Genomic DNA, 565,790 nt, shown 5'->3' on the forward strand with positions numbered 1-565,790 from the left:
GGGATTGTGTGTCTGGTGGGGAGTGAACGTGTTGGCAGAGGGAGGCTGAAAGCAAAGTTTAGGGCCCCCACCAGGTCATTTGGACCTACCCACTTCCTTGCCGTCCACACTCTTCCCCTGGCTCCACCACTGTCTTCCCACAACAGGAGGAGGACAGGAAGTCGGGGTGGTCTGTTTGGCCTTCCTTGCGCACATCTGAAATGCTGCCTGCTGGCCTGGGTAGCTAAAGACATCCCTGCAGGGGTCGAGGCACCCTCTGGTGGTCATCTGTGGAGCTTTCCTCTCCTCAGGATTCAGCTTCACCCTGTGGTTCAAAGTATCAAACTACCTTAAACTGAAAGAAAGGAAAAAAAAAGCAACAGTTTTTTTTAAAATCTATTAATTAATTAATTTATTTTTGGTGCATTGGGTCTTTGTTGCTGTGCGCAGGCTTTCTCTAGTTGTGGCGAACGGGGGCTACTCTTTGCTGCAGTGCGCCGGTTTCTCATTGCGGTGGCTTCTCTTGTTGCAGCACGGGCTCTAGGTGCGTGGGCTTCAGTAGTTGTGGCATGTGGGCTCAGTAGTAAGCAATAGTTCTTATTTTGGTCAGGCTGGACCATACCTTGGAGGTCAAGGTGGACAGATAAGATGTTCACCACTTAAAGCCATAGAACCGGAGACCATCAGAACAGAGGAGACTCAGAAGGAAATCTAATCCATTCCTCGCCCCACGATTCAGTGTCCTTGTCAACATCCTGCCAGGTAGCACACAGCTTCTGCTGTGTTGTTTCTTCTCCCTAAGGCATCCAAGCCATGTATAAAATGAAGGTCTTACCCCTTGTACCACTTCACAAGTGTCAGTTAACCCCTGCCATGAGCAACAACTGAGGTCAAGTATGTATGGGGTCATATGGACAGAAATAACGTATCTAGAGGCTGTGATTTCTGCCTTCTGATCGCTTAAGTGCTGACACAGGGAAGAAGTTTCCACTTGTATTGTGTGGCATCAAAACAGAATCAGAACCAATGGGTGGAAGCTCTCATTGTGGAAGCAAGCCCTCGTGGTGTCAACTGGCACCTTGGAAGGAGTGGTCACTGAAGGGTGGAGGCCCCGAAGCTGAATAGCGTTTGATACCTTGAACCATAGGGCATAGTTGGGCAACCTGGTACAGTGGAAAAAGCACTCAATTTGGCAAACTCAGATTTGAGTGAGATCCTCCCCAATACAACTTGAGTGGCTTTTTCCACTGAACCAGGATGCTGGTGTCCTGAAACAGGGTGGCATGACTTGGATGGAAAAACTCTTGCATGTGGGATCTTCCCGGACCGGGGCACGAACCCGTGTCCCCTGCACTGGCAGGCGGATTCTTATCCACTGCGCCACCAGGGAAGTCCCTCAAACTACCTTAGACTGAGAGAATGGGGGAAAAAAAAAAAGCAACAGTTCTTATTTTGGACTAGACTCTAGTGTTTTCCCATGAAGACTTATAAACATTGTCCAGTCCATGCAATGACTAAACAATCTGCGCAAGGCCTTGCTGCATGTACCCTGCCTCTCGGGTAACTTTCTTGGGAGCTCACCCAGCCTGAAAGGCAAACAAGTGTTGGTCACTGGAGCAGGGGCCTCCCTTGAGTTGTCTAACTGCCTCTGAGGTTGCACCTCCGTGTGCACATCCTCCATGTGAGATGAGAGGTGATTGTGCGTCTGCACTCGGGGGTGGGGGATAGGACCTCCGGAGAAAAGCAGCAATGATGCTGCATGACACCATGTGTTAGTACTCATTTATCTGACCAAATATTTATCGAGCGTCTCCTATGTGCCGGGCACTGAGTACAATGGGGAACAGACCTAGTTCCCATCTTCTGGTGACTTACAGTCTAGTGGGGATAAAGACAAGTGAGTAGATTATTACAGTCCGGATAACTGTGCCAGTGACACACACTCTCACAATAGAGAGTCCTGACGCTTGGGAATTTAGGATATAACGGTGGCATTTCAAATTATCACGGGAAAGAAGCGTTATTCATTTCATGGTACTGGCTAGCCACTTTGAGAAACTACCTAGCTAGATTCCAATCTCACTTCTCCCAGGAGAACACATTCCAGGGTGTTCCAGCAAAGATTTAACTTTAAAACATGAACTTATAGGAGTGCCAGAAGAAAATATGGACCATTTTCTTTTTAAAATTATCAAGAGCGGGGAAAGACTTTCTAAGTTTGCTACAAAGCCAGAAGCCATAAAAGAAAAGTGATAAATTGGATTATATTCTTAAAAGGTTTCTGAAGGATAAGAGAAACCAGACAGATGACTGAACAGGAAAAAATATTTGTTACATAAATAGGGAAGGATCGATGTTTCTAATTGAAAAACGTCTTTTATAAGCTAATAAGATGTAAAATAAACATGTCAATAGAAAAATGGGCAAAAGGCAATTCATGGAAGAAATACAAATAGTTGGCAAACATATGAAAAATGATTACATCTCACCAATAATAAAAGAAATGTATACAACCAGAGTTTATTATGATGAGAATTTAAACCAGTACAGCCTTTCTGAAGGGCAGTTTGGCAACATGCATCTGTATTAGTTTTCAAGGGCTGCTGTAACAAAGTATCACAAACTGGGTGGCTTAAAATGAAATTTATTGGGGCTTCCCTGGTGGCGCAGTGGTCCGCCTGCCGATGCAGGAGACACGGGCTCGTGCCCCAGTCCGGGAAGATCCCACATGCCGCAGAGCGGCTGGGCCTGTGAGCCATGGCCGCTGAGCCTGTGCGTCCGGAGCCTGTGCTCCACAATGGGAGAGGCCACAACAGTGAGAAGCCCGCGTACCGCAAAAAAAAAAAAAAAAATGAAATTTATTGTCTCATAGTTCTGGAGGCTAGAAGTCCAAAATCAAGGTGTCAGCAGGACCACGCTCCCTCTGAGATTCTGGGTAGAACGTTTCCTTGCCTCTTCCAGCTTCTGGCGATGCCTGGCAATCCTTGGCTTACAGGTGCATCCATCCAATCTCTGTCTTTGTCATCCCACGGCCACCTTCACCTTGTCTTCTCTTTCTGTGTGTCAGTGTCTGTGTCCAAATTTCTCCTTTATATCAGGACACCAGTCATATTGGTTTAGGATCCAACCTAACGACCTCATCTTAACTTGATCATCTGCAAAGACCCTATTTCCAAATTAGGTCATTCACAGATGTTAGGGGTCAGGAAATTGACATACGTTTTTGTAGGGGGCCTCGCCACGCGACGTGTGGGATTCTTAGTCCCTGACCAGGGATTGAACCTGCGCCCTCGGCAGTGAAAGCGTGGAGTCCTAACCACTGCACCGCCAGGGAATTCCCTGGCATACCTTTTTGAGGAACACAGTTTAACCCATAATAGTATCCAAATGTAAAATGAACATACCTGTGACGCAGCAATCCCATATTTAGAAATGTACTCTCAGGAGATACCGAGACGAAAAGCAAAGAGGTTCAGGATAGTATTGTTTATAATACTGAAAAATTAGAAGCAATCTAGTAGTCAGTTGTGTATTGGCTAAAAATGTTATTCTATACAATAGTATGAAACCAATAGAAATGGAGATGTAATTCTATATTTATGGCCATAGATAAGCAATCACAGCACATTGCATGAATGAAGCAGATTATAAAGCAGCATGTGTATTGACTTCGTAAACTTGTACATTTAAATCTAAGTCAAGAGAGATGTACCCCAGTATAACAGTGGCTCCCTCTGAGTTGGTGGGATTCTTAGAGGTTGAAATTGTCTTCTTTCCATTGTCTGAGGATGTTTGGATACGTTTCTAAGTCACAAAAACAAGAACTCCTCTTTAAAGGGCTCTTACCGGGGTATGGGAGGCCAGAGCATGTGGGTGGAGCGGGGAGTCGTCCTGAAGCCCACCGTGTTGCTCTGTTCTCCCCCAACAACAACAGCCATGCAGGCCTTGCACCTTCTCCCCAGCCCCCATGCCTTCTCTGAGGTCACTGAGGGGAGATCTTCCCGGCCCAGATGGAAGGCCAGCGTGTAGATATTTGGGGGGTGTGGTGGGCAGGGAGCAAATGAAAGGGGTCCCTGCCCACTTCTCTCCATTTCTAGAGGCGAAGAGCCCCATGAGAGAACTCTTGAATATGTTGCCTTATATGGGCAAAGGAACTTTGCAGATGTGGTTAAGTTAAGGACTTGGAGGTGGCGAGAGTACCCTGGATGATCTAGGTGGGCCCCAGGTAATCACCAGGGTCCTTCCAAGAGGGAGGCAGGGGGCCAGAGTCAACAGTAGGAGATATGACCATGCAAGGAAGAGGTTGGAGTGATGGAGGAAGGGCCCGAGCCCAGGAAGGCAGGTGGCCTGTAGGAGCTGAAAGAGGCAAGGGAATGGATGCTCCCCTGGGACAGCTATGTGGAGACAGCAGTGATTTCAGTTCTCACCCTTGAACTTTACTCCTTCTCTTGATTCCCAAATGCTAGTTCATGAGCCCTGCTACCACTCAACTCTGACTGGGGCTCAGGTTGGTCCTGCTCTGTTCATAATACCTAGAAATTGTATGTGTCCTGTCAATTCAACGTGGTTATCTCTCTGCCAGGCATCCTCCCCTAGATATACTTTGCAGTGGTTTTAAAACATGACCACAGAATCTTTTTTTTTTAGGGGAGTTTGCGGGCCTCTCACTGCTGTGGCCTCTCCCGTTGCTGTGCACAGGCTCCGGATGCGCAGGCTCAGCGGCCATGGCTCACAGGCCCAGCCGCTCCGCAGTATGTGGGATCTTCCCGGACTGGGACACAAACCCGTGTCCCCTGCATCGGCAGGCGGACTCCCAACCACTGCGCCACCAGGGAAGCCCGACCACAGATTCTTTGACACTCCTCCCACTGAGAAGGGGTCTCTGTCCCCTCTACTTGAAACTGGGTGACCTTAGTGACTCGTGTCAGCCACAGCATGTAGTGAAAGTGAGGTTGCGTAACTTAGGAGGCCAGGTCAGAATAGGTTTGCAGCTTCTGCCCCGTCGTTTTCCGGACACTCGCTCTGGGGAAAGCCAGGTCCCCACCCCCTCCACCGCTGCCCCCATGCCTCCAGGGGGAAAAGATAACTCTCCACTTTGTGCAAACATTGTACCTGTCCATCTCTCTATCACAGCTATAGTGGATGCCTGTTATTTTGTCTTCCCAGGCCTTCACCCCTTCTTTTGTGACTAACTACCCTTTCCTTTGGAAAGTGTCCCCCTCTGCCCCTGTCCCCTACATCAACCATGTTTTTCCAGTCAGAGCTGCTCTTGTTTCCTGCTCCAACTGTTGGTTCCTGGACCAACTGCCATGATTGTTTGGTCCAGGGGTGAGCACCTGGCATAAGGTGTCTTAGATTAAGATGCCCCAGAAGCAGACCCTGAGTAAGGATTTGAGTGCAAGTAGTTTATCTGGAGGCACCAACAGGGGCATGGGAAAGTGAGATGGGGGGAGGGAAAGAAGTTAACACAGGGAGCAGCAAAGAGTGGGTTTACACTGTGAGTAACTGGGACTCAGTCCTGCTGGGAACCATGTGGGGAGCACTGTAGACATTTCCTACCCAGGGGGCAAGGGAGCTCAGGTGTCTACCAAGTCCAGTGAGCCATCGGTTGAGAGCTGGTCTCCTAGACTTGAACTACCCAAGGTTAACTTCCCAGCATTTCCAGCCTGAGGCAGAGCTCACTCTGGTGGCCAGAGAAAGGCCAGGCCAAGAGTTACAAGCTGTGGGCAGGAAGCTTGTTGGGTCTGCAGGGGAACTGTGAGTGCCGAGCAGAGGGCTGGGGGCGGGGCACCAACAGCATCTGCCGTACAAGGCGAGCCAATCACAGCACTTCCCTGGGACTTTGGAAACTGGGCCAGAGAGAGAGAAGCAATCTTCCTCCACTGGAATGTGAGGTTCAGGAGTTGTAGGTGGATCTGCAACGAGAGAGGAATAAGCAACCACACACAGAGAACCAGAGTTGCAGCTGTCACACATCTGTCTTTCCATTTCTTCATCCATTCTTTTATGTCCTGGTAGCATTTGCATCCCTGGCTCAGTTGTCCCTAAGGCCCAGTGGCCTTCCTTCCCTTCCCAAGGCTTGGTCCTTTAACTCTTCAAAGATCTAATTGTATGAGATCCTCCACATATTCCCCAGTCCTTGGGTTACACATCAGCACATGAAGATGAATGGTTTACTTAGTTTCAAGGATATGGACATAGAGATGTATCAAAGGGGCACAGAAAGGGCATAATAATGACTAGAAAGACCTTTATCACAACATCCCAAGGAGCAAGCATGAAAGGGTGGTACAAAGCACACAGGAAGCCCAGAAGGAGCCAGAGATACCCCTCCCCAGGCAGGCTGTGTGGAGGAATATGGGGTGTATGTTTAGCAGTTCAGGATCACTGAGCATTCCTGCCCTGATGGGGATGTCCAGGCACGTCCACATGAGCCTCACTAAGCCATCTACAGTAAGCTGAATGAAGACGTCCCAATCCCCAGAACGTGTGAATATGTTCTTTACACGGTAAGAAGACTAAGTTAAGGATTTTGAGATTGAGAGATGATCCTGGGTTATCCAGGTGGGCCCAGTGTAATCACAGAGGTCTTCCCAAGAGGGAGGCAGGAAGGTCAGAGTCAGTGGTAGGAGAAAGGGCCATGGAAGCAAGCGGGTGGAGTGACAGAAGAAGGGTCACGAGCCAAGGAAGGCCAGCAACCCCTAGGAGCAAAAAAAGACAAGGAAAAAATTCTCCCTGAGAGCGTCCAGAAGGAACCAACCCTGCCAACCCATTCTAGACACCTACGTCCAGAACTATAAGAGATTAAATTTGTGTTGTTTTAAGCCACTAAATTTGTGGTAATTTGGTACAGCAGCAACAGGAAAGTAATATTCCTCCAGTGTCCCCAGAATCCTACCAAGCCTTGTTTATGTCTAAGCCAGTTCAAGGATGGTTTCAAGGTCATTTGCTACCCAAACGATCCTGTCAGGACAGCGGCAAGCATCACCCGGACAGATGCCTCCCCCTCACACTGTCAGCTCCTTCTTTTTACCTCCTCCATTCTGTTCCCCAGAACCTTCTAGGTGGTGGCTTACAGCTGTTGTTTGTTGTTTGGTTGAGAACTAAGGGGGTTTGGTGGGAGGAGGAAGGTTTATTTTTAAAAATCACACACGCACATACACCGAAGTTCAGTCTCTGAGAAGCTATGAAATCTTGTCCAATTTCAGCTTTACCCACAGGAACCCACCCAGAAAAGTATTCAAATTAGCAACTCTTTCCTTTTTTTTTTTTTTTAGATTTAGATAAAATGTAAATAACATAAAAATTTTTAACCATTTTTAAGTGTACAGTTCAGTGACATCAAGTACATTTACACTGTTGTGCAACCATCACCACCATCCTGCTCCAGAACTTTCTCATCATCTCAGAGTGAAACTCTGTCCCTGTTAAACATGAACTTGATGCCGAAAACTCAGCCTCTGTGCACTGGTGCCGAACCAAATCTCGGAGACAGAGGTTTGCATGAAGTAGAAAAGAATAGCTTTATTGCTTTGCCAGGCAAAGGGGGACACAGTGGCTCATGCCCTGAAAAACTGTACGTCCCAACCCGGGAGGATTTGGTGAGGAGTTTTAAGTTTTATAGCAATGGTTCAAGGGTGGGGTTTGCTGATAAGGATCAGGGTGTGTGCAGGGCCTGCATTCCTTTAATCTGTTCTCAGGTAGTCTCTTGATGAGCTTCTCTGGTTCTTTTAATCTGGCCTCAGGTGGTCTTCTCTGGAATGAAGAATGCTAACATCTTCCATTTGTTGGGGGTTTTAGTTCTGTAAAGAGCTCAAAGGAAAAAAAAAAAAAGAGCTCAAAGATATTGTTAAGAGTATCCCTTGGGGAGGACCCAGGACCCTGCCCCAAGGCTGCACCATTGTTTCCTGGCTGCTCCTCCCTTGTCTCTGCATCCCCCTCCCTTCCCTGATTAGCAACTGTTTGAAAGGCTTTTGTGCCCAGGAGCCCCATAGGGTCCAGCTTGGTTTCAAACTCCCCATTCCCCCTCCCCCTCAGCCCCTGGTAGCAACTTTTTCTTGAAAAAGGCTAAAGAATGTTAAAACCGTCAAAAGCCAACCATTTTACCTGGCAAGCCAGGCTCTGGAACTGTTTTAGGGCAAAACTACACAGAAACCTTCAAGGCAAGCCTCCTCCCACGACTCCAGAAACTTTGCCTTCAAGACAAGATCACCAACCACTTGTGCTGCTGCACATGGGGAGCAGGACACAGAAGTGAGATCTCCACCAGAGGCCAGAGGGCAATTGAAGGGGAAACAGGTCACTCTGGTTGTTCCCCCTGATAGGGTACCCCTCCAGGTCTCAGTGCCAGAGATCTGGGCTTTTCTGGGTGCAGGGCCTACCCATTTTAGTGTTCAAAGATGATTTTCAATGAAAGATAAAATCATGAATCTCATGCAGATATAAAAATGAGCACCTGTTCAAGTTTTTATTCTACTAATTAATCAATGAGGCAGCCAGGCAGATGTTAGAGTAGGTTTAAAAGAAAATCCAAAGGACAGATTTATAGATTAAGAGTGTTGAAATAAATGTGCAAATGGGAGCCAAACTGGTTTTTCCATAGAGAGGGTCAGGTGGGAGGAAAGTCGTTCCAACCTCTACAGGATAGGACAGAATTTCCATATCCGTAGATTTGAATTATTTTTGTCTTGCTATCAATTATCTCTACACTTTACAGAGAACCAGGATCAGAAAACTCACAGGGATAGCCTCCAGAGTTTAGACAGTGCATAGTTTCCCACTGAAACAATTTTTTTCTCTACTTGAGAGGCGAAGGAATTAAAAAGAAGAGCAGATCAGTGGAGCTTCTGAGAGAAGAAGGGCCTCAGGAGTAGAGAAAAAAGTCCACATGCTTCTGGAAGATACTAGAGCTTCAGTTGTTAAGTTGTTACCCATTGCCTGGGACACCGCTGAATTTTGCAGTGAAACTCTGATGTCAAAGAGCTGAGGGTTTGCTTCAGCGACAGCCAGGAAGGGGAAACCACAAAGCAAGGCTGGACCCCAGAGCCTTCATGGGCAGGGGACCCGCAGTGTTGAAATGAAGGCAAAGCTGCAGGGGAATGGCACTAGGGCCACACAGGCAGTCTGACCAAGGCTGGTCCTCTCAGACCAGGTGCAGCCTTGGGTGTTCTCCATGCCAGACTGGCCCTGAGGCCCGGGCCTGAATGGAGGGGTGTGCATTCCAGAAGTGGGAAGGGCAAGGTTACCCCTAAAGGTGGAATTTTGAGAATGTGAGGGAATTCCTGCCTGTGGGCATGGAACAGTCTGGAGTCCCTATGAACACAACATAGGGAACTCCGCTTGTGATTGCTGCCCTGGCACCCCCAAAGCTGAGTGGGGGGAAGGAACCACGTCAGCACCCACTGAACTTAAGAGAGTCTCAAGAAATTAAATCCTGGCTGGTCTGGCTAAACCCTTCCTCTTCCTCCATCCAGCCTCTTCCTGGGATTCTCAATGGAAATGATAAATTGCTGAAAGTCTGGAAACATTCTCATCTCTACCACCAGATGGCGCCACTCACCACTACACTGGCTAATTGTTAAACCAGGTAAGAGGTTCTCACACTTACAGAGGAGCTTGGCGGGAACCCAACCCAACCTGCTCCCCTGGCGCAGCACAGAAACCATGGGAATTTCTAGTCTTTGGGCTCACGGGAGAAGCAGAGGAAAGCAGATACTGCCTGGAGAGCTGAGAACCCAGACAGGAAAAGAAGATCCTGATGAGAACTCTCTCTCCTATCCTCCTCACCACACACTGCTCTTATTTTTTCTATTGTTTCACTTCACTTTCCACAAAGTTTGAAATTCCACCCATTAAAAATTCATTGGTTCGGGGCTTCCCTGGTGGCGCAGTGGTTGAGAATCTGCCTGCCAATGCAGGGGACACAGGTTCAAGCCCTGGTCTGGGAAGATCCCACGTGCCGCAGAGCAACTAAGCCCGTGCACCACAACTGCTGAGCCTGCGCTCTAGAGCCCATGCTCTGCAACAAGAGAAGCCACCGCAATGAGAAGCCGGTGCACCGCAATGAAGAGTAGCCCCCACTCGCCACAACTAGAGAAAGCCCACGTGCGGCAACAAAGACCCAACGCAGCCAAAAATAAAGAGATTAATTAATGAAAAAATAAAGATGTGTTATATATATATATACAATGGAATACTACTCAGCCATAAAAAAAGTATGAAATAATGCCTTTTGGAGCAACATGGATGGGCCTAGAGATTATCCTGCTAAGGGAAGTAAGTCAGAAAGAGAAAGGCAAATTTCATATGATATCACCTACATTTGGAATTTAAAATATGACACAAATGAACTATCCACGAAACAGAAACAGACTCACAGACATAGAAAACAGACTTGTAGTTGCCAAGGGAGAGGGGGGATTGAGGAGGGATGGACTGGAATTTTGGAATTAGCAGATTCAAACTGTTACATATAGAACAGATAAACAACAAGGTCCTACTGTATAACACAGGGAAATATATTCAATATCCTGTAATAAACCATAATGGAAAATAAAATAACATCCCTTGATGAAAAATGACCAAGCATTCAATGAATCAGGAAACTGCAACTCATAATGGGAAGAAGCATCAGTCAATCAAAACAGACCCAGAAATGACAGAGATGATGGAATTAGTGGACAAGAGCATGTTAAGTAGAAATGTAGAAGATATATATGATTCAAATCAAACTTCTTGAGATGAAAAATACACTGAATTGCATTTACAGCAGATTAGACACTGCGGAAGACAAGATTAGTGCACTTGTTACAGTAAGAGAAACTATCCACAAAGAAAAAAGGAGGAAAAAAGGCTAAAAGTAAAGGAACATCGAGTGTGAGATAACTTCAAGAAGGTTAATATACACGAGTCCTAAAAGGAGGAGGTGCAGAAAAAATATTCAAAGAAATAATAGGCACCTTTTTTTTCAAATTTGATGAAAACTATAAACCCACAGATCCAAGAAGCTCAATGAACCAAAAGCACAAGAAAAATGAAGAAAATGACACCAAAGTACATCACAATTTAAACTAGCAATAAAGAGAAAATCTAAAAGCAGCCAGAGGAAAAAAGGGCACAATACGGCTAGAGAAACACATACTTCAGCAATCTTCTCGTTGGAATCAAGGTGATCTAAAAGATAGGGAAAAACATTTTAAAAGTACTAAAAGTAAACAAAACAAAAAAAACAACAAAAAAAACCCCTATCAATCTAGAATTCTATAGAATGACAAAACAAATGCTAGAATTAATAAGTGGGCCTAATAATGTTGTAGGATACAATACAAAACTAAATAGTATTTTTATATTATAGCAATGATCAATCAGATATTGAAAATTTCCAAAACACCATAAAAATATTAAATACTTGAGGAGACATCTGACAAGGACCAAGGACATGTAAGACCTGCACATTGAAGACTACAGAAAAATTAAAAGAAATCCTAAATAGAGAGCTATATTATATTCATGGGTCAAGAGACTCAATATTGGTAAGTGTCAATTCTCCACAAATTGATCTACAAAATCAACACGGTTCCAATCAAAATCTCAGTGGACTTTTTTAGTAGAACAAGCTGATTCTAAAATTTATATGGCAATGCAAAGGATGTAGAATGGCCAAAATAACACAGAAGAAGAACAAAGTTGGAATTACTTAATACTACATGATTCAAGACATTATAAATCTCGAGTAATAAAAACAATGTGTTATCAGTACAAATACGTCAAATATACAAACAGATCTGTGGAACAGAATACAGAGTCAAGAAATAGACTTGCATGTATATGGTCAGTTGTTTTTTAACAAGATGCAAAGGCAATTCACTGGAGAAAGGGTAGTTTTTCAATTCCTTAAATAGGTCATGGAACAGAATAGAGTGTTCAGAAATAGATGTACACATATACAGTCAATTGATTTTCAACAAAGGTACAAAGGCAATTCAGCGGAGAAAGAAAGAATAGTCTTTTCAAAAAATAGTGCTGAAACCATGGGACATCCATAGGCAAACAAAACAAAACAAAACAACCTAAAACCAAAACAAACAAAGCAAAACCAAAACACACAAAATGAATCATAGAACTAAATGTAAAACTTAAAATTATACAACTTCTAGAGGAAACATAGGAGAAAAATCTCTCTGACCTTAGGTTTAGCAAAGATTTCTTAGATACTACATCAAAAGCACTATCCATAAAAGAAAAAAAAAACGATAAATTGGGCTTCATCAAAATTAGAAACTTCTCTTCAAAGGATAGTGTTGAGATAATAAAAAGATAAGCCAGAGACTGGAAGACAATATTTGAAAATCATATATCTCATAAAGACTTGAGTACAGATTATATAAAGGACTCTCAAGACTTAATGATAAGAAAACAAACCATCCAATTTAAAAATGGGGGACTTCCCTGGTGGTGCAGTGGTTAAGAATCCGCCTGCCAATGCATGGGACACGGGTTCGAGCCCTGGTCTGGGAAGATCCCGCATGCCGTGGAGCAACTAAGCCCATGCGCCACAACTACCGAGCCCGCATGCTGCAATTACTGAAGCCCGAGAGACTACAGCCCGTGCTCTGCAACAAGAGAAGCCACCATAATGAGAAGCCTGCGCACCGCAACGAAGAGTAGCCCCCGCTTGCCACAACTAGAGAAAGCTCGTGCACAGCAACGAAGACCCAACGCAGCCAAAATTCAATAAATAAAAAATAAATAAATTTATAAAAATGGGGAAAATAATATTTGAACAGACACTTCATCAAAGAAGATATACACATGGCAACTAAACAATTGAAAACATCTCCAACATCTTTAGTGGTTAGGGAAATGCAAATTGAAATCTCAATGAGATACCTACCTACACACCTATCAGAATGACAACAATGAAAAACACTCACCATTCAAGTCTTGGTGAGGACGTGGTCGATCTGGAACTCTCGTACACTGCTGGTGGGAACGTAAAATGAAGCAACCACTTTGGAAAATAGTTTGGTAGTTTCTGAAAAAGTTAAACATGCACTTACCCTATGACACCCCCTCCCTGCATGAATCCCCTAGGTATTTACCTGAGAGGAATGAATATGTCCAGTATATGTCCAGGCGAAGATTTGTACACAAGCGCTCAGAGCTGCTTTATTTGAGAGTCAAAAACTGCGGGCAACCCAAATGTTTGTCCACAGGTAAATGGGTAAGCAATGCAGTACATTCATACTATGGAAGGTATTAAACTCAGCAATAAAGAGAAATGCCCTGTTGATCCATGCTACGGCAGGGATGACTCTCAGAATACTTGTGCTGAGTGAAAGACTCCAGACAAGGAGTGTGTACTATCTGAGTCCATTTATGCATAAGACACCCACAATTGCAAGCTATTCTACAGCGACAGAAAGTGTATCAGCGGTTGTTGCGTGGGGATGGGGGGAGAAGTGGGAAGAAGGGATGAAAAAGGACATGAGAAATTTTGGGGGGTGATAAATATATTCATTATTTTGATTCTGATGTTGGTTTCTGGGATATATATTTGTGTATATGTCAAAACTTAACCAAATTGTACACTTTTTTTTTTTGACCGCGCTGTGGGGCTTGTGGGATCTTAGTTCCCCCACCAGCGATTGAAGCTGGGCCCTCAGCAGTGAAAGCGCTGAGTCCTAACCACTGGACCGCCTGGGAATTCCCCAAATTGTACACTTGAAATATGCAGTCTCTTTTATGTCACTAATACCTCAGGACAGCTGTTGCAAGAAGAAAAACCTGGGGGGAAGGCTGAGTGTCAGAACATGGTGGACTTTGAAAGCCAGACTGAGGAGTGTGGGTGACCCTGAGGTGATAGGCAGCATTGAGTGTTTCAGATGGACTTTGGTTGTAGGAAGCCAACCCTTGTGGGCAGGGTCTGGAATAGCCCAGAGGGGTCAAAGCCAGGGCAGGAGATCCTTGTACAGTAAAGGCCCCACCAGAGGGGTGGGGACGGATTCTAAAGATAAAAGGAAGGAGAAGCAACTGGATCAATGATGATTTAGGGCTCATTCCCTGGCTCCCAGGGCAGTCATTTAATAAACCAAATCTGGGCAAGAAAGGCCTCTGGGACTTGAAAAAAAAAATCCTGCATGTCTGCTTCTTTCCGATTTCTCCCTCATGGATGGCGTCCGGTGACCGCAGCTCTCTCTGCTGACCACAGCTGGACGTTACTGCCTGTCAGACACTCACTCAGCCACAGCTCACCCGGCAGGAAGGGGCCCGAGATCCTGCCCTCCAGGGCAGTGAAGGAGCCGATCAACTGAGCCACTCTTCCTACTGATCTCCCAGGCGCTGCCTTTCCCCTGCCTAAGCCAGGCACTGATTTCTCCCTCAAGTCCTGGTCCCTCTTGGGTCTGACCTCCATCTTTCCAGCTTTCATGTAAGCCACACATTTTCATTTCTGCCCTACGTCTTGCTTGAATGAATCCTGGGTCAATGCCCAGACTTCCTGCCCCCTTCCTCACTGCCCCCCGTCCCACCTCAGTTTACTCCCAAAATGCCACAGCTGCCACTGTGCCCTGATTAATGGATGACCCCATCAGGTGACAGAAATCTAAATATAACTGTGGCTGGCTGCCTGGCTGGCTCACTCGCTGTGTGTGTTCAGGGCAAAAGACCAAGACGTGAGCCTTCCCCAAGCCTGCAGATCCAGGCTCTCGCTGCAGGGAGAGCGCTTAGGGCACAAGTTTGCAATCCGATGACAGGGAGGGAAAGAGCAGGTGTGAGTGTAGAAGATAGCGTGGTCCAGAGAAAGGTGGGAGTCGAACTCAAACCTCGAGGCAAGGTGAAGAGCCTTGAAGAATGACTAACATCCCTAAGGGATGGATTCCTGCAAGGTTCATCCTCCCTAGTGGGGAATCTGCAGGAAGCCTTCGACTGACATCCTAATAGTAAATGCGGTCTGAACACCCTCCCCAAACCAAGTGTTTCATTCTTTCATCTAGTTATCCTTGCAGCAAATATTCATTGAAGCCTCTTCTTTGAAGCTCTGGTTGTGGACCTACATCCTGCTTTCAAGAAGTAGAGACCAAAAAACAAACCCAGAAACAGCAAACACTATGATAAGGGCCCTAAGAGGCCTGGTCTTCAGCCCAGATCTAGGAGGGGATGAGTCAGGGAAAGTTTGCTGGAAGAGATCCTGTTTAGACTCAATCCAAAGGGTTAGAAGGAATAAACGGAGAGAAATGTGTGAGGTGGGACCGATGACCTTGGAGATACCTTCAAGGAACTATACGTACTGATAGTTTGCCTATTGGGCGCTTGGTGAGATGGGATGAGGTGTTGAGACGAGGTGAGGTGAGGTGAGGTGAGGCACAGCTGGGATCCTGTTCTTGAAGGCCTTGTATGAAATGTAGGTTGTATCCAGCTAGCAGCAGGGAGCCACCCAAGGTTTTAGGCATGTTGGAAGGATCATTCAGAGTCAGAGTGGAATGGAGGTAAGTAAGTTGGGGGGAGGTGGGGAAATCAGCAAGGAGGTGATGCAGACATACCAGGTGTCAGAGGTGAGGCCTGAGCTGGGCACTTGCGGTGAGAATAAGAGGAGAGACACGAAGTGGGTAGAATTTGATCTGGACATCAGCCCCAGGGCCCTAGGAAGGGCAGATATGATCATCCCCATTTTATAGGCAGGAAACTGATTCTCCTCCATCAAATATCTTTGAACATATATATTTTTGGGGCACCTATTTTGGGTCAGACATTGTGCTGAGGGATTAAGAACAGTCCTGGATTTACTGAGAAATTTGCTCTCATGAAATGATCTCCAGATTTAGGTGATTCTACCATTAACAACACATCTTTGAGCACATGCTACCAATTATTCCATTATTTATAATTACTCAAACTACTGTTATTATTTTTTCAAGACTGACCATACACTCAGGGTCAAAGGCATTCATTATTGTGGCTATAAACATGTATTTCAAATATCCTTTTTGATAATTTCTCTCTCTCTTGTTAATTTGCCAGATGTTTGTCAGATCTGATGAGTTGATCGTTGTTTTCGCTTCACAACATGGCTGTGGAAGGACTTCTGCCAGGAGTAGGAGAGGTGTTGGGTCTGCTGTTTCCTTGTTTGAGGCTCGTACTGGTTTTATTGGTTTATCTCCAATCTGTGTATCTTTGCAAGGCACGTGTTCAGTCTTGGAGAGCTGGTTTAGTGCAAAGTGGATAATATCAGAAAACCTGTTTCACTGGGCCCACTTAAGCTGCAACACATCACAATAAGCTGGAAGCAAAGATTGTAGTTGCCACTCTGCTCCCCCTCCCCCCGGCCCCCAGAAGCTGCAGGTGGGCCTGCCCACTTCTTTTATTTTTTTTAATATTTTATTCGAGGGTTTCCCTGGTGGCTCAGTGGTTAAGAATCCACCTGCCAATGCAGGAGACACGGGTTCGAGCCCTGGTCTGGGAAGATCCCACATGCCGCAGAGCAACTAGGTCTGTGAGCCACAACTACTGAGCCTGCGTGTCTGGAGCCTGTGCTCCGCAACAAGAGAGGCCGCGACAGTGAGAGGCCTGCGCACCGCGATGAAGAGTGGCCCCCGCTCGCCGCAACTAGAGAAAGCCCACGCGCAGAGACGAAGACCCAACACAAACAAAAATAAATAAATATTTTATTCGAGTATAGTTTATTTATTTATTTTTAAAGTTTTTATTTATTTATATCTTTTCTGCTGCGTTGGGTCTTCGTTGCTGAGCGCGGGCGTTCTCTAGTTGCGGCGAGCGGGGGCTACTCTTCGTTGCGGCGCGCGGGCTTCTTATTGCGGTGGCTTCTCTTGTTGTGGAGCATGGGCTCCAGGCGCACGGGCTTCAGTAGTTGTGCGGCTCGCGAGCTCGGGCTCGCGGGCTCAATAGTTGTGGCACATGGGCTTGGGTGCTCCGGCATATGGGAGCTTCCCAGACCAGGGATGGAGCCCGTGTGCCCTGCATTGGCAGGCGGAGCCTTAACCACTGCGCCAGCAGGGAAGTCCCCTCCCCCCTTCTACCAGGACACCTGGTGTATCCTGCCGGACTTGTGGGGATCTTATCTATGCACCAAGAAGCCAGGGCCAAGTTGCATATGTTAGCCATGTGTGATGTATTTCAAACTTTTCAGGTTTGATACAAAATCACACTCAGATCAGTTTGAAGGTCCCTGGAAATAGAAGCCAGGTCCATAGCAGCTGTTCTTTCTTTCTTCAAAAGGGGAGAAAGGAAAAAAAAAAAGGGGGGGGGGGGGAGAAAGCTCTGATGTAGCCTACAGGAAATATCCAGTCCCTAAAGGGGTCCTTGATTCTCCTGCTGAAAACCCTCCAATGGCTTCTCACTGCATTGAGAAAATATCCAAATCCTTCACTGTGGCCCTCAAGTAAGGGCAACTGTATTATTTGTTGTCCAAACCCAAACACTGTTGAGAGTGAAAAAAGCCGGACAAACTTTAAAGGGTCCAGGCAATAGGAAAACTGGGATGAAAGGCCTCTCTGGAACCTGACCCCAAGCTCTCCATCCGCATGTCCTGCAGCTCCCCGTCCTTTACGAAGCTCCAGTCACTCTGGTCTTCTTTCTGGTCCTGTGCCAAGGTTTTCTTCTTTTCAGGGTCTACATACTTGCTGGTCCCTCCAGCGTTTTACATGGCTGAGTCCCTCTCATCGTTCCTTTCATTTGTTTATTTATTTATTTGTTTATTTTTGGCTGCGTTGGGTCTTTGTTGCTGCGCTTGGGCTTTCTCTACTTGCGGTGAGCGGGGGCTACTCTTCGTTGCGGTGCTCGGGCTTCTCATTGCGGTGGCTTCTCTTGTTGCGGAGCATGGGCTCTAGAGCGCAGGCTCGGTAGTTGTGGTGCACGGGCCTAGTTGCTCCGTGGCATGTGGGATCTTCCTGGACCAGGGCTCGAACCCGTGTCCCCTGCATTGGCAGGCAGATTCTTCACCCCGGCGCCACCAGGGAAGCCCATCATTCCTTTCTTAGTTCAAATATCACCTCCTCAGAGAAAATTTCCCCAACCACCCTAAGTAGCATCCTCACCCTGTTCCAGCCTCCCACCATGCCACACGTTCCCACTGTATCCTCATGCTGTTTTTAAAAATAGCACTTGTCATTGAGTGAAATTGCCTTTTAGTTTATTTGCTTATATATCGTATCTTCTCTGCTAGACAGTGAGCTCTGTGAGAGCAGGAACATTGTCTCTTTCATCAGGGTATCCTCAGTACCTAAAACAGAGCTTGGTAGGCAATAGTCACTTTTTAAATATTGGATGGATGGATGGATGGATTAATGAATGGATATGTGACATAAAACCATTCTGGTATGTCTTGGTGACTTGGCCAAGGTAATCCACCCAGTGAGGGCAGATCTAAGGCTCAAGCTAAGTCATTTTCCTTCTGTTTCTCTGCCCTGCAGTTCCACAGCAGGGTACTTGGAGCCCAGCACTGACAGTCACATGGCCCTGGGGCAGAAATGAAGCAATCTGGAAGGAAGCCAGCCTAGGGAAGTAAGCCAACACAGCACATCTCTGTGGGCTTGCCTTTCTGGTCTCTCCATCTGGAATGCTCTTCCTTGCCTTCACTTGCCTAACTTCTACTCACGATTTAAGACTGAGCTCAATTTAATTGAACTGCAGAATACAGAACAAATTTATGAAAACTAGAAGCCATATGGAAAATATTTACCAGCCTGACTCTCTATATATTAAGAAACAAAATCTTCCATACAAGGGTAGACATTCTAAAGTTGAAAGATAAGCGTGAGTCTGGGAAAAAATATTTGTAACACGTAAAAAGAGACACAGGATTACTATCTATAATATATGGAGAGCTCCTGTTAATAAAAAGACAAACCAATTAAAGAAACTCAGGCAGAATGTATAAACAAACTGTGGTACATCCATTCAATAAAATATCATTCAGTGATAAAGATAGATAAAAGGATATGAATAGGCAATTGCAGAATAGAAATAAAAATGAGCAGTTAACTTCCGAATAAACCAGTAACAAGAGAAATGCAAAATAAAACTTCGTATCATTTTTTACTTTTCAGATTGCCAAGAATTTAAAAGACTGATGATAAACAGTGGTGATGAGGGTGTGGGGAAATGGGTACTCGTATATACACTGTTGGTGGAAATGTAAGTTGGCAAAATATTTTTGGAGAAAAAATTGGCAATTTGTATGAAAAATATTTTAAAAAACACCCCCGCTTTTTAAGTACACCTCACTTACAGGGATCTAGTTTATTGAAATTCACTGGCTAAAGCTCTATTTATGAAGCTACTATTCATTACTGCAGCATTGGTTTAAATTGAAGCAAGTCAAATATTCATCAACGGGGTAATGGATAAAAAAAATTATTATTTATATATTAAAATGTTACAAAAATGAGTTAGACCCATAACTACTGAAATGAAAAAATGTCCAATATATGTTAAATTAAAAATTTTATTTGTTTATTTATTTAGGTTACTCTGGGTCTTAGCTGCAGCAGGCGGGATCTTCATTGCGGCATGTTTAATTGCAGCATATGTGGGCTTCTTAGTTGTGGTATGCATGTGGGATCTAGTTCCCCAACCAAGGATCGAACCCAGGCCCTCTGCACTGGGAGCTCAGAGTCTTACCCACTGGACCACCAGGGAAGTTCCCAATATATGTTAAATTAAAAGCATCTTGCTGAGCAGCGTGTAAAGCATATTCCCATTTCTCTGGATGATATGATGATTTTAGAGCATTCTTACAGTCTTAGCTGTTCATTTTTATGATATTTGAATCTTTTACCAAAATAAACATTTTTGTATAAGTGAGGAAAAGTTATTCTACAAAGCATCAGTGTTTTTAAAAACTCAATCAAAAACTTTTTCTTAACTAATTTTATTATTGAATTTAATTGAATGTCCTCATTGGCTAAGTGATTTACATGATATAACCATAGAAAAATACAATTACTATCTTCTAGGAACTTAAATTAGAACAAAAACCAAACTCAAAGAATTCAGCAGCTGTGGAATACCCAGAAAAGGGATTGGACTTGTTGTCACAAAAATCTGAGCGTCAACTTGGCAGTCACTAATTAACTGTGTGTCTTCAGACTCAAACTCTTGGAGGCTCCCGTTCCTCATTTGCAAAATGAGGATTAACAGGAAAACTGATGTAGGAGATCTGAGAAGCAAACGTGGGACTACCGGGACTTCCATGGTGGTCCCGTGGTAAAGAATCCCCCTATCCAATGCAGAGGACGCGGGTTCGATCCCTGGTCTGGGACTAAGATCCCACATGCCGCGGGACAACTAAGCCCGCGTGCCGCAAACTACAGTGCCCATGAGCTCTGGAGCCCGTGCGCCACAACTAGAGAGAGAAAAAACCTGCAGGCCACGACTGGAGAGAAGCCTGCGCACCACAACAGAAGATCCCACGTGCTGCAACTAAGACCCAATGCAGCCAAAAAAATAGAGAAAAAAAAGAAAAGTGGGATTACCGTAGGCAGAAGGAAAAATAAAGAGCCATGAAAAGTAAAATGAGAGATTAGACTGAGATATACACATCAGATTCCCATCTTACCTCCTCCCAAAGTCTGGAGTTATAGCTACGCTGGAGAATTGATTTACACCGGTCGCCTGCATGATTGAAAAAATAACCACAATCATCTCACCTCTACTACTTAATAATGATTTGAGAGTTTTAGCCAATGTAATGAGACCAAAATAAGACACAAAAGGTACAATTGCTAGAAACATATAGTCAAAATTATAAAACAGAAAACTTGAATCTAGCCTTAGTTAAAATCAAAAGAAACAATTGGTCACAAGGGTATTTGAGGGGAGGCTGAAAAGGAAATATATTTTTGCCAAAATTATTTGAGAATGCAGGTGCTGTACTGGTTATTGCCATCTTAGCAAGAGAAGGAAGAAAAAGTTAGCACTGTCGGGGACCAGCCAGGTGTCATCAAAGATCTAATGTATGATTAAACTGTACATGCTTGCTTCCTTGTCATCATAACAGTTCTTTGCAATGTGCTTACTGATATTTAAAAAGAAGGAACTAAAGACTTTCCATGAGATAGTCATCTATTTGAGTATAAGAGTTTTTTTGTTTCTGTTTAATCTAACAGGAATGTAACCTTTAACCACAAGGCTTGGGATAACGATAAAACTTGTAAAGTATATTTATTATGGCACATTGTACTTGTTCATTTAGGCCACAGAATATGCTTGCTATAGGAAACTGAATTTGCTTCCTTAATCCGCAAATGAGCTTAATGGTTTTATGATAATTAATGTACTATTTTATAAATGAAGTAATTTGTGTTGCATACACGTTGATTGGCTCAAAGAGTTGCTGGGAGGGCTGGAGAACCAGGTTTGAGGTTATGTGCTAAGACCCACAACCAAAATTCTGGCGTAGAACCAGTCTGGAGAGGGCACCTCTGCTGCCATCCCAGAGGGGTAAATGGGCAGTGACATTGCTGATGGCACTGGGAACTGGAGGCTACCACTGGTATTGTTGCCACTGCTGATGCCAGAAGCTGGATGTTGCTGCCACCGTCTCTGTTACTGTCAGTGATGATGCTCCACCGTCTCTGTTTATTCCTTAGCTCCCAATTTGAAATTCAGGACAGGGCATTTGATTGGCAGTACCTAGGTCATGTGCTCAGTCCCATCTGCAAAGGAGACTGGGAAACTAAGTATCTGGCAGTTTCAGCTTCTATGCTGGGAGAAGGGTATACCATTCATCAAGACCGTTAAGATGGGGAAAAGGGTTCCAAATATAGGAATAGGATTCCGATATAGGAAAGGGGTTCAGATTCTGAGCAGTCATTACAAAATATACATGTTTTTTAAAATTAATTAATTTATTATTTTTGGCTGCGTTGGGTCTTTGTTGCTGTGTGGGGGCTTTTTCTAGTTGCGGTGAGTGGGGGCTACTCTTTGTTGTGGTGCACCAGCTTCTCATTGTGGTGGCTTCTCTTGTTGTGGAGAATGGGCTCTAGGTGCGCGGGCTTCAGTAGTTGTGGCACACCGGCTTAGTTGCTCCACCGCATGTGGGATCTTCCAAGACCAGGGCTTGAACACATGTCCCCTGCATTGGCAGGTGAGTTCTTAACCACTGCGCCACCAGGGAAGTCCCCACTAAAAACTATAAAGTCCATCATAACTGGTTAACTTCAACTCTCCTCTTACTTTGCACCTGTGCCCAAACAAGTGCATGTTGTGAGAGCATCACCTCTCCATATTGATTGAACTCACTTTCAACGTATGGCCACTGGATCAAATGAGTTTGCAACGCTGCCAGACTATTCTGCTTTAGTTTCTTAGCACATTCATTTTTCTGCTTTCTGACACACTATCTCATATTTCTCTCCTCAAATCTGCGGCACCTCCCCCTCAGCCCAGCAGTGTCTCTGCTCAGTGATCCCTCAAGAGAACAGACCCATTAGAGGAGCGCTATCTTCTCTTCCCACCAACCCAAACCCTTCCCCTTTGTCCTCTGGCTCCTACCCCCTCTCACCTACTCAACTCCTTTGCTCTTGAACTCTCCCCTTTTTCACAGTCTACTGGATCGTTCCCACTGACATGGAAACGTGTATTCACATGCCCTATCTTCAAAATCATGCTAAGCAAAACAAAAACCTGCTCCAACCCCATGTCCCCTTCCAACTTCTGCCTCGTGTCTCTGTCCTTTTTCTTAAACAAACCTCATCATCAGAATTGTCTATCCTTGCTCTCACTCTTCCTCAAATCCAGTTTTCTGCAAACTACTTCAGTCAGCCTCTGTCCTCACTATTTTACCAAGGTCACCAGTGACCTACTTCTTGCCGAAGCCCATGTTTGTTTGTTGGATTTTTCTGTTGGCATCTTATTGAACTTCTCAGCAGCATGGGATACTGTTGAACACTCTGTCCTTTTTAAAACACTTTTTTCTTGAGCTTCCAGGACTTCACACTGGTTTTTCTCCTCCTTCTCAACCTGCTTTGTTTCCCCAGGACTCCTCTCCTTCGTAGTCTCCTCTCCTCCATCTAATTCTCTCCCTCAGTGATTTTTCCAGTCTCTTTACCTAATTTTTTTTAAAGCTCAAGAGTATTTATGGGAATTCAAAAATATACAGCATCCAACAAGATAAAATCAATAAAGTCTAATAAAAAATTATCAGCATGCAAAAAAGGAAGATATTATGATCCATAAAAGGGAGAAAATAATCAATTAATCAAAACCAGTCCAGATGGGACACAGAAGATAGAATTTTGTAAACCAGGAAAGTTAACAATTACTGTAACTATATTCCCTAAGTTTAAGAAGCTAGAGTGGGCTTCCCTGGTGACACAGTGGTTAAGAATTCGCCTGCCAATGCAGGGGAGACGGGTTTAAGCCCTGGTCTGGGAAGATCACACATGCCACGGAGCAACTAAGCCCGTGCACCACAACTACTGAGCCTGCGCTCTAGAGCCCTTGAGCCACGACTACTGAGCCCATGTGCCACAACTACTGAAACCCACACATCTAGAGCCTGTGCTCCGTAACGAGAGAAGCCACCTTAATGAGAGGCCTGCGCACTGCAACACTGAGTAGTCCCCGCTCGCCGCAACTAGAAAGAAAGCCCACTTGCAGCAATGAAGACCTAAAACAGTCATAAATAAATAAATTAATTAATTAATTAAAAAAAAAAAACTAGAGTAAATATTGCACATGTTAAGTAAAGACAGAAAATGTTTTAAAAGACCCAAATTGGACTTCCAGGGATGAAAACTGCAATGTGTGAAATGAAAAACATACCGGGTAGGATTGATGATGGATTAGACTGGAGAAGAAATGATTATTGAACTTGAAAACATAGTAATCGAAACTATACAAATGAAACACAGAAAAATGACTGGAATAAACCACGAAGCATTCATGAGTATTTAATATTTCTTTTTTTTAAAATTATTTATTTTGGGCTTCCCTGGTGGCGCAGTGGTTGAGAGTCCGCCTGCCGATGCAAGGGACACGGGTTCGTGGCCCGGTCCGGGAGGATCCCACATGCCGCGGAGCAGCTGGGCCCGTGAGCCATGGCCGCTGAGCCTGCACGTCTGGAGCCTGTGCTCCGCAGCGGGAGAGGCCACGACGGTGAGAGGCCCGCGTACTGCAAAAAAAAAAAAAAAAAAAAATTATTTATTTTATTTTTGTCTGCATTGGGTCTTAGTTGCTGCGTGCAGGCTTTCTCTAGTTGCAGTGAGTGGGTGCTACTCTTCGTTGCGGTACGGGTGTTTCTCATCGCAGTGGCTTCTCTTTTTTTTTTGCGGTACGCGGGTCTCTCACAGTTGGGGCCTCTCCCGTTGCGGAGCACAGGCTCCGGACACGCAGGCTCAGCCGCCGTGGCTCACGGGCCCAGCCGCTCCGCGGCATGTGGGATCCTCCCGGACCGGGGCACGAATCCGTGTCCCCTGCATCGGCAGGTGGACTCTCAACCACTGCGCCACCAGGTTAAGCCCTGCAGTGGCTTCTCTTGTTGCAGAGCACAGGCCCTAGAGTGCACGGGCTTCAGTAGTTGTGGCACACGGGTTTAGTTGCTCCACCGCGTGTGGGATCTTCCAAGACCAGGGCTTGAACTCGTGTTCCCTGCATTGGCAGGCGGATTCTTAACCACTGAGCCATCATGGAAGTCCCTTAATATTTCTTACAGTGCAGCTCTACCAGAGATGAGAGGAATCCTTTCAGTTTTTTCCTGAACCTATTTTGTTTCTCCACGAATTTTACCATATTTCCACTCAACTTGTTATTTGAAAAATTTCAAGCTTAATTAAAAGTTAAGGGACTTCCCTGGTGGTCCAGTAGTTAAGAATCCACCTTCCAATGCAGGGGACATGGGTTCAAGCCCTGGTCTGGGAAGATCCCACATGCCGCAGAGCAACTAAGCCCATGTGCCACAACTACTGAGCCTGTGTGCCACAACTAACAAAGAGCCTGTGTGGCAACTAAGACTGGATGCAGCCAAAAATAAATAAATTTAAAATAAATAAATAAATAAAGGTTGGAACAATAGTAACTATGAACTCTTCCATGAAGCCCATCAGTTGCTAACATTTTGCCAACATTTATGTGTGAACTCTCTCTCTTCCTCTCTCCCTCACCTCTCCCCCTGCCCCACACACTTTATTTTTTTGCTGAACCATTTGGAAGCAAGTTTCAATCAACATGATACTTCTCCCTTAAATATTTTAGCATGCATACCCCTAGATTGGAATAAAGATTTTCCTACGTAACTATAGTACTATCATTACATCTAAGAAAATTAAGAATAAATTAATATCACCTAATATGCAGTGCATATTCAAAGTTCCCCCAAATCTCTGATATATAACTTTTATAGAAGTTTTTCCTTTAAGTCCAAGATCCAATCAAGATTTACCTATTACATGTGGTCATTAATATTGTGACCAAAAGTGGGGTCCGGCTGCTCGCTGCTCAAAAGCCATTAAAGAGGTCAGCCTGGTGGAAAGGAAAGTTTGCTTTATTTCAGATGCTGGCAACTGAGGGGGTGGGAGGGTGGAGGGCAGACACCTGTCCAAAGGCCAACCCTCCGCCCCCCCCACCAGCCACAACAATCAGGGGGCAAGAGCTTTTATAGACGGAGGGAGGGGGCTACATGCAGAAACAGCACAGTCAGCTCTGACAGTCATCTTGAAATTGATCATCGGTGGTCTGACCAGAGTCATCTTGATTGTTTTAGGAACAGCTAATCTTCAGTTCCATGATCGGTTTGTTCCCATTTCCTTGAGCCCAATTCTTGGAATTGTGGGAGCTTATGTCATAGCTACAGTCTGGCCATCGTGTAGTTAACTTCTTCCACCTGCTGGGGGTTTCAGAATCTGTAAGACTGCTCACAGGATGCGGCTCAGAATATTATCTATAGCCCTTGAGTAGGAACTAAAGAACCTTGACTATGCTCAATGACTAAACTATTATGACTTACTCTTGTTGGACTACTTTTCTTTGCTTCTGCATTTTCTCCCTTCTCTGATTAAACTTATTCTTTGGCTAAAGTTTTTCCACAGACAAAAGGCAGGTTGAGGACATTGTGGGGCATAGACCATAGGGCCCTGCTCCATTTCAATATCTCTAGTCTCTTTTATAGTAAAACAGACACCCCCTTCCCTGCCTCTCCCCTACCCGCCTGCCATTGTTGACTTTTTGGAAGAGCCCTCTCTTGCAGAATGCATTCTAGATCAGTGTTTCTCAGCTTGGGTGATTTTTACCCCCAAGGGAAAATTGGCAATGTCTGGAGACGTTTTTGACTGTCACAACTTGGGAGGTGTATCTTAATCCTTTTGGGCTGCTATAACAAAATAACATAGACTGGGTGGTTTATAAACAACAGAAATTTATTTATCACAGATCTAGTGGCTGGGAATTCCAAGATCAAGGTGCCAGCAGGTTCGTGTCTGGTGAAGGCCCACTTCCTGGTTCATAGACTTTTTTTTTTTTGCTATAATCTCAAATGGTGAAAGGAGGAAGGGAGATTTCTTGGGCTTCTTCTTCTTCTTCTTTTTTTTTTTTTTTTTAAATCCATGTGGCTTGTGGGATTTTAGTTCCCTGACCAGGGATTGCACCCGGGTTAGACCTCTTTTATAAGGATACTAATTCCATTCATGAGGGCTCTACCTTCACAACCTAATCACCTCCCAAAGGTCCCACCTCCTAATGCTATCACTTTGGGGATTAGGATATCAACGTATGAACTTTGTGGTGGGGGGCACAAACATTCAATCTATAGCAAGGTGCTACTGGAATGTAGTGGGTAGGGGACAGGGATGCTTCTAAACATCCTACAATGCACAGAGCAGTTCCCACAAGAAAGAATTAGCATCCTAAAATGTCAGTAGTGCCAAGGTTGAGAAACCCTGGTCCAGATTTATCTGATTGTTTACTTATGGTTAGGTTCAGGTTTGACAGTTTTTTGGTGAGAAACCTACACAGATGATATTGTGGCTTTTTAGTGAATCTCATCAGGAGGCACTTCCTGTCAAATTGTCCCTCTTGGTGGTCCCTAAGTCTGATCATTTGGTTAGAGGGGAGACTGCTGAATCTCTCCACTGAAAAGCTACCTTTCCTGCTTTGTAGTTAGTAAAAACTACAAAGGGATAATTTGTAGTTTGGGGTGATACTTGGAGATCTTGTGAATATTCTATTGTCTCCAAATATTTTACCCAATAATTTAGCATCCATTGATAATCCTTGCCGGAACCAACTATTACACGGGGGATTTCAGAATGGTTGTTTTCTTTTATTCTATCATTCCTTCTATGATTTTTAGCTGGGATCCTTCTGTAAAGAAGAGCTTTTCATTTCTATTTTTCTTTTTCATTCTACTATTACTGTGGACTAATGGAAATTTTAATTTAACATATTATAAACAATTATCATCGTTAACGCATTTCGATGCGCAAATTGCCACTAATTTGGCCAATGGGAGTCACTTTAAGCTGTCTCCTATGTCCTTTTGACATTTCCCTTAGTCTTTGAGCTTTCTTTAGTCTTCTTTTTTTTAAAAAAGATGCTTTATTATTTTAATTTTTACTTTTCATAGTTATTGGCCACATTCTCCACACTGTACATCTCATACCCATGACTCATTTACTTTGCAACTGGAAGTTTGAACCTCTTAGTCTCTCTCACTTATTTCTTTCCTCCCCCACACTTTTTCTTAGCCTTCTTAGTCTTCTCTGCTTTCTGGCACAAAATACGTCCCATGCTCACCTTCTACTTTCCCAGCCCCTGCCCTGGAATCATCTGTTTCTCCAAATATTCCTTTTTTAAAAAAAATTTTTTTAATGGGGCATAGGGTTTAGAACCAAGAACTGGGTGTCAGATATGTTCATTGCTACTAGAGTATCATTGCTTCTAAGCCCTTTCAGTTGACAGAGCAAAAATCATGAACTCTTGAAAAACATATGCATTTGAAAAAATCCTAACACCACCAATTCAAATTCAACAAATACCACTAGATCTCTGTCCTTCTATATTTGTATCTTCCTTCTCGCACAGTGAGAATCCTAGTTCTCAATGAAAGCAATACATACTTGTGCATTTGTTCTACCCTATAATATATCCAAAATTGTTTGCGGATTACTCCCCAATAATGATTTTTATTAGCCTGTGGTTTATCCCTTCCTTTTGCGAAAAAATTAATACAGATAGAAGCACTTCCAGAAAGGCGTAATAAAGGTCTCTGAAAATCTGGTCCTCCATTAGAGCAACAAAAATACAGGCAAAAAGGTGAAAATCAACTTTTTCAGAACTCTGGAAATTAACCAAAGTCTTGCTAAAATTAGAGAAGGATTTATTCAAGAAAAATAGCTAAAACTAGGTAAGAACAGAAAGCTTTCTGGAATTTTAACTTACTCTATTCTCCTCCCCTTCTCCTTAGCTTTGCAGTAGACATGAAACTAGTAGCTATGAAAACAAGCAGCCTAGAAGCCCCTGGAGGGGACAGAGTAGGTTTGAATCTCCCTGCAAAATCCCCAAGTCAGAGAACTATCACTATCTGATCTGTCTGGTAGCTCTCTAAGAATCTCCACTCTTAGGGCTTGTTTTCATTTGAACTGACTCAGAGCTCACTCCATGCAAACAGCCCTATCACCAGGGGATTTGTTGAAAAAAAAAAATCAGCAGTAATTGTTTAACATCACAGCTGCCAGAGGTGGTAATACCAGTTGGGGCTAACAAGGGGCTGACCAAAGAACTTGAAAGGAAAAGCTGGGGAATGAGATGTCCATAGAGGGCTTTGATAATATCTGACTTTTTCTTGGAACTCTAGAAGGACACCTGCATGTGCAGGGCTGTGCACATGTCCAAGAAAGACCTGAGAGGCCGCAACCTATCACTTCTGGCCAATCTTGAGGCTCTGCACAAGCAGGAAGTGAAGGATAAGGCAGAGTTGTAAACTACCTGCTGAAGCATTGATGTCATGACCAAACGCACATACAGAGCCCCTTGGCAAAGGCTGGGAATCTCTGTCCAATTATTAGCTGATTGTTAAACTAATTGAGTAGAGACTTCAGTGGCTGCATAGACCAGAAATACAGACTTTACAGAATTATTCCAGGAGAGTCATTAAACAACAAATAGCAACAGCATTAACGACAAACTGGAACAATAAATTCTGGGGAGTTGGGAATCTGATTTCCAGAGTTGCCATATTATATTATTTACTATGTTCAGTTTTCAAGAAAAAAATTATAATTCATAATGAGGCATTATTCATTTCTGGACATAAGAGAATGGCCCATACATAGGAAAAAAAAGCAGTCAATAAGACCTGTCCCTGTGAAAGTCCAGACATTGGACTTACTAGATAAAGATTTTGTTTTATTTTATTTTATTATTTATTTATTTTTTTGCGGTACGCGGGCCTCTCACTGTTGTGGCCTCTCCCGTTGCGGAGCACAGGCTCCGGACGTGCAGGCTCAGTGGCCATGGCTCACGGGCCCAGCCGCTCCGTGGCATGTGGGATCTTCCCGGACCGGGGCACGAACCCGTGTCCCCTGCATCGGCAGGCGGACTCTCAACCACTGTGCCACCAGGGAAGCCCTAGATAAAGATTTTAAATCAGCTATTATAAATGTGTTCAAAGAACTAAAGGAAACCATATCTAAAAAACTAAATTAAAGTATGAGAACAATGCTGCACCAGATAGAGAATATCAGTAAAGAAATGGAAATTATAAAAGGGGACCAAGTAGAAATTCAGGAGTTGAAAAGTATAATAACTGAAATGAAAAATTCACTAGAGGGGGCTAAACAGAAGCTTTGAGCCGGAAGAAAGAATCAGCAAACTTGAAAACAGGTCATTTGATATCATCCAGTCTGAGAAACAGAAAGACAAAAGAATGAAGAAAAATGAACAGAGCCTAAGAGACCTGTGGGACACACATGGTCAAGCATACTAACTTATGAATAATGGGAGTCCCAGAAGGAGAGGAGAGAGAAAAAGAATAAAGAAATAATAGCAGAAAAATTCCCGAATCTGATGAAAAACATTCATTTGCACATTCAGGAAACTCAACTAATTCCAAGTATGATATGCTCAAGTGATGCATACCTAGCTGCATCAAACTGTTGAAAACAAAAACCAACGAGCATATCTTGAAAGCAGCCAGAGGAAAGTGACTCATCACATAAAAGAAAATAATAACATTAACAGCCGACTTCTCATCAGAAACCATGGAGACCAGAAGGCAGTGGGATGACATATTCAAAGTGCTGAAGGAAAAAGATTGTCAACAAGCATTTCCATATCCAGCAAAATTATCCTTCAAAATGAAGGAGAAATGAAGACCTTCCCATATAAACAAAAACCAATAGAATTCATTGCTAGCAGACTTGCCCTAAAAACAATACTAAAGGGAGCCTTTCAGGCTGAAATGAAAGACTCAAATCCACACAAAGAAATAAAGAATAGCAATAAGTACATGAAAAGATATTCAGCGTTATTAGCTGTCAGGGAAATGCAATTCCAAACCTCTATGTGGTACCACTTCACACTCACTAGGATAGCTAAAATAAAAAATGTAGACAATCAACAAGTGTTGGCAAAGATGTAGGGAATTTGGAACCCTCATACAGTGCTGGTAGAACTATAAAATGGTGTGGCCACTTTGGAAGACAGCTTGACAGTTCCTCAAAATTCTAGAGTGTCCATATGAGCCAGCAATTCAGTTACACAAGTGAAATGAAAACATGTGTCCACACAATTTGTGCATGTATATTACAGCAGTGTTGTATGGAAATCACCCACATGTCCCTCAACTGATAAATGGATAAACAAAATGTGGTGTATGCATACAGTGGAATATTATTTGGCCACAAAAGGAAACCAAATATGGATACATGTTACAAGATGGATGAATCTTGGAAATGTTATGCTTAGTGAACAAAGCCAGAACCAAAAGATAACATGCTGTACAATTCCATTTATATGAAATGCCCATAAATCCATATTCATGGAAAATAGATAAATGTTTGCCAGAAGCTGCGGGAAAAGGGGGATAGGGAGTGACTGGAATGAGCAAAGGGTTTCTTTTGGTGTTAATGAAAATGTTCTAAAGTTGGTTGTGGTGATGATTGCATATCTTCATGAATATACTAAAAACCAGGAAACGTGTACTTTAAAAGGGTGAATTTTACATTATATGGATTATTTCTCAATAACACTGTAATAAAAATTAGGAAATAGAGACAATATAGGCTTATTTCCCCACTTTCTTCTTAACAAAATATACCATACTATACTTTTGAACTCTGCTTTTTTTTTCACTTAACACTATATCTTGGCATTCTCTTCATACTAGTACTTAGAACTCTTCATTCTCTTTTATGGCTATGTAGTACTCAATTGTGTAGCTGTACTATCTTTAATTCAACAAGTTTCTTACGTAGGTGGCATTTGGGTTGTTTTTAATGTTTTGATATTAAAAATAATGCCACAATTAATAACCTTGTGCATTTGTTGTTTTATTTTTTGCAGATGTATCCCCTGGGTAAATTCCTTTAAAAGGGATTACTGAGTCAAGAGGTAAATGCCTATGAATATACAGTTTTGTTAAATATTGCCAAATTTTCCTTCCATAGCATTTGTTCCATTTTGTTCTTCCAACAGCAGCGTAAGACAGCGCCTATTTTCCTCACAGCCTCACTAAAAGGGTAGGTTGTCAACCTCTTGAATTTTTGTCAATCAATGAGTGATAAACAGTATCTCTATAGTTTCATTTTGAATTCTACTTTGAGTGAAGTTGAACATCTTTTGATATGTTTAAAGAACTTTCTATGTCTTTTTTATTTGTTTGTTTGTTTTTGCGGTACGCGGGCCTCTCACTGCCGTGGCCTCTCCCGTCGCGAAGTACAGGCTCCGGACGCGCAGGCTCAGCGGCCATGGCTCACGCGCCCAGCCGCTCCGCGGCATGTGGGATCTTCCCGGACCGGGGCACGAACCCGCGTCCCCTGCATCGGCAGGCAGACTCCCAACCACTGCGCCACCAGGGAAGCCCTCTATGTCTTTTTTAATGAACTGCCATGTCCTTTGCCCATTTGGGCTTGTTTTTCTAGATTTTTACAGAGCTCTTTATATATTCTAGCTATTGACTATAAATATCATGTAAACTGGTGACTCCTAAACCGTATGCTCATGCCTGAGCTCCAAATTTGCATATCCAACTATCTACTTTTTTTTTTTCCAACTATCTACTTCACACTTCCACTCAGATAACCAATAGGCATCTTACATGTACCATGGCAAAAACAGAACTCTGTATTTTCCCCCTCAGTACATCCTCACTTCAATAAATAAATATATCTCAATACCCAACATCTGACCATTTTTCTGTATCTTCTCTGATACAACCCCGACCAAGCCACCATCATTTATCTCTCTGACTATGGCAGCACTTCCTAGCAGTCCTCCCCACTTCCATCTTTATCTCTCCCCGCCCCCATAATCCATTTTCCCAAATTGTGAGCAGGATGATCTCTTTTTTAAAAAACTTTTCCATTTAAATTAATTAATTAATTTTGGCTGTGCCGGGTCTTAGTTGTGGTATGCGGGATCTTTGTTGTGGCACGCGGGATCTTTTAGTTTTGGCATGTGGACTTTTTTTTTTTCCCCCCGGTATGCGGGCTTCTCACTGTTGTGGCCTCTTCCGCTGCGGAGCACAGGCTCCGGACGCTCAGGCTCAGCGGCCATGGCTCACGGACCCAGCCGCTCCGCGGCATGTGGGATCTTCCCAGACTGGGGCACGAACCCGTGTCCCCTGCATCGGCAGGCGGACTCTCAACCACTGCGCCACCAGGGAAGCCCGGCATGTGGACTTCTTAGTTGCAGCATGTGGACTTCTTAGTTGTGGCATGTGGGATCTAGTTCCCTGACCAGATATTAAACCCGGGCCCCCTGCACTGGGAGTGCAGAGTCTCACCCACTGGACCACCAGGGAAGTCCCCAGGAAGAGCTCTTTTAAGAGTGTAAATCAAATCCTGTAGCTCTTCTCTTTAAAACTCTCCAGTGGATTCCCACAGTAGAAGGAATAAAATAGAATAGAATTCAATCCTTGTTGTGGCTTCAGTGTCTTACAGGATTTGACCCTTGCCTACCTCTCCAGGTGTTTCCCACTACTCTGGCCTTCATTCACCTTGCTCCACTCAACATGGCTTTCTTTTGTCTCCTGAATGTTACAAGTTTGTTACACTCTTAAGACTTTTATACTTTTCTCCTCTTTTTGCAAGAATATTCTTCCTCTCCTCATCTTCCTATGGCTGCCTCCATCTTCCCACTCAGGTCCCCTCCAAAGTAGCCTCATCCTCTATTGCTCTAGTTAGTTTTATTTGAAACTTCTTCCAAAACCAGTTGCTGCGCTGGACATTTCAGTTATATAAGCAATCAAATTCCCTGTCTTTTATAAAACCTATTTGAAGTTTTTTTACCCTCTTGCAACAAAAATAAGTCTGGTTAATATATTTATAGAAATTTATCAACAATAAAGGTAGGGAAATAATGATTTGGGTACAGTTGCCTATTTATCTGAAAAAATTAAGTCAGATCCCCTACCTCTTATGATATAAAAAGTTATTCCTAGTAGATTAAAAAACTAAACATGAAAAACCGAAACTAGGGACTTCCCTGGTGGTCCAGTGCTTAAGACTTCACCTTCCAATGCAGGAGGTGCGGGTTTGATCCCTGGCTGGGGAGCTAAGATCCCATGCGCCTTGCAGCCAAAAAACCAAAACATAAAACAGAAACAATATTGTAACAAATTCAATAAAGACTTAAAAAAAAAGAAAAAAAAAACCAAAACCATAAAAATATTAGGGAAATATTGGAAAACTATTGAGAATACATTTATGAATTTGGAGGTGAGAAAGGCCTTCTTGGACAAGATAAAAAATCCAGAAGCTCTGAAAAGATATATAGGTTGACCATTAAAATGTAAAGCTTCTGTAAGTAAATAACACTGTTAGTGTTATTAAAATTAAAAGACAAATAAATAACAAACTGGAAGAAAATACACCATATATAACATACAAAAAATTACTATCCAGAACACTTAAGAGCACCTGCAAATCAATAATAAAAGACAAACAGCCAATGACAAATGGGCAGAAGATATATAAAATTTATTGTAGATGAAATACAAACAGCTAATAAAAATATGAAAAGATTCCTAACCTCACTGATATTCAGGGAAATGCTTATTAAAATGACATTAGGGACTTCCCTGGTGGTGCAATTGTTAAGAATCCACCTCCCAGGGGCTTCCCTGGTGGTGCAGTGGTTAAGAATCTGACTGCCAATGCAGGAGACACGGGTTCAAGCCCTGGTCTGGGAAGATCCCACATGCCATGGAGCAACTAAGCCTGTGAGCCACAACTACTGAGCCCGTGTGCCACAACTACTGAAGCCTGTGTGCCTAGAGCCTGTGCTCTGCAACAAGAGAAGCCACTGCAATGAGAAGCCTGCGAGCTGCAACCAGAGAAAGCCCGCATGCAACAACAAAGACCCAATGCTGCCAAAATAAATAAATAAATAAATTTATTTAAAAAAACAAAAAATAAAATGACATTAATATACTATAATCTTTTGTCCATCAGATTAGCAGACATAAAGAAGATTGATAAAAACCAGTGTTGGCACAGATGTACAGAAACAAATGTGTTCATACACTGTTGGTATATCATTGGTGTGATACTTTTTGAGAGTAATTTGTCAATATCTATTAAATGAAAAAGTGTTCATGACTTTTGATCTAGTAATTCTAAGGGGGTAGGTAAGTCTCCTGAAAAATCACTCATATAAGTGCCTAGATAGGTATGCATGCTCCTTGCAGCATTGCTTGTAAGTAATGAAAAACTTTAATTAACCTAACCATTTACCAAAATGGAAAACTATGTGGGAGTTAAAAAGAATGAAGTAAAGCCATAGGTACTGACTATACTATTAAGGAAAAAGGCAAGTTCAGAATAAATGTACAATATGATCATATCTATGTGAGGAAGATAAAACAGAGGTACATGTTTCTGCATGTTCATAGATGCATAAAAAAATGTCCGAAAGGATTCATACAAAGCTGGTAACAGTAGTTTGCCCTGGAGAGGGGTGTGGGATTGCGTGAGTGTTGGGAGGAGGAGAGGTTGAGGGATTACCTTTGCTTTATCTGCATCTTTGAAAAATTATAACTAGAATTTTAATCCAGTAATCTGAAAAAAATAAACGAGAAATAAAAAGAAGCATAACTTTTGGAGATATTGAAAATTCTAAAAATGCATTCAGTTGATAATAACATAGAAATGTAGGGGTATTTGCTGATATCTGATAGACACGGTTAGCCAGCACTGACAGCAAAAAGGCATACACTTTGGAGTGAGACAGACTTGGATTTGAATTCTAGTTCTTCCATTTACTGTGTGACATGGACACGTCATTTAACGTCTCCGAGTTCTAGGATAATAAATGGAACCTACTGCAAGGGGGTGTTATGAGGATCGAGGAGAAAACAGAATCTCTAGCACATAGTAGGTGTTCAGTTAAGTGGTGGGTATTATTATTATTATTATTGATGGTTAAAATATGGTCTGTAAGCCAATGAGAAGTGAGAAGAAGATGAATGGTGATCAAATAGAATTGAATCACACAGGTTTAATCTGCAGACTAGACCATCTCACCATCAAGGATTCTTCATTATTTGCTCCATATATTCCTATTGTTATTCATTTGTTCATCCATCCATTCACTCATTCATCCAATAGGTATTTATTGAGCACTTCTTTTGTTAGGCTTTAGATATACATTAGAAATAAATGACTGTCCCTATTTTCTGGGAGTTGACATCTTCCCCCAATGGGAGGAAGAGACACATAGCTAGTTGGCAACAGAGCTTGGGAGTTACCCACCTGGGCATTGGACCAGACAATCTGGGTCTGATTTCCAGCTCTGTCACTTACTGCTCTATGACTTTAGACGAATTATTTAACCTGTTTAGTCCCACCATCTATAAAATGACTTGACAACTGTTCCTGCCAGTTTAGAGGATTAAACGAGTTGATCCAAAGTAAAGCACTTTGTCCAGTGCCTGGCACATGGTATACACTAGTAAATGTTAGCCATTTTTATTTCCAGGCAATTATGCCACTGTGCAGTCAATGTTATCACAGGTGAATTCTGAGAGAAGGGAGTAACTACCAGATCTAAACATACTTGTCTATCTAGCAAAATACATACATTAAATAATAATGGATCCCTCTGTATTATTAAAATTTTTTTTTTTTGGTATTTATTTGGCTGCGTCAGGTCTTAATTGCGGCACACGGGATTTTCGTTGTGGCATGCAGAATCTTTTGTTGCAGTGTGCGGGCTTCTCTCTAGCTGTGGCGCTCAGGCTCGAGAGTGCGTGGGCTCAAGTTGCCCTGCAGCCCGTGGGATCTTAGTTCCCTGACCAGGGATCGAACCCGCGTCCCCTGCATCGGAAGGTGGATTCTTAACCACTGGACCACTAGGGAAGTCCCAATCCCTCTACATTATTAATCACCAGTTAATATAGAACTGGAATAAGAACTGCTAGTCAGCATGAGATAAGCAATGTGATATAATTTCTGTGCAAAGCAAAGAAACTTCACATTTTAGTCTTGGGACATTATCTAGTATGAATGGAACAGTTCTGTTAGGCTTTGAAAATATTGGAAATTTCTGCCCTGGATCTCCAGGAATACCTTCATGGACTGAATTCTAAGTTCCAGGGACCTGTCTTCCCCAGGATGGAAACTACTGATCTAGGAAAAAAAGGAAGGAAAGGAGAGAAGGAGAAGAGGAAGTAGACGTTTACAGAGCAACTACCATATATATATGTTAGGGGTTAGGTGCTTTATCTCTTTAGCCTTGCTGATGTGCCATAAGGCTGGTCTACTATCCCCATTTTAGAGATAAGTGAACAAGGGCTCGAAGAGGTTAAATAATGTGTTCCCTGGTGGTCCAGTGGTTAAGACTTCACCTTCCAGTGCAGGGGGTGTGGGTTCGATCCCTAGCTGGGGAGCTAAGATCCCACATGCCTCATGGCCAAAACATAAAAAGAAGCAATATTGTAAGAAATTCAAAAAAGACTTTAAAAATGGTCCACATCAAAAAAAAAAAAAAAAAAGTGTTCTGGGTCAACAGCTAATCTGTGCCAGAATTCCAGGTCTTCTGATTCTATGCCTGGACCTCTTCCCTGGACATCAACCTGCATCTCATGAGAGGATGAGAGAGAAGTCATCCTTCTGTTTGTGGCACTCTCCCATATGTTTCTCAGTTGGGAGAGGGATTGGGGCAAAGACCAATTGCAGCGATGATCACTGATCACTGTCTTCCCACTCCAGATCCTAGAAGGGGAGCTCGGCTTTTTTTTTTTTTTTTTTGCCATGCTGTGTGATCTTAGTTCCCCGACTAGGGATTGAACCTGGGCCCTCGGCAGTGAGAGCGTGGAGTCCTAACCTTTGGACTGCCAGGGAGTTCCCTCATTGTCTGCTTTCTACGTCAGCTAAAATTTCATTTTACACCTAACCACCACTTTGGGTTCAAAGCTACTGCCTGACACTGACATGTTGTAGATGTAGTATGACTATTCCTGTATGTCTCTATCTATTGATGAGGATCCTGTTCTTGCAGTATTACAAGCTAGTACCAAAAGGGGATAATCAGTGAGAGAGGGACCAGGCTGGGGGATTGTGGCTGAGGATATAATGGTGTCTGTCCCTGGTGGACTTTTCCTGGGGAACTCTTAGTGAGGAAGTCAGCATCCAGGTTGGGAATTTCCAAGTCTCCATGTGCCTGTGGGGAGACAGGGCCCCTGGGGTAGAGGCCTCTTGAGTCTTGTCCTTCCTCCACCACCTGCACTGAAGTTATCTATTATTGAAAGTCAGAGAAGTATGGTGCCATAACCCTACTCTTTGGTCCCTTTCTGCCCTTGAAGATCTGGGTCCTAGAGAGACAGAACCCCAACACTCCTGTGTACTATCAGCTGATTGCCAAGTTGGGACACCTGGTCTGATAGCTATGCCTGCACTAGCTAGAAACCACAGGATAGAATTTTGACATGGAATTTATCTAGGAAAATTTGGTTTATCTACTCTGTGCCTACTGTCCACCTTCTGGGTTCTTGTGAGGAGTAAAATGAAATAATAAATGAGAAAGTGCCTAGTAAACTTTAAAATGCAGCAAACTTATTATTGTCATTAGTATTATAGAATCGTGAGGCTGGAAATGACTGTAAAGATCATCTAGTCTAGTTCCCCAGATGTAGCAGGAATCCTTCTATACCACCTCTGACCAATTGTTAACCAGCTTTTTTTTTTTTTTTTTTTGTTAGCCAGCTTTAATTGTACACTTGCAGTGACAGGGATCTCATTCCCTGAAAGGTAGCCCCTTCTCTCTGGTCAACTCTGAGAAAAAGTTCTTCTTTAGTACCCACTGACCTCCAGGATTTAAGGACAGTCTTCACAGCCCAAGTCATTTTTTTTTTTTTTTTACCCCCAGAGTACTTTTGCCTGATATTTCCATCAGAGAATAATTTTCAGATTCTTCATTCCCTGGGACTCTGCCCACGCCAGCCGGCAGCGTATAATGGTGCCCAGAACAAACACAGCTAGCACTGCTGATGTGACCTAATCAGGGCAAAGTGCAGGACAGGCATCACCTCCTGTAATTTACACACTGTGACTCTTTTTTTTTCTTTTTTTCCAATGGTGAATTCTACCAAGAGTCTCTGTGGCTCTATTAATGAAGCACGGAATGAGTGCTTTTCAGCAGTTGCATCGAATTTGCTCGTTTTAAGTTTGTAAGTGGCAAATATTCCCAAATCTTTCTCACCTAAATGACATCAGCTTCCCAGATTTACAATTAGTTTAAATGGACCCAGGTTAAGAAATATGATATTGTCAGCACCATAGAAGATAGGCTTTTAGGTACTATCCTTTATGCCATGCACTTCCCTCCCTGGTTCAGGAATCACTGTCATGGCTTCTGTGACAGTGGTTCTCTTTCCATCTTTACAGTTTACCAACTATGTATGCATGAGGTTTAGTTTTGCCTGTTTTGGAACTTTATATAAATGGAATCATGCTGTATGTATTATTTTATAATTTACTTCTTTTTCTCAAAGTTATGTTTGTGAGGTTCATCTCCATTGAATACGTAGCTGTAGTTTGTTCATTATTATTGCTGTAGCATATTCCATTGTATGAATATTTTAAAATTTATTTATCTATTCTGTTGATGAACACTTGGGTTATTTATTTATTGTATTATAAACTATGCCACCTTAGATATTCTTGTGTCTCCTATGGCACATGTACAATGTAATTGATAAGCAATCATTACATGTGTTTAAATCTTATCTCCCAATTTCTTTCAAAATATAAGAATCATGTCTTTTACACTTAATAAAGGCTTTGAGCACACACTAATTTTCTTTAAAACATATGCCTAGGGGGTGGAATTCCTGGGTCTTAGAGTTTACCTAAAAATATGAAAATGTACATAACCCCTGCGTGCTCCTATGTGATTTCCAAATTGCTTTTTCAACCACCTCCTTTGCATGGGGAGCTCTACGTGTTTAGATCTACGTGTTTAGATCAGCAACCTGAGCCTTTCTGAGTGACCTTGATCTTGAGGGCATGGCTTCAAGTCCCAGATTATCAATGGCAATAAACATGCCTCTTGCTCACTAGGAGGAGCCCCTTTTGTGGAGGGCATCAGCATCTGCTATCTTTATGGTTCCTGCCTTGTGTTGGTCATCACCAGAGAGAGGGTGCACTGGGCTGTCCTATCCTGGACAAAGGTCTCCATGTTCAGCATGGATCTGCTTATCCAGGAAAGTCATTTAATGGGGGATTGGGGAAGCCACCCTGCTTGCTCTATAAAAGGCATACCAGCCATTCGAATATATTAGCTGCTTAAAAAACTCAAGTCTGTATATAGGTCCTTCCCTAATGTTAGCAGGGTTTGGGGCAAAAGTACAAACAGATGCAACACGTCTACCTAAATTATTTAAAATTATAAATCACTCCAACTGTTAATCTTAATATATTCTATTCTATCTTGACAAATATGCATCTTTAATGACATGGAAGACCAGGTTCAAATTTAGAATTCCTGGACTCCTCAGGTTTATGCATTTGAATGAGGTGCTGGTGGGAGCCCTGGCCCTGGGCCACCTGCCATCTTTTTCCATCTCTCTCTCCTGCACTAGGGATCTGTGTACACAGAAGCTCAAATGTCCAAGTGATGTGCCCCCTGCCCCAAACACAGCTGCCCCTTAGCCACTTCTAGGGATCCACAGACTCTGCCTTAGAGAAGATGGACCTGGGAAGAGCCCAGCCATTTGGGGAGGGAATTCTGGGGTCACAAGTTCCCAGAACTTGGTCCTGAAGGAGAGACACAGACACCATGTGGGCATTTCCCCTAGAACCTGTGGAAGGAATGTGGACAGAGCTGGGGTAGAGGTGCGCCTCTAATGTATGGTGCCTATGCACAGGTGTAAGGGCGGTATTGTCTGCCTATCTCCTCTCTCCCCTCACGGGTGCAGGAACTGTATCTGGCAGTATCCCCAGCACCTATCACGGTACCTGGATCTTAAAAGTCACATCCTATATAGGTGCTTAATGGAAAGGACGTCAGACACAGTTCCGCACACTTCACTTCATTTAAACTTTTAATAGCCATTATTGCAGACGAAGGCTGTGAGGTTCAAAGAGGTTAAATGACTCGCCCAAGGTCACACAGCTACAACAGACAGTGGCTGGATTTGCCAGCCACTACTAGCCTACTCTCTCGCCCTTCTTTTCATTAGTATTCTTTCTTTGCCTCTGTGCTGGGGCGGAGGGCCCGGAGCGGCCCCTGCACAAGGCCGGGCCTTCCCCGCCGCCACTCTCCTTCTCTTCCCTCTCCCCCTCCTTCCCTATTCAGCCTCCCCCTCCCCCACCCCACCCTACCCGCCGCGCTCCCACAGCCCGCTCCGCTCCTCCTTCAGCCTCCCCCTCTCGCCGCGCTCCCCAACCCCTCGCGAAGCCCCGCCCCTTCCCTCAGGGGGACGTCACGTGCCGCCCCATCCCCCCGCGCCTGCGCGCTGCTTATTTCCCGCTGTCAGGATGAGGAGGCGGAGGTCGGCGCTCGGGTCCGTCTCTGCCCGCGGCTGTGGCGGCGCCGGCGGCTCCAGCCTTAGCGGTTCCTCCCTGGGCGGCGGCGGCGGCGGCTCGGTCGACGCCTCCTCCGCCAGCTGAGCCTGTGGGAGCCCGGGACGCCGCTTCCCCGCCCATCCCCGCTCCCCGAGGCCGGCCGCCCGGCCATGGCGCAGCCGGGCCCGGCTCCTCAGCCTGACGGTGAGTCGCCCACCATGGCAGGCGCGGCGGGCGCGGCCTTCCCGGCGCCGGCGTCGCGGGGAGACCTCCGGGCGGCGGGAAGGGCGCGCGCAGGCCCCGGGGGTGACCCTGCCGGGCGGAGGCGGGAGCGCGCGGGTTCCGGCGCCGGCTGCGCGCGAGGGCGGTGCGGGGGCCTGGGCGGCCGTCGCTGGGGAGGGGGCGGGAGGTGCCGGCTTTAGCCCTGGCTGGGGTGGGGGTGGAGGGAGGGGCGTGAGGGGGCTGCTGGGGACCAGGCAGAAGCTGGGGAGCGTGGAGAGGGAGCTGCTGTGGGTAGCGGTGGGGCCGGCACGTGGGTTCTGCCCGTGGGGAGGATGGAAATCAGGAACATGTGCTATATTCGTTAAAGAAAAAAAAAATTGCTTAGGTAGTGGTGATGTGCCCTCCCCACGCCCCGCCCCCCATCCATGCCACTGAGCGCTTTGAGCTCAGTTTTGTGGCGTGAAACTGGTTGGGATCAGTAGCTGGATTTAGTAGCGTTCCTTGAGAGGCATTGTGGCTTAATGGTAAGTGCTGGGGCCTGGGCGTCTGCAGGACCTGGAGCCTTCACTAACAAGCACTATGCAGGTTTCTTAGCCTTTTTGAACTTGAGTATTCTCATGAAAAGAGGTTAATTCGAGCCTTTATATTTTACTTAGAAAGGAGGCAACATGTATTATGTAAACCGGTTAGTATTATTAAGGCGTTTTTTGGAAATAATGAGGAGAATGGTGAAGTCGAGGAAGCGTGTCTTTTATAGCACTTATATCCAAGGAAGGAAAAAGAGCCCCATCCTAATTAGTCCCAGGTGGTTGTCAGTCCTTCATGACCTTCTGGGAAATTGGCTTAAGCTCTGCTTCGGAGATTGACCACGTGGTTCCAGGTTTTACTACCTGGAGTTATGTTTGGAAAGACTGTGCCTGGTCCTTGGCAAGGTACTGCTGTATCTGGGCGAGAGAGTTCTTTCAGGTGTATTTCTGTAATCAGCGTGTGTGCTTAGAATCTTGTGTGAGTGGAATGTCGGGATTTGGTGCTGGGCCCATGGTAGGTCCTTAAAAACCTGCCTTTGCCTAGGATTGTCTCTTAAAATAATCTTTCATGAAGACCTTACTCTCTTTTGTTGCCTTTGAGGAACCTGAAACAATGTTATCAGATTTTAATGCTAGCTGCTTTCTTGGAAGTGTGTTCCAAAGCCTTTTTGCCTCTAGTTTTAGGTTTTGTTAGTTGCCTAAGGAGACATGTCTGGTACCCACATCTGGAGTTGTGTAAGAATCTGGTTGCTGTTTCTGTTTCAGTAGAACAGAAGGGAGGCATTTCTGGTGGACTGTTAGAGGAAACAGGGATGTTTTCAGGCTACATTTTAATCCTCACCTTTTGCATTTGGTGTCAGGGAAGAAAACTTCCCGTTTCCACAAACACCTCTTTGTTTTTGCAGACAGAGGCAGAATAGAGAGAGCTCCAGTGGCTTCTGGTTCTGATCTGGAGGGGTAGGTATGCTTAGCTGGCAGCTGCCTTCTCTTGAGTTGCATGGAAACAAACGTCTAGGACGGCTCAGGTGACATGACAGTCTGGAATCAAAATTCCCTGCCTCTTTCTAGATGTGAAATGGTCTTCCTTGTAAATAGGCAGAAGTGACTAAGCACTTGAAAGAGGCTAGGAAAAATTAGCTTTAGGAAATCTTGTATTCTTAGTACAGGTTTATTCCCTGTTTTTCAAATCCTGTGACCGTGGGATGAGATTTAGTTTGCATAGATTGCAGTATTTATTTTCAGTTAATGTAGTAAATGAGCAGCCACAGCTACTGTTTACAGAAGGAGAGAGAATTCGGTGTATTTGAACGCTTTGTATCAGTGTCTTAGAAGTTCATCTTGGGGATTTAATTTTTCTCTTTGGCTGAACTTAACATAGATCACTTCTTAACACTTTAGCTTTAAGCATGCTTGAATTTCCTAGCCCTGCTGATATCAAAAAAAAAAACAAAAACAAAAAAACCAAACAGTTGCAGAATTCTTTTGAGTTAAACTGGCAGTAAAAGATAACTTTACTTTTTGACTTTAATCTAGCTTTTATCCCATTTTATTTATTTATTTGGCTGCACTGCGTGGCTTGTGTGCTCTTAGTTCCCTGACCAGGGATTGAACCCAGGCCCTCGGCAGTGAGAGCGCAGAGTCCTAACCACTGGACCTCCAGGGAATTCCCAGGTATCCCATTTTAGAGGCAGTTTTATTTTACGTTGACATTGTTTTCTTTTCCTTCTTTGACATAGGTTTATTTTTCATGGAGATATCGTAGATTAAGAAAAGAATTCATTTGTGTGTAAATCGACAGGTCAAAACGTAATAATTTTCTTTTAATTCTCTTTAATTTTTTCTTTTGTAAGTTTTTCGAAAACTATTTTTTTGATCATGCATCTTAGTTTACTCGTTCAGAACAAAGGTAACTTTAATAGTCAAAAAAATTTCAGCTTATTATTTCATTTTACCTTGATAATTCAAAGACTATATAGAATGTAAAATTTTTAAAATTTTAATATTTTTAAATCTAAGTTAAACTCTATCTTAGAAGCATTTGCTCTGATTTTACTTCATTTCTTTTTTATTTAAAAACACTGTATTCTAAAATCCTTCCATTAAAAAAGTATGGCTATTAAGAAGTGTGTCTCCTCCCATCTCCCAAAGGAAACCAGTATTAAGTTTTCTATCCTTCTTGACTTTTTTCTATAGTTAACACAGACATGCTACCTTTTTCCCCTGAAATGGACATGCTTTACATACATAGGTCTGCAACTTGTCTATTTTGCTTATAAGTGTTAGCTATAATTATCATATACTTGTAAATGGTTATGTGGCCATATAATGTGCTATAGACACTGCATGCATTATTTCAGGAAATCTTCTTATCAGTGAGGTGGGTACTATTATAATATTGTTCCTGTTTTATTGATGAGGAAACTGAAGCACAGAGAAGTTGAAAGTGCCTAGAGTTACATAGCTAGAAGTGAGGGGAGCCAGGATTCAAATCCAGGTCACCTGATGCCAGAGCCCTCGATCTGTTTACTAGATCGTGGACTACTTTCCAGTTCAATGTTATAGATCTACCTCATTCTTGTTAAAGAATGTTCTGTCATACGCATGTACCACACATGATTTATTTGCCTATATCTTTATTGATGTTTTAATTTTTTCATTATAAGCAGTTCTGTAATAAATATTCTTGTACATATTTTTCAGGTACTTTTGCTTTTACTTCTGTAAGACTGTGAATTAAAGGGCATGAGCTCTGAGTGAATTAAATTTTAATAACCATTGCTAGCTTACTCTCAAAAAGTATCAATTTACATACCTGCCAATAGTATATGAGAGGGTGGATTTCCTCTACACTTTTACAAACCCTGGATAATGTCAGTTGTTTTAAGTTTGTATCTTGTGATAGACAAAAAAAAAAAAAAGGTATTCTTCAGTTAACAAATGTTTGTGTGCCCAGTCTAGACCAAGCCTTATGCTAGGCCCTAGGAAATAAAATGACGAAGAAACCCAAACCCAGTCCCTGTTCCTAGGTGGTGAATCAGAAGGCCGTTAATTAGATAATCCCACAGACAAGTACAAAACTGCTCAACAAATATGAGCGTGTACTACTGGCCAGGCACAATTCTAGATATTTGAAATACATCAGTGGGCAACACAGATAATAAATAACCCTGCCCTAGTGTGGGAGAAACAGATATTAAACAACAAACATAAGCAAAACATATGGATTGTTAGGTGATAAGTGCTATGGAAAAAAGAAAAAATAGAGCAGGGTAAAAGGAATGGGGATAGGCTGGTTTTAAATAGGGTGGTCAGAGTAGCCTTATTGCATAGATGACATTTGACCAGAGACTTGAAGGTGATAGAAGAGGTAATATGAGGATATCTGGAGGAAGAGTGTTCCAGACATAGGGATCAATTCTTGCGAATGCCTTAGGGAAGGAATGTGTGTGGCATGTTTGAGGGATGGCATGGAGGTCAGTGTGGCTAGAATGAAATTATTGGGGCAGTGGGTGGAAGGAGGTGGGAGAAGAAGGGAGAAGAGAGTAGTAGAATATGAGGTGAAAGGTCATGGGGTGGTGGCAGGTCTTCTGGGCTCTAGAAGCATTGCAAAGATTGGCTTTCACTATGGGGAATCATTAAAAATGTTTTGAGCAGAGGAGTGATGTGATCTGACATAACATTTAAAAAAAAAAAAAAACCACTCTGGTTGGTAGATTGGCAGTAGAGTAAAGGAAGGCAAGGGAGGCATTAATCCAGGAAAAAGATGATGAGGCTGAGACCAGGGTGCATTGGTGGAGGTTATATTTCGAAGGCATGGCCAACAGTATTTAGATTAGGTATGGGATGCAAAAGAGAGAGGTAGTCAAGGATCATTAGGAGGTTTTTGGGCTGAGCAGCTGTGAGAGGTACACAATGCAGTAATTGAGGAATTTGACCCATTTAGTTAGTCCAGGAAAGGTTTCTGAGGAAGTGGTCCTAGAGCTGAGATCCAGTGGATGAGCAGGAGTCCCTTTTTGGAAGAAGCAGGATGAGTAAGATGACTGAAGAAAGGTCAGTGTGCCTGGGTAGAGATGATGAGAGGGTCAAATAGGTATAGGCTGGCCTGAGTGGGCTTTACTGTTAGAGCTCTAAGGGAAGCCACTGAACGGTTTTAAGTAGGTAAAATGATGGCTTTTTAATTTGTACTTTCCTGATAGTAATTATATATATTTATTTTTTCTTTTGTTGTGCAGAAAGCTTTAATTTTTATGTAGACCTGATCACTTTTTAAAAAAAACATTTATTTTTATTTGGTTGTTCCAGGTCTTAGTTGTGGCATGTGGGCTCCTTAGTTGCAGCTCGTGGGCTCCTTAGTTGCGGCATGCATGTGGGATCTAGTTCCTCAGCCAGAGATTGAACCCGGGCCCCCTGCATTGGGAGCATGGAGTCTTAACCAGTGCGCCACCAGGGAAGTCCTTTGACCATTTTAAAAAATTAATGGTTTCTGGGTTTCTTAGGAAGACCTCTTTTTATTAAAAAAACAAAAAACAACAAAAAAAAAACCCAACAACAACGAAAACATCTCATTTTCACCACTTTCATAGCTTCATCTCTTATATTTAGTACTTTAGACCATCTGGAATTTATTTTTAAATTTAACAGGTAAAGTTTAATATAAAGAATTATTAACTAAACAGGAGATTACCTAAGAGAAAAAAAAAACCCCTAAAGAATACAGGAATAGTAGATACAGGGAGCAGCTACTGCCTCAAGGCTAAGGCAGAGCACCTAGGGAAGGAACAAATCTTCAAGAGGCTGCTCCCAGAACTGAAATCCAGACTTTGTTGGAGAGGGTACAGCTGTGGCCCTCTGAAGGGCAGTGATCATTGAGGGACCACGTCTGTAGAACTTCCTGGAAAGCTGCTTTCTGGCTTGCTGGGGGAAGCTGCCTGCATCTGGAATTTATTTTTGATGTGATATAGTGTTCTAACTTTATTTTTCTTCCAAGTGGATAAAGCCAATTTTTTAAAAAAAAAATATTTATTTTATTTATTTATTTTTGGCCGTGTTGGGTCTTCGTTGCTGCGCACGGGCTTTCTCTAGTTGAGGCGAGTGGGGGCTACTCTTCGTTGCGGTGCGCGGGCTCCTCATTGCGGTGGCTTCTCGTTGTGGAAAACGGGCTCTAGGCGCACGGGCTTCGGTAGTTGTGGCTCGCGGGCTCTAGAGCGCAGGCTCAGTAGTTGTGCTGCACGGGCGTAGTTGCTCCGCGGCATGTGGGATCTTCCCGGATCAGAGCTCGAACCCGTGTCCCCTGCATTGGCAGGTGGATTCTTAGCCACTGTGCCACCAGGGAAGCCCAAGCCAATTGTTTTAATACCATTTATTCAATAATCCATATATTTGGTTTATTATTACTTGATAAATCTCCCAACTACTAAACTTGATCAGAAACACAAAAGCCCTGAGCTTACCCCACAGTCTGACTAACACAGTCTCACTAACACAGACTGACACAGTCTGCCCCAGCACACAGTAGCCTGGGATTGTGTAATAATCTTTTAATTTGTATGTCTTACCTGACTACCTGTGGATGGAACTGCCTTTGACTCTTAAGGGCTCTGATTTCTAAAATATCTTGAGTACATCATATACTAGGTTTTTATTCAGTGAAATTTCATGTGCTCTTTTTGTATAATCAGTCATTACATTGAGTTTAGTCTTCATAGGAATATTTAGTAAACAATTCTGTTTATTTTTGTGTAGGACAGCTGTGCCAGGTAATGCGGAAGGGCTGTGGAAATGAACGAGAGATAGTTCTGATTTCAGGAATTTTATGATCTAGTGGAGGGAATGGGCTTTAGGCACACTAATGTGAAATGAGGAGGCGCCTAGTGACAGTAGATAGTTCTCTGTTGGATCACAGGGGAAACTTACTACAAGTAGAACAGGGAGAGCTATGAAGGAAGGTGCCTTTGTTCAGTTTTCTCATTAGATACTTGAATCTCTTCCAAGTGGTAGACTAATTTCTGTTTGAATGCCTCTGGAGAGAGAAGGAACTCACGACATCCTAGTTTTGACTAGTTCTAATGTTTTGGTTATCCTTAATTAATTAAGTGGAAATTTGCCTCACCATTACTTTTACTCACTGCAGATGTATTTAACCTATAGAGAGTAGTAGATATAGAGACATATCCCTGAAAAGAATCTTAAAGACTATCTTCCGTCATTTTAGAGATCAGGAAGTTAAGGACTAAAGAAGCAGAAGTGACGTGCATTGTAGCAGAGCCAACAGTAGAATTTAGTAGTAGAGTGGGGTTGTCACCTGTCTTCTGGTTACTGCTTCTGTTTATGTAGAATGAACTTTCTCTAGCTGCATCATTATGACATTGCTAAAAAGGAATCATAGAATGGATGTAACTTGATTACAGTCAGAACGCATGAGACTTTTTCTTTTTTTTTTTTAATATTTATTTACTTATTTGGCTGCGCTGGGTGTTCGTTGTGGCACGTGGGATCTTGGTTGCCGCATGCGGGATTTTTTAGTTGTGGCATGTGGGCTCTTAGTTGCGGCATGCGGGATCCAATTCCATGACCAGTGATCGAACCCGGGCCCCCTGCATTGGGAGCCTGGAGTCTTAACCACTGGACCACCAGGGAAGTCCTGAGACTTCCTTGGTAATTATTTATTTTTCAATAATTGTAGATGCTGGAGGAACTGCCCCTGAGAAGGGAGAACCTGAAGTTATCAAGGAGAAAATAAATATGGACTAGATCTGTGAGGAATTAAGAGCAGATAAGATGCATCAAGAGCTTGAGTGTCAGGAGGAGAGACAGGGATCTCATCCTCCAAAACAGAAGGGAAAAAGGAAAGGATGTGTGAGAAAGAAAGGTAGAGAAAACTCTTGAGGTAGAAGAGAAACTGACTAAATATAAGTGTAGTCTCCATTCATTTATTCAACATATATGATTTGAGTATGAACTACGAACAGGGTAGACAAGGTGCCTGTCCTCATGGAAGTTGTTGTTTTGCAACCTTTATTACAGATGAGATTGTTTATACTTGGCTGGGTTCCTCATCTTAAGCACAGAACACAGAAAATAATTTGGCTGTGTTCCCAGTTATCCTAAAGGTGATATAACCAGTACCATTTTAGATGCACAGGAGAGAAGTTAATTCATTATGTACATTGAATACCTTGGGCATTAGGATTTAACTCTGTCATGGAACCTGGGTTGAGAAAGGCTGTTAGAATAATAAGTACAGGGTATGATTGGGTCCTTATTGTGGGAAGTCCAATGGGGTGGGGGTGGGGGAACCATGATGTGGGTTACTATTCCATTGGTTAAGTGTATGAAAAATCAATACAAACTTGATAGTTACCATTTAGTCCCAAATTGATGTCTACTTGATTGCTTTCTCTAAGCTCCTGCTATATTTATTATTTATAAATAAACTGCTGCTGCCCACCTGGCCTCCCCCCCTCCCCCATCTAGATATTATATTCTCAGCTTTCTTAGCTACTATGGAATAGAGTCTGCCTGACACTACTTCTGTCTTTCATTTTATTGTGAACCTAGTAAGCCTCAGTAGACAGTTACAGAAGGGCCATTAACAGGTTAGATCCATCTCTTGCAAAAATTTGTTCTGCATTTACTCCTGACAGATGAAATCCAGTCTTCCTAGAACATGGCCACTTTTTGTGGTAACTGTATTAGTAAATTCTTAACTTTGTTGGGCTGAAATCACTTCCCTACAACTTCTACACCATGGTTCTGGCCTCGTGAATGAGTCAAAATTAGTCTATTTTCTCTTCCACACAAAGGGTCTTCAGATACTTAAAGAGCTTGCTTCCATCTTGGCAGTTCCTCATGTGAGGATTCTGTACCCTCTCCATTCTTTGCAGCTTCTTTTGCTTGGCTAGCCAGATGTCCTAATACCATGTAGTTTGCTAGTGCTCTTCCTAAAATGGTGTCCCTAATATTAGTGGAATATTCCAGACATGGAATCTATGTGACTCGTGCAACAAACAGCAAAGATTTTTTGATCAAAACTCTCAACTCTTTTTGATGTATGCTAACGTTCCCTCAAATTTGTTTGATTTCTCTGTATCATATGAGTTCATAATAAAATGGAAGCTGTGATTTATTGAGGTGTTCTGTGCCTTGCACTGTGTTGTGTTTTTTTTAAAATTAGAGTAGTTTTATTTTCATAGCAAAATTGAACAGAAAGTACAGAGAGTTTTCTTATACCCCCTCCCTGTCAGACTCCCTGACCATCAACATTCCACACCAGTGTGGTACATTTTTAAACAATCGATGAACCTGCACATCATTATCATCCAAAGTCCATCACTTACATTAGTGTTCACTCTTGGTGTTGTACATTCTGTGGGTTTGGACAAACATGCAATGCATCTATCCATTGACCGTTGTAATATTATATAGAACAGTTTCACTGCCTTAGAAATGCCGTGTTCTACCTCCTCATCCCTCTTTTCCCCTGAATGCTTGGTAAACACTGATCTTTTTACTGTCTCCATGGTTTCTCCCTTTTACAGAATGTTATATAGTTGGAATCATACAGTTATGTAGCCTTTTTCATATTGGCTTCTTTCACTTAGTAATATACATTTAAGGTTTCTTCATGTCTTTTTGTGGCTTGGTAGCCCAATTCTTTTTTTAGCACTGATTAATATTTCATTGTCTAGATGTACCAGTTATTCAGTTATTGAAGGACTTCATGATTGCTTCCAGGTTTTAGCAGTTATGAATAAATTACTATAATGCAGATTTCTGTGTGGATCTAAGTTTTCCACTCATTTGGCTAAATATTAAGGAGTGTGATTGCTGAATTATATGGTAAGAGTATGTTGAAGTGGCTGTACCATTTTGCATTCCCACCAGCCACAAATGAGCATTCCTGTTGTTCCACTTTTTCCAGCATTTGGCAAGTGTCTATGTTTTGGATTTTAGCCATTCTAGTAGATGTGTAGTGGTATCTCATTGTTTTAATTTGCAGTTCCCTAAAGACAGATGATGTTGAGGTTATTCACTATCTGTATATCTTCTTTTGTGAGGTGTCTGTTCAGAATTTTTGCTTAACTTTTAATGAAGTTGTTAATTTTCTTATTGTTTAGTTTTAAGAGTGCATTGTGTATTTTGGATAACTGAACTTTATCAGATATGTCTTTTGCAAGTATTTTCTCCAAATCTGTGGCTTGTCTTTGCCCTTGACAGTGTTTTTCACAAACAGAAGTTTTAAATTTAATGAAATCCAACTTATAATTATTTCTTTCATAGATCATGCCTTTGGTGCAGTATCTAAAAAGTCATTGCCATAACCCAAGGTCATCTAGATTTTCTACTATGTTTCACTCTAGGAGTTTCATAGTTTTGCATTTTACATTTAGGTCTGTGACTCATTTTGAGTTATTTTTTTTGTAAAGGGTGTAAAGTCTGTAGCTAGATTTTTTTTCTTTCATTTTTGCATGTGGATATCCAGTTGTTCCAGCACCATCATTTGTTGAAAAGACTGTCCTTTCTCCATTGAATTGCCTGTCCTTCTTTGTCACAGATCAGTCTGCTATATTCGTGGATCTATTCCTAGGCTCACCATTCTGTTCCATATATATATTTGTGTATTCTTTCATAGATGTGATTTTAAATTTCTTAATTAAAAGATTTTTTTGTGTCAAAAATAACAAATGTTTGTTAAAAATTTATAAATGTATAATATGAAGGGAAAAGTCCATATAAGCTCATAAGCTCACCCCTCAGAGATAAACACTGATAAGGGTCTGGTAGGTATTTTTCTGGTTTTTTAAAAAGAAATGTGTATTCTGATGATTTAAAAGTGGAATCCTGCTATATACGCTCTTCTCAACCTTCCTTTTTCTTTATTTGTTTTTGATATAGATAATGTCATCATTTTTGAAATAGATCATTTTTGTGGCTGTATAATACAGATACACTATAATTTTTTAAAGTAAGTCCCCATTGATGAATATTTGTGCCGTTATTATAAAACTTCAGCTAATATCCTTGTACCTGTCTTCACAGGCTCATGTGAGTGTTTTTGTGTTATAAGTTCCTTGAACCAAAATTACTGAGTCAAAGAATATGAACGTTTAAAAATTTAATGGCAGGACTTCTCTGGTGGTCCAGTGGCTAAGACTCCCCTCTCCCAATGTAGGGGGTCTGGCTTCGATCCCTGCTCAGGGAACTAGATCCTGCGTGCATGCCTCAACCAAGAGTCCAAATGCCATAACTAAAGATCTCGTGTGCTGCAACTAAGACCCGGCGCAGCCAAAATAAATAAGTAAACATTTAAAAATTTAATGGCAAATGTCAAATTCTTTTTCAGAAAGGTTGGACAATTTACAGGCTCACCATCAGGGTATAAGAGAACTTATAGCTCCTTAATTTAAGAAATTATTTGCATATGGGGAAGTTGACCTCTTTATCATGTGTGTAGCAAATGTAGCAAAAATTTCCCCCATTTTGTTTTTTAATTTTGAGATGTTTTGGCATATGGGTTTTATCAGTTTTTTCCTTAATGGCTTCTAGGTTTCCTTCTACCTCTTTGTCTGTGTTACCTTCTAGTATTTACTTTTAAATGTTTGATCACTTTGGAATTTATTTTGATGTAAAGGCTGAGATAGGAATCTAGCTTTTACTCCTGTTTATTTTCAAATGGCTAGCCAGATAATATTGCACCATGTAGTGTTTAATCCATTTTTCTCAATTGATTTTGAAATGCCACCATTTATTATATGCTAAATATCCAGGAATACCTGAGTCCGTTTCTGAATAGTATTGTGTTTGATTGATTTATCTGTTCTGGTGTTACACCCATAGTTAAAATGACTTTTTTCCCTACTTTCTAATGTTTTAGTATTTTAAAGAGCCAGGAACCCTTCATTATTTATTTTCTAGAATTTTCCTGAACTATTCTTAGGTATTTACTCATTCAGATAAAATTTGGAATGATCACATTAAGTCTGCCCACCATGCTCCCCTCTACTGCCCCCTTCCCCCCCGCTCCCCCAAAAAAGACCTTAAAAAAACCCTCATTGATTTAGTTATAAACTAAGGAGAAAGGTGTATCTTTTTTTTTTTTTTGCGGGCCTCTCACTGTTGTGGCCGCTCCCATTGCGGAGCACAGGCTCCGGACGCGCAGGCTCAGCGGCCATGGCTCACGGGCCCAGCCGCTCTGCGGCATGTGGGATCTTCCCGGCCCGGGGCATGAACCCGTATCCCCTGCATCGGCAGGCGGACTCTCAACCACCGCGCCACCAGGGAAGCCCATAGAAAGGTGTATCTTTAACAAGCATCTTTAGAGTGCCATAAAGCACTTTAAGTGCATTAATTATTTAATCCTCTGAATTCTTTAAGGTTGGTATTGTCCGTATTTCACAATGAGGAAATGAAAGTTTAGTAAATTGCTCAGGATCCAGGTTCCCATGACTTTTTTTTACTATTTAAATTCCACCCACTATCTCTCAGGTTAGTTTTATTTAAGTAAACTCTCAGATCATTAAAAAAGGGGCAAAGTTAAAACAAAACCCCAAGTTGTGTGTGTGTGTGTGTGCTTTTTAAACCATAAAGTACAAAGAAAGTATAAAGAAAACTGGACTTATAATTCTATCCTTTGGAATATTTTGTCATTTTAGTGTATTTCTGGCCATGTTTTATATCAACAAATAAAATTTTTAACCAGCTGATCATATTGCACATGTGGTTTTGTATTCTGCTATTTTTATTTTAATTATGATGTAAAATATTTCTGTTGTAAGCTTTTCAAAAAACGTTGGTTTTAAAAGTCTAATTTATCATATATTTGTTATATATTAAGTTATAAAAATAACTTAATTATTTTCCTATTACTGCCTATTTGATTATTTGTAAGATCTTGCTATTAGTAAATAATTCTACAGGAGACATCTTTGGACATTAGTCTTTGATGTCATCTTTGATTATTTCCCAGAGAGTTCTGGGTCAAAAAATATGAGGTTTTGATATATTTATATATTGCTAAATTGCTTTCCAGATATCTCGTTCTAGTTTACATTTCTGCCATTAGTGCTGATGTCTTTTACTGTCACCTCACCCTTGTTAACATTAAGTATAGACTTAATTATTACCAATAGCATAGGCAAAGTGGTATCTTATTGCTGTTTTAAGTTTCTAAATGCAACCTATAAGAGCAATAAGATACCATTTTGGTGGGTGTGATTAGGCTTTAAAAAATGTATTGACCATTTGTTTTCTTTGTGCATTGCCTCTTCATGTCCTTTGCCATTTTCTTATTAATTTATAAATACCTTTATTTCATGGACATTGGCCTTTGTCTTTTATTTGTTACAGATATTGTCCAAGTTTATTCTTTCTCTTATTGCTAATGCATGGTATAGAGAAGCCTAAGAATTCTTTTGAACAAACTTGATAATGCTTTGATACCTTCAAAGACCTGCTTTATCTCAGTATCAATTAGATATCCACTTATACTTTCTTCGTTTTTTGTTTTTTTCTGAAATTGTTGGCCTTTTTTTTTTTTTTTTTCAATATCATTTGAATTTTTAAGTTGTTTCTGTATGAGCTGTTTGTCAGGTTAGGACTTCCACATCTTTTATTAAGTCGTTAATTTTCTGTAAGCAGTTATTTTATAATTTTAGATAAAATTAATACTACCTATTGTAAACAATTTAGAAAATGCAGAAAAGCATAAAAAAATTACTCAAAGATAATATCCATTCACTTATTGATATGTTATCTTTCCAGGGTTTTTATATGTATATTTATTTTTTATTTTTTGGGTTGCATTGGGTCTTAGCTGCAGCATGTGGGATCTTCGTTGAGGTATGCGGGATCTTTCGTTGCAGTGTGCAGGCTTCTCTAGTTGTGGTGTGTGGGTTTTCTCTTCTCTAGTTGTGCGTGGCCTCCAGAGCATGTGGGCTCTGTAGTTTGTGGCACGTGGGCTCTCTAGCGAAGGTGTGTGAGCTCAGTAGGTGTGGCGCGTGAGCTTAGTTGCCCCACGGTGTGTGGGATCCTAGCTCCCTGACCAGGGATTGAACCCGCGTCCCCTGCATTGGAAGGTGGATTCTTTACCACTGGGCCACCAGGGAAGTCACTATATGTATATTAAAATATATGAAAAAAACGCTTTTAAAAGTTTAATGAAAATTCTAATATTTTTATAGGGTGTTGTTTCCACTTAAATTAAGTAATAAATGTTATTGTTAATGACTGCATAGTAATCCATTGTATGGATTCCATAACATGATTAACTAGGTCTCTCTTGGTATATATTTAAATTTTTTTTCCCATTGCAGTTAACACTGTAGTAAACATCCTGCTACATATATCTCTAAATATTTATGCAAATACTTATCTTAATAACCTTTGAAACAACTAATAAGGATTTATGTACATTAAAATTTTGATACTTGTGATATATATACATTTTGATGTATTCTTTTGTATCAGGAATACCTCTCATAGCAATTGGAAATCCAATCCCTAGTGGCTTAAACAAGTAAAGGGTTTTTTTGTGTGTAGCAAGTTTAGAAGTAAAGCATTCCAAGGTTGGTTCAGTTGTTCAAGGATGTCCAAGTTCCTTCTATTTTTTTTCTTTCTTTTTAAAAAATATTTATTTATTTGGCTGCGCTGGGTCTTAGTTGCAGCATGCGGGATCTTTAGTTGTGGCACACGGGATCTTTAGTTTGTGGCATGCGGATCTAGTTCCCTGACCAGGGCTCAAACCTGGGCGCCCTGCATTGGGAGCACAGAGTCTTAACTGCTGGATCACCAGGGAAGTCCTCCTTCTATTTTCTGTTTTCCTCCAATGTGAGCCTGTTTGCTCACATCTTTATTATTTTTTACTTGCAGATTCACTTCTGATTTCCTCTTGGGAGTATTTATTCCTTTAAATCTTTTAGTGTTTTTTTTTTCTTTTTTCTTTTAGTATTTTCTTAGTTCTCTTTGTTGGGTTTTCTGTTTTAGGCACATGGATCATCCATATATTGGGCATTCTTTGTTTCTCATAGCTGTTTCCTTTTTCATTGCTTTACTTTTTTTCCTTTACTTTGTAATTCATTGAGATTATTTCAGGTCTTTTTGATCTCTGACAGAATTGATTAATGGATTTCCTAATGTTGGGACAGATTTTGTATACCTGAGGTAAACTCAGCTTGTTTGTGATGGATTGTTCTAGTATGTATCTAGGTTAGGTTTGCCAATGTTTTAATTTTTTTTTTGCAAAATTACGTTCATAACTGAGATTGGCCTATAGTTTTACATTTTGGTACTACCTTGGGTTTTGGTGCCTTGATTATACTAGTCTAGTAAAATAAATTCGGAAACATTCCGTCTTTTATTATGCTGAAGACAGTTTAAATAGCATAGGATATATTTATTCCTTGTAGATTTGATAGAATTTGTTACGGTCTCTTTCGAAAAGGTTTCATCTTGAAACTTGTATAGATACCTCATAATTTGGGGGGTCATTTTTCTGTTGTTAGACATTTGCTTTTTTTGACGTTTTGGAATTCTGATGCTTTAAAGAAGTCAACATTCTTGCAATTAAATCTTTTTTTTTTTTGGCTGTGTTGGGTCTTCGTTGCTGCACGTGGGCTTTCTCTAGTTGCGGTGAGCAGGGGCTACTCTTTCATTGAGGTGCACAGGTTTCTCATTTGCGGTGCTTTCTCTTGTTGCGGAGCATGGGCTCTGGGGGTGTGAGGTTCAGTAGTTGCAGCACGTGGGCTCAGTAGTTGTGGCATGCGGGCTTAGTTGCTCTGTGGCATGTGGGATCTTCCTGGACCAGGGATCAATCCTGTGTCCCCTGCATTGGCAGGCGGATTCTTAACCACAGCGCCACCAGGGAGTTCCTGCAATTAAATCTTCATGCATACTCATCATTATTACTTCTTTAGGATATATTTTTGGCAGTGAAATTGCTTGGTTGAAAAGTATACAGAATTTTAAGACTTTTGCTGTCGATTATTGCATAGTTATCTGTCTTGAAACATACCCTGGATTTGTTTTAATCAGGTATGGTAAGGGGACAGAATTTTAGGATTAGAAGGGACTTTTTTTTTTAATTGAAGTATAGTTGATTTACAGTGTTGTGTCAATTTCTGCTGTACAGCAAACTGATTCATATATATATATTCTTTTTCATATTCTTTCCCATTATGGTTTTTTAAAAAATATTTATTTATTTATTTGGTTGCATTGGGTCTTAGTTGTGATAGGCGGGCTCTTTAGTTGTGGCTCGCCAGCTCCTTAGTTGCCACACGTGGGCTCCTTAGTTGTGGCTCACGGGCTCCTTAGCTGTGGCATGCGAACTCTTAGTTGTGGCATGCGTATGGGATCTAGTTCCCTGACCAGGGATCAAACCCGGGCCCCTGCATTGGGAGCACAGAGTCTTAACCATTGTGCCACCAGGGAAGTCCTCCATTATGGTTTATCACAGGATATTGAATATAGTTCCTTGTACTCTACAGTGGGACCTTGTTGTTTATCAGTTCTATATATGATAGTTTGCATCTGCTAACCCCAAACTCCCAATCCATGCATCTCCCACCCTGCTTCCCCTTGGCAACCACAAGTCTGTTCTCTATGTCTGTGAGTCTGTTTCTGTTTCATAGGTAAGTTCATTTGTGTCATGTTTTAGTTTCCATGTGTAAGTGATATCATATGGTATTTGTCTTTCTCTTTCTGACTTAACTTCACTTAGCATGATAATCTATAGTTGCATCCATGTTGCTGCAAATAGCATTATTTTATTTTTGTTAATGGCTGAGTAGTATTCCATTGTATATGTACCACATCTTGGTCCATTCATCTGTTGATGGACATTTAGGTTGTTTCCATGCTTTGGCTATTGTGAAAAGTGCTGCTATGAACATAGGGGTGTATGTATTTTTTTGAATTTTAGTTTTGTCCGGATATATGCCCAGGAGTGGGATTGCTGGATCATATGGAAGCTTTGTTTTTATTTAATTAATTAATTTATCTATTTTATTTTTGGGTCTTTGTTGCTGCATGTGGGCTTTCTTTAGTGGTGGTGAGTGGGCTTCTCATTGCAGTGGCTTGTTGCGGAGCATAGGCTCTAGGCTCACAGCCTTCGGTAGTTGTGGCTCGTGGGCTCTAGAGTGCAGTCTCAGTAGTTGTGGCACATGGGCTTAGTTGCTCCACGGCATGTGGGATCTTCCTGGACCAGGGCTTGAACCCATGACCCCTGCATTGGTGGGCGGATTCTTAACCACTGCGCCACCAGGGAAGCCCCTGATGTTTTTAGTTTTTTGAGGAACCTCCATACTGTTTTCCATAGTGGCCTCACCAACTTACATTCCCACCAACAGTAGGAGGGTTCCCTTTTCTCCACACCCTCTCTAGCATTTGTTATTTGTGGACTTTTTAATGATGGCTATTCTGACCAGTGTGAGGTGGTACCTCATTGTAGGTTTGATTTGTGTTTCTCTAATAATTAGTGATGTTGAGCATCTTTTCATGTGCCTTTTGGCCATCTGTATGTCTTCTTTGGAGAAATAACTAGTTCTTTTGCCCATTTTTCGATTGGGTTGTTCGTTTTTTGTTGTTGAGTTGTATGAGCTGTTTGTATATTTTGGAAACTAAGCCCTTGTCAGTTGTATCGTTTGCAAATATTTACTCCCATTCCATAGGTTGTCTTTTCGTTTTGTTTATGGTTTCCTTTTGGAAGGGACTTTTTACCTGTCTTCTGGTGTTTCACTTTGTATCTGAAGTTCTCAACCCTTCCTATCAGTTTATAACAGATTTCTTACCTTTGTCACTATTGACATTTTGCGCTGTATTATTCTTTGTTGTGTATGACTGTCCTGTACATTGTAGGATGTTAAATAAGCAGCATCTTTGGCCCCTACCCACTAGATGCCAGTACCCTTACCTATGCACCCCCCCCCCGACCCCACCCCTGGTTGTGACAACCAAAAATGTCTCCAGACATTGTCAAATATCCTCTGGGAAGCAAAATCACCTCCAGTTGAGAACCACTGGTTTATAACAAAATGCTTTAGAATGCACTGTTACCATTCTGATAAAGTTATACAAATGACTTAAAAAAAACAAACCCTAACAGTATAATGCCTTTAGTGTGAAGGAAAATAACTTATAATTAAGTATATATATTTCAACATGTAAATTAATGTGTGACTAAATAAAAGAGCCACCCCTAGAAGGTGGTATTACACTTGTTTATAAGTCCTATATTAATCACTATTAAATACTTATAGTCACAGGGAAATCTTTCTAGGCCATGGCAGGTCAGTGTTTGAACCCAGCTCTGCCACTTCCTAGCGGTGCAACAATAGGCATTTTACTTAATTTCTCAGAATGTTTTCTCACCTATAACTGGGGATGGTATGCCTACTTTATGGTTTGTTTTGAAAGTTTAATGAGCCAGTGTATAAAATAACTTGCCTAAGAGCTATATGTAAATTATATAATCCTTGCTACAACCCTAGAAGGTAGTACTATTCTAGTCCCCATTTTTACAGGTAGAGAGAAGGAACCAGTTTATAAGTGGCAGAGCTGGGATTCAAACATTAATTCCAGAGCCTGTGCTTTCAACTATTATGCTGTACGGCTTCCCATATAATACCTAATGAATAGGGGATACTTAACTGTTAGTTCCTGTTATTTAATTCTTTTTTCTAGCTTTGAGAGACACCCCCTCACCCTCCTCTCCATGTCATTAACATCAGCGCTCTCTCCTGGAAATTTTTTTACCTACTGGTTTCTCATTTCCCCTTCAGGGACATATAATTAATCTTCTTCATCCACACTTAGGATAACTATTTATCAAAATTCTGATGCCTTTCTATGTATGACTTTGATATTTCTGAAAGGCTCATAAATAATGCATTCAACTTCCCTTATAAATAAAATATAATGCTTGTCTTTTTATTATTTATTTATGAAGAACTTCTTTTCTGATAAATAACTTCTAATATCAGCTGTGTGGTTATATTGTAGCCTTTTTATAACACAAGTGTAGGGAGATAAGAAATTACATCTACATTTTAGGTTTTCCATGTTACAATGAAGGACAGTATGTACATAGGGAATTTGATTTGTTTTACAGTATAATCATATATGGTTCCAAGAGGTATCATATGTTGTGTTAGGCTTGACTTGTTCCTATGTAAACGATAAAAAAAAAAAAAATCTTCAAAAAAAAATCTTCAGAATATTCTGAGCAAATTTTCATTTTATATTAAAGGAATTTGGTAACCAGAAGTAATTAAATTTTTAATTAATAGTTCTCTACTGTGAATTGTATGTGTGAATATGTATAATGCCCCTTTATATGGAATGGTGGAGGGATGGTTTTATGGGCACATTATTTTTCAGCTGATTTAGACTTAAGCCCTCAAACACAGAAATGGTAAGACTTTAAAAAAAAAAGCAAACTTAGTCTTTTATATGGAATTTTTTAAACACTTGAAAAGTAAAGAGTTTAGTATGTAGACCCACCACCCTCTCTCTGTGTATCATGATTATCAATGCATGGCGGGTCTTGTTTCACCTATAGCCCTCCCCACCTTCCCTCCTGGATTTTTTGTTGTTGTTGTTTTTTTGTTTTTTAATTAATTAATTTATTATGGCTGCATTGGGTCTTCGTTGCTGCACGTGGGCTTTCTCTAGTTGGTTGAGCAGGGGCTACTCTTTGTTGCAGTGCACGGGCTCTAGGTGTGCAGGCTTCAGTAGTTGTGGCTTGCGGGTTCCAGTAGTTGTGGCTTACAGGCTTAGCTGCTCTGTGGCATGTGGGATCTTCCCGGACCAGGGATTGAACACGGGTTCCCTCCATTGCAGTGGTTACGAATCTGCCTGCCAATGGAGGGGACCCGTGTTCAATCCCTGGTCCGGGAAGATCTGTGGCACGTGGGACACGGGTCCCCTCCATTGGCAGGCAGATTCTTAACCACTGCACCACCAGGGAGGTTCCCCCTCCTGGATTTTTTAATAGCAAAACTCAGACATTAGATGATTTCATTTGGAAACATTTTAGTATATATGTAAACATAAAATGCAATACTACTATATCACCTAAAAACAGTAACTAATTCTTTAGTGTTTCTGAATATCTAGTCAGTGTTGAAATTTCCTCAGTTGTCTCAACTTAAAAAAAAAAATTGTTCAAATCAGGATCCAAAATAAAAGCTATCCTTAAGATTGGTTGGTGTGTCCTGTCTGTTTTTTTCCCTTACAATTTGTCTGTTGAAGAAATCCACCCTGTAGATTGTTCACACCTGGAATTTCCTAATTGCATCCATGTTGTGTTGGTCTCCATATTCTTGTGCCTTCTGTGTTTCCTCTAAATCGGTAGTTTGATCTAAAGTAGTGATTAGGTCCAGGTTTTTGTTTGTTTGAAATACGGTTTTATGTGTTATATTTTTTGGTGGTGGTTTTGTTGTGCTTTTTAAAAGAATATTTCAAAGTGGTAGCGTGTACCTCTATCAGGAGGTTCATAATGTCTGGTTGTCTCTTTGAGATGTTAGGACTGTTGATCATTGCCTAGATTTCTCCATTCATTAGGATTTGTAAAACAGCAAGTTATTAGCTGGAATAGTTCTGTAAAGAAAAATTCTCCTTGTATATTTTGCTACCTTATGGTGTAGGAAATGGAGAATAAATGCTTACTACTTTTCTCTTTGGTTACCAGTTTTCAAAATAATGACTTGGTTGCCTACAACCCTTCAAAGGTAACTAATCAGGGTTTTTTTTTCCTTCGTATATCATCAAGAACACATGGATTTAAATAATGTATATGTTTTGGGCTTCCCTGGTGGCGCAGTGGTTGAGAGTCCGCCTGCCGATGCAGGGGACACGGGTTCGTGCCCCGGTCCGGGAAGATCCCACATGCCACGGAGCGGCTGGGCCCGTGAGCCATGGCCGCTGAGCCTGCGCGTCCGGAGCCTGTGCTCCGCAACGGGAGAGGCCACAGCAGTGAGAGGCCCGCGTACAGCAAAAAAAAAAAAAATGTATATGTTTTACTTCATTGTAGTTACTGATTATATTAGTTTACTATGGCTGCTCCAACAAATTACCATAACTGGGTGGCTTAAAACAACAGAAGTTTATTCTCTCACAGTTGAGGAGGCCAGACGTCCAGAATCAGAATCACTGGGCTGAAATCAAGTGTCAGCAGGTCTGTACTCCTTCCAGAGGTTCTAGGGGAGCATCTGTTCCTTGCCTCTTCCTGCTTCTGGTGGCTGCTGGCATTCCTTGGCTTCCTCACTCCAGTTTCTGCTTCTGTTATCACATTACATAGTCCTCTTTGTGTCTGCTGAGGAACTCCTGTTTCTTATAAGGGTAGATATGATTGCATTTATGGCTCACTGGATAGTCCAGGGTAAACTACTCTTTTCAAGATCCTTAACTTAATTATATCTTTTACCGTATAACGTAATATTTATATGTTTGGTGATTAGGAAATTAATACATCTGAGGGGAAGGGTTGGTTCAACCTACCACACTGATGCTCAGATTATCTCATCTTTGGCCATTAAATCCTTTAAGTCGACTCCTTTGTTACAAAGGGAAGTCCTTTGATAAAACCCCAGTAGGTGCCAAGATGTTCCAGGTTTATCTTGTATATTTCCTGCCCCAGGCCGGGAATCAGAGTTTTTCCAAGGAACCCTGGTTACTTTTTGTGGGAAACAGTGTTTAGAGACCACATTCTAGGTGCTAGGGGCATAGCATGTATTTTTCTTAGCAATTTTTCTGAAATAAATTACGCTTTTACTTTGTTTTCTTAAACAGAGTACACTGGATATCACTGAATCTTTTATCAATGACTTAGTATGAACATTAGTTTTGGGACCAAGCTATATACTGGTGACTTCCCCAAGTGCTGCTGAATTTTTAAAAATTAGGTTTGTTTGCTTTTACTTTAAATGTAACCAAATTCCAGTTCAGTTCTAGTCATTGTTTTATTTTTTCTCTGTGACCCAGTCATCCAGTCTGTGGGACTTGTTTCTCACCTATGGGGCTTTTCAACGAACTGCACTAATCTCTAAACTCTGCTTTTTCTATATCCTTTGTTCTCTGACTCTAAGCAAAACTAAGTTTGTTAGGAGATAAAATTGGATCTTATAGAGTATAATAGTAAGTCAGATGGGAAGGGAAGTCTACTCAGCTAAGCATTCGAATGCATGAGGTTTTCATTTCTATTAAGCTTGAAGGCTCTTTTGGAGGTGGAGCAGTGTGGTGGGGGAGGGCTAGTTGCTCTTTGATGCGTGGTGAACAGTGCCAGACCTCTGGTAACAGCTTTAGTAAAGGTATTCATTTATTTGAATTTGAAAACGATTCAGAGTTTAACCAATAGCTTAAAAAAAAAAAACACTTTATTTTAAAATGGTTTTAGACTTATGGAAAAGTTGGAAAGATAGGACAGAGTTTTCATATACTGCACATCCAGGATCCCTTGTTAAAAACATGATGTATTAGTATAGTACATTTGTCAGTATTAATGAACTAATATTGACACATTACTCTTAACTGAAGTCCCTGCTTTATTCAGATTTTCTTAGCTTTTTCTTTTTTGGCAGAAAAGTAGAATTTATTGGTGGGCGTGAGTAAGGAGGGGACAGTGCCAAGGCTCTCATGAGTCCAGGGCCCGCTATTTGTCCAGGGGCCACGATTAGGGATGTATTTGACCCCACAGCCATCTGGGATGAGCCGCTTTTCTGCCACCATATTTTCAAATTCATCTGTATTAAACTTAGTAAATCCCCACTTCTTGGAGATGTGGATCTTCTGGTAGCCAGAGAACTTCAGCTTGGCCCTGCGTAGGGCCTCAGTCACATGCTCCTTGTTCTGCAGCTTGGTGTGGGTGGACATTATGACTTGGCCTATGTGGACCCTGGCCGCTGTGCCCTGGGGCTTTCCAAAGGCACCATGCATACCTGTCTGGAGCCTACATTGGGGACAGCACGCCAGTCACGAACGTTCACTGGAAAGGGCTGTTTCCAGGCTCTCTTAGGGCAACCCATACAGGCAACAGGCTGCATACACTATGGAGGAGGCTGCTGTTTGCAGCCGTTGCACACCGGGCCCCCACGGAGAAAAGAGCATGGTTGGCTTAATTGGCTGCAAAGCCTTAGTTTTTTCTTAATAACCTTTTTCTGTTTCTAGATACTATCTAGACACCACATTACATTTAGTCGCCATGTGTACTTTGGCTCCTCTGGACTGTGACAGTTTCTCTGACTTTTTGATGACCTAGTCAGTTTTAAGAAGCACTGATCCGGTATTTTTAGACTGTCCGTCGGTTGGGATCTGGCTTATGTTTTTCTCATGAATAGACTGGAATTGTGGGTTTTGGGGAGAAGACCACACAGGTAGAGTGCCACTTTTGTTGCATCATATCAAGGATGCATACTATCAGCGTGGCTTATCAGTGTTATCTGTGTTGATGCTAGCCTTGATCATCCCTGCTGGGTAGTGTTTGTTACAGTTTCAAGAAACTGAAGTTTCTCTCCCTCCCTCCCTGGCCTTTCCATACTGGTATCCTTCGGAAGGAAGTCAGTATGTGCCTCCACGTACTGTCATGAAATAAATCAACCGGGTTGATTATAAGCAGATTTTCTAGAGTTTTTTCTATCTTCTAACCAATGTTAACCTTTGTGGATTTTTTCTTTTAATCAGTGTCTAGAATTCTATGAGCAGTTTTTAAGAGAATGGTGATGGGAGTGACAATATGGTATGTTTCACTTAGTGTTTTTTGTTGCAGACAAAACATTTTGTCTGGTTTAAGCATAAAAGGAATTTTTGAGAAGATGTGAAGTAGTTTACAGAGTCATTGAGAAAGCGGGGAGACATAGATTGTAGGCCGTTGGTTCTCAAACTCTAGCATGCATCTCAAGAGCTTATTAAAGCACATTTCTGGGCCCCACACCCAGAATTTCTGAATCAAGATGGTCTGGGATGGGGTCTGAGAATGTGCACTTTTAACATGTTCCCAGGTGATAGTGATTCTGTGGTCTCAGAAGCACACTTTGAGAATCACTGCTGTCTCTGGCTAAAAGCTGCCACAGAACTGGCCTGACAGGCAAGACTGTTTTCTCTGGTGCTGAGGAGCATATGAAGCTCCATTATAATACAGTTGCTATTGCTACTTTCACTGATGCCGTTTCTGCTCCAGGAACTGGACTAACCGCTGGGAAGCTACTGAAAGCCTTACAGCAGCAAGAATGGAACCTTGTTTCTTTACACTGCTCAATTCTGAACTGAAGTTGCAATTGTGTGTGTCTGATTGGAGAGCCTTAGGTGACATGCTTGCATTCTGGTTTCAAGCGAGACTGGGAATTTGTGTTTGAATTCTGTTTTAGAGAGCTGAAACTCATAAAATGGAATGTCTTTAAATGTAGAAAGACTAAAAAATGATGGGCAGCCGTGGATATGACAGTTGTCTACTACAGCAGTGCTCTGCAAGGGGAGAAAGAACTTGCACCAGAATGTAAATTAGTGTACTGCTTCCTTCATCAGAAAATGCCCGATGAACTGAGCAATGTGCTTAGGGTCTTAGTTGATTTTATGTTCTTACACAAACTCCTTATCTTATTAGACCAGCAACAGTCTGCATACTATAGTAGAGTAACACTGTGCTAACTGTAAAAGCACAGGGGAAAAGGGAATCTAGTGTTTTAAGATGACTGATCTTAGTGTATAAGTTGGCCCTGAAGTATGGTGATACTTGAAGCAGGCTGGCAAATTGGGAAAAATGGAGAGTGTAAGAAAAATAGAGGTAAAACTGAGAGCTCAAAATATCCAGGGTATCACCCCCCACCATAAGCTCTCTAGGACAGTGCTGTCCAGTAGAGATGTAGTGTGAGCCAAAGGGTGTAACTTAAGTTTTTTCTAGCAGCCACATTAAAAAAGTAAAAAAAACAAAACAAACACTTGCAAATACAGAAACAGGTGAAATAAATTTAAAAAAATAACGGCTTTATTGAGATTTAATTCATATAGCAAAATAATTTTAATTAAATTAAAACCATTAAAACCATTTAATTTAATTAAAACCATTAATTAATTAGTGGTTTTAACTCAAAACCACTAATCTTTTAGTTGCTATGGATTTTCCTTTTCTGGACATTACATATAAATGGAATCATACAATATGTAGCCTTTGGTGTCTGGCTTCTTTCACTTAACATAATGTTTTGAAGGGTCATCCATCTTGTAACTTGTAACTTCATTCCTTTTTTGGACATATAATAGTCCGTTGTCTGAATATACCAAATTTTGTTTAGCCATTCATCAGTTGAGTGACATTTGGGTTTCCTTTTTTTAGCTATTATGAATAATGCTTCTCTGAACATTTGTGTATAACTTTCTGTGGAGATTAATAATGTATTTTATTTACCCAGTATATTCCAGATGTTACAGTTTCTACATGTGATCACTATAGAAAGTATTAATGAGATAATAAAATTTTTTTTGTACTAAAGTCTTCAAAATTCCATATATATTTCATACTTAACACATATCTTAATTTAGATAGCCACATTTCAGGTATTCAGTAGACTCATGTAGCTAGTGGCTGCCATATTGGAAAGCCAAGAAGTAACTCATTGGGACTTACGTGCAAAGTGGGGAAAGTCGCAGTTTTCCCCGTGTCAGAGATGTTTGCTTGCTGGCTCCTAGACAGATATGCATTACTGTCTTGCTCCCTTTGCCTTTGATTGTTCCCAGTTGAATACTCTTCTCTCCTTTGCTTCTTTAGATCCTTGCTATCTTTTAAAATCCTGACTTATGTTCCTCTTCATCAGTGGGTTTTAGTTATTCCAGCTCACTTTTTCATTTACTTATTTATTTAGTAAATGTTTATTGAACACCTTCCGTGTGCTAGTCACAGTTCTAGGTGTTAGAAATGTAGCAACGAGCAGAATACATAAAGTCTCCATTTTCGCTGAGGGTCTGCTTGAGTATGGAGCAATATTTAAACAGTCAGATATTTAGAGAAATAATTTCAGATAGTGATAAGTGCTATGAGGATAATAAAACTGGCTATGAGGAGAGCATTTAGGCTGTTACCAAGCACTGATTTATTCTTGTGATTGTAAACACATACCACAATAAAGCTGATTAAAAAATAATTTATGCTAAAATTTACTAGTTTTAACTATATAGATTCATGAGTTTTCACAAACCTATATAGTTTGTAACCATCACCATAATTGTTTTATAGAACGTTTTACCCCAAAAAGTTCTTTCATGACACTTTGTGGTTAAATTCCCCCCCCCCCCCCACTTCTGGGCAAATGCTGATCTGCTTTCTGTCATTATAGTTTGTCTTTTCTAGAATTCATATAAGTGGGATCATACTTTTTGTATCTGATTTCTTTCACTGAGCGTGATGTTATTGAGATTTAGCCGTGTTGTGTGATTAGTAATGCATTCCTTTTTGTTGCTGTCTAATATTCCATTGTATGGATACACTATTATTGGTCCATTTATAGTGGGCATTTGGGTTATTTCCAATTTTTGGCTATTATAAGTAAAGCTGCTGCAAGCATTTGTGTACAGATCTTTGTGTGGAAATATGTTTTCATTTGTAGGATTTCTGTATCATATGGTAGGTGTGTGTTTGTAAGGAACAGCCAAACTGTTTTCCAAAGTGGTTGTACTATTTTGCATTCCCACCAGCAACCTTACAGACAGTTGGTTAATTCAAGCACAAAGTAAGGATTAAATGCAACTTCACTGATAGTGAATTCTCAGAGTTCCAAGCCAGGTCCTGAAGTGGCATGATGTAGTTCTACTTGTGAATGCCAGTAGAGTTAACAGGCATTCAGTTTTTCAGAAAACTGAATTCTTTCGGCTGTTTCCTTAAGTAAGCCTTCTTTAAGTTTTAAACTTAAGATATTTAAGTTTTGAATAGCTTTCTTTGTCTTGTAAGTGGGGCTCTAAAATATTTAAATATCCAATATTATCTGATAATAATATAAGCAGACTGATATCTGCTTATCAGTCCAGTGAGAGTCATGCTTTTTCTTTTTTTTGTCCAGTTTTTTTTTTGTTTAATTTTTATTGGAGTATAGTTGCTTTGCAATGTTGTGTTAGTGTCTGCTGTACAGCAAAGTGAATCAGCTATACATATACATATATCCCCTCTTTTTTGGATTTCCTTCCCATTTACGTCACCACAGAGCATTGAGTGGAACTCCCTGTGCTATACAGTAGGTTCTCATTAGTTATCTATTTTATACATAGTATCAATAGTGTATATATGTCAATCCCAGTCTTCCAATTCATCCCACACCCCCTGCCCTTCCCCTTTGTATGCATATGTTTATTCTCTACCTCTGTGTCTCTATTTCTGCTTTGCAAATAAGATCATCTGTACCATTTTTCTAGATACCACATATGTGTTAATATACGATATTTGTTTTTCTGACTGACTTCACTCTGTATGACAGTCTCTAGGTCCATCCATGTCTCTGCAAATGACACAATCATGCTTTTTCATCTGGCTTGGCATTTGGTATTTGAAATAGTTGAGAAGTAGAATAATACCAGTTTATACAAATTGAATAGGTAACTATCCATTTTTATCCATGCGTATTTATATCAGCTGTTGAACACAGGCTTTTGACAGTTATGGTAATTGGGCTAAATGTAATCAGAAATTCAGGTGATTTAAAAATTATCTGGTAAAATGAATGTAATTGTGGTTGAACTGTATTGTATATCTTGACCAGTATTAAAAAATGTCCATAGTTTATTTCAACTATATAGTTAGCTTTTTTTTAAAATTGAAGTACAGTTGATTTACAATGTCATGTTAGTTTCAGGTATACAGCACAGTGATTCAGTTATGTGTGTGCATATATTCTTTTTCAGATTCTTTTCCTTTATAGGTTATTACAAAATATTGAGTATAGTTCACTGTGCTATACAGTAGGTCTTTGTTGGTTCGTTATCTATTTAATATATAGTAGTGTGTATAGTTAATTTTTCAAGTTATCTTTATTTGTTTCAGACTTTGCGTGGTTCACATTGTCAATATATATTCCATATGGGAGTATATGGTGGAATATAGCTTTATAGCCTTTAAAAATACAGGAATAGAGCCTGGAATATAGTTTATACTGCATTGTTTGTCTACTGAACATTCCCTGAAATCCCCATTCCTTTGCTCACAGTTGCTTCTTTTCTCTGTTTTTGACTTTTTTCAAAACTTTGTTTACCTGCTTGTCTTAATTGATAACTTTGCTTAAATACAATTTCTGGAACACTTAAAAAGGAATTGATTATTAAGTAAGTGATTTATGAACATTTTAGAAAATAAAATGATTTTGTAGTTATCAATAGGAAGAATCTCTAGAACAAGTTGAGCCTAATGTACATCTCCATTTTTTTTAAGGACAGTTGTCAACCTGAAATCATTTAAATTCTGAAGTTGTTAATAGTAACTATCGTTTGAGTGCCTCTTATATGTGAGTTGCTTTTATATGATGGTATATTTAATCCTCATTGCATGTGATACTCTGCAAAATGGGTATCATCTTTACTTTAATGAAATTTTGGAAAGGTTAAACTTGTTTTCCCCAGTTCATATATTGAAAGTGCTTGGGTTTGGGTTGAAGCACAAGCCTCTCTGAGTCTGAAATTGTAGATGGCTTATTTTTGAATTTTAATAAGGCATTTGACTATACTGGTATGAAATCATGGATGAGATGAAATGTGATTTGATACTGAGGATGGTTGGAATGAATTTGTAACTAATAGAGCAATCTAATATATCAGTATCAACCTCTCCTGAGATCTCGGGTGATGCACCAAAGGGCTCTATCTCTAGCTTTAACTTAAAACTTTGTTTTCAAACAAAACTCTGCAGTATGGCTGAACCGCACTAGTATAGGTTGGAGGAAGCCTTGGCTTAAGTCTAAGTGAAAAGGATTTAAGAACAGTGTTAGATTAACATTAATCTTCTGGGCTAACAATGACAATGTGAAGTCATGGCCAAAAAAAGCTAGGGTAAATTTACAGTACATTATTAAGCATATAGCCCCCAGATATAATGTTTCTACTAAGCTGGTATTGAGTTAGGATCAGTGTGTCCTATTTTATGTAGAATTTTGACTAACTGTAGTGTTCAGAGAGAGCAACTTGAGATAATGAAGAATTTAGAAGTTATTAAAGGGTTAGGAGATGTTTCATCTGGAGAAGAAAGGAGAGGGCAAGTATAGATGTTAGATATTAGAAATTTTCCTTGCTAATTCTGTAGGCCAAAACTAAGATCTCTCAGGAAGATGATTTAGGGTCCTGTTACTAAAAACAGATATTTATAACAGATGACCAATTGTCCAAGTAAAGGGGGAAGGATAATCTAAAATTTCTTAATGGTGGAATTGGCTACCCCATGAGGCAGTGAACTGAGTTATTAGATTTATGTTCATGTGTAAGCCATATGATCACATGTCTGTGTCGTTACAGAAATGGATTCCTACATGAGTTAGGAATTGGTGGTTTTCAAACTATTTTAACCTCTCTCCACAGTAAGAAACACTTTTTCCATTGCAACCCAGTTATGAAATAACACATACCCATATTAAATGTGTTGCTGATATTTCCTATTATATTTTATTAACTTTAAAAGGCAGACTGGGGCTTCCCTGGTGGCGCAGTGGTTGAGAGTCCGCCTGCCGATGCAGGGGACATGGGTTCGTGCCCCGGTCCGGGAAGATCCCACATGCCGCGCAGCGGCTAGGCCCGTGAGCCATGGCCGCTGAGCCTTCGTGTCCGGAGCCTGTGCTCCGCGACGGGAGAGGCCACAACAGTGAGAGGCCCGCATATGGGGGGTGGGGGAAGAAAAAAAAAAAAGGAAGCCATTGCATAACATAGTGTCCCACCTTTTTTTATTACTCAAACGAAGGTAGCAATATACGGAATGTGTGGAATGTTTAACAAAGGCTGATATACTAATAGCTGTCAGCTGTGAGTTACAGCAGGCTTAATATTGTTGAAGTTGGTGTTAACAATTTGTCCATGTTGATACATGGTAGTAGGGAAGGATATGAGCTGGAAGTCTAAGCATGGAACTGAGTCAGAATCATGAGGCTGGAAGTGACTTTTGGTCTTTTGTCAAAGCCAGTTGATCACTCTGCTGTTTTCCCTTATTCATTAAAAAATATATATATTTATTTATTTGGCTGCACCAGGTCTTAATTGTGGCACACGGGATCTTTAGCTGTGGCACGTGGGATCTAGTTCCCTGACCAGGGATCGAATCCTGGCCCCCTGCATTGGGAGAGTGGAGTCTTAACCTCTGGACCACCGTGGAAGTCTCTCCTTATTCATTTAATATCAGTAAATCTCACTAGTTTACAGCTAACGTCCTTTTTTTTCTATATGCCAGGCTAAGTGGTTTTTTACATGAACTATTAGCTAGTTATTGTGAACTGCTCGTCACCATGTTAGAAAAATAATAAAGTATTTTGTGTGATGAGATGTTTTCAGTTTGATTTGTGGTTGGTTGCTCATGCATTATGATATAGGATATGCCTGTTTGTAAACTTTCTGTCTCATGCAAGGTGAATTGATTTTTCTACATATAGCAGTAGAGGCATTCTTGTAAAAAGCAGTTGTTTTGGCCTTTGTGTTGTAGAATTGCAGTATGTTAGAAGTACTTGAGCTGGATTTAAAAAAAATTTGGGGGGGAGATTTTAAGTTTTTTTATTAAGAAAACAAATAAGGGAGTTACTTGGTGTATCCTCAATGGGATCATGACTCCTGGAATTGAAATTTGTTCTGAATCGTGAGAGAGGCAGCCAGACCTGTGGGTGTGGATGGCGCCTGAACTGTGGGTCAGAGCCAGGACAGCGTTGGGAGTAGTGGAAACACGCTTAATCTTTATTGGCTGTAATTTTAAAGGCTGCATTTTAGTTTTTATTGATTCATTAGCCTTCGCTCCTAAATATAAATATAATGTTGAAAGGTATGGACATTTTGTGTGTGTGTGTATGTGAGTGTGTTTTAGTAGAAGGTAGTAGTGGGTGGGAATGTAGTTGTTAGGGAAAAGTAAGAACAGAGGGATCCTGCTTTTTCTTCTTTATTTTCCAGTGCCCTTCCTTAACCCATGTATTAATCAGTAGGTACCAGTAACTTTAAAATGTTAAGTGGAAAATTTGCTTAATTTATTTAACAATTGGAATTGGACAATAAAAATACCAAGACAGGTAAATAGCACAGAGAACCCATTTCCTTCATGATTTCAAATGGTAAATATGAAATAACTGCACGGTCCTCCTTCCAGTGGATTCTCCATCCTTGTCTTTCTCTGAAGGTTAGCACATGTTCAGATGACCAGATGTCATTCTTTGCTTTGACCTAAAGATCCTAGATGTTTGCTCCTCAAAATGACTCCTTATCTTTAATGACATGGAACTCAAAGCAGCTGTCATTTCCTTTTTTTGCCATGGATTGCATCGATGCTGTTAGATCTGTAGTGAAGCTAGTCTGAAGATGTCATGGGAATGAGCAAATAGTGGTTTTAGTTAATTGTTTATTATCAAAGGAGTTGTAGAGAACTTTGCAAAGCACATGGAAGAAATTAATGAGCCATAATTCTATTTCTCATAGACAAATCATTGGTGCATTTTTTCCAGTCTTTTTTCTGTGTGTTACAAAATTATAATCTCAGTTAAATTGAGTAATAGGTTGTGGGGGAAGACCTTCAGAGATAATCTCAGATCATGGTTAAAATTTTAGTAAATCATGATTATCTGGGGGTGGCTCGTTGTAGGGAACTGAGACCTCTGCTGACCTAGGTAATCAGGCAGAGGTGTTAGTACTGATAAGTATCCCCTGGAGTGATTAGGGTCATAGTTTTGTGGCTAGGTTGCTGTTGGGGAAAAGGAGGAGGTCAGGGGTTTGGACTCCTGAATTCCCTCTCCTTGCTTGAACCAAAAGACCCTCTGGGTTTGGTCAGAATAGGTGTTTATATAATTAGCTGTGGCCAAATTATAGAGCCCCTAAAGTAAAAATGTGTCCGAATCCCTGCCATACCACAATCAAGTTAATCTAAAAACCAGATAATCTCCCAGTCATTGAGAGTTCATACAGAATGTACGATTCTGTATCCTTTCTGTATGAAAGGTTTCTTGATTATGATTTCAGTATAATGGTAATGAATCATCTTGAAATTGGGAGAGTAGTTCAGGCTGGTATGGCTGTCCTAATCAGGGTGCCCTTTAGATTTTGCTCATAACACTTGAGAGAGACAGAAGCTAGCAAGATTGGTAGTGGGTTCATTTGTGAGGTAAATAGCCCAAATAATCCAAAATTTAACAATTCTGTAAGTGGATTGACATTCTGTCAGTTATACAAAGGAATTTAGAAGCTTTCTTTTGGGAAATTTGCCTTATGCGATTCTCCATATATGTGCTGTTTCACTTTACATGATTCATTCACAATGTGTGTATTAAGTCTAGGAGAAGTGTCTTTTTTGAAAAATTAGAATTTCCTAGAATATATTAGATCTTTGGAAGAAGGTTGACCACTTGTTTCATTATAGAAATGTGTAGCCACAATACTAATTTATTCTTGTAACTTAATTTATGAATAAAAGTTATTACTTGTTAACTAGTATTTTTCTTTCCAGTTTCTCTTCAGCAACGGGTAGCAGAATTGGAAAAAATTAATGCAGAATTTTTACGTGCAAAGCAGCAGCTTGAGCAAGAATTTAATCAAAAGAGAGCAAAATTTAAAGAGTTGTATTTGGCTAAAGAGGGTAAGTTTATAAGTCTTCCCCTAACCCCCATACTAAAACTGCCTTAAAATGTCAAGTTTCTTGGTAGTACAATGTTAATTTTATCATTGAATAAATCTTGATTTTATTTCTACTTGCGTAGTATAATAGAAGCCTATTTAGAGGCTAGGGTTAATAATGAAATTGAAAAACAAGTTGAATAATGCATTACTCAGATAGTCCTTTGTCTTTTGCCCTTGATGATATTTAAGATGGTAGGCTAGATAGTCCTGGGACACAGGACTTTCAGTCCCCTTAGCACTTGGGAGATAGCCCCGGGCAAATCAGGACTGTTGGCATTCTAATAATAGCCTTAGCTGTGTTATAGTACAACTGACATTTCATGTAATTTATTCAACAATGTTAATTATCAGTTAATATGTTTAATACCTACTATGAGGTGGGCATTGTGCCTAAGTGCTGGGTATACAGAAGGGGCAAGATTCATGTGGCTTTTTTACTCATAGGAGTTGAACTCTACTGAGGAAAACAGATTAAGTAATAGTGAGTTGTTTAAAAAAAAGCAAAGTGTATAAGGCCAATGTATGAGATCATATCATGAGGGAGATCTACTCTGAAGGATGAGGGAAAGGGTTTACATTTTGGGTATTGACATAGGAAAGTATAGATATGATTTCCACAGCCCTCTAGACCAGTGAGTGATTCTCAAAGTGTGATTGTGGAATAGCAGCATCAGCATTATTATCTCCTGGGAAACTTGTTAGAAATGCAAAATGTTGGCTCCTACCCCAGACTTATTGAGCCAGACACTCTGGGATTAGGGTCTAGCAGTCAGTGTTCTAAGACGCTCACCAGGTAATTCAGATGCACACCAGATTTTGGGAACCACTGCTCTAGTATAGACCAGCAGCTCTCAAACTTTAAAGTGGATGAAAATCACCTGGAGAACTTATTGGAACATGGTATGTTGGGCTGGAGCCTGAGAATTTGCATTTCTAATAAATTGTAGGCGACTGCAGTATGGTCAGTCCAAGGGCCACAGTTTGAGGACCACTACTCTCGACCAGTGATCCTTCAACTTTTAAGTTTATATACTCTGTAAAATGATTATAAACATCCCTCACACCTTAAAAATTTTTTAATTTTAAACATAAAAAATTCAAAGGATGTAAATTCTATCGTATTGTTAACACTGACAATTTAAATTAAAACTTCATGCTTTTAAACATGGAATCAATCATAGTGATTTAATATCCATCACCATCCATTTAATAAAAAATACGTGAATAAATTCTTCAGGAATTTTACATTTCTCTCCCCTTGTGTTAGGTGTTTTTTTTTTTTTAATGTCTCCCTCAGAATTTTATTCTAAAAAGTGTTTTTTAGCACACAGACCTGAGTGTGCATCAGAATTTTACCTATAGGGTTTGTTAAAACAAAGATTGCTGGGCCGCACCCCCAGAGTTTCTGATTCACTAGGTCTGTGGGATCCTAGAATTTGCATTTCTAGAAAGTTACCAGGTGATGCTGATATTGTTGGTTCAGCGGCCACACTTTGAGAACCACTGGCCTAAAGTAATATTTTGTGCTTGGAAGCCATTAAAAAAAATTGGTCAGACGTCTCTGCAATAAAAATATGCATGTAAATTTCTTTTGTATTGAGATATCATTACAGTTTAAGTAGACAATTGATTACATAAATATTGTACACACTTAAAAAATAATTGTTAAGTTGTAAAAATTATTGGAAATGCAGGTCTTATGAGATATATTGCTTCTCCCTCCCAATTAAGTCATTAACCTCTGGTGAATATTATTAATGTCTAGAAAAAGGTATGTTTAAGTTTTTTTTTTTTAATGGATATAAGTTGGGAGTTCCCTGGTGGCCTAGTGGTTAGGATTCTGGGCTTTCACTGCTACGGCCCAGGTTCAATCCCTGGTCAGGGAACTGAGATCCCACAAGCCGCACGGTGTGGCCAAAAAAAAAAAGATATAAGTTAAGCCCTTGATCTCATAAATAAGTAGATGGAAATAGAAGTGGGTTTTTTTTTAAATAGTGACTGTTATTCTTTTAACTCTTTCTGAATTACGTGTTAAATCACATAGTGCTCTAGCTTCAAAAATATTTTTATTCTATAGGTTGACAACTCAAATAGATCTTCTTTCAGTTTTGTTGAAATAGACTTTGCAACCCACATGACCTGCCAAAAGATTCATTACCCAGTTATTAGTCATTCACTTTTTAAAAATAAGTTTATTTATTCATTTATTTCTGGCTGTGTTGGGTCTTAGTTGCTGCACGCGCGCTTTCTCTAGTTGCGGCGAGCGCGGGCTACTCTTCATTGCGGTGTGCAGGCTTCTCATTGCGGTGGCTTCTCTTGTTGTGGAGCACGGGGTCTAGGCGCGTGGGCCTCAGTAATTGTGGCATGTGGGCTCAGTAGTTGTGGCTCGCGGGCTCTAGAGCGCAGGCTCAGTAGTTGTGACACAGGCTTAGTTGCTCTGCGGCATGTGGGATCTTCCCGGACCAGGGCTTGAACCTGTGTCCCCTGCATTGGCAGGCGGATTCTTAACCACTGAGGCACCAGGGAAGCCCAGTCATTCACTTTTTTGTTACTGACATTGATATTTTAAATTGTTCCTCTGGTTTGATATCACAGAGAAGTTTTTACACAGTAAGGTAGTGAACCATAGTAAAACTCAGGATGGGTGAAAGCCTTTCATTTGTTAAGTAGGGAGAAGGGTGTTAAGAAAAGGAAGGTGGCCAAAGAGAATCTACACATAAATAGCTCTCTGTTTTAGGAAAGATTATTTATGTAAGTTGAGGACCTAGAGTTTGATTCCTTTAAAACAACATGTGCCTATGAATCCCTTGGAAAGTCTTTACGTACCCCCTCGGGTGTACCCCACTTTGAAGACCACTGTCCTGAAGTGGTGTTATTCAGACTATATGTTGTAACTCATTGATGGATAGCAAAATTGAGTGCGTTGTGACCAGCAAGTTTTAAAAAGAAATGCAGTGGAAAGTAACAGCACGTTATTTACTTGGTAAGGTTAAGTAAGTATAATTGAACAAAATTTTTTGTTTCAGTTACATATACACACGTATGTATAGAGTTGTGTGATAAAATATATTTTTTGCTGTGAATTATGGTAAAAGCAGTTTGAAAGCCACTGTTCAATAAGATGGAAGATTCCTAGGCCTCACAGAATTCAGCCCATGGCTTGGAAAGGTTTACTGACTGTAGTGTGGGATGGGATTCTGTTTTCTCGTGGGTTGCAGGAAGGCTGGCTGTTCCCTATTAATTTTGTTCCTCCATAGGATGATAAGGAGATGGGAAAGCTGGTGTTCCTGTCTAGGCATGGTGGCAGTCTGCAAGGCACTGTGGAGGTTGGGATGAATGAAATATGGTTTTCATCTTCAAGAAAGATATGTATTATCTACTGGGGTAGATAATACATTTTGCACAGTATCATTGTTATTTGAATATATGTTGTTGTCCTGAGAAATGAGTTCTGTCCAGTTCTTCAGTATGTTCATGTGAATTTTTTAACATCTTCCTTTTAAATTTTGTTTTAACCTTGAATTGATGAAATACTACTTTAAACTCTGTGCAATGGTATGTTCTTGTCAGGGTGAGTGTAATACATTTTAGTGTGTATGTATGAGGCCGTGGCAGTATTTCCTCTGATGACCAATTCAAACTCACTGTGATACTAGCTAGTGGCATTCTCTTTTCTCTTTACTTCTCACAACCAATAATTCTGACGCTTGATCATCCTCTCTACACTTTTTTTCTTTCAGTCTTTGCTTATCCAATAAATTCAAGTTTATCTTGTCCAAAGTTTGTTCATTTTGCTTTCTGTTTTTCTCTGTCCCCAAATAAAGATGCTAGGGTTTCCTTTGTTTGCTTATCTTCTTTTTTTAAATTATAAAATTGACTTTTCTGTAAAATTCTGAAGAAATGAAAATGACTAAGAACCTCTCATTTCTGAAATACATTATCAATTGCAGTTTTATATCTCTAAGCAGCTTGTAATATGGGTTTGTTCAAAAACATGCCTGCTATGTTAAATTGCTTTGACTGCATCTAGACCCAATAAATAATATGTATGTGTACTATTGTATCTTTACTATCTGAAGTTCTCAATGAACTTAAACTGGCCATAAAGAACAGGTGAGGTAACTTATTACAAAATTTCAAAGGGAATACTGTGATCCTTTTTAAGAGTTTTTGGTGTCATTTCTAAAGAAATTGCACAGTGTGTAAAAGGTAAATGTTGATTTAGTTTATGGCTTGGCTGATTGCCTATATCATAATAAAAAACAAATTGAAAGATGTCCTCTAAAGCAGCAGCTTATATTATTGCATGAAGTATATATCTAGTCTTCTGTGATTGTCACAGGTGATAACAGTATAAGCCATGGTTTTGATGTGTTCAGTAGTCTTTGTTTTATCTTTCAGCAAACCAGGTCACAGTAACCCCAGAAGTCCAAACACTGGTGTTTTTACCAATAAGAATAACTTTTGCTTTGGCGTTGTAATAGCTGTGCTTTCATTTATTTGGAGAGTGGCTGAAATATAAGTGCAAATAGTAATGAGGAGTGCTAATAAAAGGGATTATTACCTCTTGACTCCTCTTACTGTCTGTTCCTGCCTTAGTACCCATTCTTTTCCCAGCTTCTTCAACTGGGAATGTTATAACTATTTCTGAAAGTTTTGTTGGTTTTCTGTTGAACTTGAAAAAGGGATTTAGCTTTCAAAAAAATGTTTTTGATTTAGCTTTCTGCTTTAACCAATTTCAGTACAAAGCTTGGCACTGCAACAGTGTTTGTGTTTTGGAAATCCTCAATCTTGGGCAATGAGTAAGAGCCTGTTACACGAGGGAGCAAACAAAAGGCCATAGAGTTCTCAATTTGAAGGAGAATAGTAGAAATAGAGCTCATGTTAGTCACCAGAAGACAGTGGAATTTTCTAGTGGTGTTCAAAAGGATTTTGTACATGGTTATAACATATATAAAGCTCTGATGCTAACTAACCAGAGCAATAGTTAAAAGCTAGGTTTAGGAAGATATTTATGGTTCAGATGCCTTAAGTTGGTACTTAGATATGGAAATAAAACTGGAGTATATTTAAAAAATTGAAAACCATTAGAAATCTTGGAAACAATAAATAAATTGAAATAAGGTAAGTAGATGGTTTAAATGGTAGACACAGATTTTAAAAATTAGAAAATGGTATTGAGGAGTTCTCCCTCCCAGTGAGACAGAGAAATATCAAAGAGCAATTGACACAGAGGATGAGTTGAGTCTCCAACACACATCAAAAAGAATTCCAGGAGAAGATAATGGAGGGAGTAGTAGAGAATATTTGAGGAGATAATAACTGAGATTTTTTCAAGCATTAAGAAACAGTAGTGAGTCCTCAACATAAATACTGAGTACCAGGTAGGGTAAATAATAGTAAATTCATACTTTGACGCATCTTAAACCGTGGAACCTCAAGAATGAAAAGAAAATATTGAAAGCTACCAGAGGGAAGTAATAATTATGCTGACAGGAGATACCACATAAGCAGAATAGATGCCTGGAGACAATGAAATAAGATCTTCAGAGTGCAGAGAAAAAGCAGTTGTCAACCTAAAATTTTATGTACAGCTAAATTATTTAAGAGGGAGAGCAAATAAGATATTTCAGGCATACAAAAACTGAGAGCATTTATCGCCCACATAAATCACCAGAAGAACTAGTAAAGATAACATTTACAAGAAAAGTAAACATAGAGGGAACATATAGGATATAAGAAACAGTACCAACCATAGAAACTAATAAATCTGACTATAAAAAACAAAACCAAAAAACTTCTGAGTTCATTTTAATTTTTTAAAAGAAGAAAATAAAACAAATGAGGCAATAATAACAAAATTGGAACTTATGGCTAACAGCATTGCGGGGACATAGAAGGGTATTTCACAATGAATGAAACAGTCTGCAAAGAGAATGTAATAATCATGAACTTGTCTGTACCTAACAAAATAGCCATGGCATGTCATAAAGAAACAAAAGGCGATAGAATTACAAGAAGTTGATAACTGCACACATATGAGATGTTTAACATTATATCAATTGCTAGATCAAGCAGTAGGTAGATATAACAACTTTGAGCAACAGAATTTTAAAAAGTTTGATCTCCTAGGAATGATGTACCCAAGAAACTGAAAATATACATCCTTTTATATTCATAAGGAGCACTTAAAATACTGTGTATATCTCAAAGGAATACTCAACATATTTTAAAAGTCAAGCTACTTACCATGTTTTGTTACCTAGTGCAGTTAGAAAGATTTTAAGCAACAATGTAAATGTTTTTTAAAGTTTGGAAACCAAGAATGCATTCCTGTTGCTCATGAGTTCAAGAGGAAGTCATGAAGATTGCAAAATATTTAGAATACAATGAATATACTTGTGGGATGCAGCTAAAACAATACTTTGAAAATAAGCTTATAACTTTAAAAACATTTATTAAAATTAATTTATTAAAAGACATGAGAGGGGCTTCCCTGGTGGCGCAGTGGTTGAGAGTCCGCCTGCTGATGCAGGGGACATGGGTTCGTGCCCCGGTCTGGGAAGATCCCACATGCCGCGGAACGGTTGGGCCCGTGAGCCATGGCCGCTGAGCCCGCGCGTCCGGAGCCTGTGCTCCACAATGGGAGAGGCCACAACAGAGAGAGGCCCGTATACTGCAAAACAAACAAAAACAAAAACAAGACAAAACAAAAAAAACCATGAGAAATTGAAACTAAATGATCTAAATGTTTAACTCCAGAAGCTAGAAAAAATAGTGAACCCAAAGGAAATAGAAGAAATAAAATAATAATAGAAATCAATGAAATAGAAAGCAAAGTTAAGAGTTAAGCTCAATAAAATCAAAAGCACATGTTTTGGATGAAAACTCTAATTTGAAAAGATACAAGTGTTCATAGCAGCACTATATTTTTAAAAATTAAAAAAAAATTTAAGTATAGTTGATTTATAGTGTTACAAATACCACATAGTGTTTGTCTTTATGTATCTGACTTACTTCACTTAATATGATAACCCTATTTATAATAGCCAAGACATGGAAACAACCCAAGTGCCCATTAACTGATGATTGGTTTGAGAAGATGTGATATATAGAGATACACACACATACACACGCGCGCGCACAATGGAATACTATTCAGCCATAAAAAAGAATGAACTATTGCCATTTGCAGCAACATAGATGGACCTGGAGAATATCATACTAAGTGAAGTAGGTTAGAGAAAGACAAATATATGATACCACTTATATGTAGAATCTAAAAAATAATACAAACGAATCTATATACAAAACAGAAACAGATTCACAGACATAGAAAACACACTTAAGGTTACCAAAGGGGAAAGGGAGATGGGGAGGGATACATTAGGCATATGGGATTAACAGATAACAAACTACTATACATAAGAAGATAAACAATAAGAAATTACTATATAAAACAGGAAACTGTATTCAATATCTTATAATAACCTATAATGGAAAATAATATTAAAAAATATGTAACTGAATCAATTTGCTGTATACCTGAGACTAACACAATATTGTAAATCAACTATACTTAACTTAAAAAAAACCCACATCTTTTGGTTAAAAAAACTAATAAAAAGACACAATTACTGGTACAGTAGAGATGTGAAAACATAGGAGTACTGTGCATGTATGTCTATGCCAAAAAAAAATTGTAAATTTAGATGAATAATTTTCTAGGAAATATGAGTTACCAGAATTACCTCAAATAGAAACTGAATAAACCATAACCATAAGAGAAACGGAATCAATAAACAGAATTCTTACTCACAAAAGGATGTCACAGGCATAAGTTTTATAGGCAAATTTTAAAAAATCTTCAAGGAAAATTTGTTCCTATCTTTTATATACTGTGTTAGTAACAAGAAAAAACTAGAGAGCTATCCACTTCGTTTTGTGGGATTAGTATAACGGAAGCAGTAATACTAGTGTACCAATAAACCAGTCTTGTTTATGACCATAGACTTTAAAATCCTAAATAAAATTGACTTCAGGGACTTCCCTGGTGGTCCAGCGGTTAGGACACTGTGCTTTCAGTGCAGGGGGTGTGGGTTCGATCCCTGGTCAGGGAACTAAGATCCCACATGCCACGCGGTGCAGTTAAAAAATTGTTTTTAAAAAATTGATTTCAGCGGAGTATTAAAACATAGTATATACCGTGACCATGCATACTAGGAGCACAAGGATAGTTTAACATTGCAACATCTATTGATGTAACTCACTGCATTAACAAATGAGAAAAACCAGAAAGCACATTCAATAAAAGTTAATACACTTTAGTAATACGAGTTCATACTAGTTCCTAGCAAATGAGGAATTGAGGGGGCCTCTCTGTTTCTATTAGAAACTAATAGAATATATTATACTTCATGATAAAACAAGATAAGAAGGCCTATTGTCAGTACTTTAATTCATTTTAATACTGTAGGTCCTCCTAGCCAATGCAATAAAATAGAAAGAAATTAGTTATAAAATTTGGGAAGTTAATGATAATTTTGTCTCTGTGGAGTCCATATGATTAACAAAATAGAGGAACCAAGAGAATCCACACTATTAGAACTAAAGAGAGTTATCAGCATTGTTGGTATGAAGATCAATATAGAAGAATCAATAATGTTTCTCCATATCAGTAACGACTAGAGAAGTAAAAGAAGAAAAAGCAACCCTGAAGTAAATAAAAAAAAGAAAAAGAATCATAATCCTTAGTCACTTGGGAATAAGTCTAAACAAAGGTGTGCAAAACTTTTATAGAGGAAAGTTATAAAACAGAGTTAAAGGACATAAAAGAAAGCCTGAATAAATGGAATGAGATACCATGTTCATAGGTGGAAAGACTTAGTGTTGTAAAGATGCTAACTTTCACTTCAGTCTATAAGTTCAGAGCAATTCCAGTGAAAATCTAGTTTATTCCCTTTGGGATCTTCCAGACTGTCTTCAGATTTACAAGGAAGAACAGGCTCAAGAAGATGGTGACCCACTATAGGTAACTGCCAATTTATAGGAAATGCAAAGAAAAAAGGAACAAGTTCATCTATGTTATAGGTATGCAGTTAGCAAATCCAGACTGTGCGAAGTTCTACGAGACAACCTAGTTTCCTCAACAAATAAAGTACAAGGAGAAAAGAGATGGAGGGAGAAACCTATAGATTAATAGAGACTTAAGATATATATCAACTAGCTGTAGTATATGGACATTTTTGGATTCTGATTCAAAGAGCTGAACTGTTTTAAAAACATTAGACAAGTGGAAATTTCAACACTGGTTTGATGATATTCAGGTATTGTTAATTTTTTTCAGGTGTGAAAATGGTCCTTATAAAGTGAAATAAGGCAGTCAGAAAAAGACAGTATGATTTCACTTATATGAGGTGCCTAGAAAAATTAAACTTAGAGAAAGAAAGTAGAATGTGGTTGCCAGGGGCTTAGAGGAGGCAGGGAAATAGGGAGTTGCTGTTTAGTGGGTATAGTTTTAGTTTTGTAAGATGACAAGTTTTGGAGATTGGTTGCACAACAAGGTGAATAACTTAACACCACTGAACTGTACACTTAAAAATGATGAAAATGGTAAATTTTATGTTACATGTACTTTAAAAAATGGCCTTTATCTTTTAAGGTTACATACTGAAATATTTATGGGTAAATGATAAGTTTGAGAGGTCCATTTCTAGAATGGTAATATGAGGAGCTCCACAGACCCACTGCCCAGCAAAACTTGGGAAAATTATTTTAAAGAACAACCATTTAAAGTCTCTAGAAGTAGTCCTAAGGCACATAGCAAATGAAACATTTTTCCCAGAAAATCTGTTAAATCTTGGTAAAAACAGAGTCTGGGACATTTGATCCATGAACCACTTCTTCCTTCATCTCTCCCAGCCTGGTGTGATGGAAACTGCACTCCAGGCAGGTGATGCTGGGAACACAGGTTTCCCTCTCTCCTGAGTTCACAGTTGAGGACCATAGAACTCCCCCTACCCCAGCCACTTGTTGTAGAGGATAAGTATCAGTTGAGTGTGGCCAAGAGATCTGGAACTCTTTTCTTCCCTCTGGCCCCTATTCCTTAGGATGCAGGCTCTAACTTGGGTGCTACATACTGAGAATATTGGGGCCCTGATAGCCTTTGCTCTAACTTGTTTGTTGGGTGGAAGTTCTATGCTGGGAGAAGCAAGCCAAGGACATCAGAGGCTACCACTTCATCTCCCGCCACTCAGTGCCCTGTTCCTAAAGCAGATATATCACTCAGAAGAGCACCAGCAGGTGAGTATAGAGTTTGACGGATGTGGATCAGGGAAAGAGATACTCAGAAGGGAGCCCTGCGAAAACGGTTGTCATCCCAGAGTGACTGCACATGTCCAAATCTGTACCTTCTGAGGAGCAACATCAGAGGTTTCACACTGCAGGAGTTGGAGGAAGTGGGAGAGAAGAAATAGACTTTACTAAAATCCAGTCAACCACTAAACAAACAAACAGCAGACGACAGTAACAAGCTGGTAAGGGAGTAGGGCTGAACCAGTACCAGAGTTATTGCAGTGTATTACCAAAAAATGTTTTCAAACAAAAAAAAATTAGGAGAAACTGTGGCCCGTACAAAGGAAAAAAAACATGCAGTGCGTATGAGGGTGACCAGATGTCAGATTTAACAGACAGAGACTTCAAGGAAGTCATAAGTACGTTTAAAGAGCTGAAGAAAACTATGCTTAAAGAAGTAAAGTGTGACAGTGTTTCATCAAATAGAGAATATCAATAAGGAGAAATTGTAACAAAGAACCCAATGGAAATTCTGGGGTTGAAAATTATAATAACTAAAATGAAAAATTCACTATAGAAGCTCAACAGTAGATTGAACTGGCAGAAGAAAGAATTTATTAACTTAAAGATAGGTCAGTTAAGATTATCCAGTCTGAAGTACAGAAAGAAAAGAGAAAAATGAAGAGCATTGTAGAAATGTGGGACATCATTAAATATGTCAGTAAACACATAATGGGAGTGCTAGAAAGAGAAAAGAGAGGAAAAGAAAAAATAATTGAAGAGGAAATGGATGAAAAATTTCCAAATTTGATGAAAAGCAATAAACTGCACATCTAAGAAGCTCATTGAACTCCAAGTAGTATAGAGGTGTGCAAAGAGATCCACACAGAGACACATCATAAGATTAACAGCCGACTTCTCATTAGAAACAATGGAAGCAAGGCAGTGGGATTACATTTAATGCTCAAAGGGGGGGAAAAAAACTGTTAACCAAGAAGCCTATATATAGCAAAAGCATCTTTCTAACATGAAGATGAAATAAAGATATTCTCAGATTAATAATAAAAAAAAAAGGCTTCCCTGGTGGCGCAGTGGTTGAGAGTCTGCCTGCCGATGCAGGGGACATGGGTTCGTGCCTCTGTCTGGGAAGATCCCACATACCGCAGAGTGGCTAGGCCCGTGAGCCATGGCCGCTGAGCCTGCGCGTCCGGAGCCTGTGCTCTGCAACAGGAGAGGCCACAACAGTGAGAGGCCTGCATACCACAAAAAAACAACAACAACAAAAACCCAAAAAGCGGAGAGAATTTTTTTCTTAGCAGACTGCCTTATAAAAAATACTAAAGGAAGTTCTTCAGTTGAAAGCAAGTAATTATAGACAGTAATTTGAATTCACATGAGAAAAACAGAGTCCCCAGTAAAGGTAATTGTGTATTTTTTATATGTATATATATACACATAAAATACATATACACATATATTTATATTTGCTTTATTGAGCCCATAGCAAATGGAAATTTAGTATATTTGCCAATATCAGCACAAAGGAGTTGGATGGGAGGAAAGCTATATTGGACTAAGGAAATGACACCAGATAGTAATTCCAACCCACAACATCAAGTGGAGAAAGCCAGAAATGGTATATAAGAAGGGCGATATAACAGATGGTATAAATATATACTTGGTCTCCTTTCTTTTCTCAGATTTTTAAAGACAATTATATGAAGCAATAAGTATAACAGTGTATCATTGGGTGTATAACATATGTAGGTGGCAGTGTATATAGCAATAATAGCATAGACATGGAGAAAGGGAAGAGAGCTATAGAGGAGTAACATTTCTATGTTTCATGGGTATTAGGGTTATACAAATCTGAAGTAGATTCTATTAAGATGTATATGGTAATAAGACTTACCTGGTGGTCCAGTGGGTAAGACTCTGTGCTTCCAATGCAGTGGGCCCGGGTTCGATCCCTGGTCGGGGAACTAGATCCTGCATGCCTGCTGCAGCTGAGAGTTTGCATGCTGCCACTAAGAGGTCCACATGCTGCAACTAAAAAGATCTTGCATGCCACAATGAAGATCCCATGTGCTGCAACTAAGACCCGGTGCAGCCTAAATAAATAAATAAATATTAAAAAAATAGATGTACATGGTAAGCCCTAGAGCAACCACTAAAGAAATAACACAAGAAAATATAATGAAACAATTTTGAAAGGAATTAATATGTTACATTAGAAATTATTCACTTAAGTCAAAAGAAAGCAATGAAAGAAGAACAGGAGCAAAAGGACATAAGATACAGTAAACAAAAGTTGCAAACTTAAATCCAACAATATTGTGATATTAATAATATTAAATGTGAATGGATTAAAGAATCCAAACAAAAGGCAGAGAGTTTCAGAGTGGTTAATAAAACAAGATCCAACTATATGCTGTCTAGTTGATACATTTTAGATTCAAAGATACAAATAGAGTGAAAGTGAAAGTCTGAAAAAAATGTATTTTGCCTACAGCAACAATAAGAAAGCTGGAAAGACCATACTAATATCAGGGAAAATAGATTTTAAACCAAAAATGGTAGTAAAGAATGACATTTTATAGTGACAAAGGACCGATCCATCAGGAAGACAAAATAGTTACATACACATCTAACTACAGAGTCCCACAATAGAGGAAGCAAACTGACAGAAATGAAGGGAGAAATACACAGTTTGACAATAAGAGTTGTATTTTTCAGTATTCCACGGAGAAGATCAACAAGGAAGTAGAAGATTTGAGTATAAAAGGAGTGATAATACAATGTTTGTTCTCTGACCACAATGGAATGAAATTTGGGAAACTCACAAATATGTGGAAATTAGGTAATACACTCCTGAGTAGCCAGTAGCTGGAAGAGAAATCACAAAGAAAATTAGAAAATGCTTTGAGATAAATGGAATTGTAGACATACCATTCCAGTCCTTATGTGATGCAGCTACACCAGTTCTTAGACATATGTAACTATAAATGCCTGTATCAAAAATGAAATATTTCAAATCACTAATCTTTTACCTTAAGACACTGGAAAAAGTGTTAATGAAACCTACAGCAAGTAGAAAGAAGGAATTAATAAGATTAAAGTAAAAAATCAGTGAAGCACAGAATAGAAAAATCAGTGATGAAAATCAATGAAACTGATAGTGCTTTCTTTGGAAAGACCAACAAATTGACAAATCTTTAGCTAGATTGACCAAGAAATGAATACAGGGCCATTACTACTGACCTTACAGAAATTAAAAAGAAGTGTAAGGGAATACTGTGAATGAGGAAGTGGACAAATTCCTAGAAAGATACAAATACCAAAACTGACTAAAGAAGTAGAAAATCTGAATTAGACCCATAGCAAATAAAGAGATTGAATTTGTAATTAAAAAACTACCCACAAAATATGAAAAGAAAAGCCTAGGTTCAGATGGCTTAAGTAGTGAATTTTACCATATGTTCAAAGAATTAACACTAATTCTTCTCAAACTCTTCTAAAAAGTAGACAGGAGGATGCACTTCCATACTCATTTTATGAAGCTAGTATTATTACCCTATATCAAAACAACATGGACATCACAAGCAAAAAACAAAACCAAAAAATTACAGACCAATATTCCTTATGGATATAGATGCAAAAATCCTCAGCAAAATACTAGCAAGAAGGTCAGCAACACATAAGAAGAATGATATACCATGACTAAATTGGATTTATCCTAACAATGCAAGGTTGATTCAATACCTGAAAAATCAGTTAATGTAATGCACCACATTAATAGGATGAAAAACAAAAACTTAACGATCGTCTCTAAAGACACAGAAAAGGCATTTGACAAAATTCAACACCCTTTTATGATAAAAACACTAACCGAACTAGGAACAGAAGGAAACTTCAACCTGATAAAGGGCATCTACAAAAAGCCCGAAGCTAACGTTATCACACTTAATGGTTAAAGACTGAATGCTTTCTCCGTAAGATTGGAACAAGACAGTGATGTCCACTTTCACCACTTCTATTCATCCAGAGCAATTAGGCCAAAAGGAAACGGGGCGGGTGGGGGAATAAAAAGGAATCCAGATTGGAAGGGAGAAGTAAAACTATTTCTATTCTTAGATAACCTCTTTTATATAAAAATCATAGGGAATCCACTAAAAAAACATTTGTAGTAATATATGAATTCAGCAGGGTTGCAGGATACAAGATGAATATACAAAAACCAGTTGTATTTCCGTACACTTGCAACGAGTAACCTGAAAATGAAATTAAGGAAACAATTTCAGTTACAATAGCATCAAAAATGGATAATAGAACTTCCCTGGCAGTCCAGTGGTTAAGAGTCCACGCTTCCACTGCACCACTGCAGGGGGCACAGGTTCAATCCCTGGTCCGGGAAGATCCCACATGCTGTGTGGTGTGGCCAAAAAAAAAAAAAAAGAGTAATAAAGAAATTTAACAAGTGTACTTATTGTACACTTACACTCTGGGAAGTTCAAAAACATTGGTGAAAAAAAACTTAGAGGTCTAAATAACTGGAAAGACATCCCATGTTCATACATCAAAAGATTTAGCATTAGCAATACTCCCCTGATATACAGATGTAATGCAGTGTCTTTCAGTATCTCAGTTGCTTTCTTTGTAGAAGTTGACAGTTTGACCCTAAAATTTGTGTGAAAATGCTAGGGATCCAGAACAGCCAAATATTCTTGGAAAACAAAGTTGGAGGAATCACAAAACTTACTACAAAGCAACGGTAATCAAGATAGTGTGTGGTTCTGGTATAAGGATAGGAGTAATTCAGTGTAATAGAATTGTGAATCCAGAAATATATATGAAAAATTGATTTCCTGCAAGGTGCCAAAACAATTTAGCAGGGCAGGAATCGTCTTTTAAATGAAGTGTATTGAGACATCTGCATGTCTACATGCTATAGAAGGACATTGGATCCCTGGCATCTACAAAAGTGTCAAGGACCTAGGTTTAAAAAGTAAGCTATAAAACTCTTAGGAGAAAATGTAGGGGTAAGTCTTTGTGACTTTGGATTCAGCAGTGATTTCTTAGATATGACACTACAAGCAGAAACAAACAATGAAAAATTAGATAAGTTGGACTTTGTGAAAAATTAAAAAATTTTGTGCTCCCAAGTACACTATCCAAAAAGTGAAAAGACAATCCACCAAATGGGAGAAAAGTTTGCAAATATTTTATCAGATAAGGGACTTTTATCTAGCTTATATAAAGAACTCTTACAATTCAATAATAGAAGACAGCCCAATTAAAAATGGTGAACAGTTCTGGATAGACATTTATCCAGAGAAGATACATAAATGGTCAGTAAGCACATGTTAAGATGCTCAATGTCATTATCTACCAGGGAAGCACAAAATTACAATGAGATGCCACTTCACACCCATTAAGATGGCTATATCCAAGTCGGTTAATAACAAGAGTTGGCAAAGATGTGGAAAATCAAAACCCTCATACATTGCTGACAGGAATGTTAAATGGTCTAGTAACTTTATAAAACAGCCTTTCAGTTCCTCAAATGGTTAATCATAGAGTTACCATTTGACCCAGCAGTTCCACTTCTAAGTATATACAAGAGAAAAGAAAACATGTCCATGTTTTCGTAAGAAAACATGTCCATACATAAATTTCTATGTGAATTTTCATAGCAGCAGCATTCATAGTAGTCAAAAAAGTGACGAACAACCAAATATACGTCAACTGATACATGAATAAACAAATTGTTTTTGTTATTCCTCCATAAAAGGGAATGACATACTGATAGTACAACATAGATGAACCTTGAAAGAACTATGGTAAGTGACAAAAGCCAGTCACAAAGTATGTATGACTCCATTTATATGAAATGTCCAGAATAGGTGATAGGGATAGAAAGTAGATTAGTGGTTGCCTAAGACTGCCAGGTTAGAGGGTTGGGGGGTGATAAAAAGTATTGGATTTCTTTCTGGGGTGATTAAAATGTTCCAAAGTTGATTGTGGTGATGGTTGCACCAGTCTGTGAATACGTTAAAACAATGAGCAATCACTACACACCTATTAAAATGGCTCAAATCTAAAACACCAAAAGCTGCTGATGATGTGGAGCAACAGGTACTTTCATTCATTGCTGGTGGGAATGCAAAATGGTACAGCCACTTTGGAAGGCAGTTTGGCAGTTTCTTACAAAAGTAAATATACTCTTAGCATATGATTCAGCAATTTTGATCCTTGGTATTTACCTGAATGAATTGAAAATGTATGTCCATGCAAAAACCTGCACATGGATGTTTATAGCAACTTTATTCATAATTGCCAAAACTTGGAAGCAACCAAGATGTCCTTCAGTAGATGAGCAGGTGAACTGTGGTACAGTGGAATATTATTCAGTGTGAAAAGGAAATGAGCTCTCAAGTCATGAAAAGTCATAGAGGAAACAGATGTGTATTATGAAGTGAAAGAAGCCAATCTGAAAAGAATCTGTGTGATTCTAACTATGACTTTCTGGAAAAGGCAAAACTATCGAGACAGTGAAAAAGCTAAGTGGTTGCCAGGGGTTAGGAGGATAGGAGGAATGACTAAGCAAAGCAGAGAGGATTTTTAGGGCAGTGAAACTTCTCTGCATAAGATTGGTGGACACACATCATTATACGTTATCCTGATGTAAACTGTGGACTGCGACTAATAAGGATGTGTCACTGTAAGTTCAGAGATGGTGACAGAGGTACTGCTGTGGGGGATGTCAGCAGTAGAGGAGGTTGTGCGTGGGGAGGCAGGGAGTTTATGGGAACTCTGTACTTTCTGCTCAGTTTTGCTGTGAACCCAACATTGCTCTAAAAAGTAAGGTTTATTAATTTAAAAAAATGTCTGGGACTTATCTCAAAGCAATAAGTTGTAGAATGCAAACTGGTGGATGGGACAAGATTGCCTGCGGGGGTATGGTTGCTGGATCTGAGTGATTGGTGCATGAGGCTTATAATAATTTTTGATATCTGGGAGGCCAAGTCCCCCCACTTTATTCAAAACTATCATGGGCTTTTAAAATTATTTACTATGGAAAATTTTAAACATACACAAGATTATGCTAAATATTATAAATAATGCTATACTAGTCTAGACAATATAGTATTGGCATGAATTGAATAGACAAATAGACCATATTTATAGCATAGAGGTTTCATAATCAGATCCACATATATGTAGAAATTTGATATATGACATAGATGACATTATAAACATGGGAAGACTGGGGCAAGAGTTTAGAACAAGGGGAACATCTGTATAGAAAAAGTAGATTCCTAGCTCACACGTGAATGCCCCTGAACTATAATAGCTGATCTATTGGTACTCTGGTATTGCAGTTAACGAATGAGGTAGTTGCATGTATTAGCAATCTCAAAAACTGATGGATGTGAGGTAATTGCAGAAGAATACTATGCTACGAGAGCCTTAAGGTTTAAAAACCTGTAACATAAAGGTGTGAAATATGCAAGGTAATGATAACTCCAAATTCCTGATAGTTGTTACTCTGAAGAAAGTAGTGTATTTGTAATGTTTCATTTCTTAAGGTTAAAAAGAAATTGAAGCTGATGTAGCAATAATGTTAAAAATTATTAAGCCAGGTGATAGGTAATAGGTGTCCATTACAGAATTCTTTATATTTGTTTCTGTGAAATATTTTATAAAGTATGAGTATCACCAAATGAAGTGTCTTGTTTGGATCCTAATTCAAACAAATCTTCAAGAAGACATTTTAGTGGCAATTGGGGAAATTTCACTAAGATTGAGTATTAGATTATATCAAACAATTATTAGTTAGGTGTGACAGTGGCACTGTGTATATGTAAGAAAATATCCATGTTTTCAGAGATGAATATGTAGTGCATTAGATACTGTAATACAGTTTCTGGGACTTACTTTTAAAAAAGAATAGTTGAAGTAAATGGCAAAATCATTATAATTGGTGATAGGTATGTGGAAGATTGTTGTAATATAATGCTCTCAACTTTTGAGTCTGTAAATCTTCATAATTACATATGCAAAAACAAAAAAATTGTTCTTTAATAATAATTTGTACTATTGGCTACCATGTTTGAAATGCTTTGTTACAAAATTTTTTTTAAGTTCTGTTTGTTTCCTGGTTTAAATATACACATATACATATATTTAACATATATACTATATATCATGTATAATAAATAATGTGTATTATGTCTTATGTAAATATTTATAAAGTGAGTCAGGAATAAAATTTGATCCACTCTTCCTCCAGGATCTCTATACTGCTTTTAACTGTGAGGAAGCATGCCAAAATTAGTATTTAGGTTTATTATTTATTTGCAGTTTTTCTTTTCATGGTGACAATGTGGTAGTGAATAGCTCTGGGTGATTTCCAAGAAGTCAAAAGTAGCAGGGATAATTAGCATGAGGTGGTGTTAAGTATATAAACTTGAGCCTTGACAGAATTGTATTAATTTCTCAGAAATTAATAAAGTATTCCAGAAATAATGCTTTGTCTTTTATTTCACATTTTATGAAATAGCACTTAGAATATAGAGTTGATAAACACACACACTTTTGTGGTTTCACGTGTTTATGTCTTTACTCAGTTTCTGGGTCATTCCCAGTCACACACCTACCACTATTTATTCGATAGCCATCTTGCCTTCAGGATACTTTAGATAGTTACTTTCTGCAACTAATGCTTATAACTGTCTGGCTAGTGTTTCAGAATATTTTAATAGTGGGGACAAAATGATGTGAAACTGACGTTGAGAGAGTAAAGATTTCTTAAATGACTTCACTTAAAATTAGTATGACTAGGTTTTTTCCTGTTATTTGAACTACCAAATTGTTAATTCCTGTGATTGTTTGATAATGATGAATATCTTTACAACTTTTAAAAGTTCTTTCATTGATACTATCTCTTTGACGTTTTTCAAGTACTTAGAAGTTTATACAGAAAAGTGTTGCCATTATTCTGGCTTGATGGCCTTGTGATGCCATTAAAGTTACACAGCTGTTAGTAGTAGCGTTAGAACTTAAATTGTTTTCATGGCTGGTCGAGGTAGTTATTGTGCTCCGTAAAGGAAATTGATGACTTTGCAAAGATGAACAGTTCTTCTGCATAAATATTTTTTAAAAAGGAAGTTGAGGGCTTCCCTGGTGGCGCAGTGGTCGAGAGTCCGCCTGCCGATGCAGGGGACACAGGTTCGTGCCCCGGTCCGGGAAGATCCCACATTCTGTGGAGCGGCTAGGCCCGTGAGCCATGGCCGCTGAGCCTGTGTGTCCGGAGCCTGTGCTCCGCAGCGGGAGAGGCCACAACAGTGAGAGGCCCGCGTACCGCAAAAAAAAACAAGGAAGTTGAGACAAACAGCAGCAGACTGGGAACAGTTTTGTAAGATAAAATAGTATTAATATCCAGTATGTATAAAATATTCTCCCAAATTAGAAGAAAAACAATTCATTGGAAATCACAGGTAAAAGATATCACCAAAGAGGAAATACTGGTCGCTAATAAATGTATGAAAAGATACTCAACCTCTCTATTAATAGGGAAATATAGATTTTAAAACTCACCATTTTCTACCCATGATGTTGGCAAGGACTTAAAAAAATGGAAAATAGTGACTGTTGGTAAGGGTGTGAGAAAACAGACACACCCCTATATACTGTTGGTAGGTTCATCTTTTTTGGAAGTCAATTTGGCCGAACAGATATCCTACTTAGGCTTAAATCATGTAGTAGGCACATCAGATCAATTTAATATTTAAGAGATGGTAAAGGGGTGCCGAGAAATTAATCCCAACTTTAAAAAAGCCTAGACCTAGTTATCTGCCATGTACTCTGGCTTTCTTTCTTCTTTTATTAACCATTTCTTGAATTGTGTTTCAATAACTTGTTTTATCATTAAAACAACTTTCTGAGGTGGGTATTTTTATTCTAATTTTGTAGATGTGGAAACTGAGGCCAGAGAGGTTAAATAAGTTAGCCAGTGGGTGAAAGAGCCTGAATTTAGTTCTAAAACTATGTGGCCTTAATCACTCTTTGGTTAGATAGTTAATAATTGATTCGTGATACCCAGCATACGTTAAATCTTACCTTTATTAAAATGATTTTCTAAGTTAACATATAAAAATGTAATGCTTAATTTTTTCATTAGAATGTCAGCCTGATAAAGGTAAACTTTTCATTAATGGAAAGTCTTTTACTTTTTTTCCTAGAGGATCTGAAGAGGCAAAATGCAGTTTTACAAGCTGCACAAGATGATTTGGGACATCTTCGGACACAGCTGTGGGAAGCCCAAGCAGAGATGGAAAATATCAAGGCCATTGCCACGGTGTCTGAGAATACCAAGCAAGAAGCTATAGATGAAGTGAAAAGACAGTGGAGAGAAGAAGTTGCTTCACTTCAGGCTGTTATGAAAGGTAAAGATAAAAACAGATCTATTTTATGATTTTCTAAGATAACTGATTCTGATGATTGAGAACATTTTCAGAAGGTCTTAAAATATATCCTGAGTTTCATTTATGTTTCATTTGTGGCTTTATGTATTACCATCTTCAAGATGTACTGTCATATTCAAAATAAAAGGGAAGCCAATGGGTATATCATCTGTATCTTTAACAAATTTAATAATGGAGAATTATGATGAGAGTGTTACAGAGATACTGCATTAAATGAAAACTATAGTTCATTATAAGGTTTAAAGCAGGGCTTCATAATGGATTTTCTTATAGGAGAGGCAGGCCAGTAATGTCAATGAATGAAGCTGTGTGTGGGCACAGGAAGTGTGCAGAACTGGAGAGACCTCCCATGCAAAGAGTGAAGTTACTATTTACACTTATTAGTTCCAGCTAATTATTGCCCATCCAGGCCAGTGTTGCCATAATTTTACATTGTAAAGAAAAATTTGGATTTTTATGTGAAATCTTCACTCAGTCTATGAGGTAGAGTGGCCTGTAGGTTAGAATAGGCTTTATGAGCTACCAGCTGGTGACCCTTGGTCCAAAGGAAGAGTAGCAGTTTAGTCTCTATCAACTTTTAGCACTAGTGCTTATTAATTCCTGCATTTCTGAAAAAATGATAATGAAATAAGCTGCCCCCTGAATCTTTGGGTTTCCAGAATTAGTTTTGTTAATAATATAAATGTGAAATAGTGATGACGCTTTTTCCCGTCTTCGCAGTTATGTGTCACTTTTGCCTTAGTACTCTGTGAGAAGGCAGGTAAGACAAGCACTGTTTTCTGAGTTTGTGGCCATCACCTAGGGATTACTCTAAGCCTCATGTTACATTCCTGACCATAACAGCTTACCCAAATAAGAATTCGTTTTTTTCACATGAGAAATCCAGAGGTAGGTAACCTAGGGCTGGGTACAGTGGTTCCTGATGTCATCACTGTCCTAGGCTCCTTCAGCTTTTCTTTTCCTTCACCCTTAGCATGTGGTTTTCAACTTCATTTTGCCTTGTGGCTGAAAAAAATGACTGCTCTTCCTCCAGTCCGCTTGAGTAAAGCAAAAACTTTCTAGAAATCTCCAGCATATTTCCCCCCGCCCCACTCCCTCACACACTTTATAGAGGTTTCTGATTACACATAACTACCAAGGCATCTAGAAACTCTAGTTTTAAAATTGGGCCGTTGGCTTCCTAAACAAAATTGGGGTTTTGTTAGTAAGAAAGAAGAAAGAGTGGAAATTAATGGACAACCAGCAGTGTTTATCACATGTTTTAAGATTGTATTAAAGATAAAGTCATTTTATAAAGACTTCATAGAATTTGTCTCAAGTTAGAATCTTGGGTTATAGTAAAAACATTCTGAAAATATATCCCTTTTCTCACCCTTTCAGGCATATAGTTGTATTGGGGTGACACGTTATATTTGTCTTAGGAGTCATAGTGTTGTATCTAAGAACATAGGGTTTAGAGTTGGCCTTAGGTTTGAATTCTAGCTCTGTTTCTTTCTGGTTATGAAATATTGGCCAGAGTATTTAACCTCTCCTAAGCTTTCCTCATCTGTAAAATAATATGTGGCACAGATTTATTGTGAAGATTAGAGATGATTTAAGGTCCTTAGCAAAATTTCTACGTGTAGTGAGAACTAGAAATGTTAGTTTAGTGCTTTTGTTTTTAGTGAATTAAAAGATTTCCAGAAACTAGGCTTAAATTCTTTATATAACTACTTTTAAAATTTTAGTGTGCCGGGACATTTTTTCCAGAACGCTTAGAAATATTTGGTGATGTTTTGTAGAAACAGTTCGTGACTATGAACATCAGTTCCACCTTAGGCTGGAGCAGGAGCGGACACAGTGGGCACAGTATCGAGAATCCGCAGAGAGGGAAATAGCTGATTTAAGGAGAAGGCTGTCTGAAGGTCAAGAGGAGGAAAATTTAGAAAATGAAATGAAAAAGGTATGAAGGAATGTATTCATCTATAGAAATATTTCAATCCAAATATTTTTGTTGTAATGCCTCAACTAATATCATTATGGTAATAGAAGTTGTACTTTTTTGTTTTCTGTTAGAGAAATTATTTGGACACAGACTTAAATACAGTACTAAACAATTTGATGACCTTCCCCCAGATATATGTTTGGCTGAGTCCCTCATCTTCAAATCTTTGACCAATTGCCTCCACCTCATGAGACCTATCCTGACCACCCCATTTAACATTGCAACCTGCCCACCTCCCTCCCCCACCTACCACAACTTGTTCTTATCCTGTTCTAATTTTTCTTTTTCCATAACATTTATTTCCTTATAATGTACATAGAGTTCACCTATTTATTATGTTTAGTAATGTTTGCTGCCTTTTCCTCCTTACTAGAATGCAAGCTTCACGAGGGCAGAAGTCTTGTTTGTTGTGTATCCTAAATGCTTAAGAGTAGTGTCTCGCGCATAGGTGCTTAGTAAATATTTGTTGAATGAGTGTTGTTGCTTGGTGTTTGTGTCTAAACTGAAGCCTGAGAACAGATTTTAGTTTTCCTTCTTTCTCAGTATACCTTGGTTCCTGTGTGACGAATGTACTGCATATTATGCTTGAACATTTTACCGTAAGATGCCTGACCATAGAACAACTAAATATAAGATGAAATATTTTATCATTGAGAAAATTTAAAAAGCTTTTTGGTCAGTTTGATTATGTAAGCTTTTACTTTATTTTTTAATTTTAATTTAAAAAATTTTTATTGGAGTATAGTTGATTTACAATGTTGTGTTAGTTTTAGGTGTACAGCAAAGTGAATCAGTTATACATATACATATATCCACTCTTTTTTCTTTTCTTTTTTAAGATTCTTTCCCCACGTAGGCCATTACAGAAACTTTTTTTTTTTTTTTTGGCGGTACGTGGGCCTCTCACTGTTGTGGCCTCTCCCGTGGCGGAGCACAGGCTCCAGACGCGCAGGCTCAGCGGCCATGGCTCACGGGCCCAGCCGCTCCGCGGCATGTGGGATCTTCCCGGACCGGGGCACGAACCCGTGTCCCCTGCATCGGCAGGCGAACTCTCAACCACTGCGCCACCAGGGAAGCCCCAGAAACTTTTAATTTATTAATTTATATACATACATATATTTGAAATCACATATAAAATAATAATTAGAGTTTGATTTTTCTTTTCAGTTGAATTAATCATAATCTTGGTTCATACAAGGACTACTTTTATATATTTAGAAGTTTATTTAATTTTTTTTTATAGTGTAAAAATCATATGAGAACTCAACACCCAAAACAAAAGCTTGAACCTTGAGGAATAGTTAGTTACATTGTCTTATTTCAGGAAAAGATTGTAATTCAGCTTCTTCATGAGGATCTGACAATGTCTTCATGATCACTAGTCACTTAGTCATCTACCATAGTTAGCCAAAGTAGGTAGTCTTCAATTCTGTCAGGTCGTTTCAGAGTAATTCATAGTTGATGCTATCATTAGACATTTTATTCAGAGCCACAGTACCATTCACATGAGGATAGTTTTTTTTTTCATTCTTCTTATATATTCATAGTCATAATTTCTGCAGTCTGCCACTTTTTATCCTTTTTAAAATTTTTATTTTTTAAAGTTAACTTTATTTTTTAGAACAGTTTTTGATTTACAGAAAAATTGTGAAGATACTACACAGTTCCCATATACTCCACTCCCAGTTTCCCCTATTAACGTCTTAATGTTAGTATGGTACATTTGTCACAATTAATAAGTCAATATTGATTATTGTTAACTAAAGTCCTTTCTTTGTATTCAGATTTCATTAGTTTTTACCCAAGTCCTTTTTTCTGTTCCAAAATCCCATCCAGGATACCACATTACATTTAGTCATGTCTCTTAGGCTTCTCTTGGCTGTGATAGTGTCTCAGCTTTTCCTTGTTTTTAGTGACCTTTCTGTTATTTAAAAAAATCATCTTTAAAAGTTTTGTTATGATATGCATCACTTGGAATTGTGAGGTCATCGTTGCATTAATAAATAACTCAATCTGTATTAAATTCTTTGCTTCTTCTCTCCTTTTTTTTCCCTGATGATTTTAATCAGCAGACCTCTATAAGCGTCCCAAATTAGCCTTGGCTGAAGATATTTTAAGCTCACATGTCTTTTCCAAACAGGACTTAGTTCAAAATAAAATAAATGATGAAATGACTTTGCAAGCACTGGAAAACAAAGTGTGTCTCTCTTTTCTGAGCGATATCATTTTTTTTTTAAATCTCCACTCACATTTTGGCATAGAAAATGTTTTCCCTATCATGAACACTTTAGGAGAAGCTTGGACTGTTTTAAATTCAGTGAATAAGATTAATTTTCATTTTCACTAGAAGGAAAAAAGCTAACTTTTTGAGTCTGCCTTTGTTTCTGTGTGAATATACGTGTGTGTATATAAAATAAAATTAAGTTTCTTACCAACTTACTAGTTTATGGATGTTGTTTCCTTTTAATCCATGTTTTTGAGAATGAAGGTTGGAAAGCAGCATGGTTTTAAGGGTTATTTTTTGGGTTTGTTTCATGTAGATATCAAAAGTAAAATGATAAATACCCTGTTTAAATAATTAGATGGAAGCCCTTTTATAGAAACATAATTTTCTAATATTTTAGGAAATAAATGTTTTATTTTTTTATGTTAAAAAACTAATTAGTCCTTTCAGTATTTGTAAGAGATTATGGTTTCATTAATTTAGTAACCAGAATTATAAAAATTATTTATTATATGCGTTTCCTTTTATATATAGATATTTTCCAACTCAGTTACTCAACTAATTAAAAAGTCAGATTTGTGGCTGCTTTCACTTTCTGAGACAGACTGCATTCTGTCTGTGGAATGTGTATCTCTCTAAATAAACCTGCTTTCATTTAAAAAAAAAAAAAGTCAAATTTGTCGTAGTGGATCCATTTTCCTACTTATTCCCAAGTTCTAAACGGAATATTTGGGAAAGCTGTGATTATGACTTGACATTCAAAGTAATGCAGCATTTAAAAGTTAGACGTGGTTCAATCTTGTGAGTGCTAATACAGTGCCTGCTAGACTTATTTATTATACTAATTTTAATAAGTGGAGAGGTCAGAGTTTTTTAGAAAAGCAATAAATCAGTAAGTTGTAGCATTTAATTCTTTTTAACCGTAGGCCCAAGAGGATGCTGAAAAACTTCGGTCTGTTGTGATGCCTATGGAGAAGGAAATTGCAGCTTTGAAAGATAAACTGACAGAGGCTGAAGACAAGATTAAAGAGCTGGAGGCCTCAAAGGTTGTGAAACATTGTAATCCATTTGCTTGAAACCAAGGTTTTGCCCTAATGCTATGAGCAAAATTAGAATACTAAGGGAGTAAACTGTAATTTAAACTATGCATCTTAAGACTCTTGCTTTCTTGAAAATGCAAGAAAATGTTTGGAGATGATTTCTCCTTATGGATATTTAAAATAATGACAGTAGTGATGCTTGTGCTGCTTTGTTACAAAGTCAGTGTTTATTTTCTTATCAAAATGAGACCTGATCTCTCTTGTTTTGTTATGAAGGAAAATAAAGTTTTCAAAGGTGACTTTGTTTTCTGACATCAGCCCCAGAATTGATCTTTGACATAGCTATAGTGTGGCTGGATTTGTTGGCTATAAAGACGCAACAGAAAAAATACAAGGGGATGTCAAACATTTTAATAATTAAAGTAGGAAAGAAAGAAAAAAAATTTAGAGGTAGTAAACAGAAACACAACATAGGAATGTAGAAATACATATAGGAGTGTAGAAATGGGCATGTATCAATAATCCTAGTAAGTGATAATTACCTACTAAAAGAGACTAGATTTTAAAAATCTAAATTTATATTGCTTATAAGACGTATACCTAAAATAAAATGTAAAGTAGGATTGGAAAAAAAAAGAGACTTAAAGCAATGCCTTGTAAATTCTAATCAAAAGAAACTTGGTTTAGCAATTGTAATATGAAACAGATAGGATGAAAGGAAAACAGAATTAATAGAGATAAAGAGGGACCCCTTCTAATTTATAATTCATCAATGAGATATGACAGTCATGCACTTGAATGCATCTTACATAGCCTTGAAGTATGTGAACTAAAAAGTGACAATTATGAGGGGAAATTGACATTCACAATTATAGTAGGAGATTTAAACTGTCCTTTAGCAAATGATAGTGCAAGCAGAAAAAACATTAGTAGGGATATAGGGGTTTTGAGCAACTTGATTAATAATTTAGATGTAATAGACATAGAATCCTGTCACTAAGAGAGTGAGAGAGAGATTATATTTCATACACTAGTAGAGCATAGTAGTTAAGAGCTCAACATTTATTAGATGGATGACCTTGGGCAAATTAATTAATCTTACTGTGCTTTGGTTTGCCCAACCGTAAAATGGGGATAATACTACCTCCTTCATAAGGCTGTTATGAGGATTATATAAGTTAACACATAAGGCACTTAGGATAGTGCATGGAATAAATATTGTTATTTTTAGGTACATTATACTTTTCATAATGTCACAAAGGAAATGTCATCAGATTTTGAAGATTTGATGTTATACACATCCAAATCTCTGACCACAGGTTATTAAATTATTTACAATAAAATATAACTGAGATGAAATGTCTGGAAAATGAAAAAAATTTAACTCATATGGAAAAAAGAATTGTAAAATATTTAGAGTGATTTGAATTTTTTACTCAAGAATCTAAAAATAGAACAATAGTACAAACAGTATGAATGGAAGGAAATAATGCAGGTAAGAGCAGAAATTAGTGAAATAGAAAAGCAAAAGGAAAATTGTGAATATAATGAAAAAAATGAAAAAAGTAGTAAGATAGGCAAACCTGATAAGACTAATTAGGAAAAAAGAAAAAAGACTTAAACCATTATAAATGAAAGAGGGAAATAACTACAAATCAGTAGAGACTTAAAAATAATAAATACTATGGACAATGTCACAGCAATAAGTTTGAAATGAAGTAAGTTTGATGAAATGAAAAAATTTCTGATAGGAAATAATTAGCCAATATTGTCTCAAGATAAAATAGGAGAGCCGATGTAGTTAGTAACTATTAAAGAAAGTGAATTTATAGTCAGAATCTCCTTTTCTCCTGTCTCCTATCCTCCAAAAGACATTAGACTCAGTTAGTTTTGCAGACAGGTTTTTCCAAAGCTCTTGGAAAGAGGTAATCCTTATATTTTACAAACTGTGTTAGAGAACAGAAAAAGAGGGAAAGCTCTCCAACTCATTTTATGAGACATAACTTCATTACAAACAAACTCACAAAAAGGTATTAAAAGAAAATTTTAGATCTATCTCATTTAGGAATACAGAAACAAAAATTTTCAGCTGTGTAGTTAAAAAAAAGGAAAAGAAAAAGCAAAAAAGACATCATGATCAAAAAGGGATATTCCCAGGAATTTAGGATGGTATATCACCAGAAAACCTATTATTTTTATGTACCACATAAAAAGATTATAGGAGAAGAGTAGTAAATTCATCTTAGATTCAGAAAGGCATTCGATAAATTTAAACACCCAATAACTTATTAAAGGGCTATTTATCAAACCTTCAGCAAACATCATACTTAATGATGAATGTTTAGCAGCCTTACCATTAATGATGGGAACATATGAGGAGGCCCGTGCTCAGTGATTTTGCTCAGATTGTTTATGTGGTCCTAGGTGATAAGATAAGCCAAGGTAAAGAAATGAGGCATAATAACTGGAAAGAAAGTGGTGAAACTGATTTTCTGTATAGGAAGGCAAGAGAATATTCAGACATACAATTAGGAAAGTTGTTTCCAGCAAGATCAACATGCAAAAATAGTAGTGTTTGTGTACCCCAGTAATATCCAACTTACAAATGCAATGGGGAAAAATTCCTGTTCACAATAGCAAACAAACAAAACCTATATTAGTTACCTGAGAATATATCTAAATAAAAATGAGTAAGATCTTTATGGAACACATTATAAATGAAAATTTGAATACATGTGTGCTCCTGAGTGAGAAAATACTGTATTGTAAAGCAGGCAGTATATCACCAAATTAATCTGTAAATTCAAAATTCCCCTCAAAATCCAGCAGGGTTTAATAAGGAACTCGATAAGTAGATCCTAGAATTCATATGGACAAGCAAAGGATCAGAAATACACCCAGCAAAATTTTTTTTAATTAATTAATTGAATTTATTTATTTTTGGCTGTGTTGGGTCTTCATTGCTGCACGCGGGCTTTCTCTAGTTGCAGCGAGCGGGGGCTACTCCTCGTTGCAGTGCACGGGCTTGCTCATTGCGGTGGCTTCTCTTGTTGTGGAGCACAGGCTCTAGGAGCGTGGGCTTCAGTAGTTGTGGCACGCGGGCTCAGTAGTTGTGGCTTGTGGGCTCTAGAGCACAGGCTCAGTAGTTGTGGTGCACGGGCTTAGTTGCTCCGTGGCATGTGGGATTTTCCCGGACCAGGGCTCAAACCCATGTCCCCTGCATTGGCAGGCAGATTCTTAACCATTGCACCAGCAGGGAAGCCCCGACACCCAGCAAAATTTTGAAGAAGGCAAGGTATGGAGACTTGCCCTACCTACCAGTATTAAGACTTACAGTAGCTTTACTGTTACTGTAGCTACTGTAATTAAGATAGTTTGTTGCTGGTTTAAAGATAAACAAATGGACCAGTGGAACAGATAGAGAGCCCAGAAATATATCCATATATATATGGAAATTTGATATTTGACAGGTGGCATTACAAGTCAGTGGGAAAAGTATGGATTATTTAAAAATAGGCTTTTAAAATAGTTATAAATATGGATTAAAGTGAGGTTAGCTTTCTACCTCACACTTTTCAAAAATTAATTTCAGTGAAATGTTTAAAAAGGAGAATATGTTATGTGAGATACAAAAACATTTCTTAAATAAGGTAAAAATACTATGAAAGAAGAGATTGACAAATTTGCCTACATTAGAATATAAAACTTCCTTATTAAAAGATACCACAAAAAGTTGAAAAGAAAATTATAGACTGTTAAAAGTTATCTATACCTGACAAAAAATTAGTGTCCAAAATTAATAAAAATTGCCATGTCCATAAGTGACAAATGGCCCAACAGAGAAACAAGCAAAGAATATGAACGAGCAGTTCCCAAAAGAGGAAGTTAAGGAATGTGAAAAGATACTCAGTCTCACTAGAAATCAAGGAAATGTAAGTGAAAATCAAATGCCGTTTTATTCTAACCAGATTTAAGCCTTACAACATAAATTTGTTGTGTTTATCCACGATTGGAGTGTGTGAAACTCTTCCCACTTTTCAGCTGCTGTTGTGAAGTTGGAATCCCTGTTGAATATTTTGGGAGTTCTCCGGCCCTTGTTACTTCCCTTTACTTTCTCCTGCACAGATGCTGATACCATGTAATTCCATATAGATAGCTTTCAGTGGTTTGTCCCCACCCTCTAATTATTGCTTTTTTTTCTTTTTGGTAGATGTTCATGTATTCTGAGTTCTGTTATCTTATTAGTTCTGTTGTTAGGGTGTGTGGAATTCAAGAAAATCCATGTACCACACATTCACTGTCACCATCTTCCCAGAGTTCTGCTCAGTAGCTTTTGAATGTTAGAAATTAATTCGTTATTTATAGAGTCAAATATTTATTCTAAGAAGTAATAGCTGATAGAGTTAGTGGTTATATACCACCATTTTATATCTGACATATTGACTTTCCTTTATCATTAACTGAATTACCACCTCTCCAGGTGATAGGGAAAGTGCCTGACAACAGTCAGCACTTTGTCATGCTTGGTTAGTGTATAGTACGTTTCTGGTTGGCTGACAGCCTCCAGTGAAGCATCAAATGGCAGCTTAAATAATCATTTTAGTCCATGACCAGTGCTAATGTATTGTATTAATGGTCTAGGAGTAAAGATAACTGAAAACAGATCAGCCAGCTATTTCAAGTTGAAGAAATGGGAAGATAAAAGGCATAAATATAACCTTGAAAGTGAAATTAGACATAACCATTTGAAAAAGTTGAAAGTTAGTTTAAATGGCCACAATTTATGATGGGCAATTTGTAAGGAAGGGTAGAGCAAGTGATTCTTTAATCACTTTCTGGGGCAAGATTGCATTTTATTTTGGTTGGAACTATTTCAGATATTAGACTATATTGTTAATATTTGAAAATTATAGTTAATTGTTCAACAGAAATAAGACATTAAAAAAAGATGTGATTTTAAAAAGTATTCTGCACTTGGCTTCAAGTTTATGTTCATTACAGTATGAGACAGGTTGTTTTTTCCATCATGGCTTCCTCTTTTTTCCTTCCATGAATTTATGTCTATGAAAATGTCTCCTTTTTGTAAATTTAAGGCATTTGGAATTACCTCACCAGAAATCAAAGAAAAGCAAACTTGAAAGAGTATGATACCATTTTTATCTTTAGAAAATACTGTTTAAAAAACAACAAAAATAAGGGGCTTCCTTGGTGGCGCAGTGGTTGAGAGTCCGCCTGCCGATGCAGGGGACACGGGTTCGTGCCCCGGTTTGGGAAGATCCCACATGCCGCGGAGCAGCTGGGCCCGTGAGCCATGGCTGCTGAGCCTGTGCGTCCGGAGCCTGTGCTCTGCAACGGGAGAGGCCACAACAGTGAGAGGCCCGCGTACCGCAGAAAGAAAGAAACAAAGAAACAAACAAAAAAACAACAAAAATAAAAAATAAAAAACAACAACAACCTGGGTTCACTGAGTATGTGATAAAATGAGCACATGTGTATGTTGCTCTGGGAATACAAATTGGAACCACGTTATTAAAAGCAAGGTACAAAACTGTTATGTGTAATCTCAATTGTATATTTACTCTGGTGATGATTATGGATAATTCTTACTATTAATTATTGTCAATTATGTTATTTTCCCAGTTTTCTTTAGTAAGTATATGTTTGTTTTGTAATTAAAAATTATAAATGTTAATTTGGGGGTAAATTTAAATTTACATAAATATAAATGTAAACTTTTTTCAAGGTACCTCCAGAACTTACCATCATACCTAAGGTAGACACTGTTGGAAATTTTAGTTTAATCGAATTGCATCTTTTTCAGGTTAAAGAACTGAATCATTATCTGGAAGCTGAGAAATCTTGTAGGACTGATCTGGAGATGTACGTGGCTGTTTTGAATACTCAGAAATCTGTTTTACAGGAAGATGCTGAGAAACTTCGGAAAGAATTGCATGAAGGTAAAAATATATTCTTTATATTTTTAATCTCAGTCTGTAAGAGAACTATGTAAGTAAAAGTGATATTGATTAATAACAGTAACAAATTCCAAAATGCCAATCTAACATGTTAGTGATTCAGTTTAAGCTTTGCAGTTGGTTTGAAAAGATATTTGGATTGTTAATGGTTTCTGTTTCCTCCAGGACCCCAGTAAGAATTCATAGGGCACAAACTCTGGGCAGAAAGATAATAGGAAGTTGCTGCTTAAACTGCTTTTGCTTCAGACCTATTTTGGTGGAGGTGAATTAGCAAAAGTGAAAATGGGACAGAGAGGGCAGATGGTATATTCTAGTGTTCTTAAGTAGCACCCCTGTTTATAAGAGATAATTTTGATTTCGCTAGTCTGGTAGCAGAGTGATGCAGAAATTGACTCTGTTTTCTCAGGATAGGGGAAATAGGCTCATCCTTTCCCATTAAAATATATGTTTGTCTTTAACTCTTTTAGTGAATCTTGTATACCTGAGATTCGTAACCTTTTTGTGTCACAGACTCCTTTGGCAGTCTTGTGAAGCCCTCTCAGAATAATGTTTTTAATACATAAAATACATAGAATTATAAAAGATATCAATTATATTATAAAAGTTATCAAAATATAAATAACTGCAAACTTATAGTAATAAATGTGCTATTTTATCAATGCATTAAATAACAAGGTCTAGTACCAGGTCTAATAACTACTGTAATTTTGAAGTATGATGAGCATAAATAATATATTAAGATATCTGCAACAACTGTACTGAGATACAAAAGTATCTATGACTCCTGTTAGTGACCAAGTCATGGGTATTGTTATACTTACTGTGGTTTGTTGTCTATATTTTATAATTGAAGGAAATGATAAATTTCAGTTAGAGTTAGTGAAAATAAAGATCTAAATTTTTACCTCATCTAAATGCATGGACCTCTTGAAATCTTATATTCGTTGCAGGTTATACTAGTAACATGTTTTAATATGAAAATTTAGGACTGTGGTCATGGAAAATATAGCTCTTCCATAAATAACTCAGGTTTGCATAGGAGTTAGGTTTTTATCCCAAATAGTGGGAAGTTGAAATTATATAAGCCTACAGAATTATTTTATAAAATGTTATTAAAGTAATCCAGTGTTTGAGTCTTTGGCTCTCAGGAAATGCTTTTCAAAAGTGCTGTTGCAGTCAAAAAGACACTCAAACTCTGAAAGGATGTCCAGAAGAAAAAGGACTTTCTGTTTAACCTATGTGTCCCAACCCTTCCAGAAATAGTGCAAGACTACCAGACCTTCCTAATATACCTGGAGAAGTATCTGAGAAGTTTCACTAAAATGAGTAAGGGGGTAGAGTAATTTCTACTGAAACATTCACACCAAAAAAGTAGTATTTACGTGAAAAGAAGATAGTTAAAAATTGAGCAGCAGTGTAAATTAGAGCCTAAATTGGGGAAATTAGATATGCAACCAAGTGCAGTGCAGTTTCATATCATATGTGCTAGGAAGTGTGTTAGGAGGCAACGGTGCCATGAATAGGCTTCTTAAAAGAGGTTGTTAAGTGGAGTTTTGAAAGATAGGTAGGTGTTTGTCAGGTCGTCAGAGAGGAGCATGGCATTCAACGCCATTTGCATGTGGTCCAACAAGGTAGCGAAACTGTAAGAAATATAGTTCAGCAAGATTAAAATGCAATAGGCGTTGGAGCAAAATGTGAGACAGGAGAGGTAGACATGGGCCAGATCCTGGAGACCTTATGCTAAGGATTCTGGATTTTATCGTATTGGTAATAAGGAGGCTCTGAAGGATTTAGAAGTATTTTTTGTCCTAAATAACAGCTTTACCGAGATAAGGTACCTGTTCAGTGATGTTTAATATATTCACAAAGTCGTACACCATCAGCACTACCTGCCTCCAGAACATTTTCATTACTCCAAAAAGAAATTTTGTACTCATTCCCCGTCATTCCCTATTCTCTTCTTCCCCCCAGACCCTGGCTACCACTAATCTACTTTCTGTCTCTATAGATTTGCCTATTCTGGACTTCTGTATAAATGGGATTGGGATTATATAGTATGTGGCCTTTTGTGACTGGCTTCTCTGAAGGGTTTTAAGCTTGAGAGTGGTAATGTTTTACCTTCTAGAGAGTTTAGTTTTACAGCAGTGTGGAGGATAGAATACAGAGGGCCAGACGAATGGCAGGAAGGGTTATGAAGAGACTCCTGTTGTAGTTGTCTAAGTCCTAAATCTAAGGCAGAAGGCAGAAGATGGAGTGTCATATCATACAGGAAGTAGCATTAGTAGGCCTCTGTCACAGTTGAATGTGTTGGGTGAGGAAAAGTCAGAAGTATGAGTTGTCTCTCAGGTTTCTGGCTTGGGTAACTGGGTAGATGGGCTGATAGATGATACCATCTATTCTTTTTTTCCCAAAGAAGATGGCTGAGCTGATGAATATCAGTAACACAAGCATTTACAAAGATTCTTTGACTTATCCTGAGAGGTCAAAACTAAATGGACTCAAGAAGGATTCCTGGAGAACAAGATTTATTCAGAGTGTATTAAAGACAATTAGGAGTGGTTACTATGTGTTTTCCCTTTAGAGCAATGTTTCCCAAATTGTATTCCCTAGAACATTTGTTACGTGAGTGGCACTGTGGAAAGGATTTTTTTGTCAAATATATTTGGGAGGTATTGTATTATATATCAACTTACAAGAGAACATAGACATACTTAAGACCCTGAGTTCAAAGTCCTGCAGTAAAGAAATCTTTAAAAAAAAGTTTTTAACCCAAGGTTTCTGAAACTCACTGAGCACAGAAATCTTTTTTTCACATGTTGCTCTTCCTAGGAACACACTTTGGGAGACTCTGCTTAGACAGGTGGTGTGGGGACAGCTGCCTTGTCCTATGGCAGGTTGCCCCTGGGTTCTTGTCAGAGGCAGAATCCCAGACCGGATGGACCTTTGGTCAGGTCTAGTCTAGTTAGTCCTATGTTAAAGAAATTGCCTACCATTAAAATTCAGTGTTTTTGATTGGGGGATTCCTAAACAGTATGCCATCTCTTGGAGCAAGAGCGACAGCAGCACAACCAGTTGAAACACACGTGGCAGAAGGCCAATGACCAGTTCCTGGAATCTCAGCGTTTGCTGATGAGGGACATGCAGCGAATGGAAATTGTGCTAACTTCAGAACAGCTCCGACAAGTTGAAGAACTGAAGAAGAAAGATCAGGTGAATACCAGTTTTGTAGGACTTGTTTGCCTTGTTAATAAACCACTCCACCCCGACACATGATCATATTTCTTTATGTATATTATAGATTGACTTAAGCCTGAAACAAAGGTGATGCATGCCATTTCAAAAAACATAATAGCTACATTTGAGGGATTTTGCTTTTCAACTTTAGAAATGGCCTTGTCTGGGGGGAAGGGGGAAGAACTGATTTAGAAATGATCCTCTTCAGTCTGCAGGATGCAGTAGTGCATATTTCTGAGAAAATCTTTCTCTGCAGTTCTGTCCAGTTCTCCTAGGGCTCCTGAATTGTGTTAATCCAGGCCATGTCTTTTGTGACATTGCTCTAAAAGCCTTATTAGACAGTGATGGGTGGGGATGGAGAGGCTGAGTGATATGAAAAGGCAGGTGTCTAGAGGGCTGCATACCCAGGATCCTGTTTTCTCCTTATCTTAAAAAACAATTATTTAAATTATATGAGTAATACATAAATACATTCTCATGTTAAAATATTTTGGTTTAAATACAAAGTGAAAAAATAAAGTGATAAAGTGAAAATCTCCCTTGACATCTCACATACTTCCTTCGCGGAAATAACCACTTTTGTAATCAGGAATAATCAGTTTGGAAGGTAGTATTCCACACCACTTATATGCGTTTATAAGTGTATATTCAGGTTTTTTTTCCCCCATACAACTGAAATCATAGTATAAGTATTTATTCTGTAGCTTATTTTTCTCATAAGCATCATCTTGGATATATTTTCACTTTAGAGATCTATCTCATTCTTGTTAGCTGGTAACATGGATGTACTATATTTGATTTAATCCTTCTCTTTGTAGTGGGCATCTAGATGGTTTCTTCTTCTTTTTTTTTTTTGTCATTTTAAATAGTTTTGCAGCTAATATCCTATACTATGTTGTGTATGTGTGCAAATATTTCCCTAGGATAGCTGTGTAGAAGCTTTTGTAGGTACTGTAAGAAATATTTTAAATTATCTTCTGTAACTTAGGTTAGATTTTGTTTTTCAGAAGTTTCTTCCTTTTTAAATTTCTTTTCTCTTAATTGATTCATTCATCTTGTGTGTAGACACAGTCAACTTGAGGATTTAGATTCTAAAGTACAGATACAATCATGCTTTTCCTGCTTCCCATTAGAATAGTCTAAATTCCAGAACTGGTCATTTAAGGCCTATGTGCCAGCGTTGTGCTAAGGCTTTATATGTAAAGCTTTATCTCATGTGGTTCTCAAAACAGAAAAACACACAACAAAAGTTCCCATATGAGATAGGGACTAATGGCCTATCTGAGGGTTGACTAATCTCTGATTCCAGAGTCTAAGCACTTAATCACCACCCCCTTCTCCATGTACCTCACTGCTCATGTGCCTGCCCTCTTTTTAGTCACATGAGATTATTCAGTATTCCCCACATGCCTGCTCTTCCTTGCCCCTCTCCCTTTTACATACTTTTCTCCCTGGAACCCTTGCTTGTCTCCTCTCACACAATTGGCACTCATCTTACTGATTCTTCAAGATCCAGCTCAAGTGTTACCTTCTTTCGGCCCCCCTTTCTAGCTCCCTCAGATGAAATCTTTGTTTTCTCTCCTATAGAACCTTGTACATGCTTATATAGTGATGTAATCGTGTATTTGTCCCTCCCCACTAGAGTGTTTTGCGGGGGGGGGGCATTGAAGGTATCTTTGATCTTTGTTGAGTGAATTATTACATCAGCTTCAATCATTCATTGGTATTTCATATAAGTTTGTACATGTTTCAGATGGATGTGTAATGCTGTAACTTTTTCCTATTTGTTTTACATAATAAGCCGAAGGAACATTCTATGTAAATTTTCTTTCTCAAATCACTTGAAGAAGAGGTGGGTGATTTGCTCTCTTTTGTTTTGCCTTTCATGTAGTATACTTGTATATTTGTTTTGAGTGGTTAAAGAACTGTGGGAATCATTAAGTATAGATTACCTGGGTAATATGTATTTTTTCTTCCTAACTTTTAGGAGGAAGATGAACAACAAAGACTTAGTAAGAGAAAGGATCATAAAAAAACAAATGTTGAGGAAGAAGTAAAAATACCAGTAGTGTGTGCTTTAACTCATGAAGAATCTTCAGCCCAGTTATCAAATGAGGAGGTATAATGAATCTATAATTAAAATCATCGTATACTCAGCGTTAACCATTTTTAGCTTCTCATACATCAGTTAGTTACATTGTTCATATGGGAAGTGGGTAGTAGCTACTAGCTGAAAATTAGATAAAGTGATAATACTTTATTTTCAACTGTTTTTACAGTATTATAGGTAGTACACTTTGAAACACGCAGTTTCTCTCATGGTCTGCGAAACAATTAGACGTTCTTTTTTCTAGCGGTTCCAAAATTAAAACGTTAGAAGAAAATTTAAATAGTATCTGCAAAATCTTTTTTGATATGAATAAATGTTTCTAATACTTTGAGCTTTTGTTTAAAAGAGATTTTATCTAAAGTATTGAAACACTTAATTCTCTATGGCCTGTATTTGAGTATTATCAAGTATTAGATCTTAAGCCCTGAGAAGAGTGTGTGGGGTTTGGCAGATTGTGATGGAGTAGGGTAGAACATTTCAGGTATTGGGAATGGGCAGAGTAGAGAGACCTGGAGGTGGAAAGTGTAAAGTGGTGTTCCTATGGCCTCATCGCCTCTCACCCACATGTGGCAAGGGCCTCCTCATTACATTTTCTGTCTTCAGCCTGTCCCATTCCACTGTACCCTCAGCATTACTGTCAGATTTATTTTTCTTAAGTGCAGCTGTAGTCAGGCTACTCCCCTAGTCAGAACCACCACTCACTCCCATTACCTACATAATTAAGTGCAACTTCCTCACTCAGACAGTCAAGACCCTTCATAATATGCACTCTCTTTTAGCCACATTGCTCATCTTGTTGTGCTATACTCTCTGCCTTGCACATTGGTTCCTTTACCTGGAATGCTTACCTCCCTCTGCCTTTCTGAGTTCCGGAATTCTTCTATTCATCCTTCAAGACTCAAGCTGATATCTCTTCTTCAGGGAAGGAAATGCTTCTGTTAATTGACTTTAGGGTAAAAACTAAGTTCCCCAGCTTGCCATACAAGGGCCTTTGGAGTTGAATTGACCCTTCCAGCCTTAGCATACTCTCCACTTCATCACAGCCAGACGTTTCTACTAGCTGTCCATGCTCATGTGCATTGTTTATACTGTCCCTGCTGTTTAGAGATTCATACTTACTCCCCCACCACTACCTCCTTTCCCTGCCTGGTGAACCAGTTTCAGGTAAATTGGATAAGGGTCTTTTCTCACTTTCAAAGGTATTATGTTTCTGTTTAGTTTGCAGATTTACGCTGAGCCATGTAAAATCTACTTGCTGGTGCCTCATATTTCCATGTTTATGGATTATTTGACATTGAAAAAATGCTTTAAAAAATCCTAGTGGACACTGAAAAGTATGATGTAATTGTTTTTGTACATTCTTTCTCTTGGCTCATACACTGAGAACCTTGCCCTGATTCTGCTTTGTCTTTTTTTTTAAATAGACTTCCAAGAGAATGTCTCAATTTTTGCGTACTGCCAAATATTATGTGGTTTCTGCATCATGCAGTCCTGTGTCCAGGAATGTTTGGCAAAGTTTCAAACTTAAAAAAAAATATTTTAGCAGGAAAACAGGAAAAGGAAATTTGTTGTGATTTACAGTGAAGCACTTAAAATTTTTTAATAGTGTTTTAACAGATTTATACTGTATATTGTGCATAACATTTTCTGACATTGAAATATAGCCTTTCAGATCTGATGTTTTGCAGTTTGAATGTTGAATGTACTTGTTTTGTATTGAGAGGCAGTGACAGTTTACTTTAGCCTGTTGATTTAAAGTTAATATGGAATGCTTTGGAGACTTAGATATATTGCTAAAGCCACTTAAAATTTGTAGGACCCTATATCTTCTTTAACCTAAATGCTTAGAATATGCTTTTCTCACCACAAAAGTAATATGTATTCATTATGGAAAATCTGGAAAGTACAGAAAGTCATACAAAATAAAAATAACTAATAAATTCTACTAGCCAGAGATACCACCACTAACATTTTGGTATGTACCTCTCCTTTCCCTCTTTTTCCATTTCCAAAGGTAACATATGTGTGTTTCTATTTGTACTTTTTAAACATAATACAGATTGTAACTGTACATGATGTTTTATGTACATTTTTTCCCCCACTTAAATCTGTCTTTAAAGGTTTTGGCACATCAGTAAGTGTTTTCCCCCACAATGATATTTAATGACTAACAGTATTTCAGCATGTAAATGTACCGTAATTCCTTAGTCTCCTACAAATTGATTTGTGCCCAGGTTTTAATTTATAAAGGTGACCAAGTGGTGACATAGAGAGGTTAATGCCATTGAACAAAAAGTTTAATGTTATAGTCCCTCTAGAAATGAGAGTCATGGTACACCGTGCAGAGTCACATGGAGAAGCACCAGAGTTGGTCATGAAGTAAAAGCAGGAGCAAGGGGAAAGCATGGACCACAGCCATTATTGGGAGTTTTGAGGGAAAGGTAGGGCAGGGTAAATAGCATAGGACTGGCTAGTTTGAATAAATCCAGTGGGCTTTGGGCCATAGAGTCTATCTTCAGTTTTCTGGTACCTGGCCCTGGGTTGATTTAGAGCAGGGGAAATACTGGCTTGGTGTGTAAGAGTTAGATAAAGGAGTTGGTTGGGAGTATCGAGATTGGCTGATTTAGATGTGAAAGACATATTCATAGGTAAGTTGTTTATTATTTCTAGGAATTAGCTAGTTTGGAAGAGGCAGTCTCTCCTCAGCCAGCAAGGCCTTCAAAAGGTCAAAAACATCATAAAATATAGAAAAGAAGCATGATTAACACACTAACAGATAGTCAATTGTTTCATTTTTCACTAGTAAAAAAATTTTCATTATTATGAGTAATGCCATAATGCTATTCTATATAATTCTTCTTTGTATAAAAGTCATGGACTTACCTGATTACTCCCTTCATGTAAGTTCTTGGGAAGAGAACTGCTGAGTTTAAGAGCATAAGCAAACATATTGTTGAATCATCTTTCAGAAACAGTGTAACAGTTTACATACCCCTACAAGTATATGTTCCTTATAAGTATTGTTATCAGCATGGTAGTCTGGTGTTTTTTAAATGGCCCTCACAACTTTCTTGCCCCTATCCCCTTCCTTCTTTGGTGTCACAGTAGCATTGTGTTAATATATGATAGCATTAGATGTCGTGTTCCTTTATAAGCTAACAGAATGCTCTCTCTCCAATTTTTATTAGGGTGCTTATTTGGGACCTTTGCCATAGCTAGCTCAGTATATACTAGATTTGTGTTCCTCAGCCATCGGAATTTCACAGATTAAAAAATCTTAAAAAAAACTTTAAAAAGAAGTAAATGGAGGAATTAACATAAAAGTTGTCAACTTTTTATTATACCAAGTAAGGATATTTTTAAAACATTGAAAAATAATCTGTATTTTAGTCTTTTCCAGTTCATAAAAAGAAAGACATTTAACAACAAAACGTAGAAAGGATAGTATCTTAAAATAAAAGCCAGTTCTTTAAATTGAATAAATTTAGTTTCAAGAAAAACTTGCTACATTTTCCTTGCTTTCTGATTTTCCTACAAACTGTGCTAGAATGGTACTGGTGTGCTTTTTTGACTTTGGGAGTGTGCTGCACCACATTAAAAAAAAATTGAAATGGAATTCACATAACAAAAAATTAACCATTTAAAATGTGCAATTCAATGGGCTTTAGTACATTTACAATGTTGTGCAACCATTACCTGTCTAGTTTCAGAAGATTGTCATTGCCCCCAAAAGAGACGAGACCCCTTATATCACTAAGGAGTCACTCCCTACTCTCCTTTCCCTTTAACCTCTGGCAATCACTAATTTGTTTTTGGTCCCGGTGGATTTACCTATTCTGGATATTTCATAGAGATGGAATCGTACAGTGTGTGACCATTTTCGTCTGGCTTCTTTCACTTGATGCAGCCTTATTTAACATGTTGATTACACCTTGCTTGAAACTTAGTTTCTAGCGTACAACATTATCCTCATTTCCCTTCTGTTCTGGGTACTCCTTCCTCTGTCCCCAAAATGGACAAAATTGATGTTTCTCAGGGCCTTGCCCTTGGCTTTCTTCGTATCCTACAGACTCATCCTAAGTGTTCTGATTTGCTGCCGTGGCTTTAATTATTACTATATAGTGGTTACTCCCAAGTCTCTATCTAAAGACTTCTTTGTCCCTCTATTGGGTGGACGTCTCTACTTGGATATACAGCAGGCACCGCGTGTTCCATATACCCAATACTGAATTTCAGGAGACCTTCCCTGATTCTTATGTCTGGGCTGAATTCCTCTCCTTGAGCTCCCAGAGCATTCAGTACATAGCTGTAGCCTGTCATTTTATTGAATATGGTATTCTAATTCTGTTTACTTGGTTCACTTGTTTATTTTTTTCATGAAACTAAGCATTTTGAAGTCAGAGATTGTTCACATTTGTATCCTGAGTGCTTGGTTTAGTGCCCAGGATATAGAAGACACTCAATAAATGTTTGTTCAATGAATATATGAAGGCAGCACACTAAAGATTGTCATGTGTAACGTGTGGCAAAATACTTTATAAAATATGGTAGTTTTTCTCTTTGAAAATATCAGGAATTGTCTAACTGGCAATGTATTTTCACATTTCAGGAGCATTTAGATAGCACCCATGGTTCAGTCCATTCTTTAGATGCAGACTTACTGTTGCCATCCGGGGATCCGTTCAGTAAATCAGACAATGACATGTTTAAAGATGGACTCAGGAGAGCACAGTCTACAGACAGCTTGGGAACCTCAGGCTCGCTGCAATCCAAAGCTTTAGGCTATAACTACAAAGCAAAATCTGCTGGGAACCTGGACGAATCAGATTTTGGACCGTTAGTAGGAGCAGATTCGGTGACTGAGAACTTTGATACCGCCTCCCTTGGGTCACTGCAAATGCCAAGTGGGTTTATGTTAACCAAAGATCAGGAAAGAGCAATCAAGGCGATGACACCAGAACAAGAAGAAACAGCATCCCTCCTGTCTAGTGTCACACAGGGTATGGAAAGTGCTTATGTGTCTCCCAGCGGTTACCGCTTAGTCAGTGAGACAGAATGGAATCTCCTGCAGAAAGAGGTGAGTTATCTTCCTGGCTTCTCCTCTGCTCACTTTGAGGGATACTGGGTAGCTCTGGATTTATTGTTCATTCAAGAGATGGTCCCTGGCGTCAATGCTCGCACTTGTTGCCAGCAAATGAGTGTTAACCTGTATTGTCTGAGCCTTATCGTTGTCTGCTTTGGCTGTTCCTGGTGATTATGACAGAGAAGGGAACTGACTAGCTGATTGTGTTAAGTGTGAACTTCTCCACCTGAAGTCACATCTCTTAAGTTGGAGCGATCTGCTTGAATAGCATAGCTAACTTTGTGTAGCCCGAATTTGGTTTCCTTGCAGTTTTCTATAATCTCAGTGTATTCCAAGATGCATATTCTTTCATCTTTCCTTGAGGTCTAAAGTACAAATGCTTTTCAGCAGTTGATGCTTAGAATGAGTTTAAGGAGGGGGTGGAAAATATGGGAGAGAAGGGAAGGCAACCTTTAATGAGGTTAATTTTCCCTCTAATAATATTTGCAAACTCAGAAGTAGGATTAGGAGATAAAAACTTAAATATGTATTTGCATAGTGCTTTACAGATTACAAAAGCCTTTTCACGTACCCCTTCTCTTTGAGCTTCTTGATAATAATGAGACAATCAGGGCATGATTTTCTCCAACTTGTCTGGCTCAGAAAGGTCAAATGAGTTGCTCAAGTTTCCCCTTCGACTTAGTAGCAAAACCTGGGTTAGGAAACAGGTTTCATGACTTCCAGTGCTTTCTTTTACTCAGGGCTACTTCTCTTTAAAGAAGCTGTTGATTAGCAAGTGGTACAGCTTATTAAGCCTGAAAGAAACTGTTCTCCTTGGTCTCATGCAGAACGTTTGGGAAGGTGCTATTTAATTGTTTCATACCTCCTTTGTGCTTGGAGCTGGTGAAATGGTTAATTTGCACTCCATCCTTCCCCATCCCCTCCCTTGTTGGGTAGTATTGATTTAAATTGTGAGTGCCATGGTGTAGTACCTTGTGCTTTCCTTGTGTTTCCCTCAAATGCGGTGTTTTGTGACCCTTAGCCTCTTGATGATAAAGTTGTGTCCCTTGTTTTCCTGTCATACTTATATTGAACTTATGATTTTTTAGAATCCAGCTCTCTATTGTAACTACTTGCCATAAGTCCCTGAATAACTTGTTTACTCCATTTTCTACTTTGAGTAACATAGGTAAGACTGCACGTGTTCCTCAAGTATGTGATGTAGACTTGTTTTGTTCTGCCTGATAAGAGGTAATTTTGGTGCCCTTCAGGTACATAATGCTGGAAATAAACTTGGTCGACGTTGTGATATGTGTTCCAATTATGAAAAACAGTTACAAGGAATTCAGATTCAAGAGGCTGAAACAAGAGACCAGGTGAGTTTCTTTTGGGGTGTGCGAAATTGGTGAGCTGTTGTAGTTTTCATTGGAGGTGTTGAATTAATTGCCCTTCACCCCTCCCAATTTGCTTTATGAAGTATATTCATCTTGTTAAGTCTGAAATAATCTGGTACGTGCAACGTCAGTTACATTTCCAGTGGGAGCACACTATAGAATTTTTGCTTTTGTGTGTCTTTGCTTCATTAGCTTGACCAATACCACACAGGTCAGCTCGCTGGCATATCTCTTCTCCCAACCTGTTCCTTCTGCCCAAGGCCTAGAAGTGTTATTGTCAGGAATGCATGCACACGGAAAGTGCTTTATGATACAGAGATTCAGGGAGATAAGGGGTTGGGTTGACTGTTGCTTCTAATTGGATAAAACTTAATTGGATATTACATTAATCAGTATTTGTACTCTTCATTGCTTATTGCCTAATTCTTGTCATAAATTTGTTGAAGTAAGTTTAATTTGCAGGGTCACAGAAATTAAGATTTGGTAGATTAGGTATGCTGAAACTGACAAGTACCTTTCCAAATACAGTGCCTAATAATGGGTTCCCTGATAACATTTAGGAAATGATGTAGAACTTCATGAGAGTAAACTTGTGAAAGTATAGGTAAGGAAAAAATAACTTTTTTCTTATATTTCCAAATTGTTCTTTGGTTATTATGGAGAGTGTTACCCTAGTCTTCAAAATAAGCTTAAGCAGGTTAGAATGATGGTTTAATATTTTCAGATGCCTTTGGCATTAATTTTCTCCATATATGCTTTATTTTTTAGATGGCTTAGAGGTAAATTTCTAAAGCTATTTGTGAAACCTCTATATCAGTAGTTGGTCTCTGATAGTGTGGTATAGGAATGTGGGGTATCTTGGATTCCATAGTCGTGTCAATAGACATTTTACTCTTGCTTCATCTGTGCAGGCACTTCGCTGGGTTCTGAGTATTCAGATACAGAGAGAACACCGTACTGCCCATAGGGAGCTTTCAGTGTTGCAATCCAAGCCATCAGTTCAATATGGTTTGTTCCTGTACATGTACAAGTAGAACTAGAGGATGAGCAGAGGCATCTAAATTAACTGTGGGCTGTTAACTAGGGAAGGTAACAGTTCAGCTAAGTTTGTTTTAGAGCTAGAGTAAAAATTAATTAGGAAAAGAAGTGGAGAAAGGGTGTTCAAGGAGAGGAAATGTATACAAAGGAACAGTTATGAAGGAAAATTGTGTGTTCTAGGAAGTATGAATAGTTTATGTGGCTGGGCATAAGGGGGGGTTGTGTGTGAGAGAGAGAGAAAGAGAGAGTGGAGAGAGAGTGGGGGGAAAATAGTGGGAGAGGAGGCTACAAAGGGAAGGCCATGATGAGATCATGGAGGGAGGGGTGTGATGACTGAAGGGATTTAAATTTTACCCTGAAGACTTTGGGAGGCATTTAAGGATTTTAAGTAGGGAAATGATATGATTTGACTTTCATTTTAGAAATATTTATTGTGTTAGAGTGGATTATAGATTGGCAGCAGAAAATAGAGTCAGGGAGGCCAGTGCCCTAGCCTAGAAGACCCAGGAGGAAAAGCAGATATTTTCTAATGAGATAATGGATATGAAGAATGTTTTGTTAACTGTAAAGCATAGTATAGTTGTCGAATGAGGTAATTCATCTCAATTTTTTCCCAAATTGACAAATTTGTTTCTCAGGAAAAAAGATTAGGTTTAAAAAAATTTTCTGGAGGTAGGGATTTTTTTTTAAACTTATGAAAATTCTGGTACTTCCTTCTAATTGACGTTTAAAATTGCATAGGTGAAAAAGCTACAGGTGATGCTAAGGCAAGCAAATGACCAGTTAGAGAAGACAATGAGAGATAAACAGGAGCTGGAAGACTTCATAAAGCAGAGCACTGAAGATTCAAGTCACCAGGTAAGTGAGGGTTTTAGAATGTGGCCCCTGGGAGATGACTGAGTTGTTTAAATAAAAGCGTTTTGAAAACCTAGTAAGGTTTCTTTCTTGCCCTGAAGATCTGGCAGTTCTGTTTTCCCTCAGATAAGAATATCTCAAACTGATCTTTCTCTGGTGTCTGTTTTACAGATTTAAGGAAAGTAACTTTTGCAATAACTCGTTAGTAAATATCAGGAGGCTCTGGTTCTCTTTTCGCCTTTGACTTTTATTAGGTTTTTCTGCTGCACAAGAAACCTGCTGACAAGAAAGATGCTAGTTATCTTCTTTTTGACTTTTTGAAAAATACCATGCATAGGAAAAAATGTGACCGTATACAGATGTACCAAACACATCTGAACTAACATCTGTGTAACCACCAAGATCGAGTAATAGAAAATTAGCTAGTACCCCAGAAGCCCTCACTTTCCCCCTCCACTTACTACTTCCTCCCTAGAGGTAATTACAGTCCTAACATGGAACACCATTAGATTAGCTTTGTCTGCTTTCTTATTTTAACAAATGAATCATATAGTCCGTATTCAATGAATGACACAATCATTCATTGTGTTTGTCTTCCTCCATTCAACATTGTGAGGTTCCTACTCACAAATGTGTGTGGTAGTTGTTATTTTCATTGTTGTATACTCGTACCATTGTATGGATATAATTTATCCATCTTAATGTTATGAGCATTTGGGTTGTTTCCAGTTGTGGGATATTATGAATAATTCTACTTTGAAATTTCTGTATAGGGCTTGTTGCACATGTTGCTGCTGGGTATGTGCTTAGGAGTAGCATGCCTGGGTCAAAATGTATGTCAACTTTTGGAGATAATAGTGCCAGAAAGTGGTTGTATGAATTTATACTCTCCCCAGCAATGTATGAGAAGAATTCCTGTGGGTCCGCAGGCTCGACAGACTTCATTTTGTGTTATTTTAATTATAGCCATTTTGGTGGGTGTGTAATGGCATTTCATGGTGGCTTAGTTTGTGTTTCTCTTACGACCATTGAGGTTATTTAGCATTTTTCATGTTTGTTAGCCATTGGGATATCATTGTGTGTGTGTGTGTGTGTGTTTGTTTGTGTGTTTGAAATTACTTTTCAAGTCTTATGCTTGATATTTTATTGGGTTGTCTTTTTTTTTTCCCCCCCACTTTTCTGATAGGAGTTCTTTATATAATCTTATTAGAGCCTTTTGGTGATGTGTCCCAAATGTCTTCTACTCAGTACCTTAGATTTTCATTATTTTAATGGTGTCTTTTGATGAACAGAAGTTCTTGATTTTAATGTAGTCAAATTTATTGATCTTATCTTTATGATGAGTGATTTTTATCCTGGTTTTTAGAAGAATATTTTCTTACCCTGGGGTTATATGAAGATATTTTCATGTATTTTGTAGAAGCTTCATTGTTTATAGCCACTCACATTTATATCTAAAATCCATCTAGAACTGACTTTTATGTATAAGCTGTAGATATGGGTAAATTTTTATTTTAGTTTTTTCATATGGAGAGTCAGTTCCTGTACCATTTAGTGAAAAGGTCACCTTTTTCTCACTGCTCTGCAAGATCATCTTTGTTAACTATCAAGTGAATGTACATGTGTGGGTCAGTTTGAGGACTCTTTTATTTGGTCTGTTTGCCTATTTTTGTGCCAGATTCTGTGCTGTAATTTATAGTAAATTTTTCATTTGTTTCTTTAAATGAAACATAAAGTTAGAAACTTTACAGTTTAGAAACATACAGTTTCTAAAAACTATAAAAGTTTTTCTCTGCTGAGAACTATGTTTTCATTCGTTTCAACAGTATTTACCTTGACACCAGGCAGCATAGTTACAATAGCTACTTTAAAGTCTTTGATGAGTCCAACCTTGGTCATCATGGGGTTGGCATGTGTTTTCTTTCCTCTTGAGAATTGGCCACATTTTCCTGATTGTTTCTATGTCAAGTACTTTTAGATTGATCTTGGAGATTATGAATATTTTATTGTGAGACTCTCAGTTCTGTTAACCTGATTAGGTTCGTTCATAAGTTCTGTCTTGCCTTCTGTAGTAGGTAGTTCTAATGTCAGTTCATTTTTAAAAGCCTTTGCAGTGCTCTTTTGGATGTGTCCATGTATGTATATAGCTCAGGGGTCAGTGTGAGACTTGTGCTGGTTCATGCACAGAATTAGGGGATCCTTTTTCAAGCTCTTTTCTCTCAGTACCACTCTACTTGTCAGCTCATGGGGACCCTGTCGTGGCCCTGTGATCAGAAAAACAGTTGTTTGTCCTGTGCTGCTGCATCTGTTGTGGCTTTACAACTGGGGCAGCTCTTAGATTCATGCTGGCAGAAAATAGGAAAAAAAACCCAAATAAGTAGTAAACTGCAGTATGAATTGTTTCTTCCCGTTTTGATTTCCCTCCCTAAACTGTCTGCTTTTGCTTATGTTTTAGAGTCCTCAGGTAGTTGCTTTTTGTATTTTTTCCAGAGTTTTTAGTTGTAATAAGGGGAGAGAATGGCCTTGGTGGGCTTAGTCCATCTTGGACAGTGCCAAAAGTCTCCGTTCTCTCATATTTTTGTTTATTAGACATATCTTTTTCTTTCCACCTTCATTCAAAAAGGATACTCTGTGGTCAGGTATAGAATTCTGAGTATTTAATGATATTTTCTTTCAGCACTTTGAAGTTCTTATTTCATTGCTTCTGGCTTCCATGTTTCTGATGAGAAGTCAGCTGTAAGTCTTATTGTTGTTCCTTTGAAGGTGAAATGTTATTTTTTCCGTGGCTGTTGTAAAGATGTTCATTTTGGCTTTTGTTATTAACAGTTTTACTGTGTTATATACCTAGGTGCGTCTTTCTTCATATTTCTGCTGTTTGGAGTTCACAGGGTTTCTTGGATCTCCGAGTTAATGTCTTATATCGTGATTGGAATATTCTCAGCCATATGTCTCTTTAAAAATTTGTTTTTATTGAGATAAACATAAAGTGCATAAATCTCAAGTGTACAATTTGGTGAATTTTAATGTGTGAAAAATTTTACTAGGGTAATAAATCATCATCTGCATCAAGATACTGAACATTTCTAATACGCTCATGTTCTTTACTAATAAGTAAATACCCCACCTGCCTATTCTTAGAGGTAGCCAGTATTCTAACTTTTAACACTGTTTTAGAATTGCTTGTTGCTGGACTTCGTATAAATGGAATCATATAGTATGTAGCCTTTTGCATCTGGTCTGTTGGGTCATTATGTCTGTGAGACTTATCCATATTGTTCTGTGTGTAAGTAGTTAGATTTTAATGTTGTGTATATTCTATAACATGAGTATACCATAATTCATTTATCCATTCTACAGTTGAGAGATATTTGGATTGTGTCTGGTTTTTGGATATTGTGAATGAATACACTTTTTAACATTCTTGTACATGTCTTTTAGTGGACATGTGGACTTATTTCTCTCAAGTATACATAGTAGTGAAATTACGGAATTTTTGAGTTTTTGCACAGGTATATTTTTAGCTCTACCAGCTATTTCCATTGGCTGTTACTTCTTCAAATATTTGTATATGTTAGATGTTCGCATTGCATCTGCATGGCTTCTTTAATCTCTCTTCTGTATTTCCCATCATTTTTGTCTTTGTTTATTATCTTCATATCACTAATTTTCTCTTCAAATAGGTCTAATCTGTTAAACTCATCCATTTTATTTTTAATTTGGATAATTGATTTTTTTAGTTTATTTCCATTTGGTTATTTTTCATCGTTTCCATTTCTCTGGTGGTTCTAAATTTCTGAACAGATCAAATATAGTTATTTTAAAGTCTGTTTCTAATAACATATCTGGATTCATTGTAGCTCTCTTTTTGTTATCTGTTTTGTTTTTTATCATTTCCTTTTGTTTTTTATCATAGTCTTTTATTTATTTTTAATTAATTTTTGGCTGTGTTGGGTCTTCGTTGCTGGGCACGGGCTTTCTCTAGTTGCAGCAGGTGGGGGCTACTCTTTGTTGTGGTGCGCAGGCTTCTCATTGCGGTGGCTTCTTGTTGTGGAGCATGGGCTACAGTAGTGTGGCTTGCAGGCTCTAGAGCACACACTCAGTAATTGTGGCACATGAGCTTAGTTGCTTCGCGGCATGTGGGACCTTCCCAGACCAGGGCTCAAACCTGTGTCCCCTGTATTGGCAGGTGGCTTCTTAAACACTGCGCCACCAGGGAAGTCCCTATCACAGTCTTTCCTTGTGCATTCTTAACTTGAGGTACTAGACATTATATGTGAAAATTGTTGAAATAAAGCCATTTTTCTTATGAGAGGCAGGCAACTAGTTGTACTAACAATCCTGGATCACCTTAATACATTTATGGGAATTGAGATTATATGAAGTTGTGAAGGTTGGATTATTTTAACTTCTTCCCTTACTGTAGGGTGTGTCCCTTTGGAGACCCAGTCCAAAGTGCAGGGTGTTTACCAGGGATCCCTTTGTGTATTGGGTCTTGGACTCTTAACTTTTGCCACCCTGTGCTGGGGTTTTCAGACGCTCTGCTCAGCTTCTCAGTGCTGCCTCTGCTTCTTTTGGAGTTGGCTCATGCTTCTGGAGAAGAGCTGTTCCAGATGCTGCACCCAGTTCTCCATGTGTCTTCATTCTGGTCCTTGGCTCTGTGATTCTTTTTTGCCTTGTTCTCCCATGCCTTCATGTAGGTGTCTTTCATATTTTTGTCTGGTTTTCTTAATTAGCAGGAAGGTTGGTTCACATCACCTATTCTGCCACTACTGGAAACAAAATTCTGACAATAATCATTTTTTAAATGTCTAAACAAATTTATTTTGGTTTATTTTATAACTCTTATGTATGAGTCATCAACTTTCACATAAACCCCTCGTCAGGAACACTAAAACTAATTCAAGAGAGTTTATCATGTGTCTTTTGCTCTTAAGTAAACCACCTTAGAATACTGCAGCTAGTTCAGGGAAGATTCATTTATCCTTTAAACTGGGGTTTTTTTGTGGACAGAGTTTCAAAATTTTTATTGATTTTTAATTAGCTCCTTTAAGAATAATATTTATAACTGTGTCACATGGATTAGTATCTATGTCTAGAGACGCATATAATGCTGTTGTTCATGTATGGCAGCGTATGACCCCTGGGGACTTTGGGTACTGCTTTGTGTCATCTGAAAGGCTGAGGCTTTGTACACAGTAGATGCACACATATCTGTTGAATGATAGATGAGTGGGGTTTGATGAGCTAATAAAATCAGTTCCGGACATTAAATAAGCAGGAGATGGAAGAGTTAGTTTCAGAATAACCAGATTCCTAACTAAATTCTCTGTGTATGAATTTTTTTTTTCTTTCAAGATCTCTGCACTTGTCCTAAGAGCCCAAGCATCTGAGATCTTACTTGAAGAGTTACAACAGGGGTTTTCCCAGGCAAAGAGGGATGTTCAGGAACAGATGGTAAGTTAACATTTAAATAAACATTAACTATGTTAAATATATTCTATCTTGAAATAATCTTTGATGTGACTTTATCTTCCTGGCCAAAGTGGTTACCATTATGTTCTCCAGAGCCTATAGAACGTTAGTAATGGACAAGATTATGTAAAGACATTATTCTCTTTTTAAACCTACCTCTTGACCAAAAAAATTATCACCTTTAACTTAATTTTTCTTTGATTTGAGAAACCTAAATAAAATAAACTATGGACCAGCATTTAATTTTTAGCTCTAAATACAAGCTAAAAGTTGAAATCTCTCAAAGCCCTAGGAGGTACAGCTTTTGAGCAGTCACTGTGCTTTTCCTGGACAGCTAATATATTTAAAACAACCTCAGTAATTTCATAGGGTTTATGATAAAACATGTACCATAACTGCTGTGGCACTGGAAAACTTCCAGAAGGCTGTCAATTTTGAGAGGAATAGGAACAGAGAGCTTCTTAATAAGAGCTGCCTTGAACCTCTGCAGAATTGTTCTCCAGCTTTGGGCCTCTTCCTCAGCAGTCAGGCTCCACTTGCCTTGCTCTTCCTTTTTCTCAAAGTTGGAACCCTGCATCTGATGGCCCTTCATAAACTATAGCAGAGTTGGTCCTGCTGGGGTGATCCTACAGAGTTGCCTCTTGTCCAGCTCTTGCAGGGTTGACAGAAAAACAAACTCCAAGTTGTATGGTCATGGTTTGTTTTTGATTGGCATTGGGTCAGTATCTGAATGGCCTTTGAGCTGATCCCTAAATGCTGATCCCTCAACATGTCTGTTGAGAAACATCTCACTAATCAATGGCCAGAGAGAGTTTCATATCTTTTCATTAATTAGAGAATATGAAATAATAATTGTTGATCTCAAGGACACTGTTAAATGCTGACAAAGTTTCATAGTGTTTAGCCTCCTTACAATCCCTGTCCCTTCTCATCTTCCTTCTCATCTTTTAAAACTCACCTGCTTTTGCTAACATTTTTCAAGTTGATTCCACTTAAAATGAACATATTGCAAGTGACATTGAAGAATTGTTGAAATTAAGGTTGAGGTCTTGTGAACTTTAATATCTTAGCATTTTCTTGAAATTAAGGTTGAGGTCTTGTGAACTTTAATATCTTACCATTTTCTTGAAATTACCTTTAAATGTTCTTACACTGAGAAAGATAAACTCAATTCCTTAGGCCCCTTCAAAGAAGAGTAGCTGTGGTAGTGGTTGGGATCTTGATATTTCCCCCGAACTATTTATTTTGAAAAATTTCAAACTTAGAGTTGTTTATGGAGTGAACATTCATAAAATCTTCACTTAGGTTTACCAGTTAATATTTTGCCACATTTTTACTGCTTGCAATTGTTTCTCAGTCTCTCTCTTTCATGTATGTGTATGTTATATTACATATGTATTTGTTTATTTTTTTGAGCCATTTGGAAATAAGTTGTAGACATAATGACACTCCTAAATATTTCAGTATGTATGTCCTAACAACAAAGAAGTTTTTCTGCATAATCACAATACTGTTATTATATGCTTAAAATGTAACCATTGACCCTGAAAGTCCTTGATTGCTTTCTAGTGGAGGTTTTACTTTTTGATCAAGGAACTGGTCAAGGATCACGTATTGTATTTTGTTGTCATGTCACTTTAGTCTCCTTTAATCTAGAACAGTCACCCACTTTTTGTTTTTGGCTTTTATGACATTAACATTTTTGAAGCGTCCAGACCATTTGCCTTGTAGAATGCATTTGTCTGATTATTTCCACATGGTTCAAGTTAGACATTTTTGGCAAGAATACTACATGGCTGAAATTCAATGGAAAGTTCATAACAAGAGGCATGTTATGATGGGTGGTTCCATTGTTGGTGATGTTAAGTTTGATCACTTGGTTAAGGCGATCACAATCGTTTTAGAATGACTACATTAATATTGCTACCAACAGCAAACTTACTAAGTGAAGTTCAGCATTTCTTTGTTGGCCCTCCATATCCACGGTTTCCACATCTGTGGATACAGAGGGCTGACTGGAAGTGACTTGAGCATCTCAGTTTTTGGTATGGGAGTGTGTCTTGGAACCAGTCCTCTGCGGATACCAAGAGACACCTGTAGTTCTTTTTACCCTTAGAATGTTATGCCAGGTAAAGGTTTACAGTCTGGGTGCTGTGTTCAAAAATTACTTGAAATGATTTTTCTCTCTGTGGTTGTGTTATCAATTTGATACAAACAGAAACAAATGGAGCTATGTATTACATTTTTGGATTTTCTTCTTTTTTAATTGACTTTTTTGTTTTTTGAACATGCAACATGGTTCATAAGTCAGAACTATAAAAGTATATAAACACTCAGAAGTTTCACTTCCATTCCCTGTCCCTTTCACCCTGTTCCCACCAACTCCTATACATGATCATTTAAATTTATTTTTGGTTTATCCTTGGTTTTCTCTTTACAAAAATAAACAAATATAAACATATTCTTCTTTCCCTTCTTTTATATCCAAAATGTAGTGGGATGCTAATATTTTGTTGTAAATGGGTTGAAAGTGAGCATAAAGCAACAATTGATTCTGGTCTGAAATAAATAAGAGCCAGTAGAATTAACCAAAACTTATGCATGACCTTGCCTGCCTACCAGCAGTCTATTTGTCCTTCAGGATGCAGCAGTCACCTTTTGTGGGAAATGTTCTTGAACCCTCTCCACTAATAGGTACCCTTTGTCCTTTTATCACTGCTGTACCCATTGTCACCCATTGTAACCGAGTGTTACAGCACTCGTAGTATGGTTGGGTAATTTTTGGTTTACTTATCTTTCCCTCCACTGTACCATGTGCTTCTCTAGGGCAAAGTCTATCTTTTATCCCTGTATTCTCCATGGGCAGCAAATCGCCTAGTGTAGAGTAGTAGCTGCTGAACAAATGTTGGATGTGGAGTAATCTACACTTATGTATATGTTCAATGGTTAGTAGTAAAAATTAGCAGAAATACTTTTGCAGAATTTTATCTTATACTCAAATTAGCTGGACTTTTATATTGATATAAATTCATATGAAATACCTAAAATTGTTGTAATCAGCAGCAAGTGGAAGAAGGAACGTGTTCCATTTTAAGAATGAGCCGCTCAAATGTCCTGCATTTCCTAAGCATAAAGCCTCTTGATAGCGTCTAATATTTGGGGTTCTTGGGCCATTCACAGTGATCCTGAGCTTGAACGTATGTATATGTAATGAAAGATGAAGATACTGCTTTTTGTTTATCCCTGCCTCCTGTGGAACGCATGCTGTGAGGAAATAGGAGTTGTCTTGGAGTACACACTTTTTTTGATATAAGTCTTGATTACGTCCACCTCTTCCATTGAGCTAGAGATGCTGGTCCTAGGGATATGGGGGAAGAAATTCATTACTTTTAAGCTGTTGGTGGAAACAGTGGAGAATAAGCTCAGATACTTGCTTCATTTCCTGTCCCCCTGAATATATGTAAGGGCTGTAAACCAATAAATCTCTGAGCTGCTTTTTTTAAGTCTTACAGAGCTTTATCATGTACTGTCCATCCTCAGCCCTTATTTCATTTGGCCTTTGTTTTTCTCTGGTGCAGTTATCAGCAGATAGGATTTACCTTTCCGGCTGTGATTAGTATCTTTTTCTATTTTAGGCAGTGCTGATGCAGTCACGGGAACAGGTTTCAGAAGAGCTGGTGAGGTTACAGAAAGACAATGACAGTCTTCAGGGAAAGCATAGCTTGCATGTGTCATTACAACAAGCAGAAGACTTCATTCTCCCAGACACTATAGAGGTAACTTATTTTCTGTAAGATCAAAAATGTAAACAAGTACATTTTCTGAAATGGCTACAAATTCTTTTTAAAAAAGTCTACAAATAACAAATGCTGGAGAGGGTGTGGAGAAAAGGGAACCCTCCTACATTGTTGTTGGGAATGTAAGTTGGTGCAGTCACTATGGAAAACAATATGGAGGTTCCTCAGAAAACTAAATAGAGTTGCCTTATGATCCAGCAGTCCCACTCTTGGGCATATATCCAGACAAAACTATAATTCAAAAAGATACATGCACCCCTATGTTCATAGAAGCACTATTCATAATAGCCAAGACATGGAAACAACCCAAATGTCCCTCAGCAGATGATTGGGGGCTTCTCTGGTGGTGCAATGGTTAAGAATCCGCCTGCCAATGCAGGGAACGTGGGTTCAATCCCCAGTCTGGGAAAACCTGCATGCCGTGGACCACCTAAGCCCATGTGCCACAACTACTGAGCCTGCGTGCCACAACTACTGAAGCCTGTGCACCACAACTACTGAAGCCCACATGCTCTAGGACCTGTGTGCCACAACTACTGAGCCTGTGTGCTGCAACTACTGAAGCCCGTGTGCCTAAAGCCCGTGCTCCACAACAAGAGAAGCCACCGCAATGAGAAGACCATGCACCGCGACGAAGAGTAGCCCCCGCTCACCACAACTAGAGAAAGCCTGTGTGCAGCAACGAAGACCCAATGCAGCCCCCCCCCCAAAAAAAAGATGAATGGATAAAGAAGGTGTGGTACATAGTATACAATGGAATACTACTCAGCCATAAAAAAGAACAAAATAATGCCATTTGCAGCAACATGGATGCAACTAGAGATTATCATACTCAGTGAAGTTAAGTCAGAAAGAGAAATTCCATATGATATCACTTATATATGGAATCTAAATATGACACAAATTTATGAAACAGACTCACATAGGGAACAGAATTGTGGTTGCCAAGGGGGAGGGAGGGTGGCGGAGGGATGGACTGGGAGTTTGGGGTTAGTAGATGCAAACTATTGCATATAGAATGGATAAACAACAAGGACCTACCGTATAGCACAGGGAACTATATTCAGTATCTTGAGATTAACCATAATGGAAAAGAATGTATGTTTATGTATGTATAACTGAGTCACTTTGCTGTACAGCATATATTAACACAATATTGTAAATCAGCTATACTTCAATTTGAGTGAAGTAAGTGAGAAAGAGAAAAACAAATACTGTATGCTAATGCATATATATGGAATCCAAAAAAATGGTACTGATGAACCTAGTGGCAGGGCAGGAATAAAGACACAGATGTAGAGAACGGACTTGAGGACACGGTGGGAAGGGGAAGCTGGGACGAAGTGAGAGATTAGCACTGACATACATACACTACCAAATGTAAAATGGATGGCTAGTGGGAAGCATAAGGAGATCAGCTCCGTGCTTTGTGACGACCTAGAGGGGTGGGATAGGGAGTGTGGGAGGGAGGCTCAGGAGGGTGGGGATATGGGAATATATGTATATACATAGAGCTGATTTCACTTTGTTGTATAGCAGAAACTAACAGAACAGTGTAAAGCAATTATACTCCAATAAAGATGAAGAAAAAAAAAGGATTCCCTGGCGGTCCGGTGGTTAGGACTCTGTACTTTCACTGCTGAGGGCTCAGGTTCAATCCCTGGTCAGGGAACTAAGACCCCTGCAAGCCACGTGACGTGGCAAGCAAACAAACAAATACATACATACATACATACAGGCTTTATTGGGATGTAATTCACATACCAAATAATTCAGCCATTTAAAGTGTACAATTCAGTGGTTTTTAATATATTCTCAGATGTGTAGCCCTCACCACAGTATTTTCATCACCTCAAAGACAAACCCCTTACCTTTTATTCAGCCCTTCCTCCCCAAGGCTTAAGCAACTACTAATCTTTCTGTGTATAGGTTGTCCTGTCTTTCTTTCCTATGAATGGAATCATACAATTTGTGGTCTTTTGTGTCTGGCTTCTTTCACATATCTTAGTGTTTTCAGTGTTCATCCATGTCATACCATGTATAAGTACTTATTTGATTTTTATGACCAAAAAATTATACTCCACTATATGGATATTTTGTTTATCCATTTGTCTGTTGATAGATATTTGGGTTGTTTCCACTTTGGACTATGAATAATGTTGCTATAAACATTCATGTATAGGTTTTGGTGTGGACATATGTTTTCATTTCTCTTGGGTAGAAACCTAGGAGTGGACTTGCTGGGTCATATGAGAACGCTGTTTTATCATTTGAGGATTTCTCCACATCCTCACTAACACTCATCGTTATCTCACATTGTGATTATAGCTATCCTGGTGGGTGTGAAATGGTATCTTATTGTAGTCTTGATTCGCATCTCCCTAATGGTTAATGATATTGAGCATCTTTTCATGTGTTTATTGGCCATTTTTATATCTTCCTTGGAGAAACGTCTATTCAGATCCTTTGCTTACTATTTTATTTATTTTTTTGCGGTACGCGGGCCTCTCACTGTTGTGGCCTCTCCCACTGCAGAGCACAGACTCCGGAAGCGCAGGCTCAGTGGCCATGGCTCACGGGCCCAGCCGCTCCGTGGCATGTGGGATCTTCCTGGACCGGGGCACGAACTCATGTCCCCTGCAGGCGCACTCTCAACCACTGCGCCACCAGGGAAGCCCTGCTTACTCTTAAATTGGGTTATTTGCTTTTTATTTCTTTGAGTTATAAGAGTTCTTTATATATTCTAGATACAAGTCCCTTATCAGGTAGATGATTTACAGATATTTTCTCCCATTCTGTGGATTGTCTTTTTCATTTTTTTTTTTTCATTTTCTTGATGGTGTCCTTTGAAGCACAAAAGTTTTTAATTTTGATAAAGTCCAGTTTATTTTTTTCTTCTGTTGCTCATGCTTTCAGTGTCATATCTAAGAATCCTTTGCCAAATCGAAGGTCTGTATTATTCTTGTAGGACAAGATTGAGAGTACACCAGAAATTAAATATTTGAAGGGGGTCACCATGCTGGCTCCTTGTGATATCTGTTTTTCTATATAGCACTTAGGGCACAGCACACTCAGCCTCCTGTCTACCGATAATTTTTATGGCATTTGCTCACTTCCATTCTTTTGTAGTTGGGAGAATCAGGGCTGCAAACCCAGACGTTTCCTGAGACATTCATAAGTATCTCCTTAACTTTTTCCAGACTTTATATTCATACGTTTTATTTTTTTATTTTTATAAATTTATTTATCTTTGGCCGAGTTCGGTCTTTGTTGCCGTGCGCGGGCTTTCTCTGGTTGCGGCGAGTGGGGGCTACTCCTCTTTGTGGTGCATGGTCTTCTTATTGTGGTGGCTTCTCTTGTTGCGGAGCATGGGCTCTAGGCACACGGGCTTCAGTAGTTGTGGCACGTGGGCTCAGTAGTTGTGGCTTGCGGGCTCTAGAGCTCTCAGGCTCAGTAGTTGTGGCTCACGGGCTTAGTTACTCCGCGGCATGTGGGATCTTCCTGGACCAGGGCTCAAACCTGTGTCCCCTGCATTGGCAGGTGGATCTTAACCACTGCACCACCAGGGAAGTCCCTCATACATTTTAAAACCTTTCAACATCATGAAAAATACCATCTTAGGCTAAACCCAAGTAAACACTACAAACAGCATAGGCAAAGATGAGATTTCATAGAGCAGCTCTCAAAACGAAATAGAAAATATATTTCCTGTAAGATCCTTCGTTCTTTTTTTTTAAAAGAAATTTATAATTGTTAAATTTTTAAAAGTCAGACATTACAGAGATCTATAGTTTTGTAAGTAACAGTTTTTCTTAATCCTACCCTGAAGATTCAACCCCTACTGTTTGGACCTCGTTCTTTTTTCCCATATAGATTTTAACATGACTCTTAGTTTTTGTTTTTATTTGCTCATTTACACAGGCTCCGTTGCCTACCCTGCCATTAGCTCCTTGCTCTCCCTCTCCTTTCCCTGCCCTTCCCCAGCTTGTGGTCTCAGCTCAGGTTACTGACACTCTGGAGAGCTCTCTCTCCTTTCTGAACTGGTGACTGATCTCATCAAGGAGAAGGTGTTGGGGACCTGTCTATTTTTGCTGTCAGCATACCACTTCCCACCTCTGTTAAACTTTTCACTTGGCAGGAAAGGTTCCTCTCTTCCATGTTCTATAAGGACTTTTTGTACCTAGATTTAAAAAAAATTCCACGAATCCTTGAAGGTTATAACCAGTCTAGCCTGTAAACCTTGATTCTGTAATAAATCTTATGAAATTTTTCTTGATACAGTTTTTCAAGAAAAACTGCCTTTTTTTTTTCCTGCTGTTCTTTAATTTATATATACATTTGGTAGTTATCTAAGAATCCCAGTTTTTACTTTAGAGTTGCTTTAGGATATAATTGGGAGGATATTTGCGGGGGTGGGTGGAGGAGGAATTTTAAAAGAAGACAACAACAATTTAGGGAAAAAATAAAATAAGATTTAAACTGAATTTATTACAGAAAAACAGCTGATCACCTTAGAAAGCCTCTTTTTGCCATACCTGCCTCTGGCCTAACAGTACTTTGCTTTTGTGGTAGGTGTTCAACAAGTGTTTGTTTGAATGAATAAATGAATAAGTAAGTACATTTTGTCCTCTTGGAGTTCATACTTGCTTCTGAGTTTCAGTCTTTTTGGTCCTCATTCACTAACTCCCTTCAAATTTAAGCGGGTAATAGTGGAAGTGTCTAAGCTATTCATAGTGAATCCCACATTGTAAGTCACTTCAAATTTTAGTTTTTCCATTTATGAAACAGTTTTGAGGGAAAAATATGTAGTTCACCCATACACGTTTTTTGGTTAGTAATGTTATTTCTTTAACATACTGAATAATAACATGGCATAACACCTGCCCCTTGAAGCCAAGAGTGGGTTGGAGTTCAAAGTCCTAAAGTTTGAACCGTCTAAAACAACATCTGAAATTCTGGTTGCAGAAAATCTTTAGCTTTTTTTGTTTATTTTCTTTCACCCTTATAAACCCAATATCCATTTGTTTCTTGAATCTAGGCGCTCCGGGAGTTGGTATTAAAATACCGTGAGAACATCATTAATGTGCGGACAGCAGCAGATCATGTGGAAGAAAAGCTGAAGGCTGAAATACTTTTCCTGAAAGAGCAGATTCAAGCAGAACAGTGTTTAAAAGAAAACCTCGAAGAAACTCTGCAGCTAGAAATAGAAAACTGCAAGGAAGAAATAGGTGAAGATAAAAGTGATGTAGTTTAGAATTGAAGGCACTAAATAAAACTTTTTCTCTGGTTATAACAGTCTTAGAATGTAGAAAACAAAAAAGTATAGGAAAGAACTAAGTAAGGACTCAGTCCCTTTCTCTGGATGTTGATATATCCAGTGATTAGGAGTTAAAAAAAAAAACCCCAAACTCATCTTTTTAGGGGCTCTGGTGGCCTCTCTGGCAATTACTAATAGATAGGAAATTCAGGACTTGAACCCAGACACTGGGGAATATGAGTAGATGGGTGGCATTTCCTTGCAGAACTCAGAAGTGTTAACAGACTCCTGCTGGGATTAGCTCCCCCCCACCCCACCCCCGAGCTAGGTGTAGGTATTTGATGCAGAGACAGTTTATGCCATGGTGTTCTCGTGTGGACTCTCACTTTTCCTGAGCTTGATTATGATGCTGATTGGTTGGGGATAATTTTGAGAAAGGGGTGTTGGTCCCTCACCCCCATTCTGCCCACTGTGTTCAGTACAGCATTTGACTTTCATTGCATGAGATTGAGCTTATGGGGGAAAGGGGTGTTTTAAGAAAAAATTTAAATGCAAAATAATGAATAAATGCTAACATGTCTCCTCCTTTTTTCCTCCTAGCTTCCATTTCTAGCCTAAAAGCTGAATTAGAAAGAATAAAAGTAGAAAAAGGACAGGTGAGTTTCATGAGTTTCAGATTGACTCTGTCAGCAGCCAGTATTTATTTATTGAATCCTACTGTGCTAGACTCAAGGAATGAAATATAGTTAGGACATAGTCCCTGCCTTCAAGCAACTCCTGGGAAAAATACAGTGGAATATGGGCGTGATGATGGTAGAGACCATTTAATGAGAGCCTGCTCTGTGTTGACTGGAGGAGGTACAGGGAAGACTACGATGTGACTTAGCCTGGAGCTTCCACTGTGGTGGAAGGACAGGCAAGCTGTGGTCTTGACATGATAGATACTTAAAGCTACAAAATACTTAGATACTTAAAGCTACAAAATCTTTTACAAACAGGAGGTGATGTTTTCTAGTTGGCTTAGAGTCTCCTTCTCTTAGACACCATGAACACCTTTTGGTAGATGACCCCATTCAGCTTACTGGCCTCGTTATTCATTGACTCAATGACCTTTGCTGCTGTGCTGCCCTGCCCTGCCACACTCCTGCCTGCACCTTGCCCCACTTCTGACATCTCACTCCACGCTCATGCCCCTGACCCCTGTCTACCATCTTTCCAGCCCTTAATCCCGTAGGTTCATCTGTCTGAGTACCTCATTCAGACCTTCACTTCCTTAAACTTTTCCTTTTCCGCTGGTTTCAGCAACTTCTTTCTTTCTTTCCTTCTAAGCAGCATCTGACATGGCTTGCCTCTTCAACTAGTCTCCCACTAACTCCTGCAAGCCCCCGATTCCTTGTTCTTGTGCTACCCTCACTTGATACTGCCTAACCCTGGATTAATCCTGGTGTCCACCTTCTATGCCTCTGCCCCCAGCTGCTGGTTCCACTGGAATGAGGAACACTGCGTGGTCTTGCTTCCAGGTGCTGCTCAGTAGCCTTTCATTTGCTCTTTTTTAAAATTTTGTTTATTTTATTTATTTATTTATTTAATTTATTTATGGGTGGATGGCTGGCTGGCTGGCTGTGTTGGGTCTTCGTTTCTGTGCAACGGCTTTCTCTAGTTGCGGCGAGCAGAGGCCACTCTTCATCGCAGTGCGCGGGCCTCTCACTGTCGCGGCCTCTCGTTGCAGAGCACAGGCTCCAGACGCGCAGGCTCAGTAGTTGTGGCTCACGGGTCCAGTTGCTCCGCGGCATGTGGGATCTTCCCAGACCAGGGCTCGAACCCGTGTCCCCTGCATTGGCAGGTAGATTCTCAACCACTGTGCCACCAGGGAAGCCCCTCTCCTTTCCATTCCTCACAGTGGACGTTTCAGTCGCCGCTCAGCTCGCCCCCTTGTGACAGCGCGTGGCGGCCTTGTGCCCCCGTCGTGAGCAGGGCCCACCTTCAGCTCCTCGGTCGCATGCTCTCCTGCTTTGCTTCCCAGCCTTCTCGCTTCTTCAGAGGAAAGGGTGACCTGTTCTGACTAGTCTTATGTCACTGCACATGTGCTTTGACTGGGTCGTGATGTCACATCTTTTCCTGGCATCCTCTCCATCTTCCCCTTCCAGTGTGGGCCTTGAACTTCTGCCTCTTTATTTGTCTTTTCCATTATGCATAACCAATCTCAGAGGTCTCCTGGTAAGAGGGGAGAAGTTTCTCTTTGGATTGTACTTCTTTCTACAGCTACCAGTCCTTCTTCCTTTTATACCCAGAGTTCTTGAAAGAGTCATCTCCACTGCCTGACCTCCCAGTCACTCCTCAGCCCACTACAATCAGGCTTTGGCTCCCACTGTGCTATCAGGTTACACTGGCAAAAGTCGCCAGCGTTCCAACGTGTCCCACCTTTCCCACTCCCTCTGCCACTGTTTGGGTTGACTTCAGTGCTCACCTGGCTCATTGTAACAGCCTAACTTCTTTCCCTGCCTCCAAAATTGATCCCCTTCAAATTGCATTTTCATATTCATTTCATATTCATTCATTTCATTTCATTTTCATATTGAAACTGCTCACTTGACTGTGAGCAGTCTAGTTTAAAACCCTTCAGTAGTTCCCTTTATCTATAGCCCAGCTGGGATCTCCTGCCTCACCACTGCCTCTCCGGCCTCAGCCTCCAGGGCCCCAGAACTCTGTGCTGTAATGTAGCAAGAGCTCACCTCAGTTCTTTAACTCATTTTTTTATACGTCAACTCCCTCTTTTTGGAGTATCTCCCTCCACCTCCCGCTTACCACCCTTTAAGGGTCAGATGTCATCTCTTCAAGGAAGCCCTTCCCAACTTTTCTGGCAGAATTAAGTGCTTCTTCATCCATGTTCACATGGCATAGTTAACTTACATGTCTGTCTCTCCTGATTTTTCCATCCCCAGGCCTTAGAACATAGGAGGTGCCTAATAAATGTTTAATAAGAGAAAGAGTAGGTCTTGAAGAATCAATAGAAGATCCACAGATATCAAAGGGTAAGAAGAGCATTCCAAGCATAGCCAGTATCCAGGGCCTAGGAGGATGTGAGCTTGGGTGCATTTCTCCAGGCTGCAGGCTCCTCCAGGCAGATGTGCTGTGACCTGTAGGGAGTTTCTGTGTGTTTCAGCTTTTCCCTTTTTCACAGTTGGAGTCCACATTAAGAGAGAAGTCTCAACAGCTTGAGAGCCTTCAGGAGATGAAGATCACTTTGGAAGAACAGTTAAAGAAAGAAACTGCTGCTAAGGTGACATTTTTGTTGGTAGTTTCGTAAAAAAGCAGTGTGAAGAATGTAGAATCACATCTTCGCTGTTTAAAAAACAAAGCCTTGCTGCTTTGAAATAGTGCCACCTTCTGAAAGTTGGCAAGACTCTCCGCTTGCAGAAAGAAAATGGAATGACTTTATCTCAGTTGGGTTAGATGTGCACACTGCCAGCTCTGGAGGTCTGTGTCACAGGCTTAACTGGCTTTTTAGGCGTTGAGCTAAAGGCCATGAACCAAACTTGGCGCTGCCATAGCCAGAAGCATTGCTGTGGAAGTGCCGTTCCATTCGATTGGTTTCTGGAATACTGCACTGAACCATGTTTGCTGCCTAAATTCTGATTAGTCCTGTCAGAATAAAAATGCATGGGGCCAACTGGGGCGGAAGTTTGGTTTTGGTGGGCTGTTATCTAACCTTTAAGTGTAAAAATGTTGTGTATGTGTTATTTAATAGTTCTCTGTTTTTAGAAAGGCTTCTGCACAGGGGGTCCTCCTGAAGAGTTTCCCTGTAAGGAAGACTGGGGGATAGCTGGGGCTGCCTAAGGCATATTCATTGAGAATTTTCCTGGCAGATGCTTGACTGTTGTGGTTGTCAGAGGAAATCCCTAAAGATCCTGTCCTGTTGCTGTGACAGCTACTGATCATACAGCAGCTGCTTTTTTTTTTTTGCGGTACACGGGCCTCTCACTGCCGTGGCCTCTCCCATTGCGGAGCACAGGCTCCGGACGCGCAGGCTCAGCGGCCATGGCTCACGGGCCCAGCCGCTCCGCGGCATGTGGGATCTTCCCAGACCGGGGCACGAACCCGTGTCCCCTGCATCGGCAGGCGGACTCTCAACCACTGCGCCACCAGGGAAGCCCCGTGCAGCTGCTTTTTGATGATTAATCATTGTCACCAGGCTGCTGGGGTTGAGGGGTGGAGTGCGGCGCTTTCATTCATTTTTAATTTGGCTCTCATACTCAGTTCATTTTAGGACCTAGAACAAGTGCCTTAGGCAATGTGCACCCTTGCCCTGTAAAGATAGAGTCAAAGGGAGACTAACAGGATACAGGAATATGATGGGCACCCACCTTTCCTCTCTAGTAGTAGGAAACGACAAGTGCCTAGATTTCCTGAGTGATTTGACGTATGGCTCTCCAGCATTAATCCTCATTCAAACCTTGTATTTTTTTAGGTTACTGTTGAACAACTAATGTTTGAAGAGAAGAACAAAGCTCAGAGGTTGCAGACAGAACTAGATGTCAGTGAACAAGTCCAGAGAGATTTTGTAAAGCTTTCTCAGACCCTTCAGGTGAGGCATTTGGGGAACCCCTAGACAGAATGCTGAGGAGGCACTTTTGGGGTTCTTGGTACCCAGGAGAATTTGCTAATCCCTGACTGGCCCACTGACAATAGCTAGAGGATTAGAAATTATGGCTGCCCCTGCCCCAGCTCCAAATGCCGGCCTGGTCATTTAAGCTGGAAACCCTTTTCTTCTTCCTTGCTGGCCCTTAAGGGTAAAATATAAAGTCCTTAGCGTAGCATGTAAGACTCTTCCCAGCCAGGCCTATCCCTACGTTTTGTCCATCTCTCTGCCTTACATTTTATATTCTATGTTCTCATTTTTAAAAACTACTTGTGGTTCCTTGCCCACAGCACATGTTCCCTCTGGAAGCATGGCCCCCTTGCTCCTTTCTTCCAGGGCCCTGCTTAGCTTTGTCCTCCCTGTGGAACCCTCTCTAGGTCCCCAAGCTGGTATAGTGACATTTAGTATATTGTGCTAAAACTCTATATAAGCTTGTTCTTTTCCCCCAGCTGAACTGTGGGTTCTCAGAGGTCAAGGATCAGGTCTCATTCATCTCCATAGTCCCAGCACCTTATACTGGGTCTGTTACACAGCAGCTTTGGGGAATTGTTTTTTGGATTTAATTGTTCTTGCTGCCTCTTTTCTTTGAAGTGAGTAGTTTCTGTTGAGTTAATCTCCATTTCAGCTAAACCAGTCAGAGTAAACCAGAAGGTCTAGGCAGGAGCCGTCTGCACTTACCTCGCTGCATTATTTCTCTAGGTGCAGTTAGAGCGGATCCGGCAAGCAGACTCCTTGGAGAGAATCCGGGCAATTCTGAACGATACCAAACTGACAGACATTAACCAGCTCCCTGAGACATGACACCCTCATGGCAGGACTCTAGCCTGCACTTTGGGTTTTTAACTCATCTTTAGAGCAACATTAATTATTATTTAACTCTTAACTGAAGAAGAAGTCACACACAGAAAAAGGAAGACTGGAGAAATGCTTAATTCTAGTGGGGAGACTGTGCGGCACGGAGCAGCAAACAGCCAGGGTAATTTGCAGTAAAAAAGACCTTTCAACTGGGAACGCTAGCCAGACTCCAGACCTGATTCCAGGGAGTGTGGGATCAGATTTGGTGATGGAGGAAGTGCTGTTTCCTTGCCTGCTTTAGTCAACATTTCCCTGCCCTTCAGCACCGTCCCAGTAGTGTTTGAAATGGCATTTCCTGTTCATAGCTGTTGCAAGAGAGAATTTGTTTCTGTTGTCTAGAGTTCATCAGTAACAGTATTCAGCTAGCAGACAGAGGTGGGGTATGCCGTATGAATATTTTATATTAAAATATGAAGTTTGAGAGCAGCCCACTGGCTAGTGACTGTATTTCCTAGCTCAGTGTATTTTTTTTTTTAACCATTTTATCTTGCATTGGAGGACCTTAAATGCTACTGAAACTTGCCTGAGAACCATAAGACGGTGGCAGACAACCAATTCAATGGAATTGGAACCGAATTCATTATGAGGACTTGCAAACTTGGCTGGGGCTATTGGAAGTTGAGTTAAAGGAAAAGCACAAGAAACTGTTTGGAAGCACTTTTCCTGCTACCTGGGTAAGTTTCGTGGACTCACAGGTACCAGGGTCAAGGTGAACTGGCACCATCTACTCTCCTGAAAACTGTTTTAGTTTAGTTATTGGATCAGTGGAAAAAATATTAATAAAACAAGCTATGTCTGACAACATCTAGTATAAATTTATAAGTCTGCTGCTTATTTTATTTTCAACTCGAGTCAGTGGGCCTGAGTACATACTTGTTTCAAAAGTGTCAAATACAAAAATGGTGATAACTAGGTTTGGCAGATACCCATTTTGTATTTTTCTTTTATATTTTAGACCTGGAGTGTGATAATGCTTATGGTGAAGTTGGGGAAAACCCAGTTAGTTGACCAGTTTGGAAATCTGCTTTGTCATTTCTATGAGATTAGATTCCTTTCCTGTGTGGATAAAGTTTCAATGAACAGGTTGTCTTTGCCGTAGCCTTATGAAGTGTTGCAGAAAGCACAGAATGGATTTATATTCACTGTTTACCTGCAGTACTGTTAGCCAGTGGAAGACTACACCGTTTAATTCATCATACAGATGGTTCAAAAGTAAAACTGTTGTTTTCAAATTTTTGTGATTGGTGTTGTGTAACGGCAGAGTACTTGAAGGAACCATATGGAAATTAAGTGGATTGAGTAGCTTGTTTGGCTCACATAAAGCTACAACTTTAATTGTTATAAATGAAGTCATAATGGACTAGCCCTAAAGATCTTTATTTCTGTCTTCCATAGGACAGGACAAGGTAAGGCCTACATACCTCATTCCTTGGGCTATTGCTGTAGTCTTACATTCATGATTATGAATTTTGAAGTAAACACTAATTATGGAAATAGTGCTATAGGCTTGCATGCATGAAACATTATTTTAATTGGTCTAAAGTCCCTTTGTATAAAGTACTACTCTGTTTCCTTTAAAGGAAACATGTATCCTCATTGAGTTACAGGGAATTTTATTAATTCCAAAAATGCAATCACTTTAAATTATATTAGTGTCAGACTAGTCCCTTGGATAAACTCCAAGCTAATTTGTTTCAGATTATTAAAATTGGCACCATAAATCAAGATGGATAATTCATAACCTTCCTGAACGAACTGAACTACAACTCCCAGGGAACTGCTTGGCTGAGACGGGGTACCTTGCTGATGCTGATGTTTTTCTCCATAAGATGGTACTGGGCCAATAAAATTCATGATTAGGAAACTGTTAGCAGTCTCTACAGTGGCAGATGCAAATTGTTGGAACCCAGTTTTTTGAGAAAAATATGCTAGAAAAACCCAAACTGAGACTAGGTTTTGTTAACAGTCTCTACTTCTGGTATGAAACACTTCTTTAAACTGGGTTTTCTTTATAAATGGGAAACTGATTTAGAAGGTAGTATTTAGCCCTTCAAGACAAAAGAAAAGGTCAGCTGGGTTTCACGAGTGTTCCTGTGCTTGTATTCAGTCTGTGTACACGTGTTCTCATGCATGTCTAACCTGATTTACCTCTTACCTGTAACCTACCTTACCATGTGGCTTTTAATTGGCAGTCACTCAGCCATTTCTAGGCAGGTACAGTATTACCTTTCAGAACTCATTGGCAGGTATAAAAATATTACCTAATGCTAAAAGACAAAATCATATACTGTATACCAAGCTATTTGTTTCTCCATTTGAGATCCTACATGTGCACCTCATACCCACTCAGTGACATGTACTGGGACACAGAGCGCAGCCGAACTCAGCTCTGAAAGGAAATACTGCCTGTCGAGGAAGTGAGCCAGCAGTGGCCTTGCAATTGTGGATACCGAGTTCTGCTGTGAGCAGATTTCAGGTATAACCATTTGTTAACTGTACTGAAGGCGTGTCCTTAAGAAGAAAGTGTTCAAATTAAAAAAGCTGCTGTCTAGTATACTGTGTGGCCTTTTCCTTTGAGTTCTAGGGTTCTGTCCCTCTTCAGAGTCATATTTCTGGTGCTGCTACGTTAAAATGCAGCTTTTATTCTTGTTCAAATATCAAGAAAACTCAGTAGGGTTCACGGAGGTCTGGCAGTGTGCAGCTGAAAGTCTTGGGCGCTTTTTTTTTCCTTTTAAATCCTAGGCCCTTGCTGAATACAATCATATACTTGAGCTTGTATATAAACCACATTCCAATTTTTAAATAAAAGCATTTATTCAGTCATTATAAAACAAGTATAAAAAGTGATGAACAACCACACCAAAGTTCATCCTTTAAAATGCCTCTTTATAAATTAGATAATGCTACCTGTTCGTTTTACAATGAGTTTAAGCCTTCACTTGTTAATTTCAGGTGTGAATCTGTTCCTGGTGGTGTCAGAAGTTTACATGATTTCGGATATCGTTAATTTGCTTCACCATTTCTCTTATGTGCTCACCCCTGTAAAATCATAAAGTTACTCACTTTGGGTAATACAACAAATGAATAAACCATTAATATTGATTCGTAAGACCTCAGTAATACTGAAGTATCTTAGAAGTGCTCTGCTAGAATTAACGGCTTAAGGTTTCAGATGGATAGTAATGGTAATTCGTTTAAGGCTAGAGGTAGCAAATATAGTAGTGGAACTGCTGGAAATATTTTTGAACATATTCACTGGGGAATACCTTGACCACACAGCAAAATTATAAAGAAAGACATCCTTTTTAACCCTCTCAACTTTTAAGTCCTTATCTATCAGCATCATACACTTCCTGTCCTGGTAATTACTTGACATGCAAATGTCAAGTGGTCTTATCTGGGCAAAGAAAGGTTGATTTTGGCATTTTGCAAAGGAAAAACTACCTCGCACTAACAGCTGATTGGTACTTACTCCTCCTTCAGGATGGACTGAATGCATTTTCGCTGGTAGGCGCTGAGAGTAATGGTGGGCTTCTGAGGACTTAGTACCTTTTCCATCTTTCGTTGTTGATAGTCTTTTTTCATAGTAACCTTGAGTATCAAACAGAACACAGACACTTTAGCTATGGTTTGCTATACATTTTCATAGTATCTGTTTCAGTATGTTCTTTTTACATTTTATAAAATTATTTTCTGTAGAAGGAACACTTTAAAAAGTACCAGAGGTAGCCACCTTGTGTCCATTCCTACCTGTTTGATGGCATTGCCCAAATGTCGAAGTTGATCAGGTATCAGCTGTAATTCTTTCTTCATGTCTCTCTCACTGTCAGAGAGAACTGGGAGCTGAGAGTGAAAACTGTGAAGTACTTTTTTCATCCTGTAGAAGAGGTAAGCAAACATCTCAGCTCCTTAGGAGGAACACAATCCTAACTAAAGCTCCTAATTTAGGAATCTGGTGTCTGTGAAGGACGCCTCCACAGGATGGGTTTGGGGAAAGCATCACTGCACTGTCTTCCGTAGAATACACCTCAGAGGGGTATCTAGCACCCGAGGACTTAATAACACTAGTAGTACCTGACCTGAGTAGGGAACGGAATGTTATACAGTTACACGGCCCACTGACCTGGTCATGATATCTTCTTGTTTTTCCTTGGCTTCCTCATATTTGTCAGCTAAGCGCTCGGCCACTTCCCGCAGACTTTTCCTAATGGCATAAAAAGCAAGAGTCTCTAGGAGTGCACCTTGATGGTGAAGCCAGCTAATGTGGTTCAGTATCTTAGGGTGAGACACAGTTCCAGTCTAGCTGAACTATTTTTTTTTTCTCCCTTGTCTTGGCACTTACCTCTCCTCTCGACAATAATTGAGATCTTCTAGTTGTTTCTTTTTTTGGTCACATAACAATTTGACCCTTCAAGAACAAAAAGAAATTTAATCAAAAGCCAGGTCTAGGCCATTATACAGTGTCAGCTCCCAGCCAGGGACTGACTGGTATGTGAACAGAGGGCCATCCTACCTCCGCTGAATCTCCTCCTTTGCCAGGTCCTGTTTAAGAATGTACTGTTCTCTGAACACCTGGGTGGCTCTGCTGATGAGCTGAAGGCATTCTTCGGGAGGAGGAGCCGTATCTTTTTCAGATGATCTTAAAAACAAAAAAAAAGTTTGTCATTACTTTGCTCAGCTGGGTAAAACAACTGAAGACAGACTCACGTCTTTTTACACTTCCTGCTTGTCTTTCTCAAATGCTTCCACATCTGTGTATTCTCTCTCTATTCTCACTAGCTGATTAAATATGCCCTGTGTTTCTTCCAACTCCAACATAGTAAAAAGTATACGAAAAGAAATAGCTGAGGACAGGCTGAAGAGTAATTACAAAACAGAGAAGGGAGCCAGTTGTTAAACCTGATACGCCCCAAATTACATACTTCAAAAATGCTGGATTTGCAACACTGCGTTGCAGAATGCTTCTAATATGTTTTTCAAAGGAATCCGGGGTTTCAGCCAGAATACGGAGGGGAGACTCTGCCACTTCAACATCCTCTCGGGTACAAAGCAGGGGAGGAGACACTGGATGGACTGTGCTTCTGCAAAATAAAAGAAAAATAAAATTTACCATGGAGTTACTTGCTGTAAGTATAGGAAAACCTAAATCACACTTACCCAGAATTCTGAGGATATAAGAAACTATGAAGTGTTACAAATACTCTCAATGGCAATTTCAGAAAGCTTGAAAGACTGCAAACTTTAACAGCATGGCCAATGACTTACTTTGCAATGATTCAAATCTGGGAGTTTGTTAATAACATTACTTCATAGACAACTTGTATTTCAGAGAGTTGGCAGAAACATGATTTGAAGGTATCCAGGTCACTAATATTTAGAAGTTTTTTTCGCCTTTGGGATTCATGTTTTTATTCTGAAGTATCCTAGTATGACTAGGTCTTATTTTACTAAAGGTAGGGTAGGATTTTAAAAACATGCTGAGGCAACAGGCAAAAAGGCAGTTTTTTGTAGTGATTTTATTACTTTTGTTCAGTCTTGCTAGTTTTTAGTCTCTTGTAGTATAAATATCACAAAATTGATAGTGAATTATTTTCTTTTCCAAATGATGTCACTTCTCAAAGAGTATGGAAATCCTTCTAAGGACAGGAAATTAATGCCAGTGTTTTGAACTACGTCAATATCTAGAAGCACATGCCTTCAAATGACACCAAGAGACTGGGGGGAAAGGGGTCTAGTGTTCCAGTACTCCAGTGGCTTGTTAGACACTCCTATAACTGCATTTATAAAACTCAGAATGACCTTCCAGAGCTGTTGAAAACGGTACTTATAGCTTAATGTGGGTTCCTTAAGGGGAACAAAGGTTATGAGTTCAGCTATATACCACCTTTCTTCCAGCGTCTACATATTCTGTGATGTGCCTATGAGTCTGGCAGAGATGGAGAAGCTGGACTTTGAAGTCAGAAAGCCCGGTCTTTGCAGCCCAGTTCTCTGTGTTCCCTGTGACTCTGGCCAATGTACATAACCTCTCTGTCCCTGATCCCTCCTCTACAAAATGAGGATAACGGTGCTGTCTTTAGTGCAGGGTTGCTCTGATTGCCGGAGGCTTGCTTCTGAGCCTGGCACATAAAGTTTAAAATCATTAAATCAGGGACCTCCCTGGCAGTCCAGTGGTTAAGACTCTGCGCTCCCACTGCAGGGGGCGAGGGTTCGATCCCTGGTCCGGGAGCTAAGATCCCGCATGCCATGTGGCGTGGTTAAAAAAAGAAAAAGAAAGATCATTAAATCTAACTCATATTAATGATGGAGTTCAGTATCTTAGTATTCTTTCCACACTTGGGTAAAGTTCTTAACCCTCCGCTAGCTAAAGGAGATGCCAGAAATTATGCCTTAAATAAATCCTTCCAGAGATGGCAGGAGCAACAGAAATAACCCTCCCTCCAACCCTCAAGTCAGAAACCAAAGCATAAACCATGTATCTTCAGTCCGGTTACTAAGGACATCTTCCCAGCTTAGATTCTGCAGAATTAATGAGAGCTGCGTGGGAATACAAAGGGGGACGTACAGTAAAGGCCTTATGAGGCATTCGTAGTTACTGGTGATGCAGATCATCGTAGGCCCCAGAATGTCAGGGACAATCCAGAATCCTCGGATCGGAGCTGGCTGCCTGAAAAAAAAAACACACACAGCCATAGTTAAACTACAAAACAGCAAGAGCAGTGGATCCAAAAGCAACGATATGGCTGAGGTTTGTGGCCTTCTCAGGGCTGGGTCGACAGTTGGGTGGGACATGGTATCAGTGCAGTAACCTCAGAGGTGGTGACTTGGAAACCTGTATTACTTACGGCTCTGATCGGTTTGAATCAAGCTGTCACTCAGCAGCCAGACGTCGCTTGACTTACAGGTCACTCAGGAACCCACAGCCTCATGGCGCTCACTGTAATCTCGGCAGTTAGCATGATACGATGAAGCCAACTCTTTACGTCTCTGTCTCTTTCTCCCAACTCGCACATAAGCTCCAGCTACCTCTGCATGCCTAGCCGAGCGCCCAACCCAGATTAGGTGCTCAGAAACTGTTCACTGAATAGTGTCTTTCTCACCTTAAAAATTCAGTGCAGGCCAGCATCTACATCACAGGACTTAATTTACTGTGCACAGCACGCAGCTCCCTCTCAGTCTTGGTCTACTTCACTGAAGAAAGTGAAAACTGGACCTCGGACAGGAACTGTCTTTCCTGCCAACACGCTCACCCCACCCCCACGGCTCACTTCTGCCCCAGACTGTCGACGCCATCTCTGCTCGCGTCTTCTGAGATTTGCTCCGTCAGCTCTGCAATCACAAAATCTTCCTACTGTCCATTTACCCTCAGCTTATAAACAAGCTGACATCTCTTCCATTCAAAACATTCTGCACTGTAGTTTCAAGCTCTCCTTAACCTATTCCCTCTTCCTTTCCCTTTAGAGCCAGCAGTCTTTCAACAGTAGCCTGCAGTATTATTGCTCCTTCCACATCTCTCATTTGCCTTTTTTGCAGGGGAGGGGAATGGTGGTGAGGGAGTCTGGGAGGTTAGAAAAAATTTTTCTTCTGTATTTCTAGTGTGAAATCTACATACAGAAGAGTGCACATAGACACTCTGTGGCCACTCTCCAGGCCAAGAATGACAGCAGCATAGGGGCCTGAGACCTCCCGTATGAACCTCCTGATCACAACCTTCCACTTGATTTTTATGATACTCATGTTTTCATTTTGCTCCATAGCTTTCCTATCTATGTATGTATTCATTCCTAAGCAATACAGTTTTACCTGTTTTTGAAATGTATATATTATATATACGTATATATTATAAATGAGATTTTATTATCTATTTTCCTCATTCACTGTTCACCTGTGCTATCCGCTCCCACCCACAAAAGCGTTTCTCCATGGTTCTCGATGAACCCCCATGTTGCCAAATCTGGACACTTGAGCGCTCTTCACTGCTTTGCTGTACTTATTTGATGCTGCTCCCCCTGCCTCCTCTCTGAAACATCCCCCTCCCTGGCACCCTTCCCCCGGGTTCTCCTTCAGTCTCTCTGGCCGCCTTTTACTTGTTTCCTGCCTGGGCTGGGCTCCTCGCCCTCCACTCACTGCTTGTAAGAAAGTGTTGCTCAAGACTCTATACTCAGGTGTCCTCTACTCTAGGCCCTTTCCTGGGGAACCTTCATGCTGACATTTCCCACATCCATACCGTCCTAGCCCAGACCTACGTGTCCAACTGCCTATGGGCTCCTCCACTTGGATGTCCTTTGGAACAGAAGACTCCAAGTGCCCCCATTAACCCATCTTGAGTCTTCCCACATCCACTTTCTCCTACGTCCAATTTTTCTGAAGGGTACCGCATCTACCGTTATCCCGGGTAGAAACCTGGGAGTCACTCTAGATGTTTCCCTTTATTCTATTAATCAAATATTTACTGAGTATCTACTAGGCACCCTGTCAGACACTGAGTGTACAGACATAAGGCGATGGTATAAACTATGAAACAGACAGACATGGTCTCTGCCTTCGTGAAACATTTATATTCTAGTAGTGGTGACAGACATTAAACAAACAAAAATATCAATTTAAGTATGTGCTACAAAGAAAAAGAATAATAGGAGAACCCAAAGGGGTTCTGGGAAATCAAGGGAACCCTTTATGAACTGACATTAAGATCAGAAAAGAATCAGCAAGTGAAGACTGACAGGGGTTATGACTGGGGATATACCTCCCAGACAGAGGACACAAAACGTGGAATGGCTGTGGGCGGAGGAGAGCTTCTGATGCACAGATACTCTTGGGGTGAAGTATCATGTCTGCATGGGAGTGTAATATACATATATACCTGAATTACTGAAACAACAATTGTTATCTGTGTTTAGAAGGGAGAGAAAGTCCTTACCTGCATGGCAATGGCTTCGTACAAAGAATGTGTTCTACAAAGCATTTCTGTTCTGTAGCTAGTTCCTGTAAACTGTCCTTATCTTCTTCATCTACAAAAGAACACATATATAAGTTAAATAACAAAAGTCTCCAAATTAAAATGCTGACGATATTAGTTAAATGCGGTTAAGTTCTTGTCTCAGACCATTGCTTCTTAAAGGCTATGCCTCTCTGACATAGAAATCTCCTTTCCACAGGGGTCTAGATTTCTGCCTCAAGAAGGAAAGTGGATTTTCCTTGGTCAGAAATGCAGAAACGTTTCATTCAGGAGAACAATCCCAGAAATCATTCCCTTCCATTCTCTTCCTCACCCATACCAATTTTTTTTGAAATGTAATTCACAATACCACACAGCTCAACCGTTTAAACTGTACCTTCAATGGGTTTTTAGTATATTAAAGAATTGTACAACCATCACCACAAAAAATTTAGAATATTTTCGTTACCCAAAAAGAAACCCCCATGATACCCATTGGCAATCGCTCCCTAGTTTCTGCCAATTGCCCCAGACCTATGCAACAACCACTAGTCTACTTTCTGTCTCTGTGGACTTGCCTATTCTGGACACTTTATATAAATGGAATCACACAACATGTAGTTATCTGTGACTGGCTTCTTTCACTTAGCATGATGTTTTCAAGGTTCATCCATGTTGGAGCAGTTACCAGTACCTCCTCTTTCTGTAGCTGAATAATATTCCATTGTATGGCCATACCACATTTTATTTATCTAATCATCAGTTGATGGACACTTAGCTATTTGGCTATTATGAATAATGCTGCTATGAACATTCGTTTAGAAATTTTATCCAAGTATGAACATGTTTTCATTCCTCTTGGGTATATACTCTGGAGTAGAACTGCTGGGTCATATGATAACTCTGTTTAATCATTTGAGGAACTGCCAGACTGTTTTCCCAAAGTGGCTGGACCATTTTACATTTCCATAAGCAATGCATGAGTGTCCCTATTTTTTCCAACACTTGTAATTGTCTTTTTAAATACTAGCCATTTTAGTGGGTGTGAAGTGGTATCTTGTGGTTTTGTGGTATCTCATTTCCATGACTGAACATGTTTCCATGTGCTTATTAGTTATTTGTATATGATCAATGGAACAATGTCTATTAAAATCCTTTGTCTGTTTAAAACATTGGGTTTTCCTTTTATTATTGAGTTCTAAGAATTCTTTATATACTCTAGACACAAGTCCATTATCAGATACACGATTTGGAAATATTTACTCCCATTCTGTGGGTTGTCTTTAGTGTTTCCTTCTAAGCGTTCTATAGTTTTAGTTCTTATATTTTAGTCTTTGATCAATTTTGAGTTCATTTTTTGTGTATGGTGTGAGGTATAGTCCAATTTCTTTCTTTTGCATGTAGATGTACACTTGTCCCAGCACCATTTGTTGAAAAGACTATTCTTTCCCCCATTTAACTGTTCTGGCACCCTTGTTGAAACCAACTTACTGTAAATGTAAAGGTATATTTCTGGACTCTCAATTCTATTCATTGACCTATATGTGTATCCTTATGCCAATATCACGCTGTCCTGATTACCATAACTTCGTAAGTTTTGAAGCTGGGAAGTGTGGGTCCTCCTACTTTGTTCCTGTTTTTCAAGATTGTTTTCGCTATTCTAGATCATTTGCAATTCCATATGAATTTTAGGGTCAACTTGTCAATTTTTGCAAAGAAGCCAGCTAGGATACTGATAGGAATTACACTGAATTTATATATCAATCTGGGGAGTATTGCCATCTAACAATATAAAGTTTTCTGATCCATGGGATCAGATGTTTTGATCTTCCTGTTTATCTTTCTCAAAGATCACATGGGATGTTTTTCATTTATTTAGGGTCTTATTTCTTTAAACGTTTTATAGTTTTTTTTTTTTTAATGACTTAATTAATTAATTAATTGGCCACCCCATGCAGCATGCAGGATCTTAGTTCCCGGACCAGGGATCGAACCCGTGCCCCCTGCAGTGGAAGCACACAGTCCTAACCACTGGACTGCCATGCCACGGAATTCCCTGTTTTGTAGTTTTAAGAGTGTGTTTTGCATTTCTTTTGTTAAATTCATTCCTAAGTATTTTATTCATTTTAATGCTATTGTAAATGGAATAGTTTTAATTTCTTTTTAGATTGTTCACTGCTAGTGCACCGAAATAGACCCAATACGTGTTTACTGATCTTGTATCCTGCAACCTCTCTGAACTCATTTATTAGTTTAAATAGTTTTTCAATGGGCCCCTATAATTAACTGTGTAAAAGATCGTGTCATTGGAGAATATAGTTTTACTTCTTCCTTTCTCATCTGGATACGTTTTATTTTCTTTCCTTGGCTAATTTCCCTGTCTAGAACCCCCATTATAATGTTGAATAGAAGTAGCTAGAGCAGACATCCTTTTGTTCCTGATCTTAAGGGGAAAGTGTGGAAGGCAGAACTTGTATAACAATTAAATCAGACATTTAGCTGAAGACATTTCTAAGCAAAGTGTTGAAGATGTGGTCTGATTTCTTCTTGCTGATTACAGTATAATGTGAGGAAAATATAATTGAGGGAAGAACTGTTAAACAAAGTGGAACAAGGACTTGATGATCTAGGAAATTCTCAGCCTATGTGGATGGCAAAAGATGCTAAAATTAAGAGTCACCTTCCGGAAACATGTTTTAGAGAAAAAGCCACTGGTGTGACTGTTCAGTCTTTTGCTAATACCTCAGAAAGATCAAAAGTTCAGAATATTCAGTCACACAAAAGGCTCTTTGACGAGATTAAGAGCATGACTTAGATCCTTCAGGTCTCAGCAGAAGCCAAAAATAGAGGTGTGATTATATAGGGAAGATAGTGGATGAAACTCTACTATAGTGTCATGATACACACAGGAGACCCAAAAAGTTCCTGAGAATTTTATACCCACAGAAATACCACTGGCTTGAACTGAAAGGGTCAGAGGATGAGAGAAGGCTATTCCACTCTCAAAATTCTATAGGCAGAAAACAGGCTAATAAAACTACTCAACTACAAACAAATACAATCTTTCCTGAAAAATGAAAGATTACTCAGAGGGCAGAGCTACAAGCCCAGAGGATCATCCCCAGGCCTTGAAACACAATGGAATTTAGATTTTTAAATTTCTTGGAACCCATGGTTCCTTTTTCCATTCCATTTTCTCCCCTTTTGAACTAGAGTATCTATAAGTGACAGCTATGCCTGCCCCACATTGTGTTCTGGGAGCAGACAACTGTTTTCTAGTTTCACAGGTCCACAGATAGAGAGTAATTTTGCCCCAGGGTATATTATACTTAGAGTCTAACTATAATTGATTTAAATGATTTAGATGATGACATTGCAGTACTTTTTTTTTTTTGCGGTACGCAGGCCCCTCACTGCTGCGGCCTCTCCCGTCGCGGAGCACAGGCTCTGGATGCGCAGGCTCAGCGGCCATGGCCCACGGGCCCAGCCGCTCCGCAGCATGTGGGATCCCCCCCGGACCGGGGCACGAACCCGTGTCCCCTGCATCGGCAGGTGGACTCTCAACCACTGCGCCACGAGGGAAGCCCTACATTGCAGTACTTTTGAGCTCAGGACTTTTAGATGAGATTATGAACTTTTTGTGGCTATAGGGACAATGTATTTTGTCAGATGTGAATGTTTAGGGGCCCCAGGTGGAATGGAGTAGGCAAAACGATGGACTCCCCAAAGATGTCTGTGTTTTAATCCCTAGAACCGGGATAATATGCTAGACTACATGCTAAAGGGGAATAAAGATTGCAGATGGAATTAAAGTTGTCTATCAGGGCTTCCCTGGTGGCTCAGTGGTTAAGAATTTGCCTGCCAATGCAGGGGACACAGGTTCGAGTCCTGGTCCAGGAAGATCCCACATGCTGCAGAGCAACTAAGCCCGTGCGCCACAACTAATGAGCCTGCGCTCTAGAGCCTGCGAGCCACAGCTACTGAGCCTGCGTGCCACAACCACTAACACCTGTGCGCCTAGAGCCTGTGCTCTGCAATAAGAGAAGCCACCACAATGAGAAGCTCACACACCGCAACAAAGAGTAGCCCCCACTTGCCGCAACTAGAGAAAGCCCGTGCGCAGCAATGAAGACCCAACACAGCCAAAAATAAATTAATTATTAAATAAATTTTTAAAAAGTTGTCTATCAGATGTCTTTGAAATAGGAAGATTAGCCTGGATTATCTGGGTGGGCCCAGTGTTATAACAAATTTCCTTAAAAGTGAAAGAGGAGAGGGGCTTCCCTGGTGGTCCAGTGGGTAAGACTCAATGCTCCCAATGCAGGGGGCCTGGGTTTGATCCCTGGTCGGGGAACTAGATCCCGCATGCATGCCGCAACTGAGAGTTCGCATGCTGCAACTAAAGATCCCGCATGCCACAAGGAAGATCCCACGTGCCTGCAACTAAGACCCGGCATAGCCAAAATAAATAAATATTGAAAAAAAAAAGTGAAAGAGGAAAGCAGAAAAGAAAGTCAGGGTTATACAAGGTGAGAAAGATTCAACTTTGTCCCACATAGCTGGCTTTGAAGATGGAGGAAGGGGACTAGAAGCAAAGGAAGGCAGAAGCTGGAAAAGGCTAGGAAATGGATTTTCCCTTAGAGCCTCCAGAAAGGAACACTGCTTTGTCTAGTGCGATCATTCTAGGACTTCAAACCTAGAGAACTATAAGATAATAGATTTGTGGTGTTTAAAGACACTAAGTTTGTAGTAATTTACTACAGCTGCAATATTCTAGTACAGAAAGCACTTGGTCTTTTTCTGTTAAGTGTAGTATTAGCTGTGAGTTTTTCATAGATACCCTTTTTCAGTCTGAGGAAGTTCTTTTCTATTACTAGTTTATTTAGTGTTTTTAACATGAAAGGCTGTTGGATTTCCCTAAATGCTTTTTCTGTATCTGTTGAGATGATCATATAGTTTTTGTCCTTTATTCTATTTTTTTTTGGTGGGGGGGTGGGGGGGTGCCCTGCCATGCGGCTTGCAGGATCTTAGTTCCCGGCCCAGGGATTGAGAACCCGGGCCCCGGCAGTGAAAGTGCTGGAGTCCTAACCACTGGACTGCCAGGGAACTCCCCTTTGTTCTGTTGATGTGGTATAATATTGATATATCAATTGATTTCTCAATGTTAAAGTAATCTCGCACCCCTCGGATAAATCCCACTTAGTAGTGGTGTATAATCCTTTTTATATGTTGCTGGGTTTGGTTTGCTAGTATTCTGTTGAGGATTTTTTACATCTATATTCATAAGAGATATTCGTCTCTAGTTTTCCTTTCTTGGATGTCCTTGTCTGGTTTTGGTATTGTGGTAATACTATCTTCATAGAGTGATCAGGGAAGTGTTTTCTATTTTTTGTAAGAGTTTATGAAGAATTGGTATTAATGCTTCAAATATGAAGCCATGTTGTCTGATTCAATCTCTTTACTTGTTATATATATGTCTATTCAAATTTTCTATCTGTTTTTGAGTCAGTTTTGGTAATTTGTGTCTTTCTAGGAATCTGTCCATTTCATCTGCGTTATCTAATTTGGCATACAATTGTTCTTGACATTCCCTTATAATCTTTTATTCTTGGTATATCTTTATAATCTTGTATTTCTGTAAGGTCAGCAGGAATATCCCCACTTTCATTTCTAATTAATTTGAGTCTTTTTTATTTCTTGGTCAGTTTACCTATAGGTTTGTCAATTTTGTTAATCTTTTCAAAGAACTATCTTTTGGTATCATTTATTTTCTCTGTAATTTTTCTGTTCCAAACTACTTTTTATAGAATCTGTGAAACATACTGAAAAGTGCAAAAACTCACCTGATCCAAGAAATCTGTGAAGTTTATGAATCCAAGTTAGCCCAACACTATGTACACCAGCTTCATGAGTACAGTGATATCTTGAGGGACACTTGGGATCTGCAAATGGAATCATTAATGATATAAAGGAAGCCATTAGAAAACAGAGTTCACCTGAGCAGGCTGCAAACATATCTGTTGATGGAAGTGATGCAAGGTCTACAGGACCTTCATACTGTGGCACTATGTCAGGGGTTTGGGAATTTAAAAATCTGACTTCAGTTTCCAAATACATTTTAAAAGTATAATAATTAACAAACACAATTCAAATACATTATTTTCTAAATATTAATACAGAGTTCACCAAACATTAACACTTGCTGTCAGGTAACTCACTTATGCCTTTCTGTCCTCCTCTGTGCATTTATTTACAGTTCTTCAAAATAAAATGGTAAGAAAGGCTGTAGTTCTGTAGGAAACCTATGCTTGCACGCATCTACTTACATGAAACTGCTGAAGCTACTGCACTCCTACAGCACAGGTACTAGAAAGACTTCAGCACAGGTGCTTAGTGAACAGTCTTGTCATAGATGGTAAGTCAGGTGTAAAACGTGAAGTTTTACTTGATAATGCTGACTTACAGATAATTGTTTAAGTTTTAGATAGAATTTTTGTATTTATATTTATACCAAGAATTATGAGCAGCTGTTACATAATTTTAATGAAAATTTCTGTATTTCCATGGAGTCCTAGTTATCAGTAGTAAGACTATTGTGAAACTAAAAGATGAACTCTTGAATACTTAATTTATAAATATTTATCTCTGTGACTCACGATTTTTAAAACATTAAACAACCAAAACAAGATACAGAAATAATGTCTATGCTAAAGCTGATTTAAGATGGCAACTGTCATCCATAAGCCCCTAAACCCAATTTTTCTTTTATCCAACAGCCTCACTTTCTTACTGCTGACTTTATAGTAAGTAAATGTTGTAAAGTGAATATTATAGTATTTTCATCAGTTTTATATGTTGGGGTTCTGCATAACACCTCGGAAAATAGCATTATGCTATAAAAAGTTAAAAAAAACAAACTCCTGGCAATCTCCATGGTAATCATCTCTCTGAACAATAAAGTACTAAACAGTTTCTTTTCATTTGCCCACACCTGAGACTTAATTTAAGGCTCAAATCATCTCATTAGATCTCCCAGTGTTTAAAATAGCTTTTAAAAATGTGTCTGTGGTGCTGAAGTCAACAGAAAAACCTTAATATTGGGATGAGACAGAAATCTGTTATGAAAAAGGCAACATTAGTAACTGAAGTAGGAAATTTGCTAGACACCCCTGACAAGTTATATGGTAGCCATTCACTTATGTCATTAAAAATCTGGGTATGTTTCAGGTATTGTAATATGCCTTAAGTATAAATATGAATCAGTCAAAAATTTATTAGTTTCACATATGAAAATGTTATCTCTTTTTTTTTTTTTTATAAATTTATTTATTTATTTTTGGCTGTGTTGGGTCTTCATTTCTGTGCGAGGGCTTTCTCTAGTTGCGGTAAGCGGGGGCCACTCTTCATCGCCATGCGCGGGCCTCTCACTGTCGCGGCCTCTCCCGTTGCCGAGCACAGGCTCCGGACACGCAGGCTCAGCGGCCATGGCTCACGGGCCTAGTTGCTCCGCGGCATGTGGGATCTTCCCAGACCAGGGCTCGAACCCGTGTCCCCTGCATTGGCAGGCAGATTCTCAACCACTGCGCCACCAGGGAAGCCCCTGAAAATGTTATCTCTTATTCAAAGAATCAAGATAAAAAAGCCTACAATTAAGATTTCCGAAAAACGTATGTATCTTTATAAGGAAACCAATTAGTTTATGTCACTTTACCTCACTAGGTCTCAATTTCCTCATATACAAAGCAAAGTTCTGAGACTTAATATTTAGACTATATCTGTCCAAACCCTGTTCAATTAGACATGCCCAATGAATCCTCTTTGCTGGTTTATTATATAAGGACTACTATGCCCTTAAATGTTCTGACTACACTTTAGTACAGAGTTGAAGCCATTATTACCAAACCCAGGCAAACTGGCTAATAGGACTGTAGGCAGATTAAGTCAGGCTGCTACAAGATTGAACTCCCTTTCTCTGGACTGGAGAGACGAAAACTATGAAAGGTACACCCAATTATTCCAGACTGAGTGAGCTTTTGTTCCTCATTCTTCACAGGGAGGAAGACTAGATCCTAGAGGAGACTCTGAGAAACTGTTGAGGGGCAAATAGGATTATAGGATTTTTATGTCAGAAGGGACCTTAGAGATCATCTGATGTTATCTCTATTATCTTTATGTGAGAAGTTGAATAAATGTCCGATACTACAGAGCCTATTAATGTTAGAGCTCTAACGAAAACCTAGGACACTCCAGACTCCTAGTTACAAACTCCTTCCACTGAGCCATGCTGAGTCTGGACAACACACAGAACACATTCTTTGATAGTCTCAGCAGTTTATCCAAGAGCGCCCTAGATGAACAGATATAAGTTGCCAGAAGGATCTGGTGCCAACCCAGGTAAGTTAAAGCAAAAGGAAAAAAGAAAAAAAGGAAACATTCAAATGGGCCTGGGTATAACAATATGTTCTAAAATGAAGAAAGATATTTTAAAGAGATACCTTAATACCAGTATAATTTTATTTTTAAAGTTATTTTAAAAGTTTATTAAAGTTTGCATACATTTAAGAATTTGAATCATGAAATCTCCTTTTGATTGGACCAGGAAAAAGTCACTATTATAAATCTGAGTGGATCCAGACTGAAGACCACTATCCTAAAACTTAGGGAATTTGCTTAGTCTTTCTTGGACCTACAGTGCAATGTTGTAACTGAAAGGCCAAAAGAACCCAGTCAACTTTTTAAAGGCTGGAACTACAGAAAAAATAAATTACACAGGAATACCCTGTGATAATCTTAGTACAAATATAATGAAATAAAAGAACTAATTTTAGTGAAAACTTTACCTCTGTGAAGTTTGATTGGACAAGAAAAGTCAGAATCAAAGGGCTCGTCCTCTCCAGATGCCAGTTTCAGGGCAAGCTCCAACTCCACACACTCAAACACATACAGAGAAGGAATGAGGTCTGCCCTGGAATCCCAGGACTTCTCTGACTGAAAAAAAAGCACTGTAATTTTAGTGTTTCATGTTGCTTTGAAAATGTACACAACTAAAAACAGAAGCAAAAAGCTGAATCAAATAGTGCTTTCAAACTCTTAATTCCACCCTCTATTCCAATAGTGCCTTGTTATTCTTAAAAGTGAAAAAAAGGCCTCTCTTCTTTTAGGAAGTTGTAAATAAACAATTTTAGAGAAGAGCCAATTCAGTGATTCAAAGGTTCTTTATACCTATCACCAAAGGTGGCAACACAGAGTTCAGAAAGAAATATATAGGTCGCTGGACCAAGTAACCTGGGTGCATTTTAACTTCCTTCAATTTAAGTTTTTAAAGTGGGCTTCAATTACTTTTAAGTGTTAAGTAAGTTTTCAAAATACACATAAGTGCCAAATAGAAACTATAAAATTCCTCATATACGAAACATTCATAGTGGTCCAGGAACTGTCCCTGGTGTTGGAGATACAAATATGCCCACAGCAGCCCGACTTACTGTTTGGTCGTCTTCTTCTTCCCCTTCCAGCACAACACAGTGATACAGCATTCCTGATTCAGTAGCAATCACCAAGATGTTGGGGACACATGGTAAGCAGAGTACAGCACACGCATCATAACCATAGTTATCTTCAGCTGCAGGATGCATGGGCAGTGGGCCTAACAGCTTTCCCACACACCCAGGGCTAAAGAAAGAGTGAAAACATACTTGGAAAATGTTGATAGCAGACAACCATGCTCATCACTTAAGAACTTTTTTTGACTTTTCTTTCCCCAGCTATCATACACTAATTCAAAATATAGTATATTCCCAATGTCTCCACTTTTTCATTTTCCCACTCAATTCCCACCTCTTTGGTACTTCTCAACTGGACATAATTTTGCCCCCAAGGGGACACTGGCATGTGTCTGACGACATTTTTGGTTGCCACCACTGGGAGGAGGGGGAGAAGTTACTGGTGTCTAGAGGCCAGAGATGCTGCTAAACACTGCCCCACAGGGCAGTCCCCTACAACAAAGAATGATTCGGCTCAAAATGTCAATAGTGCAGAGTTTGAAAGATCCTGCCCTAAATTTACTGTGGTTTATGCCTTCACCACTCCAGTAGAAGCTACTCTCTGGCAGAGGTCACCATTGAGATTCTAGTTGCTAAATGCAAAAAAGGCCCTTATCTCGAGCTGGTGCAGCATTTATAACTGGTTAACAATGATTGCTTCGTAATACCCTTAACATCTGTACATTCTTTCTCCTAGTTTTCTCTTCCTACCTCTCTGAACACACCTTTCTAATACCCTTTCCTAATTTCTGCCTCTTAAATATTTGCGCTTTCTCGGATTCCATTGTAAACCCTCTTCTCTTTTCAAAATACACACTTATATAAGAGCATATCAGGACTTCCCTGGTGGCGCAGTGGTTAAGAATCCACTTGCCAATGCAGGGGGCACGGGTTGGAGCCCTGGTCCGGGAAGATCCCACATGCCACAGAGCAAGCAACTAAGCCCGTGCGCCACAACTACTGAGCCTGCGCTCTAGAGCCGGTGAACCACAATTACTGAGGCCACGCGCCACAACTACTGAAGCCCGCGTGCCTAGAGCCCATGCTCCGCAACAAGAGAAGCCACTGCAATGAGAAGCCCGCGCACCACAACGAAGAGTAGCCCCCGCTCGCCACAACTAGAGAAAGCCCATGAACAGCAACGAAGACCCAACACATCCAAAAATAAATAAATAAATTTATTTTTTAAAAAAAGAGCCTATTAACTATGCCTGGTTTTAACCATTACCTGTATTGATGACTCCCAAAAACTTTTATTCTGAAGTGCAGCTTATCTTCAGACCCACTATTTAATTGGATTAGACAAATACACTTACTGAGTGCTGGATAACACCCCCAAGGAAGTAATGGTTTAGCTGGGGAAGCAGACATTTAACTAGAATTACTATAACATCTGTAACAATGCAAGGATTTACAGGGTACAAAGCAACACTGAAAGGTACAAAGCAAGTGAGATATGTAAGAAAGGTATCCAAAATAAGTAAGATCGGGCTTCCCTGGTGGCGCAGTGGTTGAGAGTCCGCCTGCCAATGCAGGGGACGCGGGTTCGTGCCCCGGTCTGGGAGGATCCCACATGCCGCAGAGAGGCTGGGCCTGCGCGTTCGGAGCCTGTGCTCCGCAACGGGAGAGGCCACAGCAGTGAGAGGCCCACGTACCGCAAAAAGAAAAAAAAAAAAAAAAATCAATGGGAACAGCATATTCTGGGAAGGGATGGTGAGCATTCCAAGCTAGGGAGCAGCATATATCCAGTTCTGGAGGAATGAAAGGCGAGGAATTGACAGGAAGGAAACTTAGCTTGGTATAATGGGAGGCGAAGTGCAAAGTCTAAGGCAACAGAACAGTAGCTGGGCTGGCTTTTGAAGCAGACAGTCTCATATGCCATGTTAACGTGCTCAGAGTCTCTCCGCTGGGTGACAGTGTGTCACTAGAGGTTTAAATCAAGAGTGATAGAGTTTCACTTTACTAAGATTAATCAGATGGTAGTGAGGAGGATGACAAAGAGGGGACCAAAACGGGATTCAAGGCAACTAGTTAAGAGAAGAACGATCCAGGCAGAAGATGATGAGGGTCTGAAGCAAGGACAGGGGAATAGAGAGATGGGTATATACATTCAAGAAATTTTCATGGTAAAATCAATAGAATTTTGGGACCAGACTGGACTTATGAGGATGTAGAAGATGACTTTCAGGTTGTGGGCTAAGGTTACTAGGTAGATAATGTGGGCAAATAAGGGCCAAGTAGTTTGGGGAGGAAGGGTAAGGGAGGGTAATAATGTTACCACAAAAGCCTCCCGAGAGAGACCATGTGTGAAAGGCAGAGAACATTTCTGTCCAGGAGAACAGGACTGACAGCGAATCCTCATCATTCTGCCATCTATAAAGCTCTTTCATCTTTCTTAATTATCTTTTTCATTTTGCATCCTCTCTTCTCTCTCCTGGGTTCACTTCCACTCCCATTTCTACCTAGTGAATCCTTCAGGTCCAAGCTTCTGTGTTACCATCTTCTGAGTCCTCCGAGACAGGCAGCCTAAGCACTTACTCTGTCCCACTCCCAGAGCACCCTGTGATGCCTTCAGCACATCACGTTGTACTACAGTTTTGGTTTGTCATAGGCCTTTCTGGTAGACAAGGAACCACATAGCAGGGACTCTGCCTTCAACCTTGTATTCCCATATTTTGCCACAGAGTGAGTCCTGAATAAATATCTGTTGATTTATAAATAAATAAATTACAATGTTCAGATTCGGGCCGTATGCCTCTCTAGTTACAAACTTTCCCAAAATTCTTATCCTCTATTGATTCTAACTCTCACCATAACAGATGATTCTTATTTCTTCATTTTACCTGTATTTTCTCTCTAGTCCTGTATTTCCAAATGTCCATGGAATATTTCCAAATTAGTTGCCCTTCCTGACCTCATTATTTCTGTTAATGGCTCACTCCCTTAACCAAACAGCAACAAAGTCTTATTGATCCTTCCTTTGTAGTATGTACTATGTTCATTTCTCCCTTGTATTACCACCCTAGTTCAAACTCTTACAGACCTTAAACTAAAATTTGGAAGTTCCTTTAAAAGTCTCTCTGCCCCAGTCCCTTTCCTAACCAATTGTTTTATCCTTCTCCTGTTTAGAAACCATCACTGGATTCCTACTAACCTATTCCTACAGAAAAGACTCCACATCCCTTAACTAGGTATTTAACTCCACCACATTTTCCCTGGACAGGAGCTTCCAGCTTTATCATTAGACGCTCCCTACCTGAATCTTCTGCTCCAGCCCCAAGTGTCTAATCATTGGACCTTAAACAACATTTGCACTTGCCTGTTTTCATACTTGACTTCATGCTGCTCTTGTGACTAAAATGGTCTTACCCTTCCTTGATGCTTCATTTAATCCTGCTTTAAAGCCTTAAGTCTCATATGACATCAGTCCTTCTCTATGAAAATTTCCTTAACTTCTTCAGTCAGAATCATCTCTCCTTCCTCTGGGTTCTTATTATGCGCCACTAATGCAGTACGAGTCATTATCTTTCCATGGTTATGTATGTCTTTTCCCCACAACTGGGACATAAGATACCAGATAACCATGTCTAACCATCCCCATGGTGCCTTGTTCACATAAGATACATGATACAGATCTTCCTTGACTTACAGCGGGGTTACGTCCCAATAAACCCATTGTTAAGTTGACAATATTTTAAGTTGAAAATACATTTAATACAACTTACCTACCAAACATCATAGCTTAGCCTAGCTTACCTTAAATGTGCTCAGAACACTTACATTAGCCTACAGTTGGGCAAAATCATCTAACACAAAGCCTATTTTATAATAAAGTGTTGAATATCTCATGGAAGTTATTGAATACTGTACTGAAAGTGAAAAACAGAATGGCTGTAAGTATATCAGTTGTTTACCCTTGTGATCGTGTGGCTGACTGGAAGCTGTGCTAACTGCCCAGCATCACAAGACAGTATCAACTGAATATCCCTAGCGCAGGAAAAGATCAAAATTAAAAATTTAAAGTACAGTTTCTACTCAATGCATACTGGTTTTGCACCATCGTAAAATCATAAGTCTGACTAAGTTGGGGACCATCTGTAAATACTTTTTTGATTGACTATCCTTTGTGAACACAAATCCAGTCTTATCTTAAGTGATTATCCACGAATTCTATAGAACTTACCCACATAATACGAGGAAATGAAAAGTCAAATGATCTGTATCAACTTTCTCTTCAAAATATGCAAGCCAGCCTTGAAAGGCTGCAATACTTCCAGAAACTCAAAAACACGGACCCCAAGTGCAACCATGACAATCTATACTGGAGCACAAGCTGGGCTTTCATTTCAGGTGGGTTACCTCCTCAGCTTACCTGTGCAACAGACTAACATATGTAAGGAAAGTCTCCCCATTCTCATACAAGATGTACAGGGGGTAAGCCAATACTTCATCTTTGCCTTTTTGTCCAAATATGTTCTTCGGGACTGCTGACAACGGCCCAAAGTCAAATGCAACTGCTGTCTCTCCTAGAGATGCGGTGTAGGCCCTTCTGAAAAGAGATTTTAAAACCAACTGGTTGGAAACGAAAACAGAAATAAAATGTCCAATAACAGCAGGTGGGGATTGAATTTGTATTCAATGGAGTGATAAGACAAAAAATTGTGATAATGAAGAATGTTGAACAACATTGGAAAATTCTCATAAAATTCAATGAAAGTAGGCCATAAAATTATGTAAAGTTGAAATATACAATCACACAAACAGTAAAAATACACACATACAGACATGCATAAACACAGAAAAGAAACAGGAAGAAAACACATAAAGATATCGAGTTATCTCTAAGCAACAGGAGGCATTCAGTCCACGAATATCTACTAAATATTACTAAGCGCTCAGTGCCTGTGGTTCTGGGAAACATCAGTGACTTGAACAAAGGCCCCCCTCTAACGAGAGAGACGTCCACAGAGAAGCCAACCACATAACACAGAGCCAGAATATGACGTTATGAAGAAAAATAAAGCAGGGGAAGAGAGTACTGATGGAGGTGCTGCTTTAGGTGATCTGGGAAAGACTCTGATAAGGTGCTATTTGAGCAAAGATTTGAAAGAAGTAAGGGAGCGAGTCTGTGGTCACGTAGAGAAGGAGCAGTTCAGGCAGAAGGAAGGACACAGGCAAAGACCAAGGAGGGCGGTGGCAGGAGTGTCTGAGGAATGGCAAGGAGGCTGAGTGGCTGGAGCTCAGAGCCTGGGAGGACTGAGCTGGAGGGCTGCAGTCAGCGGGCAGAAATCAATGGAGTGCGGAGAGCAGGGAAGCAGAATGAGCTGATTTATACCGAAAAGTAGCACTCTGATTGCTATGCTGAGGACAGACTACAGGAAATTTTAAAATACTTCATTTTCTTCTTAATACTTTTCTTAGTTTTCCCAATTTTCCGCAATAAATTTACATTACCTTTATAATCAGGAAAGACAAATGATAAAACATGCTGTTTTGTATTTTAAAATTTAGTTTGTTATTCAAAAAGATTCCAGTTTAACACAAGGTTAATGAATATGGTTAAAATAAAACCACAGTTTCATATAGCTGAGAAAGTCAGCATCATTCCAAGCTGTTATAGGTACCATATATCTTAGTTTCTTTATCACATGGAAAGGTATATGGTTTCAGGAGGCAAAAAATGAGGAATCCCAAAATCCAGAATAAAAGAACTGCCTGAGTTAAACTAAAAAATTAAGACAATGAATGGAAACAAAAAGACAAAGCAGTTATTTCAAAGAGACTTAAATACCAAGCCATCCAAACTTAACTGGAACTTAATAAATATAGTAATATTTCTAATAATGGTAGTAGGTATCAATTAATGAGTACTTACTCTGTGCCATTCTAAGCACTTTTTATGCATGATCTCATTTATTCTGTACAATAATCCAATTAAGTGGTCACTACTTTTCATATTCATGGAATATACAGTCATGGAAATGACGCTTAGTGCAACTGAATAACTTGCCCAGACGCCACAGCTGACAAGCGGCAGAGCTGAGACTGGAACCCACCAGGTGTTGACGCCAGAGCCAAAGCTCTTAACTACTGCGTTTGCTCTACGGCCTCTCATCTGGACAGGGTGCCTGGCAAAGGAGGTTGGAAAGCAATGGAAACTCACTGCCGACACCAGAACAGGACCTATCAACTCGCAGAGGTATTTCCCCACTGTGGAGATGGCTGGATGTGAGGTTAACGAGCTGGTGCTATAAGACATTAAAATCATTTGACTGAAACTTTCAGTTGTGGGACTATTAAAGAGAATTAAAGCGGTCTCCAGGCTGGTGGCAACCTCTGACTCCTAGCAGAAGCAGATGAAATTTCTCTCTGGAGGAACACACCCCCAACTCAGGCTCTCAACATTTCAAAACATTAAGATCAAGTAAACATAAGTTCACAACGAGAGATCAGCAATCACAGGACGAAGCGACCATGATCATGGGGCAGGAGGAAGAACACACAGATTTAGATCCCCACCTCCCCAGGGCTTCAGATATTGAAACTGTCACATACAGAATAGCTGTATATAAAATATTCAAAGGAATAACGGTTAGAAAAACAAAAATAAAGATTATTAGATAGGACCATCATGGAGACATGAAAAGAACTAAATGGAACTTCCAGAAATACTGCTACTAAAGGCTTCTCTCTACATGCACACACTGTGGGTGATCATGTGTGGTAATCACCGGAAAGACTGATCAAGAGGCCAGAGGAATGGGGTTTGTAAGTTCAAAGGGTGATTCTGTTAGTGGTCAAAGTAGCCAGGAGCTTGCCCCTGTAGTGGGTAAGAAAACATAAAAGAAGCCAGGGTCACAGGAGAATCAGAAGGGCTCTCTACGTTCTGCTCCTGCTTCTGGGGTACTAGGTGCTGGGGGTCCAGCAATCTGCCCATCCACACTGAGTGAACAGCTGGCAGGCCTCCAGCCCAACACTCTCACCTTCCACCTTTGCTGTAACTTTGCAATATTATAATTCATTCTCTTATTCAAGATACAACAGGGAATAAATTTCAGCTATTCACATTTTTGAACTTTCTTGAAAAAAGACCAAGTTAGTAGTTATAGTGACATTCAGATTTGTAACTTCTCGTTACATATTCATATCGCCTATTTTTGTTTATTTCTCACATTACCAGAAAGCATGCTAAAGGCACCTTTGGAAAATCTTGCAATCTGCTAAAATTGCATTTATAATCCCGATAAACTAATTTTTAAAAATTTCATGACACAAATAAAAACTTACCCTTTATTGAGTATTAGACTTTCCTCTTCTGCTTCTGAAAGTACAATGACCTTAGTGGGTGTCTGGGGCTCACGTAGAGAGTAAATCCTAGCAATCAAAAGAGAAGAAAGCCAGTACTTAAAATTCTTTTTCATTTCCCAAAGTTCCTCTTTCCTTTCCATCTAGTCAGTTTCTGAGAATTTTCCTACCAGTTATCACAACCATCTGCCAAAGATCTTGCTGTTACTGACAAAGTAGCCTACTTCATTTGTTCCATAACAACATAAGAGGAAGGTTTCCCTGGGGCATGAAGAAATGTTCTCTACTCTAAGCAAAATGCCTCATCAGCCTTCCCCAACCACCACACCTCAGTCCTTAGCCATATTCACCTTGTCTAATCATCTCACTACTGCCTCTAAGTTTGCCAGCTTCCCTCCAGTTATACCCATCTGTCTCTGCCTATGAGGAACCCAATCTCATCAGGGAAGAAACCATTTCTCACTGGCCAGCTGGTATGACCGTGGGTGACTTTTAGCCTGCAATTTGTGCATATTTGTGTTATATAAAGACACAATGTCTTCCCTCCTTTCTCAAGAGGTTAGTATAAAACTAAAAGAATTTTTTTTACCAAAATCATTTTAATTTAAAATAAATTTGGGGGGAATTCCCTGGTGGTCCAGTGGCTAGCACTCTGCATTCTCACTGCCAGGGACCCAGGTTCGATCCCTGGCCGGGGAACTAAGATCCCGCAAGCCACACAGCGTGGCTAAAATAATAATAATAATAATAAAAATTTTTCACAGCATATATGGCTATTGTTAAAAGGAGAAAAAAAATTTTAAAGGCCAGTAATATCATTATTAGAAATCCAAATCCCTCTTAAAGTCTTTATCAAGTTAATCACTTATTTTGTCTGATCCCACAAAGAATTTTTAAACTTAGTTTGTTCCATTATCAATAGAATGTCATTTAATAAATGTTTTTAATGAACATTCGATCCAATTGAACACACCATTCATTGTGGTCTTCCTAGCTGCCTACAAGCATTACTGACTTCAAAATACAAATAAGTCCTATAAATTGTAATGCAGAACAGTGAAAGGAAAAGTAAATGCAACAGGGCACTGAGTGGGAATTTCTTGTTGCCCTGAAACTGTCAATAGGGTCAAAGCTTAGGAAAAGAGAAGTGTTAAATACCCAATATTTTAAAAGGAATCTTTAATAACTGAGGCCAGATACCTCCTTTAGGGCTTAATGTGAGGAAGACCTAGACCTACACTATCTCCTCACAATCTCCTTTTCCAGCTTACAAAAGACAGAAGGTGTCAAGAGTCCTTAAGAGTATGGTACGATGTCTGGAATGTGAGGGTCCTCCTTCTTTCTTTACCCCCAACTGCAGAACCAAATGGGTGGGTAGGAAAGGCCCTAAAAGAACCAGCCAGATTTAGGGGTACCTGTAATAAAGGGAAACGGGTATCTCATTTTCTAGCTGAATGCCAGATGTGTTGTCAAAAACTACAGGCCACCAAGGCAAGGGAATTCTTGGGTGATTCTGACATGTCATATCCTAGGGTTGGGGGCATGAGAACACTCTATGGTATCTACTCCAAGTATGGAAATTTCTGAAGGAGGTAGGCTGGGACAACATAAGAAAGGACTATAGTGTAGTATGCCCAGTTCTGTAGCCCTTGGAGGGCAGGGAAGAAGACCTTGGCAGTTACCATGGCTCCATACGAAAAACCACAACGGTTAGGTCGAGAAGGCAGGAGATACCAAGTTTAGGGATATTCTATCAGAGGGTTCAGGGCATGGACAGTTGGTAGAGCCAATGGGAAACAGAGCTCCTGAGTGATGGAGGGAGCTGAAGGCCAAACACTGCCCCTGAAAAAACCACACACCCATCTATGCAGAGACGATCACATCAATGGAAGCCACTAGCAGCTGAGGGAACTAGATTAAACCAGGAGGGATATGCCCCCTGCCCTCCACTGATGGACAACCAGTTAGGTAGGATGTATGCCTCAGCTAGCACACTCTCTTTACCCCACCATTGAGGAGTCAGACCCAGAGGAAGGAGGAACAGCTCTCCGCCTTACACTTCACCCCCTACCTCAAGGTGCTTGGGTAGAAAGAAGAGTCAAAGAGCAGATCATGCCCTCTCCACTCATTTCAGATCCCTCAAGGTCTGACCTGTGATAGGACCAGGATATAGTTTTGAAGTGGATTTGAGATCAGAGTTTTAAACTGAACAGACTAAGTTTTAATAACTAAAAGTAACCAGAAATCTACGAGATCTGTGTAAGAAGCCCTTAAAGGATCAACCATTCAGCAGTAAAAGAAGATTTGGTAGAGCACAGTCAAAGCAGTGATTAGAAAAAATAAAACTGCAGGTATCTGTACATCAGTCAGTCTCCCCAACAAACTTTTTACATAAGGCAGATCCAGAAAGTTAACTGATAATAGAGATCTCTGTAGGATTAGGGCATTTAATCATACAATGCAAAACCTGGAAGGGGCTTTAGTAAATGATCAGATGAAACCTGCTCATTTGACAAACTGGAAACTGAGGTGCCCAAGTTTTTAACATCCCAAAGACAGAAGTGGCACTGGGACAAGAACTCAAATCTCTCAATTCCCAATTAAATTATCTTTCCCCTATGCTACATTACCTCCAAAAGAGTGACACAGTGAAAACAGCTTTAGGGAGATTATCTTAATAGGTCAGATTGGGAAAGTAGAGACTGGAGGTAGGACCAGTTGAGAGGGAATAACAGTAATTAAGGCACGTAAGTTAGGGCAGCTGGACGATTCTTACACGATTGAGAATGGGTAACGACAGCCATCAGATAAAGCTTTCCAACATCTACTGACCCAGTTAGTGGTACTCTGAGCTATTAACTGGCAACCAGAAAGAGAATCTTCCCACTCACAAAGCTGTAAGAAAAAAATGTACCTTATTACATTGTCTGATGTTAACAGCACTATGTGGGGGTCCAGCATCTCACTCGGATACCAGGCAGCATGCTTTAGAGTCAGAGAGGTAGAACTGGTGAAAAATCTCTCAGCAACGGGAGTGGTGCTAAAATAAAGACAGCAATTTCCCAAAACCTGGATGAAAAAGCTTCTAAAGGAAAACCTATCTTAACACTCTTTGCTCTTCTTTCCTTCAAATTCCTTTCTTATAAATCTTGCTGAGACAGCATTTAAAGCATCTACCAACCAACATCAAAGAAGCAAAATTAAAATATTTTCTAAACTGTAGAGTATATTATACTGTACTTTACAAGTGATTTTACATACAGTATCTTACTTGATCCTTTTAGTAACTTTGTAAGGAAACTACAAGGGCAGCTATTATCACTCCTATTGTGGAAATGAGGAAACAGATTTAAAAAGGAAACATTTTTAAGGAGGCCCAACCTATGAGTTGTGGAGCTAAAGATGGGTTTCTACCTTATATTCTTTTCAGATCTTTCAGACTCTCATTTTTCAGGATTAATTGGAAAAGAAAAAAATACAACAATAAAACTTAGTTACACTTATGAGAAAACTGTCTGGCTCACAGTTAATAACTGCTTTTAAAACATCTTATTTCAACCTACTTGAAAAAACAGCCTGACTTCCAATGAGACAGCAATGTGATAATTTAGGCAGAATAAAAGTACAACCCCACATATACTGTAAACACTATTATCACAAGAAGCCAGTGTGCAGACCATCTGGAGTATGATGTTTCAATAGTAGCAGAGTAAACATACCTTAAGAACCACTGGTCTTAAGCAATTTTTTGCATGTATTACAAAATTATACAGATAAACACTAAATGGAAATACAACTTACCTACAATTCACTGTTGATTTTCCACCTTCAAATTCAGAATTCTTCCCCCACCTCTTAGGTAATTCTAATATCATGAGTCCTTTTATTCCTATAAGTGCTACATGATGTTGTGCTGGACTTAACAAGACTTGATAGATTTCAAACAGGGGTGGATTTATGCAAAGCAATCTCTGAAAATTAAAGCAAACTAGTCAAAATAGTTAATTTTAATGCAAATATATACGGCAGTTACTTGAAAGCACAGCACCACTTTAGTTTTCTATAACTGTAGTTTAATGAAACATTCTGGGTAAGTACTAGCACCTCAGCCATTACCTGATGAAATATCTTTTAACTATTTAGATTGGAATATTATATAAAATGCACCAGGTTTTCCTACTTTGACAAATACTACATATAATTCCCTTTTTACAATCAAACTCCAGACTACCACTTCAGCGTCAAATCTCCACCATTCCCCACCTGTACTTTATACTCCAATCAGATTAACTTGTATTTCTGGGAAATCATCATACTTTGTTATGTCTCTGTGTCTCTGTACAACTATTCTTCCTGCAATGCCCTCATTTTTCTTTTTTAGCTGGCTAAAACATTCTTGGAGACTCAGTTCCTACGCACTTTCGTCCCAAGAAAATATCCCTGACCTTCTGGCCAGGAACTAATGCATCTTTTCTGTACTCCTAGAGCACACCCTAGATAATTCTATAATAGTACTTATCACCCTGCATTCTAATTATCCTTTTACCTGCTCATCCCACACAACTATGAATTACTTGAGCTCTGTGTCTTTCCTCTCTGTATCTTTGGCATAGTTTATGGCATGCTGCTAACTAACTCTCAATATATGTTTTAATGACCAGACAAATGAAGAACTCATAAGTACTAGTAAATGATAATTACTGTTATAAATAGTACAATAAGATAGAGAATGGCTTCAAGAGCTTCTGCAACTAAAATACTGCTTTACCGAAGCAGATTTGACATTGAACAGTGATATTTTCAGGGGATTCTGTTAAGCTGTTTGTCTCATATGCCCTCAAAAAAAAAAAAAGTACTTCTATTTCTTCTCTCATGAGCGTCTCAATTCCCATTTTCTTTTCTTTCTATTTTCAGTAATAAACCATGAGATTACCAATGTATTGCTTATCCTTATGTATAGAGAATCACCCTAAATCAAAATTTTTAGACAAGACTGTTGAATATAATGTGATTTCAATTGTTCCTGATGTAAGTCTGAAGTTTCTTTGTTTTTGTTCTTAGCTGCCCTTTGCTGATTCTAATCAAACTGTTTTTTTCTCCAGTGGTTCTTCCCTTCTTTTCCCATCTTCTTCCTATTTGATTCTAATGATCTACCTCAAATCAGACCACCTTTCTCCTGTTATGCATACAATCTAATCTAATTACCTAGGTCACCTGTGATAATCACATAATTTACGTGGGCTTTTTTTGTTTGGTTCGTTTTTTTGTTTGATTTGGTTTGGTTTTTAAGGTTGCTATTCATGTTTTCATTTCACTGAAAGTTGCAATTCATGCTAAACTGCTTCCTTGTCTATCTCTGAGTTTTTGACATTTGGAGGACTGAAGGTCATTCAGACAGTTATCAATATGTACTGAGGATTTATATGTTCCAAGCACACTGAAGTATTGGGGATACAAAACTAAGTAAGGCGGACACAGCCCCTGCCTTGGTGCTTGCACTCCAGAAAAGAAGTCAGACAATAAATTAACAAGTATAAATAATTTAATCATGACTGTGCTAAATTCTGCCTAGCAATATAGGGTGCTATTGTCAATACTGTGTGCCGAGCATGTAACACTTACTCTTATAAGCTAAAATTTTACAGTCAGTAGTTTGTGGGCTTGTGACCTGTTTTCAAAACTGCAAAAACAATGCCAGCACCTTATTCAAATCATTTCTCATCAGCAAGAATCAAACAACGGCACACGACATATGTATGCCGTATGTTAGAATGGGGGCCAAGTTTTCTTATTTTGTAATCTTTAAAAGACGCGAATCGGCTTATTACAAATAAACGCTTCCATAAAGCAATGTTTAATCACAAGAAGTCTGTAGTACTTTCTGATCACACCTACTTTCACATGCTGTTGGAGCATGCTGTTCTCAAGAAGCCAGCAAAAATCCCTTTCAACTCTGGAGATGGCCCAATTTTTTTGAAAGAGCGAACAGGGGGATTCCTCCTCCATGTCAGGCAAGAAGCTCGTTGCTTTCAAATCAACGACCCGACGTAATGCTCTCAACAACCCCAAGAGAAAGTTAGGACTGTCCCTATTATTTTATGAGCGTGACGTCATGACATCGGATTCTCGGGACCAACCTCCTAAAAAGAGCGAGTGCACCCACACTCTTAAGCCTCTTACCCCTGCTTTGTTTTTCTTCAGAGCACCTGCGCCACAGATGTTTTACTGTTACTCCCCGGTCTCTCCCTTCCTCCCAGACCCCGCGAATTTAAGCATCTGGAGCGCAGGCGTTCCTATAACAGTATCCGGCGCAGTGTCAGAGTCAACGAACATACGTGGAAGGAGTGAAATATAAGTAGGGAGAGTTCAAAAGGTTCTGCGGCCACGCTACAGCGAATGAAAATGACTTTTCCAGTCGCAGCTGGACGCCCCCCAAAAGGACGTCTGCTCACCCTCGCATAGCGCCCCTCCCAGCAGACGAAAACCAGCCAGGATGGGAAGGGGACGTAAACGCTCCTTCAGATCCCAGCTGAGGGTCACTTTCCAGATCAGCCTGGCCGTACCTGGTACTGGGAGAGGGAGGACTCCTCACCGGCGCCGCTGGGGTCCCGAAGGCGCACGACTAAGAAGGAGCTGCCTTCTCCGTCCCATAAGAAGAGCTCTCCGCCGAGGCCCAAGACCAGGTTTCTCGTCAGCAAGTGCGGCGGCGAAGGCAAAGAAGCCGGCTTCTCGGCTGCGGCTGGGCTCTGGTTTTTCCGTCCTTCCCGGAGCCGCAAGAACACGGCATGGTCAGGGAGCCAGGCCTGCCACAGCTCACCGTCTCCCGCGGCTCCTTCGGCGGCCGCCATCTTGGCCCAACAGCTCTCGTCAGCCCAGTTGCTCAGCCCGCCGCTGAGGGCAGCCAATTCGCTTCCAGCCGTCCACTGCTTCGGCCAGTCATCGAGCAGGGAGCCCGGAAGCCCGAGCAGGGCTAGGGGAGGGGCGGGGCGAAGGTGAGGCCAGCCCATCAGGTAGCGTCATTGCCAAAGCAAAGCCAATCACCAGTCAAGCCTATTCTGAAGCCAAAGGGGGCGGGACGAGAAGTTCAACATGCCAGTGCCTGCTTAGAGAAAGCTTTGGGGTTGCGGGAAGTCTAGTAGCTGGGGGTAAAGCGCCTGAGACCCTTGTATCAGATTGCTTATAGGACACCTCCACCTGGATAAACCTAAACATCTAAAACCTTCCCTCAAGACTTACCTCCCTCAATCCAGGTTGGGCAGACCTCACAAATGTCACTTCTTTTTGTTTGTTTGTTTTTTGCGGTACGCGGGCCTCTCACTGTTGTGGCCTCCTGTTGTGGAGCACAGGCTCCGAACGCGCAGGCTCAGCGGCCATGGCTCACGGGCCCAGCCGCTCCGCGGCATGTGGGATCCTCCCAGACCGGGGCACGAACCCGTGTCCCCTGCATCGGCAGGCGGACTCTCAACCACTGCGCCACCAGGGAAGCCCATAAATGGCACTTCTTTAGTCACCCATTCTGGGATTGTCCAAGCCTGTCTCCGAGTGGGGCCGGCCGGAAGGACAACGCTTCCCAGAATTCCCTACGATCTGGTGCGACCAGCACCCAGGAACTACAACTCCCAGGATTCTGCACGCGCCCCGGGGGCGGGGCCTTCTGGCGGCGACTCCCGCGAAAAGGAGATGGCAGAGGGGTCAGGGTCTCGGCATCGCTCGCTGTATAAACTGGTGGGCTCGCCGCCTTGGAAAGAGGCTTTCAGGCAGGTGAGTGTGGAGTTTCGAAAGCCTTGGCCGGGCTGTCGTCACTCCCCTAGTCCGTCCCGGCAACCGCTCTCCTCCGTGCTTTTCTCTCAGCCCCGCCGGGTGAAGCAGGTGTCCGTGGAGGTGGACCTGGAACCCGAGCCTCTCGCCTGTAGGTCCGGGCCTCGGCCACCGCCCGGCCACTTCCTGGAGTTTCTGTTCCTCTGGGTGTGGCATTGCCCGGGCCGGGCCGGGCCCAGGAAGCCTTCCTTTTGGACTCGGGTTTGCTTTCCGTGTGATGTGTGATCGCGACCGCACCGCTACATCTCTACGGTGGCACCACCATCACCCGCTGATGTCGGGTTGGTGGACACCAGAGAGGCACCTTGTACACTCACCGCAAGCGAGAGAGACGTTATGTCTATTCCACAGAGGAATAGAATAATTAGACATTATTTCTAATCCCGGAAATTATTTCTCTTCCTATTCCAAACTATTTCTTCTGAGCCTCCGTCACTAAGTCTTAGCAGGGTTGTAGCCTACGGTCAGTTCTGACCTATCCTGAGCTCAGTCTGGTTCCTGTAAGTACTATAGCCTGTCTTTCTAGTAATCTCTGAAGTAGTGGATATATCCCAGGAAAATAATCTGATGCTAGGAATGACTGTCGACAGCACGATTTCTCAATCCTGGTTCTTGACATTTTGAAGACGATAGTTCTTTGTTGTGGGGTGCTGTTCTAGGATTGCAGAATGTTTAGCAGCCTCCCTGGCCCCTACTTACTAGATGTCAATAATCCTACAGCTAGAGCTGTGACAACCAAAAATGTCTCCAGTCATTGCCACATGTCCCCTAGGGGACACGATTGCCTGAAGTTGAGAAACATCGTACAGGATGGTGGCTACCAGCATCATATCGAGAGTAGCAAGAATTAGGAAGCGGGACTTCCTGGTGGCGCAGTGGTTAAGAATCTGCCTGCCACTGCAGGGGACATGGGTTCAAGCCCTGGTCCTGGAAGATCCCACATGCCACAGAGCAGCTAAGCCCGTGGACCACAACTACTGAGCAGACGTGCCACAACTACTGAAGCCCATGTGCCTAGAGCCCATGCTCTGCAACAAGAGAAGCCACCACAATGGGAAGCCCATGCACCGCAACGAAGAGTAGCCTCCGCTCACCACAACTAGAGAAAGCCAGTGTGCAGCAATGAAGACCCAATGCAGCCAAAAATAAATAAATTAAATAAATAAATTTATTTAAAAACAAAACACAAAAAAAAGAATTAGGAAGCAAACTAAGTGTCCTGTTAGCACAGTGGATGCTGCGCTATTATCAGCCAACCATTAAGCAAGCTAGCATTAAAGATAGACTATGAAATATGTCAATCTGGAAATACGTGACCCAAGCATTGTAATTTCACCCATCTACACGTGGATAAGGGCTGGAGAGGAAGGTGCCAAAATGACAATAGTTGCGATTAGAGTTGAAATTCTGTGTCTATAAAATTCCTTTAATGTTTTAACAACTAATCTAAGAGGTGTTTTTTGTTTGTTTGTTTTTGACGGAATTGCCTTTTCTGCCCCCTCACCTCTTTCTCCTTCTTCCAAGGGATGCCTGGAGAGAATGAGAAACAGCCGGGACAGGCTCCTAAACAAATATCGCCAGGCTGGAGGCAATATGTCAGGAGGAGCTCAGAACACCTTTCTAGTGCAGGAGGTGATGGAAGAAGAGTGGAATGCTTTGCAGTCGGCGGAGAGCCGGCCAGAGGCCTTGGCTCAGGTCAGGCTGGGATATGTGTTTTTAGCACCAAGGATGCCAGTGTCCTCTCTCTGCCTATTTCCCCAAGTCCTCTAAACCCATCCACCCTCCAGCCCCCAATCAGGATTCTAACGGCCTTTCACCCAGGTTCTTCTACCTTTAACGTTAGACTCTTCTAGATTAATTAATGGTTCATAAATACCGGGCTGTCGACCTGCTGCATCATTGCATCATAATCACTTCTGAAACTGAAAAGAAAGAAATTTCACTCATTGGCTGCCCCCCTGGAGCTTTTGATTCAGTAGGCCTGAGCCAGGAATCTCCCTTTTTAAAAAGGTCTCCAGGAACTTTCTTGTTCTAATCTCAGGCAGGGTTAGGAACTGGGTGTGGATAGGAGACCATTTACCATGTATCAGGAAGAGCACTGGATTGGAAGTCAGTAGTTCTGGAATTCTGATCCTGGTTTTGCTGCTGACTCTTAACTCTGCCTCTTTGAGCTTCGGTTTTCCCATTTGTAAGATGAAGAAGATAATGTTGTCGGTGTTGTGAGGACAGTATAAGAAACGTGTGGGAAACTGCTTTGAGAACATCAAGGCTCTCTGTAATAAAGGGGCGTTCTTTGGTGCCTTCTACGCGTCCTACATTGTGCCAAATGTCTGAGTTACATAATCACAATGAGTGCGCACAATAACCCTCTCAGGTGGGTTTTATTCCCACTTTACAGAGGCCTGAAATGAGGTTGACAGAGGTTAGGAAGTTTCTAATGGTCACAGAGCTTTAGCAGAGCCATATACTTAGCTGCTACCCTATACTGTCTCCCCCAAATGTGGTACCATTATTTTGTCACTGGCTGGTTTAATCATCTGTTGATGCCCTTCTCAGCATGGCCACATTACCGCATTGTCGGCACATTCTACAGAAGGACTGGGTTGATTTCCTCAGTTAAATCTGTGTTCTTCAAGCCAGCCTCCAAGTGTGAATCATTGTGGGTCTTGCCAGCTGATCATAACTTCAAACCTCTGCTGACCCTACTTTCTCTTGCAGTTGGAGGAGCCGCTGGACCTGGCCGTGCTGGAGGAAATCCAACAGGAGCTGATTGATCAAGGTGAAGTCTAAGAATAGTTCTTCCTGCCTATATCTCTAGCTGCTCTAATGCTGATGCATTTTTCTGAACAGAATGTTTTTAACTCATTATTTCCATCTTCAGTCGAGTGTCTAGAAGTCTCTGTTTTTCCTCTAAGGTCTTGGCTGTCTGTCTTCCCAATAATAATAGTCATTGTTTCCAGGCCTTGTGCTCAGACCTCTCCTTCCATGCTATGGTTCTCTCCTTATGATGCCCCTACCAGGTAGCGTGAGACAGAAGAGAGTGGTGTCTAACACAGGTTGCACAGCTGGTGGTGGAGTTGGGAAGTAAAGTCAGTGTTGTGAATCCAGTTCCCGTGTCTATTCTATGCGACAGTACCTCTCTGTTAATAGATTGGTAGTAATCCTGTCACCTTACAGGATAGTGCATGATCAGATCTCTTGCGCTACCTAATTTAAGTACCTTCTCTTGTATCTTTTCTTTACTGACTCCCCAGGGTCTTGTGAGCGTCCCCTTCCTGCGGAATCATAGCACCACAGAGTGCATAAGTTAGCACCTTATATAATTAAGTCATTTATCTCACATAGCCCTATCTTGATTAGGCTTAGTTTTTATCATCTGTTAGAGATAACAGACTTGACTCTGTAAAACTACAAAACTATTTGTAGGCTTAAATAATATGTGTAGACTTCGAGCAGTGCCTGGCATATAGGAAGTTTTCAATACACAATAGCTATTATCTTGAGGACGCAAGAGCATGAACTCTTGGCCTAGACTGCTAAGATTCACTTCTCAGCTTTACCACTTTAACTTGTGTGGCGCCGGGCAAAGCACTTAATCTCCCTGTGCCTGTTTCTTCATCTTTAAAATAAGGAAGTAGTAGTGAAGAAGTTAATATATATAAAGAACTTAAAACAGCATTTGACACATAGTGCTATGCAAACGTTAGTTATTAATGATTGGTGTGTTGACTCCAGTTAGACTGTATATTCCTTGATTTTAATTCTTTTTTCTTTTTGATTGATTTTCTCTTTACCCTCGCCTGCAAAACCTATCTTAGTGGTGAAACACAGGACTCACTAAATATTTCTCTTGGGGTATATTTAATTTAAAAACCTGCAGTGATAAGAATTTGCTGTGTTCCGCCACACTCAGTCCTAAGGAACCCTCTAGAATAGAGGTTGGCAAACTTTCTGTGAGGGGCCAGATAGTAAACATTCAGGCTATTGCAGCTACTTAGTTCTGCTGTTGTAGTGTGAAAACAGCTATAGCCCACACATAAACCAAATGAGCGTGGCTGTTCCATTACAACTTTACTTAAAAAAATGGAAGGTGGGGGACTTCCCTGGCGGTCCAGTGGTGAAGACGCCACACTTCCACTGCAGGGGCACGGGTTCAATCCCTGGTCGGGAAACTAAGATCCTGCATGCCCTGTGACATGGCCAAAAATGTTTTAAAAATTAAAAACGTTAGGTGGGCTGGAATGGCCTGTGGGCTGTGGTTTGCTGACCCCTGCTCCGAAGCCTAGATGGTGAGCTCATCAAGAGCAGGGACCAGCCTTCTTCATCTTTGTACCCCAGGCCTACTAAGTACTAGGGCTTGTTGCATGTTTGCTACACACGTTCTGAACAACACAGAGCCTGAGTCTGTGGACACTGGCGAACATCTCACCTTAGACTCAGCCAGGTGGGCCTGGCGTCCGAAGCTGTCAGCGTCCGCGTTCTCCAGCCGCCCCTGGGACCCTGCCACTCTTCCATCTCTGCCCCTGTGGCCTCTGGAGATGGGTGTGAAAGTTGTCTCTTTGTCTCTTAGCCTCATCACTTCACAAGGAGAGGACAGACAGGAGGGGAAAGATCCAACAAGATGAAGCCTGAGCAGTAAATATCTAGTGATCGGTAGTGTGATTTTGCCCGCATTTTTCTCGTGTGGATGGTGCCTTTGAAAGTGAAGCTTAGCACTCAGGACAGGGCGACCCAGGTGACGTGCGGTGAAACACGCCAGCTGTCCTTTGCCTTGCAGAACAGTCCATCATCAGTGAGTACGAGAAGAGCTTGCAGTTTGATGAAAAGTGTCTCAGCGTCATGCTGGCTGAGTGGGAAGCAAACTCCCTCATCTGTCCTGTGTGTACAAAGTAAGAGTTTTCACAACCTTTTCAGCATTATTTGTTCCCACCCCACACTCCAAGGTGAGTGGAATTTCCCCCCAAATCTATTATATGGGAAGGTTGGGGGATCCAGGTCTGCTGGCCGTAATGCTCTGGGATCCCAATTCTGCTTCCAGGTACAATCTGAGAATAGCAAGCGGTGTGGTCATGTGTCAGTGTGGCCTGTACATCCCATCTCATGTGAGTGTTCCTCACACAGATCGTGTCACCTCTGCACACACCTCTTCCCAACTTCATGTTCAGTTCACACTGGTAGCTTGCAGTCATCCATGGTGAGAATACAGACAGCATATCTGTGAGGTACTTATTAATGTACCACTGCTTAAGAGCTTTATAGAAAGCCCAGTTTAGAACTGGAAACACTTGTATCTGATTTACATAAAAATTTTCCATATATGAAGACACAGCTGTATGTCAGTGGTCTTAAAATATAGGACCTCTTATCTGACATGATGTGGCTAAAAGTCTGCCAGTTCGTTGAAATGGTAAGTTATACAAATGAAACATTTTATAGGAAGTTTTAAACTTACACTTATTTGCCAGTCCTTGAGCGAGGCTCTGCTGATTGGAGAGCTGAGGGTTTTTTTTGTTTTTTATAAACTGCTCTTAAAGCGCATAGTCTAGCATTTCCTGTTTTGTTTCTGTAAGTGCATCAAGAAGCTGAGTGCACTTCAGGATTTTTCCTCCCCATCTTTTACCTAATTCAACACCTTTTTTTTTTTTAGGGACTCATCTTTTTGACTGTTCCTTCAATATTCCACTTATCATAAAAACATAACTTTGTTTCATTCTCTTATTTCATTGGTTTACATAGTAGATAATTAAGTCAGTCAGTTACAATAGCAAGTTCAGTTAGCACAGAGGTAGGACCAAGCAGCACTGGCTCTTGGTTAAGGATACACTTGGCTGGTAGAGGCAGAAACACAGGGAGGCTGGGAAGCCTCCCAGCCCTGGGCGTTCCTGGTGCGGTGAGCATGAGTGTTCAGGGCAGGAGTGGAGAGCGCTGGTCCATCTGGAGAGGCGGTCAGATGGACGTTATTTAAGAGATCCTCTCAGCATGATCGTGAGCGTTTCTAAAGGTCCGAGGAATCAGGCCATCACAGCAAGCCAGTTACAGGATGGTGTGAGGAATCGGGATTTTCAGCCTGTTGACTATGAGACGACTGAGGTTAGCTTGTAGTTTAACTTTTCTGCTTTTCAGTCTCCAGAGGTGACAGAGCAAAAGTTTCGCGCCTGTTTAGAAGACAGCGTGAATGAGCACAGTGCATGTTGTCCCCACACGCCGGCATTTTCCGTCACTGAAGGAACAGAGGAAAAGCCCAGTCTTCTCATGAGCTGTCTGGTACGCCTCCCACAGGACCCAGTGGTAAAAGCGGGTCGGTGGTTGGTTTTATTCCCACCCTGGTAGAAATAGCTTACAAAGAGGTAAATGTTTAAAAATGCAGTTTATTCTCTGAGGAACTTTACTTGCATAGAAAAGTGAAGTCACTTCAGTTAAAAAGGCCAGTCATTCCCCGAAAGGGGAGGGACAGAGGCAGCCCAGCTTGTGGAAGGAGCAGCATAAATGTCATTACTGGTTGCAACTTTTAACCACATATTGAGATTGCTTTTGTAACTGGAATATAATTTAAGCTAACTTTTTTCTATTTAAATTCAGGCTTGTGATACTTGGGCTGTGATCCTCTAGAGCCAACCCTGATGCACACGATCTACTGGGTTGGAAACAAGTTCTGTCTTGAGAAGAGGCCTTGTAAATACAAATCTTTCATTTATAACTTATTTTGTATTAAAACGTTTCAAAGTTTTCTCTGCTTTGTGTTTCGTAATGCAGGTTGAAAGGGAAGGAGTAGAAATAGAAAAGACCAATCACCTTGGAGATTTTATTGTCCATCATTTTGTTATACAAAAATCTAGAAATAACAGGTTTGTAGAGAATAAATGGTAAATCAGTGGCAACAGAAATAAGTTAATATTGAATTACTTTCCATGATATCGGGATGAAAACCATTTCAAAGCACGTGGGTCTGGCTTCACTGGCCAACGCCTGCCGTAAAATTAAGGTGTTTGGCAGCTCGTCTTCTCTATTGGCTTTTGACAAAACCTTTGAGGTCTTCGAGAAACGTAATGTACTCCTGGTGCTCCAAGGCTGTGCTGAGCTCTACCAACTCATCAGCGAAAGTGTTGTCCACCCCTCGGTCCGCAAGGAAATCCATTAGGTGGTCGTATAAGCCCTAAAAGGAGAAACATTGGTTAAAAAAAAAAAATAGAAGGCGGCACCCGAGACACTTATTAAGATGCTTCTTTGTGTGGCCTTGGACTAGACCCTCCCCTGCAAGGCCCAAGGGCACCATCACCTTATCGAGCACTCACCCAGTCCAGGGAATCTGTGCTGAGCGTGTAATTCGTGTCCTTCCAGTCAGAATCGCCAGTGGACTGAAAGCTCACTTCCTTGATGGAGAAAATGTCACTCTGGTCCTCCTCTTCTTGTCCAATCTGACAAGAGACAATATTTGGGGAAAACTGAAAGGTTTCCCAGGACAAGCCAGACTCGTGCAAAGAATAGGGACTATTTATAGCTTGAAACTCAGATTTTAACCTTGCTCCCTCACCACCCCCACCCCAGTCTTCCCAGTTTTGCTGGTCTAAGCTAGAAAATGTTAGTATCAGCTAAATGGGACCAGGAAGGTCCCCGGAGGCCCTCCTTGTCCCCAGGGCTGCCAGCACTCCACTCTACATACCTCATCTTCTGGAAAGTGACAGTCCAGCACAAGGGCCTTGTTGCTACCATCCTTTACAACTTCAACCACAAAATTGGGAGTGGACGTCAATTCAGGCTGGGGAAACAAGAACGAGTCAGTAAATGTCTCTGTTGGCAGGGGTCTGGACCGAAGGTCTCAGTTCAGGGGGTCTGATGGCCACTGCTACGCTATGGTGTTCCCAAATAAGGAGCCTAGGATCTTTCAACACAGAGTATTAAAGCCATGTACCAGCTTGTTCAGACAGACTGGGCTCAACCCACCCTGTGGATCCTTTCTGGAGTCGTAGACTATGTTTTGGATGGCAGAGTATCATATATTTAGTACAGCATTTCACTTCTACTAGCCACGCTACTTGTTTAAAGAACATACTGGGTTACATATTAGAACCTAATACGTACTAGGTTCTAACCTAATTCTACAAGGTTAGAATCAGGAACTCTGAACTCCAGCCCCAGCGAGAGTGGCCTTTTTCTACATCCATACACTACAAAGCTGGCCTAAAGCTCCAAAATCCCTTCCCAGCTGCTTCGGGATCTGCCTCTATTACAGCCCAGGACCGGAGGCTGGTGCCTCTGCCTAAAGCACAGCAACCCCCGCTTTGAGGGTGAGCCAGCCAGTGTGTGTGTTGGGGGCGGGGCGGTCCTAGTGCTGGGCCAGCGCTCCAGGGAGCTGAGCTGGGTCGTGAGACAATACCATGCCAACCCAGCCAGAAAGCCTGGGGACCCTGTGGCCCTCACACTGGCTGGTTTCTAGGCTGGGCACACTGCTTCCTAAAATGTCTGAAGACTGAGCACCATCCAGGTCCAAGCAAGAAGGGCAGCACCTTAAGGCGAAGTCTCTGACGCCCCTGCCTGGGACGTGTGAGAGCACTCCTCACTTGGAAACACTCCAAATGATAATTTCCCTCCTGATCATGGGAAGGGTTAAGACAGTTTCAATTCCTCTCTATTAAGTGAACACAGGGCAAATTATAAAGCCTAAGCCTAAAGGTAACAATTTACTTCGCCCCGGGAAAGAAAAGGGGCCACAGTTCTGGTGCTCTACAAGAAAAGGCCCAAGGATGGTTGTCCTTTGCCTTCTCTCCTAGTGCTAAGAGAATTTAAACAAAACAAAAACCAATGCTCCTTCTGCAGGCCCCCAGAACAGCCCGTGGGAAGGCGGCGGCACAGGCTGGTCACAGTGTTACAGACTTGCCTCCTGTTCTTCAACCTTCTGCCCTTCAGAGGGCCCCTCCTCCCCATCATATGCGGGTGGGATGCTGTTGTTAATGTTGAAAGTGACGGTGACCCTAGAAAGGCAAGAGAAAACACAACAGAGGATGTCAGGGGTAGATACTGAGGCTTGCTACAGTTAAAAATGCTGCTGAAACAATGCACCTCTGATCTGCAGAACTTCCAAAATGGGTGCCTGCATCCCACCCACAGATAGATTCAGCAGGTCTGAAGTGGGCCTACTATGTGCTGGCTGCTGGAAGTCAATTAGGCACTTGTTCCTCAGCCAAATACAGTCATGTGGGGGCTCCTGTCACCAGGCCGGCATCCAGGGCTCACTGCCAACCTGTGTCCACTGGCCACCTCCTGGCCACAGCCAACTGACACTGCCACCCTCGTCTTTCCAGGGCACCTTCCAGTGCTGAGCAGCTGAGTAGCTGGAGGCAGGGGGCAGAAGCCTCCTTTAAACGCTTTTCTCCATTAGAAGAAAATCTGCCCGAGAGGAAGGGAAAAAGGAGCGCTGGAGGGCTGTGGCATCAGCTGAGGATGGAGAGCAGCCCCGGCCCCATGGAGGGGGGCCTCACAAAGAGCAACACTTGCTGGGGAGCTCCCTGGTGGTCCGGTGGTTAGGACTCAGCACTTTCCCTGCCGTGGCCTGGGTTCAATCCCTGGATGGGGAACTAGGATCCTGCAAGACACAGGGCACCGCCAAAAAAATAAAAGAACATGCTGCAGGACAGGCTCATTCCTCAGAGCAGTTGTGGGAAGTTTTATAATCACAAAGCAGGCCACAAACACCAACTAATGACGATCTTCAGTTGCAAGAACCTTCACCTGACGTATCACATTCCAAAATTTGAATCTAAAGTTGAGAGATCTGGAACGAGCACTGCTGGGTTGCAGACAACAGTGCACTGTAGCCACTCCCCTCTGGAGCTGTGCTAACTGGCTGCCTTGCCGGTTTGAGGTTTGAGGTTCAGCCACAAAATCTGTCTAATCTGCAACAGTGTGGACCAAGCTGACGCCTGGGCACAGAAATGCAGTTATGTTCATTAGAACATTACTTATAATGGCCCCAAACTGCCTATGACTTATCCCAGGAAAGTGGTTTAGGTCACGTTACAGAATACATGATTGACCTGTGAAGGGAAAAACACTACACCACCAAAACAAAACAAAAAACCCAGAACGCTACTTCACAGCATATACAAAAATTCACTCAAAGTAGATCACAAACAGCTTACGCAGGTCAAAGTCTTCCCATCTTTCTCATGGTGACCCTTACTACACGGCAACCCCACCCTTATCTTGCTTTCTCAACTATAAACAGAGTAGGAGCTTTGTTTTCCTCAGCCAGAGCCTGTAGTATAGTAAGTCAGTGTTGCAAATCTGAGATTCTGTCGGTGCTGTCAGAACTTCTGAATTTGCGTGCATAGATTTAGGCAAGGCATAGCCTCCCTCACCAGCAAGGGTTTAGCGACTGACGCCTCTACTGGTCCAGTAGGCTCCCAGCGACTTGGCTTCGGTGCTACTTGCTTACCATCTCCGTATTAACTACCACAGCACGTAAGTGTGCAGTGAATGAACGACCTGGAGCTTACGAAATTATCCAAATGAATCCTACAATCTCTCGGAAACCACATGTCTGGTAAGTACCTACCTTAACTAAAGGCTGTTGTGGATAAGTCAGGGCAGGTCCTGCAGGGTCATGGATTTGGTTCCCTGGAGTCCATAGGCCCCTGGTACTTACCTTTCTCCAGCAACTTTCTGCACTAATTTGGCTTCTGTCCCATTCACTTCCAGCGCCCAACCTCCAGACATCTTGGGAAGAGACTTATACTTCTGTATCTTCTTTTCCTCCTTAATCTCATCATTGAGGAATTCAACAAAAGCTTTGTCCCCTACAATGGAAATAAGTTACAGAAAGAGCCAATCAGTCTAAAACGGAAAATGACCCAGGTTACTACAACCAGAGACCTGTATTTGGGCTGTTTCTAATACTTCTGCTATTAACGGTGGCTCTGGGAACTTAACCCAACTCATATCCATTAAGCCTCAGTTTCCTCATCTGTAAAAATGCCGTAAGCTATCAGTGGGAAGCTGAGCTCGCATTCTGGTAAAGTGATTCCCAACAATGAACTCCTTACCACGTTTCAAAATAAAGTAAGAAAAATTCGCCATTACCCTCTTTCACTTGCCAACAGACAACACCACACTACTCCCAACCGCGACCTTGGGCTTTCGCAAAGTTCCATTTTCGAGAGACTGAGAATAGAGTCGGCCTCCAGGGCTTCTTTACAGCATCTCTCCCCGCAGAGTAAAACAGAGGTGGGGGAAGACGGGAAACGCGATCACGCGTGGGTTTAACCCGCTGGTCACCGATCAGTGGGAGAATGTTCTGGACTTCAGGGGCGGTTCCGGGCTGTCCACGCGTGGTCTACACCTCCTCGTCCCGGATTCCCCACCCCACCCAGGCCCTGGCCCCTCACGCCCTCGGCCCACGTGCACGAGTCTTACCTTCGGTGTGCAGTCCGCCGCAGCCGCAGCCGCAGCCGCAGGGCCCCCAAGGCCGCAGGAGACCGGGCAACTGCACCGACCCCGCGCGCACGCTCAGCAGCCCAAAGGGCCGGGCGCACGGCCTAGACGCGGGCTGCAGCAGCGGCAGGGAGGGCGCGGCGGCGCGGATGCCAGCGACAGCGGTGCCCAGGACGCGGGGCACGCAGCGCAGCAGCGGCAGCATTTCTGCAGCGGAGGCAGAGGCGGCGGCGGACACGTGCGGCTACGAAAGACGACTCTCGGCAAGAGCGACGACTCTTCGCCACTGCGCCCTCTAGATCTAGGGCCGCCGCCGGAAGTCCCGCCCCCTCCCCGGGAAGTGCTTCCGCGCCGCCGCTTTGCAGACCGAAGGCACAGCGGGCGGGAATGCGCGCTCTGCTGGTGGCCTCCGGTGTGGCCTCCCGGGGAGGCCTGGAATCCGATTCCTGAACTTCTTTAGCTGAGTCGGCTTGAGTCTGGCGTCCCAGGCTTGCTGTTTAATTGGCCAAAATCCGTTCTCTCCAGTGGCTGCTTACACTCTCCAAATTTCCATCTCCTGTTCTCAAGCACGGCCAGGCTTTCTATGACTTCGTGGAATGCACTCTTGCCACCACCAACTCCCAAAGACCAGCCTCCGGGATCACCTCCCATAAGAGGCCTTCCTGGAACTTCCTCCTCTCTTCCCTGAAAAACAGACTCATGCCTGTGCGACCCGGTCCCTGTGCTTCATTCTTTTCTCAGCAGAAACCTCCTGGCACTGCTGGCTTACCTGGCAGCTGACCCTCACCCCCACCAGACCCGGAGCTCCTAAAGGCAAGAGCCCTGGTTAATTCCTGCAACCCTCCAACCTTACACCCAGGTTCTGATGGGATATTATTTTTCTGGGAGCAAGAAGCCACAGCTTACATTAAATTTAGGTTAAGAACTAATGTTCCTACCTTACCAGGACACATACGATATATAAGGTAGCAAGAAAGTAAGTCTTCCCAAATCAAGTGGCAAAGATATACTTAATATATTCTAAACAGCATTCTGTGAATAAGGGAAAGGAGACCCAAGAAAGAAGCCTCACACATGTACAAGATTCACTTTTAATGGACTTGATAGTCATGTGCAAATCTGAGCATTATATACAAGAGCCAGTGCTTCTTTAGAGCTATCTCTGTTTGAACAAGAACAGACTCAAAATACAACATAAACCTGAACCAACTAGATTTTTTTTTGCTGCAAGTTATAATATTCTGATCAAATAAAATATAATAAAATTCTTGCTTCCCCACAGGTGCAGTGTTTCCTTCTATGCACAAGGAATGGTATCTTAGATGCCTGGCCACAGTTCTAAGCATTTCTTCACAGCTGGATTAAATGGATTTATGCATCACAGTACATAATCCGTCTTATCCACAGAGCAAAAACCTGTCTCCATTCTGGCATCTCTTTACCAAAGGTTTTTACCAAGAACTGGGTGTTGGCAGTTCTTAGATCTATGTTGCTCTGGGGGTTTCACACTCCATGATTACTAGAAGCAGAAGACAAACATCTGAGGCATGTGATCTGCTTGGAGTGCATCTATTTACATGAAGCTGCTCAAGGGAGCTAGTGATTCACCTAGATATGGATTTCACAGGTTGGAAAAAAGGTGGCACACCACTGGAGATTGTAGGATTGAAAAGAGTAGCTCAAGGTTAGATTGCAACATCACTGTGAAACATTTAACTTCCTTAAGAAAGTTTAAAGTGTACTTATCTATCCCCTGCAGCTCAATGTAAACAACCATGTATTTCTTTGTAGTAATATGGAGAGTCAGACCGGCTTTTCCAATCTGATTTAATCCCTGAGCAGCTATGTTAAAAGTTAACTTTTTAAAAAGCCCAATAAAAAACTACTGTATGAAAATTCTACCAGAATGTTAGTGACAAACATATTTCTGTACAGAAACATAGACGCTATTTACCCCTTATTCCTGCTCAGAAAAAATATACATTTCCTGAAACGGTTCAGGTACTTGAGCTGGACATAAATGATTAAAAGCTAAATTTTCCTTGCCCCAGAGAATACCTCTATATAATTTGCTGAGGAACATAATAAATTACCCCACTCCCCATTTTTTACCAGCATGATGAACGTTTTATTAAAAATACAATATTTTCTTTTACCAATACCTTTTGAACATTTTATTAAAAATTGTATTTTCTTTTACCAATACCTTTTGAACCCTAAACATCCTAGGCCTCTATTAAGTAAAGGAATAACCAAAATACTGCACATGTGTGTTCTGACCAATTAAGCACAATAAAAGGGCTAAATCTTGGCGTCTTCTAGGGCATAGCATTCTCTGGGGAAAGATTATTTGCTTTTGATAATTAAATAGCTAAGAAGGACTTTTGGTGTCTTTTCCCTCCTCAAAATATGAAAACAGGAAGAGACTGTGGAGACCCTCTAATCCCCTCTGACAAATATGGAAAATGAGGGCTAGAGAGGGGCGAGTGGCAAAGCCAGGCTGTCCCCAGGTCCCTAAGAAGGAAAAAATGATCATAGGAAATAAATAAGATAAAAGAACATAAACACTAGATGAGGTGATGGATGAGCCAAAGCTGCCTGTGTTCTCACCTCCGCCCACCGCAGGGCCAGAGGAGAAATGCCGTAAGCTCAGCTCAGAGACGCACCTTAGGCTCAAGTGTTTACGGCCCCAAAGCACCTCCCTCCTGAAACCGAAGTTAATCTCTTGTGTTTTCTGTTATAAAGTCCGTATGCAGATAGAAGTTAAAATAGATCCAAGGTCAACAGCTCTGTGAGATCTGGTGGGCCCCTTTCCAGATGACCCCCCTCACTCTTGGGAACTCAGCGGGGTTTGTTGTACCTGCTTCACATCATGTAGAAAAGCAGTAACAGCAACCGAGCTCCACGGCTCACGATCCACGGCGTGTTTATCGTGGGCAGGCACAGTTCTGGGTACTTTCCTTCCATTTGCTCTAAACCTCATGACCCCAACCCTGTAAGTATTATTATTATCACCCCCACTTGGCAGATAGGGAAACTGAGGCTCAGAAGTTAACTAAGTCACCCAAAGTCACCCAGCAAGAACTGAAAGCATCATTTTGAAGTCTCCAAGGTCGCTGCATGTCTGTGTGGTTCAGTTTGAGGAGTTTAGACAAAGATGCTTTCAAGCTCCCAGAGGCCGGGCATAATCCGCCCGATACGACCGCGGCTCTCTGGGTGCCAGCCTGAGAGTCCACGGCGAGGCCAGCTGCGGCCCAGCTTCCGCCCCGGGCGGCTCAGTTCCTGGAGGCCCTCAGCTTCCTCCTGAAGAAGTCGGGGGCAGCCTCGTACAGCCACTCGGCGTCCACCACACAAAGGTCGCGCATGTAGCACTTGTTGGTGAAGAGCAGCTCCGTGTATACGACGCAGGCCGGCTTGCAGTGGAAGAGGACGGACGAGGGGTGGATGGCCACGGGCTGGTGGGTGTCCGTGGTGGCATAGGACCCGTCGGGCTGCAGCTCGGCGGTGCTCATGAAGAGGCTGTGCGCCAGGCAGCGGCGGACGCTCTCTGTGTCCCCTCGCGACGACAGGATCGGCATGGACATCTGGTTCGGGAGGAAGCGAGACATGGAGAAGACCCCAGACGTGAGTACTGTGCCACCACCCGTGGTGGATGGAGCCACGTGCCCCCAGCGCAGTCCAGGGTGCAGGGCCCACGGTGGAGGCTGACACCCGGGTGGCTGCCTGCAACACCTGAGATCAGTGCTGCTGGAGGAGCACCACGTCTACTGTCAACAGAAAATGAGGGAACTCACGCAGCCAAGGGATGGTGTGGCAGGAGAGCTGTTCAAGTACAAGAAGGGTTCGAAAATGGTATAATGCAGAACACAGCACGCTACTATGAGAAGAAGTCACTCTAGTGCTAACAATGGGCCGCTGGCATCAGGCACAGGTCTGGGTAAGGATGACAACTGTCCCCTAGGGACGTGCGGATGGTCCGCGACGCGGGCTGTCTCCAAAGACGCCTTACACACGAAGACAGTCACCACAGAGTTGCTCACAGCAGCAAAAGGTAGACACTCTCTCAGTGCTCAACACAGGAGAACGCGAACACAGACAAGCCCACCTTTGAGGTAAAATGTGGCGCGTCATAGCCATTGAATATATAAACATTATGTCCTCTAAGAGGGAACATAAGCTCGTAGGAAACTTGTTGGTTGATGATTTGGCAATGTCTATGAAAATCTAAACTCCCCACCTATAAGTTCATTCTATGTGTACCAGAGCACAGACATTTATGTAGGAAGGTGATGATTACAGCACAACCTAAATCATCACCATTAGGGGCTTGGCTAAATAAACTGTAGTGAATACAGTGAAATGCTATGAAGTCACTAAAAAGAACGAGATAGACATATGCAGGCACTGCAAGACAGCCTAGACACAAAGTATTCAAGAAGTACTCCAAGTGGAAAAAAACAAATTGCAAAACAAAGTGTTATACATTTTGTTTTAAAAAGAAAATTTTATCATGGTGTATGATCCTTTTAATGTGTTGTTGGATTCTGTTTGTTAGTATTTTGTTCAGGATTTTTGCATCTATGTTCATCAGTGATATTGGATTATAATTTTCTTTTTTTGTGGTATCTTTTTCTGGTTTTGGTATCAGGGTGATGGTGGCTTCGTAGAATGAATTTGGGAGTGTTTCTCCCTCTGCAATTTTTTGGAAGAGTTTGAGAAGGATTGGTGTTAGCTCTTCTCTAAATGTTCGATAGAATTCACCTGTGAAGCCATCTGGTCCTGAACTTTTGTTTGTTGGAAGAGTTTTAATTACACTTTCAATTGGCATATAGTAATCCTTTGCATTTCTGTGGTGTCAGTTGTGATTTCTCCTTATTCATTTCTAATTCTATTGATTTGTGTCCTCTCCCTTTTTTTCTTGATGAATCTGGCTAAGGGTTTATCAATTTTGTTTATCTACTCAAAGAACCAGCTTTTAGTTTTATTGATCTTTGCTACTGTTTTCTTCATTTTTTTTCTTTACGGTACGTGGGCCTCTCACTGTTGTGGCCTCTCCCATTGCGGAGCACAGGCTCTGGACGCGCAGGCTCAGCAGCCATGCCTCACGGGCCCAGCCGCTCCGCGGTATGTGGAATCTTCCCAGACCGGGGCACGAACCCGTGTCCCCTGCATCGGCAGGCGGACTCTCAACCACTGCGCCACCAGGGAAGCCCTGTTTTCTTCATTTTTATTTCATTTATTTCCCCTCTGATTGTAATGATTTCTTTCCTTCTACTGACTTTGGGTTTTCTTTGTTCTCCTTTCTCTAGTTGTTTTAAGTGTAGGGTTAGATTGTTTATTTGAGATTTTTCTTGTTTCTTGAGGTGAGATTGAATTGCTATAAACTTCCCTCTTAGAAGTGCTTTTGCTTCATCCCATAGGATTCTTCACTATATGCAAATCAATCAATGTGATACACCACGTTAACAAATTAAGGAATAAAAACCATATGATCATCTCAATAGACACAGAAAAAGCTTTTGACAAAATTCAACACCTGTTTATGACAAAAACTCTCCAGAAAATGGACATAGAGGGAACCTACCTCAACATAATAAAGGCTATATATAGGACAAACCCACAGCAAGCATCATACTCAATGGTGAAAAACTGAAAGCATTTCCACTAAGATCAGCAACAAGACAAGGATGTCCACTCTTATTCAACATAGTTTTGGAAGCCCTAGCCATGGCAATCAGGGAAGAAAAAGAAATAAAAGGAATACAAATTGGAAAAGAAGAAGTAAAACTGTCACTGTTTGCAGATAGATGACATGATACTATACATAGAAAATCCTAAAGATGCTACCAGAAAACTACAACTAATCAATGAATTTGGTAAGGTTGCAAGATGCAAAATTAATGCACTGAAATCTCTGGCATTCCTATACACTAACAACAAAAAATCAGAGAGAGAAATTAAGGAAACAATCCCATTTACCATTGCAACAAAAAGAATAAAATACCCAGGAATAAACCTGCCTAAGGAGGGGAAAGACTTGTACTCAGAAAACTATAAAACACTGATGAAAGAAATCAAAGATGACATAAAACAGATGGAGAAATATACCATGTTCTTGGACTGGAGGAACAAATATCGTGAAAATGACTATACTACCCAAAGCAATCTACATATTCAATGCAATCCCTATTGAACTACCAATGGCATTCTTCACAGAATTAGAACAAAAAATTTACAATTCGAATGGAAACACAAAAGACCCTGAATAGCCAAAGCAATCTTGAGAAAGAAAAATGGAGCTGGAGGAATCAGGCTCCCTGACTTCAAACTATATCACAAAGCTACAGTAATTAAGACCGTATGGTACTGGCACAGAAACAGAAATATATATCAATGGAACAGGATAGAAAGCCCAGAGATAAAATCACGCACATATGGTCACCTAATTTAAGACAAAGGAGGCAAGAACATAAAATGGAGAAAAGATGGCCTCTTCAATAGGTGGTGCTGGGAAAACTGGATAGCTACATGTAAAAGAATGAAATTAGAACACTCCCTAACACCATACACAAAAATAAACTCCAAGTGGAAAAGACCTAAATGTAATATCAGACACTATAAAACTCTTAGAGGAAAAGATAGGAAAAACACTCTTTGACATAAATCACAGCAAGATCTTTTTTGATGTACCTCCTAGAGTAACGGAAATAAAAACAAAAATAAACAAATGGGACTTAATTAAACATAGAAGTTTTTGCACAGCAAAGGAAACCATAAACAAGACAAAAAGACAACCCTCAGAATGGGAGAAAATATTTTCAAATGAAACAACAAAGGATTAATCTCCAAAATATACGAACAGCTCATGGAGCTCAATATCAAAAAACCAAACAATCCAATTAAAAAATGGGCAGAAGGACTTCCCTGGTGGCTCAGTGGTAAAGAATCCACCTGCCAATGCAGGGGATATGGGTGCGAGCCCTGGTCCGGGAAGATCCCACATGCAGTGGAGCAACTAAGCCCTTGCGCCACAACTACTGAGCCTGAGCTCTAGAGCCTGCATTCCACAACTACTGAGCCCACGCGCCTAGAGCCTGTGCTCTGCAACAAAGACAAGCCACCGCAATGAGAAGCCTGCACACCGCAATGAAGAGTAGCCCCCGCTCGCAGCAACTAGAGAAAGCCCGCACGCAGCAACGAAGACTCAATGCAGCCAAAAATAAATAAATAGATAAATTAAAAAAAAAAAAGGGCAGAAGACCTAAATGGACATTTCACCAAGGAAGACATACAGATGGCCAAGAGACACATGAAAAGACGCTCAACATCACTAATTATTAGAGAAATGCAAATCAAAACTACAATGAGGTTATCACCTCACACCGGTTAGAATGGCCATTATCAAAAAATCTAGAAACAATAAATGCTGGAGAGGGTGTGGTGAAAAGGGAACCCTTCTGCACTGTTGGTGGGAATGTAAATTGATGCAACCACTATGGAAAACAGTATGGAGTTTCCTTAAAAAACTAAAAATAGAACTACCATATGACCCAGCAATCCCACTACTGGGCATATACCCTGAGAAAACCATAATTCAAAAAGAGACATGTACCACAATGTTCATTGCTGCACTATTTACAATAGCCAGGACACAGAACCAACCTAAATGTCCATCGACAGATGAATGGATAAGAAGATGTGGTATGATATATACAATGGAATATTACTCAGCTATAAAAGAAATGAAATTGAGTTATTTGTAGTGAGATGGATGGACCTAGAGTCTGTCATACAGAGTGAAGTAAGTCAGAAAGAGAAAAACAAATACTGTATGCTAACATTTATATATGGAATCTAAAAAAAATGGTACTGATGAACCTAGCTGCAGGGCAGGAATAAAGATGTAGACCTAGAGAATGGACTTGAGGACACGGGGTGGGAGGGGGAAGCTGGGGTGATTTAGAGTAGCATCGACATATTTACACTACCAGATGTAAAACAGACAGCTAGTGGGAAGCAGCAGAATAGCACAGGGAGATCACCTTGGTGCTTTGCAATGACCTAGAGGGGTGGGATAGAGAGGATGGGAGGAAGGCTCAAGAGGGAGAGGATATGGGGCTATATGTATGCATATGACTGATCCACTTTGGTGTACAACAGAAACTAACACAGTATTGTGAAGCAATTATACGCCAATAAAAATCTATTAAAATAAAGAAAAAAAAGAAAATTTTATATATGTATCCATGTATATGTGTATACCCACACATATATAAAAACGTAAATACACAGGAAAAAATTCTAGAAGGATCTACACCAGACTATTATTTATCTTTGCAGGGGCAGGATTAAGGAGACTTTTACACTTTCTGCATTATATATCACTATTTTCTGCACTGTATCAATCTGTAACAATTATGCACGGTTTTTGTAATCTGAATAAAAATAACAAAGATATTTCCACTAAAAAAACAAACCTTAAGAAGAATTCTAATAACATTGGAAAACACTTTTAAAGTTTATAAAAGCTGAATATAAATTATACATACAATGTAACTAATGATGTAAAAAATTCATTTAAAAATAGGGCTATGGGCTTCCCTGGTGGCGCAGTGGTTGAGAGTCCGCCTGCCGATGCAGGGGACACGGGTTCGTGCCCCGGTCCGGGAAGATCCCACATGCCACATGCCCGTGAGCCATGGCCGCTGAGCCTGCGTGTCCGGAGCCTGTGCTCCACAACGGGAGAGGCCACAGCAGTGAGAGGCCCGCGTACCACCAAAAAATAAATAAATAAAAAAATAAAATAAAATAAAAACAGGGCTATAAAAAAACAGACCAAACTGGGGAGAGGTGGAGCTGTGGGTAAGTTTTACTTTCTTCCTTATTTAAAAATTTTCCTACAATGAGAGGGTTTTTTTGCAATCACTTGCAATAAGCAACCTGAAATTTTTCACCTAGAAAAAAGTGACAGCATAGCCCCCAAGTGAACACCAGGAGGAAGAATACCTTTAGGCAGATATCCCTCAGCTGTGATCTGACTTCAGCTACCAGCATCATATTCTTGCTGTGGACAAAATTCTCTTTGCACCAATCCTGAATAGGAGAAAAAAGAGATATCACAGTTCTCTCATTTCTATAAAGAAAATAACATAGCACAATTTTTATTTTTAATTAAAAAAAAATTTTGGGCCGCACCACACGTTATGCGGGATCTTAGCTCCCCAACCAGGAATCAAACCCGTGCCCCCTGCAGTGGAAGCACGGAGTCTTAACCGCTGGACTGCCAGGGAAGTCCCAGCATAATTTTTAGAACACTGTTCTAATTCAGACGGAAAACTTCAGTTGCCAAAAATAAATACAGGAAAATATCTTTATAGCAAAAAGCATGAACCATAAAGGAAAACAGTAAAAATGTAAACTAAAGTAGAACCAAAAAATTCCATAGGTAAGTCACGATGAAAAAAGCTAATGACTGGGATATCTGCATCACTACACCCAGTAAAGAATGATTACCTCCAGAATATATTAAAAAATAAATAAATAAACTCCTACAAATCAGTGAGAAAATGACCAGTACTCCAGTAGAAAAAGGACATGGATGGACCACTCACAGAAGATTAACTACAAATGACAATAAACTTAAGCAAAGGTTCTCGGTGTCCTGAGGAATCAAGGCAGTGCAGTTTCAAATAACTGAGATAGTACTTCATATCCCTCAACGTGGCAAAAATGAAAAGTCATTTCAACTAAGAGCTGGAGAGGCTGGTGGAAATCGAAACTCCTCTGCACTACTCCGGGGAGGATAAAGAGGTGCTGACAGCTCTGTGGACGCACATGCCAGCTGGGAAAGCTTGATGCAGCTGCCCGAAGACCGGCAGGTCCACTCCTGGGTATCAACCCCAGAGCAACTCTCCCCCTTGTGCACAAGAGACCAGGACGGGATGGGCACTGCAGGTGAGGAGACGGAAACAAGTTGCAAAAAGGTAGCATGAAGAAGCATTTACAGCATACGACGCCTGCGCATACAAAGTGAAAGCACTTTGCTGCCCACCAGGACCCAGACAGACTTGACTGGGGTTACAGAAGGGAGGAAGGACTGCAAAAGGGGCAGCTCAGGGCTCTTGTTGTGTCCAGATCATTTTATTTCCTTAAAAATAAGTTGAGGCAAATACAGCAAAATGTTTATAACTACCAAAACTGGGTGGTGGCTATTTTTTTTGCATTAAAGTACAGATAAAGCATGCATGCTATATATAGCACAATTACTGATATATATATATATTTTTTTTTGGTGGGCCGTGCCACCCGGCTTGCGGGATCTCAGTTCCCTGACCAAGGATTGAACCTGGGCCATGGCAGTGAGCCCGGAATCCTAACCACTGGGCCACCAGGGAACTCCCTACAATGACTGATTTTATTCTATTTTATTTTACTGATAAGTGAAAGAAAATACAGCCATTTTCCATCTTGGTCCAGGGAACTGAAATACAAGCAAAATCTGCTATGAAGGAAGTTAGGGGCAGGTGGGGAAACAAATCATTTTGTAGCTAAGAAACTGGGTCAACAAATACTTAACGAACTGGCCAACGTTAGGTATGAGTTAAACATAAGTAGAGGGAAAGACGGGAATCATGCCTTCCCTGGTAACCTCCCTGCGCGCAGACATTTCTGAAATGACATCTGCCATTCACAGGCCCAAAAGGAGGCATCGTTTGAGAAGGGGAAAGAGACAAGGCCTACCTTGTTTCCGCCTGTGTTCTTGAAGGCCCGGTAGATGTTAAGCAGGGTGATGTGATCGCCCTCGCTGGCTATGAACTTCTTCCGCACAGCCTGCACTTCATCCCGCCGGGAGGGGGGGTTGTAGAGAACGCTGTCCACTGACAGCAGGGAGATGATGGTCAGTATCTCCTCCGTGCAGTGGAATTTGGGGGACAGGAGGATGGTCTGCAAATCACAATTAAAAACTGTGTAAGCCTAGTTTTCTCCTGGCTTCTGAATAAAGTATTTCCATACATTGCTTTTGCAGCTTCCCTTGTAAGCCTTAAGGGGCAGGTGTTTCTAAAACCATGACTACGTATGTTATTCTACTTTCTGTAAAACAGAGGGCTGCCTTCCCCGCATGATTCCATGTGGGTAGGGCTCATGACTTAATATGGCTTGAATCCCACACTGAGCGTAAGTCAGAGTTAGGCGTTAATAAGTAGGCGTTAATAATTATTTAAGAGAAAAAGTGAAGATTAATCTAGAAGCACTGGGTTAAGGAGTCTCCTTTGGGATGGCTGACCCGTAACACACAGAAAGGGGACTGAGGAGAGGATATCATTTACTTTGGCAAATTTGGGTTCTAACGGGAAAGCCGCCATCTTTCTTCCTATTGGAGTCAGGGTGAGCTGGCCGTCCTTGTTTTCAAGGGCACCCAACAGCTCCAGCTGGGCGATGGCTGCCTGAACGTGATCTAAAGAAAGACATAAAAAGGAGTCGAACATTCAGAACAGGACGAAGCTGGAGCTAGTTCCTTACTTCAGGGCACTTCTGAGAAGCCTACGTCAAACCACAGCAAAGACCACAGCCATACTGTCCCCATGAGATGCTTTTCAAAGCTGTTAAGCACAACATTGTCTTCAGCTCAACTCTCTTTAAATAGTGGCCTGCAATTTGGCAATATGTGTGTAAATCTGAAACCCAGCAAAGTTACACTTATGAATTTCACCCCCAGATACACTCGGACATCGTACAGGGACCTGCATCTCCAGACGCACACACACAGCAATGGAAATACCAGGTGCCTCAGAGGCCCCTGGTGAGAAGGACACTATTTACTATATTATTCTTTTTAAATCTGAACCATGAAAATGCATTGCCTATTAAAGAATAAAGATGCAATTCTAAGAATGTAATAAATATCTACACAGAGAGAAAATGATCTGTAAAATACATTAAGTGAAAAAAGCAATGTACCACACACCTATGGTCAACTTAATCTATGACAAAGGAGGCAAGGATATACAATGGAGAAGACAGTCTCTTCAATAAGTGTGCTGGGAAAACTGGACAGCTACATGTAAAAGAATGAAATTAGAACACTCCCTAACACCATACACAAAAATAAACTCAAAATGGATTAAAGACCTAAATGTAAGACCAGACATTATAAAACTCTTAGAGGAAAACATAGGAAGAACACTCTTTGACATAAATCACAGAAAGATCTTTTTTGACCCACCTCCTAAAGTAATGGAAATAAAACCAAAAATAAACAAATGGGACACTTAAAAGCTTTTGTACAGCAAAGGAAACTATAAACAAGACGAAAAGACAACCCTCAGAATGGGAGCAACTATTTGCAAATGAAACAACGGACAAAGGATTAATCTCTAAAATATATAAACAGCTCAAGCAGCTCAATATTAAAAAAACAAACAATCTAATAAAAAAATGGGCAGAAGAACTAAATAGACATTTCTCCAAAGAAGACATACAGATGGCCAAGAGGCACATGAAAAGCTGCTCAACATCGCTAATTATTAGAGAAATGCAAATCAAAAATACAATGAGGTATCACCTCACACCAGTTAGAATGGGCATCATCAGAAAATCTACAAACAACAAATGCTGGAGAGGGTGTGGAGAAAAGGGAACCCTCTTGTACTGTTGGTGGGAATGTAAATTGATACAGACACTATGGAGAACAGAATCCAGGTTCCTTAAAAAACTAAAAATAGAACTACCATATGACCCAGCAATCCCACTACTGGGCATATACCCTGAGAAGACCATAATTCAAAAAGACACATGCACCCCAATGTTCATTGCAGTACTATTTACAATAGCCAGGACATGGAAGCAACTTAAATGCCCACGCCAGACGAATGGATACAGAAGATGTGGTACATATATACAATGGAATATTACTCAGCCATAAAAAGGAATGAAATTGGGTCATTTGCAGAGACGTGGATGGACCTAGAGACTGTCATACAGAGCGAAGTAAGTCAGAAAGAGAAAAACAAATATCGTATATTAACGCATATATGTGGAATGTAGAAAAATGGTACAGATGAACAGGTTTGCAGGGCAGAAATAGAGACACAGATGTAGAGGACAAACACATGGACACCAAGGGGGGAAAGTGGCAGGGGATAGTGGTGGTGGGACAAAAAAAAAAAAAAAAGAAAAAGCAATGTGCCAATGTCTATCGGTAGAAGGATAAATGCATTTTGGTTTATTCATAGACTAGAACAATATTTAGTAATGAAAATGCATCAGACATAAACCTTATAAAACATGATGAACGAAAAGGGAAGGTCACTGGGAAATCGAGGCATAAACATGCCAACCGAAACAATGCACGTGCATGGAATAAAATATTCAAGAAAAGCGAGGGATTCACGGACAAAACCTGGGAGGTGGTTAACTTGAGGTGGGGAGTGTGGCAGCCTCCGGAGGCTTTGCAGCCCTGGTAACGGATGCACAGGTGTGGCTTCGGTATTTCCACCTGACAGGAATGTGCCTCGTTTGTATGTAGAGATTTAGCAAGAAAAAGAAAAAAAAAGTGTAGAACAGTGCACAATGTGTGTTGCTATTTGTGTTTTAAAAAGAGACTATATGGAATTCCCTGGCGGTCCAGTGGTTAGGACTACATGCTCTCACTGCGGAGGGCCGGGGTTCGATCCCCAGTCAGGGAAATAAGATTCCGCAAGCTGTACAGCCAAAAAAAAAAAAAAAGCAAAGTTGATCTCAGTCTTGAAGGCTGGTGCCTTTGCTCTTGGCCTGTTTCTGGAAGAAGTGCTGGAAAGGTGCGTGAATGGCCCATAAGTGCTGTTGCACCTGGGGCTGGAGACACCCAATCACAACCCTTTCTGCAGGCACCCCAGTCTGGGAGGAGGATGGAATATACGTGCCCAAGGACTGATGAAATAAAATTCATATGATAAATAAATAAAAGACTATATGTACTTGCAAAGATTTTCTCTAGAAGACACTGGGAAATGTTCACAGCGGTTGCTGTAGAGGAGGGAAACTGACATCACAGAGGGGCCCTGTATACCCATCGACTGTTTACTTTTTTAACCAGTTGCGCTTCTTTACTTAAAAAAAAGGAGAGAGAGGAAAAAAAAGAAAATGGTATATGTTGAAGAGATGCCAAGTACTAAGCTACCATCATTAAAACTCCCCATTATTTTTTTTTCCAACATGGAGAGATTATCAGTGAAGGGCAGGGGCCCATCAAATTCCGGTCAAGAGCAAAGAAACTTAATCTTTTCAGTGCTTTTGCTGGCAAAAGTACGATTTTGTTAGGTTTGCAGTATCCTGTGGACCCCCTCGACCACCTTCACTGGTTCCTGTGGTCTCGGAACCCGCCCGTGATGCCTACATGAAGCCGCCGATTGTGCACCGCGATGGTGCTGACGGCACCGCATCTTTCCTTTAATGATTTGAGTTTCTTCTCTGGGAGTTAAGGTTGTTATCCACCAAATTATACTAAACAAAAGGAGACCGCTGGAGGACCTGGTTGGTTTTTTTTGGAGTCCACTGGTTGTTTTTGTCCATTTTGTACACCTTCCCAAAGACCCCACCTACCTGGAGATGGTTTGGACATGAAGTCAAAGGTGAGCACGTTTGGGACTTTCATTGCGAGGAGCTGCAGCATCACGCTCGCCAGGTTACACCTGCAAGTGTGAGAGACGCAGGTGGTTCACGCAGGTGTTCCTGACCCCCCAGCCGGCGAGGCAAGAGCCGCCCACCAAGGAGAGTCAGTTGGAGGATACGGGCCACAGGGACAGAAGCCTCAGGACAAAGGGCAGGTGTGGGAGCCCCTTGGGCCTGCCTTTGGATCTCTGGCACTGTCATCTTCTCAAACTTCTCAAACTCATCCTCCGTGTAGAGCCGGTAACAGATACCACTGTCCTCTCTGCCAGCCCGTCCTGTGCGTTGCCAGGCCTGAGTCTTTGACACCCGCTGCACAGCTAACACCTCCAGGCCACTGTCTGGTGGGAGAATGGCCCGTGTTAGTGCTTTGCTCGTCACATGAACAAACTCTGCAGCGTGGGCAATGAGAGGCACTGCTCAGACCGCCGGGGACCCTCTCTGTGACACACGGGGACCCTCTCTGTGACACACGAGTCCAGAAGAGCTCCAGCCTGCGTCAGAAAGCACGAAACCAGACCGGTCTGTGGTGAAGCAAGGCCTTTGCTGTGAACACCGTGTGAAACCTGTGACTAAAACATCAGAAGGACCTCGTGCTTGGGGCAGGGACCCAGGAGAGTAGATCTCAGAGGCCTTGGCTTCGATCACAGGTGACCACAACCCCGTTTGCCCAGGACTGAGGGAGTCTCCCAGGACTTGGGACTCTCGGTGCTAAAACTGAGACAGTTTCCAGCAAACCAGGATGGTTGGTCCCACATCAAACGATGACCCCAAAATGAAATGCCTCCAGTCCCCTGTGTGTTGCATCCTCCCTCCTGCCCTATTATAAAAGAGAGACAATGTAATGCTGTTACGCCTAGGAGTGAATAAGACCGATTTTCTTATAAAGGTGTATTTTGTGCCAGGCACTAGAGAACCAAGCCCTTTCACATACGTGGTCCCCAGAGACACACATGAATGACAGCACCCTTGAAGGCTTAGCAGTGCATTTCAATTAAACGTTCGGGAGCCATAATTTCAGCTGCCTCAAATCCTCTGTGGAGTAAAGCAAGGTAGAAAACAGACCTGAATAAAAATGACTTCAAGCAAGCTGCCCACTGCACACACTCAGGAAACAGCTAGTGCCTCGCCCCAGCCTGGGGGGGTCTGCTTCCTTCCTGGGAGACTGGAGGTCAAACCAGCCTAGCTCAGATGTCATTTCCGAGGAAGCCTCTGATGTGGTATCAGGCTGTCCCTGGCCTGAGAGCCAGCATCCTCGCCTACCTTCTGACGGGGTTGCATGCCCTCTGCCCAGGTCCCTGACCATCTGTCCCCAGGTGTGCCACTTCTGGGCTCTTCTTTCCTGCCTCACGTGCCTTTCTGGCCCTGACTGCTGGACTGTGGTGCTGCCGCCCGAATCTCAGGTAGTTACGGACATGAGACAATCATCTGGGGGAAACTGGGACACAGGCTGCTCACTACACAGAGAAGAGACATCAGGAGCTACAAATTCTCACCGGGGTTATACTTCTTTGCTTTAACCATGCCCGTGTCAACTACATATTTTATTCCTGTAATGGTTATGGAGGTTTCAGCGATGTTGGTTGAAATGATCACTTTGCGACAGCCCTAAAAGGAGGAAGAAAACCAAAGAGCCATATGACACACATATGATTCAGAAGTTTTAAAACACATTCCTCACCGTGAATTGTCACAACTCACTCATGAGCAAGAAGAGATGACTTTTTTATTATGACAGTCATTAATATTGATGGCTGGTCACTAAATTGGGCGGGGCGGGGCGGGGCGGGGTGGGGTGTGGGGAATGCTTCAGCCTTAAAAGTTTATTTTGAGGCAATGAGATGTGGTGGGAGAGGCACAAGATTCAGAAGCAGGTAGATGTGGGCTGGAGTCCTGGCCCTGCCAGCTACCTCCTGTGCCCCTTGCGCAACCGTCACTTCACCCCTTGGGGCCTCGGAACTGGGATGGTGGCCCACCTTGCGGTTCTCGAGAGGATGAGAGACAGTATGTGTCAAGTGCTGGCCCAGTGCCTGGCACAGCATGGGCACCCGAGGGACGTACTGTGGACACAGGCTCTGTTACGGGGGACCTTGGAAGAGTCACTCACTGAGCCCCTGGCCTCTGCCTTTGCCTCTCCCTCACCCCCGGACAGCTGTCTCCCTGTTCTGACCATGGGAGGGCTGTGTCTGCAGCCCCGCATTACCCTCCTGCGTCTTTCCAGTTCATGTGTGTGGTCCCTGCACATCCCGTCCCACACACCTTATCTGGAGCCTGCTGACAGGAGCACAGGCCCCACTGGTGCATCCGTCTGGGTACCCAGGGATGGGGCTGGGCAGAAGAAGGGGTGCACTCACCTTCGGGGCCCCCTGGAAGACGCGCAGCTGCTGGGCGTAGGGCAGGGAGGCATAGAGAGGAAGGACCAGCATGGAGGGGCAGCCGTCGGGGAGGTGTTTGGCAATGTCCCGGCAGGTCTTGCTCATGGCTTCGATCTCCTCCTGCCCAGTGAGGAACACCAGGATGTCCTGAGAGGAGGGGGCTTCCTACAGAAAAGGCAGAGTGGGATTACTAGGCCTTGACAGGAGCACAGGTTGCACAGAACAATGGTCACGGATGAACTTTCCCAGTTATTTTTCTTAACTCTGGAGACATAAATGAGCCTAAACATTGGTGTCTCCCCTGGGAGAAAACCCACACCGAGAACGCACGGCTGCAACGTACTCGAGTTAGCCAGCTATGTTTAAAAACGAATTAAGGAGATTTTGAAGAAAGATGGCCAGATTGCTTTTGCAGCGAGAACAATGCCATGAAAAGCACAATCAGGCAAGCAAATAAAATCTGCATGACGCTGCCTTCCTTTCATAATCATCTTGAAAGATGGAACTGACAAAAGAGACAACTTGGGGAAATCCTGATCCACGGAAATGGCCGGAAGCACTCATGTTGGAAGAGGAGCCCTAATTGAATGAGGCCATCAAGTGTACTTTCATAAACCCCAAAGCATGCTGAACGTGGACAAGGGATTGAGATCCCAGGCTTAACTGGATCCTTCACCTCACAAAGAGAAGAACATGTAAGTGTTAATTGCACACCCACTGATCCAATCTTTCTTTGACGTCTGTTCAGATACATTAATTTGTAGAGTACTTGTTTGGCAAAATAACTGAAAAATATTTAGTAATTATCTATATGTTGTGCATGTGTATGTGTCTATATATATATATATATATGTCTATGCATGAATACATATATCTATTATCTATGTATTTATACGTGTGCATGTAGTTTTTTAGCCTGGTATTAATAGGACAAATGTTCAGAGGTGCGCACACACAGAAAGGATAAAATCTTTTTTTTTTTTTTGGTGGCGTGGCTTGTAGGATCTTAGTTCCCTGACCAGGGATTGAACCCGGGCCCCAGTAGTAAAAAGCACTGAGTCCTAACTGCCAGGGAATTCCCAGAATAAAATCTACAACAGTCAAAGCTTCATCAAGGGGAGGGCTCATCAAAGCTACCATGTAACCTGAGGGCACTGCAGGCACTATTCATGAAAAATCCTCATCTCAAGTTTGCTTTTAGCAGCTAAACAAGGCACCCTGACCTTCTCCAAATACTATCAAAATGACGGTGAGGGTGTAAGCCCAGGAAGACAGGGTTTCAACCCATTTTTGAAAGATGAAGAGACGGGGCGGGAAGTGAGTGACTTGGCCGGGCAGAGGGAGTCCTGATGGGGGAGCGTACAGACGGGGTGGTAGGAAAGTGGTGCGCCCACTTCCCTGGAGAAGCCACAAAGGCTCGGGCTCAGAGCGAGCCTCGGGGGCTTGTGCCGGCATGAGGACCCAAGTGTCCGCTGGAAGTCTGAGTACAGTGTGGTTGAACCCCCCAGTCCCCTCCTCCACCCGATGCGGCCAGGAGGCTGGGCAGACACGGGGTGCTGTCGTGGGATTCAACACAGGAGGGTGGCAGAGGGAAGAGCCAAGAGGACAGCTGTGCGGAGACCTAGGAGAGCAACCTGTTTGGAGCAGAAAAGCAGCATAAATAAAGGACCCGGGAAAAAGTGGATTGTGTTTCAACACATAAAAAATATTCATGATTGGCATGTGATAGATGTTAGAACCCTTGGGGAAAAATTGGCTGTACGTACATAGAAATCTTGTACGACTGTGTGGAACAAGGAACAAGGCACTGCGATGGTGCACAACGTAGGGTCGTAATATTGTAAAGACTGATATTTGATTTAAAAAGACGTCCTGGGGCTTCCCTGGTGGCGCAGTGGTTAAGAATACGCCTGCTAATGCAGGGAACATGGGTTCAAGCCCCGGTCTGGGAAGATCCCACATGCCACGGAGCAACTAAGCCCGTGCACCACAACTACTGAGCCTGCGCTCTGGAGCCCACGAGCCACAACTACTGAAGCCCGTGCGCCTAGAGCCCGCGCTCCGCAACAAGAGAAGCCACCGCAGTAAGCCCGCGCACTGCAATGAAGAGTAGCCCCCGCTCGCCGCAACTAGAGAAAGCCCGCGTGCAACAACAAAGACCCAACGCAGCCAAAAATAAATAAATTAATTAAAAAAAAAAAAGACATCCTGATATGATCTTTTTTTTTTTTTTTTTTTTTTGCAGTATGCGGGCCTCTCACTGTTGTGGCCTCTCCCGTTGTGGAGCACAGGCTCTGGACGCGCAGGCTCAGCGGCCATGGCTCACGGGCCCAGCCGCTCCGCGGCACGTGGGATCTTCCCGGACCGGAGCACGAACCCACGTCCCCTGCATTGGCAGGCGGACTCTCAACCACTGCGCCACCAAGGAAGCCCCTGATATGATCATTTGAGAGGATGTTTCAGAAACAGGAAAGTAACATCCAAGGGAAACAGTTAAGAAATTGAAGGTGTACCTTCAAGAGCAGGATCTGGGCTAGGAAAGTGAAAGCAGTTCCTGTTTTTTTTTATGAGCTTTTTGGAACTAAGTACTTGACTTTTTAAACTTTAAACTATACACCCATCACTGAGCTTAAAATAAAAATTAGCTTTCAAAAGTTGGCTTCTAGATTTTTTCAGAAACTTAATGGAAAGGTAAAAACAGTCGATATTATACAAATTAAACCAAAAAATGAGATTTAATCACTCGAATTTTTAAGTAAACGTTTAATAAAATGAAAAAAATATTTGAAATGTTCCTCTGTACAGTTTTTTGTTTTTTTTAAGAAAACTCTAAATTGCAACCCATTATTGGTTAATACACCAACTTTTTTTTTTTTTTCAATGAGACAGCAAATACCAGAGGACATCACATGTAGTAAAAGGAGACTGTGTTTCCTAAGACTCACTTCAGTTCTACACATTGTGTCCTGGGTTGCAATATAAAATGTGTGTCTTATTGGGGGTTCCAATCAAAATATGCTTGCAAGCCACTGCTTTAACATATGGACGTTTTCTGGCTCAGCTGAGGAAAGATGCTGGTCAGAGTTGAATTATTTTTTTTAGAGAAAAAAAAAAAAAGACACTGAGAAAAAGGATAAAAATATGGACATGGCAAACGAACTCCATATTCAACTTCAGGACACAGCTCACAGAATGGTTTCGTTCAGCAGCTTTTCTGTTCAAGGCTGAATGCTCGAGGTCAAACAGGCCTTCCCAGGAATCTGCACCCCGGTGCCTACCTGGTGGATCTGGAAGACAGAGACCAGGGCCGCGTGCAGGTAATCGTGCTGGGGCTGCTTGGTGTAGAAAATCTGGATCGGGTGCTGCCGGCCCTCCAGGTAGAGGACGGGGGCTCCGCTGAAATACTGGGAGAACAGGTCCACGTCCATCGTGGCCGACATCACAATCACCTGTGTGTGAGACAGGGGCGGAGGATGGGGACAAGCTTGGACCAGCCTTTTTGTGCCCCTGCTGAGCCCTGAAGGCTGCCGAGGAGGCCCGCGCCCCCCCATGCCCACTGCCCTGGGTCCCTCAGCAGCACAGGCTGCACCTACTTTGAGAGGCAGCTTCCCCAGCTCCTTTCGCCTCTTCTGGGCAGCTTTCACCACCCCAAAGAGCACATCCGTGTGGATAGTCCGTTCATGGGCTTCATCCAAAATGACGCAGCTGTACTTCCGAAGCAGGGAGTCTGAAATGGCCTCGCGCAGAAGCATGCCATCCGTCAGGAACTTGATCTTGGTGTCCTCCGAGGTGACATCGTCGAAGCGCACCGTGTAGCCAACCTGTGTGGAGAGATCACTCATTCACTCAGCAAACGTGTGTTCAGCACCCAGTGTATCCAGCACGGTGCCAGGCACTGGTGCTATCGCAGCGAACAGGACCAACTCCGACCCTGCCCTGCTCCCAAGGCAATGGACACACGCCTTCAACTGCAATGATGATAAACACTACAAAGAATTTAAAACTAGCCTCCTCCTCCCAGCTACTTCATAGTTTCAAGTGAAGCTATGTACACATATGAAAAGATGTCCAAGACGTTTTTAAGTCAAATGGGTAGACACCCACACAAACACGAATAAATCTGGCTTATATACAGTTCTGGACTCATTCTCAATACCCACCTATATACTAGAAAAATGCTTACAAGTTTGTAGAAAGAAATGTAGATAAAAGACTTAGCAGATGTTACCGAAGCCTTGAAAGTGCTCAGGAAGGGCTTCCCTGGTGGCGCAGTGGTTGAGAGTCCACCTGCCGATGCAGGGGACACGGGTTCGTGCCCCGGTCCGGGAAGACCCCACATGCCGCGGAGCGGCTGGACCCGTGAGCCATGGCCGTTGAGCCTGCGTGTCCGGAGCCTGTGCTCCGCAATGGGAGAGGCCACAACAGTGAGAGGCCCGCGTACCGCAAAAAAAAAAAAAAAAAAAGTGCTCAGGAAAAAAACAGCTAATTTATCCAAGTTGCCAACAGATTTTGAAAGCAAAGCAAGTGAGACTGACAGACCCTCTGATCTCTTAGGAACTGGTAAAGAACTCTGAGAGAGGCTGACACAATTGTGGCAAGAAAGAAGCTTGAGATGTATAAGTAGTCTTGTTCAGAAAAATAAAAGTCAGGGGGCCGGGAGTGGGGGTTAGGGGACCAAGAACTGTCAGTAAAGAAGGAAGTTAGGTACCAGCTTCCCGAGTTCGGTTCTCTTCTCGTCTGAGACTCTGGTAGCCAGAGAGATAGCAGCCACTCGGCGAGGCTGGGTCACGGCAATGATGGCCTGGCGGCCAATCCCCCCTTCATACAGGTACTGAGGGATCTGCGTTGTCTTCCCAGAGCCGGTTTCCCCTAGGAAAGAAAAAAGTCTCATTTAAATGCAAATTGACGTGCCCCAGAGCCCACGAGCCACAACTACTGAGCCTGCACGCCACAACTACTGACACCCCCGCGCCTACAGCCCGTGCTCCGCAACAAGAGAAGCCACCGCAATGAGAAGCCCAAGCACCTCAAAGAAGACCCAATGCAGCCTAAAAAAAAAAATGGTCCACATCAAAATTAAAAATGCAAACTGAAACATACTTCACAAAACAGATCAAAGTCAGAAGGAAAAGATAAGAAAATACTCTAAGCTGATAAAGCCACGGGAAAATGTGTACCCACATGTACTGCCAGCAGAGTGTTAATTGGGATTGTTTCTTGGAGGGCCACATTATACTAGGAAAATCTTTAAAATGTTGTACTCTCTGACCCACAATTCCACTTGCAGGAACTGATTCTAAGGAAATAAAGATGTGTATAAAAATACAGCTTCAAAAGAGTTTTAGTCAACTTTGCTCATGACACCCAAAAATTAGAAACAACGTAAGTGGTCAGCAACAGTAACCAGTATAGTAAGAACATACAATGGAATACAAACGTTATATAAAAATGTCCTACTTTTCAAAGGGATAAACGAGATGTAAATGCACTGCCATGAAGAGAGACATCTGCTCCTACACTGCAGCCACAGCTAACTCCTCACCATTCCCCAGCCAGCCGCCTCCTTTCAAACCCTCTGACTTTGCCCACACTGTTATGAAATATCTGCCCCCACGCTGCCTGCGTGACAAACTGTACATGCGTTAGACCTCAAACTCTCCCCCCAGGGGCTGCGCCGCCTCCTCTGTGTTCCTTAGAGCCTTGTTCATCTCGTCCATCACTGATCACCCTACACTGTGTGAAAGCATTTAAATGTTTCTGTCCCCCTCCAATATCAGAGGCCCCTGGGGGGCAGAGATGGCCTGTCCGTCTCTTCCATGTACTTCAGCATCTGCATACAGTAAGCACCCAACCTTATTTTCTACCCTCCTGTGTTCCCTTCCCAGTGCCCAGTCACAACAAAGAACTGTAAACCTGTGCATCCCTCCCCCCACAGCTACCAGTACCCCTCCCTGACCTCACAGAGTCCTACAGTCCCGTGGTTCTTCCATTTTCTCCCCTCTGACTGCTCATCCTTCCTGACCCAGACACAAATCACGGACGAAGAATTTGATTATTCTACGCTCCTCCTGCTGAGTTCATCAGGCAAAACCCAAACCGGGATCAATGTCTCCCTGTCCATCTTTTTTGCTCCTACACCAAGAAACTGAGCGTTGCTATAGTAAACTAACCCAACTGTGCTGACACTGACCTGAGTTTGCCGTGGGGTTAAATGCACCTGAGCACCAGCACCACCGCTGATCCTTGTTCTTGTTTCTGCAGCCCTTCTTTTGTCCCCGTCCTCCCCAAGGACCCTGTAACGCCCATCCTCATCAGAGCTCCCGTGCCTACTTCATAGGAAAGTGAAGTCCTCAAAGGTGATCTCCCGCCACTTCCCCCTGCAAGCTTTTCTGCAGTCACCCCCATTCTTACCTCCTTTCTCCAGCCCCCCCAGCCTCTTGGATATCCAGGCCCGCTCTGCATCTAGCCCTTGTTGCCAAGGGCCCCCGTTCCCCATGCCCTCTGTCTCTGCTCTGTTAGTGCCCGCTTTGCATCTTCAACCTCCTTCTCTACTGAGTTCTTCCCCTGAACCTATGAATATCTGGAAGTTCCTCTAGGTCCCCCTCCTTTTTGTCAAAACAGAAGCCTGCTCCCACTGCCTTCATGCCCTCACCTCCTACCTACTCCTCGGCCCAGTGACAAATCAGCTCCCAGAGCTCTGCCGAAACAGCGCTCAACTCGATCCCCAATTGATACCTCGCATCCAATCCAGTGGGCACTTTTTGGGTCCCCATTTTCATTGTTGCATCTGTTCACTCCCTTCCTCTTACAACTCTGTTCCTTAGGTTATCAGCTCTCCTGGATCTCCTTCACCTCTTTGGAGGCTCATCCTCTCGGTCCTTCAGGAGCTCCTCTTACTTAAACGTTGGGGATCAAAGCCCCTTGTAACTGGTCCCCGGCCCTCAACTCTGCTTCTTAATTCGTGCACCAGAAACTGCTACTTCCGTCAGACCGGACCGTCTCTCGCCTCCACTTTGTCTCTTATGCTGCAGGCTCTCTCCTCTGCGTCCAACGCCTCCCTCCCCGACTGGCTCAGATCCACTCTTCCAAGCTCCCAAAGTTCCCGCTGCGTCCCTCTACCCTTCCGCACAGAAGGCGAGTCTTTGCCGAAGGCGCGAGTCACTCACACCGGCTGTGAGCACCTCCAGAACGGGCTTGTCTGACTCCTCCGAGGCCCCTCTCCTGGCCCCGAACAGAAAAGGCAGTCAGGTTTGTTGTAGAAACGAGTGAAAGGCGGGGAGAAACACCTAAGAAAAGCTGTTCTCGCGGAGCTCGAACGGGGAGAGAGGAAGGACGCGCCGGCGCGGTCACTCACCGAGGAGGACGGCGCTGTCGAGGTTTCGGAGCTGGGCCAACAGCTGCCCCCGCGCCTGGAAGATGGGCAGACTCCGGCGCTGCAGCTCCACGGCCTCACGGTAGGGGCTGACCGAGGGCTGGGCCAGGGGTGGCTGCTGCCTCCGGCCACCTCCGCCGCCGCCGCCGCCGCCCGCGGTCAGCAGCATCACCATTCGCCGCCCGTGAGGGCAGGACCCGCCGCGCCTCAAAGGCCCGGCGCCCGGCCGGAATCTCTTGCCCGGCGGGAAGCCCGCCTCCTCGGGCATGTCGGGAGGGCAACACGACTGGAGGCGCGAAAGCGGGCAGCTCCTGCCGCTCCCGGGAGCCGACAGCTAGCGCGCGCCGCCCCTTCCCGCCACGTGCTGGTGGCTCCCGGCGACGCCGCTGATATCACCGCCACCCGCAGCCTTTAGAAAGGGGACTCCAACTCCCAGCATGCACTGGCAGCGTGATCAGGATTTCATTTCCCGAGGGCGGGGAGAGCAGGGTCCGAGGTACAACCGGAAAAAGGTCCGGAGCGACAACAGTGAAGGACTGGGTGTACGGTTCCGTGGGTCCTTAACTTTGGCTGACAACCATGGTTTTCTTGTCCTGCTAAAAGTATTTCCTTCCAGTAAACACGCGTTTCCTTTTCTCTGCCACAATAATAGTCGCTCTTCAAGGAAAGTATTTCATTTTTTAAAATTAATGAGGTGCACACAAATATTGGTTATTTAATCCTCCAAATAACTGATGTTATATAGTAGATACTGATATCATCCCCAATTTACAGATGAAGAAACTGAGCCTCTGAGATGAGTCATTCAGATGTCACAAAATCTGAATGTTGAGAAGGATACTGGTGATCATCTTGTGTCACAGAAAAAGAAAGATATATATTCTATGACAATCATACATTCTCCTCAGAAAGTTGCTATCCCAAAGGACATGGTCTGCTCCTGTAATACAAGCAGGGAAAGAGGGAGTCTGATGGAACTAAAATTGTCTTTTATCCTTCCTTTCCCAAAATATTCGTGCCAGACTCTCAAGTTCTTTTCGGGGCTCCCAGCCCCATCATACACACGCCAATCAATGAAAAGATTCAGAACTCCAGCAGGAAAGTAGGATATTAGTTCCTCCTTCCCCTCCTAAATTCAAAGCTCTTAGAGAATTTGCTAATTCGCCACAGAAAGACCAGCAAGCAGCTGTTTGCTCTGCATACAGGAAAAGTGATTTCCAGAGAATTCATCATAAGCTTCAACCCATGTGAAGGACATCAGGCATCTTCTGTAGTTCATTTCCATGAGACTTGCCCTATTCATGAACCTATTAAAAATCCTCCTTCCCCTTTCCTCCAGGTCAGAGGTAATTTTTCTCCAGTTGCTGGTAGTATAGAGACCAGGGTTTACTGAAAATGTGCATGTTGAACTAATAGCAGATACGTATTTAAGAATAACTGACAAAATTTTACTTCCTTCTAAGTATTAATTTAGAAAGTCAACCCAAAATTAAATGGAAACAACTGTTTTAGTCTTTTCAGGCTGCTATGATACCACAGACTGAGTGGCTTATCAACAACAGAAAGTTATTGCTTACAGTTCTGGAGGTGCCAGCATGGTTACTTTCTGGCGAGGGCCCTCTTCCTGGTTCATAGCTGCTGCCTTCTTGCTGCGTCCTCACGTGATGGAAGGGGTTAGGAATCTCTCTGGAGCTATTTTATAAGGATTAATCCCATTCATGAGGCTTCCACTTCATGACTTAAGCACTTCCCAAAGGCGTCACTTCCTAAATACCATCACATCAGGCATTGGGATTTCAGCATGAATTTTAGGGGGACACAGACATTCAGACCATAGCAATATGTTAGCTCTCAAATTACGGATTCTGAGTATGTAAAAGACAGACCTCAGTCCTTCTTCCCCGTGTGCTTTCCAGAGTAACCTATTGGAGGGGACATAGGCTCCAAATGATTACAAGAGTACCAGGTAGGTAATATAAATGAGTGAAAGAATCTCTTGATAGAGCAAGTGCCGTCTCTAGAAACAGCCACTAGTTATCTCTCGGCAGCAGGTGCCACGCAGGCCTGGTATTGCCAGATCTTCCGGTTTTTTGCTTTTTCAAGAAGAGCCCCAAATGAAGATTTTCATGTGAAATCTGTCAATTTAAAACACTGGCTCAAAAAACAAAAACCCCCACAAAAACCATGGTGCAGGCAAAAGTAACCACATGCATAGGTAATTCATTCATAATCTCTAGCCTAATGACCCAACGATTCCGCAGCTTCAAAGCTAAGTGGAACAAACAGTTGAAAAATAAAATCCTGTATTGGCATTAAGCAGTGTTACACATTGCCCCCTCCCCCCAATCCCTCATATTAGTAGTCTGAAATCTGCTGTCCCCTCTTGTGGTTAAGTGGCTTTCATATGCAGATGGTCATAAGCTAACAGCTATTCAAGAAATATCTGGGCTCTTCTTCTAAAAGGTGAATTGTCAGACACATCTCATTCTTAACTGCTCTGCAAGGGCCCATGGGTTTAGCTATCTGTTCTTACCATGACCATACCAGCTGGTGGTCATCGTTGTTGGCTGGCTGCTCGGACCACCAAACCCCTGCCGTTGATCATGTTGTTTTGCTCCATCCCACTTTGAGACAGTCATAAGCTTCAGCAACTAGGTACAAGCTTGCATGCACATACATTAATCCCTCTATAATTAAAAATACCAGATAATAGTTTGCTGATCAATAAACAAAGTATTTATTCAGCACCCATGTGCCAAGCACTATGCTAGGCACTGTGGTGGATACAAAAATTTAAGACATGGTTCCTGCTCTTAAGGAGCTTTTACATTCTCATGAAGGAGACAAGACTCATTTACATGTACCAGCTAAGAACAATACAGAAATTTGATGTAAGAGTATGTTGTACAGACTCAAAGTGTCATAGGGATTCAAAGAACACAGGCAATGAAATAGGCCCTAGAGTCAAGGTATCTTGAGGAGCCAGGAATGGGGCAAGGCTTTGAAGAACTGAAGAGAATTAAGTTGAGGTCCCTGTTAGGTAGAAGTGGGAGTAACGTTCAGAGGAAGACAGAACGTATGCATTTGATATGGGGGCTTACTAAGAAGTTACTGTGCATTTCTGAGCAGAGAAGTGACTTGATTATACAAAGTTCAACAAATTTAATGCAAACGTGTAAAATATATAAGTAGCTTAGGGGACAGCCTACAGAACATTGAAAACAACGGCAGTATCATGACTCGCAACACAGAGTTACCTGTCAAAGGAAAACACAGCCACAATATAAAATGCAGGCTGTGAAGGACAGATGGCAATTCTAGGAAGCCCTTTACCCAACAAGCCAATAGCGCCAATATTTCCTAATTTCATAGGCCCCACAGACAGAGTGAGGGTTTCGTTACCAAGAATCCAGGACTTGGGTGGTCTCTGCTTAGAGACTACACAAGAGGTATGAAAGATACTAGGACATACAACAGTGACACAGAGAAAGAACAAGTGGAAGAGAGAAACAAAGAGAAATCCATAGTGGAAAAAAACAGCAAAATGTATCAAGTGTTATCTCCTATGGAGATGCAATTTGCATGTCCTTTTTTTTTTTTTAATGAACATATACTGTATTTCTACAACAAAAAAGCTATGCCTTAGGTGTGCTTTTCAGCATTACTGGTGGAATTCAGGAATCTTTTAAATTCTATGTATGTCAGGAAAATTGGTCACAAGATTCCATGTATCAAATCTCGCTTTTCAGTTGACTTGCATTAAGAAAAAGAAGTGTGTTCTGGAAGAACCAAGATTGAGAGGTAAACTGGGGAAGAAGTGAGGACTTTTCCTTACGTCCAGGTGAGCCAAAGTATCCGGATGTACAACACCAGGCCAGGGATGGTGGTAGTGGGACTGGCCACTCAAATTAAGAGGTCAGTGCTTGGAATGCCAACTGCATAGGACACAATGTAGTAGCACAGCATGGCATCCTGCCACTAGGAATTTTCATCTCATAAAATCGGAGAGACCAAAATCCCGTAACTGACTGCGTTTAGGCCATAAACTCAAAATGTTTCCTGTTTTACCCAGTCATCAGTATGTTTAGACATTCCCTACTTAAATGAACACTCAGTGAACAGATTTTAGAATTAAAATTTCACCACAGATATTAGTTAACCTTAGTTAACCACAGTTAACTAAGGGAGAACAAATTTAACTAGAGAAACCTATTTCTAGCCCCAAAACAATGAAAAACAAAACAAAACCAACCTTCTAATTAAAAGCTTTCTTGAACAAAGACAAGACAAAATTTAAGAATCCCATAAGGACTACACATTCTAAGATTGGCATTTAAAGATTTTTTTTAAAGCCACTTAGGAAAAAAAGCAGTCCCATTAACCCACGTTCCATAAAATTGCAACAATCAAAGTTACTGACTAGCAGCGTGTAAAGTACTTATATTAAATTCCATTACTTATGTATATTCCATTTAAAGATATTAAAATACTTTTCACTTCGCAAATGATCTGCAAATTCCCATTTAAGATGTTTATCAAGTTTAATCTAAACCTCATATTCATCCTTCTGAGGGACATCTCACACTCTAGAAAGCAACCACTTAGCCAAGCTGGCAATATCTGGGAAATGTTCCCGGGCCTACATGCCATTTGTTAGAATGATTTGAATTAATCTCTTTCCTGGGGGTATTCATTCTATTTCTCCCGGTTCTCTGAATTACTTAGGCAGTGTGATAGTCAACCTGCTGAGCCCCCAGGAAGTGAACATCTTGGCTAAGTACTTATTGAACCACTGGCTTTAAGTGCCAACTTCTGTGGACCTGTCTGCTTTCTACCTGGTTGGGAAGGTAAACCAGGTACTTGTCTCTGAAAGCTTCTTGGCTTTTCATGAAGCAAATGATAAATGTTCACCAGCCAAAGACCCAGGAGAAATGTATCCCTGCCTAACTGGTACCCGCTCATCTCAAGTTAGAGTCAACATTCTAACCTGTCTCCCAGGTGTAAAGAAGATCTTTCTGTTGTTTTCTAAAAATGTGGCCACGACCTGCCTTTCCCTGGATATTTCCGAGCAGAGAAATGCAGAGTAAATAAACGAGACGGTACATTAGCTTCGCGCCTACCTGACTCTCTACAACAGAGCTCCTGCTGCTACTTGATCCACCCTACCCTTTTTCTCCACCACGCTGTCTGACAACTTGAAGTTTTGTAAAACCCAAACGGAGAACAAACTATCTGGACAACAGAAACAAATCTTCCCACTGGAGCTGGCATTCTGGGTTAGTAAGTTGTGTACACAGCCACGGTGTCTCAGCCATGTATTTCCAATCTTGAAATGAAATCCAGTCGAAAGCCGTGAAGACACAGGACGAGCGGGCACGTAAACTGCTCTGAGTGCAGACCTATGCAGGAGAGCTAGAAGACATGGTGATAATTTAAAAGATCACACACAGAAGCTTTAATTCAGTGAGAGAGAGAGAGCGAGATGGAATTCAGTTTTATTTTGTCCTCTCTGAAACTTCCATTTACACCATGGCCTCGTCTATCAAAGAGGAGGAGGAAGAGGAAGAACTCTGCCCGTCACCACAGAACTCAAGTACTCAGGTACTTGCTCCTTAGAGGCAGCAGGGTATTTGTTTCTCCAGTTGTTTGGCTCCAAGAGATTACACTTTCAGTACCAGTGTAGTGAGGAACCACTGGCAAACTGCTGGAAATGTCTTCTGGATTAATCAGTGTGTCATTTCATAAAGTGCTTCTGGAGTCAAAATCTTGTCAAGCTGTCAAAAGTGTCCATACTTTTGCAACACAAAGGATAAAAGAATCCCAATGGGTATGTCACTGAGTCCTTCCCAGCTGGGTCTCGTTATTGGCACTGCCACTTTAGCCACCGAGGCGCTGGCCCTCACCCCAGGCAAAGCCTCCTGGCCGCTCTTCAGGTAGTGGATTGTAATTTGGATCTTCATCTGGTGTATCAAAAATAGCCTTCCTAAAAGACAGCCAACGGATATAATTTAGTCCCAGAGTCATCTTAGGTCCTCGATACTACTCCAAGATCAAAAAGATCCCATGGGGTTTCCACCAATGGACAAGCAGTACGTCTGCCTACCAGTGAAACAGTTACCATATTTTGAAGGGATTCATAATTATTTCGCATTTACATTAACTTTTACCTCCTTTACTAATTTTTACTACAAAAGCAGTACATGTAATTGTAGCGAAAACAGGAAATATATACGAGCAAAACATCCTAAATCACCAGAGGTATTGACACTTTCAATATTCCTCCAGAACTTTTATATATGTAATTTTACAAAAGTTAGACATTACTTCTGTTTTGTAACCTTTCCCTAAATCTATCATGAATGTCTCCCCACAACCAAGGTATCACCCAACATCCACTGATAGATGAATAGGCAAACAAAATGGTATATACATACAATGGAATATCATTCAGTCTTAAAAAGAAAGGAAATTCTGACACAGGCTACAACATGCATGAACCTCGAAGACGCTGTGCTAAGTGAAATCAGCCAGTCAGAAAAGGACAAGTACTGTACGTTTCCAATTATATGAGATACCTAGAGTGGTCAAATTCATGGAGATAGAAAGCAGAATGGTGGTTGTCAAGGACTCGGGGGAAAGAAGGAGTGGGGAGTTAATGTTTAATGGACACAGAGTTTCACTTTTGTAATATGAAGAGTTCTATAGATGGAAGGTGTTGATAGAAGCACAACGTGAATGTACTTAATGCGACTGAACAGTACACTCAAAATGTATAAGATGACAAATTTTATGTATACTTTATTGTAATTAAACTTTAAAAAAAACCTAACAAGTTATTCCAAGAAAAATCACACGGAGCATAAGAAGGGATAGCAAATGTCCAAAAGACTTTTAAAATACTACTATATGGTCATTCAAAATTTCCTTAAAGAATTAACCATTAAAGAAGCATCCTCTATTTGCATTCATGTTTTTAATTGTACTTGCCCACAGCTGATGAAATGAGATTATCTGAAAACTCTTGTTTTATACTGGGGTCAGAAAAAGCGTCTATATTTCAATATGAGCTCCTTTAATTCTTACAAATTAACAATAAACAGGCACTAAAAGAAAAATAAAGAGCTGAACAAGCAATTCAAAAAGGAAATCCAAATGGTTAAAAAACATGAAAATGTTTGCTCTCACAAGAATTAAAGGAAAGCATGTTAAAAACTGAGCCCCCCACCATCTACTTCCCAAACATTAGGTAGGGCAGAACAAAGCAGGTGTCCATGCGGGGAGGATGGGGGTGGGGAGGGGTGGAGCCATGGTGGCCCAGAGCAGGATGGGGGTTAGGGGAGCAGCCTTGCATAGGGAGTCAAGAGCCCAACTGGGGCATGCACACATGGAGCTGGCCTGCTGCAGGGTGTCAAGAGCCTGAGTAGGGTAAGGAGGGCACCCCCATAAGAGGGCAGCCTGACATAGGGAGTCTGAGGCAGAGCAGGGTGAGCAAGGCATCCATATGGAACAGGGGGACACAGTGACGAGAGACTGGCTACATATGGGGGTATTAATTAAATAAGTAAAAACATTAATGATAACAGGAATTGGGTTTCTCACTGTCAGTGAGAATGGGGAAATATGGAAAGGGGTGGATTGTCATAAAATAGAATACTACTCAGCAAAAAAGGGAACAAATTACTGTTACAAGAAAAACAATGTGAGTTTCAAAAACATTATGTTGAATGAAAGAGCCCTTATACAAAGGAGTACATACATACTATATGATTCCACTCATGAAGCTGTAGAACATGCAAAACTAATCTGTGGAGCGACAAAATCAGCATAGTGATTGTTTCTTGGGGGAAGGGGGCAGGGTTGACAGGAAAGGGGCTTGAGAGAACTTTCTGGGTAATGGTAATTTTCTCTTGATAGGAATTTGGGTTACATAGGTATGTGCGTTTATGAAAACCCATTAGTCGAAACCCTTGCGATGTGTGTATTTTGTTGTATATAAACAAAGAACTCTAGTTAGGGACTTCCCTGGTGGCACAGTGGTTAAGACTCCGCACTCCCAAAGCAAGCAGCCCGGGTTTGATCCTTGGTCAGGGAACTAGATCCCACATGCATGCTGCAACTAAGAGTTCGCATGCCACAACTAAGGAGCCCGCCTGCTGCAACTAAGACCTGGTGCAACCAAATAAATAAATAAATTTAAAAAAAGAATTCTAGTTAGTGATAGAGATTCTAAAATATTTAGAGAATTAAGTATACTGGAATGGAAAGATGGATGGAGAGGTAGATAGATGTACAAAAAGCAAGAATAGTAAACTGTTAATTGTAGAATCTATGTGGTAGGTAAATGTGACTGTATAATTTTTTCCACTTTTCTGTAAGTTTGGAAATTTTCATAATAAAATATTGGAGGAAAAATATAGAAAGGAAAAAAAAATGAATGAATCACGTGGAGTTGTACCAGAACTGCGAGTATCCGCATAAACCCATGTTTAAAAAACACACAGATCTGAAAACATACATGTATATACACTCATACGCATATGTATATAATTCCCTTGCTCTGTTCACTGAGAGGGCTTGGGAGTAGTAATACTCCAAAAGCAATAAGCACATCTGCCGCCCAGACCTTGGTCTCTAAATACCATTCTCTACTAAAAAGGAACTAGGCCTCCTTAAAGAAATAGCTGATTCTACAACTGGGTCAAGAAGAGCACAAGATGAGCCTGGGATATCTTGCTAGGCCAGAAAGTAATAAATTGGTTTAAAAAAAAAAAAAAAAGATGGGAGCACATTGAATAGTACTTCAAAGCCAGTTTAAGGAGGCTCCCCTTGGCCAAATCTGGGACAATATAAGCATCAAAATAAACAACAATAAGGGATTATAATTCATGAATAAAACATGAAACCATGGATTCTTGCAGATATAAATGAATTGAAATTCGATATGAAAAAGGATGTTTACGTAGTCTCAAAGTACCTCCCCACAAAACACTTAATTACAAAGGGGAAAAAAAGTAACTTTGGCAATGGAAAAGCCCTGCAGATACCTTAATCAAGTAATCAAAGTGATTACTACCACTTTGGCAAATTCAACCAATTGAAATCCTGTGCCAATAGGCTGCAATCAGAAGAACGCAGTATCACTTCTCTGATATTCCTGCCACAGATGCAAAACCTGAACCTAAATGTGAGGGAACATCAGACAAACCCAAATTGAGAGACATTCTACAAAATGGGGTTATAATCTTCAAAAACATCAATGCCACGAAAGACAAGGTAAAGCTGAGGAGCTGCTCCACACTGAAAGGGACTAAAGAGACATGGTAACGAAGCGAAACACCTGAATCTGAACTGCATTCTTCTGCTATATTCTGAGGACAACTGCCAAAAGTGGAATTGGGTCTGAGAATTAATGTTTATTTCCAGATTTTGACTATGTAAAAGACTGTCCTTGTTTACAGAAAGTGCACATTAAAGGGGGTCATGGGGCTCTCCCACATTTGATGAAGATGTGGGGAAATGGACACATACGTTGCTGGTGGAAATGTAAACCTGAATATCCATTCTGCATGGCGGTTTGGCAAGAAACTGAACAGCTATTCTACTTGTAGGAATTTATCCTTTGAAAATAATCATGGATGTGCGCAAAGGATGTGCTGCTACACATGCTATATGGATGTGTAGCTACAGGAATGTTCACCACTCCAATCATGGAAGGAAGAGCAAGAAGGATGTCAGTGTCCATTGCTAAGAGACTCGTAAATCGTGCTCCATTCATATCGGGGGTATCATGCAGCTGTTACAATTCTGTCGGACATTTATGATGGAAAAATGATTATGATATATTACATTAGAAAGAAGCTTATGAAACAGCATTGTTTAAAGAGTACACAGACAGTAAAAGGCTCATGAATACACATTAAAAAGTTAACAGTGGTAGCCACTGTTATATCTAAATGGTGGGATTATGGAAGACTTTACTTTCTTGATTTTGCTTATTCTACAGTCAACATTTAATAATAAAAACTCACATTTTATTCCTCAAGTGAACCCTTTTTAATGCAGTACGTCCCAAGGACACAAAATTCTGGCATAGAAGGAGGTCCTATAAATCAAAGCTCTACCCTCAGGAAACTGACATGTGAAAAAGCAGAAGGGACTTGCTTAAAATCACATGGCTGGTTGGCAGAACAAACAGCCTGTATCTGGTTTCCAGCCCAAAGCTATTTCCACTCTACTTCACTGCTTATCTCTATCACCTGTTTGGAAGACCAGACATTCCACCTTTAGAAACCTCCCTCTAGTCAGTTTTGCCCATTTCGCTACTTCACCTCTCTAAACTCAGACAGCATCCTTCATGAAACCAACAGGCTCCTCCCTGGGACAGGAGGTGCTGGTGGTCAGCTGGGACAGCAATTACCACATCACCCTCAGGACACCTTGAGCCTCCTGCCACAACTCTGGCATGGTCTGTTCCTACCCAATCCAATTGCTCCTCAACGGCAGCCCGATTGCTCAATCTCCAAATATTTACTGGCCTGAACGATGTGTGCTGGGAGCCCCGGTTTACCTGCAAGGAACATGTAACCTGGTGTTAAATACTCACAGAATAGATGGTGTTTTCAAAATTCTTATTCCACCAGGTTGATTGGGAAATACATCTTCCAAGAAAAAATATATGTGTCCAACTGCAATACCTAGAGTCAACCAGAAATAAAGGATGAGGGAGAGGATTAGAAATTTGATGGCAGGAGGCTCTACCAACAAAAATTTCTTCTCTTTAGGAAGAAATGTCAATATACTTATTAACATCTTGAAAACTAATATTGTAGTCTTTGAGCATATAACTATCAGATAATCCTGTAAGAGCTGTATATGAAGGCCAGGCAGGATTAACATGAAAAATAGTGACAAAATAAGTTTGCAAGTAAAATAATAGAAAAAGTAGTGCTAAGAATCTTACCCAAGAGGTCCACAATGATTGAGTTCCCCAACAACAAGGAAAAGCCCATGAGCACCCAGGGTAGAAAGGGGGCCTGGAAATTGAGAAGGCCGAAGAAGTTCATGCGGACATACGGGTTCCTTCGGCTCCACACGTAGACAAGCATTATTGTAAAGGCCTGGCCCAAGAAAACTAAGCTCACAAACAAACCGAAAAGCTAGCGGTTGGCATTAAGGAAAACAGCAACATTAAGTATAATAGGGAAGACTGGGCAAGGGAACTAAGGATTGTGTTCTAACATACATTTGAATTAGGAAAGGCGAGCAGTAGTTACATCTTTAGGAAAAAAAAAAAAAGCCTGAAAATAATTACCCAGAGCCATCAGGCAAAAACCTGCTTAGGCGACATCATCTGAAGTGTTGCTAATTCAAATTAACATTCTGCTTTCATGAAGTTCTTGCCTCTTTGGAGTATGTGTTAATTCCTTGGTCAGTGATCACCATGAGGACCTTTACAAACGTGAATCAAGCCAGCTGGAGCAAAACCATCTTGTCAGACAGGGCTACATTCAAGTCTGGTACTCAGTTGACAATTCTTTTTTCAAAAAAGTAATTTATTTAACTAATAAGAAACTACTGTATAGCACAGGGAACTCTACTCAATGCTCTGTGGTGACCTAAAAAATGGGAAGGAAATCCAAAAAAGAGGGGCTATATGCATACGTATAGCTGATTCACTTTGCTGTAGAGCAGAAACTAACACAACATTGTAAAGCAACTATACTCCAATAAAAATTTAAAAAAAAGTTTTGATGTTGACCAAATAAACGTCTTACCAACTTAGCTTAAAAGTAAAGTACACCCACCAACAAGAATACATCTAAGATACTTAATAGTAACCCACCTGGGTTAACAGTTCCTCTGACTTGCTCACAGTAGAAAAGCATCCTGTCCAACCTCTAGGCTTAGAAAAGCTGCCACATAAAGTACGCTGTAAAATAAATAGGAGCCTGAAGCTAATATGTGGGGGGTCTACTTTTATCTGTTCATTCCGAGTATCTAGTGAATTTTGGGAGACAGATGAAAAGCTTTAGGAAGAGAGAGGGAGTTCTTTAGTATTTTCCTGTATTTGTTCTATTTGTCGAAGGATACAGTCATTAAGAATCCACCAAAAAGGAACATAAATACAAAGTCTGCTGTCCGACCTCGGAAAGAGCCTTCTTCTAGCATTCGACAGTAACGATATCTTAAGTTCCAAGTTAAGAAAATGTTAAGCACACAAATATGAAGAAAGTAAATTTCTTTTTTTAAAAATTTTTTTTTGCGGTACACGGGCCTCTCACTGTTGTGGCCTCTCCCATTGCGGAGCACAGGCTCCGGACGCGCAGGCTCAGCGGCCATGGCTCACGGGCCCAGCCGCTCCGCGGCATGTGGGATCCTCCCGGACCGGGGCACGAACCCGTGTCCCCTGCATCGGCAGGCGGACTCTCAACCACTGTGCCACCAGGGAAGCCCAAGAAAGTAAAATTTAATGTACCACTTAAGTACACTTGGACTCCACTTTATGTGTAAGAAGTCAGCCTTTGTTCCTGTAAGAATATTTATGAGTGGTAGTATGGCTGCGTCTCTTTTACCAGGCATTTTAGGCAAGGTGAAGAGAAGACCGGCTCCATGTTTTACAAAAACTGTTCCTGACTGGGGAACTAAGCCAGACGCCACATAAACATGCTTCCCGTCACCGACTACACCTTTTCAAATTTGTCCTGTCTTTCCCGTGTTCAGCCACAGCATAATCTACACCATCCTTGCTTTTTCACAACCTAATTTGGAGGAAATCCCCGTCAAGAAGCTTCATGTAAAAATCTGCTTTTTCAGGCCAGGAAGTTACGCATTGCTATACCTCAGTCAATAAGGAGGCATTACAATGAAAAAATTTAATTATTAGAAACTTACCAGAATGATACACCATACAGAAGACACAGGAATCCATCCTAGGGCAGGAATCCTGTCACCCCTAAAAGGCCCTTTGTCTACTGCAGATGAGCTGAGCTGTAACTCCCCTCTTAATCCAGAGGGTCGGGGTGCAGGAGAAATGCCCTGCTCAATGGCCCCAATTACCATCTGATCAGAGCACAACTCTTCCTCTCTTTCAACAAACTGGAATATGGCGAGCCCAGGAGACACGGCGCTGTCTTTCCAACCAGTGGAACCAGCAACCAAGATCCAAGGAGATCTCAAGTTCTCCATCCCCCATGAACCCACTCCCAGGTTGTGCTTTATCACTTGGGGCCCGCCAGTGTTATTTTGTAAGTACACCTCAATTAAATCACTTCTGCTCTCCTTTGATCAGATCTGTAAGTGGCTTATGGGCAGAAATGTAAACATTTTACGGTTAAATACCTCCCATTTGAATAAAATGACCTATAAACACCCTCAAAACATTACTAACTGACCAACTATTCTGTGTATCACTGAACCAGTAGCCAGAAGTTACAGCTAAGATGGTAACAAAAATAACAGGATTAATAGTTTCAAACAATATTGTATTTCCTAAGTAAACCTAAAGTTTTTATGCTAACCCCACTTCGTAAAGGATACAGAAAAATCATGTTAAATAAAAAATTGAATCCAACTGGCCCAAAAAATAAGAAATTGGTGATTAGCCTCCATATCTGTTAAAAGAAAAAAATCAAGAGAAAGACAGATTAAGTAAAATATACCAGAAAACATTTTTATATTAAGACGAAGGAGATATCCTATGACTACAAGGGTTGGAAGGCCATGAATAGGTGATACTATGTCTGAACTCAAAAGTGAGGCACACAATCTGACACTGAATTTTTGTGCTGCTTCAGTGAAAGATGTCACTTGCCCCAGGAAATTTCTAAGGATAGTAGGACAGAAAACTTGAAATTGTGATTCTTTTTTTTTTTTTAAACCCATACTATATGGTCAGGCAAATTATGGGAAAAGTTTGATGGAAAGACTAGGTTAATTTGCAGAATAGTGCTTTCATATATGTAGTATCACAATCTAATGAATAGTCTCAAGATATGAAAGGAAAATTGCTGGATCTAATATCAATTGCTAAGAAATGTTTCTATATCAGTTGTCAGAAACATCCAGAGTGAAGAGTAATTCTAAAGCAAATACTCAAGTTCTAGTCTGAACAAAGAGCCAACTCCCTGTAAGTAAAGACCTAATACTTTAACAATTAGAGTCTAATTGGTAGATACACAGACGCTCATTTTCAAACCCTGATATACTCTTACCCACCCAAACCATCCACACCTGCAATAAAAACAACTACTCACAATGACAGAACACTTAACATTTAAAGTGTTTTAAAATATTCTGTTCTCTCATATGATCTTAATTATCCTGTGAGATGAGCAGGTTAGCACTACCATCCCCATTTCACATATGAGGAAAGTAAGAGACCTGGATGATTTTAAAATGGCCTGCCCAAGGACACACAGCTTGTATAGGGAGACTGAACTCAAACGGAGAAATCCTAATTCCAACTGCAGATACTGGTGTCAAGAGTTTAACCTCAGGGGCTTCCTTGGTGGTCCAGTGGTTAAGACTCCATGCTTCTACTGTAGAGGATGCGGGTTTGATTCCCTAGTTGGGGAACTAAGATCCCGCATGCCATATGGCTGGCCAAAAAACCCCCCCCCAAAAAACAAAAAAACAAGAGTTTAACCCCAGGCAAAATCAAATCTCGTTTGTTTGGATGGAGCTATAGCTCCCAGCAAAGGCCATGTGAGTAGAGGAGGAAGAATGCAGTTATAAGGGCCCACAGGTCTGCTTTATGCATCATTTAATTCTTAAGAATTGGTAACTTTTTTTTTTTTTGCGGTACACGGGCCTCTCACTGTTGTGGCCTCTCCCGTTGCGGAGCACAGGCTCCGGACGCGCAGGCTCAGCGGCCATGGCTCACGGGCCCAGCCGCTCCGCGGCATGTGGGATCTTCCTGGACCGGGGCACGAACCCGTGTCCCCTGCATCGGCAGGCGGACTCTCAACCACTGCGCCACCAGGGAAGCCCCAAGAATTTGTAACTATTAAAGTTGAAACAATTCAGGATTGTTTACTACATACTAACTGCATCCAGGATTTTAGAGTCCTCAACCTAGTGAGGAGACAAGCATATAAATAAGTGCAAGTATGAGATGAGAGATATAAAAAAAGTATTTATAGATACCCTAAGGACACAAGGGAGGATGAATCTGAGAAGGCTACACAAAAGCTGCATCTTGAAAGACAAGCTGGAGTTCAGTGGGTATACAGTGAATGAAACACATTTGGGACAGAGGCAACAGCAGGTGTAGAAACAGAATTACTGGTTTTGGGGTCTCTCTCTTACTCCAACTATAGCCTATATGATCATTCTAGAACAGGAAAACACATCTCTCTTTTAGCACTCAAATTACTGGAAAGGACCATCTCTCACTGTAATCTAATACACTGCCATGTTGTCTTCGATGTCAGTCTTCTGGAGTTCTGTTAGGATGATGTGATCCCTGGAAGATGGATCAGAACACTAACTGAACTGAGTTTCTGAACAGGACCATAGCAGTGACACCAAGGTGGCAGGTGTGGTACATGGTGGTGAGTGCACAAAATAAGGGCATCCTGTGAGACTCTCCCTGGACAGCCAGCTGATCAGTCTCCTCTCAATCTGTAACATTAACTTTGAACCAGTGATTCCTAAATACAGGAACTGGACACATCAAATCAAAACCATGCAGGGAACTTTAAAAATAAAATACAGATTCTTAATTCCTACACTTGGCGATTCTGATTTGGTACATGATGAGGAGCTTGAGAGTCTCTTAAAAGTTCCAGACTGCAAGAATCACTGCTTTGTACCCCGCCCCCCCACCTCCATAAGCCTTATAATCAAGTATTCCCACTGAATTCTTTGAGACAGTATATGACAGGATTAGCTACTAAAATGTAAGAAAAACAAGTTTAAATACTGAGGCATTAATGGCGGTTGTGATGGACCACTTACTTGAAAGTGTTTAAAGATTAATTCGGGATTGAAGTACAACTGAAAAGGTGTGATCAATTCCAACTGCTGAAATAGAAAAAGAATTTCTTCAAGCAAGTCAATCAAGAAACAAAATATCATCATTTACAACAAAAGATTAATAGGGCCAGCAATTTCCCACTCTCAGTCACTTAGACTGAATCATTTAAGGCTTTCTTCTTAGGCTGGAGGAAAAGGACGGTAAAGAACTGTGTAGAATTGATACAATTCTTTGTATTCCCCAATACCTAACACAAAGTAAAAGTCTGTTTGATGTTTCAATAGTTAAGGGTAATGTGAAGGTATGGAAGGCAGGTGGTGATATCTTAGATACAGGGCAAGTAAGAGCAGCTGCTACGAATCTGTCCAACACATGGGCACCACCTGAAACAACTGTGTGAAGCAACAGAATTCACTCAAAAGAACCAAGACTCAATACCCTGCCACCGTGAGGGCTGGGTGCTTCCAGCCAACCTCTATTACAGACTCTCTGTATTTCAAGACTTTTCCGCTCGACAACTTCCAGCTTTCTATCCTCAATATCTACGTTTCTCCAGTAAGCGGACCCTCCTTCCACTAGTCACCACATTATCATCTGGCCACCGCAGGAGTTCTCAGACACGTTTCCTGGGTGGGCGGCTCCCACCTAAGCCCTGACTTGGTACAGATCTTGCCTTTATTTCTCAAAAACTGACCCTCAGTCCTGATCCCCCAGCCCTCTTGGAGCAGCACTCCCTTCTAGGGTCACCGGGTAAGCACTCACGGGGCCACTCCGAACCCCAAAGTGAACCCTGTACGCCTCCACCCACCCTTGAGACCAACCCCTCTGAGCTTCCCGGAGGCCCAAACCCCAGTTTCCCGAGGACCCGGTTATATCCAGCACGGATAATGAGAAGCTGGCGCTGCAGCTGCTCACCACAGCGGCGGTGGTGAGGACGCAGGCGGTGGTGTAGGCGCGGCTGACCGGTGGGATCTGCAGGTACTCCAACCGGAGGCTCTGGTACGCCATTTTCCCCGCCGCCGCCGGCCCCCCCCACTTCCCCTTCCGCCAGTCTGTCCCAGAGGCGGGGCGGGATCAGGGCGGGGCCCGCCCCTTTACGCTGCTGCCCAATCAGCGCTGCTCAGTTGGTCAGCCACCAATCGCTAGAGCCCGAATGAAAGCACACCCGCCAATCACGAGTTGTGTCTCCGCGGCGGCCCAGCCTCGCTTCTCCACCCACCTACGTCGCGGGAAAGAGGGTGAGTACCGCTTCCTTCCGCCAATCCCCGCAAGCCACAGCTAGCTTTCCCGCTCGCCCCCTTTCCGTCAGCAATATAGGTTGCCCCCGGACAGCCAGCCAATCAGGAGCGCGGTAGCATCTTGCCCTCGTTCTAAGGCAGCTAGCGGTCGGAAATTGAGGGAGTTAGCGGTGCTGCCTATATCTGGCAGCCGGCGGTGGTTTAAAGAAGGTGGCGGGAAGCCAGTGTTTGGTCGAATTCGTCACTCTCATGGTCGCTTGGGTAAGTGCCACGGGGCTGTATTTTCTCTGAAGAGGAGGGAGAAGGGGTGGCACTGGCTGAGGCCTCATCGCCGGGCGCTGGAGCGGCCCGATGGAGCAAAGTCTCCGGTGGGCCGCGAACCTCCACTCTTAAGGTTCCGGCATGCAGCGGGGGCGCGGGGCCTGCCGGGAGCCAGTGCTCAGGCCGGAAGTGGTTCCTACTCCGTGGTTTCTGGAGCTCCCGCTGCTCTACTCGCTGAGGTGTCCTGGGCACCTCCCGCGTTTCACCTGTAAATATCTATTGAAACCGTACTCATCCTGCCCTCAGGAAATCTAAGGCTTGCGGAGAAGATAGGCCCGTGATAATAATATCCTAAAGTAGGAGTTGGCCAGTGCCCGAAGAGAGGTCCTGATGGGAATTCAGAGGAGGGGGTGGGTCCGCAGGGAAGTGTATTTAAACTGACCCTTGGAAGATATTTGGCCAGGCATCTTCTCTTGAGGGAAAGACATCACAGGGAAAGGCCATAGCTTGGTTTGGTTGGAACAAAGAGTAGTCAGATCATGGCAGGCAAAGTTAAGAATATTATACTTTATTCGGTGGGTTATAAGGAAGCACTAAAGGTTGTTGGAACAGGGAGTGGCCTCGTCTGGTAGTATATAAGGAAGGAATTAAGTAAAAGGCTGGAGAGAGTGGTTTTTAAAAAGGATATGAATGGGTAATTTACAGAAGGAGAAACCTTAAGAGTTAATACGTTTCAGGTGGTGCTCAACTTTACTGGCAGTTGGAGAAGCGCACATTAAAATACTTTTACCTGCACCCCAAACATCACCCTCACAGCCTATTGATAAAACAGTGCTGAGTGTTTTGCCTACCCTGGTAAGCAAAACACCTTGACAGAGCTTTGGCAATGTCTTGTAGGGATGACAGGCAAGATTGGAGTTTTTTGAGAATCGCAAATTTGGTTTAAGGTGGATTTTTCAATTTGGAGGCTTGATTAGGATTGGGTAGAGCTCATGAAAAGCAGTCCAGCATTGGGAGAAACAGCTGAGGCAAGGGTTTCAGAGAATCTTGCTGTACAGATTGTTGCTGCTTAGCATTTCAGAGTTGATCAGTCTTTCCGGGGGCTCATAATGAATAGTCAAGCCGTTTGGACAATGAAAATATTACTCAGGTCTCCTAGAATAGTAGAGTCATGCTAATGTAAACAGTAAGCTGTTTGGGGAGGCAAGGAGACTGTCGATAGTTGCAGTCCTCTGTGTCCAGCCTGTGTGGGGGTTAGATGGTTTTGGTTTTCAAAAAGCAACACTGTAAAACAATTTTACAAGATTGGCAAAAATAAGAATTTTGAGTAATATCAAGTGAAGGCAAAGACATGAGAAAGAAATTCTCATATACTGCAAACGGGAGGGTAAACCAGCCTAGCTGTACTCCCACCCCTAGTGTTCTGGAGAACATTTTAGTGGTATTTAGTGAAATTATGTATGGGTAAACTCTGTGGCCCAGCAACTATGGACAGTGGACACATGAAGTACAGTATACGCATATGGTAAAATTAATGGAATACTTTGGTTAGAACCAATGAAGTGGGGCTTCCCTGGAGGCGCAGTGGTTAAGAATCCACTTGCCAATGCAAGGGACACAGGTTCAATCCCTGGTGCAGGAAGATCCCACATGCCGCAGAGCAGCTAAGCCCGTGCGCCACAACTACTGAGCCTGCGCTCTAGAGCCTGTGAGCCACAACTACTGAAGCCCACGCGCCTAGAGCCCGAGCTCCACAACAAGAGAAGCCATTTCAGTGAGAAACCCGTGCACGTCAACGAAGAGTAGGCCCTGCTTGCTGCAACTAGAGAAAGCCGCGCACGCAGCAATGAAGACCCAGTGCAACCAAAAATAAAAAAAGAACCAATGAAGTAAAATAACAATGAAGTGTAATAACATGAAGTGATTGCAAACATAATGTAAAGCAAACCACACATAAAGAAAACTGTATTTTTCAAGACTATACAGTTGACCCTTGAACAACGTGGGGATTAGGGGTGCCAATCCACCCAGCAGTCAAAAATCCTTGTGTAATTTAGAGTTGGCTCTCCATATATGCAGTTCTACATTCACAGTTTCAAGCAACTGTGGGTTATGTAGTACTTTAGTATTTACTACTGAAAAATATCCACGTATAACTGGACCTGGGCAGTTCAAACCCATGTTGTTCAAAGGTCAACTGTATGTCTAAAACCTGTTAAAGATGAATTAAAATTAAAGATGAACTGAAAAGGCATACATTAAAACACTGGAGTAGGTTCCTATGGGCGATGAAAGAAAATAAATAAGAGAGGACCTAGCATGGACCAAATATTAGAGTGCTATGAAATAGGAAGTATTATCACTTCAATTATGCATATGTGAGGTCCTTAAAAAGGAGGACAGGGTGGTTAGTAAAGGTCAGATGATGAAGGTCCTTGTAAGCCATGAGAAAGAGTTTGAAATTGATCCTGAAGGCATAGGGTAGTGTTGAAATTAAAATCCTGTTAATCCACAGAATCCTCTCCACAAGATATAGAAGAGAAAGCAGTTTTATTACTGAATAAGCATATCTGGATTACAATGCATTATAGGTAATCTGTGAATGAGATGACAAAGACAGAAAGAAATTCTACCCTATTTTATACAGCTAAACCTTTACAACCATTCTATTTTTAGCCATTACATAAGTTCTCAAGGTTAACAGCATCTTGTCCCATAGAAAGATTTGACTGCACCACTTGCTGCAAATTATTTCATAAGGTTCATCCTAAATTCACCTGGTAATTGAGGTAGCCATTTTTTTAGCTAATTACTTTGCAGGAATAATGAAACTATCAATACTTTTATTTCTATGACAAGTATATGGTTACAGCTCAGAAAAAGGTCCCTAGGTTAAACACCCACAGTGACAGGGAGATAGGAGTGCAATTTTCCTAGATGTTTACATTTGAAAGGAATGTCTCCCAGACCCTTGAGAAAACATCAGGCTTGCTCAGCTTCTAATGGGATATTTTTCAGATGGCAAGGTTGGAAGGACAGGGGAGTTGAGGACCTTGGCAAGGGAGCCGTTGAAGTGATGGATCATGGAGCTTAAAATGGAGAGAGGAAGAAGTGAGGTGGGAGAGACTGAGAGCTAGAAAAAGAAGATCAGAAGGCTGAAAGTCTTGACGATTAAGGTATAATATGAATATGAGAATGAGCGTTGGAAGACCAGCATATGAGGTTGTGGTCAAAAAGTAGGAGCAGCTGGGGAAAGAAGTTACAAATATCAATCGCCATGTGGCTAAAAGAGTGGAGACGAAGATCATCGAAACTCAAGAAACTGAGTGTCTAGGGCATTGGTAAGATCATCCATGTAAACTTGAAAGTTGTCTGGGATGATAGGATTCCGAAGGCTGATCCATAGGCCAGAAGCCTCAGTAACTGAGAGGTGAGGGAAATGGACAATGAGGAGGAAGAGGGAGGTTACAGGCTGATGGAAAGAGCCTCAGTGAGGCGGCGTTTGTATCCTGCTGCGGATGAGTGAGGCTGGAAGTAGCATCAGGTATCAAGGAACATAAACTTCATATTTTTTTGTCTGCTTCTTTGTTTTGTTTTTGTTTGCTATCTGTAATGTCATTTGTTACTTTCATCAGATGATTTTTTTGAACAGAAATGAAATTTTTTCTTATTACATTTGCAGATTTTTCACATTCAAAATAAACAAAGCAAAATAAGCCAAGATGTCTGTTGATCCGATGACCTATGAGGCCCAGTTCTTTGGCTTCACACCGCAAACTTGCATGCTTAGGATCTACATTGCATTTCAAGACTACCTATTTGAAGTGATGCAGGCTGTTGAACAGGTTATTCTGAAGAAGCTGGATGGCATCCCAGACTGTGCGATTAGCCCGGTCCAGATTCGTAAGTGCACGGAAAAGTTTCTTTGCTTCATGAAAGGACGTTTTGATAACCTTTTTGGCAAAATGGAGCAGCTGTTTTTACAGTTGATCTTGCGTATTCCCCCAAACGTCTTGCTTCCGGAAGATAAACCTCAGGAGACTCATCCTTATAGTGAGGAAGAATTCCAGCTTCTCCAAAAAGAAATTGAACAGTTACAGGAGAAGTATAAGACTGAATTATGCACTAAGCAGGCCCTTCTTGCAGAATTAGAAGAGCAAAAAATTGTTCAGGCCAAACTCAAACAGACATTGTCTTTGTTTGATGAGCTTGAAAATGTTGGCAGAGACCACGGGACTAGTGATTTTAGGGAGAGCTTGCTGTTCCTGGTTCAGAACTCCAGAAAACTACACAATATTAGAGACAATGTGGAAAAGGAAGGCAAAAGACAAAATATCTTAATGTCTAAATAATAAAAGGAGTTTGTCAGAAGGTGGAATGATAAGGGGTTTATATCAATGACCATTCTGATCCCAGTGAACTGTGTACTTTGGGGGCGTCTTCTTTGTTCACTCTTTCCTGTATTCCACGGCCTCCTCTTTTTTGGTCCACTCTCCTGAAGCATCTATGCACTACCTTGAACTAATCTTTGAAGCATCTGTGCTTAGCAGCCTCTAATGGGTGGCAAGGGATTCTTGGTTCAATAACGACTCATTTGGGGGCATGACTGAAGAAGTAAAGCTTTCCCTGGCCATTTAAAGATATTTGTAAAAGTTGTACCTGGGTCATCAGTCCTCTGTAACCTTGATCCTTTTGCCTTACTCTTTGGATGAGACCAAATGAGAAAAAGGTTAAGTGGACATCTTTTTTTTTTATTATTATTGTTATTTTTTTGTGTGGTACGTGGGCCTCTCACAGCTGTGGCCTCTCCCGTTGCGGAGCACAGGCTCCGGACGCGCAGGCTCAGCGGACATGGCTCGCGGGCCCAGCCGCTCCACGGCATGTGGGATGTTCCCAGACCAGGGCACGAACCTGTGTCCCCTGCATCGGCAGGCAGACTCTCAACCACTGCGCCACCAGGGAAGCCCGGACATCTTCTTTATTAACCAGCCACTGCACTGTGGGACAGCCAACACAGACTGCTTGTTCTTGCCCAGTAACTTTTCTCACACGGGGACTTTAATAACTCGTTGAAGGAAGCAAGTAGCAGAAGAAACAGCTATGACCTTTAGAAAGAAGAAAGAAGTTATTTTGTTTCTAAAATAAATCCTTTCCTTGACCAAAGCCTTGGTGAGGTTAAAGAGTTTACTGTCTTGGAGCCCAGCAGTGGAAGACATTGGACAAAAAGGAAGCAGATTTCACTGACATAGAAAAGGAAGCCTGGAACATATCCAATAGCAAAATTTATATTAACTGACTATTAGGTATTTATACCTTTTTTTTTCATGCTTCAGTTAGTTTTGGAATCTGCCTTGTACCTAATATTTAATTATTTATTCACACTCATAAGCATCAAATATTTAGTACTCTCAGTGATAAATTTTAGCCGTGTCTTGTGCTTAAATTCAATGGAATCTAATATTTCCTTTTGTAACTAATCCATGTAAAATGTTAGATCACCCAAGGAAAGGGGAGAGATAGCAATAGTTGCTCTTAAGGTATTACTTGCCTTCCATGTCTTCCTAAAGAACAGGATTTGGAGTTTCTCCTTTATATAGAAGTGTAACTTAGGGTGTTAATATTTGCAATTAAATATTCATCAGTTTAGGAAGCCTGTGTTTACCTGGAATATGTTTATTATCAAAGAGTCCTTTTTTCCAATCCTGTACATTAAATATATATGTTTTTAAAGCATTGATTTGTGATTTTCTGCTGTATATAATGTCATGGTATGCGTCCTTCAGTATGACTTTTTACCCAAATGATCATTTATTTTTATTTTTTATTTTTGCATTTGGAGCTTATTTAAAATCTCCTAGTGTAGTGGGTTGAATGGTGATCCCCCAAAAGGTATGTCCATGTCCTGATTCCTAGAATCTGTGATTGTCCCTTATTTGGAAAAATGGTTTTGCAGGTAAAATTATGTTAAGGATCTGGAGATAAGTCATCCTGATTTATCTGGCTGGGCCCTAAATCCAATGACAGGTGACTTTATAGAGGGAGATTTGAGACAGACAAGGAGGAGGCCTTGTGACCACAGAGGGAGATTGGAGTGATGCAGCCACAAGTCAAGGAATGCCAAGAGCCACCGTAAGCTGGAAGAGGCAAAGAACAGGTTCTTCCCTAGAGCCTCCAGAGGGAGTGTGGCCCTGCTGACCCCCTTCTCTTAAATTTCTGGCTTCCAAAACTGTGAGAGAATACATTGCGGCTGTTTTAAGTCACTAAGTTTGTTACAGTAGCTGCAGGAAACTAACATACCTAGTGAAATTAGAAATTAAGGTATTCATAAGGATGTAGGCTGCTTATTTATTTTTTTAATTTTATTTATTTAATTTATTTATTTTTGGCTGCATTGGGTCTTCATTGCTGCACGCCAGCTTTCTCTAGTTGCGGCGAGCGGGGGCTACTCTTTGTTGCGGTGCACGGGATTCTCATTGCGGTGGCTTCTCTTGTTGCGGAGCACGGGCTCTAGGCGCGTGGACTTCAGTAGTTGTGGCATGCGGGCTCAGTAGTTGTGGTGCACGGGCTTCGTTGCTCTGCGGCATGTGGGATCCTCCTGGAGCAGGGCTCGAACTCGTGTCCCCTGCATTGGCAGGCGGATTCTTAACCAGTGAGCCACCAGGGAAGCCCCCTAGGCTGCTTATTAAGGAAACAACAGCTGAGATCTGCTTGGCCTCATTATATATGCAATAATATGGTTTGTTTGGATACGGTTAAAATATGGACCTGACTTGGATAGAAGGGTGAAATCCACAGTATTTAGAACTCGAGTCCATTACATGTTGAGTAAGTGCTTAATACTTGTTGGATATTAATACTGTGACTATTTGTCCTAGTAGTGTCTCTGCAGGAATAAATTAGTATACTTGGCCCCATTGTCCTCTAATAATTAAATTCCTCCCTCAAAACTTCAGAAATAAATCAGGATGACAAATACTTGGTTACCCACTCTGCTTCATTGCCTCATCTCCCATCCAGCATCAGTCTTATCCAATTTCCTACTTCCCTCTACATTAGATCCTATGATTTTGTAATATCAAACCTTCAATTTCCCGGGACTTCCCTGGTGGTCCAGTGGCTAAGACTCTGTGCTCCCAGTGCAGGGGGCCTGGGTTCAGTCCCTGCTCAGGGAACTAGATCCCACATGCTACAACTAAGAGTTCACATGCCACAACGAAGATTCCATGTGTGGCAACCAAGACCAAATAAATAAAATATTTTTAAAAAACACAGCAGTCTCCCTAGATGCCAATTCCCAAGCTTTCCCTTGCATTTATTTATTCTCCGTCATTATCATGCCTGCTCCCCACTGTATACTCCCAAATAGACTTTTCTCATCCTGCTGCTGCAGTGACAGGGTTTGGGATGGTATTAATAGAAAGTAAAGAGTGGACACACTACCACCCTTACAGAAGTAAAAAGAATTATAAGGAAATACTATTTAAGACATTCTGCACTCAGTTCTGATGTTGGGAAGGGGACGGTGTTTCCCCATACCACCAAGCACTTTTCATCACCAGGTCAGTGTCCTGCAATTCAACTCAATTCTGACACTACCTGGAGATAGCATCAGATTGCACAGATTAAGGGTTCAGTCCCACAAGACCATCCTCCACTTCAGATGCCAATCGGAAGCCTAGGCTACCTGTGCTTCTGACTGACTGGCTATAAATCAGAGGTTCCCAAGTCCCCCTCCTAGAGTACAATTAATTTTCTAGAGCAGCTCACAGAACTCAGGAAGCCCGTTTACTCACTGGGTTACTGCTTTATTATAAAGGATATATGAGTCAAGAACCAGATGAAGAGATATACGGTAAGGTCCTGAACAAAGGAGCTTTTGTCCCTGTGGACTTTGGGTCTGGCATGGTGGCACATGTAAACGTTCTGATTCCCCAACCTGGAAGCTTTCCAAACCCTCTCTTTTTGGGTTTTAAGCAAGCTTCATTACATAAATCACTGGCCATTGGTGATTGAAATTGGATCTCTAACTCAAACTGTGTATAAAAATGAAACTCAGAAATGGATCAGAGAGCTAAATATAAGCATTAAAACTATAAAACTCTTAGAAGAAAACACCTTTGTGTTCTTGAATTAAGCAACAATTTCTTAGAGATGACACCAAAAACATAAGGAACAAAGGAAAAAATAGATAAGATGGACATCATCAAAATTAAAAACTTTTGAACTTCCAAGATACCATCATGAAAGTGAAAAGACAAACCACAGAATGAGGAAATTTTTGCAAATTATATCTGATAATAGACATGCTTAGAACATATAAAGAACCCATAGAATTCAAGACAAACAGCCCAATTCAAAAATGGGTAAAGGATCTGAATAGACATTTCTTCAAAGAATATATACACTTGGCTAAGCAGATGAAAAGATAATCCAACATCATTAGCCATCAGGGAAATGCAAATCAAAAGCACAATGAGATACCACTTCATACTCACTAAGACAACTATAACTTTTTTTTTTAAGGTAAGTTTTGGCAAAGAAGTGGAGAAATTGGAACCATACAGTGTGGTGGGAATGTAGAATGGTGTAGCCACTTTGGGAAGCCAGTATATAATAGGACAAATGTCCAAAATAATTGTTTCTCCCTTTAGCATTTGTGATCTGCTAAAAGTCAGTTTACTAGATGTCTATTATTTTTGCCTGCCCAGTATCCATGGTCTTGATAACTTCAGTTTTCCTTTGAGAAGCTGTCTCTTTCCTATAGTGTGCTATTTTCATGGGGGCTTCTTATTAAGATGTTTCTTTTGCCTTCTGGCCAAAAGTGGGCATGTGAGCTTAGCTAGGTCAATAAGACTCTCTAGAATTTGATCTTTTTTTTTTTTTTAAGAATTTGATTCTTGGGGCTTCCCTGGTGGCAGAGTGGCTAAGAATCCGCCTGCCAATGCAGGGGACACGGGCTCGAGCCCTGGTCCGGGAAGATCCCACATGCCGTGGAGCAACTAAGCCCGTGCACCACAGCTACTGAGCTTGCGCTCTGGAGCCCGTGAGCCACAACTACTGAAGCCCATGCGCCTAGAGCCTGTGCTCTGCAACAAGAGAAGCCACCACAATGAGAAGCCCACGCACCACAACAAAGAGTAGGCCCCGCTCACCGCAGCTAAAGAAAGCCCGCGCGCAGCAACGAATACCCAACACAGCCAAAAAAATAAATAAAAATAATTTGATTCTTGAGCAGCATGGCACAAAGACCAAAAAATTGTGCCCTTTTGTTTTTATAGTTAAACTCTGGAAAGGCTGTCCATTAGTACTTGCGTGGAGAGGCTGGATATTTTGGATATATTGGAATTCCAGAAACTGGGGGACAACTGAGAGCTCTATATCGGGAGGCAGTGGAGGGGATATGTGACCAAATATCCTGGGACACTTAAACTATAGAAAAGGAAAATTGGCCAGGTTAGACATGGGGATGCTAAAGGGACACATGGATGGTGTGAGGGTAGTGAAAATTTAATTTAGTTAGAAAGTATGGGCCAAGGAGTTCAATGAAATCAGGAATTTCAAGGAGATATGGAGAATTTCAGGTATTTCAGGAATGTCAAGGTATGGGGCTGGGGGGAAGGATGGGCAGGGAACTTCCCTGGTGGCACAGTGGTTAAGAATCGCCTGCCAATGCAGGGGACACGGGTTCGAGCCCTGGTCTGGGAAGATCCCACATGTGGCGGAGCAACTAAGCCCGTGCGCCACAACTACTGAGCCCGTGTGCCACAACTACTGAAGCCCGTGTGCCTAGAGCCCGTTCTCCACAACAAGACAAGCCAACGCAATGAGAAGCCCGCACGCTGCACCGAAGGGTGGCCCCCGCTCGCCACAACTAGAGAAAGCCCGTGCAGCAACGAAGACCCAAAGCAGCCAAAAATAAATTTAAAAAAGATTGTAGCCATCCTAAAAACAACAACAACAAGGTATGGGGAAAAGCAAGGACTAATAGGGGAGAATATGGGGGTATGAGAAGAGAGGTTGATTTGGGGGCTGGGGTGAGCTTAACATCAGGGATAGCAATGACGAGGTGAATGTTAAGGAAGACTGGAGCACAATATTGGGGAGACAGTAATAATCCAAATATCTGAGGAACAATACAGTGAATCCTGAAATAAAGGGATCAAATGGGGCTGGATATTTAGGAGAATATTGGAGTCATCGTTCACAGTGTAGAGCAATAGGATCTAATGGTATAATCATGGGAACCAGATATTGGAATTTGGGGAAGAAAATGGAGGCCTAGATTTGGTGGCCCAGATAGGGTCATGATATTTGTGGAACAATGTGTCAAATATCAAGGAACAGGGAACTTTGGTTTTGGGAATGGGGGGGGGGCGTTCTATCAGGGGATTAACTGAGGGCAAAATATTGGGGAATCATATCCTGAGTAGTCACTGAAGGACTGTGTGAGGGATAAGAGGGGTTGTGTGAGGGACTTCCCTGGTGGTCCAGTGGTTAAGACTCCAAGCTTCCACTGCAGGGGGTGCGGTGGGAAACTAAGATCCCACATGCCCTGTGGTGCGGCCAAAAAAAAAAAAAAAAGAGGGGATGTGTGACTGGGAAACAATGGGACCAAATGTTTGGAGAGCACTGGGCCATGTATTGGGATTCAGTGGTTAGTCAATATTAAAGGACAGTAAAGATCCAATATCCAAGATTGAAAACTGGAAAAACAGAGAGGTACATACTGTGGTAACTTGGAGACTTAATTTTGGGGAATAGTGCCTTTTATTGAGGGAAAATTATTGTAGTAAACTGTGGCTGCACAGCACAGGCTGACATTGGGAAATGGTGGATGTCATGCTTTTGGCACTGAAATAAAGAGGCAAGATATTAAGGCATGTAGTGATATGGGATTATGGGAAAACAGAACTGGGAAAATGACAAGGCCCTGACATTAGCAAACACTGAGCTTATAAAGATACAAGCTGGGTGAATTAGGGGGCAAATTGTAGAGCTTAGTGGGAGGACTGTCCAGGGGCAGAAGTGTCCTGATAATGGAGGCAAGTGGGGACTAAATACTGAGGGGCAGTGGATAATGCTGCAATGGGATAGTGACAGACCTGCTGTTAGGGGACAGTAGAACTGGACACTGGTATGCTATCGGGACGTGATACGGAGAAGATGTCATTTAGAGGCCTGTATAGCTATTTAGTGGAGAGAGATGCTGTATCTTGGAATGCTGGATAATGGGATGAAATTTGTTTTGGAGGGACAGTAGAGATGTTGTGAAGATTATGGGATGAAACTTGGAGCAGACTAGGAAGTCTGGTGGGCCCACTGCATAGTTGGAAATTAATAAAGAACAGAATATAAAGGAGACTGGAAAAGGAGCATTTATTCCATCAGAGGTACCATAATTACAGACATTTCCAAGTAAAGTATATGCAGTATTAGAGCGTTATGTTCTGACATTTAACATTCATGTTTAAACAGAGATGGCAGGTGGGTAAATAGCCTGCCAAGGTGCGTTTTGGTATTAGGTCTTTTGGGTATGAGACGACAAACCCCTTGGGGTTGGGTAGTTTCCTAGCACGAATTCTTATCAATGAGAGACTCCCTCACCCCCTTCATCTTGGGCCCCATAGCTCTGGAAGGGCTCTGGGCCAGGATGAAGCCCCCCCAGGTCCCCAAAGACAGCAATGACAGCCCCCTGTAGGCCCCAGCGCCTCATCCCGCGCAGCGTGCAAACTCTGGGCGTGCGTCTCTGGAGGTCTACAGCCGTTGGTCCCAAGCCGTCCAGGACACGACGAGACTGTGGCTTCCTGGCAGGACAGCTCCTTCGGCTGTGTCTCGGCTCGGCCCGACATCGGTAGTGGCATCAAACCCTAAGGCAGGGAAACGCACAGTCTGGGTGGGCTCAAGCCTCTGGGCGGGTGGCGCGCTACCCTGACAAACTCACTGTGTCCTGCGCTCTCAGGTCCGCCGGTTCCCACGCTCCGGGCTCTGCGCCAGCTCGGGGGTCACTGATGGCTCCTCCGGGGGCGATGCAGCATCACAGGGCTTCGGCTTATCCCAGGCCAGGGCGCCGACCCCCACCCCGCGGGGCCCTGTCTCTGGAAGGCGGCGGCCCCGGGTCTGGCTCATCCCTTAAAGAACAGAAGGTTGGGCTCGCTGTGCGCGCCCCAGCCACAAAATGACAGGCTTCCTTTGCGTGCCCCCACCTCACAAAGCGGTAGGGTCCAAGGACATTATCCTCATTATAAATGGGGTTCAGTCGCACCGCGAGATTCTAAACGTTGGAGTCTGTCTGTGTTCCCGCCCCTAATCCCCAGGTGCTTATTTCATTAGCGGTAGCTGCTTTGGACGTTCCTACTGATGGATAGTTAGACAAAGGTAGTGACAAGCAGAGAAGAAAAGAAGCATCAAAAGCTAGATGAAGGGGGTGCGGCGCGTCTCCAGACACAAAATGCCAAGCCCTTCTTTTCCCTTCCCTCCCACCTCAGCCCTGAGCCCATCCCCAGCAAATCAGGCTAGCTGTAAATGGATATAGGTAAAGATGCAGGAGGTGATGGAGAAGGCGATGGCCGCGTAGATAAAGATGGAGAGGTGCGGAAAATGGTCGAGATAGCAGCCCTCGTGCAGTGGAGGCGCCTCCTCCTGGGGCTGGGGGCGCGCCGCGGCCTTGGGGGGCTGCCCAGGGCGGGCCCCCTGCGCCCTCCCACCAGTGCGCCGACCGGCCTTCCTGCCCGCGGCCCCCGCCGACTTGGGCCGGCGGACAGCGGGGGGCTCTTCTGGAGGAGGCTTGTCAAACAGGCCTTCGGAGTCAGAGTCGGGGTCCGGGCGAAGCTGCTCGTGGTCCCGGGGTTTGCGCTGGAAGAGTTGGTCAGCCATTGGCGAGAAGCGCGGCGAGGCGTGTCTGCCTGTTCCGGGTGGTCAGATCCGGGCAGGGTCGAGGCGCAGCGGGCGGTGGCGGGGCTGCGGCTGTATTTCTACTACCGGGGAGGGGGCGGTGTGGGGCGGAGCCAGGGAGGGGGCGGGGGCTCTGCAGGGTCTGCGCAGCGTTTGTCTCAGTCGAGGCGCCTCTTGATCCTCGCTCCCGCTTCAGTCCCCCGCTTGTTGCAGAGGTTGGCTGTACAGGTTCACAGGTTCAATCTCCAGGACGCTCCAGGGCTGGCGCCTCAGGAGTCTGTGTGAAACCTGCCCCGTTTCCATGGCAACCTGACGCGGGGCGCAGGAAGGAGGGGGTGCGAGCTGCTAACTGGAACCCAGGGGCGCGAAAAGGGGACTTGGGGCCAAAGAAGCGGAAGTGCAGACGGCCAGGATCCCAGCTCCGCGCGGGGCTTCCCCGAGGAGTTATTTCTCCTCTTAAAAGAAATATTGTGTTTTTTTTTTTTTTTTTTTTTTTTGCGGTACGCGGGCCTCTCACTGCCGTGGCCTCTCCCGTTGCGGAGCACCGGCTCCGGACACGCAGGCTCGGCGGCCATGGCTCACGGGACCAGCCGCTCCGCGGCACGTGGGATCTTCCCGGACCGGGGCACGAACCCGCGTCCCCTGCATCAGCAGGCGGACTCCCAACCACTGCGCCACCAGGGAAGCCCTGTGGGGGCTTTTTTTAATTTTAATACATGAAAAATCTAATACATAATCTTTGTAGAAAACGTGAAAGTTAGAAAGCACTATGGCAAAACGAGTAGCAAAATAAAGGCGCCCACAATCCCGAAGCCCAGAGGTAGCACGGTTAACGGTGGTGCGTTTCCTCCTGCTCCTCTCCCACGAACGCAGTATCCCGGCCTTTTGGGCGTCTCACATATGGTTAGATTAGGAACAAGTACTTTCAAAGGTTGCCATACCTGAGCCGGTTCCCCCCCCCCCCAGCCCCCATCCCCAGGCTCCTCTTGGCATCCCCAAGGCCCTTCCATGGCTTCCACTGGTACTGCCACAGACTGCTGGGTACCACAATCTCCTGGCACCTCTGTTGCACCCAAGATTCCAAGGCTGGTTGGTGTTCCCTTGTGGAATGTGGGGAGAACAGCCACTAGGACTTACTTGGGTCCCAGTGGTTTGGAGGGGCACACCGGCCGACCAAACTCAAACTGTCATCAGGGAACTCATTCCCTCCTGCAACTGAAAGGTCCAGGGGGAGCCAGGACCAGTGTGCTGAAACAATGTCACCAGGGTGCTGTCTCTCCATCTTACAGATTGTCAGGGACTTCTTGCAGGGCAAGAGCCTACTACATAGTGGTAGGTACTCAGATAAAATCTGTTGAATGAATCGTAATGATTGAATGGCTGTTAGCAGCAGCAGGATCACATGCTCACAGTCTAGCCGGCCGGAGAATGGAACCCACATACACTGTTGCTGGGAATGTAAAATGGTGCAGCAACTTTGGAGAACAGTGCCCTTCTGAATGCCAGCCTCCTCCCTCTCTGGCCCTCTGAGCACTCCTCCCAGGCCCTGTGAGGACCACATGGGGTCCTAGGAATACACTTGGCTAGAAGAGGAATCCAGCAGGCCCCCCACCTCCCGCCCCCAGCAATCCTCTTAGCTGCAGGCTGGCCTAGGCCTGGATCCCCCTCCGACAGGGCAGTCCCAAGTCACCGCCCAGAGGAAGGTCTAGGGGGGTTCCCTGGTGGGAGGCCAGGAGATTGACAGTGGGCAGAGGGAGCTTTGTACTCACCTGACATCAAGGCTACCTCTGCGCACGCCTGGGGGCACAGCCTGCTCAGGCCCGTCTGGTCCCAGGTGTGGATGGCCAGGTCCCAGGCCTGCTGCTCCCCGTACCGAGCCACCAGGCATGAGGCCACCTCCATGCCACTCGCCTTCTCTGGCTGAGCCAGGGCCACCCCAGGAGAGTGCCCACAGGGCTCCTCAACAGGCAGCCGAAGCTGAAACCCCTTCAGCCGCTCCTTCTTTTCCTCCAAGTATCCAGCCATCGCTGCCCGGCTCTGGGGGCCTTGGGGATGTTGATGGGGGAGGGGGTGGATGTTGGGTGGTGAGGGGGTCAGGCAGGCAGAGAATAGCCATCTCCCTTGACCCCTACCAATGCAGGACTCATGGGGGATCATTGCTCTTCGCCTGGTAAACTCCTATTCAGCATTTATTTATTTATTATTATTTTTAAAATTTATTTATTTATGGCTGTGTTGGGTCTTCGTTTCTGTGCGAGGGCTTTCTCTAGTTGTGGCAAGCAGGAGCCACTCTTCATCGCCGTGCGCGGGCCTCTCACTATCGCGGCTTCTCTTGTTGTGGAGCACAGGCTCCAGACGCGTAGGCTCAGTAGTTGTGGCTCACAGGCCCAGTTGCTCCGTGGCATGTGGGATCTTCCCAGACCAGGGCTCAAACCCGTGTCCCCTGCATTGGCAGGCAGATTCTCAACCACTGCGCCACCAGGGAAGCCCCATATTCAGCATTTAGAATCCAGTTTTGTAAACCCCAGGGCATCTGCTGATGGGTGGTGTTGGGAGAAGGGAGGGAAAAGGGAGTGGGAGGAAAAGCCATCGGAAGGAGGGGCCCAGAGGGGACTGGGAGACACTGGAAGAGGTCAGGTTCCTGGGGGTGCCGGGATGGGCACGAGGCCAGTCAGGAGAGGGAAGGGGCTGGGATGGGAGGGTGGTGGGTGAGATGGGCGGGGTACCCACTGCTCTGTGTCCCTCACAGTCTTCCTTCTCCTGGGACCTGAACTCCTGGGACCAAGCCTTGAGGTGTGAGGTGGACAGGAGGTGGGGTCGGGGGTGAGGCAGAGCGGAGGGGGGCTTTCAGAGCCAAGGGGTGAGCACACAGCTGTCCATCCCTAGGTCTCTTCAGCTCTCTCCTGGCCCTGGGTCACTGACTGGGGAGAGCAGCCCTGGCTCAGACAGAGCAGGAACAAAAGTTACCAAGAGGAACCCTGTGTGTGTGTAGCCAGGGAGGGAGGGGCCAGGACAGGCATCTTTTGCAGCCTCTCAGTTTTCGGTGCTTCCCAAGCCCCAGTGCACATCCTGCTATGCTAGGAGGGGCACTGGGGTGTGTGTTCCAGGCCGAGGGAGCTGTCTGCTTCGTGGGCGGCACATTTGAAGCATTCTTGTCTGAAAGCGGAACAGCCCTGCTTCATCACCCGCAAATCCAGGCCTCTGGGGAGTAGGCGCAGGCTTTCTTCCTCTTCTGTAGAATCGGCAGAGGTTGGGGACTCCAGGTGGAGAAGCGACATTACCTAACTCATTTCCTGTTGTGTGATAGTTTCTGGAGATGCCTTGATTTGACCCAGGCTGGAGGGGCCCAGGCCTAAGGAGCTTCAGGCCCCTGGACACTGACTCCTGTGCGGCTGATTCATTTCTCTGAGCCTCAGTTTGTTCATCTATCAAATGGGACGTCGTAGGTTTGCAAAGAGGGTTGAATTAAATAAAGGCTCTTAGTAACCTTTAAAAATGTTATATAAATGTTAGTTTTGTTTTAATGCCCAAAAAGCACAGTGGAGGGACTTCCCCGGTGGTGCAGTGGTTAAGAATCTGCCTGCCAATGTGGGGGACACGGGTTCGAGCCCTGGTCCAGGAAGATCCCACATGCTGTGGAGCAACTAAGCCTGTGTGCCACAACTACTGAGCCTGCGCTCTAGAGCCCGTGCTCCACAGCAAAAGAAGCCACTGCAATAAGGAGTCCGCGCACCGCAATGAAGAGTAGCCCCCGCTCACCACAACTAGAGAAAGCCCGCACGCAGCAACAAAGACCCAACGCAGCCAAAAAAAAAAAAAAAAAGGCACAGTGGAGGACCCTGAGACCCTGTGTGGGGAGAGATATAGCCTGGAAGAAGGGTGTTTTGTTTTTTTTCCCTCTCCTGACACCAACTCTCTGGACACCAGCTGGGGGCCCTACAACTCAATTCACTTCTGACACTAAGTACCCGGAGTGAGTGAAGACCCCGTGGTTGAAGGGGCTCAGTCCCACAAGGCCGCCCCCACTTCAGATGTCAGCTGCAAATGGGGTGCCCAGGTTCTCTACCCTTCTGTCTGGAGAGGTCCCCAGGACACCCCCTCAGGTTTGATCATTTGTGGGAACAACTCATAGGACTGAATAAAACAATTTACTTACCGGTTTCTTACAAAGGATACAGCTGAGGAACAGCCAAACGGAAGCGACACACAGGGCAAGGCTGACAGCTTTTTAGGGAGGTTTCATTATGTAGGCATGATTGATTAAATCATTGGCCTTGGTGATTAACTTAATCTTCAGCCTTTATCCCTGGAGACTGGGACCATTCTGGGACCAGCCCGCATTCTGAAGTGATCTAGGGTTCCCCAGCCCTGTCACCTCACTAGCATACAAAACACTTATCACACAGAAGTTCCAAGGTTTTAGGAGCTGTGTGCCAGGAACCGGGGACAAACACCAAATATTTATTCATTTATTTTTCAATTTCTTAAAAAAATTTTTTTTTTTTACTGGAGTGTAGTTGATTTATAATGTTGTGTTAGTCTCAGTGTACAGCAAAGTGAATGTTACGTATACATATATCCACTCTTTTTTAGATTCTTTTCCCATATAGGCCATTACGGAGTATTGAGTAGACTTCCCTGCGCTATATAGTAGGTCCTTATTAGTTATCTATTTTTTAAAAAAAATGCTTGGCTTTGTTTGTGTGTTTGTTTTTTTATTTATTTATTTTTGGCTGTTTGGGTCTTCATTTCTGTGCGAGGGCTTTCTCTAGTTGTGGCAAGTGGGGGGACCACTCTTCATCACGGTGTGCAGACCTCTCACTGTCGCGGCCTCTCTTGTTGCGGAGCACAGGCTCCAGACGCGCAGGCTCAGTAGTTGTGGCTCACGGGCCCAGCCGCTCCGCAGCATGTGGGATCTTCCTAGACCAGGGCTCGAAGCCGTGTCCCCTGTATTAGCAGGCAGATTCTCAACCACTGCGCCACCAGGGAAGCCCTATTTTTTTTTTAACTGTATTACGAGGGAGCTTCTAGAATTCTGGGTAACATGGGAGACCCCAGGTCTCGGAGGCCAAAGCCAGGCAGGGGGAGACTGACAGAGCATAACAGGAGCAGGGAAATGTGTTCCCTCATTGCTCATCTCCCCCCACTGCTCCAGCCACTTCCCCTCGGCTGCCAGGTCACCTGTGCTGGGATGTGAGCATGTGAGCTTTAGTGCCCCTAAGCTATCAGACACGAAGTTGGGAGTCCTGGACTAATCTTGAAATTCCAGCATGTTGACAAGGCCAGCAAGAAGAGGGTGTGGAGGCCTAGGGAAGGAAGGCCTCAAATCACACAGCAGGTCAGTGGCTAAGCTGGGGTGGGAGCCAGGTCTCTGGATTCCCAGGGTAAGGATTTTTCCTCTTCCAGTGCATTCTGGGTCTGGATTCTGAGGCTGGCTCTGCCACTAGCTGACTGTGACCTTGGGCAATACCTGTCTCTGTATCTTGTCTGTAAAGTGAGTAAATGACAGCCAAATCCCAACATACTTGTGATGGTTAAATGAAAAATCATGAACGTGCCTAGCACAGGACCTGGGACAGCAGAGGGCAGAGAACCCTGTTACCTTCTCCTTCTCTTTAAGATCGTGGGTTCCTTGGAGGTGGGTAACTGAGTCTTGTCTTTTTTGTATCTAGAAAAGCAGCTCAATGCTTTGCATAGCGTTGGTATTCAGATCATATATTTAATGGAGAAGTAATTTAAAATATTAATTTAATTTAATTTTACAAGCAGTGTATGAATACAGTTTCATCGTGAAAACTTTAAGCAATGCAGATATTGCTTCGTAGAGGTTGCCAATGTTCCCAGTATGCTGTGTCCTTTCAGACAGACAGACACAGACAGGCAGACACACATGTATCTACACAAAATATATAGCTTTGTTTTGTAAGACAACGTGTGTTTTATTGTACAACATGCTTCAGTTTTTTGTTATGTAATACTTGCGGCATACAAAAGGGTTCTGCTGTGAATATCCTTGCACGTGCCTTGAGGAATAGCTAATGTGCCTTGGGATCGAGGCCCAGAAGCAGAATCCAGAGGTTACGCACCCTTCACATTTTAACAGAAACCATCAAACCACCCTTCTAAGTGGCTGTGACCACACTCACGTCAAGCCGTTTAAGGGAGCACTTCTCCCCCACACCTTAGCTGATGCAGAGGAAGCGCAGTTTCCCTATGCCAATCTCCCACACGGGGAAAAGAGCCTTCCTGGTGTTTGAACCTGGATTTCCCTGATGAGAGGGAGAGAGGTAGCACTGAACGTGGGTTTGGATGGTGGGTGGTGCCCGGGATGCTCCTGTTCTAGGACCCCTCCCCTCCTCTAGCTGCACTCACTCCCCTGGTGGCCTCATCCCGGCTCATGACTTTAAATGTCTGCTGTGGGCTGATGACTCCTGCATTTGCATCTTCAGCCCTGACCCCTCCTCTGAATGGCAGACCCTTTATCCAGCGGCTTCCTTAGCCCCTCCACTCAGCTGTATCACAGCCGTCTCCAACTGAGCACCTCAGGCTGGAGCTCCTGACTTCACCGCCTCCCATCCTCACCTTGCCTTCCCTGTCCACTGGTTCTTTTTTTTAAAAAAATATTTTATTTTATTTATTTAGTTTCTTTTAGTTTTTTAGCTGCGTGGGGTCTTCATTGCAGCGCATGGGCTTCTCTTTAGTTGTGGCGCACGGGCTCCAGAGCGTGTGGACTCTGTAGTTTGCAGTACACGGGCTCTCTTGTTGAGGCGCACAAGCTCAGTAGTTGTGGCGCGTGGGCTTAGTTGCCCTGCGGCATGTGGGATCTTAGTTTCCCACCAGGGATTGAACCTGAGTCCCCTGCATTGGAAGACGGATTCTTTATCACTGGACCACCAGGGAAGTCCCCCTGCCCACTGGTTCTTCATCTCAGTAAATGACTGCTTGGGATAAAGCACTGGTGTCCTCTTTGACTCCTCTCTTTCTCTCAAAACATGCATCGAATCTGTCATCAAGCCCTGCTGATACCACCCTGGTCCAGCCCACCGTCATCTCATACCCAGATCACTGTGTAGCCTCCTAACGCCCCCTACTCCCTGACTCTGACGTTACCCCTTTACTGTCTACTCTCAGTCAAAACCAGCCAGGGACTTCCCTGGTGGTCCACTGGTTAGGACTCCACGCTTTCTCTGCGCAAAACTTTCCAGTACTCACCATTTCACTCTGAGTAAAAGCCAGAGATCCCCCCATGACTCATGAGGCCTCAGATGATCTGGGCTCTGATATCTCTCTGGCTTTATCTCCTACCTCTGTCCCCTTCCCTCCCTCTGTCTCAGCCCCGTCTAGTCTCCTTTCTGTTCCTTGAACGCACGGAGTACACTCTCACCACAGGACCTTTGCACTGGCTTTTCCGTGCTCTTGGAATGATTTCCCCCAGAGAACCAGAGGCTAATGTTTCCTCACCTCCTATAAAGCAGCACCTACCCTGTCCCCGATCCCTTACCCAGCTTTATTTTTCTGCACAACACTTTTCACCACCTGACCTCATAGATTTTTTTTAATGCTTTTATTTATTTATTATTTTAGTTATTTATTTTTTGGCTGCATTGGGTCTTCGTTGCTGCGTGCGGGCTTTCTCTAGTTGTGGCGAGCGGGGCGCTACTCTTTGTTGTGGTGCGTGGGCTTCTCATTACGGTGGCTTCTCTTGTTGCGGAGCATGGGCTCTAGGCGCACGGGCTTCAGTAGTTGTGGCACGTGGGCTCTAGAGCGCAGGCTCAGTAATTGTGGCGCACGGGCTTAGTTGCTCTGCGGCATGTGGGATCTCCCCAGACGAGGGATTGAACCCGTGTCCCCTGCATTGGCAGGCAGACTCCCAACAACTGCGCCACCAGGGAAGCCCCGTAGATTTGTTTATTTGCTTATTTTCTGGCACCCTCACCTGCCGATAGACTGTTTACCCCCCGAAGACAGACTCAGACTACTTTGTTCACTTTTGTGCCTAAGAAAGTGCCTGGTCCACTCTGTCAGCGCACTAAAGGCTGCATGTATGGAATGCTAATCTATTGATAGTTCCTCTTTATCTTTCTAAGCAGCTGCTCACTCTGGCCATTAGATGGCGCTCAAATACTTTCTGTGCATTGAGACACTGTCCTGTTTGGTTAACAGAGGACCCAGAGGTGCTCTCCCTCTGAGGTCTGAATTTTCAGTTATCTGTTTCTGCTGCTTTGGGTCTTTGCTCCTTCCTGATGCTTCGGGGCCTTTTAGGAGCACGTTAAAAATCCCCACTTTATTAAAATAATGCTAGTTTCTATTAAAACTTAACATGTGAGGGTAATGATATGTCTCACACCCCACTAGGGTAAAGTGATGTTTCTTTTTTATATTCAAATTATTATGACTTGAACCCAAACCCAGATAACTTCTGGAAATTGGCCTCCCTAAAATTTCCGAGCTCCCAGCTATGTCTGAGAGTGTTCCAGGTGTTGTCCCACGGGGATTGTGAAATTGGCCCTCAGCTTCCTTCCTGACCCCCTGTCTTACTACCCTGTGTTGCTTCTGTGGTCTGAGATGCTGTCTCTGTTCCCCTGAGATGCTGGGCCCAGGTGTCTTCTCTGATCCATCAATTCTGGGGGCCCTGCTCTTTTCCTGGCCTCTCTTGAAATGCGGGGCAGGCCCTCCCCAATTCTCCCTGGCACAGCCAAGACTAAGACTGGAAGATATGACTTTGAGCAAGACCCTCCTGAAGGATCAGGATAAAGGCAAGTAACTACAGCAGTGGGTCACTTACAGTGACAGCTGCCGACATTGTTCCCAGAACCTGCAGGTTAGGGCTGCCTTTGGTGCCCCTTTCCCAGCTGGCAGCCTTTGTAGCTCCGGCTGGTCTCCATCTGACACTGGCAGACTCTTCTCCACCCTAAAATTCTCCAGTTACCTCCATACCAGGTCAATCTGGCTTCAGACCCACCGAAAGAGAACAAATTCCCCCCTCCCTCCCCAAGTCCACTCCCCTCCCAACACAGGCCCCAGGATTAACCTCCTTCCAGGATGATTGATATGGAAATCCTCTTCCCTTCAGATGTGTGGTTGGTCCAATAAGGCCATCCCAACAGTCTGACAATTCATTTCCCGAAAGTCTGAGTATTACAGGCTTAGATAAAACTGGGCACTGAACACCAATCACTAAAATCGTTTGTTAAAAAATATAATCTAGTCCATCAGGTTTCCCTCCTGACCCTCCTTCTTCTAATCTTTCCCTCAATGTGAAGTGAAGAGAATATCAGGACTTGGTGTCCATCCTACCATGGTCTGCTTTTAATTTCCCGTGAACTTTGACAAGAATACATACAGTAAGTCCCCTACATGCGAACCTTCAAGTCGCGAACTTTCCAAGATCGAACGTGCATTCGAATGTCCAGTCACGTAAATTAGTTCACGTGTCTGGCATACACTGTCACGTGCGTGCATCCTCTGCAAGTGGTTGTGCAGCTCGCCCTCCATCTCCATTGCTGACGATCCTTCGGCTCTCCCATCTCCCACCTCCTCTCCCTCCTCCAGTCAGTAACTCTTCTTGCCTGTTCACTCGATGCCAGCCCCTGTATGCCAGCTGTCGTACTGTACTACTGTCCTTTTCAAGGTACTGTGCTGTAAGATTAAAAATGTTTTCTTTATTTTTTGTGTTCGTTTTTTATGTATTATTTGTGTGAGAAGGATTATAAACCTATTACAGTACAGTACTATATAGCCGATTGTGTTAGTTGGATACCTAGGCTAACTTTGTTGGACTTCAAACAAATTGGACTGACAAACACGCTCACAAACAAATTGGACTTACAAACACGCTCTTGCAACTGAACTCATTCGTATGTGGGGCACTTACTGTACACCCCCATTGCCATCTTCAAAGAGCCAACAATACTCTATAGGTACAAGGTATTCTTATTACAGGTTTAGATTTAGGAAAAAAATCCAACCCACTTCTCTAAGGTAACCTGCAGGCATAGTTCTTCAAAGGACACAGTCTACTTACATCATTTACAAAGAACACACTCTCTCACTCTGAGTAACTCATTTGACTTAACTGTATTTAAGGCTCAGCCAGGGGTGATGATTCGTGCCTGTCTTACACGTGTGAAAGAATCCACAATGGGAGCCTCATAGAACCCAGGCAAGACACATCGAAGTCTCCACCCTAGAAGGAAGAAACCATGCATAACTTTCTAGGGACACTTTTTACTTTGAAAACATTTCAAACTTACAGAAAAATTGCAAGACTAGTACAGTGAAATCCCCTATAACCTTTAGCTAGATTCCCCTAATGATTAACTTTATGCCATATTGGCTTTCTAACTCTCTCTGTACACTTACTATTATTTTATTTTTTAATTATTTTTAACTGATTATTTATGAATAAGTTGCAGATGTCATGGCCTTTTACCTCAAACGACTTCAGCAAGTGTCTGCTAAGAATAAGCAAAGGACATTTTCTTATATAACCATAGTATGATGATCAAATTCAGGAAATTTAACATTGATATAATACTGATATCTAATTACCTGTAACTTCAAAAATGACATTTCCCCCTTTTTCTTTCAGTTAAACTATTAAGATTACAAAAAGAAAATGTGGAAATACGTAGAGTTAAAAAGTAAAAATGTCCTTGTAACTTTCCCCATCATCCCATCTACTCCCCAGGGGTAACCAGTGTTAGCATCTTGACATGAGTGAAGATACACTTCTCTACAAACTACATATATAGGACATAATTTGTTTGCTAGTTGATTCTTTTTCTCTTAAACTATTTTGCAGTTCCTTCCATGTTAGGACATATGGATCTGTCATTCTTTTTCTGTTTCGTAGTTGGTTTGGAATAATTGATTTAATCAGTCCAATGTGATGGAAATTTAGTTCGTTTTCATTTGCATTTTGCTTTGTACACATGTATGTTTTTGTGCACCCCTGTGAGTACCTCTAAGGGATAGATTGCTAGAAAAGAAATTTCTGGATTGAAGGGAATACATATTTTAAAATTTTGGTTCAGAAATGTGCTTTTCTTGGGAACTCACTTATTTTTCTCTTTCAAGCACTTCATCTAGCAACTGGCCATAGTGCCTCTTTGGTTTGTCCTCCGGGAAGTTTTTTTTTGTTTGTTTTTTGTTTTTTTTTTTTTTTTGCGGTACGCGGGCCTCTCACTGTTGTGGCCTCTCCCGTTGCGGAGCACAGGCTCCGGACGCGCAGGCTCAGCGGCCATGGCTCACGGGCCCAGCTGCTCCGCGGCATGTGGGATCTTCCCGGACCGGGGCACGAACCCGCGTCCCCTGCATCGGCAGGCGGACTCTCAACCACTGCGCCACCAGGGAAGCCCCTGAATTGAGGTTTTTAACGACTGTCTTGGGAGTGGGGAGCGGGGCCAATGACAGTATCTATTGAGTGGGATCCGCTTCACGCCAGGCACTTTGCGGAGCCAGGTCACTTCATCTTCCCAGCAATTTTCTAAGATGGGGGTCATTGTCCTTGTTTTGCAGATGAGACCAGATCTGAGAGACTCCAAAATCCACGTCCTTATCCCTGTGCCACCTGCTGCCTCCGCTGATGTGTTGAAAGGTGACGGGTGAGTGTATTCACCTCCAACAAGCTTATTGGCTCATCACTCCCAAGGCTGCTTTGAAAAGGCAGGTGGGATGCGGGTTAGCTTATTCTGGTCCTCACCACTGGGGGAGGCCTCAGCCTCTCAGAACACATCTGTGTCCATTACATTAAGTGGACTGTCACTTCCTCCCTCCCCCTGGAGGCTTTGAGCTGGGAAATACAGAGGTTAGATGATGACCTCTGAGTGTATGTATCCAGCTCCTTGGATGTCAATCAAAGCAAAGGGGCTTTAACTGGGGCAGGAGGATCTGGGATGAGCTCTGGGGTAGGACTTCTGCCCAGTGAGAGGTGCTAAGTGCGGGAACAAGTTATGGGAGGTAAGTGTGGAATTTCCTTCTAGGAGCCTTTAAGAACAGGCCAAATCCACTGCCATCTGAGGCTAAGCGTAGAGAATTGATGAGGCCCCTTGTGATGGCCTCGCTAAGCCTCCTTAGAAAACTACAAATCTGCTATGTCAACTTGTCATTAAACTCCATTACTCAAGGCTCTCTTTTCCTGACAAAATTTTCCTTGGCCATCAGGTGGTGATAGTTCAACAGAAATAAGACTGTACAGGACTTCTTAGAGCCACGAGAGAAAGCACTAAGAGTTTAAGAGGCTGTGGTACCAAGACAGGGAGACCTTTCTGGATCTCCTGGGCTCCTACTCTGATCACTGTTGGTCAGATCACAGGGCAGGGCCCCGCTGCCCAGTGAATCCTGGGCGGATGAGGTGGGTGCACTTTCTCAAGGAGGCATGGCCTGGAGCAGTCAGACCAAGGCCTCTTGATCTGCAGCGTTTCTCCTAGACTAGGGAGGTCTATCACTCCAGGGGTAAAAGACCTATAGGGAGAAGCCACTGATCTTTTATTTTGCCTGTCTACTCCCTGGACTGTTACTTTTTCAAGGGCAGGGATTATGTCTATCTTGTACACAGCCATACTTCCAGCACCTAATACAGTGAATTAGTTGTATGTACTAGAAGCTCAATATATATTTGTTGAACAGAGGAATGAATGAATAGTAAGCCAGTCCCTGGCTTCTTGGGGCTTTACCAGTACTTGGCTTCCTTGAGCAAATTGGTACTTGACCTTCTTGCCTTTTTCCTCAGGGTTTTGCCAAAAAACTTGCGCAAGACCTGTGGCTAACACATATTTGCTGAATTATGGACTCCCTTGACAGTATAACTGCCTCTTGTGGACACCAGGGATCCTGCTGAGTTTGGTCCAGAAGAGTGGACCCAAACGCGTTAAACGCCTCAGTCCTCATCTGTATCTATTGAAGTTATTTGGTTTTGATTATTTTTTCATCTTATACGTTTTGTTTTTGTTTTAAATTTTTATTGGAGTATAGTTGATTTACAGTGTTGTGTTAGTTTCAGGTGTACAGCAAAGTGAATCAGTTATACGTATACATATATCCACTCTTTTTTAGATTCTTTTCCCATATAGGCCATTACAGAGTATTGAGTAGAGTTCCCTGTGCTATACAGTAGGTCCTTATTAATTATCTATTTTATATATAGTAGTGTGTATATGTCAATACCAGTCTCCCAGTTTATCCCTCCCCGCCTTATTCCCGGTAACCGTAAGTTTGTTTTCTACGTCTGTGACTCTGTTTCTATGGAGTTTTAAGTTCTGAATTCCAGTCCCTCCCATGTCACTACAGGGAAGGGTGTGTGGTGGGAAAGTGGCAAGAGGTGGTGCTGGAGAAGCAAGTTGGGGCCAGACTGTGAAGGGCTTACCGTGTGGATTCATTTGGCAGGGAGTGTGTTTGGTCAATTTCTAACAGTGTTCTGCACAACTCCAGGCACAAAGTACGTGCTCAGTAAAAGATGCATGATTTCTAATTGTGCACGACTGTGCAGAAGGGATGGAAAATGTAGACCTGGCTCTAAGCTCAGCCCGCTGGAATGGCTCGATTAATACTCTCTGAGGGGTAGAAGAGAAAGAATCCCTATTTCCATTGGTTTCTTATTTGTATTTGTTTACCCACATCTGGACTAACTAAAGGAGCCGGTTCTGCGTTCTTCCATGTTGCTTTGCACTATCTCAGAGGAAAATGGCTCAAACCCTGTAAGCTCTGGTATGATGCAGAGAGCTCTGATGTCAGTGCCCAAAGTGCGTCAGCAGCAAAAGGCATCCCCAAGGTCAGGCCCCACCAGGCAGGGAACCGGGCATCAAAGGCAGGCCCCCCTCTCTCTCTCCAAACTCTGGGGCACCCACTCTCGGGACTCTGGTCTCTGCACCACCTTGGGAAAATGCTGAAACTGCAGAGGCCCATTGAAAGGCTCTGTGTCAGGTGACCTGCCTCTCTCCTTCATCCTTCGCATTAATCTGCCCCTGAGCCATGGCCTGCATCTGCCCCTTCTCTCCATCCCCTCTGCTTCTCATCATTCCTTCTCTGGATTCCTGTGATAATCACGTCTCAAAACTCTACTCCCTGCCTCTGATCTCACCACTTCCAGCCCATCCTCCACATAGGCAGCCAGAGAGATCCTTCTAGAACACAAACCTATTCATGCCACACCCCTGGATAAACCTCTCTGATCGCTCCCCATCACTGTGTGGCGTTCCAGGTCCTCTGACCTCCGTCCACACTTCAGGTCTTACCTGTATCCTCTCCCCGTGCGCTCCCCACTCCAGCCTCATCTTGTCACTGTCCCTCAAGCCACCATGTTCCATCCTCCACTTGGCACCTTTGGTCAGACTCTTCATCCACCTGAGATGCCTTTCTCCTACTTGGTGAAATTCTCATCTAAGGACCAGTTCAGATGTCACTTCTTCCTGGAAGGCTTCTTCCATTGTCCCAAGCAGGCCTCACATAAATTATTTTCTATGACAGAGGGCTGTGCTCTTGTCTGTCTCCCCTCCTTCAGACCATGAGCTCCTTGAGAACAAGAATTGTACCTTATTTCTTTCTGTATTCCATTCCTCTCACTGCCCTGCAGAGTGCTTGGCACATATTAGGGGCATAATAAGTATCTGGAGAATTGTAAAATTAATTGAGTCCACAGGATGGACACAGAGACTGCCTCGTGGGGACAGCCTTTTCAGTCTAGAAGGGCAGACAGAAGTTGAGAAGGGACATGATTGAAAGCAATGAAACTCTGAAAACAGAGGGGGTGGTACATGAACTCCTGGGGTGTGTCTGTCCCTTGGTGCCTGGACCGGTCATTGTCTCTTGCTCTCAGATCCATGCCTGCCCTTCTCCTGCAGCTGTTTTTCAGGCCCCCTGGCACTGCCTTCTATTTTTGGCAGGAGATTGGAGCCTGGCGGGAAGGGAGAAGTCAGGGCATTTCCCCTTCTCTCTGCTGTGGGCAGAGGAGGGCATTTCTGGCCGTGGCTGAATCTGCATGGCTGTCCCAGATCCCTGCTGGACATACCTCCCTCCGTGGTCTCACTTCCTGCTGCGCAGCCTCTGCTGTGGTCCTAGCTCGGGCTGGATGGTCCTGGCTTCTGGGTTTTGGTAACACCATCATCCCCCTGTGTCCTGCAGCCCTTGGAGGACGCTGGCCTCCTGCTGTTGTTAATTTTGGGGTTGCTTCATCATTCCTGTTTGGCTTTTGAGCTCTTTCATCCCCATTGTGGCCCATCATCTGTATTAAATTCCCTGTGTTTGAAATACTAGAATGGTTTCAGTTTTCTTGACTGTCCATTGCAGTCTTGCTGAGACCAGCTGGAGCTTCAGCCCTGGGGTTCCTGGACTAGCCTCTGTCCTTGCTTCTACTCACAGGGGTCCCTTGCCTTGACCAGAGTGTTCCTGCCAGGCAGCCATTAGAGGTCAATATAAGAGCCAGAGTGGTGCCCTGTCGTCATGTGCCTTATGATTACCTTTGGGTGATCTTGGAGATCTGATCCTCGGCTGAACCAATTTTTCCATGCCTTTTGGTTCCTATGAAGGAGGATCTTAGATCCTGGAAGGACGAGGTAGGGGTGGTGGTGCAAGACCACAACCCACACGTAGCCACTACTTTCAGGAAGCTAATCTCCTTCTGTGCCTCGACACTTAGAAGAAAACTGTTTGAAATACATTCAGAGGGTAGTAAACTTCTGGAATTCATTATGTCAAGAGCTGGTGTTGATAGGATATATAAAATCCTTCCTGAGAGGCCTGGCTGAACTCAACAATTGATCTGTGCAGGATTATTAAGGGGAATGAGTCTGTCATGTGGCCATCCTCACCGTAGAACAGTGATAACGTATCTTAGGGGACCCCACTGGAGCCAGGACCTGGGCTGGGTGGCCCCAAGGATGACCCCATGGGTGGTTCCCACACTTCTTTGCAGGATGGCAGGAGGTGAAGAGACTCTTCCAACTTCTGGTGGAGTTAAAGATGTGTGGATTGAGATGAGAAGAGTGAGGCTGGAGAGGAGTTAGATGGGACACTTGAAGCAAGTGGATGGGACCAGGTGCAAGCTTCCCTTGGAGTGGAGAAATGCAAATATTGAAAGCTTCAGTTTAAGTCAACATGACTCTTATTGGGCAAGGAGATGGGAAAAGAGGAAGAGCACAGACAGGGTGAGGAAAAGAGATCTGGAGACCAGAAAAGAGAAGGCCATTTCTGCAAGGGTCATTGTGGAGAGAGTATGCCAGCAAAGACAGGAACTCAACACAGATGACCATGCTATAAGATAGAAACTTTTGGGACCTCCATGGGCCAGGTATGTGGGAACGCAGAGGTGAAAGTGACATAGTTCCTCACTCACGCTCTAGTTGTGGAGACAGGTAATAAAAAAGACGGTCATGATTCCATGTGGTAAGTATTCTCATGCGTGGTGTGCCCATTGCTACGGAAGTTTGAAGAACTACCCAGGCATCCACCAAGGCCAACTTGGGAGGTCAGGGAAAGCTTCCAGGAGGAAGGGACTTCTGGGTGGAGTCTTGAAGGATGAGTTTCAGTTATCCAGGACAAGAGGAAGCAGTGAAGGTGTGGAAGGGTGTTGAGGGCATCCGGAGGGTGGTACTCAAAGGCCTGAAGTGAGTGAGAGAGTAGGGCCAATCTTGGGAGCTGGAGTGTGGAATAGGGAGCTACGTGGCAGAGTGGTGATGGGGATCCTGTGAAGTGAAGAGGTGAGTGATGGTGGAGTGTGTCTTGAAAAGCCTGATGCTACTCTAGGAGTTTGGGGACTGTTCTGTGAGCAATGGGGAGCTGAGAAAGGAATATGGCAGAAGAGTGATATACTCAGATTTGTGGTTTAGAGAGATGACCCTGACTGCCAAAGTTCAGACTGAGGCGGGGAGACTGCACGGGTGCTTGTGATGGTTCATCTGAGACTCTAGTCTAGCCGATAGTTAGGTCTGGTCCCGCCTCTGACCAGGATCCGTGGGACTCCAACGGGGGCAGAAGTGAGAGAAATGTCAGGGCTGGCCAGGCTCTGAGATGGGCATCCAATCTCGTGCACAGAGTGCTCTGTCCTCCACAGCCGACGTGGGTCTGACCTCCTGTGACTCAGTGGGGCGAGTGCTTTGCAGGTGGAGGCGAAGGTTTAATAGCTGCTGATGAGTTGTGAGAGTGCGGGTTTTTCGGGAATGGATGTGAAGGAGGCAACTGTATACAGCTCAATTCCTTTATTAACTTAATGAGTTTGGCTGCTTTCCTGGAAATGCAAGCGCCATTTGGCACCATCACTGCTGCTTCAGAAAGGGTGTCATTAAACTGAGAATCTGTAGGAATGCACAATGGTGATAAACGAAGCTGCTTGGGAGATTACAGAGCATCATGCAGACTTTGCAAGGACCTTCAAAACGGAGAACACTCTCGCTCTGAGGTCAGTATGCAGCTAGGGGCTGGGGGTGGGGTGGTGGAAACCAGAAAAATTATCTGGATGACCCAATCCAAGCAGGTAGTAATGAGGAATATTTGAAGGACTAATATTAAAGTTATACCAAAGTAAAGCTGAAGCAGAGACTTCAAAGGGGCCAGACCACCTCCCAGCCCCCCATTCACTAGTGCAACCCCTAGTCCGTGTTTCTAAAGGCAGGACCTAAGTGTGGGGGATTTATTCTCTCCATAACCTGGCTCTGCATCAGCTTGTCCTCGTGGTTCCCAGACCCACCGGGAGAACCTTGAGATAAATTACTTCTTCCAAACATGAGACCAGACTTGGGAAACCAAGGGCTGGGACCAGATCATTGGGCAAGATGGGAACAGAAATCTCTCTTCCTGTTTCTTTTGTTCTTTGGACTGGGTGGGGACTTGAAATTAGGGGGAAACTGGGGCAGTCATTGGGCTTTTGACTTCATCATATTGTTGTGAAACTCTTTCTTTCTGAATTGAGTCTGAACCCGAGAGTTGCATGTGGACACCATGGGACAATAAAACTTTCCCAGATGACATCAGCCAAAAGACTTTGTCATAACTTACGTTATGCCAGGTTCCCAGGAGCCACAGCTGCAGGGAGTGTGGGACGAAGCGGTCCCGGCAACCCCCTCTTAGGCTCTCTCTGGCCCTCCCAGCAAGCCTGTAAAGGTGGTAGTGGTCAGTACTTTGCAGGTGAGAAGTGGAGGCTCAGAGAGGTAAAGATGCTTGGTAAAGTCCACTTAGTTGGATTGAACTCAGATTGTCTTATGCTGAAGTTCGTCCCTCCAAACCTGTATCCGTCCTTGCTGATGAGGAAGGTGTATATATGGTTAGGGGGAAGGGAAAGCTGTGACAAAGCGAGAGAGTGGCAGGGACATATATACACTACCAAACATAAAACAGATAGCTAGTGGGAAGCAGCCGCATAGCACAGGGAGATCAGCTCGGTGCTTTGTGACCACCTAGAGGGGTGGGATAGGGAGGGTGGGAGGGAGATGCAAGAGGGAAGAGATATGGGAACATATGTTTACGTATAGCTGATTCACTTTGTTATAAAGCAGAAACTAACACACCATTGTAAAGCAATTACACTCCAATAAAGATGTTAAAAAAAAAAAGTCCACGTAAAGTCAGGGGTTTTTTTTTTGTTCATTAAAAAAAAAGTTTTTTTTTTTGTTCATTAAAAAAAAAATTTTTTTTTTGCCACGCGGCATGCAGGATCTTAGTTCCCTGACCAGGGATTGAATCCGTGCCCCCTGCAGTGGGAGCGCAGACTCTTAACCCCTGGGCCACCACGGAAGTCCCTTAAAGTCAGGTTAGAGCTCAACCCAGCCTGAGAAAAGTGTCTGTGATTCCCTCCATCCATCCCCTCTTGGCTCCCATCCCAGGCAAGGATTCCACATGGTTGGGCGCTTTTATAAAATTTTTAGTTTTTCAATTACATGCTCATTGTAACAAATCCAAACAACACAAAAGTGGATAAAACAGGTGGAGAAAGGCCCCTCCTCCTTCTCCCAGTTCGAGAACTTTTTTATGCTTATGACACATTGAGTAGTGGTTGAAGGTGCCTCTCAGGGATCAGACGGCCAGGCTGGACACTGGGCTTCACCTCTTTCTAAATTCACAGCCCTGGGAAAATTACGTAACTTCCTGATGCCTCAGTTTCTTTTTCTGAAAAATGGTATGAGTACTCATCTCATCAGGTTGTTGTAAGGATTAAATATTTAGATAAGTGCCTGGCAAAGAATACGTATTCAATAAATCATTAGCTATTTTTATTATATATGGCTTTTAAAATCCAAAATGAGTATTAACACTATACATATTGTGCTGCAACTTCCCTTTTCACTTTACAATATGTTGTAGATTTCTTTCCAAGCCTGTACATATGGCACTTTTAAAAATGGTGGTGCAGAATTTTATTTGTAGGGAGGTACTATAATTTATTCATTCAGATACGGACAGACATTTAAATCATTTCCACTTTTTCTTTGTTTTTATAAACAATGTTACAACATTGTGCTTTTGTAAGATACACATTTTCTAGGTTGGGATCGCAGGATTTTAGGATATATATATATATTTATATTTATGTAGATAGATTTAAAAATTGATTACAAATTGTTGCCAAAATATGTTGCCCATTATATTCTCACTGACAGCGTAAGAAAACCTGTTTACTCAACCTTAACCAGCACTGAATTTACTCATAACTGCTGGATTAAAGACATATCCAACTAACTTTGTCCATGATAAAGATGTTCATCCAAAAGTAAGCTAGATCCCTACTTTACACCATTGAAATGCTCAAATGGTATAAACGAAACCAGCAACCCACAGAAAAGGATGGCAAAGGGACATAAAGCCTTTTTAGCACAATGTTGAACTAAAGATGACTATGCCCAGGGAGCGCTATTCAAACATTCTCTAATCCTTATGACACCTACTCATTACTACCCCTCCCCCCATTTTAGAGATTAGAAAACTGAGGCATTGAGAGATCAAGTATCTCGGGGTTCTAAGAGCAGAAAGAGAGCAGAAGCCCCAGGGCACAAACACTTTTCAAGTGTCCTCTTGCCTCACTTTTGCAATTATACCATTAACCCGAACAAGTCACATGTCGAGTTCAGGATCAGGTGGGGGGAAGAAAACTCAGTGGGGTGGATACAAGAAGGAGTGAGCAAATTTGGAGCCATAAATGCAACAATATACCACAGCAAGGGGACGTGATGTTGGGAAGGAGCCACGATTTATTTCTACAAAGCATGCAAAAGGAAAAGGTGGTTCTAGAGACAGTGCAGGATGTAGGATAGTTTGATTTCAATACAACAGGGGCTAAATTGGACATATTGGAGGAAATTTGGAGAGAAGGGTTAGTTAAGCCCATTAGGCAGGGAGAAAAGGGTTAGCATTTAGGACTGCAAATAAGGATCAAGGGACCGTTACTATCTGTTTAACTTTTAATCAGTGCCCGGCTCTGGACTAGGCATGTTGTATGCATTGTCTCATTTAATCCTTAGAGATGCAGGTGAGAAAACAGGCTCAGAGAGGTTAAGCAACTTGCCCGAGGTCCCACAGTGAGTAAGTGTAGATTTGAGCCTAATTCCCTCTGGCTCCCAGGCCTGAGGGAACCAGGGATTGGCAGGATGGCAGTGAGAGAGGAGGAGAGGAGGAGAGAAAGGAGTGCTGAATCGCAGAGATCTGTAGCATCAAGTCACTTCCGTGCTGGGCAGAATGAGCCTGTATGAAGACACCTCCTGACAGCACAGAGGCTTAGATGGTGAGTTCCTGGGGACAGCAGCCACTTTCTACTGCAGCCCTCCTGCCTGGCAGCATCTGGCAGAGTAATAACACCTAGCGCTGAGGGAGAGAGTCCCGTGTGCCAGGTGCCACGCTGAGGCTTTACAGCCCTCGTCTCAGTCCCCACAACAGTACAGAAGTGGTAGATCTGCTATTACCCCCATTCTATACATGGGACAACGGCAGTCAGAGGATTAGGTACCACGTTCATATTCACAAAGTGAGAGGAGAAGCAGGGCTGGGAGGCAGGGTTGTGGGGCCCTAGGTTCACGCTCTAAAATGCTCAGCGACACTGCCTCACGGAGAGAGCAGATGCGCCAAAGGTGACAGTAGTGGGAGATGGGGCATCTGAATCTGGAGACCCTCACGGTGAGGAGTTTGAAGCTTCACCATCGTAAACATGTGGGGGCTTATTACTACCAGCCGAGAATTGGACTAAGTGTTTTATGTATTTCAATTAATCCTCAAAAAGTACTTGGGTTCGCCCATTTTAGAGACGAGGAAACTGAGGACCATTTGCTAAAAACCATACCACGCCCCTAACATGTGCTAAAGCTGTCGGCAAACCTGGTCCTGGCTGACCTCAAAGCCTGTGCTTACCCGCTGTGCTCTCCATTACGGCATTACCCATCGTACTGTGGCTCCTCCTGGCTGAGCCTGACAGTTACGCCCAAACACCCTTCAAGTGCGCAGAAAAGGAGCGAGGCCCCGGATCTCCAAGGACTGGGGACTTAGTTCAGGTAAAGGAAGTCTGGATGTAGATTCTCTGTGGGAGGGGCACAGAGCTCCAGACCTCCCCATCCTGGGAGGAGAGTTCCTATGAGCTGGAATAAACCAGATCAGGTCCTTTTGCCGTACTCTAAATCTCTGGTGCTGGGCCAGCCATGCAGGCAGGAGTTGAGCAGGAAACGTGTCTTCCCTCTACATCCGATATTTCCCACAACCTTTTCCTCCCCAAAGTCATTAATAACAATCTTCATCACCACAGCATATGCTAACGATTTATTATTACACGGGTAGTAGAACATTTTCATATACACAACATTTTTCATCCCAGGTTGAGTTAATTACAAATGACTCATAAGCAAGGAGCATTTCCTCCAGCAATCCATTGCAAACAATGGTGTCTTGTGCTCCCTTCTCCACCTGCAGCAGGGATTTGCTGCCTTTCTCCAGCTTCTACAACCTTCCCTCATGTGTCTCACCATTGCTCTAAATGAGTCACACAAACCAACGGAAAAGCACTCTGAGACTTTTGACTCAGTAACTTCTTCCTGCTAAAAGCAAGTTCAAAAAATATGGGAGCCCATTTTGAAAACTGAGTCCAAAAGTTTCTCATCGAATGGATCAAGAACCCCAGGGATTGCTCTCACCACCTACGTCCATAAGGTGTACAAGAAATCATGGTGTTTTGGAGGTGACTGAGGGACCTTAAAGTTCATTTAGGCAGTGAGGTGACAGAATGCTGCTGGGTGGGAGCAGGGCTGCACTGAGCATAGCTTTCCGAATTGGTGCATTTTCCACAATTTCAAGGTAATAAAATAGTGATTGCAAATACCTAATGTTTATATAGTTCTACTATGTGCCAGGCATGGTTCTAAGTCATATATATCTATATAGGTATATTACACAGCATCTCACAACCCTTCTGAAGTAACAACTATTAGTATTCCCATTTTACAGATGAGGAAACTGAGGCACCAATTACTAAGTGACTTGTAACTTGCCCAACATCATACAGCTGATAAGGGGTGGAGTCAGGATTCAGATCCAGGTGATCCCACTCTAGTTTGAACTCTTATCTACTCTGCTGTCCAGACTTTCTGTAGCATGTAACCTAAATGTTTTCATATTTTGATATGGTGATTCTGAAGACAGACATTGTGTGAACAAAGACCGTGAGTTTTATAGAAAAGGCAGTCAAAGGGTTACACCTTTTTTAGGGCTCTCTACCCCCACCAGACAATGGGAACCTCCTGTCTTCTCACTCAATGGAATCACCTCCCTCAGTCCTGTCTCTGTGAGGGATCCTAGTGGAGAGGACCTTCTTGGATTTGGAGAACCTGGATTTGAGGTCTGGTGTCATCCCTTTCTGGCTAAGTGGTGGGAAAGGACACCAGTCTGGGTCTGGGCGTGGTCTTCCACTAACAAGTTATGTGCCCTCGGGCATGTTGCTTTTCTCTCTTGGTCTTAATTTCTGCATTTGCAGAATGAAGGGATTGAACTGGATGATTACCAATGTCACATCTTGCTCCATCAGAGCGATTCTAGTGCAGGTGACAAAAATCATTCATCTGGTGAACCAACTTCAGCTCATTTTGGTGGTGGCCATCTTCTGGAGAGCAATTTTGAATTCAAATTCAGGCTCAGAGGAAAAGAATCTGCCCCAGACCCTGCAGGAGGTCTGGGGACTGTTCTTACAGATATTTGACACTCCAGTCCTGCTAACCCCACTTTTCAGATGAGGAAGCCAAGGCTAAGTGGTTTTCCTAAGGCCCTACAGTGTGGCAATGATGGAATTGGGGCCAGAAGCCAGTTCTTCTACATATTTATTATTTAACAGTCACTGTATTAGGAGCTGGCGTATTAGCTAATAATGGCTGACATTTACTGAAAGTTCACTATGTCCTCACCATGTGTGATACATTAAATTATTGTTGAGCACATCTTCCTTTCTCCTCAATCTCCAATCCAGAGAAAAGTGAGTGAGAAATATGTGCTTGTTGTCATATGACCCTGAGATTGTATGGTTGTTATGCAGCAATAGCTAACTGATACAGACATTGGTTCCTAAAGTAGAATCCTCCTATAACAAAACCCTGAAATATGTGGCTTTGAGACATAGTGAGGAAAGTGTTTTAGGAGGTTGGTAAAATAGCACTCGTGTTATTTAATAGTGAAACATTTGGTAAAGCTGTCCCTTGCAATAACCTACAAGGTAGAAAAATCTGCCTAAAGCATTTGTCAAGTTTGGTAAAGAGATTTTCAGGCAAGATGTTGGAAGTATGACCCGGCTGCTGCTAGATGCATTTGAAAGAGATAAGTTCAAAAAGGAATTGGTCAGTTTGCAGGCAGAATTTCAAGGGACTGTAGAGAGCCCAGAGATTGCCAGGTTGGAAAATAAAATGATTTTCACCAAATCAAAAGTGTGGCCGTTACAACACAGCCTTGGGGAGAAGACCAAATTTAGGGCTTTGTATGTCAGACTTTGTGGGTTGCACAATAGCTGGCTGATAGGTACTCTAGCAATCACTTTGCATGTATTATCTCATATAATACTTATAATAACCCTATGATATAATAATCACGTAAAACGTCGTTTATTATTCAGGTATGGTGAGGCCAACTGACAGATCAGGAGTTAGTTACCATTGAAAAGATAGTCTGTTACTCACAGTTCAGAAGAGGAGGGGCCATGCCATGCCATGCAGGGTCACATGGGGAAGCACCGGTATTGCCTTAGAGGCAGAGGGAATAAAGTGGATAAGAGTCTTTATTGTGGTTTCTGGGAAGGGACAGGCAAGACAAAGTAAGCAGGAGATGTAGGATTGGCTAGTTTGGATAATTTCAGCAGGCTCTGGGGTATAGGGACTGTCCTGAGTTTTCTGGTGTTCAGGCATGTCTGGTGAACAGGCATGGTGTTCATGTATGTCTATGTACAAGGCACACGAGGACACACACGTATACCTCTACATGATAGGCGTGTGTGGGGATTTCAGGCCTAAAATTAGAACCCTTCGAACCCATCCAGCCGGCTCCTTCCTGAGCCAGGCCCTGGGCAGAGAGGTAGCACAGGAGCCCCCGACAGGAACCATTAATTTGCTCTTTTCTCGCTGGGCCTGGAGTAAAATGAAGCTTGTTTTCCCTGTCTACACGATGAGAAGAAGTGTATCGATTTTTCCTCACTTCTGATTGTTCACATTAGAGGCTTGTTTCTAGGTAATTGACATCCAGATCATTCGTTTTACAGCACAAACATATTTTACGGGTCTCTTTTCCCTTTGAGACATAGTCCTGGGTGGACCTGAAACAAGTCCATTTTGTAGCTAGGTGCTTCCTTGCATAGAGAACATCCCTCAAAGAGCAAGTTCAGCTGCTCTGGTGGCCCCCTTTCAATTGCTTCTTTGTTCGCCCATCGATGTGTCCAAAACATTGTGTTGAGTGCCAGTGATTTGTGGACAGGATCCAAGGGGTGGGCTAGGCCGCGGTTGAGGGGCACCAGGCAGTCCTCGCCTGCAGAACCATCAGTCCAAGATTGTCATGTCAGCCTAGAGGAGGCCTTCCTCCCATCCTCCTTAGGAAGCAGTGAGGAAATTCAGGGATGAGAGAAAAGGAAGAGGAAGGGGAGAGGACAGGGTCAAGATTCGAAACACAAGGCCAGCAGTGTTCCTTTTCCTAGCCTTGGCTCACTTGCGTTAACATGGCAAAGGGTGCGGCCCATCTTCCACATCCAACCATCCTCATTCTCAAAAAGAATTAGTCTTCTCCGAGCCTGTGAACTAGGAGGATGCCTCCTTCCTCTGGTCCCCTCCTTCCCAGGTCAGCATCTGACCCCTTTCTTACATTTTGACCTAGGTATCAATACACATTCATTGTGATGTGATTTCTTTGAAGGCACGAACCATTCCTGACTCTGTCCCCAGCTTCCCCAGGAAGGACATCTAATACCACCACCTGTGCCCTGGGTTCACCCTCATTCCTTGGTGTAAATCCTGAGAGCTCCCTGGGATGGAAAATGGTAGCCACCACTTCCAGATGATGCTGACATTTGTCTAGACACCTAGCATGGACCCCCATCCCAACCCCTGGTTTGTTGTCGTCTCCCTGAGGTCTTCTTAGCTTGATTCAAGGCTAATTTCCCTCCTTCAAGGTGGAGTGAAGAGCAGTAACTTCTCACCTTTCCGTGGAAAGCTCAGGTCCCCAAGCATTAGTGTTACCTCGTGCCAGGAGGAGGAGGTGAGAGAGGGAGGAGGGAAGATCTAGGCTCAAAGGCAATAAAGGGTTATAGCTTTTCGCCACCCCGCAGAGGGGTAGACATCTTTCTGGCAGCCTGTGGGCCCTGGAGGAACTGGGGTGCCTTGTGTGCTCATGGGAGGATCTGGGATTCTTCCAGGAGCCTCAGCTTGGCAACAATAGCGGTAGGCATTGTGGTGGTGGGGATCTTTTATCACTTTAGGTGGCCCCAGAGAGTCACAGAACTTTTTTTTTTGGCCCCAGGATCTTAGTTCCCTGACCAGGGATTGAACCCGGGCCCATGGCAGTGAAAGCCTAGAGTCCTAAGCATTGGACCGCCAGGGAATTCCTCATGGAACTTTCTCACATGGGGCAAACCAAGGACTGCTTATTGCCTCCCCAATATCCATCCCCCTCTTTGTCCTTCATAGCAGAACCCCAATTCTATTCCATGTGCAATGGGCCTGAACTAACTAAAGGACTGAGCTTTCTAGCAGCTAGTGGTGCCCAGTTGATTGGGAAGAGAAGTGGGTGAGTAGAGCTTCTGAGACAGTGTGTTAATGGAGGGAAAGAGTGTTCATGTGACTTCTCCCTCTTTCCTCTCCTTCTGCCTGATTTCTGCTTGGAGCTCGTGTGGCTAAACGTCCAGCAGACATCCTGGGTCATGAGTGGCCTTGAGGACGGAGGTCACGGTCTAAGGATAGTGGAGCAGAAAGAGTGAAGATCTTAACTCCTAATTACTGTGGAAAACTTTCTACTGCCCATCTTGGGGCTTCTTTTATGTGAGAGGGAAATAAATGGTTATTTCCAGTTTCTGTAACTACTTTCTGAATGCAACTTCTGATGTATCAGGCTATCCAGTCGTAGCTCTTACCGAGAGCAGCCAGGTATTCAGGGGCTGGGTAACCGTGCACATGTAATCGACCCATCTCTTAAAATTCTATTACTAAAACCCAAACATGCTCTTTCATCTCCAGCAGAGCTTGGGGTCTAAATTTAGACTGGTGCATCACGATGAGGCTGCGTCAGTCTGCTCTTAATTCTAGGCATCTCAGTAAATTGGGGATGGTCAGGTCACCAAAGGGAGAAAGCATTGTTAAAGAGTGGCAGGTGCAGGGGAGCTGAAGATCCCGGGGGATTTTTCCAGAGACTTCTCCGATATAGGTCTTCAGAGTAAAGTCGCAACTTACATGGGCTAAAGGTGCCAGGAGTGCCAAGCAGCCAGGCTGTATAGCCCAGCAGAGCTCACTGCCCTTCACCTAGGCTGTGTGTGAACATGTGCAGGCCTGGCTCTCAGTACCTGTTTACCTGGATGGGTTATTAAGGTCAGTGCTGCTTCTGAATGGTTGGCGCCTGTGCCATGCTAGTTAACTATTTTTTTTTTTTTTGGCCGCACCGCGCCTCTTGTGGGATCTCAGTTCCCTGACCAGGGATTGAACCCGGGCCGTGGCAGTGAAAGCCCAGAATCCTAACCACTAGGTCACCAGGGAACTCCTTAGTTAACCATTTTGAATGTCACTCCTGCGTAGCACAAGGCTGTTAAATCTGACAACCTCCTCCCTTGATGATGTACTACTTCGTCCTCAGGTCCGTCCTGAACCCATGGCATCCAACCAGAGTTCAAACTCTACGTTCATATTAATGATTTATTCTACACTTGTGCATCTCTCCACAACATGGAGAGGAGGTGTATAATTCCCAGACTCCTTCTGTGGTTTTAATTCCCTATTTGTCTCTTGATCAGTACAGGTATGCTTTGATTGGGAATTCATTATATCCCACCTGTACAGCCATCTTTTTCTCTGTGGCAAAAATGATGAGCTCTTTATCTTCAAACATATAGACAGCCACCTAGCGTACAGTGTTGTGTCCTTCAGACAACGTTCTGCCTTCTGAAATAGACATCCGCTCAGCAGGTGCAAGTACCAGCCCCAAATCTACTTGGAGACGGGGCCTCTCCAAGCCTGTCGTATTAGCTGAAGCGGGACACTTAGAGCTGATCACCGCATTACCGTGGTACTGATGTATAGCCCGGACCCTCGAGTTAGACGGCACAACACTGAGAAAATGAGCGCTTCAGAAGAAGTTCTCTGCAGCATTAGGGATGCTCCATCGTCAACTGCGTTTCAATATTCTCTCCAGAGGAGCTAACAACACTGACAAAATACATCACACTGCCTTTCCCTTCCACACATCCAGATAAAAGACACCGCGTCTTGATGTGGGGCACATCCTGTGGTGATGACAAAACATTATCTTTTCTTTATGAATAACAGAAGACATTTGGCTTGCTCATAATCTTTTAAAAACTGTAGTCACAGTCATATGTGTATTGCCCGTTAATATGAGATTTTTTTTTCCCTCTTAAAGACAATAGCCTATTTTACAGTGTGTTGTTAGCCCTCCAACTGTGCAATATCTATTAGATTTGAGACTCAACCAAAGCCAGAGATAGAAAAAAAAAAAATTGTCTTTGCTAATGGTGAGATTCTTGGCTATTACCCCTGTGGGGTGACATAAAAGCCGGATGCTTTTTGGCCAAAATTTGTAGTTTAGAACAAAAGAGAAAAGTCTCTGATGGAAAGAATCATCAGTGATTGTACACAACTTGGGAGGTGGTCTGCCTACGTTGGCCATTTTCCTAAGGAAATAACTCAGGTTTTAGAAGAAGGAACCAAGATGGAGGAGAAACTCCGTGTGTATCCAAGCTCGGGGGTGTTCTGGCCTGTAGCATCAATGTGGCATTGCTGTGTGCTTGTGGTGGGAGGGAAAGGGTGTTCCACAGACACGGCACAGAGTTTCTCTTTTTGTGGCTGACACACTTCACTGAGGGTATGGGGAATTTGTAAGAGCAGGCAGGAGGATGTGGGTGCTCAGTGCAGAACAGATGAAAGAAGTGGGGTCGATAAGCCTGGAGAGGGTAGGGAGGCTTTCAGGAAAATGATGGCTAATTTCTTTCATTTTATCAGCTTTATTGAGATGCAACTGACAAATAAAATCGTAAGATATTTAAAATGTACATTGTGATGATTTGATGTATGTATACATTGTGAAAGGATTGCTCTCGTCTAGTTAATCGATGATGATGTCCAATTTCAAATATCTGAGAGGCTATTTGGGAGGAGAGGGATTTGACTTGTTTTGTGTGGTCCTGAGAGAAGGTCCTGGTACCTGTTGGTGGGAGGACACCAAAGGGAAGAATATTTTAGTCAGTCTGAGGAAGAGCTTTCTCCTTGTTGCCCAAAGATGGCATGGGATGCATGAACAGCTATGGTGCCTTGGGCCGGATACCCTGGGACATGACTCTGAGATGAATTCATGAATGTTGGAAGTTTAAAGGGAGTGTCCTTGTCATCAGTATCTGGGGGGAGAGGCAAAGGAAGTGTGACTGGGCACAGAGAAGAGCTGAGCTGTGATGAGCTGTGATGAGGCTTCAGCTGATCCCATAGGGAGCCTTGGAGCACTGTCCTGGATTGAGGCAAGGGAGCTGACCATTGGGAACCTTACACTGACCAGTCATTGGATGCAGTTATCCCCTGGGGAGGCAGGGGTGACCTTGTATAAGGCTGCTCTCTTCAGCTGAGGGCAATTCCAGGAGAACAACTCAGCTGAGGGTCATCAACCGCCAACATTCCTGGAAGCTGGGGAAATGAATGCCTTGGGCCTGAAGCGGGGGAGCTGGGCAGTGCAACATCACTAGTGGGATATAGTGGATTCACCACAGCATCCACTAGAGATGCCTGCTTGATGGAGACGTTGTGATTTCTCCATCATGTGACTTCTGATGGTCCTTCCAGTGTTCACGTTCTATAATAAAATATAGAAGATCCCATTCATCCCCCATGTGGCCTCCAGCATGGGTCTTGGATGAAATCAGGAGTACCGTTTGCTTAGCTTCTAGCTTAAAACTCTTAGCTCCTAGGCAACATCTGATCGATAGTCTTTGGTTCCAGAAAGAATAATTCATTCATTCAACTTTCCTTAAAACAATATTCGGAGTTCCCTCGTGGTCTAGTGGTTAGTACTGGTGCTTTCATTGAAGAGGCCTGGGTTCAATCCCTGGTCAGGAAACTGAGATTTCCTCAAGCTGTGCAGCGTGGCCAACCCTGCCCCGCCTCTGCCCCCAACCCCTAAAACCCCAACAATATTAATTTTTTTTTTTTGCGGTACTCAGGCCTCTCACTGCTGTGGCCTCTCCCGCGCAGGCTCAGCGGCCATGGCTCACGGGCCCAGCCGCTCCGCGGCATGTGGGATCTTCCCGGACCGGGGCACGAACCCGCATCCCCTGCATCGGCAGGCGGACTCTCAACCACTGTGCCACCAGGGAAGCCCCCAACAATATTAATTGAGTGTCTTCCTCTAGGAGCTAGAAACACAAATATGAACAGAGTCTCCACCTTCTAATGGGAGACACAGAAAACAATAAACAAATAAGATAATCCTGGTGAGGGGATATAGAATGATTGTGCACAGGTACTCAAAGAGCGAAGTAGTGATACTGGAATTTTGAGTGGTGTTACTGAAACAATATGAAATGCGATGAAGGAGTTTTGTTAATAAGCCCTGGGGAACGGAGTTCTAGGCAAGAAGAAGAGCAAGTGCAAAGGTCCTGAGGCAGGAACAATCTTGGTGTTTTTAGGACTTGTTTAGCTAAGTAGAGTAGGGGAAGATGAACCTGACTTTTCTGTAAGCCAGCTGCTTCATAGATACATTAAGGATGTAGAAGGCATTTTCAATGGTAGTAGTCAAAAACCATGCATGGCTCTCATGAGACAAAACCCTAGTTCTATCGCAGAGTGTTGACATGAGACTGTCCTTGAACGTGGAATCCCAGTTGGCGTGGTTTGTTTCCTCATCTGAAAAGCTGGGACAATTTCAGTACTCATCTTATTGTTGTGAAGATCAAAGGCTGTGATGCATGGAAGTGCTTAACTTAGTGCCTGGCCCATAGTTTAAGTCCTCAATAAATGCTAGCTCTTATTTGTGATGTTTAATTAAGAACTGGGGCTTAAACCTAAGATTTAAAATTCTATCCAAGTCCTCACTCTGTGTGACCTGCCCCCCACATCTCCATCTCCACCTCCACCTCCATCCCCTCCCTCACCTCCATCTCCATCTCTCCCAGTTTGTTGTTTTTTTTTTGGCCACACGTGGCACGCGGGATCTTAGTTCCCCGACCAGGGATTGAACCCACGCCCCCTACAGTGGAAGCGCAGAGTCTTAACCACTGGACTGCCAGGGAAGTCCTGCTATCTCTCCCAGTCTTAATCTTGGTCTCTCTCAGTGTCTACCTCTGTCTCTCTTTCCCTGTGTATGTCTCTTGGTCTATCTTTATGACTCATACTCTACCTCTGTTTGTCTGTCTGTCTCTGTCCCTCACTGCCTTTTGTTTTTTCTTTCTAACTCTCTCTGTTTCTTTGCCTTTCACTCGGTTTTTTTCTTTCTCTAACTCTACCTCTGTCTTTTTCCTTCCTTCTGCCAGACTGAGAGCGCAGCTGCCCTCCTATAGACCCAGGAGTAGGCAGCTCTCCACGGAACTGACCAGAGTGGTAGGTCCAGGCCTCCATTCCTCGTTGGGGAACAGAGATGGCTGGCAGTGGTTTTCCTTGAGCAGCCCCTCAGCAGGGACTCTCCAGCTGCTGGTGCAGGTAGAGGAGCTTCCCTTAGTGGCACTAGCTTCCCTAGAGCACACACAAGACCCCCTTTGACCATGAGAGCAGCTGCCTTTCTACCTCCTTCCCACAGACACACTTAATCCTGCCTTGTACATTCTCATACAGCCTCCAAGGGGGGCTGCGGCAGCAGGTCCTGCCTGGTCTCCGCTGCGGAGAAGCAGACTGGAAGCGGATTTATTTCTCTTGCTCTAGTGGTGCATAGCAGCTCCCCGGTGTGGGAGCTGGGGGCAGGCCTTTCGGAAACAGAGGAGCTTTCTCTATGGAAACCTTTCTCAAGGGAAATGGTGGCAAAAAGCTCTGTCACTTTATCCCTCAAAGCGGCTTTCTTTCATATCACCTAAAATGAATTAAATGATGAGCGCCTTGGGATTTCATCTCTCTTGATCCCTTTCAGCCGGTGATGGGTGGAGGGAGGGCTCAGGGCTTGGGGGGAGGGAAGAAGTGCCCTGAGAAGGGGAAACGTGATCACATAATTTAAAGCGGCCATGGGTAGATTTCAGTCCTGGCCCCATCACTAACTCTGTGTGATCTCAGGCACAGGACTGATCAGTTTCCCCGTCTAAAACTGGGGGCAAAATATATACTCAGCTTCCTCATAGAATCGCTGTGAAGATCAAGCAGAAAATGGGATGAGAGAATTTGGAAACTAAGTGTTGTGCACATCCAATGGCTCGCAGTTTTTGAGTGCTTTCTAAGGCCAGATTCTGCTAAATGCACTTTATGTGCATTTTCGTATGTAATCCTTAACATTTTAATGAGGTAGTTACTATTACTGTCCCATTTTAGGTATGAGGAAACTGAGGCCCTTGAGGAGTTATGTGTCCTGCCCAAAGTCACTGAGCTAGTGAGAGAGAGAAAGAGTTGGGAAATGAATTCAGGTCTGTTTGACTCCAAAGTTCTTGTCTCTTTCCTTGTGTCCTTCCTCCATCCCTATCTTGGAGGATAAGCTGTGGCTGATGTCCCTGCAGCCCCGTGGTCCTGATGGATTAACTGAGACGCAGGCAGATGGCAGGGCTTGAGTTGGCAGATCCATTCTGGGATGTCCAAGAGGCTGACCTTGGACAGACCAGAGGGCACTTGGAGGAAGAAGGTTTGGAGTTCCTTGCCTCAGGGAGGCCACCATCTGCTCTGTGCTGTTTCAGACCAATTACCTTCAGAATCTGTGACTTTCACTGACACTTCTGGGCAGCAGAGGTTAAGAAGACCAGGTGTCTGCTGCCTTATTTGTCTGGAAAGAGCAGAGCTGTGCCTGAGAAAGATGCTTCTGAAAGTCCGGGAGGCACCTCTCCATGGCAACAAGGACCCAGCCTGAGGATTCTGCAAACACTGGAACCCTTCCTCCACCTTCCTTGATCTGCAGCCTCGCCTTCCACCTCTAAGCCACAGTCATCAACTGATGGCCCTTGTTTCTATTTTGAAGAAAACAAATATGCTTTTAAAGTCTTGGCTTCAAAACTTGAAGCCAGCCCTTCTGGGATAGGTGAAGACGTTGGACCTAGCAGAGACTAATCAAGGAAGTGAGTTGAGATGAGTCTCTACAACTGAGATGCTCAGCTTCATAAGTGTGGGTGGGAATTTGGTCACATTTCATACTTTTAACTAAAAATGGGTTTAGCCCGCTGCTTGACATATCTAAAAAAATCTTAGCAAATATCTCAGGGCTTTTGGATTATAATAGAAATCTCAGGGTACACTCTGTCCAAAATGGTCAGTCCAGTTTCTGTATGCTTGTGCTGGTAGAACTGGGAAATGCAATCAGTCCACCAGCAGACAGGCTGGTTTCAGCTGCCGTTGCTGCTGTTGCAACACAGGGCGGTTGTCGGGAACTGGTCCAGCACAAGGCAGTGTTCTCCTGTCCTTGCTAGCGATGCTCCACTTGCTGGTTCAGATCCCCGCACTGATCAAGCCATTCTCGAGGATGTTGGTCCTGCTTCCTTCACGTTCCTCTGGGTTCAAGACGCTCCACAATGGGACTCCTGAGCCAACCGTTCTCTGGTTTGCCCTTGTGTTCTCAGCCCCATCCTTGTCATACGGTGGGCTGGCAATGGGGATTCTCTTAGCTTCAGACAAACACGGTGCCAAGACCAACACTCTCCTACATTAGCTTGGGTCGCCTCTCCAGGCTGCCCCATCCCCTTAGGGTGGCTCTCAGCCCCGCAGTGTCACTTCCTGATGATTGATCTCAGCAGCTTCAAAATCTCTCAGAGATTCCAATAGGTTTGCACTTCACAATGGAAGAGCACAACGTTGGCATATCTGCTGAGAAGCTACCCCAGGAGCCAAGCTCCAAGACACCTTCTACTTGCCAAGGAGTGTTGGCAGGCGCAGCCAATATGTTAGCCAGAAAAGTGTCCGGTTGCAACTCTCCCTTGAAAGGCAATGGGTTTTATACAGGGACCAGGGGGATTTTCCCAGAACAATCCGCCTCCTTGAAGAAGTAACTGCAACGTTTAAATTTCACTCCCTAGAAATATTTCAGTTCTGCCTCACCAGGTATCCCGGTGCACTTACCAGAAACCAAGAAGAGGCTCTGACCCTTCAAGTCTCCATTTTCCTCCTCTGACCAGTTCCTGAGCCCGGCGCCCGAGTCTTCATTCAAGCTCTGGGCTTGGTTTCTGCTCTCAGTTAGCTGAGTCCTCCGCCGCCTTCCTAGAAGGGAAGCCTTGCCTTAGTCTGGCCTGTTTTCCATCTGTTTGTCCCTGGCCTTGGTGGGAGGGTGGAGGGGTTGTCTATTTTTTTTTCACATTTTAAAGTATAACTTATTTTGGAGTAATTCTAGGTTTACATAAAAGTTGCAGGGATAGCACACCTACTGTATCCCCTTCACCCACTTCCTCTGATGCTAGCATATTCCATAACTAGGTACTTTTGTCAAAACTAAGACACTGACATAGGTACAATGCTATTAACTGAACTATAGACTTCATTTGGATTTCATCACTTTTTCTGCTAATGCCACTTTTCTGTCCCAGAATCCATTCCAGGGTACCACACTGTATTTAGGAAAAGCATCTGTTTTTACCACTGTGCCCCCAGGGTTCAGCCCAAAGCTTGGCACCAAACAGGCAGTGTGTGAATGACTGAACGAATGAATGAGTGAACAAGTGCTAAACAAGGAGAGCCCTTCCACCCTGATTAGTTGCTACAAGAATTCATGCCTGTGTCCCCCACACATCCTGGGAGACCCCAGGGGTTCCCTGAGGCCCAACCACCTGAGGCCTGGTCGACTCTGCTGCTGGGATGGCCCCTCAGGGCTCGTCTTAATCATCCTGTCCCTAATGCCTTGGTTGCTCTGCCGGGCTGGGAATAACGGTCCAAGGCCTGATTCTGCATCTTTCCATCCCATGCCTGTAGGGAGAGTATGTGCATTCTTGTGGATGTGTGGGTGTGTCTGATCTAGGAGCAGCTTGGAAGATGGGTACATCCTTGCAGTATTGAGAAATGGTCGCAGATCCCTGGAGGTTGCTTCAGGGGTGGCCAGCATCCTATTTGGCTTCGTGAATTCTCATTTCTGTATCAATCAGGGCTCAATCATAGAAGCAGAAACATGTTGGGTTTTCTAGAATAAGGGATATATGATAGGAGGTAGCCTTTATGCAGTTGCGGGATCCAGTTAAGACCTCCATGTAAGGGACTGCCCCGGCGGTCCAGGGGTTAAGACTCCGGGCTTCCACTGCAGGGGCATGGGTTCGATTCCTGGTTGGAGAACTAAGATTCGCACAAGACGCATAGCGCGGCCAAAAAGAAACCAGAGATGGTAGGGAGTAAAAAATCAAACGGGTGTGACTCAGTTGGGATAAAGCAGTAAGGAGTCTGAAGCAATAAACAGTCCTAAGACCTCCATGTAAGGTTGTTGCTTCTGTGTCTGGCATTGGGTCTGAAGTCACTTGAATTCAGCAGAGCCGACTGGTGGAAAGGAAAGCTGGATGTGAGCTTCGGGAAAGCAAAGGCAAGCTGGAAACCATGAAGACAACTGGAACTAGGGATGTGCCAAAGCTGGCTGAAACTGTCTTGTGAGAGCTGATTACTAAGTTTTTAGGAATTCTGTGATCCAGCTGTTAAACACAGCCATTATAAAAATTAAATTATATAAACTTACAATTAAATAAATTACATTTAAAACAACTTGTTACTTCTTAATTATTCTGCTATGTCTTATTACCTATGCCCTTGGGGTCATTTATATCGACTTTATCTCTGTGGTGGAAATACTATATAGTGGTATGCTACCGCACCCCTCTTCCCAACTTCACGTCAGGGATGTCATGTTAGTAGCTTGAAATTAGCTCCTGTGGAAGTATTTATACCACTGAAATCCACAAATGCTCAAATCAGGCCTTGATTAATTATTTTGTTAGTTGTCTAGACATAAGAAGGTGAGGGACAGAATGTTAATAAAGCAAATTAAACTTAAAAATGTCTAATATTTGAAGCAGTTATACTGTGGATAAAAGAAATACTCTTTGGTATTCAAAACTACTTTTTTTTTGGCCACGCTGCATGGCATGTGGCATCCTTAGTCCCCTGACCACGGATTGAACCCGCACCCCTTGCTTTGGAAGCGTGGAGTCTTAACCACTGGACCGCCAGGGAAGTCCCCCAAACAACTTTCAGCTTAGCAAAGAAGTAACTTACAACACTGACGAACAGGTGAAATTCTTCACACATCTTCATTGTTTCACTTTTGTCTTACTTGTTATAGTAAACAAGATCAACCAAGATTCACATTGGACCTGCGCCTGGAGAGCTGGTTGTCAGACACTTACCAGCGCACTGTTGACCGTGTCTGTTTCGCGTGGCCTCCAATCTCGACACAGGTGACCTGGAGAAGAAGCTGGCATCTTTTATTGCTGAGTTGAGCAGACACCTGGCCCAAGACATGGAAAGAGAAAAGGAAGAGACCCAGGAGGAGCTGGAAGAGGTAAGCCAGGTGTTCCGTCACATTGGCAAGTGAGCCAGCAGCTGAGAGATGCTGTGTGAGAGTGGCAACCCTGCCTGGAGTCTTTCTGCCTCCCAAATCTCATGCCTATTTCTCTGAGGCCACCCTGAATTTGGAAGCATGCAGTAAAGGGAATTCTGAGAACTATAGTTCCACTTGAACCAAGGTGATTAGCCCCATACCTTTTCTGACACTAAGACATGATGTGAGGCTGGGGTGGGGACTTCACTGGGGGACACAGCTATCCCTGGGCCTGGTGGCTTCCAGCACTGGCTGTCGGCAGTGTGCAGGTGGGTTCCTACACCCATCCCACACCAGGACCAGGGTTGCGTGGAATGGACCTGCTGTGCCCACGCTCTGCCTGTATTATCAATCCAGAACCTGGGGCTGGGCCATTCTGGGAGCCGGGCTTCTAAAAGAGTAAATGGAATGACTCAGATTAAGGGGCATCTAAACAAGTGTTTTGGGGGGCACTCCGTGTTAGTGACCGTGGTGGGCATGACAAAGCGTGGAGGGGCTGGGAAGGAGAAACCATGAAGAACTTCCGCCAGTGGAGAGCTCTGGGATGAGCGAGTGCCCCCCCGCCCCGCCCCCATGGGCCAGCTGAGTACCATTCATCAGGGGCGAGGCAGGGACTCAGAAGTACATCTACACTGTGGCCTTGTGAGCAGGCGCCCTGAATCCTCTCGATGCGTTGGCTTCCGGGCTGCTTGTCGGCACCTGCCAGCGCTTCCGTGGACCCCGCCTGCCTTGCCAAGCAGGAGGGTATCGGCTTCAGGGCTGCAGGGGCCAGGACTGCTTTTGCTTGACTGTGAACATAGTCAGATGGGCCAATGTTGGCTCCAGTGTCTAAGTCGGGGGCTGAGCTGGGAGGCTTCAGTGAAGCATGACCTTGGCCAGCTGGTCCCCTCGCAGGGGCCAAGTCATGAGTGGGTGAGATGCTTCCGCGGGGAGGGGCCCCGAAAGGGCTGAAAGGGGACAGGAAGGGTTGGTTCAGCCAACCAACATGATCGTGTCACTTTCCTCCTCATTGAGTGTGAATTAGAACCCCACCCCTGGTGCTCCTTGAGCCCTGTGTCACACCTAGTGGTGATGTGGGTAACACGGGCCCTTGCCGCTTGCCCATGGCAGGTGTTTCTTCACCGCCATGGCCATGTGGGCCAGGCAAAGCGGGGCTGCTGGAGGGGGCGCAGAGGCACTGCCTGCAGCCCGCAAAGCCCACTCCTCTGAGACCCTGCGCTCCGGCACCTGCCACTTGCCTGTGACGCATGTCTCTGGGTGGCTCGACTTCCAACCCATTGTAATCCTCTTGTCCTGACCCTCACTTTGGGCCTCCAGCAATCGTGTTCTTTCCCTAATGGGCTCTGGGCTTGGCATTGCCTGCTCTGCGCACAGAGCTCCAGCTGAGGGTTCTGGACCAGGCTGCCAGCACTCCCAGGCCTGCTTGGCTTTGCCACTGGAGGACGGTCCTCAGAACGCAAAGATCTTCCCGACAATCCCGGTGCTGCTGTCTGACCAAGCTGACCTTGTCATTAGGGCAGTCAGAGACTCATTTGTCACACAAGGGTGGGTGAGTACCCTTTAGGAAGGCACAGCTATTTGGGGCTGTGATCCTCTCTGCTCCCTTCCTTCCTTCCTCCTGTCATCTCCTCTTCTCCATGATGCAAAGATGGTGAGATTGGAATGCCACAAGATGGTACTATGATCGGAGGACCCAGGGACATCATCCCGTCCTTAAGATTCCCAAGGTCGGGACTTCGCTGGTGTCCAGTGCTTAGCACCCTGCACTCTCCATGCAGGGGGCGGGGGTTCGATCCCTGGTCAGGGAACTAAGATCCCATGTACTGCAACTAGAGAGCCCGCACATCCCAACGAAGACCCAGCACAGCCTAAATAAATAAATAAAGTGCAACAATTCCAAAGGCTCATTCATTCACATGCTGCTGGCCATTGGCTGGGGGACTCAGTTCCTCTCCCTGTGGGCTAGTTTGAGCTTCCTGACAACATGATGGCTGACTTCTCCAGAGTGAACGTTCCCCAAACAGCACCAACTAGGTGGAAGCTCTATCCTTCCTATGACCCAGCCTCAGAAGTCACATGGCATCACTTCCACTGAACTCTATGGGTTGGAGCTGTCCCTAAACCTGATCCGTTTCAAAGGGAGGGAAGCGTAGATCCTGCCTGTCAGCAGGAGGTCTACTGAAGTCACATTGCATGAGGCGCATGTCAGATGAGAGACCGCTGCACTATTTAGGATACACCTCTGCCACTGAGGGAAACTAACCCACTTTTTTTTTTTTTTTTTTTTTGCGGTACGCGGGCCTCTCACCGCTGTGGCCTCTCCCGTTGCGGAGCACAGGCTCCAGACGCACAGGCTCAGCAGCCATGGCTCACGGGCCCAGCCGCTCCGCGGCATGTGGGATCCTCCCAGACCGGGGCACGAACCCGCGTCCCCTGCATCGGCAGGCGGACTCTCAACCACGGCGCCACCAGGGAAGCCCTAACCCACTTTTAAGTAGCCGAGGTTTTGGTACCCAAACCTCGATGCAGATTTCAGGTGAACTGGTTGCACCCCATGGGCGGTTTTCTTTCTTCTAAGCTTCTTATGTCTGAACAGCCTCAGACCCAGGAGGGTCACACTGTTTCACCCCTTAATTCTCAAACCCAAATCTTAAAATCTTATTGCTACCATGCAAGGAAGAGCCAACATCAGGGAGAGTGGGTCTGGAGAGTTAAGAGAAAGAGAAGATTTCCTCTAAGTCCAAGGGCATAAGTGTCCCAGGCTGTCCTCCCCCACCCTTCTAGTCCCGGGCAGTGGCCCTGGCGTGACTGCCCATATTCATTAGGGTTCTCCAGAGAAACAGAACCAGTAGTATATATATACACACATACATATATAGTATGTATACTTTATATATACATATGCACACACAGTGGTCTATATATACAGTACACACACACTCATGCACACACTTCCTAACATTACTATAAGGAATTGGCTCACGTGATTATGGACGGAGGCTGACAAGTCCCACAGTCTGCAGGGTGAGTCACCCAGCTGGGGAGCCCAGGGAGCCTGGTGGGTTAGTTCCAGTCTGGGTCTGAAGGCCTGAGACCCAGGAAGAACCAATGTTTCAGTTTGAGTCTGAAGGCAGTCAGCTAGGAGGAGTTCTGTCTTCCTCGGGGGAGGGTCAGCCTTTTGTTCTATTCAGGCCCAACTGACCGGATGAGACGCACCCACGTGGGGAGGATTACCTGCTTGACTCAGTCTGCTGATGTAAATGTTCATCTCATCCAAAAACGCCACAGAGACATGCAGAAGGATGTTTGACCAAATATCTAGGCACCCCTGGCCCAGCCAAGCTGCTACATAAAGTGAACCATCACACTGCTGTGCAGGAGAGAGGGCTGCACGAGCAGAACCACGCTGGCCAACAGGAAAGAGAAGCTTCTCAGGCTTTCTCAATGTTGAAAATCCTGCCTCAGGGACTATCAGACCGGGCTTCCCTGGTGGCGCAGTGGTTGAGAGTCCGCTTGCTGATGCAGGGGACGCGGGTTCGTGCCCCGGTCTGGGAAGATCCCACATGCCACGGAGCAGCTAGGCCCGTGAGCCGTGGCCTCTGGGCCTGCGCGTCCGGAGCCTGTGCTCCGCAACGGGAGAGGCCACAGCAGTGAGAGGCCCGCGTACCGCAAAAAAAAAAAAAAAAAAAAAAAAAAGAAATATCAGGCCCATTGGTGTTCTGAAATCCAATTAACCAGACCATGCCTCCTCCCCCTTAGCGAGTGAACTTTCTTCCATCTTGCATTCGATTTGGATCCATTCTTGTGGGGAGCGAGGGATCAGGGGAGAGGTGCTTTAGGCCTTCTGGAAGCCGGTCTCCATTCATTCGCTGAGCACTGAGTGGGGTCACATGCTGGGCAGTGGGGACCATGAGATGGATCTGACCAGTGTCTGCCTTCCGGGAGCTCACGATCTAAGGAGGAAGAGAGGTGTGGCTGGGAAGTAAGAGAGGCTCCCATCTAGACAGCCCTCCAAGCGGCCACCAGATCATCTCCCGGCACCGTATTTCTCCAGAACGGCATTGGCTGCCCGCTGCACCTCCAGCTCCTTGGCATGGCTTTGTAAGCCCCTCACTTGACCCTCAGCCACTGGTCTAACCACTCACCAGTGTCCCTCCACTTTACCGTGCTCCACTCTGCCCTCTGAGGTCCAAACAGGCTCACGTGCTCCCTCAGCCTACCGTGTCCTTTCCGGCCCCCCTCTGCCTGCCGGGTCCTCTCATTTTCCCAGACCCTGTTCCGGTGCTGCCTCTTCCATAAAACCCTCCTCAGCAAAACAACGGCCCCTCTTGTTTCCCTCCCACATCGTAGGGCTTGCATCTTTATTTAACACCGTTGATGACATATTTGTTGCTGGCAAGAGCCACCACTCACAGCAAACAGCACATGGCCAAGCACTTTATGGGCATTATCTCCATTTAATCCTTTCACGAACCCTGGAAGCGGGTGTTCAGATCTCCTTTTCCCAGATGAGGAAATGGAAGCTCCGAAAAGTTCAGCGTCTGGTTGCCAAGGTCACACAGCTAGTCAGCCGCAGAGCCGGAGTTTGAACGGAGGCTGCTCGATCTGCTGCCTGCCTCTTTAGCATAAGTAAGGGCTCCAGGAATGTCAGTTTCCTGGGCTAAGATTGGAGGGGATGTAGGAGAGTCGGGTGCTCTGTGGGTCTGTGTGAATGCAGCTGTTTTTCAGAAGGTGGTAGGATGGTAGTCCTGTGGGCTGTGTCCCCAGGAGAGAGCTGGGTCCTTTGGAGAAGGCTGCTCAGCTGAACAGACAAAAGCATCTGTCCCAGCTGGAGAAAGAAACCAGCCCCCTTGCATTTGGTGTGAAATTGGCTCCCAGGCACAACTCCACCCCCCACCTCCTCAGGCTCAGACAGGAAGGCTGTCAGCCTTGTCTTGGCACGTCTGAATGGCTGAATGACAGCACTGACACGTGTGTGGGAGGCACTGAAGCAGGGGATCCCTTAATAGATCCGGTACCTCTCAGCCCCAAAGCTTAATATCCACTGGTTGGGTGGTGGGGCAGCGTCAATGCGTGAGGACCCGTCAGCCTCTGCAGGGACCAGGGTGAGGGGAGTGAGACACTCCCAGAATTTAAGGGGGCGCTGAAAAACTCGGTAACCGAGATAAATGATATTTCAATGCAATATTTGGAAAGCAAAATTAATGCAAAATATCTACGATCGAGAGTCTGTTCCTGATTTCGGAGGGGCAGAGCTATGTGATCTAATGAGCAGGGCAGCTGGCCTCCCAAGGCTCTGACTTTCCAGGGATCTGGAAGGTTTCCTGTTTCTCTCTGATCCGGGGGAACCAAACTGCATTCATTCATTCCTTCACTCACTCACTCACTCACTCAGTGAGCACTTATGGAGTATTTCGCTGTGCAGATAAGCATATCATTTGCAAATAATGACAAATTTATGTTTATAGCTTCCATTCTAGTTCCGTCTCTCTATCCCTGTCTCTATCTCTGTCTCTCTAGCATTAGCTAGACTTCCAGTACAATTTTGAATAGTGCTGCCAATAGCAGGCACCCTTATCCTTTTCCTGGTTTCATTGGGAAGGAGCCTCAAGTTTCATCATAGAGTATAAAGTTTACTGGAAGTTTTTGGTATGTACGTTTAATAAGGTTGTGGAGGACTTCCCTGGTGGCGCAGTGGTTGAGAGTCCACCTGCCGATGCAGGGGACACGGGTTCGTGCCCCGGTCCGGGAAGATCCCACATGCCGCGGAGCGGCTGTGCCCGTGAGCCATGGCCGCTGAGCCTGCGCGTCCGGAGCCTGTTGCTCCGCAACGGGAGAGGCTGCAACAGTGAGAGGCCCGCGTACCGCAAACAAACAAACAAAAACAACAACAAAAAAAATAAGGTTGTGGAAATTATATTCCATTTGAATTTTGCTAAGACGTTTCTTCCTTTTTTAAAATCTCAGATGGGTGTTGAATGTTATTGAATGCTTTTTGTTCATCTTTTGATATGATCGTATAATATTTTCTCCTTAATCTGCTAATATGTTGAATTATATCAACAGATTTCCTGATACTGAGCTGCCTTTGCCTTCCTGGGATAGCTCTCTTTGGTCATATTATATTTTATATACAGCTGGAATGGAATTGTCACTATTTTATTTAGGATTTTAAAAAATCCATATTAACAACTAAATTTGAACTGTGATTTTTTTGTCCAGTTTTGGTAGTAAGATCACACAAGCCTTATGAAATGAGAAGGTCAGTCCCCCCTCCCCATCCCCCAATTCTCTGAAGGGGTTTGTGTAAAATAGAAATTACCTATCTCTTGAGGGTTTTCCAAAATTTGCTTCTGTAACAGGCTAGGTATCTTTGGGAAGAGGGAGAAGCTTTTGACTACCTATTATATTTTAAAAATGTTATTGTTTATTCAGGTTTTCTATTTCTTTTTGGTCAGTTTTTGTAATTTCTCTTTTTATAGAAAATTGTCCATGTCATCATTGTCTTGACGTTGTACATAGCTTTTTTTTGTTTTTAATGATTTCAAATCTTTCTTGTATCTTTTTTTTTTTTTTTTTTTTTGCGGTACGTGGGCCTCTCACTGTTGTGGCCTCTCCCGTTGCGGAGCACAGGCTCCGGACGCGCAGGCCCAGCGGCCATGGCTCACGGGCCCAGCTGCTCCGCGGCATGTGGGATCTTCCCGGACCGGGACACAAACCCGTGTACCCTGCATCAGGAGGAGGACTCTCAACCACTGTGCCACCAGGGAAGCCCCTCTTGGTTTTTAATAAATACATTGAAAGCTAGATTTTTCCTTCAGGTATGACTTTAATCATGTCCCACAAATTTTACATGAAGTATAGTGAGTGTGATTTGCTTCTAAATGGTTCATAAATTTATACTGTGAATTTCTTTTTAATTCATGTTGTTCAGGAGTGTGTTTAGTAATTATATTGTAATTAAATAGCATTATTTACCAATTAATTAAATTTATGAACATATTTTACCAATTTCCAAGTTCACCTTGTTTCTTGCATGACACTTTTTCCTCTTGATTTCTCTTTTCTTCTCGTTAAAGTAAAATCTTTGTTACTTCTCTGAGTTAGATTCCTTGGGTGGTAAACATTTAGTCTTTTATGTTTGAAAATGTCAATTTCACTTTCGGTCTTGAATGATAGTTTAGCAGGGGATATAATTCTAGACTGCCTCTTATTTTTGCTCAGTCCTTTGAAGATTTAGCTCCCTTGCCCTCTGTCCTCTATTGTGGTGATGAGAAGCCTCAGGTCTTTATATTTTTAAATTTTTGTATCTGATCATTTTTTTTAGAATAACTTTTTATTTATCCTCGATGTTCTTTAGTTTCACAAGGGTATATAGTTAGATGTGGTCTAAAAAAATATATTCTATTTAGCCCTCAGTATACATGTTCAATTTGAGGACCCACATTTTTCTTCAATTCTGGAAAATCCTTACCCTTTATTATCTCTTTGAAAATTGCTTCCTCACAATGCCCTCTATTCTCTTCTTCTGGCACTCTCATTAGACACATGTTTGAGCCAGAGTTTTCTTTTTTTTTAATAGCTCTTTAATATTTTTATTTATTTCTCTGTATTGTGGTCTGAGTTATTATTACAGCAGCATCATCCAATGTATTCATTCTCTCTTTAACTTTATCCTCTAGCATTTATCACTCTTATTGAAAAAAATGTAAATTAAGTGCATACCTATTTTGTGTCCAGCATTTCTAACAGGTTCTTCTTTTAAAAATACCTCTGACCTTGTTTCATTTCTGTTTGTTCTTATTTCACAATACGTTAACGTTATGATTCATGTTATTTCTTCCTTTGTGGGTCTTCTGGTTGCTCTATTATTCTGCTTTGGTCTGGGGTGAATTAGCCTCCTGCATATTGGTTTTGCTGGCTGTCTTTCTTCGTGCTAGACTTCCTCATGTGTTTTGGAACTTGGCTTTGTAGGAATATCTTGAATGGGAATCCCCTCCACTCCCCCAATGCCACATTCCCCTTCTGTAGTCATCTCCAACCCTGTCACTGAGGCCCCCATCCAAGGGCCTGCTCTCATTTGGGTGGTCGACGCTCCAATTCTTTGAGGAGATAGAAGGGGCTGCAGATCCACGAGCCTGGCTGGCTTGCCCAGGTCCTGACTGGAAGGCTGCACCTCCCTACTCCCGTCTTCCTAATCACAGACCTCCATGCAAACCCCAAACATGGGCTGGAGTACATTGCAGTTTGTTTTTAACTCTTTTCTCTGGTAGGAAAATCCCATGCCAGGCCAGTGAGTCTAGATCAGAATCCCTACCTCCTGCATTTTTGTCCCTCGTACCCAGTGAGATAGATCTCCTGGCCACCTCTGCCTGCCTCTTGGCCCCAATCCCAGCAGATCTGCAACTTCACCAGCCTTTTGTCTTTGTTCTTTTCTACCATATCTAGTCCAGAAAGATATGTATCTTGCTTTTGAAAGTGGCTCTGCCTCTTTAGTTCTCACTATTTATATTTTATCTATGAGTGCCATGTGTTGGGATCAGAGGGAGAGCTCACAGCATGAACTTTAAGTGCCGTCTTGGCTGGCAGGCTCCTTTAGTGTTGAAACCAGTTTGTTTGTTTTTTTTTAAACAAAATATTATTACTTGCAACCTAAAACATCCTAACTGATAGAAACACCTGTCTTGTGAGATTGGAAGATTACATTAGATTTTCCAATGTAAACCCTCTGAACAGTGGCCAACCTAGAGAAAAGCTTGAGAAAAGGCAGCTGTTACTTTAATTGTTTTATTGTCTGCCTTTTCCCCACATGCTTCTTCTCACTTTGGGTTCAGCCCAGCAGAACCTGTGAGGGAGGATTTCTGTTGGGCTGTATCTGCCCTTGATCATATGTACAGTCGTCCTTCGTCAAACATACTGGTTTTCTGGTTATTTCTTCCACTCTCCTTAATAAAATATTTCACGTTTGCTCCTTCAGAATTAAAATTTCCCCCAATTTCTAAATGACAGTTTGGAAAAAACTTGACTAAGCGTCCCACATCATTGCTTTAAGTCCCACCGTGCCGTTAGTGGCAGGACCTTGGGGAAATCACTCATCTCTAAGCCCCCCGTTCCCTCACAGCCACATAGGGGTGATTACGGTTCAGTGCGAGATTTCCCTGAGATAACGGAGGTACAGCTCTTTGCAAACCGTGAAATGCTGTGCAAATTTGAGGAAAATAATTATGGTCACATTTATTAAACATTGCATCATATTCTTGGACTCTTACAACACTCTACCTAATGCATGGTGGTGACCTAAATGGGAGGGAAGTCCAGAAGGGAGGGGATCTCTGTGTGTGTATGGCTGATTCATTCTGCTGTGCAGTGGAGGCTAACACAACATTGTAAAGCAACCATACTCCAAGAAAAATTAATTTAAAAAAAAGAAAGAATAGTGACGTGATGAGGCAATTCTCTGTCTATATTTTCCGATGTAAAGTATAAATAAGATTTTAAGATTCCTCTCCCAAACTGTCGCAGACCCTGCAGAGAGGGTGTGAGGGATTCCGAGTGGGATGTTTGCTCAGATTCAGGGTCTGAGGACTGGGGGCTTTGGAGTGGGAGCTGGTTCCCCGAGCGATGGGGGTGCTGTATGACCCACGGCGGAACGAGGTGATTACCGGATGCCATCTCTGAATTCTGCCTGCACGTGCTCTTCCTGCTTCTCCCGGGATTGCTATGGAAACCTGGACAGAGGCATTCTCTCCATGTTCAGTCTTTACTGGGTGTTTTCCCTCCTGGCCTCAAAGCTTACCAATCATTCTTTCCTGCGTGCAGATCAGGTGATTCTCCTGGGCCCTGTCTGGGCAGAGTGACTGACAAGCCAGTTTGGTCAGACAGTTGCTTGTGCCGTTTTCCTGTTGAACTGAGCTCCTTATTTGGCTCCTGGTAAACTGAGTTTGAGCTGAGGCTGGGAGCTGGAGGTTGGGGAATCAGGAAGGCTGGAGCAGGGATCCCCAGTGGGCCTTCTCTTTTCCAGGAGGGGCTGAGAGAAAAAAGTGGGAATCTAAAGCCCCAGGTCTGAAGCATGTTGAGATGGGGATAGTGGTGGTGGCATCATTCCCATTTTACAGATGACCCAGTTACGGAGCTGAGCTGCTTTATCCAAAGCCACATGACTTGCGTGGCAGAGCCGGGAATCTACTACATGAAGGCTTGGCCCTGAGCACGGGGCTCTTTCTGCTGCTTAAGTCAAGGGAGAAATGAAAGAGGCCTTTGCCCGTTTTGGGGTGTTTTTCCCTCCTTGTGATGGGGAAGGAAAAGTGGCTAATGTTGTAGGTCTGTGGCTGATGCTGTTCAAAGAACAAACTGTGATTTCTTCTCAAGAGGAGTCATGACAAATCTGCGTACGAATTGACCCAGGACTTTGAGCCGTCCCCAAATGCCGCCTCCCGAGAAGGCCCCTCCACAGCTTCAGCTTGCCCCTCCAACTGACGGGGAGCTCACTCCTTGAAAGGTGCAGCTGAGGCAGAGAGGAGAGAGCATGTTCCTTGAGGCTGAAGCCCCGGTTTCTGTCTCACTTCTGGTACTTCCTGGCTGTGTGACCTTGTGCAAGTCGCTAAGCGTCTCTGAGCTTCAACTTCACAGTTTGGGCAAAGCGGAGGACCATTATTGCCCTGGCCGCTTATCAGGGATGTTGTGAGGATTTAATGAGATTGGAAATGTGGACACGCTTTGTAAGCCCACAGGGCTATCCAGGTGTCTATATAGAAGCGATGTGACTCTGAGGTTCCCGGAGTCCCAGGCCCAGAGGCAAGGCTGCCGTCCCAAGGCCGGGTCCTTGGGGTTGGAGAGAGCAGCCTCAGGGTTTTCAGCCATTCAGTGGCCATGCTGGCGATTGTTCCTGTAAGGAGTCCTCTGGCCCCTGGCGTCAGCCGGGGTTAGGGATTTGTGTCTGGTGGTGTCTCAGCCATCATACCTGCTATCTGCTGAGTGGCAGGAGAGACTGGCCGCCGTGACACAGCGGACCCAGCAGAGTGTGGCTGCCAAGGGAGGGAGTGGTGATGCACACCTGGGTGGAGCTAAAAGGTGACTTGACTTCTTTCTCTGGCCACGGCCAAGCTCCTGTGCTTCCAGGTCCTCAGCTAATAGCTGCTCAGAGAGCAGGGCTAGGTGGTGATGAAAGTGGCCAAGTTTGGAAGGTCACGTTCCCATCTATCATGGGCAGAAGTGGGAACGGGGATGTGGCACACAGCACTTACCCCCTTCCCCTCCCTGCAAAACCCTCCTCTGTCTTCACTGGGGCCTTCAGATCCAGCAGTAAGCTCGGCTGGAGGCCAGGTGACAGGATCAAGCCTGAGTGGAGGCTGGAGATGTCCCGTAGTTCCAGCCTCCCCCGTGGGCTCAGCATTGATCTTGCTGTCAGCTTATCAGACCCTGATGCTGGGGCCGACTTATGCAAACAGACCTTTGTCTCCATCCAGAGCCCCAGCCCTTCCCCTCTCTTCCCCGTAGCTGTCAATGTTCCCATTTCTAACACCTGGGGCCATTCCCAACTCTTTCTCTTTGGTCAATGTAGGGCCCCATTTCCCTCCTTGCCCTTGCTGGCTGCCGCCATCCTTGGACCCCCGCCCCATGTTGGTGCCTATAGGCTCAAGGACAGGAAGCAAAGTCAAGGGCACTGGCGGCCTGTTTTGCTCCTGGCCCTTTAAACTTTACAACACACTGATGAAGTGGGTTCTAATTATTCCCATTTTACAGAAGAGGAAACTGAGGCTCAGAAAGTCTAAGTATCATGAGTGGTGGAGACAAGATTCAAACCCACATCCATGGGGCTCCAAAGATCATGCTGGGTCTTGGTGGATTTACCAACCTGCCCTTATTCCCAGGGTGTGGTCTTGTCCCCGGGCGGTGCATTTCCTGTCCTGGACATCTCCCGTTAGTGCTGTCTGCCTGAGATCTTGATGTTCAGTGCATGGCAGGATCAGCCACGTGGATCCACTTCAGGCCAGTTCTGTGACCAAGTTTTAGATGTTCCTTATGGACGCTTAACCTTGAATCTGTTTCTTTGCCCCGCTCAGTCATTCAGTGCAGTCATAATGTGAAAAGAAGACCCAGAGACAAAGAATTTAGAAAAGAATAAGCTGCGTTGTAAAGAAGTGCAAGGGAGTCAGACTTCATAAGGAGAAAGACAACAGGAATTTAAAGAAAAAACCCAGGGCAAAGCTATCAAGGTTGCTGAGTTAGACTGAGTCCATTCATGGTGGAAGTAGCCATTTGCATGTGTTATCCTCAAAGATTGTGATAACTTTTCAAGTATCAGCATTGCAAAAGTCAGGGATAAAGGTTTTTGGTATTTTTTGTTTGTTTGTTTCGTTTTGGTTTGTTATGGGCTTAGCCAATAATGGGAAAGGCTTGAGATTCTGTTTGTTTTGGGGGCCAGAACTAGATGGAACACTCCTCTTATTTTTGGTTCCTTTTTTCTGGTTGGGAGACGTGGTTCACTCACTTACTCAAAATGGTGGCAGGAACTGGGGTGAGTTTTGTCTCCATGCTAATAAATCCCTTCTCTGCTGAAACTATCCAGAAAGCAGATTTCGTTGTTTGCAGCTGATTGAAGAAGCCCGAAGGATCAGTGGGTCTAGGTCCTCTATTTACAGGTGAGGAAGCAGTGGCCCACCGGGGAGGCTGGTGTGCACCCTAGGCCATGCTGACCTCCCTGTTCCTCCTGGTCTGGGGTCCAGTGCCCTCTGTCCACTCAGGTCTGAACAGGAGGCCCAGACTAAGCTGGTGTGTTCCAGCCTGCAATTAGCGCTTACCAGCTTCGTTTAGAGAGAGAGACCCTGCCGCTGTCCTGGACAGGGTCTCTTGGTCCTGGGTGACCTAGACCTTCATTTTGCCATGGGAGTGACATGCTGGATGCCCTGCTTGGCTCACCTCCCCACAGGTAGGGCCTTTTGAGCCCCAGCTCAGATTCAGTCCCAGGCCAGGCCCTAGGACCCCCCAGACACAGGCAGGGAGGGTTGAGGCCATTCCCATGTCACCCTGCGGAATCCATGTCAGATCTTCCGGGTTGCTTGTCTGGTTCTGCCCTCGTGTGCTAAACGTTACAAATATTAATAATAATAATCATTAGAGGCCAAGCATTGTGCTGATTGCTTTGCAGTGTCACATTAATTACTCTAGCAACTGTAAGAGGTAGGTTTTATTTTATGGATGAGTAAACCGAGGAACAGAGAGGCTACATGACTTGCCTAAGATCCCAAACTAGGGAGTGCTTATGGAGCTAGGAGTTGAGGCTCATTTTGTCTGCAATCAGAATTTGTTCTCTGGACCAGGCACGTGCTGCCTTATTCATTGAGTTCAGTTCACTTACTCGGCTGCAGCTCTGTGGTAGCTCCTTGGCCAAAGTGCCCCCCGCTCCTGCCCCTGGAGCTCCTGGTGGCGTGGGGGATGGGACGGGGCAGCACTTAAGGTCCAGTCACCTGTTGATGTCAATTGTCATGCTCGTGACGGTCTCAACTTCCAAGCATCCTCAGACTCTTGGTCCCCTGGAGTTAGGATCCAGGCTTTTGGTGCCCATTTGTCTCCTGACAGGTGGTGTTGCCTGTTCGAATCCTCGGACCTCTCTGGGCTGAATGAACTCCCGGCCCCTTCTCAGCACTGATCGTCTGATTCTAAGATTCTGAGTCGCAGAGTCCCCTGGCCTAACTAGATGGGTTACACAGAAAGCTTGCAGGGGGGTAGTCTCTGCACGTTAGCACACTAAGAATGATACCTTCCCAGAAAGGAAAACATCTCTTATTTTCTTCCAGTAAATCAAGGCTGGGAGGTGCATTTGTTTAATGGGCTCTGTCCACAGCTAATCCAATTTGGTAAGTGACCTGGGGGGTGGGGAAAGATGCTGACCTGACACTTCAGAGCGTGGACTCAGAGTAAGGGGCTTAGGCAGCAATACCCGCGGGACTGGAAGCAGGAGAAGGGGTGGAGAACCTACCTGTGGTCCAGGGTTTCCTGCCCCTCCCACTGTGAGACACACAAACACACCCATATGCACAGGCACACCCACACGTAATGTGTTAGTGCTGTGTTGTCTTTCCCTCCTGGCTCGTGGTCTGAATGTCTGCTACGTGTCTTTCTGCTTGTCCATGGAACCACAGCTGGAGGAGAGCCAGAGGCCAGACCCACGTACCATGGTGGACAAGTGATGAGCCCTTTGGGATGGGCAGGTATTCAGATTGAGGGAGAGGTGTATGGTGGACAGAATAATGTTCCCCCCAGCAAATGTCTACATCCTAATCCCTAGAACCTGTATACATGGCCGAGGAGACTTTTTCAATGTGAGTAAGTTAAGGATCTCGAAATGAGATTACCCTGGATTATTCAGATGGGCCCCATGTATCACGTGGGCCACTGTAAGAGGGAGGCGGAGGGTGAGAATCGGGAAGGAGATGTAACGTGGGAGGGAGTGGCCGCGCGACGTGCTTTGAAGAGGGAGGAAGGAGGCCATGAGCCAAGGTACGCAGCAGCCTCTAGAGGTGGACAAGTCAAGAAAATAGATTCTCTTCTAGAATCTTCAGGCAGAATGCAGCTCTGCCGGCACCTTGATTTCAGCCCCTTAAGGTCCGTTTGGGACTCCTGACCTCCGGAACTGTAAGATAATATGTTTGTGTGGTTTTAAGCCACGAAGTTTGTGGTAATTTGTTACAGCAGCCACAGGGAAGGAGCACGAGGGTCAGGAAGGCCCAGGACGGGGGCAGGTGGACACCTTGGCTGTCCAGGTTCACTGGCAGGCCCGCGCAGCGGGCAGAACACGGAGGCGGATCCGGCAGCAGGAAAGGGCCTGCCGGGGGCTGGGATCAGAGTCAGGGTGAGCATCCTTGCAGGACAGAGCTCAACAGTGTCTTAGAGGTGCTGAGATCCTAGGCACAAAGATGGGGGTTCGGGTGTGAGGGATCAAGGTAGACATTTGGGGACTGGGTACAGGGTGTGGCTGGAGAAAGGAACAAAGCAAGGGCCAGTCCCAACAAGGTTACCTTGGTGCTGAGCTATGTGCTCTGACCTCCACTCTCTTCACTTGTAAAACAGGGTCAGGGTTCTCCTGAGAAACAGATTACCTATCTACCTACCTATCTATCTATCTATCTATCTATCTATGTAATGAGGAATTGGCTCATGTGCTTTTGGAGGCTGAGAAGTCCCACAGTCTGCTGTCTTTAAGCTGGAGACCCAGGAACACACATGTACATGCACACACCCACACACGCACTCATGCGTGTAGACACATGGTGTAGTTCAGTCTGAGTATGAAGGCTGAGATCCAGGGGAGCCGATGGTGTAAATCCCAGTCCAAGGGCAGGAGAGGATGAGATGAGATGTCCCAGCTCGAACCAGGGAGGCAGGAAAAAAGGGGCGTTTTCTTCCTTCCTCTGCCTTTTTTTTTCTACTCAGGCCTTCAACAGATTAGACGAGGCCCACCCACACTGGAGGTGGGGGGCATCTGCATAACTCAGTCCATGGATTCAAATGCTGATCTCATCCAGAAACACCCTCACCGTCACGCTCAGAAATAACGTTTAATCTGGGTGCCCATGGCCAGTCAAGGTGACACGTGACATCAGCCATCACAGAGGACTGGGTTAGATAGAAGTCACAGAGTGAGGCTGCAGGCTTGATCCAGTCCATAGAGGCATTTGACCTGTACTGAGTTTTTAAGAACATTTGGAACAGCATTTAAAAATCATTAGATTTCACATGTAAATCTGAAGTTCTCAGTTCTCTGAACATCTGAGGTGGTCTGGCAACATTGGACCTGCACCCCTGCCATTGCAGAGTATCCCAGTCAATTCCAGCTGGAGGTGGGACATTCCTGGGGGCGTGGAGCCTACAGCCATGGAGATGGGGCCACAGTCAGCCGAAAGGGAAAGCGTAGGCTTTTTAGACCTGGGTTGAAGGGAATCCCCAGGGAAGTGTGTGAGTCAGCTCCTGACAGTGCCTGGGCTCCAGATACGGCTTGACAAGTGCCGACTGCAGCGGGACTCTTAGCCACATCGATCCAGACACTAAACTCCTATTAATGTAGTCAGAGAGGGCAATTGTTTTCTTGGCAGCCATGTGGCTGACGGCTGCACAGACCTTACTGTCAGACGGAGACACTCGGGCCGCCCACAGGAGCAGCTGCGAACCTGAGACGCCCATGCCTGGGTGTTAAACCTTCCAGCAGGCTTTGCACTCTGATCCTGTCAGCGTGGGCTGTCACTTCAGCTGCCCGTCAGTGCTGTTGCCTCTGCACTGCACCTAGGCCACATGAAAGGGCGGCAGGACCCCAGGTGGTGGGTTGAGGGCCTGCCTTCCCCCTGCCAGGCTCACTTCCCTGGTTTCCTGACCCTTCTGGCTTCCTCCTTCCTGGGCACATCCTGGGTCCCCGTGGTGACCTGGTTTGATGTCTTCCTGATTTGCCCTCCTCAGACTTGCTCAAATGGACATGATCTTGGTTCTGACCTCTGGATCTATGCATCTTGACTGGGGCTAAAAGCCACCCCTTTGTTCTTGCTATTTGGGGTCTGATACTGGCCAGGACTTTCCCCAGCCCCAGCAGTACCCTCTCGCATCACCAACATCTGTCTGTTCTACTTCTCTGATATCTCTTGAGTTTACTCATTTCTCTCATCCCAGTACCACTACTCTGGTCCAAACCATCACCTTCTCTCACCTGGACGGTTACCTGGGACACTTCCTGGGCTCTCTGCCTCCAGGTTTGACTCTTTCGACCCGTTCTCTAACAGCAACCAGAGAATTCTCTTCAAAGGTGAACCTGAGCATGATAACTCTGTTTGGAATCCTTCAATGGATCACCCTGATTTCTGGATAAAGCCTGGGTGCCGGGCACTTCACGATTTGGTCTCTGTCCCTTCCTCCAGCCTCATGGCTCAGCAGACCCCCACCTACCAGCCCATGCTCTAGCTAAACTGGTCTATTTGCATCATCCCTAGTTCTCTCTGAAATTTGGACTTTTGTACATGTTATTCCCTTTGGTTGGAACCTGCTTCTGCCCCACCCCGTTCACCTGGGTACCTCACCTTTCCCATGTCAATGTGGGTGCCACTCACTCCCCACACACCCCCAGGCTGGGGTCCCCAGCCCAGTGCTGCTGGGAGATCTTGCCTTCCTGTCGTGGCACTCGCCACCCTCAATGGTTATTGCTTCCCAAGTTTTCTGTTTTCCCCACCAGGCTGTAAACTCCATCAAGTCGGGGACCATGTCTGCTGTGCCCTCCTTGATATTTCCACCACCAGACCTAAGCCCAGGACATAGCAGGTGCTTGATGGGTAATATATCGAATGAAGGAATGAATGAATGATGATGAGGACAAAGCCAAGAGCAGGGAAAATCCATGTGGGTAAATAGAGACCTTCCTCTATGTTGATCCAGAGTCATCTTTCATTGACACCCTCTGGGCAGCCCCCTGAAAGGGAGTTCTCCAGGTGAGGGGGGAGGGCCGAGGAGCAGGTCATAGGAATCTTCTCAACTGTAATAACAGCTTGTCCCCGCTTTTCCACCTTGTCCATGGAGGGAGCACAGGAGATGTTGACAACTGCCTTGTGGAGTCAAGTGACATTCCCACTCATCAAAACAGGAAATGAGCTCAACTGGCATAACTACTGTCAGGAAGAACTGAGAATTCCAGAGCTCAGCTTTCTTAACCACTGTACCATCCTACCTGAAATCAGGCTGGGGCTTAGTTCCTGTAGGATGAGCTAAAGAGCAGTGAGGGAATAGGTAGAAATCTGAGCTCCACCATGTGCAGCTGTGTGACTTGGGGCAAATTTCTTTCCCTCTCTGGGTTTTCGTTTCATGTTACCTAATCCCCAGGGCTGTTGTAAGGACTCATCTCTCATTACTTTGAAGCTCCTAAGGGGCAGGGACCAGGCTTCTCCATGAGGGGTTGCTGGCTGCTCAGCACTGGCCCCGCCCGTCCATAATAGCCCTGAAAGCGTGATCATTGAATTCAAAAGCTCTTTGCAGACCTCCTAGATTCCAGACTTTCTAAAATCCTTCATGAGTTAGGCACTTGAGCAGAGTAGTGAAATCCACTCTATCCTCACGAACTGGACAGTTGCCTCATGTCACTGATGTGTATTATTATTTCCTCTGCTATGATGCATGTCTTTTTAAAAGAAAATTAGTATCTGTCAAGCATCATTACACAATGAACCCTGCAAAGGGGCAGCCAACGGCCGCGTATCAAGCATCCGTCCCAGCAGAGGCAGCAGTGGTGAGGGTTTGTCTGGGGCCAGGTCATCATGGACGCTCTGGTGAACAGCTCCAAGCCAATGTTTCTCCTCTCTGGGATGTCTCTCCCACTCCCCCAGGCCCCTGTCAGCTGTCCTAGGCTATGGAGTGGGAAGGACTCGATACAACTATCTGGCCTGAGGAGCGAAATCCACTTCTGAAAGTGCCCAGAATCCGCACAGCTGCAGAAACTTGTGCAAATGAGAAAGACGGAAGAACAGCTGGGGCGCCATGCTGGCAACGGCTCCTTCGGTCCCATAATTTTATGCCTGGTGATGCTATGGCCTCACCGCTCAACCTTTAAGAGGGGAGCCCCTTTCAGAGATGAGGAACCTGAGTCTTGGAAAGGGTCCAGCCTGGAACTGGTCTGACCCCAAAGCTTCATAGGCTGTGCTGCCTCCCTGCCTTCTGAGGGTCTGTGAAATGTGCGTGGGGGAAGGCCAGCGGCGGAGGGGTGTTTGGGCTTTAATCTACGTAGGGTGGAGGCCAGCCTAGGGCTCCCGTGGGATCGGCCAGGCACTCAGACATATTTTTGATTTCTCATTGTGCCGGCTGGTTGCTGGCAAGAGCCACCCTTGCCTTGGCCTGAATGGAAGTGACCTAGGACAGCCCTCTGGTGGTGGGTAGAAGATGTCCCATTGGGCCTCCTAAGTGGCCAAGAGATCCCATAAAACCCACTGTGGTCCAGGGTGGGCCCTGCCCTGCACTCTTCTCTTCTTCCCCCAACTTGTCCTCCTTCATTTTCATCTCCGTCCTTCTCCTCTGCTTCCCCCAGACAGCCCTCACCAGCTTCTCACCAGCCAGCACGTGGAACTGGGAGAAAAAAGAGCCAGGCTCACATGGGAGGGAATAAATGCTGAGCTGTGACAATCCTGTCTGCCTCAGAAAGAGAGGTTTTATGTAGTTTCTGGCATTTACAAATCCTTTGTGAAAAGGTCACCCTGTTCTTGGAATCTTTTATTAATGCTGAAGACTGGCCCCGGAAATGTCATGTCTTTTTACCATGATATTTACTCAAAAAAGTATGACTAAGCATCTGAAATTCTATCAGCAGCTTGACCTGGACCAGGATGAGGAATCTGCATGGGACAAATGGGTGCTGATCTCGCCCGAGTGGAGGCAAGTGGAGGGAAGCAGGGATGGACCAAGGCCACACCCCCTGGGGTCTGCTGTCACTTCTCCCTGTTGTCTGAGCTCCTTAGTGTCTCCTGAGTGTCAGAGCTGGAAGGGATCTTGGTGTGTGTGCAGTTCAGCACCCTCATTTTACAGATGTGGAGACTGAGGCCCAGACAGGAGAAGGTACCTGCAGGGACCCCCAGGAAGTCGGGGGCAAAGCGGAGACTTAAGACCAGGTGTCCCGACTCCTGGGTCACTGCTCTCTCTCCCACACTGAGCTGTCGTCCAGTCTCACCCTCGCACTGAGCCTGGGAAGGGGAAAGAAAGTGAGCTTCTCTCGCTGGGTCTGAGGTTCCACTTCCTGCATCCAGGGTCCAAGACAATGCGGTATGGGGGGAGATATGGGCAAGGATGGCCCTACCCAGTGCCCTTTTTCTCCTCCCTGTGACACACGAGGACAAGATGTGTAGACCAGTTGTTCTCACATGTCAGTAGGCATCAGAATCACTTAAGGGGCTTGTGAAACTGTGGATGGCTGGACCCCACGCCCGGAGGTTCTGACTCAGTAGGTCTGGGATAGGACCCGACAACCAGTGCTTCTAAGACACTCCTGCTGCTGCTCAGAGGGACACACCTTGACATCTGTTGGCTTAGACATGGACTGCTGCTGTTGTCCACCTTGTAGATGCTCACTCTAAGTCTTCAGCCACAGCTCCGTCCACCTGCGTTCTACGTGGATTTGGTCTGAGGAGATGGATGGAGAGTATCAGTAGGGGCTGGGTGGTTGGTTAGAGCGGAATCCCCCAGATTTGGACCAGGCATGCCCATGTGGTCAATTCCCCCACTCCCCCAGGTGGCAAGGGACACCCCTTCGAAGATGGGAAGAAGGAGTCTTGCTATATGGTAGTAACCGAAGAATGCCTGCACCAAGGGTGCTGAGGTTTGGGGAGGGGTGTCAGAGTGGGGAGCAGCCTGGCGACAGAGCCTTCTTGATCTGGAGCTTGGTATCACAGCTAAAGTTCACATCTCGCCTCACCTTCCTCCGCTGTGTGACCTTGGGGAGCACTTTACCTATGAAGCCCTGGTCTTCTCATCTGTAAAATGGGATTGAAGAAAATGCCTTCCCTACCACCCCTGGGATTGTTTTGGAAGGAGGAGGCAGTAGATGTGAAATCAATAGGTAAACTGTAAGTTGTGTACCTATGCATATTAGTTCTAATTATTATTTTAACTTTGAAAGGAAGCCAGGGGAGAAAGGTGGAACCATAGAGAGTTACTGCCTTCCATGGGGTTGGTTTAGGTTTCTTTTCTTTTTATCCTTGTGTTCAGAGAACTCAGATCAAAAAAAAAGAATTACATGAGGCAAAGTCCAAACTTCACCTGTCACACCAACTTTGTTTATTTGGGATTATTTATTTTGTCCAGCTTAACTGAGGTATATATGACAAATGAAAATTGTCTGTGTTTACAGTGTGCAACATGATGTTTTGATATACATATATATTGTGAAATGTTTACCACAATCAAGCTAATTAACATATCCATCACCTCACATAGTTACTTTTTTTTGGTTAAAACAATCAAGATCTACTCTACTAGTAACCATCAAGTATACACTACAGTATTGTGAACTATGGTGACCATGCTGTACGTTAGATCTCCAGAACTTATCCATCCTACTATCTGATACTTTGTATCCTTTGACCAACATCTACCCCATTTCCCTGGCCTCTTAGACCTTCTAACCACCATTCTACTCTCTGCTTCTAAGAGTTGAACTTTTTTTTAGATTCCATGTATAAGTGAGATCATGCAGTATTTGTCTGTCTGTGTCTGGCTTATTTCAGTTAGCATAAAAGATCTATCCACGTTGTCACAAATGGCAACTTTTCCTTCTTTGTTAAGGCCAGATGATATTCTATTGTATATGTACACCACGTTTCTTTATTCATCTGCTAATGGACACTTAGGTTTTTTCCATGTCTTGGCTATTATGAATAAAACTGCAGTGAACATGGGAGTACAGATATCTTTTTGAGACAGTGATTTTATTTCCTTTGGATATATGCCGAGAAGTGGAATTGCTGGATCACATGGAAGTTGTATTTTTAGTGTTTTGAGGAAGCACCATACTGTTTTCCATAAAGACTGTACCAATTTACATCCCCACCCACAGTACACAAGGGTTTCCTTTTCTCCATGTCCTGGTCAACCCTTGCTTTTCTTTGTCTTTTTGATAAAAGTCATTCTAACAGGTGTCACACCAACTTTAGCCAAGACTCCAATCAACATGAAAGATCGGGGTTCATTCATTATTTTAGGTTTTAGGAATGTTGACACTTACTGCTTTGGGACAATGCAGCCCACATTCCCTTTTCTGAGGCCGAACGTTAATCGATAATTTCTCATGAATGTTTTACATTCGTCAGAGCTGGACTTTGTAAACCTTGCTCAGATACACAATTAACTGGCACAGTGTGAGCTGCACTTTATTGCGTGCCTGCTGTGTCATGGGAGCTTCATGAGCAGGATTCTAACTTTGAAGGCAGGCACGCTTGTTCCTTTGGAGGTGAGGAAACTGAGGCCCACGGATGTTAAGTTACTTGATGAGGGACAGGATTTAGTAAGTGGCAGAGTCCTTGCCTTTTGACTGTACCCTTGGCTTCTTATAAGGGCCATGTAAATACATTGTAAACTGTGCAGCACTGAACAGCTGTAAGGGACTATAATTACATTATCCCACCATTGATTTTTAGTGCTCAGAGTAATTTTCTTGAGATTTTAGTTTTCCTCGTTGAACAAACATTTAGCCACTTGTTCATATCGACAGCAGCAGCTTTGCCTACGTGGCCCCTGCAGCATCCTGCAGTGCTCGTAACAGATCCTCACCACCAGTGACCACAGGCAAGTCGGGGACAAAGAAAAGGGGGTTTTATGAGCCTTCTCCATCCTTTTTCCATTAGCCTATTGCCTGGGAAAATTCCAAGCTTGTTTCCCACCCCCCACCCCCGCCAACTCAAAACCACTTTGTCACACCAGCATAATTTCTTACAATAACATTAACATATCATTGGCTCTCATTACCTTTGGTGTAATAGTTCCCTATTGGACTGTGTCAGACTAATTATGTCAGTTCCTTTTCATTCCAGTTTAGTGCTTCTCCAGAGAGTCGCAGCACAGCACCGGTAATAATGATTAAACTGCTGTCTAATGCTCCACTGGACATCCAAACCAAACAGGGGAAAATTCCTTGCTGAAGATGGGACTCGCAGCAGCCCTTGTACTTGATGCAATTTGATGTTTTAAGAGCCATTACCCGGTGGACATTTCCACAGGACGGTGGAGGGCTGGTAGTGTTTCTTGGGGGTGGGGGAAGAAAATGCAAATCAGGGAAGGAAATAGCTCAGCAAGGCAAGCAGCGGCAGAGAGGCAACCCAGAGGCTTTCCGGTCCCTGCTGAGCCCTTAGGTTCTGATTGGGTCCAACTGGAGCCCAGCGTTGCCACTCAGCTGGCAGAAGTGGGTGTGCAGAGAGAGCCCAGGGTAATGAATCAGGACAAGCCAATATCAAAGGCTTAAAGCTCTGTTGCCAGTGTCAGACGAAAGAGCCCAGGGAAGATGAATGAAAATGAAGTCACTTTCACCTTCCCGGCGTCGTCTCATACAAAGCTCTTTGCTCCAGCCAAAATCGAACGTGCTTTTGTCTTTTTGCATGGCAGGACGGCAGTCTCCTGTTCCCACAAGAACGGAGGCAGAGGTCGATGCTCCTCATTGCTTAATGGGATGCGAACTTGTTCTGTTCTGAGCACCCATTCTTTTTTAAAAAAAAAAAGTTATTGAAGTATCGTTAATTTACAGTGTTGTGTTAATTTCTGCCGTACAGCCAAGTGATTCAGTTATACGTGTATATACTTTATCATATTCTTTCCCATTATGGTTTATCACAGGATATCGAATATAGTTCCCTTTGAGTACCTGTTTTTTTTTTTTTAAAGCAATACTATGTAGTATTTGGTTTTGTGCTGTGTAATATGTTTTTCTTCTTTTTTAAAGATGTTGGGGGTAGGAGTTTATTAATTTTATTATTTATTTTTGCTGTGTTGGGTCTTCGCTTCTGTGCGAGGGTTTTCTCTAGTTGTGGCAAGCAGGGGCCACTCTTCATCGCGGTGCGCAGGCCTCTCACTATCGCGGCCTCTCTTGTTGCGGAGCACAGGCTCCAGACGCGCAGGCTCAGTAGTTGTGGCTCATGGGCCTAGTTGCTCCACGGCATGTGGGATCCTCCCAGACCAGGGCTCGAACCCATGTCCCCTGCATTAGCAGGCAGATTCTCAACCACTGCGCCACCAGGGAAGCCCGAGTACCTGTTCTTGATGATTCTTAATGATCCTAATAATAATAACTAGCCACCAGCTGAACGATTACCTTATGCCAGGCATTGTGTTAAGGGTTTCACATCTGCTGGCTCGTTTAATCTGTAAAAGAACCCTATGAGGTGAGAAACTGGGATGCAGGGAGAATAAGTAACTTGCTTAAGGTCATTCACCAGAACCCCCATATCTGACTCCAAAGCCTGTTCATTCAGTCAATTCCTATGATTAGGGTTGACTCCAGCCTTCAACTGTGTCCCTCAGACATGTTTTGAGCGTCATCGACGGTCTTGGCTTTCTTGGGGCTGAGAGGCCAAGGTTCAATTTAAGTCCAGGGTGATCTGTTCTATGACTGGGAAAAGGCAGAGGGCTGTGAGAACACCTTCATTCACTGGCTCACAAGTATTTATCTGAGTGCCTTTATGTGCCAGGCTCTGCTGGGTACTAGGATGCCAGGGTCCGCAGAGTTGCTACAGACTCTGCTTTCATGGAGGCTTCAGTCCAGAAGGGAAAATACAATCTTTATTTAGCATTTATTAAGCTCTTCCTATGGGCCAAACTCTGTGCTAAGTGCTTTTAAATAACTCAATTTATTTAATCCTCATAGTAGCCCTCTTTCACTCCTAGAGATGAGAAAATGAAGCCTTAGAGAGTTATGCAATTGGGTCAAGGTCACAGCTTCTAACCACCACGTTCAACCGTAGGCAGACCTGACCTATTCTTGGGGATTAGTATAATGGGGTGTATAGAATTTTCCCCTTGAGCGCACCTTATTCCAAGAGGAACAGGCCCTTGAGACTGTCAAGCCTGGTTCTACACCCCTCCTATGGGCCTATTGGCCTGGAGCCAGCTGACCACATTATATCCATATGGGCCGTGCTGCCACATTGGCTGAAGATGGAGGGAAGACACAGAAGCTCTGGCTCAGCCACCATGAGAGGACAGCAGAGGGACCTGTGATGTCTGCCCAGCATGGCTTTGGCTTGAGGAAGGGCATACATGCCATGCCCTGTCCCAGTGGGCCATGTGGCATGCCACTGCTGCTCGAGATATACCAGCGGGTGCTCATGGACCTTTGGGGATGTGGGTGCAATGGAATGCTTGAGCAGCCAGCTCCGCCCCCTGAGCGTGCACACAGCTTCTTGCTGGACACTTAGACAAAAGCTGTCTCTTTTGATCTTGACACCAGCCAGCAAGGTAGGTATTACTATCAGTATTTGTGGATGAGGAAACCGAGGCTGGAGAAGTTAGCAGCTTGACCAAAAGTCAAAGAACCAGTAAGTGGCAGAGTACAGATTTGAACTTGGGTCTGACTTCAAAGCTCAAACTAAGCCCTGTCCCCTCCCTCACGATGCTGTCTCACGAAGCAAGGCCTCCATTCTTTGTGCTGTGTCTCCAGCCATCTTTACCTTTCCATCCTTCAAATCCCAACGCTGCCCCGATTATTCATTCATATCTACTCAAGAAAAATGAAAACATACATCCACAAAAAGACTTGCATGCAAACGTGCACAGCAGCATTGTTCATAATGGCCAAACATATGGAAACAACCCCAACGTCCATCAACTCGTAAATGGATAAGCAAAATGTGGTGTATCCATGCGCTAGCATACCATGACAATAAAAAGAAATAAAGCACTGATACATGCTGTAACATGCATGAACTTCAAGCGTGTTTTGCTAAGTGAAAGAAACCAGACAGAAAACCCTACATACTGTATGATACTATTTACATGAAATGTTCGGAATAGGCAAATCCACAGAGTTAGAAAGTAGATCAGTGGTTGTCTAGGATGGAAGGGACATGGGAATGACTGATAATTCACACAGTTGTTGATCTTTGCAGTGATGGCAATAGTCTAAAATTAGATTTTGATCATGGCTGCACAACTCTGTAAATAAACTAATAGTCAGTGAATCGTACCCTTAGAAAGGTGAATTTTTAAAAATGTTTTATTCATATATTCCACAGCTAGACTTTCCCATAACCTTTTTGAAAAAAATTTTTTAATTGAAGTGTAGTTGATTTACAGTGTTGTGCTAGTTTCAGGTATACAACAAAGTGACTCAGTTATATTATATATATATATATATATATAATTTTTCAGATTCTTTTCCATGATAGGTTATTACAAAATATTGAATATAGTTCCCTGTGCTATACAGTAGGACCTTGTTGTTTATCTATTTTATATATAGTGTTTTGTATTTATTAATTCCAAACTCCTAATTTATCCCTCCCTCTGCTTTCCCCTTTGGTAACCATAAGTTTGTTTTCTGTGTCTGTGAGACTGTTTCTGTTTTGTAAATAAGTTCATTTGTATCATTTTTTTAGATTCCACATATAAGTTATATTATATGATATTTGTCAGAAAGGTGAATTTTCTGGTATGTATGTTATACCTCCATAAAGCTTAAAAAATGAAAGAGAATTATACCTTGAAATTTCTGGACAAGGTGAACTGAAGGGCCCATCCAGTGCTCACTGACTGAGCTTCCTGGGGCAAGGCCCTCTCCCTCCTGACTCCCTGGTGGGTGCTCTTCCCACGAAGAGAGGCCCCAGACCCTGAGCTGACCTGTTTTCTTTTTCTCCCGGATCTAAGTGAGCCATTTGCAGAGCTTCAGTCTCTGGGGGTGAAGTCCATCTTCTTACTCACCATCAAAGGCACAGAATCTGGGTCAGCAGAAAATGTGCTTTTTTCCCACGGAGCGGGGTCAAGGAGCAGGTGTCAGGCTGGCAAATTAGAAAGGAGGTCGGGCGGGGCCACGACACAACATCTGCCTCCAGGCTTGGGGCTGGGAAGGCGCTCCTGTTCAGAACCTGTGCAGGTCAAGTAGGTGAGCACTTACTGAGAACAGGTGAGAGGGCTGAGCTGAGAGCAGGAACATTTGCAAACCTGGGGCAGTGGAGGTGACCCTGAGATGGGGGCTGAGCCCAAGTCAGGGCTGGGGCTGCCGAGGGTTGGGGCAAGGCAGAGCAGAAGCTGGGGTGGGGCTGTCAGAAGGCAGAAGAGAGGAGAGTCACTGATTTTACCTAGATTGGTTGAGGATGACTTTGTTTTCTCCCAGAAGGAATTACTCCCCTACCGCCCACTCCCTGAAAACTTTTAATTGCAGCATAACTTACAGAAAGTTGTGCAAACCATTAGTGTAGAGCTCCATGGAGTCCACACAATGACTTAGTCAGCTTGGGCTGCCAAAGTACCACAGACTGGGTGACTTAAACAACAGACATTGATTTCTCACAGTCTGGAGGCTGGAAATCTGAGATCAGGGTGCTAACATGGTTGGATGCTGGTGAGATCCTCTTCCTGGCTTGTAGATGGCCACCTTCTCATGGTGTCCTTATATGGCAGAGAGGCACCGAGAGCAAGCTCCTAGCTGTCTCTTCTTATAAGGGCACTATCCCATTATGAGGGCCCCACCCACATGACCTCCTCTAAACCCAATTACGTCCCAAAGGCCCCATCTCCAAATATCATCACATTGTGGGTTAGGACTTCAACATATGAATTTGGGATGGGGGTTATACAATTTAGTCCATAGTACATAGGTATAATCAGCTCCCAGATCAAGAAACGGAACATTTTCAGCACCAAGAAGGCCCCCTACATTGTCCCCTTTTGGTCCCTACTCGCCCCCACCCCCCAAGGGTAAACATTGTCTGGACTTTTGGTGTCATGTGTATCCATTCCTGAATTTTGCCTATTTGTAAGCCTTGTATACACTAAATAAAAAGCATGTGCTTTTCTGTGTCCAGCTTCTTTTGCTCAATATTATGCTTGTGAGTTTCACAAGGCTGTTGTGTATGGTTGTATTCCCTTCATTCTCACTGCAGTGGACTGTTCCATTGCATGAAAACAGCACATATTATTTATCTATTCAACTGTTGGTGGGTGATTGGGTAGCTCCCAGATTGTGGCTATCATGAACGGCGCTGCCATGAACATGCTGGTACCTGTCTTTGGGCGAACATGTGGATGCGTATCTGGTGGGGGTGGAGTTGCTGCATCGTAAGGTATGTGCCTGTTCCTCTTGAGTAGATGTTGCCAAATAATGCCCCCAAATGGTTGGACAAGTTTGCATCCCCATTGGCAGTGTGTGAGAGACAGAGTTCCACTCCAGCTCTCCCTATAAGAACTAATATGCATTGACTAAGGTTATGGGCTCAAGTATGACCACCCCCCTCCCAGTTCATAAGTTGAAACCCTAACCCCCAGGATCTCAGAATGTGACTGTATTTGGAGATAGTGTCTTTAAAAATGTAATTAAGTTAAAAGGAGGCCATATGGGTGGGCCCTGATCCAATCTGGCTGGTGTTCTTAAAAGCAGAGGAGATTAGGACCTACAGAGAGATACCAGGTGTGCAGAGAGGGGAGATGGAGTGAGGACAGTGAGAGGGGAGCCACCTGCCTGCCACGGAGAGAGGTCTCAGGAGAAACCAAACCCTGCTGACACCTTGACCTCAGCCTCCCAGCCTCCAGAACTGTGAGCAAATACATTTCTGTTGTTTAATCCACTCAGGCCATGGATTTTGTTATGGTAGCCAGAGCAAACTGATACAATTACTCTCTTGTGCTCAGTTCTCACATTATCTCACTTAATCCCCACATCAACCCTGCAGACTAGGAGCAATTATGGCCTCCATGTCACAGATGAAGGACTGGGACTTGGAGATTAATGACTTCTCCCAGGTCGTAACACAGGTGTTTACCTGAGCTTTTTCCATTTTCTGAAGATGCTCAGAGAGGCAGGTTTTGCTATTATACCCATTTTACAGATGGGGAGACTCAAGCTCAGAGACTTGCCCGCAGTCGCTTAACCAGCCAGTTGTAGGACCCAGTGCTGAAATGGAAGGCCTCTGGCTTAGGCACTGTTGATTGCACTGCATCAGTCTGGATAGGCCAGGTTAAACGGCAGTAACGGCAATGAAACCCAAACCTTTGTGGCTCATGGCAACAAAAGTTTCTTTTCTTGCTCATCATGGGTGTCTAGCAATACTGCTCTTGCCTCTTCACTCGGAATCCAGGCTGATAGTGGCTCCAATATTGCTGGAATTCTGGAGGGTCTCTCATTGGCAATTAAATATTCTAACCCCAAAGTGACGTTCATCGTTTCTGCTCAAACTCATTGGCCAGAATTAGTCACATGGTCCCTACCAAATACAAGGCCAGGGTGTTCATCCTACATGAGCCCGGAAGACAGAGAGGGGGAAGAGATTACTGAACAGCACAAAATGAGTGAATGAACGAATGCATGCATGCAATTAGAATTCCCATCTGAGACTGGCGGATGTGGATGAGCCTGGGAAAGGACAGATACATACTTGAAACCAGCCCCGCGTAAGGGCACTGGGGCTCTTTGGGCGCTAATGATACATTTAAAAATTGTGAAAATGCACTAGCATTCTGTCCCTCTCCATCGTTTACAGCCCCCCGTGCCTACACGTTCTTTCTTTCATCAAATCTCTTTGCCTTTGACTGTGGGCAGCCGATCCACCCTCCCCACACAGGCCCCATTCCGGGGGTGATTGATGACCACTGGACACACACAGATGGATACAGACAGAAATGTCTACCTCTTCCAAGAGCCTTGGGCAGCTGTGCGGACAGCAATTTTTCATGTGAGTGTTAGCTCGGAGTCTTTCTCAGGCTCTCAAGCATAACCAAGCCCAGACAGGCTCTGTGAGATGAAAAGTAAAGCGTTGTTTTTATGACGCTATGAAAATCTTTCTTTTTCCCCCTAAAAAAGAAACTTGTCTATTTTCAGGTGTGTATGGGTTTGTAGTGAGTGCGGAAGAATTAAGCCTTTGAAACTGTCGATTTATAGCCATGAGTGATGTGAAGTCTTTGTCTTGGGGAGGAGAGAACCTTCCAAATCAGGAAAGAAAAAGGCCCCTTCGCTCATGCACTTAGTGGCTCATTTGTTAAAGTGTTACTGAGCACCTATTGCCCGGGGTTTGGGGTCAGGGGACCCAGCTTCAAGGCTGTGCTGGATCACTTTTTAGCTGTGTGCCCTGGTCACTTCACTTAATATCTCTGAGTCTATTTCCTTCCCTATAAAGTGGGGTTTCACACGAGGACAAAGATGTGAAATGTATTCATTCATTCATTCAAGCCTAAAATTGAGTGGCCACATGGCCAGTGCTGTTCTAAGCACTGGGGATTACTCCAGAGTGTAGGGAAAGTAAAGGCCCCCTGAGGCATGAGAAACACAGATATAAGTGCTATGAAGGAAAATCAAGCAGGGTAGGGGCTAAAGTGTGGCAGGTGCACTGGGGTGGGGGTTATATTGGAGAGTCATGGAAGGCTTCTCAGAGGCAGTGACATTTGAGCAACGGATACAAGGGAGCAAGCTGTGTGGGATGCAAGGGAAATAATCATTACAGACGATCTTTCTGTAGATGTACTAAGTGTCAGGCAGTGTTCTGAGGGCTTTGTCTGGACTCATTCGTTGAATCCTCACTGCACCCTGAGAGATGAGCCCTATCGTCATCACACCCCATTTACAGAAGGCAAAACTGAGGCACAGAATGAAGTGAGTCGCTCAGGTCCCAGCATCTGAACGCAGGCGGCCGTCCGAATCACCAAGTCACATCCCAGGCAGGGAGCTCAAGCTGGGATGAGCATTAATTTGTGGCAAAGTGCTTCGCAGATTGCAGAAGCAAACTTGAAAAGTCGTTACTAGTATTTTCTTCGGGATGTGAAGGGAAATCTATCAGTACTCCTGGAACCCGTGGCCTGCGTCCCACTTCTGCCGATTTCTTCAAGAACAAGCGGGCACTGGGGAGGCCTGTGGCCTCAGTTCCCTGCATGATTCTCATCAGGCTGCAGGAAAACGTAATGTGCTGAGGGGTGGAGAAAAGCTGAGAAACAAAAGGAACATCTGCATTTGCTCTTTGTAAAAGTAATATAACCACGTGCTGAAAATATGGAAAATGGAGAAAAGAAGAGAAGTTATCCATAGAGTCACCATTTAAATACAAGCACTGTTAGTATTTTGGGATATTTCCTTTTATCCCTTTTCAAAAAGATGGGTGTTTTAGTTGTAGGCAGCAGAAAATAAAGAACTCAGACAGCTTGGAATATGTAGGTGATAATACAGTATTATTGTGTAACAGAAAATATATGATAATGCACTATCTATTTAACTTCTATGTTCTCCAAAGTATCAGCTTTCCCAAACAATTCAGGGCAACATTTAGAGGCCTGAGGCAGATCATTAGAGCCTGGGTTTCAGTTCGGTCAGTTCTCTCTGGGATTATTTGCTTACCAGCCTGATGGCCACCTAACTATGCTGTCACCTGTTTCCACGGTCACCAAGCATTTTGATTGTACACTCCTCTTAGGAAGGAATATTTTAGCATCTACTCTCATTATAGGCATATTTATTTATAAATTGAACTACTACCAACCTGCAGATTAAATATTAGTATATTACAGTTGACCCTTGAACAACATGGGGCTTAGGGGCGCCGACCCTCCTTGAAGTTGAAAATTTAAGGATAATGTTGTAATCGGCCCTCTGCATCTGTGGTTCTGCATTTGCGGTTCAACCAGCTGAGGATCGTGTAGCACTGTATAGTACTTACTATTGAAAAAAAATCTGTGTATAAGTGGACCTGCACAGTTCAAACCCATGTTGTTCAAGGGTCAACTGTACTTAAATACTAGTATAATATTTAATATAGTTTAACCTCTTTTTTAAAAAAAAATTATTTTTGTCTGTGTTGGGTCTTCGTTGCCATGAGCGGGCTTTCTCTAGTTGCAGCGAGCGGGGGCTACTCTTTCTTGCGGTGCGCGGGCTTCTCATTGCGGTGTCTTGTCTTGCTGCGGAGCACGGGCTCTAGGTGCGGGGGCTTCAGTAGTTGCGGCACGTGGGCTCAGTAGTTGTGGCTCGCGGGCTCTAGAGCGCAGGCTCAGTAGTTGTGGCACACGGGCTTAGTTACTCCGCAGCATGTGGGATCTTCCCGGACCAGGGCTCGAACCCGTGTCCCCTGCATTGACAGGCAGATTCTTAACCACTGCACCACCAGGGAAGTCCCCTAATTTCTTATTTTTATATAAAAATATAGTTGTTCTCATATTTTCTTCCCACATTATTTCTTGGGTTGCTCACATCTCATTGATTTAATCCTTTCTTTCCACCCTCCCACCCACCCCTCGCCCCGTCTCTGATCCAGAGACAGTTTTGTACACAGATATGGTATGTTGTTGCAGCGTGAAAAGATGCGTTACTTAAGGCCAAAACTCACTGTAGGAACTTTTGCCTTTAAATGGGGGTTGGCAAAGTCAATATCAATGTGGAAATAAATCCTGGCTCTTCCATTTAGAGAGACGGGTCTGGGAGGAGAAGAGTGGAATTTCAAGGCCTCTGCCAGGCCCGCTGTTGGTGGAGGATGCCCCATAAAGCCCACAGCCATGCACTTTTTTTGCCTTTTGACTGGAGGGTAAGCCAGGATCCAGATGAGGGTAGGGCTGAATGCTCTCAATAGTGTGAGGTGGGGAGTGTCCTGGGGAAGGAAGCCAACCACAGACTGGGGCTGGCTTACTTGCCAGGGCAAGTCCCAGGGGCAGGGATGACAATGCCTTCTGAAAAAATTGTGCTAAAATACACGTAACAAAACTTACCATTGTAACCATTTTTAAGTGTCCAGTTCAATAGTGTCAAGTTCATTCATACTGTTGTGCAACCAATCTCCGGAACTCTTTGCATCTTGCAGAACTGAAACTCTGTACCCTTTAAACAGTAACTGCCCATTCTTCCCATCCCCTGCCCCTGACAAGAACTATTCTACGTTTTTTTTTTTTGAAGATGTTGGGGGTGGGAGTTTATTAAAATTTATTTTTGGCTGTGTTGGGTCTTTGTTTCTGTGCGAGGGCTTCCTCTAGTTGTGGCAAGCGGGGGCCACTCCTCATTGTGGTGCGGGGGCCTCTCACTGTCGCGGCCTCTCTTGTTGCGGAGCAAAGGCTCCGGACGCGCAGGCTCAGTAGTTGTGGCTCACGGGCCTAGTTGCTCCGCGGCATGTGGGATCCTCCCAGACCAGGGCTCGAACCCATGTCCTCTGCATTGGCAGGCAGATTCTCAACCACTGCGCCACCAGGGAAGCCCACTACTTTTTGTCTCTACGGATTTGACTGCTCTAGGTGCCTCATATAAGTGGAATCATACAGTATTTGCCCTTCTGTGTCTGGCTTATTTCATTTAGCATAATGTCCTGCAAAGTTCACCCCTGTTGTAGCATGTGTAAGAATTTCCTTCTTGTTTAATATTAAATAACATTCCATTGTATGCATATACCAAGATTTGCTTATCCATTCATCTGTTGATGGACACTTGGGTTGCTTCCACATTTTGGCTGTTGTGAATAATGCTGCTATAAACATGGGCATGCAAATATCTCTTTCAGTCCTTGCTTTCAATTCTTTTGGGTATCATGATATAATAGAAAATATATATAGTGATCTCTGTCTGTGGTTCCTGGCATGGAAGCCCTAAAATCTTTCAAGTGTCCTAAGTGATAAGAGCGCTAGGAGCATCTTTTAGTCTAATATTTGGTCTTTGAGCCCAGTTCCTGACACAGAGCTCCTAAATCCCTTGGAAACTCCTGGGTGACAGCAGGGTGTTTTGTTCTTTTGAGATGAGTCTTGGTAGGTTCCTGGGTGGTGGCTGGTCACCAGAAAGACCAAGCCAAGATTAGAAGTTTAGAATTTTCAGCACCCCCCCTCCCCCGCCCCATCCTCCAGAGAGAGGGGACAGGCTGGAAATGGAGTTAATACTTGGTGATGTCCACATGAGGAAGCTTCATAAAAATCCCAATAGTATGGGGTTTGGAGAGCTTCTGTGTTGGTGAACACATCTACGTGCCAGGAGGGTGGTGTACCCCAACTCCATGGGGACAGAAATGCCTGTACTTGGGACCCTTCCAGACACCCCCCACCATGTATCTCTTCATCTGTATCCTCTATCATATCCTTTATTATAAACTGGTAAATGTGTTTCCCTGAGTTCTGTGAACTGTTTAAGCAAATCACTGAATCCAAGGGGGGGTGGTAGTGTCATGGGAACCTCTGATTTGTAGCCAAGTTGGACAAAGGTTGTGGGTAACCTGGGGACCTACTACTTGCGATTGATATCTGAAGTGGGGGACAATCTCATGGGACTGAATCCCCAACCTGAGGGGTCTGCGCTAACTCTGGTTAGTGTCAGAATTGAACTGAATTGTGGGACACCCAGCTGGTGTTGTAGAGGAGAAAAGCCCACACATCCGGTGTCAGAAGTGATGTGAATGTGGTAGTTTTGTGAGAGAAGAGGAGAAACACACAGGAATAGGAGACATGTGGGCTTTTTTTTTCCCCATACTCAGGCATATACCCAGAAGTGGAATTGCTGGATCATTTGGTAATCCTATTTTTAATTTTTGGAGGACCTGCCATACTGTTACTACAGTGGCTGGGCCATTTTACATTTCCATTGCCAATGACTTGCACAGAGAGTGAGGTCCAATATTGATGTTACACGGCTTCGGGAACACGAAAGCTCTCCATCACCAGCAAACCTTCTGACAGTCTCCTGCTTTGAAGGCAGGATTCGGGGGTCAAATCAGGCAGAGTTCCACATCTGAGTCAGATGGGAGGAGAAGGAAGGAAGCATGCATGGGAGCTGAAATGTTGGTGAGATGAGGCACCAGAGGTTGGGAGCGTGGGCTCTGGGGCATGACTGCCTCAGTTAGAATCCTAGCTCTGTGTTCTTGGACCAGTCACTTAACCTCTCTGTGCCCCAGTTCCATCAAAATGGGGATAATAATAATTCCTATCTCACAGGGGGTTGTGAGAAGCAAATGGTCTAATATGCATCACTTTGAACCCAATGTTAGCTGTTATTTTTGCGATTAACGACAGCCCGGATTTGAAGCTACGGTGTGGAGTTAAAGGGACCCGGAGAACCTGAGCCCAGAGAACTCAGGGATTCTGCGTCAGGGCCAATTTTATTCAAGTCTGAAAGGACAGGATGACCCCACCTGACCAGCCAGATCCCTGTGGTGACTGGGATTTGGCTCCAACCTCCCCAGCCCGAGTCTTCTTTTCAAACATGATGGAGCCCCAAACTACCACGTGGAGCGTGGATGAAAGGGCTTTGCTTTTCTGGCTGGGAGGGAGCCAGGCTTCTCCTCCTCATGCAACTACCCAGGGACTCCTCCATAAAAGGGAATATTTGTAAAGTGCTTTACAGACCACAAAGCCCCCGTATGGCCATTATCTGATTTGATTATCACAACACTGACCCTTTTAGAGTGAGAACAAGAGTGGGAAAGAATGAGAGAGAGAGAGGAGAAAAAAGGAGGAGTAAGCAAAGCTGAAATGCTGAGACAGGTTCTTCTTATTTTTATTTTATCTGTTTTTGTTTTTCCTAAGAGCCTGAGTCTTTTGGACACAGATAGCTCTGTGTTTCCTGCACCACCAGCCAGCAGTCAGGTGGGAGAAGCACGCCTCCTTATGCTCAGACTAGGGACAGCCATGGACTCAGTTCCCAGCAGAGACAGGTGGCCCCAGGGGCGCTCGCTGCCCTGACCCTGAACAACACAGAGATGCAGCTCTGAGGCCCAGGTCTTGGCCAAGAGTGGGCCTGAGGGGCCCTGCCTGGCCTCAGCTAGGTTAGCCGTGATGGCAACAGCCACAGGGAGCTGACCATGCCTTCTTCTCAGAGGTTATTGAATAATCACTTTCTGAGGCAGATGTTAATCTTGTGCCCATTTTACGGATGAGGAAACTGAATCTCGGAGAAGTTCGCACCTGTTAGTAAAGCATCAGAGCCAGGTCTGCCCGACCTCAACATGTAACGCCTAGCCTGCACTCAGTGAAGAAGATGCTTAGGGAAGCACAGCTTACAGGAAAGGATTATGGAAAACGACTCATTTGCCATCAATCAGACCAAAAGAGCAAGAGAAAGAGATACATTTAAAAACACTCCAAAATTTGCCAGTTGCTTGGGTTTATCCTGTTTTAAACAGTAACTGAAACGAAGCCTGAAAGACTATATCCCCAAAAGGAGAAACCATGTTCTGATTATTCAGGGATCTCGCAGAAGCCAAGGACTGTTGTTCGGCGGGGGAGCAGTTTTCAGACTCCCAAATGTCGGGCGTCAAGCTGAGGAGGTGAAGGGGAGAGAGAGGCAGAGCGGGACGATAGAGGGTGGGGGCCGGCTGTGCAGACCCCCAGATAACTCTTCCCGAGGGGCCAACGCCAGACTCCCCCCATCCGCCTCCTCCCAAGCTGCCCTGCGGCCCAATTAAGTGCTTTAAGTGGCGGCTCTGAAAAAGGCTATTTCCCGCCAAGACTATAAAGTGGAGAAATGGAGAGGCCGTATTCACGGCACAGAATCAAATGTGCAGAGCCTTCCACGGAATTTATAAGTCAGTTGCCAGGAACATTAAAACGCCTCTTGCTGCACTTAATCTATGGCTTCCTTTCTTCTCTTCCTCCAAATACCAAACACTTCGTTCTTTTTTACGGGCTCTGGTGGCCTGGTCGATGAAGTCTGTTCCTATTTCAGAGTAAATATATGTGTATTCTCTTCTCTGACTGTACTTGACTGCAAAACAAACAGTGAAGCGTGCTCACGCCGGTTCTCCAGAAAAATAAGAGGGCAGGCGGTTTTGCTTGTCTTGGGCTGGGCTCTTCCCGGGAGCAGGAAGCATGGCTGGACTGAGCACAGAGCTGTCTGTAGCACCCACAGTATCGCTCGGAAAGTGTGGTCTAGACAGAGTCAAGGCTGGCCCCATAAAGACAGGTCCACCAATTCGTACTCTACGGTCTCCCTCAGACGGTTGTATCAACACAAGCAGTGCTCACATAGGCCCTCCCTGGGCCAAGCACTGTTCTAAGCCCATCATCACATGAACTGACTCAGTTTAATCCTCCCAATAACCCCAGTCCTGTTATGACCCGCATATTATACACGAGGAAATGGAGGGACAGAGAAATTAGCTTTCTAATTTAGCCCTTTTCAGCAGGGCTCATCAATGCCACGCCCCATGGTCCTCTGCAGGTGAATTTCCCCATTTACCATATTTCTGGGAGCTTCAGGAATGCTGCTTGTAATGAGAGGACAGAGCTGGTGCAAGCTACCAATCTGCTTATCCCCCAAACGTCTGTTTGCTGGGGTGGTATGTTGTGGGCTGTTTTTGTAATGGAGGAATCTCCACCCTTTAAAACACCTTTGATCAAGTCATAGGTGAGGCTTCTGCTGGGTTGGGAGGGTTTCAAGCACCGACAGCTGAGGCAAGCTCTGCCCGTCCCCAACTCCCTGGAGAGCTGCCCTGGGGAAAAGCCTGCGCCTGGGGATCCAGACGAGAGGGATTTCCCCCTGAGGCTTTGGGGAAGCTTGGTTGGGAGAAGAGGAGCTGAGGTGGCCTGAACACAGAGCGGGGGCTGAGGTACCTCTCTGAGAGGCCTGTGACACATGTGGGGTGATGAAGACGTGCTTCAGATGGTGGATACCCGGCAACACCCCAGCTGGTGAATGCAGCGTCCCTGCCTGAATGTCAGTTTGTCTTCCTTGAAAGGTCCTCTGCGTGTCCTGGAGAACATCTGTGTGTGTGGTCCTCGCCAGACATCCAGACACTGCTGGGGTTCTCGCTCTCTCCCGTACCTCCCTGAAATCGGTGCAGGTGGGGATCTTTTTTTTTTTGTTTTTCTTTTTGCGGTACGCGGGCCTCTCACTGCTGTGGCCTCTCCCGCCGCAGAGCACAGGCTCCGGACACGCAGGCCCAGCGGCCATGGCTCACGGGCCCAGCCGCTCCGCGGCATGTGGGATCCCCCCGGACCGGGGCACGAACCCGTGTCCCCTGCATCAGCAGGCGGACTCTCAACCACTGCGCCACTAGGGAAGCTCCAGGTGGGGATCTTGATAGCTCCCTTCTGTCCCACACCCTCACCCACACCCACACGCCTCCCCAGGCTCTTGGACTATCAAGCCAAGTGTCCAGAAGGGGCAGTGGGCAGTCCTGGTCAGCACCCCTCGTGGGGTTGCCTGACCTCTCTGAGCTGGGTTGGAGTTGGCACCCGGGCTCCCCTCATCTCCTAAAGGCGGAGCCATGAGACCCAAGAGAAATGTCACCAGGAGATGGCAGGAAGTATTCCGTGTGGCCAGTGAGGGAGGCGTGGTGTAGAGCCCCGTTAGGAGCTCTCATGACCTCACCTGTAGGGCCTCTTCCTGCCCTGAAATCCCACGATCCTAAATGGGAATCTAAGGGGAAATGTAGATTAAAGACGGCAGCTTAGTGAGCTGGATGACGACCTCTAACTAAACAGCTGAGTTGTAAGGAAAAAAGGAAAGTAGTCAAGCCTGGAGCCAGGGTGGTTTCACCAGAAACAAATCACGCTGAAGAATTTCCCTGGGAGAATAAGCAGCCCACTGTAGCGTGAAAACATGTAAAATGATCGCACAGTTGGACACTTCCCAGTTTTGGGGCACTTCCTTTTACCGCTATCTCTTTCCCCCTCTCCTCTCACAAGAGTCCTGGGAAGTAGATCCAGGGTTATAACACCCCCATTTTACAGATGAGAACACTGAGAGAGGGGATGGGATTTGCCCAGGCTCACACAGCCGAGTGGTGGGGTGTAGACACAAACTCTGCTCTTCCGTCTCTGCTTCAGGGCCCTTTCCATGACCCTGCATAGCACATCTTGGTTTTAGCAAAACGTGTGACAATTTGTACCATATCCTTGAGGACCAATTAGAGAAGTGTCACCAGTGTGATGGGAAGTGTGGTGGCTTGAACATCACGTCCCTTGGCTCTTTTTTTTTTTTTTTTTTTTTTTTTAACGGTACGCGGGCCTCTCACTGTTGTGGCCTCTCCCGTAGCGGAGCACAGGCTCCGGACGCGCAGGCTCAGCGGACATGGCTCACGGGCCCAGCCGCTCCGCGGCATGTGGGATCCTCCTGGACCGGGGCACAAACCCGTGTCCCCTGCATCGGCAGGCGGACTCCCAACCACTGCGCCACCAGGGAAGCCCTCCCTTGGTTCTTCAATGGCTGAGTGTGGGGACCTGGAGCATACCCACCACAGGCCTTCTGTACAGGGACCACGTCCATGAGACAGAGCAGGGATTACCAGGCCTCTTGATGCCACTGTTCTGGGAGGGGCAGCTACTAAGAATACTAGCTGCAAGATCATGGGCAAGTTATGCAATCTCTCAGTGCCCCTCCTGTGAAATGAAGATCACAGCCGTGTCCATCTCATAGGACTCCTGGTAGAAAGCACTTACGATGGCAGCCAGCACACAGCTCACGCACTGAGTCCTTTCCATGGTTGTTACTGTTCTGTGGCCCAAAAGGTAGAGAGGAGCTCAACGTTATTACTTATAAGGAATCAGATTTGTAGTCTGTGTAGGTGAGAACTGTTCACCACCCTCTCCTGCTGAACACCTTTCAATTCCACGTTATTGCCCTTAGGAGAAAGACAGACATCCTTAACGTGGCCTCTGTGGCTCTGCTCACGTGGCCTTTGACTTGTGGCAGACTCATCTTGCATCCCGGGTTCCATTGCTCACTGGGCTCCATCTGGACCAACCTTCTAAAATGTCTTGTATGCACAATGCCCCCTGCCTCAAGCCTCAGGGCCTTTGCACATGCATTTCTTCTGCCGGGAACACTCTTCTCTCCTTTTTCTGGCCAGTCTCTACTGATTCTTCAGATTTTAGCTTAAGAATCATTTCCTCAGGCAAACCTTTCCAGATCCTCCAAGCAAAGTCTGTCCTCCTTATTACACACTCTCACGGAACTCTGTTCTCCTCTGTAACAATTATCACAGTAGTAATTTTTAATACAATTATTTAATTTAATGTCTATCTCTCATGAGAGCAGGTGCAATCTTTATTTTACTCTTTGCTGTATCTGCAGCTCCTAGCACAGTGCCTGGAACATGGCAGACACTCAGGAAACATGTGTGGGTTGAATGGATGTACTTTCTCACTGCCGTAGCTGCACAGGGCTGCCTTTGGGGACCGTGAGATCCATCAGTGGAGGTGTGGGACCAAAGCCGGGGACACCAAGGGCTGAAGAAGCCCTGAGGTGAGCTGAGACCTCCCTGCTTCCTCCAGGGAGAACTCATTGCCTTGTGATGTAAAAATCCACCAACCTGTAAGCTCTGAGGCTGCCAAATTTGCAAGACACCAGCTGAGATGGATGGGGGGGCTGAGATTTGATGATTTATGCAGGGAGGGGTGTAAGCTCTTTGGGAAAAGGGAAGGGGTGGACACACCCTAGTGGGGAGGGGTAAAGGAAGATGGTCCCAATGGGGCCGACATGCAGGCCTGACTTAGCAGCTACTGGGTGGGACATCCCTGGGTTTCCACCAGTCTGAGACCCTTCCCTCTCCCTGCCACTGGCCTCTGAACCCTGCTCTTGTAAGGTCTTGGAACAATCTCCCAATCCTCACAGTAAAATATTCACAGGGGCACAAGGCAAGGAGGGAGACTGAGGCAGTGTCTGGAGAGGTGTGGTGGGGTCTCCTGGCCGAGGGCTTGGGGAACGTCCTCACTGGACAGCGGGGAGCAGGGTCTCTCCTCCGGAGCTGCAAGAGGGTCACTGCTTGGGCATAGCCAAACTCCCCAGCTCAGGCACACATGTTTAGCACTCCACCAACATGTTGCTTCTGGGGACTCTCACATACTTATTTATTTCTGTACTAGCTCAGCTTCAACCCTAACCCTTCCATGGTATGGGTACTAGAACCCCAGTCCCCTCCGCTGCCCCACTCCTGCAGCCCAGGTGAAGTTCTGAGTCTGGGATCGCACTTCTCACCCTGGGGCCTGGAATCGCATTCCAGATCAGGATGATTTTCTACCTCACCAACGAACCAATCCCACTTTGGAGCACCTCGTTATTTTTGAGTCTTCTGCGCTCGATCTTATCCCTTCATTTCCAGGAATTGCACTGACACCCGAGGCTCTTGCAAGCAGCAGTTTACTAGAACAAAACCGAATCTCTAGTCAGATTCAAAAAGCAATGAAATAAATAGAACTGCATTTTTCATTCGATGTCAGGATGGTAGAGACACACCCATGCATGGGCTTGAAAGCACCTTGTTTGCTGTCCTTTTAAAGAGACACCACTGATCAATCAATCAGCTGCTTTCATTTAAACCCGGGAGCACAGGGGAAAATACAGAGAACACAAGCTGCTTTTCTCCTTCCAGGAGTCTCTGAAACCAGCTGTTCCTATTTCTTAAATCTGCAGAACCCCACTCCCATCCTCTGAACCTTTCTCCTACTACTTTTTCCTCAGGAAATTTTCAGCAGGGAAGGAGCATCTGGAAACACAGGTTTCCATGGAAAAAACAGCAGACTGGGCTTTGTTCCTATCTGCAGCTGATGGAGACAGCCCTTGTGAAGGTGGCAGGGAGGCACTGTTGGGGTCACCAGGTGGCGGGAGCTGCCCTCCAGCTCATTCTCTTTATGCCACACTGTCCCGCACGCCAACTTTCCCCAGACCTGGCTTGATTTTAGCAGGACACAGAGAGCCGGTCCCGGAGCATTCCTGATTGTTTCCAGTATCTCCGGCCTCTGCTCCATCCCACGCTGTACTGCCTCCCTGTACATGACCAGGAATATGACTTCAGCTCTGTCCATTTATGGCTCTGGGGTGACCTGTCAGTAAGACTGAGATGACCATTTCCTCATTTGGGACCCAGAGAAAGGGGACGGTGGACATTGTAGATAGTAGAGTCCAGCTCCCTCCTTTAGAGATGAAGACCCACAGGCCCAGAGAGACTCATAGCTGGCCCAGGGTCACACAGCAAGTGAGACACTGCATCTCCTGGCCCCGGTTTGGGGCTCTGTCCATTGATCCATGGAGCTCAAGATTTGAGTCGGCCCTTCCTAGCCATGTCCTTGGTAGGGGAAGTGGAGTGAGATGGTTGGCAGAGCTGAGCTCTGTGGCAGAATGACAAATGGCTCCCTTGCATTGCTAGGAAGTGGGTTCTGGGGACAAGGGCAGACAACGGGGCCATTTATCCACCTCCCAGTCAGCCATCAGCCAGCAGTGGAGGGGAGTAAGAGAGAGCAGGGCGGTGTAAAGGCTATAGGCTCTCCAGCTCATTACGGGCACAGACAGCCATCGCGGGGGGGTAGACCAGTGCTTCAGACGTGAGGTCTGTCTGTCCTAAAGGTCAGGGCTAGGCCAAAAACACCCTTTTAATTTAAACTGCATTTAAAATCAGAGCTTTAAAATTTATGTTAATTGCAACTCTGAGCCTTGAAATTTCATGTGTATATGTATAAAATATATATAATTTTTTAATTGTATAGAATACAGCCTGTGGTAAGATAGGAATTCTCAAACATAGGTGATGAAAGAATAATTTTTTAGAGGACATTTGGCAAGTGTCTATGAAAGCCTTAAAGTATTTATACTCTTTGTCTTAGGAATTCATTTCTAGAAATACATCCTGAGAAAATGATCACAGATAGAGATGAAGATGTTTATAGCAGCATTAAGTTAGATTCAATCTTAATACTTGGCCATTAAAATACAACGGTAAACTATGGTACATCCATTTGGTAAATTATTTTGAATCATTTTTAAATGATATAAAGAATTCTAATGATGTAAGAACTGCTTATGATACAATGTCAAATGAAGAAAGCCGAGCATTGTGGTGTAAGCCCTGACTGATCTGATGTTTTTTTAAATTTTTTCTAATACAAGTGCCTGACTTAAGCTTTGATTGTGGAGGCATCCATTTAAAGAGGCATCCACTTCAAAGCTGGCTATGGAGAATGAACACCTGCCAGGCCCCCTGCCCCCACGGAAACTCCTTTGTTTTAGAGATCTTGGTTGATTTCGATAACTGACCGTTTGGGATGCTTCTTTTTTTCTCTTCTCACTTCAAATTCCCACTCTTCTGATTTAAATTCACCAATGAAGAGTGAGCCAAAGAAACCCTAGGCCCCCACCCTTAACCCCAATAAAGGCAGAACCCCAGACTCGCAGGGAGAGAGAGGGCGCTCTCTCTCTCTCTCTCTCTCTGCCATCTTGTTCTGTGTCCCCAGGTAGGCTGTGTAATTTCCAGGTCTTATAAGTAATAAACTTTTTTTTTTTCAAACTTTCCTGATGGTTATTGCCGAGGAGTGTCTTGCAATCATAGTAAGAACCACAAGGGCTGGTCCAGCAACAACGTTGGGTATTGATAGGTTAAGACCACACAAAATAGGCAGGCAACTGTCTATCTATCTATCTATCTATCTATCCATCTATCATCTATCTTTCAGTCCTTTTTTTGGCTGCACTGCTTGGCTTGAGGGGTCTTGGTTTCCCGACCAGGGATCGAATCTGTGCCCCCTGCAGTGGAAGCGTGGAGTCCTACCCACTGGACGGCCAGGGAATTCCCTCTTTTGGCCTCTTTTAAAAATCTCTACATAATCTTAGAAAGATGGGCAAGAAGGAGCCAGGCCAGATGTTTACAGCAGTTTTTCTCTGGAAGGAGGGGATTTGGGATGATTTTAAACACTTTCCTAAATTTTTGATGCTGGTCTTAACGTCCCCAAGTTTGTGCGCCCGGTGCACAGTTAGGCCAAACAAACTGAAACTTCAGAGTTTGGAGCAGAGAAAGGTTTGTTGCAGGGCCAAGCAAGGAGAGGGGTGGCTTGTGCCCCCGCACTTCCCAACCCCAAACTCCCTGAAGAGTTTCATTAAAGCATTTTTAAAATTAATTTTTATTGGAATATAGTTTTTTTTTAACATCTTTATTGGAGTATAATTGCTTTACAATGCTGTGTTAGTTTCTGCTTTATAACAAAGTGAATCAGCTATACATATACATATATCCCCATATCTCCTCCCTCTTGCATCTCCCTCCCACCCTCCCTATCCCACCCCTCTAGGTGGTCACAAAGCACCGAGCTGATCTCCCTGTGCTATGCGGCTGCTTCCCACTAGCTATTGATTTTACGTTTGGTAGTGTATATATGTCCATGCCACTCTCTCACTTCACCCCAGCTTACCTTTCCCTACCACCCCGTGTCCTCAAGTATCGGAGTATAGTTGCTTTACAATGTTTTGTTAGTTTCTGCTGTACAGCAAAGTGAATCAGCCATACGTCTACATACATGCCCTCTTTTTTGGATTTCCTTCCCATTAAGGTCACCACAGAGCACTGAGTAGAGTTCCCTGTGCTATACAGCAGGTTCTCATTAGTTATCTATTTTTTACGTAGTAGTGTATACGTGTCAATCCCAATCTCCCAGTTCATCCCACCCTTCCCCCTTCTCTACATCTGTGTCTCTATTTCTCAGCAAAGCATTTTTAAAGGCCAGGTGAGGGAAGGGTGTTGCAGGGTATGTGATCAGCTCAGGTACAGTTCTCTGACTGGTTGGTGGCGAGGTAACAGGGTGGTGTCACAGGGGTTAATGGTATCAGTCCTTAGGCTCCAGGAGGCCTGGGGACTGTGTGCTCATGGTCATCAAGTAGCTAACATCTTCCGTTTGGTGGTGATGGTGGGGGTTTGCATCTGTAAAACAACTCAGGTGATGTGCATTATTACTATTTTAAAAAAATTTTTATTGGAGTATAGTTGATTTACAATGTTGTGTTAGTTTCAGGTGTACAGCAAAGTGAATCAGTTATACATATACATATTTCCACTCTTTTCCGGATTCTTTTCCCACAGAGACCGTTACAGAGTATTGAGTAGAGTTCCCTGTGCTGTACTTATTGGTTATCTATTTTGTATAGAGTAGTGTGTATATGTCAATCTCAGTCTTCCAGTTTATCCCTCCCCCCCTTATTCCCGGTAACTGTAAGTTTGTTTTCTACATCTGTGACTCTATTTCGGTTTTGTAGATAAGTTCATTTGTATCCTTTCAGGTAATGTGCGTTAGATACAGTTATCTAGGTACTTCAGAGAGGAGGTAAAGCAGAGGATGTGGGGAAGGGCCTGCCCCAGGAGGGCCCCATGGGGTCCTGCGGGGTTACAGTCTTGTGTTACTACTGTTATTCTCTTTTGGTGTAAACATGTAGCAGAGGTTGCAGCTGGGCTGGGCCTGAGGTTTGGGTATCTCTGATGGATGGAGATAAATGACAACCTCTTTCCGCCTCTCCCAGGTATCAGTTTACCTCCACTGATCTCCAGGAGGCCTGCGGTCCTTTGACTTGCGTTCACATACGGAGTGTTGGGACCCCAACACACTCTCTTCCCCCAGATGGCAAGAGGCCCCAGGAGAAGTCTAGCAGAGTGAACGATTCTCAGCAAGAGGGAGGATGTCCTGAGAAACAGTGTGGTGGCTGTTACGTGAAAGTGCGCCCTCCCCTGCACCTGTTGACCCAGTCACCATGGCAATTTGTGGGCACACTGGGAAGAAAGATACTATTGTCAGGAAGTGTGGTAACTCCCAGGGGCCCAAGTAGCCCAGCTATGGAGCCTCTTTGGGTGTACGAGGGTCAGTGGAGGGAGAGCGTGTCTTAGCCACCCTGCAGTGGTGACGATGAAGCAAGAACGGAGGGGCCTCAGGGGGCACCTGGGTCGGGGGGAAGGGGAGGAGTGGGAAGCAGACGGCTCAATGGTGCCTGCAGAAGAGCAGGGCCCTGAGCTGGAGACCAGGATCCAGTGCAGGAAAGACTGTGAGAGCGAGGTGGAGGGAGGGAACTTGGGAAGAGGTCTTGGAGCGTGACGCTGTGCCCAGGGAGGGGAGCACGCAGAGGGGGTGCCCAGCCGGCCATGACCTGTCTTTGTCTAGTGAAAGGATCAGACTAGAGCAGGAGTTGCAAGTTCAATGTGCAGACATATTTCATGGGGTCAAAAAAATTTGATACCTTTAGGCAGGTCCTACCCTCTAGTTGCCACACACCCCATCCCTCCCTGCCATCTCCCACCTGCCCACTTCACTTACTTACATCGCCTGCCGGAGCCCGGAAGCCACCTGAGTTTGCAGCCCCTGGGTGGGTGCTGCCTAAGGACCCAGCCAGCTGTCATATTACAAAGTGCTTTCACAGCCCTTGTCTCTCTCCTGTTCCCCATCCCACCCCCTCACACCTGAGCTCCACCGAGAACCGCTCGCCATCCTCCCAACATGCCTGCTTCACGCTCGCCTTTCCTAAGGCTCGCCTTTCCGAGGCCCTGCATTTCTGAGCCTTGAGATTTCCTACCATCTGCTTAGTCGGACCTCCTGTTTAAATTCTCCACTTGTCTCGCCTTCCACAAAATAATTAGCATCCATTTGTTCCTAGAGCTCGCTTGGCGACATTAGTCATTGTAGGAGCTTTCAGCGCCGCTCACAGAAATTTCCTTTTGATGCAAAGTTGAAAATGGCTTTCGTGGGACTCTTCAGTCCCCCCGCCACTTCTGCTCTCTCACCAGCATCTGGTGCCTCCATTTGTTGCCATCTGAGTGATGATGACAGGGAGAGGCGGGCACTGTGGTGAGAAGGGATGCTGTCCCCTGGGGGCCCTGTGGGGAAGCAGACTCACTCGAGGTGGTGGGGGGAACCTGCCAGGAGTGGGAGGGGGCCGGAGCTTCGGTAAGGGAGCAATTTACGTGCTGGGTTGCGGAGGAGCTCAGTCCAGCTCAGGCACGCGATCTGCTGCAGAACAGCTCTCAGACGTATTTGCTGTACAAAAGGTGAGAGAGTGGCATGGACATATATACACTAGCAAACGTAAAATAGGTACCTAGTGGGAAGCAGCCGCATAGCACAGGGAGATCAGCTCGGTGCTTTGTGACCACCTAGAGGGGTGGGATAGGGAGGGTGGGAGGGAGGGAGACGCAAGAGAGAAGAGATATGGGAACATATGTATATGTATAACTGATTCACTTTGTTATAAGGCAGAAACTAACAAACACAGCATTGTAAAGCAATTATACTCCAATAAAGACGAAAAAAAAAAAAAAAGAAAAGGGCAGAGCAACCTGCTCCCTGCCCGAGTGGCTCAACGTCCTTTGGCTTTTCTTGAGAGCGGTCGGTCGCCTTCTGTTTCTGAGAACTCAGCTACTCTAGCGTGGGTCAATTTCTATATTCCTGGGCCAGTGTCCTGGCTCTCCTGTGGGGACTGAACCCTGGGCAAGTAAGTCCCCGAAATCAGGCCTCACTCTCTCTGGACTGCAAAGCCCACTCATATACATGGATTTCTTTGATTCCTCAAACAACCTGTCAGGTGGGCATTAAGGTCCCATCTGAGACAGGGAGATGGAGAGAGCTGCTTTGTGATTCCGGGCCTCTCTTTCCCCATCTGTAAAATGGCCAGGTTGGGCAAGATGCTCTCCAAGGGGCTGTCCACATTCAGCCTCTCCCACGTGGTGTGCATTGGGACTGAAGGATTTCGTCCTGTGTGGGTCCACAGGATGGACCCTTCACTGGATAGCGCTGGTGGGCACTGGACCACAGCAAGCTGCAAGGCATGGTGGGATGCTTTGGCTTCAATCCCTGGCTCGATCCGTTTTTAGCTGTCTGGCCCCGGGTAAGTCACTTGATTTGACTGGCTCTCAGCTTCCTTCTCATCCACAAAGTGGGGGGTCACAATCCCTTTTCTGCCTGCCTCACTCTAGCGTGAGCATCAGATTGATATGAGAATGCCTTGTGGACTAGACAGATGTAAAGGTGGTGTTAGTTTCTTCTGTGGAAACAATACACGCAAATTGTACAAAATTTAAACATTGTGAAAGGATGATGAAAGATAAGCTTCACCCTCATCCTGATTCTTAGTTTCCCAGTTCTGCTCCCTGGGAACCCATTCTCTCTCTCTCTCCCTCTTTTTTTTTTTTTTTTTTTTTTTTTGGCCCTGCCACGCAGCATGCAGGATCTTAGTTCCTCAACCAGGGATCGAACCCTTGCCCCTACAGTGGAAGCATGGAGTCTTAACCGCTGGACCACCAGGGAGGTCCCAACCCATTCTTAATTTCTTGTGTGCTCTTCTCTACATGTCAAGTGTATAAACATGTATCTCATGTGTAGAGGATTTTTAGGATTTTAAGGAATATTTGTCCCTAAATATTCCCTCCCCTCCTCCTCCCAGGAGCATACTTCCTGGCCCTATTGATGTTGGGCTTGGCCATGACTTGCTCAGGCTAGTGGCATGTTAGTAGGTGTGACATGAGTAAAGATTTGAAATACACTTACTTGGTGGAGCTCTCCTCTTGTGCTTCTGTTCTGACCATGAGAGAAACACACCCCAAGTAGATGGTTGGTCTTAGAAGAATGAGAAACATGTCGCTCACAGCTGTTCCAGCCTCTCCTCAGGCTCCCAGTTTGAAGAAGTAAAGTTGCTCCAACTGACTGCACACCTTTGAGGCTGATAATAAATGCTTATTGTTGTATGGCACTGAGTTTGGGAGTTGTTTGTTATGCAGCAATAGCTGACTGATACAATGTATATGTCTACTTAAAAAAACCCAAATCAAGGGTATATATATATATATATGTGTGTGTGTGTGTGTGTGTGTATATATATTCACACACATTATTAAGGACCTTGCTTTCTTCCAACATAATATATGTTGGAAGAAATATGTGTTGGAAGTTATTCTATATTGAGACATGTTCATGTCTCCCATTCTTTGCAATGGCTGTATAATATTCTATTGTCCATTGTGGAGCATGTTCCTTACTGATGGACATTTAGGTTGTTTCTGTCTTTTCCTATTACCAAAAATACTGTAACAACTCACAATTATATTTGTAGGACAAATACCTAGAAGGAGAAATTACTAGATCAAAGGATATGTTCAAAGAAATTGAACCAGTTTTTGCTCCTACCATCAGTATATGACAGCTGCTATTTCCCCACACCAGGGATAATATTGGGAGGATGACTCTTTACCCCAGCAGTAAACCTTTTGACTTTCCATCTACAGCCCCATGGTCTTCAAACCTCACCACAAGGTTTCAAAAAAGCAGTGTTTTCCCAAAGTGGTATATGATTTTAGGTGACACCAGAGATAATTTTTCAAAGATGCACAGGGCTTCCCTGGTGGCGCAGTGGTTGAGAGTCCGCCTGCCGATGCCGGGGACACGGGTTCGTGCCCTGGTCCGGGAGGATCCTACATGCCGCAGAGCGGCTGGGCCCATGAGCTGTGGCCACTGAGCCTGCGCGTTCGGAGCCGGTGCTCCGCAACAGGAGAGGCCACAACAGTGAGACGCCCGTGTACTGCAAAAAAATAAAAAATAAAAGGTGCACAGACCAGGCACTCACTAACACTGAATCATGCGGTAAGAAAACTTTTCCCTTTTCAAATCTCACTTCTCTGATTACATTAAGGGGATAGCCCCAGTTGGATGCTGGTATATTTTAACACTATCTAATGGTTGCGAATTTCCCTTTTATCAAAGAGGGAAGAGGTCTTGAGCTCAGAGCCTTCAATGGGCAGCAGTACCCGACTTTCACTGTATTCATTTTTACCAGTTAATTTTATTGTGGCTAATGACCTCGTTTTTCATTTTGGGCAATGATAGCAAGTTTCCCTTGAGAAGAAAAACTTATTTCATGAACAAAAGAGCTACTTTTGAAAAGTTATAAAATATACATACAAGTGTATATGTAACTTACACAGTTTAAGAATAACAAAACCAAACCCATGCTCCTAAAACAGTATCTTGAAGCGACCTGTGGCACAGGATATTTTCTATCAGAAGGATGGTCACCGCTTCCCCCCACCCCTGAACCTCCAATGCAGGAATCACCGGGGCAGCACTTGTGTTTGTGCTGTGACAGCTTCTGGTTCCCCTGTCAATTGCACCAGCTTCTGATTTTAAAAAATGACAAAAGCAAACATTACTGACCACTCTTTGGTTTTTTTTGTACCAAGCCCCATACTGAGTACTTTACAAAGAGTGTCTCACTTAACTCTCACAGCAGCCGTGAGGTGGTAGTAACAAAGGAAAAAAATTCAGTACAAAATAAAAGTTTGTGGTCAGATTCTTTTTCTTTTTTTGGAACTGATTTTAGACTTACACAAGAGTGGTAAGGATAGTACGGAGCACCCCTGTATACCTTTCACCCAACTTCCCCTAATGCTAAAGTCTTATGAAACCATAGTACAATGATTGAAACCGGAAAATTAACATTGATTCGAAGCTATTGACTAATCTACAGATCTCATTCAAATTTTGCCAGTTTTCCCACTAAGATCCTTTCTCTGGTCCAGGATCTAATCCAGGATCCCACATTGCTTTCCGTAGTCCTATCTATCTAATCTACTTCAATCTGGGATAGCTCCTCAGGCTTTCTTTACCTTTTGTAATCTTGATACTTTTGCAAGAACTGGCCAGTTATTTCGTAGAATGTCTCTCAGTTTGGGTTTGCCTAATGTTTTCTCATGAATACCGCGGAAGTGATGTTTTGCCCCTACTCATTGCATTATACGAGGCGGTATCTGTTTTCAATGGTGTTTTATTTTTCAAAAATAATAGCAAGTGATATTAGTATGTCTAAACAGAGACTGCAAAGTTTCATTTTTTTTAATTGAAATATAGTTGTTGTACAATGTTGTGTCAATCTCTGCTGTACAGCAAAGTGACTCCGTTCTACACATGTATACATTTTTTAAAAATATTCTTTTCCGTGATGGTTTATCCCAGGAGATTGGATATAGTTCCCTGTGCTATACAGTAGGACCTTGCTGTTTCTCTATTCTAAATATAATAGCTTGCATCTACCAACCCCCAATTGCGTTATACCAGGAGGTATCTGATGTCCATATGTCTTGGGGACATATGTGTGGCTGAGGTTTGGGAAACCCTTCCACAGGCAGAGGTAGTTGGTGGCTGTCCCCTGGTAGCATTAGCGACGTGGATTCATGTCTGAACAACAGTTCCCCCATCCTGGCCTCCTGCAGAAGGCTGGCCATCCTTGGCCCGTGTCATAAGTCATGGCCCAGCTCCATAGTGCCCCTTATGGGGCTTTTTGTTGGGGTGGTCGCCCCAACCCCAGGAAACCAGTGTCTGCATCCCATCCCCCTGCCCCCGCAGTTGATCCTGAATGGTGACTGGGCTAAGACTCTATTTAGCTTTGATTCCCGTGCTTTCTCAGAAACCCTCCCGCGAGTTCAGATGAACCGTGTGAGGCAGCTCTTTGGATTTGATCTTCCGTCGGATGAAGCTTTTTAGGTTAGAAAATAAAGACGTCCCAAGCAGGTGGGAGCCATGATGCCCTCAACGGAGGCATCTCTGCAGTTTTTCCTTTCATCCCCCAAAGCGATTTTCCCAACTGATCTTGTTCACCATCTGTTGCCAAACTATTGCTTTGTTTGACTTTCTTTCCCTTCATGCTCAGGAAAATGTACTGTGAAATCACAACCTGTCTTCCCTCTGTGATCTGAAGAAACACTCTCTTTTGGCTTCTTTCCCACCTGGATTCTCCCTGGAGCTCGGGGGAAGCTGCTGGGGTCTTGGATCTGCTGCTGGCCCCTGGGCAGCCTGCATTGGTTCAGGTCTTGGATAATATTGTCCTGAGGAGAAAAGCCGATTACCCGAAGCTATGACTAATTAACTACCACAGAGGGCTGAATCTCAGAAGAAAATACCTGACTCTCCCCAGGGCCTGTTTAATGAGATGGTGGCTCCACAGGGAGGCCTTGGACAATTTCAAGGCCTGAAATGCATCCCACCACTCAACTCTCCCTGAATCTGGCCCCCCCCGAACATCACCTCTGCTTAACTTCTGTCTCATACACCGACTGGTTTCATATGCGGTCAAAGCTGACAGATGAAGATGAGAAATAAGTTAGCTACAGTTTTTTTGTCAATATGAGTCATTCCCTCATTTTTCTCTCTTGTGTGCAAAGTCCTGGTTTAGGCACCAGAAAATGCGCAGGAGACTTTGAAGAGCCTCTATCAAGTAGAGGGAGGCAGGGAGGTCAAGTGGGCACAGTAGAAGATGACTGGCTGCTCCAGTAGAGTGATTGATTAACTCAACAACTATTTATTGAGTAATTACTATGTGCGGGGCATTGTAGTTGCTGCTGGGGAGACCGCAGTGAATTGAATGGGCCATAAATATGATTCCTGCCCTCTTGGGGCCTGGAGTTTCATTCTGAATTCCAGATAACATCAATGAAGAAAGATGAGGTTTAAGACACATGCTATGGGAATGAGGAGGAAGAGACCTAACCCAGTGTGAGGGTGAAGAATAAACTTCCAGTCGGAACTTGGATGATGGGTAGGAATTATGCTAGAAGAGCCAGAGGTGGATGGGTAGGTGTGTTTCAGGCAGGAGCAACAGGCCACGCTGCTCAGAGATGAAGAAGCATGGTGCATGTGAGGAGCTGTTGGAAGGTCACAGTGGAACCAAGAATTCAAGGAGAAGAGTGGAGAGAGGTGAGGCTGGGGAGGGACGCAGGGAGGGCCTTGTAAGCTCAGGGGTTTTGACTCTTTCTAAGAGCAATGGGGAATGATTTCAGGGTCTCATATGAGGGGCATGGGATCAGATTTTCATTTTAGAACTGTCAATCTGGCTGCATTGTGCAGGATGGAAAAGAGAAGGCAGGAAAGGGGGCAGGGAAAACAATAGGGCAGATGTTGCAGAAGACCTGGGAAGAGATGATGGTGGCTTGGACTTGTGGTGGCTTGGACTTGGGTAGAATGGAGAGAAATGAATGGATGGAGAAGAGGTCTTTAATACCACCCCAACCCCAGGAATAACAGCATGGGAAGTACACTGAGTCTGAGTCCTGCTAGGCCCTACACTTTTTTTTTTTTTAAATGGTCATATTTCTCTGTGAGGTCAGAATTTACTCTTCGTGGCAAAACCACTGTTATTGTTTAACACACAATGAGTTATAACCAATGGAGCGTGTGAGCAGAAGTGATGTAAGCTGCTTCCAGGACTGGTTTAAACACATCCCACATAACCCTATAGTCTATACCCAAGAGGGTGATTTTATAAGATGGAAAGAGCCTGGATCCCTGAGTCCCCACTTGGAGGAGAGCCCCAAGGACAACTTCCTAGCTTGCTTTGGCTGTGACGTGAACAAGAAACCAACCTGTATTTTGTTAAGTCACTGAGATTTGTTTTAAAATTCAAGTATAGTTTTACAATGCTGTGCTAGTTTCTGGTGTGCAGCAAAGTGACTCAGTTATATATATGTATACATATATACGTATACATGTATATATTCTTTTTCAGATTCTTTTCCATAATAGGTTATCACAAGATATTGTATATAGTTCCCTGTGCTATACAGTAGGACCTTGTTTTTCTATCTGTTTTATATATGAGTGTGTACCTGCTAAACCCAAACTCCTGATTTATTCCTCCCCCACCTTTCCCCTTTGGTAACAGTAAGTTTTTTTTTTTTCTCTGTCTGTGAGTCTGTTTCTGTTTTGTAAATAAGTTCATTTGTATCATTTTTTAGATTCTACATATAAGTTATATCATATGATATTTGTCTTTCTCTGTTTGACTTACTTCACTTAGTATGATAATCTCTAGGTCCAACCATGTTACTGCAAAGGGCATTCTTTTTTATGGGTGAGTAATATTCCACTGTATATATATGTGCCCCATCTTCTTTATCCATTCATCTGTCAATGGACATTTAGGTTGTTTCCATGTCTTGGCTATTGTAAATAGTGCTGCTATGAACACTGGGATGCATGTATCTTTTCAAATGAGAGATTTATCCTTATATATGCCCAGGAGTGAGATATATGGTTCATACGGTAACTCTATTTTTAGGTTTTTAAGGAACCTTCATACTGTTTTCCATAATGGCTGCACCAATTTACATTTACCACCAACAGTGTAGGAGGGTTCCTTTTTCTCCACACCCTCTCCAGCATTGTTTTTTTGTAGACTTTTTGATGATGTCCATTCTGACCAGTATGAGGGGATACCTCATTGTAGTTTTGATTTGCATTTCCCTAATAATTAGCCATGTCGAGCATCTTTTCATGGGGTCACCGAGATTTTGAAGTTATTCATTACAGAAGCTGATGTTAATTCCCAGGCCAACCGTAAACCAGCTGGACTCATAGTTTTCCTACCTCTTCCATGGCGCTTCAATGGCTTCCAACTCCCTTCAGCCAGGGAAGAGGGAAGGGTCACATTTCAGACACAGATGGAACAGGACTGGGATGTCAATGAGGTGGGGAAAGAAGTAAAGGCAGTCATACGGATACAGAAATGTATATACACACAGAGATGCCAGGCGTGATCAACCAAGCTCCCTACACAGGTCTGGAAAATCACTTAGCAATAATGATAAAGATAATAATCAAATTGAAATCTCCTTGGTGTCAAGGACTGTACTAATATTTCATTAAACCCCATCCACCAGATGGCTACTCTTATGATCCTTTTTTTTTTCACATGAGAAAACTGAGGCCTAGTGAGGGTGGGTAACTTTCCCGAGGCCATACAGGATTTGAGCCCAGGATCCTGACTCAGGAATCTGCCCTCTTAGCCACAACACAAAGACAAAGACACGACGACAGAGTGCTGGGGATGGGAACACGCACGCACACCTGACAGAGACAGAGAGGGTCTTGACTGTCCTTGTCCCGAGTGTGAATACCATTCCATTTTTGGGAAAGAGATGGCCCGATTGCAGTGGTGACAAGAACAGAGTATTACTTTTAACAAAGACTTACTTTAATGAAATCCTCAGCTGGCTCAGGACATTTTGTTTCTCTCTGGATAACTTCCTGATGCTATCATTTTTGCATACCCTGTTTATTTCACCTGCTCTGTCTTTCCCTGGCCCATAAAGGTTTGTTTGATGTTCCTTAGATACAAATGCTCCTTCCCCGAATAGCAAATAGGAGGCACCCTTCAGAGGAATTTATGCTTTTCCTCTTGTTCTTCCAGTTTCTAAATGGGATACTTCCCTAGAAGGTGCTTCTTCTCTGTCCGGTCCTGAAATTTCTTAGCAAATGGGTTGTCTGCTGAGTACATGGGCTTGGTTTTTCAGACCCTGGGCTTAAGGTGTCACTCAGACTCTGGCCTCTGAAGCACTGGGGTCCTCAGAGTGGAGAGGTCATTAGCAATGAGCAGCCCTGCCTTGGCATATTTGTGGGTGTGGGGAGTAGTTCCTATGGGTAGTGACTGGGCTAAGAGTTTCCAGGTTGGTCATGACTCTGAAGGTCACCTCTTCCAACGCCCATCAGTTCCAGTCACTAATGCCGCAAAACTGAATGATATAATGCAACCATTTTATTACGCTTAAAGATTCTGTGGGTCAGGAATTTGGACAGGACCCAGCAGGGATAGTGTATCTCTCCTCCACGATGTCTGGGGCCTCAGCTGGGCAGACTTGAAAGCTGGTGGAGGTAGGGGATTGCTACTTGATGGCTTTGGAGATGTCTTCATTCATATCTGAGGCTGACACAGGCCGTCATCTGAGCTGTGTGCCGGAGCCCCTGTACTTGGCATCCCCATGTGGTTTCTCTACATAGGCTGCTTTGGGATTGCACACAGCACGGTGACTGCGTTCCAAGAGTAAGCATCCCAAGAGAGGCAAGGCAACGTGCGTGGCACTTTGTCACCTAGCCTTGGAGGTCACATAATGTTACTTCTATCGTGCTCCATTGGCTGAGGCAGTCACAAATGTCAATGGAGAAGAGGCGAGATTCCAGAAGAGGGTGTGGGGCAGCAGACATCATTTGAGCCAACTTTGGAAAATACAGTGTCACACCATTTTATATGTGAATCCCTTCCTTGTAGCTTATCCTATGTCCACGTGGCCTCCGTGCCTCCGACGGGGAATTAACAACCGTGACCAGTTACAGTTCTTTGATTTTAAGCAACAGAAGCCAATTCTGGGTAACTTAAGCTACAGGGGATTTCCTGGCACAAGGTGGGGGGTATTGAAGGCTTGACATAAAGAAGCGCCACTGCACCACCAGAGGCAGAATAGCAGGAATGTCTTATCTAGGCTCTGTCTGGGGAAATACATGAATCCCAACTCACATCTGAGTCTCTTAGTCACTCTGTCCACAACTTAAGTAATGAGGAGGGAAGATCTGAACGGACTTGCTTGCTCCATGGACTGAACCACTTACTACCTGCTTAACTTTGAGCAAGTCACTTAGCTGTTTCGTGGCTCAGTTTCCTCACCCGTCAAACGAGGACACTAATAGTAGCTACTTCCTAGGGTATGTGAAATTAAATAAGATGCTGCTTACAAAGTGCTCAGCCCAAGGTCCAGCACATGATAAATGTTCAGTATTAACTAACAACAGCTACTACTGTTATTACTGCAACAACTATTATTATCCATATTTTGGTTGGCTTACAGAGTTAGGCACAGAGTGGATGCTCAGTCAATAGTATTGAATGAATGAACGAACAAAGAAACGAATGGCTCTGCTCTAATACATGGCAATCAGGTTATTCAAAGCCATCTTTGGACACTTTTTATAACTAGATCAGAACAAGAAAAATCAACCTACAGGAATCTCAGTGCATTTAAATACTGGATCCACCCTCCTTAATAACTGATTTCTACCTCTCCTGTCCTCATTCTGAAAAATAATCCCTGGGATTGCTCCTTGCCGGAGTCCTTGACAAATGCTGCAAACAGTGAACAAAGAACTCCGTCCCAAGGAGGTGAATAATCTACCAACAGGTTTGCATTCCACATCAATTCTTGTGTCATATTTGATTAATTTTATATCTAGCTTCATTACATCTCATCCCTCATTTCAAAGGTGTCCTTCAGACGGAACACTGAAGGAGGCAGAGAGGGGCGACTGAACAGGGAAGAAACAGATGCAGAGAAGTCATGCACGCACCAAAGGAGGAGTGACTGAGAAATTTAGCACTCTCAGAGTCTCCCTGGTGCTCACAGAATGAGCTCATTGCTGGCGCAGCGGCATCTCCCGGGCTTGAGTCAGGGCGCCCCAGCCACTGCAAGAGAGATGGCCACTTTACACACTATTAATCAGCAGAGTGCCCGGGAAATGCTGACCCACTTAGCTGTGACACCCAAGCAGGTGACCGCTCCTGGAGCTAACAGAACCTGGCCCGGGGGGCACACGTCTCCAGGCGGGCTGTCTGGGGCTCTGTGATCTCTGCTTGGGTGACCATGCAGCCAAAGGTAAAGAATCTAGCTCCTCGGCTAAGAAGTTGCTTAAATGGGTCAGGGCAAGATTTAACTCTTTCTGGAATACCTCAATTCTGGATCCTTCTTCATCAGGGCTGACGACACCCTCCTTCCCATCTCCTCTCCCTCCTGCTTCTCCCCATGTCCCACCTCATCTTGGAACTCTGAGGAATCATCTAGCATTTATTTAATTCATTTCAATAATTATTTATTGAGTAGTGTGGCAGGCACCTCAGGTGTTGGTGTCAGGTCTGTCCCATTGGTTCACCTCTAATTTCAGCTGCAACTATATAGATGTGTGACCATAGCTGTGACTATGGGTGGAGGCTGAGCTTGGGTCTTGGCCCTAGACGGTGCCCTGATCCTGGTCACAGGCTGAATCCCAACTCTCAGCGTAGACTGAGCCCTGATCCTGGTCACAGGCTGAACCCCAACTCTCAGCATAGACTGAGCCCTGATCCTGGTCACAGGCTGAACCCCAACTCTCAGCATAGGCTGAGCTCTGATCACAAGAGAACATGGTGGGAGAAGGATTGAGAATGGCTCAGCTCAGGTCACCCCCACTTCTGTAGTCACAGGGGGGATCCATGCCCTCTCAGTGAGACACAAGGAGAGGAGGAATCAGGGTAAGGGCCTCCTGTTCATGTCCAAAGATAGTGACAATTATAGCAGCCTGCATTTTCAAGTTTCTAACTCAGAAAAAGCCACTGCAGTTCCAGGCAGAGCCTAATGAGGTTTTTAGAGCTGCATCTTTCCTTTAGCTTACAGAGATTATTGTGTTTTGCAGGAAAATTAACTGGCAATTAAATTTCTGAGAAAGTGTTTGAAACTCCTACAAGCTGTGCCTCATTGTTTTTCCAGATTGGGTGCACAATGTAATAATTCCATCTGCAAATTAATTTTCTCTCACTCTCAGCTTCTGATGTAACTGCAGTGTCATTCATTTAGTTATTCATTCATCCTTTTATTCTGTGCACATTTACTGTGTATCTCGTGTGGACCAGGCAGTCTGGGGAAGACAGAGGTTGGTCAGACACAGCCTCTGTCCTGCAGGCACCTCCCTGTCTGGAAGGAAGGCAGAATTTTCTCAGAAATAAAGGTCACAGGAGACAGAATGTGACCATTCCTTTCAAAGGACATGGATAGGGCTTTGGACTTCCAGATAGGGGAAGGATAACTCCTGACTTTCTGTGGACAAAGAATAGAAGGAAAGCTGAAGATGATAGGAACTGACATTTTTTTCTTCTTTTTTGTTGAAATATAGTTGCTGTACAACATTATATAAGTTACAATATAGCAATTCACAATTTTTAAAGGTTATACTCCATTTATAGTTATTATAAAATATTGGCTGTATTCCCCTGTTGTACAATATATCCTGGTAGCTTATACCCTAATAGTTTGTACCTCTTAATCTCCTACCCCTATATCGTCCTTCCCCCCTTCCCCCTCTCCACTGGTGAACACTAGTTTGTTCTCTCTATCTGTGAGTCTGCTTCTTTTTTGTTATATTCGCTAGTTTGTTGTATTTTTTAGATTCCACATATAAGTGATAGCATACAGTATTTGTCTTTCTCTGTCTGACTTATTTCACTTAGCATAATATGCTCCAAGTCCATCCATGTTACTGCAAATTTCTTTCTCTTTTACGTCCAAGTAGTATTCTAGTGTGTGTGTGTGTGTGTGTGTGTATACCACATCTTTATCCATTCATCTGTTGAAGGACACAGGTTGCTTCCATATCTAGGCAATTGTGAATAGTGCTGCAATGAACATTGGGGTGCATGTATCTTTTTGAATTAGTGTTTTTGTTTTTCTCAGGTATATATCCAGGAGTGGAATTGCTGGGTCATATGGTAGTAGCTAACGTTTATTGAGCACATGCTGTATGCCAGACCCTGCCGTGGGTGTTTTGCACATGGGATCTCATTCAATCCTTAGAACAGTCCTGTGAGGTAAGGTTGTTACCCCCACTTACAGATGGGGAAACTAAGGCTCAGACTGGTTAGATGATTTTCTTGGGATCATGTAGCTAGCAAGTATCAGAGTCTGTACTGGAACTCAGAACTGTCTGATTAAAACATTTCCCACTAAACATGCTACTTCTCTAAGGATGATTTCTTTGCCATGTGGTTTGTAGCCTTCCTGCTTCCCACCAGCACAAATGAAGGAGCTGGTGAGGGTCTGGGTGGCAGATATTCCAAGAATGAAGTGACTTCAAATGTGCTCTGAAGAAAGAAGCTGCTGAGATTGGAGGAGAGATGCATAATCTATCATGTTTTGAGTATCCGCTGCGTGTCTATTTGATGCTTTCCATACATTTGTCCGTTTAATCCTCACATCCGCTCTGTGAGTTAGGCACTATTATCTGCATTTTTTAAAAAAAAGAAATGGAGACTTAGAGAAATAAAATGACCTATCCAAGGTCACATGACTGGTAGATGGTGGAGGCGTGATTCAAGCTCAGGTCTGTCTGATTCTGAAATCTGACTTTTTTTCATCTCACCGTGTTACCTTTTATGTGGTGTGGTGTACATTCAGCCTCAGAGTGTGATGGGCTGTCACAGGGTGTACGATGGACGTTGTTCTTTTGGTTAGTTTCTGTGGTTAGGAATAAAGAAGAAGGGATGATTTATTCTGACACTACGCCCTGATAGAGTCAGGATTCATCCTGATTCTATGTTGCAGTCCCTAGCTGGATCCTCAGACAGAGCCAATCATCTTGTCTACCTCTTTCTGCGAGGTCCTAACCTATCCCATGGTAACTACTAATGCCTGGACAGAGACGATACTCTATCCTACCTGGATTCTTGCCCTGAGCTTCAGACCTACATGTTTGTCTCCTGGACACCTCCTTCCACATGACCTAGGAATGTAAACCCAGCCCAGGAATGCAAACATGGCATGCCCAAATGATATCACCTTTTCCTTTATTCCTGCCCTGCCACTACGTTCATCAGGACCGTTTTTTTAGATTCCATATATATGCGTTAGCATACGGTATTTGTCTTTCTCTTTCTGACTTACTTCACTCTGTATGACAGACTCTAGGTCTATCCACCTCATTACAAATAGCTCAATTTCGTTTCTTTTTATGGCTGAGTAATATTCCATTGTATATATATGTGCCACACCTTCTTTATCCATTCATCCGTTGATGGACACTTAGGTTGCTCCCATGTTCTGGCTATGGTAAATAGAGCTGCAATGAACTTTGGGGTACATGTGTTTTTGAATTATGGTTTTCTCAGGGTATATGCCCAGTAGTGGGATTGCTGGGTCATATGGTAGTTCTATTTTTAGTGTCTTAAGGAAGCTCTATACTGTTCTCCATGGTGGCTGTATCAATTTACATTCCCACCAACACGGCAAGAGGGTTCCCTTTTCTCCACACCCTCTCCAGCACTTATTGTTTCTAGATTTTTTTAATCATGGCCATTCTGACTGGTGTGAGGTGATACCTCCTTGTGGTTTTGACTTGCGTTTCCCTGATGGTTAGTGATGTTGAGCATCTTTTTCTGTGTTTGTTTCTGCCTCTGCTCTTCATCCAAGCAGTCTTTATGTTGTAGCCAGAGCAGTGGTACTGGGGACATGGGCTCTGAACCAGTCATGTGCTTTCACCTATGGCACACTACTTTATCTCTGCGTCTCATTTCCCTTGTAAGTGAAATGAAGACAACAGAATCTACCTAGTAAGGTTGTTGTGTGAATTTTCAAAGTGGGAAGTGGGAAGCATGTAGAAAAGGATCTGGTTCATAATCGACATTCAATAACTGTGAGCTAATGCTATTGTTATTTAGGTAAATTTGAGGATGCCCTACGGCTGCTCACATTTTCTTTCTTTTTTGATTGTTTCTCATTTCCTCCAGAATGAAATCTAAGCTTCTTATCAGGCCTTTTTTTATCAGGCCTCTGACTATCTGTCTAGTATCATGTCCTGGTGTCATGGAACTCATCCCTAGCCCCTGTCTCTAACTCCCATCTTTCCCCACGTTTATTTATTTAACATCTTTATTGGAATATAATTGCTTTACAATGGTGTGTTAGTTTCTGCTTTACAACAAAATGAATCAGTTATATATATATATATACATATGTTCCCATATCTCTTCCCTCTTGTGTCTCCCTCCCTCCCACCCTCCCTATCCCACCCCTCCAGGCGATCACAAAGCACCGAGCTGATCTCCCTGTGCTATGCAGCTGCTTCCCACTAGCTACCTACCTTACGTTTGGTAGTGTATATATGTCCATGCCTCTCTCACTTTGTCACAGCTTACCCTTCCCCCTCCCCATATCCTCAAGTCCATTCTCTAGTAGGTCTGTGTCTTTATTCGTCTTACCCCTAGGTTCTTCATGACATTTTGTTTTTCTTAAAGTCCATATATATGTGTTAGCATACGGTATTTGTCTTTCTCTTTTTGACTTACTTCACTCTGTATGACAGACTCTAGGTCTATCCACCTCATTACAAATAGCTCAGTTTCGTTTCTTTTTATGGCTGAGTAATATTCCATTGTATATATGTGCCACATCTTCTTTATCCATTCATCCGTTGATGGACACTTAGGTTGTTTCCATCTCCGAGCTATTGTAAATAGAGCTGCAATGAACATTTTGGTACATGACTCTTTTTGAATTATGGTTTTCTCAGGGTATATGCCCAGGAGTGGGATTGCTGGGTCATATGGTAGTTCTATTTGTAGTTTTTCAAGGAACCTCCATACTCTTCTCCACAGTGGCTGTATCATTTTACATTCCCACCAACAGTGCAAGAGGGTTCCCTTTTCTCCACACCCTCTCCAGCATTTATTGTTTCTAGATTTTTTGATGATGGCCATTCTGACTGGTGTGAGATGATATCTCATTGTAGTTTTGATTTGCATTTCTCTAATGATTAGTGATGTTGAGCATTCTTTCATGTGTTTGTTGGCAGTCTGTATATCTTCTTTGGAGAAATGTCTATTTAGGTCTTCTCCCCATTTTTGGATTGGGTTGTTTGTTTTTTTGTTATTAAGCTGCATGAGCTGCTTATAAATTTTGGAGATTAATCCTTTGTCAGTTGCTTCATTTGCAAATATTTTCTCCCATTCTAAGGGTTGTCTTTTCGTCTTGTTTATGGTTTCCTTTGCTGTGCAAAAGCTTTGAAGTTTCATTAGGTCCCATTTGTTTATTTTTGTTTTTATTTCCATTTCTCTAGGAGGTGGATCAAAAAGGATCTTGCTGTGATTTATGTCATAGAGTGTCCTGCCTATGTTTTCCTCTAAGAGTTTGATAGTTTCTGGCCTTATATTTAGGTCTTTAACCCATTTTGAGCTTATTTTTGTGTATGGTGTTAGGGAGTGATCTAATTTCATACTTTTACATGTAGCTGTCCAGTTTTCCCAGCACCACTTATTGAAGAGGCTGTCCTTTCTCCACTGTACATTCCTGCCTCCTTTATCAAAGATAAGGTGACCATATATGCGTGGGTTTATCTCTGGGCTTTCTATCCCGTTCCATTGATCTATCTTTCTGTTTTTGTGCCAGTACCATACTGTCTTGATTACTGTAGCTTTGTAGTACAGTCTGAAGTCAGGGAGCCTGATTCCTCCAGCTCCGTTTTTCGTTCTCAAGATTGCTTTGGCTATTCGGGGTCTTTTGTGTTTCCATACAAATTGTGAAAGTTTTTGTTCTAGTTCTGTGAAAAATGCCCGTGGTAGTTTGATAGGGATTGCATTGAATCTGTAGATTGCTTTGGGTAGTAGAGTCATTTTCACAATGTTGATTCTTCCAATCCAAGAACATGGTATATCTCTCCGTCTGTTTGTATCATCTTTAATTTCTTTTATCAGTGTCTTATAATTTTCTGCATACAGGTCTTTTGTCTCCTTAGGTAGGTTTATTCCTAGATATTTTATTCTTTTTGTTGCAATGGTAAATGGGAGTGTTTTCTTGATTTCACTTTCAGATTTTTCATCATTAGTATATAGGAATGCCAGATATTTCTGTGCCTTAATTTTGTATCCTGCTACTTTACCAAATTCATTGATTAGCTCTAGCAGTTTTCTGGTAGCATCTTTAGGATTCTCTATGTATAGTATCATGTCATCTGCAAACAGTGACATCTTTACTTCATCTTTTCTGATTTGGATTCCTTTTATTTCCTTTTCTTCTCTGATTGCTGTGGCTAAAACTTCCAAAAACTATGTTGAATAAGAGTGGTGAGAGTGGGCAAACTTGTCTTGTTCCTGATCTTAGTGGAAATGCTTTCAGTTTTTCACCATTGAGGACGATGTTGGCCGTGGGTTTGTCATATATGGCCTTTATTATGTTGAGGAAAATTCCCTCTATGCCTACTTTCTGCAGGGTTTTTATCATAAATGGGTGTTGAATTTTGTCGAAAGCTTTCTCTGCATCTATTGAGATGATCATATGGTTTTTCTCCTTCAGTTTGTTAATATGGTGTATCACGTTGTTTGATTTGCGTATATCGAAGAATCCTTGCATTCCTGGAATAAACCCCACTTGATCATGGTGTATGATCCTTTTAATGTGCTGTTGGATTCTGTTTGCTAGTATTTTGTTGAGGATTTTTACATCTATGTTCATCAGTGATATTGGCCTGTAGTTTTCTTTCTTTGTGACATCCTCGTCTGGTTTGGCTATCAGGGTGATGGTGGCCTCGTAGAATGAGTTTGCGAGTGTTCCTCCCTCTGTTATATTTTGGAAGAGTTTGAGAAGGATAGGTGTTAGCTCTTCTCTAAATGTTTGATAGAATTCTCCTGTGAAGCCATCTGGTCCTGGGCTTTTGTTTGTTGGAAGATTTTTAATCACAGTTTCAATTTCAGTGCTTGTGATTGGTCTGTTCATATTTTCTATTTCTTCCTGATTCAGTCTTGGCAGGTTGTGCATTTCTAAGAATTTGTCCATTTCATTTGCATAGAGTTGCTTGTAGTACTCTCTCATGATCTTTTGTATTTCTGCAGTGTCAGTTGTTATTTCTCCTTTTTCATTTCTAATTCTATTGATTTGAGTCTTCTCCCTTTTTTTCTTGATGAGTCTGGCTAATGGGTTATCTATTTTGTTTATCTTCTCAAAGAACCAGCTTTTAGTTTTATTGATCTTTGTTATCATTTCCTTCATTTCTTTTTCATTTATTTCTGATCTGATTTTTATGATTTCTTTCCTTCTGTTAACTTTGGGTTTTTTTTTTTTGTTGTTGTTCTTCTTTCTGTAATTGCTTTAGGTGCAAGGTTAGGTTGTTTATTCGAGATGTTTCCTGTTTCTTAAGGTAGGAGTGTATTGCTATAAACTTCCCTCTTAGAACTGCTTTTGCAGCATCCCATAGATTTTGGGTCATCGTATCTCCATTGTCATTTGTTTCTAGGTATTTTTAAATTTCCTATTTGATTTCTTCAGTGATCCCTTCGTTATTAAGTAGTGTATTGTTTATCCTCCATGTGTTTGTATTTTTTATAGATCTTTTCCTGTAATTGATATCTAGTCTCATAGCGTTGTGGTCGGAAAAGATACTTGATACAATTTTGGTTTTCTTAAATTACCAAGGCTTGATTTGTGACCCAAGATATGATCTATCTTGGAGAATGTTCCATGAGCACTAGAGAAAAATGTGTATTCTGTTGTTTTTGGATGGAATGTCCTATAAATATCAATTAAGTCCATCTTGTTTAATGTATCATTTAAAGCTTGTGTTTCCTTATTTATTTTCATTTTGGATGATCTGTCCATTGGTGAAAGTGGGGTGTTAAAGTCCCCTACTATGAATGTGTTACTGTCGATTTCCCCTTTTATGGCTGTTAGTATTTGCCTTATGTATTGAGGTGCTCCTATGTTGGGTGCATAAATATTTACAATTGTTATATCTTCTTCTTGGATCGATTCCTTGATCATTATGTAGTGTCCTTCTTTGTCTCTTCTAATAGTCTTTATTTTAAAGTCTATTTTGTCTGAAATGAGAATTGCTACTCCAGCTTTCTTTTGGTTTCCATTTGCATGAAGTATCTTTTTCCATCCCCTTACTTTCAGTCTGTATGTGTCTCTAGGTCTGAAGTGGGTCTCTTGTAGACAGCAAATATATGGGTCTTGTTTTTGTATCCATTCAGCCAATCTGTGTCTTTTGGTGGGAGCATTTAGTCCATTTACATTTAAGGTAATTATCGATATGTATGTTCCTATTCCCATTCTCTTAATTGTTTTGGGTTCGTTATTTTAGGTCTTTTCCTTCTCTTGTGTTTCTTGCCTAGAGAAGTTCCTTTAGCAGTTGTTGTAGAGCTGGTTTGGTAGTGCTGAACTCTCTCAGCTTTTGCTTGTCTGTAAAGGTTTTAATTTCTCCATCAAATCTGAATGAGAAAAAAAAATCTGAATGAGATCCTTGCTGGGTAGAGTAATCTTGGTTGCAGGTTTTTCTCCTTCATCACTTTAAATATGTCCTGCCAGTCCCTTCTGGCTTGCAGAGTTTCTGCTGAAAGATCAGCTGTTAACCTTATGGGGATTCCCTTGTGTATTATTTGTTGTTTTTCCCTTGCTGCTTTTAATATGTTTTCTTTGTATTTAATTTTTGACAGTTTGATTAATATGTGTCTTGTCGTATTTCTCCTGGGATTTATCCTGTATGGGACTCTCTGCGCTTCCTGGACTTGATTAACTATTTCCTTTCCCATGTTAGGGAAGTTTTCAACTATAATCTCTTCAAATATTTTCTCAGTCCCTTTCTTTTTCTCTTCTTCTGGAACCCCTATAATTCGAATGTTGGTGCGTTTAATTTGTCCCAGAGGTTTCTGAGACTGTCCTCAGTTCTTTTCATTCTTTATTTTACTCTGCAGTATTTATTTCCACTATTTTATCTTCCAGGTCACTTATCCGTTCTTCTGCCTCAGTTATTCTGCTATTGATCCCATCTAGAGTATTTTTCATTTCATTTATTGTGTTGTTCATCATTGTTTCATCTTTAGTTCTTCTAGGTCCTTGTTAAATGTTTCTTGCATTTTGTCTATTCTATTTCCAAGATTTTGGATCATCTTTACTATCATTATTCTGAATTCTTTTTCAGGTAGACTGCCTATTTCCTCTTCATTTGTTAGGTCTGGTGGGTTTTTATCTTGCTCCTTCATCTGCTGTGTGTTTTTCTGTCTTCTCATTTTGCTTATCTTACTGTGTTTGGGGTCTCCTTTTTGCAGGCTGCAGGTTCGTAGTTCCCATTGTTTTCGGTGTCTGTCCCCAGTGGCTAAGGTTGGTTCAGTGGGTTGTGTAGGCTTCCTGGTGGAGGGGACTAGTGCCTGTGTTCTGGTGGATGAGGCTGGATCTTGTCTTTCTGGTGGGCAGGACCACGTCTGATGGTGTGTTTTGGGGTGTCTGTGGACTTATTATGATTTTAGGCAGCCTCTCTGCTAATGGGTGGGGTTGTGTTCCTGTCTTGCTAGTTGTTTGGCATAGGATGTGCAGTACTGTAGCTTGCTGGTCGTTGAGTGAAGCTGGGTGCTGGTGTTGAGATGGAGATCTCTGGGAGATTTTCGCCATTTGATATTATGTGGAGCTGGGAGGTCTCTTGTGGACTAGTGTCCTGAAGTTGGCTCTCCCACCTCAGAGGCACAGCACTGACTCCTGGCTGCAGCACCAAGAGCCTTTCATCCACACGGCTCAGAATAAAAGGGAGAAAAAGTAGAAAGAAAGAATTAGTAGAAGTATAAAGAAAGAAAGAAAGAAAGGAGGAGGGAAGGAGGGAGGGAGGGAGGGAGGAGGGAAGGAAGGAAAAAAAGTAAGAAAGAAGATAAAGTAAAATAAAATAAAGTAAGATAAAATATAATAAAGTTATTAAAATAAAAAAATAATTATTAAGAGAAAAAAAAAAACGTACGGATAGAGCCCTAGGACAAATGGTGGAAGCAAAGCTATACAGACAAAATCTCACACAGAAGCATACACATACACACTCACAAAAAAAGGAAAAGGGGAAAAAATCATAAATCTTGCTCTCAAAGTCCACCTCCTTAATTTGGGATGATTCGTTGTCTATTCATGTATTCCACAGATGCAGGGTACATCTAGTTGATTGTGGAGATTTAATCCGCTGCTCCTGAGGCTGCTGGGAGAGATTCCCTTTCTCTTCTTTGTTCTCACAGCTCCAAGGGGCTCAGCTTTGGATTTGGCCCCGTCTCTGCGTGTAGGTCACCGGAGGGTGTCTGTTCTTCGCTCAGACAGGACGGGGTTAAAGGAGCCGCTGATTCGGGGGCTCTGGCTCACTCAGGCCGGCGGCGGGGGGTGGGGGGGGGCGCGGGGAGGGAGGGGCATGGAGTGCGGGGCGGGCCTGCAGCGTCAGAGGCGGCGTGACGTTCCACCAGCGTGAGGCGCGCCGTGCGTTCTCCCGGGGAAGTTGTCCCTGGATCCTGGGACCCTGGCAGTGGCGGCCTGCACAGGCTCCCTGGAAGGCGGGTATGGATAGTGACCTGTGCTCGCACACAGGCTTCTTGGTGGCGGCAGCAGCAGCCTTAGCGTCTCATGCACGTCTCTGGGGTCCGCGCTTTTAGCCGCGGCTCGCGCCTGTCTCTGGAGCTCCTTTAAGCAGCGCTCTTAATCCTCTCTCCTCGCGCACCAGGAAACAAAGAGGGAAGAAAAAGTCTCTTGCCTTTTCGGCAGGTCCAGACTTTTCCTCGGACTCCCTCCCGGCCAGCCGTGGCACACTAGCCCCCTTCAGGCTGTGTTCACGCCGCCAACCCTAGTCCTCTCCCTGCGCTCCGACTGAAGCCCGAGCCTCAGCTCCCAGCCCCGCCCGCCCCGGCGGGTGAGCAGACAAGCCTCTCGGCTGGTGAGTGCCGGTCGACCCTGATCCTCTGTGCGGGAATCTCTCCTCTTTGCCCCCCGCACCCCTGTCGCTGTGCTCTCCTCCGTGGCTCCGAACTTTCCCCCTCCGCCACCCGCAGTCTCCGCCCGCGAAGGGGCTTCCTAGTGTGTGGAGACCTTTCCTCCTCACGGCTCCCTCCCACTGGTGCAGGTCCCGTCCCTATCCTTTTGTCTCTGTTTATTCTTTTTTCTTTTGCCCTACCCAGGTACGTGGGGACTTTCTTGCCTTTTGGGAGGTCTGAGGTCTTCTGCCAGCGTTCAGTAGGTGTTCTGTAGGAGTTGTTCCACGTGTAGATGTATCTCTGGTGTATCTGTGGGGAGGAAGGTGATCTCCGCATCTTACTCTTCTGCCGTCTTCCCCCAGGTAAGTCTTGATTGTTCCAATTTCTCCCTTTCCCCACTTTTAATTCCATCCATATTGATTGGGTTTCCAGGCTTCAGCACAGGGAGGGGAACCAAGGCAGAGCCCAACAGATTTCCTGAGTTGAGGAACTGGTACTGAGAGTCCAGGAGATGTGGAGAGGAGAGAGCTGCACAGACAGAGAGCTCTGGAGATCTCCAGAGGGTCCCACTCAAGTGTTCAATTGAGAACTGACCAGGGCCTGCATTTGAGGAAACTACCTGAGACCAGGGAAAGAACCATCCAACGGATTCGAAGTAACAATGCTCAGTGCTCGCACAGGGTTGAGAATGCCTATTCCTACCTGCCAGACTAGAAACCCTGTGATTCACAAGGTGTGTTGAGCGGAGCATTAAGAAGGCTCCAGCCTCAGCAGGAGGGAATGGTGAACTGGTATCCAATAAAAAGTTATCAGTCAGGGCTTCCCTGATGGCACAGTGGTTGAGAGTCCGCCTGCCGATGCAGGGGACACGGGTTCGTGCCCCGGTCCGGGAAGATCCCACATGCCGTGGAGCGGCTGGTCCCGTGAGCCATGGCCGCTGAGCCTGCGCGTCCGGAGCCTGTGCTCTGCAACGGGAGAGGCCACAACAGTGAGAGCCCAGCGTACTGCAAAAAAAAAAAAAAAAAAGTTATCAGGCATGCAAAGAATCAGGAAAATACGACCATAATATTCGTATATTTAGACCAACCACTATCCACAGACTCTCTGGGCTTAAGAAAAACTATTCCTTAGGGAGATTACAAGAAGGAAATTGCAAACGTTTGTCAAAATATTTGGCTGCCAGAACGTTCCTGTTTGCTTAACAGAGACAAATGCATGCACGTCACAGCACTATCTGTTCGTTGTTTCATGATCCTCCCCCAAATAACAGCCTCTGTTGATACACACTGGCAATTTGAGAATAAGAAACTTTAAAAAGTAACTAGATCACCAATTCAAGACGGTGGACAATGAACGTGGGGCATCACTAGATCACCAATTCAAGATGGTGGACAATGAACGTGGGGCATCCCCCCCCAAGCTAACTTCCGACACAGTTAACGCTTTGTGTGTGTTGAGGATGCTTAAGATTTACTCTCAGCAATTTTCAAGTATGTAATACCATATTATTAACTCTAGGCACCATGCTGTAAATTAGCTACTCTGAACTTATTCTAATAACTGAAAGTTTGTACCCTTTGATCAACACCTTCCCATTTTCCCCTCCATCCAGTCCCTACAACCACTATTCTACTCTCACTTTCTATGAAATTGGCTTTTTTTAAAAGTTCCACATATAAGTGATACCATACAGTGTTTGTCTTTCTCTGTCTTATTTCACTTAGCATAATGCCCTTAAGTTCCATTTATGTTGTCACAGAAAGCAGGATTTCCTGTTTTTTTTTTCTTAATGGCTGAATAATATTCTACTCTGTGTGTGTGTGCGTGTGTGTGTGTGTGTGTGTATGTATGTGTAGTGTGAATAATGCATTGAACATGGTGTGCGGATATTGCTTTGAGATACTGTTTTCATTTTCTTTGGGTATAGGCCCAGAAATGGGATTGCTAGATCAGATGGTAGTTCTATTTAAAATTTTTTGAAGAACTGACATAGTGTTTTCCCGTAGTGGCTACACCAATTTATGTTTCCACTGACTGTGCACAAGGGTTCCCTTTCTGCACATCCTCACCAACACTTTTTATCTCTTGTCTTTTTGATAATAGCCATTCTAACAGGTGTGAGGCGATATCGCATGGTTTTGATTTGCATTCTCTGACGATTAGTGATTTTGAGCACATTTTCATATTCTTATTGGCCATTTGTATGTTCTTCTTTGGAAAAAGTGTCTATTGCGGTCCTTTGCCCATTTTAAAATTGGATTATTTGCTTTTTTTGTTATTGAGTTGTATGAGTTCTGTATTTATTTTGGATATTAACCTCTTATTGGATATATAATTTACAAATATTATCTCCCACTCCGTAGGTTGCCTTTTCAATTTATTGTTTCCTTTGCTGTGCAGAAGCACTTAAGTTTGTTTATTTTAGCTTTTAGCTTGTTTATTTTAGCCTTTGTTGCCTGGGCTTTTGGTGTCTTACCCAAGAAATCATTGCCAAGACCAATGTCAAGGATAGTTTCCCCTATGTTTTTTTCTTTTACGTAATGCTAATGAATAGTATTAGAAAAAAGTAAGTTTTTTAAGAACCACTTTATTGAGGTATGATTTACCTGTAAAAAGCTGCCATATTTGCACATATTTAATTTTACAACTTATGAGTTTGGGGATAAGTATACCCCCATGAAACCATCACTAGTATCAAGGCCATACACATATCCATCACCTCCCCAAATTTCCTCTCACTCCCTTTACTATTGTTATTATTAAAAAAATGTAAGTTAAGTATGTGTGATTAAAAGCTAAGAACACCAGTGAGAGAATACACAAAATGTGTAAATTCCAAACCTAGAAGAAAGATGAAACAAAGCAGATTTCATCAATTCAACCAAAGCCAGAAAGGGAAAAATAAGAACAACGAGAAAGTGTGGAAAGCACAAAATCATTTGACAGGAGTAAGTCTACGTAACCATAACAATGTGTTAAGTCGACTTATTAAAAGACAGAGACTCACAGAATGAGTAGAAAACCTAAAATCCAGATATGTGCTGTTTACATGAGAAATTCTTAACCCAATGACAAAGGAATGTTGAAAATAAAGAAAAATGTAAAGAAATATTAGCAAATAAATCTGGAATAGTGATATTAATATCAGGAAGAGTGGAATTTAGGTAAAAAACACTATAAAGGGTAAATTGAAGCCCTGTTTCTAGAAAAAAGGAATAATACATCAAAGAATGATCACTAGTATGAACTGTTACATGCCAACAACATAGATTTGAAATATTAAAGCAAAACCAGGTAGAAATACAAGGAGAAATGTACAAAGCCACAGTCATATATAAAACTAAAATGTGAATGCAAGAAAAAATGGACAAAGCCTCATACTTTACTCATAAGTTGACATAGCAAATAGATTTAAGAAATTAAGAAAAAAGGGAACTTGAATAGAAAACAAAAACCTTGATTTTGTTAGTTTTGTGCCTAACAGACAATATAGTTTTCTTTTCAATTATATTACTTGTAGTTATGTTTTAGATTAAAAATCAACCCAAGTAGGGCCACAAAGGAAATTTCAATAAATTCTGGAGGGCAGAAGCAGGCCATTTTCATATAGCCTGATTTAAACAGGCCATTTCCATTTGCAAAATGCAATAGAATTAGATATTAACAACAAAAGGATAACCAAAGAATCCTACATAGGTGAAAGTTTTAGAAAATCACATACACATTTTGAACCTCTCTTGGGTTAAAGAGGAAATCAGAAGGAATATTAAAGTCTCTTTATATACTGATAAAAATAATATTGTGGAGCAAAATTTGTGAGTTATAGACAAAATAGTATTCTGGGGAAAATTTGTAACCATAAATAGTACTTTTTTTTTTTTGCGGTACGTGGGCCTCTCACTGTTGTGGCCTCTCCCGTGCCGGCTCAGTGGCCATGGCTCACGGGACCAGCCGCTCCGCGGCATGTGGGATCTTCCCGGACCGGGGCAGAACCATGTCCCCTGCATCGGCAGGCAGACTCTCAATCACTGCGCCACCAGGGAAGCCCCAATACTACTTTTATAAAAATAAAAGAGCTTAAGATCAAATTAATCTTTCAGCCCAAGAAGATAGATGAAGCACAAATAAAAAATACGACCCCATTCCCTGTTAAAAATAATCTCCTCAAACTATATATAGTAGAAAACTTCCTTCATTTGATAAAGGATATTTACAAGAGACCTACAAAATAAGTCAGGAACAGGGTAAGGATGCTGCCTCTCACCTCCACTTAGCGCTCTACCTGCGCTCCTGGTTCAGTCGTCCTCAATCCAGGTTGTCTATCAGGATCACATGGGAGTAAAAATAGCACACACACGCACACCAAAACACGAAAGAAGGATTTGTATAATTTGATACTATATTCATTATGTATGTATCTATATCTATATCTATATATACACAGTCCTGGAAGTATAGTCACCGAAGAGAGACCAGTGGTACCTTTGGGGAAAGGGCTTGGAATTAAGGGATATGGTAGAGGGAAGTTTGCTTTACTTTATTTGTAATGATTGAAATTTGTATTTTTCACTGATAATTATTTTAAATTACTTGTGTAATTAAGAAGATATAAAAAGAATGTAAGAAGGTAACTAGGGTGTTGTTGGAGCTGAGGCTACAGACAAGTGATACCAATGGCCTGCGTTTGACATCTGGAGTCAGGATCAGTAGAACTGGTTTCCAGTTCCATTCCTGAGTGGGCACTCATGTTCTCTGAGACACAGTTGGATGGTGATACCCACCCACAGAAGAGTTGTTGAGATCCTGTGGGACAATTGATGGACAAAAGCTTTGTACGGTCTACTGGTGCACACAGATTATGATATACTATAATTATGTCTATTTATATTACATTGTATATAATTTAGTATATAATTGTATTACAGTGTACCACTATGTAATTATATTGTAATGTGTAGCACTTTGGAGAGAAAGCAGAAGAAGTAGAAGATAAAGAAATATCAGTGAACTTTATGTGAAAGTACCAAGTAAAGGACTAGGTATTTAAAAGCTCGAACTCAAAGTAACAAAGTTGAATTTTAAACAGAGGTCACCCTACTCTAAGCCCAGATCTCTTTCCATGTAACTTAAAAATTTTATCTAGCCCACCCCCTTTTCAGTCTAATTATTATATCACAAGTTCACTGACTTGTTTCTCTTTTTCTTTAGATTCTATTTACCCTTATGACATGTTATTTCAACACTGGAATTTCTTAGGTGGCCAGTAACTTGCCATTCATTTAATACAACACAAAGCTGTTGATTAGTTCTGTCGAGCCTAGGACCAACACATCTTTCCTGAACTAGGAGGGTAGAGTACTTATTTTATAGAGTTGTTAGTATCTAGGAAAAATATGAATGTTTATTCTGAAAGGTTTAACAAATTCTTTGTGTTGGACATAATTATCAATAGTTTTACTATGAAGTTGATATTTAAAAAGTTATCTGGAAATAACATGGAATCTATGAGCTTCCGGGATCTGTCTTGAACGGAAGGTAGGGATCAGAGCCTGTGACTGGTATCTGGAAACTGACGCACATGATGAGTGTAAAATCATGGGGATTGTGGAGGAACTTAAGATACACTTAGTCACCAAACGTCTGGATGCATGAGCTAAGGCCTGTGTATGGAGAATTAAGCCTGGTAGCAAGGAACTTCCATGTTGAAAATTTATTAATCATTATTTACTCAACTTCAAAAATTGCTTTTGTCTCGCTCTTAGTATTCACAACAGAGCAGTAATACAGTAAATACAGTAATGCAGTAATACAGTAATACAGTAAATTAAATGCATCTTCAATTCTTCAAAGCTGCTCCTACCGAATTATTATACCTAAATATTGTGTTTTAATGAACTGTACTTAATTTCAACACAATCAAGTGACGGTCTGGGCTGCATCTTCCTCCCAGGGGTCTGAGACAGTCTGCCTGGCACTGCCTTCGACGTGTGGTTTCCAATGTCGTTCTTGAAACCCCCTGCTGCTCCCATTCTCCTGCTCTCCTGCTAAGCCAGGTTCAGCAAGGCTCTCCTTCTTTACTGCATAAGTTTCTAGGAGGTGAGTGGGGGCAGGGAGGGGATGCTGCTAGTAATTACCAAATTGGGAGATCTTTATCCTGGAGAGAATAAATGAAAGTCTGGAAACCGTGAATGCCAGTGTATGCTCTTAGAAAAGGGAAGCAACAACAGATGTCACGCCACCGCCCCCTCCCCAGGGATTAAAGTCTGGAGACCATGAGATCCAAGCTCAGGAATGGGAAGAAAGTAAGGAGATAAAAACGGCACAGTTCAAAGTCAGCACACTTTCATAGTCCGCCTTTCTGTCCCAGGTACAAGGCAAATTCACGTCAGACACACTGGGACAGAAAACCTCCCTTCCTCTGCTCAGCTAAAGCTCTATCTGGCCTCGATGTTCCCCTCATTAATCCATGAAATGGACTCGTTCTCAGAAGCCAGAGCTGCAAAATTCACCCATGGCCTTGAAGCCTCCTTCATCTTTTCTCTCAGGGTTTCATGCAGGGAAGGAGGTTCTCCCAGCCAGGCCAAGAGAGGCCATGACCTTAGCCCAGATTTGGTTCTTAGGGCCCCTTCTGCCCATTTTCTGTTAAGGTCTAACCATACAGCTATTGTTAGCCAGGGTTACAGTTAAGATACCTTATTTTTTTCCATAACACAGATCCTCTTCCAATATACTATTTATTTAATTTTGTTTATTGTTTGTCTCTCCCCCACTAGAATGGAAGCTCCATATAGGACCAGCATTTTGATCATTTTGTTCACTAATGAATCCCTAGTACCTGCCTCATAAAAATCTGTTGGATAAATGGATTGAATGAATGAAGTCCTCCCTATACTAGTTTATCACCGCACGTACTCACCACTCAGACACCCATCCTCCCCAAACCACCGCATTAGCCAGGACAGGTTAGGCCATGTTGCAGGAAAATGAACTCTGACATCTCAGTGGTTTAATACAACTACAGTTTATTTCTCATTCATGCTGCCTTGGTTAGCAGGGGTCAGGGTTGAATTCACATGGTCACACAGGGACACAAAGTGATGAAGTTCTGCCGTCTGGAATGTTGCGGTCACTGCAGCACAAGAAGAGACGCCTAGAGGGTCACAAATGGGCTCTTGTGTGCTTTAGCCAAGAAGAGGCACAAGTCATTTCTGCCCACAGCCTCTTGAATAGTCACGTGGGTCCTGCCCAACTGCAAGAAGTGGCTGGGAGGTGTGGGGAGAGAATGGACCGCTGGGGGAGCATCATTGTCTCTGCCCACTCGAGCCCATTCATACTCATCTGTATACACTCACACTCACCCACACCCATTCACACCCACGCACGCTCACGCTGACCCAGAGCTGTTCCTATCCACCCGTTCACCAGGCCCAACCATCATATACCCCTGTGCAATGTCTAACTTATGCCTCTCCTGTTCTCCCCTCTCATTATACCCACCATACCTCTCATGTCTGTTCATAGCCAACCATATCTAATGCCCCAGTCTATATCTAATTCCTCTCGTTTCTTCCAAAACAAATTGCTCTTTGGCATAGGGGGACCTCTCTGGATAGAGCACTGGACGCCACCTTTTGAAATACGGGGATTCCTTTGTTTTGTTAAAAAATCTTATGGGCTCACATGTTAGCAGCAATATTTGTAGTCATTCTTTTTTTAAATTTTTATTTATTTTTTTAATTGCAGTAAAATTGCTTTATAATGTTGTGTTATTTTTTTTACATCTTTATTGGAGTATAATTGCTTTATAATGGTATGTTAGTTTCTGCTGTACAGTGAAGTGAGCCCGCTGAATGCATACCTACATCCCCTCCCTCTTAGACCTCCGTCCCCCCTTCCCCCCCAAACTAGGTCATCACATAGCACCGAGCTGAGCTCCCTGTTATGCAGCAGGTTCCCACTAGCTATCTATTTTACACATGGTAATACATTTATGTCAAACCTAATCTCCCAATTCGTCCCACCCTCCCCTTTCCCCGCCATGTCCACATGTCTGCTCTCTACGTCTACATCTCTATTCCTGCCCGACAAATAGGTTCATCTTGTTGATTGAACAAACAATGTTAAAAAAAGCTGCCTTGAATTCAGCAACCCTGAAGCATCGGTACCGACTAGAAACTCAATTGTGCATTGATACAGAAGCGTACAATTTGTCGAGGTTGCACACAGTGCTTCGAGTACATACGGATTCAGGAGTCCTTTGCAGTATGCCATGGTTCTTGAGTTGGAAGCTGCTGAGGTAGAAGAGTGCTAACGAGCTTGCTGGCCGGTGAAGCCGGCCTCAGGGTGTGAATCTAATGTGTCGCTCCAAGAGTGGCTCGTGGTTGGTTGTAATCCTTAGTCAGTAGCCGAACGTCACTTTAACCACATCGCCTGCTCTCTCCTCAAGCACAAACCCCATTTGCAATACAGACCTCGGCTTGCCATGAATAGAAACTGCTATCTAGAAAGTGATCCATTCTCTCCCCTGCTGTGGTCCACTCACCTCCAGGGTTTCATTTCGCCTTTGATGCCCCCTGAAGATGCTAACATTATGTCAAGAATTTTCTGCAAGCGAAAAGGATTCATTTAGGGAGCTCTGCCTGAGCTGAGGAGAGATTCCAGGACGTGTGGGTGGGACGTGGCCAGAGAACGAAGCCTAGACCCCTGGGCCCCCATAGTCTAGTGCTGATTTCATCACTTTCTCCCACTTTCCCACCCATCCTCCCTGTATCACCCAGACCACCTGTCTCGTCAGTCTTAAGGACTTCCAGCCTAGTGTCAGCTTCTGCCAAGGGCAGTGAAGGATGGTTCTAGAAGCATAGCTGCTTCTTAGAAATTCCTGAATCCTCAGTCTGCCCAAGGTTCTTTTGACTTTCAAGGGTGAAGTCAAATTGGTTCACGTCCCTTCTCGAGTACGGTGACTCTCGACTATGCACCCATCTCCACAGCTGAGATTGCCTCTTCGACTGTCGTGCAGCCCGTGTGGGGTTGCGTAGGGAGCTGGCTCGTTTTAGTGAACACTGAGGAGGGTGGGATGGGTTATGCCACGGGGCAGGGTACCTCAGTGGCTGGTTTTCTGCAGGTGAGTGGTCCCCATTCTTCCAAGGTACGGCCAGCTTCCCTGGCCACTGCTCTCTGCCCCCCAAGCCCTCACATTCACTGCACTGCCTAAAGGCGGTCCACATCCCCGTCTTCCTCTTGTGTTACAATTTCTCCTGCGTGGTCCTGTACACCAGCAGCCTATGGTTCCCTCTTCGACTGGGAAACGAAGATCCCTTCTACATCTTTCCTTCTCGTACAAAGTCTTCTCAGTTTCCAGGTCTCTAACGAGTCCCTCCCCAGTTTTCAAGCGAGGCTGTGTGTGTACATACTTATTTTTATTTTGTATTTATTCTTCTTTTTAACTTTTTCATTGGAATTTATTTTTTAGAGCAGTTTTAGGTTCGCGGCAAAATTGGGCAGAAAGCACAGAGTTCCCATAGACTCCTCACTCCCCCACTCTCACGGCATGTCTGTTTTTATAGCATCTACAGAATTTCTATGGATTTGGGGGTGTGGGGTTGGCCGCAGCCTGGGCTACCATCTTGAGACCAGAAGTGCATCCCATGTGCAGGAGGAAACCCAGCATCTCTCTTAACACCTCAAGGATGTGCTAAGCCCTAGCCTCTGCTGAGTTCTTGATCACCCTGTGGCACTCCTGAACGTTCTGTGCCTTTTCTCCACTGAATCGCCCCTCTGGGGATCACATCACCTCACCGGGCACTTCCCCATCTTCTTCACTGCCCCAGAGCGTCAAGGTGTGTGTGAAGCACAACTTAGGAAAGTGCTGGGACATGGGGGAAGCTTCTTTCTCAGACCCGCACAGTAAAGGATGTAACATGGATCTTAGGAATCCTTGGGCACAGAAGCCCCTGGGCCGTTCCTGGTTACTAAGTAACTTTTCTGGTATTCTTGTCTCTTTGGGCTCCAGGCTCTACTGCCTTCCTTCCTGCTTCTCTCTGGCTCCATCCCCCAGCCCCCCATTCTCCCCATAGTTAACACAGAGCTGGTCAGCCGCATCTTTATCCAGGTCCTGACGTTCCAGGCTATGCACAGAGGGTCTTGTTTTCAAAACCCAGCACCCACGGAGGTGTGTTTCCGCACAAAGACGCTTCTCTTTGTGAGGAGAGCTTGTGATCTGCTCTCTGTCCTTCTTTCCCTTTGCCTGTGATACTTTCAGCCATAGATTCACAGAAGCTGGGGCTGAGTGAGACCTCAGAGTCCATCTGATTAAACACCCCCATTTGATACTTGGCAGTCAGAGCCAGCTTGCACCCCTCCCGCCTCCAGGGCGAGTGGTGGACCCCCTTATTTTGTCACGTGGACAGTTGATGCATCTTCTTGAGCTTCTGCTCCCTAATCCGTAAAAGGGAGACAATAGACTAAAATCTGCCTCCAGGGTCGTCCTGAGGATGGACTGAGGTGTCGGAGCCTGGTATAGACTCAGTGGTGGGCACGTGTGCACTATTGCTGTCCCGTCTTGGAGCAGATCTGACGGATCGAAGGAAGCGGTCTCACAGAGTGAGCAGATCTGTCCTTGACCCTGTTTGTTTTTAGCCAGAGCCACCGTGGCATGGCACACTGGGCAGCCAGAGATAAAGAGTGCCCCTTCTTGGAACTTCTGGGGGTGAGAGTGCCTGCCATTGGGCAGGTCTGATTTTGATAAAACTACAGAATTTCTGGGAGATGGGTGGCAGAAGGAGATGCAGGGGCTGGGGAGAGGAGCTCTCTGGGAGGCCCGGGGCTGGCGACGTAAGCCTGATGGCGTGTAGGCTTGGGTATCAGCTTTGACGGGACCTCAGCTATGTGGGATAATGGGGAGGTGATGTAGTCTGAGCCACAGGACTCCTGTAGGAATCTTTGTGCCTTCACGACTTGACTTTAGAGAGTGGACTCTGCCTGACAAATGGCATTGGCCACAGACAAAGCTGCTATACTCACAGGCTGAACCCTGACCTGGCCCCTCTGTCAGGCCAGGCACGTACTGGTTTTCACCTCTGGGTGAAAGCTTGTCGTCACTCAGGGTCCCTTCCCACGCCCGCCCCTCCAGGGGCCTCTGTCACTGCCTGTTGGCGGCAGCTCTGAAGCTGGCAGATGGCATATGTCTGCCTCAGAAGGGTTCCCAGTTCCGTTTGCAGCTCCCCTAGGATACCACTGATGTTCTCCAGAGGGGCTGTGAAATTCTCAGATAATTCTCAACATAAAAGTAATTTTAATACATTTCCATTTAAAAATAATAAGTGCTAGACAGAATCAGGAAGTCGGTTGCAGAAGGAAGTCAAGAAATGAAGCCAGCCACCATGGACCACCTCCCCTGGGAGAGCAGGCGAGGTGCCTATGCTCACAGCCACCCTCCGTAGGTGTCAGATCCCCAGATCCAGCTTGGGGGGGTGGCCCACACACTCCATCAGCACTCCTACTACATGGGAGCCTGAGCCTCAAACTCCTTGAAGGCAGAGCTCGTCCTCTGGCGCTGCTGAGACAGGTTTATTACAGATCAGGGAGTTCCAAGGACCCCAAGACAAATACACTGACTTTCCCCACCTCTCGCCGGCACTCTCTCCCTTCTCCTTCCTCCAGGTTAATGTGCTGACATCGTCTCTCTTCTCACCGCCTCATTTATCCCCACAGCTCCTTAATTTCTCAGACTTCCCCTTCCCTCTTCTCTCTTCCCCTCATCTGTCTCTCTACCCTTTTCTTCTGTCTTCTTTCTCCTCCTTTGGAGTCAGAGAAACAAGGACTCAAAGGCTGGATAGAAAAGAGTGGATAATCTGGTCCAAACTCCCCCTTCTTTCAGAGTATTTCTGTCCCCTCCCATCACTGTATTTCATTCTCATGGTCTTTGACCTTCATCTACTTTGACTTCTCCCTGTTTCTGACCCTGTCACTATTGCTGGGTCTCGTCTTGCCACTTCTCCCTGCTCCATTCTTGTCCTCCCCTCTCCCCTCCATCTCTGTCCCTATCATGACCCTGTCTTTGTCCCCACATCTCAGAGGCTCTAATGCTTTATTTGTCCCTTCCCCCTGCTGCCACCTCCTCTGTCTCTATCCACACCACCTTTGCTCTCCCTGTCTCCTTTGTCTGTCTCTCCTCGTTCTGTCTGTCTCTGTCTGTGCCTTTGTCTTGTCCCCATCTCTGTTTCATGACCTTTCTTACTGGAAGGCCTAAAGGAGGTCATGGCTTCAGCCCTCGTTTCTTAGTCATTTGGGAGATGTTGAAGACTGGGGGTTTCGGTGATATCTGACAGGGTGAGGAGTCAGGTCCTGGGACTTTGGTTCGGTCCTACAGGTGACTTTTCTTCATTCTCCCCCATCCCTCCCCCTTCTAGTGCCCCAGGATGGGACCTGCACTTACGAAGGAGCCGTCACACTTGAGCCCTGGGTCTGAGCTGCTTAGGAGCTGGGGAAGGACAGGCTTCCGTTGTCCTTGGGGCATCAGCTCTGAGGTGGACATTTGTTGGTTTGGGGGTTATCTCCTGGCTGCCACTTTTCGAGTAGATTATCTGGAGAAGGGCAGTGAGCTGTTCCTGATCTGCTCTGAAGGCGATTCTCAAGCTCAGACTCCTCTGTACTACAGTCTCCTGGAATTTTTCGTGGTCTTGAGAGATGGAAGAGCACCTGGGTGGAAGAGACAGGGAGAGGTGGGGCTGGAGAGGGAGACACACACACACACACACACACAGACACACAGACACACACACACAGACACACACACACACACACACGCACAGGCTATTTTTCAGTTTGTATGTGTGTGTTTTCTCTCTCCTGAGCCTGACGTGACTGCCTTACTATTTCCTTCCACCTGTCAGTATCTTATTCTTCAAGTCTTCCTGATTTGCCTTTCTCCCCTCTCAGCATCCCTGCCCCCTGCAGTAACTCCTTCTTCTCCTCCATCTTGGGACACATGACTTCTCCCTCTTCTCTTATGACCCGTATCCTGCCAATTTCCTACCTCCCTTTCCATTTTTTAGGGAGTGACTAATAGTAGGGGTGCAACGATAGTTGAATTGGTTTCTCCTCTGTACAGTTGGCCGTTTGCCTCCATCAGCCCTGCTCAGCACCTGCTCACAGGTGACTTCCCTTCCCCAAAGGACCACCAGCACAGGAATTGGGTGTCATTGTATTAAAGGTTTGGGAGGGATAGAGGGATGTTATTAGATTGCAACCCTGAACAGCAAACAAGTTTGAATAATAGACATTTCTGATCTTTTGGGGGGAAGTTTCTTTTTAAAATTTTAAAAGGTTTTCATTTTGGAACAATTTCAGACTTAGAAAAATACTGCAAAAGTAGTACAAAATATTTCCATGAACCTTTAATCCAGATTTCCCAAGTGTTAACGTCATACACACAGTACAATGATAAAAATCAGGTAATTAATATTGATACAATGTTATTATTCAAATCGTAGACTTTATTTGAATTTTCCCAATTGTTGCAGAATGTCTTTGGTGTGGCCCAGAATCCAACCCAGGATCACATGTTGCATTTAGTTGTCACATCTCCTTAGTCTCTTTTAATTAGTCTTTCTTTGTCTGGTGAGCTGTATTGTAGAATGTCCCTCGATTTGGATTTATCTGATGTTCTTTGTGATTAACTCAGGTTATATATTTTTGGCAAGAATACCACAGAAGTGATACTGCATCCTTCTCAGTGCTTCCTACCAGGAGGCACATGGTGTTGAGATGTTCCATCACTGCTGATGTTACCTTTGATCCTTTGGGTTCAGGTGGTGTCTACCAGGCTTCTCTGATGTTAAAGTTATCAGTTTCCACTTGTTGCTTAATAAATATCCTTTGGGAGGATACTTTGAGACTGTAAATATCCTATTTCTCATCATATTTTTGGCCCACTGATTTTATTTTATTTATTTATTTTTTAACATCTTTATTGGAGTATAATTGCTTTACAGTGGTGTGTTAGTTTCTGCTTTATAACAAAGTGAATCAGTTATACATATACATATATCCCCATATCTCTTCCCTCTTGTGTCTCCCTCCCTCCCACCCTCCCTATCCCACCCCTCTAGGTGGTCACAAAGCACCGAGCTGATCTCCTTGTGCTATGCGGCTGCTTCCCACTAGCTATCTGTTTTACATTTTGCCCACTGATTTTAGCATCCATTAATGATTCTTGACAGAAACATTACTACTATGGTGTTTGCCAAATGGTGATTTTCTATTTCCATCAATCCTTCTATTTTTTAATTAATTATTTGGCTGCGTCGGGTCTTCATTGCTGTGCGCAGGCTTTCTCGAGTTGCGGCGAGGGGGGGCTACTTTCTGTTGTGGTGCGAGGGCTTCTCGTGGCGGTGGCTTCTCTTGTTGCGGAGCACGGGCTCTAGGCACTAGGGCTTCAGTAGTTGTGGTTCGCGGGCTCTGGAGCGCAGGCTCAGTAGTTGTGGCACATGGGCTTAGTTGCTCTGTGGCATGTGGGATCTTCCTGGACCAGGGCTTGAACCCGTGTCCCCTGCATTGACAGGTGGATTCTTAACCACTGCGCCACCAGGGAAGTCCAATCCATCTATTTTTATTAGTTGGAACTCCAGTGTAAGAAAGGGCTTTCCTTTATTCATTCATTCATTTTATTCATACTAGTTATGGCTCATGGACACTTGTTTTATTCTATAGATTATAATCCATTATGATCATTATTTATCCTGTTCAGGCTATCTTAGATTTGACCATTGTGAGCCTTGTTAAGTTAGCACTTATATCCTATACGTGCTCCATCAGTTTTATTTAGCATTTCCTTACTTTCCGATGATCCCAGGATCATCTTGTACTTTGCCTGTCCAGCTCTGGAATCAACCATTCTTCAAAGAGCCATGGTTTCCTTATGCTAAGTGAAATAAGCCAGGCACAGAAAACAAATACCATATGATCTCACTTATATGTGGAATCTAAAAAAGTTGATCTTGTAGAACCAGAGAGTAGAACAGTGGTTGCTAGAGACGGGGGTGTGGGGGAGATGGGGAGATGTTGGTCAAAGGGTAAAACTTTCAGTTATAAGATGAATAAGTTCTGGGGACCTAATATATAGCATGGTGATTATAGTTAATAATAATGTATTGTATACTTGAAATTTTCTAAGAGAGTAAATCTTAAGTGTGCTTACCCCCCCCCACATGCAATAATGGTAACTGTGTGAGGTGATGTATGTGTTAATTAACTTGATAGTGGTCATCATTTAACTATGTATCCATATCTTAGATCATCATGTTGCACATCTTAGAAAAATTGATAGCTTCAAAAAAAGGAGCTATGGTTCCAGTTAATGGAGAATGATACTTAGAAGCCAATATCTGGTTTTTCGGTATGCTTATTGATGCTGGGGTGTCATTCCTTCTAGGCCCTCTCTGCAGACAGAACTAGGAAACCTGTGTTGTGAGACAATAAATGTTTGTTGTTTTGAACTGCCAAGTTTTGTGTCAGTAATAATAGTTTTTAGGTAGCAACAGATAACTAATAAGAAGGTTTCGGATGGGAAGGTCTTTTCAAACATTTTTTAAACTAGAAATTTTTCTGACTTCTAATTTTATTGCCCTGTGGTCAGAGAGTGTTGTTAACACTAGTTCTACTTTAAGGAACTCACTGATGTTTTCTTTGTGACCTAATATATGTTTGATTTTTGTGAGGTTCTGTGTGTGGCTGAGAAGAAAGCATGTTCACGCCTATCAGAGTAGTATAAAGTTTGAGATATATATATATGTTCATAAGGTCTACTTTCTTGATTATGCTAATTAATTCAACACTTTTGCTGAGTGCCTACTATGTGCCAGGCTGTATACTGGGCTCTGGGGGTAGGGATGAAGAACTCAGTTCCTGCTCTCATGGAGTTGATGGGTTTATAGAAATAGGTAATCTGGACTGTAGGAATCATTCATTCCTGTAAGGTCCTCTGCCTTTCCTCAAAGAAACACCACTGCGTCCAGATCCTCCTCCTCTCTCTCTGATGGGCCATATATCGTGATCTTAGAGGGGTCTTGCCCCTATCACATGGAGGGGAGTGGCTTTCCTGGAGCTGGCTGTGTATCTGAAGGCTCTTTGTCCTTACTCTGCCTCTCATTACACACAGCTGTACTGGCTGACCCTCTCAAGCAGGTTTCATGTCACAGCCATGTTTTCCAACCTCCTGACCCCCAGTTTGACTCCAAACAGAACCTGGTCTGCTTGGTGCCCATGCTGGACCTGGTGGTTCTCTCCCCCAAATTTCCTCCATCCCTCACGCGTGGGTGAGATGACTACATGCAGTGACCGTGTTGTCTTTAGAGCATTGACACGACTCTAGTTCCAAGAGTTTATTCTGATTTCTTTTTACTCAGTCAGGTTCCTAATCTCACCCCCTTGCTGCAGTGTCTTGTTCAGTTAACCCAGGCTTAAGTCAGTCAGTACAAGGCCTTCCCCTGGCCAAAGAGATTAGCTCAGGGAGGGGCATATGAGCCAAACTATGCCATCTGGATGTGAGGAGAAGATTCCCAGGGGGTTATAGGAGAAAAGGTTCTTCACTGGCCTGAGGGACCCATTGAAAACTAACCCTCCTCTCTCCAGATGGTGGAATATAGAAGGGATACCTGGAACTTCTGCAGCCATTTTGCCACCATGAGGGAAGCTAACACTAAAGAAGGCAGAAAGAAATAAAAAGTACCAGGTCCTTGACGATATTGTTTAGCCACTGCATCCGGCCATCTCTGAAGACTGCTTTTCCTCAAGAACGTCCAAGTCCTGAGTGGATGAATCCTTATATTGTTTAGGCTGGTTTGAGTTGGGTTTCTGAACTTGCAACAAAGATTCCTGATAGGATCAGGGTCTGTAAAGATTTCTACTGACTGGTTCTTCAATCCCTGCTCCCTGCATGAGTCTTCTCAGTCCCATCAGGGAGATGCACAAGGTTCTACTCTGCTGACAAGGCTTCTTGTCTGGTGCAGCATCACGTAGGGGCTGCACATGTAGGGGCTTTGGGTCAGATGCACATGGGTGTTCAAATTCCATCAGTGTCCCTCACAGCTGTGTGGCCTTGGGACAAGTTACCTAACCTCTCAGTGTTTAAGTTTTCTTCTCTGTAAAATGGAACCCTCCCCCCGAAATGAATGCCATTCTTCTTAGGGTTCTCGTGAATGGGGCCATGCATATAAAACCTGGCACACAGTAGGACCACAGCCAATGTTGCTTCCGTTTCACTCTGTTCCTGCCTCTTCATCATAGAGCATGCTTTCCTGTGCATCAGGCCTTAGAGGAGACGCTGGTCCTCCAGATGTAGGCATCTCTGACTTCGAATCTCAGTGATTTCCTGAGAAGAAAACAAATCTCCTTTGCCAGAGAAGATGAACAGCTCAGCCATTTGCTAAAACAAATATTAGCTCAGTGTTGTCCGGGGAAAGCAAATGGCTCCAAGAACTGCTTGTGTTTGTATCTTTCAAGGAGCTGATGAATGTGCCGTTGAGGATAAACATCTTGGGGGGTTGTGGGAGGAGGGGCAGCCATTCTGAGAGCTCCCACCTCACCTCCTGTTCCTCCTGCAGGCGTCATTTATCTGGGACTGGGACGTTTATCCATCGCTGCCCTCCCTGTGTCTTAGGGCTGGTCTTCTGCCCTCCATGGCCACTCACACCTGGGGCCTAGAGCTGGCTTCACCAGTCAGACTGGCTGTGCATTCAGGTAAATCCTGGGAGTCTCAGGGGGGAATTCAGCCCCTGCTTATGGTGTTTATGGCACACATGTCAACCCAGGACTCATCCACACTGGCACCATTGATACTATGGGTCTGGTCATTCTTTGTCGTGAGGGGCTATCTTGTACATTGAAGGATGTTGACAGTACCCCTGGTCTCTCCCCACTAGAGACCTGTAGCACATCTCCCCCAGTTCTGATAACCAAAAATGTTGCTAAACATCCTTGGGGAAAGGCATCGCCTTTGTTTGAGAACCACTGTTCTACCCGAAGGCAGGGAAGAACTCTGGAATTAGCTATATCTTGGTTCAAAGTCTGGTCCTATCACTCACCAACTGTAATGTTTGGCTGGTTAATTTAACTTCTCTGAGCCTCGATTTGCACACCTGTAAAATGGGCAGCACCATACTACCTGTTTCATAGGATGGTTGTGAGAGGATGAAGTGAGATCATTTATAGGGAGGTGCCTGGCATTCAGTCTCCTTGATACATTAGACCGTTCCTGGTAGATTATAAACTGCATGAGGGCAGGAATCCTGCCTGTATTGTTCACCACTATGTCTCCCTCACCAGCACAGGGCCTGGCATACAGATGGTGCTCAGGAAATAAATTTTGTTCTTGGGGCTGCTCTGCACCCCACTGAACTTTCACTTTACTGCTACTTCATCCTCTTGGCAAATCCTGGCCTCCCGGGGTGGAGGGAGGAAATCTTTTCTCCTTCCCATCTGGGTTTTATACACTTATCCTAAGTTCACACTTGCCTCCCTTGCCCTCCCCAGGACACCCTGAAGAAAGGTTCTAGAAAGCCCACTTTAGCCCTGGCTCATTCTCACCACCGCTGTCTCAGTTTCATGGTACCCAGGAGCATCTCTCTCTGAATTCCTATTGCTGACTCCCAGAGCATCCTCCAGATCATGGCTCATTGGCAGAGCAGAGATGACTGACCTGTATCTGTGTCTAATGATCAAATCCTTTCCTGCTCAAATGACCAGTTCTGCCCACCTTACCAGGTTCCCTGGATGACTCATACATAAGTACTCACATTGGTGGACTTTCTGTCATTTCTGTAATCTGAAGGCTAGTTTGAGAAGCATAGCTAGGTTCCCAGAATTATTTCTGTCAAAGGAGGAAGGGCATCACACTCTGGTAATACGTGTCTAGATCTGTACTAGACTTCTGAGGACTCTGGAGAACAAGACAGGCTTCTCCCTGAAGGGACTGACAATTAAGTAGGGAAGCCAAGACTGATAAGGTGACAAGTAAAGAACATACAAGCTCTAAACTGATGACAAGAGGTTGTAAGTGGAGATGGAGAAGCCTCTCAGGAGGCTAGTTTTTCTAATCTCTGTCCTCCACCTGCTTCACCTCTACCGCCAACAGTGGGGTTTAAGCTTCGTCATCTCTGACCTGGAATGTTTCAACCAGCTCCAACTGGTCTTACTGCTCCCATTTTCCTTGAATCTGCCTCCACAGAGCTGCCAGGGCAATTTTTCTAAAATGCTACTATGATTATATCACAGAACGCCTAGAATCTGTTTAAAGTTAATCACGGTGTTATCTGTAATCATGGAACATTGGAAACAATTGGGGAATGGTAGATAAGGAAATATTTCATAGCCATGAAAACCCACGTTTTAAAGACTCATTAGAGACATGGAAAAAGATTTGTACCATTACAAGAAAAAAAAAATCTGGATTCAAAACTATGGCACTATACAGATTTAGTAACTAGATATGAATATAATTGCATGGAATCACAAGATTGGAATTACCGGTATCTGGAGAAAAGAACAATGGCTCTTTCTAGTTCAGAAGATACAGAAGAGTTTTAATTTCTTCTAGACTATAAATTTTATGAGGTTTAGATATGGTCTATCCAGCTTGGCATTAATTTCCCGTGCCTAGCAGAGTACCTGGCATACAGTAGGCACTCAAAACATTTGTTGAGTGGAATTGAGTCTAGTTTTTATCATTTCTAAATCTTGTCCAAAAACATGGGCTTAGGTTGCATTTCTCCAGAAGCCGACACTGAGACAAGGATTTGAGTGCAAGTAATTTGTCTGGGAGGGGATCTCAGGTAGGGGGTGGGGAGGTGAGACAGGGAAGGGAGAGGAGCCACATGGAGAGGTTATCGAGGAGATTACCACCGTGGGCAATGTTGGTGTGGCCTTGCTGGGCAGCTCTGGAGACTGTGTAGAACACACTCTGAAAGTTATGTTATCAGAGGGGCCGGGAAGCTGCAGTATTGATCCTCCAGTTCCCGTCCTCCATGGCTGAGGGCAGCACCTGGGGGAGATGAGCCCCCAGGTGACCGCAGCGGGACGCACTCATCACACCCTGGAATGGCATGTGCTGAGGGGATGGGGCAGGGCACTGATAGGTCTGTTACGTGATGATTTAGAGATAATAAGAGAAATGTTTTTAAAAGATGAATGTGTCATTAATAATAGTCTTGGGTAAGTTGCTGAAACTCTCTGAGCCTCAGTTATCTCATGTCCAAAGTGGGAACAGCAGCACCCGCCTGGCCTTGCTCGTGAGGCTCAATGGGAGAGGGTTTGGGGTGTGTGCGTGTGATGGATAAATGTCTGTGTCTCCTTTGAATTCATATGTTGACGCCCTAACTCCCAGTGGGACTGTATTTGGAGGTAGAACCTGTGAGGAGGTGATAAAGGCTAAATGAGGTCATAAGGGTGGGGCCCTAGTCTAATAGGGCCGGTGCCCTTATAAGCAGAGGAAGAGACACAAGAGCTCTCTCTCCACCATGTAAGGACACAGCAAGAAGATGACTCTCTGCAAGTCAGGAAGAGAGTTCTCACCAGGAACTGAATCTCTGGGCACCTTGATCTTGGGCTTTCAGCCTCCACCGAACTGTGAGAAATAAATGTCGTTTAAGCCACCCAGTCTCTATGGTATTTTGTCATGGCAGCCTGAGCTGACTAGTACAGGGTATGTATTTAAAGCAAGAAAGTGATATAAATGTAGCTCATGCTTTCCTGGGTCTGGTTCTGCAGAAGGTGAAAATGAGATCACTGTAAGAGTCAGTTCTCACTTTGGGTGCAGGAACTGCTGCAGGTCTGGGCTCAGTTCCTCCTAGAGAATTCTGTGAGTGCCCAGGGGGTGGATTCCGGGTGCTCTGTAATGAGTCCTTTCAGGGACCCCGTGGAGCTGTGTTTCTCTCTCTTCTGCGCTGCTCACGGTGGTGACGTCTCGTGGCCCTGTCCGCCCAGAGGGAGAAGCAACAATGCAGAGTGCTGCCTGGGTCAGGACTGCCGGCGTGTGGTGGTGATGTTGGTACTGAGGGTGTGGTCCTTTCTTTACCTTGTTTTCTCCGAGGCTGCGGGAACCACTGCTGGGATGCCCTGGGCTCTTGATGCTCCCAGAAATGCTCCCAGTGTTTTATTACTCTTGCATCTCTTTCTCGTTCTCTGAGTCACTGAGTGGCATGACCCATACTCAGAATCACTCCTCCTGAACCCGGGCCCTTGGTCTTTGAATTATGCGTGTGGGTCTGACTCTTTTGTCAGAGTGAGCTCTTCCACAGGAAGTTCCTCCATCCCTTGTGTACATAGATGCACAAGACCTTCAGACTGGCCCAGATATGACTGGGCTGTTCTAGGCTGACTCTAAGTTAGGCTGAGACTGGGCCTCTCCTGCTGCCTGCATCCTGGTTAAGCCTGTGTGCTCTCCAGTTACCTGCTATGTGGCTTTGGCAAAGTTAACCTTACTTAACCTCTCTAAGCCTTCGACTTTCTTATCTGTAAAATGGGGGTAACAATAGCACTTTTCTCATTGGGTTGTGAGGATTAGAAGCAATATTGCATGCAAAGTGCTTACCATGTGCCTGGCAGATGCTAGGGACTGAATTGTGTTTCCCCCAAATTCATAGGTTGCAGCCCAAAACCCCAGTGTGATGGTGTTTAGAGATGGGCATTCGAGAGGTAATTAGGTTTAGATGAAATCATAAAGATGGGACCTTCGTGATGGGATTAGTCCTTATAAGAAAAGACCCTGGAGAGCTTGCTTATCCTCTGTCTCTCCAAGAACATGTACCATGTGAATACATAGTGAGAAGGTGGCCGTCTGCAAGGCAGGAAGAGAGCTCTCACCGGGAACAAAATCAGCCGACACGTTGATCTTGGACTTCCTAGTTTCCAGAGCTGTGAGAAATAAATTTCTGCTCTTTAAGCCACCCAGTCTGTGGTATTTTGTTATGGCAGCCTGAGGTGACTAAGACAACAGTTAGTAAGCTTTCTATATATATATATATTTACATCTTTATTGGAGTATAATTGCTTTACAATGGTGTGTTAGTTTCTGCTTTATAACAAAGTGAATCAGTTATACATATACACGTGTTCCCATACCTCTTCCCTCTTGAGTCTCCCTCCCTCCCACCCTCCCTATCTTAACTGTTGTTAAATAGCATAGCAGTTGTTATTGTTTACTACTTTTATTAGGGAGAGAATACAAGTTTCCTGACAAGAGGCTGAAGTGATCAGAATTATTGCTGATCTAGTGTTGCTAAGATCAATAATATTTTCAAATGAAAATCAATCTGGAAAGAAGCCTAAATACCACCTGGGTCCAGATATAAGACCTGCTTCCAAGCTTACCTGGCAATTTACAAACCCTCAATGATCTAATTCTTTTTCTTGCCCTTCTGTCCTGCCTCCTCCCCGAGTGCAAACATTCCGCTTGGCCGGTCTTTCTGTTCCCTTATCTGAGACTCAGAGTTGAAAGGATCAGGATGGTCCTGCATCCCAGGGACGAGATGAGCTGATGTTCCCAGGAATCTTGGGTGACCAACTCTCCTGATTTGCCTGGGACTGTCCCAGTTTTAGCGCTGAAAGACCGATGTGCCCGGAAACCTCTCAGTCTCAGGCAAACCTGGAGGGTTGGTCACAGTACCGGGAATGCATGTGATATCCATTCACTTCCAGGCTGGCCACCCCACGGCAGGACTCACCAGAACCTCCATCTTGACCATGCTGAGCAAAGCATCACCTTTCTCCCTAGTATCTTTCTGGTTGGAATCACCAGGACCCTATTTCTGGAAAGAATTCTTGGAGCCGTGGTGGGAAGACCACTGCGGGGTGGCATGGGGCGGGTCCATCACTGACATTTAAGCTGAGCGGAGCCACCGTATGATCAGAAGTCTTCTCTGCTAATCTCCTCGGTGCTTTGATTAGGAGCACTGAGAGGTGAGAGCCCTGTTGGGAGCCTGTGCTCAGGGCCACAGGGCCAGGGGAGGGGGCGTTCCCCAGTGGGAATGCCACCACCTGCCTTTCCCTGGTGATGATTCCAAAGAGGGTCGAAACATGCCCTGAGGATGCCATAGTGATGGAGTAGTTTAGTGTCTGTTTCAAAGTTTCTCAAGAGGTCTCTTTATACAGTCAAAGGCTGCAAGGTCAATCTCAAACTCTTCTTGTGTCTGCAGCAAGAAATGAGAAATACACAGGAGAAAAGATTCTGCCCGGGAACATGAGAAGGGAGGCAGGGAGGTGCAGCAGATAAGACAGAGAAACAGACGGATCCTCCGTCCCTCACCCCAGGCTTGGAACAACTCAGTCCCCCATCCTGGACATGGGCCAGTCACCTCTGATTGGCCACATACTGACCTCTAACCCTGACCACCAACTGAGCTCTGACTCTCATCAAAGACCCAGGCTCTGGCTACATACTGACCCTTGATCCCTGACCCCCAGGCAGCTACTGGGAGAGTTGTCCATGGGTCTTGTTTGCAAATCTTCTCCAACATAGTTTAGTTTATTGTAACTGAGTTTTCTGCTCCTTTATTCTTCGTATATTAAAGGACTTAAGTATTATAACTAATTTGCTAAAATTTGATAACACATGAAATCTGCCATTATGAAGGGAACCATACATGGACAAAATAATAGATTTTATAAGATCCTTGAATAGCAAGCAATATAGTTATAGTTGTCACCATTTTGATGTCAAGATAATTTAACAGCCTATAGTTGTAGCAAAGTTAGGTCTGGTTTAAGCTAGAAGTATAAAATAGCTCTTTATTTTAGGGTCACCTATATTTTAAGTTGAACGTTTGTTTATTTAGAATTTTAGTGTATGGTTTTGGAAAGAGAAAAGGTGGTTCTTGATCCTGGGCACAGATAATTGTCAGCCCTGCCTGTACTGTTAGTAAGAAGAGGCGTCGCAAGCAAAGCATATAAGTGGTTTCTGGGTCAGTTGGTCCCTGGCTACCAATGAGGCTGTCAGAGGAGGAAACTCAGAGGTGACCACAGGTTAGGCTGGAGGGGGCCCCAAGTCTTGGACCCCTTAGCCCAAGTCTCCGCCTCTGTCCTGTCCTGAAGTCTCACAACCTCTTCAGCTCCTCTGAAGGCTCCAGGATGGTTCCTGGGTCCAGCCAGAAGGGGTCTTAAGCTTCGGTCCCCTGTAAGAGCAGACGGCGCAGCTCCGTGTTCACACACTGGCTTGCTGCTTTCCTTCAGCCTCCACCAATATCCCAATTACCAGCAAATTGCAAACCCTCGAAGCCACTCTCTCTGCATATTAATTCAGCAAGAGCGTGTGCATTAGGTAGCCCGGGCCTGCACGTGCCCGCTGCTGTTATTTGCTCGGCAGAACCAGGTAATTTCCTTGCTGGACCTTGGTGGGAAGTTGAAAAGCAGTGTCAGCTTCTCCCACTCTTAATTAGGGCTGGGCTTTCTCCAGTAAATCACTGATCATTATCAATGAGCTTGTAGTTTTATGTCCCAGAATTAGAGGCTGATGATGAAAGAGAAAAACTGAGAGGCTGCAGTGCAGACCCAGCCTCTGTAGATCTGGGCATTCTTTTAATCTACATAATTTATTCCACGGTGACCTTTTCCTACAGTTTTGCCTAGACTTCCCAGAGTTGCAATACCCCCTTCTCTTTGGGAAGGGGAGGGCTGTTTCCTCTTGACCTTCGGCAGCGGCCAGCCATCCTGGCTTGTGCGGAGTCAGCTGGTGGCATGTCTGGCCTTTGTACAAAGAGGAGGCACAAGGGGCTGGCCCGGGAGCTCTCTCTCCTCTCTGCCTCGCTTCCTCTTGGTCCTGGGCGAGCCTAGGGCTGCCTCTGCGTCCACTGCTGGGGTGGTTGTATGCAGTGCAGACAGAGCTCATGGGGCTCCATCCACGCCACACCAGAATGGCAGAGGCCCCAGCCTCTCTGGGCTCTGATGCTCCATCAGGACCCTGAAGCCCGTGCCCCTCTGTGGGGCAGAGCTGGTAGCTTTACCTGTATCCACTCCCCTTTCTTCCACCGTGACATCTCACTTCACCTCCTCTTCTCTCAGTCTAGTCGTCAGGGTGACATCTCCCTCACTTTCAGATGGCCTTGGGTCCCAGCCCCACCGTCCGCTCAGGAATGGGCCCGTGATCTGAGTAGTTTCAATGAGACTCAGTCCTGTTGGAATGGTTGGAAAAGGAAGCTCTCTTTTGGCTTCAGTTACTAACCTGGGACGGAGTAAGCGTGGCGCTTCCAGAGTGTTCTTTTTGATGACTGCATTTAAAGACCATGCCAGGATGACATTTACAGGCGGGTATTGAATGCCTACCATGTACTTAGTCTTGAAAGAATATGGCGGACAGAGAAGGGGCTTCAAATATCCTTGAGAAGAAAGGAAGGGTGGAATTTATAGAGGAAACCAAAGAAACATCAGTAAATCTTTAATGAACAAATCTCTAGATTAGTGTGTTGGCTAGATCACCCAGGGAGCTCCATCAGGATGGAGGCTGCTGGCTTGTTCAAGCTTGTGGCACGTTGCCACTACCCACCTGGCTCTCGGTGAGCACAGAGGGGTCATCTTAGTGCCACAGATAGGTCTTTTTTTTTTTTATCATGAATTTGCCTGTCTGCCCAAGGCAAGTGTTTTTATTTCTTCTTTAAAAAAATTTTAATTTTATTTTATTTATGTTTTATACAGCAGGTTCTTATTAGTCATCAATTTTATACACATCAGTGTATACATGTCAATCCCAATCGCCCAATTCATCACACCACCACCCCCACCCGCTGCCGCTTTCCCCCCTTGGGGTCCATACGTTTGTTCTCTACATCTGTGTCTCAATTTCTGCCCTGCAAACTGGTTCATCTGTACAATTTTTCTAGGTTCCACATATATGCGTTAATATACAATATTTGTTTTTCTCTTTCTGACTTACTTCACTTGGTATGACAGTCTCTAGATCCATCCACATCTCAACAAATGACCCAATTTTGTTCCTTTTTATGGCTGAGTAATATTCCATTGTATATATGTACCACATGTCCTTTATCTGTTCATCTGTCGATAGGCATTTAAGTTGCTTCCATGACCTGGCTATTGTAAATAGTGCTTCAATGAACATTGGGGTGCATATGTCTTTTGGAATTATGGTTTTCTCTGGGTATATGCCCAGTAGTGGGATTGCTGGGTCATATGGTAGTTCTATTTTTAGTTTTTTAAGGAACCTCCATACTGTTCTCCATAGTGGCTGTACCAATTTACATTCCCACCAACAGTGCAAGAGGGTTCCCTTCTCTCCACACCCTCTCCAACATTTGTTATTTGTAGATTTTCTGATGATGCCCATTCTAACTGGTGTGAGGTGATACCTCATTGTATTTTTGATTTGCATTTCTCTAATAATTAGTGATGTTAAGCAGCTTCTCATGTGCTTCTCGGCCATCTGTATGTCTTCTTTGGAGAAATGTCTATTTAGGTCTTCTGCCCATTTTTGGATTGGGTTGTTTGTTTTTTTAATATTGAGCTGCATGAGCTGTTTATATATTTTGGAGCTTAATCCTTTGTCTGTTAATTCATTTGCAAATATTTTCTCCCATTCTGAGGGTTGTCTTTTCGTCTTGTTTGTAGTTTCCTTTGCTGTGCAAAAGCTTTTAAGTTTCATTAGGTCCCATTTGTTTATTTTTATTTCCTTTACTCTAGAAAGTGGATCAGAAAAGATCTTGCTATGATTTATGTCAAAGAGTGTTCTTCCTATGTTTTCCTCTAAGAGTTTTATAGTGTCTGGTCTTACATTTAGGTCTCTAATCCATTTTGAGTTTATTTTTGTGTATGGTGTTAGGGAGTGTTCTAATTTCATACTTTTACATGTAGCTGTCCAGTTTTCCCAGCACCACTTATTGAAGAGACTGTCTTTTCTCCATTGTATATCCTTGCCTCCTTTGTCATAGATTAGTTGACCATAGGTGTGTGGGTTTATCTCTGGGCTTTTTATCTTGTTCCATTGATCTATGTTTCTGTTTTTGTGCCAGTACCATATTGTCTTGATTACTGTAGCTTTGTAGTATAGTCTGAAGTTAGGGAGTCTGATTCCTCCAGCTCCATTTTTTTCCCTCAAGACTGCTTTGGCTATTCGGGGTCTTTTGTGTCTCCATACAAATTTTAAGATTTTTTGTTCTAGTTCCGTAAAAAATGCCATTGGTAATTTGATAGGGATTGCATTGAATATGTATATTACTTTGGGTAGTATAGTCATTTTCACAATATTGATTCTTCCAATCCAAGAACATGGTATATCTCTCCATCTGTTGGTATCATCTTTAATTTCTTTCATCATTGTCTTATAGTTTTCTGCATACAGGTCTTTGGTCTCCCTAGGTAGGTTTATTCCTAGGTGTTTTATTCTTTTTGTTGCAATGGTAAATGGGAGTGTTTCCTTAATTTCTCTTTCAGATTTTTCATCATTAGTGTATAGGAATGCAAGAGATTTCTGTGCATTAATTTTGTATCCTGCAACTTTACCAAATTCATTGATTAGCTCTAGTAGTTTTCTGGTGGCATCTTTAGGATTCTCTATGTATAGTATCATGTCATCTGCAAACAATGACAGTTTTACTTTTTCTTTTCCAATTTGTATTCCTTTTATTTCTTTTTATTCTCTGATTGCCATGGCTAGGACTTCCAAAACTATGTTGAATAATAGTGGTGAGAGTGGACATCTTGTCTTGTTCCTGATCTTAGAGGAAATGCTTTCAGTTTTTCACCATTGAGAATGATGTTTGCTGTGGGTTTGTCATATATGGCCTTTATTATGTTGAGGTAGGTTCCCTCTATGCCCACTTTCTGGAGAGTTTTTATCATAAATGGGTGTTGAATTTTGTCAAAAGCTTTTTCTGAACCTATTGAGTTGATCATATGGTTTTTCTTCTTCAGTTTATTAATATAGTGTATCCCATTGATTGATTTGCATATATCGAAGAATCCTTGCATCCCTGGGATAAATCCCACTTGATCATGGTGTATGATCCTTTTAATGTGTTGTTGGATTCTGTTTGCTAGTATTTTGTTGAGGATTTTTGCATCTATATTCATCAGTCATATTGGTCTGTAATTTTCTTTTTTTGTAGTATCTTTGTCTTGTTTTGGTATCAGGGTGATGGTGGCCTCATAGAATGAGTTTGGGAGTGTTCTTTCCTCTGCAATTTTTTGGAAGAGTTTGAGAAGGATGGGTGTTAGCTCTTCTCCAAATGTTTGTTAGAATTCATCTGTGAAGCCCTCTGGTCCTGGACTTTTGTTTGTTGGAAGATTTTTAATCACAGTTTCAATTTCATTACTTGTGATTGGTCTGTTCATATTTTCTATTTCTTCCTGGTTCAGTCTTGGAAGGTTATACCTTTCTAAAAATTTGTCCATTTCTTCCAGGTTGTCCATTTTATTGGCATAGAGTTGCTTGTAGTAGTGTCTTAGGATGCTTTTATTTCTATGGTGTCTGTTGTAACTTCTCCTTTTTCATTTCTAATTTTATTGATTTGAGTCCTCTCCCTCTTTTTCTTGATGAGTCTGGCTAATGGTTTATCAATTTTGTTTATCTTCTCAAAGAACCAGTTTTTAGTTTTATTGATCTTTGCTATTGTTTTCTTTGTTTCTATTTCATTTATTTCTGCTCTGATCTTTATGATTTCTTTCCTTCTGCTAACTTTGGGTTTTGTTTGTTCTTCTTTCTCTAGTTCCTTTAGGTGTAAGGTTAGATTGTTTATTTGAGATGTTTCTTGTTTCTTGAGGTAGGCTTGTATAGCTATAAACTTCCCTCTTAGAATTGCTTTTGCTGCATCCCATAGATTTTGGATCGTCATGTTTTCATTGTCATTTGTCTCTAGGTATTTTTTGATTTCCTCTTTGATTTCTTCAGTGATCTCTTGGTTATTTAGTAACGTATTGTTTAGCCTCCATGTGTTTGTGTTTTTTACGGTTTTTTCCCTGTAATTGATTTCTAATCTCATAGCATTGTAGTCAGAAAAGATGCTTGATATGATTTCAATTTTCTTAAATTTACTGAGGCTTGGTTTGTGACCCAAGATGTGATCTATCCTGGAGAATGTTCCGTGCGCACTTGAGAAGAAAGTGTAATCTGCTGTTTTGGGATGGAATGTCCTATAAATATCAATTAAATCTATCTGGTCTATTGTGTCATTTAAAGCTTCTGTTTCCTTATTTATTTTCATTTTGGATGATTGGTGTAAGTGAGGTGTTAAAGTCCCCCACTAGTATTGTGTTACTGTCGATTTCCTCTTTTATAGCTGTTAGCAGTTGCCTTATGTATTGAGGTGCTCCTACGTTGGGTGCATATATATTTATAATTGTTATATCTTCTTGGATTGATCCCTTGATCAGTATGTAGTGTCCTTCCTTGTCTCTTGTAACATTCTTTATTTTAAAGCCTATTTTATCTGATATGAGTATTGCTACTCCAGCTTTCTTTTGATTTCCATTTGCATGGAATATCTTTTTCCATCCCCTCACTTTCAGTCTGTATGTGTCCCTAGGTCTGAAGTGGGCCTCTTGTAGACAGCATATATATGGGTCTTGTTTTTGTATCCAGTCAGCAAGCCTGTGTCTTTCGGTTGGAGCATTTAATCCATTCACGTTTAAGGTAATTATCGATATGTATGTTCCTATGACCATTTTCTTAATTGTTTTGGGTTTGTTTTTGTAGGTCCTTTTCTTCTCTTGTGTTTCCCACTTAGAGAAGTTCCTTTAGCATTCGTTGTAGAGCTGGTTTGGTGGTGCTGAATTCTCGTAGCTTTTGCTTGTCTGTAAAGCTTTTGATTTCTCCATTGAATCTGAATGAGATCCTTGCCAGGCAGAGTAATCTTGGTTGTAGGTTCTTCCCTTTCATCACTTTAAGTATATCATGCCACTCCCTTCTGGCTTGTAGAGTTTCTGCTGAGAAATCAGCTGCTAATCTTATGGGAGTTCCCTTGTATGTTATATGTCATTTTTCCCTTGCTGCTTTCAATAATTTTTCTGTCTTTAATTTTTGCCAATTTGATTACTATGTGTCTCGGCGTGTTTCTCCTTGGGTTTATCCTGTATGGGACTTGCTGTGCTTCCTGGACTTGGGTGGCTATTTCCTTTTCCATGTTAGGGAAGTTTTCAACTATAATCTCTTCAAATATTTTCTCTTGTCCTCTCTCTCTCTCTCTTCTCCTTCTGGGACCCCTATAATGCGAATGTTGTTGCGTTTAATGTTGTCCCAGAGGTCTCTTAGGCTGTCTTCATTTCTTTTCATTCTTTTTTCTTTATTCTGTTCTGTGGCAGTGAATTCCACCATTCTGTCTTCCAGGTCACTTATCCGTTCTTCTGCCTCAGTTATTCTGCTATTGATTCCTTCTAGTGTATTTTCATTTCAGTTATTGTATTGTTCATCTCTATTTGTTTGTTCTTTAATTCCAGTAGGTCTAGTAGGTCTAGTAGGTTAAACATTTCTTGCATCTTCTCGATCTTTGCCTCCATTCCTTTTCCGAGGTCCTGGATTATCTTCACTATCATTATTCTGAATTCTTTTTCTGGAAGGTTGCCTATCTCCACTTCATTTAGTTGTTTTTCTGGGTTTTATCTTGTTCCTTCGTCTGGTACATAGCCCTCTGCCTTTTCATCTTGTCTGTCTTTCTGTGAATGTGATTTTTGTTCCACAGGCTGCAGGATTGTAGTTCTTGCTTCTGCTGTCTGCCCTCTGGTGGATGAGGCTAAGAAGCTTGTGCAAGTTTCCTGATGGGAGGGACTCCACAGATAGGTTTGATGTCCATCCCCTTCTAGCTCTGATCTCCTGCACTACCTTCTAGTAACTAGAGTCCTGTTTGATCTCTGCTCACGTCTGTCCCCAGGGGGAAGCATGATGCAGTGGTCAGAGCAGTGAGGCTGGAGTCGGGAGAACTGAGTCTCCATCTGGTGGGGTCACTCATAACTAAATGACTTTGGACAAGTGGCATAACCAATACAAACTTCCACTCCCTGAAATGGCTCTCCTTCCCTCCCTGCATTGCGGGGAGCATCCAGGGAACCATGGAAACAAATGTAAAACTTCCAGTGGACTTAGTGCCTGGTGGTGTAATCCTTCTGAACTCCAGGCCTGCCTGTCAAATACCCACCCCAGAGAGGCTGTGATACTTGCTAGTATATCTCCTTCCAAAATACTCTGGCAAGTTGCTGTGAACTCTGAACACAATTTGGAGCTTACTTAGGAACTCAGGAACTCAGGAATTGCCCTTGTTCTCCCGATCATCACATCACTTCAGGAAGGAGATTTCCCTTTGGATACTGAGATCAATAACAGGTTTCGATCACCGAGGGCCTACCTGGGTCCTCTTCGGTTTTTGACTTATTAAATCTTGAGGAAACTGAGGCTGAGAACTTGGGCACTGCTTTCTGTCAGCTCTGCCTGTAGAGTGAGTAAGAAGAGGCTTCGCAAGCAAAGTACTTGAATGGCTTCTGAGCCCGAGTTGGTCCCTGGCTGCCACGATGATGCAGCCAGAGGAGGAAGCTCAGAGGTGACCACAGATTAGGCTGGAGGGGGCCCCAAGGGTTGGGCCCCTTAACCCAAGTCCCTGCCTCTGTCCTGTCCTGAAGTCTCAGAATCTCTCAGCTGGGCTCAGCCCTCACCCCACCAGTGGGCTCAGCTCCTCTGAAGCTCCAGGATTGATCCTGGGCCCAGCCAGAAGGGGTCTTAAAGCCTTCATCTCCTGTTCTGGGATGCAGTCTAGTTCTGACCTCGTGTACCACTTCCCATCAGGGTCTTCTGCTGTGTTTTGTTCCCCATGGCTTGGCCCCATGTGAAATCTGACTCTATTTCCTCTGTGACTCCAGGCATTGTAGGTTTTGTCTGATCTCAAATTTCATGTGTATTTCAGCTCCTCTGGGAGTCTGGGGGCTCCTGTCCCCTGGACCTAGTCTATTCATACTGTGATCTTCCAGTCAATCTTCTCTTAAGTTAAGGCATGATTACCAGACAGAGTGGGTGCTTGGTAAATAGTAATTGGATGGATGGGTGGAAAATGACTTGGAGGAAGAATGGTTGGCTGGCTGGGTGGGTATATGAAGTGATGCAGTGATGATGGATGGATGAACTGGAGGACGGACATCGAGTACGTTGGTGGATGGATGCATAGGTGGGGTTCATTTTGGCAACGGTGAGCTTGGCTTGCAGCCCCAGATCCCTTCACTGTCACACTCCACTGCCTCATCCTGGCACCTCTGGCCACAGCCAGCCTGTCCCCGGCTCCTGCCCGCCTGCCTGTATCTTTGCCTGGTGCCCCCATTCAGCTGTATGGGGTGTGCTGGCGGGTCTGGTTGGTTTCCGGTCCCTGCCATCCTCAAATTTGGCCTGCCGTGTGCCAGGCAGCTCCAGCAGTGCCACTCATGATCAAAGCCATGGATGAGAGCCAGCCTGGGCAAGGAGGTGTGCAGCAATGTCTTGAAACGCTGGAGGAGTCAGCCCGGGGCCCACTCGCCATTCTCCATTCTTCTCTCCAGAGGGGCAGGCGCGTGCTTCTGTCAGGAGTTGTTTCTGACACTAGCTCTGCTTTTTCCTTTATGAAAAAATAATCAAAGCCCAAATGTGGCTGGCAGAGTTTCTGAAAGTCAACAGAAAAAAGCAAAGGAAAGGAGCCAGCTGAGATGGAGATAACGTTCAATGCCTCTGACTGAGGCAGGCCTAATGAAAACAAATCTTTAAAGCACAGAACTTGGAAGTTGGCCCCAGAGGGAACGGAAGTCTCTGAGATGGACACTCCTCCTGGGGTGAGCGGGTAGTGATGCTGGGGTACACACCCTGACTCCAACTCCCCCGGCTCCTCCTAGAGCATCCTGGCTACTGAGCAAAGGGCCCAGGTCTCAGGTCTCAGGATTCTGATCCTTACGCCCCGCCACCCAACACCTCCCCCTGCCTCCCCGCCCACCAGGAACCTGCAACCCGGGCTTTGGGGAGGCACAGTGCACAGCCTGTCAAGACCTCCCTGAAGCAGGCAGCTCAGGGACAGGACCTTGCCTTCCCAAGGCTTCTGAGGGGCTTTCTGAGTCCAAGAACATTTGGTGCCTGTCCTTCAAATGTGCCCGTTACCCACCCATCTTTTTAACTCTTACTTAAAACACTCCCATCTGGCATCAGCCTCCTGATGGGTTTTGCTGCCTCTCCTGCACTCCTCCTGGCCCTTCCTATTTGCAACCCCAGGAAATGTCCTCAAGTACCTGAAGTGATGTCACTCCTCTGGCTGAATGTTCTAAGACTGGGTTGAGGTCATCAAGAGCCCCTCCTCCCCCATGAGACAGAGGCAGCAGCATGGAAGGCCCTTGGTTATCTGGCCCTGCCCAGCTCCCACCCGTAGGCTAAACCTCAGCTGTGACTTCTCTACTTTTATTTTTACTTGATTTTATTGAGGTAAACATTGTATAATCTAAAATTAACCACTGTCCCTTTAAAAATGTACAATTCAGTGGCATCTAGTACTTCACAATGTTGTGCAACCATCACCTCTATCCAGTTCCAAGACACTGTCATCACCTCAGGGGGAGACCCTGTACCTACTAACAGTCACTTGCCCCGCCCCCTCCCCTGGCCCCTGGCAACCACTAGTCTGCCTTCTGCCTCTGTGGATTTGCCTGTTTCGGACATTTCATACAAATGGAATCATTCAATACGTGACCTTTTGCGTCGGGCTTCTTTCACGTAGAATAATGTCTTTGAGATTCATCCATGTTGCAGCGTGTGTCAGTACTTCATTCTTTCTTTGGTGGTTGAGTAACATTCTATCGTACGTACACATCACACTTCTTTTTCTCCGTGCTTCCGTTGATGGACATTTGGGTTGTTTCCACCTTTAGGCTCTTGGGAGTAGCGTTGCTGTGAACGTTTGTGTACAAGTATCTGAGTCCCTGTTTTCAGTTCTCGTGGGTCTATACCTAGGAGTGGAATTGCTGCGTCATATGGTAGCTCTATGTTTAACTTTTTGAGGAAGCACCCTGGCTGTGGTTTCCTGATGTTGTTTGCGCCCAGTGTGCCCTTTCACCTCTGTGTGCCTCCCAACGTGGCGCTCCTCCGAATATTACGCTCATTCTCCCTTCTTCACCTGACGAACTTCTATTCATCTTTCCAGACTCTGCCCGAATGTCACCTCTGTGAACCACGCCCCCCTCTGCACACCACGTGCAGAATTAGGTCCAGATGCTCTGGGCTCCATGGTGCCGGGTGCTAGAACTCTTGTATTATATTATAGTTTTATTTTTGCTCTCCCTTCCTTCCCAGACTGGGTGTTCTTTGCATACAGGTATCCTGTCTGGGTCAAGTTCACCTCCTTAGTGCCCAGGCAGGTGCTTATGAGAATGTTTTCTGGAGAATGAGTGAATGGGGGTGTCCATGTGCGGGGCCCGGGGTGGACATCTCTGAACTCTCCATCACAGAGGTTCTGGGAGGCTGTGGCTGGGCTCTTGGCGGCCCAAGGTGCCCCAGAATGGCCTCACTTGGCTCCTGGCAGCTGTAATATTTGTATGCCTTCCTCTTGCATGCAGTGGTCAGCTGCCGGCTTTGCACCAAGCAGACATTGTCATGCTTCATTAGGATTGCTTTTGTTGCTACGAGCTGAGGTTCCCACTGTTGCTAGGTTGTCTTTTGTTTCATATATATCTCAACATTTTTTTTTCTCCCACTGGCAAATAATCAGCACCCAATTAATTCTGAATTTCTCATTGTTTGTTCCAGCAGTTGAGCTCCTTGCATGAGCAAAGAATGATCATTCAATGTTTTCCCTGCAACGAACCGGGAGTGTCAGCAGGGTCACACCTGGTCTTGAGGAGAAGAGCAACTGGGAGAGACAGAGAGAGACAGAGAGGTTTGAGAGAGACAAAGAGAGAGGGAGATAGAGACAGAGACACAGAGAGAGGAAGACAGAGATACAGAACAAGAGTGAGGCAGAGACACAAAGATAGAGACAAAAAGATTTGGAAACAGATGCACAGATACATCAGAGCCATAGTCACAGATGGACAAAGAGAGACACACTTGCAAAGAGAGAGACAGAGACAGAGACAGAGACAGGGATAGAGAGACGGGACAGCTGGCTAGGAGGAGAAATGTCAGAGGCTTGGCCCTCCTCCTCCAACACAGAGACAGCGCTCTGTGAAGAGGCATAGCAGGAACTCAGCTTGCCTCTTTTGACAGAGGGACAGAGCTCTATGAGGAGAGAGGTGGGTCGCCAGCTCTCCTCCTCAGACAGGGACAGCACTGTATGCAAAGAAATGTTGACTGTACAGCCCTTCACCTCAGAGAGAGGACGAACCCTCTAGGAGGAGAAATGCCGCAGACTCAAACCCTCTTTTCAGTCAGAGACAGCACCCTATGAGGAGACATTCGGGATGGCCAGCTGACTTTTTCAAACAGAGGGACAGAGCTCTACGCGGAGGAATGCTGGATGTCAGGCCCTCCGCCTCAGACAGAGGATCAGCCATGTATGGGGAACGATTCAGGAGGGAAAGCCCACTTTTCAGGCAGAGACAGCGCTCAATCAATGAGGTCAAAGGCTGAATGGCCGGCCTTTCTCAGAGAGAAAGCCCTCTGAGGAGAAATGCCTGATGTCCGGCTCTCTTTTGCAGACAGGGAGGCAGCTCTTCATAAGGACAAATACTGCTGGGTGGGATGGGTCCTCCCCCCTCCCCCTCCCCTCCCCCTCCCCCCTCCCCTCCCCTCCCCCCCTCCCCCTCCCCCTCCCCTCCCCCTTCCCCTCCCCTCCCCTCCCCCTTCCCCTCCCCTTCCCCTCCCCCTTCCCCTCCCCTTCCCCTCCCCCTCCCCCCCTCCCCCTCCCCATCTAACATAGAGACAGAGAGAGAGCTCTGTGAAGAGAATAAGGCGGTGTGGTAGGTCAGCCCTCTTTTTTTGGACAGAGAGATAGAGCTCTATCAGGAGAAATGCAGCTGACCCACTCTCTTTTTTAAACTGGCCGCTCCCTCTAAGGAGAAATGCCAGAGGGTTTTATATTACGTGTATTTTACCACAATTAAAAAAAAAAAAAAGACCTGTAGAAGTCCAATTAAAAAAAGGCAGGAAGTGGCAGGATGGATGGATGTAGGCCTGGCCAGTGGGCTGTTGGTAGAGAGGAAGGAGGGAAAAGTTTTGGGGACACCAGGTGGGCGACCCTGGACAGAGGGTGGGGGCTGTGAACGCACAGAGCGAATAAAGAAGGCGAGTCTAGACCGAAGCCGAGTTCACAGCCCTAACAGTGAACCCTGAGGTGCAATTGAAAAAAATGCTTAGATGAAAATGACTTTTCCTCAGAAGAAAGAAAAAGCAAGAACCACAGATATTTCCTTCCCCAGCCGAGGATCTATGGCATGAAACTGTGAACAGTATATAAACACTTTTTTTAGGGAAAAATAGACTCATAAGTATGTTTCTTAGTGAATCAAGCAATAAAAAGCAACCGTCACCTTCTCCCCTGTAGGAATGCTTTGCCTGTAGGTTGGGCCCTCCTCCGCGGTGCCCCACCCTGAGATATTCTTCTCTCCTGTAGGAATGCTTGCCTGTAGGTTGGGCCCTCCTCCGCGGTGCCCCACCCTGGGATATTCTTTAATCTGGGGCCTTGTCCCTCTGTGGTCTGACTTGGCTTCTCACGGGGAGGCAGACAGTCAATATTTAGGATTTATTTGCCTTTATCAATGTGGCTTATAACCTGCGGGTTTCCTCCAGTGATGGCCATGTTTTGCTGTTTGGTCGTCCAGAGGTTTCATTGAAAGATTAAAAAAGAAAGTATCTTGGTAATGAAGCTTGTTCACGAAGCGCTGTGTCCACCTTCCCCCCGCTCCCCCAGCAAGGGCATAGGGGAGGCGAGCAGAGAGAGGGGAGGAGAACCAGAATCTGCTAAATACCTACTATGGGCTGAAACCCTGGTAGGTGCTTAGTCTTGTGAGTTAGGAAATGTTCGTCTCATCGAACTGTGGAAACCGAGGCCCAAAGTCTAAACTGTTGATTAGTTGGCAGGTGAGGGTTTGGAATTATGACTCCATGCTCAGGGTTCTGCTCGCTCCGTCCGATTCACGCCGCTTCTGCTCTGGAGTTTAACCTGCGAGCCACAGGCAGCCACCAAGGGTTCTGAGCAGGGTGACGTGGTCAGAAATGAGCTTTAAGAAGTTTCTGGCAGTGGGGTGGCTGATGGACGGGAAGAGGAGTGTCCGGAGGCAGAGAGATCAGTTCTGAGATCGTTGCCGTTGATTTGGTAAAAAATGATGCCTGCACTAGGGCAGAGGCAGCCGGAAAGGGACGGGGAGAACGTATTAACCGTATGCGCATATTATGTCATTTAGTTCTTAAAAAATGATTCTTGGGAATTTCTTGGTGGTCCAGTGGTTAGGACTCCTCGCTTTCTCTGCCGAGGGCCCAGGTTTGATCCCTGGTCAGGGAACTAAGATCCCACAAACTGTGTAGTGCCACCGGCAGCACACCAACCCCACCCCCACCCCCCCCAAAAAAGACTCTTGGTGGTGGGAATTATCATTGCCATTTTATGGATAAGGACACTGAAGTAACCTGTCCCAAGTTCACAGCCAGAATGTGAACTCGGGTTCACATGACTCCAGAGCTCCTGCAGTCTCCTCTAAAGCACGCTGCCGTAGCTCTTGCACGGGTGGTGGCGGCTGGCACTGGATCAGACTCAGGAGAAAGGGAAGATGGAGGAGAGTCAGAGGTTTCAGCCTCGGTGGTGGAGCCTTACTCTGAGAAGGGGGGAGTCCGGGGGAGCAGGTTTGGACCCAGCAGGGCATCCCAGTGATGACAGTGAGCCAGCGTCTGGACGCTGGGGAGGCTGCTTTGGGAGTCTTCAGGGTAGATGTGATCTCTGGAACAGTGGGAGTGAAGGGAAGGGAGGAGAGACGAGGGAAGGAAAAGGAAAGAGAACAGAGGAGGGAGGAGGGGAAGAGAGGTGCTGTGAGGACCTCAGGGAGGTCAGTGCCCAGGGGTTAAAGGGGGGAGGAGGGAGACTGCAAAGGAGACTGAGGGTGGAGGCGAGGCGCGGAGAAGGGCAACAGGGCAGTCGGGCCAGGAAAGGGGAGAGGATGATCACAGTGAGATGCTGCCCAGAGGGGCGGAGCAGGAGGCAGAAAGGACGTCTCTCGATTGACCCTCATTGGCGGGGGGTCAGCGGCCTCGGAGAGCTGGGGAGGAAGGTGTCTGGATGGGGGCTGCACTGCAGCGTCCCCTGAGGGTCTCCCGTGAGGACTCGAATCAGACAGTCTTTCTGTGCAAGTTATTTTTGCTGTTAACCCACGTGGTCGTGCCTGGTAATTATAGGGTAAAAGGAATTAAGAAAGACATAATTTCCCCCCATCAAAGCCTGACGGTTTTACATCTCCACCTCGCACTGGCAGCCAGGCTTTCTGACTTCACAGGTGCCACTTTGATTTCAGTCACGTAGGAAGGGAATTTGAAACACTTTCAAAGTGATTAAAGAGAAGAAGCTATTGCAAATTGGGGATAAATGCAATAATCACATTAACTGTTTGTGGCCATGGGGCTTTCAGGAGGGGGGTCCTTGCGTTAGCGGCCAGTGGGGCTGGGGCAGGTCAGAGCAGTGGTGGCAGATGTGGCGATGGCATTGCCGATGCAGGTGGGGGTGCCCTCACTAACCAGAACGTTACTTCTTCTTGCAGCTACTGTTTACCGAGCATTTCCCCCTCATCCCATGTTCTCCCTTTAACCTTCATCAAAGCCCCATGAGCAGGGTGTTATGATCTTTATCATAAGGACACCGAGGTCCAGAGAAGTTCGGTCTCTTGTTCTGGATACACAGCTGGAAAGTGGCCGAGTACGGATACAGAGTCATTCCTGCCCGGCTATTGAAACCACTCAGCCTCCCACCTCACTGTGTGGGGTCTGTCTGTCCTCTGCGGTGTCCCAGAGTGTCCCTTTTTCACGTTTAGCAAAACAGACCTGGACTGAGTGGGTGGGATCCTGGCTGATTATTCCCCCGATGCTCCCGGACTTGAGGGAATTCGTGTGGCTCAACCCCTCCATGGGGGAGGCAGCTGCGAAAGCTCAGGAAGGGCGATAAGAGGCTGAAAGCGCCACCCAGAGGAAGGATGAAGTGAGGTCACGGAATGAGGAGCCAGGTGACCAGGCCCATGAGGAGGGTCCAGAGGAGCTGATGTGAGGAAGCAGCATCTTCTTCTCCCACGGGACCCTGCCGTGGCCGCAGTGACGGCATCTCTGAGCTCTGGCTGTGGGTCCCAGGAGCCCTTCCATTACCCCCACATCCTCTCGACACTGGGATCAAATCCACACATCTCTCTCCGTCACTGAATGTTCAAGCACCAATATTTTCTGGAATGAGCAGGCGTCTTGGACATCTTCATGGCGCAACTTCAGTTTTTCCCCTTTAAACCGTCACTGGGGGCCTGACTGCCCCCTGCTCTGATGAGATCTCCAGGAACCCCACACTTCTCAGCGTACACTTGGATCATAAAATATCCTCTGGTCACCTTAGCCCCCAGAATGGTTTCAGTTCAGTAATTAAAATGTCCTGTGTCTGGAGTAACACCCAGAGCTCCAAACTGCGTTTCAAGCTTGCAGTCGGAAAAGGGAGTAGCGAGAGGTCTGTCTCTTCACCTCTCTGTATTAGCTTCCTACTGCTGCTGTAACAAGTGGCCATGATTTTGTGTTATGTATCATCTTACAGTTCTGGATCTATTATCTTACAGGTCTGGATTTATGATACTACAGTTCAGAAGTCTAAAATGGGTCGCAGGACTGCATTCCTGGTAGAGGCTCTAGGGGAGAATCCATGTCCTTGCCTTTTCTACTTTCTAGAGGCTGCCCATCCTTGGCTTGTGGTCCCACGTCACTCCAATCTCTGTCTCCATGGTCACATCTCCTTCTCTCCAGGGCGTGCTACCCCGACAGCGAATCCCCTAATTTTATCATGTGCAATGTGAATAGGCTGAGATTTTCCCAAATCATTTCTCCAAAGAGTTTTTTTTTTTTTTTTTGCGGTACGCGCGCCTCTCACTGCTGCGGCCTCTCCCGTTGCGGAGCACAGGCTCCGGACGCGCAGGCTCAGCGGCCATGGCTCACGGGCCCAGCCGCTCCGCGGCACATGGGATCTTCCCGGACCGGGGCACGGACCCGCGTCCCCTGCATCGGCAGGCAGACTCTCGACCCCTGCGCCACCAGGGAAGCCCGCAAAGAGTTCTTTTCCTCAATTTCTTTCTTTCCTCTTGCATTTTACTAGAAGCAGCCAGAAGAAACTAGCCTGAACCTTCAACACTTTGCTTGGAAATTTCATCTCCCATTCCAAGCTCATCGCTTACCAGTTCTGCTGTATTACCAGTTCTTCCACACACTGTAGGACACAATTCAGCTAAGCTGTCTGCCACTAGGCAGCAAAGATCCCCTTTCCTGCAGCTTCCAATAACGTGTGCCTCATTTCCTCACTAGAAGCATCCTTAACATCCGTATTTCTTCCAGTAGTCTGTTAGCGATGATTTAAGTGTTCTCTAAGAAGATACAGGTTTTCTTACCGTGCCCCTCACTTCCTGCTAGACCCTGACTGGCAGAGCTTTAGCACCCACATGTCTACTAACAGTCTGTTCCAGACAATCTTGGCTTCTTCTATCATGTTCCTCAATTTTCTTCCACCCTCTGCCGACTGTCCAGTTTCAAAGCCACTTGGACACTTTTGGGTGTTTGCTACAGTGGCACCTCACTTCCGGGTACCAAAATCTGTATCAGTCCGAGTGCAATCAGAGAAACAGAACCAGTATTAGATTTGTATTAAGAGGTTTACTGAGCAGAACTGGCTCACAGAATTGTGGGGCTGGCTAGGCAAAGCTGACATCTGGAGGGCAGGCCGTCAGGAGGAGCAGGGTGAGCTCCCTGGCATGAGCTCCCTGCTCTCTGGAGGTGGAATTTCTTCTCCTTCAGGGAAGTTTCGGCACTGCTCATAGGGCTTTCAACTGATGGAATCAGGCCCGTTCAGATTTTCTAGGACAGAATCCCTGAAAGTCAACTGGTTATGGACTTCATTCACATCTATGAAATACCTTCAGAGCAACCCCTTCGTTAGTATCTGATTGGATAACTGGGGATTGCAGTCTAGCCAAGCTGCCGTATAACCCTGACCACCGCGCTCTCCCACTCTCCCCTCCCCACGCCACTAGCTATTGAGGCGCCCGCGGGGGTGGGCTGGGGCAAGAGGCAAGGTCAGAGGGCAGGAATGGTCCCCATAACCGGTGGGGAATCTGACAATTATTTCCTCTAGTGTTGACTGCTGTTTACCACTGACCCTTTCTCTCCTGGGTGCTTTTGAGAGCTTTCAGATCCCTGGTACATCAACATTTGCCGGATAACGCTGCATAACAAATGGCTCCCAAACTCAGTGGCTTAAAAACCAGCATTTATTCTCATGGTCGTGAGTCTGCAGGTCGACTGTGATTCTGTTAACTGAGACTGTGCTGGGTTGGTGCGTTAGCTCCAGGCTGTGGGTCCGGTTCACCGCTCTTCCATATTCATTCTGGGGTCTGGGTTCAGGGCCACCTGGGGAAACTTCTTCCCATGGTGGATCACTGGAGGGCAAGAGGGGAGGCCTAACCAAGCAGGCACATCTGTGGCCCCTGCTCCAGTAGCACGCTTTCCTCCGGTCACGGGCATTTTTCTCCTTCTCAGTCAAGCGTGTCCCCCATGCTGCTTGCTTTCTGCTGGACACTGCATTTGTGTTTGGAGATGAGACATTTCCTGTAAGGTCCGCTGTGCTCCACTGAGCTGGGCGTTGTGTGAGCTGTTCATTAGGGCTGCCCGTTAGCTCTGATTCCCTCAGTGACTGAGAACAGTTTATTCTGCTGAAGGACCAGAATCTTGGCCCCTCCCAAACCTCAAACCCAGAGGTTTTTGGCCACCTGGGCGCCATAAGATTAGGGTAAAAAGTCCTGGCTGGTGGCTGGATGTGTGTTTTACACCATGTGACACAGAGAATTCGTTTGGGTAATGACAGGAATGAGTGTGAACACTGATTACATCTGCAGGTACCAGCCAAATGAAATGAAGTGTAACTATATAATGTTAGGCAAATTTAAAAGATCGTTATTTCTGCTGGGCCAGACTGATACTTCCCAGCGTCGAAGAGTCACCTCTGAGGTCAAATCCAAATTGCCTGGTTTATGCTTCCGTGAATCTAAGTACAATGCGAGAACACTTTCGGCTAAAGAAACGGGTCCTGCTAGCCAGCCATCTGTGCCTCCGTACCGTTCCCCACTGTTAAGCCCCCTCTGAGTGGTGGCCTTGCGTGGCCCAGCCGGGTAAGTTGCATCTTTCCTCTGTGAGAGGAAGAGAGGCTGGCTGTCCCCCAGGGGAGGGGAGAGCGCTCGTGTGGCTTCCCACCCTGCTTCTGAGGCTGGAAAGTTCCAGGGCTCAGCAAGGCCTCAGCAGTCTGCTAATGGCCTCACCTTGCCCGAATTGGCCACTCACCCTTCAAGTCCCAGTGGGATTCAATCCTTGCAGAAGCCTCCACGCTGACGTGGATGTGTCTTCCTCCCGTCTGCCACAGTGTCTGCTCACCCGTGTGCTGTGACACGGTCCACGTGGCATTGTAGTCACTCGTGGATTTATTCTGTTTCTCCTAAGCTGTGGGCCACTGCAGGCCTGGCTCGGGAGTACCTCTGGGGCCCCTGACAGGCAGCAGACGCTCACTGGGGGCCAGCTGAAGACGTGGAGACAAGAGGGGAGGCAAGGAAACATCTTTCCCCCTCAGCATCCAAGGGACCCAAACTGGGCTTCTGGGTTGAGGCTGAAATGCAGCCCTGTTGCAGGGTTTCTGTGGAGATGCCGGGTGGCTTGGTGTTTGGCCATGACGTTGAGGTGATGAACTGAACATTGCTTTTCTCTCTCTGGGGATGCTGAGGCATCAGCCCATCTCATCCCAGCTTCACTTGCCCGGTGGCAAAGCAGACCTGTCTAGCAGGATCCATTGGTCCCTGACTGCTTGTCAGGCAACACGGACCACTGGAGGGAACATTCTGGCAGAAAAGAACTATTAAGTCATCCAAATGATGAGCTGACTCTTCAAAAAATTGTTTCAACTCCCTCAGGAACTTCACAGCTTTTTAGCAGTGAGACCTGGAGAAAGTTACTTTTTCTGCAAAATGGAGTCAATAATAAATCTACTTGATAGGGTAGTAGTGAGAGTTAAATGAATTAATATATACAAAGTACTTAGAAGCCAGCCAGGTACGTAGTGACTGCTACGTAAACGTCTGTGATAGGTCTCTTCTTTATTATCATCATCATCACCATCACCACCGTCCTTAGACTAGGTTCTTAGCCCCAAACATGGGTCTCTGGTCTGTGGCTGGTCTGGGAGGGAAGCTTTCACCAGCTATAGTCAAAGTGAGAACTAAATGCCGTGTATTATATGTATAGTGTTGCCAACTTTTCTTTTTGTGGAAGGTTATCTTCTTTTTCTGCAATGATGTCCTTCCTATGCTCTTAGTGCTAACATGGGATTCTTCAATGAAATATTAATAACTGCAGATTTTTTAAAAGTCCCATCTGAAAACAAGAAGCTGCCCATGCTGAGGGTCTTAGACATCACGAAGTCCAGCTTACTTGTTCTTTGGGTGAGGAGGCCCTGCTCAGCGGGTAAGTGACTTGGCCAAGGTCACGAGCCAGAATCTCAACCCATCAAGAATCTCGGGAGTAAACTTGCTCTTTGCTGGGTTTAAAGTCGTTCCCTCCGAAGGAAAGGAAGGGACCCTGAAAGCCAGGTGAAATTCTCCTCAAGCATCAGTAAGTCAGAAAGTATAACTAGGAGAAGTTGTAAACATTTAGGTCAATTCCACGGAACTTGACTGAGCACCAGTTAAGGCCATTTGCATCCTAACGAATGCCTGTCCGACCCCTGCTGCCACCTCCCTGCCCCACAAGGCCAGCATTGCTTGTGCCCCTAGGAAGCACCAGACTTCACAGGGAGGGATGCATGATTAGCTCCATTTGACAGGGGAAGAAACTGAGACTTGGAGAAGTACCGTAACTTACCCAGGGTCACACAGGCAGAGGCAGAGCCGAGAGGAACCCAGGTTTGCCACCACTGCAGGCGCTGAGCGTGCACTCGGCTGTACCCAAAGTCTGTAACTGAGTGCATGTTTGTGTGTGTGATTATTCGATTCACGTCCATCCCCTAGTGGCTCTCCGGGGGAACAGAGAGTGAATACCTTTTGCTTACCTCTTCTCCCCAGCACCCAGCACAGTGCCTGGCGCAGAGTAAGAATTCACTGAATACTTAGCGAATGAATGAATGACTGTGTTGAGAATCACCTGGGGAAGCTGGTTAAACATCAGAATCCAGCCCCTACTCCACCCCAAGATTCAAATCCAAACCTGGGAGGTGGGGTGTACACATCTGCCTCTTAAGCAAATGCCTGGGCAGTTCTGGTGCCCACGTCCTTTGAGAAATCCAGCAGTTGGGAAGTGAACTTTTCTGATCATCAGATGGGAGGAGTTGGTATTTTGTTCTACAGGCAATGGGGGACCACTAGAGGTATTTGAGGAGGGGAAGGGAAGCCGTCCGGAGTTGTGCTTTATAGAAATTCCCTGATGGCTGTGCTTGTCTCCTTACCTGTTACTGATGCCCACTGCCCCACCTCCCCCTGCCTCTTTTTGACAACCAGACTGACTCTGAACAAGAGAGATTCATGACAAACGTCATCAGGCAGCAGCACAGAGAGGCCTGTTCACTCCCAGCCTTTTCCTGCCTCTCTGACAGCAGGCAGGCCATTAGGGGCTCCCTGGCCTTCCGAAATGCCTTGTAAGCACATTTAAGCCCTTTGTATGAGGCTCTCCTCTGCCGTAATTGGGCCTTCACTCCGCTGCACTTCCTGGCCACAGAGCTTGTTAGCTGCCTGGCAAAGTTGTGAATTCATGGAATGGTCAGCGAGGCTCATCTTCCATAGGCAGCCCCTCGACGTGATCACCCACGGGACTCCCATGATCCAGGAGGGTGCCCCACTGCAGAGGAGGAGAGAGGAGTTAGGGTTCAAGTTGGGAACGAGGTACGTGACAGAATGGAGGTCTCAGCCCTGGGGTTTCTACAGATCTCAGTTCAGTTCTGTGCATGTTTGCTGAATGTCTGTGTCTAAGGCTGCTGTGTTGGGTTTGCTGCCAACCCAGTTACCACAAGGGAACAATAACAGCGTCTTCTGATCCTAGGCTGCGTTTCCTTGGATGCTTTTGAGAAAGAGTCTCATTTGGGCTGTGTGTCAGCATGAGGGGAGTAACCCCCCTGGATGGAAGGGGGCTGGCAGCAGTGCTGGACTTAGAACCCAGCTTAGTGGAGAAGGCTTCCACGGCCCTGGCTCCATGGCAGAGGGGACCCTGTGGAGCCCTGTGTCTATCCAGGGCTCCTAGATCCCGAAGTTTTGGAGTGGATCTCATGTGTTTTTTCTTCTGCTCCTTGGTTGACATTACCAAAGTGCCTCTAGGCTCTGCAAAGCTGCCTTGGACTAAGGACTTAGGTAAACCGTGTATGCGAGGGAATGAGAGGAATCTTTGTCAAAAGAGAGTAGAAAGGAATTTGTAAAGAGAGGAAGAGAGGACAGGAAGCTTCTGCACCCTCAGGTTTGAGTCTGCAGGTGGCCTTGTAGACTCAAGCTGGGGCAGATGGACAGGATTGCAGAAGCAAGACAAAGAGCGAGAAATGTTTTCACAGCACAACTTACACCACATGCATTAGGAGGTGTGGGAATTACCTTCAAAGTACTGTCTTTGAGTCACATCTCATTCTTTTTTTCTCTAATAATTCAGTACATAATTTTTGAGTGACTATTATGTCATATTATCCTAGGGGCTGGGGATATAGTAGAGAACAATAAAGACATATACCCTCAGGGAATTTATATTCTGGAAGCACAGACCAAAAAACTGAATAGATATTTAAAATAATGGCAGATAATAGGTGCAATGGAGAAAAGTGAAGCAAGAATGATAGGAATTGTTGCTATTTTAGATGCAGTGGTCAGAGAAGTCTCACTGGAGGGAGTGACATTTGAGTAGGAATCATGAAGCAAGCCATGGGAATACTCGAGAAAACATTTTGGGCAAAGGGAACAGCGAAGACAAAGGGCCTGAGCGGGAGCCTCCTTGGTGTGTTTAAGGAAGGGAGGAAGGCAGTGTGGCTGGAATGGAGTGAAGAGCAAGGAGGGGAGTGGGAAGAATGCAGTCAGAGAGACAACATCTCTTTCCTCCTCTTTGACATTTAACTCTTTAAATCCTGAATATTATCATTTTTGAAAAAACGTTTTCTGGAAACTCCTGGATTCCACATTAGCGGCTTCCAAAAATGTGCTCACTTTTGGTCCTGTATGGGGGTCTCATAGAGCTGGGCTGCCATACCATCTTTTACCAGCAGTCGTCACTAGTGCACCTAATGCCTTCAGTTCTCCCCTTCCCCTTACTTCCAAGCCGCAAACATTTATTGAGGGCATGCCCGGGGCTAGGTACTGCAAGGCTCCTAGGCTATGATGACAAGTTAGATATAGTCCGGTGGAGTTGAAGTTCAAGGCTCCCGTGAAGTGACCCTTGTGATTAACTGACTTCTGACTTTACTGAAACATAACTGGCTGGTGCCCACTCTGCTCTTGTCCTGCTGTTGGGGACAACGCAGGCTCTGTCCCCCATCTTCCTGCTTCCTCAGTCTGGGCCTCAGACTACTTCCCAATCGAGTCAAGGCCTTTCTGCAACCTCAGCTACCTGACATTTTGCTTTTCGTCTGAGGTCAGCCTTCCAGAAAGAGAAGCTCCCTTGTGATCTTTCTGAGAAGCAGTGGAAAAGAACAATCCTTCCCACCTTTGAATCTTATGCTTTAAACCCCCACCCAGTCCAACTCGCTGGATTCTCACCACAACCCTGAGGACTGGGTGTTATTATTCCTATTTTGCAGGGGAAGCTAAGGGTCAGAGGGGCAAAGTCATGTTCCCCAAAGTATTATATTGGTTACAAAGTGACTGCCTCTCCCCTCCAGACCTGCCCTTCTCTACTCTCCTTTGCAAAGCTGGGGCTGAGACCACATTCTCACTTGGCCAATTGCTTTCCTATTGGGTTTTGCCTATAGGGGGTGCTAGGAGGGTTCTGGAAGGGAGGAGAAGGGAGAAGAGACACAGTCCTTGTTTTGCCTGAAATCTCTTCCTTTATGGTGGGGTCATCTTTTGGTCTAGCTGTCACAGATGCTAAATGTCCCCTGGGCTGATTCTCTGGTTCCTGGGATCCTCTCCAAAGAATCGGGGGGGACTCCTCTCCTGCCACAGCTGCCTGGAAAGTGCCACAAACTCACTCGTTCTCTTAATTTGTGTAACCTCCTCAACTTGTCTGTGAAGAGCTCCTCAGAAACACCCTTCTCATTACAGTGTTAAATTAAAATTTAGTAGACAAGGCACATAGCAGAATACACTTTCAATTAAAATATACACACTGCAATGGTGGAGGGAGGCTGGAGAGAACTTGCAGGCATCTTTGCAGCGGATGTGCTCGAGATTTAATTTTACTATGACATCTCCTTGGAATTACGCTGCTAATTGATCACATTGTGTCGGTCTGTTATTTAAACTTTCAATAAAACGGAGATTAATGGAAGGTGTAATCCTCCCGGGCAGAACAAATATTCCCATTCCTCATGTCAGGTACAGAAATGGAAATGCTCGGCTAACAGCCTTTTGCATTCAATCTGGGAACATGAAGTTAATCTTGAAAAATGCAGTTATTCTTTAATTGCTTAAATGAAATTTTTTCTGCCTGCCCCATTTCTCACCCAAAATAGCCACCCTTGTCAAAGACTGGAGTGAAGTGGCAGAGAGGCAGAGGCAGTTTTCAGAGGCTGGGGCTCTGGGAGGGGCTGGCTAGGGTGGCCGGCGTCGGTCTCTGAGGGCAGCATCCACCACCCCTGAAGAGCATGGCTGTCAGATGGGATTGGAGCTGGGAAGGGACAAAACCCAGCTACTGAAGGGGCCAAGGGCACCCCCTGCCCATTTGTGACTTTGATAAGAGTGTGTAGTGAGCCATTGGGAAAGGTGTGTTTGTACCTGAGACTTCTAAGAAGGGAGTCACAGATACTAGAATCTAGAAGGCCACTTAGATAGAGACCCTTGCGTCCTAGTTCAGGTTGGGGTGGGGGGCAGTGTAGCAGTTAGGAGCATTCCAGCTCCACCGCTTACTAACCAGTGACCTTGGACAAATTGCTTAAGTTCTCCATGCTCTGTTTCCCCTCCTGTAGATGGGAATAATAGTCACTGTCTCCAAGAGTTGGTGAAATAAGTGTTGTGATATATGTAAAACACTCAGGATCCGAAAAAGAATATATATACCTATATGTGTATATATAAAACCAAATCACCTTCCTGTATACCTGAAACTAATACAGTATTGTAAATCAACTATACATCAATTAAAAAAAAAATTGGGCCCATCCCATCCTATGTGCCATGCAGGTGTTGGCTATCACCATTACGATTCTCTCAGCTGATGCTTCTGTCTTTTTCTGTGGTACCTCTGCCTAGTTCAGTAGCATTTAAGCACATAATTTGGGGTCAGAGGATAGGGTCTTGATTCCCAGCTCTTCTGCCATCTAGTTGCTTAATCTCTCCAAACCTCAGTTTCCTTCACTGTGAATGGGACCTAGCCGCTGGGGTTGCTGTAAAGATGAAATACATGTAGAGTGCTTATTTCATATCAGTGTGCAGAAAGCACTCGATGAGTGGGAGCTGTTATGATTATGAGCATTGCTTCTGTCCAGGCCCTGCAGAATCCGTGCAGCCCCTTTCCTTTTAAGGCAGCTTAAGCCAGGAATATGGGAAACACAGACTCAGGTTTAGTTGTGATCCATCTCTCAGTGGATTCCATCGATTTGGATTCCTGAACTAGGTCTGGATAATGAGAACCCACAGCTGAAGGCTGTTCGTTCTGACCCAAGACAGCCCTTCAGGTCCTCGAAGCTGGTCTCCCGTTCCGCTCTGTCTTCTCTTCTCCAGGAGGAACACTCCCAGCTCCTCCAAATGTTCCTCCAACACAGTGGATTCTGGTCCTTGATATTATCTTCAGCCACTTTCGTTTGGTCAAGTCCAGTTTGCTCATGTCCCTCTGAGAGTGTCGGAGGCTCAGTACTTCAGGTGAGTCTGGAGCGGTATAAAGGAGAGTGACATGGCCACCTCCCATATTCTGGACTCCACGTTTCTATTGATGTGACCCAGATGACACTTATTTCTCGGTAGCCATCTCACACTTCTAATTTAATGAAGTAGAACTTAACTTGTTTCTTCCCGAGTTCTTTTCTGTGCCTGTTGACGCAGAGCCACATTCTTGCATCCTGTGCTGACACAGCCAGATTTCTGGACTCAGATGCAGGTCTTTACTTTGTCCTTCAGGGATGTTCTTACATTCTTGCCTGCTGGTACTACTTGGGCTCCTGATTCTGACACGCATCCTGTGAACGTCATGTCTTCTAAGTATTTCAAAGCATGACATCCAATCTCTTTCTATACAGATGAGAAAAACAAGACCTAGATTGAAAGAAAAGGTTTGCTTAGGAGCAGACAGGTTCTCTAGAAAACTGAACCTGAGATGAAAACGTATGCGTCATTGCGAAATACAACCTCAGGAAGCAGGAGTGAGGGAAAGGGCGTGAGTAGGAGTTGAGGGAGGGCACCTGGAGGAGAGTGGCTAAGCTGCCACAGCTTCCAACAAGCTGATTCCTTGGTACTGTGGGTCATCTCAGAGAGGCCATATAAAACTACAGCGTCTCCAAAGAGTCTGTCTAGACAGTGGTTCTCTCCGGGGGTGATTTTTGTCCCCCAGAGAACACCTGACAGTGTCTGCAGATATTCTTGATTGTCATGACTAAGGGGAGTGCTATTACCTCTAGTGGGTGGAGGCCAGAGATGACGCTAAACATCCTACAATGCCCGGGACCCCTGCCCCCCAAACAAAGAATCATCCAGCCCAAACTGTCCACAGTGCTGAGGTTGAGAAGCATTGATCTAGGCTAGATGCGAAGGGGAGCAATGGACAGGTCGATCTGTTGGCTCCCATAGCCCTTTGGTTAAAATTCGCCCACCCCAAGGGTGTTAATTCCTGACATTTCTGGGTTGTTGGTGTGGGAAATCCAGTTGGGTCTGGTGGTGTCTCTTGTCTCAGCAGCAACAAGGAAGTCCTAAGTCGGGAGGCAAGAGGCCTGTGGAGCAGGCATAAGGGGGGCCATCGCCCTGAGGGATTTAGGCAAGTCCCTCATCCGTCCCAGTGGTGGAGGCAAGGGCAACCTGAGACCACAGGAGCAGGATGAGCCACGGCTGCAGCCGTTCCGGCTAGAAATCAAGGCAATTTGCATGTCTCCAGTGGCACATCCACTGAACCCTCTCTAGGCTCATCATTTTGAGTCAACAGCTCTAAGACACGGTTTTCTGGCCAGTGAATAGATTGGCATCATGTCAAGTGCCCAGCCCAGGGCAGTCAGCCGTGGCTGTATGTGGGGAAGAATGGCTCAGGGTCACGGGCACATGAGCTATAGAACACGACTACTTATTCAGCAGAAACTGGGGGTAGAAGAAGTTCCATTAGAAGTAGAAGTAGGGCTTCCCTGGGGGCGCAGTGGTTGAGAGTCCGCCTGCCGATGCAGGGGACGCGGGTTCGTGCCCTGGTCCGGGAGGGTCCCGTGTACCGCAGGGCGGCTGGGCCCGTGAGCCATGGCCGCTGAGCCTGCGCGTCCGGAGCCTGTGCTCCGCAACGGGAGAGGCCACAACAGTGGGAGGCCCGCGTACCGCAAAAAAAAAAAAAAAAAAAAAAAAAGTAGAAGTAAGTGGGACTGGCAGTGATTAACATCCTTGATACTCTAAACTTTGTAAAATCCACCTTGAATTCTTGGTGGAAGGAGGTGGAGGTAAGCAGTGGTGCGCTAGTAAATGTTTTAACAACCGGCTCTGTGGAGGGGAGAGGTGTGCCCCCGCCTGCAGGGTTGGCCGCTTTTCGTGATGTAAATACTTTACCATGGCTGATTTCAAGTTATGAATAGATTACCAGTCAGCTTGTGGATTCCCTGAAAATGGAACAATTAGCTCTGAGAGCCAGTGTGAGCTGCTACAGCATGCAACTGCATAAGTAAATCAATTAATTAACAGAGGAAGAGCTTCGCATGGTAGGAAAGTAGTTGTAAAACGTTACAGACCTTTCTTTACCTCCTTTAGTATAACCTTCCCTCCAATTTTAAGCAGCCCCATCATTCTTTGTTCCTTACTTCAGAGAAGGGGCATGGTGTGGCGGAAAGGAAACAGTTGTGAATTTCTTCCTGGAGGTTATGTTATAGAAAGCTCTTTTGGACATTTAGACAAAAATGTTTAAGTCTAGGAGGTTGAGAGAAGTAGCTGCCATCTGGTCTCTGGAACTGAAAAAATTCCAAATGCTGGGAGAAGGAAAAAAAAAAACCAAAATGGTGGCGGAAAAGACTGAGAGTATAGTTGTACGCGGGTCCCAGGTGGGGCACCCCCGGCCCTCCTGGAATAGCCCTGAGGAGGCAGCACCACCTGAGAGGTCCATGGGATCTGGGAGCGGAGATCTGTGCCCCATTCCCTGGGTGGACCCAATGGAAGCCCAGAGAAAGAAGATCCAGCTATGACGGAATTCCTGCCGTACCATGGTGTGGAAGTGGCTGACTGGTTCCTGGGTTCTCAGCGACTCACCCATCCTGGCAGGCCCACCGATACCTGGGAAGGGGAGACACCTGCAGCCTGCAAGTTGCTGAGCAAGTGGAGCTACCTCTCTAGCCAGGTGGGACAGCAACCCAGCTGAGGGTCTTGGCAAGGTCATGGCGCCAGCAAAGCCATCCCAGAAAGCTGATCTCGGGTCTCATTCTAACGCTTCCTGAAAACAGCCAGGCGCCTAGTGGCTGCTGGGGCACTAGTGGCCTGGCAATCCTTCACGATTATACTTCTTCTCCATGGCAAGCAGAGCATTTGCTCCTAACTTCAAAGAGCTGCAGCATAATCAAGTTGCATCAACCTGTTTTATGGTTTTTATTTTACATTTTTTTATTTTTACCTTTTCATTGAAGTATAGTTGAGGTGCAGTATTATATGTTACAGGTGTGGAATATAACACTTCACAATTTTTAAGGGTTAGACTCCATTTGTAGTTATAAAATATTGGCTGTATTCCCTGTGTTGTACAACGTATCCTTGTAGCTTATTTTATACGTAATGGTTTGTACTTCTTAATCCCCTCCCCCTAGATTCCCTCCCCACCCCCCGTCCCCACTGGTAACCACTAGTTTGTTCTCTATATCTGTGAGTCTGCTTTCTTTAAAAATAATCAATAGTTGTATCTTTTAGATTCCACATATAAGTGATAGCATACAGTATTTGTCTTTCTCTGACTTATTTCACTTAGCATAGTGCCCTCCAACTCCATCCATGTTGCTGCAGATGGCAAAATTTCATTCTTTTTTTTAATCAGCCTGCTTTATGTTTAAGGCCAGTAAGTTTCATCTAACTTGGAGGACGGTCTTCAAGCAAAAGGAAAGTACCTGGTTACAAAATGCTGTATTTAGGGCACTCGTATCCCCCAAAGAGGACTTTTCTGGGGACTTCTACCAATACATGCGTTCACACTTTGGCACTATTACTTCCTACCCATGTGATCTTAAGCAAATTTGCCTTGGTAAACTTATTTTCTCTTCTGTAAAGTGAAGATAGTAATTGTGTCTACTTCAAAGACTTTCTGTGAAAATTAAGTGCATAAAATTAATTTATTAAATTTATACATTTAATTATAAATTAAATTTATATGCATATAAAGCACTTAGCACCACACTTGGACACACAGGAAGCACTCGGTGAATATTCACTACTACTGTTACTATTTTGCACTGTGATGCTGCCGTCAGTCGGTCAGTCGGTGTAGTGGCTGCAGAGGGTCAGGACCAGGGCAGAAAGCAGCTTCTTGGAATTCTTCCAGCAGCCCAGTTTGTCGATACCCTGTTAAATTAAGACCCATTAATTCATTGTGAAAACAAGCCTTCAAAAGGGCCTGGAATTTGCAGCTTCTTGTCTTGAATTAATGCTGCACAGCACTGCCTTATTTTAAGAGTAATAAATGCTAACTTAAGGGTGGAGAAAAGCTTGGCTGCTGTGTTCACTGGATGGCCAAGCTGGTGGCTCCTGGTGTCATCCGTTGGCTGGCTGGAAGCGGCCACGTTTTCCCGGCAGTGAGTCAGCCCAAGGCCACGGTCCCCAGCACACACTGTGGATGTGAAGTGGGTACAGATGCCTTGCCAGTGGTGAACAGGTGGTGAAGACAAGGCTGGTGCCTGATCGAGCTGGATCTGTGCTGTTGCAGGGAATGTACTCGGCAGCTCTGTGAGGATGCAGAGGGAGTGCTGGGGAGGGCGGGGCTAGGAGAGTCCCCAGTGCGGGCAGGAGCTGCCCTTGACCGGCCAGGTTCAGGGGTCCATGTGGGGTAGGAGTTGGGGGGAGTCTGCGGAAAGCTGACCTGCCTCCAAATCTCATCCAGCCTATGCTTTACCACCGAATCACATGGCTCAGGGCAGCCATGCCAAGATGAACCCAAAAACCAAGCACACAGAGAAATGAGAATCTGATCTGTTTGCTGACTTAAGGGGGTCATTTCACAATCGACAAGTGACCCCGAAAGCCCTCAAGTTCAAGAAAGCTGCTTATTGTGATTCCTAAAAAAGTAACTTCGAGTTACGGACGGTTATAGCTGAAAGAGACTTCAAAAATCCTTCTGTTCAAATGCCCAATATAAAAATGTACAATTTGTTTTTATTTTTATCAAAGTTATACCTAATTTTTAAAAAATTAATTAATTAATTTTTGGCTGCTTTGGGTCTATGTCGCTGCGTGCGGGCTTTCTCTTGTTGAGGTACGCGGGGGCTACTCTTCGTTGTGGTGCGCAGGCTTCTCATTGCGGTGGCTTCTGTTGTTGCGGAGCATGGGCTCTAGGCACACGGGCTTCAGTAGTTGTGGCACGCGGGCTCAGTAGTTGTGGCTCATGGGCTCTAGAGCGCAGGTTCCGTAGTTGTGGCACATGGGCTTAGTTGCTCCACGGCATGTGGGATCTTCCCGGACCAGGGCTCGAACCCATGTCTCCTGCATTGGCAGGCGGATTCTTAACCACTGAGCCACCAGGGAAGTCCAAAGTTATACCTAATTTAAAGAGCCTAATATGTCTATGAAGCTTGTTACTAGAAAGAGTCCCTCTCCCTTTTTTCTTTCCCCAGGGGCAAAAATTTTCAACTTCTCAGTCCGTTATTTTGGTATTTATCTTTTATCTTTTAAATACGGAGCTTGTAGCAACTTCTTGATTTTTCAGTTTTAGGCACTATCTACTGGTTTCCTTCTGTAGATGGCAATGATATTCCTCTGTCACGTCCCCCTGGCCACCCCATTCCCTCTCCTCCCGGGAGATGGTAATGGTTTTGGTGAGATCACCCAGCAATGTTCACATTATGATGCCTCTGTAAGTTCCTTGACAGCAGCATCATCTAATCTCTTAGGCTTACTTTTCCTTTCTTGCCCAATCTTCCATGCAGTTCATTATTGTCTTGGTTTTTTTTTTTTATTTCATTGATTTTCTATGGGCTTATCACCAACCCAACACCAAACTCTCTGCCCATTGTCTAAATCTCTTCTTAAGGTGTTCAGACATACCGGGAATTCTGGACTTTCCATTTCTTTGACCAGTTCTGGTCTGAGCTGTGCGTCCTCTCAGACTGCTGCTTGGTTGTTATCTGGGACCTCCTGTCCCAGCATCCTGGAGATTCCCTCTGCAGGGAATCTCCCCTGTTGGAGCTCCTGTTTCCTCTGTTCCATGTTTCTCTTTCTCTGTTTACTCCCCTTGTTTGCTGAAACACATCTCCAATGTCTTCATGAGAAATACTACCTGGGTAGTAGATTTGTTTTGACATCTTACATGTCTGAAAGTACTTTTATTTAATCTTTACACATAATTGATAGCTTGGCTGGGTAAAGACTTACCAGTTGGAAATCATTTCCTTCCGAATATTAAAGACATCACTTATTTGTTGTCTAGTTTTCCAGTGTTGCTGTTAAGTTTTAAGCCATTCTACTTCTTGATCCTTTGTATGAAATCTGGAAGCTTGTGGAAACTTCCTCTTGTTCCCAGTGCTCTGATGCTTTGGGAGCACGTGCCTTCGTATGGGCTTATTTTATCCACATTGTTGGGCACCTGATGGCCCCTTTCAGCTTAAGGCCTGCAGTTTTGAAAATTTTTATTCAATTTTTCCTTTCATGATGTTCTGTCTCCCACCCCACTTCTGAAACTCCTACTTTTTTTTTTTTTTTTTGGCCACGTGGTTTGTGGGATCTTAGTTCCCTGACCAGGGATTGAACCGGAGTCCTCAGCAGTAACAGTTCAGAGTCCTAACCACTGGACGACCAGGGAATTCCCTGAAACTCCTATTGTGTGCATGTTGGACCTTTCGGACTAGTCCTCCAAGATCTTATTTTTTTTTCTCCTATTTTCCTCACATCTTTGTCTTTTGTTTTACTTTCTGGAACATTTCACTCAACTTTATTTTCTGCCTTTCTATTTTCATTTCTGCATAATTTTAGCTTTCAAGAGCTATTTGTTGTTTTTTTTGTTTCATTCCTCTTTTGATGACAATCTTCTCCTCCCTGCTACGATTGATAGCTTCCCTCCCACTCCTTGCATGGTCTCTGCTTCCTCCAAGTTGCTTTTGCTCCCATGTTTGTTTAAGTTTCTTTCACATCAAAGTTTTCTTCAAATATCTGGGGGACTTGGTTGTGGTGTGTAGAAGCTATGCTTGTGGGGGAGCTGGTAGATTATAGCTTTACTATAGTGGTCTTTGGGGACCCCCCCCCCTCCAATGTTAGCATCTTCAGGTTTTTCCTTTGGGGATTGTCAGATGACCTAGAGAAGGTCTTCCCCTGTCCTGCTTGACTTTCTGGGAGCTGAGGGAGGGAAGAGGCTGGCAGTGGGGCAACATCAAACATGTGAAGTTTTACTAACCCCCTCTGCTCTCAATTGTTCTTGGTGTTCTCCAGTCCCTATGCTTTTTGTTTCCCCAGAGAATAGACCTTCCAGAGGCTAAGTCTTCAGTCCTTCGGTGGGAGTGAAGAAAGGGTCTTGGGATCTAGCTATTACTACTTCAATAGACTTTCAGCCAATGGCATTGTTTTAGTCACATTTTAACCCCCATTTCCAGGGGCACAGGGTAGTAGTGGTGGGTGGTCTGAGATGTAAACCAGGTTACTTTCTTTACTCCTAATTGAGAATTCAGATTTCTTAGTTATAACTCCTCCAGCTTCCAACATTTTGTTGCAACTGTATCCTTTCACTTAAAAAAACAAAGCCAAAAAACCTTATGGGCTTATGCCTTAAAAGAAAATAATTTTTTTGTGTGTGTGATACACGGGCCTCTCACTGTTGTGGCCTCTCCCGTTGTGGAGCACAGGCTCCGGACGCGCAGACTCAGCGGCCATGGCTCACGGGCCCAGCCACTCCGCGGCATGTGGGATCCTCCCGGACCAGGGCACGAACCCGTGTCCCCTGCATCGGCAGGCGGACTCTCAACCACTGCGCCACCAGGGAAGCCCAAAGAAAATAATTTTATTGCTCTTTTAGTGGGCTTTGAGATAGAACAGAACAAATGTATGTGTTTCATCCACCACCTTTCATGGGAAGTTTCTTTTTAAAGTCACAAATAATACATATTTACTGTAGAGAAACTAGAAAATAAAGAAGAAAATATAATCATAATAATAATGCCTTTACTCCAGGAGGACCAGTGTTAATATTGTAGAGGTAGATCCTTCCATTTTTTCACATATATCAATTATATATAAATATATTATGCATATATACAATGATTAGGAATCAGTAAACATGTTTTTTAACTAGTTTCCTCACTTACCAATATATTATAAACACCTTTCCAAGTCACTAAATATATTTCTAAAATTATTTTAATGGTTTATAATACTTCACCAAATATCTCATAATGCAGTATATTTTGGTCCATTTCTGTATTATTGGACATTTCAGTTTTGTTTACCAATTTTTTAGGATCATAATAATAAAAACTCTAACAAGTCCATTCCCAAAGTTTTCTGTAATCCTTATTTCCTTAGGTGAAATTTCTAGAATGGCTGCACCAAAAGTGTACTCTTTGTAATTCTGTTAATTCTCATTACCCAGGTTTCCCTACGAAAGAGGACACGCATTTCGTCATCGATATAGCAGAGGCTGGTTTCTTTGCCGTTGCCGACACAGGTATTAGATTTTAAAACACCTCCCAGCCAGGGGCCCAAATGGTGTATTACTGGTGTTTTGATTTGTGTTTCTTGGATTACTGCTGAGGCCCAGCACCTCTTCCTATTCACTGGCGGTGTATATTTCTTCTTTTCTGGATGGACCTCACAGTGGGTTTAAGGTTTACAGTTACACTCAGATGTGCAGAAATGTAACTTTCTTAATTTTTTATAAGTAAGCTTCACTTGTTCCTGGGCGCCCCCATTTCCACTCAGCAGAAACAAACCAACTTTTGATTCAAAGTAACTCACTGCTCAGTCACCTCTAGGTGAAGGCATCTTGCCTTCTGGTCTTCTCTCTCATCCCTTTGTGGGAAGGGTGCTTGGTCCCTTTACTACTCTCAGGCAGCCTCTGTACCTACTGCTGGTGTCCCCTGCTCTCCAGACCCCTCCCCAAGCTGAAGCAGGAGCTGCAGAAGCCCATGAGGTTTGGGTACAATAATAGTCTTTAGATGCAGACAGGGGACAGGTCTCTGGGCCACATGGGAGGACAACTCAGAAGGAGGGCTCTTTCTGCCACCACTTCTATCCTACTGATATCATCCCCCAACTCCTCCAGGTAGTTGCCAAGGTTCCAGGTGGAAAACATAGAGAAGACCCTCTGCTCTCCACCTTATCTGGTAGCGAGGGAAATTCATCTCTGTCTCCCTTGCTTGATCTCCTTTCTAAGAGTCCTAGAAATTCTGTCTCCCTTGCTTGATCTCCTTTCTGAGAGTCCTAGAAATTCTCTCCTAAGAGAATTTAATTGCCTTTGGAGTGGAAAAACTGCTCTCACCTCCTGTCCAGCATCCTTCCAACTCTGTTTTCTTGGCCCTCCAGGCTTTGATCTTTTTTTTTTTTTTTTGGTGGCATTTAAAAAGAGAGCTGTTTCTCTTGCAAATCAAAAATGCTCTATTGTTCCATGGAAGTCTTTAAAATCTCCTTTTTGAAAGTTAACTCTGAGCAATGACCTTTTTTTTTCTCTAAGCCAGTGGTTCTCACCCCTGGGTGCTCATATACTCATTAGGATCACCCCAGAGCTTTAAAAAAATCCTGATGCCTAGGCAGCACCCCAGAATTCAGAACACCTGGAGGGGTGTCCCAGGCATCTGTATACTTTTAAAGCCCCCCAGGTGACTCCAGGGTATAATCAGGACAGAGAATAGCTCTTCCAGGCTGTGACTGCCCTCCCCATCCCTGGGGCAATGGATTTGACCTCCCCGTCCTTGAAGGGAGAAGGGCTCCAGGCACCTGGGTGACAGAGCTGGGCTCTGCCACTGAGGACATGAAGGGTTGCCAACTCCTGGGGCTCACACCTTTATCTGGGTGGACTGGAGGCAGAAGAGGCCCTCAGCTGGGTGTGGAGTCCTCCTCAGCTGGGTTGACAGGCCTGAGACTGAGGTTCTGTAGATGCATCCCCACAGGGGCCGGAGAGGACGCCTCTGCCCCCCAGGCAGGAGGTGGAACAGGTTCTCATTAACTCAGCCTCAGCCAGTGCATGAAGGAAAGGGTTTCCTTGTTGCTAGAGCCTGTCAAGGACCGATATGTTACAACATATGTTTTACAGCTTCCTGGGGTCTCTGATAAATCTTTCGAGACTCCTTTATTTGCCTTTTTTCCCCCAAGGTTACGAAGCCAACTGTTTCCCTCTGCTTGCAGATGCTCTGAGGCTGAGAGCTCATTTCCGTGGGAAATTAGCCTCCGAGGAGGGAAGCTTCTGGGGGCAGCTGGTGTCGCTCTCACAGGATGAGGTTGCAGGCAGTCGTTGGGGTGGGATGACCCCCTCCCTGGCCATGATTTTCTGCATATATGCTCGGAACCCAGGAGAGAAGGGTCTCACAAGAGCGAACCACCCCCTACCCCACAAAGCTTGGTACAAACTACTGTGTTCTTTCCTTCCCAGCTGCGAACTTCTGCTTTTTCTGTGTAAGGCATTTCAATTAGGCACATACCCTGCCCTCAAGACACTGGCCAGGTAGCCGGGGAGATAACATGTAATGACACTAGCTACCATTATTTCCAGCATTTACTCCATGCCAAGCACAGGTGATAGAGATAATAATTGTACAAAAAAGCCTCCAACTTATTGAGCCCCTAATGTGGGCAGGCCCTTTAGAACACTCTGTACTCCTCACTGGAACTGAATATATCACTTCTTGCTACTGGAAGGGTGGTCCTGAACCAGTAGCAATGGCATCACCTGAGACCCCGTTAGAAATACGGAATATCAGGCTAATCCCAGACCCACTGAATCTGAATCTGCATTCTAACAAGATGCCCAAGGGGTTTCTGGACAGATTGCTACCCCTGTTTTACAGATGAGGAATCAGAGGCTCAGTGGGAATTGAGTGACTTGAAGAAGGCCACAGGGTAACCAGAAGCTAAGTAGGGATATAAACCTGCTTCACAGGACTCAAGTGATATGGGTAAAGGCTAGACTGCAGCACAGCTGGGAAGCTGAGTGCTGGAGAAAGAGCACTCCCTAGATTTCAGATGGAAGAACAGCCAGAAGGGCTTCCTGGAAGAGGGGGCATTTGAATCAGACCTAGAAAGGTGAGCAGGACCTGCCAAGAAGGGGGCTAGTCTATCTGAGGTGGAGGAGACAGCTGGAGCACAGACAGGTTGGTAGAAGAGTGAGTATCATTCGCCAGAACCTTCCCTTGGTGGCTGCTGGTACGTTAATTAAACATGAGTCCACCAGATTGGGGTGGTCCCAGTCGGGCAACCACCTTGGCCTATATACCTTGGCAGCATATATAAGTAAACCAGACCGAAACCTGTATGTGCCTCAAGGTTGGGAAATAAAAACCTGGGGGCAACCAGTCACAAACAGCCAACCAGGCTTTCCCAAACCAGACAGCCACTTAAACTATAGCCAAGTCGTTTTCTTGCTCTGCTTCTGTGTCTTTTCAAAAAAGTCTTGCCTCTAGCTCCTGTTGGGTGTACACTCCTAACCACTTTCAGTTTGAAACTGTCAGGTTTGAATTGATTTTTGCTCCAATAAACTCTTAAAAATTTAAATACGTCTCAATTTATCTTTTGACACTGTGATCTTCTATGTTCAGAAGCAACAAAGTGTTTGAGGCGGGATGGCGGTGATTCAGGAAAACTTTGTTTTCCCCTTGATCTGTGGCTGCCGGAGGGCGCCGCCACACAGCTTCTGCCTGGGCTGCAGGATGCTGAGATGGACCTGCCTTGAGATGTTCCTGGCCCCTGGTCCCTGCTTTTTGGGTCTAGTGACCCCTTTCCTCCCCTGATTTCCTGCTGTAGTATGCTCCCTCAATGGCCCACGCTCAGAGAAGGGCTCACAGAGCCCCTGGCCCTTGGACACAGAACCCCTCTTCTGGGCAATAACCAATGGTCCAACTGGAGCCCGTGTTGTAACCTTGTCTCCTGAGCCTGTTCTCACTTCCAGGTCTCTCCACTCAGCCCAGAATTTGCCCTTGACTTTCCCCTGACTGTCACATCCTTCTTATCCCGACTCAAGGTCACCATCTTGGAAAGCACTCCCTGATCTCCCCAGGCTGGGCTGGGCACTCCTGCTTTGTGCTTCCACAGCCCCTATCCCGCCCGCTCTGCTCAGTGGTGCCTGTCACATCACACTGCAAGTGTCCACTCTGCCTCCTCATGAGGCTCTGGCCCCTCCTCAGTGGCAGGTTCTGGGTCTTTCTCCTGTGCTCCCAGCATCTGGGGGAGCAGCTGACATAGGAAGTGCTGGGTGAGTAACTGTTAGACAAGCAAGGGTAGGTTTCTCTGCCTCTAGTGTCCGGGCATGGAGCGCTGATGGGAGCAGCAACGTGGCCGCTTCCATCCGGGTAGCTGTTCCTCTCGGGATACTCTCCTCCCAGCCTCTTCATTGTCTCGCCTTTGGCTTTAAGGCTTGTGAGACCATCCAGGATAATTAAGAGAAAGAAGTTTTATGGGGCTTCGATCAAAGATTTTAATTAACCTGCTTTAAGCGTTTGAATGTTCAGTCCCCAGGGCTGACCATTTGATAATGGAATTAATGCTTCTAGGCAGAGTGGGGGGAGGGGGAGGCTTCAACAAGGAGGGCCTAGTGATGGTCTCATTAACTCTTCCCAAGACAGATAGATTTCAGCTCAACATAAGCGATTGATCTCAGGTGCTTCTCATCATAAGCCCTTCTGAGTCGCTTGTGTTTTTAACATATGTGCGTATATTAACTTGACTTTAAAATGTATGTTAAACAAATGAACTAATGGCGTTTCCTTTCCTCTCCCACAGAAATCACCTACCAGAGGGCAGAAAGCCAGACTCCAGTTGGCTAAGCTAAGCGTGAACCTGGTAAGGGTGCCCTCAGCTCCCCATTTGGGTGGCCTAGATTTTGAAAGAAACCCCTGTGTATCCCAATTATGCCTAAATGCCTTCAATTCTTTGGAGAAAAAAACAGCACCATTTCTATAGGAAGCCGTTTCTGGGAGAGTTGTGTGACGGGTATAACACACCAGGTTGGACAAGGGGACCCCTTCCAGGCCTGCACATGGGGAGGGCGAGGGTGGCCCAGGAGGGGGCCTTGGAGAGGAATGCTGAAGAGAGCAAGGTTCCTGAGGCAGGGGAGGGCTGGCATCCACCGCAGATGCATGAGAGATGTGCCCAGGCATCTCCTTCCACATCCAGAAATTGGGTGCAAGGCCTGAAGTTTCCCTACACCTTCCAGAAGTTCAGATGAAGAAAAAGCGCAGGTTCTCTGCTATAAAGATAGGACACGTTTAGAAATTGATTAAGCAATAAAGGGGAACAAGGGCTGGAGTTATTTGGGACAGTACTTATTATAATGCACACGTTATTAATGTGTGGGTTCTGAGAGCTCCTTCCCAGAGCTGACATACTCCTTGGCTAAGGGGACTTCAGAGATCCCGGGGTTCTAACCAGGGTCCCCAATACCCTGACTCTGATCTCACCCCAACCAGGAACATAACTGAGTCTTTTCTCTGGTCACAGAATGAGCCACAGGCTGAGCCCTGACCTTGGCCGTATACTTATCCCTAATCCTTACCACGTACTGACCTCAGCCCGTGACCTCAGCCTCAATCCTGACTGCGGTCACTGATTAAGCCCTGACTTCACAGACTAACGCTTGTCTGTGACCCTTCTTAAGGCACAGCCCCAGACAGAATCGCAGCTCAGCCGCTGGCTCTCACATCAAGGGGGATGAATGGGGGGACGTGATGGAGCTGGGCAGGTGTCCTCCTCCCTCACAACTGGAGGCTCAGATGAGAGCTCCCAGCCCCCCTGGTGGCCCCTGGGTCGGGGCAGGTGGAGGGCTCAGGAACCTAGGGGCTGTGTGGGGTTTTCCAGGCTCTGTCCTGGCTTCACATGCAAGGCTGATTAACATGCACCTCGCTTCCCTCCATCCCCAAGTGCCTTCACCACATCATTGCTTCACTGATTAATTCCTCAGAACAAAGAACCCGGCACTTATGTGCAGATTGAATGGAAGATCCCAGAGGCCCTTCCCAGTGCCGGCTGCCCAGTCCTTTCCCGAGTGCTTGCTCTGTTGAAGTGTCTAAGGAGCCAGGAGGCCGTTAACTGGACCAGAAAACAGCGTTCTGCCTCCAGGATGCAGGGTTTGCTGGTTCCTGGGAGATAGTTCCACCCTAGAGCCAGCTTAAGAGAGTTACATTTGACATTCTGAGTAACCGATGTATTGAGTTAAAATCTGTCAGTACGTGAACGTGGTCCTTCTTTACAAACACAAGATAAATGTAGAAGTTATCCTACCACCAACATGACTGTCGTTATCATTCCCAGCACCATCATCCCCATCATCATCATTATATCATCATCATGGCTCTCTATGGGAGATGCTTTACCTGCGTTATTTAATCTTTAAATACCAGGAGTAACTGTTTAAATATTAAAGAGTAAATTTGATACTCTTGTTGAGTATCACTACAACAAGAGAGGCCATGGCACTCCATTGAGTTCAAGACCAGGAAAGCAAATTCCTCAGTGAATTTGTAGGTTTCCCATTACCAGCCTCAGAAGCTTGTGAAATCCATGTAATTTTCCTTGTTTCCTTGGCTGCAAGGAAATTCCAGAATTTCTTTCGATTGCTGAAGCTTTCCTCAGTTGGAAGTTTCTCCATATACCTTTCCTCTACCCATCTACCTTTATTTTTGGGTCCCCTCCTCCCAGTCTCCAAATCTTGCTTTCATGGCACCTGAATCTACACTACAAATGTGTGTGTATAAACACACTGTGTCAAATATTATTCTAAAGTCAATGTGTACATCGTGTTTGGGTTTCTCTTCCAGTGTTATGGAGTAGGTGCCTAACACTGACCCTCCTTTGGATAATAATTATAAAGTACAGATAAAATATAAAAATCCTGTAGGCTCTGAGGAATGAACAAAAGCAGGCAGATTTTGTATGGTTTTTGAAACTTGGAAGGGACAGGCATGTGGTGAGTTTCCCATTTTCATGACTTTTAATCTGAGGGAAACTGTAGCCATGATACAGCATAAAGCAGTGAAAACTCTGACTGAAAACCATTTATGCAACTGGATGAACAGGACAGAGCCAGAGGACAGCTGCTGGAAAGTGAGGGAAGAATTCTAGAAAGGAGAAAATCAGAGAGGGGAGCCCCAGTTCTGTAAATACATTCTGCTCCAAGTCTCTGGCTGATGAGAGTAGCTTGCAGCTAAGGCTAAAAGAACTGAAATGAAATTTGATCTGTCCACTGCACATTAGACAGTTTGTGGTTTGTCTAACCTAGTTAGATGCCTGTTAAACAGACACTAACACTTTTCACACATTTCAGAGTCATATGAAGTACACAGAGTCTTCAGAACGTAATCTGCAGAATTCAGATACAATGCAAAATTATTTGACATACGAAGAGCCAGGAAAATGGGACCAATGCCTTTATTTGGAATTACCAAATAAATTTGGAAATTTAATAAAATAGTTGCTTTAATAAAAATTAAAGCAGCTTTTACAGTCATGGCAAACATGCTTATAATGAATAAAAAAGGAGAAATCTTGGCAGATATATAGAAGCTACAAAAAAGAACCAAAGGCAAATTCTAGAACCAAGAAGTAAATATCTAAATAAAAAATTCACTGGGTGGGCTTCACAGTGGAGTAGAGGGGACAGAAGAGTGAGTGACCTTGAAGATAGATACATAGAAATGATTCAGTCTGAAGAAGGTAGAGAAAGAAGATGGGGAAAAAAGAACAGACCTTCAGGGATGGATGAGGGCAGTATCAAAATCTCTAACATACAAATAACTGGCATCCTGGAAGTGGAAGAGGGAAAAAATGGGATAAAAACTATTTGAAGAAATCATGGCCCAAACTTCCCAAAATTCGGTGTAAAGACATACAGATTCATGAATTTCAGCAAGTCCAAATCAGAATAAATAAGAAACAAACCATGCCTAGGCATATTGGAATTTAACTGCTAACAACAATGAATCAACCAAAAGGGGTTTTACTACAAAGGACTGTTTTTTTAATTCAAGATTTATTGAGCATATACTGTGTATCAGGCACGGTTTGGGTGCTGTGAGCATAACCTAGGGCTGGAATCTTCTTTAGGGAAGGAAAGGGTAGTACTGGAATTGGCCTGAGATTGAGTTTTGTTCAGTAAAACCAAATTGACATGAAGAATACAAGCAGAGCACACCCAGAGTCCAGGACATAGAGGCAATTCAAGAACACCGGATGGTGTTGAACTGCGTATTTTAGAAAAAGAGCATCACGGACTTTTGGGGGAAGGGATTGAAATCTCATGGTGGAAGAGACTTTTTTTTTTTTTTTTCGGTACGCGGATCTCTCACTGTTGTGGCCTCTCCCGTTGCGGAGCACAGGCTCCGGACGCGCAGGCTCAGCGGCCATGGCTCACGGGCCCAGCCGCTCCGCGGCATGTGGGGTCTTCCCGGACCGGGGCACGAACCCGTGTCCCCTGCATCGGCAGGCGGACTCTCAACCGCTGTGCCACCAGGGAAGCTCAGTGGAAGAGACTTTAAAAGACCAAAAACTCAGGAGATGAGAACCGGGGGCTGGGGGCATGCGTTAGCATTCAACACAAGTAACAATTTTCTTTTCCTCTTAAAGGCTTGAGTCTACCTAGTGGGGAACATAGCCCTGGAGAAGGAGGCCTCAGGGAATCTGCTAACACTGAGATGAAAACTTAAGAATTGGTGTCCTGGGGCTTGGTGTTAGTAACGTCTTGGGTGAAGAAGGATGGATTTCTGGTTCTGCAGAATGTGGGTGACGCTTGCCACTCCGTGTGTGTGCATGTGTGTCCAGATGCAGGGCGCTGGGGCGTGTGGATCAGCAGTCTCGGCTCGTTCTTTCATCTCTTCACTATTTTTTGAGCCTCGAGGATGCGCGGGAGCTGACAAGGCAGTGATGAGCAAGGCAGACGAGGCTCCAGCCTACTCTAGGGTCTGCCGGGAGAGACAGAAAACCTGCAAGAAAACACAGCGCTATGACAAGGACGTAGGTGCTGGTGCTTTACATGGGAGACCACCTCGAGAGGCAGTTAGGAGGTGGGGAAATTGAGGCAGGGAAGGGAAGAAAGCTGACAACCTGTGTTAATGAAGGGGTACTACTGGGGGCACCTGGAACTCCATCAGGCGGGGATGCTCCGAGCACGGTGATGTCCCAGGTGGAGATGGGAGCTGGGGAGTCACCTACTTTCTTCCTTCTCTCACTGGTTGAGGTCTTTCTTCAGGGGAGTTAAGTTCTCCAGCTCCCACGTGGTGTCTGGTGCAGCTGGGGTGGAGGACCCCTTAGGCTGAGAAGCAGGGAGGCTCGCAGAGGGGCTGGACCTGTCCTCCGCTGCTGAAGGTGATCTGGAGGTGGGGGGCAAGAGCCCACTACCCGGCCACCCATGGCCAGGACTTTGGTTGTTCTTTTAAAGTGTAAAGGGAGCCACGGAAGCTTTTAAACAGAAGAGTGAAATGACCTGAGTTAATGGTAAAATTCGAGAGAGGCGCAAACTCCCGGAGGAGGTGAGGGAGGATGGAGTCCAGGCACACTGGCCCCTGAGAGGAGCAGAGACATTCTTCATTGAGGCAGGAATGAGGGTCTGAGTGTGGGGACCCGGCGGCAGGTTTGGCGAGAAGAGGAGGGAGTTTCTGTTGATGGTTTCCTTTTTGTCCTCCGTGAAGAGTGAGGTGCCCTCCTGGGCTGCAATGGGGGCGGGAGGAGGTTGGAGGGGAGAAAATGTAGAGGACCATTTTCTGCAGGGCTCACCTCCCCGTCTCTTCTCCTGTTTGAATTTTGTCAGCGGCGTGAATCTAAATTGTAACTAATCAGTTCATTTAATGTGATTTGCTCTGGCAGCATTTAGCTGCCCCACTGCTGGCAGTCAGAAATGAAATAATTGGGTTCAAGCAGGCTGGGGTTTTGCCAGGAGAGCACAGCCCGGGCGGAGGGAAGGGTGTTGGGGGCCACCCTGCAAGGAAGACCTGTGATTTGCAGGCCCCTGGAATCAGGGTGGTGGCTGGCACCCCAAGGCTCATGTCTGTGTGCTCAGGGCATTGGAAGGATGTGCATCTCAGGGTGAGTCAGGCTTTGGGGATGGTCCTTCCCTTTCTTGGACTTACGCTCCACAACTGAAAATTTGTTTATTTCCACACCATCCCCTTTCCACTGTACTCCCTTTCATCCACTAGAAGAGTAGTGAAAAACACATACGTGAACTAGCCCAGTGCACATTGTTGAATTGCAAAAGCCTATTTTTGACATCAAAATATTTTCTGAACGTCCAGATGAGAGAGTTATTTAATAGCTGTTGATTAAGAAGATATCTAATAAGAGGCTATACTTTGGGGACATTTATTTATCTAATTGTATATTTCATAGGTATTAATACGTTCTTACTTTTATAAGGTTTAAGCAGTACAGAGCAAACCACGGTAAGTTAAAATTTCCAGACGCGAGTCAAGGTTAATCGCGTGTTAATGACAAATCTAGTGTGGATAGTAAAGGGAATGAGCTGGGTCCAAATACCCTGGGGAGAGACTTACCTTTCTGAGCCAGACACAGACCTCTTCCTCCTCTCATGCCGACTAGCTGGGCATCACTTGCTGTTTTGACTTCACGTGGTCCCAAGAAATCCTATTCCTGTCAGTGGTGGGTTAGATTTGTGGCAAGGATAATTTGGAACCATCATCAGACATGATTCATTCATCACAAATATCAAGTCATATAGCTGAAAAGTAAAGGATGACAAATCGATCTGGGGCTATTAATTGGATGTTCCCAAGCAACAGGGTTTCATCTCTGACAAGGAGCCCCTTCACCCAGGGGTGTCAGTTCTCAGAGACCCATGGCCCTGCCTTCCCTCAAACCTCAGAACCCTACCATACTGACATCCTGATCTCAAACTTCCCAGCCTCCAGATCTATGAGAAATAAATTTCTGTTCCTAATGCAGCTCACCCTCAAAGATGCTGAACACACAGTTCACTTCAATCTGAGTTTTGGGCAAAACATTTCTTCCACACATGGAAGTCATCCTTTCTTGGGTCATTACTCATCCCCCTTCCCTACAGATAACCACCGTCAATACCTTGACGTGTGTTCTGATATCCTGTTGCTCTTTATGTAGGGGAGTGTGTGTGTGTGTGTGTGTGTGTGTGTGTGTGTGTGTGTGTGTGTGTAAACAAGTGGTATCATACTGTACAAATTATTTTCAACTTGATTTTACTTGATGATATGTCTTGAACATCTTTCTGCATCAGTACACGAAAGTCTACTGCATGATTTTAACATTTGCAGAGAATTCTGTTGTTTCAGAATTTATTTAGCCATTCTCCTATTGATGTATATTTACAAATTCCCCAACCCCCTGCAGTTTTGTTATTACCAACCAGGCTACAGCAACTATTGTTGTATGTATATTTTTTGCACATAGGCCAGTATTTCTTCAGGCTGGGTTTCTAGAAGTGAAATTGCTGGGGTAAAGGGAATGAATATTTAAACATTGGTTGATGATGCTGGATGGCTTCCAAATGACCTCAGGGTTCACACTGCTTCCAGCAAGTATCTGAAAGCACCTGTTTCTCCATATTCTTGCTAACGTTTGTTACTATCAATCTTTTTAATTTTTGGCAGTATAATGAGTGCAAAATCATCTCTCATTATTGCTTTAAATTCCATTTCCCTGCTTCCTAGTGGAAGCTGTGTATTTTCTCATATGGTTATTGACATTTGTATTTTTCTTCAGTGAATTGCCTACTCCATATACTTTGTCCAATTTTTACTGTGTTATGTGTCTTTTTAAAAAATTACTTTGTATAAGATCTTGATGTATTCCAGCTATAAATTCTTTGTGTGTCAAATGTGTTACATATAATGTCTCCTCATTTGCTATTTGTAATTTAACTTTGTACATGAGGTATCATTTTTCAAGAAAGTGTTCTAAATTTTATGAGATTAAATATGCTAATTTTGGGCTTCCCTGGTGGCGCAGTGGTTGAGAGTCCGCCTGCCGATGCAGGGGACACGGGTTCGTGCCCCGGTCCGGGAAGATCCCACATGCCACGGAGCGGCTGGGCCCGTGAGCCGTGGCCGCTGAGCCTGCGCATCCAGAGCCTGTGCTCCGCAACGGGAGAGTCCACAACAGTGAGGCCTGCGTACCGCAAAAAATAAAAAAAATAAAAATAAATAAATATGCTAATCTTTTATTGTGCGGCTTCAGGGTTATGTGTCTTGTTTTGGGATAGTCTTTCCAACAGCTAGATTATAAGAATTACTTCACAGTTTTATTCCAACCCTTTTATAGTTTCCTTTATTTTTTTATGTTCAGCTTTTTAATCTGACTGGAATTTATGTATATGGTGTAAATTATGTATCTAACTTATTTTTTTTTCAAACAGATATACAGTTTTCTTTAAACTATTTCTTGAATAGTTCTTTGTGTCCTAGGGATTCAAAATGCTGTCCTTATTGCAAATAATATTTTGAAACGGGCTTCCCTGGTGGTGCAGTGGTTGAGAATCTGCCTGCCGATGCAGGGGACATGGGTTCGTGCCCCGGTCTGGGAAGATCCCACATGCCGCAGAGCAGCTGGGCCCGTGAGCCATGGCCGCTGAGCCTGCGCGTCCGGAGCCTGTGCTCCGCAACGGGAGAGGCCACAACAGGGAGAGGCCCGCATACTGCAAAAAAAAAAAAATTGAAACTAATTATAAATGTATGTATTAAATTATTTACAGTAGAATACTTTGAATAGCTCCTACTTCTTATATTATTATTTACATTATAGATGAAATTGCCATATAGACACAAGATATATGTATATATATACACACACAAGAGTGTTTATAGATTCTTTTCCATTTCTGTGGTCAGTTTCAGTCAGTTCATGATGCTAGAACAGAAGACCGCAGACTGGGTGCATTAGGAACAGAAATTTATTTCTCATAGATCTGGAGGCTGGGAAGTTTGAGATCAGGATGTCAGTATGGTCGGGTTCTGATGAGTATCCTCTTCCTGGTTCACAGATTGGCTGTCATTTTGCTGTGTCCTCACATGGGGGAGAGCAGAGAGAGAGAGGAAGCAAGCTCTTTTGTGTCTCTCTCTTCTTAAAATGGCACTAATCCCATCATGAGGGCCCCACCCACATGACCTAATTACCTCCCAAAGTGCCCATCTCCAAACGACATCACACTGAGAATTAGGGTTTCAACACATGAATTTTGGTGAGAGAGGAGAGGGAGGAACACAAATATTTAGTCCATAGCACTATTCCTATGCTTGCACCACATCATTTAAATAAATATAACTTTAATAGTTTTTCTCATCTCTGTTCAGACAAATTTGCCATCATTTTTATTTTTCAGAATTGTCTTAGATATATTCATACATAAATTAATCCAACTCCATTCTTCCATTGATTGGAAATAATATACTCTCCTATTCATTAGTGATCTTTAGATTACAACATGCTTCTTTGCTTATCATAGTCTAATGTTGATCAGAACTTTTATTTCCCTCCTGCACAATGTAAGGACCTCAGAACAGCTTTATTCCATTTATTCTTCATTCATGTGCTATTGTTGTGTATTTTAATTCTATACATATTTCAGATCTCACAAGGCAATATTATTAGTGTTTTATATAATTGATATTCATTTTTAAAAATTAATTAATTGATTTATTTTTGGCTGTGTTGGGTCTTCGTTGCTGCACACAGGCTTTTTCTAGTTGTGGCGAGTGGGGGCTACTCTTTGCTGTGGTGCACAGGCTTCTTATTGCTGTGTATTCTCTTGTTGCAGGGCACAGGTTCCAGGTGTGCAGGCTTCAGTGGTTGTGGCATGTGGGCTCAGTAGCTGTGGCTCGCGGGCTCTAGAGTGCTGACTCAGTAGTTGTGGTGCACAGGTTTGTTGCTCCGTGGCATGTGGGATCCTCCTGGACTAGGGCTTGAACCCATTTCCCCTGCATTGGCAGGTGGACTCCTAACCAGTGTGCCACCAGGGAAGCCCTTGATATTCATTTTGATTTATCTACATATTCACCTTTTTTTCCTCTTCATTCTTTACTTCTGGTGTTGCATCTGGAATCATTTTTCTTTTAGTATTTTCTTTAGTGCAAATTGGTTAGTGGTGAAGTCTCTTCATTTTTGCTTTTCTAAAATTGTCTCTATTTCTTTGTTCTTGAAAGGTGTTTTCACTGGGTTTAGAATTCTAGATTGGCAGTTCTTTTCTCTCAGTACACTGAAAATACCATCCTTCTGTCTTTTGTTATTGCTGTTGAGAAGTCAGCTGTAGGTCTTAACTGTTCCTTCTTAGACGTAATCTGATTTCACTCCCACCCCTAGCTGTGTTTAAGATTTTCTCTGTCTTTGGTTTTCTGTAGTTTCACTATGATGTGTATGAATGTATATTTATTTTAATTTATTTTGCTAAAATGTCATTGGGTCTTAAATCATGGATTGGTTTCTTTCATTAATTTTTGAGATTTTAAAGCCATTTTATTTGTTCAAATATTGCTTCTGACCTATTCTCTACTCTCCTTCTGGGACTCCAGTTAAACCTATGTTAGTCATTATCACGGAACCTATGTCTCTTACCCTCTGTTCTGTAATTTCCATCTTTCTGTCTTTCTGGGCTTCATTCTAAATATTTTCTTCGGTCATATATTTCAGTTCATTAATTCTCACTTCAGCTGTGTCTTGAGTTCTGAATTTTAAACATTATCTTTTTCAGTCTAGATTTTCTGGTTGGCTCTTTTTCAAATCTGCTCTGACACGTTATATGTTGTCAGATCCTTTTCATTTGGTTCTGCCAGGTGCTAGCAATCTTGGATCACCTTAATCCAATTTCAGGCCTTAAAATATTCTGGAACACCTAGTGATTTGAAACTGAGAGGCAGTCTGTGTGATGGTGGATTTACTTCAGGTTCACCTAAGAATGTAACTCTTTGGCATCTCAAACTTCAGTGTGAGTGGTTCATTAGGGTCCCTGACCAAGCTTTCATAAGTGTTCCTTAGCTTATAAATCACCTCTTCTAGATTTGAAATTGAGGTGGCCTCCATTTCCAGGTTCATCTCTCTGTATTTCTCTCTTCTTTCAGATCTTGGTGTGATAATTCCTCACTATTTTCTTTACTCTTTGATGCATCTAGAAACCTGCTTTTAAATACTATGTCCAGATTTTTTTTTTGGTTTATCTTTGAGGTTTGTGTGTGTGTGGGGATGTTGGTTTGAATCAACAAGGTTTGCTATTATCAGAAGTGGAAATCCTACATTTTCTCTTTCATTTACATTTCGGAAGCAGTTTGTCAAGTTCTAACACATTCCTGTTGGGATTTTGAATGAGACTATTTATAGAGTCACTGGAGGAGAATAGACATGTTTACAATATTGAGTCTTGCCATTCAGGAATATAATATATATGTTAAAAGTTCTCTTATGGGGCTTCCCTGGTGGTGCAGTGGTTGAGAGTCCGCCTGCCGATGCAGGGGACACGGGTTCGTGCCCTGGTCTGGGAAGATCCCACATGCTGCGGAGTGGCTGGGCCCGTGAGCCATGGCCACTGAGCCTGCGTGTCTGGAGCCTGTGCTCCGCAATGGGAGAGGCCACAACAGTGGGAGGCCCGCGTACCGCAAAAAAAAACTTCTCTTATGCCTTAGAAAAGCTTTATACTTTTCTTAATAGATAAGTTGTCCATTCATTCATGAATTAATTTCTAAATATTTTATGGATTTCACTATTAATGAGAATGGAATGCTCTATTCCATGGCTCAGCAATCTTTGTCTGTAAAGGGCTAGACGGTAAATATTTTAGGCTTTGTATCTCTGTTGTAAATAATCAACTCTGCCTCTGTGATGTCAAAGCAGCCACAGGCAATGTGTAAACCAGTTGGCATAGCTATGTTATAATAAAGCTTTATTTACAAAAACAGGTAGTGGGTGGGTTTGGTTCACATGCCAACTCCTGCTCTAGTCTATTACATTTTTTAAATTGTTTATTTCTGTGTATTTTAAAGCTACTGATTTTAAAATTTTGATCTTACAGTTAACAAACTTAACGAACTCTCACATTAGTTCTAGTGCCTTCTCATTTGATTTTCCAGAGAGATGATTATATGATCTGCAAACACTGACAAATCCTCCTCTTCCTTCCCAATGATTACACTTCCCATGTAATTTTCTTGTCTTGTTACACTCCCTAGAACTTCCAGTACAAGGCTGTATAATTATGGTGATAGCAGTCATCTTTGTATTTTTAATCTCTTTTTTGGAGGAAACATTTCAGATGTTCTCATCATTAATTGTGGTGTTTATTGTAGGTTACTAACAGATGGGCTTTGTAAGATTAAGAAAGTTTTCTTCTATTCTGAGAATACGAGGGTTTTAAGAATGTTGAATGAATTAAATGGGTAAAGATGGCCAAAGGTACAAACTTCCAGCTGTAAGTTAAGTCCTGGGGACATAATGTACAGCATGGTGGCTATAGTTAACAATACTGTATTGTATATTTGAAATTGCTAAGAGAGTAGATCTTAAAATTTCTCACCACAATAAAAAAATTTTTGTAACTGTGTGTGGTGATGAATAACTAGATTTATTTGTAATATATACATATAACCAATCATTATGTTGTATGCCTGAAACATGTCATATATGTCTATCATATCTCAAAAAAAAGAAAGTTGAATTTGATCAAATGTTTTTCCACCCTCAATTGAAATAATTTTTTGTTTCTAGTCATTTACTTTATTAATGCAGTGATTTACAATTATAGATTTCATAATATTTATTGAATGGTTCTTCTTGGTGATAATATATTATTCTTTTAATATAGTGATGCATTTGATATGCTAATGAATTCTTTAAAAATTTCCCATTTAAGAACTTAAGTGAGATTGGCTTGCAGAATATTTTTTTGTGTTACCCTTACTTGGTTTTGGTATCATGGTTATGCTAAATTTTATGGAATAAAAAAGGGTGATTTCTGTATACTTTGGAATATTTTGTATAGTTAGGTATTTTCTGTTCATTCACGGTTTTAGTATAACTGGCCCCCACGTCCTGATGGAGTGGTACCTATTTGCAAGGTAATTGTTAACTGTTACTTCAATTTCTTCCACAATTAGTTCATTCAGAATTTCTATCTCTACTTGAGTACGTTTAGGTAATTTTCCTAGGAAAGTATCTATTTTATCTATATTTTAAAATTTGTTGAATAAAGTCATTAGTGTTCTCTTATAGTTTTAAAAGTCTTTTCCATATCTGTAATTAGGTGTAATTTCTCATTTTGAATGTTGTTTATTATGCCTCTTCTTTCATTTCTTCATCGCCACTGGAAATTTGTATATTTTACTGGTATTTTTAAAGACAGCTTTGATTGTACTGATTAGGTCTACTTTTCTTTCCTGCTTTGGTTGTGCTTTCATATTTTATGGTGTTTATTTACTATGTCCAGGGAGAAAGTATTTTAGTTTATTATTTTTGAGTTTCTTATTTTGATGCTCAAAATTTTAATTTTCAAGCTATTCAGTCAATTTTAAAGAGACACCTTTATTCCTCTTTGAAAGCATGTTCTGAGTTTGTTGAGTTTGATTTCTTTCTTTCATAGAGTTGGTTTTCCATAAATACTTAATGAACTTTTGATGTATCCCCGTACCCCAAAACACAAGCCTATTGTGCCTCCCTGTGCTGCTTTGAAGGAGGGGTGGCAAGTACTCGTTGAGGAGGGATTGACTGGTGGTGTGTTTTCTGGGTATATAGGTTCCCATCCTTCCTGATGGTCAGTATGGTCAGGGGCCTCACTGAATATGCGGGACAGGGCTTCCTTTCTTGGGAGAGGAAAGGGGCTGACCAGTCTGGCTGTCCTGAGTGCTGCTGCCCAGATAACCTTTCTCTGAATAACCAGGGTCCACTGTCTCTTCTTCCATCTTATACCTCTGAGTTTAGAGTTCCACGGGACAGCTTCTCCCTTCAAAATTATCTTTCTTTTTGGCAGTTTTCCTCTGATTTACTTTTTTTCAGATCAAATCTTGTTTATTTATATTCTTCTAAATTTCTTCACCATTTCTGAAATACTAGCATCACTTGTTTTGTTTTCCTGGGCTATTATAGATTTTTTTTTTTTTTTTTTTTTTGTGGTACGCGGGCCTCTCACTGCTGTGACCTCTCCCGTTGCGGAGCACAGGCTCCGGATGCGCAGGCTCAGCGGCCATGGCTCACGGGCCCAGCCGCTCCGCGGCATGTGGGATCTTCCCAGACCGGGGCACGAACCCGTATCCCCTGCATCCGCAGGCGTACTCTCAACCGTTGCGCCACCAGGGAAGCCCTAGTATAGATTTTTTAAATCGTTTTATTTCATTTTGTAGAATTGTATATTGCCACCTTCACTACTCCAAATGCAATTGTACTTTTAAATAAATTCATGTTTTATTAACCTCAAGCACCCATATATATTTCAAAAATAGTTGTATTTCTATATAAGATGTAAGAGTTATAAGAGATATATATTATTTATCACATAGGTAAGAGTTTTTCTATGTACAGAGAATATTTAGTACCTCTGTGAATTCAAGACTTCCCAATGTCTGTGATCCAAAGGTTGAGAATAATGCACTTGACAGCCAGGACAAATAGTGTGGCCACTGATTAGAATATTAAGATAGGTAAATATGGAAATGAATATAATCATTTGTCACTGTAATTTTCTCTTCTGAGATTTACCAATTTAAAAATTAACTTTTGGATACTCATGTGGATTATATAAATTTCTGTATGGGTGGTGGTAAAAGTGATGATGTATATTGATTAAGATAAGAAAAGAATATGTTTGCTGAATTGGGGTTTGGTTGTTTTAAGCCTGTTTGTATAATGAGTGTTAAATACGACACTGTCGGGAGTCTCCAAGATCACCTCCAGGTCCGATTTGCTAGAAGGACCCACAGGATTCAGCATATAGTTGTACTCACAGCTGTGGTTTAGTCCAGCAAAAGTATCCAAAGAGAAGTCGACAGAGGAAAAGGCACATGGGGCAGAGTCTGGAGGAAAACGGGTGCAAGCTTCCAAAAGTCATCTCCCATTGGAATCACACGGGATTCACTTAATTCCTCCAGTAACAAGTTGCGACAACATGTGTGAAGCTTGTTAGAGATCGGGATTTTTATTGGGAGAACCTCTGCCTAGCACATACCAAAGTTCCAGCCTCCTAGAAGGAAAGTAGGTGTCCATTATAAATCATATAATTTGTGCAAACGATTCAGGCACAAGGAGTCATTCTTCTCTTTTAGGGAAAAGCTTTATTTCAGTATAAGGAAATGTTTACCATTCAAGTTTCCGGATGCCAGCCAAGGGCTAACCTTGCAAGCAGGCCTTTCTAAGGATAGGGGTCTCAGCCCTACCATGCAATCTCCTTTCTACACAACTCCTAACCTCTGCTTTTGAATAGACGTGATGGAACAAATAATATGTTACTGACTAAATCTGCAAGAAGTTTTTTTTTTTCACCTTTCTTTTTCCTACTCACAAGCCTAAAGACATGTCAGTTAATAGCATATGAGAGTCCTGGGATGTACTTTTACAAACATTTCTTAAGTATCTACTATGTGCCAGGCACTCTGCTAAATGCTGGGGCTGCAGAGACCATGGGACTCACAAACTTAAGAACATAGTCCTTCGCTGAGACACGCATGGCCAACCCTGCTGGCCTGCCCCAGGACTGCCATGAACCTGAGAGTTTTTATTCTGGGAAGGACTGGATTTTCAGTTGAGGCTTTTATTGAGCCTGATGATCTAGGCTCAGAACGACATGATCTCAGGAAGGACACATAGAAACTGTCCAGTCTGAACTATTCGGGTGAGATTCACCTGCCAGGAGTGGCAGGCTCATTTCCCCCGACAATCTTTCATGTTTTATTCGGTTTTATTTCACTGTTTGGGAAAGATTATCCCCTGATTTGTTTATTTTTATCTGCTGAGGTGTTGGTGGCAATACTAAATGACATGAAAGGAATGTACACGGGGCTTTGAGGAAACCAAGGGCCTGAAAGAGCCCTTTTGTCTTGGTTTGTCTCCAAGGGCATCATTGGAGCCCATGTAGTGCTGCTCTGAGCTTAGAAACCTTCTCTGGGCCAGTGACTGGTGTCTTGGACCTCATGACCATCAAGGAACAACTCTCTCTGAGCTCCTCTGGGCCCTGGGTTTCTCATTAAGGGGATTTTGGAGTTTGGAGGGTGATGGAGCATCTTAGGACCCGGGGTGGAGAGGAGGTCAGGACCAGGCGTGCCCAGTGCCGCCACGGAAGCTTGGAAATGGGTTTTCAGTGGGAGATGGAGGAATAGCCCAGTGACTGACTCCAGGAAAAGAGGTCAAGTTTCAACCAAAGATGAGAAGGAAGTGCAGTGGGACCAGGGCCAGGAGACCTGAACAAAGAGGAAGCACGGTGCTTGGGTTGCGTTTCCCCAACACACTTGGCGGGAAGGATGAAAAGGAACTTACAGGACTCAAGTCAGTGTTTCTGTGCTTCTGGAGCGTCTCTGTTGATCTGTATTAGGAACGTGGTGGGCGATGCTCTTTGATAATCCTAGGTGAGGTGGGGGGAGACTCTGCACCCCTCTATGTCTTTTCCTGGGACAGGCTGGTAGATTTCATTCCAAGTGTGCAATTGTGTGGTGTCTGTTTAATGCTGCTGGTGGGGAGAGTCCAAGCCTGGCCGTGATGGGGGACAACGGCAGGGCATGTGGCTCAAGGCCCAGAAGGCAGACGACCCCTTTGGAGGGCTCTCCCTGTGGGTTTTGTATGTTATAGGTTTCATGTGTGCATTTTGGTTTATTTCTGAATTGCTGCAGCCCCTTTAGTGGCCATGGGACACGACTGCTGTAGGGAAGTTGTAATGAACTTTCCATCTGAGGGAGTCTTGGTTGTAAGAGGCAGACTGTAATTTCGGAGTCAAAGGTGAGGAGATGGGTCAAGATGTGGTGACAGGTTCAGAGAAGTATCCCAAGGCTCTTCAATGTCAGCGAGTCCACTGCGATCAGTTGGTTCTATTTATGTTAAATACAACGTTGAGGTACAGAAAAGAGGATATTGGGGAATTAGTGGTTGGAGGGGGGGTGATGGTTTGCAGACCAGCCAGAGAGAGAGAGAGAGAAATAGAGGCAATGGGGCAAAGCACACCTGGGTTCTGCCCCGCCCAGGGTGCTCCATGCAAGCTGACTGATTACCCCCCGGAGCCTCTTCTTCAGCTGCACGTGGGGGGATAATCATCGTCCCTACTTCCCACAGTCATTATGAGCATCGAGAGAAAGCATGCACAGGAAGTCGCTGGATTAGTGCCCAGTGTACAGTAATTACATTTCACTGCGGACTTGTACTATGCCTGTTACTACTACTGTTACTCCTGCAGGCTCTTACCCAGGACGAGGCTGGTGCAGTAGAGTCAGGGCATGGGGCCATCCCTGGGAAAATGAGGGTCTTAGAACTCTGTCTGCAGGGGAGAGGGCTTGGATCCTTTGTTGGGGCAGCTGGGGAGAGACCTGCCCAAGGAGAGAGCAATAAGTCTATGCATTTGATCTCCAGAGTCTAGATCAGTCTGGGACTCCTGGGCCACAGAGGTCCTTCCTTTTCCTGTCAATCTGGGGGCGTGGCTTTCTCTCAGTCAATCACCCACTGGCTTATAAGCATTGAGATAAAGCAAATGTAAAGTGGGAACAATACTGCCCAACTGTGGCTGTGATTACACTTTTCTCATGTGTCTCTGAATTGGTCACTTAAGTCAGCAGATGCCTGACGTAAATGGGCCTCCACCCTCCTCCACAAAATATCCCCACCTAGAACACAGAAGTCGGTGGTTGTTTTTGCTTTAACTTTGACTTTGAGGGGTGCATCTCCCACAATAAATGAAATATTGTGTGACGCGTGTGCAGGGTGCTCACTCAGAGTCAGGTGAACAGTGGTGCCCTTGCCTCTCGTAACCTGTTCTGAAAAGAGCTGCTAGAGGGATTCTGTTAAAACAAGAATCAGATCAGATCTCTTCTCTGGTCAAAATCAACCTCCCCTCCCCCGTCAAATGCTCCACTCCAACACCTCTTATTCCCCCTCCTAATTTATATTTCCACTAGCACTTATCACTGTCTAACATCACAGTCATCCTTCGGTATCCACGGGAATTGGTTCCAGGACCCATTGCAGATACCCAAATCCGCAGACGCTCAAGTCCCATAGTCGGCCGGCCATATCCACGGGGTCCGCATCCACGGATTCAACCAGCCATGGATTGTGTACTAAGTCTGTGATGCTACAGTCAGGTCACAAGCCAGTCACTATAAGAACCAAATATGTTTGGTCAACAGATGACTCTTGTTACGAACTCCAGGTCCTAAGGAACTTACCACTTGGGAACCAAGAAATTCTTTAAAATGGAAGAATTGAGACCAAATGCACAACTGTGCAGAATAACCAGGGATGCTGTCTAGAAGCTTCTGCTAGTAAAATGAAAAATCTTTCAGTGATGCCAGGTGGTGCTATTAGGAAGCTCACATACGCATCAGATTCCTTACATCAACAGCTTGAGCAATTTAGATTTTCTTTAGTGTACTTTCAACCTCTGGGCCCAACGATTTCTTCGGGAATTTTGCAAGAGTTTGTTATACCATCTCCTCCCCCAGTAAAGTCAACCCCTTCAGACCTCAGTTTCCCCAGGGAGTAAATGGGAAGTGGAATACGATGACCCCTCGGCTTCCTCAACCCGGATTTTCTGTGATTCTGTGACAGGAGTCCCAGCTTAGGTGAAGCAGAACTGAATAAAAGCTTTCCGCGGCCGAAGATGGTGAGGCCCCTCATGCAGCTGGAACTGTGCCCCTCTTTTGTCCATTTCATGCTTATGCTTCTTAGCTTTTCAAATCATCCTTGAGCCAGTCCTGCAGGGGTCTTCTGCAGGGTCTCCTTTTTCCTAATCACCTTTCCCTGGGCATCTTCTGTTCATATGGGTTCTCTGCTTGGATGTTTGACTCAACCGATGTTGATTAGCCCAGATGTTGCAACCTGGAGGGTTGAGAGAAGAGGTCCAGAGGGAAAGGCCTCCTGGTACTGCTGCTGGCCTCTGTTGTGGGTGAGACTACGTCCAACTTGTCAGGATCTTGTAGGACCAAAAATTACTTTTACATATCCTATGAGCGAGAATGATCTGGAAATTACTGGAACGCTGGAAACAAAGTCAGTGTTCTATAATCGGAAGGATCTTTAGAGTAAGTTGGTCCAACTTCCCCATCCCGGCTAGGAATTTCTTCTCCATCCTCCCCAAGAGGTGGTCAGTGAACTTCTGCTTGCACAGCCCAAGTGATGGGGAGCTCATTACCACCTGAAACAGCTCATTCAATTTCTGGACATCTCCAATGGTATCCATTTGTTCCATCCACAAAGCTGAGATTGGTTTCCCTTAGGGGGCACCCATTTGAAGATGAATCTTGGGTCACCAGTTGGACTCCACAGAGAATGTGTAACCCATTCATCAGCATCTTCTTGCCTCCAGGCTCAACTGCTCTTTTCAGCACATGGATTTCCATTCTGTCCTCCTCTCGGAGGGCCCTTGAAGAACTCTATTCTTCAGTCCTGGACTGATTCACACAAAATAAGCAGTGGGGGATCTGAAAGGTCTTTAGAGAGCTGTCCACGCACAAGTACTTGCCAAGGAGGGAGAGGGTGTGTTTCAGCCACTGGGTTCTGGGCAGGGGCATCTGGATCAAATAACCTGTTGAGAACAACTGGCCTGGCTCTGAACCTCTGGGCCAGAACCAATGCCCATTTGCCGTCATACCTTTCCAGGGCACTTCTTAGAGAATATTGGAGCAAATATAACCCTCAGAGAGAATCTGCTTCACCCTTTTATTCCATTTGACACATGGGGAAGACTGAGTCCCAGAGAGGGGGACAGCTTTGGCAAACGTCATCCAGCAGTAGAAAAAACTGAAGCCCAGATCTTGTGCTTCCCGATTTCAGTGAGATTGCATTTCATTTAAAAGAGAAACACTGGGGCTTCCCTGGTGACACAGTGGTTGGGAGTCCGCCTGCCTATGCAGGGAACGCGGGTTCGTGCCCCGGTCCAGGAGGATCCCACGTGCCGCGGAGCGGCTGGGCCCATGAGCCATGGCCGCTGGGCCTGCGCGTCCGGAGCCTGTGCTCCGCAACGGGAGAGGCCACAACAGTGAGAGGCCCGCGTACCGCAAAAAAAAAAAAAAAAAAAGAGAAACACTGAAGATCTCAATGTGTCTTTGGTTCCGGGAGTCCTCAGAGAGCTTTGTCCTCCGGAAATTACCTCTTCTTCCCATTGTCTGTGGTTTCCCCATGCTGATCCTGTGTCTGTGTCCTGAGCTCAGGGGGCACTGCCCCAGCCTGGAGCTTCCTCCCCCATCCCTGAAAGTCTGCAACCCAGCACCTTCCTAATTCATGACCCCCCAGGGCTTATCATCGCAAAGGTACGATGAAAAGAAAATCTGTTAATATTCAAGCAACTCTGCTAAACAAGCAACTCTTTCAGGGTGACTATTTATTGCTATTTATGATGACAGATTATCTTTCTGATTTCCCCCAGCACATGTCTCCAGAGGAAATTAGATACAGTACTTTCCTTAAGCAGGACCAGGAGAGGATGTTTCTATAAATACTTAACAACTTGTCAGGGGAGATTACAAATATTGGCATGTCCTTCACAATGTCATGTTGGTTACTGAAGCTGTTGTAAGAAATCAGGATAGTTTATTTTCTTCCTGTTTGAAGGTAGTGCTACATTTTCTGAGGCCAGAGGAGGTTCTTCTAGAGGCAGAAGCTCTAGGATCAGACTCAAGGCCAGGGGCCCGGCACCCCCCAGTCTTCTCACGGGACTTACCAAGAGCACGGGCTTTGGGGTCAGATGTCTGAGTCCACTGGCTCCACTATTTCCCAGCTCAGGGACCTTGGGCAAACCCCTGAGCTTCTCAGAGCCTCAGTTTTCTCCTCTGAATGATGACTGTATCATGACTCATCTCAAGGTGTTGCAAAGATTAAATGAGGCAACGTGTGAAAATTCCCTGTCCTGTGGTGGGTGATCCACAATACGGATCTCGTTCTCTCCTCTTTCCAGTCCATCGAGAAGACCTCCCTCATCAGCAGACATGGGTGGCCCTAAGTCCTATTGTCTTCTGACTTCCTGTGTTGCTTAGGAGAAATCTGACAATGAGGAGAATAATAAATACAGTTAATGAATGCTAACACTTCTCAATCTCTTACCATGTGTCAAGAATTGTTCTAAGGGCTTCACGTGGATTCAGTCATTTAGTCCTCCTAGCAACCTTATGAGGGAGGTACTAGTAGCATCCCTCTTTTACAGAGGAGGAAACTGAGGCAGAATGATGTGCTCAAGGCCACCCAGGTAGAGGGAATGGAGCTGAGATTGGCCTCAGGCACTCAACTACCCAGCTTTGAGATCTCTGAAGGATGGCCCTCACTCCTTTTTAGCAATCTCTCTCCTCAGTACCCTTAAGAATTTTCTCTTTATCCTATGTGTTCTGAGTTTTACCATCATGAGTGTAGGTATGGAGTTTTAATTTATCCTTCGTAACACTTGGTAGCATTTTTAGATCCAGGGACTCATGGCTTATTTAAGTTCGGTGAAATTCTCAGCTGTTAGCTCTTCAAGCACCGGCTTCTCTGGTAGCTCCCATCAGACCTATTTTGGAGTTTTGGAGTCGCGTTTCCTGTCTTTCAACTTCTTCTTTCATATTTTTAAATCTCTTATCTCTGTTTGGCTCTGTTCTGTTTGATCTCTGTGTTCTCAATTCCCGCTCTTCCACTCTGTCCACCATTCTGGTCAATTTCTCCATTGAGTTAAAATTTCATGAACTCTCTTTCATTTCTAAGATCTCTAATTGGTTCCTTTTCATAGTCACTTCCTTTTTATTTCATCATCTTATTTCTCGTGTCACGGTTGTGGCTCCTTTCTTGACCCCTGTAAGTCTATTATGGTGCTTGTTATGTACGTAGTCCTTCCCGGAGGGTTCTGTTTGATCCCTTTTCCTTCAGAGGTAAGTGATTTCCTTTGTGGAGTTCGTGGTGGTGATTTTCCTTGGCTACTTTGTGCCTCCTGTTTTTGAATTCACCTGCTGGATTTCTCAACAGCCTCCACCCGGTCCCTGGGTCCTGTCCTCTCGGTAACCGGGTGCAGGAAGTCTCAGTGTAATCGTGGGTGGACGGGAAGTGAGTTTCGGATTCTTGGCCTCTTCGGGGAGGCATCCATCTGGGCTGCAGCCTGGGGAAGGCTGTGTAGTTTTAGTCCCATTTATTGCTGCTAGGCACGCGCCAATGTTTCTTTTAGGAGTCTTGCTTTAAGATCTACAGGGATCTCTCTTTCTTATTTTTGAGCACGCTTGTGTGTTTTTCCTTGGCACTAGGAGTTTGGAGCAGAAACGAGGGGTTTTAGCGCTGTCTTAGTCCAACATCTTGAACCAGAAACCCTCCCTCATTATTATTCTCTGTTAAAATGAAATAATCAACATATACCAAAAAAACGTATATAATATTGACTATGAAGCATAATAATAAATGTAATAAGACATACACCAGTGAAACGGCTCCCTGCTTAAGTATTAGAACCTGACCAGTGCTGTTGAAGCCACTGTGTGTTCCTTCTCCACCCATCTCTTTGTCTCCTCCACCCGCAGGTAACCACTCTTGGGTATTTTCTGTTTATCTTTCTCTTGTTTCCCCCTCCATTATTTCTCACCATTTTTTTTCCTGAAGGGAAGTACCATAACATTGGCTTCTTAGAATTGTGCTATGAAGTTACAAAAATAATTAAAACACATTTGCACATAAATGACCAACAAGTCAATGGAACAGGACAGAGAATTTAGGAACAGACTCAAGTTTGTAAGGGAATGTATTAGGCAATAAAGGAGGTATTCTAAATCAAGAGCAAAAAGGGTGATCTATTCAGTAAATTGGTGTTGGGCAATTTGTTACCTATTTGGAACAAAACACATTTTAAATTCTTATCTCACAACTTACATAAAAGTGAACCCCTTAATTGATTAAAACAAATGTAAATTACAAAAAAAGACCCAAATCATAATAGAACTAAAAGAAAATTTAGGAGAATGATTTTATAATCTTGGGGTAGAAACGCCTTTCTAAGCAATACACAGAGCCTCAAAGCTGTGAAGGAAGAGATTTATACAGTTAACTACATAAACATTTAAACCTTTGACATAGCAAACGATGCAAATAGAATCTAAAGACAAACACCAGAATGAGCGAGAATATTTGCGAAACATGTAATAGATGCAAACACACATGTATGTGTGTTTATATATGTTTTAAATTCATCTAATGGGTTAAAAATTACTAAGCCATAAAAAACAGAAGTCACCTGTAATTCTGCCCCTTAGGACCACTATTTACATTTTAGTATATACTGTTTCAGACTATTTTTTCCCTCGTGCATTTTTTTCTTAAGCACATTGCTTCCATATCTGGGATTATGCTGTATAGGTTTTTTTTCCTATGACTTTGAACTTGGTGCAGTGTAAATGTTTTTTCACATAAGTAAATACACGCAAACGATAAGTTCTTCTGCAAAAATCATAACGTCTATTTATTGTATCAAGTTACTAAAACTTGTTTAATAAATTAATTAATTTTCTAAAGTTAATATGCCTAATATAGGAGGGAATCCTACAAATCAATAAGTAAAAAACAAACATACAATGGAGCAGAAGAAATGAACAGGCCATCAATCCACAGACTGAAGAAGAAAAACGGCAATGGCCAACAAACGCAAAACGCCATTTACCTCACTAATAATTAAAAACACTCAAGTAAAACATTTCTGATTTATAGCACTGGGAACATTTTTTAAAATGTAGGTAATGCCTAGGCTTGGCAAGGATGTAGGGAAACAGACAGGCTTGGTAAACTGATGGAGTATTTCTCAGGTAACTTGGCAGTATCTTTAAAAATTAAAAAAGGGGTTTCCCTGGTGGCGCAGTGGTTGAGAGTCCGCCTGACGATGCAGGGGACACGGGTTCGTGCCCCGGTCCGGGAAGATCCCACATGCCGCGGAGCGGCTGGGGCCGTGAGCCATGGCCGCTGAGCCTGCGCGTCCGGAGCCTGTGCTCCGCAACGGGAGAGGCCACAACAGTGAGAGGCCTGCGTACCGCCAAAAAAAAAAAAAAAGTGCATACCTGGGTTCTGGCTCAGCAATCCCACTGAAATCTGAGCTGGATAGATGGTCACTGCGGTGTTGTCAAGGGTAGAGGGGCGGATGGTATATGGGACGGAGGGAGAGGTTTCTAATTTTGATTGAGTATACTTGAAAATGCTCTTGGATTGTGAATCTTTTTTTTTTTTTTTGACTTTTTGTACATTTTCAGTCTTCTTAAATTTTTCTTAATAAATATATTGCTATCATAATCAGAAAGTCAACATTTTTAAAGGAAAGTTTTTAATGGGAACTAATTCGGTGTTTGAAGTGCTTACACTGTACGTGCACTCAGTATAAGGTCACCACAAAAATAATAGCAATGACAAAAAGGAATCACAAAACTATACAAGAGACAGACAGAGGTCACCTCATACCTCATTATTTTCAGAAAAAAACCCCAGTTCCTTAGAATGAGATACAAAAAGGGTCTGGGTCTGCAGCCTTCTGTAGCTTCCCAGTTCATCTTTCCTCCATGCTCCGACTGTTACCGAACCCAGGTCCGCTGCTCGCCGCTCAAAAACCAATAAAGAGGCCAGGTTGGTGGAAAGGAAAGTTTGCTTTATTTCGGATGCTGGCAACCGGGGTGGGAGGGCAGACGTCTGTCCAAAGGCCAACTCCCCCCCACCCCCCAACAATCAGGGGGCAAGAGCTTTTATAGACAGAGGGAGGGGGCTACATGCAGAAACAATACAGTCAGCTCTGACAGTCACCTTGAAATTGGTCATCGGTGGTCTGACCAGCATCATCTTGATTGTTCAGTGCCAGGGTCGGTTTGTTCCCATTTTCTTGAGACCAGTTCTCAGAATTGCGGCAGCTTATGTCATGGCAACAGTCTGGTCACCGTGTAGTTAACTTCTTCCACCTGCTGGGGGTTTCAGGATCTACAAGACAGCTCACAGGATACGGCTCAGAATATTATCTACAGCCCTCGAGGAGGAACTAAAGGTCCTTGACTATGCTTAATGACTAAATTATTATTATTTGGTCTCCTTTGACCTTTCCTCTGTTTCTGTATTTTCTCACTTCTCTGATTAAACTTATTCTTTGGCTAAAGTTTTTCTGCAGACAAAAGATGGGCTGAGGACATGGGGGGCAAGGACCATGGGGTCCTGCTCCGTTTCATGAGCACTTAGGTCCAAGCAACCCCCAGCAGTTCCCTGGATGTGAAATGCTCTTTATTGACTGGGCTCAATGCACATGCTTTCCTTGCTGCCTGACAGACCACCCTTCCCATCTGGGCAACACCCTTGGAGAGCAGACGCTAGCCTGATCCATCAGTGTGTTCTTAGGACCCAGCAGAGGGACTTACAGACAGCAGTCATGGTCAATATGTGCTTTATGAATGAATGAATAAATAAAGGAATGAAGTGAAGACTCAGAGTTTCGGCTAGAGACAGACCCAAGACCCCAGTGAGTCAGTGGTGGAGGCAGGGCTACCTCTGGCTCTCTGCTAACATGTGCTATTTTCCCCCACATCCGATCCCTGCTGCTTCACAGTTATCGTGGGGAGACAGTGGTAAGAGCAGAAGGGCAGGCCCTGAGAGCAGAAACGGCAATGCAAGTTCACGGTGACTCACTAGCTGCTAGATCCCCATTATGTGGCAAAAGCCCTGCCAGCTAGGGGCCCCCAATCTGTGGAGCACCCCTTCTCTAAGGAAGTCGGACCTGCTGGGGGTCCTAATTAAACACGGACGGAGTCGGAGACTGCAGGATGCCTTTGATGGAGGGGAGGGCTGGGACAAGGCAAACCCCACCGTGTGTCAAATGTACACAGGTGCATTGCTCAGCGGGTTTGGGGGTCACGTGAATAAATCAGTATTTTATTTGACAGCAGCTCCACCCACACGGAAGAGCCACTTGGGTCATCTGTCTGTCCAGGACTTGGCATCCGCAGGGCCATTCTGACTAGCTCAGTTATTTTTAGCTGCTATGAAAATCATAACATCCAGTGATGTGGACCCCATTTTTGCCAACTGATGCACAGTTTTTTTCTTAATTATCAAACTGACTATAAAACCTTTTTAATTTGGGGATATTTCCAGTGTTAAGGTGGAAGGCACTCTAACGTTCGTGCAGGATGACAGGTAGTCAATGAGGAGAGAAAAAGCCCCATGCTGGCTCTGCCAGTCCCTCTGTTCTTGCTGCACTAAATTACAGAATTAACAGGCTCTTAGAAAAGACTGACACACAGTTACCGTGAGAAAGACAATTAAATGTGGAAACTCACTTTTCTCACTGCATTGAATTTTAACGGGAGGCTTTGAGACTCAGTAAATCTCTTTCCTATTTCTTCTCCCCTGTCCCATAAGTTCTTCAAAAAAGCATCTAGAACACTGAAGAGGCTCCTCTCTCTCTTGATCCTCTCAAACTCCTCGTTACGGCTGTGTTTCGTTCCAGAAAGTTTCTTTTGAGATCAAGGAGAATGCTAAATACCCATATAGTTCAGTCATTTCCTGGATGGTCTTTTTTTTTTTTGCGGTACGCGGGCCTCTCACCGTTGTGCCCTCTCCCGTTGCGGAGCACAGGCTCTGGACGCGCAGGCTCAGTGGCCATGGCTCACGGGCCCAGCCGCTCCGCGGCATGTGGGATCTTCCTGGACCGGGGCACGAACCCGTGTCCCCTGCATCGGCAGGCGGACTCTCAACCACTGCGCCACCAGGGAAGCCCTGGATGGTCTTCTTGTTCGTCTTTACTGCTTCCAAACAATCTAGGCCAAATTCATTCATTCATTCATTCACTTGCTTATTCACTTGACAAATAACCCTTTGATCTTGCATTTTCTAGAGGCTAAAGGTCTGATCTTGATTTGATTCAGTCTAAGGGAGAGAGAGAGATGTGAGGGGGTGATTATATACCTGGGGTAAGAGCCTCGGAGATGGATGTAGAAGGTGCAGGAGTTCGCAGAGGAAGAGTTAGTCCTCACACAGGCAGTCCTTCCTGCCCCCCTGCATCTGGACACTCTAGCATCATGGCCTCTGTCTGCAGGTCCTCGGCCCTCCCCTGGCACGAAATTGGCTCTTGCTAAATGTGTCCTGAATTGACTCGACTTGTTAACGTTTCACCTGAGTCCTCCCAAGGTTATGCATCCAACTCAAATGAGTCTGCACTCTGCCCCAGGGGCTCTCATGATTAATTGCGAAGAAAAGTTCTTTTTGAGGGGAAGAGGAGGAATTTTTTTTTTAATCCCACTTTTCTCCCAGCCCCAGCTGTTCATCAGTCAAGCATTTGTCATATTGTAGTCCTTTAACCACTAGTCATTTCTGACTAATACCTGGCAGGCCGACATGGGGTACGAGTTCCAAGATGATAAATGCTTCCCTTCTTATCTTTTGATATCTGGAAGTAGAAAATTTCAAGGAAAAACGGTTTTACACCAAGACGACCATAAATCTCATTGTGTTCACAACAGAAGGCTGACCAGAGAAGTTTATTAAATCCGTAAGGGATTTGATGTATATCAAACTGTTACATAAAGTCAATACTTTGGAGAGAAGCAGACAATAAATACTCAGCAAGAGGCAATATTTCTATCAGGGAGAAGGCAATCGCATAAAGATTAGGGGAGCAATTTCAATATTGCCCGTCTCTCTGCTGTAAGAAGACATATCTTGTTTTCCAGAATGATCACAGGGGAAGGAGCCGGGGTGGGGCAGGCAGCCGTCAGGACTGGGCTAATCTCACCATCAAGCCCCAACTAGATGTTAAGCACCGAATGTTAAGCACTGAATGTGCATTTTTTTGTAAATCAGTTATATCTCAATCAAGCTTCAAAAATAAAAAATAAATAAAACTACGAGGGAGAAAGGACAGCACTGCCCACACTTGTGAGTACACGCAACAGTGCTTTCAAAGGGAGGTTCCCTGTGCCAGAAAACGGGAAGCTGTCCCTGAATTACTCCAAATTGTCGGGGTTTCTGGAGGCCATCTGTGGTCACCTGGATTTTTTTTTTTTGCGGTACGTGGGCCTCTTACTGTTGTGGCCTCTCCCGCTGTGGAGCACAGGCTCCGGACGCACAGGCCCAGCGGCCATGGCTCACAGGCCCAGCTGCTCCGCGGCACGTGGGATCCTCCCGGACCGGGGCACGAACTCGTGTCCCCTGCATCGGCAGGTGGACTCTCAACCACTGCGCCACCAGGGAAGCCCTCCCCTTGGGTGTTTTGAATGCAGGTAACAGGAAATCCAGCTGGTTAAAGATAATGCCTTGGTTCATGATAGGGTGTGTCTTCAGGGGGGTCTTGACAATAATATGACCAAGACCCAGGTTCTCTTTCCTGTCCCCTCCTCCTCCGTGACGGTTCCTTTTTCATAGGCGTCTCCTCTCGGGACTCCAAGATGCCTGCCAGTTTGGAAGACTGTTTGCTCCCTGCCTCATATTCCCTGGGGAGGAGGGTACTTTTCTTCCCCCAACCAGCAAACAAAATCCTCAGGCTTCAGCTGTTGGCTCCACTTAGGTGACAAATCTCCAGGGGAATGGAGCACACAGATTAGTTTAGGGCTGGCACATGGCCCCAGTGCGGGGAGGGAATGAGAGCTGGCGGATGGAAGCAGCTTCCTCGGAAGCACCCAGGATGTGTGAGGGAGAGTAGACGCCTGCCTGAAAACCCCGGGTTGTCAACCGAGAGACGAGAGGATCGTGCTGGGAAGCTCCAAACAGCACATGCTCAGAACAGAGACGCCCCTCTTTCCAGAATTGTCAGTGGTGGACCAAACCCAGAGACGGAGATGAGAAAGGAGGCAGACCAGGAAGTCAGAGGGTCACCAGGCCCGACACTCTGATCTTACAGATGGGAAAGTAAAGGGTCAGAGAGGGGATGAAGGGGCCCCTGGACTGCACAACAGGCCATGGCGGAGCTGCGATCAAAGTTCCTTCTCCTGAGGCTAATTTCCCCCCCACGGTAAAGCGCAGGCGAGAGAGAGAGAGAAGGAAGGAGGAGAATGGGGTAGGGGGGTGCTCGCTCAGATTTGTGGCTTTTCCCTCCTTGGTGGGTAGGAAGACTTCAGCACAGCTGCCCGTGAGGCAAGGCCAGCTCGGTGGTTTGTGCTTGCTGTGAGATTTGCCTTGTGGAGTCCAGAGTGTAAAGAGCAGAGAATGACAGAAAACACACACACACACCCCAAACAACACTCCACTAGAAAATAGGCTCAACACATGAATAGACATTTCACTGAAGGAGATACACAGATGGCAAATAAACCTAAGACATTCAACACCAGTAACTGTTAGGGAAATGCCAGTTAAAACCACACAGAGATATCACTACGCTCCTATCGGAATGGCTAAAATAAAAAAATAGTGGCAACACCCCGGTGAGGGTGCTGAGAAACTGGATCATTCAGGCATTGCCGGTGGGAACGTGAAATGGTCCAGCCACTGCGGAAACATTTCAGCAGTTTCCTGACCAGCTAAACTCGGAGCTACCGTACAACCCAGCAAATTGCACTCCTAGGTGTTTAGCCCAGAGAAACGAAAATGGATGTTCACACAAAAACCTGTACACAAAATTTCATGGCTCTTTTATTTGCAAGAGTTGAAAACTGGAAATCATCCCAGATGTCCTTTGACGGGTAAATGGTTAAACAAACAGGTGCCTCCATACCGTGGACTAATTGCTACTCAGCCATGAAAAGGAATATACTATTGATTCAACCTGGATGAATATTCAGAGAACTGTGCTGAATGAAAAGAGTCAATCCCCAAAGGTTACATACTGTACGATTTCATTTACATAACATTTTCGAGACAGCAAAGCTATAGAAATGCAGAACAAATTAGTGGTTGCCGGGGATTAGGGGTGGTGGTGAGTGGAATGTGGTGAGTCTGGCTTTAAAAAGGCGAGAGAAGGGTCAGTATCTTGAGTGTGGAGTTGCATACAAGGTGATACAGCAACCACTACTGAAATTATCACTAGCAGGAGGTAAGACTGTACAGAACCTAATACGTACGCCCAAAATGAGTACAAGGAAAACTGAGGGAAACTGAACTAGATCAGTGGATGGTATCGGCGTCTGCATCCGGGTGGTGATGGTACAGTACCGTTTTGCAGACTGAGCAAAGCGGACTGGGCTCTCTCTGTGTTCTTTCTTACAGCAGCACGTGAATCTACAATTATCTTAGAAGATTTTTCTAAAGAGCAGAGAGGACTTTGCAGCAGACGTTTTCACCTTTTCATTTGCTAGGAATGTCCCATCATCCCCGAAGCTGCTAATGCATTTGCTTTAGGGACTTTGAGACAGGAAATCAGCTGTTGGTCCGGGATCTCAGAAGGGCCAGGGTGGCCCTCTGATAATTGTCCCCATGCTCCCCAGGGCCAGAAGTGGGGTATGGGGGGTTCACTAATGATGGGTCTCTGCACCATTAGGACACCTGTTGCCAATGATAAACTCATCCTGAAAGGCCCCTGCACTGCCCAGGAGGCTGAAATAAACAGCAAGCACAGGTTGGAGGAAACCAAAGCCTTTCATGACAGAGACTTGGGATGGAAAGTTGTTTTATTTTGCCAGAATCTTTGGGAAAAACACCCTGACATAATCACTCCCAGGTCCAGGATAAATGAACACAGAACGTGCTTCAAGGATGCAGTGAGTCTGATGGACTTTATGGATCGGCTCTTCCCTGGGTTTCTTCGGGAAATGCTCTGGCTCCCTCGTCTCAGGCCCGGTGGCACGGACACGACTATTTTCATGACAGGAGGGCATTTCCTTGGAATGAAATACGAAGTGGGGTGCATTCCACTGTCACCTCAGGCCGGTATGGTGCCCAGGCTCTGATAGACATTTCATTATTTCCAGACACATATCGCCTTCCATCAAGCATTGGTTTTATATGAAACCAGACTGATCAGGAGTGCTTTTTGGTACCAAAGGAAAAGAAGGTTGAGCAGCCCAGGAGTCATTAATTTCTTCACAGAAGAGCAGCCGTGTGTGTGTGTGTGTGTGTGTGTGTGTGCGTGTGCGTGCACGTGTGTGTGTGTGTGTGTGTGTGTGTCTGATTCAAAGAGCAAGGGGAGAGAGTTAGACCACCCTTTACACCCATTGTTTAATCTACACTTTCCTGAAGAGCAGTCACCTTTTCATTCTGACTCTTGATGTTTTTGTTTTTGTCTCTCCAGGTGGGGTCACAGCCCTTGCTGGGTTTGTCCTCCTGTCTGGAGGGAAACAGAAATGCAGGGGGTGCGGGGTAGGAGTGGGGTCCGGGAGGTGGTGTGGTGGTGGGTGGGATGGCCTAGGATGGTGCTGCCCAGTGCCTGGGATCTAAACAGCTCTAAACAGACCTGCTGTGTGTCCCCAGCACACACCTACCCTCTCTGAATCTCCATTTCCTCTTCGGTAACAAGAGGATAGGAGCCTAAGTGGCCTCAAGGGTTCCCTGGCTCTTGTGTTCTAAGGCGTTTACAACAGCTTGTGGGATTTTTCCCATCTGCACTTTCCTTTGGTGAAACCCACTAGGGGTGAGGGCTGGCCCAGGCTGTAGGAACTCCAGGAAAGGCCTCTGGGGCCAGTGAAGTTTCTGACCCCCATCAGTCACCTGCTTATTGTATTTCTGCCACATCCTGATTTTTTTTTCCCCACCTTCTTTCAACCTCCTTCTTCATATCAGACAACCGCAGCTCCAACTTAGCCTTGAGTATCTGCAGTGACGGGGCACTCCCCACATTACAGGCAGCCTTGTGTATTGTTGGGAAATTTCACTCTTGCAGAGTCTTGTGCACAATAAAGAGATGGTTTCCCAGTACTCTTCATCCAGCTCTCTGTCTTCACACGGAGCAAGGCTCGTTCTTCTCACAAAAGACAGCTCTCATGTGCTGAAGGATGGTGATTGAGACCCCCTTTGTCTGTCCGTCTCCAGACTAAGTACTCCCAGATCCCGACTCATTTATGATTGTAGTCATGAGCGTCTTTATCATGCTGGTTTGGTTCTTATAAATATGTTACACAGCTGAAAATGTCCCTTCTTATGTATATAAAAATTGATCATAGCAGGAATTTAATATCACTATAGAAAATTTGTTTATTAGGGGATAAGAAAAAAGTCACCAAAGTTCTCATTTTTAACCTAATTATTATTCATATTTTGGTATATTCCTTTCTGTCTTTTTCTCCGTCAAATTTCTAAATTTGAACGCGTTTCATCCCTTTCTCCACTTCATATCACACCAGAATTGTTTTTCATATTTCCTCCTAGTCTTTATAAGCATCATTTTGAAAGGATGTGGATTCTTCCATCTATTGATGTATTATAATTTATTTAACCAAACTCATACTGTTGGACATTTAGCTTATTTTTATGCAATTATAATGAATGCTGTGATGGACATTTTCAGCTGTGGCTTCTTCGAGAAAAATGTCAATGAGATGCATCATTGGGTCTGAAGGTTTGAATATTTATGGTTTCCGAGGGATGGCCTCAGTGCTTTGCAGGAGGGTTACCAGGTGCCCACTGTAGGGGATCCAGCATCCGGACTGAGCTCTGGAGAGAATGTTCTGAGTTGGCTGGACAGTGCTGGGCAGTGGAGGATGACCAGCTCCCTGAGGCGGAACCCTGGGTGTCTACTGATGGAGACGGTGTCAGATAATGGGTAAGAGTTTGGGCTTCAGAACCTGGCAGGACTGGGTTGAGCCCTGGCCCTGTCATTGGCCTGCTGTGTGATCCTGGGGGATTTACAGAGACTTGATTTTCTCATCTGTAAAATGGGAACAATACTTACCTTAATACCTTCACTTAGCACGATCGCCAATGGCCTATGTACTAGATTCTGCTCTAACAAATATCCACAAACTTGATGGCTTTAAGCAACAGAAATGTATTCTCTCACAATTCTGGAGGCCAGAATTTGGTGGTGTTAGCGTTCCAGATTTTGGCCATTCGAAAAGATGTGTAGTGATATCTCATTGTTTAATTTACACTTTCCTGATGACATAGTCTGTGGAGCATCTTTTTATATGTTTATTTGCCACCTGTGTATCGTCTCTGGGGAGGTGTGTACTAAGGTCTTTGGCCCATATGTTAATTGGGCTGCTTGTTATCTTGTTGAATTTTAAGAGTTCTTTATATATTTTGGATAGCAGTCTTTTATCAGATGTGTCTTTTGCAAATATTTTCTCGCAGTCTGTGGCTTGTCTTCTCATTCTCTTGACATTGTCTTTCACAGTTCATTCTATTTTTTGATGTTATGAAGTGAACCATCAAAATAACTGAAAATAAGGCTATAGTCTCGACTACTGAAAGATAAAGGGAAAGACCAAGTGTGTGATAATTTTCTCATCTTTTAGAGCAGAAGTAGGCACATGAAGGCCCATGGGCCAGATTCTACTTGTCACCTGGTTTTGTAAATAAAGTTCTGTTAGAGCACAGACATGCTCATTCAATTACTTATTGTCTGTGGTTGCTTTCATGCTACCACAGAAGTGAATAACTGTGACAGAGACCATATGGCCTGCAAGGCCTAAAATATTTACTCTTTACCCTTTATATAAAAACATTTGGTGACCAACGTTTTAGAGCAAGACCTCAAGACATCCAAGAAGCAGGGATTACATGTCATTCAAAAAATTATGAAGACAACTACTAGAGGGTTAGAACGTATTTTGTGTACTTTGCAACTCACAAGAAAGAAAACGTATACTCAAGACACGTAAGACAATTCGTGTGGGAAATAATGAGTATAGAGAAAGCATTTAAAGCAACAAAAATGAGGATAAAATAAGACCCAGAAATATCTAGTATTTAAATAAAATAAAGGAGACAAGCTTACTAATTAAATTAACAAGTTGAACGTTAAGTTGTATTTAAGAGATGGATTAAAAATAAAATGATGCAAAAATCAAGAGTGACTTGTGGTTAAAATGACTAGATACTATCTTCCCCCAGAGACCTACTAAAATGATAGCAAGAGGGAAAAAAAAGTATAATTAACCATGGCAAAGAGAGCGAGTGAAAGCTTGGCCATGGATAGATGACTTCAAAAAATTTCTTTGAGACAGAAGAGAGGTAACTGGCAATGCAGGGTGGAGAAAGTGCAGGGGAGAGTTAAAGTAGACAAGGAGAGAGGTTAAGAAGACTCTCCTTCGCCCTCTAGAACCCAGAGAGACTTGGGATCCTGAAACCCTAGTAAACTGAGTGAGAGAACAGGCTGAAAGTAGGGACTAACTGAACACCTACACAGTGTCACACCCCCTGCTCCTTTTCCCTCCACAGAAACCCCAGCGGTCAGGCATCCACCTCCTTCCCTGGGAAACAAATCAGTGTCTTCTTTTAAATACGATGAAAGATCCCAGAGAAAAGGCCACCTGCTCTTTCTATCACTTAGGGACTTGCCGTTGTTTTGGCCACCTCCTTACCTGAGTATCCGAAAGCAGCACCTGTAAGTTGAGAAACTGAGTATGTGGGCAGGAGGTCTCCGTTCATTGCTGGCTGATGGCAGGAGGCTTTAGTTCCTCACCACGTGGACCTCTCTACTCAAGGACTGCTTGAGTGTCCTCATGACATAGCAGCTGGCTTCTTCCAGATTGATGGATCAAAGAGAGAGAGAGCAAGCACTGGGAGGAAGGCTTTCACAACCTAATCTTAGATTGTACACCATCGGTTCCATTTTCTTCTATTATTAGAAACAAGTCACTGAATCCACATTCATGCGGAGGGGAATTAGGCTTCACCTTTTGAAGGAAGGAGTACCAAAGTATTTGTGAACAACCGCAGGGCTTCCCTGGTGGCGCAGTGGTTGAGAGTCCGCCTGCCGATGCAGGGGACGCAGGTTCGTTCCCCGGTCCGGGAAGATCCCACATGCCGCGCAGCGGCTGGGCCCGTGAGCCATGGCCGCTGAGCTTGCGCGTCCGGAGCCTGTGCTCCGTAACGGGAGAGGCCACAACAGTGAGGGGCCCGCGTACCGCAAAAAAAAAAAAAAAAAAAAAAACAGAAAAACAAAAAAAAAAAAACAGAAAAAAAAGAAAAACAACTACAGACTTTAACACAAAGAAGAGATAAAAATAAATAAATATCTAAAAATAATTTTTGAGATATTACAAAAGAGAATAAAAGAATTTAATGAGTATCCTCAGAGGTATCTGAGAGACTCTTACATTCATTAAATAAATGACAAAGTGGATGTTATGGAAAACAAAACGAGAAGAACCAGATAGAGATCCTGGGAATTAAAAGTTGCTGCTTTCTTTTTTTCTTCACTTGCTTTTTTGAAAAATTTGCTTTATTTTTTTTTTAACTGAGGTGAAATTTACATAATATGAAACAAACGATTTAAAATATACCAGTGGCATTTAGAACATTCACAGTGTTGTGCAACTATTCCCTCTGTCTAGCTCCAAACATTGTCCTCAGCCCAAAAGTAGACCCTGTGCCCATGAAGCAGGTGTTCCCCAGCCCCTCCCCAGCCCCAGGCAATCACCAATCTGCTTTCTGTGTCTATGGATTTGTCTATTTTAGACAGTTCATATAAATGGAATCACACAATATGTGGCCTTTTTTTGTCTGGCTTCTTTCATTTAGCGTAATGTTTCCAATTGCTGACTTCTTTTTTATTTCAAATGAGTAGAAGGGCTGTACGCTAAATTAGAAGAAATGTCTAAGAAAGGAGAACATAAAGGAAACATGAGGGAAATACAAGTGAATAGCAGTATTAGGAGATCACTCCACGTGGTCTGGGATCTAATATACGTTCCAGAATGAACAGAGAAAAGGGAGGGAGGAAGCTTATGAAAGAAATAATATAAGAAAATTCCCCAGAAATAAGTCTAAAGGACCAGCATAATAAATAACAACAGACCCACATTAACACAAACTATTGTGACATTTCAAATCACGGGGGATAGAGAGAAGATATTAAAGGTATCCAGAGGATGGGGGAAAAACAAAGTCCAGCTAATCAACTACCTGGAAATTAAAAAAAGAAAAAAAAAAGCTCTCTCAAAAATAACTCCTGGTCAAAGACTAAATTAAAACTGACATTGAAGAATATCTAGAAAATAAGAATATATGAGAATGAAAACACTAAGTAATGATGCTTAGAAATACCGCTGGGAGGAAAATTTTACTCTTAAAACACTTATACAACCAAACAAGTGTAACCAGTATGTTGAACAAGCAGGACTCATTTAATTCTAATTTAATCAGAAAAACATCTTTATTTCTGAGCATCCCTTTAATCTGTTTGGTTGGGTTGTTCTTTCCCTAACACCTAATGGATACTTGAGCATACCCAATACTTTTCTGATAACTCTCAGGTAGTTAAAATTGTGTATAATCACTTGAGAGCACAACTATAGTCTTAAGTAATTCAAAGTGTTTCTGACACCTCCCTTCCCACCCCAACCCCCAGCCCATTTTGCTGTGAAGCTCAGGGAGAGGAGGGGGAGAGATGGGGTACAGAAAACTCTTACTTGGTCAGTACTGTCCTAAGATGGGTTCACATGCTTTGTACCTGGAATGTGGTTAAAGTGAACTCTGCCTTATGAGCACTTTCCTCATTTCTTAAGAGGTTCCTCTGCTGCATCCTTTGGCTACAACTCTTGTTTCTGGGGCAAGGTCTCTTTGTCTGGTCCTGCTGGCCTCCCTCAGCCTCATCTGATGGCAATGCTGTGACTTTCCAGGTGCAGCCATCTATGCTTCTCAGGGGTGGGTCAGACATCAGTTCTCTGTGTCCCCAACTGCAGAGAACCCACAAACTCCTCCCTAACCCATCCACCAGCTCAGGCTCAGGAGATTGCATTGTCCATGCCACCCCTTGGAATGGGGTCTGACTTAAAGTATAGCTCTCTCCAAATAAATGCTCTCCCAAAATGGGCTCCAAAACTTGTCACTCAATCCTATTGCACCCTTGTGGTGGTCCCTCATGTAACTGGTTCTTGACAATTGTGTTCAAATATTCTGCATCATGCTGCATCTCTTATCTCATTTTTGGTATATTTTGGTGGAATATCTTGTTTACTCAGCCAAACCCTGCAATTTAGGAACATGTTACACAAGGAAGTATTAATGAATTAAAGAATTAAAACAAACAGATTAAGTATGCAATTCAAAAAGTTAGGAAAGATCAACTAAGTTAATCCAAGGTTAGGGGAAAAAAGTATTAATGACTTAGAAAACAAAAATGACAGAGGCTGATAAATAAATTTAAGAAACAGTATGTAGGGCTTCCCTGGTGGTGCAGTGGTTAAGGATCCGCCTGCCAATGCAGGGGACACAGGTTCGAGCCCTGGTCTGGGAAGATCCCACGTGCCCTGGAGCAACTAAGCCCATGTGCCACAACTACTGAGCCTGAGCTCTAGAGCCCGCGAGCCACAACTACTGAGCCCAAGTGCCATAACTACTGAAGCCCGCATGCCTAGAGCCCGTGCTCTGCAACAAGAGAAGCCACCGCAATGAGAAGCCCACGCACTGCAATGAAGAGAGTAGCCCCTGCTCGCCGCAACTAGAGAAAGCCCGTGCGCAGCAACGAAGACCCAATGCGGCCAAAATAAATAAAATTTTAAATTAAAAAAAAAATTAAGAAAAAAAAGAAGTAGTATGTATGGGGGAACACACAATAAAACTGATAAATCATTGGGAGCTAGCTCAAAACCACTACATTAGAAACAAACAAGAGAAAATACCACTGATCTAAAAGAAATTGGAAAAAAACATTTTTTGCAAAAAATTCAGTGGAACTAAATTTGAAAAGATGAGTGAAATAAGATATTTTCCAGGAACTATAAATTATCAAGATTGACTTCATGAGAGATGGAAACCTAAATAGACAAAAAACAATGGAAGAAATTGAGAACATTATTAAAAAGCAACCTCTCCACAAAAGCCCCAGATCCAGATGGTTTCAAAGGTAAGTTCTTTCAAATATTCAAGTAACAGATGAATCTGATACTATTTAAACTCTTCCAGAACCTAGAGAAATAAGGACAGCTCCCAAATTCTTTTTATAAAACTATCATAACATGGATTCCAAAATCTGACAAAGTTAGCACAGAAATAGAGAACTTTAGACCAATCTCACTCAGCACAACCATGAAAAAAATAAAATAATGACAGAAATTTCTACAGCCTATTAAAAGAATAAAATACCACTTTCAAGTGGGATTCTTCCTACAATTCAAAGGCCTTTCAAAATTATGAAATCTATTAATATGATATATTATGTATCAAAGGGAAAAACACCAGAGGATGAACTCAATTAGATACCAAAAAGGAATTTTAACTGAATTCAATATTCACTCCTAATTTAAAACAAACAACAAACTAACTAACTTCACATATGGGAGTAGATGGTACACTTCCCCAGTGTCCATCCACCCTTCCCCCATTGGGGCAGCCAAGGGTTTGAGTTGTACTGACCTCCACCCTGTGCTAAGGGAGGCTCCTTAACCCCAAGTTGGTTAGAATAATTTCACCGTCACAAGGAATAGTTAAGGATGGACAAGTCATTTCTTGACCACAATGATTACTCCAAATATGAAAAAAGAGTCCTGGATGGTGCAGGGTAAACCTCGGGACTTCTTATTTCTTTAAAAATTGAAGGAACAGAAGCTATCTCTCCTTCTGGACTCTATGGTGTGCAAATGTCAGATCTTAAACTGGGCAGTCATTTTTTTTTTCCCCAAGAGGAAAGGCAACCAGACAACAAAGCCAGAGTGTAGAGGAGGGTAGAGCTCAGAGAGTCACAGTGAAACTGGAGCCCCGATCAAACTGCACCTGAAGCATACTTTACCACTGGGCTATTTTTTACCCAAGCTGATAAATTCTCTCTATTGTTTTAGCTTGAGTGAGTTTTCTATGACCTGCAGCCAAAAGCATTCTGATTCAGACTGACATTTTCTTAGCATCATTTAAAAAGTTGAGCTCAAATCAATCTAATGGTGAGAGACTAGAAGCATTCTCATTAAACCCAGGGCATATGAAATGAAGACAGCACCTGCCAAAGATGGCCTGGGAAAAATCCTGGGTTTCTGGGAGTATGAGGTCAAAGAGGGGTGGATAAAAATGAGGCTGAAAGGTCCTGACAGCACTGGGGACTCTGAAATGAAGAGCTCAGAAAAGACAGATGCCTTTTGCTGATTTGCTCAAAATCAGCTCCAGCGTCAGGGGACTCTAGCTACTTTCCCTAAAAAGTTATATTATATATAAATATTACAAAAAATCTAGAAAAGTGCAAAACACTTGACTATATATTTACCCTGAGTCGATCAGTATCCCTGTGAAAAAGGCTCTAACCTCTGTTGAGAGACATACGGGAGGTCATGTCAAATCAGAAGCAAGTCTTTGCTGTTGGGTAGTAATAATATTCAACATCACAGGGGCGCATGATCTCAAAGTAAATTGATCAGTGAAATTCCAACTAAAATTTTGCAGGATTTTTTTTAATCCAGTGAAATAAAACTGAAGTTTATCTGGGAAAAAAACCTGCAAAAATAACCGGGAAAATTCTGAGGAAAAAAAACTGTTGAAGTGGGACCAGCTTGATTAGATACTAAAACATCTGAAACTCGGCAATTAAAGCAATTTGATACTGGAGAAGGAGTAGGCAGGTGGATGAGACAATAGAGAATCCAGAAATAGACGCAAGTATACCAGAGAGTTTGGTTTATGGGAAAGGTAGAATTTCATGGGACAATCCTCTGGGATAAAAGAAAATCTTCTCAACCCTCCCATCTGTAATTTATATTTCCAACAAAGGATTCATTTTCAGAATATATAAATAACTCATCCAAATCAATAAGAAAAATGCAAATGAACAAAATGGACAGAATACTTAAATAGCCACTGGATGAAAGAGGCTGTCCCAATGGCCAATAAGCGTTTGAAAAGGAGCTCAGCCTTATTAATCAGGGAATTGCAAATTAAAATCACAGTGAGATGCCATTACACACCCATCAGCAAGCCTGAAATTTAAGAGACAGTACAAAGTGTTGGTGAAGACACAGAGCAACCCAAACTCTTATACTATGGTTGGAGTGTCCATTTATGTAGCTACTCTGGAAAGCTACTTCCTAAACTATTTGGAAAACTGAATTTAAACACAGTCCACTACACCATGACACAGAAATTCCACTCCTAGATGTATAACCAACGTAAACCACTCAAATGTCCATCAACAATGGAAAGGATCAATTTTTGTGATGCTCAGACAATGGAGTACACAGCAGCGGAAATGAATGAACTCTAACCACATGTAACAAACGTAACGTTGAGGGGAAGAATAGTCCTGAATGATTGCATTTATAGAATGTGAAGGCATAGGTGGAACTAGTCTATGATGACAGATGCCAGGTTACCTTTGGGGAAAGGGAGGGTGTGATTGGATAGAAACAGGCAGGGTTGCTGGCAGTGTTCTATTCCTGATGCAGCTGTGTTTCCTTCGTGAAAATTCATTATATATTTGGGCGTGTAGGGGAGGAAAAAGTTTTCCTTGAGCCTCTTAGGGTCCCTGGCTGGTCTGAAAATTAAACTGACAAGAACAGATTAACAGAAGAAAAGCATACACATTTATTTAACGTAAGTTTGACCTGACATGAGAGGCTTCACGAGGAAATGAAGACTCAAAGAGAACTGAGTATTATGCTGGTTTTGATGGAGAATGGGCAGTCAGGGAGCCTATGGTAAGGTTAGGAGTATGAGGTTAGAGTAGGAAACTGGGGGCAACTTAGCAAGGTCCGTCTGTCGGGATGTTTCTCGACATCCCTCTGTAAGAATAAGGATGCTGGGGCTTCCCTGGTGGCGCAGTGGTTGAGAGTCCGCCTGCCGATGCAGGGGACGCGGGTTCGTGCCCCGGTCCGGGAAGATCCCGCATGCCGCGGGAGCCATGGCCGCTGAGCCTGCGCCTCCGGAGCCTGTGCTCCGCAACGGGAGAGGCCACAACAGTGAGAGGCCCGTGTACCGCAAAAAATAAAAAAAAAAAAAGAATAAGGATGCTCCTTTCCTCCAGGTATTGGGAGGGCACCTCTCACATGAAGGCTTTATGACCTGTTTCAGAGAAGAAGGAGGAGAGGTGGGGGAGAAGGTCAGAGTGACCTTCTCTGACTTCTGCCATTTTTCTCAAACTCCTTCAGCTTAAAATATCCCATGTTGCCAACGTGCCACATTTGGGGGTAGCGTGTCCTGAACCTTATCAGGCACTTTTCTGTGTGTATGTCATGCATCAATAAAAAGGTTAAAAAGAAGTACAGAAACGTAAAGCTTATTGTGAACCGGCTAATGAAGTCTCCATGCTGTGTTAAAGGCCAGTTCGGCAGCATGTCTGTGACTCCCGGTCGCCCGGTGATACACAGAGAGAATAATGCTGACCTCAGATGGTTTTTACGAGAACTAAATGAGACAATGGATATGGAAGTGTTTTGTAATCTGTAAAGGGCGTTGTAGTGATTTTTATCATTACTGCGTGTTCCCATCGCTGAGAAGGGCACACGTGGAATTATGATGACCAGCGCTGTCTGGGCCCACAGCCCTGTTCAGTTATTTTATGGAGAATTCTCTCTTCAACATTTAAATCTGCCCCGGCTTTCCTCTCTTCACTGCCTCACCGCCACACTCCTGAGATTAATTCTTCCCTAAACAACGGAAGATGGATGCCCTTCGTGTTCCTTCAGCTGATTAAAATCATTTCCTCTCTGTTGAGAGTCCATTCATGTGAAACTGTGCTTCTGAACGCCGGCCTTAGAATCCAGCCCTGTGCACTGGAATTACAGCCTGTGATGCCTGAGAATTCCCCTTCCTTCCAGGAAGCGTTTCAGGGACCTTGCAGATGCCCAGTCCACAACTCCCTCTCTGGGCACAGGTGGAGGATGGCCAGCTGAGCCCCACGGCCTCCTCCGCGGAGAGCTGGCTGCGGATGTAGCTGCATCCGCGTGGCATCCTGACCACACAGGTATTAACACACAATCGTCATAGCAACAGAAACTGCCATTCATTCCGTGCACTGTCCCACTGGGTCCTCACAACAGCCCTGTGGGGGTAGATAACACAATCCCCATTTTACAGCTGTGGAAACTGAGGTTTAGAGGCAAGAAGTGACTAAAGCAGAGTCACAGAGTCACAAGTCGCAGACAGAAGATTTGAACCTAAGTTTGTTTAACTCTAGAGCCCAGGTTGGTTCATTTATTCGACAAATATTTATGAGGTGCCTGCCATGGGCCAGGTACTTGGATATGTCAGTGAGAAGGCTTCCTGCTCCCATGAGCGTACATTCTGTTGGAGGAGATAGACAACTGATAAACATGATGAATCGATCCATCATGCAGTACGCTAGAAGGACAGATGCTTTGGGAAGAAAGAGAGCTGCGCTGAGTAAGGGGCATCAGGAGTGCCTGGAGGTTGGGAAGGGGGGTGTCTTGGCTTTTGCAGTTGAAGTATAGTGGTCAGGGGAGACGTCCTTGAGAAGGTAACATTTGGACAAAGTCTTAAAGAAGGTGAAGGGATTAGCCATGTGGCTACCCGGAGAGAGAGTGAGCCAGGCTGAAGGAAAGCCCTGTACACAGGCCCTGCTGAGTAGACGCTTGGCATGTCTTGGGAGACAGAAAGGAAGCCAGAGTTAGGGAGGGGTTAGTGGTCGTAAGTGAGGTCAGCCTGTATGTGAGGGTCAGGTGCCACAGAGCCTTGCAGACCACTGCAAAGACCTTGACTGTCACTCTGAACAAAGCGGGGGCCTAGTGGAGTTGCGGCAGAGGAACATGGCTGTCTGACTCGAGTCTAGTGCCGTGTTACTCCCAAACCTGGCAGGGATGCAGGCATCACTGGGTGCCTGTTATTAGTGCCAGACCTACTGCAGAATCCCACATCCCTACGACCATGGCCAAGGTCCTGGATACCCCGCTTCCTGTCCTCGGCTTGCTCCCCCTCTAATCCTATTTCTGTCCAGCTGCCAGGCCTGGCATGGGGACCTACTTGGGTTCCGGCCTCTCTTCCCTGAGTTCCTGCTTTGGGCCCCTCTGGTAGCACCTTGTACCCTGAGCTTCATCGTCCCTTGACCCAACGGCAGTTGGACCGAGGAGAAACATGCTTCCTCTCCAGACCCCGCACCCGGGGGCACTTGAGCCACAGCCCTGCCAGCCCACAAGCAGATGTTTGGGCTGGAGAGTCCACACCACAAAGGCCCAGTGGTCAGCCAGCCTGGCCCTGGCGATGGCGGCTGGGATCCTGAGCTCGGCCAGCAGGACGCAAAGGAACATCTGGTATGCGACTCTCCTTAGCAGGGAGAAAGGCATGGAGTCAGCGGGGATGTTCAGACGGGCTTGGGGTCAGGGGCGGGTGGAAGCGGGAGGCAGTGGCGGCGGAATCACAAATTGTAACCCAGGGGCAATGACCAAATCTGGAGAATCAGACCCAGAACGGCATCTCCGCGAAGTGACCTGAAGGGTCCTCTGTGGCTGGGGAATGTCCGGGAATACTGGGAGGTACTCGCTGGAAGGGGTAGAACAGGACCAAACCCGCCAGAACCCGTGGATTCTGATTGCGGGGCTGCAGGCCTGGGTCTGCCGTCCTCTCTCCGATGGGCTGATATTTTTTCACTTTAATTGGGAACATAAGTAAACGGCAATGAAATCTATATTCCTGTGAGACGAGATGGAAGTGACTAAGGTGGGGGCATCACTGCCAACCCTCGCCACTTCTGGCCCATGGGAGGTGGGACAGGACTTCCTGATTTTGGAAATATTTGTATCTATGCCTCCTCCGACCCCGTGACAAGAAATGGGCTTCACAGAATCGTCTGCAGTCTCACTCGGGCCCCTTGGGGCCAGAGCAGGTTTCGGGAGAAGGATGGGAAGACACAGAATTGTGTCCACAGCCAGGATCAGGGCTCAATTGTGCCGAAGGTCAGATGTCAATCCAAGATCAACATTGGAAACGGGGTTGGAGCTCAGTGTATGAGGGGGCAAGGTTGGGTCTAGGCCTGTGTCCAGGTCGGGGCTTTGTCAGGGTTGGGATATGACTCCTTTGCTAGCCTCCTGTCTGCTTTGGTCTCCTGGTTCGCCTCTGAGCAAACCCCAAACATGGTGAGCAAGTGCCCCTCACCCCCCCAGACTCAAGTGCAGCAGGCGTCAGCCTCCTGGGGAAAGGCTGATTTCCAGCTGGAAACAAACCTGCTTCTGGGTCCTTCCCAGACCCCCTTGGCCCTGCTCATCTTCTGTAAGGCCCGCACTGTGTCCCACACTTTCATAGGTGAGCTCTCTAGATCTTGAAAACAGTCACTCGAGAGGGGAGGGTAAGAAATACTATCCCCATTTTATGGGCAAGGAAAACTGAGGCCCAGTTCTTTACTGCATCCAGGGGTCTGCGTATTCCTTATTGTTTGAAGTTGTTTCTACCCTCTTTTGCTTCTGGATCTAGGACACATTTCTTCTTTCACCTGGGTGCTCTCAGGTGGGAAACCTGATGCAGAGGCCGGGGGATCAGGCCTGATCCCACCTCTACTCAGCCTGAGCCAGCCTGGGAGTCCTTTCCTCCACAGGATTCCATATTGAGAAAAAACAAACAAAGAAACGGGCAAAGCAGATTTTCTGCCTGTGCAGGGAAGACCCCAGGCAGCTCACCCCAGGGAGGTTTGGGCCTGGGCAGGTGGGTGGGGGGAAGGTGTTCTTACTTGCAGAGGGCAGGGATGACCCTTGGTGAAAGCAGCAGATCTTCGCGCCATGGATCTAGCATCCTCGCCAGGTTCTCAGGGTGTTAGCAGGGCGCGGGGAGGAGTGATGATTAGGGGCAATCCTTGGGCCGGCGGTACCCACCTCTGAAGAGTGCACAAGGCAGGCCATCTGCTTGCTCTCCCCTCCCCCATAGCTCCCCTGCCCCCACCTCGCTCCAGGGGCTGGGGGAGGGGACAAGGGCTGCTCACTCCCTGTCCCTGGGGTAGCTGTGAGAAGGCGAGGAGACACTTTTGCAGCGTAAGTCAGAGAGTACCAGGGTCTCAGGGACTTCTCATTGCTGCCTTCTCCCTCAGCATAGCCTTCCGTCGCCAAGTCTCCAGGCCCCTCCCCTTTCGGAAGCCCCTGCCCTCTTTCTTCACCTGAAGACCCCCGCCTGGCTTTGCAGAGCGACTTCCCCCTTGCGGGCAGGAGGAGGCAGCTGGGTCGTCCGCGTGTGTACAGAACAAAGAGGCCCGTTGTAACTCCCGTTGCACCGACGAGAGCTCCCGTCAGGGCCTGACAGATGAGCGTGGGCACGCCCAGGGACAGAGACGGATGGGGACCCCTGTGCTGGAGCCCCGCGCGCGCTGCCCGGCTGTGTATCCCTCCCCTTGGGAGCAGGCTAATCAGATGGCCGTTTATGGAGCCATTACTCAGTCATTTAGTTATGCTTGGACGGGGTGGGGGGAGGGGAACGTGAGATTTCACCAAGAAGGCAATTAGGACCCCTTCCTGGTGTCTGCCGGAGGGGGCCACACGAGTCCCATTAAGTGGCGACGACCCACTGGCTCCAATCATATTGGAGGCCCACCTGTTCCTCCCCAGGGCAGGGCCTGCACTCCCTCCATCCACAGTCAGCCCCACTGGGGTGGGACCCAAACAACCAGACCTCCGCTGTGGTCCAAGTGGGCTTTCTGAGCTCCATGACACTGGCCCCAGAGAGAGGGAACCTGGATGCTTTCTTGAGCGCTTGCTGCCGTTGTTTTAAACTGGGAATCCGAGTGGGGCCCAGCACTTGGTATGCAGGCGGTTCCCTGGGAAGAGATTCTTTCACATTTGTGTGGTAATATATTCTCTGTCCCAGGGCCTGCTATTGTACAATAAAACAAGAAGGCCGGGAATCAATATAGAAATGTTAAAAAAGAAGTACTCTGAATCATTTTCATAACCTGCAAGTATGATTTTCAGCTGAGAAACATTTTCTTTTCTATTCTGAAATGGTGGAGCAGTTTTCAAGCCTGGGCTCTGGGACTGAAGCTTTTAGCTGCTTAAAGGTAAATATTACCCAGAGGAGAGGCCACAATAGACTGGGCTGTGATGAGCTGAACTTGGCTATAATAATAATGGTATATGTCATTGCCTGCTTTGCAAGCATCTGTTGTATGCTAGCTCTGTGATGGGTACGTTCGTGTTGAATAAGTTATATGTTTGAACAAATCCTTAGGGTTCATCTGCTCTAGCCCTCTCAACATGTAGAAATTCCCCTCTGTGACACTCCCAACAGATGGGCCTAGAAGTTTTCCTTAAACACTTGCAGTGGGAGCAACTCACTACTTCCAAAAGCCCATGCCATTTTCTTTTAATAGCTGTTAAGTATTTTTAAAATGCTTTTGACTTTTGGTCATGGTGTTGGAATCAGCACACACTGGAGCCTTCCTAATCCACTTTTTTTTTGGTAATAAATTTATTTATTTATTTTATGGCTGCGTTGGGTCTTCGTTGCTGTGCGTGGGCTTTCTCTAGTTGCAGCAAGCAGGGGTTACTCTTTGTTGCGGTGAGCAGGCTTCTCATTGCAGTGGCTTCTCTTGTTGCAGAGCACGGGCTCTAGGCACGCGAGCTTCAGTAGTTGTGACACACAGGCTCAGTAGTTGTGTCTCGCAGGCTCAGCAGCTGTGGCGCACAGGCTTAATTGCTCCGCGACATATGGGATCTTCCCAGACCAGGGATCAAACCTGTGTCTCCTGATTGGCAGGCGTTTTCTTAACCACTGCACCACCAGAGAGGTGCCCTCCACTTTTTAAACATACGCAAAGAGTTAAAATATAAATGCCATGTAGGTACAAATGGAATTTTGTCTTGTTTTTGATAGGACTGGCATTATTTAAAACACTGTAATAATTTCTATAGGCTAGAAGTTAAATGGAGATACCAGTGTGTACGGGATGGACCTCTGTGACCTGCAGTGCGCTGAGACTGGAGATGGCCTGTGGGCCAGGAATTCACTCACACACACACAAAAAAACAACAGGAAAATGGGGCCGATAGTCAAGAAAAAACTCATTGGTTGGATTTAATAGCAGGCTAGAGGTGATGGAAGAATAAATATGTGAGTCTGAAGATAGATCACTAGAAATGATCCAGTTGGAGAGAGCAGACAGGAAAATGATTGAAGGAAAATGATTGAAGATGAATGAACACAGCCTTGAAAGGGCACAGGACAATTTTAAATAATCTAACACACTGGTGATAGAAGTTCTAGAAGGAGACTATAATGATAATTGGTCAGGAATAATATATGAAGAAATAAATAGCTGAATTTGAAATAAAGAAATAAATAGCTGACCATATCATAGTCAGACCACTCAAAACTAAATATAGAGAAAATCTTGAGAGGAGCCAGAGGAAAAAAGATACATTCCTTATAGGGTAACAATAGTTAGAACCACCACGGACTTCTCAGAAAGAGTGGAGGCCAAACGACAAAGGAATAATATCATTAAAGTGATTAAAGGAAAAAAAAAAGACCCAACCTGTCAACCCAGGCAGTTTTACTATCTATATTCGTGAAATATCCTTTAAAAATGAGGATGAAATGGAGTGATTTTTAGACAAATGAAAGCTGAGAGAAGGTTTTGCCGGCAGACATACAGAAGATCTGCTAACGGGTGTTCTCCAGGCTGAAAAGAAATGATGGGATTTACCTGATGGAAAGTGCGTCTCCAGGAGGGAAAGAGCACAGCTAATGTTTTACTCTCATAATTCTGAGAAAAGACAGCTGACTGTTTCAAACAAAATGATAACATTTTAAGCATCGTTTAAAACATATGTAAAAAGTTAAAGATATGACAACAAAAGCAGAAAGAAGGGAAGGTGTTAATACACTTATTATTCTTGCGAAGTGGGAAATGGGAAAGAGGGGTGTGGGAAGGACCATGTGGGAGGTGGAAAGTGGTTCAGAATTGACTAAGGATGCAGAAGGTGAGCCCTAGACATTCTCCTTGTCGGGTCCTATTCCCTCCTGCACCCTCCCCGAGGTCTGCCCCTTGAGGTTGGACCAGTCATTTCCCACAAGAGCTCGCTGGCTGAGACCTGGCCTGGGCCCGTTAGCATTCAGCTCAGAGGCTGGGCAGGAAGGAGAAGAAAATCAGGGTGGCAGGAGGAAAAACCTCTCAGTAGGGCTGGGAGGAATGGGATGAGAAAGAGGAATAGGAACGGGGGACACACGTGCCGCTCCCAGCTGTCTGCCTGCGGGTGAAGCAATGAATCGCACTCAGTCATAAGGCCATGAATGGACAGAATACGTGGGACCAGTCACTCGACATCCGTTAGCTCACTTCGTCCTCAGAGCATCCAGCCAGGCTGACTGTATTTCCCCATCTTACAGAGGAGGACACTGGGGCTTCAGAGAAGTGAAATAACTCGTCTACCCAGTTAGTGAAAGGCTCTCAGTAGAGCAAAGGCCACTCTACCTGCATACAGCCAGAAATCTGTCAGAGGCAAGGGCCCTGAGAAACACGTCTCACTGGATCCTATCAGCCTGGCACGGGCGAGGTATGTGCCACAAGGGGAACCTCCCCATAGTGAGTCTCCGCCCAGAGCCTTGGAGAGATGGGGGGACAGTGAGCCCCAGAGACTCAGGAAGGCGCTGGCTCTGAGCTGGGCTGGCACACCTGCTTGGGACAAGCTCGTTGTGTGGCAGGTCAGCAGGCCATATGCACAGAGCAGGTAGCGCTGGGAGCTAACGTGAGGTCCCTTCAAGTCAGCACCACACAGGAAGGAACGCTGAGGACCCGCCTCGTGCTGGCTTCTTTATACACCTTGTCTAACCCTTTCTGTCATCTTGCACAATTATCTCCTAAGGTAACTGTTTTCAGCCCGATCGTACAGATGAGGAAACTGAGGCTTAAAGGGGTTAACTTCACTTACCCTTCATCAACCACAGTGTCTGGATTCTCATGGTTTCAGTCCTGTATGTCTGCCCACTTCTCATAGCAGGCTGTTTCATGCCCCAGAACCTTTGTGTATGGGATTCCTTGGGCACACGAGACTCAAGGCCTGGCCAGCTCCTATATTTTCGGGGGTGCCCTCTTTGCTGGTCTCTGGATTTCCAAGTTTCTCATTCCCAGGCCAGAGAGGAGGGTCTTCCAGAGGGGAGGAGTGCTATTCAACCCCAGGCCTTGGGAGGGTGCTAATTGCCAAGAGGGTCAGAGGCCTGGCTCCTGGCCGCAGCTCTGCTTCAAGAGCTGCGACCTTGGGAGAGCCATTTCTCACCTCTGCTGAAGATTACATCCCACTGTACAGTGAGGGGCTGGGTGTGTCTCACCCTGGCCCAGGGGTGGGCAAACATTTTCAGTTAGGTCCAGATAGCAAATATTTTTCGGTTTTGCAGGCCATGCAACTACTCAACTCTGCCTTTGTGGTGAGAAAGCAGCTGTACACAGCATGTAAACAAAATATGCGGCCATGTCCCAATAAAATTTTATTTACAAAAACAGGAGGCAGGTTGGATTATGGTTCTTTGTCTGGGACAATCTCAGATTTCTGGGTGCTAGAGAGATGGAGTTATATCATAGTCTAGTGGGGGAGGCATGCAGGCAAACCCCAAATTAACAGTGTGGTGTGAAAAGTAGAAATGGTTTGGAGGAGAGCACAGGCACAGCAGTAACTTTGATGGTTCAGCTGAGCGTCAGTGGGTGACACATTAGAGGGTTTGGCGGATGAAGGGAAGAGCACGCTAGGCAGATGGAACGGCATGTGCAAACACCCAGAGGCATGACAGTGCGTGGTGTCTTGGCAAAAGCTGTGGAATTCGAGGGCTAAAGCTAGAGGCACAAATGAAATCCAGGAGAATCTTAATTGCTGTGCTAAGGGGCATACAGTTTTCAGCAAATAATCCTCAGTTATTTAACTCCTCTTCAATGACTAACATTTTTCTTGGAAAGCGTCCACCCTACTAACAACTACTAATCTCAGTAAGGGGTGCTGGACATGCAATTTCTTCTAATTACATGGAAATACCGGTTGTTTCTTCTCTGTGGGTGCTGAGACCCCAGGGGCAGTGATGGATGCCCAGGGTAGGCAAAAGGGACGAGCTGAGCGCTGCTGATTTGCACCACAGTGGAGCCCGGGGCTCTGATTTCACACTCTGCCTCAGGCCAGAGCGGTTCTGCCTGTGTCATCATTATACTCATCAAGGGATGCTTTGTCTTCCCCTGATCGGCCTAATTGCTCTCCTCATTTGGACAGCCCTGGAGTCATTTAGTAATGAAAAGCGCCACACGCTAATACGGCATCAGGAGCTCACCTGCTTGTTGGCATTTGGAGCAGCATGGAGAGAGGAAAAGGCTCAGCTTGTCATTATAGGTGCAGAGCCTCGCGGAGCTGCTCGTGTGCAATTACCACCCAACAGTCTGGAAATTGCAGTCTGGTTACAGTGGCTGCTAACGAGGACTAATTGCACCACCACAGAGCCGTCCCGGACACTTAAAACAAACGGCCCCTGTGGGAACGTGGCGATGGGTCGGGAAAATCCCATCTATTCTTGGAACAGAGGGAAAGGCTAGTTGGGGTTGGGAAGGGATCAGCTGGGGGCTTCTGGGCATAAAGATTGGTTTCTCAATCAGTGTAATTAAACTAGAGTTTCATGAAGACATCCACCCATCCATCTATCTACCCATCCACTCATGCGTTCATCTATCCATGCGTTCATCCATCCATCTTCCCCCATCCATCCACCTATCCACCCTCCATCCATCTAGCCTCTGTCCATCTTCCTCTGTATGTTTTTTCAACTGTTAACCCAGACATGCATCCATGATGTATCCATCCATCCATCCTTCCACCCACCCAACCATCCATTCATCTATCCTACCGTACATCCGTCTAGCACGCAACTGTCTATCTCTCCATCCATCCAACAAATTTTTGCCAAACTCTTGCTTAGTACAAGGCCTACTTTTTTTTTTTTTTTTTTTTTTTTTTTGCGGTACGCAGGCCTCTAACCGCTGTGGCCCCTCCCGTTGCGGAGCACAGGCTCTGGACGCGCATGCCCAGCGGCCATGGCCCACGGGCCCAGCCGCTCGGCGGCATGTGGGATCCTCCCGGACCGGGGCACGAACCCGCGCCCCCTGCATCGGCAGGCGGACTTTCAACCACTGCGCCACCAGGGAAGCTCCCAAGGCCTACTTTTGATGCTGTGAGTCAAGGATGAGTCAGGAGTGATTCTGCACACAAGAACACATAATAGACGCTCAATAAATATTTTTGAATAAATTTTTAAAAAGAATAAATATTTTCTCAATGAAGAGGAGACCATTTTAAGGACTCAGCTAAGTGGGAGGATAAAGAAAAGGGATTAGTAGGTGTGAAGACAGAGAAGGTGTAAAGTGTTCTCAGTCATACATGCTTGTGAGCCTGTGTTTGAGCGTGGTAAGATACTTCATCTCCTTGAGCCTCAGTTTTCCTACCCATAAAATGGGGATAACCCTAGCTCATAGGGTTATTATGTGGATTACCTAAAATATTGCATGTAAAGTTCTTAGAACAATGTCTAGTACATAGGAGGCACGTAAAAGTTTGGACTTTCCCTAAGTGCTGCTTTCCTTGACTCCTCTAGGCTACTACCCCCTACTATGGATCCTCCCATCTTTCTGCCCACCCTACTCTGCCTAGAAAGAGAAAAAGGCCATCCTAGGAATTAGAACCCAGTGTAGATGCTTGTAACACAAGGGAGGTCTTGGAGTTTGGGGAATGTTAATTCTTTCCCTTGTGATTGGAGCCCAGGGAGTGAGGGGCAGTGACCAGGGAAGGACAGTAGGGTCAAGGCCATATCAGTCTGGGAAGAGCTGAGAGGTTTGGGATTTGCTGTGGGGAAGATAGGGGATTGCAAGCGATCTGAATTTGGCCTGGGGAATTGATTACTATTCACTGATTATTACTCTGTGGGTAATTGATTGGAAGATCATCTGGTCATAGTGATTCAAGGGCAGAGGCTGGATGGAAACTGGTCCAGTGCTCTTTCCTGGTCCCAGTTGCTAGATCTCTGGTCCCTGGGCTCCCCCGCTATAGTTTTCTGGCCTGGAGCTCAGGGCTGGGGAAGGAATTTTAGAGCCACGGGTTCCTCTGCCCTGTCAGGATCTGTACAGGGGTCTACAGGTCCCCACGTTCTCCCCCGACCCCGCACACACTCACAGAACTCTGCTAAGTGGCCATTTCAACTGTCCTTACATACCTCCTGTGACAAGGACATCACTCCTTCCTGAGGTAGCCTGTTTCCTCTCTGGCCACCGCTGACAAAGTCTTTTGTGAGATTAAAGTTCCCCCTATTTTTCTTGGATTCTCATTGTTCACCCTCGCCCTACTCCTGAGGGGCTGGGCAGAGTAGGTCTCAACGGCAGCCGTGGACACGGTTCATCTGGGGGCCAGGACACAGGCTCAGTTTGTGGTCAGGGGTCGGTGGGCGGCCGGGTCAGTGCTTGGGCTGCAGCTGGGCTCAGGGTGGGGCATTTCCCAGGAGGGGTGGGGGTGGACTGACCGATGAACTGGCAGCCCCTGTACCCCCTGCCTCCTGGTAGGCTCCCTCTGCTATAGTCTCCTCCCACCTGGATGCTGGGTTTGCCATGGGATTTCCACCAACAGAAAGTGTTGGAAGTGGTGCTGCGCTAGTTCAACACTTGCCTTTACAGGCCTGGCAGCCTCTGCTTTTGCCTGATGAATGAGGAGAGGCCCCCCGGAGGAGGTGGAGAAGCCACTTCGGACATTCCAGCCCCACGTGAGCTCTCCTCAGAATGCAGCCATGGGAGTGGCCTCGGCTAAACCACGTGGAGTAGAATGGCCCCGCTGGGCCCATCTGCCCTCAGCATTAGAAGAAATGATACCAATGTGATATTGGTATTGCTTTAAGCCACCGAGTGTTTGGATGGTTGGAAAGCATCAATAGATAACAGGTACTGGGGTCCTAGGTAGCACTCCCTGTCCACTCCCAGGGCACCGTCAAGTCCCAGCTGTAGCCAGTCTGAGTTCAGATCAGGCCCTCAGCACTGATTCCTGCACGACCCCAAGTACATCACAGATGTCATGGGCCTCGCTTTCACTGTCTATAAAGTGGAGAGATGTCAGTGTGATGATTCCATCTCTTCCAGCTTTTCTTTGATGAGGCCAAGGGATTCTGGGTGAGGCAACGGCGCCTTCATTCCCAGAAGGCCCCTTCTCAGGGGAGGTTTCCCACACCCGTGGCCTCACTGCCCACGGAACAACCTGGTACCAGTCTCCTGGCCAGTCCACTTGGAATGACACACCTCTGCTTCAGCTGTGTTAAATTCACCCTGATGGTCCATGTGGCACCTGGAACAGGGCTGTGCCCTGGGGTGGACGCTTGGCTAACTGGGCATGGGTTGGTTTTGTGCAAACAGTACAAAGCCAACCCCATTCCCTCTGCTTCATTGTTCCTCGTTGGATTTCGGCAACAAGTGATTCACTTAAAAGGCGAGATGGGAACAGGCAGTGATGTTTGAAGCATTTCTCCCTTGATCACTTAGCAGCCCTCTACCTATTTTATTATGCTATTGGCAAAAATTATGATGTTTGTGCAAATTATGTTTGGGTAATCATGTCTGAAGGAGCCTGTGGTTCAAACTTTCCAGCCAATTTCTCTAAATGGGAGCTTTTAAACTTCTCGTCTTTATGGCCTTCAGAAGATGCTTGTAGAGACGGTACTATATCAACTTTGGAGGTGGCCAAGGATGGGGGAGGGGAGTCAGCGCAGTGGAGGCTGGGGACTCAGAGGGTCAGAAACCTGGGCCCCACCTGTGAAACCCCTCACAGGGCGCTCTCTGGGTTGAGAAAGCAGATGTCATTGAGCCCTGCAGGTGGCCGTGGCAACATAAAGAGTCGGCAGACGGAGGCCAGCACAGTCAAGCAGAACTTTGTAGAAGTCTGAGCTGTGCAGGGAAGTCTGAGCTGCCGTAGGAGGCTTGCGGTCCCCAGGAGAAGAGGACACCGAGATCCAGGTAGGAGAAGCATCCTCCCAAGGTCCCCCAGCTGGGCAGCTGAGGTGCTGGGACTGGCAGCTGGAACCGGACACAGCTGCTGAGAGCCCAGGAAAAGGGCAGAGGGGGCATCCTTTCCCAGCCAGCGTGGGTGTCAGGCAGGGCGGTGGGAAAGACTCCCCTCCCCTCTGATGCCTTTTCCTCGATGGTGAAAGGACATAGGGCTTGAATTCGAAGCTAGCAGCGGAACACATCTGATGAACCTCTTCAATATTTATTTTCCCAATAGACTCGAACAATTCTGGAGAGACATAATATCACGTTTCTTAGAAATTTCCCTGAATACATATTTATGAGGGAAACCTGAATAAGAAGGGCTCAGACCTACTTATTTATGTATTCAGTCATCTCCAGGGTGCGGGCTGTGCTGGCATTAACGAGGAGAAGAGACAGTAATGAGATTGCACTTGGGCTGAGCCCCTGCTCCAGGGACAGGATTAGGGCCCAGCTGCCAGCGTTCCGTGATCCCCACACTCAGGACGCTCGTCCTTCAAGTTTGCGCCTCTGGGGATCCGTGGATGTCAAACTTGCTGCATATTGGAATCATCTGGGAAGTTTAAAAAAAAATACTGACACTTGTGCCCTTTTCACAGAGATTCTGATTTCATTTTTCCAGGGGCAGCCTTGGCATTTGGGACTTCTACAAGCTCCCCAGGCGATCCATCATGTAGCAAAATTTGAGAACCACTAATTTTGACTGTGAACCTGTGGGCCTGGCTACATTCACGTGTCATCCTTTCTCCCTCCCTAGTTTTTACCAAAGGTGAGCGGCGCTGGTGGAAAGGGAGAGTCCAGGGCTGGGGGTTAGGGGCAGGGCCAACTTCATGGACCTGTGACCTGAGCAGAGGCAGAGGGGGCCGTGCTTGCTTAAATGCCCTGCTGTAGCCGTCTTGAAATTCTTAATCATTTTTTAACAAGGGGACTTGCATTTCATTTTGCATTGGGCCCTGCAAATTATGCGGCTGGTCCTAAGCAGGGGACCTGGTTCTAGCGCCATCTCTGGTTGTGTAACTGACTTGCTGTGCAACATTGGGTAAATCTTTCTTTGTCTCTGGATCTCCATTTTCCTCTCCTAGAATAAAAATCCATCAGCCCCAAGGACTTTCTAGTACCTTCTCTGTCTGTGTCAGCACATACATTCACACAAGGCCACCTAAGAAGATAATTGGGCTGCCTTCCGTCCAACACAGTAATAACATGTAATGACCGGCTGTTTCCAAAATCACACGTTGTTGGATTGAATTCCGCACCATTCCAAACAGGTTTGTGTACTTAGAACCTACTAAGGGCCCAAAATGACTAATGTGTGGACGTTCGTGTTCTCACTCCCTTCTTTCTATAGCTGAAGAGAATTTATATCTATAGCCTTGCCCATTCAGTTTCCTGGCAACCCTGCCTACTAAGAAGAGTTCTGCCTCTCCAGCTAATTCCTCAGCTTTTCTAAGGCAGAATTGGACCCGGGTAGAAAGGCTGGGGACTGTGGAGGGGAAGGCAGGAGATTTGCATCAGAAAGGGAAGAGCTGTTCCCTGGAGAAAAGCATAGAAGGGGTGAGAAGCAGGGGCTGGGAAGGGAAGGGAATAGGGAGAATTTTGCATTGGGGTTGAGAGTGGGGGAAAGAAGAAGGTATTTGAAGCATGGCTGCCAGATGTGTGGATATTGAGAGTGGCAGCTGGAGGAGAAAAGAATTGTTAAGGTCTTTTGTTGTGCATTGAGCATATATTCTGACCTCCCCAAATACATCTGCACACTTTCCCTTCAGAGGTTTCTCAAGAGCATAAGCCTAATTTGCAATTGCTTTCAGGTATATTTTTCTATCTGACTGCAGATTCCGTGAACTGATCCTGTGCAGAGACTAGTCCATCTGGGACGCCAGTTATATTTGGAATACACTGTTAAGCCAGGGTGGAATGGAAGTGACAGCAGATGTGAGCTGGGACATCCTTCATCTAGTGCAGGCATTTCATAGACTCATGATCTCTTGGAGTGGGGAGAGATCTTAAAAATGGTCTAGTTCAGCCCCTTCCCCACTTGAACTTTCTAGAGCATCTCTACCAAGTCTATTTTTTGCTTATATACTTCCTGTGAAAAGGAATACAGGAATGCACTCTCTCCAGGGAAGGCTTGCTCTGTGTGTAGATAGATCTAGTCATTAGAACGATCTGTCGACATTCGCAAAAACTATTCTTAGTGGTGTACATTGTTACAGTCTCACTGGACATCACCCTGCCGGGTCTTACCACAATTTAAAATGTTCTCATTCTTTGAAGGAGCAATTCAACTTCTAGGAAACCTGCAGAAACTCATACACAAAAATAGATATCAAAAGATGTTTACATTGAAGCATTAATTGTGATAGTGAAAATTTGAAGCAGCTTAAATGTATGTTCACAAGGGATTGCTTAAAAATTATGATATACCCATACTGTGGAGTAATATAGAAGTGTGTTACTAATGTGGAAAGATGTCCATGGCCTATTAAGGAGAAAAGTAAGTTGCAGACAATAAGGGATGAATGAACTCAAGTGTGTACAGGTTTCCCCTGCTACCCCAGAGTAGAGTGTTCCTATGGAACCTTCCCTAAGCCAAAACGACGTAAATTGAAGAAGCAATTACCTTAGGACATATCTTGCTAATGGATGCACAATGTAAATCAAGATAAAGCATAGATGCTCACAGACATAGTTCGAAGTCATGCTGGCTTGATGCCGAGATGCTGAGTGTCGTTACCAGGGAAGGAGCCTGATGGCGCCGGTCTCACTGCGCTGAGCGAGCTGTCTCTATAACAGCTGGCTGCAAAACAAACCCTGAGTATTATTTTGGCTTTTCACCTTTTTTTTTTTTTTTGGTAAAAGCTAAAATCCTCTTCAGATTTCTTTCCATTAGTGAAAACAGTTACTAATATAGGTCTTTCCAAAAAGAAATGTGGTATAAAGCCAACTTTCAAAAAGTGGGGCACACCAGCATATTTTTTTAAAAAAACCAACAAAGCTTCATACATATACATGACCATGAATTAAAGATATCAAAATTTATAGAAAAATGATACACACAGAATTGCATTAGGGAAATGCACATCAAAAGCACAAGGAGATAGACACTAGTTCACATCCACGATAATGGCTATTATCGGAAAAATGGAAAATGACAAGTGTTGGTGAAGATGTGGAGAAACTGGAACCCTTGTTCGCTGCTAGTGGGAGTGTAAAATGGTGCAGTCACTTTGGAAAACAGTTTGGCCGTTCCTCAAAAAGCAAAACATAGAGTTACTCTATGATCCAGCAATTCCACTCCTAGGTGTGTACCCATGCAAAACGAAAACATACGCCAAAATGTGTACGGGAATGTTCATAGCAGTAGCATTGACAATCGTCCCAAAGTGGAAGCAACCCAAATGTTCATCAGCTGATGAATCTACGAATAAAACGTGGTATCTACACAGCGGCATATTATTTAGCAATAAATAGAATAGGAGTACTCATTCATGTTACCATATGAATGAACTTTGAAAACATTATGCTAAGTTGAAGAAGCCAGTCCCAAAGGACCAGATATTGTACACTTCTATGAAATATCCAGAATGAGCAAATCTATAGGGACAGAAATTAGATCAGGATTGCTTAGGGCTATGGTTGGAGGGGAAGGCGGGTTGGGGAGTGACTGCTAATGGTCAGATGAGAACGTTCTAAAATTAGATTGTAGGGATGGTTGCACGACTCTATGAATGTAATAAAAACGCCTGAACTATACACTTGAAATGGTGTATTATGTCGCATGTGAATTATATGTCAGTAAGCTCTTTTGTAAAAATTGCTAACAGTGTTTAGATCTGGGGGAGGGCACTGGGTTAGGAGGGGGCAGTGAAGCACTTGCCTTGTCCTGGTGATTTATTTCCAGTAGCAAAACATGGCCATCCACAGGCACTTGTGGAGGCCTTTAAGCAGATGGCTGCTGGACACCCAGCCCTCTGACAAAGCAGGCGACATCAGCTCTGTCCCTTCTCTACCTCTGGGGCCAATGGCTGTTCCTCCACGGGCCATCTGAGGCCCAGGCATGGCTGTAAACACACAGAGTAATGCCACTGCTCATGCTGGCCTCTGGTGGCCAGGAGCGGGCCAGGTGCTTGGGTGCCTTTCCTGATGCGGGGGACGTTCACAGACTCTCCAGTGACTGAAGGCAGAGGATGAGACCCGTTCCTGGAGTTCCCCATCCCAGAGAGGGCTGTGAAAAGGGAAGCGTTCTGGGCTCAGCGGGGATTTAGTTGGCAAAGACTAAAAACTCAGAGAAGATGCTATATCTGACTGGGATGATGTAGTTAAACCCAGAGAGGCCAGGGCGGCCCTCTCCACCTACAGCAGACAGAGGCAGAGACAGGAGCCAAGGTTGGCTGGAGCAGGGCCAGCGGCCAACAGAGGTCGGTGCAGCTGGACACCTCTGCTAGCAGAAGCCCTTGCAAATCCCCCCATCCCTCCAGCCGCAGGAACCCAGGTCCACCTGGCCTCATCTGCCTGACTCAGAGCTGCAGAAGCCACGGCACAGCACCCCAGTACACACACACTCATATGACCTCGAAACCACGAACGTGCAAAGGCACCCAGGTCCACACCCAAAGGCGTGGGCAGGACTACCACACATGAAATGCACGTAGACAACAGATGCACAGATGCACAGGCACACAAACAGAACAGTGCACACGCTGGGACGTTACACAGCACAGGAAGCAGATGGATAGACCTAAGCAGGAAAGTCCTTCCAGTCTGTTCAACTGGCTGGCAAAGGCCCACCCAGAGCAGCCAAGGCACCCCTTTCAACCCCCAGTCTGAGTCCGGCGCTCTCCTCTGCGTCACCTGCCTGGTCCCTCCTCTTCCCCGACAGTCCCTGGGCCTCCCTGTGGCACATGATCCATCCTACAGCGCTGGGACTGTGGGCTTACTCGTTTGCTTCCCTCACTGGCTGCACGATCCTTGAAGGTAGGAGCTGTGCTGATGTATCTCCGAGTCCTCAGCACCTGGCAAGCGTCTGGCGCCTAGTACAGGGTTCATGCGCAATGCTTTAAATGGAGGAATAAATGAATGGAGTAATCCAAGTGTATCTTTATTCGGGAAAGTGTTCAATCTTCATAACTATCAAAGAAATGCAAATTAAAAAGAGATTCAATTTTACACCTATTAAATGAGTACAAATTAAGAAGCATAATGATCACACCCAAGACTGACCCAGTTGTGGTATAACCATGGCGCACACAGTGCTGGTGGCAGCGTGTAACCCGGGTGCCCCTCTTTGGAAAGCAATTTGATGCTACGTATCGAGTCCTCAAAAGGCTCACACCCTTAGGGCAGTGATGCCACTCCTGGGAATTTATCCAGAGGAAATTACCAGAAAGAAGAAGGATATTGATGATCACGAAGCCCCGATTTTAGAACCAAAAATTGGGACACACGTTCTGACACATTCCATTTAAGGACCGGTGGGAAGAATATTCCAGAAAACTGAGGACAAAGCTGACCATGCTGAATTGGGAACAGCAATGGTGGGAATGTACATGCCCTGAGGGCAGGGACCTTGTATGTATCCCTCACTGTTGTGTCTCCCGTTCCTAACAGGGTATCTGGTACGCGGTAAGGTAATATTGTCAAATAAAATAATAAATAATGGTTGAGTAATATAATAATAATATATTTAACCATACTATATTTAACCATTATAGATGTTATTTATTTAGCCACACACTTATTAACTATATATATATATTTCACCATTACGCACATGCACTCTGGATAGAATGTAGCCATTAAAAGTGACTAATATGCAGATGTGTTGAAGATACAATATTTTAAAGAAATAATTTCCTATTCTGCACGAGAAGGACTTATGTGCTAGAGAAGGTGGTTCACTCAGAGACAGGACTGCACGTGGCTTAGACCAGGGGTTGGCAAACTTGGCCGTGGGCCAAATCTGGCCTGCCAGCTGCTTCTTCAAATAAAATTGTTTTGTGACATAGCCACACCCATTCATTTATGTATCACGTGTGGCTGTTTCGTGCTGCAGAACTGGGTAGTGGTGATGGAGACTACATGGCCCTCAAAGCTTAAAATATTTTACTTTCTGACTCTTTATAGGAAAAGTTTGCTGACCCTTGGCCTAAATAAAAAAAGGACAGGAAGGTGAGGGCAACCAGCCTTTCCTGGACAGTGAGGCTCTTTCAATAAAGAACTGGAACCATAACAGCAGTAACAGTAGCTACCTTTCACGGAACATTATCTAGGCGTCAGGCACGGTGTCGAGGACTCACAGCCATGCTCCTTTAATCCTCACAGCCACACGTGAAGTAAGCATATTTGTCATCCCTGTTTTGGGAGGGGACACGGAGGCCTAGGAGCTCAGATGACCTGCTCAGATCCCACAGCCGTAAGTGGGGCAGCTGGACTCAAGCCCCGGCCTGCGGACTTCACCCCTGTGCTCTGCTGCTGTCAGAAAGCCAAGAGTTATTTTACAGACGTGGTGTCTGGAGCTCAGAGGTTGACCCACTTGCTCAAAGGTGCACAGTGTTAACGGATAGAGCCAGGATTCAAATTCAGGTCTGAGTGAGTGGACTCTGTTTCCTCCAGTTAAACGTGGAGCCAGTCTGGGGGCAAGGTGGTGAGATTAGGGGTGATCCTCACGTGAATGCTATTCTAATGGCATTTGGGGCCTGTGGCCGACAGTGGAGGTCGCGTTCTGGGCCGGCTGTCTGAGCTCTGGACTTTACTCCCGATTGTCTCTTGGACTTTGGATAAGCTCCTTACCTCTCGGGGCCTCAGTTTCCCCATCTGCATGACAAGGTGCCTGGGAACGGACAGGTTTTCTGGATCTTTCAGCCGGAAAGCAGAACGTCAGACCTCCCCAGGGTGGATGGAATGCAGCCTCTTCTTTCGAGAACACAGGCAGGCTTGGGATAAAGGTCACCAGTGATGGGAGAAGGTCTCCTCTGTTCTCACAGGATCCTGGAATGGAATTAAGGATCCGTGGGGCCTGCAGACGTTTCTGGAAGGGATGGGGGCCTGGGCAGAGTCTGAGGAGGAAGGTGAGGGAGAAATTCTGCAGCCAACACCAGGAGAGTTTTTTTTTTTTTCCCCCACTCCAACCATTAGCAAAATCCAACGCCTAGGAGACTATAGAACATCCAGTGGCAGAGATGGAGGAAGAGTGTGGGGTGGGCGTCGGGGGCTGGCCAGGGGCGGGGCTAGGGTGTGGCCAGTGAGATACCCACATCCAGAGCAGAATTTAAGAGGACACCAAAAAAAACAATAATCAAGATAAGCAATATTTTAATGCCATTTAAAGAATCCAAACAATCCATAACGAACAAAACATCCAAATTTTAAATAGAAACAGGCTGTTTGTTTTGTGACCCTACGTTATTGTGCAACAAGAAGTGTTGATTCTGATCAGTCCACCTGGCCTACACCCCCCTACCCTGGGTTTATGGAGATTGGTAATGGTGCCCAAACGAACTGGGCCACACAGAGCTTTAGCTGCAGTCGTGTTATTTGACTGTAGAGATTTTACTAGCTTTTTCCACTTAGTTTGAAGTATGGGAGGATAGTTTGATAAGCGTATGTAAGGGTGAACATTTTTTCTTTGCTTCAGACTTTAGTGTGACTGGGCTTAGACCGAGGCTGGAGTCCTGAGGTCCTGAGGCTCTGGAGGTATGAAGAGTCCAAGTGGGATGGGGCGGGTGGGGGGAGGGGGCTGGTTGAATAGAGATGGATTCCCGCTAAAGTTTCTCCGTGAGCCCATAGGAGCCCAAGCTTAAACACAACATGTTTCCCCAGACGTGTATATATTTTGTTGTGATGAGTACGACAGTGTTTTGTTTTTAAAAGGTCAGTGCATCTGCTTTTATTTTTTGCAGGCATGTATTTTCTCAGAGGATGGATACTAAATGATTGACTACAATTCTATGAGTCTAAGAGATTATTTTGTTGGTATACAAGAGTCTTGTAGTGAAAATATCGAGTGCTGGGAATTGAACTCCAAGGACAGGGCATACCACCCACCTGAGGAGGGCTCAGAGTCTGGCACTGGGCCCTGGGGACTCAGGCCCTTCTGCCCTGGTGTGCCTGTAGCCTGGAGTCCCACACGTCCTGGTGGGAGGGTGGGAAAGGCAGTCACGTTAGACCAGATTTTCTGTGTTCCGCCTCTGTCTGCATCTCTTGGGAAGACTTACATGTGGCTCATGGTGACTGGGGTTGACTTACCTACAGCTCACGGGGTAAGAGTAGGACTCCTGGGGTGTCTGGGGGTTGGGAGGGTTTAGGCCCTGATTTGGAAAGAAAGCAGGAATCTTCTCCATGACCCCAAGCCTCTCAGGGTTATGAAGGGAGACAGTTTTGGGCACGGTAACTACAGACCCTCAGAGGCATGGGCGGCCTCTTGTTTCCCTTTACTTGAATCTCTCTCTCTCTTAACTTTACAATAGTTTAAAAATGTGAAAAAAACTTTAGATTTGCAAAAACGTTGCAAAAATATTACGGAATCCCCTTAAACCTTCACCTGGCTTCCTCAGATGTTAACATCTATGCCCGTGGTATCATGATCCAGACCAGGAAATTAGCATCGATGAGACGCTATTAACTAACCTACTGCCTTATTCATGTTTTCCGTTGTCTACTAAAGCTCCGCATTGCACGTTGTTGTCATAGCATTTTTGTCTCCTCCAATCTGGGGCAAGTAATCCTCAGCCTGTTTTTCATGATTTGGAGACTTTTGAAGCATACTGTCTAGTTGTTGTGTAGACTGTCCCTCAGTTTGGGTTTGTCTGATGTTTCCTCACAGTCAGTTTTCATCTTTGGCAAAAAAAAGCTGCAGAAGTAATGCTGTGTCCTTCTCAGTGCCTCCTATCAGGTGGTACGTGAGTCAGTGTGTCTTGGCCAAGGTGCCGCCTGCCAGGTTTCTGTGCTCATCTCCTTTTCTTTTACATGATTAAAGGATTAATGACGGCAACAATCCTTGTCTCAGTCTGTTCGGGCTGCTGTAATACAATCCCATAAACTGGCTTAGAAACAACAAACACTTCTCACCGTCCTGGAGGCTGGGACGTCCAAGTTCAAGGTGCTGGCAGATTCGATGTCTAGTGAGATCCTGTTTCCTCATTCACAGATAACCATCCTCTTGCTGTGTCCTCACTTGGTGGAAGGGGCGAGGGAGCTCTCTGGGGTCTCTTTAGTAAGAGCACTAATCCCATTCACGGGGGCTCCACTGTGACGACCTGATCACCTCCGGAGACCATCACCTTGGGGGGAGGTTAGGTTTCAACGTGTGAATTTGCGGGGGGACCCATACACCCATATAGCATTTCTCATGTGCACGTCCATCACTTCCAGCTAAAAATCATGCTTAGTCTGTTACCTCCTTCGAGCTCACATAGCCGAGAGGCTGGGCAGAACTCCAGTTTTATGGCTAGTTCATCCAGTTTTTTAAGTTTACTGGTAGAAATGGGAGCCTATCAGGGGAAGAAGAGGAGAATTCATACTTTTGGGGTTTCTTCTGTCAACAATGTGCCAGGCATTTTTATACACTGCCCATGTCACGTTTAATCCTTTCAGCAACGATTGATTATCCTCATTTTATGGAGGATGACAGGGTCTTGGAAAGATCAGGAAAGCTCTCTAAGGTCACATAGCCAGGAGACAGTCTGTGCGAAAGTCCAGGCTCTGTACTTTTCCTTTTGCTATGTCTCCAGGGAAGGGCTTTGCTCAGCGTCGCTCAGTGATTCTGTAACCCTGCTGGGACACAAACCCAAATTCTTGGGTAGCTTCCCTAGAGGAAGTTGGGAATCAATGAAAGAATGCTTTTTCATGATCTTCGCCACCAGGTGGGCGGAACAGGTGTCATTTCCCATGGGAATGTCATCTGCATTTCGTAGAAGATGAAACTGAGGGTCAGGGAGTTCATGTGTCACAGCCAAAGCCTCAGCCAGGAAGGGGCAGCCTTGGAATTTTAACCCATAGGAAAGGAATGTGCTGGTACCTGGGCAGGGAGGGGGCACTGAGCCCACAAGGTGGTAAACGTTTATCTGTTTGAGAATAACCCACCTCTCTCAGGGGGTTGCCTGCAACCACAGGTGGTGTCTTACAGGTGATTTTCATGCTTCATAAAAACAGAATTTATATGACTTATAAAATTTTATGTGATTTATAACACATGTTAAATATGTGAGGGAGCTGGCAGGGCTCAGACATCCCTCTGCCCTCTCCAATTTGGATAGTTGGCAGTTAGCCCTTTATCAAAGGCTGTTCTGCACCCAACCCTGGACACAGGGGCTCTGGTGGTCCCGACCTCATGCTAATGACCCAGCTCCTGCTCCCAGGTTCCCAGCTCAGACGTGGCCCCACTGGCTCCTAAGCCAGAAATATGGGCATTTTCCTAGACCTCCTTTCTCCCTCATCCCCCATATTTGATCACCAAGCCCTGTTCTTTGCCCCACCAAACATCTCTGGAATCCTCCCCTTTTCTGTCCACCATCACTAGTAGCCACATCATTTCTTGCCTTGACCATCACTTATGTTTCTTGCCCACATAAAACTCTTCCGTTCCTCCCAGGTCACCTACAGCATCAAGTCCGAGTCTCCAGGGCTGACATTCAAGGGCATACAGTGATGGCCCTGCTGCTCTCAGCAGTTCTGTTTTCTATCCGTCCTCCCCAGTTGCCTGTTCTACACCAATCATACATCAGATGTACTTGCCTAATAACCCCACGTTGTTTCATAAACTTTGGCTTTTCCAGATGTAGTTGCCTCTTTCTAGAAATGACATTCCAATTTCTGGAGAACTCCTCTTCATCCTTCAAAACCAATTCTTATGACACCACCTCTCTGAAGTACTCCTTGACTGCTGCTTGGGCATCAGCATTCTGCCCTCTTTGCCGTGTACCTTAGCACATAGTGCGCCTCACCTTGATTATTTGTTTGCACATCTGTCCCCTCCATAGTCCATGAGGTCTTTGAGAATAGGAGCCAAGTTTCTCTCTCTCTCTTTCCCTTTTCTTTCTTCCCTCTTTCCCTTTTCCTTCTCTCTCCTTTTCCCTTTCTCCCCTTCTTTCCTCTCTCCCTCTTTGCCCCTCTCTCTCCCTCCCCCTCATCTTCACCTTCCATCCATCAAATCTTTCCTGACTGCTCACAGATGTGCCCCGTTCTGTTCGAGGTTTGTACATCCTCCTAGAGGTGATATCCCAGACAAGCTCTCACTCCAGTGGAGCTCACACTTTCCTGGGGCTACAGAATATAACTGGTAGTCAAGTAAAGAAGGACAACTATGGTGGGGGAAGAGGTGCTCTGGAGAGAACAGAGTAGAGTATTGACATCAAGAGTGATGTTTGGCGGGGGGACGCTACTGATTGGGTGGTCAGTGACGTCTTTCCTGAAGAAGAGACATTTGAGCCGACCCTTGAATGACGAGAGGGATTCAGTCATGCCAGGAGGGCAGGAGGGAGAAACTCCAGGCAGAGGGGACAGCTTGCTCAAAGACCCTGAGGTAGGAATGCACTTGGGACACTGAAGGAATAGTGGCTGGCATGGCTGGAGAGAAGTGAGCAGGAGAGGTAGGCGGGGCTTTGTGACGGTGCAGGTAGCAGGGGCCCAGTGAATAGATACTGGATAAAATTAAAAGGTAAGAGAAGTTCTAGGCTCACTGTGGAGAATTTGGGCTGCTTGCCCAACCTCACCAGCTCTCTGGTCTCTAATCTGTGCTCATACAGCTCAAGGACGGTCCGGGAGTCACTCACTCCGTGCCAGGCACCATGGCAGTGTAGGTGATGTAGGGATGAACCAGACCACATCCCTACCCACCCCAGGCTCCTACAGTCCACTGGGGGCTCATGGTCCCTGCGTGGCCAACAGTGACACAGGGAAGCAGGGTCCTACGACTCAACTTCTCCCTGACGAGGCTGTTCTCAGCCACACATGCCCTTCCTCTGTCCTCTCTTCTCTGCAGCTAGGGTCCTCTGTGCTCATGGAATGCCCCGACCATAGGTTTCTTGGGCGCCCCGGGGTTCTCACCTCTGGAGACTTCTGCCCTGCTGGCCAGGCACATTCCCATCTCTGGCGTGTGCCGCACTCTTTCCCTAGGCCCCCGGGACCCTTTCCGCAGCTGCCTGCTTGGTTGCTTCTGCTTGTCATTTAGGCTTTGGCTCAAATGTCACCTCTTCCAAGAGACCTTCCCGATCACACTTATGGAAGTACAATACCGAGCATTCTTCATGTTGTTTCTTCCATGACTTTCGATCCGTGCTTATCGTCAGCAGGATCCACCACCGCAGGACATACTCCTTGAGGCCGGGGACCTGCCTCTTCCATCTTCCTCTGTCTTATCTTCAGTGCCTAGCACAGAGCAGTGCTTTGAGTGAACGACGGTGGTTTGCTATGCTTTTTCCTTTCTAGTGATTCCCATGCATGGATTTGTCTTCAAAGAGCACATTGTGTCGAACTCACAGAGCGCTGGACTCTGGCGCGGCTCAAAACTCATTACCTTCCAGCTGCAGGTGGAGAGGTTCTTGGACAGAGATGTAAACAAATGCTCGAGCTCCCACCCTGACCTAGCTAACCCTCCGGTGAGCTCAGAGTCATAAACCGTTATTGTCCCTGCAGGCGGGCAGCACCTCGGCTGCCTCTTGGCACCTGGCACTTCTGCCTGAATTAGTGGCTCCGTCCTGTCCCCAGACCTGATGCTGGGCCAGGGCTGAGGGGGCTGACTCTTCTCTTTGTGAGGCTGCTCTTGGCATCTGTAAGGGTGTTCTGTGACCATAGACACACACTCTGAATCAGAGTTTGTTTTGTTTTTAGAGCCCCAAAGAAGCAGTGAGTGAAAGGGACTGGCCCAGGGTCACCCTGAGGGTCAGTTGGCTCACAGCCTGGCTCACAGCCCAGCCCCTAGGCTCCTGGCCCAGTGCTGTCCCATCACCCTCGCCTGTCCCTGGCCGTCCGGAGACTATTTCCCATCCTTGCCATCCTTAGTGATCCAGTGCCCCTCCCTGACACTTGAGAGCTGTGAAGCCTCGTGAAATTAACTCATGAAAAATCCTCCCCCTCCTTTTTTTAACTTGTGGCAAATAACCCAAAACAAAATTTATCAACCACCATCCATCTCCCCAACATTTTCATCTTGCAAAACTGAAACTCTGAAAATTTTACTCATTGCTTCCTCCAATGTTAAATGAGAATAATGATGACGGTGATGACAGTGATGGTGATGGTGATGATGTTCGTGATGATGGTGATGGTGATGATGTTGGTGATGATGGTGATGGTGATGATGTTGGTGATGGTGATGGTGATGTTGGTGATGATGGTGATGGTGATGATGTTGGTGATGATGGTGATGGTGGTGGTGATGATGGTGGTGATGGTGATGGTGATGTTGGTGATGGTGATGATGTTGTGTGATGGTGATGGTGATGATGTTGGTGATGGTGATGGCTGCCACACACACTAGTGAGAGTGAGTAGGGCAACCAATGCAGAGTTCAACTCCAGAAGCTGTTCAGAACAGAAGCTCTATAAATGTTTTTTAAATTTGAATCTGATGAATTCAAGTATCAGCGTTGGTTCGGATGCAGTTTATTAAGTAAATAAATCAAATTCTACAGATTTTTCCTGAAATTGTGTTGAAGGAAGTTGTTTTAAAGGCTTACTCTATATGACAACAAAACATGGAACAAAAACACGGGGACAAAAGCAGACGTGATGTTTTCAAAGTTCACTCACATTGTAGCATTTATCAGTTCCCCATTCCTTTTCTTCTATCACGGTAAAATATGAATAACAAAATTTACCTCGTAGATTTTTAAGTGAACATTTCAGTGGCATTAAATGCATTCACATTGTTGTGCGACCATCGCCACCACGACACCATCATCACTCTCTCCAGAACCTTATCGTCTTCCCCAACTGAAATTCTGTCCCCATTAACCGATAACTTCCCCCCCGCCAACCCCTGGCAACTACCTTTCTACTTTCTGTCTCTATGAAACTTCAGCCCTTTTATGGCTGAGTAATATTGCATTGCACAGATATACTACATTTTGTGTATCTGTTCGTCCACTGATGGACATTTGGGTTGTTTCCACCTTTTGGCTACTGTGAATCTTGCTGCTATGAACGTGGCTGTACAAATGTTCATCTGATGCCACAACATGGATGAACCTCAATAACATTATGTTACGTGAAAGAAGCCAGACACAAAAGGTCACATATTGTAGGAATCAATTTGTACGCAGCGTCCAGAATAAGTAAATCTATAGAGACAGAGTGGTTGCCAGATGCTGGGAGAGGGGAGAGTAGAGAGTGGCTGCTTATGGGGTCTCTTTTGGAGGCGGTGACAGAAATATTTTGGAACCAGATAGAGGTGGTAGTTGCACAATATTGTGAATGTACTGAATGCCTGGAATTGTATACTTTAAATGATTACTTTCATGTTTTGTAAATCACACCTTAAAAGGGGGAGAGCAGTCAATGCCTCAAGGTATTTTCACTGTGATGCCAACCCCCTAGATTTGCCCAGGTCGTGAAGACCTTAGACATCAAAAGCTTTGAAGAATATTTCTTCAGTTTTTACAATGAGGTATCACCTCACACCAGTCAGAATGTCCAACATTAAAAAGGCGACAAATAATAAACGCTGGAGAGGGTGTGGAGAAAAGGGGGTCCTCCTACACTCTTGGTGGGAATGTAAATTGTTACAACCACTATGGAGAACAGTATGGAGGTTCCTTAAAAAACTAAAAATACAGTTACCATATGATCCTGCAATCCCACTCCTGGGCATATATCTGGAGAAAACTCTAATTCGAAAAGATACCTGCACCCCAATGTTCATAGCAACACTATTTACAATATTCAAGACGTGGAAGCAGCCTAAGTGTCCATTGACAGATGAATGGATAAAGAAGATGAGGTACATATATACAATGGAATATTACTCTGCCATGAAAAAGAATGAAATAATGCCATTTGCAGCAACATGGATGGACCTAGAGATTATCATACTAAGTGAAGTAAGTCAGACAGAGAAAGACAATATCATGTGATATCACTTATATGTGGAATCCAAAAAACAATACAAATGAACTTATTTACAAAACAGAAATAGACTCACAGGCATAGAAAACAAGCTTATGGTTACCAAAAGGGATAGTGGGGGTGGGGAGGGAGATAAATTAGGAGTTTGAGATTAACATATACACACTACTATATATAAAAGAGATAAACAACAAGGACCTATTGTATAGCACAGAGAATTATATTCAATATCTTGTAATAAACTATAATGGAAAAGAATACACATACACACACACACACATATCCGAATCACTTTGCTGTATACCTGAAACTAACACAACATTGTAAATTATACTTCAAGTTACAAATGGTTACAAATAGATAAATACATAAATATTAAATGAATAGATGAAAAAAATACTGTATTCCTTTAGCTTTGTCCTTAACTGCTTGGGAGGATTTGTGCTCTGCCTGCCATATACCTGGGGCCTGAAGGGGACCGAGTGCTGTCTGGTGCTTTCTCCCTTGCCACTGAGCATAGAGCCCTGGCATTCAGAGGAGAGAGTGGGAGGGCTGGACGAATCAGGAGGGAGGGCGTGGTTCTCCCGGGCTGGGGTGACCTGCACGTGGAGGCGTGAGCTCTTGAGAGCTCATCTCGTGGCTCTGAGCTGCCTCTTCCATCATCCAACGAGCCGACCTAAGGGAGCGGCAGTGAGGACTCAGAAAAGACCTTCATCTCCTGAGACGAAGATTGGAGAGGCAGCCTTGAGTTTCAAGCTGGGGCTAGGGTCGTGGCTCAGCCGAACGCTGGGGCCAGCTTCCCGTGTAAGGATTTATCCACTGGAGGCTTAGCCCTCGAAAGCGTAGAATTGCCTCCGGCAAAGAAGATGAAAGCTAGAGGACAGAGACGGCCTTGTTTTTTCTTCCGCGTGTCTCAGCCGATGGAGAGGACCAGGGTAAGAAAGCAGTGACCCGCTAAGAAGTCAGTGCGATGGCAGGTGATGGGAGGCTGCCCTGCCAGGGGTTCAGTACTTTATTTGCTGTCAAACACTTCAGGGGCATTCATGACTTCTAGATGTTAAGTACTTGCTAATTAACAGCCAGCCAGCTACCTTCTCAGCGGGGGAATTGGCACCTGCGCCCGGGATGCTCTCAGTCCCAGGAGACAGGGGAGCCTTTGAGAAATCCACAGGCTGATGTGGGAACCCTGCAGGGAAACAGCGCCCTGGTGGGGACAGTGAGACGTCCTGCAGTATCAGGGTGCGGCAACGGGGCGGGGGGTGATGCCATTCACTAGCTGTGACCTTGGGCAAGTGCCTTCTCTCTGAAACGCTCTCATCTCTGAAATGGGCCTGATATCTCACAGGGCTGTTGTAAAAGAGCTCAGTGCAGTGCTGCCTGGCTGGTTGAAATCCTCCACGCTGAGCAGTGCGTTTGAGGGAGCCGCAACGGAGTGGCGAATCTGCTGCCCCTGAGTGCAGGTCAGTTGCTCCCGGGGACCTCCTTTGGATCAGCTGATGGCTGCACGAAGGCCAGTCTTGCCCTGGTGTCTTAGCCAGCCCTGCCTGTGTATTTTGGTCCCACCAGTTTGAAGAGCGCTGGGCTGGAATAAATAGTTCTCTGGTCAGTAGACCAAATATCCAGGGTGCTGGGAAACCTATCCTGTGTGGCTCCGTGGGGGTGGGGAGGGTACATGTGCAGGGAAGGAGCCATCTGAGTCTGCTGGGGCTTCTTGGAAAAGGTGAGCTCTGGGCCTTGGTCTGAATTCCCAAGGTCTGTCCGCATACATGGGAAAGAACGGTTCAGATAGGTCTTGGATAAGGGATCCATGAAGGCTTGGAGAGAGGCTGGGAATGGGTTCAACAGTATGGGTCAAGGTTGTCCTGGAGATCACCACAGATGAATCTGATTTGCCAGCAACAGCGACAGCAACAGCGACAGCAGCTTCCGGTTGCCCAGGACTCTGAAAGGTCTGAGATTTTGCCTTGTTTGAAAGCTCACAATTTAGTTTGTTATCGTTTCATGGATGCTCCCAGAAGACACACGAGGCTCCTGGATCGTAGAGCAAAGACTTTATGACTCACAGCCCAGCAGGGAGCCTGAGTTTCATATATATATATATATATATATACACACACACACACACATATATATGTATATTTAAAGGTTAGAATGGTTTTTTGGGTTTTTTATAAATATTTATTTACTTATTTTTATTTGGTAGCACCGGGTCTTAGTTGTGGCAGGTGGGCTCCTTAGTGGCAGCACGCAGGCTCCTTAGTTGTGGCATGCGAACTCTTAGTTGCGACATGGAATGTGGGACCTAGTTCCCTGACCAGGGATCAAACCTGCGCCCCCTTGCATTGGGAGCGCAGAGTCTTAACCACTGAGACACCAGAGAAGTCCTCTGAGTTTCATATTTGCATCGATTTCCCTTAACCCCCAAGTTCCATGGTATGACGTAGAGCAGCCCAGGTAGACGCTGCACGTGGAGTGCGTTTGTGTCACTCTTGAAGAATCTGAGTTTGGGAAACTCCAGTGTTTTATAACCTGCTCGACATTTGCCCCAGAGGGAAACATTTTCATTATTATGCTGGACAGCAATCAAATCCACCCTCTGCCTGGGAGACAGACACCGTATCTTCCGAGGCTGTTTGCTATTCAGACATGCTAGCAAAGACAGTCCAAGACGAAAGCTGTCAAGTGTCTATTTGGAAGACCTGCAGAAACATGGGAGAATGATGGAGAACGCTCTCCCGAAATGGCTTTGGTCACAGTAATAGGAACGTAGAACACCTTCAAAATCCACTAGCGCCAGGCACCATTCTTAGTGCTTTACACACATTCACTCATTTAATCCTTAGTGGATTCTATTTTTGTCCCCATTTTACAGAGGAGAAAAAGGAAGGTCAGAGAAATGGACCCACAAATGATAGATCTGGGACCCCCAAGGTCTGGTTTCTATACTGTAGCGTATTCTGCAGGGATCAGCCAGCCACTTAGGTGGCAGCCTGGACTTACCGAATGGCTTTTATAGGGCATGACATCTAACACAGCATCGGCTTCTATTAAGAAAGTCCTATTACAGCAGAAGAAATGGAGCAACGTACTGATGCATGTGAGTCTCATCGGTTTTGTGTTGTGCCCCAGTTTCAACAAGTAGCTGCCTTTAAAAACATTCCAATGGTCTATGGAAAAAGCAGCTGGTCTAGGCAGCCCACTGAGGCCAGAGAGAAATGCCACAGATGCAGCTGGAGCCCAGCATCCTATTCCGAGGTGGCCAGCTCGGGCTGAGTATGATTGAGTTGAACGAGACATTCTGCATTAATGTTTTATGCAGCTTCTAGTCACCTTCTAGAAATTAAGACGCTAAGCCCTTTCTGAATCAGAGTAACAGGGGAAGGTCAGCTTCATTCCCCGATCATTTTAAATATCAGAAAATTCCTTAAGAAATGTAGTCTCAGTCACTATGGAAAACAGTATGATAGTTTCTCAGAAAGGTAAAAATAGAATTACCAAATGATGTAGCGGTCCCACTTTTGTGTACATACCCCGCCAAAATGGGAAGCAGGATCTTGAAGAGATATTGGTACATCCATGTTCACAGCAGCCAAAAAGGTGAAAGCAACCCAAGTGTCCATCAATAGATGAATGGATAAATAACATGTGGTAGATGCATATGACGGCATGTTACTCAGTCAGAAAAAGGAAGGGCATTCTGACACATGTTACAACATGGATGAACCTTGAAGACATTTTGCTAAGTGAAATAAGCCAGGTACAAAATGACCAATTTTGTACCGCTTATATAGGTACCTAGAGTCGTCAAATCCATAGAGACAAAAAAGTACACTAGTGGTTGCCAGGGACTGGGGAAAGGGAAAAGGAGAGTTGGTGTTGAATGGGCGCAGAGTTTCAGTTTTGCAAAATGAAAAGAGCTCTGGAGATGATTGGTGGTGATGGTTGCATAAAAATGTGAATGAACTTAATGTCACAAAACTATACACTTAGAAAGGATTAAGGTGGTAGATTTTATGTTCTGTGTATTTCACCACCGTTTGAAATAAATAAATAAATAAGAAATGCTAAAAAAAAAAGAAATGCTGTTTTGTAATTTTCTAAGTTCTCCAGTACTACGGAGAGACAGTTTTTAAAGGGTAGAAGGACATATCTTAAGAAACAGGTGTTCTAGACATTTTTCATTGGCACAGGTTTTTACATGCATGATGCTCGGTCAGTTTTAAACACCTTATGAAATCTGAGAATCGGGTGTGAGCTTGGACCCCGTGTAGGGAGGCTGACCTTTGCAGTGAGCGCTTGGCCACCTTCCGCTGGCTTCCTGCCCCACAGTCACACATACTGAACTGGGACCTGTTAAAGTATTTAAACAAGAGGCCATGAGACTGTGGCTCTGATGCCACAGTAGCCGAGCGAGCAAACCTAACCCTCAGCCAGGGTCAGTGCGCTCAAATCCGAGACCCTGAAACTTGAGGGCAAGCAATCGCACGCAGCCGGAGAGGGAAGCAAGCACTCAGCCTCTTACCCGTCACATCCTGGCTTTGCTTCTGCTTCTCCCTGTAAAAGCCTCCCCTAACTCTTGTCGGTTGAGGGCTCCGAACCGTCTCTGGTTTGGCACTGCCAGATGCGCATCGATCGAGGCATGCTCAGAATAAACTCTTGAACATACTTCATGTGCCTCCGTTTACCTTCCAACAGACCTTGAATGAACTCTACCCTTCAGCCTGCCCACAGCACTGGAGGTCTTGGACCACCTTTCCGTCTTGGTACAGGCCAAGCCCCTCTGCTCTCCAGGGCACCGTGAGGGTGGATGCAGGCCATCTGCCCTCTGACCTGTTGTGTCCATAAGGCCGCTGCTGGTCCCAGTCCTGCCTGGCAGCCACCGTGAGCAGCACGAACTTTGCACCCCAAGGGTTCTTCCCTTTATGGGGTGTTTCTCTCACTCCCAGGGTAATCCCCGCCCCCAGTGGGCTATGGTGGAAGCTGGATTTGGAGGCCCGGTTCACCTATTAGCTCACTGAGGGACCATACCAAGTCCTTTATCCCCTGAGGGCTGTCTTTCTGTCTGGAAAATGGGGTGAGCCTCTGTGAACTAGACAGTGGCAATGGGGATGGAAGGGAAGGATGCAGAGAGGGAAAGAGTGGAAATAGAAGTAAGGTATGCTGGATAGGAATCTTATTTCACGAACCCAGGAGTAAAAGAAATATTACTTCTTAGTTCTATTCTAAATCAACTTAAGTCTGACGGACTCTGCATCCCAGCAAGATGCTGGGAGAGTCAGCCTCATTAATTGGTAGGCAAGTCATCCTCCCCATTTCTTGGGCTCCATGAGAATTTCAGGGGTCTAAGGGGGCACCTGCAAATAGGGCCGGGTGATTAATTTCCAGGTGGTCATGGAATGGTCACAGGTATCCCCCTTTCTCAGTGAGGTCCCTTGTAGTGGAGCAACCTTCCAATTCCTTGCAATTCTGGGGCATGAACATTTTTGCCACAGCTGGGAAGTTTTACAGTCCAGCCTTGCAGAGAGGCCACGCACCCAGCCCTCATCCTGGGGATCTTGTCACTTTGCCAAGTCACGGTTCCAGCTACTCCAAAATCCGCACCATTGTTCCTATTTCCGGTCTGGTGGAAATCAGTTTCTAACCTCCTGTCACCCTCCAAAGCCTTTTCTTTCTTTCCCCCTCAGGGACATCAAGCATAATCTCATCAAAGAGTTTAGGTTTTTACAAAAGTCCGGAAAATCCTTTGACTTCAGGCAGTGTCTGCAGTCTGCCTTGCAAAAGAATCCCCGAAGCAAGGAATTGCAAAGAACTGGGTTATGGGCCTGAAAGTGGAAGAAGAAGAAATACAGACAGAATGACACAAACTAATATCTCAGACGAGTGTTTTCCAATCTGCGCGAGCTCTTAGCAGATCATGATTGTCATTAAATGAAAAAAAGAATAGTATAGGAAACATTAGAATACCTCCCACATAGCAACGGTATGGACTTCTTTTCATACATCTAGATGTAAGTGTTCTGGACTATGATATAAAATGTATTTCTTCCTAAGGGTCACAGTGGGAAGAAGGTTAAACTCTCCTGCCAGACATGAATGGAGCCCAAGGCATCTGTACTCGGAACAAAACAAATCACAGGTGACGCTAATGTGCCACTAAGTCCGAGAACCGCTGGTTCCGAGACTGATCCGATGAGAAGGGGAGAAATAAAAATGTTGATATTCGTAGCCTGCCTAAAGCCATTAACTAAAAAAGAGAGAATATAGGGAGGGTGGGGGAAGGGGAGGTAGTGGAGGCAGATAATGAGTTCGAAGGAGGGAATCTATCTGAGCACAGTGTAAATGAGGAAAAAGCTTCCTTCTCCCTGTGAGCACAGATGATGGCTGTGCCGGCTGCACGGAGGAGCCATCAGAAGCTTGGACATCTGAGGGGACAGGTCTCGCTCTGTTTATCTGCACTCGGAGCTGCTGAATTTGGGATTGGAGTTTCTCTGCTTGGCTTTGATGACCTCAGTTTCGGACATTAGAAGCAGCCATGCCGCTGTCATTCGTTCCCACCACTCACCTGGAAGCATATTTTCGCTGCCGTATTGATTTCCCCGGCTCTGGCGGGGACCTCAGTCAGCTCATCATGAAGATGCGTGCTTGGCGGCACCAGCTTTGGGTGTTCTTTGCAGATGTTCTGCCCGATGGCTCCCTGGAGGGGCTGTATCTGGTTCAGATAAGATAAGCTTCCTGCACAGGAAGGAAAGCAACAGTGTGATTATTGGGAAGGAGCCTGGGATGGGGGTGGAGGTGATTCACCTGGAAAATAAATGATTATTTCTTAAGATGAGTTTGAACTTGCTAATTTGTGCAGAACTGGTGGGGTGGAGATACCAGGAATAGATGGACCCTTCGATCTTTGCAGGAGTTCTGTTCTTAGGGAGTCCAGAAAATTTCGCCTTCTGAAAACAGACCAACTGTGCCAATAGTGATTGCAGTCTCCATTGGGGAAACCTAGACTAAACTCATTAAACAAAAAGCAAAGATGTGTTGTCATATGACTACAGCGTCTGGAGTAAGCGTTGGGCACCACTGATCATGTTAGGGGTTCCCGCTCGGGGCGTCTGAGACAGTCTCCGTGATGGACCTCTAGCAGGCTGCACAGAGGCTGTAGCGATTGGAAGCCCAGGCGGAGGAGTCCCAGTTTCAAATCCTGCCTTCGCCATTCATGAGCTGGGGTAACGTGGGGTAAGTTCTTTCATTGCACTGATGCTGTTTTGTCGTCTGTAAAATATGGATGTAGTGTTGAGAGGATAAATGAAATAATGGCATGGAAAGCCCCTGCACACAGCTGGAGCTCATTAAATGTTAGTAATTGTAAAGGACGACGGCTGTTTCCGCTTGCATCCACATCTCCCTCTCCGGTCTCCCAGCAACAGCTCCAACTGTGTTTGTGGACTGTCATTCCCCTCAGTCTCAGCTATGTGTCAGGCTGGGGCATACAACCCAGGCTCAAACCCGTTGGGATACTGCATTCTCTAGATGTCAATGATTGATTCACGGCTGTCTCCTGGTGGAGCCAGTACAATCAGAAAGACCGTCAGGATTTTCATGTCTGTGAATGTCAGGACAAAGATTGCTTCCTCTTTTCCTTGCCCATTGAATTTGAACCTGGAAGTATATGGCCCCAGAAGCTCCTGGTGGTCAATTTTCAGCCATGAGCGAAGAGATTAAATAAGAAAGGAGTCAACCCAGAGAGAGCAAAACCAAGACACTGAGAGAGCTTGCTGGTGATATCATCTGAACCCTGGATCAGCCTATGCCTGATGCTTGATTCAGATTCTTCTGTTCTATGGAAAGGACTTTGCTTTTTTGTCTTAATGAGTCCATGCTGGGTTTTCTGTCACTTGCAAGTGAAAGCGATAGACTTGAGATGGGTTATCTGGAAGCCATAAAAAAAGATTCTTCAAAAAGCCTGGGCCTCTTTTCCTAATTCCTGTCTGGTTGCTAAAGAATTGGGTCCCAGTTGTTGCATTCGACTAATTCCTTCCTTCTGTGCATGGGGCTTCTCGCACCTTATGTGGGTTTGCTGAAAGTCAAAGAAACTGGTCCAGCCACCTGTCACTTCAAGAAGAGATTAATTACTTTTGACTAAAAGAGCCTCTGTTTCAACAGGAAAATTATAAGCCATAGGCAGAGTCCCAGCTGCTCATTTGCTATCTCAGGTCGCTCCCTCACGACAACTCCTGAACAAACAAAGCTCCTTTTGCTACCTTTGCTGCTCAGGGATCCTGGATACCTTGAAGCGTAGCCAGGAAAGAGACTTTGAGCCTGGGAGGGAAAGGGGCTTCCATCCTCGGTGTTGATCCCGACCTGGTCTCTTTGTGGCTTGGCCTGATATTTTCTGCGTGCAGGTGGCTTACATCCCAAATGGCCCCTTGCCCTTCAGCCATTGTTCAGTCCAAACAGGCGATTCCATTGCTCTTCCAAAGTGCAGAGGGACCGTGCCCCCAAGCTGCCTGCTGGACTTAGAGTGGACAAGGAAGGTTGGAGTTGGCCACCGCCGGGATGCATCTCTGACCGTGTCACAAAAGGAATAGAAGTGAGGGCTGAGAGTCAAGGGCTGTCCAAGGGGCTCTGGGGGACCAGCAGCCTCCTTCTCTGAGAGGCTGCCCCTTAAGCTGTGGACTGAGAGCAGAGAGTTTGCCGAGACCTTTCTGGTTAAGGCAGAAGGAAGGGTGGAAATGCTCTGTTGGCCATTCAGAAGGTGAGGGCCAGGCTGGGGGTGCGTGAGCAGGTACGGGGGTGCTCACAGGGTACGCTGGGAGAGGCTTTCGGGATTGTTACTCGCCTCACTAGAAATCACTGTTCAGAGCCCCACTCTCTGTACCAGAGCTTGCGGGTTCACGTCCTTATTTTGGGGGTGCTAAAAACAAAGGTAAAACGTCACTAAGGCACATGGAAATATATATATATGTATATTTGGTGTATATATATCTATACTTGGTATATATCTCTCTCTATATTTTTGGTCTATCTCTCTCTCTCTCTATCTGGTATATGCACCAAAATAGGACCGAGTTACAGCAGAAACATGATGGCTGTAACCAGAGCATTCTCAATGGCTCCTTGGCTGTACTGACCTTTTTAACACTTTCCCCTTCCTGTTATTCAACTTGCCGTGAGTCCCCATTTGTCCATATTCCAATAGTACAGCCAGGTGTCCGCCGGTTAGGGTTCGCCTCCCAAATGGAGGATTCATTCTGGAATCTGTATCGTGGGGAATATTGTTCACCATTAACCACTGTATTTTCGTCCTCAGTAATTCTTTTTTTTTTTTTTTTTTTTTTTTGAGGTACGCGGGCCTCTCACTGTCGTGGCCTCTCCCATTGCGGAGCACAGGCTCCGGACGCGCAGGCTCAGCGGCCATGGCTCACGGGCCCAGCCGCTCCGCGGCATGTGGGATCTTCCCAGACCGGGGCACGAACCTGTGTCCCCTGCATTGGCAGACGGACGCTCAACCACTGCACCACCAGGGAAGCCCCGTCCTCAGTAATTCTTAATTTGGGTTTCCCCAGAGCTCACCTATGAGATGAACCAGGCCTGGTGGCTTAGCTTATAGTTTCTTGGGTATAGAGAGTATATTAATTTGCCAGGGTGGCCATAACAAAGAACCATGATGGGGTGGCTTAAATAACAGAAATATTTTTTTTTTTCGCGATTATAGAGGCTGAAAGTCTGAGGTCAAGGTATGGGCAAGGTTGGTTTCTTCTGAGGCTCGCAGTTGGCCTCTTTCTCCTTGTGTCTTCACACAGCCCTCCTTCTGTGTGTGTTCTAATCTCCTCTTCTTCCGAGGACACCAGTCAGGTTGCATTAGGGCCACCCTAGTGACCTCATTTTAACTTAATTACCTCTTCAAAGGCCCTGTCTCCAAATACAGTCACATTCTAAGGTACTGGAGATTAAGGCTTCAACACATGAATTTCAGCCCATAACAGAGGGGATTCCTCTCCTGTGCTAAGACTGAAAGACCCGAAAAGAAGATTAGTTCTAGGGAAGCCCTTGTAGTGAGGAAAGGAAGCTGGAGCTCCACCTCCCATCCTGGAGGAGTGAGAGTGACAAGGAACAAGGAGATTAAATGCCAGGGCCCTCGCCCCCCACCCTCCCGCGCCCCCAATCATCATCACCCAACCTAGTGGTGCTGAAGAAAGAGCCACAGGGGTGTTTGGGAAGCTTGAAACGGTGAAGAGGGCGGACCAGTCCTCTGGCTACAGCCAGAGGGGGGCGCTAGTACTGAAGAAGCAGCCTGGCCTCTGTCTGGGAGATGGGCCACCATGGAACAGGACTGGGGGCACGGCCTTTGCTGAGGGTGAGGCCTGATAGGTGAGCCCCTGGGCGGCACCCCTGGTCTCCGTGGCCTGTGCGTGCTGGGCAGGGATCCAGAATTTCTGGAGATACAGAGCACATGCCAGGGATGTGAGGAGGACACAGGCCCAGAGGTTCCTATGGCTGGGACCTGGATTTCAGGGAGGGGGCAAGACTCCCCCAGAGACCAGGTGGTGTGGCTGGCCACTGAGACAGAGACCAGGACCACCTGAAGGATGGTATTAGGCTCGAAGGCCCCTTCTCCTCTTACCTGAGGGCATAAAAGCCTCTCTTTCAGGGCTTCCCCAGTGACGCAGTGGTTAAGAGTCCGCCTGCCAACGCAGGGGACGTGGGTTCGTGCCCCGGTCCGGGAAGATCCCATATGCCGCAGAGCGGCTGGGCCCGTGAGCCATGGGAGATTAGATCAGTCACAAAGAAACAAAAAAACTGTGTTTTCTTGACACATGTGAGCAAAGTTGGATCAATCTGTGGCCCTAATACATTTGCCAAGAATTGTATGAATTATTTTAAAGTTATTTTAATCACGCAATACATTCATTTATTGGTAACAATTCTAACAATACAGTTAAGTGAAGGTCTGTCTGTTCCATCCAGTGCCTCTGTCCTCTCTAGCAGTAGCTACCGTTATCTGTTTGGTATATCATTTTCTATGTATTCACATATATAAATATACATTTTACAAACTAATTTATAGATAAGGTTTTTGCCCCAAAGCTTTTAACCGCTCCCCATTTCTACAAGATGATTTCTGCTCTAGCTTTGAGACCCTTCACAGCCCAGCTCCTGTCTGCCTCTCCTTCTCATCTCCCCATCACTCTCCAGGCAAACTGGGCTATTTGCTATTCTGAGAACGTGTGTTGTTCTTTTAACTCTCTTCCCCTTTGCACGTGCTGTTCATTCTTCCTGGAACGAGCTTATCCCCTCTGAGATGTCAAACTTCTTCAAAGTCTAGTTGAAACACCACCTTCTCCTGAAGCTCTTCCATGCCGCCCACTCCTTTCACGGCAAGTTATCTGGTAAAAACTATGCAGATGAAGGTATCTGCCTGAACCATAGCAGCAACCTGCTGGCTTAACTGGGTTAACGCTAATTAAAATCACAGGACAGCTAAATTTAATTTTTGACACTTGATAAATGCCAAACATCAATGGATTTTTCATTAACATACTGAATAGCAATGTCTTTATGTCACTGTCATGAAGACACTTTCCTAATTTCTTTGAGGTGGTTAATCTTCTGTGCAGACATCGGAAGGGATTGAATTTCCTGTCTCTTTTGGCTCTTGTCATGTCAGTGGTGTAAAATGATTTGAAAAGAAGTCATTGCCCCCGGCAGTGATGTCCGTTTCACCTTATTCAGGAGACGCATAAATGAGATGGTGCAGATGTCATGGGCAGGATGGGCCACTGCCCCAACCCCCTATTCTTTCCTAAACAGATCTAAAGGAAAGTGTTTGCTTGGGATGTTGGACCACATTCCATGACTGGATTTGGGACCCTCCTGAGTTTCCTCGGAGATATATGTTGAATTTGTCAGGTCGTATTTTTGCAGCGATAAAGGGCCATCTTGTTGAGTTCATCTCAGCCCCTACAGACCCTATATGTATGACATCCCAGGCTGAGAATAACATGCGAACAGAAGCCCACAAAGTAATAAGAAACAGAGTCCCGAACATGCAAAACCCAATCCTGATGCTGACCCTGGTCATCTACCATTGCCACGTTCCTTCCTGGATCTTTGCTCAGCCAGCTGAGGCATATCACATCAGATGCTTCCTCTAAGGAGGCAGGGGAAGGAAGCTGGAATACGGGGTGCCCTCAGCGTGCACACACTGAGAGAAAAGCAGTCAAAGCCCCGGCAGCCTGTTCAGAACAAGCCAAGCGGGTTCAGCGCAAACCTGAGGGTGGCTTGGGGTTACGTTAACAGATGGTGGAGAAAAAGCAGAACGCTTCACCTCCCATTGGGCTCCTGTCACCTGGCTCAGAAGACTGATCTGCCCTGGTAAAAGGGTAGTGCAGTCACTTTGTTCAGAGGAAATTGCAGACTGGGATGTGAGAGGAGTCTGGACGAGAGCCTATCTCTGGGTGTTTTGCTGAAGGATGGGTCATTTAAAGTCTTTCAGGCAGCAAGGGGTTGATCCATTTTTGGTCCAAGGGGTGCCTGTGGTTGCTGGCACGTTCATGCGTCCATTCCATACGCTTCTTTTTGGTCTGTAAGATCCAAGGGTGGTGCAGTGGGGAGGACACTGATCTTGGAACAAGATGACCTGAATTCAAACCTGTGGGCAAGTCACCAACCCTCTCTGTTATGGTCAAAGATCTTTGGGTTGCAAGGACCTGAGATTCACTTAGGCTAAGTCAGGAAGATGGGTGAGGCAGTCAGGACAACAGAAGTCGCACTAGGTATTTCAAATGGAGGGGATTGAATATAAGAAATTGATTACTTGGATATGGGAAGCATGAAAGAGCAAAAGGACGGATATGGATGTGGCCCAGAGATTAGTACCTGCAGGAAGCAGTGACCTCCCCTTGGGCTAGAGAAATAAAAGGGAAGAGGGTGTGTTGACAGAAGCTAGGAGAAGGGCTGCAGAGGGGCTGGGGCTCAGGACTACTGAGGTGGCAGACTCACATGTGCTTCCAGACTCATTGCTTGTCATCAAATGGGCTTATCCCTTCGGTCACATTTCTGACCACGGATACTTTCCTATGGAATGAAAAATAATGGAGTCATTAGATGACGGGTTATCGAGTTACGGTAGTGCCGGGGGGTGGGGAGCTTTTGTGGCAGAACCTGAGAGGATTGCTGAATTTGGATCACTCGTGAGTTTGCAATAAACTCAAGAAGGACAGAAGCAAAGCAGGATGGGAGTTAGATGACCATGGCAGTAATCTGGGGGTTTGAGTGTACTATCGTTGCATGATAAATGATACACGTTTAGCAACATAAGACAACATACACTTATTCTCTCACAGTTCCTGTGGGTCAGGAGCTGGGCATGGCTTCCCTGGGTCCTCTGCTCAGGGTCTCACAGATTTGATCAAGGTGTCATCTGGGGCTGGGATCTCATCTGAGGCCCAGGTCATCTTTCAAATTCATGTAGTTGTTGGCAGTATTTCTTTCCTTACGTCTACGGAACTCGTGACACTTACTCCTTCAAGGCCAGAAGGAGAGAGTCTCTGACTTTTGGACCCTCTTTTACAGGGCTCATCGGATTTGGTCTGGACCACCCTGACATTATCCCTTTGTGACTGCCTCCACCAAAAAAGTACGGCAGAAGTGATGCTGTGTGGTTTCAGAGGCTAGGTCATGGACATGCCACACATTCCCTCCTCATTTTCCTGGGATACTCACTCTTGGAACTTTACCCATGTTGCCACAAGGAAGCCCAAACAGCTCACACAAAGGCCCACAGGGACAGCAACTGGGGTCTCTGGCCCATAGCCTCCCTGAACTAACTCCCAGTCACCAGCTAGCAACCACCTGCCAGCCAGGTGAGTGAGCTATTTTAAAAATCGATTCTCTATCCTTCATCCACATAGAGCCAGGATGCCATCCCCACTGAGCCCTGCCCTAATTTCAGATTCCTGAGCTAAACTATTATTGTTTGAAGCCTTTACGTTTCGAGGTAGTTTGAAAACCAGTAGTAGATAACTGATAACATGCCCAAGACCACAAAGCTAGTCATTTCCAGTGTTGGGACTCAGACCCGTGTCTTTCTGGCCCCAGAGCTGTGTCCTCACCACTCTGCTCAATTAGAAAATGTTCATCCAGATCTGGATCGTAAGAAATGATCAATAAAATCTTTCCTTCCCTCTCTCCTTTCTCCCCTAAAGGCTCATAGGAGGACACGGTTCTGTGATCCGGTCAGTGTGGCAGGCAGGCCACCTTCCAGCTTAGGTGCTGCCTCCTGTGAAAACCCACTTCACCTTAGGTGGGGCTGCACCTTCTTGAGTGTGGAGAACAGATCATCCCAAGTGAAACAATGCTGCTGCTTCTTTAAAAAAATGCTAAATAGAGGATGAATCCTAGAAATCCAACATTTGATTCATAGGTATTCTTGCTTTAAATTTATTTATTTCATTTTATTTATTTTTGGCTGCGTTGGGTCTCTGTTGCTGCGCGCGGGCTTTCTCTAGTTGCAGCGAGCGGGGTCTCCTCTTCGTTGCGGGCTTCTCACTGCGGTGGCTTCTCTTGTTGCGGAGCACGGGCTCTCGGCTCGCGGGTTGTGGTGCACGGGCTTAGTTGCTCCGCGGCATGTGGGATCTTCCTGGACCAGGGATCGAACCCGTGGCAGGCAGATTCTTAACCACTGCGCCACCAGGGAAGTCCCCAGTGCTGCTTCTATATCCCAACATTACTGAGCTGGGAAAGTATTTGCCAACATGCCTTTGGTCCCCAGCTGCCCTCTGCAGGGCCACCAGGTATACACAGCAGCAGTCAGAGGAAAGCTGAATTGTAGGCGCTGTTGGTGGGTTTGGGGCAGTGTGGATGTTCCGAGGGGCCCGTAATTGCTTTTCCATCTGCATAGGAATCTCCAGCAAAGGATTTTCTTCCACTTTTTGCTACAGGGCCTACTGAGTTAGAATGGTATTTAGCAGCAGCAGAAGAACAGTTGGGGATGCAGATTGAACTGACGCTTGTGAGCAGGTGTGATCTACTGGGGCTGTTCAGAGCATCCCTGTCTGAGCCCCTACCCTCTAGACCTTTCTCTGGCGCCTGGAGTTCTGCTTTCCAGGGCTTGGCTGGGACGATGGGCAGAGTTGATGCATCAGATGGACACGTGTGCAGACACGTTTCCCCTGACCCTCATCTGCATCAGCTCCAAGCCAGCCCTTAGCAGATTGCTTCCCTAAACTTCTGCAAATGCCTTTAGCCTGGACAACCTGGATGTAAGGCATCAATGTGTTCATTTCGTCATTCACTTACCTGTCCACACATCCACCCATTATTTATTTATCCATTTACTAAGGACAATACAGCAAAGTGGTTTAGGTCATGGGCTCTGGTTTATATTGTCTGGGTTCTGATCCTGTCTTCACAGCTTACTAGCTGTCTATGCCTCGGGTCTTCACCTAAAAAGTGGGAAAACACAGGACTGATACTTGCCTTACGGTGTTGTTATGAGAATCCAGTGGGTAAATGTGCAAAGCACTTGCCCTGGCACCTTGTAATTACCCTGGAGCTGTCATAGTTTTGTTATTGTTTGTTGGTGGTGGCTGTTAGTGTGTGTTGGGGGAAGCTGAGCAGATGGTCTTTGTCAGTTTTAAGCAAAGGTGCTAAGAAAACACAAAGTTTACTTTTCTATTTCCAGAGGGCTCAAGTTCCCAAGGGAAACAAGATGCTTCCTTCACTGCTGTTTCAATATTGGTTTACGACGTATTATGTACAACCTGTGTGCTCGTAAACTTGACATTATTTACGTAATCCCCCCAATTCCTTTGCGGTATGCTCTGAGTGGTGTTACTCCACAGAGGAAGAACCTCGGGCTCAGAGAGGGCAATATCTTTGCCAAGTTTGCACAGCTGAAGTCGGGGGATGGGTCACACTCGGGGCTACCCATGTCCATGCCATCTCAAGTGACCCCAGGACCACCCGCGAGGCCACAAAGCTGGCTCAAGTCTGAGGACATCTCCCAAGGGCCCGACCAGGACTCCGCAAGCTTTGAAAACGGCTTGCAAGCCCAGGCTAAGACACACACTCTCCAGGGTGCCTTTCAAACAAGGGCCTTCTTCCCATGAATCCAAACAGCAGGACTGAGGACAACCGCAGCCTTGATTAGCTTCGAAGAACACACTTGAAGCCATTTCCTCTCCTTGTTTGAACCATCGAAAGGAACTTTCAGGTTTGAATAGCACTGCGACTCTCTGCCTTGTCTGTAAGAAAGAACAGCATTCATTCAGATGTCGGATGATTTCACCCGCATTTTTCAATTTCAAATGAGTTTCCCAAAGCTGGTGGTCAGAGCACATTTGATGTCCGGGAGCTGTAAGGGTTGCATCAGACTCACTGGGAGAGGAAGAGCCTTGGTTTCTGAGGGCCCAAGGACAGTTTCCTGCTTCCTGATAAGAGAGGATGACGGGCAGCTTTGGGCAAGGGTGGGCGGGGCCTCTGGGCACATGGACGAACCAGTTTCTGAAACTTCCGTCCTTCATGGGTGACCTTGTCAAGGTGAGAGTCTCTTAACCAGGTCCTAGGCTTGGCAGAAACCTCACCAAGGGTGAGTGTGGGAATCCGTCCTCGTGAAAAAAGCAGAAACAGGTCTCACTGTGGTTTATTCTGCCACAGTGAGCTGTCCCTGGTGGAGTCAGAGAGAGAGAAAGGTCACCGATTATGTCTGACTTCTCAGAGCAGAGCGAAGTTTAAAGATCTAAAGCGGGGGTGAGCAAACATTTTCTGTAAAGGGCCAGAGAACAAATATTTCCAGTTTTGCAGGTCAGAAGGCATCTGCTGCAACTGCTGAGCTCTGCCTTTGCAGCAGGGAAGCAGACTCAGGTAATATGTCAATGAGCGAGAGCATAGCTGTGTTCCAATAAGCATTCGGCGGACCCTTTACAGGTGCCCACATTTTAATTTCATGTAATTTTCCCATGTCATGAAATAGGACTCTTCTTTTGATTTTATTTGGCCGACCATTTAAAGTGTGAAAACTATTTTCACACAAAAGCAAGTGGCAGGCTAGGTTTCACCCACAAGTGGTAGCTTACCGACCCCCGAGCCAAATGATGAAGGGGGCTTCCCGTGCCCTGGGCTGGAAGGTGCCGACAGACTGGCCAGAGCAACTTTCATGGGGTGGAGCAGGAGGGAGGCAGCCTGTAGCCCAGAGACAGGGAGAAATAGAGGTAGACAGAGAGACAGAGAGAGACAGAGAGAGAGACAGAGAGAGAGAGAGAGAGAGAGAGGTTGACTTCCGGCATGGAAATGTTTTCTGAAACGAGACATATTTCTGCTCAAAAAACATTTTCTGGTGTCCCTACGTGGTAGGAAACCTCTAGATGCTTAGAATGGGGCATTTTTTAAAAAAGGGGGCACAGTTGCTTTTTTGATTAAAAGCTAACCCAAATGTCAGGTGTCTAAATACCCCAATCTCCCATCTTTTAAGGCGTGAAGGACCAACTCCCAGGAGCCTTGCATGTATGGTGGAAATCCCAGTGCCCCTCTCTGAATCTCCAGGGACACCTGAAGGGATGGTGTCTCCTCCTTTCCTTTATTCCTTGACTGTCTTTGTTGTCACCCTCCTCCTATCCATCAACAATTCGCCTGTAGGACACAGCTCCCTTCCCTGCGTTTCTCCCCAGTGCTCATCACCAGAAGAGTTCCAATATCCTTTGGCCATCCTTCCCACTAGGACTTTTTCGTGATCACTGTCCTTCCGCACCCCCTTCCTCACCCCAGCCCCTCGCCCCCCAGGTTATTATGATCTGCAGGGTAGTGGACAGGAGCACAGCACCCCATAATAAATGTAGTAAGTACGGGCAGAGGGCATGGGAGAGAACCATGGATTCCACTAAGTGGAGAGAAGGTCAGGAAGGCTTCCCAGGGGAGGGCACATGAGAGGACCATGGACATTTGAGAAGGAATGTTTAGCAGAGAAGGAAGGGGAAGGGCATTTGGGCAGAGGGGAGAACTTGAGTAAAGGCTGATAAGATCCCAAGGAAGGAGTCTCTCCTCATGGTTGGATTTCATGGGTCTATTGATTGAACTCTTCTGTTTTTCCCCCAAAGAAAAGCTATAATTAGGTTTCTAATCTTTGTTTCCTTAGGCTACTGAAATATTTTGAATCACTGTTCTTTAAACCATTAATTTCCCTGAAGTGCTAGAAACAATGAAAAATCAAAATATAGTATTTAACTGGATTTGGAAATTAATGGTAAATGTTTGCTGAATAAAATACTAGAGTTGAACAGCCATAAACATTCCTGTAGTTGATACGTGCAAAGCAACCCTTAGTTCTTCTCCCAAAAGGAATGTCAAAGAACAATTTTCCCATGGTGGACACTTGTGGTAACAGCGGGCATTCGTTTTCTACTTTCCAGAGGTCCTGATTTCTGCTTGGGGTGGGTCCATGTGATTCTGGTGGAACTGACTACCCCGCCCCAACTCTTGATAGTTTAAGATTATCAATGCGTGTCGTCCCTCTGGTCACAGTTCAGAGGTGAGCGCCTGAGTGGAGCTCCCTCAGCCCGAGCAAATCTCAGTATTCCTGCTGGGGAGGTTGGGACAATGGCATCCTCCCTTCTGAATGGGGCCCTGAGGCTAGAGGCCCACCTGCCTGGATCGCTGCAACCCTAACTGAAACCAGATGGAAGATGAAACTGGGCCAAGGAAACAGTAGAGAAAACAGCACGAGGGCCCTGATGCCACCATGGACCACTGGAGCAAACTGGGCCTGAAGTGTCTGGACTTTCTGTTTTGATGAAACAATAAATTCCCTTTATTGTTTAAGCCAATTTGGATTTTCTTTTCCAATCCGAACTGAGACAATTCTCAAGACCGAACTGGATTTATGTCCCCTGCCTCTGTAGAGACTTGTGAGTACTTGAACTCAGAGTTTGGGAACTCAGTTGATGGTGTCTGTATCATCCGGATCTTGGGTTACGTCAGTAATAATCGGATCCATTAAAGTATATTTAGTATTTGCATGAAAAGAGATATTGGCAGTGCAGCAGAGAATCAAAAGCGTAGGGGAAGCTTTCGGTTCTGCAGTGATGAGAATTCAGAAGAAAAGCAGCTGTGATGTTTTTATTGGGATTTGGAATGAGAGCCAAACACACAACTCTCCCGCTGGGCTGTGCCAGGCAAGGTCTGACAGGGAGCGCGCGGGGCCGGCTTTGTAAACCTCAGCGGGGTTAATGAGGGACACGGGTGTCAGGAAACAAACTCTTTACGGGCCCAAAGAAGGCGGCAATTTTTTCTCTTCTTCCAATTCTAAAAGTAGTGTGTGATCGTTGTGGAAATTTTAGAAAATGTAGAAAAGCATAACCAAAAGAAGTAGCAAATGTCCACATCCCCCAACTCAGGTATTCTTTATTTTTTAATGCAATTTTTTTTTTTTTTTGCGGTACGCGGGCCTCCCACTGTTGTGGCCTCTCCCGTTGCAGAGCACAGGCTCCGGACGCGCAGGCTCAGCGGCCATGGCTCACGGGCGCAGCCGCTCCGCGGCATGTGGGATCTTCCCGGACCGGGGCACGAACCCGCGTCCCCTGCATCGGCAGGTGGACTCTCAACCACTGCGCCACCAGGGAAGCCCTTAATGCAATTTTATATCATGGGCATTTTGCTGCCTCAAAAAGTGTCCTTGTAATTACTTTCAGTTGCTGTATTGTATTTCACCATAGGGATTTTTCTATACGCAACCATTTTCCTTTTGTGGAACATTTAAGCAATTTGTTGTTTGTTGTTTTCTATTCAAAATTATATCGTGATGAACTTCTTTGAGCAAAATCCTTGTGCACATCTCTAATGATACCCTTAGGCTAGATTCCCAGAAGGACAATTACCAGGTCAAAAGTTTTCAATATTTTTGAGGTTATTAATACATTTTGCCAAATTGCTCCCATTAGCCAAGTGCGAGTGCTTTGTAATGGCAAACATTCAAAGTGTATCAGTTCTGTGGTCAGAGGTGGGTGAACCAGCCCAAACCAGTTCGATTCAAGAGTTGAGCCATTGATTGAGGATCAGCTCTGTGCAAGTGCTAAGAGGTAGGTCACCAGGCAGTCTCACCCAGTGGGCTGTGTAGCAGGCAGGCCGCGTGCGGCATAACCACAGGGGAGAGGGGCTCCCAGAACAAAGGCTTACTACAGCTGAGCCTCTCCAAGCTTCTTTACAGCCATTCTCTTTCCTTTCATTCGGTCTCACTCCTAGGTCCTTCCCCAAGGCCACCTTAATCCTCTGGACTTGCCAACAGCTCTTGTTTCCTTAGTTGTGGCCCCCAGTAATCTCTGGGACCTTGTTCGTGGCTCTGCCTATTTCTGTTTGCCCAAGATGCCTACCTAGCCCAACCCAGGTATGACCCAGGATCCCTCTACCCCAGCCTACCGTCTGAGCTTGCCCTGCTTCCTTGAAATGCAATGGGATGCATCCCAGACACATCATGAGTCTAAGGGACCCAGCCTCAAGGTGCTTGGAGCTGTAGCCCCAGTCAGCATGGATGGCCCATGCCACCAGCGGGCACCAGCAGAAGGAAAACAGGCGACGTGAGGCATCCCTTGGTCCTTATACCTGTAGGCTCTGTTGCCTGGGTCACAGCCTTGAGGGGCAATGATGTGCTCCTGACTGCAGCGCCTCCTTCCACCATCTTGGAAGCCAACAGTGGTGGCTGGATCTTTCCCACACTACCGTTTCTCTGGTTCTCTCTTCCAATTCCCTCATCTACCTTTAACGACACTTTAGATTCCATTGGACCATCTTGGATCATCTAGAATAACCTCCCTATTATAAATTCAGGTTAGCATCCTTAATTCCCCTTTGCTATGTAAGTTAACATATCCACAGGTTCTAGAGATTAGGATGTGGGCATCTTTGGGGGGCCATGATTCTGCCCACCACAGAGGGTAACTACAGGACGGAAGGAAAGAACAAGTTGAGCTAGTAAGTCAGGTGGAAACGCTAGTCAACCAGCCCAGACAGGAAGTCTTTACGGAGTTTGGGAGTGATGGTGCCCCAAAGGATGCTGTCCTTAGGAAGAAGAATGCATGTAAATGGGGTCACTTTAGCTGACACCCCGAGGGTTCCAGGGACCTCGTTCATCTCTCTCCAACCCTGGTCAAGTCACTGCAGGTCACAGGTCACGCAGAGGCTTCCTCACCTTACCTCTTCTGTAATTCTTCTCGACATTGCTGCCTGGAAGGAGATCCCCAGGACCGGTCGCCAGGGACAGGGAACAGGGGTGGCCGTGAGAAGGGGAGGGATGCTCCTGGTGCCCCAGGTGAGAATTCACCAGTCCAGCGCCCCGGGGCTTTGCTCACCTTCCCCATCCCTGTGGCCCCCAGGGAGGCTTGGGCAGGAGTAGAAGACAGGACCGTGGTAGAGGTCACAAGGGGGTCTTAGTACAAGATGCTCCAGCTGAGAAAGAAGGTGCCCCCTGGTTCTGGTCCTTGGGCGGCCATCCCTTGCCTGGTGCCAGCCTCTCTCCCAAGTGATGACTTAAATCCCCATCTATTAATTTACCAAATCATTATAGGACCTTTCTTCTGTGCCATGGTGCAAGGCATTTGACAGTGAGTAAGACAGTCTCCTGGCCTCAGAGAGCTCACAATCCAGGGGGTTACAGGTGAGTACATTTACCAACACGTTGCTGCAGAAACAGGCACTGTGAGGGCCCGTGGGCCCAAGGTGCATCACTGGGAGCTAAATAAAGGGGGCTTGAGGGCTTCCCTGGTGGCGCAGTGGTTGGGAATCTGCCTGCCGATGCCGGGGACACGGCGGGGGGGGGGGTTCGTGCCCCAGTCCGGGAAGATCCCACATGCCGCGGAGCGGCTGCGCCCGTGAGCCATGGCCGCTGAGCCTGTACGTCCGGAGCCTGTGCTCCGCAACGGGAGAGGCCACAACAGTGAGAGGCCCGCATACCGAAAAAAAAAAAAAGGGGTGGGGGCTTGTGTCTGTGTCTATGAAATGTACTCCAAGTCCTCCCTCAGGACACTTTGTCTCCAATTACAGCTTTGTTCCTGCCTGAGTGACAAGTTGGAGGCCACTCACAGTATTTTGACGTGTGGCCCCTTTTCCAGGAGTTCAGGGACTGATCCAGCCCCTGGGTGGGTTCAGCAAACGGAGAGGCAGCAAAACAAAACAAAGCACAAACAAAGCACACACTGTGGGATGCGGCCGGGCGTCCTCACCAAGGTGCCCGGGCTACAGCTACACGGTGGCATCAGAGACCCAAGGCAGGGCCAGAATTTCCAGGCAGCAGCTCTGGCGGGAGCCCTGCTGGGATTCAGCAGGAGAACAGAATAACTTTGCATAATGAGTGTAAGAGCCGTAAAGAGTAAACTGTAAAGTGCTGTCAGATGTCAGCTCTTGCGTCTTTTCCTGCCCTGACCTCACCTGTCAGGTTGGCCGAAGCCCTTGAACCCAGGTGGGGTGAGCTGGCCGGAGGTGGCTGGAGTCCGGGGGGCCCAGGAGCCTCTGAACTTGGGCTGTTTCATCCTCCCTCGGGACTACCCTCACCCACTCATTTGGGGGCAGAGAATTCAGACCCAGTCAGATAGAAAGGAGCAGAAACAGGCCACAGAAATCAGTTCTCTCCTTGTCCTCAGGAAATCCAACTCACAGGAGGCTCCTTCCTCAGGGCAGACAAGCCTTACTGCTCCGACAGCCCCAAACCCTTCAGAGGAGCTGAAAGGCAGAGGGAAACTGGGCCTCGGCCCCGCAGTGGGAACAGCCCGCTCGCTTTACGCCCTCCGTGTGGTTTAATAATTTGAGATTTCTTACACGTCTCGAGAGAAGGCTGGAGGGCTTTTCATGCTCTTCCTGTGGTTTTTCCAGCGTGTGTCTCTTCTCATCAATAAAAGATTGGGTTTACTCACTGGGGTGAGCCTAAAGAGAAAAACAGGTGCCGTGATATAATATTTCTCTTTAATGACTGTTTAAGAGAGAAAAGCACATGCATGTGGATATTAATTATTCCGCATTGTTAGACCAGGATTAACTACTTACTAATTTTAACTGTAGCTTTTACATAGAGGCTGTTGCTCAACATCTTATTAATTTGAGTAAATATTAACAAACAGTTCCCACCCCTCCCCCACTACCCTCTACCTTCCCAGCTCCGGCCTGGCCTCCAACCCTTATAGTACAGCCTCGCCTCTTGGGCGGCAGAGGGTACGGGGTTTCTTTTTTCCTTCATTGTGCGGTGTTGAGCCTGCGTGTAACAATGCATCCTCTCAAGAAGAAAAGCTTTTTGATTTCAGGGCTGTGTTCCTCCCTCCACTGTCTGTCAGTCAGGGTGCCTTGAGACTCATGTCGTAACGCAAAGAAATGCTTTTCTTTTTTTTTAATAAATTTTATTTATTTATTTATTTATTTTTGGCTGCGTTGGGTCTTCATTGCTGCGCGCGGGGTTTCTCTAGTTGCGGTGAGCGGGGGCTACTCTTCATGGCAGTGTCTGGTCTTCTCATTGCGGTGGCTTCTCTTGTTGCAGAGCCCGGGCTGTAGGCGTGCATGCTTCAGTAGTTGTGGCATGTGGGCTCAGTAGTTGTGGTTCGAGGGCTCTAGAGAGCAGACTCAGTAGTTGTGGCGCACGGGCTTAGTTGCTCCAGGGCATGTGGGATCTTCCCGGACCAGGGCTCGAACCCGTGTCCCCTGTGTTGGCAAGAGGATTCTTAACCACTGCGCCACCAGGGAAGCCTTAAGAAATGCTTTTCTATTCTTTACACCTATTTCCATGCCCGGCACAATCGCCCTCTCAATTGGTAGCCTCCTTCTCTCTGGTCTCCCCGCCACCCCCCAGTGAAAGGCACCTATGGGTGGCCAGTGGTCCACTGGGAAGGTTAGCATATATGAGATGGGGGCCCGGAAGCCCCCAGCGTTCCCACTGATTGCATCCTCCTGGCTTGTAAAGTCGAGATTCTGCCCCTAAGTCATGGGCCCCCAGCAGCAGAGGAGGGGAGAGAAGATGTGCTGCCTTTGCACATTCTCAGCAGAATCCACGCGGTGGGATGGAGCCTTACTCCACTCACCTTCAGTTGCAGGGAGAAGAGGCAGGGCATCCCAAGAGCGTGGAAGCCGGAAGCTGATGGTGGATTGGAGCTCTTGAAACTCACTCTCTATTGTGTCGTACAACATATCCAACACTTGCTGACTCGGGACAGCAACCAGTTTATTATATCTCACCCTTGTGTGGTCAGGGCAGGGCTCAGCTGGGAGATTCTTTATCTCCACGTGGGTTAGGCTGGTGTGGCGAAGGCGGCTTCACTCGCAGGTCTGGCTCCTTTCTTAAGAGTGGCGAGTGGGAGGTACAAGCCATTGGTTATAAGATAGGCTCAAGAATGTATTGTACAACATGGGGAATATACCCAAGATTTTGTGATAACTGTAAATAGAAAGTAGCCTTTAAAAATTGTATTAAATTTTTTTTAATTAATAAAATAAAATGTCCATAAGGATCAACGATTTTAAAAAAAAAAGCCCAGGCCAGGGCCTGGCATCCAGACGGAACACTATCTATGAAACTTTTGCTCTAAAACTTTTGTTGTTCAATGAGGCCAATGATGTGTGAAGACTCAGTGAGGTTGTGCACGTTTCTTATCAACATGCAGGTTCAGTCTCATCTCTGGGTCATGAAAAAATTTTAGTAGCCTTATAAAAATAGAATAGAAGAGGAGAGAACAGAGTAAAAACCGTCAAATTGCATCATGTGTAATAGAGGCAAATAGAGTTTTTCAAAACTTGTTTCAGTTCGTGTGTGTGTGTGTGTGTATTTGTATGTACTGGATCATGATGTGAAGTGTATTGTTTCATTTCAAAAATATATCTTTTACTGAGGTTCATGGTCAAAAAGCTACTGGGAGAGTGATTGTGATGTGTTTTTGTCACCTGCAGTACACTGTCATTCAAAAGTGTAATCCTTATCATGCCATGTGTATCTGAGTACCTAGGGCTGGTGCAGATGAGAAGTGGCTCAGTAAATATGCAAAGCCCACCAGGATCCTGGCCTCGGGGATACTTAACTCTCAAAATCAACAAAGTAAAGGTGCCTGGCAGGCCCAGCATTTGTCCTGGTGTCAGTTCTGAATGTCACATATAGCCCTGAACGTTGGATGGGTGGTCAAATTGGACTTTACCAGCATCGGAAAATCCCACCCATCCTCCCTGCTCTCATTCCCTGAGTGTCTTCAGGGATATGAATGGTCTCTGGACCTTCTCCCAGGAGAGAGGGGAAGAAGCTGAGTTGGATATGGGTTTGGGGGGAAGTGAGGACCAAAGACCATTAAAGTGGACGTGTGCTATCCTGTCTACTGAGGACTCTGACTTTTACCCAAGAACCGTCCTCTCTGATTCCAGCCATGGGATCCCCATGGGAGCTGCCTTAGGTGACTCCATGGCTTATGCCATAGATGAGCGTGTTGGTTGGCTTACAATGGCCAATCAGAGCTCTTTCCCGGGAGTTTTTGTTTTTCTCAGTTTGGGGCCGGATAAGGCTTATGTCAACCCCTTTGCAGGGGCGGAAACCCTGAGAGGTAAAACTTGAGAGCTGTCATCTCCAAATTTCCCACTGATGGAGGAAGCCTGTCTGTAGGGAGAGGGGACAAAGCCAGCAGACAGAGAGAAGCATGGAGAGGAAGCAGAGGCATCCGGGTCATGTGTGAGTTCCCAGAGGTACTCGTTCATGAAGCCCAGCTGCTTCCCACCTTGCTTGCAGCATAGATGTCCAACCTCAGAGCCCATGAGTCCATACAAACGCTTTTGCCTAAACTCATTTGGAATGGGTTTGCTGTCCCTTGCACCCAAGAGTCTTTCCTAAAAAAAAATCCTAAAAGGAAACAAGTTGGTGGAAGCAAAAGGGATGACTCTGAAAACAGTCCTTTTACCTGGGCCCGCGTTCTGCTGCCGACAGAGGCTGCCTCCCCTGCCTCTCTCTTCCTGCCCAGGCATCTGCAGGGTGCACAGACCCAGAAGCAGATGCTCATCGGGCAGAAAAGGACCAGCCAACGCACACACTGGATTTGCCAGCTCACACACTTTGTCCTGACGACAACCGTCAAGGGCAGCCAGCCCTCCCCCTACGGGGGTCCTCCAGGCCCCTTCTGTAGTTAAATGCCATGATCGCTACTGTGCCAGGGGCTGCCACATCAGGAGCCTTGGATTAAGTGATCTGTCTCCCTCAAACACAGCTGCTCTCTGGTTCCGGTCTGACAAATGCGGCTCATTAGGGCTGACAAAGATGAACGTCCTTGTTTATGGAAGTTGGCTAAGTGCTACTCTCAGGGAGCCGACGGACCTGGATGGGAAACCAGGTGTGTGTGGGTTGCCTCCCCGACACTCCCTCTCAGCCGCGTGCTACGGGGGCACAGACACCAAGGCCAAGTCTATGCTACTTGCCAAAGGTAGAGCCCCAGGAGTTTCACATCTGGGGTACAGTAAAGTTTGGCAGCCAACGGCAACTTCTATCACCCCCCCCCCCCATTGAAGGGTCAGCCCAGTTTTTCAAGATGATTGCCCTGTGACGTGCCTGCAAGACACAGACACCCATCTGGGCCACTGACATCCACTAAGGAATTCTGATAAGCTGGGTGAGGGGAGAGTGAGGAACTTGGGCGCTATCTCAGTCAGCTTGGGGTGCTCAGACAGACTCCCGTAGACTGGCTGTCTTAAACAACACACATGTATTCTCACGCTTCTGGGAAGTCCAAGATCAAGGTGCCAGCAGATCCGGTGTGATGAGAGCATTCTTCCTTGCTGGTGAGCTCCTTCCTGTGTCCTCCCGCGGCAGAAAGAGCACAAGCTCTAGTCTCTTTTCTCATAAGGACGCTATTCCCACCATGGGGCTCTACCCTCATAATCTCATCTGAACCTAATCTCTGAACACCATCTCATTTAGGGTTAGGATTTCAACATATGAACTTTGGGAGGACACACACAGGGAGCTGATAACAGGGGTGATAGCTGCCTAGGGAGGAAGAAGATGCAGAAGCATGATCTGGGCATAGTGGCAACTCCTACAGAGAAGCTGAAATGTTGTCAGCAGCTCTTTCCTTCCTGGCCTCTGACTGTGTATTTCAGTCAACAATTCCATGACTCTAAGAGCCTCAAAGAACTAAAGCAATGATCCTCAGGCTGGCTGGGCAGCAGAGTCATCGACTGTCACGGCTTTCAAAGTTTTGGACCATCATCCGCAGGAAGAAACACATTTTACATCACAACCCAGGTGCACATGTGAGCACACACACGCACACGCACACAGACACACACGTGCACACAATTTCAACAAAGTTTCATCGAATAACTCTTACCTTTACTGAGTGGAGTTCATGCTGATGTTTTCTGTTCTATTCAATTTTATATTTTAAAAAATGCTAGTCAAAACCTGATAAATTGATTCCATGATTGCTAATGATGGTCTTAACCCTTGGTTAAAGGCCATAACCCTTGGTTAAAGGCCATAACCCTTGGTTAAAGGCCATAACCCTTGGTTAAAAGAACAATATTACCGACTGTTGGAGCTTTCTAAAAATCTACGTTAACCTTGTTGGGACAAAAGCCTGCTGAAGCAGGACATATAATCATCCTTTACGTGTAAAAGATGGATAATATTTAGCCAGGCAGAATGGTGTGGAAGAAACAGCATTTCCAGCAGAGTAAACAACACATGCAGATGCTGGGAGGAGAGATGGAAAGGGAGGGACAAGGCCCACGTGGAGAAGCTGAAAGTTCAGCTGAGCTGGGGGCCCAGGTGCTGGGGGAAGAGGGTGAGGGAGGAGGCTGAGAGTCATGTGGGTCCAGTCGTGTGGCGTTTATAAGGTTTATACAAGAGTTGGGACCCTACGCTGAGCGCAATGAGAAGTTCTTAAAGGATGTTAAGCAGAGGAGTGACGTGGCCAGGTTAAGGCGTTTTGAAAGGCCACACTGCTGTGTGGGGACTGGATTTGGGGTGCAGCAGACGGGGTGGAGGGAGTGCAGATGTCAGGCCGGTAGCAGGGATCCCAGGTGGCAGGGCCATCACGAGCACATGGCATGTGAATGGTGAACAGACACCTTCTGTGGGAGGACAGGGGAGGAAGGGCGGCCCGCCCCCAGCAGACGTGGGGCTCCTCCCGGGCAGCCTTGTGAGGTTGCGTCTCGGCCTCCACCCACTCTCTGGCCTGGCGTCCTTGAGGAGGGCATGACCCAAACCACTGTGGGGAAGCAGCCCTGCAGGGCTGCGGGGGAGCCGCAGAGGTTTAGGAAAGATGATGATGACGGTAATGGAGAGAATGGCACATTCAAGAAATATGATGGGGAGAGGGGCTGGGTGGCCTTGAGGGTTTCTTGGGCTACAAGACTCTGGGATTCTGACTACCTGCTGCCCACTTCCACTCTGTCCTGGCCTCTTGCTTCACCCTTGCTTGTGCTTTTCCAGAGCTGAGCTGGGGAGAGGGCTTAGGGATGGGGTCTGGAGCCTGAGCCAGAGATGGAGAGGAGACATCTCAGAGGTAGAACCTTTCTCCCCTTGCTCCAAAGGGTGGAGGGGAAGGGGTGAAGGAGCAAACCAAGCTCCCTCCTAGCTTCAGGTCCCCAGAGTGCTAAACTTGACTGACTGCAGAGGAGGGGAGCTTTGAATCAGACATGAAATGTGAGTTTTCAGCCCCATAGCCTTTGAGATGCAGGAAGCCCATGACCACCAAGGTGTGGGCTCTGTTGCAGGGCGGCCCGGCTGGCCAGTGGCTGGAGAGCGTGCCTGGCTCAGGTTCGCCGTCCCTCCGGGAGGGGCAGAGTAGTAAACCCGAGCAGCCCCAAGCTCTGGACTTTGCTCCCTCTGGCTGAACCCCAAGTCCTGCGCATCCTGCACCCAGCTTCTTCCTCCCACGTAGTGAGCTCATCTGCAGGGGTGGGGAGGCTCCCCCCACCCCCATCTAAGCACCTACCACTGTCTGGCGACTCTCCCTGGACCAGGGCCAATTTCATTCAGGGAGAAGGAGAGAAAGACCTCTTTCTCCCTCTGGTCAGAGCCATGTCCTCCAATCCAGCCTTACAACTAAGCCCTGAACTTCAGACAACAGAGCAGAGATGGTTTTAATGTTGCTTACTTTGATGTCTCAGACTGATCAGAAACCGTAGGGGATGCGGGTTTGGGTAACTCATCAGGCTTCCTGGGCCCCCAAACACAGGTCGGTAGGCCTCTCTAGGCCCCTCCTTCCCCATTTCCTACAACAGGAATTCTAAAGCTGGCCAGAGGTTTTGCTATAAAGCCTGTTGCATGCAGAGCACATGTCCCACATGAGGTCCTCCTTGACCACCGGACTCCTCTTCTAAATTGCTCAGGCTGGCCTGTGGTTCAAGGCCACGGTGAGAGACTCAAGAGGCTGACCAGAGAAGCCTGAAATGGGAAGAGCCAGGGATGCGTCTCAGCAGGTCCGTGGGGAGAGTAGGGTTTGAGAGCCCCAGAAAGCACACACGAACCCCAAGGCCACACGGCAACAATGGCTTTGGTGGCTGACACAGTCCTTGGACAGGGAGGAGCACGTCACGTGCAGTCCATTCCTACAATAAGGACTGTCGCCCTCATTACACAACTGATTCCCAAAGAGAGAAACTTATCCACGGTTAAGCAGCGGGTAAGTACGGGGACCAGGATGTGAAACCACAGCTGCCTGGCTCCTGGGCACAGGGGGAACAGGGACACGGAAGGCACTTAGGGGCAGGCAATCCCCAGGAGTCACCCTCCGCCTCAGCGCTGGGGTGTGGACTGTCAAGCTGGGCCCAGGCCCGGGGAGGTCGCCTGAGGCTCCTCCGAGTTTGAGAAAGTCAATTATTCATCAAAGGCCGTGCTGTGTGATCTCAGAAGCAGGCGGGGCCCTCCCAGTGGTGGGCCTCCTCAGAGCTGCCTTCCTGCATGTAAATATCCCTCCCTCCTCATCTTGCACTGGAGGTTTTCTTTTTTCTTGCTCGAAAAAAAATTTTTTTTTTTTGGCTTCTGTTTAAAATTAATTCCACAACACTGAGTAACCTTCCCCCACAAGGTTGGAGTTAATCAGGCTGAATTTATTAAGAACTTTACAATTAAATGAGCTCATAGCAGGAGGAGGAATGTTATCTTATTATCCCATTTGAGAGCTTGAATAATTTTAGCCCCTAACTCACTGTCGACCCCCAGTGACTTCCGTCCAATGACTTGAAAGGGCATCGGACCATGGTCGTCTTCGTGTTTCCCATCCCTGATGTGGGGAGAAGCAAGCTCAGACCAGTGAGTCATCGCGGAGGAGAAACCGGGACCACAGAGGGTATGAGTTCAGCATGGAGGGGACCTGTCTTGATTTTACAGGCGGGACTTGGGCTCAGGAGGGGACATCATGAAGGGATGATTTCTCCCTGGGAGTTCATCACCCCAGAGGGTGCTATCAGCCTGGATCCCTGCCCCCTCCACCTCCCACCCCCTCTCCAGCTCTGCTCTCCTCCTAGCAGGGGTCTCTTGCCTGCCACCTACAAGATTAGATGGACCCAGATTGCCGGGGCTTTCAGTAGCCCTGAGGGAGGGACCCAGCCCAGTTATGGCCCTGCTGCTGGTCCCAGTCCCACCTAGACCCCCTGCCTTGTTTGTTCCTGTAGGTCCGAACTTGATGGTCCACCCCATACTCCGGGATACATACTAATGTCTGGGATTTCCCCGCTTTGGTCTCGCCAACCTCACGCACCGGAACCCACAACCCCTAATTCACGCAGCTGGGGCTGATCGTCATTGTTGGAGCTGAAGCTTCTTTAGATTCTGAACATCGCTCTCACTCGGCTGCCTCACGCATAGGCTCTTTCTGCTTGTTGGACCCACGCCTCTCTGTGTCTGAGGTCTGTTATGGATTGAACTGTGTCCCCCCAAAAGATAGGTTCAACCCCCAGTACCCGTGACTAGGACCTTGTTTGGAAATAAGGTCTTTGCCAAAGTAATCAAATCAAGATGAGGTCATTAGGGTGAGCCCTAATCCACTATGACCAGTGTCCTCATAAAATCACCATGTGATGGGGCAGGGATTGGAGTGATGCGTCTGTAAGTCCAGGTGGGCCAAGGATGGCCAGCAACAGCAGAAAAGCGTGGGACAGTTTCTCCCTCAGAGGCCTCCGGAAGGAACCAACCTTGTTGACACCTTGATTTTGGACTTCTAACCTCCAGAACTCTGCAAGAATAAGCTTCTGTGATTTTAAGCTACCTAGGCAATGAACACGGGGACAATCTGCCCCCTACTGCTCCTCACAAGCTTCTGGATCCTATCCACACGCTCTTGGGTTCCCGTGTTCCGCTATGTTTGAATTCCTTCCCGTTGCTTCTGCGGGCTCTTCCTTTTCCATGCCAACTTCTGGTTGCCAGCCCAGCCTCAGGGAGGAGCTTCTCTGGTTCTAGGCGCTGAGGCCCGCAGTTAACCCCCAGATGGTACTGCCCTGTCCTAACCTGACATAAGCAGGAGGTAGACCCTCGTTCCTCTCACTGGGGTACCCCATTGCCCCCCACACATTTTGTCTGCTAGCCCGTGCTCAAAGCAATCATCCAAAACCCTCAAGACCTCTTCCAACTGTTGGCCCAGAGTTTAACCCTCACTAACCCTCTCGAGCCACAGGAAGGACAAAAAGCTCGCTCTAGGCAGCTTGCTCAGATGAATGCTTGGATCCTGGGCCAGCTTATGCTGAGCGACATGAAAGTTACTTTCTGCCATGTCTCCCTTCAAGGTTCCATCCGGGCAGCAATGCTGAGGAGCAGGGATGTAAAACAATGCAGCTACACAACCACACGCTGTAAGACCTACACTGCCTTCAACGCAAGTCAGGGCTGACACCGTAGGAACACCCAGGAACCCTCCCCGAGCTACTCAGCATCAATTAACCATTGTAGGTAACCCGCAGTCTTCTCCTTCATAACCTCATTATTTATCTGGTGCACAGCTCCACTCTTTCTGTGGCAATGACTCCCTGGATCTTTCCCCCAAATCGAGCCAACTAGACAACATTTACTGTTAACTTCATATATATTGTCCCCTTCCCCATAATCATGTTATTACCCCAGGGAGCGGCTCCATTCACAAGGCAATCAGGAAGTGGTAGAAAAACAGTGCAGCCCTCTGTGAAATCTTAACCCTCTTTGGTTTTGAATCGATCTTGAATTTCTGGGTTAATTCTCATTAGATCATGTCATGTTATCCTTTTTGGATTCAATTGGTGATATTCTGTTAAAGATTTTTGCATCCAAAAAATTGGTATGAAGGACACTGGTCTATAGTTTCCTTTTCTTGAAATTTCTTTAAGTGGCTTAAGTATTAGGGTAATGCTGGTCTCATAAAATAAGTTAGAAAGTCTTCCCTCCTCTTTTCCAGAAGAGAGTTTAGGTTCATGTTCTCTGATTTTGATGTTCAGGTTGTTTATATCCCTACTGATTTTCTGTCTACAGGTGCTAGTGATTACTGAGAGAGGGGTGAGGTTTCCAACTATAATTGTGGATTTGTCTTTCTCCTTACAGTTCTATCAATTTTTGCTTTATTTATTTTGATGTTCTCTTGTTAAGTGCATACACCTTAAGAATTGTGTTTTGAAAAATTATGTACTGTCTCTCTTCATTCTTGGTAATATTCCTTGTTCTGAGGTCGACTTGGTTTGATATTAACATAGTCACTCCAACTTTAGTTGATTAGTTTTCGTAAGATATATATACTTCCACTCTTTTCCTTTTGCTCTATGATTTTATATTTAAAGTGTGTTTTTCTGGTATGTAGTACAGAGTTGGGTCTTGTCTTTGTTCATCAAACCTGATATTTCTTTCTTTAAATTGAGTTTCTTAGACTATTTATATTTAATTCAAATATTGATCTAGTTGCCTTTAATGCACATATTTAAATGTATAGTTTTGCTAGTTTTCTCTTTTCTTCTTTTGCTTTTTCAGAACACCCGATTTCATCCTAAGAACACCTCACATTTAAAATTCCATTTCAGCCTGAAAACAAACGTGCAGGAGCTCTGGGATGAGAGGCGCGAGGCAGACAAGAGGAGGAGGAGAACACGGAGGTCTTCGTTTCCCAAGCAGTGTTTCACTTGCTAAGTAGCTCTGAACAATCCTATCTTCATATAACAGACTTTACTTTGATCCACCCTTGATAAGATCAATAAGCTTTTGCAAAGAATCCACAGAGCTTGTAATTTTCTGTGGCTGTGAGCTAACGATGAAGGAGGGCGATCCGTTTCTCCCGCCAATGGCCTTTGCACCTTTAGAAACAACCTGCAGAGTGCTGGGTGCCGATGAAACGGGCGGAGGCTCCCTAAGAATGCTGCACTGTCCCTTAAATATTACATCAGGCTCAGGAGGAAATGAAGCTGAAGGAAAAAAGGCTCTTATTAATCTTTCCGGTTGTTTGCTGTTTGTTACCTCTAATCTTTTGTTTACCTTGTTCCCTTTTTTCTGTTTTCCTTTGGGTCAGCTGGATAGTTTTCATAATTCATCTTTATCTCCTCTATTGGTTTATTTGTTTTATTTCTCTTTCACTTTTTTTTTTTTTTTTGCGGTACGCGGGCCTCTCACTGTTGTGGCCTCTCCTGCTGTGGAGCACAGGCTCTGGATGCGCAGGCTCAGTGGCCATGGCTCACGGGCCCAGCCTCTCTGCGGCATGTGGGATCTTCCCGGACCGGGACACGAACCTGCGTCCCCTGCATCGGCAGGCGGACTCTCAACCACTGTGCCACCAGGGAAGCCCTCTCTTTCACTTTTTAATGATGGCTTTAGGGTTTGTAATATACGTCTTCAACTTACCACAGTCTCCCTTTGTACGTATTTCCATTTCCCCACTTCCATTTTTGGTTTGATGCTATAGTTGACATATATTTTACTTCTATTGATACATATGCTATAAACCCCAGATACATTATGACTTCTTTTGCCTCAACAGTCAATTATATTTTATTTATATTTACAAGCAATGTAAAAAATCAGTTTAAAAATGTCATAAGAGACATTTATCTGCATTTCCACAGAAGGAGTCTTTCTCCAGACCTGAGGGATGGGACTTTGTCAACATTCCTGCTCCTCCCCTCTGTGGCAGCCAAATACTGCCTTGTGTCTAAGCTTGGCACATGACCCTTTCTTCCCCCAGCAGTAGAAGACCTGTGCTTTGTTTCAGAGCAAGACCCTGGGCCTGGGAGTGTCTCCTGCCCCTTCCCCAAGGGCAGAAGGCATCTGCTTCTGCCCCTCCCCCATGATCAGGTGGTTTGGTTTCTACCTCTTCCCCCAAAGGAAGACTGTCTTTGCCTTGGGAGCTGGAGGGTTTTCTTTCACTCCTCCCAGTATCTTATGACTTTTGCTTTGGAAGAGAAGGGTCTGGGGGAGTGAGAGGGGTTTTGTATCTATGCTCCAGCTGGAGCCAAGCATCCCCTGTATGCCTGTGCTGCTGATTTGAACCTTCCCACATTTCCTGTTCTGCTTCTAGTCTTTCTCATGAGCACACTGCAGAGGCCTGTGGGGGAAAAGTTTGCCAGTGAGTGCAAACTTCCCTTACGCTGGAGGCGCTCAATTTTCTATACTGTCACGTAAGCCTACACCAAACCTTTAAGAGTTCATGACAATTTTAGCTGATTTCTTCTTACCTACTTTTGTGATGGTCTCCTCTTTCCCCAGCTGCATTCTGAAGGTGAAACATTCCACGTGGTCACTCCTCGAAGGAGCTCACTACACCTCGGCATTCAGTTCACTTGGCCGCCTTATGAGTCCAGCTCTCTGATGGGTTCCAAAAAAGTTATGATTTCGTAGATTATCTGGGTTGTTTGCATAATGAGGATGGTAGTGCCATGTCTGGGGGGATTTCTATGTTCATTTCTATGTTCAAAGTGGAAGTAGAACTCCCTAAGCACATTAAGTCTGAAGTGATTTGGGGACATTCAAATGAACACGTGCAGAAAACCATTGACTATATGGGTCTGGAAAGCAAAAAAGAGCTTGGAACTTGTTCTGGGTTATCTGTGGCTGCATAACAAACCACCCCAAACATAATAACCTAAAACACTGTTCAGTTCATGAATATGTAATTTAGACAGAGTTCGGTGAGGAAGGCTTGTCTGTCTCCTGTGTAGCATCAGCTAGGTTGGCTTGACTGAGGGCTGGAAGAGCCACCTTCAATATGGCTACTCACTCCCGTAGCTGGCAGGTGGGCACAGGCTGTTGCCTGGATCTCAGCGACATCTGAAGCCTGGGGGTCTCGTTTCCTTTCCATGTGAGCCTCTCCTCATGGGTCTTGTCACAGAATGCCTGTGCTTCCTCACAGCGTGGCGATGAGTTCCAAGAGCGAGCATCTCAAGGGAATCGTGTGGAAGGCTTCATGACCTACAGTTGGAAGTCACATAGCAATAAACCCTCCTGGATTTAAGGGGAGGAAACATGGAACCCACCACAGTATGGGAAGAGTGTCAAAATCAGATTATAAGAAGGCCATGTGGCATTCACATGATACTGGACAGACTATTTTTGGAACACATGACCTGCTTTATGACTAAGATTTAGAAGCAGGCTAGTGAGGACTGGACGTGGTCCGCATATTAGAAAATCCACTGGGAAATCTTGAAATCTTTAGCTCACATGGGAGAAAGTTAGGGATAGAATGGAGTGGATTCTGAGACCATCACCTCTCTACTTTCAAAAAGGTCACTTTGCACCCCGAAAGACTGAAATAAATGTGAGGTGGTGGAACACACTTGTGCCGGAGGTAGATCGCATGGGTTTGAATCCCGACTCAACTGATTATTGCCTGAGTGACTTTGGACAAATTAAATAACCTCCCTGGCCTCATTTCTCCTCATCTGTAAAATGGGGATAATAGTTCCTACTTCCTCAAATTGTCATAGCGTCAAATGAGATAATTCACATGAAAGGTCTTAGCATAGTACCTGGCATATAGTAAGAGTATAATATGTGTTATTTTATATAATAACAGAGGAATCCTGATTCAAGTGGGATGCCATGATTTTGCGTTGGCTAGTGCTGGAGCTTCCAAATAAAATTTCACAATATTGAGTTTTGAATAAAAGTATCTTGAGTACATATTTCTTGACTAATAACGATAGAACTTGGCATTTTGTGAGCATTTTCTATGCTTCAGCCTTGAAGTTCATTCTCTCTCACTAATAGTTAAAGGAACTCATAGGAGAAAATGGATACTCGGAGAAGAAATGTGCCCACAGATCTACGGCCAGGAAGTGGTGGAGCAGGAATTCAAGCTGACGGTCAGAGAGACGGTCTGACTCTGGTCGGCAAACTTTTCCCCTAACCCAGGAGGACCTGCTGGGAAGAACAAAGACAAGACACCCTTGGTGGTTGTCTCTGAAGACTTCCACCTGTCATTACTTATCTATCTTAATGCTTCAGGTTTGCAGCCTCAACTTAGCAATGCAAGATTATTCCAAGTTATCACTTTTCGTAATAATGATCAAAAGTCTCTTGCAATGTTTAATGAGATTCTTCAGAGAGACAATTACCAAGGCATTGAAAGCTGAGAATAATTCATTACATGCTAATGATAAAAGCAGAATCTGCCTTAATTAAAAGTTTATAACTTCCAGCTTTAGAATGTTGGACTCTGCCCCCTTTCCTTTCTTGCTGTGAGCTTCTTTCAAAAGCAGAAAAGATTGTGTGGCCCCGCATTTTGGAGTTGGGGGTATGGTGGAGAAGGGAGGAACTGGGGTAGGAGGTATTTACTGTTTCTTGGAAGGCCTCAGATTTTGTTCCTAAAGCATGAAGACAGAGCCTTCCTTCTCTCAGAGCACTTGGAATTTTGAGCACTCACTTTGTGTATAGCTTTTTCATGCCCCACTTGTGCACAGAGCAATATAACCAGTGGGTAGTATGGGAGGCCAGGAGACCCGGCTGGAATCCCACCTCTGCCAGTAAACCCTCGGGGGTCCCAGTCTCCTGGTCTCCCAGAGTGATGGTGAGGATTAGTTGTGTCGGCCAGTGGGCACCTAGGTGGTCTTGTGAACCGGGATGTGCTGTTCAGAAGTTATCCCAGAGAGCGGGCTCTTCCATGGGGTAGGGAGGGGTAGGCGGTAACGAAGAGATGGGTGTCAGCAGGCACTGAATCTGCGCCCCTCTGCTCTCTCCCATTCCACGTGCACTTGGCATTTTTTATTATCATGCGACTGAGTGGCAGGCCCTGTGTCAGCCAAAGGCCTGCAGGGTGGATGGTGCCCGAGGAGGGGAGGCGGTTCTGTGACAGCTGCTGGGCGCCCGGAACTAGTGAACTGGCAATGGACATCCTCATAGTGACAATAGCTCTAACAGGCAAAGGGGTTTGCAGTGTGTCTTGTAAAAGTCCCGGCCAGAGGAACGGGGGAGCCGTATGTGAACACACAGAATCCGGACCTCTGGCTCCACCACAGTCCAGCTTCAGCCTAGGATCATAACCAGGAAGGAGCAGGCTGGGATGCCCTGGCCCGATTGTCACACCAAGATGCACACCTGGGGCTGAGGCCTGGCTTCTCTACCTACTCTGTGTGCGAGCAGTCTTCCATGGTCGTTCGTCTTCTGTGAACCCATCTTCTCATCTGTAAGTTGGTCTTGACCTCAAATTCTCAAGAATACACTAAGGAGAAAATGTAATCCTGAATGTGAAAGTGTGTTAAAAGACAGAACATACCTTGCAGACCTAAGGGGTTAGCGTCGCATCATTGATTGAGCACCCGGACCACTGCCCTCACCATGGGGTAGGGAACACCTGTTGGATTATCACCATCGCACCTTCTCCTAATTCTCCTTCTTGTACGACTCCCACATTGTTGCCTTGGCCACGGTTGGTGAGTCCCTGATTCAACCCAACCCAGCTACAGTCTTTTCCACAGTGTCCGCTACCCTGGTTAACAAGAGTTAGCCTGGCGTTGGGCACTGAAGCTGGCCCATCACGCCCCTTCCCTAGGAATTGAAAGATATTCCACCCTTGTTCTGACGATATGCTGAAAAAAGCAGAATCCATCCCAGCAGTTACAGAGATCTATGTGCTGTCTTATGTGCCTGGGGGGCAGAGAAACCAGGCATCTGGGAGAGAGAAGAATGAGGCCACTGGATGGAGAGAAGTATGGAGGAAAGATGGAGGGAGAGACCAGGCAGGGGGTATTCCTCTCCCAGCTCCTGTTGGCTCCTGAGACCCAGGCACCCTCTACCCATAGATTCTGAGAGTTAGCCTGTGTCCTCTGATGGACTCCCTTCTTACTTAGGCTCCAGGGGGTCTTCGTTTAATGCAAGGAAAAACTCTATCCAATTGCTCTAGGGCCAGAGCAAGCATATATCCTATTAATACCTGCTAGCTGCCAGGCCCTGCCGTAGGCATTTCCTTGTAAACTTCTTTTAACCTGTGCATTAAAGTATGCAGTGTGCACTCACCCCAAATGCACACCTGCCTGGAGTTTTAGGTATGCGTACACCATGCAACCACTGACTACATCAAGATATAAAAATTTCCAGCCCCCAAGCGTACTCGGTACTGCCTTCTAGTCAATCAGAGTCAATTCCAAAACCTCTTTTCTGCAGTAACCACTACTCTGACTTATCTTAATAGGCATTTTATGTATGTGTCTACATTCTCTTACTGGCGCTTTTTAATTAAAAAAAAAAGCTAATTGTAAAATATTTTATACATTCAGAAAAACATAAAAAATAATATAATCTCCAAGACCCCAGCTGCCAGATTTAATATATTGTTAATGTTTTGCCCTATTTGCTTTTTCTCTTGTCTTTGAAGTCATGTGTCTAGGTGTGGATTTACTTTTTTTAAAGAATGTTCAACGTTTCAGAATCCTTCTATCTGAGGATGCATGTATTTCATCAATTATGGAACATTTTTACCCATTCTCTCTATTTCGTGCATTTGTTTTTTCCCTAACCTTTGTTGTGACCTATGGCACACGTAGAAAAATTCACAAAACAAAAAAGTATAGCTCTATAAGTTATCACAAATGCAACACAAATTTATCACCCATGTACCCACTACCCAGTTTAAGAAATAGAGCATAGCCAGCACCCCCAGAAACTACACTCAGGTCCCTCCCCACCAAAATTAATCACCGTCTTGACTTTTATGGTAATGACTTCCTGGATTTTCCTTGCAGTTTTACTACCCAAGGAGGCATTGCTAAATGCCAAGGTTCAATTTTATTTGCTCCGCATATGTGTCACTGTATTTGTCTTCCTAAACACCATTTTATCCTAACAATCTGTCATTCTATAAGATAAATTAACCCAGAAGCATATCTTTTTTTTTTTTTTTTTTTTTTTGCGGTACACGGGTCTCTCACTGTTGTGACCTCTCCCGTTGCGGAGCACAGGCTCCGGACGCGCAGGCTCAGCGGCCATGGCTCACGGGCCCAGCCGCTCCACGGCATGTGGGATCTTTCCGGACCGGGGCACAAACCTGCGTCCCCTGCATCGGCAGGCGGACTCTCAACTACTGCGCCACCAGGGAAGCCCTCTTTTTTTTTCTAGTAAGCTTTTCCCCTACTATTAGTATAGCAATTACTATTTTGAGGGGGATTAAGTTTTTTTAAGTAAACATTTTAGTTTAGAATAGTTTTAGATTTACAGAACAATTGTGAGGATAGTACAGAGAGTTCCAGTATGCCCCATACTCAGTGTCTGCTCTTATTAACATCTTACGTTATTATGGTACATTTGTCACAATGCTCAAGGCAATCTTTATATCTTATTATCCACTGAAGTCCATACGTTATTCAGATTGTATTCGTTTTTACCAAATGTTTTTTTCTCTTTCAGGATCCTATCCAAGGTACCACCTTACATTTAGTCATTGTATTTTCTTAGGCTCCTCTAGGCTGTGGTGGTTTCTCAGACTTGCCTAGTTTTTATGATCTTAACAGTTTTGAAGAGTATTGATCAGGTATTTTGGAGAATATCCCTCAATTCCGATTTGCCTGTTGTGTTTCTCATAATCAGACTGGAATTATGCTTTGGGGGTAAGAAGACCACAGAGGTAAATTGTCCTTCTCATCACATCATACCAAGGATACTTACTATCAACATGGTATATCTCTTTGATGTTAATCTTGATCACCTGGCTTCAGGCAGTGCTTGTTGGGTTTCTCTGCTGTAAAGTTACTCTTTTTTCCCCTTGATTTTCAGTTTTGTACTTTTCTGAGGGGAGGGGAAGTCCCTATGCAGAGTCCAGACTTAAGAACTTAAGGGTAGTAGAGTCTCTACATAAAATATTTGAAATTCTTCTGCTTGAGAGATTTGACTCTTCATCATTTCCTTAATTATTCAATCATTTATTTATATCAGCAGGAACTTGTGAATATTTATTTTATGCTGTGGGTTTCATCCAATACTACTTTACTTATTTTGTGGCTCAAATGGCTCCAGCTTCTGCCATTGGGAGCTCTTTCAGGTGGTTTCTGTGTGTCTTCGACATATCCCCATCTTTGTGTGTATGTGCGCACATGTGTTTGTGTGTGAATGAGGGTGTGTGTGTGTTTTGAGCACCTCCTACTCTCTGGCACTACAAGAGGCTCCAGGCTCATCTTATATATTTCCTGCCCCAGTCCTAGAATCAACCATTTCTCCAATGAGTCCTGGTTTCTATTACACGAGAATGTTCACAGAAACCAGATCTGGGGGCTAGGAGTGTTTGTTGTTATTGGGCTGTAGATGCTTCTAGGTCCTTTCAACTGATGGAAAATAAAATATTTTAATGTATGCTAATTCACGTGTATACACATTGCTATAAATATTTCTATTTATAAACTTCTGTCTGTATATTAAACCAAAGGTGAGTTCACACTGATGTCTCCACTTCTAATCCATCACCGCATGGATTATTCTATCCTCTTCCCCTTGCTTATCTTACCTCCTACTGTAACAGTGAGAAAACTGACTCTGACCTTCCACCATCCATTTACTTAATTGTTCAATTTCCATATACAGGTATATTGGTTTCCCAGAATTGATAACCCACACTCTCACGGGAAATGACTTTATGAAATAGAGTCCTTATGTACAGTTTCTTTTGCCTTTAGTCATACAGACTCCACTCACTTCCAAAGTTACTTAGGTCAGCATCTTTTCCCTCTACTTCCTTTAGTGAGATTGTTTCATACATTTGCAATATTAGATTCTCTGGTCACCCTCTGCATTCCATCCTGAATCCCCTGACCTCCTAAATGTTTTGCTTTTTTAATTTGTAGACATTAAAGTTCATTCTCTGTGCTGTAAAGTTCTATGGGGTTTTGACACATAGTGTCGGTCACATAGTGTCATATATTCGTTATTAAAGTATCATACAGAATAAATTCACCGCCTCAAAAAAATCCCTTGTGTTTCGCTTATTCAAACACTACCCCTGCCACATCCCTGGCAGCCACAGATCCTTTTACTGTCTCTAGTTTTGCCTTTTCCAGAATGTCATATAATTGAAATCATACAGTAGGTAGCCTTTTCAGACTGGCTTCTTCAACTCAGTGATAGGCATTTAAGACTCATCCATGTCTTTTGCTGGCTTGACAGTTCATTTCTTTTTATTGATGGATAGTATTTCATTGTATGGATGTACCAAAGTTTGTTCATTTGGTCACCCATGTACTGAAGAACATCTTGGCTGCTTTCAGTTTTAGGTAATTATAGTAAAGCTGCTGTAAAAATTCATGTGCAGGTTTTTGGGTGGCATACGTTTTTAAAATCAGTCGGGTAAATAAGGACAGTGATTGCTACATCTATTGATATTGCTAATAAATTTTATTCCGGCATAATTTTAGATTTACAGAAAAGATTCAAAGATAGTACAGAGAATTCTCATATATCCTTTGCCCAGTTCCCTCTAACATGCACATTTTTAATAATTATGATACATTTGTTAAAACTAAGAAATGAACATTGGCTCATTGTTATTGACTAAACTCTGGATTCTATAGGGATCTTGCCAGGTTTCCCTCTAAGGTCCTTTTTCTGTTCCAAGATCCCATCCAGGATCTCCCGTTGCATTTACTCATCATGTTTTCTCCGGTGATATGAAGTCTGATCACTTGTTTACGGTAGTGTTTGTAATAGATATATGTATCCAGCACTCCAGAATGGTTGCTTTTATCTCTATTTGAACTTGATATAAAGAGAATCAGATTGTATGTATTCTTTTGTGTCTTGTTTCTTTCATTTAAAATTGTTGTAAACTTCATTCATGCTGTTGTATAGAACCATAGCTTCTTTCTATAGCTGTCTACATTGGTCCATTATTTGACTATATCACGATTTATCCATTTTACTCATGGTGGACATTTGGGCTGTTTCCAGTTTGGGGCTATTAATAAAATGCAGCTATAGACATTTCTTGTATATGTCTTCGGCGGGACATATGGGACCAAAACTGTTGTGTCTTTGAGCTCATACATTTACTGTTCTTCTTTCTGGGGGTTTTCCTTTTCTGTGATTTCTAAGTAATTATTTTGTATTTATCTAGCATTTCTAAATATTTGTAGATGGAGGGATTCCATTCCTTAGTTTAAGGCCATCACCTTCCAGAGCTGTAAGTATCCCATTAATCTTTCTAATATAAATGATTATTGCTACCATTTAATCAACTAAGAAATTGAGAGTCAGGAAGAGGAATCATGCAAACTTTTATATATAGGATGGATACACAACAAGGTCCTACTGTATAGCACAGGGAACTATATTCAATATCCTGTGATAAAAATTAATGGAAAAGAATATGAAAAAGAATATATGTATATGTATAGCTGAATCACTTTGCTGTACAGCAGAAATTAACACAGCATTGTAAATCAAGGATACTTCAATAAAATTAAAAAAAAAAAAAGGAAGGGAAATAACTTGGCCTAGGGTCCTTCCGAGTAAGTGGTGCAGCTGAGAGCTAAATCCAGTTAGCTCTGTCTCCCAAATTCAGGTTTTTCCCCCCCTCTTTCCAAACTACAAAACCCTCCCCACCGCTGACCCAAAGCTGGGACCTAAATTAAAATTTTTCTTTTCCCTCCCTTGTATATGCTGTTCATCTTATGACGCTGTCTCCCTGGAAATACAGGCTCATGTTAATTCCCTCTGCCACAGGCTTGGCACCCAACAGATTTCTGCCTGACTCCATGTGGTTTCATGCCTTTGGCAGCCACGCAGGATGGGAGTTAGGATAATCAAGGAAAGGAGGGAGGAGGAGAGGCAGGGAAAGAGGAAGAAAGAGAGGACAGTGGGCCGTCATTCCCTTCTTTTTCTAGCCCAGGGGATGAAGCGCCAGGAACCCAGCACCAGCTGCTGTTTCACAAGTGGTCACGAACACCATTCCCTCCCCAGCCGAAGGGATGGAGAATCTCAATTCCTCTAATCCGCTCATCAGTGTTGCCCTTTAACGTGCCACTCTATGTTACTCTGGAAAGTCTTTGTTGGCAAAGGCAGCTCCACGGTACCTCCTGACTTGTGTGCAGTGCAGATTTTGCCCAGGAATGGATGACTTCCTTTTGCATGGATATGTCAAAGGATGGGGCATTTTTGTCATGCTTTTTACCCTTCCAGGATCCATGTCCTCTCCTGGTCTAAGATTTTAAGTGGGTGGGGATTTTCATTAAAGGTATCTCTGCCCCTGTCCTTCTCGAAAGAGAAAAGTGAGCTTTATCCTTGATGAAACTCAGAAACGCCCATAAAATAGACTGCAAATGCAGTGAAGATTGGACCAGGGGAGGCAGGATGGTGTGTGAGCTGCTTCTACAAATCTCCAAGAGGGTTTGGCAAAGTAGGACCCTCGGGATCAAAATTCATGACCCCTGGCCAGGAAGGGCAAAGGACAGGCTGCAAGAGCTTCCTAAATCCTGATTTATACCTGGAGTGATGTCCGAGGCAGAGCCCCACAGGGAAAGGGAGAAACCTCACCCCATCAGTCAGCAGGTTTCAAAATGGCAGGGAGGCTGTGCATGGCAAGTAGTCCTGAGAAGCTGCAGAGGAACAAAGAATAATCAATCAAGAAACTCCAAAACCGGGCTTCCCTGGTGGCGCAGTGGTTGAGAGTCCGCCTGCAGATGCAGGGGACATGGGTTCGTGCCTTCATCCGGGAAGATCCCACATGCTGCAGAGCGGCTGGGCCCGGCCGCTGAGCTTGCGCGTCCGGAGCCTGTGCTCCACAGCGGGAGAGGCCACAACAGTGAGAGGCCCGCGTACCGCAAAAAAAAAAAAAAAAAAAAAAAGAAACTCCAAAACCAATTTGTGACGTACTGGGAGGGGCAAGGCATGAGAGTGTGACTTTGCTGTGAGCCAAGGAGATTTCCTGTTAGCCCAGAGCACAGGTGTACTCTGGGGAGAGAATTAGTAAGAAGGTCGAGACAGTGGACCCGAACCAATCTGCCTGACTACACCCAGCTTACTTCCAGACCCCAAACTGTCCTTTCACACAAAGTCAGCTGAGCAGGAACTACATCCCCTGCATTGAAAGAGGAGTAATAGTAATAATAATAAAAAAACAGAGGAACTTCAGAAATAAGAGAAGCAAAGATGATAATCATCAAGAGATGGATGGAGAACACCAGAAAGATTATGCCTTGAAGCAGGTAAAAATGATGAGTCAGGAGTTCTCCATACAAAAGCTCAAGGAAGAGAAGATGGCAAGAAGAAGGGATAAGAGTAAGTTGAAAGACCTCAGAATGTAATATAAATTGATACAGCCACTATGGAGAACAGTATGGAGGTTCCTTAAAAAACTAAAAATACAACTACCATATGACCCAGCAATCCCACTACTGGGCATATACCCTGAGAAAACCATAATTTAAAAAGAGTCATGTACCACAATGTTCACTGCAGCTCTATTTACAATAGCCAGGACATGGAAGCAACCTAAGTGTCCATCGACAGATGAATGGATAAAGAAGATGTGGCACATATATACAATGGAATATTACTCGGCCATAAAAAGAAATGAAATTGAGTTATTTGTAGTGAGGTGGATGGACCTAGACTCTGTCATACAGAGTGAAGTAAATCAGAAAGAGAAAAATGAATACCGTATGCTAACACATATATATGGCATCTAAAAAAAATGATTCTGAAGAACCTAGGGGCAGGACAGGAATAAAGACGCAGATGTAGAGAATGGACTTGAGGACACAGGGAGGGGGAAGTGTAAGCTGGCACGAAGTGAAAGGGTAGCATTGACATATGTACACTACCAGAGGTAAAATAGATAGCTAGTGGGAAGCAGCCGCATCACACAGGGAGATCAGCTCGGTGCTCTGTGACCACCTAGAGGGGTGGGATAGAGAGTGTGGGAGGGAGACACAAGAGGGAAGAGATATGGGGATATATGTATACATATAGCTGATTCACCTTGTTATACAGCAGAAACTAACACGACATTGTTAAGCAGTTATACTCCAATAAAGATGTTAAATATATATATATAAATTTTTTTAAAAAGGGGAAAAATCAGTATGGAGGAATAGGAAAAAAGGATGAGTAGAAGAGATTATAAAGGCATGTGCCTGAGCTCACACCTTGCCTCTGGCACTCACTAGCTGTGTGATCTTTAGCAAGTGACTTCACCTCTCTGTGCCTCAGAGTTCTCATCTGTAAAATAAGGATAATTATAACACATCATAAAATAGATGTCAGGATGAATATAATAAATAAATAATTGCAGAAGCATTTAGAATAGTTCCTGGTAAATAGTGAGTGCTATACAATTGTTGTTATCATTATAATTATCTTTATTATTACAGAAGCATGTCAAATTAGAATCAGTGATAAGAAGGAGAAAAATTGCCAAAAACATAGGCATGAAGATTTTTTTGGAGAAAATCAAATATAATGAAATGAAAGAAAAATATTTAAAAGGATTAGAAGACTAAACAGTGCAGAAAAAAATTGAATAGAAACCTTTGCAAATATATAAAAAGATTCAAGGATATATACCTTTTATTATAGCTAAACTTATTTTTCTGTTCTATTTTTTTTTCTTCTTCAGCAACATCATTAATGAAAATATATCATCCATATCTATGGAATAAAACTTGCCTAAAATAAAGCCTTGAATAGGCAAATTGAAAGGATATATTCTGCCCCAGAACAAATAAAGATAAAACAACAAAAATGAAGATGTATCATAATAATGTTTCTGGACTTCAAAGATAAAAAAAAATATATGATGGATATTCAGGCCAAAAATACAAAACACCAATAAAGGAGAAAATCAGACTGCCCTCAGGTTTTTTTCACTGTTGTGGCCTCTCCCGTTGCAGAGCACAGGCTCCGGACGCACAGGCTCAGGGGCCACGGCTCACGGGCCCAGCCGCCCTGCGGCACATGGGATCTTCCCGGACCGGGGAACGAACGTGCGTCCCCTGCATCGGCAGGCGGACTCTCAACCACTGCACCAAGAGGGAAGCCCTTCCCTGAGGTTTTTACACAGCGTATTCAGTGCTTGAAGGCAAAGGGGCAATGAAGCCTGCAAAGTCCTTAGGAACAAGAAATCGGGCAGTTTTTACTAGGAAACGCCATGCTTACAAGGATCTCCAAATCTCAAGAGCTTACAACCACGATAGCTGACTTCCTGCTTGTGTTACATCTTGGCTACGGCAGCTGTGGGTTGGCTGTGGCCTCTTCTCCATGTATTCTGTTCATTCTAAGTATTTTCTTCAGCCTAGTATCCAGGCTGAAAAGGCAGCCCCTATGTGAGACATTCCATACTCCTAGAAGATGTAAAAAAAAAAAACCAAAAGAACCAGTAGACACACACAAAGGCTCTTCAATCTTCTGCTCAGAACTGGCTCTTCAACTCATACTTGATTGGCCAAAGTGAGTCACATGACCAATTGGGGAGGGGAACATATCTCGCCTAACTGTCACATGATAGGAAGCAACGATGTGTAGCCTTCTTACAAAGAGGGCAACTAATATTTGGCAACTAATACTAATAAAATTTCCCCAGTCACCTATGAAGAATTTTATTCCCTGCTAAGGTGTCACTCCAGAAAAGAGCAAGGGGTGATTATCATTAAACGTGTAATAATTCAGTAAATGTAATTATCATAAGGTCTTCTCAGATGAAAGTGCTTACTAGAAGTCATTTCACTACAAATAAATCACCATAAAGGGCAAACGGTAAGCAAAGTTTCCATTTAAATCGTGGAGCTGAGAGTAAAGGACTCTGAGAACCAAGGTTAACAGTGTACACTGTAAATGTTATAAGCCATGACAATGCAGTAATAATGTAAATGTAATAATTTTGACACAGAATGTGAAGCAAAGTGGGAGGTATGCAGACTTCCTCATCTTTCAAAGCTGGGGCCAAAGAATGTGGCTCAGAGAGATAAAGCAAGTGCTGGGTGTATGAACATGCCACAATATGGTCATCAAAATTGGGAAATGAGATGAGATGGGAGGAAATAGAGACATGAAGCATATTCATGTTCTCATCACTCAGAGTAGAGAACTAAGTGGTACCCTTGAAAGGTGATAACTCCAGGTTTAAATATTGTCTCGGTCTGACCTCCCAGGAAGCACAGCCACAGGCAAAGCTTGTGGAATATAATTTAATAGATCAACCCCAGGAAGTAGAAGTGAAGGACAAAAAGAATGACACAGGAAGACTCCCTTGCATCTCATGGGACAGCACTCAGGGAAGTCATAGAAACTGTCATGAGCTGAATTGCCTTCCCACCCCTCTAAATTCATATGCTGAAATCCTAACCCCCAGTACCTCAGAATACAACTGTATTTGGAGATAGGGCCTTCAGAGGTAATTAATTTAAAATGAGGTCATATGAGTGGGCCCTAATCCAATATGAATGGTGTCCTTATAAGAAGAGGGCATTAGGGCACAGACAGACAGAGGAATGACCTGGTGAGAGCACAGCAAGTACACAGTCATATGCAAGCCAAGGAGAGAGGCCTCTGAAGGAACCAGACCTGCAGACCTCTTGATCTTGGACTTCCAGCCTCCAGAACTGGGGGAAAAAATTTCTATTGTTTAAGCCCCCCAGTCTGAGGTATTTGCTACAGCAGCCTGAGCAAACTAATGAACTGTGTTTCAGGACAATCCGTCCAGGGAGAGAAAGTGGGAAGAATTTATTTACAAACCCCTATTTCCCACTGGTTAATGGCTTACTCCATGGGCTGTAAACACCCCTGCACTTGCATGTGGAACGTGTGTGGAATCCTCATGTCCCATGGTACCATCAGGTTGTGCCTGCCTGAAGCTGGTCACTGCAGTGATGCCTGGAACAAGAGACAGGTGAGGCCAAGAGGACCTAAGGGGTGCATCAGAGATGGTTGATAGGAGTACAGTCTACAAAGTGAAAACTAGCACCATTAAGAGAAACAAACACAAGAGCTAAACCTTTCCAATTACCAGAAGGAAAAACCTTTGAAAGAAAACAAAACAGTCCTGTCATCTTTTTAATTTTTAATGCTTCTTTTTGTTTATTTTTAAAATGTTTGGTTATACGGCCTAAGAACAAACATGAATGTCTTATTTGTAATTGCAAATGAGATAAACACTCTTATTAAAGAAAAAGCTCTCAGATGTCTTGTAAAAGCAAAGGTAAATTATACGCTGTAGACAAACGCATCTAAAACCAAGGACCAAAGACAGATTAAAAAATTAAACATAGTTGAGCCCATACCTGGCAAACGCAGCAAAAAGAAAACAGGAATCAAAGTCTCAGTATGAGACAGGGTTGAATTTAAGGCAGAAAACAAGTCACAATCTTAAATACTTAATTATTCATTTAAGAAATGAAAATAAATGAATTAAGGGCTCAGCTCCAAAAGTTAGGAAGAACAAGAATAAGATAAGCTTAAGGAAAGCAATAGAAGGAACTGCCAAAGATAAAGACAGAAATTAATGAATTAAAAACAGTAGAACTAATAAACATAAGAGCTGGTACTTCAGGGAGAAAAAAGCAATAAAGTAAGTAAATCACTAGCTAACCTAATTAAGAAAATTTTGAAAAAGAGAAAAAATGCGACTATGTTAAATTAGAAACAAGAGTAGGAGAAATCTCCAAAGATAAAGTGAGGATATGGGAACAGCCATGGATATAGAGAAATAAAAGTAACCAATTTCCTTGCCCTACCGTCCTACAACTACATTTGCTCCCCTCCCCTCCGCCTCACGTGCATTCAAACTCCCACATTCATAGACCACTATTGTCATCTCCGATGCTAAAAACGGTTTCAAGTGTTCCAGTTCTGGAGCGACACGGAGATCTCCAATTAGAGATGACCCACTTGTTAACTATGCACTCTGTTCCCCTCCTGACTTCACTTCCTTCCTCTCCTTTTGCTTAGATACAATCATAACAACCATCTCCTCCTGGCCTTGCTTCCTTGTCCTGTTGTCTATGGAAACCTGAACCCCCTTTAACCCAGCACCCATCTTCTAGGTGCCTCCTTTTGCTCAAAAGCATCATTCAAGGATGGCCGAGGAAGGGAGGATCATTGATCTCTTTAAGGAGTGTGTGTGTGTGTGTGTGTGTGTGTGTGTGTGTGTGTAAGCACGCACATGCACACGTGTATCTTTGGAACTCCTGTGGCCTCTCAAATGTGTCCAAGCAGATAGCAGAAGTCACACATGATTTAGGGAAAAGTGGGTTGTTCAGGATGTGATAGCTAACCTCCAAGATGGCGCCCATGATCCCTGCCTCTTGTTCATGCCCTTGTGTAGCCCCCTCCTACATAGTACTGGGGTTAGATTGTATGACCAATCGACTATTTCAGAGGTAATGATGGTATATCACATCTGAAGTTAGATTAGAAAAGGATTCATAAAGACAACTATGGCTTCCATCTTGAGCCCCCTCTCTCTCCTGGATTACTCATTCTGGGAGAAGCCAGCTGCTGTGTCATAAGTGTCCCTTGAGAGGGGCCCGCATGAGGAGGAACCGATGCCTCCTTCCCACAGTCGCAGGAGTAAGTTGGAAGCGAATCCTCCAGCCTCAGGGAAGCTCCAGGTGACTGCAATACCAGCTGATACCTTCGGTGCAGCTTGGTGAGACAGAGTCAGGACCACCTACGTGAGCGGCTGCCAGATTCCTGACTCACAGAAACTGAGACGAGACAAGTATCTGTTGTTTTAAGCCACTAAGCTCTGGAGTAACTAGTTCTGTCACAATAGAGAACTAATACACAGGAGTATCGTACAAGGTTTAGGGGTAATTGATGTTCCCTGTGCTACGATACAGCCCAGAAGCCGAAACTCACTTGGGAACATTCAGAAGGCTGAATCCAGAAATACGTAGCCATCAGCTTTGTTGCAGCATCCTCACATCTGGACAGCTGTGCGAGGACGAGGAGTCCCCTGTATGTGCTCTGAGGCTGACACCTGGCCCTCAGGTGTTGACAGGTATCACCTGTCTTGCAGCGTCAAGCTCATCTTTGGGGGTAAGCCACGCAGCACCTATGTGATGTGGAAGATAAAGCCCGGACTTAGGAATCCCGCAGACCTGGGACCACGAATCTGTCCTTGTCATTTATTAGTTGGCAAGTCTTTATTTAAGCTCTATGAGCCTGTCACCTCATTTGTAAGTTGGGAGTGTTCCAACTGACCTCATGGGATTGATGGGAAGATTAAATGGCCAACCTAGACCACAGGAGGTATTCTGCACTAGTTCCAGCCTCGCGTGAAGAGGAATAATTGCCCTTCAGAAGATGTACATACACGACCCTCGATTAGATTGACGATTTCTGCAGGTGGTACAGTTTGGAGTGGTGCATAATAGGTGGTCCAAGGCAGACGTCACAGAACATGGTAAAGGGGTGGGGAGGGTTGTGGGTATGGAGGGTGGTGAACCAGAAATATAGACAATATGGATGATGAGAAGTGGGGGCAACCGAGAAGAGGAGGAGACTAGGAACCTAATTCCAAGTGAAACAGCAGAGGCTGAGGGCTTGCCAGGAACAGAGCTCCAAGGGGGCAGCAGGGCCACAGTCTCTGTCTACCCATTTCTGATGAGCTCTCTGGGGGAGAAAGGATTCAGGTGTGCACTGTGACCTCCAAAAGCAATGTTGAGACTGGATAGTAGAAGCTTCAAGATTTCTGCTTCTCAGACAGTACTGACCACAACTGAAAAGGGCTATCAAGGAAAGTAGTGAGCAGCCCATCAGTAGGAGTGTGCAAGAAGGAACTTGTCTCTGCTTGGTTTTGGGGGTAGGTGTGAATGTTGTTGAGACAATCCCAGTATGACAAAGGTGTTAGGGTTTAATGATCTGTAAAGTCCAGGTACGGTTTAATGATCTGTAAAGTCCAGTTACAGTTTAATGATCTGTAAAGTCCAGCCCAGACTTTTATTCTTGTGAATCTGAGGCTTCCGTTGCTGGTGAGGAAACCAGAGCTGCTGGCATGCTGGTGGGGCTGCTCGTGGCTAGACCTGTCTGCCAGTATTCAATGGGACAGGAACCCTAGCACCTCACAGACTTACTGTTCCCAGTCTTGCTGCATGGTCCCCAGTTTATTCTGGAGAGCCCAAGAACCTTATCACATATTAAGGTCCATAGCGAGACTATAAAACCCCAGAAAGGGGAATGCAATCCAGTGAAACAAACTCCTAGTCTCCAGAGACTGCGATTCCTCAAGCATTCTCTCAGGATACAGGTAAATCTCTAAGTGAGAAGAGCCATTCAGAGCAGCAAGGGGGCCCCCCAGGGAGCTTCCAGGGCTGGGGGGCGGGGCTGGTGATGGAGGTCATGGGGCACTAGGTGAAATCCACTCCAGTGCAATGCCACACTCAGATTTCCCCAACTTTCTATTTAGAAAAATTTCAAACCAATAAACAATGTTGAAAGAATAGTAAAAGAAACAATATACCCTTCACCTAGATTCAGTCATTTTTAACCCCCCTCTCTCTCTCTCTCCACACACAGACACACACACACACACACTTTTTCTTGCTGATGTTACATATTTTCCATTGTAGCGTATCAGGAGATACAGACTGTCGGTTTGTGCCACATTTGCTCACTTGGTTGAGATGGCATCCACCAGCCTTTGCCGTTGCAGAAGTACATTTTCCTTTTGTAATTAACAGGTAACTGTGGGATGATACCTGGAGACTGTGTGAATATCCTGTTCCCAGATATCATTTCAACCAATGGTTTTAGCATCCATTGATGATTCTTGCCTATATCAATGATTACACCGTTGGCTGCAAAATGGTGATTTCAAGCATGCAAAGTTTCAGAGAAGTGAGATGAGGAGACTAAGGTTCAGAGGGCTTACGCCAGGGCCCAAGCTTGGGCTTTACGATTCAATGTCCAGAGTCCTTCCCCTTCTCCCTGCCTCATGCAAGGCTGCTCCTGAAGCCATTTACCTGTGAGTGATGAGGTATGGCAGGGACCCTGCAGGACCAGATGCCAAGGACACCTGGATCTTCAACATCCTGCCTATCCGGGAGAGGACTGTGAAGTTACAGCTCTCCTCAGAGACTTAGCCTTCCGCAAAGAGACAGTGGGAGAAGGAGGAATGATGGGAGAGCTGACAGATGGTGAATGATGTCCGTGACTCGCTAGTGCTCTCGGCCATGGACCCTGCAGTCCGGAGACTACAGTCATGGAATCCCCATCTGGGCTGCTGAGGCAGAACTCACTGTCACGGCCAGTACTTTGGGCCACTTCTAACATCTCTGCTGTCACCTGTCCACACATGGTTATATCCTCTTACCCCAAGCGACTTGTTTCAGATCTGGTGGTCCTCAAGGAAGTATCCCAGTACACTGGCATACACACGTGTCATGTTGCCGGTAGTCTGTGACTAATAATAACGACTGACATTTGCGAAAGATTTCAGTTTTTTAAAAAATTAAAATTTGAGAGAATTCAAGGTTATCCCTGTAACAGTCTTACTCAGTTGCAGGAAAGATGCGCTTTCTTGCAGGGTAAGCGGTGAAGTTTTGGCTGAGAGATAGAAATTATGCATCACAACTTGTGTCTTAAGTGTCAAGGGGGAAACATAAGTAGGAACTGGCGTCTTAGTGGAGGGTACCCGGATCCTGGTGATCGGTGGTCAAAAACTCCAAGGTACTGACTGTGAAAAGATTCTGGGAGAGCTCTGGTAACAAAGACTGTAACAAAGATACAGTCTGCACAGTATGAGGGAAGACAGATGAGAGAAACAGGCAACTTGATTGCTAGAGCCTTATAGGTCTGCAAAGATAAAGGACTATGAAATGAACGTAGAGTTAGGGAACATTCACGGTTCTCCAAACAGATCTTTACTCCTTAAGTGTCTGGGGTCAGGCATTACTCTCATGATGGACTCTTTGGATTTCTTTGGTCCACCAGGTTGCTCAGCTCCACGGAAGCCAAGTTAGAAGTCAGGGTGACCAACCATCTTCGTCTGCCTAGGACCGTCCAGGCTTTAGCCCTGAAAGTCCCTCATCCAGGGCAAACCAGGATGGTTGGTCAGTCTAACTGGCATAGAATCCTGTCCAGATCTGAGAAATCCACTTCTCCTTACCTGGGAATTCTATTTCATTTAGTCAATCTCTGTGTCAATCTCTGACTTGCTAAGGGGAAGTATGGCAGTCACAGTGGGACGGAGAGGGGTGACTCTGGCTTTCCTGCTATCCTGCCCACACTTCAGCTACATGGTATCTGGAAAGTTCTCTGTGCCTGGGTTTTCACACCACGCATGCACACCCCTGTAGCGCACAGCAGAACACCCTCCAGGCTAACTTGGACTCTTTTTCTCCAAAGAAATAGCTTCTTATTGAGTTTACAGAAGTTCTATTGATTTCTAAACCTATGACCCCTTCTCTGTCATCATCCCATATCATTCACCCGTCACATAGCAAGTCCAAAGGGATGAATCTGTGGATCAATGAGTAGAATTCATAAGTGAACTTTGCCAGGCTGCCGGATTCAAGACCAATAGAAATCAATTGTATTTCTATATACCAGCAACCAACAGCCAGAAAAATACATTTAAAAATAATGTTTATCGTAGCATCAAAACCTACCAAATGCTTAGAAAATACCTAGAAATGAATCTAATTAAAGATGTGTGAGAAGATGATCCCTAATGCCAGAGATTCTTAAACTCTAATGGGCATCTGAATTACCTGGAGGGTTTATGAAAACACTCATTGGGCCTCAAGCCCAGAGTTTCTGATTCAGTAGGTCTGGGCTGGGGCCGGGAAATGTGTGTATCTATCAAGTTGTTAGGTGACGCTGTTGCTGTTGATCTGTGGACCACAATTTGAGAACCACTGTCTTTGCCGGTTTTCTCATTCTCCCCCCACCGCTCAGACTTGGAGCCCCGGGATACTCTGTCCTCAGTCCTCACCGCACTTTGCACGCTGTCCGTGGGCATATACCCACCTGTGTGCCCTCATGGCTCTGAAATCTCTACCTCCAGCCGAGGGCTCTCTCGGGAGCTCCAGGTCCTACCTCCATCTGTTTCCTGGAGATCTCCATCTAGATGTCCCATGGCTCTTCAGACTGTGTGGCAAAAGTTACACTCACTTTCATCTCCCCGAACCTGCTTCTCCCCGTAGCATCTGTTTTTGCCCCAGAGATCAGTTTCCGCATCCACCTGGTCACCCAGACCAGAAACTGGGGCACCAGCCCTGACACTTCCTCTTCCCCGGTTCCTACCCCACTTCTAGGGGAATTGTTTGAGCGGGTGGCTATCCCTGGGCACTGCCGCTTGCCCCCATGTTGAGAATGAGGGTGACAATTAACTATGACTCTGAAAACAGACCCAAGACGCCATATACGGATCAAAATACAATATCAACTGTATTAGCAACAGAGGTGGGTTGATGAACTCATCTTGGACCGAGCTCAACATATGACAAAGGAGTTTGGTTTTTTTTTCCCCCTGTATTTCATTTACCCACCTAGTGAGGGCTGGAATGCCTAGAGAATCTGGGCCCCCGCTAGGTGACAGTTTGGTGGGGGGAGAGAATCCCACCCCGGAGCCTACTGCACGGAGGAAGCAGCTGAGGGTGAATACGGTCTATGAGAAACACTGGGCAATGCTTGGCCGGTGGTCACAGTAAGGTTTTCCTCTTCTTGGAGGAAGGGGTTGGAGAGGATGGGAAATATTCCTCCAATCCCGTCCCATCCTGGTGAGTGGAATGGAAGCTCCTTCACTCCATGGAAACATGAGGAGAAAAAAGAAAGCCCTGTGTATTCTTGAATGAACCACTGTCCTGCTCTGAGCCTCAGTTTCCCCATCTGCAAATACAGGCCTTTGGAACAAAGGCTATGAAGTTCTTCCAAGCGTTCAGATTTGATTAAATCACATGAATATGGAAAGGCTGTGCTCCTATAGGTTTTCCAGCTGAGAGCCTGTAGGTAATTTGTCATTTAATTACTCCACGAGAAGTTGGCAGCTCAGCCCTCTCCCGGGGCCCAGAGGATGGTCCTGCAAAGATCCGTGTGGCTTGCATCCTACACGACTGAAAAATAAAAGGAGAGCACAATACAGTGCAGTGTCTGACAAAAACAAAGAGGAAGACTCGCGTGTCACTCATTCCTTCATTCCCTGCGTATATATCGGTCATCTACTGTGGGTCCTTTATTAGGGGTTGGGGTGTCTGGAATCCACACAGCCCTGGCTGCTGGCAAGGTCATAATATAGCAAGGGATTTAAAGCATGGATACAACCTGCTGTTAACAAAACTACAAAGGGTGGTCAAAGCCAAAAGAAAGATAGGGAGAAAAGCCCCCAAACTATAGGGGTCAATGCTGGAAGGACAGGGTAACTGCCACTCGTAGGGGTAGAGCAGGGAAGGCTTCCTGGAGAAGGGGGAATTTTAACTAGGTCCTGGAAGCTAGAGAGCATCTGGGCCTGCAGACATTAGCTGAGGAGGGGGTTTCCAGGAGAAGGGAATGACGTAAGCCAAAACAGAAGACTGAAAGCATGGGGACAGGAAATCAATCAATCAGTGCCTTTAACATGAGGCATGGAGGGGAAGAGATGTGATGGGTCCAGGACAGGACATTTTCATCACTCTGGAAAGTTCCGTTGTGTCCACTCCCAGTCCATCCCCCCACCACAGAGCAACCTCTGATCTGACTTTGATCACCATAGGTGAGTTTGCCTATCCCAGAATTTCACATAAATGAAATCACACTGTATGTATTCTTCAGTATTTGGCTACTTTCACTTAGCATATTATTATTTGAGACTTGCCCATGTTGCAGCATATCTCAGTAGATTTAAAAAAATTATTGCTGAGTAATCTTCCACTGTATGACTCTACCACAATTTATCCATTCTCTTGGTGATGGACATCTGGGCTGTATCTGGTTTTAGACTATCATGAAAAACCTATGAACATTCTTGTGCAAGGAGTTTTGTGGATATCTGTTTCCATTTCTCTTGGATAAATATCTAGGAGTGAAAAATCAGGTCCATAAGGTAGATGTATGTTTAATGCTTAAAGAAACTGTTTTCCAAAGTGACTCCTGGCCCTTTCTATCTCGGAAGTTCTTTGTGCTTCCAAAGTCACTGGACAGACACACACTTTAAAGAGAGACATCCCCTATTTCTGGGCTCCTCTTATCCCAGGCACCAATGACTAAACCCTGGAAAAATGTCAAAACAACTCTAAAATTAGGTCTCTTTGCAACCTGCACGTCCAGCTGTTATGCTTAGCACCAAACCTGCCCCCCAATGGATTCGCTCCATGAATATTAAAAATAATTGGTGTTGCGTCTTTGAAGACTGCCTCAGCCCAAGCTTCAGTCCCTCCAAAGAGATCTGTCAGGGGTGTGAGTTATAAATGGGGTAGTTCAAGTACAGTCAGTCAGCTCTGAGTCTTAACTTTCATTAAGGCCTGAAACCTGAAGCTCTGGTGAATTAGCTGGATTGGAGGACGACTCTTCTGCCAGCCTGAATTTTCTACAGATCTGATTTTATACTGAACGTTTTTGGGTTCTTTCCCAGAGTCTCAGAGGTGGAAGTGTCTCAGAGGTTATTGCTAGTTTCCAAAGGGAGATTTGCACGTACAGGAAGTGGAGGTTTGGAGAGAAGAATGGCGCTGTCCATGGTCGCCCAGAAAGTTTTTGGCCAAGCTAGGGTCTTCTGACACTCATCCCCTCTCCAAGTTGTCTCTCTCAGGTTGTTCCTGTGCTGTAGACCCCCTTCTCTTTCCAATTTAATAGTCAATGGTTTATTAATTGTGGGAGGACTTAAACCCAGACTCTGCCCCTAATTACAGCTCATCCCCTGCACACAGGTGCTTCCGTCCGTACCTAGAAGCAAGGTCAGGTGGTTGAGGGAGGACTTGTCCAACGACAGCTTGGAAGTGGGCCCTGCAGGGGGGCTCTGGTGGGAGAAGGTACTTAATACCTCTGTGAACCCCAGCTCCACATGGCTCCATGTGACTCAGGTCTTCACTAAAGCCACATGCACGGCTGGTGAAGCTTCCAGCTTTGGGAGGGATCCTCATTGGAGGAAAAGGTGGCCAGAGTGCTCAGTGGTTAGAGCATGGAATGGCTGTCCCCAAGGTCATAGGTTGCAGTCATGAAAGGGCCAATTCAATTTAGGACCATCACACTCTGTGATCAGAAAAAGGGTCCTGACTCTGGCCAGTCTAGCTTCAGTCCTAGACCTTGGCCATGGAACTAGCAACGGCAAGTCATAGAGAGGCTGTGCTATGTTCATAAGCACCAAGGACTCGCATGAGCTCTCCCTGATCTGCCCAGCCCTGAACGTTCCTGCAGACCAAGTCCTATCTATGACTTCCCAGTGTCAGCCTCCCAAGGTAATTTAATTTTATCCTTTAAGTGAAACCTTGTCATGCATTAGAGTCAGGAAATTATACCCTTCGCTGAGCAGCCTCTGTGCTGAAAGGGAGCCAGGTAATGTGATGAAACTGGCGTCAAGAGCAGCATTAATGCAACTGTCATGAAAGTCACCTAAATGCTGACGGCTGCCATCCAGACCCACCCCTGGGGCTGCCATGGTACCTCAGGCCCCAGGGGTCTCTACATCAGCCCGAGGACTGGCCCAGAAAGGGTATACTCTTTAAAGTCTGCCTTCTCTGGTTCCTGGGGCAGAGTGGCGGGGGGGTATAAGAAGCTTCTAGCAAAGGTGGCTGCTTGAGCTAGATGACCATGAATGCTGGACTTTCAGTGACCTCAGGGCTCGGGTACTTCCTGACCCAGAGGACACACATTTGGGGTTACTCCTCAAGAGGTCTGTGCAGTCTCTGGCCACGGACATTGCCAAAGAAATTACAAATCTTGATGGTCAGTGGTTAGACACTGATGTACTTTGGGGGCTTTGCAAACTCTAGGACTTGTCCCTGTAGCGTGGAATACGTGAATTATAGATGATGAGTGAATGAATGAATGAGTGAATGGAGCAGAAGAGTGGCAGCTAGAAGCAGGAAGACTACTTTGGCAGCCCAGACAGGTGCTGGTGGAGAAGGAGAGGAGCCATGGTTTCAAAGGTCGGGCTGGCCCATGCTGCGTCACCTTCTGTGGACAGAGAAACTCCTGACAATGAGCAGAGGATGGAGCTAAAACCGCAAGGCCGCTCTGGGGCCCAAGCCGATACTCTGTGCCCCAGAACTCAATTTACTGAATCCTTAACAGGTTCAGAGGGCTTTTGGCATTGTCTTTTTTGTCCTGTGCCCACATGTTTGCTTCCAAGAGAGGCAGGGGGACTCAGAGAACCAGGGTCTGGGTCTGAGTAAGGGGCGGGGGGCAGAGAGATCATCTTATAAACAGGCCAACAACATGGCACTCGGCAAAGGGATGTCCAAAGAGAATGCAGGAGGGGACTTCGCTGGTGGTCCAGTGGTTAGGACTCCGAGCTTCCACTGCGGGGGGCAGGGGTTCGATCCCTGGGTGGGGAAATAAGATTGCACATGTTGTGTGGTACGGCCAAGAAAGAAAAAAAATAGAAGGTGCAGGAAATAACGGGAAGAGGGTGGACTGAGAGCCAGGAAACCCGTGTGTGTGTGTGTGTGCGTGTGTGTGTGTGTGTGTGTATGTGTGTGTGTGCACGCACATGTTTTGTCATAGTGTTGAGAAAGACCAAGCATTTAAACTCATAGGCCGATGGGTCAAAAGTGGAGGCAGGGAAGAAGATATTCCAAAATCTGTATGCACTCAGTGATTTGTTTCACTTTCTGGATCCAGTTCTAGAAATTATTTCATGATAGAAAGTCATAAGATCATAGCCAATAAACTCAAGTCCTCTGTGGAGTTTTCTCCTTTTCAACAGGGGCTGTGTTTGGACTACGGTGCAGTGAAGCAGAAAACGAGAAACAATCCCCTCAACTCCCAAGGCAATAAAATCATCATCAATTCACTGGGACGCATATGTTTATTCTCAGCGAAGAACAAGTTATTAAGGATCTGTGGTGAGTATCAAATTGGGTAGGAGCTTGGCTGACAAGTTCATCTCCTAGAACTTAAAGGAAAAGATAGGAGAAACTACAACCTCTTCCCACCATCTTTTCCTTCCTAGTCCAACAAGGGTACTCCCTACCTACCAGGTGTGTTTTGCATCAACCCCATCGTTACTCTGTAAGACTGTCCTTTTTCTACCCTTTGCCTGTTTGCCTTGCCTCCAGAGCAAAGTTAAGTATATTCTTTTTAATATATATTTATAAATATATTTTATATAAATATATATATATATATACACCATTTTATTGGAGTACAACATATGTTCTGAAAAGTACACAAATTACAAATCGACAGTTTGTTAAAATTTCTCACAGTGACCACATCGATATAAGCTCTATCCAGATCAAGAAATAAGACATTACCAGCCCCCTAGAAATTCACTTGTATTCCCCCCTGCCCAGTCAATCTTTCCCAGTGGGAATCAGTGTCCTGACTCCCAGCACCAACGGGCTAATTTTGCCTAATTTAGAATTTTACATAAATGGGACCGTAGGATATGTGTTTTTCTGTGTCTGGCCTTTTGTTCAACACTGTGAGATTCATCCACATTATTGTGACTCTCAGTTGCTTGGTTATTTTGTTTAATATTTCATGCTATGAATATACTATCATTTATTTACCCATTCCTCTATAATGGGCTTTGCAATTGTTTCCAGTTTTTGCCTAGCACGGTAACATTGCTATGGACAATCTAATACATATCTTTTACAGACATAGATGGGCATTTCTGTGGGTCCTCTGTCCAGGACTGGGTTGCTGGTTCTAGGGTATGCATCTTTTCACCTTCGGTAGGTGCTTCCACTCTTTTATAAAATGGTTGTGCAAAATTATATTCCCACAAGCAGTGTAAGAACGTTGTAGTCATTCCACATTTTTGTCAGTACTTAAAGTCTTTTTTATTTGATTTTTTTAAAATATTTTTAATTTTTTTTTTCGGTGGTGCCGCACAGCTTATGGGATCTTAGTTCCCCAACCAGGGATCAAACCCGTGCCCCCTGCAGTGGAAGCACAGTCCTAACTACTGGACCGCCAGGGAATTCCCAAATCTTTTTTATTTTAGACTGTCTCATGGACAGTGGTTTTAAAGTGTGTTTCCCCGATAACCAAAGATTTTGAACATATTTTTAGTTTATTGGCTGTTTCCATATCCTCTTTTGTAAAGCACCTGTTCAAATATTTAGACAAGTTTTCTATCACCCTTTCTTTTATTTATTTGCAGGGGTTCTAAACATATTCTCTATTAGTCCTTTGTTGGTTATATGTGTTGAAAATATCTTTTCCCACACTGGCTTGTCCTTTTACTCTCTTAATGGGTCATTTGATGAATGAATTTTAATGTAGTCCAACCGTCAATCATTTCATTTAAGGATATTGCTTTGGTGTCCTGTTTGAGAAATCTTTGCCTGCTCCAAGGTTATGAAGATTGTTCCCTTTATTGTGTCCTAGAAGCTTTATTGTTTTAGCTTTTCTACTTGAGTCTATGCTCTATTTGGAATGAGTTTTTGCATATGTTGTGAGGGAGGGGTCAACATTCGTTTTCCCATGTGGATATCCAGTAGTTGATCTATCACTATCTAACGAGACGACTGTTCTTTCCTCACTGTTGTGCAGTGCCACTGTTGTCATAAATCAGTTGGGTGTGTACACATACACACACTCATCCACACATATAGGTGGGCCATTTTATATGTTCTCTATGTGCTTATCTTTGTGCCATATGTTGTTAATTATTGTCCCTTTATTTTAAAAATCTTGTCAAGATTCTCTTGAATGTTCTTAGCCCTTTTAATTTTATATAAATTTCAGAATTGTCTTATCAGTTTCTATAAAATCACAGCACGTGCTGAGATTTGTGTCGGTATTATTTTAAATCTGTAAATCAATTTGAAGAAAATTGACGTCTTTATAATATTGAGTCTCCTAGTCTATAAACTTATAAACTATACCTATATAAACATATATGTATAAATATATATCCCCTCATTTATTTAGGTCTTCTTTAATGTCTCTAATAATATTTTATAGTTTTTATAGTTGAGGGCTCTGCAATCTTTTATTAGATTTATATCTAAGCATTTGATTTTTTATGCTATTATAAGTGGTGGACTTTAAATTTTTTCATTTTCCAACTGTTTGTGGCTAGCATATAAAGACATGATTGATTTCTGTATATTGATCTTATACTCAGCGACCTGGCTAAATTAATGCATTTACTGTAATAATTGTAAATTCTTTTGGATTTTCTATGTATTGCAATCACGTCATTGGTAAAAAATGACAACTTAATATTTTCCTTTCTCAACCAATACACTCAAAAATATTTTCTTTCTTCATTGCACTGGCTAGGACCACTAGTACAAGGCAGAATAGAATTTCTGATAGTAAACTATTCCCAAACTCCAGGGAAAAGCTTCTTGTATTTTGCTACTAAGTATAAAATTTGCTGTAGATTTATCAGATTAAGGAAGCCTCTTTTTAGTCTTCATTTTCTGTAAGTTTTTAATCATAAAAGTGTACTGAATTTTATATGTTTTTTGCATTATTGAGATAATTACATTCATTTTCTTCTGTATTCCATTTATGTGGCGATTTGAGCCTTGTCTTTAATTGTTAAAAGCCTGGTCTGTCTCTGGTTAGCCATCAGTGCTTCCATGTGACCCTCCAGAGGTCCCGACTGAAAGCCTAGGGTATTTATGAGGGCCCCTCCTTTTTGGTGTAACCCGAATTCCAATTATTGTTCCCCGGACTCTGTGAAATCGCTGAAAGTTCTCACTCTCATTTGTTATTTTATACAACGCTTTGATTTGCTTTGCCTTTAATCTTATATAAAAAAAGAAATTTATTTTTTTTAGAACAGGTTTAGGTTCACAGCAAAATTAAGACCAAGGTACAGAGACTCCCTATATATGCCCCCCCCCCCACACATGCACAGCCTCTTCCATCATCAACGTCCCCACCGGAGGCAGAGGATACATTTGTTACAACTGATGAACCTTCACTGACACGCCATAATCACCCCAAATCCATAGTTAACATTAGGGTTCACCCTTGGTGTTGTACATTCTATAGGTTTGAACAAATGTATAATGGCACGCACCCATCGTTAGAGTATCATACAGAGTATTTGCACTTCCCTAAAGATCCTATGTGCTCCGCCTACCCATCCCTCCCCCACCTCAAGCCCTGGAACGATGCCTTTATCTTTCTGAACATGTCACTTAACTCTTTAGGATAAACTCCCAAATGTGAGATCTGCTGACTCCAAGTACAACTCTCTGGAAAGTCTCCATTTTCTCTAACCGACAGTTTATGGAAGTACTCTTGGATGGACCACAAGAAAGATTCCAGAACATTCTACTAACAGGACTCCAGAGAACCCAGTGCCTGGGTTAAAGGGTAGGAATTCAGGCTTTAGGGAAACGCTAATTAGCATTGCTCAGAGTCACAGGGATAAGCCGCAGGGATAAGCAGGCCCACCACTCGGATCAGCATGGTAGAGGGTTAAAGAGCAAGAGAATGCAGACCGCCCCCTCCTTCCTTTCCTCACAAGCTCCCAAAGTCTAGCCGAGATACCTAAAACAGAATAAATTCATTCATAGAATAATCAGTCATCAAATTCAGTTTTGGTGTTCCTGACAGGGCAATTTTCCCTAACTGTATCAGCGTATTTAATTTTTAGACGGCTGCCTGGACACAAACATTTGAACTTGTGTTGATGAATAATTTAAAAGGAAAATCCAGCTTGGTTAGCAGTAATCAGCATCTCATCAGATTCCCTAATGATGGTTCCTCCTTTCTCATGCCCTTCCCAGACTCAAGAGAGGTCATCTGCATTTGGACTTCGACCTCAGTAAGTGATGAGAATCTGAAACTCTCAGTGACTCACGTAGGTAAAATGGAGACACCCCAGCTGGTATTTTCTGCGGATGACCTTCCATCAGAATCCCTGAGACCCCAGGATTGACTCAGTGGGACCCCCCCCGCCCCGCCATGGTCATATGGAGGTCTCCTAGCCTCATGCTAACCTGGTCTTTGTTTATGGAAAGATCTCTGCCCAGAGGGTCAGACTGTAGGGCTGCCATGTGTGTTGCTCCAATGGGCACCATTTACACACAGAGTACAACAGAGCTGTGCAACCTAAGGTAAGACCCTAGAATACGAGTCCTCATCGGAGCTGCTGGGAATTTCTCGTGACCTTCTGGGCATGGAAACACTAACTGCGTCAACAGATTGCAGGTGATAAAATGGGCAGAATCTCAACCCAAGCTGGGCACAGTTTGGGGGAATGGGAGAAGTGTTGGAGCAATGCCCAACTGTCAGTAAAGGGGGATTTCCAGCCTGACCAGCTGATACTTACCCTGGAGACGATGGGACCACTCAGACTGCCAATAGGTGTCAAGGCAGTCCAGGTGGAGGTGACAGAGTGTCTTGATAGAGCTCAGGTAATAGCCACCTAGTAGACTGAATGGATGATGAGATCCGGACTCTAGCCATAGACCACAGCCCAGACCTGATGACACAGTTGACAGAGTCCAAACCTGAAACCCTGGGGGAACCCTTCAAGCAGCGTGCAGGCATCAGGGACAAGGTGGTCCCTGGGCTGTGGGGTAAGGTGGCGCTGACTCTCAGTAGACACCAGGATCCAAGCTCCAGGGCTCCAGGTCAGACAAGGACCAGCATCCTCTGAGCTCCTGATTCAGGACCTATGTCAGGGCCAGAGTGTAATGGAACCTGAGTGACCTCAGCAGTGGGGAAGGAGCCAGGTGGCTCCTGAGTGAGGAGGGTCCAGCGTATTAGATACTGGAGGCTGTGTTTGGATGTTCAAATACACATGGAAGACAGGGCTTGCTCAGGTGGACCTCCTGAATTCTACCTGAAAAGGGAGAAACGTGGTTTCATGAAATATCACTGGTCTCGAAGTCACATGGACTTGATTTGAATGTTGGGCTCAGACCTACTCAAAAAAATGTATCAATGCCTACCACCAGCTGGTGAGGGGGAAAGACACAGAACAGTTAAATACATAAATGCTAGCAAGTGGGGACACGGGAGGTTAAGACAGGCTTCCACAGGCCAAGAGATACTGTGCACACACGAGTGTGTGTGTGCACATGCATGTGTGCATGGTGATGGTAGTGTAGAATTGCGGTGTTCCAGGCAGCAAGTTCATGAAGGCCGCTCTGGAGCTCAAGGAGCAGCTCACAGGTGAAGAGGGAAAGTTCAGTCCAGCTGGAGAGAAGAGAAAGAGGGGGGCTGAGTGGGATGGGAAGAGGCTGGAAGGTGGCCAGAGCCGGGTCCTGGAGGGCCTCACGAGCCTTGTGAAGGAAGCCCTCTGGACCCAATTGGTTGGGCCATGCGGTATCACTGAAGAGTTTTACGTAAGAGAGTCAGGTGACCAGGCTTGGGTTTTAGAATCCTGCTACTCGAGGTGTGGTCCAAGGACTAGCAGCTTGGCCATCACCCGGAATACACTTGAAAGGCAGACTCTCTGACCTCACCCTGGACCTACTGAATCAGAACCTGCATGTCAACAGGGCCCCCATGACTCGTGTGCACCTCCAAGTCTGAGGGGCCGTGCTTTACCAAGTGCCCACTGGCTGCCCTTGGAGCCTGGGTGTGAGAGAGCCACAGGGGAGCACAGTGGTGCAGTTAGGAAGCTGTTCTGATAATTCAGGGAGAGGTGACGGGGACTTGAATTAAGTCTGTGGCAGGAGGGACGCAGACAGGTGTACCTCGGGTGGGTCTGAGCACGTCACTCCCCTGTACCCCTCTTCCTCTGCCTCCCGAGCATCGCATCTCTTCAAACGGGCCTCCCATGTCTCTCTGGTTTAGAAGGTTCGCCCGGCATAATGCTGCGCTGCCCCCCGTGTCTGCTCCCTTCTCCAGCCCCCCACCGCTGCAGCTCAGTCTCCCATCCCATCTCACCCACTGAAATGACCACATTCCACGCTGTTACTGCAGCCAGACTGGTCCATCAGCAGCTCGGCACTGACCCGGAGCTCCCCAGCTCACCGGTCCCTGATGGCTCCCTGTCTCCTTCAAGGTCAAGTCTGCATCTCTCCTGGCATTCAGAACTTTTCAGAGTTGGGCCTATCCTTCTGTTATAGCCACATCTCCCACTGCACCTGAGCAGGTCCTGCCATCCCACCCAATGGTACCACGTGCTAGTCAAGGATACAGGCGGCATCCCACTGCTTTCACATCCTTCCAGAATCCTAAACGTCTTCCTAAGTCTTTCCTAACTCTTCCAACCATGTCAATTCCACACCACACAGGCGGTATTCTCATGATACTTTCCTTTACACTACAGATAGTATTTGTTGTTACATTTTCGTGTCACCAAGATAGTATGGGGATATTGTCTATGTTAGGAAGATGTTGAAAAGGATAAGGAAGACAGTTAAACTCTCCTGAAAACCAATCACCCAGAGACAATCACTGCTCGGACTCTGATGTAACTTCTTCTTGATGACACGCTCTGGAAATGCACCACTCACAGCCCACAGCCCAGACTGGCAGCCTCCAGCGGAGCTGGGGAAGTCAGGCCCCAGATGGGACATGCAGAGCCGCTGTTTGCATAAAGGGCGCCACATCATCTGCTCTTAAAGGGCCTCTAAATCACTGTGAGGGGGTGGATAGACCCCAGGGCTCTGGCAAAGGCAACTCAACCCAACTAGAACAGAGCGTAGCGATCTTTAATGGCTGGGGAGTTGGGAGGCGGAAGCTGGGCTCCTGGGGTCTGTGGTGTGTGTGTGTCCACCCCTGCCTTCCCCAGCTCTGCGTGGCTTCAGGCCCTGGCGCCTCCAAACTACAGGCTCTCTGTCCTCTGCTCTCTGCACCAACCCCAGCCAGCAAGCCGCATCCCGCCACTTCTGTTCTACAGATACTCTCGTTGTTCGGCTCTGTGCCAGGAGATGCTGGAAGACAGAGCAAAGAGCCAGTTTCTGTCTCCTAGGAGCTCACAGCTCAGAACAGTCATTCTGCCAGGCTCAGACCCTCCATCAGGAGCTTCTGCAAGGCCAAGGTGCCTTAGCCCTGTTTTGAGGGTGAGCCCTGGGCAGCTGGTACCCAGGCAGCCTCTGTCTTCTCCCAGCTCTCCGTGCCTGCATCCGGTTCTGTGATTTGCTCTCCAGTCTTCTCACAGGGACAGGACCTTGCGCTGACCTCTGTCTGCTTAGCTAGAACCACTAACCTTCTTAGCACCACCTGTACCCCCAAGCCAGGGAATTGCAGAGGACCCCGTGAAGGGCAGAGAAAGCTGCTTCCCGGGGAACTTTGGTCACACTCAAGATGCAGAGCACCTTCCCTCCATCCTCTCACCCCCGCTGGCACCAGAAACACAGAGAATTCCTCAAACATTGTTCAGGTTCTTAAGGGCACATGGCAGGGAAGAGAGACATGTCAAAACAAGCTTCTGTAATGTGGCAAGTGTTAAAAGAGATACACGGGGGTTAAGGGAGTAGGCTTCTGTATAGACAGTTTAGAAAAGAGCTTTAGAGATGAGGTAACATTTAAGCTGGGTTTTGAAGGAAGAATAGGAGTTTTCCAAGTGATAAAGGAGGACCGGGCATTTTCAGACGTGTGCTCCAGAAAGATAGTGTGAAGGGTGCACTGGAGTGGGAGCCTGGGGGAGCAAGAACCCTGGCAAAGGAGCCGAAGTGATGGTCCAGGCTGGAGATGCCCAAGGCCTGGGAAATGGGCCGTGAAGGAAGCAGCGGGGAACAGCCGATGCCCTGGAGCTCCAGAGAAGTGAGACCTCCTGGAGTCGAGCAAAGGCTGAGCAAACGCCACCCTGGACACTGTGCGGGCAGCCAGAACTTGAAGCAGAGCCAGGAGGCCTGTGGCTCCAGCTCTGAGCCTCCACGTGGCAGATGGGGACGCTTAGGCACTGCAAGGCATCTTAGCTGGCGGGAGGGCACTTTGTACATGATCTTAAGAGGTTAAGTGCATCCTTTATTAAGAGCAATGGGGATACCTCTGCCTGCTTGCCGTGAATTTGTTTATCTGAGTCTCCTCTCCTCCCTCAAATGGGACATAACACAGAACCAAAATTATTTCTAAAATCCTAACTTAGCTGCTTTTCTCTAGGAAAATGGCCCTTGATTCCATTAATTCCTATCCTGGAGAAGCAGTGAGATATCTGATGGGAAGAGGAGTTAAAGGAGAGATAGCTGCTCCCCTTGATTCTTTTATCGTAATCCGATTAAACCCGCATTTACCAAGTGCCCATCATGGGCACAGCTTTGAGCAGGGAGCTGCAGACGCCCTGGTGTGGGAACGCCAACCCTGTGCCCCACAAGAGCTCACAACCTCACGGGAGACAGAAGTAAAGAACTAATAAAGAGCTCTGGGGCTAGATGGGCCGAGCAGAACGCTGAGGAAAGGCCAGGAAAAGGCAGAGGGAGCAGAGTGAGGGGGGCCTCGCAGCCAGAGAGACGGGCTTGATCAAAGGCTCGGGCGTGTGAAAGGAGAAGGAACGTTTAGGAAAGAGTAGGTATACTGGCGTTACATGGTATAACTCCCACTACCCAATAGTCTTTGCGAACATTTTCATCAACCTATCATCATTTAATCCTTAGACAAACCCTTGCGTTGGTAACACTGGCTTCGTGATACAGATGGACAGACTGAGACTCAGAGACACGAGTGGTAAAAACAGCAGCTGTTGTTTGTCGAGCGCTAAGTATATGTCGTGTATTCTGTTTGCATAGGCGTATCACGTTTAATTCGTACAGGAACCTTGTGTGTTAGACATTTTTATCCCCATTTTGCAGATGGGAAAATGAGGCTCAGAGAGGTGAGTCCATAGTAGAACCAGGGCTCTGACCCAGATCCTCTGGCTCCAAAGTCTGTGTCCCTTTCAAAAGCCCGTGTTAGAAGGACTGAGCCTGGGTGGCAGGTCAAGACAAATGACCAGGGACTTCTGACGCCCCTGGGAGGCTTAGACATCGTTTGACCTGGAGGTGACCAAGAGCCTTGTTGAAAAGGCATTAACAGTGGTCAGAGGTAACTGGATCACAAGGTGGCTTTCAGACCAATGAGCTCCTGCTTCAAGGTCACATCACTGGTGGAAGTACCCGCCTCCCATCTCTCATCCACCCAGCGCTGTGGCTTTCCCAGACGACTGCTTCTCCTTTCCTTGTCTTCTGCCTGCATCCTAGGTGGTTTCAGTGTCCGAGGTGATGAAGGCTCAGATGATAGAGACTATCCTTTCCCAGATCCACTCCAGCCACCCCTCCTTCCTTGCCTCGTCTCTCCCCAGAAGGGTTCCCCTTTAGGAATAGCAAACGCCAGGGGCTCACAATTCCTGCCCACAAATGTATTTCTCCCACCTTTCCACCAGACCCTTCTTCTTTCTCCTTGTCTATCAGCCCCAAGTGGCTAATCAAATCAAATCAAATTCCCACTCCCATGCAGTTTACATTTTAGTGGTGCAAAGAGGCAAGTCTCCAGGTAAGTCCAATATCGAGGATGCTAAATAGTGGCATTTAATTGCGCTTAAAAGAAAAATTAAATCAGGGAAAGGGGATCTGAAATATGGTGGGGGAGGAAGGTTGACGTTTTAGAGAGGATGTGGCCTCGGGGAGAAGGTTGCTTGAGTGAGTCCCTGCGGGGAGTGAGAAGATGAGTCATGAGGAGGCCAAGCAGTGGGGCAGCCAATGCAGGGACTTGGAGGTGACAGGTGGGAGTTTCTAGGAACTGCAGGCGACTGGTGCGGCCAGAGGAGAGAGGAAAAGGGGGAGAGAAGGAAAGGCCGGAGACACAGGGTGCCTTGGATTCTGTCGCCCTGGAGGTTCTCTTCTCCCTTTAAGCCTTGGTCCTTTCCTCTGATTTACTCTGATGGGAGCCCTGGGAGGGTTTTGAGCAGAAAGGTGACATGATCTGACTTGCTTTTAAAGAGTCACTCTGACCACGATGGAAGATAGACTGGTCAGGCAAGGACAAGTTCGGAGCCTACGGCAATGATCCAAGGGCAAGAGCTGGGGGCTGAGCTTGGGCAGTGAGCAGATTCTGGACACAGTTTGAAAGTAGACTGGAATGAATTTACTGATGGGCCAGAGGGAAGATGGAAGAGAAAGAGAGGAATCAAGGATGCCACCCAGACGCTTGGGCTGAGCATCTGGAGAAAGGGAGCTGCCGTTGAGGGAGATAAGAATGGCTGTAGCAGGACCGGCTTCAGGGGACACAGCAGGGGCTCAGTTCGGGACATATTTGGTGTAAGGTGATTATTAGTCACACTGGGCGCTCTTTTTTTTTTTTTATTTCAAAGACCAAGTTTTATTTTTTATTTTTTTTATTTTTTTTAACATCTTTATTGGGGTTAATTGCTTTACAATGGTGTGTTAGTTTCTGCTTTATAACAAAGTGAATCAGTTATACATATACATATGTTCCCATATCTCTTCCCTCTTGTGTCTCCCTCCCTCCCACCCTCCCTATCCCACCCCTCCAGGCGGTCACAAAGCACCGAGCTGATCTCCCTGTGCCATGCGGCTGCTTCCCACTAGCTATATGGAATTTAAGAAAAAAAAAAAAATGTCATGAAGAACCTAGGGGTAAGACAGGAATAAAGACATAGACCTACTGCAGAACGGACTTGAGGATATGGGAAGGGGGAAGGGTGAGCTGTGACAGGGCGAGAGAGAGTCATGGACATATATACACGAACACTGGGCGCTCTTGATTCGTCCCTATTACTTCTTCCGATACCCAGGTCAGAACCCTGTCTTACTCAGCGTACCAAGGCCCCATATGTTCTTCCGTCTGCATAAAATGCCCTTTTGTCCCGTTCACCCTCCAGCAGCTCCAAGGCCAGTTCCTCAGCCAGGCAGTGAACGCTCTCCAGCTGCCCCAGCCAGTTAAACTCCACCATCTCTGACAGCATTTCATTCATACTGCGAAGCACCTACCTCATTGCTTGGTAAGAGCTCTCTGTGCCTCTTTGTCTCTCTCCCCTGAGACTCTGAGCTCCCGTAGGGAGCCAGGCCTCAGCCACCTCTGGCTGCTCAGCATGGTGCAGAGGTCAAGAATGAGGACTTCAGAGGCAGACAACTCGGGGTTGGAGCCCCAGACCTGCTACTTAGTAGCTGTGGCCCTGAAGCAATGCGCTCCGCTGCCCTGAGCCTTGGTTTTCCCATCTGTAAAATGGGGATGATAAGAGTAGCTTTGTCCCAGGTTGTTCTGAGGAGTAAGTGAATTAATATGTGTAAAGTGCTTGGTACTGGGCTCGGCAGATACTATTCCTTTAGGAAATGCTAAACTAATGATGATGATGTGTATTCTTTAGGCAGTTTCTCTAGAGTTTGGGGGGTGGATGGAGGGTATGGGAGCTCAGTGAGGAAGGAGGCTGAGTGACCCTCCAGGTGAAAGTGGTGAGGCCAGAACTGGGGCAGGGGTCGGACGGATGGCACGGGGAGCTGCTCTTGGGGTAGAATGAGCAGGATGAGGTGACAGTGGTCCTGGGTGGTTGAGGCAGGGAGGGATCACAGACGATCCAGCCCTGAGCTCTTTCCTGGCCAGCTTTACAATTTTAAACAGCTGTGCTTTCTCATTTGGTCAAAGTCACTCAGTGTTGAGATTTCCCTGCCATGGGCTGCCGGAGGCCTGACCTTTCAGCAGTATTTACAGTATCGACCAGCTAATTTTAGACACCCACATCAGTGGGATAACGGGGGAAAGGCATCCTGGCCAGAGCTGCTGCAACGGTGCCTCCCCAAGACGGCATCGCTCACGGACGAAGCAAGTGTTTATTGGGTGCCTGCTTCGGGTCCAGCCAGGGTGCCGACACTGTGGGTTTAAATAGCCTGTCCTTGGAGGTCAGCAGAGAGAAAGCGCCCCTTCAAAGGCAGTGGCCCTCAGGATTCTGGTCCAGGCTTTCTTCTCGCGGAACATCAGCTCCAGGTGGCCTTACCTACTCCCCCGCCCTCACCTGGCTCCTTCAGCATCTTCTGTCCCAAGGGCGGCCCCACTCTCCCCTCAGCAGCTCCTTCCCTAAGGCTCTGCTAAGGCCAGGCTCTAGGCTTATCAGGGGCTTTCCAGAGGTGGAGAGAGCCAGATGTGGGACCACAGCACACCCGGGATGCAGCCTCCCGGCCGGGTCCAGGTAAAGTGAGTATGAGAGAGACTGATGCCGAGACTGATGCCGAGACTGATTCCTTCTCTGGGTCTCATCTGTCAAGTACCCCAACAATCTCGGCTGGGCAGGATTTATATTACGGAGAGGGTGCACAGAGCCTAGCGCAGTGCCTGGAACATGCTAGGCACTAGGCAGGTGCTTGTTTTCTTCTTTTTATTTTTTCTAGCCACACTCACCTACTCTTCTTCCCTGCTCTGCCGGCAGCCGCACTGGGTGGGCAGAGCAGGAAGGCAAGTCCTGGGCACCAGACACATGCCACGGGATGGGCTCAGCTTTGCCGGGCCACGTGGTGGGCGGTGAGATGGGGGCCCATTCAGTCCTCTGGCTCAGGGTGTCCTGCAGGCTCTAAGCTCAAGGGGGTGAAGGGTGGCATGGCCATTTCCTGGGAACAGGTTAAGTCATGGAATGACCCCCAGGATTTTCTTTCTCCCTCGAGAGTGACAAGATGGAGTGAGTTTGGCGTTCACTTTCCCTCCTTCACCCTCCCCGGAAAGAGGTGGCTTTCAGTCTGAATCCTGCCCAGCTGGAGCACAGAAGGACACAAAGGGATTCACCTGGAAAGTCAGAGTGGAACCTAACCGTGGGTGTTTTCACGGTCAGGATTGTGCACTTTCCTCCATGAGGAGTGAAGATTTTTGAGACAGGGCATGGGGAAGCCAAGCAGGACGGGCAGGAGGTGATTCTGCCGGCCGCGCCGGCAGTCATTTCATTACTGACCGCGATGACAGCAATCCACGTGCTTAAGAACGCTTCGCAGCTTATAATGAACTTCCGTAATCATTCCTTCATTTGAGGCTTGCGAGGAATTAATTAATTAGATTGTCCTTTTATTTATCCATCTTCATTCATTCTGTTACAGAGCACTTATTAGGTGCCACACAATACGCTGGGCAGATAGTTTAGTATCATGAAGCCCCATTACAGTGAGGAACCTTGGACCCAAGAGGTAAAAGGTCTCACCTACACTCTCATTGCTGGAAAGTTGAACTTCTTCATTTACCCCAGCCTGGTGCCCGGGAGCTCTGCTGCAGACCTGAATCCGCAGGGTCCCTGCCCTGCGGGGCCCAGTCTCCCGCTCCCCTCTGATGGATAGAACAGCTTGAAGGAGACCCGGGGAAATAAACCTGGCCACCAGCATGACTGCCAGATCACCTTGCCCCGTTGATTGAATTCACTGGGGGTAAAAATAGACAGTGGTTGTGAGCGACTTAGGGAACAAAAGTTGTCCTCGGAGCTGATTTCTAGACTCTTCCCTGTCAACTTGCATTACTCAATTGGGGAAGGGTTTCTCCTGCAAAAAGATTTAGCTCCAAGATACAGTAAAACCATACTTAAAAATCCACTGAACTTTGGAGTATCCGAAAGCTGAAGAAAAAGAGAACTTTCTGATCAAGTAACAATCCCACTCAGGAGGCAGTTGCCATGGTTACCCCCAAAGTCTCTGGGGCTGTTTTTCATTTTGGCAAGAGATGTTTGCCCAAGGTGAGCCTGGCTGACCAAAAAAATGGCCGGAGGGGCGGGCTGATCTCTGGGGCCCAAACACCCTTTGTGGCAGCTGCAGTCACTGCCCAAAGGACGGGCCAAGTTGGGGAAGGTCTGACACTCCAAGGAGGACTCTCGTCTGCTCCTCAGTGGAAGGGGCAGAGCAAACTGAGCCCTATAGGCTGACAGTAACTGTACAGAGACCACGGGGACGGCAGTCACAATCAGCTCCACTTTCTGGGCCCTGGGTAGGCTACGTTAGATCCTTTATGTCATTTGACCCTTACAACAGCTTCAGGAAGGAGGTATTCTTCCCATGTTACAACTGAGGCTCAGGATATCTAAGGCACCTGTCAGATCTCACAGCAAATGGTGGGGCTGGAATTCCAACCCAGGTCACTTGGACTCCAAAGTCCAGGGAGGGCACATGGGCTGCATTTTCCAACTAAAATGCTCTGGAACTTTGAGGGCAGCCCCTCCTCTGTCTCGTTCCTCCCCGGTAGCGTCCTCTTAGTGTCCTCCTCTTAAAGGGATGCTGAGTTTTATTCTCTAGCCAGTGATGTCTCCTTCCCTTACCTGAGCCACTTGGGCACCTCAAGATGCTTTGCCACGTGCCTAGCAGGCCTTGCTGCTCCAAACCTGATGTTCCCAGCCAATGAGCTGCCACCTGGGAAAGGTGTGATCTCCTCGACTGGCAGCAGAGGGGGGACGTAAGCTCAGCTGCTATTGGTTTTCCTGGCTGAGGGATCGCCATGTCTGGCTGTGGGATGATGGGCTAGGATGGACAAATGGGAGTTCTTCCTGGCCGGGCTTACCTGCTCCATCTCACCAGGCCTGGGCATTCCCCACACACGGTATTTTCTGGTCTGTGTCCTCTGCATCCTAGGTCTCTGGCACATTAATGCTTTCCAGTCACCTATTTATTCAGAAAACACGTAGCAATTCCTTAACGGGTGCTGGGCCCCATGCTGGCCCTACCTTCAACGTGCTCAAAGTCTGGAGGGGAAACACACAGGCCATTACAAAACCCTCATGGTTTCTTCTATGACACAGGGAAGCCGCAAAGACCCAGAGACCATGAGCCACCTTTACCCGGGAGGAAAGAAAGGATTTACAAAGAGTGTGGCCTTTGATCTGGGAAAAGAAATCTGCAGAAAAGAATGAACGTGGAGCTCGAAGCTGCTATCTTTAGAAGAGCTTGCTTGCAAGATTGGTCCCTGGCTGGTGTCAGGGAAGTTGGCTATTGAAATATTCCCTAACTGATAAAGCTGCTTGGTTGTGACTAAGCTCTACAAACAATGTGTTTTACGTGGAACCCTCACTTTCCTTCTGGGAGTCTGATATTTTGGTAGTCGCTAGACTAAGAATGCCCACCTGATCAGTCCCTAATAAAAACCCTGCCCTGGGAGTTTCAAACAGGCTTCCCTGGGCAGAAACATGACACACCTGTGGCTGCATTTTCACCGCTGGGGAAGGGAGCATGTTCAGTGTGGCCCCTCATGGGAGGGAGAGCAGAGGAAGCCAGACCATATGATGTCCTTCTCCCTTGTTGATCTTGTGCGTTCTTTTCATGGTAATGAACTGTAGCCACTCAGACACGCTGAGTCCCAAGAGTTCCTCCAATGAATCAGTGAGCAAGTGAATGGTCTTAGGGGCCCCTGACACAGGAAAGATGGAGAGAGAGAGAGAGAGGGCATTCCAGGCACAGGGAACAGCAGATGCAAACTCACAGAAGCATAAAAGGGCATAGCTTGGGCAGAGACTAGTGTGGTCCATGGGAAATTAGAGGGCGGTGTGATCAGAGGAAACAGGCTATGAGGGGTCTGGATGTCAGACCAAAATGTCTTGGTTTTAACAACCTTAGGTGATGCCCATGATGGTCTATATGGTCTAGTCCAGTGGGTCTCAACTGGGGACAGTTTTGCCCCTCCCACCACCAAAGGATATTAGGCAATGTCTGGAGACAGTTTGGTTGTCACATTGGGGGTGGGTTACTAGTAGCATCTAGTGGGTACAGGCCAGAGATGCTGCTTAATGCATGAGATTACAGCCCCCTACAACCAAGAGTGATCAGCCCGAAATGTCAGTAGTGACGACGCTTAGAAAGCCTTCTGTAGATTAGCACCGTCCAAGGGAACTGTTTGCAGAGATGGAAACAGTCTATAATTCCGCACAAGCTAGCGTAACCACTGACCACATGTGGCAACCCAGCCCTGGAAATGTGGCTAATCGTGACTGAGGAATCAGATTCAATTTCATTTCCGTTGAATCAATTTAATTTTAATCTTCAATCACCACATGTCGCTAGTGGCCACCATATTGAACAGAGCAGGTCTACATTCTCAGCAAGCTATAGCGATGCTTCCTCGGTTCCTGAGGATAATCTCCTTCGTTTACACTCTCCAGCTCCATGATTTCCCCCGGAGCACATCCTCTGGGAAGAGTGGCTTAGAAAGATGGGCTTCAAGCCATTGCCGCCATCTGAGTCAGGTGGACCCACGGCTCTGAGGTTGAGCCCAGCTCATGACTCTCCCTCAAGGCGACTTCTCTGGGGCGTTGGTGTCCTTTCCTGCTCACAGACTGAATCAGGACCATCTCAGACCGTATCACTGAACTTCAGACGTGAGGAAGAAGTTGGGCTGTTGAAATATTTTCCCCAAGAGGCCCCTGATGTGCCCACCTTCCTCCCAGTCACCAGCTCTGGAATACTGGGAGGTGCAGCCTTGGGCAAACTTCAGAAAAGACCCCTGCACCCTTCTCTTCCAGGATTGTGAGCACCGTATTGGCCCTTGTTCCCTGACTATGGGAGCCTCCTTCAGGGATTCTTCCCAGGAAGGAGAAAATCTGTTCCAAGATGACTTATTGTCCCATCATAGAAGTTGACAAATTCAAACAGCAGCTTCTCTGGCTTTTAAAAATAATAATTTCTGCCGAACCAAGGACAACGCCTAGACAGGGCAGAGTTGATGAGGTCTGAAATAAACCATGATGGTGGCGGGGCACAGATGCACATGACGGGTATTCATAAGTGACAGTGGAATGAATAAGGCAGGGAAAACCTCCTGACAAAATCATTATTCCCATTTTAGAAACAAGGAAAGTGAAGCTCAGAGAGGTTGAGTGACTTGCCCAAAGGAACACAGCAAGTACACGGCAGAATCAAGGTTTGGACCCAAGCTCCAAACGGTCAGGCTCCACCCCCACTTTTTTTTTTGCAGTACGCGGGCCTCTCACTGTTGTGGCCTCTCCCGTTGCGGAGCACAGGCTCCGGACGTCAGAGGCCCAGCGGCCATGGCTCACGGGCCCAGCCGCTCCACTGCATGTGGGATCCTCCCAGACCGGGGCACGAACCCGTGTCCCCTGCATGGTCAGGCGGACTCTCAACCACTGCCCCACCAGGGAAGCCCCACCCCCACTTTTTTAACCACTGCAGCACCTATAGAAAGGTGTGTGCACAGTGAATAGGCAGGGCTGGCACAGACCTCCTTAAGTCACTTGTCCAAGAAAGGCTCTCAGATTTTCTGGAGGCCTGGATAAGGCTGGGATGGGGGACCACAGCAACCCCCCAACATCCAAGAAGGGAATGAACAGAGGTGCTTTCCGGGTTCTGCATGGGGAGGTAGCCACGCCTCTAATTGGCTTCGGGGATAAAGATGTGGTTGAGCATGGAGACAGGCTATTTACTGCACAGTGGGAAACATCGATTTCTATTTGCATGATCAAAACCCAGTGTGGTGCTCAGGGGAAATTGCGGCTGGCAGGGAACTGGGGAGCTGGCAGGGACAGCCACTGGGCTGGGCTGGCCAGGGAACTGCTTGGCTTTGAAGTGTTTGCAGAACCTCCTAATTAAAGGACAGGCTCACAGAAAAGCAAGTCGAGTGATGTTTAGGAATTGGAATATGGACTGCTTCAAATCTTCGTGTTGAAAATTAATCCCTTTTCTGGCTCTAAGACAATGTACATTGGTATTTTCTTAGATGAATGTGGCTTTACCACTATTAACCACTTGGGCTCTCCAGAGTTCAATTGCACGTCCTGGAGTAATTTTGGCATATATGTGGCAAATGTCTGCCAGCTACTATCCGGTTCCCAGGACAGACATCACTAATCAATCAAAACACCGTTCCCACCGAGGCTAAACAAAGCTTTAGAATTGGACAGCACTCCAGGCAGCCACTACCAACTGGATCAAACTGAAACATAAAATAAAATCTACTTGCCATCCTTACAATGTCAGGTGTGCACTATAAGCCTCTTAGGTGTGGCTTACAGGACAGGTAGATCATCTTTAAAGTAAGCTTGCTAGACCAAAACCATTGTCCCAAAATCCATTATGATGCTAGGGTGGGCCCAATACAAGAGTGGGCAAAACCACAGCCAGAGAACCAGAGAGACTCCAGTTTGGTCTGTCCTTTCAGCTCTTTTGTGTAGTCTCTTTTGGCTTAACCAAGTGAGTGACCAAGCCTCTACTTGACCACCTCCAGTGATGGGGAACTCACTATCTTACAAGGCAGCCTAAACTTTTTTTTTTTTTTTTGGTCTTCTCTAAGCAGTGTAGGCTATGGAATCAGCTGGTCCTGAGTTTGCATCCTGGTTTATCGTGTTATAACTGCGCGACTTTCAGCGAGTCACATTGTCTCTTGTGTCTAAGCATGGGGAAATCACGCCTGGTTTAGGAAGGCGTGAAATGTAACTGAACGCAGGTTAAATAACAACTTGCAGAATGCCTCGTATGTGATTTGTGCACAAAGTATGTAGGTTCTTTTCATTTTTAAATTGTGCCCAAATCTGCCTTATTAAAGCTCCCTCCACTGGTTCCTTGGGGATCCCAGAGTACACCCGCCTCCTCCGCCCATGACAGCCTGGCAGATGTTTAAAGACATTTGACGACAGACTGTCACATCTCCAGCTCCTTCAACATTTTCAGAAATCTTCTATCTAATGCTCACTTCCTCTGGACTTGCTCTTAGCGTGTGGCCCTAACTCCTGAGTTAGTGCTGACCACTGCTGGGCAGGCGGGACCCTAATCTCCCTCCTCTGCACCATACTTATTCATTCATTCATTCATTCATACATTCATTCACATATTTGTTCTCTTAACAGATACTTCACTGAACCTGCCAGGTATCAGGCACTTTGCTAAGAACAAAGGACACAGTGGATGAACCCAACAATAGACAGGACCCTGGCCTTCACTGAGTCATTCATGCATTGTTTTGTTAATTCACTGACTCAGCAAATCTTTGTATCAATCACCCTGCCCAAAGTTGCAGGTGCAGCAGAAAACGAGACGGATGTGGTCCCTACCTTTCATTCATTCACCCACTTAATGATTATTTGTTAATTTATTGAGCATCTAATATGTGCAAGGCAGACATGAAGACAGATAAAATAAGGAGGAAGTACTGGGATAAGTGCTATGAAGGTAAGTGTGTTCGCTGAGCACATGCGACCTTTCTTTACCTCCTTGCATGCTGACTCATCTGATGGGTGAACTTGGGAAGATTAACGAGGCAACCTGCTTTAAACTTACTCTTTAAACGTACTCTTGGGGTCAAGTCAGACTTCAAAGGGCAGAAGTTCTCCTCTGATTACAATGGCCCAAATCCAGAACACATATGATACCAAATGCTGGTGAGGACGCAGAGCAACAGGAACTCTCATTCACGGCTGGTGGGCATGCGAAATGGTGCAGTCACTTTGGAAGACACTTTGGTGGTTTCCTACAAAACTAGACACACACTTAACATATGATCTAACATTGTGCTCCTTGGTGTTTACCCATAGAAGTTGACAATTTATAACTACACAAAAACCTGCACACGGATGTTTATAGCAACTTTATTCATAATTGCCAAAACCTAGAAGCAACCAAGATGTCCTTCAGTAGGTGAATGGATAAATCAACTGTGGTACATCCAGACAATGGAGTATTATTCAGGACAAAAAAGAGATGATGTAACGTAGTGACTATATGAAAAATACTGTACTGCACATATGAAAGTTGCTAAGCAAGTAGATCTTAAAAGCTCTCATCACAAGGAAAAAAATGTTGTGCCTATGTCTAGTGACCAATGTTAACTAGACTTATTGTAGTGATCATTTCACAATATGTACAAGTATCAAATCGTTATGTTGTACACATGAAATGAACGTAATCTTATATGTCGATCATACCTCAATTTTTTAAAAAGCAGTTTACACAACCAGAAGAAAAAAAGAAAAGAAAAGAAATGAGCTCTCATGTCATGGAAGGACATAGAGGAACCTTAAATGCATATGACTAAGTGAAAGAAGCCAATCTGAAAAGGTTACGTACTGTATGATTCTAACTATATGACATTCCGGAAAGGGCAAAACTATGGAGGTAGTAAAAATAATCAGTGGTTGCCAGGGGTTGGGGGAAGTGGGAAGTGAGTAAATGGAACACGGAGGATTTTTTAGGATAGTGAAACTATTCTTATGATACTATAATGGTGGAAACATGTCATTATACATTTGTCCAAACCCATAGAATGTACAATACCAGGAGTGAACCCTAATATAAACTATGGACTCTGGGAGGTAATAATGCTGTATCAATGCAGGTTCCTGCCACTCTGATAGGGTACGTTGATAGTGGGGGAGGCTATGCATATGGAGAGGGCAGGGAGTATCAGAAAACTCTCTGTGCCTTCGGTTCAATTATGCTGTGAACCTAAAACTCCTCTAAAAATTAAAGTCTATTTTTCTTTTAAAAAAAAAAAGCTCTCCTCTGCTCCTCCAAGACCTAAGCCTCACTTGGGCAGGACCGTCCATGTGGGAAGCCTGCTATAGTCTGATACTGTCTGAGTCTGGATGGACTCAGCTGTCAGGTTTGGGAGTTCAGTACCAGCAAGCCACTTGCCTAACTGGCCTAAAGCCACATTTTCTACCTCATCTTTAGCAGTAGTAAACCTGATACTTTGGCCCTCTGTCTTTACTTTTTATTTTATTTCTCAGTTTGTTCAAAACCTGGAGGGGTACCATTTATTAGGGGCCCCCTCAAAGATTCTCAATATTTGGTGCAATGCGGAATTAGTTTTTAAAAGGACTGGAATTCAGGGACTTCCCTGGTGGCACGGTGCTTAAGAATTCACCTGCCAATGCAGGGGACACGGGTTCGAGCCCTGGTCGGGGAAGATCCCACATGCCGCGGAGCAGCTAAGCCCGTGCGCCACAACTACTGAGTCTGCGCCCTAGAGCCCGTGAACTGCAATGAGAAGCCCGCGCACCGCAACAAAGAGTAGCCCCCGCTCACGGCAACTAGAGAAAACCCGCGCGCAGCAACGAAGACCCAATGCAACCAAAAGTAAATGAATAAAAAATAATTTATGAAAAAAAGAGAATGGGGGCTTCCCTGGTGGCGCAGTGGTTGAGAGTCCGCCTGCCGATGCAGGGGACGCGTGTTCGTGCCCCGGTCCGGGAGGATCCCACATGCCACGGAGCGGCTGGGCCCGTGAGCCATGGCCGCTGAGCCTGCGCGTCCGGAGCCTGTGCTCCGCAACGGGAGAGGCCGCAGCGGTGAGAGCCCCGCGTACCCCCCCCAAAAAAAAAAAAAGAAAGAGAGAGCGAGAATGGAATTCAGAAAGCCAAATACATACATAGAATGGGTTTGGGGCAGCCAGAGCCTGCTGTGACCTTGGGCTTTCGGGTACGGACGGGGCATTTTGACCTTGGTGGTTTCTAGAAGCTTAGATTAGGCCAAATGGGTTTGTCTGTTTGTTTGTTTGCTTTTACAGTTGTGTGGCATCTTTTAACAGTTCTGCAGTGGGCAGGAAGGTTGTGTCCCAGGCCAAGCGGCGTATTGGCTTTGGAGGGTGACCTGATGCATGCAACAAACACTGGAGGCTCCGGGCCCCCTCTAAGAACTCGCACCACTATTCCCTACCTAAGTTTTTAATTTTTTTTTTGCGGTACGCGGGCCTCTCACTGTTGTGGCCTCTCCCGTTGTGGAGCACAGGCTCCGGACACGCAGGTCCAGCAGCCATGGCTCACGGGCCTAGCCGCTCCGCGGCATGTGGGATCCTCCCGGACCGGGGCACGAACCCGTGTCCCCTGCATCGGCAGGCGGACTCTCAACCACTGTGCCACCAGGGAAGCCCCCCCCTCCCCACCTAAGTTTTGAACAAGGTGAGCCAACAAGGAATAAAGATGGAGGCCCACAAATCTTTTCTCACTCCTGCATTAGCCAGGCTGAAGGGTATGACTTCCGGTCTGCTGGCTGGACCCAGGCAGGCTGTCCCCCTGCAGGGGGAGAGCAGCACAGTCCCACCCGCTGGGGCCAGCTCACTCCCAAGAGGACGAAGAGACAAAGAGAGACCAGAGGGAGTTCTGGAAAAGTCTTCCACATGGACAACAGGCATTCCCATCTGACACCATTCTTGGAGATGGGGACCCAGGAAGGGGAGCATGAAGCTGGATTCATAGAAGGAGCGTATATTTCACTCTGTGAAATCTGTGAATTCAACAGTCAGTATGTGGGTTTGCTCAGTCTGGGGCCTCCTGCATAGGCACATTCTTTTCTTTCCTCTGCATCCTCACCAGGCAGGAGTCAGTAAGGGTCAGGGGGTGCCCAGTCCGGAGACACCTTAGGTACTGTGATTCGCTGATCGACACACCCTGAGCTTATGGGCTCACTGGCCGTGGAGCAGATCCTCTGCGATTTGCTTTGATATTAAGACCCAAGTAATAATTCAGCAGCATTTCTGCTCTTCCAGCACATTCGAACGTGGCAATTAGCGAAGGTTCTGCTGGGATTGCCTTGTTTCCAGTGTTCCCTGACCTCTGACCCCTGTGAATTTAATTCTGCTCCTTTAATAATTTCTGGGAGTATAGAATCTGTTGAGTGAGCAGGTTCCCTCCTGCAGAAATCAACTTAAACCCTGAAGCGGCACACTGCATATTCAAGAAGGCCGAGCCCTGCTTTGTGGCGGGCGCAAGCAGGAGGCGGCTGCAGGAGGCGCTCTGGATGCGGGCTGGGGAACCAGGCAGAGCCCTGCCTGGATGTGTGGGGCTGGAGGGCAGGCTCTCCAGCGCCCCTTGGATGAATTGCCTGCCTGGGATGCTTTTGGTTCTAGGACAGGCTCCTTCACTAAGTCCCTGCAAGGGACAGAAGAGCCGCGAGAGTGCATGGTGTTCGAGGTTGGAAATGCAAACCTCTCCCCTACCATTCGCGCCTTCCTTTACTCAACAACAATTTAGGCTCCAGGCACCAGACCGGAGGAGAGGCAAAGCTGAGAAACACATGGCCTTTAGGGATCCATTATGGCCCTTTCAGGAAAGATAGACGTGTGTGGTAGACAGGTGTGAAAGGATCAGGCCACTCTGGAGTGTAAAATCATCCCGTAGTCTGGGCTCCACTGATGAGCCTGACCCTGGAGGGGCCAACTGGGGCTGTGTCCGCAGAACTGTGAGACGGAATCAGGAACGGTCCAGCCTTCCCATGGCTAGAACCATGGACAGTTTAGATGCTGTCAGGTAATACTGCTCTACCTTATGGCTAAGTTGAAAAGATGCTGGTCCGCAGAGAGAGAGAGAGAGAGATAGGAGTGAGGCCAATACTGAGATAAAAGCAGCAGTAAAATGGGGAAAGTGGGTACTTGGTGCTTTCAGGTTTATATTCCAGGACTTCCTGAGGCTTAGCTACGTTCTTGCCCTTGGGGTTCTGTGAGACACCCCCATATACTTACAACCAGCCCATCTTTTTGCCTAAGCTAGCTTAAGTCAGTTCCTGACTCTTGCAAACAGAAGTGTTTGTAAACTATTATGACAGATGGCGATCTATTGGCATACTGGTCCTACGGAAGAGAAGAGGCTGCAGGATCTCGGATAAAGGGACGGACATCTCACGCTAGGTGAAGGAGTCAGGCCAGCCAAGGAGGGCTTCATGAGAGGATCAATATTCAATCATAGTCACAAAGCGATGAACACTGTGCTGGACACTCTTCTAAGTGCTCCGTGATTATCTCTAAGTTAGTTCTTACAGCAACCTGGGAAGTAGGGACAATGGTGATCCCACTTTTCAGAAGGGAAAACAAAGCCATGGAGAAGCTAAGTTGCTTGCCCAAGGTTGTGTAACCCAGAAGTGGTGGAGCTGAGATTTGTACCCTGGTCTCTGGCTTCGTTAAGCCACTGGTCTGTGCTGTCTCTGATACCCAAGGCATCCGTGCCCAAGGTTAATCCCATGGTCAAGGACCAGGCAGAGCTGGGCTGAAGGCCGACGCCTCTGGTAGAGAAAACAACTTGTACAAAAAGAGGTAGAGAGGGGGCTTCCCTGGTGGCGCAGTGGTTGAGAGTCCGCCTGCCGATGCAGGGGACACGGGTTCGTGCCCCGGTCCGGGAAGATCCCACATGCAGCGGAGCGGCTGGGCCCGTGAGCCATGGCTGCTGAGCCTGCGCGTCCGGAGCCTGTGCTCCGCAACGGGAGAGGCTACAACAGTGAGAGGCCCGCGTACCGCAAAAAAAAAAAAAAAGGTAGAGAGGAGTGGGAGAGTGTGGTGAATCTGGGCACGATCTGCTACATAATTTGCAAGGCCCAGCTCAAAATGAGAACATGGGGGCTCCTCGCTCAAAAATTATTAAGAATTTCTAGATGGCAACCGCAAAGCCTTAAGGCAGATGCAGCCCTTCTAGATGCTGCGCCGTGTGTGTCTACACAGGCCACTCGCTCACCTAGAATTTCCTGCCTGGGGTTCAAAAGGGAGCAGGGTGGGTATCGTGGTGTCAGATGTGGGCAGGGTGGGCCTTTTGTGCAAGACTAGAAGCTTTGGATTGAATCCTGTAAGGGCTGGAGCACCCGTGAAAGATTTTGAGAAACCAGTGATTCCAGCTAAGTTTATGCTTACACCTAGCAGATCACCGATGGCGCTGGAAATCATCATTTCTATAGGTGATTGTGACAGGGGTTTTCTTAACATAGCCTACTTGGGACCTCTTGAGTATTTGAGAGGATCTGGCCAAGGAAGTTCAGAGGCCAAGGTGGGAAACTACTCATCTAGGGGATGTCAAATCCATTAACACAGTATTTTTTTTCTCAGCTGGAGGAAAATATTTAAATAGAAGTCATTAGTGAGCATATTTCCGAAGCCAACAACGCCTAATAAGTCAAAATGGCTTTTCCTAAAAATGCAACGTATTGAAGGTTTTTCAACCCACCCCACCCCCCTTTCTGAAGTGCTCAATTAGGGTGAAAAAAGAATCCATAGCTCTCCCTGGATGGAAACTGCTGAAAGGCCGGAGTGCTTTCTGGTTAAGCACCGTCCAACCACAGTGATACAAATCAGCTCTTTAAGATAATTCATATCTTGGAGAGGACTTCGGAAACGGGTCCACTTGGAGCTAAAAGCATCATAAATAAGCTGGGTTGGGTGGCTGGGCCGGCTGTGCTGGCTGCAGCGGGAACTGTGGACTGGTCTCTCGGCTTCCCCCGACCCCACCTGGTCCACATGGACCCCTCCCATCGTCCTTGTGGGGAACTGAGTTTCAGGGAAAGATGGAGACTCGTCCACGGTCCCACTAAAGGGCAATGGCAGAGCCAGTCCCAGGGCCGTGCCTCCCGACTGCCTAGTGTGCTCATTCGTCTCTCACTGGGCGCCGCGCTGGCACTGAGGAGCAGGGACGGTCCAGTATGGGAGGACCCAAACGCACTGTGGAAAGAACCAACGATCAGCGTTATGATAGAAACAAACACACACACACACGCGCATTTATGTGTGTGTGTGTGTGTGCATTTGTGTGTACACATGTACTTGTGTGTGCATGTGTTACCGTGCCCACATGTTCATGCGCGCAGGTGTGCACTGTTTGCAGGTGCGCGTATCCGTGTTTGCACCTGTGTGCATGGATATGTGTGTCACGCCTGTTTGTGCACACGTGTATCTGTGTGGGGATTGGGGACACCTAACCCCACCTGGGGGAGTCAGAAAATTTAATGCAGGGGCTGAAGGTCAAGTTTTGGGGCGAAGGCTGGCAAAATGTGGCTGGCACGTTTGGCTGGATCAGGACTGGACTGGTGAAGGAGTTCCCACCTGATCTTGCAGAGCCTTGAAGGATCCTAAGGAGGAGGGTGACTTGGCCAGATTTGCATTTTAGAGACTGTAAATGCCTGCGTGTAAGATGCGATTATTTTTCTCCAGTATTTCCCTCAGAAAAGATTCCTTCCAAAGTCTGTCATGTAACAAACAGGACACTGTCTAGATTGTTTCAAAAAGCGGGGCTGGGGCTTCCCTGGTGGCACAGTGGTTGAGAGTCCGCCTGCCGATGCAGGGGACACGGGTTCGTGCCCCGGTCCGGGAAGATCCCACATGCTGCAGAGCAGCTGGGCCCATGAGCCATGGTCGCTGAGCCTGTGCGTCCGGAGCCTGTGCTCCGCAACGGGAGAGACCACAGCAGTGAGAGGCCCGCGTACCGCAAAAAAAAAAAAAAAAAATGCAGGGCTGTTTGGGGAAAGACGTGGTAGCCAGAAACCCTTCAATCTGCCTGTACAAATAAAAAAAGACAAAGACATTGAACACAGATGGAGTAATTAATTATTCCTGGGAGTCTGACTCCAGTATTGTTGGATGTTATCGTAAGCAAACCTTTCAAAGGTTATCTTTATTTTATTTTTGCCCCTGCCGCATGGCTTGCAGGATCTCAGTTCCTCAACCAGGGATTGAACCTGGACCGTTGCAGTGAAAGTCTGGAATCCTAACTCCTAGACCACCAGGGAACTCCCACGGAGGTTATCTTTAAAAAGTACCGAGGAAGGTCGTTTCTTCTGAGGAGACAGTCCTAATGATGGGCAAGATAAGCCCACCAGCTTGTGGCTGGGTGTGGAGGACCCAGATCTGATTTATAAAAGATGGTTCTGGGCCAGGGCTGGGCTGTGGCTGGACACAGGGGTCCAGGGTCTGGGGCAGGGAGGCCGGTTTGAGGGAGGGGTAGGGTAGCATGGGGTGCGGCCAGGCCTCAGCTTGGCTCAGGTGGCTCCTGCGGGGACAGGGGTGTCTCTGAAGTGCTGCATTTGCTCAGCACCAACTGCATCTGCCTGGAAATCGAGGCGACAGAGACTTAGTGACTCCTGGCATTTGCTGTCACTTCCCATTTCCCTGCTCCTCAGAGCCTGGTCAGGACTGGCTGGAAGCTGGTCAGAGAGCCTGACGCACACCTGAGCCCTGCCATCCCTCAGGTGGGCAGGGAGGGGGGGCCAGGAGGGGCACAGGGGCCACAGGCCAGGCCTTTGCTCGCTGGGACAGTACTCAAACGGCTTCCTCACCTGGGGACTCTAAGGGGAGTAGGTGGCCACGGCTATTTGTCTTAGACTCGGCCTGAGATGCTGAGGGTCAAACTCATACATACAGAAACAGGAAGATCCCTCTCACGTGCCCCCCCACCCGCCATTGGTTGCCATGGTAACAGGCAGGCCTGGGGATGATGGCCGGGATGGTCAGGACCCACTATTCCCCTCCCTTCCCCATACCCCACTGTTTCTACCCATGGGTGGCTCTCCGTCACCTAGCTCCAGCATAAAGGCCAAATCCCGCGGGCTTTCCTAATACACTTCTAGCCTCCTGCCTCCACCTGCCTGCCAACCACAGAAAATTTCTCACCTTCCCCTGAGCACTCCAGGTATGTTTGCTGCCCTCGTCTCTGCCGACTTGCACCGGCCACTCCTCATCCTAAAGTATCTTTCCCCTCCATCCACCAACATTTCTTCTTTGAAGTCTTCTCAATCTCTACGCCTGTTCCTCCAAAGCATATTCCTTGCTCTCCTGAGCTGCCCAAACTGGTGAAAGCAGGGTTGGCAGGGCCCATCTGAATTAGACAGACAGTCTCCGAATCCCCAGGTCCCCACCGGCACCCAGCCCTCACCCACCATCTTCCAGCGCTCTACCCCACCCCCAGGCACCAGTGCATGCCCCAGCCTCAGGCACAATCCCTGCAGGGGTGGACAAAGCAAGAATGGAGAGGGAGCTCGCCCGCATCACTCACTGTTCTCATCTTTCCCAAGCCCCGCCCCATGACAGCCGCTGTCCTACTCCTGGGGAAGCAGCCTTCATGAACTTTAGAATGACCTCTGCCTTCGGGTTTCGAAGTCTAGTCTCAGAAGCAGACATTGACCCAATAGGTACCCAAAAGAAAATATAACGGCAGATTGTGGGAACACATCGGGAGGAAAAGAAATAATTAACTTCGTGCATGTAAGGTGGGAAGCGCAGTCCTGAGGCCCCCCCAACACCTTACCTCCTCTCATTCTCATTCTCTCCATTTTTCAGATGAGAAAACTGAGGCTCCGAGAGGTGAAGGGTGCTGCTCAAGGACACACAGTCACGTCATTAGTGAATGGCAGAGTCTGTCTGCTCTGATGAACTTCCAGAGAATAGCGAGTTTCTTGATCCAGTGCATTTCCGGTCCTTCTTAGCACCTCTATCCCTCAGCTCCCCTCAGGGAACACGCATAAAAGGAAGCAGAAGGAACTAGATGGAACATGGGGGAACACTTTACTCACCCAAGCGACTTTGCTCCTCTCCCATGTGTGTCCTGTAATAGAATAGATTTCTCCTGAGGAGGAGCCCACATGCTTGGGGCACCTGGCACTAGGGTACATGCAGGGCAGGGCTGAGAATTCCTTTCCTCCGCAGCTCTTTTCTCTCCTTCTCCCGAGAGGATCCCTTGACACAGCTCAAGAACCTCGAAGAGAATAACATCTCTCCCTCCCTCCCTCCCATGATCCCCTGGGCTCTGGCAATGACATTGGCCATGTCCTCTGTTAGTAACAACTCAGCAAGCATCCTTTCCATAGAATACCTTCACAATCTGAGGTGGAGGACAAGCATGTGTGTGTTGGCCTTGGGATGGCTGTGAAACGGAAGGAGGCCAGAGGCTGTCCCTGTGTGCCTCGAGGGTGGCATGGGGCGGGTGGACAGGTGGGTCGACATGAGTGACCAAGTTAGAGCCCACTGGAACGGGTCCCGTTGAGGCCAACCAGATCTGAGCTCCAGCTCAGGTTTTCCACTTTCTGGGTGTGTGATTTTTGGCTCAGTCACTTCACTCTTCTGAGCCTCAGTTTTCTCGTCTGTAAAATGGAACTAAAACAGTACAGACTTCATAGGGTTGTGAGGAGGATTACTTAAATTAACAAACGTAAAGTGCCTAGCGTAGGACCCAGCAAACTGCGGATTCTTCCTAAGTGACAGCACCTTCTCCTGCCACGCTCCCCTGGGGCAGACAGGTGGTGACATAAGTACTTTCTGGGACAGTAAAGCTCTGAACAGTTCTACACGCCCCCTCCCCGCCCCCTCCCCCCCCCCCCCCATATATACACACACGCGTTTTCCTCCTATTTGGCTCCTGTGTTTCTCCATCCTGGCTTTTATCCCAAGCACAAAACTGTGGGAACACTGATGGGGATAGGAGATTAAATTTGGACATGAAATCTGGGAAGACTTCAGGGAGGAGGGAGAGTTTGTCCCAGGCCCTGAAAGAGTGACAGATTGTGAGGCGAGGGGCATTCCAGGCAAAGGAAACAGAATGGGCAAACTCCAGAGATGGAGTGACACAGGCTGATGAGGGGAGAGGACAGAGAGCATGGGAACGCCCAGAGGGAGACCTATAGGGGGAGGGGCCAGGCAGTGTAAGAGGAGTGTGGAGAGGGGTGGATGGGAACCTGGGCAAGGTAGGGGAGGGGCTACCATGTGACTGGGCTTCTAGGAGGTAAGGCTATTCAGGGAAGGGGAGAGGAGGGTGCTGGTGACAGCCGTGACCTTGGAGACAAACAAGCTTCCTGCTCTCGTGGAGCTAACCATCTATACGTTCAAACCCTCCTCCTGGGCATCTGCCCTCTGTCTGCCCACAACTCCTTATGTCCAGCTGCACACCCACAGCCCTTCCACCCACTTTCCACTCATCCGCTTGCTTGTACACCCAACCTCCCAGAAGGCAGGAACTCAAGCTATGCAGGATGTTTGGAGTTCCACTCACTTGGTGAGCAGACTCGGTTATCAGGACTTTGCTGATCCTACGCCGGACATTGAGGACTCACAATCTGGAGGAAGGAAGCCATATAAAAGGGCAAAAGTGAGCAGGAGTTGTCTCTGTACAAGTAGATCTTAGTTTTCTAACATGAGTCCAGAGGAAAGGGGGTCCTCCGTTGGTTCAGACCCAGGCCTCTTCTGTCTTTGTGCTCTGTCCCGCATAGAGGGCTGGCTTGTCATCTCATGGTCCCAAAGTGGCCAGTCCACTTCCCAGCACAGCAGCACAGCTGTGTTTAAGGCGCTGTAGTAGAAATCCCTACAAAGGGGAGGGAGAGGAAGGGGATTAGAAAAAACCAAACCTGTTTCTCTGTCTTAAAAATACTTCCAAACAAAGGATTCATTTCCCCTGATGAAGATGTTTAGGGAGACTTTATTGTGCCCACCGCCATCGGTGTGCTGTTTTCTATCAGGCTGAAGTGAGGGGAGGGGCCAACCGTGTAAGTGGATGTATCTGGGACTCCACACAGGGTGGGGGACGGAAGGGGTAGGGCTGGAGGTGGGAGTTCCGGGGGAGCCGCGCTCCTTCTCCAGTGACCCTTCCTGTGTGGCCAGGATACCTGGGGTGAGGAAGAACACAGGTAATGAGCAGACCCTGCATATCAGGTGAGCCTCTGGGAATCGGCCATTATTACATCTGGAACTTGGAACTTGACATTATGTTTCCTCCAGAATTTCATTTCGGCCACTAGCCATCTGACAACCCCTGTGCTGTTGGAATTTCCTCCATGGTGGCCTCTCTTTCTTGTCCCCTTTCCTTAGGATGCAGACCAGGTGATCTTGGTCAGTAGGCTCACACACAGAGACAGCATCAGTAGTCACATGACGTCACCAGGTTTAAAAACTCCTCTAGTCTGAGACGTCTAGTTGTTTGAAATGAGCCGCCTGGACGTTCCACGGGATACCTGGCCAGTACTTCTCAGGAAAGGCAAGGAAAGAATGAGTAACTGTCACAGAGCAGAAGAGACTGGGGAGGTGGGATAACTAAACGCAATGTGGTAACCTGGACCCTGGAGTGGATCCTGGAACAGAAAGAGGACATGAATGGAAAAACTGGTGAAATACAAATGAAGTCTGGAATCTGGTCAATAGGAGTGTGCCTATGTGAGTTTCTCAGCTTTGACAAAGGTACCCTGGTCATATAAGATGTTAACACCGGGGAAAACTTGAGTGAGGGGTTCACACGAACGCTCTGCTATCTTTGCAACTTTTCTGGAAATCTAAAGTTATTCCGAAATAAGAAGTTTATTAAAGTGAACCCATCTCCTCTTTAATCACTGCCATCTGCTTGAGGTGCTCCAGCAGCTTCACTGAAATGACAACATGCAGGTTCAAGGTCTTTGATGAATGACTTCCAGGGAAGTTCGTAAAAATGGAACAAAGATGAGGTGTTTCTTCTGCTAAGCACACACGTGCACACCAGGCAGACAGGAGGAGCAGAGCAGGGGTCCACTCTGCCACCCTCTCCTCCAGAGCCTACTTGCAGTCCCTGCACCCCTACACCTTCCAGCTGATGACTGAGCCCAGAAGCTCTGCGTCTAACCCAACATACTTCTGCACTCGGCTGGCAGTGCCTCAGTGCTTTCTGTTCCTCAGCCCCAGCTCGTTGCTGCCTCTGTGCAGATAGGAAGGGTGGCGGGGTCAGGCAGTTCTCAACTGAATCCCACAAACTCTTTGCCTGTTCCTGCCACATCAGACCCCACACCAGAGCCAGTTAGAGTTGAATCATCCTTGCGGTCACTTCCTGAATATATACTGTGTGCCAGGAACTCTGCACTGGAAGGAAGACCCTTTCCGCATTTTGCAGATTAAAAAAACTACATCTGGGGAAAAGGATTTAATTTGCCCAACTAGAGAAGCAGAACTGGCCTCAAAGCACCCTCATTTCGTTCCCCTGCCTCTCTTGAAGAAAGGCCCTTGAATATCAATTAAACAACCTGCCCATTTTACAGAAAGGCAAACCAGGACATAGAAAGGTAGGTTTTGCATGAGGCCACACAGCCTATTCTGGTCTAGTCAGAAAAGAAACTCAGCCTTCCTCCTCGTACTAATCCCAGTCTCTCTCCGCTACCTCTGAATTCCTGAAGCTTTCAGGGCACCTCTGGTCCATGCCTAGGAAGTCCAGATGGTCCCAGACCAGACCAGTCATCCCTCCCAGGAAGGTACAGAATCCCCCCCCCCCCCCCCCCCCCCGCCACCCGCCTGGTCTGGTATCTGCAGGCACGGCTCAGCAGGGGGTACAATTACCATCTGTGTGGCTGGAGTCTTCACAAAGGCATATTTAAGTCTCTGCAGTACTCATGGGAGAGAGCAACTAAATGGGCAGCAGAGCAAAGTGTTGTAGCCAGCTGCAGGTCTGAGCGCACGGAGGGGGCACCAGTAAGTCACAGCACTACTACAGGGGAAGAAAGCAAAGGAAGAAAGAAGAAACTGCATCCCCTTCTTTTCAGATGTTGCCAGAGGTTCTCTCGCTCTCTGAATGATGCTTGCTCCAATGATGCAGGGTTCCACCAGGAGTGAAAGGCAACCTCCACAGGCTACTCTGGGACAGTCAAGTCCGTGTCACCCTGCCAGGGTATTGATGGAGCAGAAGCCAAGAGCTAGGTAGTCAAAGGACAAGGAAGCTTGGATGCAGACGCCTGCGGGTATCGGCGGGGCACCTGCTTCCGTTTCCCACCACAGGCTCCTGGCAGGGGGACGCGGTTCCATGAGCCCTCCACACTCTCCCTCCTGGTCTCCCTGATGGTCGGTAGAACCCGCTGGGCCATTGTAAGATGGCCAGGCACAAACATGGATCTGTCTGTGGACCCGAACTGGAGGAAGCAGTCTCTGAGTTCTTGGGAAGACACATGGTGACCACTGGGAAACTGCTGGAGTTCATTAAAAATGTGTCATGCTAGGCACATTGCATTTTTTTAAAAAAAAGCCAATTAATTATTTATTTAATAAATATTTAGTGGGCATGCCGATGTGCCCAGAATAAGCTAGGCACGGAGGAAACAGTTCTGAATGAGATAGAAATTCGCGTGGCTTTGTGGGAGCTGAGAGGGGGCTGGGAAGAGAAGACAGACAATAAACAAATAAATCCACAAGGTGAGGATGGGGCAGTATGCTTTATGCAGCCTGGGAAGTGGACAGAGAGGCGGGGGCTTCAGCTGGGACGTCTGGGCAGGCCTCTGGGGAGGCGACATTTGAAGGACAAGAAATCACCACAAGCCTGTGGGTCGAGAGAGCATTGCACAGGTGGTATTTCTGGATTGTAGCAAAGCCTTGGGAGAAAGCTCTTCCTATCATGTTTACTAAAAGGCGTTACTTGTGTACCCTGCGGCAGACAGTGTGCTATGAACCCACCAGGCATTTTATTTGATTGTCACAAAAGCCCAAGAATGGGTGTATTTTCTCTAATTTGCAGATAAAGGTGGTGAAGGCACACACCACTTATTGTGAGTTTTAAGTGAGACCACCGGCATGAAAGAGTTCAGGGCCAGCTTCACCAGCACAAGAACTGTGCAGAGCATGGCGCCCGTGCTCAGAAGGGTTCCGCACTGGGTTTAATGTTCTGTTCTTGTTTCTTGACGTTCTTATTCATTCTTGATCAAAGGGCCCACATTTTCATTTTGCATTGGGTCCCACAAATTATGTAGCTGGTCCTGGAGAGGACTGCAAAAATCAAAAATGTACAGTGGGTTATTGTTGT

The 565,790-nt window shown here is 44.5% G+C and overlaps 8 protein-coding genes across 23 annotated transcripts; 3 read left to right on the forward strand and 5 right to left on the reverse strand.

Annotated features, from left to right (window-relative positions):
- The first annotated feature begins 41,071 nt into the window (after positions 1–41,071).
- On the forward strand, positions 41,072–140,236 carry RABEP1 (rabaptin, RAB GTPase binding effector protein 1). Of its 3 annotated transcripts, XR_013825129.1 has the most exons (19): positions 41,073–41,357; positions 73,536–73,664; positions 94,243–94,446; positions 96,267–96,427; positions 99,620–99,739; positions 105,555–105,690; positions 108,740–108,918; positions 110,930–111,061; positions 115,662–116,129; positions 117,386–117,490; positions 119,288–119,404; positions 124,757–124,855; positions 128,509–128,649; positions 133,709–133,898; positions 134,528–134,583; positions 137,109–137,207; positions 138,396–138,512; positions 139,266–139,542; positions 139,920–140,236. XR_013825129.1 is itself a non-coding variant. In XM_079905774.1 (18 exons), the coding sequence occupies exons 1-18, from the start codon at positions 41,324–41,326 to the stop codon at positions 139,365–139,367; spliced, it is 2,583 nt and encodes an 860-aa protein (XP_079761900.1). In that variant the 5' UTR covers positions 41,072–41,323; the 3' UTR covers positions 139,368–140,236. The 3 variants fall into 3 exon arrangements, 2 of the variants coding, with proteins under 2 accessions (XP_079761900.1, XP_079761899.1); XM_079905774.1 differs by having other exon boundaries at positions 41,072–41,357; positions 139,272–140,236; XM_079905773.1 differs by having other exon boundaries at positions 139,266–140,236.
- Positions 140,237–140,379: 143 nt separating this feature from the next.
- NUP88 (nucleoporin 88) lies at positions 140,380–172,737 on the reverse strand. Of its 3 annotated transcripts, XM_079905776.1 has the most exons (18): positions 172,437–172,543; positions 171,764–172,170; positions 169,002–169,171; positions 168,115–168,240; positions 165,183–165,269; positions 162,268–162,444; positions 157,839–158,025; positions 157,197–157,344; positions 154,200–154,298; positions 148,339–148,429; positions 145,984–146,085; positions 144,344–144,502; positions 143,935–144,060; positions 143,764–143,829; positions 143,545–143,625; positions 143,172–143,298; positions 142,894–143,012; positions 140,380–142,460 (listed from the first exon to the last, which is right to left on the reverse strand). In XM_079905776.1, the coding sequence occupies exons 2-18, from the start codon at positions 172,046–172,048 to the stop codon at positions 142,397–142,399; spliced, it is 2,214 nt and encodes a 737-aa protein (XP_079761902.1). In that variant the 5' UTR covers positions 172,049–172,170; positions 172,437–172,543; the 3' UTR covers positions 140,380–142,396. The 3 variants fall into 3 exon arrangements, with proteins under 3 accessions (XP_079761902.1, XP_079761903.1, XP_079761901.1); XM_079905777.1 differs by lacking the exon at positions 171,764–172,170 and having other exon boundaries at positions 172,437–172,737; XM_079905775.1 differs by lacking the exon at positions 172,437–172,543 and having other exon boundaries at positions 162,268–162,441; positions 171,764–172,369.
- Positions 172,738–172,855: 118 nt separating this feature from the next.
- RPAIN (RPA interacting protein) lies at positions 172,856–179,703 on the forward strand. Of its 3 annotated transcripts, XM_079905759.1 has the most exons (7): positions 172,856–172,961; positions 174,543–174,713; positions 175,737–175,797; positions 177,796–177,907; positions 178,057–178,120; positions 179,142–179,282; positions 179,598–179,703. In XM_079905759.1, exons 1-7 carry the CDS (start codon positions 172,881–172,883, stop codon positions 179,625–179,627), a joined length of 660 nt encoding a protein of 219 aa, XP_079761885.1. In that variant the 5' UTR covers positions 172,856–172,880; the 3' UTR covers positions 179,628–179,703. The 3 variants fall into 3 exon arrangements, 2 of the variants coding, with proteins under 2 accessions (XP_079761885.1, XP_079761886.1); XR_013825128.1 differs by lacking the exon at positions 179,598–179,703 and having other exon boundaries at positions 177,796–177,961; positions 179,142–179,160; XM_079905760.1 differs by lacking the exons at positions 178,057–178,120; positions 179,598–179,703 and having other exon boundaries at positions 179,142–179,295.
- An 89-nt stretch (positions 179,704–179,792) lies between these two features.
- On the reverse strand, positions 179,793–184,767 carry C1QBP (complement C1q binding protein). The gene is made up of 6 exons (XM_079905758.1): positions 184,428–184,767; positions 183,661–183,811; positions 181,894–181,987; positions 180,679–180,774; positions 180,311–180,433; positions 179,793–180,171 (listed from the first exon to the last, which is right to left on the reverse strand). The coding sequence occupies exons 1-6, from the start codon at positions 184,648–184,650 to the stop codon at positions 180,022–180,024; spliced, it is 837 nt and encodes a 278-aa protein (XP_079761884.1). The 5' UTR covers positions 184,651–184,767; the 3' UTR covers positions 179,793–180,021.
- A 767-nt stretch (positions 184,768–185,534) lies between these two features.
- DHX33 (DEAH-box helicase 33) lies at positions 185,535–209,220 on the reverse strand. 2 transcript variants are annotated; one of them, XM_079904716.1, is made up of 12 exons: positions 208,821–209,220; positions 206,175–206,335; positions 205,060–205,287; positions 204,745–204,915; positions 201,446–201,631; positions 200,588–200,699; positions 199,273–199,432; positions 199,026–199,114; positions 195,773–195,900; positions 195,186–195,389; positions 193,452–193,538; positions 185,535–188,029 (listed from the first exon to the last, which is right to left on the reverse strand). In XM_079904716.1, exons 1-12 carry the CDS (start codon positions 209,104–209,106, stop codon positions 187,721–187,723), a joined length of 2,121 nt encoding a protein of 706 aa, XP_079760842.1. In that variant the 5' UTR covers positions 209,107–209,220; the 3' UTR covers positions 185,535–187,720. The 2 variants fall into 2 exon arrangements, with proteins under 2 accessions (XP_079760842.1, XP_079760843.1); XM_079904717.1 differs by lacking the exon at positions 208,821–209,220 and adding an exon at positions 208,202–208,787.
- A 2,342-nt stretch (positions 209,221–211,562) lies between these two features.
- DERL2 (derlin 2) lies at positions 211,563–225,842 on the reverse strand. 2 transcript variants are annotated; one of them, XM_079903937.1, is made up of 7 exons: positions 225,730–225,842; positions 224,796–224,861; positions 222,375–222,448; positions 220,929–221,022; positions 219,799–219,994; positions 219,442–219,532; positions 211,563–214,821 (listed from the first exon to the last, which is right to left on the reverse strand). In XM_079903937.1, the coding sequence occupies exons 1-7, from the start codon at positions 225,820–225,822 to the stop codon at positions 214,716–214,718; spliced, it is 720 nt and encodes a 239-aa protein (XP_079760063.1). In that variant the 5' UTR covers positions 225,823–225,842; the 3' UTR covers positions 211,563–214,715. The 2 variants fall into 2 exon arrangements, with proteins under 2 accessions (XP_079760063.1, XP_079760064.1); XM_079903938.1 differs by lacking the exon at positions 219,799–219,994 and adding an exon at positions 220,681–220,767.
- Positions 225,843–225,951: 109 nt separating this feature from the next.
- On the forward strand, positions 225,952–457,060 carry MIS12 (MIS12 kinetochore complex component). 8 transcript variants are annotated; one of them, XR_013825058.1, is made up of 6 exons: positions 225,952–226,313; positions 250,725–250,810; positions 275,259–275,477; positions 400,373–400,447; positions 404,710–404,769; positions 456,659–457,060. XR_013825058.1 is itself a non-coding variant. In XM_079904803.1 (2 exons), the coding sequence occupies exon 2, from the start codon at positions 230,036–230,038 to the stop codon at positions 230,663–230,665; it is 630 nt and encodes a 209-aa protein (XP_079760929.1). In that variant the 5' UTR covers positions 225,952–226,313; positions 229,996–230,035; the 3' UTR covers positions 230,666–232,032. The 8 variants fall into 8 exon arrangements, 2 of the variants coding, with proteins under 2 accessions (XP_079760929.1, XP_079760930.1); XR_013825060.1 differs by lacking the exon at positions 456,659–457,060 and adding an exon at positions 405,887–408,445; XR_013825059.1 differs by lacking the exon at positions 456,659–457,060 and having other exon boundaries at positions 404,710–408,445.
- On the reverse strand, positions 237,745–239,187 carry LOC307177019 (uncharacterized protein). Its single transcript, XM_079903702.1, has 2 exons — positions 238,255–239,187; positions 237,745–238,180 (listed from the first exon to the last, which is right to left on the reverse strand). Exon 1 carries the CDS (start codon positions 239,184–239,186, stop codon positions 238,821–238,823), a length of 366 nt encoding a protein of 121 aa, XP_079759828.1. The 5' UTR covers position 239,187; the 3' UTR covers positions 237,745–238,180; positions 238,255–238,820.
- Positions 457,061–565,790: the final 108,730 nt, after the last annotated feature.

This window comes from Stenella coeruleoalba (assembly GCF_951394435.1).
Source record: "Stenella coeruleoalba genome assembly, chromosome: 19".
In the NCBI taxonomy this organism is placed as follows: domain Eukaryota; kingdom Metazoa; phylum Chordata; class Mammalia; order Artiodactyla; family Delphinidae; genus Stenella; species Stenella coeruleoalba.

Excerpts from the sequence above, each read along its gene's own strand:
- RABEP1 (XM_079905773.1), top strand. The coding sequence starts at position 41,324 with ATGGCGCAGCCGGGCCCGGCTCCTCAGCCTGACG. Across the intron at positions 117,491-119,287 it reads AGGCTGAAACAAGAGACCAG|GTGAAAAAGCTACAGGTGAT; the intron begins GTGAGTTTCTTT and ends AAAATTGCATAG. Across the intron at positions 138,513-139,265 it reads AGCTTTCTCAGACCCTTCAG|GTGCAGTTAGAGCGGATCCG; the intron begins GTGAGGCATTTG and ends TTATTTCTCTAG.
- NUP88 (XM_079905775.1), bottom strand. The coding sequence starts at position 172,207 with ATGGGCTGGCCTCACCTTCGCCCCGCCCCTCCCCTAGCCCTGCTCGGG. Across the intron at positions 158,026-162,267 it reads TATGTTAGTCTGTTGCACAG|CCCTGGGTGTGTGGGAAAGC; the intron begins GTAAGCTGAGGA and ends CTCTTTCTTTAG. Across the intron at positions 148,430-154,199 it reads TCACAGATTTCTTGGATCAG|ATGAAGAAGATAAGGACAGT; the intron begins GTGAGTTTTTGC and ends GTTCTTTTGTAG.
- RPAIN (XM_079905759.1), top strand. The coding sequence starts at position 172,881 with ATGGCAGAGGGGTCAGGGTCTCGGCATCGCTCGCTGTATAAACTGGTG. Across the intron at positions 172,962-174,542 it reads GGAAAGAGGCTTTCAGGCAG|GGATGCCTGGAGAGAATGAG; the intron begins GTGAGTGTGGAG and ends CCTTCTTCCAAG. Across the intron at positions 178,121-179,141 it reads GCCTGTACATCCCATCTCAT|TCTCCAGAGGTGACAGAGCA; the intron begins GTGAGTGTTCCT and ends TCTGCTTTTCAG.
- C1QBP (XM_079905758.1), bottom strand. The coding sequence starts at position 184,650 with ATGCTGCCGCTGCTGCGCTGCGTGCCCCGCGTCCTGGGCACCGCTGTC. Across the intron at positions 181,988-183,660 it reads CAGAAAGTTGCTGGAGAAAG|GGTCACCGTCACTTTCAACA; the intron begins GTAAGTACCAGG and ends TTGCCTTTCTAG. Across the intron at positions 180,434-180,678 it reads GTCACTTTCCAGAAGATGAG|ATTGGACAAGAAGAGGAGGA; the intron begins GTATGTAGAGTG and ends GTCTCTTGTCAG.
- DHX33 (XM_079904716.1), bottom strand. The coding sequence starts at position 209,106 with ATGCCCGAGGAGGCGGGCTTCCCGCCGGGCAAGAGATTCCGGCCGGGC. Across the intron at positions 199,115-199,272 it reads ACAGTGCCAGAGATCCAAAG|GTGTAACCTGGCGAGCGTGA; the intron begins GCAGGCCCAAGG and ends TCACACTTGCAG. Across the intron at positions 193,539-195,185 it reads AGAACACAGGCGGAAACAAG|GATTGGTGCAAAGAGAATTT; the intron begins GTAGGCCTTGTC and ends TCTCCTATTCAG.
- DERL2 (XM_079903937.1), bottom strand. The coding sequence starts at position 225,822 with ATGGCGTACCAGAGCCTCCGGTTGGAGTACCTGCAGATCCCACCGGTC. Across the intron at positions 222,449-224,795 it reads TAATCTTTAAACACTTTCAA|ATATGGAGGCTAATCACCAA; the intron begins GTAAGTGGTCCA and ends TTCTTTTAACAG. Across the intron at positions 219,533-219,798 it reads AATCATTGTGGACCTCTTGG|GTATTGCAGTTGGACACATA; the intron begins GTAAGATTCTTA and ends GGTTGACTCTAG.
- MIS12 (XM_079904803.1), top strand. The coding sequence starts at position 230,036 with ATGTCTGTTGATCCGATGACCTATGAGGCCCAGTTCTTTGGCTTCACA.
- LOC307177019 (XM_079903702.1), bottom strand. The coding sequence starts at position 239,186 with ATGGCTGACCAACTCTTCCAGCGCAAACCCCGGGACCACGAGCAGCTT.